Genomic DNA, 434,402 nt, shown 5'->3' on the forward strand with positions numbered 1-434,402 from the left:
CTGTCCCCTTTTCCTTCCCAGGAGCAGTTCAAGGTGGACCGGGAGGGAGGCCTGAGCTCTGTGAAGTACCGCGTGGATGCCCGCACAGCCCTGTCTGTGGGTGGGGCCCCGTGCACCGTCCTCAACATCATGCTGGACTGTGACAAGGCTGCCACCCCCTGGTGCACATTTGGCTGAGGTGGCTGGACAGTAAGAAGGCCCACGCCTGCAGGCCACACTGCTTGTCAGGCCCTGGACAAAGCCTCAGTCCCCGAGCCCATCTCTAATAGGACATGGACAGCAGGCCATGTGTCTGCAGCCACGGCAGGACGCACAGGCTGCCTGGGATGCTGCTAGCAGTAAACTGACGCCAGAGGCTGGGATGTGGCTCCCGGCTGGCACCTCGCGCCCCGCCTCTGCGGGCTGAGACCTGCGGCCTCTGGTTCCTCCCCCCGGACGACCTCACGCAGAGATGGGGTGTAGAGGCGAGGCCGCTGAGCGAGTGGCCAGGGCCACTGGGAGGGTTAAAGTGCGGACACCAGAGTGGAGGCCCCACAGAAAGGGACACTGAGCCACTCCAGCTGCTTGTCACCACGTAGGAATGTGAGCCTAATGTTGCCGGATCTTCTGATTTTTCGAAAGAAACTAGAATTCTGGATTCTTCAGTGAAAGCAGTTAATTATTAAGTGATAGCAACTAATTAAAGCTCTAAAAAAGTATGGCAGTCCAAACAAAATGTATTGTGGGCCACTAGTTTGTCACCTGTGGCGGAGGGGAAGCGAATGGGACAAAAGCTGACATCTCTTAGTTGTAAGATGGCAAGGAGCTGGGTTAGGGCTGGGAGCGCCAGGCCCGGGGAAGCTCAGGTGGCAGAGAAGTGGAAGCAGGGGGCTCCTGCTCCCTCCCTCGGCCTGGACTTTACCGCCCTCAGCCAGTCTGACCACCCGGGCTCTGACTCTGGGAGGGGCTTAGTCCCACCTCCCTGAGAGGGACAGGGACACGTGGGAGTGGAAAAGGGAATGTGAGAATAAGGATCGTGCTGGGACAAGAGTGTGACGTTGGATGGGGGGACTGGGGTGTACGTTCCCCTCGGTGATCCCTGTGAAGCACCGTGAACAGAATGGTGAGCTCTGCGGCTCTGGGGTCTTTAGAAGCGCTCGCACTCACTCACGTGCCCGTGCTGGCTTAGACCAAAGGTCCCCACAGCCTGGGAGAGGTATTAGCACAGGAAGTGTTTGTGAGCAGCAAGGGTGTCAAGACTGACATAGATTCACACGGTCATCATGTAATTCCCTTCCCAATTCTACCTCAGCGTTTTCAATTACTACAGAGAGAAACTCTCAGTTGGGTGCTAGGTCATTTTTAACCCCCTCAGACTCCTGGTATTCTTCTTTTCAAAACAAAATGGAAAGAAACCTCAGGATCAGAACCTTTGAATAAGCATTAGTATTTGGCTGGAATTTAATATGTTAATTATATTATGCTTTCCTTTACTCCTTCATAATTATGATTATTTTTGAGGTGTAGTTAGGATATAACTTTTCATTTTCAATTAATCTTTTGAAGTAAAAAGATAAGATTTAAAATATACATGATGAAAGCCATACAGATGTGGCAAAAAAAAGCAGGAAGTTGTACAAATGAGTGAAGTTTAGGAGACTAGATCAGATGATTCCCAGCCTGTTTTTTAATCTACTTGAGGGTCGACATTTTTGAAAATATTAATATAAAATTAATTTAAATTAGAGTAATTTATAAAAATAAATATGTCATGTATATGTATATTTATTTTTACAATAATTTTATCATAATAAAAAGAATAGGCATGCTTATTGTTGGAATATGACCCTGGAAAATACATAAAGGCATAAAGATACTTAAAAAGTAAAAAACGCAGAATAACACCATTCAGGGAAAAACACATATAATATGTGAGTTGTTTCCGTCTTATTGAGTACTTTTAGAAATATAATTCTGAATCTCAGATATGTTAACATATTTAATTCTGAATTTACATGAAAAATATAAGGGATATGGTTTCATTTATTAAAAATAATAGTATGACTTTAAGTATCAAACCTTCCCTTGAGTACTTAAAATTTTAATTTACTCAAAATTTATACACATGTAATATTTAGCCCCATACTTATCCAGTTATTTAAGAGACATCTTTACTAAATAAAATTTCATACAATTTCAATCAGTTATACTGTAATGAGTAAATCCCGGCTTTTCTTACTTGCCAGAGACTCCCACTTGCCAGCTCCTTGCGCACTTTCTCCTGTGGAAGAATAAAAACACGGCTGAGCTGTGTTCTAACTTTCAGTGAGAGGAAACGGCTTTGGCTCTGCTGTCCTACCGAGGGCGAGGAACTAGGATTGGAAGCTAGATATGTCTTAGGCCAGAGTCTCAGCATTTTCTCCTGCAGAGTGGAAACCGGTTTTGTGACTTTAAAAGGGCTTCACATATGAAAAAGGAAAGCTCCAGCAGAGCAGGTTCGGATTCTTTCATTTAAAACAGGTATCTTTATTTTTCCTGCGAGCTACAGTCAGCATTATCTTGTATCAGTTTCTGGTGCGTGGCGCGGTGGTCAGGCAGCCGTGCACTTCACTACGTGCTGCCCCGATGTTTGCGGTGCCGACCTGACACCATCCACAGTCAGCACAATACTATTGACGGCACTCTTTACGCTTCACTGCACCTCCCCGTGCATGTTTTGTAACTACCGATCTGTGTTCTCAGTCCCCTCACCTTTTTTACCCAGTCCCTCAACCCCCTCCCTTCTGGCAACATTTAGCCTGTTCAGTGTCTGAGTCTGTTCCAGTTTTGTTTGTTCATTTACTCTGTTCTTTAGATTCCTCACACAAGGGGAGTCCTGTTGCACTTGTCTTTCTCTGTCTGGCTTGTTTCCCTCAGCCTGACACCCTCTGGGCCCATCCATGTTGTCACAAATGGCAAGATTCCATTCTTTTTTATGGTCGAGTAGTATTTCATTGTACAAATATACCACTGCTTTTTTTATCCACTCGGCTAGTGACGGGCACTCGGGCTGCTTCCGTAGCTTGGCTATTGTTAATGATGCCGCAGTGAACAGAGGGCTGCGCACGTTCTTTCGAATTAGTGTTTTGGGTTTCTTTGGATACACACCCCGAAGTGGAATCTCTGAGTCATAAGGCAGTTCCATTTGTAACATTTTAAGGAATCTCCATGCTGCCGTCCGCAGTGGCCGCACCAATCCGCATTCCCACCAGCGCTGCACCAGGGTTCCCTTTTCTCCACACCCTCGCCGACGCGTTTGCTGAGTTATTGATGACGGCCACTCTGACAGGTGCGAGGTGACATCTCATTGTGGTTTTGATTTGCATCGTTTCTCTGATGACTAGTGGTGTTGAGCATCTTTCTGTACGTCTGTTGGCCGTGTGTGTGTCCTCTTGGGAGAAGTGCTCATTCAGGACCTCAGTTTGGGGGTTTTTTGGGTTCATATGCCATAGTTCTTAAAACACTATTTTCACATTCCTTCCATTTGCATTTTACTGAGAGCCTAGAAATATGGAAATGGCCTAGACGTCCCCAGCCCTCTGAGTGGCCCTGGATGGCAGCTCTAGTGTCAGGGAGAGGAAAGGCTCCTCAGTCAGGAGACCAGGGTGCCTTGCCAGGCCACTGCTGACTGTAGGGGTCTGTGTGTGTGGTGACAGGGCAGGCTGAGCTGTGAAGGGGTCCAGGCCCAGGCAGTGAGTCCCACGCTGGTAGGTGAGCGGCAGCGTGAGACTGAGGAGCCCCGGGAACTGGATTCCTGGGCTGCCTCCCTGCTTTTTCCTCTCTGCCGCCCCCGTGCTTTTGGTAGAGCCGCACCTGCACCCATGGACATGCGTCTCTCCCTGGGCGGAGAAGAGAAGGTCCTGCACCCTGCTTGACCCCGAGCGTGGTGAGGGGAGGCGGGACCTGAGAGTCCAGGGTGCAGAATGAGCACACAGCGCCGTTGCTCCCCATCCCTTTGCTTCTCTGCTTGGAGTAGCTGATTTGTGGCAGGAGATTCTGTGCCCTATACTCGGGCTCTGCCCTTCACCATGACCCTGAATCGGAACCTGGTGTTATTTGAACCACATCCTGACCTTGTCCCTGACCCTGAACCAGTCAGCTGAGGGTTGCTATCAGGGAAGTGTCCAGCTCCACCACATGCAGGAGGCAGAGCGCCGAGGGAAGCAGGGACGGCTGGGACAGCGCATGTCCCTGGCTGAAACCTGAATGCCCCGCCTACGTGAGGAGAAGCAGCTCCACTTTCCGTAGCTGGGCCCTCAGACCGTCCTGAGCCTCAGCCCCCTTGGGAGTGAGCAGTGTCCTCTGACCCCAACAGTCACCCAACAGCTCCAGGCCAGCCTGACCCCTGCGCTTGTCAGGACTTGGGATGTTTTTCTGCACTCCATCCGGGGACACCCGCGGATAAGTGTGTCCCAGGGAAAGACTGCGGACACGTGGGGGCAATGCTACTGCGGCCCTGGTCCTGCCAGGCTGCATCTGCGAAGGAGAGCACGGCCAGCAGAGGGCGCGCGGAGCCCACGGATGGGCGCCCTTAGGAGAAGCGGCCCCAGCCTGCTGGAAGAGCCCTGGGCCTGATCCTGGGCCCGGGCCCTCCTACAGGCCAAGGTTTAGCTGAGACTTTTGCTTGCAGTTCCTAAGCGTGAGCCACTGAGGCTGATGGGCGTGTTTACCTCGCCGCAGGGAGGTGGTGGGGAAGGCAGGGAGGATGCTGGGAGGGTCCCCGGCCCCTCACTCAGCCACGGGTGACCACGGGGCCTTGGCAGCCGGTTGTCCCGCAGCCTTGGGGGAGAACGACCAGCCACAGGCCAGAATGCTGTGGAAGAAACACAGTACAATTCATTCCACACGTCCAGCAGTGCCCGGATACCAAAACCGGACAAGAACATTACAAGTTATGGGGGAAATCTATAGACCCATACACCTCATGCACTCAGATGCAAGATTTGCAAATAAAGTTTTGCAGGTTGAATCCAACAACATAGTCAGGGATCATTCATACCTACCAGGTGTGGTTTGCCCCTGGATGGCAGGGCTGGCCTAATAACCAAATGTCAACCAGTGTAACTCACCACGTCAGCAACCTAGATGATACAACACTTTGCGTGGATTTTAAGGGCATTCTATTAAGTGAAAAAAGTCAATCCCAAAAGGCTTCAGACTTCTGGTTCCATTTTATGTAATATTCTCAGAGGGACCAAATGACAGAGATGGAGAACAGAGCAGCCAAGGCTCAGGCCGCCAGGGTGAGGAAAGGGAGGGCAAGGTGGCTACGCAGGGGCCTCCCGAGGGAGCTCGTTCACGGGGATGGCGCCACACCCACGGGCACACCGCACACGGGGGAGACGCGAGCTAGGCCTGAGGTCCAGCACCCAGCACTGCGCCGGCGCCAGGGGTCCGGTTCTCATAATGCATCCCCGTTGTTGGAGACGTCCCCAGGGGACGTGCTGGGTGAGAGGTGCTCGGGGCGCTGTGCTCCTTTGCAACTCACTGTAAGCCTACGATTATTTCCAAATAAAAATCTTTTCAAAAAGCAGCTTTCAATCTACGATTATCTCAGAATGGAGTTTAATGAAAAGAAATGATTGGGCTGGGCCACAGTTTATAATGTATGGCCACTGAAATAAGGAACCGGTAAACAGGACCGCCAAGGTCGAACTGGTGCTAGCCCGCATCAGACACTGAAACAGGAGGCTCGGACCCCGGAGCGACTGTCTTCAACTCATCCAAACGGCCGGTGCCGTCCACTGCTTTATCCAAAGTGAGTGAGGGTTACCACTGTGAACAAGAAACTGTGTGAATAGGTGAAGCAGTTCACTGGAATGGAATGTGGTGTAGCCGAATTAGGAACAGTGCACATAATGAACATCTCTCTCACCCCAGATTCCAACCACCCCACGTTCTCATGACAAAAATGACTAAAACAAACCAAAGCAGATTAAAACAAACTGCAGGCCGCCTTATCTGGCTTCCTCGAGTTTGTGGTAGGGGGTCCTTCCGCTCTATGACTTCAGCTGCAAAGCATCGAATAAGCATGTTTACTGTTGACCGTTGGTTTCACCTCCTCCTCCCAGTCTTGTGCCAGAGTTGAGAAGGTTGTGGCTTTCGGCTGGGGATTTTCTGTAGTTACTGTCTCAGTGTGAGTTGCGTGTTGACGTCACCACGGCCTGTCTATGGAGTCTGCGCTGAGCATCGGGATTAACTCGCTGAGCCCCTCTACCTCCCACCACTTCCCCACATGACTCCGTTACTACGACCCCTTTGCTGCGCGGTCACATCTGCAACTAAGAAGGTAAAAGAAAATCTTCACAAGTGAGCAGAGTCAGAGATATCACACTACTGAAGGATGTTAATAAAGTACTGGGGGATGTTTCAAGCAAACTGAACCCAAAACAGGCGAAGTGGAGGAGACACACCACACATGAAACAGCGGTGAGCAGCAACACGGCCAGAGGTAGCGACTGGCGCTGGACTGCTGTGAACGCACCCAGGATTCTTAATGTAATTTCTAGAAAATAGTTCTTCAAACAGAAGAAGAAAAAACGGGTGTAAAGCATCTGAAACAAAACTTCCAGATGATTTCAAAACCTGGGAATTTGGAGGAGGAACAGTTAAAAGGAAGAGAAGTAAAATAACGCTCAATGTTTTCTCTCATTCAGAAGTGACCAGGGTTTTCAGATATCCGGGGAAAATGTACAGGTTTATACATTTTTAAAGGTAATTACAAGTAGAAATGGGTTATACAGCTTTCAAAACACTAGGGGGCACCGAGAAAGAAAACTATACGATCCGCCTGGTCAGGAACAGATGTACAAGAAAACAAAAGCGTGGTCCACTGGAACAGAAAAGGATAAGATTTCTCAAACCAAATCAGCGGTCACAATAAATTCGACAAATTAAATTCTCCCGTGAAAAGACTGAGACTTTATCTCACAGCAGGAAGAACACCCGTATGCCTCTAGCTCACGGTCATGATGAAGGAAGCGAACAGTTACTGTGTAGCACACTGTTGCAGATGCTTCATACACAGCAACTTACTTGGAGTAATTTTTAAGTATATTTTATTGACTATGCTATTACAGTTATGCTATTTTTCTTCCCTTTCTTCCCTTCTTCCCTGCATCCTCTCTCCCTAACCAGTATTCCTGCCTCCCTTAGTTCATGTCCATGGGTTGTACATGTAAGTTCTTTGGCTTTTCTATTTCCTATACCATTCTTAACATCCCCTTGTCTATTTTGTACCTACCATTTATACTTCTTATTCTCTGTACCTTTTCCCCCCTCCTCCTTCAACCCCTCCTGCTGATAACCCTCCATGTGATCTCCATTTCTGTGATTCTGTTCCTGTTCCTGTTGTTTGCTTAGTTTGTTTTTGTTTTTGTTTTTGAGGTTTGGTTGTTGATAAGTGTGGGTTTATTGTCATTTTACTGTTCATATTTTTTATCTTCTTTTTGTTAGATAAGTCCCTTTAACATTTCATATAATAAGGGCTTGGTGATGATGAACTCCTTGAACTTGACCTTATCTGGGAAGAACTTTATCTTCCCTTCCATTCTAAATGATAGCTTTGCTGGATACAGTAATCTTGGATGTAGGTCCTTGCCTTTTATGACTTGGAATACTTTCCAGCCCCTTCTTGCCTGCAAGGTTTCTTTTGAGAAATCAGCTGACAGTCTTATGGGAACTCCTTTGTAGGTAACTGTGTCCTTTTCTCTGACTGCTTTTAAGATTCTCTCATCATCTTTAATCTTGGGTAATGTAATTATGATGTGCCTCAGTGTGTTCCTCCTCGGGTCCAACTTCTTTGGCACTCTCTGAGCTTCTTGGACTTCCTGGAAGTCTTTTCTTTTACCAGATTGGGGAAGTTCTCCTTTATTATTTTTTCAAATAAGTTTTCAATTTCTTGCTCTTCCTCTTCTGCTTCTGGCACCCCTATGATTCGGATGTTGGAACATTTAAAGTTGTCCCTAAGCCTCTCTTCTTTTTTTTTTTTTTTTTTTGAATTCTTGTCTCTTCATTCTGTTCTGATTGAATGTTTATTTCTTGCTTCCTTTGGAGCAACGATGATCCAAATTGTTGATCTGAGTCCTAGTTTCCTTCCCTTCACTTTTGGATCCCTTTACAATTTCCTTTATTTCACTTTGCATAGCCTTCACTTTTTCCTCTATTTTGTGACCATACTCAGCCATTTCTGTGAGCATCCTGATTACCAGTGTTTTGAACTCTGCATCTGATAGATTGGCTATGTCTTCATTGCTTAGCTGTATTTTTTTCTGGAGTTTTGATCTGTTCTTTCATTTGGTCCGTATTTTTTTGTCTCAGCGTGTATGTTACGTAGTAAGGGACCTAGCCTTAGGTATTTTCCAGGGCAGGGGAAGGCACGGGGCTGTGAGGTGGAGCTATATGTGGGGGACGGTCCGAGAGGGAACAATGCCGCTTGCCCTGCTCTCCACAGGCTTTCAGTCACTTTTCCAGCTACCCACAAGCAAATTGGGCCCTTCTGGTGCTGGTTTCCAGGTGGGTAGGTTTGTGTATGTTCTTGGACCCTCTTGGTCTCTCCAACAAACTCTCTTGTGAGGCTGGCAGTTTCTCCTGCTGTTGCAACCACCACAGATTTTTACAGTCAGAGGTTGTGAGGCTTTCTTTTCTTGTGCTGGAACCCTGGGTTGTGTGGTCTGTCTTGCTCCCAGTTGTTCCTCCCAGTTTGTCTGCATGCAAAGGAAGGACCACCCAGTCTGCCAGCCACCACCTCGCCGTGCGTCCTCTCCACCCCGGCTGCCCCTCTCTGCCCTTCCTACCAGTCTGGATGAATGTTTCTTCTTTAACATCTTGGTGTCGGACTTCCATACAGTTCGATTTTCTGTCAGCTCTGGTTGTTTTTTGTTTTTAAATTTGTTGTTGTCCTTGTTTTGGTTGTGTGCGGCGGTGAAATCCTTCTACCTATGTCTCCATCTTGTTAAGAGTAATTGTTTTTTAGGCTGAGAGGTAGGAGATGCCTTCAAGAGCACCTCCTCTCCAGGGCACAATAGTTTATTTAGAGCTACTGTGTACCTAAAACAGGATCACAGAGAAAGTTTGCAAACAAAGGGATGGATGACCAAACAAACAGAAAGTATTCTTCTAGATAATTAGTTCATTAAAGAAGAAAATGAAAGTAAAATTGCAGACTAAATGGAAATTAACAATAATAAATAAACTACATGTGTGATGTGGTCGAGGGAACACAGAGAGTAATGATTAGAATAATGAGATGTACTTCTTAGAAAGCAAGAGAGATGGGAAACGAATAATGTCACAGGCATATAAATACACGTCGAAACAAAGGTAACAAAACGATCCTCCCAAAAAAGTAGAAGAAAAAAATCTAAAAGATAAACAGATATCAAAGAAATAGGAAAATGGGTAGACCTGTTAATTAAAAACAATAGCTTTCTCTTTCAGAAGGTTGATCAAATAATCTCGGTTTAGCAAGACATCAAAAGAAAAAAGGAAGAAGAAGGAAAGGAGGAATTCATAAGTAACATCGGAAACACCTCATATGAAAACAGTGCTCGGAGCAGAGCAGGGCATGCAGGCCGCGGCCCTGGGGCCTAAGGGCCGGCGCCGTCCGACGCCGCACACCGGCCCCAGTCTGCTCTCGGAGCGTAAATGCACAGAGAAACATGAATGGATAACAACAGAAAATAGTACTGGAACAGTGGGAATCAGCAATTTTGCACGGGGAGCTTTGGGAGATGTTGCTTACTGCAGTCTGCCTGAAGTTGGGACAAAATTGAACAAACAAGACGAGTTTGGTGCTTTGGAAAGTGTGAAAGCTGCTAGTGAGTTCTATTCTCCTCTAACAGGAGAAGTAACTGAAATTAACACAGCTCTTGCAGAAAACCCGGGACTTGTCAACCAATCTTGTTATGAAGATGGTTGGCGGATCAAGATGACGTTGAGTAACCCTTCAGAACTAGATGCACTAATGAGTGAAGAAGCATATGAGAAATACGTAACATCTATTGAGGAGTGAAAACTGGAACTCCCCCTAAATAGAGTAGTATGAAACAACTTAAAAAAAAAAAGAAACATTGTTATGTGGCACATGACTGTATAGCTCAGACACTTCAGAAGAAGAAGCACAGCCCTGGCTGGTGTGGCTCAGTGGACTGAGTGCCAGCCTGTGAACCAAAAGGTCGCTGGTTCGATTCCCAGTCAGGGCACGTGCCTGGCTGGGGTTCGGGCCAGGTCCCCAGTAGAGGGTGCATGAGAGGCAACCACACATTGATGTTTCTCTCCCTCTCTTTCTCCCTCCCTCCCCCTCTCTAAAAGCAAATAAATAAAACCTTTAAGAAAATACTATCATGTCTTGAATGCATATTCGGAAAACTGGGGATCAAAGATTTAATTCTCTGAGATCAGAAAGTGGAAAAGTGGCAGAGTTCAAAACCAGTTCTTCCTCATTCCAAAGCGCAAAGTCTTTTCTCTGGGCCACAGTGCCACACGACTCCTGCTTTCCATCCAGGCTCAGTCCTCCCAGTGGCTGCAGCCTCACAGGCTCAGAGCCTCCGGCGTCACCTCTTACTGCGGAGCCTCATTCTCTCACTTGGAAGGGCGATGGGTCTTGCAAACAGTCTGACTTTGAATTTGAAATTAGAGACTTTGAAGAAAGACATCTGCTTCTTTCCTGGCATTCCTGCATCAAAACATAATCAGCTGATGAACATGTTACCGTTTCTCGAAATGGTCATAAGGCTATTTTCAGTAGTTTTTTAACATTTACAATCTCTAGTTTCCCCACTTTTTAAGTGTCAGGCTAAAGGTTTAGAGAGTGTGGACAGTTACTTACTCACAGGATAATCACTTTCGGCAGTAAAAAGAGGGTTAGCAATGCAGATTTGGGGCATGTTTGTGTTACCATAATACTTGGATGAAAACTGAAAGAAATTATGTTTGGTTCTGTCACTCTAAAAACATTTTGATACGTGTATGTTTTACTTTTTGCTAAAGCCTGTGAACTTCGATGAAAATTCTAAAAAGGAAAAATAGGTGCAAGGCACACTTTTTATCCAGAAAACAAATTCACGAAACAGTCAAACTGATCATTTCCAAAATCTGAACTTGAAACTTCTCTGGAATGATAAAAAGACAACGTATTTCTTCGTGTCATGTGTCAATGTTTCTTATTAAACAGAGGAAATCTAAATTGTAAGATGAACGAAAAGCCCGGATGTTGGTTGCAATGAACAATCTAGGTTATTTGATATTTTAAAGAGAAATTTCTAGAACACACTCAGACTTTCAGTATGATTAGAACAGTTCTCCATTACCTATGCTCAAGCTGTCTTTTACGACACCGTCTAATCCTGTGATGTTAGTGCATTTCTACTTCTCTCTGTTCCGTGTGCTCACTTCTCATCATGAGCCGCCCTTCAGGTGCAAGTCTGGGGCCGCACCAAGCGAGGGCTGGGTGAAAGTGGACACAGCTGTGTAAACCCACTCTGTAGCTTCGTTTTCTTCCCTGTATTTTTAGGACATTAAAAAAGGATATTAGAACACTTGAGACTGTATCCTAAGTTTTAAAGTACTAACTGAAATTTATTTTGATGTCATATAAGTTTACAATGGTTTATTTCTACATTTAGGGCCTGTTTGTTTATGTTATTTTGTTGGAGGCCTAGGTTATTTAGTGGTTTAAGATTTGCTGATTAGAACTTCATTATCATGAAAACTATATGAGGTGATTCACAGAGTCACTAAAAAATTAAGGTTTCAGTCCAAAAGCAAATTTGATTTTTTAAAGAAGCTATATTTTAAACGACACTAAATGTTTTTATAATCCTGAACTATCGATTTTGGTCATTGATGTGTCTAAAATTAAGCTGTTAGTTGTCAACCCTTTTCTTCACTTCTGTGCGTGAATAATCACGTATGATTTAGTGCTCGTAAGTATATGAGAAATGTGACCCGTGAATATGCGCTTTCCTTGAGAATTATCCTTGTTCACAGCTTTCCTAGGGAATACTCAATTTCTCCTGGAAGGGGTCTTTTGGCTTCAGAGATACTGAGAGTTTGGTATTTCAGAAAAAAGTTGCCATTCGTATTCTTTTAGGGCGTTTCAGAAAATGAAGGTAAAGCTGCTTGTCTGGTAACACGTTCGCATGGTTTGAAGTGCTTCATCCTGCAGTTAGATTCTCCTCGTTCTGTGGTCCGTGTGTTTCTGCTGATTCACAGAGAGCTGGACGTGGAAACGGATCGACAGCCCAGTGGTCTAATCGGATGGGAAGGCACGCGTTCACACTCGTACACACACACACACACACACACACACACACACTCCCATTTGTCACCAGGCTGGCTGCCGTCGAGGTGGGGAGACAGACGGGACTTCCGTGGAGCTTGTGTGAGTTAACTCCCAGGGCCCACACGGGAGGGACTCTCAGAACTACAAGCAGCACCGGCCCCACCACCTCCAGTGTCACAAGGGCTGTCATTCGGGACACGACCTCCTGGATGATGCTACTAGGAGTATTTCAGATTCATTTCATTATTAACATTATTTCTAGTGCCTGTTTCCTAAGAAATTACTAACATTATTTTTAATACTCCCAAGAACCCTGCAAATTTCGTTGTATCTTTTTAAAAGATGATTAAAACGGAATGAAACTCAGGTAAATGAATGAATTTCCAAAGGCTGTTCATCTAGAAAGTAGTCAACCTTGAATTCAAATCCTGGTCGCATGAGCTCTTTGCATTTTAGTATCTGCTTCAGGGGCTTGTGATGTCTCCAGGGCGCGAGAATGAAGGGCAACTGCGTGTTGAAGTAAATTCTCACGGCCTTGCTATCCCGACGGAGCTTCAGTTATTGGAAGGTGTCCTGAACATCACGTAATAATTCCTAAGTTTTTACAGAAACACTTCTTTTCGGATCCGCGGCAGGCGCCCCAGGTGTGCGGGGGGCGACCCTGCAGCTGGGCCAGCGAGGGGCTCGCCGCGCCCCCCACTCCCCCCCCTCCCCGCGCCCCCTCCCCGCCCGGTAGGAGCGGTGGCCGCCGCGCGTGGCGCGTCCTCCCCGCGCGGACCCGGCTCCCGAGAGCGCTCGCGGGCGGCGCGGCCCCAACGGCAACGGCAACGTCCTAACGGCCCCGGGCTGGACGACGGTGGTGGCCGAGCACCGTCCCCCGTCCCGCCGCCGCCAGGGCCGGGGTCGCTCTTCTGACCCGAGTGGCGCCGCGGCCGGCCCCGCGGGCGGGCGAGGGCAGCCCCGTGAGCGGGGGTCTCTGAAGCGGGGTGCGGGGGGACTGGCGCAGACCCGCCAGGGCAGCTCGAGGGTCCCGGGGGCCTGGGCAGCGGCTGGCCTGAGAAGGTTAAAGAGCCCCTCGAAGGCTTCATTCCCCTGGCCTGGTACCTGAGGTCCAGGTGTGTGTGTTTGTAGGACTGGGGTGGTGGGGGGAAGGGGGGTGCGGGGAACGGAACTGAAAACACAGGTTGGGGGGCGCTCCCTGAGCTGCTGAAATCTCCTGACTTTGGAGGTTGACTTCGCCCAGCCCCAAGAGAGCCCCCCGGGGCAGCCCTGATCTGGGCCATCTCTAGGGTGCGCCAGAAGATCCTCAGCTGCAGAGCTTAGGTTTGGGGGAGAGCCAGCTCTTTTGTAGAAGAGCCAGGTGTTCCAGGTGCTCCGGGTGTTTGGAGGGCGGTGGCAATGGGCCTGAAAAAGGGAGCGGGGAGGAGGGGAGTGTGGTGGGTTTGACCTCTGACATCTTTAGGGGAAGGGAAAGGCAGGGAGCTCATGGACTTGGTCCCCTGTCCCGAAGAGGAGGCTGGGTGGCAGAGCTCTGCTGCTCTGGGTGAACCTGGAGGGGAGAGAGTTATTGCGGGGCACACCTGCTGCCCGCTTCTGCCCCCAGGCTGGCTGCTGCCCCCCAGGGGTGCCCCAGAGGATGCAGGAGCAGAGGCACCTGGCACAGTCCTTCCAGCAGATGGCGCCCCTGCCCTGCTGTGGGAGCTGCTGCCAGCTCTTTCACAGGCTGCGTCCTGGTGGCTGGGGCCTGGCGCCTGTGGGGGCCTGGGAAAGAAGCTTTAGGATACCTAACATTAGGAGGGCCTGCGCTTGGGAGAGACCCGCACCCCGGAGCCTGGGTTCCTGTCCACAGGCACAGGGTCCTTGGAGGTGGGGAACGTGTGGGAGTCACCCTCTTTCCCTGGATTCCTCTCAGCTCCATTCTGGGTGTCCCCATCCCTCGCAGGGGGAGAGCCTGAGGATTCCTGGGAATCCAGATGTTGTCTTGTACTTCCTGAAGGGCGCCTCTCCAGGTCCCAGTCTATAGCCTTGGGTGGGGGCTCACCTAGCTCCCCCCTTTCTGTTCCTTTCCCCACTCCCCCTAGTGGACTGCGGGCTGCTTCTCTTGGAAGGGGCTTTCAAACACTTTCAAGACCCTCCACAGTTACTCTTCCTGCTCCCCCCACCTGCCCACGAGGCCCCTGCACTTCTCTCCCCGCCCACCCCCTCAGCCCCTTCTGTGCAGCTCTGGGGGCCCTGCACTGACTACCTTTGCCTGTGTTTGGAAAAGGTGCCCCAACTGCCCAAAGATGCCCCAAAGGAGCATCTTCCATTCACGACTTGTGTGGAGGAGAGCTCATTTTTTGTTTGTTTCTTCGACCATGACATTTTAGATAGAGTGGAGGGACAGGGCAGAGGCTGGACTCAGCTGGAGATGGAGGGCTGACCAGGGGAAGGGGTTCCAGGGCTTCTGGTCTCCGTGTTCCATAAGCTTGGCATTATTCTCATTCTCCATTTACCTTTAAATTTTTTAAGTCCGGGCTTTCCTTCACTTCTCGCCTTCCTTGAAAACAGTGGTGTTTTTTATCCTCGGATCAGTGCGTCCCCTCCCTGACTGACTATGCAGTTCCTCTGGGGTGCTGGTCGGCCACGGCACCCAGCTTCTGCCCCTGGAGACTCTGACTCCACCTTTCTGGGATGAGTGCTGGAAACCCCTATTTGAAACAAACATCCTAGGTCATTCTTAGGATGTTTAGGAAATACTGCTTAAATACTGTAAACATGTCCAACGGGTAATGAAAAGAGAAAAGCTGCTCTCTGTTCAGATGTGCTGCTTTTTGTTTCTGGAGTAATTTGAGGTGTGAAATTAATATTTTAAGCAGCATGTAGTCTTTTCAAGTGATAATTTATAACGATATCAAAACATCTAAAAATGTTTAAAAAGTCCCAAATATCTTCAATTATCAACATTTTATGTGCTTCATGAGGTCCTCTGACACTACCCAGGGATCAGACATAATATAATGCCATTAATCTCTCTGAAGAGTGAAACTCCAAGTAGAAAATCTTCTAGGTCAAGTCCAAGTGTCCTCTTCTGGGTCATTTACTTGGAATAATCACAAAGCCTCAGTGCCCTGGGACCAGGGAGTAACAGGTGGTCTCCTGTGGCACCCAGATGTTCAGTGGACAGGGGACAAAGCCCCCGCCAGTGCAGCTGCTCGTCCAGTGTGACAGCTTTCACGGAGCCAGGCCTCGCTTGAGGGTGACACGAAATGTTCCTTTTTCCGACAGATTTTGGATCGTTACCTGGGGTTGCAGCAGTCTGTCTGGGGAGAGAGAAGCTGGCATGTCGCTAGGGGAGAAAGTAGCATCTCGGAGATAATTCCAAAAGGTTTGCCTGGGCAAGAGAAGACAAGACTCCAGAGGCAACTAACCCAAAAAAGAAAAAAAGGCTAGGGTCTAAAAATGCTTACTCAACAGGCAAGTAATTTAAAGAGCCTTGACTCCCCATACTGAAGGGTTTGTGGTAAGAGAGAATCCTGTTGGGTTTACACGGCATTTGGTTTTACATTTATACCTTACCAGCAGGTTTTCCACACACTTGTGCACATTGATTTGCACTTTGGCAGGTCGGCCATCTGTTTCCAGTAAACTCCCTCTATAGAGCAGCTACCGATGTGGACTGGTGGGAAATGATGAAGTGTTAGACCCACTGGCCTCCCAAGTTCGTCCCCTCATTACTGCTCTCTCAGAGTTGGGCACGGAGAGCTGCTGCTTTGAAAGAGCCCCGGATGGGCCTTGGCAGGCCTCCAAATCACTTACAGAACAAGGTTAGAAGACAAATTTCTGGGCCTCATCCCCAGGAATTGTGACTCGGTAAGTCTGCGACAGGGCCGGTGGCTGCAGTTTTAGCGGGCACCCAGGGTCACTCTTGGTGCCGGTGGCCCCACAGAGCACACCTTGACAAATCCTGGCTGAGAGAAGATGCCCTCTGGGTTGGTGTGTCGATGAAAACTGCCTGACTTCTGGATCCAGCACCTTCCCTGGTTCTAATGCTCCCCATCAGCTCACACTTGGTGCACAGCTGCTGCTCGTGCTGCTGAGCTGGGCAGGCTGATATGTGGGGCCCAGTGTGACACCCCCCAGATTTCTCTCTATTCTGTTAGAACGATTCCAGGAGGCTGTGTGTGCAGTGCCAGGAAGTTGTGGTGGGTGTGCTGGACCTGTGCCGAGACACTGAGGGCCGCAGGCGACTTTAAATGACGTGAACTTCCAAGCCTGCTCTGACCACCACCGTCCAAGTCTGAGCCAGATCAAAGTCGCCATTAAATAGGAAGGCGTCAAGAAGGTAAGCTTCCTGCTCTCTCCTGGCCTTCTCACCTCGAGGGCTGCTGGCCAGGCTTTGTGCTCATGCCTGTTTTATGTTCCTGCTAGGGCAGGGTAGTGAGAAGCTGGGAAACCTCCTGGGCAAGTGGAAAGGGGAAACTGAGGCAAGAAAGTCAAATAGGGCCAAACACTTTGAGCAACTTACAGCCAGCAAGAGCTTATCTCCCCTCACCAAGGGCACTTGAGAGTGAATGGCTTGTACCTCCCCCCTGACCAGCGAACACTCAGCTTACATGGTCCTGGTCTGGGAAAAGAGAGAACAAAGACCCAGCAATCTCATTTGTGCCAGCTAAGCCCAAGGACAAATGAACACATTACAGAGAGTAGGATCTCGGACTCATTTAAGTGTCCTTGACCCTGTTGAATGAAAGTGATTTTGTGCTCTTCTCTATGGCAAGCCGAGTGTCGTGGTGACAGATTCATGAGTGATCTGCTGAGCCATACCACCTCCTGCACTGACTGAGCCAGCCCTCTAAACTCATTGCAGCTGCGCTGTCAGAGCAGAGGAGCAGATGACATGCTCCCTGACACCCCAGTTCCGCTGTAGAGACCACCAAACCCCGCAGAGTGAGTGGAGTAAGCAGGGGAAAGAATGTGGCTGGCTCTCGGGGTCTCATCACAATTGCAAACTCGGGACCCCAGAGTGCGAGAAATGCCTGAGCAGCCCTTCTGGCTCTTTGGGCCTGCTCCCGGTGGTTATCCTGGATTTCAACGTCAGGGCCGGTTTCCTGTGTGCAGGAGAAAGAGAATGGCGTGTTGGGTGCGGGAGGGACTTGCCATGTGCTCTCAGGGGAGGCTCACACCCCAACCCCCCTCCGCTCCTGCTTGCTGCTGTGCACAGTGCAAGTCTCTGGAGTCGGACTCCCCGGTTCCAATCCAGGCTCCTCTGCACCCTAGCTCTACACTCTGGGCAGGAGACTCTGCCTCCTTGTAAGTCAGGGGTAAGGGTTGCATTTCTCTCTAGGACTGGTTTCATTTAAATGAGATAATACATGTATCTGTTCCTGTTGGGAGTAACCCTAAGAAAGCCCAAGTCCTGCACCACTACACACTGCTCAGACTGCAGGATGCCCCGCCCCAATTCTGTGCAAAAAGAATTGAAACAGAGTGTCCAGTACATCTTTCTGGAGCAGCAAGTTTATTACAAAATTTAGCAAAACCAAGTACTTTACTAAGAACCACCACAAACATGGCAGCAAAGGAGAGCAGGGGAGGGGAGAAGGGTCCCGGGAAAAACAGTCCAGTCTCTGAGGTTTCATTAGGTGGGGGCTGCGGGCTGGACCCACAGTGAGGACGGCCTCTCTTCCTGACCCCCAGGGGACTCCAGGCCATCCTCCAAGCTCAGCAGGTGTTCTGAATAAGATGCTTCTGAAGGCCACCGAGATGCAGATACCTTCCTGATGTGAATCCCGTGCGGGAACGCTGTGGTAGTTTGCACACGTCCATCGTCCTTGGGACTGAGTCCTCCCACCTGCACACACACGGTGTGTGTGTGTGTCTGGCAGCGCTCTCACCCGCAGCTGTCTGTGTGCTGCCTCTGGCTCGGCTCCTGCACCAGTGACCGGCCTCCTTGGAGCTGATTACCTTCAGGTTCTGCATTTGAAATGCAGGGAGTGTGGCCCCGTTGATGTGGCTCAGTGGGTTGGGTGTTGTCTTGCAAGCCACAGGGTCCCTGGTTGGATTCCCAGTCAGAGCACATGTGGGCCCAGGGTCCTCGAGTTCTTGTTAAAATGTGTCTGCTGTAGACCACCCACAATTTTTACACGTTACACTGGTGTAACTCTTCTTTTTCTAGTGGACGGCCAACAGCAGACGCATTTTAAAAAGAACCTGAGGACCCTTCTAGCCACCCCCTGCCAGCCATGGCGGGGGGCAGGGGGGGGTGGCCAGAGGGAGAGGCTGGGGTCCTGCCACCGGGATCTGAAACTTGTTGGCAGGAGCTGCTGCTGCTGCTGTGGGTGGTGGGGGAGCCCCCAGGGCCAGGCTGGAGGGCTGGGCCGGGTAGGGGAGTGGCGGTCCTCACTTCCATGATGGAGTTGGAAGTGGCCGATCTGGATTCCAGGCTGGGTGGGGCAGCAGGCACACTCTCTTCCAGGATGGAGGTGGAGGCAGCGGAGCTGGTGTCTGGGCTGGCGCAGGAGTGGTTGAGGCTACTGCAGCCTCAAAAAAATGTTATAAACAAATTATAAAACAAAATAAAAAGTGCAGATCAAACAGGTAAAAATAAAGAAAACCCAAAATGGAAGAAACAAAATGAAATAACAAAAAATGAGAGAGAAAGCAAACTTGTCCAAGTCCAAACAGGTCACCACAGTCAGCTTCCTGGGCTCTCACGCGAAAGAGCTCTGCCAGCCCCAGGAAGCCTGGTTGGATTCCCGGTCAGGGGAGGTGCCAGGCCAGGCCCCGGGTTGGGCCCCAGTGTCTGACCATGGCCCTGCCTCGGCCGTCCGCAATTTTTATAAAATTACATTGGTGTCACTTTTCTTCTGTTAGTGGACGGCCTACAACAGATACATGTTAAGAAAAACCTGAGGATCCTGCTAGCCATGCCCGCCGGCTGGGGCTGGGGCCAGAGGGGCAGCCTGGGTTCCCACCATCCGGCTCTGCAGCTTGTAGGCAGGAGCTACCGCTTCTCCTGTGGGTGGGGGACGCCCAGGGCCACGCTGGAGGGCTGGGCTGGGCTGGGGGTTGCGATCCTGGACTCTGGACCCAGGTAGGGGAGGGAGGATCCTTGAATTCATGGTGGCTGGGGCAACAGTAGTCCTCTGTTTCATGATGGCGGGGGCTTGGTGGTCCTTAAATACAAGCAGGTTTGGGGACCGGCCGTCCTCTCTTGCATGCTGGGTGGTGGAACAGTCACCCTCAGTTCTGTGCTGGCTAAGGGAGTGCTCTTCCTCGCTTCCAAGATAGAAGGGGGGATCGGTGGTCTTCACATCCACCTGGGCCTGAGGAGGGGTAGTGCTGTATTGCAGGGTGGGCGGGGCCGTGGGTGAGGGAGCAGCAGGCTGAGCTGCTCTCCGATCTCCTGGCTGAACCTCTAGTTTGAGGGAGCCCCGCTGTTGGGGCACAAGAGCGATGTGAGCACCTGACCCTGGCTCTGTGGCCCTTTGCCTGGAGCTTATGAGCTTCAAGAGTTCACGTACGTTCCCATGATATTGTTGCATTCGTTGCAGTTAAGGACTCTTAGTGCTGGTTAAATCCCAGGCTTTTTGTCCTCTTCTCTGACGTCCGAAGCTTGTGGCCTGGGGAAGCCCTGCTGCTGGGGTCGGGTCAGTGGCGGGGCCTGCCCACCCCGACCGCACAGCCCTGCATCTTGCTTCTCGTGCTGTCAAATCATGTCCGGCCCGTGCCATTTTTACACTTGTTTCACTTACGGCCCTTGTATCTCGCGCTGGTTAAGTCCAAGACTCTTTTATTCTCTGCCCAGGTGGCTGACCCTCTCGGCTGGAGGGAGCCCTGCTGTTGGGCCGGGTGAGGGGCAGGGCCTGACCCTGACTGTGCGGTTTTTCCTCTCGTGTTTTGTGGCGTCTGCGGTCAGACAGGTGCCCGTAACGTTGTTTCCTTTCTTTCTTTAGGGGTCATGTCCCTCCCGATTCTTAAAGCTCTTGTCCTTTATTATTTGTGCCACCTGGGGATTCACGTCACCCCAGGGTGTCTCGTGTATGGCCTCGGCTCCTCCCCCTGGTCCACGCTGCCCCGTGGGCCTCTCATCATAGTGTCCGTGGTTGGGCTTTCGCTGCTCTCAGCTATCATTAAATTTTTAAAAAACTTTTTGACCTTGTGTTGCCACAAAGTGTGTGCCTGGAACTTCCCACTCAGTATTTTCTCCTTCAGTTTATCAACCTCGTCCCCCTCAAAGGCGGCATTTCTCGTCACCATCCTGTACAAAATGAGCCCCAGAGTCCAGACACCGACATTGGGGCTGTCATACTCTTGACGATGTAAGACTTCTGGGGCCAATACAGGGGCCGGTGGCCCAGAAGGTGGTGAGTTTGTAGTTGGTGAATTCCCTACTGAAGACACAGTCTACCAGCTTGATGCTAAGCTCACCATGTACCAGTTTGCTCTCTGGCTTCAGGTCCGGATGTATGATTCCTTTCCGGTGGCTGATGTTACGGCTGATGTTAGTTGCCGGAACATGACTCGGGCTTCCTCTTCCGTCCTGTGGCCGTACTTCTCCAGGTGTTCAAATAAGTCCCCTTTGCTTACGTGCTCCAAGATGAGAAAATATTTCTCCCAGCTGGCAATGACCTCAAGTGACGTTGCATTATTTTGGTGTACTGTAAGCCTTTAAGACATTGGACGTCTTGAAAATGTTCCGAGAAGTCCCACTGACTAATGGCGTTCACAGCCACCTGTTTCAGTCTGAATGTGCCGGGCCTGTTTGACCTTGGCCAAGGATCACTTTCAATGGTTTTCAAGAGCTTGTAATTGCCAGTATGGCGCTCCCTCTCTCACTGTTGGCATTAGACTTGCTGTCTTCCTGATACAGAGAGATCTGATCAGATCACTGTGGGGAGAAGGGAAGGACCATAGGAGGAGGTTACCCAAGGAACGGTAAACAGGCTGGCAAGGCAAGTGACAGACCTTTCTACCCTCGGGCACAGACACAGCAGGGGTGGGTGCACATCTGCCAGACTAGGACCTGATTGGCTGAGAAGGTGGACGTGTCTGGATTTCGTAGACTTATGGCCAGAAGAATGAAAGAGAAGGAGGGCAGCCTCTCTCTGCCTCTCTCTGCCTCTCTCTCTGCCTCTCTCTCTCTGCCTCTCTCTCTGCCTCACTGGCTCTTCCTGGAGGACGCCTGGCTGATTGTGCTGTAGCCACCTGTGTGTTCCCACAGGATGGCATTTTAAGTGGGAGAAGGAACTGCAGGCACATCCTAGGATCAGGAGGGCCTGGCAGAGGGTGGCAGGGTTATTCTTCTTTCGGTGTTCTAGAGGGGATGGGCTCTGAGGCGGAAGCCTGCCATTCTTCTGAAATTGTTTAACTTTTGTATCTTTCAGTTTGTAAACTCATCTTATAGAAATAAGATAATTATGAAGTAGCAGGGGGAATGATAGGGGTACTCAGGAGTTAAAGATTTTAGCCTGAGTTGATGGGTGTAAGTGACTAATGCATGTGGAAAGCTGGTATTCCAAAAATGTGTAGCATTTGAATAGAGACTCCTTTCCTTTATCACCAAAGCTCTGCCATTGGAATTTTGCCGGGAGGTCGGTGGCGGGCTGCAGGCCCCCACTGGCTGTTCAGTAACAGCAGTGCTGACTGTGGTGGGACCCCAGCCGTCTGTGGCTGGTCAACCCCAACAGTGGGACCCTGGGGTTTCCCAGTCTCCGGGAGTTATTCCGCACATCCACTCCAGGTGTCTGCTGCCTAAAAACACCTGGCAGGTGAAAGGAAACGGGTTTGGGAAGGAAGGCCATGTGGCCTAGGTTGGCTGAGGATCACCACAGGTCTGGGGGGCCATGGTTTGGGGGCCACACTTTGCAAACCATTTGGCAGAAAGTAGGACATGGAAACCTGCTTGTGAGGCAGAGTTGTGGGGCGGGTTTGCCGGTTTGCCTGAGTTCTTTTGGTCGCAGCTTGAGGCCTGTAGGTCTGGGCCAATAGGGGCTGTTCTGTGTTTGCTCCCGGAGGGAGCCCACTGCACAGAACTTTAGTGGACTGGGTTATGTACAGCCATCGGCCAATGTCTAAGGAGCAATTGGGTCTTTATTGTAATACTGTGTGGCCTAAGTATATTTTAGAGAGAGAGGAAATATGGCCCCGAAGTGGGTCCCTAAATTACTGTACCATCATGAAGTTGGAACTACTGGTAATAGTCAGAACTGGGTATATTCTGTTAAATAAAATAAAGTACATTATTAAGATTAAGTTCCCAGTTTTTTCTTTTTTATGTGGCTATTCGAAACATTTTAACTACGTATGTGATTATTATGTTTCCTTTCAATAGCAGTGACCTGTAGGACAGAGAGAGAGTTGAGGAATTAACGGGTTGAAAATTAGAAGAAAGGAAGGTAACACATGCCTTTTAACTTTTCTAGAGAAAATACTGAATTGGACCTTCCTAATGTTTTAGGAGAGTAATAAGAGGAGAAAATGAAAATAGAAAACATTGTTAGAATAAACTCAGACGGGTGACCAGGCAGTCTGTGAGTTGTGCCGCTTCCTGCCTCACCCCTCGGCTTTGACACAGCCTGAGTCCTCGTTCTGTCTGCAAGAAGTCTCCTAATCTCTTGGCTGTCTGCATCCCTCACCTGACTTAAGCCTGAAACAATGCTGGAGGTGGGTGCAGCTCTGTGCTAGAAAGGGTGGGTTCCTTGGGGTAATCAGGCCTAAGAAAAGAATGCATAAAATCCTGTGAAACCTACTTTGTTAATACCCTCAATTTAAATGATAAGGGTCCAAGCATGAAATGAGTTTGTTTCTCCAAAGGTTTATGGCCCTTTAGCTATCTGACCCTGACTCAGAATAAGCCTTCATGTTTCTTTGAATGTTGTCTATTGTTTGATCATTACTGTCTGAAAATGATTGATGAGCTTTACATATATATAAATAACCTGTGTTCCTATGCAAATTAAACCCAATAAAAGTCCACTGAGGAACAGGTTCAAGGCCCTTCTCCGCTGAGAGACTGGCCACCTTTCCTCCCCAAGCAGATCATGTCTTGGTAGACTTATTCTCATCTGCGTTGGCCAGGGAGCACTCTGCTGGACAAAGCTCCCCCACAAGAAGCTAGGAAAACTCCTGGGTGAGTGGAATAGGGAAACTGGGACATAGCTGAACACAGTGGCTGAACAATTTACAGCCAGGTGCAGACAGACACCTGGGGGGGAGGCCCCCAGTGCCTGGCAGGGGGCAAAACTGGAAAAACAATGACCCCACCCCCAGGGAAACCTCCCCTCCCCTGCCCTTTCCTCCCCTGAGAAAACATCCAGGCCTCAGCTGTGTTTCAGCTCCAGGCCCAGAAAATTAGCAACACCAGGACCAACTGCAATGACTGAAGACCCCCACCCTGCCACCAACCAATCAGAGGAGACCAGGAACCTGAAAGGGCACACCTGGAGAACTGCTGAATGGTCTACTGAAACCCTCCCCTGGGACTTCCCATAAGACTCCCACCAGCAAGAGAGGCAAAAGCCTCAAGACAAAGGACCCAGTGTGCGCTCTCCGTCTGGGGAGCAGCCCGCACCCTTCCCTTTCCCCTCTTCCTCCCCCACTTCTTTCTGCACATGCACAGTCTCCTAAATTCTAAGACATGGGCAGCTGGCAGCGCATCGCGGGCTGATCTGCTGAACCTGTCCCCAAGGTCCCCTTTTCTCTGACTTCCCAGTGAGCTAAGGCAGCCCAGCCTAGGCTGTCCTTTTGGTTCTTTTATACAAAGCCCTTTCTTGTCCCACTCTCCACAACTTTATTAATAAATGTATCCTCAGAGTCACCTGGACTTATGTTGTAAAATCTCTCCTACACAAAGTCAAGAGCCCACGCACACCGCTGGCCCTCGGCAGACCCGCTCAGGGCCAGGCCCCTGTCCAGTAACAGCTCGTGTGTGAGACCAGAAGTCCTGAGCCCCAGACTGGCGTGGGCACCCTCTCCTGGGGCTCTGTGTACAGCGTCCCTCTAAAGAGAACCTTGGGGATAGTCTGGGAGGCCACCGGAACAAGCGGGTGTCTGCTGTGGACAGCGTGCAGGCCTGGACCTGGGAATGGCCCTTGAGCCTCGAGCAGGCCCTGCTATCCCCTGAGGAAGAAGAGGCTTCAGAGGTGAAGCAGTTGAAGAAAATCCCAAAGAGACGTGAGGAACAGAGAAAGGGCGTCAGATCTGAAGGAGCCGTTCCCAGGACACGTCTGCATCCAAGGAAAGGGTCTGGGCGCTCCGACCCCTCTCTGGAAGGGCCAGGCTCAGCAAAGCAAACAAGCCTTTCCTCCTCCTGAGAACAAGTAATAAAATTCTTCACTGCCCACCTCCCTCCCAAAGTGAGAAAATTACAAGGTCAAGAGAAGCATAAAAAAACTCCATGCTGGTGGGGGCACCATCACGATTACATAATTGATGTAGCTCGTTGAAAAGATGGTTGCCGGTTTCTTTCTTCTTAAGCTTGGCTTTTGTTTTGACAACTTTACATTAAGTGTCTTATCTTTAAGTCTGTATTTACCTTGCCAAAAGGTCATCATGTTTAAGAAAATGTTCTATTTTATCGGTATTATTTCTTAATTAACTTAATACCATTTTTATAAGTGGACATAATTAACTCATAGAATGGCAGCTTTTGTTGAAATGCTCTCTCTTTTCTCCTTCCTGAGCTTGTTTAATCTTCATCTTAATGTCTGCTTAGAACTGATGAAATGACGCCATTTGGATGCCAATTGCTTAGCAACAGAGACCGTCATCCTTAGGGACTGAGTGTCACAGATTTAGGGCAAAAGTTAAGTAACTGAAGTGCTGTACAGGGAAAACCTCACAGTCAAATTCCTCTAACGACACCAATGCAAAGTTGAGACTTTAGGAGAACAATATGGAAGGGAAACAATGACTAGAATAATAACTTACACATGTGATTAAAACACTCAGTGTTCTGATGTCGGGAGCTTTCTTTGAGGATGAGTCTGAATATATCGTTCCAGAGGCTCCCCCTGCCTGCTCCCTCTGTGCTGCCGTAGAAGGCCAGACTTGGACCCAACGTGTCACCTCACCCTCTGTACCTCTGCAGAAGTCCTTTCATCCAGAGGCTTCCCAGTGTTTTCACACATGTAAATGAACCAGCCTCATCATCACTTCTCTCCCCAGAGATGGTTCCTTCCAGATGCACAGACATTTACCTACACGGCCACTCCAGGTCCCTGAGAGGTCCATGTGGAATGTGCAAACGGGTGTTCCAAGTATAAAAGTACCTTGCAGCCTCACTGCAGATCCAACTCACTTGTCTCCTTTGGCAAGTCCCTCTGGAGGGATGAATCATCTTCTTTAATCTTTGCAGCAAGGCCCCCACCACATGGCTTTCCTCAGGCTCACCAAGCGCCCACACACCTGGAAACCCAGTCTCAGCCTTGCTCCTTCCTGTCCTATCTGCCCCAGAAGCTGAGTGAGGACAGGCATGAATTCTTAAAGATAGTCTATGAGTCACTTTGATTAAGTAAAGAGTTGGCCATATTTTCTTTTGTTCCCCCAAACTCTCCTATTAATCCAGTGACCGGATATTTATTAAACATTTACTTCATTGCCACTCACTGTGCTGGACACATGGACCACTGGGGTCATGCCTCTCCCTTCACGGGAAGGGCGCACAGTGACAGGAATCAGGTGCCCTGTGGTCGGGGCTGTGAGGATGACAAACGTGATGGGCTGAGGGAGGCAGTAGGAGCCGTGGGTCAGGGAAACCCTGTCCAAGCAGGTGGGATTTGAACTGAGACCCGGAACCTGAAAATAAGCCAGATTTTTCATTTTTTTCTTTGCTTTTTTTTTTTTTTGCATCTTACAGATTGTCATTTCTAATAAAGGAAATATCAATCTTTAATATCCCACACTGTAAAAAAAAGCTCTTTGGGGACCCTTTTATTTTTTTCCAGAATAGAAAAGTCATGAGACCAAAAAGTGAGAAGACCACTGTAGTTTATCCCCAGCAGCCCTTGGTCCACTTCCTGCTCTGACCTCATAAGGCCCCCTGTGATGGGTCCCCCACCCACTGCTCCTATATAAACAAGCTCCTGGCTGGCGCAGCTCTTTGTCCGTTGGAGCCCAGGAAGCTGACTCAGGTGACCTGTTGGATGTGGATGAACTTCCTCCCTTTCTTGCTTTTTGTTTTTTTCATTTCTATTGTTTTTTTTCTCTTTTTGAGTTTTTTCTTTTTGTTTTTTTATTTTATTTTACTTTTATTTTTCTAAGTTTTTATTTTTTTCATTTTGAGTTTTTTCTCGTTTTCTTTTTTACATTTTTATTTGTATATTTTGTTTACATGTTATTTATATATTTGCTATTATATACTATTGCATATTTTTATGTTTATATTTTTGTTTAATAATTTGTTTATAAATTTTTTATTTTAAAATTTTTTATTTCTATATTTTATTTTTATTTTTATTTTTATTTTTTTTATTTTCTTTTGGTCTTTTTGTTATTTGTATTTTGTTTGTATTTTATTTTGGTTCAAATTTTTATTTATTTTATTTTATTTTATTTTATTTTATTTTATTTTATATGTTATTTGATTTTTATTTTGTCACCACATCTAAGGACTTTGCAGCCACCTTTGGCAATAAGATGTACCATATTGGTGATTATATACCCCTTAAATCAATTGGCAGGGGGTCCTTTGCCGAGGTGAAACTGGCCCAGCACTGGCTCACTGGGACCAAGGTGGCCTTCAAAACCATTAGCCGGCGGGGCTTGACTGCAGAGTTTGAGGAGATGAAATTGCTCAAGACCTTACACCACCCGAATATTATAGCATTGTTTGAAGTGATCACCACCCCAGACAAACATATTCTTTTCATGGAACACGCGGGCAGAGGCGACCTGTGCGATCACCTGCAGGAGTGTGGCCGCAAAACTGAACACCAAGCCCGACCCATGTTCAGACAAATGATCTCCACCCTCCACTATTGCCATCACAAAGGCATCGTACACCGTGACCTCAAGCCTGAGAATATCCTTCTAGATGAGCAGCTGAATATCAAGATGGCAGGACTTCAGGTTCAGCAGAGACTTTTCAAATTACAAGCTGACAACATTTTGTGGCACCCTCCCCTACATGGCCCCGGAGATTCTAGAGCGCCGAGTGTATGATGGCCCCAAGGTGGACGTCTGGAGTCTGGGGGTCATCCTCTACTGCATGGTGACGGGCGAGCGCCTGTTTGTGGGGGACACTGCTGGGGAAGTGATAAAACAAATACACAGTAAAAAGTAGCATCTACCAGATTTTACATCATTGGAAATTCAAGACCTGTTACAGAAAATGCTTACTGTTGACCCCAGCCAGAGACCCACCCTAGACGACATCCTGTACTGATCTGCACAGAGCTGGTCCTAGAGGAAGAGCTAGAAGGCCGGCAGCATGATTTTTAAAGAACCGTCTTTGTTTTTGATGTCGAACAGTAAATGCCAGTAGGGACCAAGAACACAGTGGCTACACACACTATAATGGAGGAACTTCACTTTCAATTCATCTTTACGGAGACTTGGAATTCATTCCTTGTGTTTAAAGGGAACGTTTAATTGAGAAATAAACATTTGTGTACAAAATGCTAACTTGTGTGTTTTTTGAGCGTGACTTGTAAATACAGAACTTTGATCAACTATTGCTTTGTGTAGAATGAGCGGCTTACTTTCACCTTCTGCACCTGGTTTATAGAAAGCAGAATATAAATTATATAACACGACGGCGTCTTTGTCAAAATTTCCTTGTTCTCTTGATAATGACGATGGGAAGAGTAGCTTTGGGGGAGCCCATCTCAAACTAGCACAGCCGTTCCGTCACCACAGAAAATATGTCACCTTTGCTGGACTGTCTCGAATACTATTATTCACGTTTACACAGCGCCTTCTCTCATCTCTTGATTTCTCAACATGCTTTATGAATATGCTCAAGGGAAGAGATTCAAGTCATGGCCCCCTCTTGACGAGACTGAGTTTAGGAAATGGGGAAGGTATCTTTATTTCCAAACTGGTCTCTACTATTGGGGCTGAGGCCACCTAAGTGATGCTGCTAGAATCAGACAGTCTCTGGGCTCTTTTCCATGTCATAAGCCACTACTCAACAATGTGTTCAGTAACACCCACTGAGCACCTACTGTGTACCAGCCGCTGTGCTTAGTGTAGGCCCTACACTAAGGGGTGTCAAACTCATTTTCACTGGGGGCCACATCAGCCTTGCAGTTGCCCTCAAAGGGCCGAATGTCATTTTAGGACCGTGTAAATGTAACTGGTCCTTAACTAGGGACCAGGAGCTCGGCGCTGCCACCGGGTAGAAACAAGATGCCAGGCTGGATAAAACAAGGTGGAGGGCGGATTCGGCCCACGGGCCTTGTGTTTGCCACCTGTGGTGTAGGGGGTGCAAAGGTGCCTTTGATCTGCCCCTTGCCCCTAAGAAATGCGGTACAGTGGAAAAGGGACAACATCCAGTCACACATTACCTGCGTACTGTGATACACAATTGCAGCAGCTAAAATGTTTATGGTTGCTTAACTTTGCATTTAGTGATTAGCTGAATTGATACATAGGCGTCCAGCATAAACTGAAATGCCATTGAATCCAGGGGAACCAAGCATTTAGGCAGTAATTAGTATTTTTGGCAAATATTTTAAGTATATATTTTAGCTCTTCTTAATTTTCTGGCCAAGACTTTCTTAGTTTTAGTCCTTTTACTACCCACAGCTCTATCGTCTCGTCTCCCGGTGGCAGCACTTCTGTGAACTCTCATGGGAAATGAGGCTCTGCAGCACCTTATATGCACAGGGTGACTCTGCCTCTATTATAAGTAAAGTCATTATACTGGGACTAGGAACTTTGATCCCTGAGTTGCTGACACTTTGGGGCCCCCTATTTTGAAGGCTTACATGAGAAACAGTTTGTCACTGGCTGACTCACAAGATCGAATTTGAGCATTAATTGACTCTTCAGGAAGAATTTGCAACTCTTTATTGCTCCTTGTGTAACGTGACTTTGTGACAACAGATCAGTGTGTACTACTAACACACAACTTCCGAATCGTGTTTCTTAGTTTCGTAACAGTAGCCCCCAGGCGGCCGTCCGTCTTGCTGTTCTCTGTGGTTGCTGTCGAATGGCCTTCAGTAACTGCTAATCATGAAAACTGAAGAACGCAGATTTCAAAGCAAAATTTGATTTTAATCCAGTCTTGGGAAAATTCAGCCATATTTTTCACTTCCAGGACTTGCATAACTTCAATTTGCTTGGGCCTGTGGTTTTTAGGGAAAATATCCCTGGTTTGCAGAGGCAGTGTGGGGCAAGAGACGACTTAGTCACTTTAACGGACTTTTCACTGATGCAAATGGTTTCAGACCAGCACGACGAAGCCAATATTGAAGGCTACGACCTTGATAGTTGGGACCAAATTGAGGCTCGCAGATGTTTGACTTATGTTATATGCTTATTATTTGAATAAGGAAAGCATTTTGTGATGTGAGAAAGACGCAATGTGAAGTTTTAACTATCTCTCAAAGACTTTTCTTTTGTACTTTCTTTTGCTGTTTCTTAAAACCAGACTGAAGCAGAAAGAAATTAATGTTCTTAAGAGGACAGTGGGTGGGTTTTTCTGTGGGCCCTCTAATGGAATTGATCTGTTTGGCTGTTCAATTTTTTCCACATTGTATTTTAAAAATTTGTTGTATGGTCCAGTGTGAATAAGCATCAAGTACCCCCAGATGAATAAGACTTATTAAATCTAAAAAAAAGGAAGGAAGGAAGGAAGGAAGGAAGGAGGGATGGAAGGAAGGAAGAAAGAAAGAAAGAAAGAAAGACCCTGTTAATTAGTAAGACAGATAATCTAATAGGAGAACAGGCAAGAAATTTCTTCAGGAGGATATCGAAATGGCCAACATAGTAAGTTTTTGCTAAACCTGAATAGTAACCATGGAGATGAAAATTAAGACTACATTAAGATGCCACTTCACACATGCAAAGAAGTGCAAAATGAGAAGGATTGACAGCGCCTAGCACTGGTGAGCTTGTGAAGCAATTAGAATACCCATCCGCCACTGAGAGCCGGGTGAGCCGGTGCGAACACTTAGAACACAGACGGCATTATGGGCTGAAGGTGGAGGTATGTGTGCCCTGTGGCTGAGAGCACAACGTAATGGCTGAAACGTCACGTTGGGTCAAAAAAGGCAAACCACAGAAGAACACAAAACGGGACACCTGTGTATAAAGTGCAAAAATGAGCAAAACTAAACAATATATTCTTTGAGACATACATGCACACCTCAGTGGTACACTACGAAGAAAAGGAGTGACAAATAAAAGCTCAGGGCAGGGTTGCCATGGGGTGAGGAAGGACAGGACGCATCTGGGGAGAGGCAGACAGGGGCCTTGGAGGTTTCCTTAGTGTTCTGTCTCCGAAGCTAACGGTGAGCACGTGAGGGTCCATTCTCCTAACTTTCATACCTATATACACACATTTACACATATGTGTCCTATTTATGGGACAGAAAACCTTTTAATAAAAAATAATTTAATGGGTCCTGACTGGCGTGGCTCAGTGGGTTGAGCATTCTCTCACAAAGCAAAAGGTTGCCAGTTCGATTCCCAGTCACGGCACATGCCTGGGTTGCGGGTTTGATCCCCGGTTGGGGTGTGTGAGAGGCAACCACACATTGATGTTTCTCTCCCTCTCTTTCTCCTTCCCTCCCTTCCCCTCTCTCTAAAAGTAAATAAAATCTTCAAAACCACATTTTTAATGGGAACAAAGAAAGACCACAGACACGCGTGGCAGCTGTGAGCGACGGCGGGGCTTCGTGCCCGCGCTCCGGAGAGCTGGGGCGAGCACAGGTGCAGTTTAGGGCCCCTCAGACTTCGCGTCTCCATCTGTAAAATGGAGAAACCAAGTCACAGCTGTTACCTGATGGGGTTGTTGCGAGAATTCAATGAGATTATCAAGCTCGGGATGCAAGGAATGGAAATCTGCCTTCTTTTTCAAATTATGGTAGAAGTTCCAGCACCTGGTGGGACTGTAATATTACCCTGTGTGTGTGGGGGGGTGGCCTTCCCCCTTTCTGCATCACCTAAGGCTCTCCCAGGCTTACCAAGTCCCAAGAAGTTCCCTGTAGATTAAAAGAGACCTAAAGACACACCCCCGAAATGCAATGTGTGGACCGTGGGTGATCCTGATTCACACCAACCAACCAGGAGAACAGATTCCCGAGAAGAGGAGGAGCACGTGAGTAAGGGCCGAGTCCTAGAAGGCGGCAAGGTGTGATCGCCGTATTGTATCTGGGCTTCAGAAAATTGCTCTCCTTCCCAAACAGCTCTTCCTTGATCTCAAATACAGACATGCTGCCTCTTATTTTGATACAGCCTAAACTACTTATGAATAAAATCTGTTTTTAAAATTTTATTGATTTTAGAGAGAGAGAGGACGGGAGAGAGAAACATCGATTTGCCGATCCACTCGTTTACGCATCCATCGGTTGCTTCCTGTATGTGCCCTGGAGGGGGATCATCAACCTTGGCATATAAGGAGGACTCCAACCCACTAAGTACCTGGCCAGGGCTCTGGATAAAATCTTCCAATGTCTGGGATTTGCACTAAAATAATCCAGAGGTGGGAGTGGATAGAGATTAAACACGGAGATGCCCACTGTAACTGGCTGCAAGGCGCAGGGGCTCGTCCTTCTCCCCTTTCCGTTTTTACCCACGTGTGAAATTTCCCAGGGGGTGGGCCGCAGGAAGAGCCCCTCCCTTGCGGGACGCAGCCTCCGCTCCTCGGGCTCGCGCACTGCCTGCGGGATCGCCGGGCCTCGGGGGAGCCCAGCCCGCCGAGTGCGGGGCCCGCTGGTCCTCCTCGGCCCAGGGCGAGCGGCCCGGAGCCGGCCCCGCCCTTCCCTGCCTCTCGCAGGAACGCAGCGCCGCCTTTCCCGACCCGCCCAACGTCTTCCTCCCGCACCTTCGGGCGCAGCCGGCGGCCCTGCCAGAGGAGATGGGCTCGGAGACCGACAAAACCTGCCCCCCGCCGCCGGCCTCCGGGGCTCCCGGAGGGAGGGAGAGGGATGCGCGGGGCTGGTCTTCCCTGGTGACTCCTGTCCCTTCCCGGCCCTCCCTCCCCCAACCCCAGGGAGACCCGGGCCAGAGGGAAGCGCCGGTGGGTACAGTAAGGGGCCCGCCTAGCATCCCCCGCCCCCGCCCGGCCTTGCCCGCCCTCTAGCTCGCTGGCTCTCGCAGCGCCCCCAGCAGCGCCCCCTGCAGCGCCGAGCCGGGCTTCACGCGGGCAGGAGGGGTGAACTTCCTCCAGACGAGATCTTTGCTTTTTAAAAACTACTGGATGGAAATTTTACCATGAAGAGCTGGGGAGAAGGAAAGCTTGCAAAGTGGCTGCAGGGAAAGGGATCAGGAAAAACGCCCCCGCCTCCACACGGGAGGAGGGAGCCCCGGTCCCACCAAGCACAAGGACACCTGCAGACGCCGTGCCCGTCCCCGGCAGGGCCGCGCTCGATCCAGCGCCCACGAGTCCTTCTCGGAGCCCGAGCGCCCTCGGTAACTTAGCGCCCGGAGGGAGGGAGCGAGCAGGACAGACTGGGGGACCCGCACGCACCCGAAGCAAGTCTCCTCCTAGCCCGGACCAACCACCTGACCTCGGTGCCGGGACTGCGACCTCCACGTCCCGTGGGACTCAGGGCGGGGTTTTAGACCCCACGGGGAGGACGACACAGGCAGACGATCTGGAGAAACCCGTTTGCTGCCCGCTGCTTTCTACCCTGCGTGGGCCGGTTCCCGGAACACCAACAGTAAGGCTGTCCCTCGCTGTTCCCGACGTCCTGTCCTCTCTCCCAGCTGTGGTGCAAGCGCCTGACAGTGTTTGTTGTTTTGTGAGGCCCAGGCATTCACTGCAAAGACGGCTATGTGGAAAAAACTCCTTGCCAGCCACAGGACTAGATAAAGAGCGGAGCTGCCCCCAACCCCAAAGTTCCTTTGGTTTAGAGATCTTTGGTTTGGCTTCTTGTTCTCTTCTTGCCTTTAATCATCACTCTTAATGTTTTACGTTCACTAATAGAGACTGAACCCCCCAAACCCCAGGCTGTCAACACCAACAAAAACAGAACACCAAGATCTCCCTCCGCCCACTCCGTCAGGGGGAACTGTGCACCCTCCAAAACTTGTGAGCAATGCACCTTGTTTTGCTTCCTTCCCCCGCCCCAAAGTTTCCTGATGGTTATTGCTGAAAGCATCTTGCAGGCATAGTAGGAACAACCAGGGCTGTGGTTTGCACAGGCTGGGACCAGCACCAAACAGTCCCTCGGCCCAAAGGTACCCTCTCTCGGTTCTGACAGTCACATTCAGTGCAGGGTGCCTGCCGCCTGCTGCAGTGTTCCCCACAACCCCAGGAAAGCCTGCCTCTCTGGCCAGTGCAGCCACAGCTGTCTGGGGGGCGGAGCTGGAGAGGCCGGAGCCTCAGGAGGGAGGCCAGTGCAGGGAGACACGCTTGGGCAGCTGCAGTCCCAGTGTCAGTAACTGCATGTCCCTGTGAAACTCACCCCCAAGGCCTCGCTCCTCGTCTCTGAAGGAGGGACACCAGCATGCACCCCAAGGAGTGTTGGGGTGTGATTCTCATGGAACATGGTAGAGATTTGCACATCACACTGCTGCTTAGATGTGCAAAGGAATGTGGTCAAGTGCGACTTCTTCACAAGTCACAGGGTAGGGTAGGAGTGCCAAGACTTTTAGCTCGGCGTTCCAATCTCAGTTGTCAGTCTTCTGAGTTCCGTCGATGTAAGAGACATCGAGATCTGTAGAGAATTATCAGGAGTTGATTTGAACCAAACTGACAACAATTGCCTGGAAGCGAAACCTCAACGGAATGAGAAAATGCGCTGGAAGATGGCAGTTTTGCCACTTATTTTATACATCAGAATCCAGGGGAAGGTGTAAGGGGGTTACATGAAATCCACTGGTGGTAGGTTAGGGAGGCAGGAGAAAGCAAAACGAGGAAATCTCTGGGACTGGATAGAGAGTAAAACGGATAGACTCAAACCTCTTACATTGGTGGGTAAGGGACAGTTAACATTCACAGCACACAGAGGTGGTGTGTGGGGAACGAGTTAACCACAAGGGCTCTTCAGTCCCTTGCTCTGGTGGAAGATGTGCTCTGAGGGGTCTGGAGAAAGGGTATAGAGCGGGGGTCAGAAAAAAGCCCCCCAAACCACCCAGCCGTGGCTTGGGGGATGGAGAAATGCGCATGGCACGTGATTGAGGGGTTTTGCCTCTCTACTGCAAGTTGGTTAGCTTAATGGGTATGTTCAACCACTGTGCTGCCAGGGAGATGGGCGAGGCTTTAGCGCCTGCACAGAGCTTGGAGGCAGTTCACTCTGCTTCCCAGGGAGACACCTGCCTGGCCTGGAGATGGCAGCAGAATACATGGGAACTGTACCCGAGAACTGGCAAATGTAACCCGTTGTGGGAGGAGGCAGGAATGGGGTTATGGAGGAGGCGCAGGGTGAGGATTGAAACTCAAGTGCGGCAGCCGCTGGTGCTCTTGGCCATGCAGGGAGTAGTAGTGAGGGAGGAAGCATGTTGTCTGTAGCAAGGGATTTTTGCCATGTGGTTTGAAAGACAGCAATGAGAAGGGAGAAGCAAGCAGGCAGCTGTGGAGTTTATAGCGAGGAAGGAGGCCATGCGGCCTGGACTGACAAGAAAGGAGATGCTGCCGCTGTGATCGTGCGACGGACTTTCTTGCAAGATCCTGTCCTGCTGCACCTGGGTTTTACCTGGGCTTTTAAGACCCATGCCTTTCCTCAGTTTCACCGTGATCCAGAGTAACACGGCACATGCTTTTTGGACTAGTATACAGAGGCTGATGACCACGTACCCCAGATCCTGAGGGAGAGAGCTGCTGCGTGAGGATGGCCACTTTGGTACCTTCCAGAGGGACTGGAGAACTGTTTGTGCGGCTGGCTTAAGGAAATGAAGAACTTCTACTTTTGGGGTTTCTGGCATACAGCCTTTTGGGGAGCATGGGAAGTGCTGGGTCTCGGGGGAAAGGAGGGCTCCGGGCTCCCCCAGGGTTGGAGTGTTGTAAGTAAAGGTCTGTTTCTACCAGCTTTAATTGCTGGGTCTTTCACCGAGGCACCACGTGGACGGGCCGCAGTCTGCTCTGTGCCACTCCGGCATTTCATGCTCCGCTGGCCCACTGGCCCCTTCAGCCCCTCCCTATTCTCTTCATGAAACATGTGGAAACTTCTGGATCCCTATACGTCTCGCCCAGGCCACAGGGAGCCAGGAACCCTGCTTCAGGCTCATCTCCCAGCTGTTACTGCCTCCTCCCAATTTGCATGTTGAAATCCTAACCCCCCTGGATAATAAATAGTATTAGGAGATTGCACTTGGGGGAGTCATTGGGCCCTGGCTGGTGTGGCTCAGTTGATTGAGTGCTCACCTGCAGACTGAGGAGTTGCTGGTTCGGTTCCAGTTGGGGCACATACCTGGGTCGTGGGCCGGGTCTCTGGTTGGGGGTGTGTAAGAGGCAGGTGATTCATGTTTCTCTCTCACATTGATGTTTCTCTCCCTCTCTATCTCCCTCCTTTCTCCTCTCTCTAAAAATAAAATATTTTGAAAAAGAAAAAAAAAACAAATTCCAGAAATAAACAATTCATAAGTTAAAAAAAAAGGCCAATATTAAAAATATCAGTTTGGAGTACGGGAAGGTTTATTGATCGAGAAGGCACCTAATCAAGAAGACAGGGGCTTTAGAGGTTCCTTAAATCCATCTTAAGAGAGTCCAGAATTCACACTTCTTTTATGTCAAAGTATAAGTGGCTACATAGTAATAAAAGCAGGAAGCAAAGGAAATCAGACATTATTAAGCATAATCAACTAGGGAGTATAAATCTGCTCAACCAGGAGGTTACAGCTTCACATACTCCCCAGGACACCACCAGTCCTTTCCCACAGGTCTCGGGGGACGGGCGGGGGCGGGGGGTACACAGAACAATAAAGCACGTGCGCATAGGAGCCAAAATGGCGGCCCTAGAGGCCTGTCAGTCTAGCCTGTGAAAAAGACCAGGTTGGATAAGAGACACAATCCTGAAAGACACAGGAAATAAATTGGTTCGGGGATGGATGCATCAGAAGCCCGTGAAAGCTTGCAAAGTTGATTTGTTAGTGTGAAGAGGCTCCTGGTCCTTCCCAAACCTGAGGTAATGTAACCCCAGCTAAGAAAGAACTCTCTCTCTCTCCCTGCACAGTACACGTGCTCACCCTGTGCTCCTGCACATTCGAGGCGGCCATGCAGCTCCTGCAGCCACCCAGGGCCCACAGCAGATCCTCCTGGTTCCAAAGAACTAGGCTAGAATGTGGCACAGAATCTCTGAACATTGGCCGTATTTCTGGCCCTGATGAAGACAAAATTGGACTTTCTCCATGGTGGGACAGAGATGGGACACTGGGCATCAGAAGCACCCCTTGATTTTGCACAAATAAACCTTACAGTCAATGCCACAGCCTCCCGTGTGTGTGTCTCTGGGAATCCTTTCCCCGAGACACCACGAGAACCCCACTTCCACTGACAACAAAAGGAAGGGAGAATGGGAAGGGCGAGGGGTCACTGACCACCACAGACATCTGGGCACCGGCAGGGATCCAAGGAAGGGTGTGAAATTGTTACCATGGGCAGTTAGCTAGTTATTAATCACAGAAGGAAGCAAAGGGAATCAGACATTATTAAGCACAATCAACTGGGAAACATAAGCTTGTTTTACCAGGAAGTTACACCAGCAGATTGCCGCATTATCCCTCCAAGAGGGTAACACCCCTTCCTTCCCCCATGTAGGGATCGGCCTGCCCTCCAGTGGCAGACTGTGGTACCAGATTGTGGATTGTTGGGGGAGAAGAGAGAGGTAAGCACAATCACAATAGAAGTCAAAGTGGCATAGGGGGAGGTGCTTAACCATAGAGGCCTGTCAGTCTAACCTGGGAAAGAAATCAATTGGCTAGGGGGTGGACCTATGAGAAGCCCACAAAAGCTTGGGACGTTGATTGGTTGTTTTGAAAAAGTGCCTGGTCCAACCCAAGCCCAAAATAATATAATCCAGAATATAAAAAATAATCTAGAATCTCTCCCTCTATCCTCCCTCCTCCTCTCTCCTCCCCACTCCTCCCCACCTTCTCTCTCTTTCTCTCTCTCTCCCCCCCCCTCTCTCTCTCACACACACACACACACACATTCACATTCTCTCCGTAGCGCCCATGCAGATCCAGCAGCCACACAGATTCCAAACGCAGGCTCCAGGCAGAAGCCTGGGTAGAGCAGAGCAGCTGGAAATAGCACTTTGCTGCCTCTACAGGGGCTGAGACCCCTTAGCAGCTGCCTGAGCTCCAAAAGACTAAGCTTTAACATCAGACAGAAACTCTGGACACTGGCCTTTGTATTGACCTTGATAAAGACAAAATCGGACTGTTTTCATGGCAGGGCGGGCGGAGATGGGACACAGAAAAAATCTTGCCACACAACAATCTCCTGTGCGTGGGTCCGTGAAACGCTTTTCTCCTGATCCCATGAAAGAGCCCCACCGCCACGGGCAACAAAATCTCCAAATCTCTTTGCCCCGTGTCTGTAGTCTGTTGACTGCTGCTGATGTTAAGTCCAGTCTTGGGGCTCCTGCAACTCTGATAAATAATAATTATTTTTGTACATAGTTTCCCACCTTCTCGAGAGAGGGGCACCTTCCAGCAAAGGGACTGTTCTTAAAGGTGGGGGGGGGGGACTCAAGTGAAAAAAACTCAGGGCACAAGCAGAACTCCTCTAACGATTAGCATGTGTGTGTGTGTGCAAGAACACAGCAGATCGGAGCAAGATGGGGTCAGTGAGGCCCAGTGGTTCAGTTACAATCACACCTTCAGCGCCGCCCCTCGCCCGAGGTCAGGGTGGGGCTGAACGTGGCAACCCTGTAATCAGAGGGATGGTTCTCTAGGCAACCAGGCCCCATCTTTGGGGGGCGGGGGACCTAAACCACCACATTAACATAACAAAAGACACGCTGATTGCTCTTTTCACTTAGGAAATTCCTAGGGCTTTAGGAGCTCTGGGCCAGGAACCAGAAGGAAGTTCAATGCACGTTTCTTACTACAAATCTCACACCATAGGTCATCCACCAGGCCTGTCCCTCTGGCAGAAGAGGCCACTGCCAGGCTTCTGGCCGTGCAGGCTAGACCAGAACTCCCGCCTTTCTCCCCTCCATCAAAGACCGGGAGCCTCTCCCGCCGGCCGGAGCGTGGGGCAGGGGTGCTCACCTTTCCCCGGGACTTGTACTGGACAGCAGGTTTCTAGACGTGTTCCCCTAGGTCCCCCTCACCTCACCGAGTGATGCTTTACTAAGACACAGAGGCACAGGAAGGTAAAAAGACCCAGCCTTTCTGACCCACAGCCTTGCTGTTTTCGCTGCAGCACAAAATACTGTAATAGCCTGCCCCTCCTGGTCTGTTTTCCCCCAGGTTCCTGCTTCTGGTAGCAGCAGCGTGAGCGGCCCTTCGGCTCCCAGGCCCGCAGTGCAGGGGCCGTTCGCGCTCTTCCGCCTTCTTCACCCTGGCACCCGGTCCAGGCGCAGGATCCGGCCCTGGAGGGCTGGGAGAAACGGCAAAGGGCACGCAGTGCAGCTGCCCACGTGGCGCCCGGTTTTTCTCTAAATGACTGCGGTGAAGCCATGCCCAGGCTCAGCCTCACCACAGCCCCCACATCTGCACCGTGCCAGCGGCTCGCCTCTTCCGGACGTTACCTGTTGCGTCTTGAAACAGTTAGGGTGTTCCAGGGTCGGCCTAGGTGAGCCGCGCCGGGCCTCCCTGTGGTCTCCCCATCCCCTCCCCCACCCTCACGTTTTCGCTGGTCCTAGTTTTTCTTCCTGGGGATTCACAGAACAGGCCCGCCTACGCCCCTCACCAACTTAGCCTTTAAACCCCAAGACTATAATCATGCCCCAGAAGGTAAATATCCCCCTTTGCTCCAGCTGGTCTTCACACGACATGCTGTGAAGTCACTAGTCAGTCTGGCCTCTCCTGATATGAAGTGGGGGGGACCAAAAAGCCCAGAACTGTCCTCACCAGCCCCTGGTGGGACAGGCTTCCGCAGCTAGGTGGGTGTGCCAGGAACCCATCTGGAGCAGCGCACCAGCAGGCCTTGTTGTGAGAGGCTGCATCCAGCTTCAGTGAATTTTTTTTGAAACTCCACAGGTTTGCCCATTTCATGATGGGTGATTTACGAGTGCACCCACCCACACAGCGCTGAGTGTTCAGCGGTTTTTGACCCACACTGGAGTGATCTCCATGCCCTGCCCTCCTTAGTCACCTGATCTTGCCCCGAGCAAGTTTTTCTTTCATTGTTCCCCCAGATGAAAAAAATCCTCCAAGGGAAATAGATGGGGAACTCAAGAGTTGGAAAATTTTAGTTTAGGTAATAGCCAATACCCTCCGTAATCGATGCTTGTAAAAAGCTATTGTTCCAGGAACTGAAGGTGGGACCCACCCTGACTCCAGGAGACCACAAGCAGTTCCGCTTTTGTGCCTCAGGAGGGCTGCAGGCAATCAAGATGGCATCTGAGCCATCGTGCTCCAGGGTGAGGCATCCTGCTCCTGCCCAGGATGTGAAGACCACCGCCCAGGGCACAGAGGAAGGAATGCAGCCGCTTTTATCTGATTAACTTTTCCCCTGAATTCCAAACCCCTTACCTACACTTTTCTTCTCCTTACAAAAAGGGTCAGTTTACAATGGAATTTAAGACAGTCTGCTTGAGTACAGAACCTGCCATCTTCTCAGATCTGTGGTCGTCTGAATACAGAGCCCGTAAAGATTCAGTCCCTGTCTCTGCTTACTGGCTCTGGTGGGGACAGGTGGCACAAAACCTTCTGGTTTCAAAGCGTTTTGCCAGTGTGGAAGAGGTGAAACAAAAAATGGCAGAAGCACTAAAAGGCACCAAAATTGATAAGTTGAGCCCTGACTGGTATGGCTCAGTGGATTGAGTGCTGGCCTGTGAACCAAAGGGTTGCTGGTTCGATCCCAGTCAGGGCACATGCCTGGGTTGCAGACCAGGTCCCCAGTAGGGTGCACAAAAAAGGCAACCACACGTTGATGTTTCTCTCCCTCTCTTTCTCCCTCCCTTCCCCTCTGTTGAAAATAAATAAAGTCTTAAATATATGTGTGTTTTAAAAATTGATGAGTTCAAAAACTGTCTTGAGCAGTGGAAAAAACATCTCGATAGGTGTATTGCATCATATGGTGAGTACTTTGAAAGTGATTGAAGTTTCAACATGTAAGAATAAATACACAATTTTTCCAAATACATTCCAGGTGTTTTGGGTCCCCCCTCATATGCTCTGATTTATTCAAATCAGGTGTTGCTGATGCAGTGCCTAAGGGGGCCAAGCAAATGGCATCAGTAGTGAGATGGGTGGAGCACAAGAGGGAATAGTGGGGACTCTGGCAAAGAATATGCACCCATCTATTGGAAACAGACACTTTAATTTCAGTCAGTTGTTGCCACACAGAAGTGAGGCCCCAGCATTGCCAAATCCCTCATCTTCCAGGAGAAACAGGAAATTTAAATTTGTATTTGAAATGTCCTGAATTAAAAAATTTTTTCTTATATTGATTTGAGAGAGAGAAAAAAACATTGTTCCAGTTATTTATGCATTCATTGGTTGATTCTCTTTTTTTTTAAAAAGATTTTATTTATTTACTTTTTGAGAGGGGAAGGGAGGGAGAAAGAGAGGGTGAGAAACATCAGTGTGTGGTTCCCTCTTGCATGCCCCCAACTGGGGACTCGGCCCACAACCCAGGCATGTGCCCTGACTGGGAATTGAACCGGCGACCCTTTGGTTTGCAAGCTAGCACTCAATCCACTGAACCACACCAGCCAGGGCTCTTTTTTCCCTTTTTTTTTTTTTGTTTTGATTTTTAGAGACAGAGAGGAAGGGAGAGAAACATCAATTCATTGTTCCATTTATTTATGCATTCATCAGTTGTTTCTTGTATGTGTCCTGACCAGATATTGAACCTGCAGCCTTGATATATCAGGATGATGTTCTAACCAACTGAGCTACAGGGCCAGGGCCTCAGTGATTGATTTTTATAGTGTCCTGACCAAGGGTTGAACCTGCGACCTTGGCATATCAGGACAATGCTCTAACCAACTGAGCTAACCAACCAGGGCTAAAATATCCTGTTTTCTTAAGTCAATAATTAATTAGTTTTTTAAAAAACAACACACTATAGCCCTGGCCAGGTGGCTCAGCTGGAGCATCACCCTGATACACCGATGTTGTGTATTCGATCCCCGGTCGAGGCAACAGATCGACGTTTCTCTCTCATATCAGTGTTCCTCTCTCTCTCTGTACTCTGTCTCTCTCTCCCTAAAATCAGTAAACATACCCTCAGGTGAGGATTTAAAAAAACAAAACAAAATTGTATGAGCCCACACTGTGCAGGCAAACAAAAACCTACGGGCACCAGTTTGTCACCTCTGGTCTGTAGGCATCTGCAAACGTCCCACCTAAAGCTGGGCGCACCACTCAGGGGTAGCGGCTGACCTGTCCCATCCATCCTACCTTGGGAAAACCGTTCCTTCCCTCTCGATGTCCACTACTTCAGGTCTTCACCACCTCTCACCAGGCCCACAGTGTCCTGACCAGCCAGCCATTACTCACCACCACCCAGTACGTGCCCCTCACCCAGGCCCCTGCCCTAGGACCTATTATGGAGAGATCTCCATCAGCCACATCTACCTCCTTCTGGAAACAGGCCCCTTCAGCCTCTCTCTTCTTCTTTTCTCTCTGTCTCTCTCTCTCTTCTTCTGATAGAACCAAGGCCCCTCTCTTCTACCCACTCTGTCACGCCTTTGCTCTTGCCAGGCTTTCCCCTAGGAATGCTCCCTCCTCCCCCCACATCTTACCCTGGTTCTACTTCCCTCCTCCTGGGGCCTTCCCTGACGGTGCTGGCCCATGGCGGCTTCTGCCCTGCATCTTGTGCTTTGCTAATACCACGTTTGTAATATGGGGAGAAGACAGACCGACCTCAAAGAGTGCTCGAGGAATGAGTGAGGTGACTCAGGTGAAGGGTTTGGAGCAGCAGTGAACACACCCGAAGGGCTCGGTGAACAGGAGCTCTTGCTGTGAATACCCCGATTAGCACTGCATCCAAGTGCCATCCGGGGCCCTTTCATGTTTGTTATTCAAATCTTTCCTGCTAAACGAGGACCGAAGTCCGGACGTGGAGACCAGCATACCTGGGTTGGAATTCCATCTGTCTCACATTTTACCCTGGTGAAGCCACACCCCCTCCCGTTGTCCCTGGACAGGGATGAAGCCTGGAGGACGAAGCCTCCGCCGGCCTGTGGGTGTGGGTGCTTGACTTCATACAGCGAAGACTTCAGAACAAGAGCCCAGGTGACCATGAGGGTACATTTATTAAAGCTGGGGACAGCGAGACAAAGGAAGGACTTGGGGTAAAAGAAACAACAGGAGAGAGCCCAGATGGTGCTGTTTTGGCCTCTAGAAACGTTATAGGAAAGAAGGGAGTCGCACGGGGCGGCCTGGCTCATGGAGAGGTAAAGGTCACCATGGCAGAAGTGGGCCAAGGTGGGGCTGCTGTTACCTCACCAAAAAGTCAGAGAAGAGAGGGCCCTGCAGACGGGTTCAGGGACGAGCTGCCACTGCCCACTGCTCCCCTGGTGGCCAGTCTCATGGAGACCCTTAGAGTGCAGGAGAAAAGAGCACAGGTACATGACTGAGGAAAGGGGGCATGGGCGCGCTCCAAGAAGAGCATGAACTGGGTCTTTTGTCTTGAGAGCTCTTGCATGTTTTCCAAAAGCAGAATCCTAGGGGAGGTCTCGGCGGGGGGGAGGATCTTGATAGAATATTCATCAGTTTTTCAGGTGTGTCCCTCAATATGCTGATTCATCAAAATGGACACACGGAAGGGTACCGGTTATTCTTGGGTCAGTTTCATCTTCAAAGAATGTCACCAAAGAGGGGCTGGGGCTGAGGCGGGTCCACCCCGGCTCTGGCACAGACTGGAGGGTGTAAATCACTGGCTCCTAGGTGTCCTTGGTTAGGGAAGATAAGACCTTGTAATTTATGATCTGGCTGTAGATTGCTCAACCAGTTTGTTCAGCTCTCTGCCTCAGTTTCCCCATTCTACTTGCCAAGAAATTATCCTAGCTTCTTACTATCCCGCCTCAATGAGGCTTGAGTCGCCGTCTGTAAAACAGAGCTAAGCGTTCCCACTCCTCAGGGTTATGATAACGATCCAATGAGGCAATGTCTGCAAAGAAAACTGGGAAGAAACGCTGTGAGAACATGTGTCGGGAGGGGGAAATTCCCCACTGCTAGAGTCAAGGGCGCGTGGTTCTGTCTTTTAGCAGAATTAGAATGTTCTTTTGTTAAATGTCCAACAAATAGTTCTTGAGCAGCTACTCTGGACAAGACACCCTTCAGTTACTGCAAAGATGAAGGCTGAGCCTCCAGAATAAAGGTGGTCAAGTTGCTTCTAAACCTCACGCCATGGTGCCTCTGCTCATGCTTGCCTGCTCGCCCTTGGAGCAGACCCTCACCTGAAACCTGGTAGTGCCAGCCTCCCGACTTCCTTCCCAGATTCTGCCCGTTCCAGTCAGTCTTCTCGCTGTGGCCTGGATGACCTTCCTGCAACACTTTCATTCAGTCACTCATTTCCATGTTACACAACTATTCATTCAGTAGTTACCGGGAGTTCTGAAAACAAAACAGACTGCCGTCCCCACCTCTCATGAGGGTTACATTCTAGTAACTCATCAGGTAACTTTTTTGCTTTAAAAATTCCCCTGGGGCTGGCCGGGGCAGCTCACATTGTTCTGCTACACCACGGCTGTGGGTTTGATCCCAAGGCAGAGCACATATTAATACAAGAATCAACCAACGGTCGCATAAATCAGTGGAACAACAAATCAATAATTTTTTTAAATTAAAAAACAAAAACAAAAACCAAACAAAATCTCACTAGGTTCCAGTTACTTATGCCAGGGTAAAAAGTTTTAAATTTGCAAAAAAAAAAGTCTTCAGCTTTGCCTTCACCAACAGTTGATGGGGCTCCACGCCCCTTCAGCCCCGCCCCCTTTCCCAGGAAGGAAGGCCTCTGGCTCCCGGTGGGCCACGCCCTCGGGCCAGTGCCTCCGCGGGAGTCTGGGCCGCGCCTCTTCCGAGTTGGAGGCACCCGGGCTGCACGTCTGCCCTGCAGGCAGCCTGCCCGCAGCCCCGCCCGCAACCCGGGTCAGGGGCCTCTCCTCCCTGGGAGCTCTGCCACGCTCACCCGGAGCTCCCCGAAGTCCTTGTCCTTTTCTCCCAGCAGCCACACAGCGGACGCTGGGTGTGGAGCAGTCTGCGGCGTTTAGCAGGTGCGCTGCGGACGTGCTGGTAACAGACACGCTGGTAACAGACACAACGCTGGTTCTGTGAATGGCCGAGAAGAGCAGAGAGCGCCTTCCAATGCAGAGATGGCAGACGGGGATCTCAGGGAGGGTGGCCGTGTGGCCTGGACCAGGGTGGACGCGCAGGATGTGATCACAGGAAGGAGAACCACCCGCCGGGCAGAGGGGCCCATGGGTGCAGGGACCGTGTGGCCAGAAGCCCGGGACATGCCAAGGAGCCGTCACCACCCAGAGGGGGTGAGAACAGGAACTGAGCAGAGAAGAAGGTGGGAGAGGATAGGTCTCCTGAGTAGGGAAGGCTTTGAATGTCAGGCTGAGGGGTCCGATCTCAGCAGGTCCAGGGGTCAAAAGACCAAGCAGGACAAGAGCAGCTTATGGTGTTGAACCTTACCTAGGAGGACACAGGAGAAATGGAGACTAGGTCTTTCTACGAAGGAGAGGCATTCTTAGCTCCAGGTCCCGAAGCCAAGGTGGGTAACTGGACCCAGGTTTGCCACTGCTCCACATTTTTAAAAGAGAAGCCAGAGCCCTGGCCGGTGTGGCTCAGTGGATTGAGCACAGGACTGCGAACAAAAGGTCGCTGGTTCGATTCCCTGTCGGGGCACATGCCTGGGTTGCCAGCCAGGTCCCCAGTAGGGGGCACATGAGAATCCAGTCGTTATAGTGAAATTTCCTGACTGAAACCAACCTGTTCATAGGTCTTCAGTCTGCTCAGGTGGCAAGCCCGGCTGGTTGACTGGGATGGAAGTGGCCTGGGGGGCCAAGTGGAAGCAGCCAGACCACCAGGAGGGGCTTCCGTTGTTCCTGAGGACCCGAGTCAGGGGCGGAGTGGAAAGAAGGGAAGACCTGGGAGAGGGGTAAGGTTGCCAGACAAAATACAGAAAGCCCCGGTTAAATTGGAATTTCATATCAACAGGTTTTTTTAACTAATAAAAATGGGATTAAAAATAACTCATTTATCTGAAGTTCCAATTTACCTAGGTGTACTGTATTTTTATTTCCTAAATCTGGCCGCCCTAGGAGGGGCCCTCTGGCAGTGGAACTGGGAGTACTGGACTAAGAACCCAACACTTGGGGGTGGTGTGAGCGATAGGGCTGGGGACAGGCACCAGGGCTCAGGGCCTGGCTGTGGTATCCTGTGAGGGCAGTTCGGCCCTATGAACCACGCCCTGTGCTGCCATGCGGGACAAAAGAGCCTGTTGGTTCCCAGATGCCTGCACCGCTGCCCCCCTGTCCCAGGCCATGCTCCACAGGCCGACTCTCAGGCTGGGCTCAGAAACAGTGAGGAGACCCAGGGCCCCTCTCCACAGCACAGCCAAACGCTCCCTGCTGCACGGCTCAGGGTCCTCTGGTCTTCTGCCCCGGACACTACCCCCCCACCCCCCCAACCCCTGCCCAGAGCACCTCCTGGACCACCCGCAGCATGCGGCACACACGGCGGGCACCCAGGAGGGCAGCTGGACCTCTGGGCACCCGTGCCTGCTCTCTGCTGGACTCTAAGGGCAGGAGGGGCGTGGGTGGTGGTCTGCCCCAGGTTTCCTCCTCACTCTCTGCGGTCTTGCCAGCTCTCATCCTCCCTGACCTGCCTTCACGTCTTGCTGTCCCTCCTCCAGCCTGACCTGAGCCCCATCCCGCCTCCAGAGGATGTCGTCCTCCTCCTGGGCTTCAGTGACCATCTATCGGCCGAGGACTGAGGCAGGGCATTTTTTGCTTTGCCTGTGTAAACCCCAAGGATGCTGTGACCTGCCGGACCGTGCATCCTCCCCTGCCCGCCCCTCGCTCTGTCTGCCTCCTCGCATCTTCCTTCCCTCTCTCCCCATTTCTTGGTATGTTCCTCAACCATTATTTTATTTTTCCATTTCTGTGTTATTCATCACTCAAAAATTTCTCCTAGATTCCCTAAGAAATGTAGACAAACTCTTCCACCCAACAACGCAAAACAAAACTGACAACAGCCGAACCTGCACACAGTAAAACTGACTTTCAAATGTCAGAAAAGTCAAATCTTCTTAACATAACTGAGATTTGCAAGATCTGGTCTAGGAGACTGAACTCAGTAAAAATAATAGTCGTGAAAAGGACATGTAGCTTTCGCTGTGTAGCTCAGTTTGTCGAAAGGTTTATCCCAATGCGTCAGGGTTGTGGGTTCGATCCCTGGTCTGGGCAGGTGCAAATTGACGGATGAAGAAATTGATTGTGTCTAAAGGTTAGATTGAAAGAGAGGCTACGAATTCCATTTGGAGTTACCTTTGACCTCGCTGTTTAGACGACATGAGCAAAGCTCACCCTCCTGAGTTGAAAACAAAATTATGGACAAGAAGTTATTATTGAAATTAAATGGCAGCAGGCGTGTCCAAGGAACACTGTGGGGATTTGATCCCTCTGTGACTCTTGTGACGGGTGGATGTGGGGAGGTGGCAACCGGTGGGCGGCAGAACGCGTGGGAATGCTGCTAATGAGAGGAAGTAACACCGTCGTGACCCCGCCCCACAGCACCTGTTTTGCTGCGATATAAAAATGGAGTAGCGTATGTTTTTGCATGGAACTTTTGTATGGGTCAAAAAAGTTAGATTAAATAAAATTGAACTGAAAAGCTGTGATATTCATGAAAATAATTCTGGCAAAATAAAATTTAAGTGCAAAACCCATAAGAAATGATTTGACCGCACTGAATTTATATTTTTATGAAGAAATTAATTTGCTGTAATGCAGTTGATTCCCCAAATGCTGTATTGACACAGGGGGAAAATCACCAGTGTTAGCCAAAATTCTGATTAAAATATTTCCCTCCAGGAGAAGGACAGGATCAAAACGCCCCCTACATGTCGAAGACTCGCTTTTCTGTATCTCTGCCTGAAGTCCAGATTCAAATCAACAATTGCCCCATGGAACGTACTCAGTGGGACATCCCAAAGCCTCATCAAATACATACTCCCAAAGCGAAACTGCTGCCCTCTCACCAAATTGTCCGTCCTCCAGACAATCGTCCCGGAGACTGGGACAATCACTCATTCGCTTACTCATGCTCAAACCTCTAGGCATCCTCCTCCTCACCTCTCCCATTCCCGCACATAATCTACAACCAAGCCCATCGACTCAATGTCCAGAGTATCTGGCAAATCTGTCCTCTCTCTAGCTCTTCCTCCAGTGCCCTCACCCAAGCTCTCGACATCTCCCACAAGGATTAACCTACCTGGTCTCCCGGAAACCACTCTTGCATCATCTGATTCCTCCTCCACACTGAAGTTAAGCAAACCAAGACTTCTGCTCCAGTAAGAGGTACACTGGGTACTTCGATAAAACCTCCTGTTGAAGACAGCTGAAAGAGTCGGTCAAATGTTTATAAAGTTCTCTCCCCCCCCCCCCTCTCTTGCACACACACATTCTTAAAAACATCAGAGAGTTAGAAGAACGTGAGGAATTGCTGTGCCAAAGTCCAGGAGAGAACAGGATTCCAGGGAGTGACCCTGACACTTGAGGGCACTGAGAGACCAAGCTTGCTTCCGGTGGCCGTGCACGGCTGGAGACAAAAATCAGTCAGGTGCCTGCCAAGGGTGGGGAATGATAAACCACCCCCAACACTGGGCCCAGCCCCCAAAGGAGTGGACCCCAGATGCAAAGGTGAACTGAAAGCGTATCGCCTGTCCCAGAACTGCAGTCCAGCTCTGAGTCACCCAGGTGCTCCAGAAAGCATCCTGCCCTTGGTACGCACTAACGTGATCTCAGTTTGCTAAGCCCTCCAGGCACCGGGCAAAGCAATAGAAAATTCTCTTTGGTGAATGACAAAATCACCCTATTCAAATTATCTCTGCAAACCATTTCATGCACACAATATTTACCATATAAAAATAACCAGAGAAAGATACAAAGAAAAAAATGAAAACAAAACAAAACGAAATAACCAGATACATGAGGAAGTGAGTTTCCTTGAGCTAAAACTATCAGAAATAACAGTCAACAGATATAGAGCTGGAGGAACTTCAGGCTGGAAAAAAATTATACATATTATATTCAAGAAATTAAATGTCAAAATTGGAAACCAGCAGGGAACTGGAAACTATAAAATCACAAAGCATATGCAAAAAAGAAATAAAATAAACCGAAAGCCAAAATTTAAAACTCTGGTTGATGGGCTTAACAGCAGATTTGACATGGCTGAAGAATGAATTCGAGAAAGGGAAGGCTGGTCGGAAGAAACAATCTAGCAAGAAGTATGGAGATACAAAAGGATAGTGATACAGAAGAAAAGGTTACAGGTATGGAAGTTACAATGAAAATATCTTATATATGTTTAACTGCAGTCCCAGAAGAAGAAGAGAGAGATCAAAACAGAGGCAATATTGGAAAAGATGATAGTTGAGAACTTTCCAGAATAGATGGAAGATATCAATCTATAGCCTTGAGAACTCAAGTGAATAAAAAGAAATTCACACCATGCCCGGGCCAGTGTGGCTCAGTTGTCTAGTAGACCAAAAGGTTGTGGGTTCAATTTTTGGTCAGGGCACATGCCTGGGTTGCAGGCCAGGCCCCCAGTAGGGGCATGTGAGAGGCAACCACACATTGATGTTTCTCTCCCTCCCTTCCCCTCTCTAAAAATAAATAAATAAAATGTTAAAAAAACAAACAAACCCACGAAAGGTCAGGATTCAATGTGAGTGGCAGGTCCCAGATGCTTGTTCTTACACACATTCATTCAACCACGCCCAGCTCCTCCTGGGGGTGGACAGAGCCTGGGAGGCCATGGCTGTACCACCAAACTACTTCCGTCCTTTAACCTACTCGCATCCTAAAGGTTTTATGCCTGCACCAGCTGTCAGCACCTTTTGGGTCCACCTTCGCTTTCAGGGGGCAACCCTGCTCTTCTGTGGAGGCCAGCAACTGAGCAGGGCGGTGGGATAAGGGCCTTTTCTGCCCGTTGTGGTGGGTGGGGGGTCTTCAAACAGTCAGGTCTAGAGCTCTGTGCAGAGCCATTGGGATCTGCCTCCCCTGTGGCCCCCCTGCCTGCCCCTGCTCCCTCCCTTCTCTTTCACAGATGTTCCCCAGTGAACTCTGGTGCTCCTTAGGTCTGTGCCCCTTCCCACCAGCTCCTGTGGGTGAAGTGACACTAACCCAGGGACAAGGAGTGGCCTTCGCCCCCTCTGGTGCCCGAGTTGTCCCCATCAGCCTGGTAAGGTTCCTGCAGCTGGCAGCTATATGCAGAGGAAAAGGCTGGTCTGGGGCCTGAACTCCCTGGTGCCCACACTGCATACACGGTACTCTGCCTGCCCCGCTATTGGACCGAGGCCATGACATACATGTGCTTGCAGCGCCCGGAGGACCTGTGTGGGGCGGCTCTCGGAGGAGGTGGAGCTCATGGGAGGGAGCTGCTGCCCTGGTAGGTTTGGGCCGAGGGAGGGGTGGGGGTGGGGCTGTGCCAGGTGGGGGAGGGTGTGTGCCAGCCTGTCTGGCTCCCCTGGGTGGGGCTGGATGAATGTTTGGGTGCAGGCAGTAGCAGTCACACGGCTCTGTGAATAGGACCTGCTTCGGGCTGGGGATGGAAGCCAGCCAGGCGGGCTGTGTGGGCACATCTACTCAGTGGAGGAATCAGAACAGAGCAGGGGCCAAGGGAAACCCCTGCCAGGGACAGGGGGGCCAATTTCCAGGTATCCGAGGCCTCTGGTGTTTTATGTGCCAAGGCCCAGGGGGGACTGTGCCCAGCTTGGAGGACTGGCTGAGCACAGATAGAAGGACGGAGAAGTGAGGGGCTTGCTGGGTGGACACGTAAGTGAGGGGGTGCATGGGTGGCCAGGGGGCTGAAACCACCAAGACCAGACCCTAACTGGTCAGTCCTGGGGCCCCCCTATTCCATGGGAAGCACCCCTCTTTTGGCGCTGAAGTGGGGGACTTGAGTATCTCAGCTGTCTTTCGTCACAGGCAGAAAGAAGTCCCACAGGTAACCCTGAGGACCCCTTCTCCTGGCCTATCCCTGGGGGGAAGAGAGAATAAGGAGTGAGCTGACACAGTCCCTCTCTCTCAGAGGAGGGATGTCAGTGGGCCGGTGACCTCATGCTGGTGAAGGCAAAGCAGAGACTACCTGCTCCGGCCTGCCTGAGGCCTGGCCCTGGGGCTGAACCCGTTAACCCTGTAACCCCGGTTGTGCCTGTGAAATCACAGATCGCCCACCCTCAACCCAACGCACAGTTTAAAATGTTTACTTACACTGACTATTGATGAATGAAATACCACAACACCTAGGATTTGCTTTAAAATAACCTGGGAGCAGGGGTGGGGCTAGGGGGTGTGGAGGTGGTGTTTGCAGGGAGGTGAATAAAATCGTAAAGCTGGGTGGTGAGTACACGGGAGGTTTTTTATTCTCTCTCTACCTTTGTGCATATTTGGAAATGTCCATAATTAAGCTTTTTTTTTTTTTTTTTTTTTTTTTAAAAAAAAAAAGGTCCACGACAGCACCTTTCAGTAACTCTGGAATATGAGAATCCAAGTTCACTTCAGTGTACACGTTTTTTCTTTCTTTAAAAGAAGTAATTACCGTGACTGGTGTGGCTCAATGGGTGGGGCATTGTCCTGAAAACTGGGAGTTCAAGGGTTCAATTCCCGGTCAGCGCACATGCCTGGGTTGTGGGCCAGGTCCCCGGTTGGGGGCGTGCAGGAGGCAACCGAAGTTTCTCTCCCTTTCTTTCTCTCTCCCTTCACCTCACTCCCTCTCTCCCCCTCCCTCTGAAAATAAATAAATAGAATCTTAAAAACAAAATAAATTTGAAAATGTACTTGTGGTAGAATGCACAGCACATACAATCCACGTCCTAACCGCATTGGAGGGTGCCGTTCGGCCGTGTCAGACACACTCACAGGGTTGTGCAACCGCCGTGCACAGCTCCTCTTCCCTCTGCCCATTGTCTCCCCGCCCCCACTCTGCACCCTCACTGCACCCCGGCGTCGGAGCCCAGGTCTCCCAGCGTGGCAGCTGGTCCCGGGCTTGGTTGTGGGGCGGGCCAGGTTTCTGGGGGCCAGCCAGTGGGCCAGTCCAGCTGCCTGGACTTCCGGGCAGTTGTCACACTGGAGTCTGGACTGGCTCCCGTAGGTCTGAGCTCCCTGCCCCAGGGCAGGCACCTGAGCAAGCCCTGGCAGCTCTCAGCTTCCGCCCCCACCTGAGCCCTGGGGCTGCCCTGGTCGGTCACCCAGGAAGGTGGGCAGAGGGGCCAGCAGGGGAGGAAAAAGGCTCCTCCCCAGCAGGGTGATTCAGGGAGGGCAGTCCAGATGCCAGGAGTCCACTTTCACCCTAGGGTGTGGGGCACATCTCCTTGGGTGGGTGTCAGTGCAGCAAACAGGGTCCTACTGCCTCAACCCGGACAGCCACAGCGCGCCCCGGTGACACAGCTCTTGTGTTGGGAACAATCTGGGAGCTGCGAGCAGAGGAGCCAGACTGGGCATCAGGAATCACCTGTTAGCCTGCCCTTTGCAAGGTCTGACATCCCGGATGCTGCCTTTCCTCCCTCCTCCCTTAGGCTGGGGCCTGGCTGGCTCCAGGGGGACCAGAGAGGACAAGGGAGGGCAAGTAGTGAGGGGTGGGTGGGGACACAGAGGTCAAATCCTTCCTTCCCTGGGCTTATGCCATTGTACCCTCACAGCGATTCTGCCTGTGTATAAGAACAGAGGCTCCGAGAAGTCACCAGGAAGTTACACAGCCGGGATCAGAGCCAGGGCCACCTTGCCGCCCTCACCCTCCTGGTTAGAAAGCAGCCATACAGGGTTTTTCGCAGGTGGTGGGCTGGAGCCGAGCGGGGTGAACTACTGTGTCATCACGGAGGAGGCCCTGAGGGCTCTCAACGTGGACTGGGGTCCAACCCTGTAGGTTTAGAACCCCTTGTCTCCTAGGGGTGACAGACAGGTGACCTAGAAATGCTGGGGACCTGTGACAAGTAAGTGCTGCTGAAGCCACACGGGATGCAGGCAGTAATGTGGGTTCTCCCCACAGCCAGCAAGCACAGAGGAGGGCACTGGGGCAGGCCCTGCACGCAGCGCGGCCAGGCTGGCCGGGGGGAGCCTGCAGAACCAGCCCTGACGCTGGGAAGCGTCTGTCCAGCACAGAGGAGTAGGGCAGGGTGTGTGGGCAGGAAAGCGCCCTCTGGGGCACTGTGGGCGGTGGCTGGGAGGTAGGGAGCGCAGACACACTGCTGCAATCCTGGAGGAGAAAGGTGGCGAGGCCGGAGGTGGCAGCCGGCGCGAAGGGAGCAATTGCTAGTCTCCACGTGGCTCCCGAATTGCACGGTCTCGGCCACTTGCGGGCAGAATGGTGCCCGTACCACCCAGCGCGGGAGACAGGATGCCGACGGGGAGTGTGGGCTGGGCGGGGGGCAGCACACAGCCTTCTCGGCCGCTTATAGACGGGCTCCCTAGGGAGCATTTTGTCCTTCTGACAAACCCGCCCCCTGGGGAGAGGGGAGAGAGATGAACTAACGTTTACAGACGCCGACCATTGGCCAGGCACTGCCGTCCGGTGCTTTACAGGTGTCGCTTCACTTCGCCCTCCCAGCCAAGGACAGTCTCCTTTTTGAGTGGAAGCCGAGGTGCAGAGAGAAAAATTAAATTGTCCAAGGTCAGGGGCTTCAGGAAGTGGAGGCATCCAGGGGGCTTGGTGCCCCTTCCCCTGGCCTGGTGCCCGAAGCACCTCACCCCCTGGCATCTGGGCAGTGTTGCTCCTGAGCCACCTCCATGAGAATGCCGAGTCTGGGGGCAGGGGGCCTAGGCAGGGGTGCGGAGGGGTACAGAGGCCTGGCTGCTGCTGGCCTCTGCCAGCCCACCTCTGCCCAGCCCACCTTCTTCTCTCCAAGGCCCCAGCGAGGCAGATAGGAGGCAGAGGGCCAAGGGGACAGAGGGGAGAACAAGAGGCAGCCTGAGCAGACAGGAGTGCAGGTCAACAGAGCAGCGCCGGTCTAGGTGGCAGAGCACCAGCCTCCGGCCCAGCAGCCCTGCCAGGGACGAGCTCTGAGATGTGTTTTGGGAAAACAGGTCGGGTCCCCTCTCTGGATCTCAGTTGTCTATCAGAGGAGGATGGACTGAGGCCACCCAAGGGTTCAAAGTAATGCTCCACAGTTTCTGCCCTAAGGTTCATGCTTGGGAATGGGCAGGAAGGCATGAGGGGGCAAAACTGCCTCTCCCCGGGGCAGCTGGTGCCCTCAGCTTTATACTCCTTAAGGGCAACCTCAAAGGGCTCAGAGAATCCAGGCAAGAGGGACCATCTGCCAGACCAGCTCCCCAACTTCCGGGGAGGAGTGGGGAATACATTTGGCAGCCAGGAATAAGGAGCTTGTGCAGGAGGTGGGGGACAGGTAGCCCCCACTGGGCTGGAGGGGGTTGGGAACCTGAGCCCGGTTTTTTTGAATGGCAGCTCTGCCAGAGGGATGGGGCCTGGCTGCTGTCTACCTCAGCTTGCCCTCTGCACCACCCACTTTGGGAAAGGCCCTGGTATGGGTGGGAGACAAGCCGCCTGCCTGGATGCCAGCGTTTGCCAGCCTTCCTCCTGCAGCTGCCGTGCTCTGGGATGCGGCCACTTTCCAGGTATCCCATCCAGCCAGGACCCTCCCGCCCTCCCCTCTTCTGTCTGGTATTTCCGGTTCCAGGGTGTCTTCTGATATTTTTCCCTCCTGCTGAGAAGTTCCAAGGCTCTGAACTGCCTTCCCCTCCAGCTCCCTCTGGCAGCCTGGCGCAGAGAGAGCACGCCGGCCTGGAGGTCAGGAGACCTGGGGACAGTCACAGCATTTGCAACAACAGAAAAGGAGGGAGTCGAATCTAAGATTTCATAGAATTTATCTTTGGCCCCCTCTCTGCCCTCTTCATGTAATTTGTTGCCCACACAAGTCAATTCTTCTTCCACATCATCTCACGAACAGCCCCATCTTTCCCTCTCCCCAGCGCCCCGCCCACTGCAGCGGGTTTCTGTTCCCTGAGCCGCCTCCCTGCCTGGACCACCTCGCGAGGCTGCACAGTCCCCTCTCTCAGCACCTCAGAGCCTCCCGGTGCCTATTTCGAGAGGACTTTATGGGCTTGCTCCACCATGCCGCCTGCGCCCACCTGTCCCACTGACCTGCCCACACCCAGGGCTCCCGGCTCCCTGGGAAGTCTGCCTTTGCCCAGCCGTTCGGCCTTCTCCACGCACAGGGCCTGCCCCATGACACCTGCCTCCGCGGAAGAGCTCTCTACCCTCCAAGTACTGTCTCAAAAGTTTGGAAGAAAACGGGGTTCCATAACAAATCTGAGAAGTCCAGTGACTGAAAGTAAGCCCCAGGGTGACCTGGTCATAAATTCCCAACTGGGCAGGTCGTGGTGGGCAGTTACCCCCTGGACCTATAACTTCTTCAGTCAAACTACGCTGTAGTCCAATGCCTGCTTTGCTTTGCCCCACTTCCTTCCTTCCTTCCTTCCTTTCTTTTACAGTGATTTAGAGAGAGAGAGAGAAACATCAATTTTTTGTTCCACTTATTTACGCATTCGTTGCTGATTCTTGTATGTGCCCTGACCAGGGATCGAACCCGCAACCTTGGTGGATCCAATGATGCTCTAACCAACTGAGCTACCCCGTCAGGATGCTTTCTCCTACTTTCCTGCAATCTTCCTTACCTTCCCTCCTTAATTCCAAACATAGGAAAGGAACTGCAAAGCTGTCATTCTCCGCAGCATTGGACATCTTGCTTCCCAGCATGGGATCCGTTTTGCCTCAAATAAACTCTTATAAAAATTCTCTAGAGGTTTGCCTGTTTTTACATTGACAAAAGCTCCTTCCCGAGTGAGGCCTTTCCTCAGGTCTCCCAAAAGGTCAAGTGTGTCCTTGCTCTGAACCTTCATCTGTTAAATTTTAAAAAGCACAGGCCCTGGAGGGTGTGGCTCAGTGGACTGAGCGCCAGCCTATGAACAGATGCCAGTTCGATTCCCAGTCAGGGCACGTGCCTGGGTTGTGGGCCAGGTCCCCAGCTGGGGGTGAGCAAGAGGCACACACACTGATGTTTCTCTCCCTTTCTTTCTCCCTCCCTTCCCCTCTCTCTAAACATAAATAAATCTTTTAAAAAAGAAAAAAAGCACAGGCCCCAAATGGCGTCACTCGTGTTAAAGGCCCGTGATACTGTAGACAAAAGAACATCTAGCTTAAGAACAAGTCTTTTACGAGTTTATCCGAGCCAAACTGATGACAATTGCCAGGGAGCAAAACCTCAGTGAATTGAGAAAATGCTCCTGAGTAGGGCAGTTTTACAGCTTATTTTATACACTAAAATCAAAGGAGGAGACGCGAGGGGGTTACATGAAATCCAGTGGTGGTAGATTAGGGAGGCGCGAGAAAGCAAAGAGGGGAACCTCCGGGACTGGATAAAAAGGAAAAGAAAGTGACGCGTACCTCTTTTGCCCTGCGGGGCACGGGGCAGTTAACGTTCACAGGCCATGGAGGCTCGATGGTCTTGTGCTCTGCTGGGTGTCTGTGCCCCGGGGGGGTCTGGGAAAGGGGGGTCACTCTGACACCCCAAAGGTCCGTTTTCTTAGATACATGAAAACTACAGACAGGCTCACTTAAGGTAAAGCCTGACTTTTGTCAAGGAAGCTACAGGCTTGGGACGTGACTACCTGCCGTGACTTGCTTTTAGTTAGGAAATTTTCGTTTCAGACCATCCTGTGCAGTCACTTTTTAGGTCTCAGAGTTTGTAAGGCTGCCATGCCGGCCTCCCTGGAGCTTGTCAGGTTTGGCATGTGGCCCCTGTTAGTCCCCGACAACAAGTAGATTTAATAGCTGATGTCACTGCTGTTTCAACTGTTGACTTAAGAAACGTCAAAACCCGTAGAGAATTTTTATGGGAGTTTGTTAGAGCCGAACTGACAACATATGCGGAGGAGCAAGATCCCAGACGCGCCTGGAACAGCAGTTCACAGTTTCTTCCATGCATGTGCGATTACGGAGGGAAAGTGAAGACGATGAGAATCTGGGAGGAAGCAAGGCGGGGGCCGGACTACTGGATAGTTTATAAGGCTGTGCGCTCTCTTGGGGGCACTCGTGGATTAGAAGGAGGGGTCTGAGGTGAGGCGTTTCAAAGGTGTGTTAGCCTAGACGCACAGGGCTTGCTTAAGGCAGAGATAAACCTTCTACTGTAATAGGTATAGGCCTGAGGTGTGACTGCCCTGCGTGACCTGCCCAGTTAGTTAGGAATTTTGATCAGATCACCCGTGAGGTGACTTTCCAATAGAAGCCCTTTCTCGTCCACACAACCTCTCACAGAAACAGACTCTTAATCAACCACTGTGGAATTTCCTGGTCGAAACCCAGTAAATACTCAGTCACGAGGATTCTCACCATCCCCCCACAGAAAGCAGAGGCAATCTGCATTAAAAAAAAAAACAAACAACCCACCGAAACCCAAAACAAAAAAGCTTCCCCTTCTCTTCTCCCAGAGAAACGATGTCCTGGGGTGTGTGTTTTGGGGAGGGGGGTTGTGGAGGGATCTGAGCAAAAAAGAAAAAGGACTCACGGATGTCCACGGACAACAGTGTGGTGACTGGGGGTGTGGGGGGGGGAGGAGATGGCAGAGGGTGTAGGGAGGATAAACGGTCATGGGGGAAAAATAAATAAATAAATAAAAGATCCTCCTTCGGGGGAGTCTGGCCCCCAAATACTCCTTTCTTTTCTCTCACTAATAACTCCCCCCATCCACCCTTCTGCCTATAAAAACCTTCCATTCTGTACAACCCCTCGGAGCTCCCTTCTAGTTGCTTCATGGAATGCTGCCCAACTCATGAATTGCTTAATAAAGATCTTTAAGTCGACTCAGTTGGATTTCATTTGTTGTTGTTGTTGTCGTCATCTTTTTGTTTGTTTTTTTTAAACAATTTTTAACCCTATCAGACTGGGGGCTCCTCAAGGGCTGACACCCTCAGTAGTTGCTGAACTTTCTTCACTAGACAGGTCCTCCGAAGTGGGGCGCTTGCACAGTTAGAAAAGAGGGTGTAAAAGGGCTTCCGTGGAAAGTCACCTCACAGGGTGATCTGATCATAAATTCCTAACTGCCCAGGTCCCAGAGGGCCCAGGGCCCGGAGGGGAGTTGCGCCCAGGCCTGTAACTTCTTCGGTAGAACGTTGATCTCTGCCTGGAGCAAGCCCAGTCCACTGTTTCCGTGCATCTAGAGTAACACATCCTTGAAACGTTCCCTTTCAGATCCCTCCTTCTAATACGTGCGATATGTAACCCAATCCCCCCACCTTGCTTTCCCCCACCTTCCCATAATCTTCCTTATCCCCCTCCTTACTCTCAAATGCAGAAAAGAAACTGCAAATTGTTATTCTCAGGCGCATTTGAGATCTTGCTTCTTGACATATGTCATTTCATTTGGCTCTAAACTCATAAAAATTCTCTACAGGTTTGGACGTTTCTTAGGTCACAGGAAATCGGTAAGAACAGCATAGCAGGCAAGGCATTACAAACCGGTGGGCAAGTGCACAATGTCTTTATTTCTGAATCTATGAAATTCACATAGCATAAAGTCGACCATTTCAAAGTGCACAATGCAATGACTTTAGTACATTCACAGTGCTGTGCAGCCGCCAACTCTGATTCAGACTGCTTTCCTCAACCTGACGGGAAAGCCCACACTCTCTGGACAGTCATTCCTCATTTCCCCTCCCCCAGCCTCTGGCACTGATCTGCTTTCTGTCTGTGAATGCACCTGCTTCATGTAAGTGGATCTCACACATGTGGCCTTTTGTGTCTGGTTTCTTCACGTAGCATAATTTTTTGGAGGTTCATCCGTTTGCAGCAGGTATCGGCACTTCATCCCTTTTAACAGGTGAGTAATACTCCGATGTATGGATATACCACCACGTGTTTATCCGTTCATCAAGTGATGGACAAACTGGGCCATGTCTGCTTTTTGGCTATTGTGAATAGTCCTGCTACAAACATCGACGTACAGGTAGTCGTTTGGATTCCTGTTTTCAGTTTCGGGGGTACATACCTGGAGTGTCATTGCTGGGTCAGAAGGTAATTCCATGTTTAATTTTTGAGGAAGACACCATTGTTTTAATTATTTTCAATCTGAATGCCTTTAGGTGTCCAACTTGGTCTCCAACTCTTCTATTGTCATATATCCAAGCGTTTTGACTCAATTACTTGGCCCCTGAAGGCATCTGAATTTTGCTGCCCCTAGAAAGCTTTGGAGACAAAAAAAAAATTAGCACCCAATTCAGTCGCTAAGGAGCCAGAGACCTTGGGTAAATCTCTCCACTTTCAGGAGTACCACCTTGCTCAGCTTCAAAACGGGATAATATTCCTAAGAGGACAGGAAGATCAGGGGAGGTGAGGGACGGAACGCGCCTCTTCGGAAGCTAGTGAGTTCTGGAAACGGAGATGGGCGGGCGAAGTAGGAGGAGGAGCGGGCCGGACGGGGCGTGATCTGGGGGCGTCGGCCGCGCTCCGGACTGAGCACTAGCCCGGGTGCGAACGCACGCGCCCAGAGCGGTGCGGCGCAGGGGGTCGCTGGGCCGGGGCGAGGCTCAGGTTGGCTGGCGGTGAGCGGGAGTTGCCCTCCCCCGTCCCCTCCCCCGACATCCGGAGGCCGGGGCTGCGCTCTGGGCTGGCGGCGCGCCGGTGAGTCAGGCCGGGTTTTCCCTCCGCCTCTGGGGCAGGCGAGCGAGCGAGCGCCACCGAGCGCGTCCCTACCTCGCCAATCCGGCTCCGGCGCCCGCCCGCCCGCGTTTTCCCGACGTCTGCCACCCGGCGGCTCTGGCCCGGCTCGCAGTCTCGGCTGGACCGGCGCCCTGGAAGGAGGGTCCAAATCCTCGCGAGTGAACTGCAGAGCACGAGGGGTGCGGAGTGGCGCCAGCATGGTAAGTGGGGGGCGCCAGGGGCCAGCGTGGGCTTCGGGGTGGGGCCGGCTGCGAGGGCTCTTTTTCCGCGCGACCTTGGCCAAGCCGCAGCCCCTCGCCAGCGGAGGTTTCCATCAGAGAAGTGGGTGGGGGTGCCAGGGTGCGGTGTGCGCCCAGGTGTCCCCTGCTTCGGCCACCGAGGCCCCGAGTTGCGGGACTAGGGGCCGACTCGCGCGCCCGGCTGGAGGGGCCGGCAGCAGGTTATGCCCCTCTCCGCGATCCTTGAAAACGCGCTTTCCTTGAAGCTGCGCTCGGGACCCACGCTCCGCGTCTAGGGTGGGGCAGACGCCCTAGGCGAGGGGGCCTGACCTCGACCTCTGTCCCCCCAGCCCACTTGCCCCGGGCAGGCCCCAGGGAGGCTCCAGGAAGGGATTCCCTCTCCCGTCCCCCAGGTAGTTCGAGGACCTCCCGCAGTTCTGGGGCGCCTTAGCCTCCGCCACAGCCTTCCCGGGGCAAATTCCGAGGGGATGCCTACCTCGTTTGCCCCTCCTCCTTCCCCGTGAGACCCTGTCTCCCGCCTCCTCCGGAATATCGCCTTTTGTCCTTCAGCCCCCTGCCCTGTACGGGCGGCAGCTGCCGGCTTGCCGCCTGGGCCCCCGATCTGTGGATAAGGGATGCTCCCAGGTTTTGTGTTTGTGTGTGTGTGTGTGTGTGTGTGTGCGCGCGGCCAGAGCGCCATGCCTGTCTGGCCACAACCTTTGGTAAAAGTGAGGGCTGACCTGGGGCCAGGCCGAAATCAGGGCTCAGGCTGTGCCCAGAAAGAGAACTGGGACCCATGCGTTCCCTGCAGCAACCTCTCCCCCAAGAACAGATTGGGGCTGTCCTTGTTTACACCAGGGGCTCAGTCTGGTTGTCCCTCTGCTTGGCCACCGTGTCCTCTCTCTGCCCGGCCTGGGGAGAAGGCAGAGGCAGGAGGCCGTCCTGGGCTGGGTGATCTGCCTCCTCCCAGGGCCCTCCTGGGCAGGGCTCCTGAGCTGGCTGGCAGTGTGTGGGTGTGTATGTGCCAGACTGTGAATGAATTTGGCCAGCCTGCTCCCACTACTGCCTCTAGAGCTTGCAGCTTCCAGGGCTGAGCGTCCCCACGCAGCAGCGCTGCCACTATTTCTTCCTGGCCAGGGGCAGGCAGGAGGGACCCAGGCTAAGGGAACTGGGATCCAAACCAGCGTGGTGGCACACGCCCTCAGGAGAAGTGGCTGTGGGGGCTGGGCTGTGTGTGCTGGGGAGGGCAGTGGTGAGCCCAGGCTGGGCTAGCCGGATGCAGTGCAGATGACCTTGCCCAGGGAGTTGGGATTGCTCGCCACTGTGGGTTTTGGGGCAGCTTGCCTGCTTTTTCTGGAACTCAGTTTCCCTGTCTGTAAGATGGAGTGATGCTAACTGCTGCCCTGCCTGCCCGGCGAGGCCGAGGTGGAGAGGAGATGAGGTGACGAGTGGAGGGAGAACTAGGGTGCCGTGCAACTAGGGCAAAGCGTGACGCCTGCGGGGGTTGGACACCGGGCTGTGCCTCTTCCAGTGTGGCAGTGGGTCCCGGGTAGGCCCCCTTCCTGGGCCCCTCTCATCCACCGTCCCCTCTTTTGGAACTGGGACATTCCAGTCCCATTCCTCAGGGGCAGCTGCAGACACGCCCCTCAGCAAAGCTGATCCCTTATCCTAGCAGGTGGTGGGACCCTCCCCTGGGGTCAGGGATCTGGAGGGGCTGAGGCAGAGGAGTGGGAGCTTCCTGCCCTCGTGGTCTGGGATGTCCCATCCCCGAGGAGGTACCTGGTGGTGGGGGGCGAGTGGCTTCTACACCTGGGGAGCCTGTGCACCGTCTCCTGTGCAGCTGAAGCTGCTGAACATGGCCTTTAAGCACATTGTTTCACCTCCTGGGCCTCAGTTTTCTCGTGGGAAGCGGGGGTGACACTACCCCGCTCCCGTGAGTGTGGTGAGGCTGTGGTAGGCCCAGCGTCGGGCTGACCTAACCAGGCACCCACTGATGGATGCCAGGATGCCTCCCTGACATCCTGTCTCTTTGCACCCTGGCCAGGGCAGTCCCCCAGCCCTGTCCTCCTGGCTCTGTCCAGGCCTTTCAGTCTGCTGGCTGATCCTGGGGCAGGGGGCTGGGAGCAGGAGTAAATGCCCTGTCCGGGCCAGCTGGGGCCTGTGCAGAAGGCCCAGCCCAAGCCTAGTCTGCAGGGTGCTGTGGGCTTTGCAGCTGTGGGCAGAGCCCTGGGCCCCAGAGCAAGAAAGCCCAGGCACTTCGAGGTGTCCGGCTTCATGCTCTGAACACCTCCCCCTCCCCCACCAAATCCTCTCCAGCCTGCACAGCTGTCCTGGTCAGATCAGGCCAGTCCCTGGGCTTCTAAGCAACAAGAAGGAATGTGCGCGGGGGGGGGGGGGGGGGGGGGGGGGGAGGCAGGGGAGGTGGAGGGACAGCCCCTCTAGGAAAAGGCACTGTCCCCAGACTGAGACCTGAGCGGGGTGGAGCCTCCTGAACGTCAATAACACAGCCAGAGAAGTTACCTAGGAGGGGTGGAGGGCGAGGGCCTTAAAGAAAGAAAGGGAGGGGGCTGTCTGTGCCCCTTCCTCCAGCTCCTTAGTTGTCTCTAATTGCTCAAGTCGCTGGTGGAGAAAAGCTGGTCCTGTGTGCCCCTCGCCACCTTCACGCCCGTGCGCACGCACACAGCCTCTGCATCTGCTGCTGGCGAGGACCCTGGGCCTCTCTGCTGGAGCATTCCTGCAGTACGTGTGCGTCCCAGGGGGTGCTCCGTGCGGCGCGGGTGACCTTGAGCAGGACCGCGTCTGCTGTTGGATGCGACTGTCCGCACCGTGTCCTCTAAACGGGAGCCTCTGTGCTGCTGGTGGCACTGGCCGGACTGCAGCGTACCTGTGGTGGCCTGCTGCGATGGCCGTGGCTGCCTGTGCCCTGGACCTGGGGCCCTTCGTGGGGCACCGCGGTGACAGTTATTGCTCCCTGAGACCGGACGCGGGGACCTGCCCAGGGCTAGGCGGGGCGGTGTGTGTGTTTGGGTGAAGTGGGTGTGCCTGGTAGCGCTGTCGCCCACGTCCATCCTCATCCCCCTGCCCGGCGCTGGCACCGGCTTGCACTTCACAAGACCTTATGCCTCTGTTGTCTCTGTGTCTGTCACGGCAATCCCACAAGGAAGGCAGGGCAGGCGGAGTGTTTCCCCAGTTCAGAGATGGGGAAACTGAGGCATGGAGAAGGGAGCTGCCCCACGGAGACCGGGTTTTCTGCCGTCCCACCTCGGCGGCAGGACTTCGGTGCAGTCTCCCACACAGTGGCATCCATGGCCTCGTGGGCCTGTTGTGGTTCAGGGGTGTCAGACCGGCAGACAAATGCTTCCAGCCCTGCAGCCGCGGGGGACACATCCTTGGTCATTTGGCAGCAATGGTGCTGGATCACAGGTGCCCCCACTGTGACCAGATTGCGATTCTGGGCAAACTTTCACGTTTCAGAACCCCAGTGCCCTTGCCTAAAAAACCCAGATAAGTAACTGGGTCACAGAATTCCCGGAGACCCCCAGGTAGGGCTGTGTCGCTGAAGGTGCCCAGTACCTGTGATTCCTTACCTGGGTGAGCCCCAACCCTGTGTGGCCTGTGACGCCCTCCAGCAGTATTGAGTGAGCTGGGGGCTGGGAGGGAAGGTTACTTTTGCCCAGCATGAGGTTGAGGGCCACAGGGTGAGGAGGCAGGGCCGCACCCTCCCTCCCTTTTACTCCTAAAGAGCTTTGTCTTCCACAAACACAAAACCTGGAAATGGTCGAGGAAGACAGAACGTCCTAACGACCATTGTTTGGGACAGTCCCGGAAGCGTATTTGGGAGGCTGTGGAGCAGGGGTCCCCAGCCTCAGGGCCGCTGACTGGTACTTAGGAACCAGGCTGCACAGCAAGAGGTGAGCTTGAATGTAATGCTCTTGAAACATCCCGAAACCACCCCCACCCCCAGTCCGTGGAAAAATCGTCTTCCACGAAACCGGCCCCTGTGCCAGCACGGTTGGGGACCGCTGTTGTGGAGGACTCGCCGCTGCAGTGTGCCTGCTGGGTGTCTGTTCCGGAATGGGAACGGCTGGGTGGGAGGCAGAGAAGGTGGCATCGGTTCATCTGGTACTGGGCTGAGCGCCGGGGATCCAGCTGGGCCCTAAGGACACGCCCCGCCCTCCACTGTGTGGTCCCAGCACAGGTGGGGCCTGTCACTCAGTCTCCCACCAGTAAGTGGTGTGCGGGTGCCTGCGCAGATCAACCCCGCTGTGGTCAGCCCACGCTGGGCCTGGCTGCCAACCGGGTGCATTGTCCTGTTATCTCAGCCAGTTCTCTGGGCGTCCCCTGGTGGGGTGTCATCATGGCCGCAGTCTGAGTGCGGAAGCCAGGCCCCATACATGGTCAGGGTGTGGGACCCCCACACACACCTGCTGGTGGGCTCTTGAGTGCATGGGGCTGCCCCTGCCCTCTGCCCTTCACCGTGGCCTGAGTGAACACCTGTTCCGGAAACTGAGGCCATTGTTCCCTCCATCCTTCCTCCCCTCGGGCCCTTCCTGTTTGTATCCCTGCTGCCTTGTGGTGTAACCCCACCCGCGCCAGGTGCTTCCCTAGGGGAATGAACTCTGTGTAGGAAGAGGGACGAACTGGGTTTCTCCTCCTGAGAGAAGGAGGAGGGATGCAGTGTAGGAGGCTGCTGGCCCTGCTTCCCAGTGCCCTGTGCGCACCTCCCAGATTGGGTGGGGAGCCTACCAGGGGAGCGAGCAAGGTCGGAGTCAGACAAAGCCCATGTCCTCAGCTGTCCCAGTCCCGGGAAGGGCCCTACCCTGCTGTTTTGGGGCTTCCTTGCATCCATACTGCCCCTTCCCAGTCACACACCAGCCTCTAGCTGGAGCTGGGGTACTGGGCAGGCGACTTGGGGGCCTGTACCCCTTCTTGCCAGTCTAGGAATTCTGTTCTGGACTCACTCCAGGCCCACATCTGCCACTCCTGGGCCTGGGCCAGATGGGGAGCTGACAGAGAACGAGCACCTGGTTTTAGGGCATGAGGGGCAGGTGGGCAACAAGCACCCACCTGCCCCTGATGGAGCCTCCTCATCCCCAGAAGCAGCTGCGGATACTCCGCTGACAATTCATGGCCACAGCCCCAGGCTCTGTTGGCATTGCCATGGGCAGCGTGGGCAGCCTGTTGGAACGGCAGGACTTCTCCCCTGAAGAGCTGCGGGCGGCACTTGCGGGGTCCCGGGGCCCCCGCCAGCCCGATGGGCTCCTCCGGAAGGGCTTGGGTCAACGTGAGCTCTTCAGCTACTTGCACCTCCCCAAGAAGGACAGCAAGACCACCAAGCGGGCCGCCCGGAACGAGCCTGCCGACTATGCCACCCTTTACTACCAGGAACATCCTCGGGCCGGTGACTTCAGCAAGACCTCGCTGCCCGAGCGGGGACGTTTCGACAAGGTGTGCCTTTGCCTGCACCCCTCCCTGGGGCGAGAGGGTGGGATGGGAGCTTGGGCCTCCCTGGAGACCCTGGTGCTGGGGCGGGGCTGGAACCTGCACATCCTGCCACGAACTAGCCTGAGGCTCGGTCACTGCTTCCCGTTGGGGTGTGCCCCTTGCCCGGAAGGGTCCCTGGGGACGGTGGGGGCATCGCAGTCAGCCCAGGGTCTCACCCCTGCCCTCTCTTCCTGGCAGTGCCGCATTCGCCCGTCGGTCTTCAAGCCCGTGGCGGGCACCGGGAAAGGCTTCCTGTCCATGCAGAGCCTGGCAGCCCACAAGGGCCAGAAGCTGTGGCGCAGCAACGGCAGCCTGCACACGCTGGCCTGCCACCCGCCCCTGAGCCCGGGGCCCCACGCCAGCCAGGCCCGCGCCCAGCTGCTGCACGCCCTCAGCCTAGACGAGGGCGGCCCTGAGCCCGAGCTCAGCCTGTCTGACTCCTCCAGTGGGGGCAGCTTTGGCCGCAGCCCTGGCACAGGCCCTGGCCCTGGCCCCTTCAGCTCCTCCCTAGGCCACATTAACCACCTCGGGGGCTCCCTGGACCGGGCCTCGCGGAGCCCCAAGAAGGCTGGGCCGATGGCCATGCTGAGTTGCCTGCCTGAGCCCCCACCCCCCTACGAGTTCTCCTGCTCCACTGCCGAGGAAGTGATGGCCATGCTGCCTGACACCTGTGAGGATATCAAGAGAGGTCTTGGTGATGAGGATGGTGCCAACCCCTTCACGCAGGTGAGGGCAGGCTCTGCCCCGGGGTCCTGCTCTGTCCCTTGGCACTGGAGTCCTGGACAGTGTCCCCAGCTAGCTCACCCACATGATTCTGGGCACAAGAGAGAAAAGAGATGAATCGGCTCTTCTCCCCCCATCCCCACTGGCGGGGTGTCAGATCACTGCTGGTTCTTGCTGGAGTTGTGTGAGACGGAGGCAGAAACCCCCTGGGAGGGCCGTGTGCTGGGGACACCTCACCTCTGGAGAGCATCCCAGGGTGGCGCACATGTGGCTGGGGTGCTGGGCCCTGGGTCCTGTGGCACTCAGGCACAGGCTGTCAGCTGCGGCTACCGGGCACCCCTTTTCCCTCAGCAGGTGCTGGAGGAGCGCCAGCGGCTGTGGCTGTCTGAGCTGAAGCGCCTGTACGTGGAGCGGCTGCATGAGGTGGCCCAGAAGGCTGAGCGCAGTGAGCGAAACCTCCAGCTCCAGCTGTTCGTGGCCCAGCAGGAGCAGCGTCGCCTACGCAAGGAGCTTCGGGCACAGCAGGGCCTTGCCCCTGAGCCTCGGCCCCCAGAAGCCGACCCTAACATTAGTCCAGAGGAGGAAGCGCGATGGGAGGTGAGAGACCAGGTTCTTAAGACCTCTCCTGTCCCCGTTTCTGTAGTCCCCTCTTCTGCCCATCCCTCTCAACTGACCCCCCTTACCCTGCTTTGCCTGGCCCTTGCCCATCCTGTGCTCCTTTCCAGGTGTGCCAGAAGACAGCAGAGATTAGCCTCCTGAAGCAGCAGCTACGGGAGGCCCAGGCCGAGCTGGCCCAGAAATTGGCTGAGATCTTCAGCCTGAAGACACAACTCCGGGGCAGCCGGGCACAAGCCCAGGCCCAGGATGCAGAGCTGGCCCGGCTGCGCGAGGCTGTGCGGAGCCTGCAGGAGCAGGCCCCACAGGAGGAGGCTCCGGGGGGTTGTGAGACTGATGACTGCAAGAGCAGGGGGCTGCTGGGGGAGGCAGGGGGCAGTGAGGTGGGCGAGGGCGCCGAGAAGCTGCGAGCCGAGCTGCTGCAGGAGCGGCTCCGGGGCCAAGAGCAGGCTCTACGCTTCGAGCAGGAGCGGCGGACGTGGCAGGAGGAGAAGGAGCGGGTGCTGCGCTACCAGCGGGAGATCCAGGGGGGCTACATGGACATGTACCGCCGCAACCAGGCACTGGAACAGGAGCTGCAGGCACTGCGGGAGCCCCCCGCGCCCTGGAGCCCTCGGCTCGAGTCCTCCAAGATCTGAGGCCAGCGGCGGGAGCCGACAGCAGAAGCGCTGTCAGAAGATGGCTTGGGCAAGCCGCCCTGAGACGGCCGGCTCCGTCCTAACATTGGTCTGGGGGCAGAATCCGCTGAAGCCAGCCGGCATGGGGACGCCCACTGAGAGGAGGGATCCAGAGGGGCTGTGGGCTCGGTAGGGTGCCAGCAGCAGGAGCCAGGGCCAGGCCCTCCTAGGTGAGGAATATGGCCCTGGAAAGGGAGACTGGGAGATGAGGTACCCAAGATTCAGAAGGGTAGGCCTCAGGGAGGGAGGCTGGGACAGGAACGTGGGCCTCCCTCAGAATGAAGTCAGTATTTTTTAAAAATTGATTTGAGAGAGAGAGAGGAAAAACCAATTGATTTGTTGTTCTACTTATTTATGCATTCATTGATTGCTGCTTGTATGTGCCCTGACTGGAGATCGAACCTACAACGTTGGCGTATTGGGGTGATGCTCTAACCCACTGAGCCACCTGTCCAGGGCTAAAACCCCATTTTCTATGAGGAGGCCCTGGGTGATACATTGGGCCTGTCTCCGGCCTGAGTTGAGCCGATCCAGGAGGGTCAGGGTTGGGGGTCGTGGACCTGGTAGGCGGGAAGGTGTGCCAGGTACCTGTGTGGCTAGTGGAGGAGTCCTCTGCCCTAGCACCATGTGCTTCCTTAGCTGCCATGCGGGCTGAGATTCCTTTCTTCATCACCAGTGGGGGTTTTCAGGAGGAACAATGCCAGGGAATCTAGAAAAACAAAAGGGCAAGTCACCCAAGGCATTGCTAGAACATGAAACGTTCTCTTTGTGGGAAGGCTGAACCACAGGGCACAGGCCCCTGCCTGGTGTAGAGCCAGCCTCAGACAACTTCCGAGGGAGCCCCCTAAGGCTCCTGCAGGGATCTGCCCCTCCCAGAGCCCACCTCCCATCTTCCCGTATGGCTGCGGTATGCCCTTCCCTCCATAGGGGTGGGGGCCCTGGGAAGGTGCGGGGGACTGGCAGAAAAAGCTTGTGGGTCACTAGATAAAGGGCCTTTGCCACTACAAGGAATGTGGACGTATCCCTATAGGCATGAAGGACCATGGAGATTTTAAGCAGAGGTGAGAGAAGAGCTGATTTGTATTCTGGAAAGCAGCCCCTGCCTCTCAGACATCTGGCTTCCCTTCTGGGCCTTTTCTCCCTCCTGGATAGATGGTCTGGAGCGCAGACCCAGGCAGGCGGTGCAGGTGGGTGTCTCCCCACGCCTTGTGGTGAAGCTCAGCGTCCTTAACGGGTGAATCACTGCCTCGCAGTGAGGGCTTCCCTCTGCCAGGCACTGTTGGACTACCGCGCAGGGCATGGGGGCTCAGGTTGGAATCTTTCTGCCCCAGGGGAGGCAGGAGAAAGGCAGATTTCTCTCCCCTCCCAGTGGCTGCCCTGGTGGGGCAGGTGTAACCTCAGAGGAGTTCTCTGCAGAGATCCTCAGCTTCCTCCCTGAGGCCTTGCCCCCTTCCTGGCCAAGCCTGGCAGCCCTGTGGGCCCCAGCAGGTGGGGCCTGCACAGGGGTGTGGATTGGGCTGTAGAGTGTGAGCCAGTGTGCCCCACCTTTTTAGGGTGGAGGGGGGTGTGTGAATTGATTGCCAAGAGCTTGGTGTGTCTGGCCCTGTAAGCGGTAGGTGTGTGCAGAGACGGGCTGTGGGTGGTGGGTGGTGGGTGGTGGGTGTGTCTGAGGGGGTGTGTTTGGGGCTGCTTCCTGCCGCTCCCTCTGTCCCATTACTTCCCCCCAGCTCCAGTCCCTTTAGCTGGCCAGGCTTGGGTGGAGCCTGTGGCCGGGACAGACCCTTGGGCCTAGCTGAGACCTATCTGGGCCCACCCCTCAGCCTGGGGAGGGGAAGGGAACACCTGGGTCAAGCAGTTCTGCTCTCCACAGGCCCCAGTATCCACTTCATACCCTCAAATCAAGGTTTCTGGGCCCAAAGGTCCCCCCACCCCCCCCCAGCCAAGTGCAGGCCTGAGGTCTTGGCCTGGAGCTGGTCAGGCCGGGTGCCCACATGCCCAGCGACATCAGGGTCTGCTTTTCCATGCACCACCTCTGCAGAATGGCTCCGCACCCAGCAATTAGAGAGCTGGGCCGGCCAGTACTGCCAGCAGGGAGTGGGTGGGCGGTACCAAAACTTGGCAGCTGTGCCAGAAACCAAGACCAGGCCCAGATGGGGTGGGGGGAGGGCTCAAGGGAGCCAAGCTGGGGCGTCTCAGAGGGAACCTGATCCCTATTAGCTTATCCCTGCCGGGGAAACCAGCTCCGGTCCCCAAGCCGGCTCGGTGGCTCTGGGGCCAGCTGGTTACAGGTGCCACTGCAGTGCCTGCTGCTTTCAGGCAGCTCCTCCTTCCAGCCTCTGGCAGGCCCCTGCCGCCAGCAGACTACGCCCAGGCATCCGGTTCTCCTGAGCTGTGGCGAGCCCCCACCGGGCCTCCTTGCCCCTGGTTCCCCCTGTTCTCAGCTCAGGTAGTGTCAGGCCTGCCAGCTGCTCCCTGGGCCCCTCAGTCTGTCCCTCAGGGCTTCGGACAGTCACTGATAGTGGTGCCCCTTCTGACCCCAGCAGTCCTCTTGGCCTTCCTCCTGTAGGCAGAGCCCCTCCCTGTGCTCAAAGTCTTGCCTCCTCAGGAAAGCCTTTCCTGAACTCACACAGGGCAGTCCCCCTCCCAGTGCCCACAGCCCCCGGTGCCTCTCCATCAGCTCTTTCAGTGCTGCTGGAATTGTCCCTTCACCTGTGTCTCCAATGGGCTGCAGGCCTTCACCAGGTACAGGGTGTCTTGTTTTTATCCCCAGAGCCCTCTGGCTCCAGCCCCAGAAGGCACTGGGAGGCTTTGGAGTCAAGAGGGACCAGACCCCTCCCCTAATTGGAATGGGTTTGCGCTGGTGGTAGGGTAAGGTACATGGGGAGGGTTCCTGCTCCGAGTGTCCATCCACCTGTGGGCACCTGGTGCCAACCCTATCTGTCAGGCTCCAGAGTGGGCGCCGTTTGATGCATGCTGATGTATTGCAGTCTCCCTCGGAGCCTGGCATGGTTTCCAGGCGAGGAAGCCAAAGTGGCCAGGGCCTCTGCCCTCTTCACCCTTACCCATGGGGGGCAGGGGAAGGAGAGGACACACACGTCCATGTAGTGACCAGGCCAGGCAGAAGACTGAGGACAGAAGGGCCCAGAGAGTGCATGCACGGTGGTCAAGTCAGAGAGTGAAGACTGGCCATGGAGGAAGGCTGGGGCAAGAGTCAGTTTCTCCCGGGGGTGGGGTGGAGTGGGGGGGCGTGCGACACAGGCCGGACCTTTACGTGTTAGCGATCCTTTCTCCAGGGACATGCAGGCAATTCACCTTAGTGGGTCCGGGCTTAGCTGTCTGTTATATGGGATTCAGGAAAGAAAAAGAATGTGCTGTTTCTTGCAACAAAAGTGAAATATGTCACGTGAGAAGAAGTAGAATGCTGTGGGTGTTCAGAGGGCTTACCGCTGGCTCCCATCACTCCAGCTGGTGGGGTGGGGGTGACAAAGATCGACCAAACTTTGGTTAGGCTCTTCCGAGCTCTCTTTTTGACTAGCCCTGAGCTTTGGAAGCTGTCCTGCCTTGGACAGTCCAGTTTCAGCAAGAGTTCTGCTAAGTTAGTTCAGTCGGAATTGCCCATCCTGCATATCGAATCACCCCCCACATTTAATCTGGTTCCTTGTCCTCCACCACTCCCCAGGTGATGTCCGATCACTGGCCTGCCCTCCGCAAGATTCCTGTGGTCCGTTTAGTCAGAACCCCCCCTACCCCCTGAGGTTTTCTCTTAGTAACTTTCCACCCACTAATCTCCACTCTGCTCCTTGGTTATAAATTGTAGTTTCTCTGTTGCATCTGGAATTGAGCCTGCTCTCCGTCCTATATTACAAACCCCCAGTGCGGTGGCCTTCCCTTGAATAAAATCTTCCTTGCCAGTCTTTGACAAGTATCATGAGTGATTTTTTTTCTTTAATGGGGTAAGTGCTCTGAATTGGGGTAATTTCCTCAGGAGCAGCATGGAATGAGCACATCTAGGACTCGACTTGGACACAGTGAAGTGTGGGGCAGGTCTGGGGGAGGGTCCTATCAGACTTAGGAGGACTTCACTTCCTATGACTGGGTGGGTCCTTCCGGCAGCTAGGGGAAGGGCCAGAATCAGGACTTTATGTTTATTTGTTGTTTCTGTTTGTTAAAGAGAGAAGCATCAATTTATTGTTCCACTAATTTATGCCCTCATTGGTTGATTCTTGTATGTGCCCTGCCCGGGATCAAACCTGTAACCTTGGTGTATAAGGATGATGCTCTAACCAACTGAGCTACCCAGGCAGGGACTAGCATTTAGTGTGTGAGACCTGTGTGGTCACACAGAACCCCAAGCTCAGAAGAACTGTGTACTTGGATTGCTGTTGCCATCTTGAACCTCTTAATGATGTTAATGATGTTAGAACAGTAGGCCTCTCATTTTGCTCTGGGGCCTGCAAATGATGTAGCCACTCCTGGCCAGAACCAAAGGCTCGAGGGGCAGGAGCAGGAACTGGGAGAAGAAGCAGACTTGGTGGGAGCCACCTGTGTGGAAGGAAGAGACATCTGAGCAGGCGGCTTGAGCTCCGTGGGCTGAGCCCTGCCGCTCCCGGGTTCTGCAGAGGGCAAGCAGCGGCTGCATCACCTGCCGCCGCTCCCACCCGGCGGCGCTGTGCGGAGGATTGAAGGAAGCCTGTAATTTCAGGAGAACACTCTGAACACGCCAGGGTTTGTCATCTCTCTGTCAAGAAACTTTTATTTATTTTAAAAGATTTTATTTATTTTTAGAGACGGGGAGGGAAGGAGAAAGAGAGGGAGAGAAATATCAATGTGTGATGCCTCTTGCACGCCCCCTGCAGGGGGACCTGGGCCTCAACCCAGGTGTGTGCCCTAACGGGGGAATAGAACTGATAACCCTCTGGTTTGCAGGCCGGTGCTCAATCCACTGAGACACACCAGCCACAGCAAGAACCTTTTTTTAAAAAAAGATTTATGTAGTGTGTGCTTTGTGTGCCGTTTCCCCTCCTCCCATTTTAATGTATAATTTACTTACAGGAAAATCCACCCTTTTCAGGGTTCAGTTTTAGAGCTTTGACAAATGCAGAGTTGTATAACCAACCCTACAGTCAAGACACGGAATAATTCCATCTCCCCCCAGACTCCTCTGTGCCCCCCTATAATGAGCCTTTAACCTCTACCCACAGGCAACCAGAGATCTGCTTTCTCAGTTACCTCCTCGTGAGCTTTATTTAATCCCACCACATGTTTAGAACATAATACAAAGTAGCAAGTAAAAACAAAACCACTTCATTGGAAAGAATAAAAAGCCAGAAATAGATTCCATATTGTAGAAAATTCTAATGGGATGATGAAGGGCTTCAAAAGAAGGAGGTAAGCTCTGGCTGATATGGCTTAGTGGGTTGAGCACCAGCTTGTGAACCAAAGGGCACTGGTTCAATTCCCAGTCAGGGCACGTGCCTGGGTTGCGGGCCAGGTCCCCAGTAGGGGCACATGAGGGGCAACCACACGTTGATGTTCTCCCTCTCTTTCTCCTCTCCTTCCCCTCTCTCTAAATAAATAAATAAAATCTTTAAAAAGGAAACAAAAAAATCTTTTTTAAAAAAATGAGAAGGTAAGGACGGATTATTTAATAAGAGGGGTTGTGATAAATGGACAAAAGTGTGGGGGAAAGTGTCAGACATTGTACCTCCACCTGCAAAGTAAAATGGACATGTATCAAGGAGTTAAAGTTTAAAAATCAAGTTCCAGGAAACCAGCAAAAGGTGAAACAGACTATTACTGAATTCGTGGAGAAAAGCTAAGTTTTCCTGCTTTGAAGCAGTCCCTCCTTCCCACAAAAAACAAATCAAACACACAGTCCCAACGGGACAAGATTGACAAAATCGACTAGGTAATAAAACTTGGTGCACGCTGAAAAGCGACAAAACAGCGACGCAAGGAGAACCACATACTGGGGAAAGCAATGACAAAGGTGAAAAATTCCTGAGGTGTCAGCCAGGCATTCAAAGTTCTCACAGAAGCTGGGCTTTGCTCACACCCAGCGAGGCTGTTGGGCTGGTCAGGGCTCCCGCAGAGGAAGTGGGGAAGCCTGGGGAGTCCGCAAAAGCCTGTGAGGTCCTGTTGGCTCGGAGGCGGCCTGGGCCTCAGCGGGTGGCCCCAGGCTAGGCTCACTCAACTCTCCGCCCCCGCAGCTCCGCGTGGGCCAGACCACCCAGGTTCGAAGTGCACAGACGCAACTCGCCAGGATGTTCCAACACCCGCGGGCTCCTGGCGGGGCTCTGGACCACCCCCTTCCCTGCGTGTAGAGTTAAGGTTCTGAAGCCATTGGAGCCTCAGAGTATTTTTGAGCATGTAAGATGTTCCAAGTACATGGTGTTGGCATACAGCAGTGCTGAGTACGAAGTCGTGGGCCCAATGGAGCTTTTATTCTTAAGGGGGCGTGATTTAGGAGCCGAAAGACAATAAACAAAATAATTTCAAGTCGAATGCTATTTTAAAAAAAGAACTGGGTTGTGCAAGTGCTGTACAGAAAACCAAACAAGATTGTGCAAGGGTGTTTGCGGGGTGGAGGGTGGGGAGGAGGCGTGGAGGGTTGAAGAGGAGGATGTCCTGGAAAGAGACTGGCCCGGAAAGGGAGCAGGAAGTCAGGGAAACCTAGACCCAGCCTTTTTTCCTTGGGCTGTTTTCTAGCTGAGTCTCTAAGGCCTCGGCCCCCGGAGGGGTAGGGGGCTCCTCTGCCCCGCCCCTCCGGAACAACCTCTTGCTCTGGGAGGAGCGTGAATTCAGTCCAGTCCTGGGTTTGGGGTCACCCTTACTCTTTAGTACAGTTGTTCAACCCGGTCTCCCTGTACCTGCCAAGGAGGGCGACCAATGACCAATGGAGGGCAGCAGGGCAGGGGCTGGGCCCCCGACCCCCACCTCACCCCACCAGCAGTCTATACTCCTGTTGAATTCCCAGTGCGTAGATTAGGTACAGGTTTAGCGGCAGGAAAAAGTGACTTTTCTTTTAAACATCATGTGATGTATCGAAAAGAGCACCAAGGAGCCATCGCGGGAGCCGAACCGTCCGACCCACGTCATTCCGTAGTCCTTCCTTTGAAGGAGGGCAGGGGCGGGGAGCCGAGTCGGCACAGGCTTTGGTTTGGGGCTTCCGAGTGCGGAGCCGGACGCTGAGACTGAGTTATGGGGGCGGGCGGGCCAGGCGCTTCTTCCCGGTGGGAAAGCCGGCTCGCCAGCCCCACGCACCCCCAAACTTCCCGGGCCAGCGAGCGAGGTCGGTCCGATCCCTCCCGCATCCCGCACACGTGGAGGGTCGCGATGCAGCCAGCAGCTCGGGCGCGGGCCACGACCTCGGCTTCCCGCCGCCGTCGAACTCCTGCGGGCGACTCCACTCTGGGAACGCGGGAGGGGAGGCTCGGCGCCCAGGCGGACGCGGGACGGCACCCCTCCGCGAAGCCGCAAGTGGGCGAGTCCCGACCGGCGGAGCAACCGCCGCAGCTTCCGGTTCCGTGGACAGCGGCGCCGGAAGCCGGGGCCGGGCGGTCGCGCCAGGTGCGAGCTGCGGCTTCCGGCCGGGAGGTGCGAGTGGAGGGGCGCAGTGGGCAGCCGCTCCGCCGGGCTCCTCGGCCTCCTCCGCCTAAGCACCCCTCCCCGTCCGCCCGTAGACTTGTTTGCTCCGCAGCCGTCGGCCCGGGCCGGGAGCTGGAGCCCCTCAGACTCGTAGGACACTCGTGGAAGCTCCCCTGCCGGGGGAATCGCCCCAACTCCCACATCCCGTCGTATTGTGAGCCGGCTGCGTCGGAGGTAAGCCGGGGCGGACGAGGGTCGAGCCTGCTCTTTTGAAGGATGAGGAGGAGTTTGACGGTCATTTGCGTTAATGCAGGTGAAACTCCCAGTAGGGCTGCATTCCAGGGAAAATGGTGGGCCTTTTGGTTAACAACGAAAGATTGAAACTTCAAACCGAGATTTATAAGGAAGAAAAGGAGCGTTACATCCTGGGGTCTAGGACAGCATCTCTGAAGAGATGGAGTTTGTATTGAGACCCGACTAAGGAGCCGGCCACACGAAGATCTGGGAGAAGAGTGTTCCAGGCAGAGGGAACAGCCAGTGCAAAGGCCCTCAGGCAGAAATAAAGTGAATGGGGTCAAGGAAGAGAAAGAGGCTAGTGTGATTGGAGTGTGGTACGGAAGGGGACGGAGGTGGGGGAGGTGGTGGGGAGTGGACTCACAACTATTTAGGCCATAAAATGGAGGGTGGGTTTTATCCCAAGTGCAGTAGGAGTCGGGTTCTAAGCAGAGGAGTGGCGGGGGTGTAGGTGGAGAGTGGACAGAGGTGGGGATACAAAGGTGTAAGAGTTGGGTCAGTCAGGCAAAGGGACCTTTCTGTGATTTGCACAAGCGTCCCTTCTCCCTCTTTACCCCAGAAGGGGTTCTCCTGTTTCAGGATGCTGAAGCCTGGGGACAAAACCCTCATGCATGTCTTGCAGGGATTTTATTATTTCACTCTTGTGTCCCCCTGCCCGCCCCCCGCCCAACAGATTTGAGCTCAGGCCCTCTAGCCTGGAGGGTTAGGGAGTGGATGCACCGTTTAATCAGCAAGTGCTCACTGAGCACCCACTGCGGCGGACCAGGCCATGGACTGGGCACTGAAGGGAGAGAGGGCGAGAGAGACTGGACTCCCGGCCTGAGCCTCCCACAGTTGAGGGGGGGAGACAGACGGGTGGACAGGCACTGACCACACTCCCCGTGCTGTGGACTCCTATGTGCGTGGTCCGGGCGTCCTCCACCGAGGTTTGTGAGGCAGAGGAGGAGGCAGGGAGATTCCAGCGAGGGTTCTGGGGAGCCGGTAATTACGCTGCATCTGGCGCTGCGTCTGGTGCTCTGCGAGCGGAGGAGTGCGGAGGGCACCTGGACAGAGGCTCAGCCCGTGCAGAGCGGATGTACAATGATGAAGGGCTGGTATGTCAAGCTGTGGCAGTGTTGAGGAGAGGGGGTGAGAGGATCCCACGTGTTCCTTTGGAGGGACCAGTTTGTGAAAGATGGGCACGCGCTCTACCCTCCTGCGTGGGGAAGATGACCGACCACGGCTCAGTCCACGTGGCTCGCCCTGGGCCAGCTGAACAGCCTCCTGGGCTTTTTGGATGGAACACTTGCAAGCAGTTCTATTTTCCCAGCTCATTTATTTTATTTTTAAATGTTTTAGTAAGTTTTCTTGGTTCATTGTACGTTTAATTGGCCCATGCAGGGCCTTTTCCTCCTTTGTATTTATTTATGCATTCCCTGTTACCCACCCCCAGCCCCATCCTCCCTTCTCCCCGCACCGCGGGAAACCACTCTGATGTGTTCGGTGTAAATCCCTGTATTTGCATGTGTCCTTTCTTGTATACATGTATGTATTTTTTAAAAATATTTTACTTATTTATTTTTAGCGAGAGGAAAGGAGGGGGAAAGAGAGGGAGAGAAACATGATGTGCAAGAGAAACAGCAATTGGTTGCCTCTCTCACGCCCCCAACTGGGGTCTAGGCCCGCAACCCAGGCAAGTGCCCTGACTGGGAATTGAACTGGCAACCTTTCGGACCACAGGTCAGCTCAGTCCACTGAGCCACACCAGCCAGGGCTGTACGCATGTATTTTTTAATGTACACAAGTAGTGTTCTCCCTAGAGTTCACTTCGTTTCATTTTTCCCCTCAGTGCCACATTTTGGGATCTTACTGATGCTGCCGTGGGCATCTCTGGAGTGTGGTTTCTAAATGTGGTTTCTAAATGCTCTCCACGTTTTCATAGATGCATCCCCCACATTTTGCTTCCTAGACTTACCAGCTCCCCCAGTGGTGAGGCCTCTAGACTGTCTCTGACTCCCGGCCACTCCACACAGCGCTGGGATGAAAATCCTTGTCCCCATCTCCTTTCTCAGCTCTTTGAAACAGTTTCAGGATTCTGGCCTGGGCTTCCCTTTGCTGATACAATCCTGGTATCAGTTGGTGTCAGACAGGGCCCTACTGTTTGACCTTGGTGAGGTCCTCATCATTCTTGAACTGTGTTTGCTTTTGATAAATTGTGATTCTGATTCCCACACATTCTTGGCAAACGTTCTGTTGTGCTGCCATCTTTCCTAGTCGGTGATCTCACAGGCTCTACGGTTAATTTCCCACTTCCTGTCGTCACTCACTGTTGCTGTCCACTCATTCCAACCACAAACATTCCCTCCCCTGGTGAGGTGGTGGCCTGGCAAGCTGGTCCAGAAAGCATGGTGATGCCAAGTGCTTCAGAGACGGGCTCCGGAGCCGGACCGGCAGCTTCAGTTCTCAAGTCCTCCCCTTCCTGCCACGTGACCTTGGGCAACTTACTTAATCTTTCTCTGTCTCATTTTCTTGTCTGTAAAGTAGGTCTAATGATGTACCTACCTCGTAGTGGTCTCATACGAATTAACTAGTGAATGCACGCAAAGTCATTAGAACCATGCCTGGCACGAAATATGCCCCTATGAGGTGTTAGCTGTTAACAGCAATAGTAACTATTATTTAAATACTGTTCCAGACAGGAGTCCCTGTTATATTTTGCGATAATGGCTCATATCCCGTGATGGGGTACAGGCACACTTGTTTGCTTCTACTTGACTTGATTGTACTTCCAGATGTTGCATTTTCATCAACATTGAGGCAAAACCTTCCACTAGCAAAAAGGTTGCAACTCACCGAAGGCTCAGAAATGGTTAGCTCTTTTTAGCGATAAAGTATTTTCAGTTAAGATGTGCCCTTTTTTAAAAAAGAGAGAGTGTGTTGCGCACGTGGCAGACCGGTGTGGCGTGCACAGAAGGTTTACTCGCACTGGGAAGCAAAGTCCGTGCGACTCGCTGGACTGCGGCACTGGCTTTATTGTGCTGTTGGCTTTATTGGGGTGGCTGGAGCACCCACGGCCTCTCCGAGGTACGCCTGTGTTTGCGCGGGAGGCAGGAAGAGGGTGACGTGTCTTCTAGACACCACGATTACCAACTCTTGTGTATTAGCATCGGCCATGAGGAGAGATGGCAGAAACACGTACAAAGCTCCGGGTTCCATTTGCCCGTCACATGTCCCCTGGCTGCGCTGAGAGGACGTGGCCAGGACCCACGGTGCTGGTGGGCGTGGGCAGGGAGGGATGAAGCTGGAGAGTCCTGAGGGTCACCTTGGGCACAGATTCTCCCGTGGCATTCGTTACTCTGCACTCTTCTGTGGGAGCATGGACGACCGGCTGGACTGGGACATCTGAGAGCGTGCTTTCATTTCTAGGCCCTGGATGGAAGTCTAAGAGAGAACCCTGTCACCAGCAATTTGAGGATTGTCTGTGTGTTCGGTGACAAAGGCTGCTCTCAAGTGGAGGGGAGCGGTGGCTCAGAGTAGAAGGGACTTAGGACAGGGACCTCAGTGGTAGGAGAGGTGGACAGGAAAAGGTGGCATTCTTTCAGCGGCATAGTGAGGAGGGAAGGTCGTGTTACCGAGATGTGTTAGTGCGTGGGGGCGGCGGCCCTTGGACATCATTACTGGGCGATGGGAATTGAAGTCGGAGGGTCTCCTCCAGTGAGAGCTGTGTGGCGTGTGGGTGAGGCTTTCCTGGTATGCGGTGAGTGGAAGAACATCGTGGGCCATTTCAGTCACACCAGTCTCGGGGTGGGTCCAAGGCCTTGGCACCCCAGACCTGCCTGATGACAGTGTAGTTTCACCACAGGCCGTGTGTTTGATGGGACACAGCTTCTGCTTGGGAAGATGACAGAGTTGTGGGGATGGGTGGTGGTGAGCGTTGCATGGCATTGTGAGTATATTCGGTGACACTTAAAAATGGTTAAAAGGGTAAATTTTATGTGCCGCTGAAAGAATGCCACCTTTTCCTGTCCACCTCTCCTACCACTGAGGTCCCTGTCCTAAGTCCCTTCTACTCTGAGCCACCGCTCCCCTCCACTTGAGAGCAGCCTTTGTCACAATTTAATTTTACCACAATTAAAAAATCATATGTAAGCCCTGGCTGGTGTAGCTCAGTGGATTGAGCACCAGCCTGTGAACCAAAAGGTCGCAGGTTTGATTCCCAGTCAGGGCACATGCCTGGGTTGCGGGCCATGCCCCTGGTTGGGGGTGTGCGAGTGGCAAGTAATTGATGTTTCTCTTGCATGGGTGTTTCTTGCCCTCTCTTTCTCCCTCCCTTCCCTTCTCTCTAAAAATAAATAAATAAAATCTTTTAAAAAATCATACAAAAAAAAGTACTGAAGTAGGAGGATGCCAGCTGGGAGCAAGGCAGGGACAGCTGCTAGAGGGGTCACCCCTGAGCTGCCTCAAGTGGGATGAGCCGCTTCTCAAACAGTTGGGGAGGTGACAGGAGGGCTTTCTGGGGAGCAGGAAGCTGGGGACTGAAGCTGGGGTAGAGGGCACAAGCCCGTTGGGCCAGTGCGGCCCGCAGTGGTTCCTCAGGCTGTATTTCCAAATGCCAGCCTTTAAAGGCTGTCTTCATGGCTCCTGTCACGGTGCTGCAGAGGAAACCCAGTCCACTAGCTGAAGGGAAGGTGGCCGTGACCAGTCTATGGAGACTCGTGGAGTGTGACGCTAGGCGGTGTATGCACGGATTTCTAGTTAGTGCCGCCTGCTGAGGGCTCTGCGAGACCTGCCACCTCTTCTCGTTAAAAGGAGACAAGCAGGGCCCTGGCTGGCTTGGTGGGAGTGTCATCCCGTGCACTGAAAGTTTGCGGGTTCGATCCCCAGTCAGGGCACACACCTAAGTTGCAGGTTTAATTCCTGGTCAGGGCATGTACGGGAGGCAACCAATCACTGTTTCTCACATTGATGTCTCTCTGTCTCTCCCTTCCTCTCTCTCTAAAATCAATAAACATATCCATATTTAAATAGAGAGAAATGAGCAAGAATCGTAGAGTGAAAAGAGTTGCAAACAGTTTTCTCACCATGATTCAAACTACCCCTCCTCACATCTACCGGCGCCCTCCACTGGGCACCCTGGCTAGGCGTGTTGGAGCTGTGGACAGAGACGTTAAGCTGGGCTTGTCTGAGCATGGATATACGATACAGGTGGGGTGAGGGGATCTGGGAGGCTTCCCCACTGTGTGCCGCAGGTGGGGCCTGACACCCCGGACCCTCCTCCCACCCCCAGGCAGAGGCCGCCATGGAGCAGTGTACGAGCGTGGAGAGAGAGGTGGACAAGGTCCTCCAGAAGTTCCTGACCTATGGGCAGCACTTCGAGCAGAGCCTGGAGGAGCTGCTGCACTGCGTGGGCCGGCTGCGGGCCGAGCTGGCCAGGGCAGGTGGGTGCCCCCCACGAGAGCCCCACACCACCTCCCTGTGGGCCTCGGAGACCCCGGGGCTACTTGGTGACAGTGACTTTTCCTGCTCCATTATTCCTTGTGGATTTATTACTTGGCGTTCAACTAGAAGGAAACTTTCCCTTCTCCCTTATTCACATATTTATTTATTGTCAGTTCTCACTTAGAACTTATTATTTTATTCCATGGGTTATAATCCATTACTATTGTTATATATTTTGATGCTCAAATTGTGTTAGATTTGACCAGAGGTAGCCCCTAGTTTCTATGTCCTTTTTAAAAAAAATTGAGCTATGATTCATGTTAAAATACACCCTTTTAAAATGTACAATTCAGCCCTGGCTGGTGTGGCTCAGGGGACTGAGTGCCAGCCTTCGAATCAAAGGGTTGCTGGTTCGATTCTCAGTCAGGGCACAGGCCTGGGTTTGGGGCCAGATCCCCAGTTGGGAGTGCTATAGAGGCAGCCACACATTGATGTTTCTCTCCCTCTCTTCTTCCCTCCTTTCCCCTCTCTAAAAATAAATAAATAAAATCTTTAAAAAAAATAAAATGTATAATTCAGTGGTTTTTAGTGCATTTACAGAGTTGTACAGTCGTTACCACCATGAAATTTCAGAACGTTTTTATCACCCCCGAAGGAAACAGTAACTCCTCCACTCCCCCTCCCCTGACCCCGGGCAACCAGGAATCTGCTTTCTGTAGACTTAACTATTCTGCACACTTCATGTAAACGAAATTGTACAATATGTTTAACTTTGAGGAACTGGAAAACTACATTTTTACAAATGTAGCTATAACTTTGGACATTCCTACCAGCAGTGTTTGAGGGTTCCAGTTTCTCTACACCCTCCCCCACTTATGTCTTTAATTGTAGCCATCCTAGCGTTTTTCTAATGACTAATGACAGTCCAGCGCCTTTTCCTGTGCTTGTGGGCCGTTTATATATCTTTGTTGAAGAAATGTCTGTTTAAATCTTTTGCCCATGTTTTAATTGGGTTATTTGTCTTCTAATTGTTGAGTTGTAAGAGTCCTTTATGTATTCTTGATACTGACCCTTACTGGGCATAGATGGGTTTGCTGGTCCACTCTACTATATGGGTTGTGTTTTCACCTTCTTGATAGTGTCGTCTGAAGCACGAAAGTTTTTCATATTGATGAAGTTATTTTTCCTTTGGTTGCTCATGCTGCTGTTGTCTGTCTAAGGAACTACTGCCTAACCCGCAGCCGTGAAGACGAGCGCCTCTGTTTTGTCCGAGAGCGTTGTAGTTTGGGCCCTTACACTTGCGCTTTGGTCTGTTCTGGGGCGCGTTTTTGTGCGTGGTGTAAGGTCCAGCTTCATCCTTTTGCTCGTGAATATTCAGTTGTCTCAGCGCCATTCTTTCTTCTCTTGTGTCCTTTTTGATGTGGTCGTCTTGTTTCTTTCAGCAGTCTTTCATTTTCTGGCCCAATAAGATATTCCCTGGAATCAGTAATTTTTGCAAGTAGCCATGGTTCTTTCTGTGGGAAATGGTATTTGAAACCAGTAATCTAGGTGGTTACTGGGGTGTCGTTGTTTTTAGGTTTGTTTTTTTAGCAAATGCACCTTCCTACCTTCCTGCCTCCCCCCCCCCGCCCCATGCCTATGTATCCATTTACCCAGCTGTCTTTGCATGTTGCAGACAGAGCACTTGCAGCCATGTCTCCAGTTCCAGCCCAGCCCAGTGTCGCAGGGTTCTTCCCAGACTTCCCCCACCACACCTGCATCTCTCTTCAGCAGTGAGAAGCCCGACTGCCAGTGCCTTCCTCCCCTGCCCAGTCGCTACAATACACAGACAGTGTTTCCAGAATTGCTACACCACTGAGAATAAGCAAATCTACACAGTAGCGTCTGTGTCCTTTTTATTTTTATTTCTTAAAGAATGCACGCACAAGAGAAAAGCCTTCAAGGTCAAACAGAAGGCTGGCAGTGAAAAGTGAGTCTCCCTTTCACCCTGATTCCCTGTTTCTGTGTACCTCCCCCAGAGTCACCCTGTTCTGTTTCTCAGGTGGCCCTCTAGGCAGCATCTCTGCGCTGGTGGGCAGAGATTGTGTGGGGGTGTCTGTCCCCCCTCCTTTTTTGCACACTGTCTTGGAGAGTGGTCCATATCAGCACGTAGGATTCTGCCTCATTCTCTTACCATCATGGGGTTGTGCCATGCTTGGTTTATTTTTAGAGAGAGGGGACAAGAGGGAGAAAGGGAGAGAAACATCAATGTATGGTTGCCTCTGGTGTGCCCCCCACTGGGGGCCTGGCCAGCAACCCAGGCATGTGCCCTGAGTGGGAATCGAACCTGCGACCCTTTGCTTTGCAGTCTGGCGTTCAGTCCGCTGAGCCACACCAGCCAGGGCTGTGCCATGCTTTTGATAGCATCTTTTAACTGTGTGGCGGAAGCGCTTTTCTCTCGCTGGTCTGAAACTCATGTACACTGTCCTCTTGGTTAACACGTGGCTATGGCTGCAGTGTGTTTACGGGGAGAACGTATCTTCTCGGGGATTTGTCAGGTCTGACGGCTCTCGCAGGGGTCCTTGGTGGTAGCCACTGGGGGATTGCATGTTGAAAGGCTTTAGTTTCCTAAGAGTGTGGCTTTGCCCTAAAGGGGATGTGGCTAGGGACCCTGCAGTGCGGCCCTCTGTGACCAGGGTGGGGGATAGAGTGTGAGAAAGGGGTGGCAGGCTGGGCTTCGGAGGGCAGTGCTGTTGCCAGGAGTGGAGCGTGCTTCTGCCCTGACATCCTGGGCTAGGTTTATTTTTTAGGACTCACTCACAAGCACAGAAACCCAGCTCAGGCTAGTTCAGGCTAGTGTGAACAGACACACACATACAAACAAAGGGGAGCTGGATTTGAGGGCTCAGCTAACTGAAGGGTCGGGCCCAGCTGGACCCAGGCGCCCATGTCATTCCTCAGTCCACACTGGCTCCGCTCGCAGAGCCTGCTTCCCCGAGGTGTGAGGTGCCCCCGGTGCTGGGCAGAATGCATCTCTCTTCCAGGGCCTCTGGTCTCAGAGCTGAGACTCTCCCCGGCCCTCTTGGGTCACATTCCCTTCCCTGAACCGAGGTGATCCATGTGGAGAAGTGGCATAGATGCTGGGCCGTAAGAAGGACCCATTGCCCTGTGTCCCTTCCTCTCCTCCAAGCCCCACCTGCTTTCGGTGTTTGATCTGGCTGCAGCCCAGTCACTTCGAGCTGGTGTCCTGAGCCAGAAGTCCCTGAACTTCCCTGGCAGTCCGTGGCCCACCAGGCGTCCTCAGAGTTGATAAGAGGCATGAGCGTGGAGGCAGCGTTTTGCGGTTCAAAGCCTTCTCCTACATGGCGCCTCACTCAGGATAATAAGAAGCTGTCCAGGGTGACGGCAAGGAGCACAGACTTCAGCTCTGTCACTGCTGTGTCCCCTCGCAAGTCACTGCTGCAGCCTCCTCAGTGTTAGGACGGGGCACTAACAGTTCCCACTGCACAGCATGGTTGTGAGATTTAAATGAGCCAAAACAAAGGACCTACCCACGGATGAACCAGCCAGTTCCCATCGTGCAGTGAGAAGCTGACAGGACCTGAGACGGAAGCCAGGTCTTTCACCCCGGAGTTCAGGCTGCCTCCTGGGCCCACGGGCAGCGTGTAGGATGGAGGAAGCAGGGGCAGCTTCTGCTCCTGTGTCTTGACTCACGGCCAGTGTTTCTCTGCAGCCCTCCAGGGGACCTCTCTCTCAGCCACCCTCTCCTTGGTGATGTCCCAGTGCTGCCAGAAGATCAAAGACGCCGTGCAGAAACTCGCTTCGGACCACAAGGACATTCACAGCAGTGTTTCCCGAGTGGGCAAAGCCATCGACAGGGTGAGTGTGTGCGCGCGGATGGGGGTAGGACCCTGGAGCTGGTGTGTCCGGGCTCATCAGGAAAGCAGGTGTGGGGCGTGTGAGTGCTGAGTCTCAGGGCTCTGTCTCTCTCGTCCTTGTCAGAACTTTGACTCTGAGATCTGCGGTGTGGTCTCAGACGCGGTGTGGGACTCGCAGGAGAAGCAGCAGCAGACCCTGCAGCTGGCCATCGTGGAGCACCTGTACCAACAGGGCATGCTCAGTGTGGCCGAGGAGCTGTGCCAGGTAAGGGCCCGGCAGGGAGGGTGCTGGCACCTGCCTGCTCTGCTCTCTGCTCTGTGGTTTTCTTAATGTTCCTCTCTTGTTATTCCTGAAATCAGTTTATTTTAGAAAGGAAATCAGGCCTCCAGCCATAAATAGAAGATACCTCTGAAAAAGAGAGACGGTGAAAAGGGAAGGCAGTCATTTCTAGCTGGGGTTGGGTGCCAGCCGGGGTCCTGAGCGCGGCCTGGTCCCCCTTTCTTAGAGAGGGAGGTTAGCAAGATGAGAGAGCAGCGCCGTTCGGTGTTCAAGCGCACTGGCAGCGAAGGTAAAGGGCCCTTCTCTTAAAGTGACTGAGAGGGTTGAAAAGCAATGCTTTCTCACGGTGCTGCTCCACACAGGGCCTGGGGGCTGTCTCCCTTAGCCTGGGTGAGGTGGCCATCTGCCCTGAGGGAGGCCAGAGGGTGGTACTCAGCCTCCCAGGATGAAAGTGGGAATGAGAGTGACCACGTGGCAGGCTGGTGACAGCTCCTCCTCGCGCAGACCCTGGCTGTCTCCAGCCTGCCCGTGGCAGGTGAGGTTTTCTTAGAGCAGAGCATTTTGGAAACTGTCCTCCGGTGATGGGACCACATTCTCCCACAGGAATCTACGCTGAATGTGGACTTGGATTTCAAGCAGCCTTTCCTGGAGTTGAATCGAATCCTAGAAGCCCTGCACAGACATGACCTGGGGCCAGCCTTGGAGTAAGTGGGCCCTGGGACGGACCAGTAAGGGACAGAGCTTGTCTGTGGTCGTCATCTCGCCCAGTGTACTTGACGTACCCCCAACTCTGCCTTGTGGCCTCACATAGGCTTTTGGAGACCACCTCTCTGTCCTGGCTGCCCTGGTGCTCCTCCTCTTGCCCCACCAGCCCCACACTCAACTGGCCCCCTTCTTGGCAGATGGGCCGTCTCCCACAGGCAGCCTCTGCTCGAGCTCAACAGCTCCCTGGAGTTCAAGCTGCACCGACTGCACTTTATTCACCTCCTGGCCGGGGGCCCCGACAAGCAGCTGGAGGCCCTCAACTACGCCAGGCACTTCCAGCCCTTTGCTCGGCTGCACCAGCGGGGTAAGTGCCCAGGGTGGGTGCTGCTGCCCCCAGCAGATGTCAGCGTATCACCAGGGTGCCGCTCCCCAGCCTGAGAACTCTGACCCCTCCTTCACTGTCTCCAAGGGGAGCTGCAGACTCCAGTCGTCCTCCTCTGCCTGTCACAGCCTTCTAGCTTCATCTCAGAACCACCTCCCGTCCCTGGCGCCGGCTGTGCCACCCCCACACGCAGAGCGCACGTGGCTGTGTGGGCCGCGGCACGCCTGCCCATGTGCTGGTCTGCCTTGGCGCCCCCGCAGCTCCCTTCCCACTCGGGTTCCCAAACCTCAGATGGTCGCTGTCAGTTCCTACCCTGCTCTAGGAACTTGTTTCTTTAGCTCCCTTCATATTTATGACTTTGTATTTTATTGAGAAATAAACATGAAAAGCAAGCAGTCTAATTAAACTTTAGCTAGATGCCTCCTGCGGGTTTTTAAAAAGGAATATATTAGCTAGTGTTGGCGAGCAGACATGAGTGCCGCCCCCGAGACCTGAGATTCAAGGTCTGTTCCCTGGTGCAGGCGAGGGATGAGAAGAGAGCCAGGCCCCTCCTTTCCTGTGTTCAGGGGGGTACCTGGCCTTGTCCCATGGACACAGTCCCACAGGATTTCAGGGAACACCAGTTTTGCCTGAGGGCATTTCAGTCCCTGCCCCCCTTGACCCTGCTGCTCTTGGGGCTGGGCTCCGAGCCCTGGGGAGAGGCTGCCTCCTGGGCCCTGCACGTCCTGAGCTGCACCGGTTGCCTTGTAGACATCCAGGTGATGATGGGCAGTCTGGTCTACCTGCGGCTAGGCTTGGAGAATTCGCCCTACTGCCACCTCCTGGACAACAGCCACTGGGCTGAGATCTGTGAGACCTTTACCCGCGATGCTTGTTCCCTGCTGGGGCTTTCTGTGGAGTCGCCCCTCAGTGTCAGGTACAGCAGCCCTGTGCACAGGGCAGCGTGAGTGGGAGGACTTCAAGGGAAACCGTTTGCGAGGCCTGCCATCTGCCGGGGACTGTGCTTGGTGCTTTCACAGACCTATACTGGCCCTCTGAGTCATTCTTCCAGATAGGAATCACCTGTGTTCACAGTTGGAGAAACTGAGATTAGGAAGTTATGGCCCGAGGTCACCATGAGGTTAGTGGCAAGGTCAAGGTTCCTGTTGCGTAAGGTCTCTTGAATGAGGTCCTCATCTTGCCCATACCTTGAAGCCTGATTATCACAAGACCCTCCCTACCCGGCCTTCCTGCAGCCCTCGCCTCTCAGACACCGCCACCTCTCTGGTAGACTTGAGTGGCTGAGTCCCACGTTTGCGGGGTTTGCGGGGTTTTCACTCGGAGTCTCCTGTACAGTAACGCTCTTCCCGTGATTGCACGGTGACCTGGGAGTTAGAGGTTCTACCGTCCTCACTTCACAGAAGAGAAAACAGGGGCTCAGGACGTGAATGAACTTGCCTAAGGCCTCACAGGGAGTAAAGGGCACACGGGCCTGCCCTCAGGGCCCCTCGCCACACCACACATTGTCACCACCCAGTGTCCCGGTGCATTTACTGAGACTGGTTTTGGGATCGCATGCCCGCCCCAAGTGCTAGACTCCGGTTGGAGGACGGCATTTCCCAGCAGGACCACCGCCTGCACCTCACGCAGGACAGCTGCCCTCTGCCTTGCAGTGGTCTAGCACCCAAAGCTCCAGCCAGTTGGCTCCCATCCCCACCCAAAGCATGGTGAGGTCTGAAGCTGTGCCCCGTTTCTGAGGGCCTTAGTCGATGAGCAGTTACAGACGGGCAGACTGGGGCCTTTCACACTCATCACTGTCCCTGTCACACCAAGGACCTTTCAGTGGTTTGGACGTACTGGTCCCTGCCCCCTGGGTCTTCCTTTTGTCTCTCCTGTAGGTTCTTAAGTTTTTCTTTCTTTTTTTTAAAAGATTATTTATTTATTTTTAGAGAAGGGGGAAGAGAGGGAGAGTGAGAGAAACATTGATAGATAGATCAGTTGCCTCTCACATCCCCAACAGGGGACTTGGCCCACAGCCCAGGCATGTGTCCTGACCTGGAATTGAACCAGCGACCCTTTGGTTCGCAGGCCAGCACTTGGATCCACTGAGCCACACCAGCCAGGGCAGGTTCTTAAATTTTGAGGTGCCTTGGAATGACTCGAGTTGGACCCACGTGACTACTTATGTGGCACTTTGTGAGCAACCTGACATTCTCAAGGACCGATTTGCCCATGTGCCACTTCAGAACCCTGACCCGAGTCCCGTACCGACACATGCGCTGGCCCTTTGGTTTGTCTGCTGGGGTCTTGGCCTGGCCGCTGCAGCCCCGCTCTCTGTCCTGCAGCTTTGCCTCCGGCTGCGTGGCGCTGCCCATGCTGATGAACATCAAAGCCGTGATTGAGCAGAGGCAGTGCACGGGGGTCTGGAGCCACAAGGACGAGCTGCCGGTGAGCCCTGGCGGAGGTGTGGGTAGCAGGCCCTGGGGAGGACGGCCACAGCAGGACGTGGGACTCACCCCTGGGCTGGCCCCCCCAGATTGAGATTGAACTCGGCATGAAGTGCTGGTTCCACTCGGTGTTCGCCTGCCCCATCCTACGCCAGCAGACGTCGGAGTCCAACCCCCCCATCAAGCTCATCTGTGGCCACGTCATCTCACAAGATGCACTCAACAAGCTCGTTAATGGAGGGAAGTAAGTGCCCTGTGCTCTTCATTTCTGGGGTGGCTCCCTACTGGCAGCCCCTTCAACGTTCCTGGTTCTTCTCCCTTGCAGGCTGAAGTGTCCCTACTGCCCCGTGGAGCAGAACCCAGCTGATGGGAAACGCATCATATTCTGACTCCTGCCTAGAAGGAACTTGGTTAAAACAAGGTTTTCACCCGTGAGGCGTGCTGCCTCACGGGGTGGGTGGCTTCATTTCAGAGCAGCTAGCTGGCCGAGTGCCACTGCAGCAGAGGCCCAGGAGGGAGGCGAACCAGCCTGCATCAGACAGCTGGCTGCTGGACTGTCCCAAGCGGGAAGCACTGGCCTCTAGATCCCACCATCTCCCTGTTTCTACTGCCACTGACTTGGTAGCAACTGACAGAAGGACCAGAGGACTAGGGCTGTAGCGGCAGGTCTTCCATCCCTGCCCTCTGCCAGGTCGCACTGCCGAGCCAACACCCCGCCTATGCCTCCCACTGCACAGCCTCACCACTGTGTCCGTCGCCCACTGTACATAGTCCGGGTTAGAACTGAGCACCGTTGCTTTGTAACTTTGAGCAAATATATTCGCAGGCCTTCTCCTTCCCTTAGCTTCACCAACAAATCCTACGTGTCCATTGCACACAGGTATTGGCCTGGCTGCTCGGACCATGGCAGCCAGTGCCTAGTCAGCAAGAACCCAACCTGCATCTCCGCTGGGGCGGAAAGGCTGGGAGCTGTCAGCCCCTGGGGAAGGTGCCTTGACATACCCATGCATAAAATCACACCACCTCCACGTTACACAGCAGGGCTATGGCTTGTCAGGCAGAGCTTGGGGTTTAAACCAGGATAAACCCGAGTTCTTTCCAGTTCATTCCTGGCTACCTGAAGCCTGGTTGCTCTGCGCAGAGCCCTGTGCTGGCCTTGAGAGCAGGAATGTACCTTAAGCCTAAAACTTTGGAAGGGACTGGATTACCAGGGCCATTATGCCAAGGCAGAGAGAGGGCTCGGGGTTTTGTATTTAGCTTCATATTCCTATTTAAAATACCCTGTGTGGGTGGGCAAGTTGCTTCCATAAGCTTCCAGTGGCACTCAAGGCTCATGCAGGAAGAGGACCGGGGTGTCCCCGCCATAGAGGCTGCAGGCTCCCACGCAGTGGCGTCTGGGCTCAGCTGCCTTATCCTGCAGCTCCCTGCTGCTCTGCGAGTGGGAGGTGAAGGCTCGGGGGTGGCAGCAAAGTCTGTTCTCAGTTTGAGTCTAGCACCAGCCCTGGCAGCCGGGCATCAGTGCTGAACACTCGTCAAATCCTTCAGGGCCTCTGGCGAGAAAGGCTGCTCCAGTCTTTCCTGCCCCCCAACTCCTTGGCCCCACCAGCAACTTCTGCTTTCAAAAACACCCACAGGCTCATCACATTGTATTTTAGCATTTACTTCTCTTCACCTCATTCTTGAAACTGACTGCCAGGAAACCCAACAGGAAACAGCACTGAGGGAGATGCTGTCAGAGCTGCCTGGGAAAATACGTGCCTCAGGAGACTGGGAGACACTGAATGTGCACAGCAGGAGGGCAGCCAGCTGGCCCCCTGCCAGCCCAACAGCTTCTGGAGCAGGTGCCCAGGCTGCTGCCCAAGGCCTTCAGATGGGTGGGGGCAGGGCTTGCACCTCCTCCAGGCACTCATCATAGGCCTCCTGGTACTCCCCGTGGGGCTTGACCATTATCACGCAGGTGGGGCGCTTGGAGCCTGCGGCTGCACCCAGGTCCTGCAGAAGAGAAAGAGGCTGTTGGGAAAAAGGCCACACACCTATATGCCGGGCGTCACATACCGATGACCCACCGGCCTCATCTGTCTGACAGACGTGCTGTTTGGTTAACAACATATTTAAAAACATTTTGAATTGGTAGCCATTATTTAAAGTCAGCAAAGTTACAAGTGGTCCAGCAACACCAGGCCTGCATTTCCTCATGGCAATGGTGAAAGGGCCCCAGTCAGGTGGGGGCTGTCCCCTTAGTTAGGGCCGGTGCTTTCCAGGTTCCTACCGTCACTCACTCACTCCCTGTCTCCCGGACCTAGCTCCCGCTACGTACGGAGAAGGAGCCTGGTCCCTATACAACACCCGCCCCCCCCCCCCCAGCACTGCACCCACCTAGCAGGACTAACACGGGTGCAGCGTGTTAGCTGACAAAGCACGTCCACGTAAACCTTATGTTTCATTCTCACTGCAGAGGAAGGGATTCCCATTTTACAAGAAGGAAATATTAAGTGCTGAGAGGTAATTCACCAGCAGTCTCCCACCCAGGAAGCAGCAGAGCCAAGAATCCACGCAGGCCTATACGAAGCTCACACTCTTTCCACTACGGCCTGCAGCTACAGACCCCACCCCAGACGCTCTCCTCCAGTGCTGACCAGGATGAGGGCTCAGGTGCTCCTTACCGTCTTAGAGGGGATGTAGACGTAGGGCAGATTGCGGTCCTCACACATAACGGGGAGGTGGCAGTATACCTCGATGGGCAACGTGTCTCCTGCCAGAACCATGATCCTGGAATGGCAGAGACAGTCATTGCTAGCTGCTCATTCCTCCTTTGGCCTTTGGGGTGCCGACCCAGATAAGATGGTCTCTGCCCTTGAAGAGCCCAGGTATTAATGTGGGTCGCCCAGCCTCTAAGAGTGTATGTAGCAAATTTGTTTGGTGACTGGGCTCCTCTGGGGAGGTGATTTCTGTTTCTTGGCAGCCAGTGCCACTAAGTGTGACAAGTCGTATTGCACTGGGGGAAATGAGGTACAGGAGGGGCCCCAAGGAATAAGAGCTCAATTGTCTCTGGAGAGTTAGAAGGGAACCAGGAGGCCACACCTGAAGAGACAGCTGAATAATGACTCTGTGGAAGCCCCTGGAGGGCAGGGGGAGGGGGAAGCATTTAAGGAGGAGATTCAGAATGTACCAGATAAACAGAGGCAGGCTGATGGCAGCCTGGGATGGCTTCGGAATCCAGGACAGAGACAGGGTCAGACAAGAAGACCAGAGAGACTGCCAGGGGCCACACCTAAGGGCCTTGAGTGCCAGGCTAAGAAGCGTGGGTTCAGTACCAAAAGCGACAGGGAACCAATGAAGGCTTGCCAGAGGATCCTCAGCTAAGGTTCCGTGCTGGCAAGGTGCCAGGGTGCTGGCAAGGGCCTCTGGAGCCCTGAAGACACAGAAGAAAGAGTCTGTTCTCCAGGGGTGAGATGCAAACACCTGGAGAGAGCTCTTGGTTCCAAGTCCTGGGTCCACACTCTCCTAGTTTTCCTCTTGCCTCCTGGACTTTCCTCCTCTGCAGGCTCCTCTTGTTTGAGTAGCTTTTAAATGCTGGGGCTCCTCACAGCCTGGTGCTCGGCTGCCCTCTCAGTACCTTCTTGCTGACACCGTCCATGGCCATAGCATCAAGTCCCATTTATGTGCTGACAACTCCCAGATCTATTCTCTCCAGCTTGGCCCTCTCTCTTCCAAGCTTGCAGCCCATTTGGCCATCAGTCTATTGAACAAACAGCTCTGCTAGGGAGAGGGGTCACAAGTCTAAAAGGCACCTCAAATTGTCTAAAATCAAATTCATGATCTTCCAACACAAACCCAGCCCCTCCACTGTTCACTCTCTCAGTGAGAGGACCTTCTGTCCATTCAGCTGAAGTCCACACCCCCTCACTCCATGGCCAAAAGTCCTCTCGGATACAACCACTTTAATTCTCTCCATTTCCAATCTAATCAAAATCACCCTCACCTCTTCTAGACCACAGTAGCCTATTTCAGTGTTCCTGTCTACTCCTGAGCCTCTGATTCTTTCCAAAGGTGACACTCCCTGGCTTTAATCCTCAGTGCCCTCCTAATGCTCTGAATACAAAATCCTAACTTATCCTGGCTCACAAACCCTCCTGAGAAGATAGCACTTCTGCCCACCAGCACCCTCTCCTGTGCTGGGACCTACTTTCTTCTAGCAGAGCTCCTCCCCTCCAAACCACTCCCTCCATCTTCAGATCTCAACTACCCCTCGCCCAGGTAAGATCTCCCACTGAGCATCAAATCTCCCCAGCAGTCTACCTCCTGAGAACCTACAAGGTACCAGACACTTCTGGGGATAAAGTGGGGAGAGGCTTTATCCTATTCTCAAAGAGTCGTCAGAAAAGAAAGATGTAGAGTAATGGAGTTTCTCATTGCATCCTATACTTTTTTCTTTTCCTTCATAGTTAGCTGTCACAACTTTTAATTTCGTGCGTGAAATCTCATTAAAGTAATTGTCTCCCCATGGCACAGTGCCTGAAAGAACAGACACTGAAATAGTTGAGTGAATGAAGCTGGCTCATTCGATGTGCTTCCCCTGGAATTAATTTTCCCCGTGGTGTCCTTGAGCTAGGGTAAGTGAAGTGATGTATTGGTTCGCTGCAGTGAAGGTAATTACTGACTGCCTGATTATTTTCCAGTAGCGTCAGCACACTATTACTGAGCACCTACTAAATAACAGGGGCACTGCCCTGGCTGGTGTTGGCTCAGTGGACTGAATGCCGCCCTGTGAACCAACAGGTTGCTGGTTCCTTTCCCAGTCAGGGCACATGCCTGGGTTGCAGGTCCCCCGTAGGGGGCCCTCAAGAGGCAACCACACATGGGTGTTTCTCTCCCTCTCTTTAAAAATAAATTCCTTAAATAAAATAAATAGGAGGGATACCTTCATTACCGTTTAAAACGCAAAATCCAGCGGAAGGGGGTTCTTACCCTTTCTCGCCTTTGTTGACAAACTTCTGAACCTCTTTCACCCCGCGCCAAATCTGCTTCTGCTTCACGGCTACAATGACAGAAGGGTCAGTCGAGGGGACCTCGTCCCGCCACCCACGTCCCCACGGGCCACCGCGGCGCCCGCCGGACCTTTCTTGATGCATTTGTAGAGCTTCCGAGTGAGGCGGCGAGAAGCCAGAGGCTGTGCGATGGGGTTCAGGTTCACCAGCAGCTCGTGGTAAGTGCGCTCCCCAGAGCACGCCTCCACTTGAGCCTCCTGCCTGTCGGGATCTCCCTTTATTTTGGTCATCTCAGCGGCCGCGGTACCGACTCCCAGTAGGTGATACACGAGGCCCGCGCTCCAGGAATCACTTCCGGATCATCCGCTCTAGTGAAGCGAGCCGAGCACCATAACCAATTAGGAAACGAGGTCTCGGACTCAGACCAATCGTTGACTCTCAGCTCTTTAAATAAAGAGGGGCGGAGTCTGGGCCGCAGGGGCAGGGCCAGTCCCTCCACTGAGAGGCGGGGCGGGGTTCGGGCCGCTCACAGCGCACCCTACGGGAATCCGAGACTAGGAGCGGAGCCGGAGGGAGGTGGGGCCTGCAGGAAGCGCGAAGCAGGGGAGGGACCTGGGAACCTGCTCCGCCTAGTGCGGGGACCTTTTCCGGCGAATGCCCTGGGAGCCGGAGGTGGCGGCAGTTCCAAGGAGAAGGGCTCCTAAGAGCCTTCGGTTCTGCGACTTGGGAGCAAGAATACGAAGTCGGCCCAATGCGATTCCACATCGCCTCAGAATCTACCTCCTCAGGTAGACAGTGCGCAGCCTGGGCAGGTCCCGGGTGCTGAGCTGGTCCTGGGTGGTGTGCCCCATGTGCCACGGTTCAGGTGAAGCCTGACGCTGCTAACGGTTTCCTCCGTTCTTGCACTGTTTCTGATACTCTGCGTTCTCTTTCCTAGCAAGAGATGGACGCCCCTCTCGCGCAGCGCCTCGGTCTAGACCGCCTTTCCCCAGAGAACCCGTGGATCGCTCCCTCTTCCCGCAGGGATCTGCCCACTTGTTGCCCACGGGAGAGGGCCCCCTGGTGACCACCGTATCTAAAATTACAGTACCGCCTCCCCGCGACCGCCCCCTAACCCTCATTTCTTGAACTTCCTACTGCCGCCTGGCTTCACACACGGAGGACACCCTGTGGGGTGAGGAGGAAACCTGCGTGAACACCGTGGGACCCGCCCTCCAGGGTGGCGTGGGGACAGCTCTGAGTCGGCCGGTTTGCAGTTAGTGTAGAGCCTTAGCGGACAGCGACACCTGGGAGGCAAGCAGGCCTAGACTGGGGCGGATCTTAGTATCTCCCACATAGTTCTCCCACTGTGCCTTAGAACACTGCATGGAAATTAATTAGGTAATTGCTGCAAATTGATTATGGGGTAGAAGCCCAGCCATTGTGGTGGAACAGGCCTGTATGTGGAACTTAAGAAGTCTGCAGGTGTCCGTGGGATCGCGGGTCAGTCAAGCCAACTTAAAAATTGACCTTTTAACCCTGTAACCAGTCATTAAATTAAAAAAATAGGTTTTTAAAATTTAGTATTGTAGCCCTGGTTGGTGTAGCTCAGTGGATAGAGCGCCGGCCTGTGAACCAAAGGATCGCCTGTTCACGGGCCAGGTCCCCAGGAGGGGGCGTGCGAGAGGCAACTACCCATTGATGTTTCCCTCTTTTTCTGCCTCCCTTCCCCTCTTAAAAAAATAAAATTTAGTATTTTTTAAAGATTTCTTTCTTTATTTATTTTAGAGAGAGGGAAAGGGAGAGAGAGAGAGGGAGAGAAACATCAATACGTGGTTGCCTCTTGTTCACGCTCAACTGGGGACCTGGCCTGCAACCTAGGCATGTGCCCTGACTGGGAATTGAACCGGCGACCCTGTGTTTTGCAGGCCGGCAGTCAATCCACTGAGCTACACCAGCCAGGGCAAGTTTAGTATTTTAATAAGAAAAATTAGGATACAATTCATCCTAACCTTAGATCTCAACTAATTTCACAAATAGGAAAATAGACCAATTGAACAATGAAAATATGTTATATAAGCAATACAAAATAATTTGAAAGTAAATACAGTTTGCATGCACCATGTAACCCAAAACTGACCTTTAAAAAAAAAAAATCCTCACCCCAAGGACATTTTTTCATTGCTTTTAGAGAAAGGGGAAGGGAGGGGGAGAGAGAGAGAAAGAGAGAAAGATCGATTGGTTGCCTTCTACATACCCTGGTCAGGGATGTAACCGGGAGCCCAGGCATGTGCCCTCACAGGAATCAAACCCCATGACCTTTCAGTCTACAGGACAATGATCCAACCAACCGAGCCACACCAGCCAGGGCAAAAATCGACCTTTTAAATGTTTTCACTTTAGAATTTTTTTAAAATCCTCATCCAAGGATATTTTATTATTGATTTGAGAGAGAGAGACATTTATGAGAGAAAGAAACATTGGTTGGTTGCTTCCTGTATGCACCCTGACTGGAGATGGAACCTGCAGCCTAGGTATGTGCCCTGACCAGGAATCGAACCTGCAACTTTTGGGGGTATGGAATGATGCTGCAACCATCCGAGCCACCTGGCCAGAGCCACTTTGGATTTTCTTGAGTAAAGACAGCCCTTCCTGCTGTTTAGGACCAGCTTTAGGACTGACAGTGGTTACTGTCAGTTTTGCCTGACTTCTTACCCTAAGCCCTCTTCTCCTCCTTCCTCCTCAAAGTCCTGCCGTGGCCGTTCTGGCCCTCTCTGGGAAGACAAGTACCTCTGAGCACATAGTGGGCAGGGGTCTGCTGCAGGGTGCTTTTCTGTTCCTCTTTCTGAGTGGTGTTCTTGCGAGCACTTTCAGGATTATAGAACAGATGACAATGTATCAGGGCCGCAAAGGGAAGAGGGGCTGCCAGATGTGTGGTGGAAATCTGTCCAGCAGAGAATTTCTTCCCAGGGAAATCCAAGTCAAGCAAAGGTGTGCGACTGCCCTTTCCAAGGCCTCATTTTGCAGGCCTCTCAGTTCTTATGTTGAAGGAATAATGTTTATGTGCCAAGCATGCTACATGTAACATCTCTTCCTATGCTCACAAAGAATACCTTCAGTATTTCCTGAGGCTTCTAAAGGTCCATAACTCCATCTAGTTCACACAAAGCTGGATTTGAACCCAGCCCTGCTCGTCTCCAAGCCTGTGCCCAGCCCTGTGAATTGGTGTTTGACCTTAGCTCAAAGGTTGTGAAACATGGCCGGATAGTGAAAGTGCAGAAACCTCGGCCTGGCCACGTCAAAAGTGTCAGTTTTTTGAGACAATGAAGGAGCAAGAACAAATATAGCCCCAGTAAACTACACTGTTGTGCCAGATCCAAGGTGATTTATGTGACTTTACTGATTTTGTTCAAATAGCCACTGGAGCTCACTTGTAGAGTGGGCAAGAACATAATGACAAATGGCTTTGGGCAAGTCATTTAGCCTCTCTGGGCTTCAGTGCCTCGTCTATAAAGTAAGAAAGTTAGATCTAGATGGACTAAGGTCCTATTTTTTTTAATTGAGGAGGATGATTTTTTTTAAGTTGAGATATAATTCACATACCATGTAATTTGCCCATTTAAAGTGTACAATTCAAAACAAACATAAAAAGAAAACTGAAGTGTACAATTCAGTGGTTTTAGTATATTCACTGAGTTTGCAGCCATCAGCAAGGTCAATTTTAGGCCATTTTTATCACTTCAGAAAGAACTCCTGCACCCTTTAGCTATCGCTCTCTAACCCCCTAACCTCCCATAGGCCTAAGTCACTGCCAGTCTGCTTTCCGTCTGTACGGATGTCCCTGTCCGGGACATTTTATAGAAATGGAATCATGTAGTATGTGGCCTTTCATGTCTGGCCTCTTTCACTTGGCATACTGTCTTCAAGGTCCGTGCGCGTTGTAGCCTGTGTCAGCACTCCGTTACTGCCTGACATGCTGGCGTATGGACATACCGCATTTTATCCATTCATTTGCTCATGGACACTTGGGTTGTTCCCAGCCTTTGGCTCTTGTGAATAGTGCTGCTATGAACATTCACAGTCATACAAGTTTTCATGTGGGCATACCCTCCCTCTCCGTTCTCTTGGGAGTGCACCTTGAAGCAGGATTCCTATGTCAAATGGTAATACCATGTTCACCGTTTAGGGGAGCCACCAGGCTGCTTGTCCAGAGTGGATGCGCCATTTTCTATTTCTACCAGCAGTGTGCAGGGGTCCAGTGTCCGCACATTCTCACCCGCGCTTGCCGTTATCTGACTTTTTCATTCCTGTACAGTAATCTGAGTGGATGCAGAGTCGTATTTTCATTGTGGTTTTTATTTGCATTTCCCTGATAGCTAATGATGCTGAGCAACTCTTCCCGTGTCTATTGGCTATTTGCATATCTCTGGAGAAATGTCTGTTTGGATCCTTTGCCCATGTTTTAATTGAGGATGAGCTTTTGAGTTGACTTTTATCAAGCTAGATGTTTCCTCTAGGAGCTGAAGTTCAAGTAAAAGAGAAAAATAAAATCAAATATAGGTTATGCAGCTTATTGGAAATTGGTTTAATTCCTTAAACAGATTAGTATGACACCAGTACTAGTAATACTGGCACCAGTACTAGTATGGTCAGTAGTAGTCAAGCTGATCTGCCCTACGTGCTCGCCTGGTTTCTTAGCAGCAACTGGTGTCTCCCCAGAAATGAATGTCAAGATTCAGGCAGAGTCTAGGGAGAGAGGGACCATTACGTGGCGGATGGGACCCTCCTTGGGGCCTGCTGCTTGGGACACACCTCACTGTAAAGCTGAGAGCTTGGAAAGGTCAGTGTGGCTCTTCAGGAAAATGCGCTTTTTTAGGGTCAGAGCTTTGGCTTTGGATCTTGAAATTTATTATTTTAAAGGTGATAATGTTTATGTTGAAAATTTTTTTCAGATAGTGCATAAGAATATAAAGCAAAAAGTTATATATCCTTCCTCCCCAACCTCTATTTCCCCCATTGGAGCTCACCAGAGGTGTTCCCTATTAGGTTTCCTGTGCACATGTGCATATGTGTGTGTGTGTAATATATGCATTTGTTTACATACCTTAAATATATTAAATAATATAATATACTCTTCTGGACATCTGTTTCCACTTATCAATGTATATCTTGGGAAAATTTTCTATTTCTATCATGGAGATAAATCTTTTAATCTTTGTCCTATCACATTGTACAGCTGCCCATAATTTATTTAGACAGCCCCTACTGAGGGACTTTAGTTTGTTTCTAGTGTTTTTACTACTTTAAGTAAGCTTTCAATGAATGTACAATATTGTACAATATCTTTGGTACTTTTGTGAGTCTATCCAGAGGTAAGTTCCTAACATTTATAATTTTGGCATATGCAGTATCGTCCACTTGTCCTCTACAGAGTGGTGACTGACAGCTGCTCAAGTGGTGTCTCTCCATCACTTGCGGAGCCTGCGTTTTGGCAACCTGTTACAGGGTGAGGAGGGGTGGCGACCCAGGAGGGAGAAGTGGTGTCTTGTTCTCATTTACATCTCTTTAGTTCGGAAGGAAACTGGATCTTACGTGTTTTGACAGGTCATTTGTGGGGTTTTTCCTGTCAATTCCCTGTTTCATTCTAGTCTAGTTTTTCTATAGAGTTGCCTCTTACTGCTTTAGAAAAGTTTCTGCTACTTGAAGGGAACTTTTTGAGTGCCTGTTGCTTTCATTGTTTATATGGAAGTTTTTGATCCTTCAGGTTTAATGTGACTGTAGGAGCAAGGCAGGGCCCCAGGGCTCCAAACGGTGAGCTTGACCTTCCTCCAGATGGCTAGCCACTGTCCTGCTGCCACCTACTGAAGTCTTTCTCTTTCTATCCATTCATTTAAAATGCCTCTGTTGGGGTCCTGGCCGAGTAGCTCAGTTGGGTAGAGCTTTGTCCCACTGTGCCAAGGTTGCAGGTTCAGCGCCCAGTCAGGGCACATACAAGAACCAACCAATGAATGCACGAATAAATGGAACAACAAATCGATGTCTCTCACTCTCGGCTCCCCTTCCCCCTTCCTCTCTCTAAAATAAATAAATAAAAAAAATGCCTCTGTTGGGGCATGGTCCCTGCTGGGAGCACACCCACATGATTCTTCCCTCCCAGGCCTGCATCTCCTAAACTCTAAGGGACCCCATGAGACTTGCAACCAGGGGAGCAATGGGCAGCCACAGCTTGTTTGGGGGCTTACCACCGGAACCTGTCCCCAGGGCCCTTTTTCCCTGACTTCTTAGTGAGCTGACAGCAGCCAGGCTCACTTCTTTCCTATACAACATTTCTGGAGAGCCAGGAAGCCCCGCCTAAGCTCTTTCCTGTTGCTCTTTCTATCTTAGGCCCTTCCTTGTTTCACTGCCCCCTGCTTCAGTAAACATACTCTCAAAATTAAAAAAATAAATAAATAAGAATAAAATACCTCTGTTGTATTTTAGATTCTAATTTGTGTTTGGGTCTATTTCCAGGCTGTCTCTTCTTTTTCTACTGCTAAATTGCTTTGATGGCAGTAGTGTCTGCTTTTTCACATCTGCTTTGTTTAACTGTTTTTAATGTCTAATAAGGGTTTACCGACTTACATCGAGTCTAGGGAAAAGCAGCTCATGGTGGGAAGAGGAGGGGCCTGGGGGTCAAACAGACCACGATTAAAAACATTTTTTCTCCTTACCTGAGGACATTTTTTAAAATTGGTTTTTGGAGAGAGTGGAAGGGAGAGAGAAAAAAAACACAGATGCAAGAGTGAAGCATCGATGGGATGCCTCCCGGATGTGCACAAACTGGGGGCCATATGTGCCGGGACCAGGGATCGCACGCACCTGGATGGAGTATTGAACCTGCAACCTAGGTATGTGCTGTGGGAATGGAACCCACAACCTTTCAGTTATGGCACAATGCTCCAACCAGCTGAGCCTCTCTGACCAGGGCAGACAGGCCGGGATTTGACCCCAGATATCCAGTTTTTATTAGCCTCGTAGCCCTGGACAGATTGTTCCACTTTACCACACTTAGGTTTTACTGTGTTTCGGTTTTTTCACCTTTAGACTGGGATGAGGATTGAGTGGGACGCTGCTACCAGGAAAGGCAGGCCCTGGCTGCTGATGGGCACGTGCTGGACATGGAGGCTCCTGGCCGAGCCCCGGGGCAGCAGCCTGGGCCTGAGCTTTACAGGGCCAGGATGAGGAACCTGCAAGACCAAGGGGACACGTCCCCCCACCCCTACTTTTCCAGTGCAGGAACTGAGTCCGTGACCAGAGCCTGCCCAGCCCTCACCCCCATCTTCTCTTCAGAGGTCTGAAGGGTGGCCAAGGTGGGGGTGGGTGGGAAAGGGGAGCGTGGATATTTGCCTTGGGGCACGCATACATGTGCGTGTGGGTATCCCTCACTGTACAGAACAGAGTGGGGCAGGTAGGAACTCTATCTGTGTTCCTGCCCTGAACCTCTCCAGGTGAGGGGCGGGCCTGCTTCCCTTCTTTTCTTCAGGACAACAGAGCGGTGGGGGTGGGGAGATGTGTTCATTAGTCCCAACAAGCAGATCTCTAGGGCTTCCCTCATAACGTCCCGTAAGCTGGGTGGCTTAGAACAGTACACACTGATTGTCTCACAGTCCTGGAGGCTGGAGGTCTGCAAGCCAGGTGTCAGCGGGCTGTGCTTTCTCTGCAGGCTCCAGGGGAGAATCTGTCCCTGCCTCTCCCCTCGCTTTGGGTGTGGCTGGCAATCCCTGAGGGTCCCTCTGTGCCTCGGTTGTCACGTGACTTTCTTTCTGTGGGTTTCTGTGGTCACCTGGCATTTTTTCCTCTTTGTGTAAACTCTGTGGTCGTAGCGCATTAGGGCCCACCCTTGTGACCTCAACTTGGTTCTATCCACGAGGACCCTATTTCCACAGAAGGTCACATAAAGATTGTATTTATTTATGTTTAATTTTTATTTTTTAAAAGATTTTATTTATTTATTTTTAGAGAGAGGGGAAGGGAAGGAGAAAGAGAGAAACATTAGTGTGTGGTTGCCTCTTGTGCACCCCCCACTGGGGACCTGGCCCGCAATCCAGGCATGTGCCCTAGACTGGGAATTGAACTAGGAACCTTTAGTTCGCAGGCCAGCACTCAATCCACTGAGCCACACCAGCCAGGGCAGACTAGGTGAATTTTTATGGTACATCAATGAAAAGGTGAGGAGAAAACCCCAAGAAGAAGTGTCTAAAATGTAGAAGGAAAATCTGGTGACTGGCATGAGGAAGCTGCTCCACCTTGGGTCAGACCTCAAAGTCCATTACCCCCATGCCCTGCCCAGGAGAAGGCAGTTTTTACCTATTTTTTAAAAATATCCTCACCTGCTGATATATTTTTTATTGATTTTAGAAAGAGAGAGAGGAAGGGAGAGAGAGAGGGAATGAGAGGCATTGACTTGAGAGTGAAACATTGATCCATTCCCTCTAGTAGGGGCCCCGACTCGGGTTTGAACCCAAAACGTAGGTATATGCTCTGACCTGGGATCAAACCCGCACACTTTTTGGTGTATGGGATGATGCTCCAATCAACTGAGCTACACGGCCAGGGCCAGTTTCCACCTTTTTGGCAAGGTGGAGGTACATTAACTGGGGACAAGAGTACTTGTTGGCAACGAGTTACATTCTTTTTTTTAAAAAAAGACGTTATTTATTTATTTTTAGAGACGGGGAGGGAGGGAGAAAGAGAAGGAGAGAAACATGGACGTGAGAGAGAAACATCAATCCCTTTCCTCTCTTACATGATCCAGCCAGGGACCCAACCCGAAACCAGGCATGTGCCCTTACCGGGAATCCAACCAGCAATGTTACGTTTTGCAGGACGGCGGCGCCAACTCAGGAGCCACACTGGTCTGGGCCGGAAGTTAAATTCTTGTATATTGTTCTTCATTGCTGGAAGTACTGACCTGGTAATCAGAAGAAGGTCAATTGTATTTTATTGATTATGCTATTACAGTTGTCCTGGTTCTTCCCCCGCTGCCCCCCTCCACCCCGCACCCCCAACTCCCTCAGCTCATCCCCCCACCATCATTGATGTCTATGGATTTTGTGTGTAAGTTCTTTGGTTACTACTGCATTTCCTATGCTGTACTTTACATCCCATGGCTATTCTGTAATTACCTATTTGTACTTTGTAATTCCCTCACCTATCCGTGATTCTGTCTCTGTTCCAGAAGGTCAATTTTAGAAGGAACATTTCCTCAGCAGGAAAAGATTTACTGACAGGAGGTGACCAAGGAAGACGGGTGCGCCTGGTGCTAGAGCACCCGAGGATGTCCAACCGATGCGGGATGGCTATGAATGACACCCAACACACAATCGTAAATATACTTGAAGCCTTTTTTTTTCCTCTTGCTCATCATTTAGTTTTCATTAGTGTTTGTGTATTTAACGTGTGGTCCAAGACAATTCTTCTAGTGTGGCCCAGAGAGCCAAAAGTTTGGACACCACTGGTGGTGACTGGCGCTGTTTCTGCAAAAGCACTAGGAGAGGGGGGAGGGGGTGTGCCTGGGAGGAGGCTCTGAGTCGGGGAGCAGGCAGGATTAAGGTGCGGGAGGTCGGCACCCGTAAGGTGTTTGCCTTAGGGGTCCAGAGGGAAAAAAAAGACTGGACGTGGAAACGTGGCTCACACGTCACTAGGCCCCGTCGGAAGTGTTTGTTGGGACCTCCGAGTGTCCACGGGGGCGGCCGGACCTGGCCTGGGATTGGTCCTTACCTGGAGGACGGGAGCCTCGGGCATGCGCAGATAGCCCAGCGGGCGTGCCGGAAGTGCTGCGCTCGGAGGCTCAGGTCGGTGAGTCTTAGGGCCCCGTTGGAGCGGCGGGGGTTTCATTTTGCAGGAAACAGGATTTGGGGAGGGAGGAGGTTATTCCAGGCAGATGGAGGTTTGCGCTGCCAAAGTGATCCGGAAGCCACCGTTGTGGGGCTCCGGCCATGGGAGGCGGAGATTGCCGGGGACGCTGGGAGCCGGCGACCGGTGGGCAGGCCACCGGAGGGGTACTGGGTCAGGCGGGGGGAGGGGCGAGGGGGGCGGGCTCGCTGGGCAGCTGCTGCCCCACGTGTAAAGCAAGGGACGGTAGCAATGGGTGAATGAGGGACCAACTCATGGCCTGTGCTCGGTTTTCATCGTCTTTATACCCGTTTCAGTGCTGGCCTGATTTTCAGTGAAGAAAATTGAGGCTCAAAAAGGGGATCGTGTTCTAAATCTCAGAGCTGGGACGCGGGGCAGCCGGGGCTTGAGCTGAGCCTCTTGATTCTAAAGCCAAATCTGGAGCTCCTGTATTGGAGTTTAGGCGGCAGCTGAATGGTCTAGAACAGGGCCAGGCAACTTTCCCTACACGGGATCAGATAGTATTTTCCGCTTTGTGAGCCAAGAGGCGAACCCAAGGGTATGATGTAGGTAAGTACATAATATAAGAAGAGACAAAACAAAGCGGGTGAGGGAAGGTGGAGCAGGGCACAGGGCGGTTAATGGTGGTGGAGGGAGACCTGACTTGGGGTGGTGAGCGTGCCATCCAGCGTACAGATGATGTGTCGTGGAATGGTGCCCCCGAAACCTGTATGACTGTGTTAATCATGCTGCCCCAAAAAGTTCAATAAAAAGGAAAAAGGGATAAAACATTTCTACACATTTTTATTGACAGAATTTAAAACTTTAAGGACACTAAGTTTGAATTTCATAGAACTTATGTGCCATGAAGTACCTTTTGTTTTTTAAAAACCATCTAAAAATAAAAGAAAAAAAACCGTTTTTTGTTCAAGGGTCATACAAAATCAGGCGACTGTCCAGATCTGGGCCATGTGCCATGGCTTGCCAACCCCTGGCAACTCTGCTGTCCAAGGCACTGGCCACTGGCCCATGTGGCTACTGAGCCCTTGAAAGGTATCTGGTCCAAATTGGATATGCTACAAGTATAAAGTCTACGCTAGATTTCAAAGACAGTGCAAAAAAACAAGTAAAATAATTTTCTATGTTGATTACATGTTGAAATTATAATATTTTGGATACATTGGACTAAATATTTTATTAAAATTAATTCACCTTAAAAAGGTTTTTAAAAAAGATTTGTATTTATTTTTAGAGAGGGGGGGAGGGAGGGAGAAAGGGAGAGAAATGTCAGTGTGAGAGAGAAACATCTATCAGTTGCCTCTTGTATGTGCCCCATTCGGGGATGGAACCTGTAACCCAGGATGCCCAGATGTGCCCTGACCAGGGTTGAACTGGTGACCTTTCACTTTGCGGGACAACGCCCAACAAACTGAGCCACACCAGTCAGGGCTCACCTGTTTGTTCTTACCTTTTTATTAATTGTCTAATAATTTGTTAGGAAATGTTAAATTATACACGTGTTGGCATTTGTGGCTTACATCATATTTCTGTTGTACAGCCCTGCTTGGGACTGAAGCTTGGAGGTGCAGGTATTCAGAGATGGGGTCTCTGGGAGATGATTAGGTTGTGAAGGTGGAGCCCTCATGAAAGGGGCCCCGGCGAGCTCCCTCACCTCTTCTGACACTGAAAGAAGACAGTTGTGTACGAACCAGGAGGTAGGCTCTTACCAGGAACCAAGTCTGTCAGTGCCTTGATCTTGGACTTGCCAGGCTCCAGAACTGTGAGAAGTAATGTTTGTTTATAAGCTGCCCAGTTTTTATAGTATTTTGTTACAGCAGCTTGAATGGACTAAAACACTCCCCTTCTCTGACCTTTGGTTTCCCTCTGTTAATGAGGGCTTTGAACTCGACCTTTGAAAACGATCATCTCTTGATCCTTTTCTAGCCATTAGGGACTAATGTTCTAGAAGATGTAGATGAAATAGACAATGCTGCTGGAGGTGGGTGTGACCAAGAAGTGAGGAGGTTGTCACCTGTGGTGGGATGGTCTTCTTGAGAGAGGCAGATGCTGTTTGCCTACCACTTGCCCCACTTTCCTTGCCAGGCCTGGCATTCAAGCCCCTCACCCGGTGGTTCTGGTCCAACTTTCTAGCCTCACTGCCCATCTTGCCCCGCGCATGGAGTTTGAGTCGTAGCCACACACGTACGCTGTTCTGCCCGCTCCCCCTCCTTAGTGTCTCTCTTTGACCCTCTTTTCCATCCCCACCGCTGGACTGTTGCTGCCCCAGTATTCACTGACTTCCTGTTTCCTGTGAATAAAAGGAACTCCTTGTTGTTGCCATGTAAAGCCCCTGCCCAGCAGCACAGCCTCAGCTCCTCTGTCATGTGGGGGCTACTTACAGTTCCCCAAACAGTGTATGCCTTCTCTGCCTGTACCCCTCTCACCCATCTCTGCCTGGAGACCCCCCATTCAGTCACGGAGAAGCCCAGGTGCCTGTCTGTCCTGTGGGAAGTCTTATCCTTCCCACCCACCTCTGCAGCTTGGTCCAGTGCCTCCCACAGGTCCCTGTCCTCCTGGCTTCCCTGATAGAGCATTCATCTCACCATTTGGCAAGCCGGTTCAGCTGCAGGATGGGGGTGGCCCCTGATGGTGGGGGCCAGTGGGTTACCCAGGACAGGTGCTTGGTGACGTCCCCTGAAAGGCTGGCTGACTGAAGGAAAGCTTTCCTCTCGTGTCTCCCTTCAGAGTCATTAACAGCAGTTGTTGAAAGCCTGTTGTGGTGAAGCCTTGGCATACAGTTTGTCCTGCCTTCCTCTGTAAGCAGCTAAGCCCATTTTTTTCTGTCTTTTAAAAAAATCTTTATTTTTCATTTTATTTTTTTAAGATTTTATTTATTTTTAGAGAGAGGGGAAGGGAGGGAGAAAGAGAGGGAGAGAAACATCAATGTGTGGCTGCATCCAAGGTGCCCCCCAACTGGGGACCTGGCCCTCAACCCAGGCATGTGCCCTGACTGGGTATCGAACTCGTGACCCTTTGGTTTGCAGGCTGGCACTCAATCCACTGAGCCACACCAGCCAGGGCTTGCTTTTTTCTTTTTTGAATCCTTACTCGAGGATATGTTTATTGATTTTTGAGTGAGAGAAAGAAGCATTGACCAGTTGCCTCCCACAAACAATCTCTGACCAGGGATCGAACCTGCAACCTGGGTATGTGTCCTGACTGGAGATTGAACCTGCAACCTTTTGGTGTGCGGGATGATGCTCCGATCCAGCCAGGGCTGAGCTCATTTCTTAGTGTCCCTTGTAGTAAGGCGAGGCCACATTCTAGTGGGTGGAACGTGAGTGGAAGTGGAGCGTGCCCCTCCCAGGCCTGGACCACAAAGACTCCCACACTAGTTCCTCCCCACACGTTTCCTCTGCCAGCTGTGTGCATCTGACAAGGCCAAGGGGATGGTGGAGCCACAAGGTGGGTCCTGAAATGAACACGTGGAGGAGAGCCGCCTCTCTGGCTTGAACACCCACCATGTACTGGTATCTGTAAGGAACAATCTTCTACAGTGTTTAGATCTGTTTGGTGCCACCCTGGCTGATACTCATGTCGTCCCAACCTGATGGCAGAATAATGAAGGCACAGTCTGGCCTTAGATGGCGAGTCAAATGGGGGAGGTGAGGGGGAGAGCTGACCCACCCACGTTCTGGCCGGCACAGGTGGCTAGATGGTGGAGGCATTCATTCTCTGTGGCCAAGAACCCTGGCAGAGGGTCTGGGCTCTGGGGACAAGCTGAGATTGAGGTGCCTTGGTGACAGCAATTCAGTAGTGATAGTTACGCCCGAGGGCTTAGAGCTCAGGAGACAGTCTGTCCTGGGGGGCGTGGACACTGGATGGGTGTGAATAAATTAGTGAAGCATGGGATTGTTGTGGAACCATAAACAGGCCCTAAATCAGAACCGGAAGAGCCTCCAGGGCTGATACTTGAGGCGGCACTGCTGCCTTTCAGAGGGAGCTGGGCAATTTGTTTTACAGCCTTTTCTGCCACCTGGCCTGCAGCAGTGGGTCCTAACTGTGCTCCTCCCCCAGTGCCCAGTGCCCAGAATGCTTTATAACAGTGAGAGGCCAGCCCCAGGGGCCTGGGAATGTGAAGTTTTAAGAGCTGTGCAGGGGACTGTGACATGAAGCCAGACGGCACCTGTCTGTGCTGTGTCCAGTGTCAGCAGCCTTGGGCTCCCCCCGAGACCCGGGAGCGTTAGGTCTGTGCCTGAAGCACATTCAGTTGAGGTCTGATTCCAGAAGGGTGTCCTGGGCGTCTCTGATTTGCCTCTGTTGGGCAGAGGCTGCCTCTGAGACTCAAGCTGGGCACAGGGGGCTGTTGCAAGAATGTGACCTTGGGGTGGGGACCCGCCAGCTGGAAGAGCTTCTCCAGAACTTCCGAGTCTGTTTTGAGGGTTGATTTGAGACACATAGGGGAGCTCAGCGGGGGAGGAGTCTTCCCTTGGATGCTTCTGTGGTTACTGTTGGTCGGTGTCCTAGCAGCTCTCATTTCTACCTGCGACCTGCCAGCCACTTGGCGCACTTTCTCCGATCCCTGGCGCAGGGCAGAGAGGCGGGTGTTGTCATTCGTGTTTAAGATGAAGAAGCCGAGCTTCATGGAGGCCTAGCTCAGGACTGACACCTCAGGTGCTTTCCGTCAATGAAAATGAGTTTAGGGGCCCAGGAGTAAGAAGACAGGACCTGGTGGGGGCTGGGTTGAGCCGGGTGGCATCTGCCCCACCAGCTCTTGTGGACAAGTGGGACTGTGTCATCTAACAATTTTCCAAAAGTAAGTGGAAATAGAACCTTTTTTTTCTCTCTCTCTTTTTTTTATTGTTGTTCAAGTACAGTTGTCTCCATTTTGATCCCACCTATATGAGACCATGTAGGTGAGATCCCCCCACCCTAACCATTCCCCCCCAACCATTCACACTTTTCCCCCACCCTAACCATTCCCACTCCCCCCCACCCTAACCATTCCCACCTCCCACCCTTTTGGCTTTGTCCATGGGTCCTTTATATATGTTCCTTGACGCCCCTTCCCCCTTTCCCCCTGTTGTCCTCTCCCCCTCTCCTCTGTTCACTGTCAGTTTGTTCTTTATTTCCATGTCTCTGGTTCTATTTTGCTTGCTTGTTTGTTTTGCTGATTAGGTTCCACTTATAGGTGAGATCATATGGTACTTGTCTAAGGCACCTGGCTTATTTCACTTAGCATAGTGCTCTCCAGATCCATCCATGCTGTTGTGAATGGTAGGAGCTCCTTCTTTCTTTCTGCTGCGTAGTATTCCATTGTGGGAAATAGAACATTTTTTATCATACTTCATACATGTTGGCAAATAATTTCTTAAGATGTTGAAAACATGGCAGGTCAAGCAAGCACATCTGAGTCAGGTTTGGCCCATAAGGAACCAGTTTGTAACCCTAGGTTAAGGGATCTTTTATTCATTCTGCAGGTGTTGAGATGCCTGCTGGAGGCATTGGGGTAAAGGGGACAGACGCGGTGCAGGATCTCATTGGTCAGTGTCAATATTGTGTGGTCTGCACTCGTAGAGGGACACTTCCTTGGTGCATCACAGAGAACTTTCTGGCGGAAGTGGAAATCTGATGGATGTTGTATTAGTCTGCTAGGGCTGCCAAAACAAAGTACCACTAGCTGGGCGGTGTATGACCACAGAAGTGATTGTCTCACAGTTCCGGAGGCCAGAAGTCCAATGTCAAGGTGTCAGCAGGGCCACATGCTCCCTCCGCAGGTTCTAGGGGAGAATCTGTTCCATGCCTCCTAGCTTCTGGGGTTGCTGGCAATCCTTGGTGTTTGCTGGTGCTATGAACTGAGTGTGTCCCCTTAAATTCACATGTTGAAACCCTAATCCCCCCAAGGTAATGGTATTTGGAGGTGGGGCCTTTGGGAGGCAATTAGGTTTAGATTAGGTCATGGGGGTGGGGCCTCAGGATGGGATTGGTGAGTGGATAGGAGGAGGCCAGGGAGAGCTCCCCTCTCTTCCCTGCCTGTCAAGTGAGGACGGAGTGGAAAAATGGCCATCTGCAGACTGGGAAACAGGTCCTCACCAGATACTAGGTCTGCCAGTGCCTGGAGGACTTCCCAGCCTCCAGACCTGTGAGAAGTCAATGTTTGTTGCCTACACCACCCAGTCTATGGTACTCTGTAGTAATAGGCCGAACTGACTAGGGCACTGGGCTTGCGGATGCATCACTCCAGTCTCTGTGTCCGTTGTTGCGTGGTGTTTTCCAGGTCTACACAAGGCTCTGGGTGTCTCCTCTTCTTAGAGCCCATCTAAGGGCTCTAAGGGCCCTTCTAAGGGCCCACCCTCCTCCAGATTGACCTCGTCTTCATTACATGTGCAGAGACCTTCTTGCCAAGTAAGGTCATATGCACAGGTACCAGGAGTTAGGACTTGAACATATTTTTTGGGGGGGGTACACAATTCAACTTACAACAGAAATGGAGAGTAGGCAGATGACACATGGGAAAGAGTACTCCAGGTAGAGGGAACAGCAGGTGAAAAGGCACCTCCAGAGGCAAAAGGGTACAGTTGAGTTCCAGGGAATAAAAGGAATCAGCACAGCGGGAGTGAAGAGTGGGCATAAGCTGTGGTGGGGGGTGGCTCAGGCCAGGCCTCACAAGTCGTGTGGAATGGTCAGGCTTGGCGAGGCTGCAATTGGAGACAAACCCCCAATCTTAGCAGATTCCTTTCTCATTCATGTCAAGTGTGACATGGGCTGAACAGCTCATCTTCATAATGTAGCTGTGCCATCAGAACACATGGTCTCCAGGGGAAGGGAGGTTTGGGGGAGGCCCTGGCCTCCACTGCTCAGGCCCAGAAGTGACCCTTCCACTCACAGACCACACAGCAAGGGGGTCCAGCTGAGTTGGTGGTGGATTTCTGTCACTGCCAACTGTCTCACTGGTATTCAGGGTTAGGATTTCATTCTCAGAGCAGCGGGAAGCCAGCCAGGGTTTTCACACAGAGTGTGACAGTTTTAGAAAGTTTCCTCTGGCTGGAGCCAGAGTCAGCCCTGAAGTGGGGGAGCTGGAGCTCGTGGAGCTGGGTGGGAAGTGGCCCAGGTGGGAGTCGGCCACCACTGTCACAGTATGTTTGTAGTTAACTCCTGCAACTTCCACCTTGTAGGCTCAGCCAAAAAAAAAAAAAAGTGAGAATAATTAATTCATGTAATTTAAAAAACTTTGAAAGTGCATTTTGTGCCTGTCCTCTTTATTCTAGACTGATGGTTGTATACGTTCTTACACATTTATTGCCCTACAGCCTGAATCCTTAAAACCAGGGGACTGTACTGTATATTCTCTGGGCCTCTTAAGTGACTTTCGGTGGTAATTGGGTTCCTTGCTGATTTGAGAACCTCATTGTCATGGAAGATGCCCTGTCCCCTAGGTCTATAGCTGGGACCCAATAACAAGTGTGGAGATCGTTGTGTCAAAAGGACTTTCTGCTGCTTGCAACATCTCAGGGCCCTGCCTCTGTCAGAAACGCCCCTGGATACAATATAAAAACATTCTGGGCCAAGACTTACCCCCGACTGGTCTGCAGTCCTTTGTAATTTATAAAGTGTTTACTAAGCCGTTGCTTCATTTGAGCTTCAGAATAATTAAATCTGATACAAGATCTAAGTTCTCAGGAGCTCGGAGACCCCTTGGCCTACACTAACCAGGAGCCCTGGAAACAATGTGAGTTGGAAGTGCTCGCTTTGTGGCCAGTTTTAGATGTGTGATTTCAGCATTTTCCTGTATAAATTATGGATAAGCACAAACAAATTATTTTGAAGCCCCAGTCAAGCCATGTTGGTGAAAGCATTTTGCCAACTGTGAAACATGGTCTGAATGTTGTTATCCTGGGACCTGACGTGTCATTTAAAGCGTTTCCCGAGTTGTGCTGAAGGAATCCACGTGGACAAGGACAGAGTAAGTGAATTCGTGTCCCCAGGAGTTATGTCCTATGACTGCATTTAGACTATTTAACTTTGAACTTAGGTAATCGCCTGAATTATCTTCATCGTGGGGTTTGTTCGGGATTTTACTGCAAGCCTTACTGGCAGATCAATACATGACTGAGGTTTTATGGATATATGTCAACTCCAGCTATGGAACCTAGCCCGAAGTGGTCAGGTGGGCCTTGCGGTTGAAGCGGAGGGCATTTGATCGTGTGGGGGTTGATGCCCCAGCTCTAGCTGATGATACCTTGGGGGGAGTGCAGTGCTGTGTGGCCAAATCTTCAGGTTTTCTGAAGTTGATTATTTTTTTCCAATTGTAAAACTGTCACATTTTTCATTCTGCCTGCAACTCCCTGGCTGGCTGGATAAGGGAGTACCCTTTGGCCTGAGGCTCTGGACTTCGGTGTCCTCTTTTATAAGTTGGTGATGGTACCTCTTTTCACAGGGCTGTTAGGAAACCAGATGAGAAAGTAGACCGCCTAGCCCACCACACTGGGCCTGGCTGCAGGCATCCAGCAGGGAAACTGTCAGCTACTTGTGTTCTGGTGCTGTTGGCAATCCTCGGCCTTCCGAGGATGTGATCCAGGTCCATTTGGGACCCTTCGCCCACACATGGAATCACAGGATTATGCAGGCCTTTCGAATTTGGTTGCCAAGGAGTTGATATTGAGAGGTTTTGTATATAAGAAACAGACGCCGCCCCGCCCCCCCATGATTTCCTGTTAATGGTATATGCTTCTTAAAAATTAAATTTCAGCAAAAATAAGTGAATTAAGCGAAAAAAATTTTTTTAAGCAACCAAAAGTATAAACGCGGTACTAATTGTCAAAGTGGTGTCCGGCGACCTAAGATTGGGGAACAACCATGGTTCTACCGTTTCTCCCGCCACATCCTGGTCACCACGGTTGGCACCAGATCCCCGGAGGACTCCTCCCCCAGCCCGCTTCTTGCTACTGTGGGAGGCGGCAGAAAGGGCGCGAGCGCGGGGCTCTGAGGGGACCAAGGTCAAGGGGGAGGGCGGGCTGCGTCGCAATCCCTCCGAGCGCGTCGAGTGCCCTGGGGGACCCTATGCGCCGGATCTCGGCCGCCTGGGCTCTGCCACTTCCAGCCGGGCGGCCTTGGTTTGTGAGACTTATTCGAGTCCACTTTCCTCTTCTGAGAAATGGGAGTGGCGGAGGCTGTCAATGCTGGGATTGGGGGCGCTGGAACGAGAGACTGCGACCTGACAGGGCAGAGGGCACGACTGGGGCCTCACGGCCTACGACAGTACCATTTTCCAATCCGGCAACCCGTCGCAGGGCCCAAGCTCGCGCGGGTTCTAAAATGAGGACAAAGCCCGCCCGGATCTAGCGTTCGCGCGCCGACGTGGCCAATGAGACGCCGGCGCAGTGTTGAATGACGGGAAGGCGCAGCCTATGAGCATGCGTCTTGTTGCGAAGTGGACCCCGGCTCCGGCATTATAAAGAGCGCCACGAGTCGGTATTGTCAGGCGGCGGCGCTGCGCGGGCCCGAGGGAGTCTTTTGGTCGGTGGGTTCCGTGCAGCAGCGGTCGAGAAGGAGCGCGCGAGGTCGCGGCGACTCCGTCAGCGGAGGGAGGGGAGGCCGGGCAGCGCGAGCTTGATCGCGGCCGAGCCCGCGGCACCTTCCCGGCGGGTGGGGACGAACGGGCCTCGCGGCCTCACCGGCGGCGAGGTGAGCGGGCGGGCCCGCGGGCGGCGGGCGGCAGGCGGGAGCCGCTCCGGCCTGACGTGCTGTGACCGCTCTTTGCAGGAGCCGCTGCGCCCCGGTCTAACATGTCGGAAGCGGGTGAGGAGCAGCTAATGGAGACGACGGGTGCCACCGAGAACGGGCACGAGGCCGCCCCCGAAGGCGAGTCGCCGGCCGGGCCCGGCACCGGGGCCGCAGGGGGCGCTGGAGGCGGGAGTGCGGCTCCCCCGGCCGTCAACCAGACCAGCGCCGAGGGCGACCAGATCAACGCCAGCAGGACGGAAGACGACGCAGGGTAGGTGCGGCGCGGGCCGCCGGGCCGCCGCCTTTGTTCCGGGGCCGCCTTTTGTTGGCGCCACGCGGCGGGGGGAGGGGCGGGCGGCCGGGGCCTGCTCGGGCCCGAGGACCGGTCCTCCGCACCTGTCTGCTGCGCCGCCGCTCGCGCTGGAGTTTGCAGGAGTTTGTTGGGTCGACTTTGGCGCCGCCTCGGGGCTTCTCGCGCGGGGCCAGGGACGGGCCGGCGCCCGGAAGGGGCGTGCGCTGGGACCCGCGGCCGAGCGGGTCTGGGCCGCGCGGGGCCTGCGTGGGCGGAGTTGGCGCGCGCCCGGGCCGCGTCCTCCCTCTCCTCCGCCTCCTGCCGAGGGCGGAGTTACAGTCCCGGCACCCGGAAGCCGCGAGTTCCTTGAGAGCGAGTTTTCGGAGGTGGTGAAGGCTGGCAGGGACGATAGTCTTTTGATACGTGGTGGTTACACAAATTGCTTCAGTTGTGAGCGCTCAGAGCCTGTACCCCTGGCCAGGTTGTCCTTCCTTTCCCTTGCCCGGTCTGGGGGTGCTGTCTCCTGCTCTGTTAGGGTCAAAGTTGACATTGGGAGGGCAGTGGACTTCCAATACCTTCCGAAAGTAGAACTCTTACGCCTCCAGGGGTAGATCTTTGTTCCGATGGTGGCTTTATTTGTTACAAACTCCTCATCGAAATCTTTGCCAGGGCCTGCCCTCCTGTCACAGCTTGCTTGTAAGACTTGTCGCCCTGTGTCTCACCCTGCTATTTCAGAAAAATGTTCGTTGGTGGCCTGAGCTGGGATACCAGCAAAAACGACCTGAAGGATTATTTTTCCAAATTTGGAGAGGTCGTTGACTGTACAATAAAAATGGATCCCAACACTGGCCGGTCAAGAGGGTTTGGGTTTATTCTCTTCAAAGATGCAGCCAGTGTGGAGAAGGTAAGCTGGGCACCTCGTATTAGCAGTGTATTCTAAGGACGGACACCATTCTTAGAGCGTGATTAGTTTGTGTGTTCTGCACGTGGTTGAGCGTTTTGGAAAAAGCAGAGAAAAGCAGCTTTGTGTTTCTGAAAAATTAAAAATACAGATTAAGTGGGATAGTGAGCATGTGTTGGAGTGGTCCAGGGAGAGGAGAGTGGACATTATTGCCTTTCTTGTGCCTGTTCTGGACACTGCAAAAACACTTTATTGTGAGGACTGGAGAAAAGTCCAAAGTTGCCATGAGACAGGCATTATTATATCTCCATTTCTCAGAAAACAAACTAAGGTTCAGAAGTTTAAGTGGAAGAGCTCACACAGCTAGTTAGGTGGTGGAGTGAGGATTCTAGCCCCTATGTTCTTAGTTACCTCCACTGTACTTCTGGAGCTAGGCCTTAAACTGGGCCTTCCTAGGCAGGAAGAGGGGTGTATTGCATTGGAAAAGTCTGCTGGGGCGGGGGGCGGGGGTGAGGACCGATTTACATGTTAATGTTTGCAGGTTGGGTTGGAAAGTCAGGTTGGAGGTAGAGTTTGGAGGGGATGAAGCACTTTGTGTACCTGTTTGGGGGTTTTATAGCTCCAAGAGAAGGGCCTTTAACAGGGTCGTGGTGCTGAGTTAGAAACCAATTTCCTCTTGTTGGAACCAGGTCCTAGATCAGAAGGAGCACAGGCTGGATGGTCGTGTCATTGACCCAAAAAAGGCCATGGCCATGAAGAAGGAACCTGTAAAGAAAATTTTTGTGGGGGGTCTGAATCCTGAAGCCACTGAGGAGGAAATCAGAGAGTACTTCGGAGAGTTTGGGGAGGTGAGTGTGTGTCCTGCCAGCTGCCCTGAGGCAGTGGTCTTCTGGCCCTTGGCAGCCTCGGCTGGCTGGGGCACTCCTCAGCAGGCCCGTATCTTCGTTCTCTGGCCTTTAGGGAACTTTCCCCTGTGGGCCCTGGTGTGGGGGAGACATTGGTCCTGAGCTTTGCCTGTGTTTGCAGATTGAGGCCATTGATCTTCCAATGGATCCAAAGTCACACAAAAGACGGGGCTTTGTTTTCATCACCTTTAAAGAAGAGGAGGAACCTGTGAGGAAGGCTCTAGAGAAAAAATTCCACACCATTGGTGCAAGTAAGGTAAGGTGTCCCCAGTTCTGTGTGTCTGGCCTCCTGCTGAGGGAGGGCTGGGCCTTGCAGGTTTGGCTTAGGGGTTAGGCTGCCTCCAAGAGCTCTCCAGGGTAGTGAGACCTCATTGTTTCTCTGCAGTACCTGCTGCCCTGATTGGGGGACAGATGGTCTTGTCCTTTGAGGAGCTCCTAGCCTGGCAGGACCGGCAGTAAGAACAGGATGTGAGGACGGCAGGCAAGGAAAGGTGGCTTGTCTGTGAGGGAGCAAGGGTGCTGAGTAATCTCTTTTACTCTTGATATAAAGCTAGAAATCAAGATGTTTTTGGCTCTAGAGTCTAAGGTCTGCAGTTCTCAGACGATTCTAGAACTTCTGCCATTCACTGATTTCTCTCCTCGGTGGTGAGCTCTTTCCTGCTGTAGAAGCTGCAGCAGAGCGTTTCTCCTTTCTTGTTGCTGCCACACAACCAAGTGTTTGTTTGTCTCCTTCCCCTCCCTTTGTGCACTGGTTTAGTCAGCCCGGCCCCCTAACACCCAGGGCTGGTTTTGCCTTCAAATGAGCAGAAGTGAGATGTGCAACTGTTACCCTGAACTTTGGTCCGGAGGGTGGGGTATTGCTTCAAGTATTCTCTAGGTGGCTTTTGGGAGGTAAGGGTGTGGCTCTTGGAAACCTCAATGGTCCTGGCTGGGAATCCGGAAAGATCGGAGTAGGCTGTTAGAATGAGATTGGATCATAGGGGCAGTTGGATAGAGATACTGCCCATTAGTTGTTAGCCCAGTGGGTGGTGACACAGAGCCCTTTTTCTCTGTGCCATAATGAGAAATGGGCATGAGGAGCGTGTGGGGCAGCACTAGGCAGATTGCGGGCAGTGGGTCTTAAAATAGTGTATTTAGTTGTATGTCGGTTCAGTAGGGTGGAACACATCAGGTTGCATCACTGGTGGAGGTAATTTGCCAGTTCTTTATAGGAGTATGCTTGCATGGGGATTCCTTGTGTAAAGGTTTTTATATTGGTCTTAGCTGGGGGTGGAGTATGTGTCAGGGCACTTTATTTAAAAAATACACTTCTGATTTCAGCGGGAGCACTGGAAGGTCCCTGATCCTACCTCCATCTCCAGTGGGCAGGTGTTTGAGCAAAGAAGGAATCGACTCTGGGCCCTGAAGCTTTTGGCCAATGCCAACAGCAGACCAGTGGTTGAGGGGAGGGGTGGCAGTAGCAGTGTGGCCTCAGGCAAGCCCCGCCCTGAGCCTCAGTGGCTTTCTTCTCTACGTTGGAGATCGTGGTCACCACTATACATTTGAGTGAAATGCTTCATTTTCTGTAAAAAAGTAAAATAAAATTAGAAAGCCTTCTTATCCTTTAAGGCCCCTCATCTGGGAAGCCTCTGATCCCCTTGCCTAGTAGGACCAAGGTGGCACCAGACCTGACATTTGGTGTTTTATTGCACTTTGGCCACCCCACTCCTCCCAATTGTTGGACATGGAGCTGCCCCAGGGCTGTCCCCTGCAAACCTGGGTTTGTGTCCATCGCCCCCAGTACAGTCTCTGGGGAAAGGTTTGAGTCAGAAGGCCCTAGTGTGAATCTTGATCTGTCTAGGTTTTAGTTATGGTTCTCAGAGATTCTAGCCCAAATGTGGTTTCCCACTCTAGTATGTTTTGTTATTGAGAAGATGGACCGTATCTGCCATCCGAGTGTTTGTAAATGGAGGTCTCTGTGCATAGTCCCTCTCCAGAACTTGTCCCAGGGGCCTGACTGCCTGTCCTCTTGGCTTGTAGTGTGAAATCAAGGTGGCTCTGCCCAGAAAGCTCTATCAACAGCAGCAAGGCTCCGGCCGTGGTGGAAACCGCAGCCGAGCGAGCCGAAGCAGTGGTGGCGGCGGTGGAAGTGGAGGTAAGTGGAACCTGGAGGCACATGGGTCTGGGTTCTCTGCCTGCATGGAGCTTCCGTGCCTGTCTTGGGGGCTCAGTCTGGTCTCTGGTGTGGCAGGGCGGGCAGGAACAGGAATGGCTCTCCTGGGTGTCCAGGCTGTGCTGCTGCTGGTTGGAGTAGAAGAGCCCATATTTTCCATGCGGCCTGGTGCCTCAGGGCACTGGGATCGTTTGCATCTCCTTCTCGGGGGCGAAGGACCTGATGGGCTCTGGCTGTCCCATGGGTGGGTGGGCACAAGGTAGGGCAGGGCCGTGCCAGGCGCTTCATCTCCTTTCCCACTCAGGCCCCTCTGGCTCCAAAGCCTGAACTTTTAACGCCAAGCTGCCAGGGAGGGGCAGGGGTGATCAGAAGGCGATGTGAGTGAGAGTGAGCTCCTGTCTCTCTGGCCCTGAGTGAAGTCAGTGTTCAGCTCTCTACAGCTTGGGTCTCAAGTGCAGGGCCCTGTGTACCAGGACAGCAGTCCCTTGGCTTCTACCTCCGAGCTGCCATAGAAACCCTGCTACCCACAGGGCAGGATCTCCTCCATCCTAGCTCCTGCGTGTGCTAAATGGTCCATGGGCCCCTGTGCCCTGCTCCCCCCACAGGTCAGAGTCAGAGTTGGAATCAGGGCTACGGCAACTACTGGAACCAGGGCTACGGCTACCAGCAGGGCTACGGGCCCGGCTATGGCGGCTACGACTACTCGCCCTATGGCTATTACGGCTACGGCCCCGGCTACGACTACAGTAAGTAGGAGAGAGGGAAGCCCCACCTGGGAGGCAGGACAGACAGTGCAGGGGCCAGTGGCAGCAGGGGCTTTTGGAGTCAGACGGGCTGGGCTTTGTGGCCTGCCCCAGGGGTGTTGGCCCTGGTGAGGATTTGAGCCAAGCGCCTGGCACAGGGGTGAACGTTCGATAAATCTAGCTGCTATCATTGTTATTCTTGTCCCTAGGCCAGGGTAGTACGAATTACGGGAAGAGCCAGCGACGCGGTGGCCATCAGAATAACTACAAGCCATACTGAGGCTTCGGCAGGAGTGCCCGACTGACCGCACATGCTTTGTTTGGGTATTGAGTGAACACAAACAATTATGTACCAAATTTAACTTGGCATACTTTCTATGGCTTGTTCCATGTGCATCTTATTTAAAATTTCCCCCCTGGAAATCACTTTCCTGTTGACTATTTCCAGAGCTCTAGTTGTTTTAGGCAGCGTGTGATGTCTCAGAGACCAGAGCGGCATTGTGGGCTGATTGTATGACCGGCTTACCCAGAACCAGGTGGGAGGGTCTGTTTCCTGCTGCTGCTCTGCAGCCTGGACCTGTAGACCCTGGTTGTAAAGAGGTCTATCTTAGGAAACCAGTGTCACCTTTTTTCACCTTTTAATTTTATATTATTTGTGTCATACATTTCCTGTATTGGAAGTGTTAATTTTACTGTACTTTTTGGTACCTTTTGGGAATCTAATGTATTGTAAGGTATTTTACACGTGTCCTGATTTTGCCACGACCTGGATATTGAAGCTATCCAAGCTTTTGAAATAAAAATGTAAAAACCCCCAAGCCTGGGTGAGTGTGGGATATGCGGTGAGAGAGAACAGGGCCACGTGCTCCTGGGCTTTCTGAGCTCCGTTATCTTTCTTGACCGATGGCATGCTGTCAGGTGCAGCCGCCGGCTCTCCACGTCCTCATCAGTTTCCTGTAATGCCTGGGCCTTGCGTCCGACTTGGGCCTTTTAAAGTTAGGAAATGTCTTGGAGGTTTAAGGCACCTTGTCCTGGAGGTGGGGATTGTGCAGCAGGGATGTTACTACCCCCAGGCCAGTGGTTCTGGGGCACCTGGAAGACCTATCTTAACTTAGCAGTGGAAATGGGATTCTGTCTCCAAGCAGGACAGTGAATCTATATTCAAGGGTACCCCTTCCTGGTTGGCAGACCTCAAGTCTGGTGGCAAGAGGCTGTGGGGGTTCCGGGTGGACGGAGCCCTGTAAAGGGAGTTTGGTCTCCCCTCACTCCTAGAAAGAAAGAGCTGAAGCTTGGCCTCTGAGGAGTGCGTCAGGAGCCCAGCTGTGGCCCACTCACCTAGAGAAGGACGTGGCTCTGGCTCGGCAGGACTGCCACAGGGCTGGGACCTCAGCGTCTCACAGCTTCTCACCTTTTCTTCCATGTCTGGAAAATACCCCCAAGGCACCCAAAATGGTTAACTTTTCTGCTGAAGGCCCCTGCTGCCTTCAGTGTCTAATCTTCTTGGATGGCAGTTTGGAGATTGGGCCCACCAGACAAGCCCCACATCCCCACCCTTTATTTGTGTGTGTGCCACCAGCGCCGGGGTCAGCAACGATTTCCCGGAAGGAAAACCCCAACCCTCATGTTTCCTGAGACTTCCAGACTCAACTGGAGGCTCTTTTGTATGGGACACCTAAACCAGTTCTGTGGCCCCCCTCACCCAGGTCTCGTACCACCTCCGGTTGTCTGCAGGGTAGGGGTTGGCCCTTAGCTCCTGTGCCCTGGGGACAGTGGTGAAACAGCCTAGACAGGAGAAGGGACTTTGCCTATTTTGGGCCAGGCCACAGAACGTTGCGTGCACAACACAGTCTCAGGGCACAGGCATGTAATTTGTAGAGATTTCCTTGTAAGTGGATTCAGGGGAGACTGGGCTGACCTTGATGTTCCTACGTGACTGGGAATGTGTGGAGGAGTTTCATTTTGTGTTCAACCTGTGTGCGGATTTCAGCCATGTTAGCTGTTGGGGGGGCCCTTAGCTCAAGTGAAACAGAAAGCTGCTGCCATTTCGTTTCACAGTGGCTCTCAGGGTCCTTGAAGGAGGTGTAGTTCTGATGGCGGGGCTCCTAAGCCCGAACCTTGGTTTCCTTTGTCTTGCATCGCACAGTGGAGCCTGCTTGGCCAGATGGGTGCCGGCCCAGCTCACACCTGCCCAGGACCAGGGGAGGCTGGACCAGTAGCGCTCCTCTCCACTTTAGCTCCTTGCTCCCTGCACTGTCCAGAGGACCCCCGGCCCAGCCATGGAGCCCCTCCCTCGTCATGCTGGAAGGTTCTAGTTGCTGGCTCCAGGGTGGATTTTAGGGATGTGGTCCGCTCTTCTTTAGGCTTCAGGCTCACCTGTTAGGATGGCATCCAGCTTTGCCACCACGTGTTGTACGTTGTCCAGGCTGAAGCACATCGGGGGCTTAAACTTCAGGACGTTCCTCCCGGGGCCGTCAGTGCTCAGCAGAATGTAATTCTCCTTCAGCCTGTAGGATAGGACACTGCAGGGTCCTTCATGTGGCTTCCAAGGCCTGGCTTTGGCTTCCTGGCCAATACTCCAGTGACACCGCTCTTGGAACCCTCCGCGGCCAGCTACTCCCTGGACAGGGCACTGGCTACCCCCTGCAAAACTCATGCCCATCCTTTGTGGCCTGACCTCAATGGCCTGCCTGGGGTGCCCTCCACCTGATCCCGCTGCTCCCCAGAGCAGGGGCCTTGTCACACCTATTCCTGGAGTCCGTCTAAGTTAAGGCAAGTTCCAGGGCTACAGTGTGGTTGAATTTTACTTATCTGTGGTTTAGACGCCGTGCACGGCTTGCTTTAGGTGGACGGGAATGTCCGGCATCACAGAGCAGTCTCGTGAGCCCCATGCACGCCCCCCCCTCCCCCCACCCCCGGCCTTGGCAACCTCCCTGGTCTACACACAGGCAGCCCTGCAGTCCCAGACGGCACTGTCAGTTCTAGTGTCCAGTCCTTTTTAGGGCGACTATACCCTAATGTTATTACTGGTACCCAAGAATCATTTTTCGTGTTCCACATTTAGTATTTATAAACCTAGGAAGGTACTTTGGCCACTGAGAGAAGGGGTCCGATGTGATTGTATTTACACTTGACCCCCACTGTTTCAAAAAAATTTTCTGTTATTTTGAACCATGGTGTTCCTCAGTCTGTCTTCTTGCTTTCTCCCATCCTGTTCTCCCTGGCACTACGGCTGTGCTAGGAAGAACAAGGTCGGGACTTTGACTCGAGCTCTGCCACCCACCAGCAGGGTGCGTGCAGGTGAGACACCTACGTTGGCCTGTTTCCTCACTGAACTGGGGAAACCACCACAGTGGCTGTGTGAAGTCAGGCTGGGCCTTGGATCTAACTCCCCCTTCCTACCAGCCACGCTGGATTCCTGAGTCTGGGGGTGGGGTAGCGTGAATGGGCAGATACGTCTGGCCATCAGTGAGTAGGCAGAGACTGGATGGTTGCTTAGGAGGGGTGAGTCCAGAAACTGCATAGAAGGGAAGATTTTACACAAGTTTGTACTGTTTATGTGAATACTAAACAATGACACACATTTCCCAAGGGTTTTCTGAGGTGGTGGTAGTAAGAAATGGATAAAGGAGAGTAACAAGGGGGGAAGGGTCCTGAGGCTGGGGTCCTGCTTGGGTTCAAGGGAAAGAAATGTGAACTGGGTTGAGTGGGGCAGCTTCTGAGTCTGGAGGTGCTGCTGCTCCATTCAGACACCCCAGCCAGGTGAGCAGAAGCCCTGTCCGTCCTGGCACAGCCCTGGGGAAGCTGCTTCCCTTAGGCGGCCAGGGTCTGAGCCCTGGCAGCTCTGGCATCTTGGCAGAAGTGGCGCAGGCTGGCAGTGGCCCACTCCCATCTGAGATACTTGCTGCCAGGCACAGGGCACAGAGCTGACCAGGCCGCTTTCTCTGTCTGCAGACCTCAGTGAAGGGGATGCACGGATTGGCCTCCCCTTCCCCCCTCAGAGGTCCCGAGTGCCCCGGAACACAGTGGATGGAAGGAGAGGCAAGAGGCAGGCTCCTTTGTCGGTCAGGGCCCTACACACTGCAAAGGCAACTTGTTTGAAGAAAAAGTACCTGGACACCAAGTAGTCAGCCTCTTTGGTGGCTGGTGTCCTTGTGGCCTCATCTTTGATCAAATCCACACCAATGAAGAGCCCGACGCCCCTGGAGCAGAAGGCGACATCTCAGGAGGCCAGGTCTGAGGGGACCATGGGCCTTGCCCTTGTCCTCTGTCTGGGTCTCAGCCAAGCCCCATCAGAAAGTCCGCCGGGGCTTGTACTTCTGCCTCCTGGGGAGACAGGGCTACAGGAAACGTGGTGTGTGTGTGTGACAATTCCAGGAAGTGATTGCAATGGGGAAGGGCCCCTGCTGTGGACAGAGGAAAGGCTGGGGGCCAGAGCTACTTGATCCTGGCTTTTTCCCCCTCCCAAAAGTGCCATCTTGGGCAACAGCCACTCAGTGCTTCAGTTCTTCCACTGTGGAGTGGAGAGTAAAACTCCCACCATCCCAGGTGGTCAGGAGGTAAGAGGAGGAGTGACTCCAGGCCTCTGGCAGATGCTTGGTTAGTGGGTAGTGACTGCTGCCCCGAGCCTCACCTGATGTCCCCGATGATGGGATGTTTGGCTTTCTGCTGCCTGAGAAGCTCCATCAGGAAGCTGCCCACATGGGCAGCGTGAGCCTGTAGCCGCTCCTTCTCCAAGACATCCAGGACGGCCAGCCCCACTGCACAGGACACCGGGCTGCCCCCAAACTGAGCCAGGGGCAAAGGGCATGTCAGACATCCAGCAGAGCGAGCCATGCCCAGGGAGAATGAGGGCAACGGAGCTGCCCCACATACTCCAGGGGAAGTGACAGCACAGGTTCAAACAGTAAGTGGGGTTCTTCTGGGGGCTGTCCCACCTCTCCAGGTGCTAATGTGACACCAGGGCAAGTGCTCCCAGGGTGCAGTAGGAGCCCTGAGAAGCTGCAGAGCCAGAGGAAACAAACAACAGTGTACTGTGTGTCCTCCCAGAGCTGGTTTCGGGCCAGTGGCATTAGGGGCCCATCTCATGGGCTGGGCCCAGACCCACAGCATCGGGCCAGTGTCCGTCACTTCCAAGGAGAGCTGAGAGCCCCGAGTCAGAGCCACCCCAGGCAGCCTCTGCGGTTTGAGCTCATGGGTCTGCTGGATGAACCCAGGACAGATTTTAGGGCACAGACTGCAGCTGACCACTTGTGAGCCATGGTGGCCCGAAGACCTATTGTTTCACTGTGTGTGGCATCGTTAAAAGTTTTGAACTGGGTGTGAATACTTTAAAGTAAGACAACACAAAAACAATTTCTGACTTACACCTGACCCATCTGGCTGCCCTGGTATTGGCTGTTCCCTTCAGGTACCCTGAGTACTTAGGTTCACTTCCTCCATTTGGCCCTGCAGGTGGTCTGACGGGATTGGAGAGAGCGAAACAAGTGGTTTTCCTTTCTGTTTTGTGTCAGGCCACTTTTTTCTTAAACTAGGAAGACCTTACTGAGGTATGGTTTACAGAAAGTAAACTGCAAATATTTGAAGTGCATAGTCAGCCACCACTTACGGACATGAATGCATTTGGCGGTTTTGTGATTATGTGTCAGAATGCACTCAATACAGACATACATGGTGTAGCCTGTAGCTCTGTAGGGAAGGAAAAATAATTGGTTGAAACATCCCTGTGATGAAAGACAGTAACAGGAGAACAGCCAACAGTTGAATAACATGTACACCTCCTGTGTGCATAGGAGACACCAGGGAAGACCGAGTAAGTCACCGAAATGGCCGAAGCCACCACCTTCAATACGATCTTCAGTTGAAGACAAAAAAGATGATGGGGTGGGGGTGGGGAGCCAGGTAAGGGAGGTGACCAGGAAAAGCACAGTAAAGGTGGGTAAGGCTGTCACGCAGATTTAAGTTATTTCCTTCTGCATTGATAAGAGTTTCTAGAGAGGGAAGACACCCTTACAAATGGAGATTTCCCTTATAAATGTAGCTTACAAATGGGTCACTTCTGGTTTTCAGAGCTTTTCCCCAAATCTGTTTCTTAAAATTAACCATCCTAAAATAATCCTTAAGCCAAAGAAATATATTTTGGGATAAATTCTTTTCCCCTGTAGCTCCCAGGCTACAAAGCTGGCGTTACTGTACTGACTATGGTAGGCAGTTGTAATACAGCTTTAAGAATCTGTGTGGTAGGTTTGTTATCACCGCTATGACGTCACTGGCCAGTAGGCATTTCACAGCTCCACAATCTTGTGGGACCACCATCCCATGTGCTATAGACAAAAACGGGTCCTATGGGAAAGTCACTGCACAAGGTGATCTGATCATAAATTCCTAACCGGGCAGGTCATGCCCCAGGCCTACAACTTCTTTAGTAAAAGGTTTACCTTTGCTTTAAGCCAGCCCTATCCATTGTTTCTGTGCATCTAGGTTAACTCGCTTTTGAAATAAACCACTCTCAAGAAAGCACATAACCTTGCTAATTATCCCATAATGCAGCCCCCACCTTGCTTTCTCCCGCCTTTGTGAAATCCTTAGTTCCCGCCTTAATTCCAAATGCATAAAACAAGATGCAAAATGCTATTCTTAGAACCATTTTTCTCTGTTGAGATCTTGCTTCCAGATGTATCCTATGTTTGGCTCAAATTTTTTTCCTTTAATTTTTTATTTCTCAATTACAGTCGACATTAAGTATATTAGTTTCAGGTGCACAACATAGTGGTTAGACATAATTTTGGCTCAAATAATTTTTTATAAAAATTCAAAATTATCTACAGGTTCTTACGTCAACAATGTGGTCTGTTGACCAAAATATTACATGGTACATGACTAGTTCAAAATGATTCGACAAGGGTGTAAAACTGCAGAACCTCCAGTACAACGCGGACACAGACATTCCCGTCACTCCCCAGAGTTCTTGTGCTCTCCTCCACTGCTGGCTCAGGCAGCCACTGACTTGCTTGCTGTCACTACAGTTTTGCCTTTTCCAGAATGTCCTATGAATGGAATCATAGAATATGTACTCCTCTGTGCCTCACTTCTGCTCAACGTGTGAAATTTACCCACATTGTGTATATCAGTAGTTTGCTCGTTTTATGGTTGCATAATATTCCACTGTATGGACATACCACAGTTTGTCCAGTCTCCTGTTGAACCCTTGGGGTATTTCGATTTTTGGCTATTAAGAATAAAACTAATTTATAACAAGTCTCTAAACGTACGTTCTCATTTTTCTTGGTTAAATACCTAGAAGTGAAACTGCTGGATTTTTGATACATGTATATTTAACTTTATAAAAACTGAAACTTTCCCAAAGTGGTGCCATTTCTCACCATGAGTCTTACGAAATGCCAGTAGTTCCACATCCTTAAAAAACATCTGGAATTATCAGTGTGTCTAGTTGTGGCTGTGCTAGTGGGTGTGTAGTGGTCGTGTGCAGACCACCTGGGAAACCTGTGTGCAGAGGCCTGTCATCGAGACCACAAAGGGCTGTCTAGGCGATTCTGCATGAAGCAGGTCTGTGGCACGTCCAAACAGATTGTGTGTGGAATGGACACACGGTGCATTGAGGCTGCTTACTGTGCTACCAACCATGAGCTCGTTAAAAGGTAAGAGCATCTTTGGTTTAGAATCATGACCCGGCCAAGATGCTCAACTAGCACAATAAAAAGGTCTTTCCACCACTGTCTCCTGGGGGGGCAACAGAGACAATGAATAAATGCTTTGACATAGTCCTGGAAATCTAAAAGGCTGTAGATATGTGTAGGGATTATGCTCAAAGCTAAGTTCATGTTCAGGAAAGACCTATAAAGCTCTAAACTCTCACCACTGGCTACCTTGAGGCTCTAAAGAAGGAGGAAGTGAACGCTAAGACAGTTGTAAAGTGCTTGGCTGAGCGTTGAAGCATTCCCTACCACACGCCCCCACACAGCAACTGCCCAAGGCTGAGGCCTCGTGGTCCCAGGCATTTAAGGAGATGTCTGCCCAACCGTTAGATGATCACTAAGCTAACCACGCAGAGACTCCAGTGCCTGTGTTTGACAAAGAACGCAGACTTGACAGAATTCATTCAAAAAAGGCACTATATAAAGAACAAAAAGCAACAAACCGTGAGGAGGGAAAATGATTCCCAAAATTGCCACATTATTTAAAATCTCCAGTTTGCAACAAAAACAAACGCACAAACCATGAAGAGGGAGAATGATTTTCAAAATTGCCACATTATTTAAAGTGTCCAGTTTTCAACAAAAAACTGAAACATGCAAAGTTTAACAGTGTCAACATAAGAAATGTCCAAAGTGGTAGAGAATTTTTATGAGTTTATCTGAGCCAAAACTGAGAACAGTTGACAGGAAGCAAGATCTCCAGTGCTCCAGAGAATGCGTTTTGCAGTTTCTTTTTTTCCTGGCGAGCGCAAATGCAGTCCCCCACTACACAAATGCAGAGTTCCCCACATTTGGGGAAATGGCAGGGACCAGTACATCCGGAGCCCAGCGGATGAGCCTCGCCCTGGGAAAGCTGCCTTCACAGTCATGGTATCTTCCCTGGCAATTAAGTATTGCAGTTTCTTCCATGCATTTGAAATTGAGGAAGGAACATAAGGAAGATTACATTGAAGGTGGAAGAAAGCAAGGTGGGGATTGGGTTATAGGGTAGGTTATAGGCTCTTTTGAGGGTAGTCGAGGGTATTACTTTTGGCATTTCAAAGGTGTTAACCTAGACGCACAAGAACAATGGGCAAGGCTTGCTTCAACCTTGCTAAAGAAGTTACAGGTCGCCCTGGCTGGTGTGGCTCAGTGGATTGGGCACTGGCCCGCAAAGCTAAGGTTGCCGGTTTGACTCCCATCAGGCACATGCCTGGGATGCAGGCCAGGTCCCCAGTAGGGGGCACACGAGGGGCAACCACACATTAATGTTTCCCTCTCCTAAAAATATTTTTTAAAAAGAAAACTTAAAAAAAAAAAAAGTTATAGGCCCGCCCCCCCCTGCCCCCGCCCCCGCCCCCGCCCCAAAGTTACAAGCCTGGACCATGACGACCCACTGTGAACTGCCCAGTTAGGGAGTTATGGTTTATTATAGCACCTTTTTCATCAATGAAAGAAAGAAGAAAGCCTGCCCCATATGGGTGGGAAAAGAGGGGAAGCAAGCAATAGAGACTCCTGGAGGAAGCCCAGATGCTGGCCTTACGAGACAAAGACTTTTTAAGTGAGATGTCAAATGTTGAAAGAACTAAAGGAAACCATACCCGAAGAACTAAAAAAAAACCCCATGAAAAGGACGTCTCACCAAATGCTGAATTATCAATACAGAGATGATTAAAAAAGAACCAAATAGAAATCCTGCGGTTGAAAAGCACAGCAACCGACACAGAGTCACGAGACAGGTCCAACGCAGACTTGGGCGGGCAGGTGGAAGGTCAGCGAGCTTGAGATGGGACAGTTGAAAATCAAGTCTGACAGCTAGAAAGAATGAAAAAAATGAACAGCCTCAGAGACCTGTGACACAGTTGAGCATACGTGATATGCCAATGGGAGTCTCAGAGGCGGAGGGGAGAGAGAGAGAGGAGCAGAAAGAATATTTGAAGAAATAAGGGTCAAAAACTTCCCAAATTTGATTAAGAAAACCAAAATCCAACAATAACCTACACCCCCAAGGAGCTCAGTGAACCTGAAGTAGAACAGAATGATAAATTCCGTACCTAGATACAACATAACCAAACTATCAAAAGACAAAGACGTGGGTAAATAAATGAACTCTTAATTAAAAAGTCAATAAAATAATATACACCATGGTGACTATAGTTAATAATACTATGTGGCATATTTTAAAGGTGCTAAGAGAGTGGAACTTTAAAGTTCTCATCACTAGACACAAAGTGTAACTATGTATGGTGTGGACTGTTAACGAGACTGACAATACAGCTGACCCGTGAACAACGTGGGGGTTAAGGACGCCAACCACCCACACCGTTGGAAATCCATGTGTGACTTGACTTGGCCTTTTTAATTTATTTTATTTTTAAAGGATTTTATTTACTTTGAGAGAGATGGGAAGGGAGGGAGAAAAAGAGGGAGAGAAACATCTATGTGTGAGAGATCCATCGACTGGCTGCCTGTCACACAGCCATTCAGTGTCACTCAATCCACTGAACCACACCAGCCAGGGCTTAATTTGGCCTTTCACATATGTGAATTCCCAACTATGGATCAAAAATATAGTCGATCCTTGAAACTGAATTTGAATTGTGTGGGTCCACTTATGCAATCTGTGGATGTAGAGATCAAACTTGCATTGTTCAAGCATCAGCTGTTTACAGTTACCAAATCCTTATGTTGTATATCTAAGACTAATATGACGTATATCAACTATATCTCAAAAAGAGACAATATTGAAATCAGCAAGAGAAAAGTTAACTCATCACATACAGGAGAGTCTCAACAATAGCAACCAATTCCTCATGAGAAACCATAGTCAGAAGGCCATGGGGTGACATATTTAAAGTGATGAAAGAAAAAGACTGTTGATCAAGAATTCTACATAAAGTAGCCCTGGCTGGGGTGGCTCAGTGGAGTGCTGGCCTGCGAACCAAAGGGTTGCCGGTTCGTTTCCCAGTCAGGGCACGTGCGTGGGTTGTGGGCCAGGTCCCTGATTGGGGGTGTGTGAGAGGCAGCCAGTCAAAACATCTCTCACACACTGATATTTCCCTCTCCTTCTCCGTCCCTTCCCCTCTCTCTGAAAATAAATACATAAAGTATATTTTTACAAAAAGACTTCTACATAAAGTAAAATCCTTCACAGAGAAAGAAAACAAAAAAATCCTTCAAAAATGAAGGAGAAACTAATAGTACCAGATTTTAAAAAACTCACTAGTGGATCTACTTCACAAGAAATAATGGTATTTTTTTTAGGATGAAATGAAGGCATATCAGACAGTAGCTTGAATGCACATGAAGAAATAAAGAACTGGTAATGACAGGTAGTTCGAAAGCAAAGGGGTGGAGAAGACGTGCCACACATACAGTAACCGAAAGGGCTGGCGGAACTGTACTGGTATCAGACATACAAGATCTGAAGGTTTAAATCATTACTAGCTGGAAACATCAATGGGGAAAGAGCACTTTGTAAAGTATATGATTGTCCAACCACTATGCTGTCCACCTGGAATGAACACAAAGTAATACTGAATATATATAGTATGCCTAAATAAAAAAATGTTACCAGCCTTATTATAAACACTTTACAATGATAAAGTTGATCTATCAAGAAGATATAACCATTTGCATTTAACAAACACATATTCATTTAACAGTACCCTAAAATACATAAAGCAGAAACTGATAAAATAGAAATACACAATTCAACAATAGTTCAATCTCTCATTTTTGATAATGGAACAATTAGAAGATCAACAAGGAAACAGAAGACTTGGACAACACTGCAAATGAACTAGACCTAACTGAACTCAGAACACTCCATCCACCCATCCACTCTAAGGAACCTCCGCACAACAAAACAGACCAGAATACTGTTCTCCAGTGCACAGGGAACATTCTCCAGGATAGAGTATCTATTAGGCCGTAACATTTTAAGTATCATACAAAGTATCTTTTCTCACCACAGTGGAAGGAAGCCAGAAATAACAGAACACTGGAAAACTAAAAAACACATGTAAATTACACAATGTATGCTTAACCAATGGTTCAGAGAAGTCGGAGACTAGGAAATACCTAGAGATGAATGAAAAAGAAAACAATGTATCAAAACTTAGGGATGCAGTGAAAGTAGTGCTTACTGAAAAAGTTCTGTCTGTAAACACAATGTGGAAAAAGAAAAATAGGATCTCAGCTCTGGCTGAGTGGCTCAGTTGTTTAGAGCATCATCTCATACACCCAAAGGTTGAGGGTTCGATTCCTGGTTAGGGCACATACCCACATTATTGGAGGCAACTGATCAATGTCTCTCTCTCTCTCTTTCTCCCTCCCTCTCTCTCTCTCTAAAAAAAAAGCAAACAAACCTTAAATGACTAATCTAACCTTCCACCTTAAGAAACAAAAAAGCCCTGGTTAGGTAGTTCAGTTGGTTAGAGAGTTGTCCCCATTAGGCCAAAGTTGTGGGTTCAATCCCCAGTCAAAGCACATACAAGAATCAGCCAATGAATGCATCAGTAAGTGGAACTTTATAAATCTCTTTCTCCCCCTTCCTCTCTATAAACAATCCATCAATAATAACAAAAGAAACCACAAAAAGAAGAGCAAACCAAAACAAGCAGAAGAAGAAAAATCATAATGATTGGAATGGAAATAAATAGAAACATAGAAAAAAACAATAGAAATAAATTAACAAAACCAACTGAGATCAACAAAATCGACAAGCTTCAGCTAGGCTGACCAAGATAAAAAAAAAGTTACAAAAAATCAGGAATCAAAGAGGTCACATCACTAATAATCTTAAGAAGTAAAAAGGATCATAAAAGAATAATATGGACAACTTTATGAAAAGCTGGATAACTTAGATAAAACCGACAAATCCCTAGAGAGAGAGAGAAATACTGATGTTGGAAGCATTTGAGATCTAGCGCCCTGGCATATGCTGTCACTGTTGGCTCAAACCCACGGAAAAGAAAGAAAGAAATACTGATATTGACTTGAGAAGGAATAGGAAATCTGGAGAGGCCCACACCACGTAGGAACAATGAATAGTGATACTAAATTCCTACAAAAAAAAGCCTAGAACCAGATGGCTTTACTGGTCAATTTTACCAAAATGTTTCAAGAATTACTACCAATCCTCAGAAAGCCTCCCAGAGAACAGAAGAGGTATGAACAATTCCCAGGCTCACTCTCTGAGGCCAGTATTATTCTGATTCTAAAACCTGACAAAGGTTTCATAAGAAAACTATAGAAAAGTATCTCTTAAGAATACAGATGCAAAAAACCTCCACAAAATACTAGCAAACATATAAAAAGGATTATGTGCTATGATCAAATGGGATTTATCCCAAGAATGTAAAGTTGGTTCTATATATGAAAACCAAGTAACATAAGAAACTGTATTAGTGGGATTAAGGGAAAAAAATCACAGGATCCTTTAAATTCAGAAGAAACATTTGACAAAATCCAAGCACTCAACAAATTAGGAAAAGAAAGGAACTTCAACCTAATAAGGCACCAATGAAAACCTCACAGATAATATCATACTTCAAGGTGAAAGACAGCGTTTTTCCCTAGGATTTGGAACAAGATAAGGCGTCCACTTGGGACAGTTCTATTTGACGTCGTACTGGAGGTTCCAGGGTAATTAGTCCGGGAAAAGAAAGAAAAGGCATTCAGAATGGAAACAAAAATGATAAACTCCATTCTCAGATACCATGACCCTGTACACAGAAAATTCTAAAGAATCCATAAAAAACTATTAGAATTAATAAATGCATCCAGCAAGCTTACACAATACAAGACCAATATCCCAAAATCAATTGTATTTCCCTAGCAATAAAGAATCTGAAAATTAAATTAAGAAAAACCCCATTTACAAAAGCATGAAAAAGAATAAAATAGGAATAAACTTCACAAAATTAGTTCAAGACCTACACAAGGAAAATTAGAAAACATCGTTGAAAAAAATGAAAGGCCTGCGTAAGTGGGCAGACGTCACACGCTCAGGGATTAGAAGACCTGACGTTGTTCAGGCGGCAACGCTCACCAAACTGATCTACGGTTCAGCGCAGTCCCTACCAGGACCTGGCTGCCCTTTTGGAAAAACTGACTAATTCTGAAAATTCATACTGAAATGCAGGGGACCCAGAATAGCCAAAACAATCTTCACAAAGAAGAACAAAGACTGGAGGACCATTTCCTGATTTCAGAATATACAAAGTATAATCATCTAGACCAGGGGTGTCAAACTCACTGTCACCAGGGGCCACATCAGCCTTGCGGTTGGCTTCAAGGGGCCGAATGTAATTTGAGGACTGTGTAAATGTCACTACTCCTTAACTAGGGGCAAGGAGCTCAGCGCTGCCGCCGGGTAGAAACAAGGTGCCGGGCCCCACAGAACAAGGTCCACGGGCCTTGCGTCTGCCACCTGTGCTACAGGCTGTGTGCAGACGGCCGAAGGACAGATAGATCAGCGGAACAGAACCGAAAGTCCAGAAATAAACCCATAAATGCATACCTGTATGGTCAGTGGATTCTTTTTTTAAAAAAAACATGGAACACTTCACAAATTTGCGTGCGGTCCTTGTGCAGGGGCCACGCTAATCTCTGTAAAGTTCCACTTTTAGTACCTGTGCCACTGAAGCGGGCACCCAGCTGATTCTTGACAAGGCTGCCAAGACCGTTGGATGAGATGACAGCAGTCCTTTCAGCAAAGGGTGTTGGAACAACTGGGTATTGACTTGCAAGAGTCGTTACCCCTACTTCACACCATATGCAAAAATTTGCTCAAAATGGACCAGAGACCTACGTGTCAGAGCTCAAACTACAAACTCTTCAAAGAAAATGGAGGTGTCAATCTTTATGACCTTTGATTAGGCAATGGTTTATTAGGTGTGACTTCAAAACACAAGCAGCCAAAGAGGAAACAAACGGAACTTAATCAAAGATTAAAAATTTCTGTACTTCAAAGGACACTACCAAGGAAGTGAGAAGACACCTCAGATAATGAGAGAAAATATTTACAAAGTACACGTGTGATAAGGATCTGGTGTCTAGGATAGATGAAGAACTCTTACAACTCAAGAAAACCCCAACAAGTAATCCAATTAAAAAGCGGGCAAAGGATATGTAAGTGGGCCTTTTCCAAAGAGTACATGTATAAACTGTCATCGCAACATCACAGTCCTCGGGGAGACGCGAATCACAGTGACAAACCACTTCACGCTAGAATGGCTACAATAAAAGGCAGAAAATAACAAGTGCTGGCAAGGATGTGGAGAAACGCGCACACTGCTAGTGGGCGTGTGAATTGCTACAGCCGCTTGCTTGGAAAGGGAGTGTCATTCCTCAGAAAGTTATCACTAGCCCTGGCCGGGTGGTGCAGTTGGTCGGAGCATTGTCCTATGAACTGAGGGGCCGTGGGTATGATTCCCGGCACAGGCACACGCCTGGGTTGTGGGTTCGGTCCCCGGTTGGGAGTGTACGAGGGGCAATGATCAGTGTTTCTCCCCCTCCCTCCCCTTCTCTCTAAAATCAATAAGCATGTCCTCAGGTGAGGATTTTCGAAAGTTAATCTTAGAGTTGCCATATGACCTAATGATTCCACTCACAGGTATACACTCACCAGAACTGAAAATATATGTCCACGCAAAAACACGTACAGGAACATATTCGTAATAGGCAAGAGAGGGGGAAAATCCAAATGTTCACTAACTTACAAGAATGGATCCATGAAACGGTTATTCACCTGTGAAAAGGGACGAGGTACTGATTCGCACCGTGACAAGAAAGAACTGGGAACTCGATGAAAACACGGGCCACAGAACAGGCATTGCAGAGAAGAGGGGAACGCATGGCCAGTAAACGTAAGAGATGCTTCACTTAACCTGAAATCAAGGAGTGGCAAATCGAGAACATTCCCCGATTCGAGGGGATGCACCTTCACGCCACGCCCCGCGTGATTGGCACAACCGAAGAGGACGCTGGCCTACAGAAATCTCTCACATCTGCTGGCGGGGCGTTGACTTGTGACCGACTTTGGAAACAGATGTCACTGCCTCAAAATGGAGGTGAACGATGGCTCCATTCTTGGGCTGTCCTAGGAAAACTCTTGCACACGTACAAGACTCACACGAATGGCTCACAGCAGCACTGTTCTTAACGGCAATAACCGTGGGGACAACTGCAAAGCACACCAAGAGGAGTGCACAGTGCACCGTGGCGTTTCTACAGCGGGATGTTGTTATAAAGCAGCCAAAGCGAATGCGCGTCACTGACAAGCAGCGTGACTCTCGGGAACATATTGTCAGGTAAAAAACAAGCCCACGCAGCGCGACGTGCTTCTCACAAAGTTAGAAAACAAGAGTAACTACTGGGCAGGGGGCTCTGAGTGACGGCTGCCTGGGCTGAGGGGGCAGGGATGGGGAGCGGCCACAGGGACAGACAGGTGCAGGTTCTGGTCAAGGTCCTCACTTTGGTTTGGGGTGATGGCTTGTATCGGCAATAAAGCTGATTAACTGAAGAGGGCTATGCAGGAGCAGGTGATGGGTGTATGTATGTGGGCTTCAGTGAGGCAGACAAAAACCAGGCCCCAACGGGCTCTCCCACCCAACACAACACGCAGCTGCCTCCTCCTCCTCTCACATCCATGAGCAGTGTGCCCTGCTCCTTTCCCAGGTCCCCCGCCCTGTGTCCCTGGTGCACTGTGAACACACTACTTCGAAGTGATCAGGGGCTCTGTGGGCCTGTCTCCTCCTCCCCCAAGCCCCACCCTGAGCAGTGAACTGTCCAGGGCAGAGGCTCTGTCTGCAGCTCAGCGGGGCACAGAGTGACAGCTTGTTGAAAGCACCAGCCTTCGCCACTAACGATCTCTGCCAAATCCCGGCCATCTTGCCAAACCCTGACTTGTGGCTGGCCTCAATTCAAACCCACTCTGTTTTGAGAGGTCACGGTGAGTTCCTCCCCTCAATTCACTGCCCCTCCCTATTCTCCCCTGTGGCCTGTGCCCAGATCTCCTCTCCTGCCTGGACCAGTTGCCAACCTCCCGACTTTCTAAAGCACAGGTGGCAAACACAAGGCCCGCAGCCGACTTTGTTTTACTCGGCCCGGCACCTTGTTTCTAATCCGGCCGCAGTGCCGAGCTCTCGCCTAACGGTTAAGGAGCAGTTACATTTACACAGTCCTAAAGTTACATTCGGCCCTTTGAAGGCGACCGCGAGGCCGATGTGGCCCCTGGTGAAGATGAGTTTGATGCCCCTAAAGTGTATTTCAGATCGCGTCGCTCCCCCACAAAGTGTTTCCCTGGCTCCTCAGTGTCCCGAAGATCAGTTCAGGCACCTTGGGTCTTTACTGCGAGGCCACCTGGTGGCCGCCATGCCCCCTCGCCCACCACACAACTGTGCTCTGGGCGCCCCAGCATCCACATCACTGAGGGGACACAAGGTCAGGGAGCCATGCCCTCCTCCAGCTCCGACGGCAAGGTGGACTCTGGTCCTGGGGCACCGCCACCCCGACGGACGGGCGCTCGTCATGTACCTTACTCAGCTCTTAGCACCAGGTCTTGCACACAGTAGGCAGCTTGTGCTGCAGGGAAGGGGCCTCTTGTTCTCCTATGTATTTCATAGGCATATTTTGCCACAGCTTTTAGGTTGATGCAAATTTTAAAGGGGGTTTGTGTTTTTTCCTCTGACTTGCTGTAACTGTCCCTGGGCTCCCACCTGCCCCAACAGCACCCTGGGCGTTCCTCGTGGCGGAGCAGCGCCAGGTCCCTGGCCCTTGCTCGTTAAGGACCAGTGGGTTGCCGCCCAGACCCTCAATCCTCCCTGGCCCTGGAGCCTCCACTCACCGTATTGAAGTACTCAACGCCGGTGGCTTCAAACGCCCTCGCCACGGCCTGGGTTGTGGCCACGCAGGCTACAGGGTGGCCATTGCCAATGGACTTGCCCATGGTGACAATGTCGGGGACAAAGTCTTCCCCCTGCAGCTGGAAGGCCCAGAAGTGCTTGCCCACTCGGCCAAAGCCCACTTGAATCTCGTCTGCGACAAAGACCCCTCCGGCCCTGCGGATGTGCCTGCGGTGGAGGACAGAGGGCTGACGGGGGCGGAGCTGTGGCCAGAGGGATCAGAGCAGGAGGAGGGAGGTCTTGGGACTGAATCCTGGCTCTGCCAACGGTAAGGTTGAGGCCTGAGGCAGATGGCTGGCCTTCTAGGGGCCACTGTTTTCTGAGGGGCTCTGAAAAATCTGGTGAACAGGTAAGGCTGAGGTTGGAATGTGGAACAAAGGTCGGGAAGCCCAATTATAGGTCTGGCCTCTGGGGGGCCACCCCTCCCACCTACTCACTTCGCCACCTCCGGGAAGTAGCCAGCAGGGGGAATGATCTGCCCCCCGACACTGGGCAGGGACTCAGCGAAGAAGGCAGCGATCTGTGGACGACAGGGGACGTGGGAACACCGGCGTGCAGGTGCCGAGGGGCGAGCGGAGGCAGTTGTGCTTAATGCTGGCTCAGAGCTGGCTCCAAACAGAAGGAGTTACTGTCATCGCCGTGTCCCCGGTTCGGCCTCCACATCACATCTGAGGGTCTGTGACTCAGTTTTCTTTCAGGCCTCAAACCAACCCTTACAACCCCGAAGCCTCCAGACTCCTGCACTTGGCCGGCTCCAGACAAAATGCACTAATCCCCACCCCCCACCGCAGGCCTCTTCCTCCTCAGCCTCCACCCTAGAACGGAAATGAGGCCCCCATCCCTGTCCCAGCCCTCCCTCCACCAGTCAGCAGAGCCTGCGTCCTTCTGTGCCACCTCTGCACCCACTCCCTCCCCAGACTGGGACGCCTGCCTTCCAGGGCAGGTCTGCCAGTCGCTGCCCTGGCCCCCGGCAGGGGCCTTCAGACTAGATGCCTCTTCCAGCTCTCCACTGGGAGATGCCTCAACCCCGGCACTAAGCTTGTCATGTTTAAAAGCTTCCATGACCCCTTCTGCTTCCAGCAGTGACTCCCAAACTGTGCTCTGCCTTGGAGTTGCTTCAGAGGAAACTGCGGGATGAGGGAAAAGGCTGACGCGGTGGCACACCAGTCCCCCACCGGGCTGCCACCAGAGCAGTTGCTTTCCTGGTTTTCTGTATGAGGGTGTGGAGCATCTGAAGCATGTAGGCCAGGCCCCCAGGTCTGGCTCTGCCACCCGTGCTGGCAGTGTGGCCTGCTTGCCTCTCCTCTGTGCCGGGACTCCTTCAGTGAGGCCTCCTCCCCTCCTGTCGCCGAGGCCACTGCTCTTCCAGGGTCCAGCACATCTGTCCTGTCTCGACCCTCTCCACCTCCACCACACTGGCCTGGACCGGCCCCTCATTGCTTACGCGCTCTTGGGCAGGCCCCATCCAAGTGCACTCTGGTCTTACTACCCTCCCTCTTAAAGTCCCTCAGAGGTCTGCCATGGCCTCCAGCCCCTCAGCCTGCGCCTGTGGGCATCCAGCACCAGGTGACCCGCCTCTGGCTGCTCAGGCTGGCCCCACACTCACGTGGCTCCTCACCTTGACGCAGGCTGCTTAGGGCGCCTCTCCTCTTCTGTCCTCAAGCCCACCCTGACTGGCTAACTCCTACTCACCTTCTGTCACTGAAGTCAGGCAGTGCCTCCTCCAAGGACCCCCCTGCACACCCACATGGTCCAGCCTGGGCCCCAGGGCTCCTGTAACACCCAGACACACCTCTGGATTGGAGTCTCTGAGGGTACCTGTACCTACTAGCACCAGCGGGCCACAGTGAAGTGGCTGGTGCAGGTGTGGTTACCTGCCTGCCCTGCGCCTGTGCATTGCCGACCACACGCTCCACCTCTCTGGCATAGGCCTCGGCTGGATTGGGATGGTCCTCCCGGTAGAGGCCCCGGTAGGTGTCTGGGAGAGGTGCCTGTGGGGGGGGACAGCGCTGTGTCATCCAGGCTGGGTGCGGGCACCGACCTGTCGCCCCCTTGGGCTGTGCATACCACGTGGACCCACTCCTTCTGGCCATCCAGGTCCCGGAACTTGTATGGGCTGATGTCAATCAGGGAGCTCAGGTGACCGTGGTAAGCCCTGGGGAGGAGAGGGGAGGGCGGGCTCAGGCCCAGGCGGCCTGTGTCTCTGGCCTGGCCTCGACAACTGTGTGCCCTCCCCAGGAGATGCCCCTTTCTGAGGCAGCCCTGAGTCCTCGGGCCAAGGTCAAGCACAGGCCATGGAGTCTGTAAGACCTCCTGCGAGGCCGCTTGCTTGGTGCATAAGGGGGCTCCCGGGGCTAGTCCTGGCCTTTGTAAGGTGGGGCTTCTCTTCAGGGCTGTGATAAGCTGTCCACGTGCTAAGGCTCTGACCCTGGCCTTGTGCGGCACGTGGGGGCCACTGTCGGGCCAGCTTCAATGCCTCCAATGTGGGACCAACTGCCCCCTCCCACCAGAGCTTTCGCAGCTCCCCAGAAGCTGCCCACCTACGAGAGAGATTAGGAAAAGGCCCCCCTGGTGTGTGTGTATAGGGGGGGTGAGTCTCTGTAGCCACAGCACCCCTGCTTCCTGCCCATGGCACCAGAAGCCAAAGCCTCACCGACCCCCACCAGGTGGCAGGTCCAGGCCTTGGGCGCAGGCCCAGGCTTTGGGATCGGCACTTACTGCTCTAACACCACCACGTCCCAGTGTCCCGTGTACTGGCGGGCCAGCCTCAGGGCCAGGTCGTTGGCCTCCGACCTGTGGTGGAAAAGGAGGGCACTGCGCTGCCAGCTGTCCGAGGGCTGTCCCTACTGGGGCCCTGCTTCCTCCACAGAAGCCCAGAGGGAAGGGGGAGCCCTGCCAGCAGCAAGAACTCTTGGGGTCCCGTTCATTAGTCATGCAGCAAAAACTCATCAAATGCCTGCCTTGTGCTAGGAGGGGGGCAGGGGTTTGCAAAAACAGATGTGTCCTGAAAACCAACCAACCAATCAAACAAAACCCAAACAAAGGAAGAACGATCATGTTGGTAAGTGCCTTAGGAGTGCCGAGCACCGGAGGGGGCCCTGCTTTAGATAAGGGGGCATTCCAGGCTGAAGTGTGTCCCGCAAAGTTCCTATGTTGACGTTCTAACTCCCAGCACTTCAGAATGCATCTGTATGTGCAGACAGGGCCTTAGAGAGGTGACGAAGTTAACATGGGACCGTGAGGGTGGCCCTCATCCAACCTCAGCAATGTCCCCGTAAGAAGAAGAAATGTGGACACAGAGACACCAGGGGCTGGTGTGCACAGAGGACAGACCGCGTGCAGACAGCGAGGCGGCCACCTGCAAACCACAGGGAGGCCGTGAAGGAACCACACCTGAGGACACCCTGCTCTCGGCCCCGGCCCCCAGGACTGCGGGAAGACAAATGGCCGCCATCGAAGCCTCCCTGGGGCAGGCTGAGCTGGCTACCGGGTCAGGGCAGGGCTCTGTGAGGGGCCAGTACCTGCACTGCCTCCCCAGGGAGAGGTTTCCAGCACAGCGAGTGGCATGTGCAAAGGCCTGGAGACAGAAAAGAGCTCGGTGTGCTCGGGAACCGAGAGAGGACGGGGAGGCCAGAGGTGAGCAGCAGTGGGGAGACACACGGGGCCATCTTCACAGGGCCTGGCACGGAGCCCGGATTTCCTTCTTGGGGCCATGCAAAGCTACCAGAGTTTTAGTCAGAGGAGAGACATGACCTAGCTTCCACGTGAGGAGGAAGCCTCCGGCTGTGACTAATGGCGTAGAAGGGAGTTAAAGTGGAAGTGAATCCTCTGGGCTTGTCAGCTTTAGCGTGCTGCCCCTCCTCCATCTACAGTAGTCGTAAAATAAAAAAGAACACACTGATTCAAGGAAAAAAGTGGAAGTGAGGAGACCAAGGACATGCAGCGAGAGCATGTGGTAGCTATGGAGATGGACAGAAGTGGATGGAGACATCCTGCAGACAGGTGAGACAGGCCAGATGTAGGACCGGGGTGGGGGGAAGGTTTCTGCCTTGAACAGAGATGTGGATGGTACTGCCATTGATAAGGCGAGACCACGTGTGGGGTGTTAGTGAGGGTGATGTCCTCGTGGGAAGGTCTGGGGTAGGTGCCTGGGAAAGCGAGGGAGAGCCGGGGCCATGGTCCCCCACCAGGCATCGGCAGAAGACGATCACCTCCTTCCTGTCTTTTCGATACATAGAGTTGGGGATGTTCCAGTCAAACAGGCCCTGACCAGCGTGGCTCGGTGGGGTGGGCATTGCACCGCAAACTGGAAAGTGGCCACTCCGATTCCTGGTCAGGGTGCATGCCTGCCTGGGTTGCGGGCCAGGACCCTGGTTGAGGGCGAGTAAGAGGCAGCCGATTGGTTTCTCTCCCTCTCTTTCTCTCTCCTTTTCCCTCTCTCTTAACTAAATAAATTCTTAAAAAAATAAAAAGAGGTCAAGTGGGGGGTTAGAATTGTGAGGCTAGAACACATGGGAAGCATCTGGGCTTGAGACACACACTGGGGAGTCGCCAGCACGTGGTGACTAGTAATCCCGTGGGAACAGATGAGACCACGAAGGGAAAGCGCCCAGAGTGGACCTGCCCTACAGAACAGAGGAATCGGCAAAGGAGCCGGGAGGGCTGGCCAGAAGCTAGGGGAAGCTGGGAGTGTGCAGTGCCCTGGAGGCAAGGCCGGAGCCCTTCTAGAGAGAGTGGTAACTGCCAGCGTTGCTGAGAGACAGCAAGACAAGGGCAGCAAAGGGCCCACTGGATTTGGCAACGTGGAAATCTCTGGAATCCACAGAGTACATCTGGTGGAGTAACCCAGCAAAGGTCCCTTTCTGCACCGCCAAGGAAGCTCCCACTCCTGGACCCAGCCCCCCACTCTTCCCAGAGAGGTTCCCATTCTGGCTTCCCTCCCCTGTGTGGATGGCCCTGGGCAAACTACTTCCTTTTTTTGAATGTCTGTTTCCTTATCTGTAAAATGAAGATGTAAATTCCGCTTCCTAGAAATTACCATGCGGGAGAGAATGACAAACGTACTACGCAAATGGCAACGACGATGATGACAATAGTTACTAGGACCTAAATGCCTCAACCTACGGTGTGTTGAAATGTTCTCCCCCCGGACGCTGGCCTGCTTCTGTGGACACGTCATCATCTGCCACTGTTGTCTCCACTGTCATTCCTCAGTGTGAGCTGCCATCACCTGTCACCTGGCTGCTGAAATGGCGCCCCATGGTGACCACTATCGATCTCCCCCGGACCTGATGACATCACGCATCTGATCAAAACCCTCCGGTGACTTCCAATGCTCTTATGATACAAACAGACTCTTTACTCGGTTGACGAGGCCCTGGCCCAGGGGTCCCGCATCCCTCCCGTGTCTGCTCATACCTTCCCTCCTTCACCGGCTGCCTTTCAGTGCCTCACGTGGGCTGGGCCAAGACTCTGCCTGCCGCAGGGCCCCGGCACAGGCTGCCCCGTGTGGTGGGAACCTGGACAAGCACACTCGTCTCCCGGGCAGCTCTCGGTCTGACGTCACTCTTCAGGAACGCCTTCCCCATCCCCCCAGAGCAGGCCAGGCCTGCTTCTGTGCCGCAGGAGATCCTGCACTTTTCCTCCAGGCAATGACCCCCCACCCGCATAATGTTTTATTTCTTTGAAGAATCACTTGATGTTTTGTTTCTGACTGAGTAAGCAGGGATTTGGTTGCAGCCCCAGCACTGGGCCGTGTATTTCCAAGGCAGAAATAAAGGCAGGCGTTACCAGGGTGAGCCCTGCCAACGATCCTGGAAGGGAGTCAATGGCACCTCTTACCAAGAGACCAGGCAGCTGGGTCGACAGAGTAAGCACAGGGTCTACAGCTGGGAAGCCCGGGCACCTGCCGAGCGAGGGCTGCCTCTTCTCCAGTCCACATTCGGTCGGCTCTACTATGCTTGTCTTGTTCGGGGGCTGGCCACAGGGCACTTACCCAGAGTTCAGGAAATAAAACACACAGAGCGCCTCTGGCAGGGTCTCGGACAGCCTTTGTGCGAAATCCACAATGTTGTCGTGCAGGTATCGGCTGTTGGTGTTGAGCACTTGGTTCTGTTCGTGTGCTGCTCGGACCACGAGAGGGTGGCAGTGTCCAACTGGAAGAAGGCCACCTCCATCACACAGCTGACTCTGCTCAACTGATCCTCCCAGGCCTCCCCATCCCCAATCTGAACACCCCGCTGGGGGAGACACAGTTATGGAGGGAGAGGTGGACAGGAAAGAGGGAAGTGTGAAGACAGAGGTGGGAGACAGAGGTCAGTTCTGGAAAAGGGAGACCTAGAAAGGAGTCCCTGAGGTTTGGGCAGAGGAAAAGTTCTCTGGCAGAAACGTACTTAGAGACCATATCTTTGGTAGGGGTGGGGGTGTCTGGCTGCAGGCTTGACCTCACCAGTCAGTGGGAGCTGGGGGTAATGACTGCCAAAGGCCAAAGATGATGCTAACAGCGAGCTCCCGCGGGAGCTAACCAGGAGCCAGGCACTCAAGCAAATTGCATGAGTTAACTCAATCCTCCAAAACACTATGCGGTGGGTACCCGGTATTATCATGCCTATTTTGCAGATGAGCAAACTGAGGAACAGAGAATTAAGTCATTTGCCTAAGATTACAGAGTTAATAAGTGAAGGACAGGGGTATGAACCCAGGCATGCCGGGACTAGAGCCCCTGCTTTTAGCTTCTGCTTTATTAACCTGACAGGTGCCTGCTGAGTCTCAGACTCGCTTTCCCCCATCAGCTCCCGCGGCCTGACCTGGATAACTGAATTCCTACCTCCGTTTCCTTGCCCAGGACCTGAGATGGTCGCCGGGGCAGATCCCTGCCATCACCCCCAGCACTTGGCCAGGAGAGCCCATTGCTAGTCGCGGCTGGGCTGACTGCTGCTCTCTGAGCTTGAGGTCAGTCCCAAGTGGAACTGGACTCCAGACCGGGGTCTCTGACTGCTGCCGGGTTTAGCACCGCTTCTGCACGGAAGCGCCTACAGCTACACCAGAAAGACTGGGCCTCCCTCTGCTCAGCTCTCCCCAAGTGCTCCCGCCTCTCTGCACCTCAGGATCCCCCTTGGACCGGGTTCACCGCCCCGGCCTCCTCTCCTGCCCCGCCAGCCTGCGGGATGGTACTGACCGTGAGCCACATTGTTGATGCAATCGATGTATTCCGCCCCCTGTTCATCATACATGTACTGCCCTTGGCCCCGGACAATCTTAATAGGATCCTCAGGAAAAAGGAGTCTGCAGGAAGAGCTGTGGGGACAGGCCAAAACAGTGGACAGCCACGCCTGAAGACCCAAAGGGAGAAGCCCACCCATCAGAGCGCCCCCACCCTTTCAGTTTCTGGAAAGCACAAAAGCTGGCAGGGCACCGTGCTGCTCCTGCCTCCAGTGCCCCACTCCGCAGGTGAGGCTGGAAAGGAGGAAAAGGAGGGCGTAAGCACTTGGGAGGCTACGTGGTTCCGGTACCCACATCAGTCCCTTGAATCCCCGGAAAAGGTGGCCGCCGAGACCTTCGGGGCTCCTCCCTTAGGCTGTGTTTCTTTGCAGGGGTGGGAGTGAGGGGGGCACCCCAGCAGGTGCCGGCGCGGGCCCTCAGGGGTTCTTGCCAGCCAAGTTACGCGGCTGCCCCGCGGGCTGCAACTCCCAGCTCCAGCCCGAGGCTGCCCCGCGCCCCGCCGAGGGCCCCAGGGGCAGGCCCAGGGAGGAGGCTCGCGGAGGCTGCCAGTGACACGGCGCCCCACCCCCGCCCTGCGTCTCTCCGCGTCGGCCCCAGAAGGCGTCCCTCCCGGGCCAGGCCAGGTCCTCCCAGGCGCCACGCAAGGGCCTTCTCGCGGGTGAAGGCCGCGGAGAGGGCGGTGGCTGCGGGAGGGCGGGCGGAGGGGCGGCCGCCCGGCCCCACGGCGGGGCGCCGAGCCTCCGAGACAAGGGGAGCGGGGGCGGGGCGGGGTCGCGGGGCCGCGGGCTCCGCGCAGGACGTGCGTGCGTCGTGCGTGCGCGCCGCCCGCGCCGCCGTCTCGTTACCTGAGCAGCTGCCGCCGCCGAGCCAGCGTCGCCGCCTTCCCGCGCGGAGCCGAGGCCATGACGCCGGCGGCGGGGTGCCGAGACGAAGGTCGAAGGCGCGGGGCCCCGCCCGGCCCGCCCGGCCCCGCCCCGCCCCCGCCCGCGGCCGGTGTCGTGAGTGAATTCTCTGGGCGAGCGAGCCCCGTGGGCTTCCCACGGCCAAGGCGTTCTGTGGAAAGCGCCGCGCGGGAGCGGGGTCCGTGCTGTCCCCGCGGCGTACCTCGGGGCTCGCCCTTCGGGCCCCGGCGGCTTCCCTGCCCTGCGTGGGAGGGGCCCCGGGGGTGTCCGCCGCGGCTCCCGCACCTGGGCGGGCTCTGAGCTCGGCGGGCCTCGCCCGGGACCCCGGGCGCAGTCTCTGGGTCGCCTTCCCAGTGCGTGAGTTGGGACGCGCCGTGAGCGGTCGCTGGGCCCGCAGGCGGGGTGGGCGGGCGCTGTACCGCGCTGGGGGGGGGGGGGGGTTGGTCGTGAGGTGTTCAGGCAGGAGGAGAGTTGGGGGCATCCTTGCCGCTTAAAGTAAGGACACGGCCCGGAAGCGGACAGGGCTCTGCCCTCAGACGCACAGCGAGTGGGCAGCACAGGCCGGCCTCCCAGCCCAGGGGCCGGGAGAGCAGGCAGATCCCCTCCACGGTGGAGCCCTGGCACTTTCTGCCTTGATGGACTCCAAGAACAAGGGGCCACGGTGCCCTGCTTTGCTCCCTCGTTGCTGATTTCTTCATCTCTTCCCCCCATAAGAATGTAGAATGTTTATTAAGGCATTTATTAAAGAACACTTGGAGTTTCTTTTTCCTCTTTCTTTTTAAAAAAGGTTTCATTTATTTATTTTTAGAGAGAGGAGAAAGAGAGGGAAACATTAGTATGTGGTTGCCTTTCAGGCACCCTCTACTGGGGGCCTGGCCCACAAGCCAGGCGAGTGCCGGGGCTGCGAATAGAACCAGCGACTCCTCGCTTTGCAGGGCTCAGTCCCTGAGCCCCACCCGCCGGGACCTCTTTCCGTTGTGATAACATACACATGCCGCAAAATTTGACCGTCTTCGCTGTGTTCCCTTCCTGCGACCATCACTACCACCCACTCTGGGACTTTCTCATCTGCTAAACTGGATGGCGTTTCTTACGTGTTTTTTTTTTCCCCCAGTGAGCAATAATCGTGCCTCAGATAAACCTCATTGGCTATGATACGGCCACTGTGCAAAGCTAGAAGTTTCTCACTTTTACTGTAAAATGGTATCGAACCTTATGTGTGATTCTTGAAAAAAAAAATTTCTCCCCAGTTAACCAAACGTGCTGCCCACATACAGGGCAGGGGAACTTGACCCTCAGAAAGGAAGTACAGGCAACCCTTTGGGGCCCTGCCTCGTGGCCCAGGGCAGCTGGGAGAAGTTAGGTTGGCTCAGAGTTTCCCAGTCCGAGGGCTGAGGCGGCAGCCAGTCCCAGCCCACACCTCACCCACTCGGGACGTCCAAGGCTAGGCGGAAGTACAGGTGGAGGTCAAGCCAGGCCTCCAGCTGGACGGTTTCCTGGGCCAAGAGTATGTATGTCAGGGGCAGGGCAACACCAGGAAGCCTCTCCTTCCTGCTCAGAAAGCCCACTCACCCCTGCCCCTGGCCCCAGGCTAGCGCTCCTGTATCCACTGTCTCAGCAGTCCACAGCCTTTGGGCACCAGGGACGGTGTCATAAAGACCCACAGACTGGGTCTGGGGGAGAAAGGGGTGGTTTCAGGATGATTCCAGCACGTTACAGTCAAGCTCACCGCCTGATGTGTGGCCCGGTTCCTAATAGGCCCAGACTGGTACCCTTGCCCTGAAAAGTTGAGGACCCCTGCATTATCTCATTCCCAGCCTTCTAGGGGCCAGTGGAAGCCAAGAGGGCAGGGAATGGGAGGAAGTGCCCAGTCTGAACCCAGGGCGCGGTGTTTCTCAAGGCCGGCAGCACGGGCACTCCCAGGTAGATGGCGCATCACGATGCAGGACTGCCTGTGCGTTTCAGATGCCTGATGTCCCCGGGCCTGGCCACCGAACGCAAGGAGTGTCCCCCTGTCACGGTGACAGCCAGGAGCAGCCCGTGTAGTATCCTAGGGATCAGGAGGAGGGAGACCTGGGTCAACCCCCTCCTGTGAGGGGGCAGGAATTTCTGTGATTAGTTTAGCTACAGTGGAGCCGGCAGGACTCAATAAACGCTTCCCTTTCTTCTGGAAGGGGGCCGCTTTTGACACGGAGACAGGAAACCCTTGCTCCCTGAGGCTCAGCTGGGAGGCAGGGCACTCACCCGTGTCTCAGCTGGGACCTTGAGTAAGTCATTCACTCTTCTGTAGTTTCTCACCCCCCCCCCCCTCCCCGCAAGCTCTTAGAACAATTTGTAGGCGCTAAAATGGGAAGTTTGCAGTTGAAAAGTTTGCAAACTAGGTGCAGGGTGTGAGGCTACAGGGGGGCAGCAGTGGGTGGCAAATAGCCTAGTCCTGCCCGAAGGAGCAGCTTAAAGGACCTCCTGTGATGTGTGGGGAGGGGAACATGTGGTTTCTCCCACGGAGAGAATCTGTCTGCCGATCACCCCGCATCATGGTGCTGCCCAGCCGACTGCGCCCTGACAAGCAGCTTCAGAAGACAATTCTGGTTATTTCTCCCTCGGCAGAGGACGACCCCCTCACAGCCTCCGTTTCTTCACACGTCCAACGGAGGTGGTGACGTGAACCACATATGTGCCCCCCTCCACAGGCTGGTGGGGGGACCCTGAGGGTCCTGGGTGGAGTGGGGAGCAAGTGCAAACTGTAGAGTGCAGTGGGTTTGTGAGGTTATGCTGGGACACCAGAGGGCGCTCGGACAGCCTGTGACCTCACCAGTCGGTCGTCAGAGCCCCACTGGGCCCCTTCCTCTTCAAGCCGCTGGCTTCCCTGCTGAGCCAGACTGGCCGGCTGAGCAGTGGCCTGCCCCTCATCGCCAGCAGCTTAGGGAGACAGCGGCGAGGACCTGACACATTCCTCCTCCTCAGCCAGGGTGTGGGTGGGCCTCTTCTGCTCCACCAGAGTGGGGGCTTGGGGGGCTGCCCAAACTGCGGCTCTCCTTAGGCCTCAGCCCTCGGAGGGAGAGGGCCTGAGGTGCTATCACCGCAGGCACCTTCTTGTCCACACCGCCCCGGATGTGCTTGGTTTTGTCATCTGTGTGATGGGCACATTGGCTGGGTCCCTCTCTCAGGGCTGTTCAAAGGACCAGCTGGAGCGAGTGATGTGGAAACGCTTTGCCAGACTCTGGCCCTTGCTTGGTCTTGGAGTGGGGAGGAGCGTGAGAACTCGGAATCACAGGAGCTACCAGGTGCCCGGCCTGCCCTGGGTTCTCCTGGTGCTCCATGCAGCTGGTCCCCACTAACTGCCGTCGGAGACAAGGCATCACTGACCCTTTGTACAGGTGAGGTGGCAGGCGGAGTTTTCTAAGAGGGCTGCAACCAGACCTGCATTTTCTCCTTAAATTATGATGTTGATACTTTTCCCTTGAATTGGAAGTCAGCCACTGATTGTGCCAGGAAGTGGCACCCTATGACTTCTGAGGCTCGGCCATAAAAGGTGACACAGCTTCCCCCTGGTTTGCCATGGAACGCTCACCCTTAGAGTCCAGCAGCCATGCTGTGAGGAGCCCAGACCACGGGGAGAGGCCCAGGCTGTGTGAAAGGGTCAGGCCAGTTCCCAGCCCGCCAGACGGTGCATGGCCCAGTCAGGCCAGTTTCCCACCCGCCGGACTGCCTGTGACTCAGTTATCCCGACTCATGGGGTAGCCCGCGGCTTAATCGGAACTCTCTCCCACCGTGCACAGTAGACATCGGCGCCACCACAATGGCCGGTGGTCAGACTGACCCGCCTGTACCTGGGGACAGCCCGCCCTTTACCTAACCCATTGTCCTGGCTTACGTCCTGGAGCCCTGAGGCCCCCCTAGAAGAACAAGAGACTAACCCTGCCCCATCCCCTCACAAACCCTGTGCTTTTTCTTTAAAAACCCCTTCCTACCTCCCCTCAGGGCTGCAGTCAGTCCAACTCAGGCTGTCTGTAAGCACAGCATCAGATAAAGGCACTTGGAGCAGATCATCCAGTTCCTCCTGCTCCATTCCTCCCGCATTTCCAACAGTGGGTGTTCTGGCCACCTGACCCCCCAGCTGACGGCCAGCGCCAGCCAACCGCCGGCTGCAGGGCAGCTTGAGCCACGGCCACCGGCGGAGCCCAGCGGCCCAGCAGCCCCAGAGCGCTGGAAGTGTAGAGGATTGTTGTCTTGAGGCAGCAGCACGTCTTGGGGTGGTTTTCTGTCTGGCAGTCGCTGGTCACTGGCCCACGGACGTGACTGGCCAGAGGGCTCTGCTGGCATGTGTCTTCCAGACTCCAAATTCCATCTTTGCCCTCACCCTGAACTACTTTGGTGTCTGGGGTGCTCTGACCCAGGGAGAGTGTCCCCTGGCCCTCCCTACTTGGCAATGGCCAGGGTGAAGCCCGAGCAGAGGTGCCCCGGGGGTGGTCTGCAAGGACAGGCACACCCAGACACAAGTTCATGGTTTATTACACGCAGCAGTGGCTATCTACACAGAGAGGGGAGGCAGGTAGCAGGCCAGAGCTGGTGGCCGGGGACCTTTGTCAGGTGGGGGAGTCTCTTCTAGGAGGGTGACGTGCAGGTCGCAGGCCCCTGCTGGGGCCGCTGGGAGCCCACCCTGCGGTTCTCTTCATCTGACAGTGCACCCGAAGGACCCAAGTTCTGGGAGGCAGATTGGGGCCAGTGACACCCAAACTAAGAGCTGGAGGCCCCTCTCCTCAGGCTGGCAAAGTCCCGTCACACCCCTGCTCTGGGTTGGGGCTGGGGGAGACGGACAGGAAGCAGCAGCCAGTTCAGCCTGGGTCTTTACATCCTCCACACGGAGGGGGGAGGCGCCACGGGGCTCCCTGCAGCTGGGTCCACGTGGTGGTGACCACAGTGCTTGGCCTGCCCTCCTAGCTGGAGGACACATGTTCTTGTCCAGGCTGGCTCCCTGAGGCCTACTGAACTTGGAGAGCTAGACCCCACTTGGGGCGGGAGTCTTGCCCTGCCCTGGTGAGCCCAGGCTCCAGGAGGGCCTGGGAGGGTGGGCAGCTGGCTCTGGCCGGAGAGGCCAGGAGCAGCTGCCGTGGCCGTCCATGCCCCAGGTGGTCCCCAATGCTCTGGAGCTTCAGGGGGCAGGCTCTTGTAGGGCAGCTGGGCAGCCAGAGTCTGCTAATGGGGCAGCGGGAGGCCCCACCTGGCATCCATGCAGCCTTGCCCGAGCCAGGCACCTTCACCTTTGTCTCCTTCCGAAGACCAGTAGGTGCCCCTCCGGTGCACAGTTCCCCAACTGGCCTGTCTGTGTTCCTGCCAGTGCCACGTGCTGGTCCTTCTGGGGCTGGGCCAGGCACACGCTCAAAGGTTGGAGGCCACCGGCAGTGCATCCCGTGAAAGAAGATCAATATATTACTGTTTTGTCTTTACAAAAATTAAAAATGTCCACATGGATCTGTGCAGGTCATGGGCGGGTGCTGAGGGTCACTGGAAAAGGGGGGAAAGACTAAGGGTGAGGAGGGGAGTCAGGCCCTGGGGCTCCCCTCCTGCCCATTTCCCCAGAGACAGGCAGCCCCCATCCCCTAGTCCCAGGCTCCTGGCTTCCACCTCCTCTCTGGGGGCAGTCTGGACAAAGTCCCAGGGTGCTGAGAGTGCTGCACTGGCCGGGCCAGGTGCTGAGTGGGTCTGTGCAACCAGCAGGGGGTGCTGTGCATAATCAGCCAGGACTGTGGCCTCATGGTAAAGCTAGGCTCGTGATACAGAAGCTTGGCTGTTCAGTCACTGTGTAGGGAGCTGAAGACACCACCCTCAGGGCCCTCCTGTGCCCCCACTCCTCCCAGCCTGTCCTGGAGACTTCCCCGAAAGGTACCTGATGCCAGCAGCCAGGGACAGGCAGCCCGTCGGTGCCCTGGAAAGGAGGAAGGCTTCAGTGGTGGGGCAGGGGCTGGTCAGCTCTCTGCCCTGGCACACTCCTGCCCCGGTGTGGCCTGTGCAGCCCCGGGAGCCGCTGTGTGAGGCTGCTGGCCCCCACCGAAACAGCCCGAATGCCTGTCCTGTCCACCCAGGCCACCCGGTGGCTGCGGGACAGGTCACCCCTCCTGCACTTGTCCTGCCGTGCCCCTGTGGGGCTTGTTGGGACACCTGTGCAGGGGGCGGAACCAGGAGAGAGCACCGGGCTTGTGCTGGACATCTGCTGGTTGCAGGAGGACCTGGCCTGGCTCTGCTGAGGGAGTGTGTGTCTTCCTGCCTGGTGGCCATGACAGGGGCTCCAGACCCTCACCCTGGGGGCCTGAGTGTTCTCAGGAGTTGAAGTGAATATGGACAACTCAGAGGGTCCCCCTGTGTGCACCCATCCTGGTCTCTGTGCTGCAGCCGGTCAGGCGGAGGCCAGTAGGGTGTGGCCCAGCAGGGCTTGTCTGGAGGCATCAGCCATGATGGCTCAGCAATCAGACACAAGTCAGGGTGTGGGGGGGTCCTCAGGCAGCCTGGAGGATGGGGGGCTGGAGAGGGACAAAGGCTGACCCTACAGTCCTGGGGGGCCCTGGGACACAAGCACCACTCTGTCCCAAGGGCCTCAGACGCCCAGGGGCACCGGGACACTGCCGTGCATCCATTGGGGGCACAGGCTGGGGCCGAGGGGTAGGGCAGGAGGCAGGCAGGACCAGGGAGGGTGGGCAGATGCAGGCAGCACAGCACACAGCAGGCCAGACCCCCTACCGCAGGGCAGGGCCCGCTGCCCCTTGCTGGGCCCTGTGCGCCCGGCGCCCCCAGCGCCCCGGGCTCGCCTCCGCATTCAGGGCTTTCCTGTGTCAAAGACAGAGGCTTCGTGACTTGGGGGGAGGTCCTGGCCCAGGGGCTGGATCTGCAGGGCCGCCCCGTCCCCTGCTGTCCCTGGCACTTTGTGCAGGTGCTCACGCTCAGGTTTTCGTGTGTTTTCTCATCGCCTCTTCAAAACCGGGAATTGTACGGATGAGGAGACTGAGGACCTGACGGCTAAGTGACTCGGTCAAGGGCAGAGGACTGGGCCTCCCTTTGGAAGGTGGCCCCTTTCCTCAGGGCCCTGGCTGGGGCAGCCAGGTATGAATATCTGGTCAGCTTTAGCTTGGAAACTCAGCTGTTTTGTTTTCCCTGTTTGTTCTGAGCGCCACCCCCCGCCCCACCCCCGCAAAGAGTCTGATGTGTAACCTCCTCTGCCTTCTGGGAAACGGGACCTGAATTTTGGTCATTTCAGGCACTGGGTTGGGTGGGCCATTGGGGGCTGTGGGGGCGGGGAAGGGAGAGGTCTGGGGCAGGTGGAGGAGAGGCAGGGGGACGGCACGGGGCCATCCTGAGCACAAAAAGCCCCCTTCCAGACGGGATGGACATCAGAGAGGGAAGGGCGGTCCCGCCCTCCTTTATGGGTGAGGGAGCACAGCAAAGAGGGGCTGTGAGCCCAGGGAACAGGTTCTGCCCCTAGCAGGGCTCCCCTTTCTAGAGAGGGGGCGGGTCTCCCAAGCTGCGGCCACGGCGGGATCAGGCCAGAGCAAGAGGACCCTCTGTGACAGAGTGACGGTGATGGTGGCCCTGGCAGTGTGGGCATCCCAGGCAGGGCTGGTGTGGCCTCTGGGACTTGCAGCTGAGCTCTGAGGACAGAGAAGACGCTGGCAGGAGGCGGCAAAGACCTTGGTAAGGGCCCCCCTCCTCCGACACATACCACAGGGCAGGGCTGGTCTAGGCCTGGCGGTCCCGGCTCGCCCTTCTGGCCCTTCACTCCTTTCCGGCCGGGGATGCCTCGCTCCCCCTGCACAAGAAGGGAGACGGGGGTATGGCCGCCGCTGCGGACCTCAAGACACCTCCAGCACCTCTGACAGGTGGGCCTGGGGCTGGCAGCCAGCCTGCCCTGCTATCCCCATCCCAGCCTCCCTACCCACCCTGCCTCTCTCTGCCTGCCTCTTGCCTCCCTCTTCTTTGCTGCCTCATCCTTCCTCTTCACCTGCCTCCCTCCTCTGTCCTCCTGCCGCACCCCCTCTCTAGCTGCCCCCACTTTCTCTCCGCCTGCCCCACCTTCTCTCCACGCTCGCTCCGGTCGCCTTTCTCTCCTCGGGGTCCAGGGAAACCCTGACAAAAGGATTAAAGGTTAAACCTGAAAATGAGGTTTGAGGTGTGCCCCTCTTGTCTGTCCATCTCCGCCCCCTCCCTCCTTGTTTGTGGGACTGGCTGGCCCAGCTCCAACTCCCAGGGGACGCATCAGCTGGGTGCAGCGGGTTTGGGGAGATGCGTGCCTTCAGGGCAGCAGCACCCCTTCCTCCAAAGGAGGACGCAGTCGGAGTCTATGGATGGAGCCCCAGGCAGGGCAGCTGGCACAGGGCCTTTCCTCACGTCAGTGGACGCAGCTGGCACTGGCCAGACTTGGTTGGGGACAGACTCAGGAAACCTACAGAAGTTTATGTCACCATTTGACAGACCAAAAATGGCCTGTCTTCTCTGGGCTTGGCTCAAACTCTTGTACACCCACTCATCTGTCCATCCGTTTGTCCCTCTGTCCATCCATCCAACCAACATTTCCACGCATCCCCTAGGAACTGGGCTGTGTTCTGGGTGCTGGGTACAGAGAAACAGATGTGATGTGCCCCCTCTCGTATTTGTTATGTGGTTTATTTTCTATATCTTACAACTTTTTTAAGTCCTTACCCAAGGACATGCTTATTGATTTTAGAGAGAGGGGAAGGGAAGGAGAGAGACAGGGAGAGAAACATCGATGCAAGAGAGAAATGTCGGTTGGTTGCCTCTCATACGCGCCCTGACCAGAAATCGAATCTGCCTCCCTTCGATTTGCAGGATGGTGCTCCAACCAACCCAGCCACACCAGCCAGGGCATGGTGTTTTGACGTCTTAAAAGTCTTGCTGGCTGGGGAGAGTTGACGAGACTTTCTCTAAAAGAGCAGAGTGAGGCAGACACTCTTTCTCCAGGATTTGGGCCTGCAGAGGTGCAGGTCTGGGCTCCTGGCTCATCACGTGGGAGTTGGAAGGATGCCCACCCAGAGGCATCGAATGCAGGGGAGGGAGAGAGGCTGGGTGGTGTCGGCACACCGGGCCCCAGACCCCCGTGCTGTGCCTCTGGAGTTTTCAGTGACGAGTCAGTGTAAACCAGTGTGAATTGTGCTTCCTGTCTCTTGCAGCCAGCAGACACTCCATCCATCAACATTGGGCTCCTACCGCCTCTCCTCTCCCTCTTCCAGCCGCCTTAGCGGAGGCCGCATCATCTTTCACCAGAATATCGCAGTAGGCTCCTCACTGCTCTTCCCACCTCCCCACTCCCTTGCGTCATCCGTCCATCATCTGTTCTTGCATCGTTCACCCACCCATCGCCCGTGCCTCCATGAAGCACCTCCTCTGGGCTGCGCACTGGACTTGGCACTGGGAACACGGGGGGAGCCCGGCAGTTGTAGTCCCAGCCCTGGGAAGGGGGGTTATGCCCACACCACCAGACCCGGGACCTGATCCCGGTGACGGCGAGACACTTACGTCCAGTCCTGGCTCCCCTGGCTCCCCGGGTCTGCCCTGAGGAGACACAAAGAGACGGTGTTGGGGGCTGGGAGGGGTGCTGGGAGCAGAGCTCCTGGGGCCCGCAGCCCTGTGAGTTGTTTGCATGCCCCAACTCCGGCCTGGGGACCCATGCGGTGCACAGTTGACCCTCCGACCAGTGTTCAGCCACAGTTGGAGGGGGCGTTAGAGAAAGGGGGTTACCTTCTCTCCTTTGGTTCCTGGCAGCCCTATAAGGCCCAGCGGCCCCGCTGGCCCCTGGATGGAAAGGGAATGAGTTAGGAGGCTTGGTAGTCACAGGAATTAGTGTGTCTACAGACAGACAAGCCTCGGGACACTCACAGGCAGGCCGCCGGGGCCTCTCTCCCCTTCCTCGCCCTTCTCTCCCTTCGCTCCATCCAAACCCTGGAAGTGAAGGAGGGACACCAGTCAGGGGGACGTGGTCAGACAGATGGAGGGATGGGAAATCGGGGGCCCAGGTGAGCAGGGCAGAGGGACAGACTCCAGGCTCGGACAGGCCAGGCCCTGGCTCCCTCCCTGTGCACGTACTCAGAATGAGCTGTGGGTGTGGGCACTTTCCATTTTCCCGCCCATGACCTCAGGCGCTCACAGTAGGTGGTTGTGGTCACACCCACTTCACAGATGAGGAAAAGAGAGGCACAGAGGGGCCAGGGACGGGCCCAGCCACACAGCAAGCAGGTGGCCAGCTGACTGCCAACTGAGTTTCTGAGCCCCCGCCTCGGCCTCGGGTGCTGATAGGATGGGTGCCTTGTAAACCTGATGCGGGGCAGGTGGGGCGGGGGCTTGGGACAAAGCAGAGCCAGAAGCAGCACAGCTGCTGGGCCACATGCTTGGCCCACTCAGCTCCAGGAGTCCATGACTCCGAGTCCCCAGAGTGGCCTCAGAGCTGGGGGAGCAGAGATGTGTTGTTCCCCGAGGGTGGGGTGAGCAGAGAGGCCAGCCGGCCTCCCCATCTGTGTGGCCGCTGGGGCCTGCACACGGGCAGGGCGCGCTCACGGGTTTAATATAGGAGCAGAGGACACGGCATTATGTAACGCACACCGAACCCAAAGCCCCGTGGCAGGACTGTGGGCAGTGGAGACGCAGATGCTCACGTGGGAGGCGAAGGGGAAGGGGCGGCAAAGGGGGAGGCACAGGGAAAGGGGAGGCGACATCGAGGGGGGGAAAGCAGTGGACGGGGGTCCCGACAGAAGGAGAGGGGAAAGAGCAGAGCCCCAAGGGTGGACATGAGGGGGCACCAGCTCTGGGGGACTCAGAATGTTCAGGCTGTGAGAAGACACAGGGCTGGTCTAAGGCCAGGCGTGGGGCCCTCCCTTGGCCCATTAAGCAAGGCTTTCTGGAAGCATCCAGGCTGTGAATCTGCAGCAAGTGCAGGGGTTTTCACCCGTGTCCTGGAACTTACCTTGGGACCCTGGGTTCCCTGTAGTCCCTGGAGGAGGAGGAGAAAGGTCAGGGCCAGCCCTCTTGCAGCGAAGGCTTGCGGACCACTCACTGGCCCCCACGGCCCTGACCTTGGGGCCTCCCAAGCCCAGGTCCTGGCTCTGCCCTCCTTGCCTGACATGTCCTACCCCCCAACCCCCAGGGAATTCTGTCCTCCCCTGGTTATGGCTCCTGGGCATGGGCGCACCACCCTTTCTGTACCCCAGCTGCTTCAAGCCAGACATTCTTACCATGGGGCCTGGGGGGCCAGGAGGGCCAGGGGGCCCCGGCTCCACTATGATCTGGGCCTGGGAAAGGGTCAGAGGTAGCTTAGTCACACATTGCCTGTCATCCCTCACCAGTCACGCTGGAGCCCCTGGGGCGCTGGAGGAGCGTGCCCTGGGTCCTGGGCCCTGTGCCCCTGCTTCTTGCCCCCAGGACTACAGTGCCTGGTGGGGGCCCAGCGCTGGTGTTGGGGTCTCAGGTAGGCCTTAGGTGGAGGACACAACCCGAGGTTCCTCCGCCCCCACTCCCCTGGGTTTGGTCAGGCCAGGTGGCCCTGCTGTCCCTTTGGCTTGGGGCCCCAGCTGGCCTCAGCCTCCCCCTTACCAGGCTCTCTGGCAGCTTGTCAGATGCTGGCTCTCCCTTCTGCCCTTTGGGGCCGTGGGCACCCTGTGGGACAGGATGGCCTTGAGCCCTTTCTCTCTGTCACCAGGATTGCTACCCACAGGGGTCAGCACCTCCCCTTCCTTCCAGCTATGGGGCTTCCGGGGCAGAGACGTGCGGGGTTGGCCTTTGCAGCTTAAAATAGTTCCCCTGGACCAGGGGGCATTTAGAAAGCACAGGACAGCGCGTACATGGCGGTTTTCTTGTGGGGCAGGAGGGTCTCCGGGGGCTCTGGGAGTCCCCGGCTCAACCCACACTTTCTCTCCAGCTGAGTAGCCTTATGGATGGGCAGTGAGTGTGAACTGGTGGCCCCTGGTGGTTGCTTAGCCTGTCAGCTCTCCCAGTCCATCCGCGCCAAGACCAACAGCCAAAATGCCTGTGACAGTGACAGCAGGTGTTTATGCATGTCAGTCACCATTCTCAGGCCTGTCCATGTGCTCCCTCGGGGAGCAGGAGATTACAACCCCCGTTTGAAAGGTGGGGGAACCGAGGTCCACGGGGGTTAGGCAGCTTGTGCAGGGTTCCAGTCGGTGAGAAATGGAGAAGAATGCAGACTGGGACGGCCAGAGCTGCCGCCTAACCACCAACTTAACTCCCACTGTGCAGGGCTGGGCTCCAGGGCTCCCTTCCACAGCCCCGGGCCGGACCATGGCGCAAGGCCCCAGCTGCCAGCAGGCACATCTGCTTGGGGACCCCACAGGGGATACGTAGGGGGGTTAGGCGCACCAACCACTTACCGGGAGGCCAGGCAGGCCCATCTCGCCTGCTTCCCCTTTGGGTCCGGCTGGCCCCACCTCTCCTGGGTCTCCTTTTTGTCCTTTGGGACCCTGGAAGCCACACGAACAAGGGGTCAGTGGGGCTTAGCAGGCATCTCCCTTCCCCCACTCTGGCAGGTCTCCAGAGTGTCATTCAGGCCAGGCCAGGCCCCCCACTTCCTTCTTGTGGGTCCCTGCCTCCAGCTCAGGTGGCAAATGCACTGAGGGGCCTGGACAGAGGCAGGGAGGGGGCAGCCCCCACCTGCCTCACTGTACACAGGGGTCGCCGGTGGGGTGGGGGTGGAGGCAGTGCAGCAAGTGGGACCGTGCAGCCACCAGGGGCCACAAGGGAGCACTTGTCGGGCCCAGGGTCAACTGTGCGCTCACCTCTCAGGAGCCAGTGATGAGAGTCCCCAACCTCTACAGCCAACCAGCCATCCACACAGATGCCTTCTGGCCATGGATTCTGGCTGCTGATTCCCTCCCTCAGCCAAGGCGGAACGTCCACAATGTGCCACCCACGAGGGGCTCAGCACTAAAGACATGCCCACAAATGTCAGGTGACACCCGTGGACACTGCAGTGTCTACGGAGGATCACATGTGTGCACTTATGTGCCGACAGCAGTGCGCTCGCTGCTATTCGAGGACTCGCTACGTGGCACCCGGCTCTGTGCCGAGCGCTGTCTGTACCCGGTGGTCTGACCCTCAGGGCACCTTCCCAGTGGGTGGGGAGCCCCGGCTGCCCGAGGGAGGGGGAGCAGCTTGCCCAAGGCCTACAGGCAGAACCAGAATTTGCACACGGCACACGTCTCCAAGCGTGGACACATGTACACATGTGCTCACACACACACACACACACACACACACACAGCATGATCCCTGGCACCAGCATCACCAGGGGAGTGAAAGGTGCAGAGACCTTCTCTCCATCGATTCCGGGGGCACCTGGCAATCCGAGCTCGCCCTGGAAGGGAGCAGAGAGTGAGAGGGGTCACGGTGTCCTGCAGCCCCTGAAAGGGGTCTGTGGCTGGGCAGCCCCCCCAACCAGCATCCTGTTCCTGGTCGAGTCCCTGCAGCTGGACCTCCAGCACGGTGCCCACCAGGTGCTTCGCTCCGTGCCAGGAGCGGCCACCTCCTCTCCCCCATGTCCTCCCCCGTCACGGGCGGACGGTGCCTAGGGCTGTCATCTACGGGCTGGTAGGTCACATTATGGAAGCTGAGGCTCGGAGGGTTAAGTGACTTGGTCCCAGCCACACAGCCCAGGGACACTGGTGGGACCAGACCCTGTCTGATTTCACAGCCCTGGCTTCTTTCTCCTGAGCCAGGAGGTCAGGGTGCAACGATGCGTACAGGCCATAGGAATGGCCATGTCATCTGCGGGGCTCTGTGATGTCGGTAGGGGCTGGTTTGCGGTTTCCATGCGTGAGTCAAGCTTCCCAGGGCACAGTGTTGCTGAGCTGGGAAGAAGGCGCCTGCTTGGTTAGGGTGCAGCAGGCTCCTTTCTCAGAGCTCCCAGAAGCCGGGACACAGGGAGACAAGCAGAGGCGACATGGCAGAGAGGAGAGGGGAGGTTGGCTCGGGGCAACAGGCTTGAGGGGCCACACAACCCGCACGTGCACTGACCTTGGCTCCGGGGATCCCTGGGGGCCCTGGGGGCCCAGGAGGACCCTGTGTGCGAAAGTCAAGCCAGTCAGCGTGTAGATGGGGCCTGCCCCTCACTGCCAGCCTGCCCCTTCTGCCCTGCAGGCCACGCCCCATTTAGCTGGGCTGCTGCAGGTCAGGGGCCCTTAGGCAGCCCCATTCCCACCCAGCCAGGCCAGGCCCCTGGCTTGAGGGAGTCCCCAGGGGAGGCACCAGGCATCAGGCACGTACACAGTGTCCACTACCACGGAGAGCCCAGAACCCCTCTGCCCCAGCGCCGGTTTCCCCAAATCTAGATTTCTTCACCACATGGCCCTCCCCAGGATCCTGCGGTGGCTCCCTATTGCCCCTTGAAACTGACATGCAGTGCCAGCCCCAAGCTTTGTCCCCCAACAACGGCCCAGCACTGCCTCCTGTACTTCTCTGTGACCCCTCTGACCATCAGCCCTGTGGCCTGTGGCCTCCTGGCCCTGGGGAGTTCCCGGGTTGCACAGGTAGGGGATGGCATCTTCGGGCTCTGGTCTGACCCCACTCCCAAATTGCTGTCTCCACCTAGGCTTCCAGAAGGCTGCCTGCTCACCATCGCGCATCAGCACCTCCTCCAGACTCAGGTCCCATCCCAAAGGCTGCGCTCTGTCCAGACCCTCAGCCCCAAAAGTCGTAGTTCTGGTCCCTCCACCTCCCCCCACCAACCTGCTCCCTTCCTGTTGAAAGGCCCCCATCTTACTCTGTCCCTTCACTCCCCCCACTCTCCTGTAGGCCCACTTTTGTTTGCCTTCCACACCACGCCTCCTCTGCTACAAGAACCAGCTGGGGCCGCCTGCTGCCCGCCCAATGGAGTCATCCTCCCAGCCTGGCACCCGGGATTCACTTCCTGCCTCCTGGCCTCATTGAGCTTCTCCCGGGGGATCCCAGCCCGCCTGGGGCACACTGTGCACACACACGCCCGCAGGCCACAGCGCACCACACTGCACCAGGCCTGGGTAGCTGCAGTTACCACCAGCTTGTGCTGCTCTGAGGCCTGTGGGGAATAACTGGAATTGAAGCTCAGGTGGGGCCAGGTGCCGCCGTCCAGTCTGGTCTCTGGCGGCCGTCCCTCCCTCACCCCAGCTCTCTTCCCGGGCACGCCACCTCCCCGAAACTGGTTATGGGTCCCCAGTTTGCTGGGCAGGGTGCAGAGGCCACCCATCTTCGGAGGCTCTGGCGCAGGCCTTGCTACCCTCCCGCCCCCTGCCCACCGCACCCACGCTGAGGTCATTAGAAGACCTAGCCCTGCAGACTGAGTTTCCAGGGAAGCCCCCAGGAGCCCTGCTGGGGCTGGACACCAGGAAATGCTCTGCCTCCTGCCCCTTTCGCTTTGGCCTCTGGGGAGCTCGGGCTCACCCAGCATCATGTGGGGTCTCAACACAGCACCTGGTGAGGCCGGGCCTTTGTGCTCAGCCACCTCTGGTCCCTCGTGTACAGAGTGCGGGATCAGTACACAGAGTGGGTGGCTATTCCCTCAGGAAGTGAACAGCAGGGCCCACCCAGTCCTCCAGGAGCGTTACCTTAAGGGCATCCAAGATCTTGCCATCATAGTCAATCACCACCGTGTCTCCTTGCTCGCCCTTGAAGCCCGGGGGACCCTGAGGTGGGACGAAGGGGAAGGTTTCGGGAGGAGCTGAAGTGGTAGCCATCTCCGTACCTCACCCAGAGAACCCAGTAACAGGGCCACACACGGTCCCCGGCACCGGCTTGGCTGTAACCTGGTGGGCCCAGCACGGCCGGTCCTCAGGTCTGGTCCCCTGGCGTTCACTCTGCACCGGCACCTGGGCTCAGCGACAAAACGCTGTAGGAGCCAGGCAGGGGCGCGTGGATGGAAGGGGGGCCTGGGGCCAACTGAGGAACACACCCCTCCTGAACTAGGGGTGGCAGTAATCGGCTTTCCTGAGGGAACTGAGGCCCCTGGAGGCCCTGTCCCCAAATTCTTGAGGGAAAGCGGGAAGCCTAATTTTGATGTGATGTGCTTCCCATTTTTAAATGTTGGCAAACAAACACAAAGACACCAAAACCCTCCGAGACACTGTGTAGGCCCGGGCCTTGGCTTCCAACCGCTGGCAGAGGCCTTGCGCACCATGCACACACGTGCCCGCCCACGCCCCCACACAGGTGAGCGCCCCGCTGCTGGCCCCGGCCCACCCTCTGCCCACCCCTCCCCACGTGGGCACCTCTCTGCTCTGAGAACGGCAAGGGCCAGGCGCACTTGGCTTTAGGCCTGTGGTCAGGCCAGGCCTCCCTGCCAGCTGCCTCCGTGGTCATGCCCTTCATGGAACTGCACAGCTTACACTGCATTCCCACACTTGGCGCTTCCTCTAACCCCCGGCCACCCGCAAGCCCAGGCTGCGGGCTGGGACCAGGTTTTCGGAGGAGGACACCAGCCTCCGGGAGCATGAGGGGATGTGATTGCGAGACGCCACAGCGCTGAGACCCCGATGAGGGATGTCAGCCTACAGGTGTGCTGGTGAAGGCTGGTCACAGAAGATCTGGGGCCTCGGGACCAGCTGCAGGGGCTGTGCTCCCGGTGACAGGAGCGAACCTCGACGTGGGGCCGGGAGAAAGGCCAGGCCCCCTCAGCAGGCAGAGCGCTAACACCATGTGTGACAGTCGAGGCCTCTGGCTGCATACGCCGGGGGAGAGCCTCGCGGGGCAGACACTCGCTCAGAGAGAGGGGCAAGGTGGGGGTCAGACCCCTGTTTTTACACATCCGTATTCGACCATTTTACCAAAAGCATGTATTATGAGACTAGAAGTGAAAAAAATATATATCTCTTAGGCCCTGGGCGAGTAGCTCCATTGGTGGGACCGTCGTCCTGATGCACCACGGCTGCGGTTCAGTCCCCAGGCAAGGCCCGCACAAGAAGCAACCAGTGAGTGCGTAAGTAAGTGGAACAACAAATCGACGTTCCTCTGTCTCTCCAAAATCAATCAATAAAAAAAAAAATGCAAACATCACTAATGAATTATTTTTAAAAAAGACCCCAGTTCCTGGGGCCTCACTGCCCCCTGGGGGCCTGTGTGGACAGCAGGACCTTATGAAGGTGCCGCCCTGGGTCCTGCGGGGGCGACTGGAGGGGAGGTGGCTTACCCGCAGCCCCGTGGCTCCCTCAGCTCCTCGCTGGCCTGGCTCCCCCTGTGGAGACACGTGGTTGCAGCCAGGTGTGAGCAGATGAGCCCAAGTCCCGCCGCCCCACCCCCCAAAAGGGCGCAGGGCCTCACATACGCAACTGGCACCCCAGTAATGAGGCTCCTGGAGGGAGGGTCCGAGGAGCCCTCCTCTGACCCCATGTTGAGTAGGGAGAGGCCCAGGAGCCCCAGGCTACATGGCGACTCAGTCTCATAGGTTACTTAGACCCAACGTCTCCCACGTAATGGCCAGTCCAATGAGACCAGCCCCGGGGACCCAGGCCTTCCAGGGACTCCCAGCTTCAAAAGTCAGGCTGGAGGTGAAACCACGCCGCCTCCCAGTGACAGGGAGCTGCTCAGAACGGGGCCTGCAGAAGCTGAAGCCGTGTGCTGGAAAGTCACCTTCGGCCCTGGGGCCCCATCCGCGCCGCTCTCTCCCGGTGGCCCCACGCTCCCTGGCTCGCCCTGCAGCAGAGACATTCCCCATGAGAGCAGGCAGCAGGGCGGGTCAGGGGCCACTGGGTCTGCTGGCTTCTGCAGTCAGTCTGGTGGAGCATGGCTGAGTCGCCCGCTGGGGAGGGAGCTCAGGGCGCTTACTCCCTGCCCCGGGAACTCGGGCCACGGCCACCTTCCTGCTGAGTCTTGGTGCAGAGTCGGGGCAGCTCAGGGGCTCAAGAGACATTTTGGAGGCAGGCTGGCTGGGATTTGGTGGCTGTCCCAAGGGGTTGGGGGAACCAGGATGTCATCAGTTCCTGGCCTGGGGACAGGGCATGGCGTGGGACCACCTAAGATGGGCACCAGAGGGCTTGAGAGGACAGATGGCCTGTGTGAGGTGCCAGGCCTGTTGACAAGGGGGACCCAGGGCCTTCCTGCTGCCTCTGTCTTGCCTGCCCTGGGGTGAGCCCACACCCCATACCGCCCGCCATGTGAAAGGGCCAGGAGGGGGCGCTTCCCTGGGCGGGAGGTGGGAGGCAGGAGGAGCTCAGGGGAGGCGCAGGCCCCTACCTTGGGCCCTGGAGGTCCAGGTAGCCCCGGTGGGCTTGGCGTCCCATCATCCCCCTGAGGAGAGGAGAGTGGAGGCTGCAGCTCTCAGACCTGGATGCCCTGGTGGGGCTCTCACACCACCCCCTTCTGGACTCGCTGCATAGCTGTCCACTCCTGGCACCAGCACCGGTCACACTGGGATGGGCAGCTTCTCCCTCCCCTCCTCATCCCTCTAGGGAAGGGGTGGGGTCAGATCCACTTCTGTCCGTGAGCCCACTTGCCCCAGGCCAGCCCAGAACAAGCCTCAGCAGGTGTGTGCAGAGGGAATGGAGGGGCAGGCAAAGGACAGGGAATTCGTCCTCCTGTCAACAATAATCTCGTGAGCACCTTCTGCAGGCAGGTAGGTGAGGTCCCCGCTGGATGGGCCAGAGGAGGCTGAGGGCAAAACAATATCCAGAGAAACGCATGGCACCTTGCGGGATACAGAAGTGCCAGGCAGAGAACATGCGGGGGTGGGGTGGGGGTGTGTGCTTCAGTAGTGGCCGGGGACGGTCTCCCAGAGGAGTGGAGCTGTGCCGAGGCCTGTGGCAGGAAGGCAGGCCCAGCTGTGGGAAGAGGTAGGAGGCGGCCACTCTGCGTCAGTGGTTCCCAGATGTGGGGGCGCATCAGCCTCACCCCAGCGTCTGTTTTGGTGGGACTGGGGTGGGCCCCAAACATGCTTGTCTCATAAGCCCCCACGGATGCGACACGCTGGTCTGGGGACCACACTTTAAGAGCCTCTGTCCTGGACCTCGAAGTGGGGACAAACTTGATGTGTGTGAGGAAGGGGAAGAATGAGCGAATGAGTGAATGAGATCCTGGCTTCAGAGACGTACCCACAGTGAGGACTCAGGTCTGCCAAGGAGCAGGACGCCTTCCCGGTGGGCAGCCCCCATTTCTGCCCCGTGCCCAGCCCCTGCCCTTCTCTCAGCCACTTACCCCATCCCTGCTGAGAAGCCCCTCCGCAGGCCCCCCCTCACCTTCTTTCCAGGAACACCGGGCTCGCCCTGAGGGGAGACAGTGGGAGTGCAAGAGAAAGGTCAGAGCCTCTGAGCCGCCTGCCGCCCTGGAGGAGTGGCCCCGTGACCGTGCCCCCCGCAACCCGGAGCCCCCAGCACCTCAAAGAGGACTCCACTCCCAACCTGGTCCCTTCCAAGCTGAACGACCTCAGGCAAGTCACTGCTCTTGAAAGCGGAATATGACGCCCAGCCTCAGAGGGTCCCATGGGAGACTAGAGAGGCTTCGTGAAAGCCCCTGGCTCGCGGCCCGGCTCACGGCAGGTGCTCACAAAGTGGAGCTCTCCGCCACCCTTTCCTCCTGCTCAGTCCGGGACTCCAGCTCCTTCAGGGAGGACCACAGCCTGCCTCCCCGCCCAGCAGGTGGCGCTCAAGGAGGTGAGAGAGAGCTCAGGTCTGGGGAGGGCTTTAAAAGCTAACCTGCTTGCCCTGGCCGCTGTGGCTCAGTTGGTTGGAGCGCCGATATTTCTCTCTCTCTCTTCCCCTCCCTTCCTATCCTTTATTTAAAAATCAATAAGCATGTCTTCAGGTGAGGATAAAATTAAAAAAAAAAGATCCTCACCACCTGGTGTGAAGGTTAGGCAGGAAAGGTTTATCATGCGCCCATTTAACAGGTGAGTAAGCCAAGGCCCAGGGAGATGCAGTAACTTGCCCAAGGTCACGGAACCCCGTCTCCTAACCCTGCTGCCTGGGCTTCGGGGGTGGGGTGGCAACGGGGATCGAGGAGCACTCACCTTGAGCCCCGGAGGTCCCTTTGGGCCCTGGAACAAGAGAAGGTATTAAAGGTGATACTGGAGGTTGCTCCTTACCATCCTCCTCTTGCAAAGGGCGGCACTGAGGCCAAGGGAGGAGGAGGCAGGACCGTGGCCGGAACTGGCCCGTGCCAGGCCTGCTGCCTTGGGCAGCGGCTCATCAGATCTCAAGCAGTGACAAGTGGGTTGCAGGCGCCCTCCCAGGGATGCAGGGCTGTGAGTGTCCTGCTGGGGCTGGAGCCCCGCTGGCCCCCACCCCGCACCGCTGGTGGGGGCAGGCAAGAGCTCAGGTGTGCGCGCACAAACAGCCGCACACGCAACCTGCGTGTGTGCGGAAGAGGGGCTTCCGGGCTGGAACCACGGTCCCGCCCGCTCAGGCCTCTGAAGCACTCTGGGTACTGACCAGCTCGCCGTCTCGTCCAGCCTCTCCCTTGGGACCCTAAGGACACACAGAGAGAACAATGAGGGGCCGCAGGGGCCTCACGGCTACCTGAGCCCGAAGTACCTGCCGGACCTGGGGCTGAGCCCCAAGCATGTCTGCTCCCGTCAGCCTCACCAGACCCTGTCCTCACGTCACAGGTAGGAAAGTTGGGGCTCAGGGAGTGACACACCTAATGGGACAGGGAGCAGGCGAGCCAATGAGTAGCTGCCCTGAGGGGGGACCATGGTGGCAGTTTGGTGGAGATGCCGCCCTCACCTTGGTGTGGAAGGCCAAGCTGGAGTCCCTGGGTTGGGGAAAGTATCAGTACAGGAAGTCTGGCCTTCGGGGTTTGGTGAGGGCCAGGGGAGGATGACTGGGGCCGACCAGTCAGTACTGGGGAGGACGACCAGGGCCGACCAGTTGGTACTGGGGACGGGGCAGAAAGGGAGAGAAAGGAATAGGGGTTGGTAAAGATCTGCGGAAAAAGAGCCTACACGTTTGGGTCAGGGTCAGGGTCAGGGTCAGGGTCAGGATGGGACGGAGATCGCGGCCAAGGGCAGAGTCAGGGTCTGTGGGTCTACTCGGAGTTAGAGCAGGGCGGGGGGGTAAGAGTTGGACCTGGACTCAGGGTCGAGTCTGTCAGGGGTGAGCATGAGAGTCGGACAGTAGCTGATTGCGATGTGGGTCAGGATTTGGGAATGAGTTTGGGGTCAAGGTCTTAACTGGGTCTAGGCACCCAGTTAGGTTTGGTTTAAGGGTCTGGGTTGGGGGTGCAGTTAGGGTTGGGTTTGAGTCCGAGCTGGGGATAGGGCTGGGGGTGCGCTTGACTTCGGGATCAGGGTTTGGGGTTCTGGTAGGGGCAGGACCGGGTTCTGGGTAGTCCAGCTTACCGCTGGGCCTGGCGCTCCCCTGGGGCCATCTTTCCCGGTGTCCCCGGGAGGGCCCCGGGCCCCAGGCGGTCCAGGGGGCCCTGGAGGCCCAGCAGCTCCATCTTGCCCTTGGTCTCCCTGAAAGAGATGAGGCCTGGCATGACCCTGAGGGCGAGGGGAAGGGGCTCTGGTCTCCAGAGAGGCCCCTTACCTGGGCAGTGCGATGTCTTCCCCTTTCCCAGCCCTCAGCCAGCTCAGAGGCTTTGTTACTAGGCCTCTTGCCACTTTGTGGTGGCCACATGAAGAGACAGGTTCCTATATCTCAGTGTAAGAGGCCAGCAGGACCTTTTACACTCCAAGGAATGTGCCATCTCCTCACCTGTGGGCTTAGGCGGCAGATGACGCACGTTGGGTGCGAGAGGAAGCACATGTGCCTGCCCCAGCCCCCTTCCTTCCAGAGAGGGGACTGCACACCTCTGGGTTGGCCCATTCCTGCTTCATTGGGTGGCAGAGGTGCACCCTTGGCATTTGGCCCAGAGAAATGAAAACTCATGTTCACACAAAAACCTGTACATGAATGTTCACAGCAGCCTTATTCGTTAAAGCCCCAAACTGGAAACAATGCAAATGTCCTCCAGTGGCCAGTGGTTAACCACCTGGGGCACGTGTACCGCGGAACGCTGCTCCCCTCCGCAGGAATGGAGTACAGACAGGAAGCCAATCTCAAAAGCTTAGGGGTGGCGGGGTTGCATCAATGTAACATTCTTGAAATGGCAACATTAGAGAGAGGGAGCGCAGCTTAGTGGTTGCCGGGGCTCAGGCATGGGGGCGGGGAGGGAGGGGACTGCATGAGGACCTGGGTGTGCCGGTTGCACACGTCCACGACAGTGATAAAAAGGCACAGGAGTGAGCACAGGCATGGGAGGGTGGGGGTTCTGAGTGAGGCTGCTGGATGGTGTCCGTTTCCTAGGGAGGAGATTGTACTGGGCGCCGCAAGAGTCACCGAGGGGGTGGAGCTAGAGATGAGTATCTTGTATCACAACTGCATGCAAATTTACAGTTATCTCAGCAACAACAAAGAGGTAACAGGGGCCACACAGTCTCTCTCATGCAGCCCCAAACCCCCAGTTCTCAGGCCGATGTTAGTACCGGGTCAGACCTCAGGCTGCCAGAGCCCTCACCTTGTGGGGCCCCCTGCAAGGAGGGAAGACCACAGTGCCACGGGCACTTCCTGTTGCCCCAGCGGTGCCCACCCAGTGCTGGCACCAGGCGCAGGAATGGGGCGTGCCCGCTCACAGGGCCAGCGGTGCCCAACCTTCCTGTACCCAGGCTTCGTGTGGAGTGGGCCCTGCTGTGTGCCCGGAGCTGATGGGCCAGGACGCCCTGGGGGGATCTTACCCACTCCGGTGACCCTCTGGCCAGGCCACTACTCTTGCCCATTTTACAGAGGGGGTGGCCAGCATCACAGAAGTTCGTCCTTTAACCAGGGTGACAGCTGGAAAGGCCACTGTGGTCTCTTTCAGTCACTGTGTTTATCCCGGGTCCCCGTGCTGTGAAAGAGCTCACCTCTCCAGCTGGCCGTGCCTGACACCTAGCTCACCCGCCGTCCCGATGAGGAACGGGATGGCAGCCCTCGCTGTTTACCACGCCGCCAGGCCCTGACCAAGGGGCAGACCTCCAGGCCAAGGTACAGAGCACAGTGTTTGCTTAGGTCCCCCAGCCGTAGGTGCTGGGGGCGGGGGGCCATTCCTGGTTTGTTTCACGCTGTAGTAGGGAGAATTGGGAGGCCCCTGTCCCCTGTTGCTCTTTTCACCGCTCAGGGCCCAGGTCAGGAACCACAGGCCCAGTCCTCCAGGCAGAAAATGGGCTCAGACCCCTGCGTAGGCCCAGAGAGAGCCATAGGCTCCTCCCCTGAGTTCCTCCAGCAACAAGGCGGGCTGCTGCCTCCTCCTCCTGCTGGAGCGGCTGGCTGAGGGCTGACCCTGGGAACGTGAGGAACTGAGGAGAACACGCCAGGCAAACGAGCAGGCCCAGACACGCCACTCGGCCAGTCTACCTTGAGGATGCGGCGATTGTACAAGTGATGATCTCTACCGATAAAGCCTGGAAGGAGCCTTGGGAAAACCATCTGTAGCAGACAGGTCGTGTGCTCAGGAAGGTAGGGGGGTGATGGGCAAGACCACAAGGCTACTTCTGGAGGCAAAGCCACGTACCCCGGCCCACTCAAAGGCACTTGTGACAGGGAGGGGCAGACCACATTGTCCACAGAGGCCACTGTGCTCCTCCTGCCCCCAGGGCCCTTGGCAGTGTGACCTCGTCACTCCCCATCGAGAGCTGGGGCTTCTTTCTTCCTGCCCCCCAGCCTGGGTGAGCCCTATGACAGATGTGACCCCTGCAATGCAGGGGCAGTGATGCTGTGTCCATTCTGCACACAGCTCTTAACAGGCCTGGCAGTCCCGGCTTCCTGCCTCTTGAGACGCTGCTCCTGGGAGCCAGCCCTAGCCAGCAGCCCCATTGACGCGGCATGTGAGGGCCATCACCGTGGCCTGCTGGACCTGCTGCCCCTGCCTGCAACAGGAGACCCAGCCAACCCAGCAGGCTGTGATGGAAGTGACACGTTATGTAAGTCACTTGCAGGCACGGAGGTTGTCTGTTGGGGGTTGTTTACTCAGGCAGAAGGGTGGACTGGGGGGCATTCTGGTCTGTTGGGAGCCAGCATCGCTGCTGGGAGGAGCAGCTCCTACATGCAGCAGAAAGTGAACGGCCACCAAACTCAACGCCAAGTGCACGGGTGCCCTCCCTTTGACTGCAGGGACATCTCACCAGCTGCGTGTGGCCCTGCCCTTGGCCTCCTATCAAAGGCCCAACACAGGACAGCTGGGTGTCTAGGAAACTCAGCCTGCCCAACCCTCTTCCCTGCTCTGGGCCCTGGGCTCACAGCCGGCCTCATTTCACAAACCAGCCTCAGAGTCGTGAGGTTGCAGAGCTGGGACAGGGACCCAGCCCCGCACTCCGCATGCTGCCCCTTCCCCTTGTTCCCCTCACCCTCCGCTCCAGTCCCACCTCCAGCCTTGGCACCTGGGTGTTGCAGGTGACCCACCATTGGCTACAATTTCTACCCCACAACCTTCTTAAAAACAATGGGATTTCACCACTCCCCTGCCCCCTCTGGCCCTCGCCGCTGCTCACCCAGGCTGTGGCAGAGGCGGAGAAGGCCCCTTGGGTGACCCTCTGCTGAGACCTGCTTTTGTGGGGCCCATCCTGCCAGGGGTCTCCACTCCGCTTCAGCTGTGTTGAGGAGACCCTGGGGCCCAGAGGGCATGGAGGGCCAAGGTGGCCTGGCTGGGGCTCCCACTTCCTGTTCCCCTGCGGGGTGCTGGGTGCCCACTTTTATGATTGAAATGAGTCTTCACCTCAGGGGCTTTGGACGGGGCTGTCGCCCCACTCACAACTGGAGGAACTGTGTCTCTGGGGGGAAAGTGACTCACATAGGGACATTTGGTTAATTAGCGGCAGAGCTCAGCTTGGGCTTAGGGGTGCTGATCCTAGAGTCTCCCCTCTTCCTGGGGTGCCACTGCCTCTGCTCTGGGACCAGTGCCAGGCCCACGGTCCACCCACCCACGGTGATGAGCGTGACGGGATGTCTGTGCCACAGAAGGTGGCTGGGACTCCTACCCGGGGCTGTTCCCAGGAGGCCTTGCAGCAGGACAGGCTGCGGGCGGGAGGAGGGTGCCCGCCAATGGACCGCCGACCGCCTTCTGCAAGAAGTGCAGGCTGTGCTCTTTTAGAATGGAAAACAAACCGTGTATGTGGGCAAGGGGTTGCGCTCCGTTCTTACCCGGGGGCCAAAGTCTCCTGGTGCACCCTGGGAACAAAAGCCAGGGAGATGGGTCACTGCCACGTTCTTGCATTACTTCCCGCACACCGGGCCCTGCACGGTCTGAGCCGTGCTGCCCAGAGTCACACACAGGCTCTACTTTTTCTCCATTTCCAATGAGGTAATGAAGGCACAGAGAGGCTGAGTAATCTGCCCAGGTCACACAGCAAGCACATTCCAGGCTTGGAACTAGGCGGCCCGTTATTTCCCGCTGGCCCCTCTCCAGACATAGTAGAGCAGAGACAAGCCGCTCCCACTGTGCCCCCTTGGAATCCCGACCCACAAAACCGTCAGGGATGATAATGACTTGATTGGTGGTTTTAAGTCTCTAAGTTTGATGCCAAGACACTGATTTCTCTTTGTGTCAAAGTCCCTGCCTTGATTGTTTCTATGACTTGGTGGCATCAGCCAGGACCCTCGGGAGGGCAATCAGCGCATGTGCCAACAGCACGAGGGTCTCATGTCTACAGAAACCCTCAGACCACCACCTGCAGCAGTGTTCCCACGGCTCTGAGAGGCTGGTGGACACTGACAGCTGGAGAAGCTGAGGCCCGTAGGTCTGGGCAACTTGCCAAGAGCCACCTAATTGGCAGTAGAGGTGGAATGCAAACCCGAGGCTCAGCATTGATGGTGGCCTGGAACGCTGGCCGTCTGTGCCTAAGTGACCCCCAGGGGCATTGGGTATGGGTGTGGCTCAGTCACGCCTGGCTCTCCCCTGGAAGCGCCCAGTGGGCCTTGCTACACCTAGGTTGGCCCCGCCCCCTTGTTCCCCAGATCCCATTATGGGACACCCCCCACTCTTTCCTGCTCCCTTATGAGGCACCCTTGGTCCCAGCCCCCTCGGGCTGGGCTGTGGCTCGACACTGAACACCAAGTGCCAGGAAGCCCTTCTTGTAAGAGTAAGGGGCCGTGAGGATCTGTCTGTTTTCCTGGCAGGGGTGTCCTCCCCCCACAGAATGCCACCCACAGTCCTTGTTCGACCCCACAGTCCTTGTTCGACCCCCCAGGCGGTTCTGGTGCCCCCCCCCCCACCTTCATGAGTGGGAAATTGGCCATTCAGGTCAGTTTTGCTACATGCCGGTGTCAGGAGAACTCAGATTCAGCCCTCTGGGCACTTCACGTTGTCAAGTGTGGGCCTGTTATGGGAGGTAGGCACCACGCACCCCGCTTTACAGATGGGGAAAATGAGGCTCCAGGAGGGGATGTGGTGTGCCCATGGTCACACTCTTGGACTGGGGTTTGAAGGCAGGTGTCTGGCATCCTCCCTCAGCCTCTGGTGTCACTTACCTTTTCCCCCTTGGGGCCCGGAAGTCCCTGGGGAAGGAAGGTGGAGAAAGAAGGAGCGTGAGTGAAGAGGATCAGGCTAGCCTGTTGCTAAGACTGTGTGGGAGAAGGGGCTGTGTGGCTGAGCTGAGCTGTGGGCAGCCAAGTGGGAAACAGAGGAGCCTACCCGCCCTTAAGGAGGCTGCCTGTGCCGACCCTGTTGGGCACCTGCTGTGCTGGGCGCCGGTCAGGAGGCCGCTGCCCCTGCAGTCTGGGGTGTGTGAGTGGGGGTGGCTGCCCGCACTCTCTGCCTGCAGGGAAGTGGTTTTCTTTCTGTCCTGCCAAGTCACTAGGCCTTCTGGGGAAGAAAGTCAAGCCACAAGGCCCAGTGTGGGGCTCGGCGTCCCCGGGGTGGGGCCGGCACTCACAGGCCTCCATCCCTCCCCGAACAACCCATTTCCCCTTCAGCCAGCAGTGGGTTTGCTGTTCATTCATTCGACAACTTGCCCATCTGTTTTGTCCTCTGCCCTTTACAAATGTGCCCCTCACGGGCCTCAGCCAGCTGTCAGTCCACTCATGTGCTCACTGACTGGTCTGTTCAGCCACCACGGACCGTATTTTGCCGTGTATAATGCACCCCTACGTTTTTGGCCCAAATTTTCAGGGGAAAAAACCTTTTGTTTTAATTTTTAATGCAATTACTTATTTATTTATATTTAGAAACAAAACCAATGATCGTATTCCAGGGTATTATTTTGATACGGATATCATTATTGCTTTTCAGAGTTATACTTTTAACGTGCATGAGCATAAATGAAAGGATTGAAAACATTTATATAGATCTGGAATTAGTACCACCCATGTACAATGTGCATCCTTATTTTTCCCTCAAAAATTCAGGGAAAAAATTGTGCATTACACATGGCAAAATACGGTATTTATCCACCCACTAGCTCACCTATTCTTCCATGCATCCAATTGTTTGTACAAGTATTGGTTCATTATTTCCTTCCTTCCTTCAATCCATCCACCCATCCATCCATCCAGGCAATTATTTACTTAATTACGCTATCTCCTGTGCATCTTATTAGGATGATAAGGATGCTGAGGATGCCCGTGGGCCATAGACTCCTGATCCCCGTGTTGAGAGCGCTTCAGCCCGGAGCCCACCATTACAATTTTCAGACTGTCTGAGGGATGCACTGTGCCTGGGGCCTGCTGGGAGGGCCTTGTATGTTTCGAGGGCTGACCGGGTGCCAGGGACAGTGCCGTCCCCAGCTCTCCGCAGGCCCAGCATCCTTGGGCCTCTTTGGTAGGTGAGAAGCCCCAGGCTTCAGGAGGCGCAGAGGCCTCCCCGGGTTGTGCAGTCAGCAGGTAGTGGAGCTGGATTTGAACTGAAGACTGATGCCACACGGCTTCTCTTTGAGCTGAGCCAAGTTCTCAGTGGATCTTTCTGTCGGGTGCCCCAGGGTTGCTCCCAACCCCACGGTGACAGCCCCATCCCAGGGCCATCTAGAACGGCCCTGCCATCACTTACTGGCTTTCCATCCAGACCCAGTGGCCCCTGGAAAATGAGAGAGAGAGAGAGAGCAGAGGTTACATATGGTAAAGACATTTCTGCGGCGCTATGATCTGGGGGCGCTACTGAGTGAAAAGAGACCAAAGTCTGTGCCAAGCCCGTGGCCCCGGGGACCTGTCATGTAGATTTGGGGTGGGAGCGTCTGGGTGTTGTTTGCTGCCCAGAAACCTGCTTGGACAACAGAGCCCCATTTCTCCTCCCAAACCGCCCCTGTCCCATCTCTACCCGTGGGGCTTGGGCGCGTGCCCACGTTCTCTCCACTGGGGTGACGGTTCAGGGGTGAGTGGCCTGCCTGGGACTGTGAAAGGGGGTGCTTTTGGGCTCTTTTCACCTGATGGAGCTAAGCCGGGCGCTCCGGGGGGGGGGGGGGGGGCAGCACGTGGCTGGAGAAAGAGGGAGCAGAGAGGAAAGCAGAGCGAGGCAGAGCGAGAGAGGTGGGACTGAGGGCCCGAGGCGGAAACCCAGTCGGCGGGCGGCCCAGGGGTGGCCTCAGCCCCACTGCCCGTGCGGTGCTCCTGCCCGGCAGCACAGGGTAGTGGGGTGACAGGCGGCCACCCTGGGGGCCTGCGGGAGAGACCCTCACAGGCCTTGCCTTCCTGCTGGGGTTCCCAGCCCGTCTGTCTCCCCCTCAGAGCAGGCCCTCCCAGGAAGGGCTGCCTGAACCCGCTTCCACCCTGACTCTGCAGAGAGCATGCTGGGTCAGATGGACACGCTTGCTGTGGGACCCTGGGAGAGCCAGTCGGTGGCTCCGAGCCTCGGCCTCCTCACCGCCCAGGGGCTCCCGCCAACTTTGGGGTTTGGAAAAGGCCGCCTGAGAGGTCTCACTGGTGCCCTGGTCCACATGCAGGGCTGCTGCTCATCCTCCCAGGCCCAGCTCGAAGGGCCCTTCTGTGGGGAGCACCCCAGGGAGAAGCTGCGTCTACCCCGCCTTTTTGCTGCAGAGCTGGGCCCCCGCCTTCCAGAGGAAAGCCTGTGGCTGAGCTCCCAGGGGCAGGAGGGGCGTTGGAGGAGGCGGGCCCTGGATTCAGGCAGCCTGTGACCCAGTCCTGGCTTTCTCGTGTGCCAGCTGGGCCTCCTCATCTGTGACGGGCTTCCCTGCGGGCTGACCAGCGTGTGTGGGTGCTGCTGGAAAGGGGCTTCGTGTACTGAGGGAAACAGCCTTGCTGGCCCTCCCCGCAGCTACCCTGCATGCTGCCTTTCCCAAAGTGGTGTCCCGTGCAACCTTGCTCTGCAGAGGGTTAACAGGCTGGCCTGGGGAAGGCGATTCCATGGTCAAGAAGTTAGAGAAACAGTGGGTTACAGCCTGTGAAATAGGTTTCCTGCAAGATTCATCCAAGCCGTCACCCTACTTGTGGTCTCTGGGAGGGCAGTGTTCCCAGCCTCGCTGTGCGGACCATCTGCAAGCCCGGCGTTGCCACGGGCTAGAGGGAGGCCTGAGCCTGGGTCTGGGGGCTCCGAGAGGAGGAACACCCTGGGGAAGGGCCGTGGCTGGTCACGGGCAGGCTGGCCCGAGGTGGGGCGGGTCCATACTGAGTGTCCCAGCTGGTGGCAAGCTGGTTAGGAGCAGAGCTGGGCTAGGTGAAGGAGCGTAGCCCCAGCCTGGGTGGAGGCACGCCCTTGGGGGCGGGGGTCCTATTCCATCATAGGAGCCCTCCCCTGCCCCAGACCACGGGGTGAAGGCAGGGCTTGGGCCCTGGCTGGAGTCAGACCCCTCTGAACCTCAGCTTCCATGGGGTGGGTGACCCTGAGGGTCGGACGTCACAGTGCCGTGCCTGCAGGCGCTCGGTTCCCATAGGCTCCCTCCCTGCCTGATCAAAGCCGGGGAATTAGTCACCAGAGGTTTCCAACCACCAAACCTCACAGCTGTTTACAAGCCTGGTTCTGCTTTACATCCCTCCTTCCCCACGCAGATCAGCAGAGCCCCAGGATGGTTCCGAACGTGAGAAGCAAACAAGGCCCGGGGCTGCCTGTGAGAAGCAGGCCAGATGGGTAGAACCCCCACCCCCGGCCCTGCCCCCCAGGACCAGAGCATCCTTGAGCCTCAGTTTTCTCATCTCTAGAGGGAGGCCATGCCCTCTCCTCTCTAACGACAGGTTCCATGGGTCCCAGTCAGCTTCCTCTGTCTCCGCCTCAGACCAGCCTGAGACAGGAGACCACTGGGGGGGCCCTCCCAGTGGCCAGCAGGGGGCACCAGGCTCTGCCCTTGTGGGGGCTCTCATCTCTCCACCCCCCACACTGTGGGATGTTTTCCAAGCAGCTCTCCACAGAGGTATTTTCTGAGAAAAAATAACGCAGTGGCCAAAGAGGGGTGGTTTCTTGGTGAAGCTCGGGTCGTGGGGTATGCTCTCTCCACCGCGGGAGCTTCTTAGTGTCGCTGGGGAAGTGAGGCCTGGTGGTGGGGGCGCCTGCCGCAGGGGCGCTGTGCCAGCGGGGCCCACACACTGGAGGGGCTCCAGCCGAGCGATCCATCAGCGAGAGTCAGCTGTTGAGCTGAACTCCGTCAGTGAACGCGCCGTGTTGCCGTGCAGCCGGGTGACTGCGGTGCTTTCTGGTTGTGATTAACGCTGACGGCTCCTGTCAGGGATTGGAGGCCTCCAAACGCGCCAGGACGGGCCCCTGGGTGAGGGGGCTTACCAGGATTATCAGTCCGGGCCCAGTAATTACGGCCCAGATGTTGACAATTCATCAAATTACAAGGCCATTGGGGCCTGGGGTCCCAGCTGGGGACATGCACGTTCCTTCGTGAAGACTCTGTCATTAGGGCGTCCAGTGTGTGCGGGGTGGGTGGGCAGGCCCTCGGGTAAGTGGGTTCCACGCGGGGCCGATTCCTCAGGCCAGGCTGTTTGCCCACGAGCGGCCCCACAACTGGCCCCTCGCAGCCGATTCCCAGACTTGAGCCCGGCCCTTGGGAAGGGGAAGAAAGGACCCTCTTCTCAGGTCCAGCCTGGCTGCATCCTGGTCCCCCGGACACAGTCGAGAACAGTTCCCCCGGGGAACCCCTTCCTGGGGTCTGGGAACTCTGCAGAATGGGCTGTGCAGTCAGCTGGGGCACCCCAGCTCACAGCAGGTGAGGGGTTGGCTGGGCTTTAGCTGGGTGGGTCCCAGGAGCCTTGGGAGCCAGGGACAGTGCTGCCGCCCCCTCCTGAACCCCGACTCCTCATCTGCACAGCAAAGGGCTGGGCCTGCAGCCAGATTTGATTGAGAACATGCAGTTAAAAGCAAAACAAAACAAACAACTAACTGAATTAGTTGCAACATTTAAAAATTGTGACATTTCACATAAACATCCGGAATTCAAACTTTTCTAGAAAAGTTGGAAGATCTTGCACCCCGGGACCCCCACGCCTAGCAATACCTGCTGTACCAAGTGCTCCCTCCGCTGGGCACCCCAAGGCCCCAGGCCCTGTCCCTCCCCACTGCCTCACACCTGGCCTGCTGCCCCATCGAGGAGACACCCCAGCTCTGTAGGGCATCTGGGTTTGTAACCCTTGGCCTCTTCCAGCTCTGCGATTCTGTGAGGCCGGGAAGCCAGCTGGCTTCTATTTGGGAGAGAGAGCTCGCCGCTCAGGGGGCTGGAAGCAATTACACGTTTGTCCATACGTCATGGCTAGAAGAGGTGGTGCTGTGCCTTTGAACCGATCCCCCAATACCTGCTTAAATCACACATTTGCCAGTCACACAATTACCCCATCAGGTATCAGGAAAAACTTCCCGGGGAGGGGGAGGGGCTGTCAGGGGCTCCCTCTTAGGGTGGGAGGATGGGAGACGAGCCAGTGAGTCAGGCTGTGTCTGTTTGGGCGGCCTCAGGTCCCCTGTCCCCAGCTCAGGCACAAGGGGCCTGGTCTGGTGGGAGACACTGGAAGTAGCAGGCAGGCCAGGCACCCATGTTAGTGGCAGCCTGCTGGGGCGGAGATTGAGCGGGACAGAGTAGCGGCTGCCAGAGGGGTGACACCCCAGCGTGGCTATAACCACACAATGGAGACAGTCTAAGGGAAGCGGCCTGCCCTGGATAGCACGGCTCAGAAGGTGTGACTGCAGCCTGGCCTGACCCCGACACCAGGGCACGGGGCGATGGGACAGCTGGCAGCAGACCCTGAGGCTGGGGGCACTCTGCAGGAGCCCTGGATACCCCGGCCGAGGTCTTTGAGGCCCTTGCCTGCTCGCTCCCGCCTCCCTCTCTGGTTGCTCGTCCAGCCTCTCAAAACCCTTGGTGCGGGTGGGCCTTGTCTCCATGGGACAGGCTTCCGCAGATGTCATGGTGATCGTCCACTGGTAACGATTGACTTGCATGGGCTGAAGTGCGGCTCCCCTACAGACGGGGCGTGCGGCCCCCTGTTCCGCCTGGGCCCCTCTATTTCTCATGCCCCCCTGCATCTGCCAACCTCACCTATTCCCACACCTGGCCGACCCCGTAAAGCAACAGTGAGCTTGTGAGCCTGCAGTTCTGGCTCTGAGCCACCTCTCCAAACAGTTGTGGGCCGGCCTCCACCAGCCTCCCTGCTCTGCCACCGCGGCCAGTCCCCCTGCACTTTGGAGGGGCAGGCACATCCTGAGGGCTATGTCCCCACCCTGCAGACCTCACAGGGAGCTGCACACCTTCCCCGGAGCCCGTTTCCTCCTCTGGAAAGTGGGTGGGGTGTGGGCGGAATGGCTCCCCACAGGCGACAGTACCCGGCCCAGAGTGTGGCACCCAGTGGGTTGGGGGAGTGTGACTGTACTTTGCTGGGCCAGTTCTGGGGGGAGAGTCCAGAAGAGGGGTGGAGCTAGAAGACACACCCCCTTGCCTTGTCCCCTGGATGTCACCAACCCTGAGCACAGCCCTGTCCCCATGGCACAGATGAGGGAACTGAAGCTCAGAGAGGCCGAGCATGGCCAGCAGGCCTGGGACACCACCTGAGTCTCCGGCCCGAGACCTGAGACTTCCCGCCTCACCATGCCGCTCTGCTGCACCCTCACCCACCGCCCATGGGCGGGCCTCCGGGCCCTCCTCCACCTCCCACACTCTCCATCGAGATTCCCCTGCCATCTCTGAGAAGCCTTCCTCACCCCCGTCACTGCACGGCACAGTGTCTGTTACAGACCCACGCTGACTTCCCGCCACCTCCCCTTCCACAGTGACTGTCCCTGAGGCGCCAGTGCCACCGCTTGCCTGGCTTGGAGGGGCGTCCATGAGTGTATGAAGCGCCCTTCCCAGGCTCCCCAACTGACCTTATGCTGGTCCCACTGCATGGGGGTCTGAGCAGCCCCCAAAAGGGAGGCCCCGTTGGCATTGGTGGGACGCCCCCGTCTCCATCTTGCGTGGGAGATGACACGCTGAGCCAGTCTGTCCCCGGACGCCCTTGCTGACAGGCAGGTGTGCTGCCCTGACTTGCATGCTCCACGGGCAGCCTGATGGGTTTGCATCATTTCTGTTCAAGCCTGGCCCTGCTCAGGTTGGGGGCCACTGCAAATTCCCTCCACCTTGTGGTCCCGGGGGGCAGGGCGGCCAATGGCTCAGTGAGTTGGGTTCCCAGGGCTGCAGGCCTGTGGCTCCACCCTCATGCTCTGCTCTCTCACCAGTCTGGCCTCTCCCTAGGTTCTCTGGACGTTCCCCCTGCACCTCCCCACTTGTCAGCACCCACCCAGCCTTCTGACCTTGGCTCCCACCTCCCTTCCTTCTGCTGCCTCCAGCAGGCTGGGCCCTGACCACTGAACACAGTGGGACTGCCCCTGACGTTTGATTCTCTCTCCAGCCACACCTTCATGGGGGTAGGGCCCCTGGACGTAGTTCTTGAGGTTGTATCCCAAATGCCAAAGTGCCTCATACACAGAACGCAGTAAGAATTTATCCAATGAACCCTCAAGTGGATGAATGCGGTTTCTCACGGGATGCAGTGCCGGCCTGCGAGCAGCAGAGGGCGCTGTTGACTCGCAGAGCCTGCTTTTGGCGCCGCTGACACCGGCGTTCAGGCCGAGGCTGAGGGTTGCGAGGGCAGGGGTCGGGGCACTGGGGACGCCGGCTGGGGAGGGACTCCTTCAGTCTCCAGGTCTCCCCCTGCTGGGGTCGGTGACCATCACCGTGACAGGAACTGTCACTCACTGAACCCAGCCTGTGCGCCCAGCGGTAGGGTCCCCCCAACTGCAGAAGAGGCTTAGTTAGGGACGTGCTTGAGGTCAGAGTCTGCGGATCCCCAAAGCCCAGTGTCTCTTCGCCGCACAGACAGGACAGGGGTCCAGTCCCCGATTTCAGGAGAAGCCGCGTGGACCAACTTCACGCCCAAACACCTGCTTTCTCGCCAGTCTATTTACCTGGAAGACCGGAGTTTGCTTCAGTGACCTGGTGCTGGTCTGGGAGCACCCTCCTCCACACAGTGCGGGGGAGGGGCTGGAGGGTGCTTTGCTGCCTGGGGCAGAGGGGAGAGGCCAGCCAGCCACCAGTCCGGAGGGTCCCAGTCAGCACAGATAATGTCACGGGCATACCCGGGGGCACCGGAGGGCAGGACACACCGCCTCTGCCTGCCCCTGCAGGGCCGCCCCTAAGAGCTCTCCCAGAGCTGGACCAGGGAGCAGGCACCTCGGAGGCTGGAGCCCGTGGCTGGGGTGCCCTGGCCCCTGCCTGGAAGGTGGGGAAAGCTGGAGAGAAAAAGTGAGGCATCTGGGGACCGAGGGCAGAAGCAGCAGCTGCACCAGGGACCCCGGGGAGCAAGGTGAGCATGGTGGCCCTTTCCTGAGCCCGGCTGTGAGCCCCTGGCTTCCAATCTGGGGCTTTCGATTTGGGAATCTGCCTTCCTCCTGTCCTCGCCTCGTGGAGGTCTGGGGGGGCTGCAGGGGTCAGATCAAAATGAGATGTAGGATGTCAGACTCTGACAACAGATGACGCCGTTCGGGACGTTCCAGAGAATCAGTTAGTGCATTACATTTTTACAATCAAAGCTGTGTCTGAACCACGAGGGTGCAAGGAAGCATGTGAATGCATGCTGCTCTATGGTCCTTTGTTCACTTGATTAATTCCAAACAGCCCAACTGAGTCACTCATTTCAAAATTGGTCCCAGGCTGAGGCTGTCCCGTGGCTCACGTTTCAGTCGGAGCTTCTGTCATCCCAGGGGCCTAGGCTGTCGGGGCTCCCATGCCTGCTCCAGAGACGCTGTGCAGACCCTGCCCCCCACGGCTCCTGAGTGTTTAGCCAGATGGGCCCTGTGCACCATGCCTGGGCGGCTGGTGCTGCCGGGCATGAGGAGTGCTGACTCTGGTCCCTCACCGGGATTCAGGCTTCAGCTGCAAATTATTGCAGCCCTCTCCTGCCTGGACCCTCTCCTCCGGTCTCTGTCCTGGAGCTCAGTTTCCTCCTCTGCCAAGCAGGGCTCACGCCCTAACCTCCCAGGAGGAGCACGTGTGAGTGTGCACACAGCAAGCACTCAACGGGTGCGCTTGCTTCCTGGATATGATGGAAGGGCTTTGCGGGAGGGGAGGGGAGAGTCCTCTCTTCCGGTTTCCTCTGGAGGGACATTCTCTGAGCCCTTTTGGCATGCCTCCAATTTGGGGACAAGTGGTTTCTATAACAGAACCAAGTTTTCTTGGCCTCCCACCTCTCACCTTGGCCTCCAGGATTCTCTACTCGATGGAGCCCCGAGACCTACCATCTTCCTGTCCCTCACTCGCTCCCTGCAGCCACACTGGCCTTGCGCGTGCCCCGGACACAGGGAGCTGGTTCCCAACTCATGGCCCTTGCGCTCTCCTCTGTCAGGAGCTCATTTCCCCTTGAGATAGCAGCATCTCTTACCTCATTTGAGCCTCAGCTCACACGACATCTTCCCCAAGTGCCTTCTGGTGATTCCACCCAAAGGAAGCCCGCCCATCCACCCAGCTGGGTCTCATCCCGGCTTTGCTCTCTTTCTGGTGCGTTACTGCTCGAAGCTGCCGTGTTGCCTTATTTGTTTATGTGTTTATTGCTTATCTCCTTTCCACTACAGGTAGAGGCCTTGTCGCTCTGGATCGGTGCTGGTGCAAAGACCCAGAAAAGCACCTGGTACAGAGTCACTGATGGAGGAGATGGCATGCTGGCTGAGCACCCCAGGGCTGCTGCCTAACACCCTCCTCATCTGTCCAAATGCAGAGAAGTCTTAAGCCCTGGAAGATGTTACCAAATACACATTAAAAAAATCCTCACTTGAGGATATGTTTATTGATTTTAGAGAGCAAGAGAGAAGGAAAGAGAAAGAGGGAAACATTGATCAGTTGCCTCCTGTACGCGCCCCAACTGGGGATCAAAGCCACAACCTAGGTATGTGCCCTGACTGGGAATCGAACCCATGACCTTTTGGAGGGCAGGTCGATGTTCCCACCAACTGAGCCACCTGGCCAAGGCACCAAATATACATTTTTCAGGACCTGTTTAAATTACACTCTGAAGGTGTAAAACAAACCAGAAAGTCACTATCGTTCTATGGTAGGAGCCAGGAAGGTCAAACACCTAAGAAGAGGACAAATAAAGATTTTTATGTTGGAAACAGCAGAGAATGTGATGTTCCAACGTTTTCCAGACAAAAGTCAAGGGGTGGGCGAGATTCGAGGAGTTCTGCCCGAGAGACAAGTCTTTTCATCGGAGAGAAAAAAGGGGACTCTGGTAAGAAACCTCCAGGAAAGTTACAGTGACGCCTGTTTGTTCCTACCGCTCTGTCCCGCGGCACACTGGCCGTGTGGGTCTCCCTTCCCCACCGCTCCCCAGAGACTGCGACTGGCTCTGGTCCATCCTTATGTGGCCCCAGCACTCAGCACAGGCTGTGACGTGCCCTACGGGTTTGTCGAACAGAGCCAAGCCTGCTAGTTAGGAGTTGGAAAATACAGTTTATCAACATTAAGTGTTGATTCCTACCCCAAAATGCAAGAGTGCTGTGCCCAGTGCTCCTCTGCAGGTCCCATCTTGGACTCACAGTGTTCTGAGCTCGAAATTCCCCTCTGCGGCTGATACCCTGTTATCTACTGTCCCTGGTCCAATTGAGGTGTGGAAACTCTCAAACCTGGTGATTTGCTCTTTAAATGCTATACCTGCAATTCCAAACTCTACCACAAGGTGGCAGTTAGAATTACAGAAACCTTTCAAAACTAATGTCTCAAACTCCACGTCTTAAATTAAAACAACACCCACGTATACACACCTTAATTTGAAACAAGATACATATTTACACACATCTATTTTTTAACTTATGTTGGCATCGATTTAAAGGTACGGCTTGGGGAAACATGCAGGGTTCATTTGCTGTTGGTGGGAATATAAATTAGTACCACCTGGGGGTGGGGTGGGGGGCGCAGTTTGGCAACGCACATCAAAAGCCTTGCAGATGTGCAGACCCTTTGGTCCCGCAATCCAATTTCTAGACATTTACCCTAAGGAGGTAACCATGGACTGAAAGGGTGAACAACTGTCCATATAAATACTATACCTTGGAACCTGGGTAAATAAATTATATATGATAGAATACCATGTAGCTATTCCCTCCTATAAGAATTCTTAATGATGTGGAAAAGTCTCATGATACATTAATTGAAAAAAAGGAAAGCTACCCCCCCAAAAAAAAATCACTGTAATTTCAGCCTTAGGCTAAGAAATATAAGAAGAAACTCGCGCGTAAAAAAAAAAAAATGCTGGAAGAACAAACACCAAAATATTGACAGGACTCGTCTGTGGGTCGTGGAGGGCTGCTGCTTCCTCTTCTGTGCTTTTCTCCATTTGGGGGAAGCTTGCTCATAAACACGCTTCTGTTGTCGCCGGCGGGAGCGCTCAGTGAAGCCTTGTGGCAGAAAGGATGGGCCGGCCTCTGGGCCAGAGGGCTGTGGACACGGCCCGGGGCGCCTTGTTAGGCCACTTGTGACCCCAGAGACGTGGGTGGCTCCTACGTCCTCCCCCGCTCCCACTGTCGGGCCCACAAAGGGACCTGGTTTCTGCGGGCCTTGCTCAGGAGAGGGGTTGATCTGGAAAATGCAGCCCTCACAGTCTCCCCCACGACCTTCCTGGGCACCTTTTTCTTGCTCTTACCTCCCCTTAGGAAGTGACAAGGCGTAGGCACAAACTAAAAAAAAAAAATCCTCGGAGGTTGGTTTTGAAGTTTACTAGGTGACCCCCTTTTATGTGACCAATAGTCTCCAAACGCTGCCAATGCCTGTGGGGGGGGGTGTCAGAATGATTCCCCAAGCTCCTCCTTCTTCCCTCGAGGCTTCCGTAGCGAGGAGAGAGCGCAACATCCCCGAGGGGGCTCTGGCCCTGTGGGCGTGATGTCCCCGTGCTCTGAGAGGCCGAATGGCCCGTGTGTGCTCAGCTGAGCCAAGACCCGACCTGCGTCTGAGCGACGCGAATCGGGGTGATGCTTGGTGCTGAGGTGCCTCTGGGGCGGCTCACCTGACCTCTGGGGTGACCACGTGGAGCGCAGCGGTCAGTGAACAGGGAGCCAGGCTGAGAGCCAGGCCCTCTACCGGCCAAGAGCTGGGGCTTTCAGCCCCGAATGCATGAGTCCCGCCAGCCTCCTGTCCGCCCCCTACCCGCGTGGGCCTCCTCCCGCCTGCGGGCCCCAAGGCAGGGCCAACCCTTGAGGCAGCGCACGAACAAGGGTGCTCGGAGCCTCCCAGCCCAGTGCGCAGGGTCCAGCAGCGAGGCCAGTCCGGCCAGGGACGAGGCCCAGGCTGGTGCGGAAATGGCGGTGGGCCTGCAAACCGGGCTGCGCGACCTCAGGAAAAGGGGGCTCTCAGCCCTGGGCCAATCATGAGTGAGACATCGGTTGCCCCTCCCCCACAGCCTGGGGGGGCCTGCTTCCCGCTGCTCCCCAGCGGCCAGCTGGAGGGCTTGGGGCAATGGCCAGAGCCGCCTGCGCACAGGCAGCGAGGAAGGCTTGCTGGGTCTAACCGGCTTCCTTCCCGACAGCTCGGAACTTTGCACCTGGTGGACAAGCACGACGTCCATCCCCGGCCTTGCCACCGCACATTCACAGAAACCGTCTCTGGCCCAGACGGGCGCCAAGCATCCCACAGGCTAACCCGCCCCCTCACCCCCAACCCCGGGCTAGATCCCCAGCCTGTGATGCCCCATGACCCCGCCTCTGTCTGCTGTGAAATGCAGTGTCTGGGTGCCCCGAGGATGACCTCCCTGCACCTGAACCCCAGCTCCCCTCTCCGCAGGGAAGAAGATGCAGATTTAGGGCAGCCAGGCCATCCAGGCCCTGGATGCAACCCCTGTTCCTCCCTCGGCGACCGACCGGACTCCAGCCCGTGGCCCACAGGGTGCCCCACCCCACCCACCATCAGCCACCGTCCTCTCTGATGCAGGGAGAAAGGAGCCCTGTGTCACCACAGGTTCAGAGCAGACGACAGCGGGGGACGAGGAAGATCCTGTCACCGGCCACCACCCTCGGCCCTTGGACGGGCGCACCTACAGTCAAGAGCAGCCCGGGTGTAGAGTCAGCTAGGGCGTCAGAGGGGTCTGAAGGTTTTCGGTTCTCCCGAGTGGGTGAAGCGAACGGTCCCAAGACAGGACGCGGAAACACCGCAGCGCAAACCTGTGGTTCCCCAGGACTCCGGCTGCCCCATGGGACCCCTACCCTGCCCTAGTCAGGGAAAGCTGCCGGGGAGGCCATGGCCCTGTCCCCAGGGCTCCTGCAGGAGTTGGCAGACCTGGCTGGGGCTTCACGAGGAGCAGGGCGTCTCTGGTCTGGGAGGCTGGCTGGCTGCCTGCTGCCAGGGGAGCTGTCCTGGCCGTCCCACAGAGCCCAGGCTGTGCCCCGAAGCCAGTGTGGGCTGCTTTGGGCACAAGGTAAATGCTTCCAGGGTCCCCACGGCGTCCCTGAGGGCCTGGCTCATGATGGTTCTGCGCTGCCCTCACCTCCTCATTTGATTCCAACCCTGAGGGAATCAAATGGAGGGGGGGTCTTCCTCACCTCGGTTCACATAGCAGGAACTTGAAGCTCAGAGAGGGGAGCATCTTCCCCAAGGCCACCCAGCCAGAGGCATGTGCTCTGGCCTGACCCCCACCATCCCCCAGCTCCTGGGAAGGCAGCTCTTCCAGGCCTGGGACCCTTCTTGCCTCCATCACTGGCCCATCCTGGTTCTGGACAGGTCTGGCCATTAGAGAGGCCCCTGAATCAACCCACATTTCCCTCCCTGCACCTCTCTGGCCAGAGGCCCGGAACAAATATGGCCCCCAACGTGATGGCCCTGCCACATTCTCCCCGGACCGGGCTCGCCCCGCCCAGACATGGCAGGACCTCTGCACAGGGCCTGGCAGCACCCAGCTGCCTTTCAGCTCGCTCCTTGCGTGGCCCCAACCAGCCTAGGCTGGGGGTGTTGAGTCCAAACCTAAGCTAAGTTTTAGGTGTAATTGTAGAAGGTCTGACAAGTGATGACACCGCAAAGGCCAGGCTGGAACCAGCCAGTCTGGGAACCTGCGCAGTGACACCATGGGGCGGGCGGGACAGGTAGTTTTCAGTGCACTGGGAAGAGGGCGCTCCACAGCCAAGGGCCGGAAGGCTGGGTGGGCCCTGAGCTCTGGGAGTGGGCTCAGGACACCCTGCCTTCTCAAAGCCTCCTTGCTTTGCCTGCAGGGCAGCTGGAGCTGAGACCACCCTCAGGCCAGCCCCCCATGCCTGCAGGTCCTTCCTACCCAGAGCTGATGCTAATCCCTGCAGGGAAAGACCAGAGCCTGGAGGAGCAGAGGAGGGAGGAGTGCAGACAGTTAAATAAAGGCTCAGAGGGAGGAGGCTGGCTTGAGAGAGAAGGGCAAAGAGAGCAAAAAATAAATGGCAAATTACCGGGTAGCCATCTCGTCCTGATTGCCCCTGTGGTGATCAATACGTCATTAATAATCAGACTTTCGGCAGCAAACCACATGGCAACACTTAGCACGCAGTCAGGGCCCCAGACGCCCCTCCCCCCGGGTGAGGCTGCTGGTGGGCAGCCAGTGAGTGCCTTGAGGGGGAGACTCAGGGCTCTGGTGGGTCTGGGGCTCGGAGCACCCGTTTCCTGCCTCGTTGGGCCAGGCAGATGGGGCCACCAGGACACGCACCCACGTGAGTCCTCCCCATGGCGAGGGCTGCGTGGGGACATGGGTTCCCAGGGGCAGTGTCTCAGCCACCATGGAAAAGGCTCCTATCCTGCTGAAGGGCCTAGGGAGCAGGCAGGGTGTCCTGCCTGCCGCTGCCCCAGGGTGGGCGAGCCAGGAAGCCGGGCCCGATAAGGCCGGGGAGGCATTACTGCTTCTGCCCCCGTGCTTGGGTCTCGGAAGCTGGCATCCACCTCCGCGGCAGCTTCAGGGTTTTGCATTGCTCCAGGTGCTTAATAGTTTTGCAGCCAAGTTCAAAACCCCCGCTGCACAGCCCTCTGCATGACGCACTGCTGCGAGTCCACACGGGATCGCCGGGCCTGACTCAGCAGCGGGAAGCTGCTGCGGCCCATAAATCTGCGCATTCTTGCTGGCTCTCTCTCTGGCTCAGGGAGGTGCTACATGCCTCGAGAAGCCCGGATTCCGAAGGGTGCGATCGGGAAATGAATCATGGCAAGTGGAAGTCAAAAATAAAACAGCTCATCCCAAAGGAATTCCTTTAGAAGGTGCATTTTGACTCAAGCAGATTCTCAACGTGCTTCTCGAGCGCATTTGCCAGGACTTCCCAGGCTGCTCAGGACCTTGTCACGTTTCTTGGAGAAGAACCTGATTGCCAGGTGGGCTATCCCCTGCGTTCAAGGCTGCCTGGCGACGCCAGCCCCCCGCCCCACCTTTCTCAAACCCAATGGTGACCAGCTGCCCAACCCAGGGAGCCAAACGTATTTTGGCAAAGAAGAGAGATGGGTCCTGGAATCTGGTTACTAAGCAGACTCATTCCTGGCATATCTGCCCGACTCCAGAGCCCTTTCTGCCAAAGCACGTGAGACGAAGACATGGAGGAAGACCAACTGCTGCAGCGCAGTGAGCAAACGTGGGCACGGAGCCCGCCTTCCTGTTCCAGCCGGGATGCGGGGAGGGGCAGAGGCTCTGCCAGCGCTCCCCGGGGAAATGGCCACGGATGAATTCATCTACAAATTTGAAAAGACATGCCCCTGTCTGGACTCATGGTCTTTAGGACACACCTCTCTAACTAAACCCTATTGTCATGGAAGTGCTACAGAGAGAGAACGAAATGGCTTATCTTTCAGGAGCAGAGAGCACAGTCCAGGGCACTTACTGGAGGACCTGCAAGACACAAGCGGAGAGGCCACGGTCAGAGCCGCAGGGGAGGAGCGTCGCCTCCCTGTGCCCTCCCTCCACAGCTACCAGCCTCCCCTCCACAAGCACAAGGCTTTGGTGCTGCCTGAGCCCCAAAGCGAGAGGCAGGCAGAGGGAGCCGTTGCCCTCAGCTGGCGGGCGGGGCGGGTGTGTGGGGTGATGACCGCCGGCACAGGTGGGTCAATGCATTCATTTCAGGCGGCTGCCACTGGTCCCTGTGTGGGATTGGGGAGTTGGGGTGGGGGCATTTGGGGCAGAGGGAAGAGCAAGCACAGGGCCCTGGGACGTGCATCCTGAGGAAAAGGATGTGTGGGCGGTGCCTGAGGCCCAGCCCTGGCAGTTGGGCCCAGCCAGGGGGCACAGGGTACTTGAAGGGGTCGGGGCTAGAAGCCGAGGTGCTGCTTCTGGAAAGGCTGGTGCTGCAACCGAGACTTGTCCCCGGAGATGTGGACTCAGGGAGGGCGCTTTTGACACCCACAGGTGTCCTTGTGGTGTGCAAAGCACATTGCACATCCGTGACTGCACTTGACCTTCTCAGCAGCTTGTGAGAGTGTGATGAACACACCCATTTGACAGATGACAACAGCAAGAAGTGACTTTTAGGCCACGTACTTGGGTGGGTGTGGAGCTCATCCAGGAAGGAGGCCTCTCAACTCAAACCTGCACACTTTCCATGAAGCCATGTCTGCTCCTGGCAGAGCCCGGGGGGACCTCAGTGTGGGGCGTGAGGCTGCACAGGGAGGTGAGCACTGGGGCCTCGGGGTGAGTACAAGAGGCAAGATCTCAGACACACAGAATTCTCCTTGAACGACCAGGTATTTAAGAAAACAATTGCATGGGGAAAGCACAGGACCCAGGCAGGGCTGGCCCCACGCAGCATGGGTGCTAGGCTGAGTCCAGGGGGTGAAATAACTTCTGGGAGAGAAAGCGGAAGAGAGGTGCCTGGTAGAGAGGGGAGAGCTCAGAATGTGCCCAGGCCACTGGGCTTTGGAGGGCGGCAGTCAGAGAGGCTGGGGGGAGGCAGGGCCGGCCAGGGCACGGGGCCTGTCTCCACCTCATGACCCAGAGGTGGGGGTGTGGGTGGGACCCCAAGTGATTCGAGGGGGCAGGCCTGGGCAAGGGGACACGCTGCCGCTGTTCCTGTGTCGGTGATGGCAGCGGAGATGGAGGGAAACGAGTCAGAAGATGCCTGCTGGTGAGGACAGACAAGACTTGTCTTCAATGTGACGGCGGAAGTGGGGGTGGAGGGGCACATGTGGGCGCAGAGGAAGGAGGGAGGCCACACCAAGATTTCTGGCTGGAAAACTGACATAGGAGGGCGCTGACGCCCAAGAATGGCCACGTGGGGGCCGTGCGTCCCCTAGGTCTAGACTAGGGCGGGGCAGGGCGCTCGCCGTTTGGACGTCCGTGTGGCGCACTCCTCACCGTCAGCACGGACCTTGCGCCCTGCTTTACAAAGGAAAGAAAACGACTGGACGGATGCACGGGCATCTGTCCGATGCCACACGCGCACACCTGCCTGCGCCTGCACCTGGGCCCCGCCTCCTCCCCAAGGCTGAGTCAGAGGAGCTGACTCGCCTCCAGTGCCTGGGCTGCCGCGTCCGCCCGCCCTCTCCCCTCTCTCCGCCCTTCCCGGCCGTGCGTGGCGGCTCTCAAGCATACCCTTCCCGCAGCTCTGCATGTGCTCCGAGTCCTCTGATTTTATTTTCTAATTAAAAAAACTCAATCACAGTTGACATGCAATGTTATATTAGTTTCAGGTGTACAACGGAGTGATTAGGCATTTATCTACGTAAGAAGCGATCACCCTGATAAGCCCGGCACCCACCTGGCGCGGTTCCTGGCTATTACAATACCGTCGACTGCACTCCCTGTGCTGAGCTGTGCTGCACCAGCCCGTGACTGCTCTGTGACAACCGATTCGTACTTCTTAATTCCTTCACCTTCCCCCCCCACCCCCCAGTCCCCAAACCTTCTCCCATCTGGAAACCATCAAAAAATTCTCTGTGTCTATGAAGTTTTTCTGTTTTGTTTGTTTATTTTGTCTTTTAGATTCCACTTGTATGGGAAATCAAATGATATTTGTCTTTCTTGGTCTGACTTATTTCACTGAGCATAATCCCTTTAGGTCCATCCATATTTTCACAAACGCCAAGATTGCATTCTTTCTTCTCGCGGAGTCATACTCCATGGTATAGACATTACATCTTCCTCATCCACTCATCTGTTGGTGGGCAGTTAGGTTGCTTCCTTAGCTTGGCTATTGGACACAATGCTGCAATGCACGTGGGGGTGCTTCTGTCTTTTCAAACGAGCAGTTTGGGTTTCTTCGGAGAAATACCCAGCAGTGGAATCGCTGGGACATGAGGCAGATCCACTTCTCATTTTTCGAGGACCCTGCGTCCTGTTTTCCAGAGTGGCGGCACCAACGTACAGCGCAGAGGGTCCCCTTCCTCCGCACCCTCGCCGGCACGTTTTCTCTGCGACGAGTGGATGATAGCATTCTGACACGTGCGAGGGGATGTCTGTGTTTCGGTTCACGTTTCCCTGGTGAGTAGTGATGTTAGGCGTCTAATGGTATGCCGGTCAGCCATCGCTCAGTCCTCTTCCAGTCCCTCTGAGTGAAAGACGTCCTTTGCACGCACAGCCCCCTCTATCTATCCCCCCCAGCCCCCTCTCTCGCTCACAGCCACGCTGCAGGGAAGAGGCCCCTGGGAGGTGCACGGCGTGTCTGCGATCACTTGGCTGGTGAGGGGCGTCCAGAGGGGAAGCAATCCTATGGCATCCCACACCCAGGCACCGTTCTCCATCTGCAGAGGGGGGCCAGAGTGGAATGGCGCCCCCTCTCAGACCCGGTTGCCAGGGGCCCACCACCCCGCTGGGGCAGCGCCCCCAGAGCGTCCTAACTGAACGCCTTCTTCTGGGAACCCCAAGCCCACCAGCCAGAGGCCCTTTAAAAACTGCCCACCCTCCCAGGGTTTATGCCCACGCTCCCGCTCCCCGCGTGGGCTGGTTCCTGTCAATGCCCCACCCTTGCCACCACTCTCCACCCATCTCTCTAGGTGCCCCACGCCGGTCTCAGCCTCAGGACGTCACTCGGACCGTGTGCCCGTGGCCAGCAGCCAGTGGCTCCTCGCACGACCTGAGAAAGCCTTTCGAGAGCAGGAGGACGTCTCCACCCCTTTCTCCCCGTTGGTTTCCTTCCCAGCACCAACCACCACCTTTAATTATTAAATACTGACTGTGTGCCATTTATTGACTGTCAGCCCTGTCAGCAAGGCAGCTTCCCGAGAGCCAGGGCCCCACCTGCCTGTCTTCCCTCCGTCTCCTGCCCAGCACCCCGTGGGGACCTGGCAGGCACGTGCACTGTGCCTCCACACCAGACCCAAGGTCTGCCTGGGGCTGGTGCTCTGCCTGCAGCCCTGGAGGCAGGCTCTGAGGACTGCAGCAGGAGGATCGGGCATCCAGGAGGGATGGAGGGGAGGTGGCGGCTGGTGCAGCTGTCCAGGGGCCCCACCTCCAAAAGTGAGGCTGGCGGGAGGGCCCCCAGCTGACCATGCGGTGGTTCCCCCACAGCCCAGCTCAGTGCGCATGCAGCTCTCAAACACGTGTTCCTGGCAACGGCTGGGTCTGCCGACTCTGCTGTAGGAAAGTGGGAGCGATGGAGGAAGGGCCGGGTGGACAGGCGGCCTGGGAAGTGAATGGAATGAGTCTCAGAGAGTAGAGGGCTCTGTGGCCTCTTCAGCTGGGCCGATGGGGCTGCACAGGGTTTCCCAACTGCGCCTTGAGGTTCGGAGGGCACATGAGTGGCTTGTTGACAGGTAAGCAGAGGTGTGTGCAGGTTCTGGGGCCCCACCATGCCCACCTTGAGCTCTTAGCCCCTCCTGGGATGATTGATGTCCAATGGGCAAGCAAACCGGGAAGAGTATTGTCCACAGCCTGGCAGGTGCCCAGCTGCACACCAGGGGGGAAGGGCTGGCCTCAGTGCCTGTGGCTACGGGGGTCCTCCTCCCACCCCTGGGGATCGCAGCCCACCCCTGCTCCTCTGTGTTGGACTGGGCTCCTGACTCCCACCCCACCTGCTCCCTGCTCTGCCCAGCAGGCCCTGGCTCTCACCCAGCCCTCTGCCTCCCCGCATTCAGCCACCGCAGGCTGAAGCCCTGGCTTCTGACCCTTGAAAACCCAAACAGACCTGGAGGAGGAGCTGCAACCATGCTTCTCCAGGGGTTTCCCCAGTGTAGCCGAGCGAGCCAAGGGTTTGCAGGGAGGTGAAATGAGGCTTGGAGGTTGGCACATTCGGAGCCCATAATGAGTTAGTGAGGCAGGCACTTGGCACAGGCCTCAGCCCTGGCTTTAATTAGACCAGTTCCACCAGGGAGTGTCCCGGCCTCTCTGGGCTGCCGCGAGGACTGAGCCAGACGCTGTGCACGCGTTCGGGCCCCAGGACAGTGACGCGGACGCATGCCGAGAGATGGCAGTCGCTAGGCGATTTCGTCGTTGTGCAAGCATCGAACAGTGTACTTGCATTAAATATAAAGGGATTAAACACTTCCACAAATATTGTTGTGTTACTGGACAACACAACAGTTAGGGTCGTTGGTATTAATCTCTCTTTAAAAGTTTGCTAGAATTAATCAGTAAAGCCATCTGATTCTGGGCTATTCTTTTTTCTTATGCTCACCCAAGGGCATATGAGAGAGAAGGGTGGAAGAGAAACATTGATTGACTGTCTTCCGTAGGCACCTCAACCCAGGACCGGACCTATGGCCTAGGCATGTGCCCTGACTGGGAATTGAACCCGTGACCCTTCAGTTTTTATGGGATGACGCTCCAACCAACTGAGTTATACCAGCCATGGCTGGAAAGATTTTTGATTACTGATTTTCTCTCTACTTGTTGTCAGTATATTCCTATCTTCTATTTCTTCTTGAGTCAGTTTAGGTGGTTGGGTCCTTCTGGGAATCTGTCCATTTCATGTGGGTAATATAATTTGTTGGCACGTGGCTCTTCATAGGTCGTCCTTTGTTAGTAATCCTCTTCTATTTGTAAGGTTGCTAGTGACATCCCTTCTTTTATTCCTGATTTTAGTAATTTCTGTGCACACTTTTTTCTTCTTATCAGTTCTAGGCAAACGTTTGTCAATTTTTGTCAATCGTGTCAAAGTACCACTTTTGGTCTGGTTGATTTTCTCTGCTGCTTTCTATTTTCTATTTCACCCCTTCCCTCTCTAATTTTATGATTTTCTTCCTTCTGCTTGCTTTGGTGTGAGTTTGCCCTTCTTTGGTAATATAGGTACTGGCAGCTATGCATTTCCCTCTAGACACGACTTCACCTACATTTTATACGTTTCGGTAGGTTGTGTTTTCATTTTCATTCCGATCAAAGTATTTTTGATCTCCCTGTGGTTTATTCTTTGAGTCGTTGGGTATTTAGAAGTTTAAAGTTTAATTTACCCATATTTGTGAATTATTCAAATTTCCTTGTTATTGATTTATAGTTTCTTTGTGATCAAAGGACATATTTTGTATGATTTCTATCCTTTTACATTTATTGAAGCTTACAGCTTAAGATATGGTCTATACTGAAGAATGTTCCGTATTCACTTGAAAGAATGGGTATTCTGCTGTTGTTGACTGGAATATTTTATAGATGTCTGTTTGGTCTAGTTGATTTCTACGTTGTTAATTTATTCTCTTTCTTCGGTTTTGTGTCTATTTGTTCTGTTCCTTATTGAAAGTGGGGAATGCAGGTCTGCAACCCTATTGCTAAGCTGTCTACTTCTCCCTCCAATGGTCAGTTTTGCTTCATGTGTCTTAGGGCTCTGCTGTAAGGTGCCTATAAATTTGTAATTTTTAAATATTATTTTATCATAAAATGTCTTTATTGTCTTAAAATCTATTTTGTCTGATGTCAGCATAGCCACTTTAGCTCTTCTATGGTTATTGTTTGCACGATTTATCTTTTCAGCATTTTATTTTCAACCCACTGCCTTTTAAATCTGGTTTGTCTCTTAGAGCATATTGTTGGATCATGTTTTTTTTTAAAATAACTAAAATTAAAAAAATTGTGTCAATACACACCTAACATAAAATTTATGACCTGAAATATTTTATTTATTTACTTTTAGAGAGAGGGGAAGGGAGGGAGAAAGAGGGAGAGAAACATCAATGTGTGGTTGCCTCTTGCACCCATCCTACTGGGGACCTGGCCCTCAACCCAGGCATGTGCCCTGACTGGGAATCGAACCGGTGACCCAATACCATAAATATTTTCCAATGTACAATTTAGTAGTGTTAAGCATATTTACATTATACTGTATTCAATTTCCAGAAATTTCCCATTTTGAAAAAACTGAAACTCTGTACCTATTGAACACTACCTCCCCCCCTTTCTCCCCTCAGTCCCCCGCAGCTGCCACCCTCCTTTCTGTTTGTAAGAGTGTGACTGCTCTAGCCACGCCAGTTGGTGAAGTGACACAGTATTTGTCTCTTGTGACTGGCTTGCTTCACTGAGCATAATGTCCTCACGATTCACCGGTGTTACGGTGCGGGTCAGCGTTTCCTTTTAAGAATGAATAATGTCCCATTCTACGTAAATACCACATTTTGTTTTTCCATTCTCCTAGCCGTGAACACTTGGACTGCTGCTACCTTTTGGCTATTGTGAATGATATCGGTATAAAATCTGTGTTTGACACCTTGGATTCAATTCTTTTGGATCATATGCCCTGCCGTGGTGTTGCTGGATCACGTGATAATTCCATTTTCAATTTTTAAAATGATCCTCGCCCAAGGATACGCTTATTGATGTCGGAGTGAGAGGAAGGGAGAGAGAGAAAGAGAGGGAGAAACATCGATTGGTTGCCTCGCATATGCGCCCAGACAGGGGACCGAACTCCCAAGCTGTGCGTGTGCCCTGACTGGCGGCCAAACCCGCAACCTTTGCTGGTGCACGAGACAGCGCTGCAACCAACTGAGCCACCTGGCCAGAGCCCACTTTAAATGTTGCGAGGAACCACTATCCTACTTTCCAGACTGGCTGGACCTTTTTACGTTTTCATCAATTGTTTACAAGGATTCTGTTTTCTCCACGTCCTTGCCGACACCTGTTATTTTCTGATTTTTAAAAATAGTCGCCAACCTAAAGGGTGTAAGGGAATATTTATTTCACAGTGGTTTTGGTTTGCATTTCCCTAAGGATTAATGATGTTGAGTGTTTGTTGGATCACTTTTGATTAATTGATTGATTGATTGATTGATTCTGCCAATCTTTGACTTTGATTGAATTGTTTAATCATTTTATATTTAATGTAATTGCTTGTAAGGTAGGGTTTATGTGTTCCAATTTGCTATTTAATTTCTATATGTTTTACATCTTCTTTGTTCTGCTAAATCGACATTTTCTAGTGTACCATTTTCATTCTTTTTTTTTTAAATCTTATTTTTTTGGGTTGTTTTCTTAGTGGTTGTCCTGGGATTACAATTAACATCTTAATTTAAGATAATATGGTTTTGACTTTAAAACAATTTACGTTCACCTTTGTATGGGTACTTTGCTCCAGTACAGCCCTGTTTGTCATGCTCTACTTCTTAAATCACGACTAGCACATGAACATGGTTTTAGCATTATTGCTTTATTTGATTGTCTTTTAAATCAGGATAGAGAAAAATCACAAATAAAAATACATTTCTATTCTCTTTCATGTTTACCTATGTAGTTACCTTCACTGAAGCTCCTAATTTCTGTGCGAACTGAAACTGCCGTCCTGTGCCCTTTCATTTCAGACTGAAGAAATCCATGTACTATTTCTCGCAGGTCAGGTCTGACAGTGATGGATTCTCTCTGTTTTTGTTTATTTGGGCCTGACTTAATTTCTCCTTCATTTTCAAGGGTAGTTTTGCTGGCTATAGATTTTTTTGTTGACAGTGTTTTTTTCTTTTTTCACTTTAAATATATCATCCCACTGCCTTTTGGCTTCCATGGTTTCTGATGAGAAATTAATCTATAAATCTTACTGAAGATCCCTTTTCTATAACGAGTTATTATTGTTCTTTTGTTGCTTTCAAGATTTTCTTTCACTTTTTGCTCTTGGCAATGTGACTATAAAGTGCTTACCGTGTTTTCTGTATACAATGTGCGCCCATGTGTTTGGCCCAAACTTTCAGGAAAAATGTCGTTCATTTAAATTTTTTAAATTTAATCATTTATTTATTTATATTCAGAAACAAAACTGATTATCGTATTCCAGGGCATTATTTTGCATATGGATATCTTATTGTTTTCTAAAGTTACACTTTAAAAAAAAAATTTATTTATTTATTTTTAGACACAGGGGCAGCGAGGGACAAGGAGAGGGAGAGAAATATCAATGTGTGGTTGCCTCTCATGTGCTCCCTTCTGGGGACCCGGCCCGGAGCCCAGGCCTGTGCCTTAGACTGGGAATTGAACTGGGGACCCTTTGATTTGCAGGCGGACTCTCAGCCCACTGAACCATACCAGTCAGGGCTCTAGAGTTACACTTTCAATGCATAAGCACAAATAAAAGAATTAAAAGCATTTATATAGATACAAAATTAGTACTACCCATGTATAATGTGCATCTTTATTTTTTCCTCAAAAATCTGGACAAAAAAGTGTGCATTATAGACAGCAGTATATGGTAGGTGTGGAACTCTTTGACTTTATCCTATTTGGAGTTTGTTAAGCTTCTCTTATGTGTAGATGAAATGTTTTTCTTTAAATTTGGGGATGTTTTCAGGGAAGAATGATAGGAAATGAGGGAGGGTAGCTCGGGATGGTTGGCTGGCAAAAGCCACTTGGAGGAGGTCACATTTGTGCTGATTCTTCGATGACAAAAGAGAGCTGTGAGGGTGTGCAGTAAAGGGTTAATTCAACAGGCTTGGGCTGTCCAAACCCTGCACATGCCACAGGAAGGAATGGCCCTGGCCAGTGGCAGGGAGGTAACCCTGAAGTCCTTGAAATATGCTGCATAATAGGAAAGTCTTTGAGTACCTGGGGGCCACCGACCATACCAGATAGTTTATGCCAACCATGGGCATCATCGTGGGGGTTTTGAGTCGTGTTGTATCAGTTTGAGCTTTGGAGTGGCTGGGGACTGAATACGTAAGGTCAGCCATAGGGGCACTCAATAAAAACCCAGTACAGTAAGGCTCACGTGAGCTTCCCCGGTTGGCGAAACGTCACACACACTGCCACACACCTTTGCTGGGAGAATCGAGGCTCTCTGCTCCTCTTACCTTTGCTGACTTTCATCTGTAGCTTTTTGTTGTAGTAAATCATAACCACAAGCATAACAAATAAATTTGGGAAGGTTTCGGCCATTATTCTTTTATAAATTCTTCTGCTTCTTTCTCCCTCTCCTCCCCTTCTGGGGCCCATGGTATGTGTATGTGGGCACAATTCAGAGTGTCCTGCAGGTCTCTCGGCTCTGTCTGTTTTCCTCATTGTCTCGTCTTCCTTCCTTAGACCGAGCGATCTTGATCGACCCAGCTTCAGGTTTGCTGACTCTTTCTTCTGCCAAATGTTGTTGAGCCCCTCTAGTGAATTCTTCATCCAGTTATTGTACTTCAGAGTTACTACTGGTTTCTTTTTTTACACTTTCTCTCTCTCTATTGATACTCTCCCTTTTGTAGTACATACGTCTTGGCCTTTCCTTTAATTCTTTAGACATAATTCCCTTTAGTTTTTAAAATGTTTAAAATAGCAAATATAAGATCTTTGTCTAATTTTTCCATCTGGGCTTCCTCAGAGACAGTTTCTATTGATTGCTTCCCCCTGCCCCCATTTTTATTGCCATGCCTTCTCGTATCTTTCTGTGTCTCGTATTTTTTCTTGTTAAAAACTGGGCATTTATAGCAATGTGATGTGTCTACTGTGGAAATTAGATCCTGCTCCTACTTTTCAGGAGTTTTTGTTGTTGCTGTTTGTCGGCATTGTTGCTCGTGGTAAGCGGTTTTCCTGGACTAAGCTTCTGAAGTGTGCATTCTTTGTCATGTGCAACCTCTGACTTCTCTGCTTGGTCCACTTAATGATCAGCATAGACAGTGGTTCCTTTGAATGGCTTGATCCAGTAAGTCCCCCACTCCGTGCCAAGGGGCTCTTTGTGTGTGCTGGACCACAGCTCGGTGCTCTCTTTCCAGCTCTGCTTTGCCTTCATTGCCCGCTTGAGCAGAGCCTCAAGGTTAGCCAGAGGTGAGAGACAGGCTCTCTCAGGTCTTTCCTGGACATGTACACACAGTCCTTCCCCTGCATGTGCCTTCTAGATCCCCAGGAATATACTGGAAAGGGGCTTTGCAGGGCCCCTTTAGACATCTCACCACCTAGGTATTCAAGTTTTTGTGTCAGCTTCTTGTTTGCGCCCACTGCTGGTACCACTTCAGGCAGCTGTGATTTTAAACAATTGCCGCTGAGCATTTTTGGCAAGCGCTCTGGAGACAGTGCTTTCCCAATGAGCGAGCTCTACATCGGGCCGAATAAAGACAAGTCCTGGGTGCAAGCTTTTCCATGGAGCTTACAGACAGGTCAAACAGTGACAATTCTCTGAAAACGAGTATTTGGGGAGCTTCACCCTGCTGTTTGCCTCTTCCAGTGGCTGCTGCTTTTCACAGGTACTGTAGTTGCAAGGCTGACAGCTTTTAAGGGTTCCAGAGGCCTGAGAGGATGGGCAAGGTAGAATTTTATAAACACGGATGTTCTTAGCAAGACTTACAATTTTGTCTTGAATTAAGGGGTGGTTGCAAGTTCTTCATTAATTTCCACAGTTCTGACAAGGTCCATTTTTTCCTAGTGTTCCTGCTGCTTTCCTGAGGGAGCCGATTGTCGGAGTCCTTAACCCACCATTCCAGAAGCGCTTCTCCCGCTGAAGTTTAGAAAGGGTCTCCTGGGTCAGGGCGGATAGACAAACAAGCAAAGGAACCCCAGCACTGGGACGTGGGGGCTGTGAGATCTGCTGGGTGCCTCCGTGTGTCTCTGCACATCTAGTACAGGCATCTGCTAAGCAGCCTTTGTTTGCTGCATCGTTATTTCTTCCGCATTCTTAGCCTTTATCCTTCATTTGCCCACCAGGCCTTCCTTCTCTCTCCCTCTTCTCTGCCATCCCTTCCTTCCTGTCAACAAGCATTTATCGACCATCTCTTGAGGGCCTGTGGATCCGGACCCAGCTCCTCCTGTCCAAGGGCCTGTGCTTTGGTGGGGGAGAAAGACGCATTTGCAGAGAAGACCACCACGACCTGGCATGGGAAGTGCTGGGACAGAGGGAGGCATCTGGGGTTGGGGGAGCCAAGGAGAGCCAAGGGAGAGCCATGGATGTTCTTGGGGGAAAAGGAGGGTTCTAGAAGGAGGAAGAGTCTTGCTCAAGGTCCCTAGAAAGATGACCCCGGAAGTGCAAGAGCAGGGCCAGCCTTCCCCAGCTGAGAAACTGGCCCGTGGGGAGGTGAGACATTCATTCCATTATGAATGAGGCACACGAACACTGCAGGGCCGTGGAGGCATTTTCTGGAAGAAGGCTCCCTCTGAAGTTACAGAGGAACCCCCTACCCCACCACGCCCCCCAAGCAGGCTGGCACAGGGGTGTGCAGGGCTGTGGGAATAGCAGGAAGGCATCTCCACCAGACCCTGTTCCCACAGGCAAAGAGAGCCTTTCTCCCAGGGATGCAGGAAAACACCTGGTTTCACAAGGGAAGGCGCCAAAGCCAGGGCGCGCATGTGTGCAAAACTATCTAGAAATAAACACCGGGCCCAGCCAGAGCTAATCGGAGGGGAACGTCTGCTCTGGGCTGTTCACGCCATTCTTCCCTTGGAGCCTCAGTTTCCTTACCCGCTAACGGGGATAATAACATAGGCTTATCTTGCAGGGTTCTGTGGAGTTACATAAGATGAAGAACCTGAAAGGACTCCGCACACAGGGTCAGGGGCCCAGCGAATCCTTGTCTTTCTTTGGCTTCCGCATTGCTGTAAACTGGCGTCCTAATTCTAGTAGGTTGCTGAGTAACTTAAGTAATATTATACTTTGTCCTAAAAAAGAAAATCACTGCATATTCCTCATTTCCTCCCAGAATGGAAGTCAGGAGCTTACAGTGAAAGGCAGTAAGTGTTTTACAAGGGCCTGAAACAAGAACGGGGCGATGAAGTGCGGCCTGGGCAGGCCTGGGTATGTGGTGTGTTGTGTGTGGGGGGTGGTTACACACAGAACCTGGAGCGAAGGAAGCCACGGCACTTGACACGAAACGGCCTTCAGCGTCTGGACGTCAAAGTGCACAGAGAGCCCTGTCGGCACTTCCCAGCAGGGCACTGTGGTGAGTTTCTCTGGGGGCTTCTGTAGGGGGGAGACAATGTGAGCACGCAGCCCAGCAAGAGGCAGGAAGCCCACACCTGGCACCAGGGAGGAGAGTCTGAGGCTCAGAGAGAGCCCGCTCAGCTCACCTGGCCCAGTCGGCAGGGGGGGCGGGGTCTCGGTGGGGGGCTCCTCAGGCATCGCCACCACACCTTCTTTGTGAAGCTGCTCAGGGCTGGTGGGTGTGCATTCATTCATTCATTCACTGCTGTGCACTCACTCTCCCTGGGCCTGCCCTGTGCTGGGAGCTGAAGACTTGGGACTGAGACTGGCCTGAGGGTTTGGAGAGGGCTTTTTGGAGGAGATGCTTGAGCTAGACTGGCAGGACAAAGAACACTGAACGTGCGGTACGAGTTCAGGTGGAGGAGATGACATGGTGGCAGGGGTGGACAGGACTGTGGCGCAGAGGGGAGGGCCCCAGACACCCACAGTGAGACTGAGGGAGCTGTGGAGCCGAGGACCAAGAAGGGGGCGCGGGCTCACCCTGCTGAGGAGGACACTGCCCAGGACGCACCATGGGAGGGAGGGACCCAGGGCGATGCCCGGGTGTCTGCCTAGGGGGAAGGTGGCTAGATGTCTCCTCTCTGTGATGGGGAGCTGCAGGCTGTGGGGGGTGCTGCATCAGGGGGCCATGTCCAAACTCTGGACCCAGAGGAGGGGGCATCGTTAGTGTCCTGGGGCAGCATGGCCCCCAGGGTGAGAGAGAAGAGGGCCAAGGGCAGAGTCGTTTAAGAGGCAAGTGGGGTCCTATAGGGAAGGCAAAAAAGAAGGGGGTCAGAGACATGGGAGGAAACCCAGGCCAGAATGGAGCTGGGAATACGGGGTGGGGGTGGGGTGGCCAACAGGGAGGGTCAAAGAAGATGGCGATGGCAAAGCCTATGCTGGCTGGACCGCCAGGTGGTCAGTGGTACTTTGGCCAAGATGATGTCGATGGACTGACAGTGGAAAGAGACCGCAGGGGTTGGGGGAGCGGAAGGTGAGGCGGGAGAGCCGGGGGAGGGCTGGGCGTGTGGCGGCAGCGGAGGAAGCTTTCCTGTGCATGGCAGCAGGGGTGTGTGCACCGTGTGCACTTCAGGTGAGGTGACAATGGCAGGAGGGAAGGTGGCCGAAGTAGGCCAGTCTGCAGGTTGTACGGGAGGAAGGCAGAGGAGCCTCCTCCTGGCTCCTGGAAGGAGCGGTTTGGTCTGGGGAGGGATGGAGGCGCCCAGGAGAACCAGGGACCTTGGGCAGGTGGAGTCGCCATCCGTTCCCGCAGAGAGAGCAGGAGGCTGTTTCGGAGTGAGAGGCTAGGGACTGGCATGGCTGCAGTTGGTAATGAGATTCGGTGGGTGTCAAGGACACAAAGGGAACAGTCACTGGACCTGTGATGTCAAGAAGCCGAGACAAAGTGGCACTGGGCACTGTGGCCTCTGGGACTGGGGTCCTGAGTAGTGGGGTTCAGGGGGATTGGCGCATCCCACCACGTCCCTGGTCCAGGGTGGACTTCTAGGCCTAAGTTTGCAAACCAGGAAAACCTGGGACTCACCAGGATCGCCTCTTCTTCCAGGCTTGCCACGCCGTCCAGGGGGCCCTAGACAGGGAAACAAGGATAGACTCGCTGAGAAGGGAAGCCAGTGGGCTTGGGCACGGTGCACCAGCTGCTGCCCACCCCCACCCTCCACTGCATCCTGGCGGCAGCCTGCCCACCACCCTCCGCCCGGGGGAGAGGAACGAATTATGGGGAGAAACCGTCTCCTGCTCCGGCCTTCCGGTGCTGGCTGCATTCTCCCCACTTGCTCACTCATTCAGTTATTTATTTATCCGTTTATTTATTCATTCACAGTCCCTTTGCAACAAAAAAAAATTACTATCTGGAAATTCTTGTGACAGGAGGTTTGTAGCTGAGAAACTTCTGAGTGATGAGAAATCTAAGGCCGGGGGTGGGGCCAGCTCACCGAAGCCCTGACCGATGCTCGTTAACCTCCACTACAACGAAGCGACGGGGCAGCACAGCACAGAGACACCATCATGCATCTCAAATGCTCAACCTCCATCATAACAGGCATTTCCTACTGTCCTTCCCTCGCTTGCTGGAACCTTCAGCCCCTCCCAGCCCCTCCCCCTCTGCCCCCAGTTCAGGCAGACTTGTATACATTTCCTGGGATTTATTGCAGATAACGTGTACACCATGCAGATTCTTTCCAGCATCCAGCTCGCCATCCACATGGTTTGAACCTTTCTGAATTGACGATGGGACCATCCTGCCTCTGCCTTCTCTCCCTCCGCCCACATAGGTGCTGGGAGAGGGCTCTGGGTAGGGAAACGCTGACCAGTCTGCTGCCTCTGTCGGAGGTCCAGGCCCAGCACAGCCCGTTGGCCTGGGGGTGGAGGGTCTCTCCTGGTGCTTGCTGCAAATATCCTGCAGCCCCGTGGCCTTGCGTTTTCACTTTGCCGGCCTCCGGTTTCACTCCCTCTGGGCCCTAGTCTTCCTTTCTTTTCTCAGGTGCTGGGGGAGCGAAGATGCACGGCCTAGATTGCAGCTGAGCCGGCCCTTACACCTGTCTCTCCAGCCTCCTCACCCCAGGCGCAGCGGAGGGCGGGCGGGGCGCGAATCAGAACCAGTAGACGGACGGCCTGTGGCTGTATTACAAGGCACTACCCCTCCTGTAAAGGTCACCCCCCAAATTCCCGGAACAACCACCAAGGAGAGAGGGAGAGACAGCCTCTTTGTAATCAGGATGTGTGTGTGTTTTCGGTTTCCTCCCCCCCCTACTCCCCCCGTTTTTAAGCGGTGTTCACTGCGCCCCTGGCGTAGGGATTGGGGCAGGGCAGAAAGGCAAAAGCAGCCTCCTGACCTTTGTTCAGGGCGAGGCCTGGGTGGGGAGGAGGGGGCGTCTGGGAGAAAGAGACAGAGAGCGTGGCAGGCCGGGGCGAGGAGAAAGTGCGTTTCTGGCCATTCTCGGGGGCTTGAGATCAGGATGGCTGGACAAAACTAAAACATCAACACGCTGCTACTGGCACTCCTGAGTTTGTAATTCAAAAAAATTATTCTGGTCAGGAACACATAACATAAACTTTACCGTATTTAACCATTTTTAAGGACACAGTACTTTAGTGTTAACGTATGTCCAGTGTTGAGCAAATAGTTCTCTAGAACTTTTTCATCTTTCAAAACTGGAAACAACTCCCCCACCCCCCGGCCGTCTAGAAACCACCACCCTACTTTCTGCTTCTAGGACTTTGCGGGTTTTAGACAAGTGGAGTCCCGCGGTATCTGTCCTTTTGAGACTGGCTTATTTCACTTAGTAAAACGTCCTCAAAGTTCATCCGCGTTGTTGAAGCGACAATTTCCTTGTTTTTTAAGGCTGAATGACATTCCATTGTCCACATATATCACATATTCTGCATGCGTTCCTCCCATCGGGTGATGGACACCAAGTGTCCCCCACCCCTTGGCTATTTGCTGTGACGTGGGGGTGCAGGTGTCCCTACCCACGAGTGGGACTCCTGCATCATATAGTTTTATATTTATTTTTAATTTTTTGAGGCACCTCTCTACTGTTTTCTGTAGTGGTCACCCCATTTTACATTCCCACGGTCAGTGCACGAGGGCTTCAATTTCCCCGCATCATCGCCAGCATTTGCTATTTTGGGTTTTTTTTTTTTGATAGTGGCCACCCTAATGGGTGTGAGGTGGTGTCTCACTGTGGTTTTAATTTGCATTTCCTTAATAAATAGTGATATTGACCATCTTTTCGTATACCTGACGGCCATTTGTATGTCTCCTTTGGACAAGTGTCTACTCAACTCGTTTGCCCATTTTTAACGTGGATTGTTTGTCTTTGTTGTTGATGTTGAGTTGAAGGAACTCTTTATATATTCTGGGTGTTAGCCCCTTGTCAGCTGTGTGGCTCGCACACATTTTCTCCCACGCCTGTTTTTAAGTTTGATGCAGCCCAATTTTTCCATTTTTATTTCTGTTGCCTTTTAAATGATTGAGGTAGCTTTTGTTTGTGGTGGACGGAAAGGGCCCCCTCACCCTACCATCTGTGGTCATCATTTCTCCACCCCATTTGCTGAAGGGATGACCTTCCGTGTGGCCAGCCCTGGCACCTCCGTCAAATGTGATTTGACCTTAGAAGCGGCGCAGCCCTGAGTTCTGGGAGCAGACCTTCATGCGGGGACTTAGCCTTTGGGTTTCCCTGACACCAGACCCAGGCCTCGAGCTCCAGGCAGGACCTGCCCAGGGCCACCCTGCCTCATAAGGCCAAGATTCTGGCTCCCATAACAGAGAGGAAAGCAGCTCCTCACCCTGGTCCGCTGTATCAGCCGAGGCCTGCAACACCCGAGTAGCCAGCTGTCAACCTGATGTCTCCACGCAGGCCTGCCACTAAAACTTCAGGCCCCTCAGGGCCAAAATGCAGGTCCTGCCCTCCTCCCAGCCCCTGGGTGAACCTTGTGAGGCTGGCCCTGCGTTAGGTCTTTTCTCCTCTCTGGACACACCTGTTGTCAGGGTGAGTGAGGGTGTGGGAGCAGGAAGCCCACTCGGACACGAGGCCCACACTCCTCTGCCTCTAGGAGGGAAGAGGCGTAGCCACCTGGTCCCGGTCTTCTGGGCTCTCTCTAGGCCGTGAAGCCCATGCACTGACCAGCAAGGCCACTAGCCCTGGGCTGAGGTGGGATGTGGCAGGAAGGGGCCCACGCGTGGGAGTCAGCCAGGCCCTTCCTGGATCGGAAAGCTAAAGCAGTGCCGTGGTTTCCCGATGGTCACTGCCGGGAATGAGCGCAGAATTTTCCATCTGAGTAACTCAAGCCAGATGAAGACATTTGCCCTCTCGGAGGTGGCTGAACCAATGGCCCTGTCTGGGTGGTTCTCCTGGGTGGCAGCGTTGGGCAGAGGGCCAATGAGGAGGGGAGGTAGCTGCCCAGGCAGGGGGTGCTGCCCTGCCCCCAGGGCCTTGGGGAAGCAGGCCTAGAGCAGGCAGAGGCTGGGGCATTACTGAACACCTGGGGTCTGTGGGGCTGCAGGCTGGCAGGTTGGACAGGACTCCCGCCTGGACAGCCCATGTGGGGAAACAGAGAGAGGCTACTGCTCCTGAGGCCCCAGGGCCAGTCGGAACCGGATTCTGAAGGCTTCTGTGCGACCACCTCACAAACCGACCCCTGGTCAACCCTCTGAGTGTTCAGCCACTTCCGGGACATTCCATCTGGGTGCAGTGTGTCCAAACCCAAACTCACTGGCCGGCGCCCACCTGCTCGCCTGCAGGGCTCCCAGGTCAGCTGAATGCACGCACCGCCGGTACCCATGTAGCCAAGCCAGAAACCAACGGGGCGTCCCGAGCACCCTCCCCCGACCCTCCACCAACGGGAGACCCCCTCCTCTTGCACGAGACCAACTCTCCCCCCTGCCTCCCCTCCCCTCCCCCTCCCCCATCTCCCCTTTCCACCACGCTGGCTTCTCCCCTCCTAACAGAAGGTAGCTCCCTGCGGAGTGCAGCCTGCATGTCCTGCAGCTCCGTGTCCCCAGCTGCCTGTGTGGGGCAGGACCCGAGGACGCTGGTTTAGGAAAAGGAAGGAGGGGGGGAGGGAAGGGATGGATGGGTAAGGAGAAATCGGTCCCTCCGTACCATTTCCTGGCATTCTCTTTAACTGCTGTCAAGTCGAACAAGAACCAGGGCTTAGAAGAGACACAGGACCACCTGGTTTGATGGGCACAGGCCATTGAGACAGGGACACTTTCTACCCTCCTTTGTCCCCAGTGGCAGGAAGACAGAGGTGGCAAGGCCAGCCCTGCTCAGACGAGTGAGGCCCTGGGAGTGGGCCTACGTCTCAGCAGCCCTGCAGCGTGGGTCTGGGCCCGGACGCTGCCCGAGCCCTCAGCTGTGCCCTGTGCGGACCTCGAGTCCACAGGGAGGCCAGTCAGGGGATTGCCCGCCACCCTGGTCTCGTTGGCCGGTGGGCCTGGGATCAGGACGCAGACGTGCGTGGTCTGGGGGTGCAATTTCTCAGAGAAACCCTGAGGTTTCCGGTGCAGCCGGGTTTGGCCGGGGCCCCAGCTTGTGCTAAGTGGCTCTGACGCCCGTGACAGCGATTTGCACGCTAAATCGCCCCAGGGAGGAGGATGGTTTCTTTAAGCTCTGTTGGAAGCCAGACAAAATGGAACCATTGCTAACTCATAAAAATCTCATCTTTTGCCCTGGCCGGGTGGCCCAGTGGATTGAAGCCTCGTCCTCTACACCAAGAGGTTGCGGTTTGGATCCCGGGTCAGGGCATGGGCCGGGGTTGCATGTACTGGAGTCTCTCTCGATCAGTGTCTCTCCCTCTCTCTCTCCCTCCGTTCCTCTCTCTCTAAAGTCAATAAACATTTCCTAGGGTGAGGTTTAAAAAAGCAACCTTTCCTCTGGTTGGGCTGGAAAACTCACGCCAACTGACCAGCTCCAAAGGGGGGACCCCGAACCCCGACAGGCTCCACCAGACACCTCCTCCGGCAGCTCCTGGCCATCACTGTCTGCTCATAACCCTGGGCCCACTGCACCCCAGCCTAGGCCCCTCCCACACCCTCAGCCGTCAGCCTTGCCCCCACCTGCCAGCCCCGAAAGACAGGGGCTTTTGTGCAATTTACCCAATTGAACCTGTAACACAGTGCTGGAAATGCTTTAGTCCCTGTCCACTCCCTTTTACCCTAAATGCTGGGGAGCCTGAGGCTCAAAGAAGTCAAGCAACGCTCCCAGACACAACAGCCAAAGGTGTCGGTCACTCCAGACTCCACCGGTGGGTGAATGGACGAGCGAAACACGGTCCACGCACACAATGCAACATTACTCAACTCCGGAAAGGAAGGAAGTTCTGTCACACGCTAGAGCGCGGATGAAGCGCGAGGATATTACACCAGGTGGTTCCACTGAGAGGAGGCGCCTGCGCAGTCAGACGCCTGGAGAGGACGGGACCAGGGTGGGTGCCGGGGGCTGGGGGCGGGGGGACATGCAGTCAGGGCTGACTTGGGACAGAGTTTCGGCTTTGCGAGAGAAGAGTCTGGGGGTAGGATCGTGGCGGTGGAGGTGCAGCAGCGTGAACCGAACTGGACACTTAAAAACGGCAAATACAAGTCATGTGCACTTTTCCACAATTAAAAAAAAACCTGAAATGATTCCAGGATTCTCAGCTACTGAGAGCCAGAGGGAGACTGTGGACTCGGGTCCGCCTGATGGATATTGCAGCGATGCTGCTGGCAGCCTGGCTAGCGGATGGTGGTGTCCCCAAGGCCACACAGCAAGGGGGTGGCAGCACTGGGATTGCACCCAGGTCTGTGTGACCTTAGGGCCGTTCCTCTGAGCTCCATGGCCACTGTAACCAAGGCCAAGGCTGTGTCCATGGATTCTCTTGGCCTTAAGACCTGGGCCTTCTTGGGGACACTGGAGGCCCCTTTATCTGGCTCTCTTTCCAGAACTCCGAGAAGGGAGTTGGGGTCAGATGGTTCAAATCCCCCAGACCTTCAGTCTGGAGCTCCCCCAGGTTGCCTGGGGCCTTGGGCCATTGTGGGGGTGCACTTGAGCAGAGAAGTCAGTCAGGGGAGGTCCCAGGATTTGAGCTTGCAAGGTCAGACCATGGAAACATCTCTCCCAAATGCAAATTACACCACAATGAGATATCACCTCTCAGAATGGCTACCATCACTAAATCAATATAAATCGATAAAAAAGTGTTGGAGAGGATGTGGAGAAGGGGGAGCTCTCCTGAACTGCTGGTGGGATTGTAAATTGACGCAGCCACTTCGGAAAACAGTAGGGAGGTTCCTCAAAAAGTTAAATATAGAACTACCATATGACCCAGCAAGTTTCTTGAAATTTATCTGAAGAAACCCAAAACCCTAAAAAGATACACACGTCCCTATGCTCTTGCAGCAGTATTTACAATAGCCAAGATATGGAAGCAGCCCGAGTGCCCGTCGACAGATAAATGGATAAAGAATATATCGTACGTGTATGCAATGGAGTATTACTCAGCAATAGAAAAGAAGGAAATCTTGGCATTTGTGACAACATGTCTGGACCTAGACGGTATTATACTAAGTAAAATAAGTCAGACAGGGAGAGACAAATATCATTTGATTTCACTTATATGTGGAATCCAAAAACAAAATAAACAAAACAGAAACCAACGCATAGATACAAAGAATGAAGAGACGGTTGAAGGATGGGAGGGTGTTCAGGGGTGAGAAAGGTGAAGGGATTATGAAGTGCGGATTGGCAGTTACAGAACAGTCATGGGGAAGCATTCGGAAGAGCCACGGGCTGTGGGCTTGTAGGGCACATGTTTGTTTGGAAGGGATGGTTGTCCTGGGAGGTGACAGATCCCGACCGCCCCAGGGACCAGACCTGGTGCGCCTGCTCGGACAGCGTGTCATTCAGCGGCCAAAAGAACAGGGCCCCTGGCGGGGGCGGGGTTGGAGAGGGGAGCTGCAGGGCGGCCAGCGTCACACTCACAGGGGTCTCACTCGTGGCACTGATGTTCGCCCCAGAGGGGCTGACAGCCCCTGACAGTGTTCGTAAAAAGAAGAGTTTGGTAGCTCCATTTGCGGGGTGTTTACTTTGTGCTGGGCAGTAACCTCAGTTCCATGGTATTAACTCATACCTTTCTCAGTCAAACCTACGAGGAAGGCTACTGTTATTCTCTCCACGTTGTGGATGGAGAAACAGAGATCAGCCGACCCACGACGTCAGACAGCCGCAGTGGGCAGGGCTGTGCAGGGAGGTCCCGAGCTCGGGCTTGCACGCCCCCTGCCTGCCTCCCATCCAGGAAGTGCTTGTTGACAGTGAGTGGTTACCATAGTCCATGATTTTTATAACCACTTCTTGGCATTTATTGTTATTTTTTTAAAAAAGATTTTATTTATTTATTTTTAGAGAGCGGGGAGGGAGAGAAACATCAATGTGAGAAACACCCATTGGTTGCCCCTTGTACGCACCCCAGCAGGGGACAGAACCTGCAATCTGAGCATGTGCCCTGAAGGGGAATCGAACAGGTGACCTTTTGCTTTGCAGGACAATGCCCAACCCACTGAGTCAGACCCGTCAAGGCTATTGTTGTTTTTTTTTAATATACCGGGCACCACACAAAATGGTCGGGGCCCAGAGACGGCTCTCACAGGTCTGTGAATGCACCGTGGCACCAGAGGCCCCAGTGAGTGGCACCTGCTTTTCACCTGCCCTCCTCACACCTTCCGAAACACCTGCACTCTCCAGCTGGATTCTCCCCTGAGGCGGCAGGAGCTTTGATGGACGGTTTACAGCCAGACCGAGGTGGCCAGGCCCCGTCCTCTCGTGGCTGGCACAACAGACCCAAGAACCGTCTCCCAGGGGCCCTGGGGGGAGGCTCTGGGGGGAGGGCCTGGGTGAGGCTGGGGAGGGGCCCCTGATGAGCGTGCAGCCTGTGTGGCCACGTGCTGGCTGCTCCAGCCGGGGAGGGAGAGATGTGTGGGTGTCCTGGTCCCACTTACAGGAGACACTGAGACCCAAAGGTGAGGTGACCTGTCCTGGTTGAAGAGCAAGTCAGGAGCAGCAGTGCAGCCCAGGGCTCCAGGGCTCTCGGGGGCTCCAGCACTGCCCTCCAGAGGGCGTCCTGCTCCCCATGGGCTCCAGTGTAGGCCCCCAGCCCGAAGGGTGGAGTGTCTCCCGGAGGCACCAGCAGAGGGGCAGAGCCTGGTGGCGGGGATGAGGGAGCGTGGGCCATTCAGTGTCATAGTGGAAGGGCTCACAGAAGCGCTTTCCTTGGGGGTGTGCCAGGGCTTCTAGGTCTTGGAGTGGGGACCTCACGGGACTACTTGAGGGGTCCCTCTGAGTGACTCGTGAAAGCACGTGGGTACGCCATGGTGAGGCAGCCCAGGACCATGCCATTTCTCGGGCTTGGCAGGGCCCCTCCCCAAGGCCTTTGGCCCAGGCAGTTGAAGGGAGGGCTGAGCAAATCGATGAAGAGTGAAAAGTCCCTCAGAGGGACAAGAGAGACCAATGCCCTTCCCTTCCATGGGCCTCAAGGCCGAGGGAACCCGTCTGCAGGCTGAAGAGGCCCTGACTGGCCAGCTGGCCTGGCTGGAAGCGGGGAGGAGGCAGGACCCCAGAAAAGGGAGCAGGACCTTCTTGGGCTCTCAGCGGGTGGCGGCTGAGTCAGGTTGACCCGAGTGTGGGAAGAGCTGACGCAGGCATCGCACACCGAGAACTGTGTGTCCGAAGCAGGCAGCCGGGCTGCTGGTGCCCACACGGGTGGCAGGTGCATCCGGGCACAGTATGGGCACAGGCTGCGAGGTGCTGCAGGGCAGTTGGCGGTGGGAGCTGGGGGTGACTCTTCGGGTCTCTGTCCCGCCCAGATCTGTACTGGTTGGATCAGCTTCTCCTCAGAGCCCATCAGCTCCTGGGACCCTGTTTCCTGTTGGAAAGCTGGTCCCACAAGGCCGCACCAGCACAGCACGCCCCAAGACACCAGGCCCCTCGGCTCTCCGCTGACCCCGGGGCCTTCGTCACCCACACATGGCCAGCATATCCCCCAAGCCAGACCAAGGCCAGGATTTATTGCTGTCAGAGAATGAAAGGCTTTTCATTTTTTGTTTTAGTTTTTCTAACTTAAAAGCTGTTCTTGGGAGCTTTGATTTTTACGAGAATCCCTCGTAATCTGAAAGACAAAAGCCTCTCCCAGCCCCACTGGGAAGGTCCCAGAAAGGGCAGGTGAGGCCTGGCAGCTGGAAGCCCTGGAGCTCGGCCAGCAGGGTGGAGTGTGCATTTTGGAAGGACACTCGGGGACAGCTGGCCGCTCAGCGTGCCCACCCTCCCCAATGCCTCCTGACCCTGTGCACCTGGACCATGGACTCCTGGCTCCTCAGGACGGGACAGCAGATCTCTCTCCGGAGGGACAGGCATGTAGCCCCCGTAGGGCCAAGGGTGCTTGAACTTGCGAATCCAGGAAGTATGGGGAGTGGGTGGGCATCGGGGTGACCGACCATCCCAGGGTGCTCAGGACAGTTGGTGCTGAAACTGGTACAGTCCCGGGCAAACGAAGCTTGGCCACTGCTTCCACAGCGAGCTGTCCGTGAGGAAGGACAGTGCCACCTGGCCCCAGGTCTCCCCTGCTCCCCTCCCCCACCCCCAACTCCTCCTGCTCCTCCAGCCTGCCAGGCCCTGCCTGCCCTACCTCGGGGCCTCTGCACTCACTCGCTGTCCCCGCAGCCCCGGGGCCCTCCTCGCACTGACCACCGGCTACAATGCCCAGCCCTCAGGACCTCCCAGCCACATTGTCCTGCATGAGTTTCTTCCAGCCACTTGTCTCTATCAGAATTACCTGGTTTATTTATCTTAGTTGCGTTTTAGTGTGTATGGTTTCTCTCTCCTCACCAGAATGTGGGCTCCCTGAGGAGGGGGCTCCTGCCTGCCAACACCCAGGCTGGCAATGACCAGGGGTCAGGGCAGGGCTTGAGTGAGCTTTGTGCTGGTAGGGGTGGAACCCCGAGGCGCTGGGACCCCATGGAGGCCCTGGAAGGGCACAGGGCCCTTCTGAATTGGGAGAAGGGAGAAGGAAGTGGGTGTACAGCCAGGCGGGGGCCTGTGATGCCCCCCAGGACCCTCGCAGTGGGCCTGTATGGCCGGATGCCATATTGCGCGTCGCAGAGAGGGAGGGGCAGCCCAGGGTGAGTGGCTGCACCACCTGGGCTGCCTGGCTGCCCGCTGGCAGGACTCTGAGGTCTGAGGACGCAGCCCCAGTCCGCACACCCACCCTCCGCAGAGGAGCACAGAGGCTGAGCGTGAGTGGGAAGGCCCGGGGCAGCCCCACTCCTGATATGCTCGCCTTTGAGTCCCTTCTCGGTCCCCGGCAGGACTGACTCCACTCCCAGGAGCCTCGAGGGAGTTGTTTGTTTTCTTTGACCCCCGGGCCAGCGCTGAGAGCCACTGCACCACTGGGGACCTGCAGCTGTCAAGGGCTGGGTCTGAGCTCCCGGCCCTTGTCTGCCCAGGCGGTTGCTTACAGGGCGACCTGCGTCTGCCCGCTCCCCGATCCCTGGTAGCGGGCACTCTGGTCCTGCTGTGCTGCCGTTGAGCCCTTCCAGGGCCTGGAGGTCCCCTGTGCCCTGAGCGGGGACCGCCCGCCCCTCGCACACCTGCTGGCCCCGGGGGAGCAACCCAAATGCATCCTCAGGCCTGGGGGGTCAGCCACTGCACCCACTGGGTTTGGGACAGCATTATGCTTTAAACAGTTTCACTGAGATATAATTCACAGACCATGCCACTAACCTACTGTTTTTTTTTGTATATTACATTATAGTTTTTACAAAGTCATTTTTTAAAAAGTGCGGAATTTCTAAGAGTACAGTCAGGGGCATTACCACACTCACACTGTCGCGCAGCCATCACCGCCGTCTGCCCCATAACTCCTTCTGTCCTGCAAACTGAAGCTCTGTCCCGGTTAGACATCCACTCTGCAGCCCCAGCCCTCGGCCCCGGGCAGCCACGCTCCTCCTCCCGGTCCATGTGAACCACGGAGTCTGTCTTTTGGGGTGGCACGTGGCATTGCCTGAGTGGGGAGGCACTGGTGGGCCAGGGCTTGCCATCTGGGCAGCTGCAGGGCATGGGGGGCAGGGCAAGCCAGCCATGCACAGCCGTCAGGGTCCCCGGGAGCCACCTGGCCACTAAGGCTCCTGTCTGTGGTGACAGTACGGACTGCCAGGGACCATCTCCCATCTGTTTAGATGCCACAGTCTGGCCAGAGATGCCCGGTGCCCCGGGACTCATGTGGCCCTTTCTTTCCATCCCTAGGTCCTGTGCCACCCCGGCTCGGGGTTGGGGGGGCGGGGGGGTGGACTGGCATGACTCTGGAGGGTGCTTGCTAGGCGGGGAGGCAGGAGCACTGCCGGGAAATCGGAAGCCCATGGCTGAGAGTGGCTCTCTGCTGTGGGCCCAGGGTGACGGATGGGGGGAGGCAGGGCTCTCCCAGAGCTGGACCGCTGCTGTGGGACGCAAGGACAGTGGCCCCTGTGGGCGGGCCTGCGCATGGGGCTTCACGCCGGGGCTGTTCAGCTGTCTGCCCTCTTATTCCACTCGCACCCCTGCCGGGGCGGACGAAGTGAAAGAAGCTCGGGGAGAAGGGACTTGCCCTGGCACACTGTGGTGAGCAGCAGGGCCGGGATTCAAACCCAGCTGTGTCCAATTCCCAAGCACTCGCTTTGTTTTCTTTCAAATAAACACAGTGGGGCTGCCTGGGCTTCTCCCATCTAGTCGGTCGCCATCATCTGGCCAAAGACGCCTGGGTGTCCCCGGACACAGGCAGCTGCTTTCCCACCTGGCCCAGCAGGGCCCTGTGCGGGGGAAGGCTGGGGTTAGTCCCCAAAGTGATGGGGGGTGCTCCACCCCCCTTTCAGATCCAGTGGGGCTGAGTGACCAGAGAATGTGCGTTTTTATCGAGTTCCCAGGGGACCTGCTGTTGCTGCTGGTCTGGGAAACACACTTGAAACCACTTGGTTTCCTTTCTCTCTCTTTCAATATTATTTTCTTTCTTACAAAGTGTTTCAAGCCTCAGGTCCTTTACTTGGTGCCAGTTGCCTGTGTGTTTGGGGGAGGGAGGCTGGAGCCCAGCTGCAAGTGAACAATACCAGGGACCACAGTTCCTGGCTCCCAAACCCCCAGCAGCTCTTCCTGGGCCATCGCGCCAGGACCGGGCCTCGTAGGTCCTCGTCGTTCCCACTCGACTCTCCATCTCACTCTGTCGAGGAGGGAACTGCACCCAGAGAGGGCAGGTCCCTGGCGTGAGGTCACACAGCATCAAGTAGCAAGGCCGAAACTTGGCCCACGGTGGTCTGGTTCACACTCTGGGCCACAGGCTGTTCTGACTCAGGATTGGATGAGAGGGGACAGAGATCACCGAAGTCGGTGGAAACTGTCTGAATGGCCTGAACCCAGCCCCTTATTCCCCACCCGCCCTGTTCCTGTCTGAACCCCCGTCTCTGTGAGCAGCAGCATCGCCCCCCGCCCACCAGCTCCCGGGATTGGGTGGGTCCGTCCGCCCCCACTGCCCAGCACAGGCCTGGAAATGTGAGAGGGGCCAGGCTGCTGCCCCACGTGTCTGACCACGCTCAGCCCTGCCCTGGGGTTCCACATGTGCGACTGTGACCTGCACACAAGCCCGTGCAGTGGGTGCTCTTGTCCCTGTTTCACAGACGTGGAACTGCAGCACTGAGACGTCAACCCTCCCAAGTCACAGCGTCAGGGAGAGAAAGAATGGCCCCCTCTGTCCCCACCAGGTCCAGTAACGGCATCTCTGCACGGACTGATGGGCACAGCCTCCTCCCTCCTGGGCTCCCCAACCTCCGGGCCACAGACCGGTACCAGTCCGGGCTTGTCAGGAACCAGGCCGCACAGCAGGAGGTGAACTTGACTGTAATGCACTTGAATCATCCCCAAACCATCCCCACTGACCCAAGTCCATGGAAAAATTGTCTTCTACAAGACCGGTCCCTGGTGCCAAAAAGGCTGGGGACCGCTGCTCTAAGGCCACCCACAAGCTCCTCACTGTCCATAAGACACAGTCTGAGCTCTGTGGCCAAGGCCCTTCTAGGCTGACCCAGACCTCCCTCTGTGGCCAGCTCTGCCTTCCCCTACTTGTCCTTATGCCTCACTCCTGGCCCACGTTTTGCCAGAACACCTGGCCCAGGACACACTGCAGCCCCTGAGCTATGTTGCTCACCTCACCAATGCCCTTTCTCCCATTTCTTGACAGAAAAACTCCTACTCCTCCTTCAAGACGCAGCTGAGACATGAACCCTCCTCTGGGAAGTCCTCCTGGATGCCCACTCTTGGGCCACAGATATTTGCAACAGGACTTGTGCGCTGGGGTGGAGCTGTGAGCCCCTCGGTGAGTCCCACAAGGCAGCCAGTCCCTTGGTCCTTTGACCTCTTGGCCCCTGCCAACCTAGACTGAGGGGAATGGCCACCAGTGACCATGCCAAGAGGCTCTGGGTTCTGGGCTGTCTGTCGGTGACCGTGTCTGGATCTGCTCATTGCTGGGCACTGGGAAAGGAGAGGATGGGCTCTTCTCTCCTTCATGCCTGCTCCCCTTCACCCACTGGGCCGGGAAAACGGCAGTCTATGAACCAAGGGCAGGCAGCCGCGGTCTTTCTAGCCAGGGCCGGCGGAAACCCCTGGGGGCAGACCTTGCCCGGGTGAACTGCTCTTAAGCATTCCCTGGGGAGCGCCCTGAGCCTCAGATAATTAGCTGCATGTGTGTGGGAGACAGGCCTGGTTTATTTCCCAAGGATTTATGAGAAGGGGGAGTTCCCCACCGACCTCCGTCTAGGGAAAGGCCCCCTCCTGGAACCCTCGCCCAACATCAGCAGGGAAGCACATGCTCCCACAGCGGGCCCGCCTGACAGCACCGTGCTGCTATTGTTTCTCGTCTCGCACGCATGTTAGCGCTTGCCTTGGGGACAGCGTGTGTTTCTGAAGGTCCCCAAACACAGCTCCAGCCGGAGCACTAATAATTTACCCTTCATGAAAGCCGTCGTTGCTCTTTCCAAACACAGTTGGAAGTGGGTTCAAAGTTTATTTAGAGAAAAATGTATTTTTACTAGACAGAAAGAGAGTGTGTGTGGATTCTTTCCCCCAAGCCCCCCTCTCTGGGTCCGTGGGAACGACGCCTTCAGCTCCCAGACACGGTCACCCTTACAGGGGACCGTGGACGTGTGAATGGGGTCATCTGCCCGCTCAGCCATCTCTGCGGGCTAGCCTCTGCTTGTCCGCCTGTTGGGCTGTTCCCCTCCATCGCACCTGCTCTCTCTCCTTCTCCTGCGCGCGCTCGCCTCCTCACACCCATCCGTCCATTCATCCTGCCATAGAAAAACTACTCGGCGCAGAGTTTTGGGTGCAGGAGCGACTTTCTTCACCCAGGCCCTCGATTATGTATCTGTATTTGTTCATTCATTGATTCATCTAGTAGGTTATCAATCTTTCTTCAATCATCCTTGTGATTGTCTGTCTGTCCATCTATCCATCCATCCATCCGTCTATCTGTCCAACATTGACCCACTCTGTGCCAGGCACGGGGGATACGCAAATGAGTACACCTGGCTCTTGCCCTTGAGCGGCTCACAAGGAGCTAGGAGGTGACATGCGAACAGCCAGTTATGGCGGAGCGTGGGAATTGGACTTGGGGAAGTGTCCAGGAGCTGCGGGTGCCGGGAAGAGGCGTGTGTGCTTGGGAACGGTTCCCACACAGAAGGGGAGCTGGAGCCATCTACTGATGAAAACCTGCTTGCCTTCCCTGTCTCCAGGGCGAGTGAATGCAGCAGCCTGGGGTGAGCGGCATCAGCGGCCACTCCAAGGCTGGCAATTCCACCTGTGCCTTGCAGACCTTTCTGTCAGAAACAGCCTTCTGGCCTGGGACAGCTCAGAGAGGCCACCCTCTTAGTGGCCCTTACGGCGATCCTGTGTCTCCCTTCTGCAGAGGTGGAAACGGGGGCTCCTGACGGGGAGGGGCAGTGAGGGAGCGGCAGAGCCTACATATCAGGGTTCGAGAACTGGTGATCAGTCTACGTGGCCTACTGCAGCCGTCGTCCGGTGGGGGGCCCACAGGACAGCACCAGCTGCCGGCCTATCTGCTCCCACTCCAAAGGTCTCCAGGGCCCAGTCGCTTGGGGCCAGGGTTGTCCCTGCAACCACACGTCCAAGAGCTAACTGGACACCCCGGCCAAAGAGCTGTGACCCCTTTCTGGGAAGCTGAGTGTGCAGAGGACTCTGAGAAGCCCTCCCGTTCCAGGGCCTCTCTTCTCCCGGCTCCAGGCCAAGCAGCTGAGTGCAAGGGCCTGCCTTGTTTACAGAGCCGGGGCCACGGTGCAAACTCCCAAATTCCCGGCTGTGGCCAGGCCTTGGGCTCTGGATGCTGCAGAGAGTGGCCATGCTCCACAGAGAGATCCTGTAGCCGCGGTCCTCAGCGCCACGATCCTTCCGAGAGAGTGTCCGGGGCCTTGCCTGACCGGCACTGCTGCCTGGGTGAGGAGGTCGGGCGGCCCCTTGGCAAGAGACACTTCAGAGTTGAGCCTTCTCAGAAGTCTTTCATTTTATGTGGTGCATGGTCCATTAATTTGTTAAAAAAAACCCCGACAAGAAAGTAGCATTTGGTGAAGACACACTACTTTAATCAGCCCTAACCAGTGTTAGTTCTAGATGCTTATCTCTGTAAGCCGAGGGGCCTATTAAAAGGAGCCTGGTAGTTCAGGATGGGAGAGAAAGGTACGCATTTATCTTTATGGCTCCAGAAACCTGAGCTCCAAGGGCAAAGAGGCCAGGAGGGGAGGTACCAGCAGCGGCGTTAGGGAGTTGGGAGGTAGACACATGAGGGATGACCGCTCGTGCGGCAGTGGACGGCCAAAGTTTGAGCCGGCAACGGGAAAAGCTCAGGAACAACCCACCCTGCACTGAGAGCCCCTCCCCCCCCCCCAAAGCTCAGGAAACAACAGCACCGGGTACCTGATGAGCTGGAATCTAGACCAGGGGTCTCCAATGATGGCCTGTGGGTCAAATCCGGTCCACCGTTGATTTTTGTAAGTAAAGTTTTATTAGAACATAGCCACCTCCGTTCATTTACGGATTGTCTGTGGCTGCTTTTGTGCTACAATGGCAGAAATGAGCAGTTGGGACAGAGAAGGCGCTTGTCCCCGACCCACCCTGTCTTAAGCTGGGGGTTTATTTTCTGGGAGGGGGAAGTAGAGTCTCATGCTGGCCGGGTGCCAGAGGCACAGGTGAGGGAGGACTGCCATCAAGAGAAGTTTACACACGGAATGTGGGGGTCCCCAAGAGTGCTCCTTCCTCAACGTGGCTCCTAGGCCACAGGCCACTGGAACTTTGCTTCTAGGCAGGGGACAGGAAGGCTCCTCCCAGGGACCCTGTTGAGCACAAGAGATGTGGCCCAGCCAGCCACGCCCTGTGAAGCCACAGGGACCGGTCTGCTCTGTGTCCACAGAGCTCCCGTCTGCGTGCTAGATTTCCACTCTGAAAAACGAGCCAAAGACACCAGGCCTTGGAGGGACCCTCTTACATGAGAGACAGGGCGAAACAGGCAGGGAGAGGTAAGGAGAGGACAAAGGCTTTTAGAAACAGAAAACTTAAAAAACCCCTGCAAACCCACAATTACATGTTCAGAGAGAATGGCGGACATTATATCCATGAAGCTAGGTCAAGATGCTATTTAAAAGGGAATATTCAGAGAACATTTGCACCAATTTCTTGAAAATTAAAAACACGAGAGCAAAGACGAAACTTTCATTAGAAACAGAGTTGCGAGGGAGAGGTAGGAAAGTCTCCGGGCAAGTCGGCCAGGATGGACAGACGCAGACACTGGAAAAGGAGGTCAAGTCAGTCCAGGAAGTCGGGAGCAGTCCTGGGACCGAGCCCCTGTCCCCCACCCCCGATAACGAAACCTGCAGAGAGGGCCAGAGAAACTGGGAGGGGAAATCATTCAAGAAGTAATTCAAGAAACCCGAATATCTTGAGATTTCTTTCTGAGAGTCCAGCTCGGCGAGAAAGCAGCACCTGCCGCAGGCACCTCGTGCTGAGGTCTCTGAGCACTGGGGTCAAGGAGAGGGCCCCGGAGGACCGGAGAGAGCAGAGCAGGTTTCGTGCAAAGGACTGAGAAAAAAGGAAGAACTTGTTTTTTCTAATAGAGAATGCCTGAAATGAAAAAAAAAAAAATCAAAGCTGGGAGATACTCATGTTATTTAGAGAAGGGGTGATCACCAGCGGGACCCCACTGTTGGTCAGGTGCTGTGCCAGGGACGGCGCGGGGGGCATGTGGTAGGTAGGCACAGCCCTGCACCCCGACGGACTAGAGGGCTGGCAGGCACTGGTGCTTACAAACTGGGAAGTACTGTGCAGGCGATGTGCAGGGACCTGTGACATGTGTCACAGGTGAGCTCAACCTGGTCCGCAGGGCTCAGGTGTCCCTGAGAAACGCAGGCTTGAGTGGAGGCCAGAGAGACTCCTGGAGCTGCCGGGGCAGAGAGGAGTGTGTTTCGGGCAGGAGGGACAGTGGGGGCACAAAGGCTCTCAGAGGGGTAGCTGGCCCTCAACCTTGTGTCCCCATCCGGGGCCCCTGAAGGGATCTCCCAGCAGATGGCTGGGCCTCCCCCTGGGTTTCTGATCCAGGAGGAAGGGCTTCAGAATGTGTAATTCTGCCAATTCCAGGGGACGGCGGTGCTCCTGGCCCAGAGCCGCACTTGGGGACCCACTGACACAACCGTCTGCACAGCCCGGTCCTGCGGGGTTTGTGGCTCACCGTCCGTGCCAGCGGTTCTCAGACAGGAGGCTCATCTGGGTGTCTGTGGAGGGAGCAAATTTCCCAGCCGCCCCAGAGATTCCTGTTCCTTGGGCTGGGCAGGGCCTAACAATGGGTATCGCCTTGAATGCCCATGGTCCCAGGGGCCCCTGGAGGGCTGGAAGTGGGGGACAAGCAGGCACCTCTTGCAGTAATACAGAAGCAAGAGGGTGGGCCTCACCCACCCAGGCCGGGGGCCAGAGGTGGACAGGGCAGGCTGGGTTTGTGAAGCGAACCGGGCAGGGCTGAAGGCGGCTCGAAGGCAGTGAAGACCGAGGAGGGTGTAGGAACCTGGCCAGCCAGCCCGGCAGCTCTGGCCTGGAGGGTCCGGGTAGACTCAGGTTCTCCGGCCAACTAGCACTGTCTGCTCCCGGCCTCTGAGTCCCTTTGTCAGGCAGAAGGCCCTCCTCCAGGTGGCCAATCTCAGCTTTCAAGTGGCAGCTGGATTTTCTGCACCCAGGCCCCTCAAAGTAGCCTGAAAGCTCACTGCCAAACTGAGTCCCAAGTGTGAAACCATTCCCGGGCGAAAACTGCCGTATCTGGTTTCTTCTGCAGACGACTCGGCCAGGAGGGAAATGTGCTGTGTCTGACTTTAGAATCCCCCCGAGTCAGCTTCTGTTTCTAAGACCACTGGGCGCAGCCGCAGTCCAAACTGTGTCCCACCCACCAGCCCTGGCCTTCCCAAGACCCAGGGTCCCCCTGCCAGCAAAGCGGGGGGAACCACAGACCCCCACAGAGCCCTCATGCCTCTCCGCCCCACCAGCAGAGGCTGCTGTTTTTTGGCCAGAACAAGAGCCAACAAAAGTCTAAAAAGGTCCCAGCCCCACGCGGCCCTTAGGGCCCGGGTCAGGCCTGGCCCTCCGGGCCCTTCCTCCCCCGGAAACCCCAGTGCACCCACATTTGGACTGAGGACGAAAAAGGCTCCAGCGAAAGGTGATCAACAGCTGCCCACAGCCCCTATGCCCGCGTGACAGGGAGCCCTCCGGGGCTGGCCGGTCCCAGGTGTGTTTGCCAGGGGAGAGGTAGGTCCTGCAGGCTTCTCAGGGGCCCCGCAACCTCAAACGGCTGCCCTCCCTGGGTGGGGCCTTCAGGAGCAGGGCCTGGAGACCCCTGCCTTCCTCACATTTGCCAAGGCCCCCCGTTTGTGAAGCACCGACCCCCACCCCACGTGCACGGTGCTCTCCCCAGTCCTCGGCCCTCACGGCCACGGCGGCACAGTCCAGCTTTGCCGCGTCATTTGGGCACGTCGTCCGTCCCCAGCCTCTCTCTGCACTTGCGCAAAGGTCCCCACCTCCCCGGCCGATACCGCCCTGTCCCTCTGTCCCTCCGCTACATCCGGACCTCATTGCACATCCCTTCACCCCGGGTCACCACTCAGCCCTCTTTCTGCCCCTCCCACGCCCCCCGTCCCCCACCCCACTTCAGAGGGGGCGGCTTTCTGCCCAGAAGCCTGCCACCTCCCATGGCGGCCCCTTCTCATCCTGGTCTCAGCTCCAGTGTCACCTCCGCAGAGTGGCCCTCCGCCAGCCCTGCCTGACCGACCCCGCAGAACCCGGTCACATCATGATGGTGGTACTGCCGGGCCCACGCCCTCATCCTGGTGGAACGGCAGCTCACTGACAGGACAGGCCTTGTCGCCTAGCTCCTTTCCTAGCGCTTGGCAGACAGCGGAGCTCAGCAGTGTTTGCCGAACACGTGACACGAGAGAAGGAAAACCGCAGAGCCCCACATCACAGGCTAGCAGAGGCCTTTCCGCCCGGGCGCTGGCCCGGCTGTCACGCTGCCTTCGCAGCGGCTCCCTCCCCTTGCTGGGGACTGGCTCTGTCTGTGCGGCCAGGCTCTCAGGAGCACCTCCTGCTCACAGACCTGCAACTCCTGGGGTTACCCTGCAGAGGCAGTTGTGATACGGAGGGATCTGATTGGGTCCCTGGGGAGAGGGAGGGAGGGGCCGTAGGCGGAGTTTGCCCAGGCGGAGGTAAACACTCTAGGACCGGATTGGCCGAGAAGCTGAAAGTCTCCAGAGCGCATGGAATTATGGACAAGAAGATTTGAAATAAAAGAAGGGCTCTCGGCAGGGCATGCATAGGGTTTCTCTGGCTCTTGGGCTTCCTTCCTGGGGGACGCCTGGATGATGGTGTTGCAGCCGCCTGCGTTTCCCAATAGACAGTATTTTTGATGGGAAGGAACTCCGGGCACAGCCTAGAATTGGGCGGGCCTAGTGGAGGGTGGCAGAGTTGTTCTTCTTTGGGTGTTCTGGAGGAGAGGGGCTCTGAGCCAGAAGCCTGTCATTCTTCCAAAATTGTGTAGCTTTTGTATCTCATGTTATTCTAGTTTGTGAACTAACCCTAGAGAAATAAGATACTTAAAACAGGGGGATGCTAGGAGAACTCAGGTGTTGAAGAGTTTAGCCTTAATTGACAGGCCGAAGTGACTAATGCATGTGGAAAGCTGTTATTCCAAAATTGTGTAGCTTTTGAATAAAGACTCCTTTCCTTTATCACCAAACCTGTGCCTCTGGAATTTTGCTTAGAGGGTGGTGGCAGGCAGGGGGCCCCACTTGCTGTTTGGTAACAGTTGCAGACCCTGGAAACCAGGTCTCATAGTGCAGGAGTGGCCGGCAGAGGCTTTGAAGCCAGACAGATCTGGGCTGACTCCCAGCTCTGCCGCTCCCTGGGCCAGTGGCCCCGGGCAGGACACCTCATCTCCTCGAGGTTTGGGTTCCTGGTTGGTAAGCCCGGGATCCCATGGCCCCAACTTTCTCGAGTTGCCCTGAGGATTGTATAAAACCCGCCATGTGGAGCACCGAGCACAGGCCTGCACTTGGTCACATTTGCAGCAAAAATGAAAGTGGCTGCTCTGCCTGCCAGGGGCTGAGGCTCGGAGCTCACAACACAGCTTGAAGTCCCTGTTCTAGTGGGCGCCCTGGCCACACATCCCCGAGGCTCTGTACCCACCCCGGGGATCAGCAACCCTCAGCGGGTGTGACTCTGAGGACAGAGACAGCAACGGGCAGGAGGGTGGGGCCCGTACAGATGCCACAGGGCTCAGCAGTTGGACTCCTGCACTTGGCTTCTCCACTTCGGGCAGAGCCGGGACATCTGCACTGTTTTTCATCTTTTAATCCCAGCTGTTATCAGCTGCTGGGAATTATTGGAGCCCGGTCTCCAAGCTGGCAGAGGCTTCATCTATAATAAATTCCACCAAGAGAACAAAGAGTTCCAAAAGAGTGACACAGCTGTCCAGACTGGCAGCCCAGGCGGCCAGCCAGCAGGGCCAGGCTGGGAGGGAGGCATGTGAATTGGCCAGAGGGTGGGCACTGCTTCCAGGAGGTTGACCAGTGGTGAGCCGGGGACCGCTGTGGGCTGTGCGGACTTGGGGGTTAGGGGCATCTTCTCTCCACTGCCTTTGTGTTGGGAACTTTGGAAGCCTCCTGGTGGTGTGAGGTTCCTGGTCCAAGACCACAGATGTGAGGTGGAGGGCATGGCTAGGTCTCTGCCTGGCCACCCAAGCCTGAGGGGCGCTGTGCCCTCTGTGGCTGCCCCAAATCTCTCAATCAGCCTCCTCCCGTCTGGATGCTTTCCCATAGCGTAAACCCAACCTACAACACCGATGACCAACTTTCCTGCTCTATTGGGGCTGGGCGAGTGAGATTTCCATCCCCCGCATCAGACGCATCTGCTTCAGAGCCGAGGACAGGGTTGGGCTCCTTCTGCAGGTAGAGACCTGTGATTCTGAGCCAGGAGTGCCAGGAGCTCCCCTGGTCTGGCAGGACTGCTGTCTCTGGGCGGGGTGGCTCCCTGAGCACTCCCGAAGCTCTGTTCTCCTAGGGCTTGGAGTCCCTTCAGGAACTTTTATTTTTCTTTCTTTTCCTTTCTTTTTTCTTAAACTAGCTGGACTGGATTCTGTTGTCTGCCACTATGAATACTGACAAACTCCTCCAACAACCCCTTGGCAAGTTTCCAACTCCCCCGCCTGCAGGCATAAGCAGAAAACCTGCTGAAGGAAACAGGCTCAGCCAGCAAAAATCGCAAGGCAGCCCTCTTGACCAATTTGATTTTTTTTTTAAACAGAGAGGAGATTCTAAGAAGCCTTTCTTACCTGAGACATGCTTATTGGTTTCAGAGATGGGTCGGGGAGATGTGGGGGGGAGGAACATTGCTGTGAAAGAAAAGCATCCATTGGTTGCCTCCCGAACAGGGATCCAACCTGCAACCTAGGCATGTGCCCTGATCAGGAATCGAACCCTGACCTTTCAGTTTATAAGACAACACTCCAACAAACTGAGCCACACTGGCCAGAGCTAAGAAGCCTTTCTTTACTGGGAAACAGAGAGTGCAACCCCCAGAGTGAATGGTGATTGATGCTCGGTGTTAGGCCAGAGAGGCGATAAGGACTGGCGGGGACTGTGGCACAGCAGATGGCGTACGCTCCCTAAAGAGGGCTGCGGCGGCGTGCTTACAACAGACTGCTTCCAGATCCCTCCATTTCTCGAAAGAAGCCAGAAATTAGGATTTTTATGTGAAATGTCCCACATTTTTCATGGTGAACTCAAATTTTAAGCACATGACGAAGGCCAAAACATACCTGGAGCTCGACACCTTCAGGCCTGTGTTTGCCCTGTGGGCTGCCCCCTTGTGAACACAGCCTACGGGATCAACTTCGAGTCCTTTATTGTGGCATTAAAGCCCCTTGCACAAATCCAGGCTTTTGTCCTCCTTCCCCTCCCCCACGCCGCACCCACAGACCCCCTCACCTATCCAGGCTGTTTCCCTGCCCAGCCACATCCTTTCTTATTGCCCTGCCTGGCAAAAGGCCTACACATCCTCTAAGATCACCCCGCGATCAAGCCCTTTATGAGATGCGTCCCTGTCTCCTGGACCCAAGGCATCAGCCTTGGCGTTCTCAGTGCCCTCTGTGTCCTTTCCAACTGATGCTTCTCCCCCCTGGTTTTTTTTTTTTTTTTAATCCTCACCAAGGACATATCCATAGATTCCAGAGAGAGAGGAAGGGACAGAAAGGGAAAGAGGGAGAAACATCGACTGGTTGCCTCCCAAACACGCCCTGACAGGGGACTGAACCCACAACCCAGGCATGTGCTCTGATCAAGAATCGAACCCATTACAGGAACTACTATAAAGGACACATGGACAAAACCAAGGGGGAGGGTGGAGGGGGGGAGGGAGGTGGGTTCACTGGGGGTGGGGTGGAGGGATGGGGAGAAAAGGCATACAACTGTAATTGAATAACAATAAAAAAAAAAAGAAAAGAAAAAAAAAGAAAAAAATGTATGTGAAATTATAATTGAAAACAACAATAATTTTAAATAAATTATTTAAATAAAAGAAAAAAAGAATCGAACCCATGACCCTTTGGTCTATGGGATGCTCCAGCCAACTGAGCCACCCGGCCAGGGCGCTGTCACCCTGGTTTGGAACCCTCAGGGCCTCTGTGCCCCCAGCAGGGGCGCCAGCAGGGCAATCATCTTTAGAGAAAGCCTGGGTGGTGGGCAGGCCCTTGGTGGGTGGGCTGCCCCTTGGGTCTCAGAGGGTGCCCATCCCGGTGTGATGGAGTGTGTGGGGGCCAGTTTAGGGAATCAGCGTGGAGAAGGCAGGCTTTTCCTGCTTCTTCCTGCCTCAGTCACATGGGGATTCCCAAACCTGGGTGGGGGTCCTGGGTAGCCCCAGGAAAGCTGGACTCACTGCCCCGCCAGGGTACCCCTGGCCAGCCCTCCTTCCAGAGCTTGGAAAGATCTGTGCACCTTCAGGAAGAGATTTTTCCCTCTCATCTTAAGGGGACAGCCTGTGGCCCTGTCCCTTGTCCTCCACCCCACCCCTGGGGGAGAGTTTCAGGCTCTCAGGCTGCAGGCTCAGCCAGCCCGGTCCCTCCCCTGCCTCCCTCTTTAGCTGCAAGTTCTCCTTTCATTTAAACAGGAAACTGTTTCCTAGTGGGATGTTCCCCAGTGGGATGGTGATGCCTTCGGTCCACCCCACTCTAACCAGGCTCATCTCACGTTTATTACGCTTCTACTATGTGCCTGGCAGAGTGCTGGGTGTGCCTGTCTCTCTGGGAAGACTTGCACGACTCCCATTGGTCTCTTGTCTGTTTCACAGAGAAACCAAGGCTCAGTGTGACAAAGCCACTTACCCATGGCATGTACCTGACCCCACTCCCCATGCCAGTCCTGCCTTTTCCAAAAGACACAATGACCGTGTGTGGGGCAGGATGGGGGAGCCACCAGGTGGCACTGGCCAACCTCTCCAAGCCCCTGCTGTAGAACTGAGCTGCAGCGAGCTCCTGGGAACACATCCAGGCCAGCACTTCAGAGAGAACCGCAGCCCAGTGCTCACTGCGTCCTTGTGGACAGCCCCCTGGGAGCCTCCCCTCAGCAGCTGCTGGGCGCCCTCCCTCACCCAGGGGACCTGGAGGGAGAGACACTGCCCCAGTGAAGCACTGAGGAGTCTTGTCACTTGCCTTCCATTAGCGCGCAGACACACTAAATCTAACGGATGACACGAACCGAATGCCTACTGTGGTGTGCACACTCCACATACTGTCCCCCGCTGTTCTTCCCAGTCTTAGGAGTGGGGTAGCCTTCCTCATTTTACAGACAAGGTGACGGAGCCCGAAGAGGCGATCTTGAGGCCGCACACTCAGGAAGAGATGGTGCTGAGACTCACACCCAAGGCAGCGGACGGAAAAGCCTGTGTCTCCCCCACACCCCGGTCCTGGCTCTGCCTGGGCATGCTCCCCATTTCCTGCAGGAGACGGAGAGCCCCCCCTCAGGCAGGGCCCAGGGCTGCTCAGGAATGGGGGCAGCAAGATTTGAAGGTGAGGTTTGCGCTTTCCCGAGGGCCTGCATTCACCAAGAGGGCTTTGCAGAAGCAAAACGTTCCCTGTTTAAATGAAAGGCGGGGTTTCACAGGAAGGCCACATTCGGAACCTGCTAAGACCTTTGAGTGAAAACGACCTGTTCATGACTGTTTTGGAGTAGATGACATCATTTCCAAGTGAAAACAGCGTTTTGTGACTCGAAGTGATGGAAGGACTTTCTGTTCCCTCTCGGTGACCAGGATCCTCCCAGCGTAGCATGGATTTCACCCTGGGCCCTGGGGCGGGGGGGGGGGGTGCCCCCGGGCAGGAGTAAGGAACAAGGGGGATGGAAAGAAAGATGGCGCCTGCTTCCACCACGCGTGTTCCACAAGCTGGGTGCGTAGACCTGGACACACGCTGGCTGCTGCCTCCTGGACCTGTGAGCAGGTGGGCTGGTCTCTGTCTAAGAGCCGGAGGCCCTCCTGCTGCACTTTGCCAGCCCTTCCAGCTGTAAACGAGACTGCGGTTTCAGTACCTCCCGGGAGAGGAGAGGAGAGCTCAGGACCCTCTGCCCGGCCCGTTGCCAGTATAGACTGACAAATCGAAAGGGCGAGTCTGCAAGAAGCCCAAAGGACCAGAACTACCATTTGGATGCAGTATTAATATGCAAAGTTATTGCAAAATGCTGGTTTTCTCATAATACTTGAGCGGCGATTCAGCTACCATGCCTTTGCGGAGAATTCCAAATGATCCGGGGTGTGCGGCCACTGCTCCATCACCAGCCCTCCAGGTGGCCGCCTGTGGTGTGTGGTTCTGGGCTTTGTCTTGCCCTGCACATGCTGGCAGGCCGCCAGGGGAAAGAAGCCCTCTGTCACACGAGTGGAACAGGCCGAGAGAGGCCGAGGCGGGCACTCTGGGGACGGTGAGGTGAAGCTGGGACCTGGTACGGGCTGACGTCTCAGTCTGTTCGGGCTGCTATAACAAAAATACCATACACTGGGCGGCACAGAAACAACAGACATTTATTTCTCACAGTTTTGGAGCCTGGGAAGTCCAAGACCAAGGTGGCAACAGATCAGGTGTCTGGTGAGAGCCTGCCTCCTGGTTCGTACACAGTCGTGCCCTCAGATGGAGGGACGAGGGAGCTCTGTGGGTCCCTCTCGTAAGGGCACCGACCATGTTCCTGAGGCTTCATCCTCATGGCCTAAGCCCCCCCCCCCCCCCGAGGTCCCCCTGCCAACACCATCACCTTGGGGAGTTAAGATTTCAACATATGGATTTGGGGGGACACAGACAATCAGCCTATAGCAGGGTTGGCACACATGCCAGGTGTTCCATAACCTCTAAAACAATCAGCTGTCCCCACAAAAGTGAAACATAGAGTTACCATAAAGCCCAGCAATTCCACTTCTAGGCATCTGCCCACAGTAACAGAAAGCAAGAGTTCAGACCGCGGCCTGTACACCCAGGTTCACAGCAGCCTTGTGCGCGGCAGCCAGAAAGAGGAGACACGCCGAGTGCCTGTCAGCGGATGAATGGGCAAGAGGCAGCGCGCGCATGCAGGGGACATAATGCGGTTATAAGGGAACGTTGTTCTGATAGGCGCTGTGACAGGATTCACTTTGAAAACAGGATGGAGGCAGAAGCCAGACGCGGAAGGCCGCGTACTGTGTGATTCCATCGCCGCGAAAGGCCCAGAACAGGCCAGTGCGGGGGCAGAACTAGGTTAGTGGGGCCTAGCAGTGGGGAGGAGGCGGAGTGATCGCTAATGGGGGTGGGGTTTCTTTTTGGGGTGCTGAAGCTTCTGAACTAGGCAGGGAGATGGCTGCCTAACACCGCGACCACTGTGTTTAGTAAAATTTAACTAAATACCATGGAATTGTTCACTCAAACTGGTTACTTCTGCAATAGGAGAATTTCACCTCAAAGGTTAAAGGGAGTTCCCTAGCAGTTCCGGGCCAGCACAGCCCCTCTGCCACCCTGACCTAACTGGCGCTTTGAAACATAAACACGAATTCACACAGAGGGAACCTAGTTCTGGTAAGAGGTGCAACAAAGTAGAAACAAGTACAGCTTTTGAGCAGCTGGTTTTCCAGACCTCTGACTTACCCAGGGATGGTTTTCACGTATAAAGAATAAAAACTCTTGCAAAGCCAGCGGCTGTACCCCCAAAATTTCCCACAGGAGGGAGGCCTGAGGGCTTCAGGAGGGGAGCAGCCTGAGGCGGTGGCCTGTGCAGAGGGGCTTGAGGGTGGAGACGGGGTATTTGCAGAAGGGCCCCAGGCTGCCTGTCCCCCAGGGCCCTGCGCTGCCCCCTCTCCACCGGCCCCCAGGGCGGAGCAGCTCCTCCCTCCCTCCAGAGTTTGTGCGGCTGTTTGGGAACAGGTTTCATCCACTTTTCTGAGCTGGAGGCAGGCCCTCGTGGCAAAGTCCAGATGTCACCTCTCCCCACTTTTAAAATTAGTTCCATGAAGTGGAGTGAATTCAAACACGTGAGCCCCTTCGACAAGCTGGGCTGGCTGCCAGGCTCTGCACAGCACCAGAGGGGGCGGGAGCGGGCAGTCGGGGGTGCCTCCCTCCAGATGCGAGTCCCTTTCTCACTGGGGAGGGTGTGGGCTCTGTCACCTGGGGCCCTGCGGGGCCCCTGGCACCTGAGGATGAAAGGCTCCTTCTCTGCTCAGAGCCTGGGGCAGCTCCACAGGCCCTCTGCCCCTCGGCGCCAAAGCACCAGTGTCCGCCATGGGGTTTTGGTGAAGGAAAGGGGTCCGTCGGGTCACAGAGGAGGCGAAGTGACAGTGAGGGTGCTGACGACCCCTGGCATGTGGTGAGCAGTTGGCACACGATGGGCACGGTGCTGAGTGCTTTGCCTGGGTCAGGACACCCAGGCTTTGGGACGACTCCGGGAAGCAGGGACCAGAAGCCCACGTCATCACGGAGGAAACTAGCTCGGGGAGGGTGAGTAACGTCCTGGGGGTAAGGGAGGAGGGCAGTCTCACCGCAGAGGCCAAGACTGTCTGCGTAGGTCCAGGGTCCTTGGTGTTGGGGCAGGGGCTCCGGAAGCTTTTCGCAGCCCTCCCAGGAGGCGGACCCATCTTAGAACCAGCCTGCCCACGTGGGGAAGGGAAAAGAGCGGGGAGGGCGGTGACAGGGACCCCCTGGCTGGCCACTCTGAGCTGGATCTTTCCAGAGGCGCAGGAGATAGCAGAGGCCTTCGAGCATCCAGAACACGCCGCAGGCACAGAGGAGCTATCCCATCCCCGCTTTACTCCGCAGCCTGTGTGGCTCATAACAAAGACGGCTTCCCCAAGCTGGTGCTGCAGGGACTTAGGTCCTGAAAAAGTCAGGCAAAGCCACGCAAGACCCCGAGGAAGTGTCCCACAGAAACAATACCCTGCCTCCTCCTGAGACCAGGGCCGCAGGCCGCCCCTCCCAGTTGGCTGCTCCCAGGTGGTCCAGGAACCAGGTGAAGCAGTCGCTTGTGTCTGGTGGAAGCCATGCATTTGCACCCTGGATGCTCCCTAGCGACCACACAGAACAAACCCGACCACTCCTCGAAAAGGCTCCTGAGAGATGAACAGGCAAAGCCACAACTCCAGTTCCCAGAAGCATCTCTGTGAGTATAATGGGGTGCCCCAGCCAGGGCCCCCCAAAAGAAGGATTTGAAACAGGGTCCAGAACTCAGGGAGTCCGGGAAATACATAAATATAGGATATCCTCACCCCCACAAGTCTGGACTGGGGGGTGGGACACAGGAGCAGGGCCATTGAGAGTTATTTTGCATGTCAACAGCTTCATATCTGATATGCAAAAGAGGTTATTTTACACATCTATAACTGCTGGCTAGCTTCATAGATATGTTAAATAGCTGTGGCCTTGCTCTGAGCCAGGGAGATGGGCTGACTTTAACCCATGGTGTAACTGGGAGGCAGTTCCCATTCCCCACCATTGGGCCATGCCTGCCTGGACGAACTATGGCAGCCCAGAAAGGCTGAAAATAGAGGAGGGCTGGCAGGTGTAGCCGATTGTGGGAGGAGTCGGAAATGGGTTGCTTCTAACCATGTGGTTTTGGGGCTCCTTTAACCAGGTGGTTTAGGAAGCAGGAGAGCAAGACACAGCAGACACGCAAAGCTCTCTCTTAGCGGTTTGGGAGAACACAGGAGAGACACTGCAGGAAGGAAAGGGGTGAGAGGACTCTCGCTAGTGGGTCATGAGAAGGTGCCATGTGTGTTTGGATTAAGAAATGGAGATCCCAGCAACGCAGCTGATGGGGCTGGGGACCGGGGGAGGCCCGCCAGCCGAGCACAGATCACTGAGAGGAATCGGGAGCTAGCCGAGCCAGGGACTTCTCTTTTTTTCCCCTGAGAAATGGTACTCCTGATTGGCCTGACTGGGCAAAGGAGGGAAGGAAGAACAATGTGTTTGTGGGCATTTTAAAGGACTTTGAGATTTTTAACGGCGACATTCCACCATTAAATCTGTATAACTTTTGAATGAATAGTTCTTTCCTTTTCACCAAATTCTGGCATCAAGAGCCATAATTCTTAAGGGCAGCAGGCAAGGTAAACCTAGTACAGGGGGACCCATGGAGAGGGGGTCCATTCAGTAACAGTGTCTTGTCCACCCCCACGGGTCCGTTCTGTAACAGGAACTGTGTGTCCCTCAATGTCTGCCATCCCAGAAGCCTCCCCTAGCCCTGCCCCACCCAAAAGGTTCCTTCCCCCTACACTATGGTTGCCAGAATCAAGTCCTCAGGGCAAGCCCCAGAGCAGATCAGGATAATCCCCTCCGTTGCTGAAGAGGTTATACCCCTGTTATTATGGCCTCAGATCCTGGACTGACACGTAGGCAGTAGAAGTCATGGTGATTTTCTCACCCAAGCCTTAATTCTGCACCTCCTCTGGGCCTCAGCTTGTCCATATGTGAAATGTGCACAGGCAGAGGCCTGCCCTGTTTCCGTCCAGCTGGCCTGGGGTGGTGTGAGCAGATGGTGCTGGCTGCGGAACCCAGGCTGTGCAGTGGAGATGCCTTCTCCCCGACTCACCACTACACACCTGCCTATTGGACACTGAGGGGTCTGCTCCAGACCACATCAATAAAGTGGATATCACAATAAATTGAGCCATGTGAATTTTTTGATTTCCAGTGCATATAAAAGTTATATTTACACTGTACTTACACTATTAAATGTGCAATAGCATTATGTCTAAAAACAATGTATACAGATTAATTAAAAAATAATTTATTGCTGAAAAGTGCTAACCATGAGCTGGGCCCCCAGCAAATCATAATCTTTTTGCTGGCGGAGGGTCTTGCCTCGCCGTGGATGGCTGCCGACTGGAGGCTGGGTGGCGGTGGCAAGTTCTTAAAATAAGACATCGGCGAGGCTTGCTGCGTCGATGGACCCTTCATTTTGTGGACGATTTCTCTGTAGCATGCGAAGCTGTCTGATAGCATTTTACCCACAGGAGTGCTTCTTTCTATCGAAGTCATTTCTCTCAAGCCCTGTGGTGGCTTCATCAACTTGAGTCCACGCACTGTTCTGAATCCTTTGTTGTCATTTCTGCAACCTTCGCAGCAGCTTCACCAGGAGGAGGCTCCATCTCCAGAAAGCACCTTCTCTGCTCGCCCATGAGACAGGCTCTGCACATGTGAAAGTTTCATCCTGAGGTTGCGACTATTCAGTCACAGCTTCAGGCTCCACCCCTCACTCTCGTTCTCCTGCTGTTTCCGCCACACCTGTAGTTATTTCCGGCCACTGAAGTCCGGAACCCTCAAAGTCATCCGTGAGGGGTGGCGTCAACTTCCGCCAAACTCCGGCTCATGCTGACACTTTGACCTCTTTCGTTGAGTCACAAATGTTCTTAATGGCATCTTTTTTCTTTTTAAAGTTTACTTAATGTGCTTATTTTTTCACTTTGCTCTGTGCATATTATATTGATAACAATGCTTCCAAATTTAAATATTATATATCATGATCCAGTAAACATTTTCATGGACAAGGCTTTTTTTGTTGTTAGTATTCTTTCTTTTTTACGGTTTACTTTCAATATTATTTTGTGCTGGTTTCACGTGTACAGCGTAGTGGTGAGACAATCACATGCTTTACAAAGTGGCCCCCCTGATAGTTCCAGGACCCACCTGGCACCAGACATAGTTCTTACCATATTATCGACTAGATTCCCGAGGCTGTGTTTTACATCCTGGGACTTAGTGGCATCTGGAATAGTGAACCCTTTCCAGGAGGTTTTCAATGTACTTTGCCCAGACCCGTGAGAGGAATCACTATCTATGCCAGCCTTAGCCTTATGAAACGCATTTCTTAAATAACCGAAAGTTGAAACTACTCCTTGATCCATGGTCTGAGATGGATGCCGTGCTGGCAGGCATGAAACCATCCCTCTCATCACACAGCTCTCTCAGAGCCCTTGGGTGACCAAGCACATTGCCAATGAAGAGTAATATATATATTTTTTGAAAGAAATGTTTTTTGTTTTCTGAGCAGTAGGTCTCAAGAGTGAGCTTAAACTATTCAGTAAACCATGTTGCAAACAGATGTGCTGTCACCCAGGTCTGTTGTTCCATTCATAGAGCACCTAGCATAATTTGTAAGGGGCCTCAGAGTTTTGAAATAGCAGACGAGCACTGGCCTCACCCCAAGGTCCCCAGCTGCATTATCCCCTCACAAGAGAGGCAGCCTGTCCTTTGAAGACTTAAAGCCAGACAATGACTGTTATGAAAGTCCTGTCTAGCTGGCACTTCCTCCCAGTGTGAGGCTGTTTCATCCACACTGAAACTCTGTATCTAGTGTAGCCGCCTTCACTGTCTTAGCCAGACCTTCTGGGTACCCTGCTGCAGCCTCTACATCAGCACTTGCTGCTTCAGTCTACACTTCGATGTTATGGACGTGGCTTCTTTTCCTTAAACCTCATGAACCAACCTCTGCTAGTTTCAAACTCTTCTTCTGCAGCTTCCTCCCCTCTCTCAGGCTTCAGAGAGTTGAAGAGGGTTAGGGCCTTGCTCTGGATTACACTTTGGCCCAAGGGAACATTGTGGCTGGTTTGATCTTTCACCCAGGCTGCTACAACTTTCTCCACATCAGCAATAGGCTCTTTCACTTTCTTATCATTTGTGTGTTCACTGGAGTAGCGCTTTTAACTTCCTTCAGGGACTTTCCCTTTGCATTCACGACTTGGCTAACTGGTGCAGGAGGCCTGGCTTTCAGCCTGTCTCAGCTTTCAATATGCTTTCCTCACTCAGCTTAATCGTTTCTAGCTTTTGATGTAAAATGAGAGGCGTGTGACTCTTGCTTTCACTTGAACAACATGTAGAGGCCACTGTAGGGTTATTAATCGGCCTAATTTCAGTATTGTTGTGTCTCAGGGAACAGGGAGGCCCAAGGAGAGGGGGAGAGATGGGGGAACGGCTGGTCAGTAGAGCAATGAGAACACATTTATTGATTAATCTGTCACCTTATACGGGTGAGGTTCAGCCCCTATGAAACAATTACAATAGTAACGTCAAAGATCACTGATCACCCGAACAAATATAGTGATAATGAAAAACTTTGGAATATTGTGAGAATCACCAAAATATGAGCAAACGCTGTTGGAAAAATGGCGCCAACAGACTTGACGCAGGCCACTTGCGTGGTGCAAACTTCAATGTGTAAAAAGCGTGATGACCTGTGAAGTGCAGTACGCAAAGCACCATCAAACGCGCAGGCCTGCGTACACGTTTGGGGGAAAACAAGACAAAAGATTTGAATACCAAGGATATGTCCACTTACGCGCTGGAGGGAACCTGCAATGGGCAGGGGAGCCCGAGGGCCCCTGGGGGGACCTCCGCGCCCACGGGTCCTGTGTGGGGAGAAAGCTTCCTGCTGAGCTGCTGCAGTGCGGTGGCTAAGGACTTCCTGGTGCTCTAAGGCTCCTGAACATGAGCCCGAGCTGTGGGTTTTTTCTGTTGTCGTTTTTCCCGTCCAGCACTGAGCAAACCCTGGCTCGGTGGGGTTTCAGAGAGAGCGTGTACTCCTGCACTGGCCCTCTCGGAGGGATTTTCCAGGGGCAGTCTGGACCACGCAAGGGTTTTGCCTTATGCCATCACTTTCGAATAAAAATCGCACCTAAAATGTGACTTTGCAACGACTTATTTTGTGTTTGCCCTCCTGGCTATGGAAGGCACGGTGATAGATTTTGGTTACCCATGTCTCTATGGGGCACACTCGTCACTGGGACAGTGACACAGAGAGAGATCTGATCAGATCACTGGGGAGGAGCAGGGAGGGGCATAGGCGGAGTTTGCCCAGGCCACGGTCAACCATCTAGGACGGGATTGGCTGAGAAGCTGGATGCCTCCAGCGCACATGGAATTAAAATAAAGGGAGATTTATTTTCAAATAGCAGATTTAAAATAAAAGGAGAGCAGAGACTGGCTCTCGGGCTCTCTCCCTCGGGGATGCCTGGCTAATTGTGCTGCTGCTGCCTGCATTTCCGGACGGACGGTATTTTGGGTGGGAAGAAACTCAGGGAGCAGCCTAGGATCGGGCTGGCCCGGAAGACGGTGGCAGGGTTATTCTTCTTTAGGTGTTCTAGGGGTGTGGGCTCTGAGGCAGAAGCCTGCTGTTCTTCCAAAATTGTGTAGCTTTTGTATCTTATATTGTTTTAGTTTGTAAACAAATCCTATAGAAATAAGATAATTAAAACCTCGTAGAGGGAGTGATCGGGGAACTCAGGAGTTAAAGAGTTTAGCCTTAATTGATAGGCTTAATTGACTAAAGCACGTGGAAAGTTATTCCAAAATTGTGTAGCTTTTGAATAAAGACTCCTTTCCTTTATCACCAAAGCTCTGCCTCTGGGATTTGCTGTTCGGTAACAACATCACAGGGGAAGGGCTGGATGGCTTGGTGCATGGCTGAGGGGACGAGTGGGTAGAGTGGGGCCAGATGGGCCGGGTGGCTGGGGGGTGGACAGGGAGGGGCTGTGTGCACGCACACTCGGAAAGGCCAGGGGTTGCTGGAATTCTGGTGTTGCCCGTCACTGGCTGTCTGCCCTTGGCCACACCTCCCCTTGTGAAGCGGGGATTCTACCGCCTCCTTGCAGGGCCTTGTGAGGAATGAATCTGTGAAAGTCCCACCCGTGGGGCTTGAGGCAAGTCTGGGCCCGGCCGAGAGTGAGGACCCGTCTCTGCCCAGCATCGTTAAGAAACTCGGCCACAGGAGTGGAATCAGCAGTTTTCCAAAGGGCAGGAGTCAGAACAGCTTTGCCGGTGCCCCATAGCAGGAGTTTGGCAAAGGGTGACCAACATGCATTCCTGTCTTTGCCTGGAGGCAGGGACAGCGCCCTCGATTCTGACACACCAGCCACACCCTGAGTTCAAGGTCACAAGGCCACCATCAGCACTGCCCCTCCCTGCCCTTCCTGTCCCTGTCCCCGTCCTCCAGGCCTGGGCTCCTCAATAGTGTGTGAGTCACCTGGGGGTCCTGCTAAAACACAGGGTCTGGGGCGCGGCCCCACACTCTCCAAGAGGAGCTGGCCAGGGCCCTGGGTGTGGCAGACAGGACAGTGAAAATGTGAGTGGCAGCCTCGTGGACTGAATGGGTCCGGCCGCTGGAATAAAGGTGGCAGGCTCCAGCTTTTCTTAAGTGATGCCCTGCCTTCCACCTAAAAGGTCGCACTGCCGTGGCTGTCCCTTCTATGGAAGAGGACCAGGAGACGGAGTGCCCGAGGTGGTCAGCGGAGCCAGGATGAAAGCCTGGAGCCAGAGTCAGAGCAGACCTCCCGCTGGCCAGCCCACTGCTCTAGTCTCCCATCCAGCTGCGAGGAAACAAGGAAACGGAGTTGCTGGTGCTGAGACACCTGGGCAGGTCTGCCCCAGGTCCCAAGGGTGAGCGAGCCAGCCCCTGTCCTCTCCCTGCCCCCACTGGGTCTTCACAGAGAAGGAAAACCTAGGCTGAGGGACAGAAGACAGCGCCTGCCCCCTCCCGAAAACAGTGCCCCCACAGCTGCCCTGAGCCGGAGAAGAGTGAGACCCCTGGGCGGGGCACTGACGTCTGTCCCCAGAACACCTACACGCCTCTTCCTCTGGGAGCCCAGGTGAGCAGGAGCAGCAGACATGGATGGGGAGGCAAACGTCTGTCCACTTAAGCTGGTACCTCGGGCTTCACTCCAGGCCCTGGCTGGGGCGGCCAGGGAAGGACAGGGGCACGCAGACTCGGGTCCCCGGTGTGGCCCGCCCACAGGACCTCCGGCGGGTCCCCCTCAGTCTGAGCTCCCGAGTGGTGCAGGTCTGCTATGCCCAGCCTTGTTGGCGGGCACTGCCCTTCCTCCTTCTCTCTCCACTCCCTTCACGTTAGCCTGGGCGGCGCTCCCAGACAGCAGACAGCAGCCCAGGGCCGTGCCACTGGTTGTTCTTGCTGCCTGAACACCCTCACTTCGTGATTCTTTGCTCAAACGTCACCTGCTCCTTTACACCCGTACCCTCCAGCATCCCGCCCCGGCACCTAGGTTGCTGTCACTGGCGTTATTTTTCCATGACACACTAACCTTCTAACATTAAACCCTATTTACTTCCTGTCTTCTCCAATTGAAATACAGGCTCCACGAGGACGGGGACGCTGTGTCCCCAGTGCCAGACCTGCGCCGAGCACACGGTGTTGTCAACGACACCCGCCCGTGATGCCCCCGCGGCTGCTTCTGGGAGCTGAGGTCTGGGAACCCCATTTATGGGCCAGAGCGTGTGGCGCATGTAACGTGCTGGACGCGACACCGTGGGGTTGCAAGTCCGTCCTGCAGGAGCAGCTGCCTCCGGCGCAGCAGCAGTCGGGAGGGGCGGTCGTTCTGCGTTGGGAAAGTTACACGCAGTCATTGCGCTGCGTCTGTGTCTTCACGTGCTGAAGCCTGGGTGGAGCGAAGCTGCCAGCCCCAGCAGGGGGCCTCAGAGTCTCCAGCCAGAGGCACCCAGTACCTGGGGAACCACAGATGTGGGGGTGGGGGGGCTCCACCTTCTGCTCGGCTTCCCTGGCCTGGCTGGTTGGAGCTGGACTGGCAGGGCCAGGAGCACAGGGTGACCTGCAGGGCCCTGTCAGGGCTCCTGCACGCCAGTGGGGACCGGAACAGGTGCCACAGGAAAACAGACTCAGGATAATGAACACAGGGGAGGGGGTGGGGCCCGAGGGAAAGCATGCAAGAGAAGCAGCTTGTTGCCAGAATGCCATAAGGTGAGCTGTGACCTCACGGCGGGGGGGGGCAGCCCTCACACCTGACCTGCGGGAGCACCTGGGGACAGACGCTGTTTCCAGTACGCATGTCCCTGTGTCCGGGGCGTGGGAAAAGCAGAACGGCAGCCAGCAGCCCTTAGCAGCTCAGCAGAGGGGTCAAGGAACTTCCACCGGACACTGTCCCCTGTGGGTCAGAGAGCCCTGGCATGGAGTCGGGGGTCAAGGCGCAGCCCCACCGCCGCCCACGCCCAGCTGTGTGGCCCTGGCAGGCCCTTCACCTCCCGGTGCTGCAGACTCTCATCCGGAAGGCTGGACCAGTCCAGCAGGCCTGACGGGAGCGAGGAGACCCCCACCCAGGGCCAGCACGGGGGGGGGGGGGAGAGTGGAGCATGCTCGTGGGAGCATTCATTAGTGGGAAAAGAAGATGGCTCTGACGTGCTGATGATTTTCAACACTTTCTTTCGTAAGCCCCCTTTTTCTATTAATATAAATTCTATGATGTATTTACTATATAGACTATCAATGGTGTCTGTAGGAGAAAATGATTAAGACGGAGGGGAAAATAGAGATAGATTGCCAGAATTGAAGATGAAGTTCTTGAATTGCACGGCCCATAGGACACCCAATGGAGTTAAGAAAGAAACCTTTCTCCACTCAGCACGTCCCGGTGAAATCAGGGCTGCCAGAGAGACAGAGAGGTCTGGAAGTGTCCAGAGAGAGCGGTCCCGTGACCGAGGGACCGTCTGGCTGACAGCAGCTTCGATGGCAGGACGGCAGGGAGCCCCAGTCTGGAGAGCTCACGTGGGCCCTCGAGTTTTGAGTCCTGAGCCGTGAATTCTACATGTGGACAAATGACATCCCATGTGAGGGAGGGAATGGCCCGGACAGTCACAAACGCAGAGGCCTGCGAGGCTCTGACCTCAGGAGGAGAAACAGATCAGAGATGCCCCAGGACACATGGTCAAGGGGTGGCCAACTTCCCAGGTGAAGACCGCCCCCGCCGTCACCACTAGCCAATAAGCCTGAGAGTGGACACTGAGGAAGCATGTGGTCAGTGACATGGTGGGGTGGAGGGGCCTCGTGGGCGCGGTAGAGTTCTTGTGTTGCCAGAGGGACACACAGATAACAATTTCATTTATGTAAAGGAAGGCTGAACAACAATGACAAAGAAAAAGCAAGAGACGCTGAAACCATTAACTTCTCAGGAAAAAGGCGGAAACTATTGACTGATGAACACCCAGACCCAGCCGCAGGCTTTTTACCGGACAGACGGCTGAGCCGCGCCTTGGTGGTTGGACCGGCACCCCATGCTCGCTGGAGCCCGCTGCGGCCCGGGGGCGTGCTTCCTCCCGCAAAGGCCGGGGTTTTCCCATTACAGAAGGTTTCCTAGAACAGCGTGTCATACTGAGATTTCTCTCCTTTCCAAAAGTCCAAGACAGCTGTAAATCGCTAATTTTTGGGCTGTGCCCAGTCACTTTCAGAAATGGCCACAGAGAGGTGAGCTTACAGGAACTGGCTTTGCCGGGCAGTGACAGAAGTCCGCCTGCTGCCCCTAAACTGCCCCCAATTTCTCCGTAGAAAAGATCCTTGTTGATGGTCAGGGATGGAAGGAAAATTGTGTGCTTACACCAATCTTTCAAAATTAAACACAAATATATACACACATGTACATATCGTGTGTGTGTGCGTTTCTACGTGTGTCCCTCCCACGCCCCCAAACCCTCTGTCTGGTGGTCATCAGCCAGAATGCTCACAGTGGTTGCCTCTGGATGGTGAGAACACACGTGGGTCCTTTTCGTGATTTCCCCTCCCCTTCCGAAAAGATCAGGTGTCCCAAGCGGCGTTTGTGTGGTCACAGCTGACAGTTTCTGTCAACGTCACTCAGGGCCACGCAGCGGCCAGCAGGGCCTCTGAGGGCTGTAGGCAGGCTGGGAGAACGGCTGCACAGGGCCCAGCACTGGTGGCCTGGGAGGCTGGCCCCTTGGCAAGGCATGGTTTTCACCAGTTTTTAAAACATCCAAAATCGTTGCTGGATCCCATGAGAACCTTTGGGGATGGTGAGTCAACCGCCACGTTGCGGGAGGGAGGGGGCCCAGAAGGGGGGCCCTGCTTCCACCCCCTCTTCCCCTGCCCTGTCCTCGCTGCAGGCACGGCACAAAGTTCCCCAGAGGACTTTCGGCTGTGATGGGAACGTTGGCCATGTGGTATGTCCCACATGGCAGCGAAAAGCCACACGTGGCTACGGAGCACCTCAAATGTGACCAGCGCAACTGAAGAACTGAGGGCTTCAGTTCCTCGAACTTTAATTTAAATTTAAATGCCACGGATGAACCTTGAAAACACTGTGCCAGGGAAAGAAGCCGGTGTGAGGGGCACACCATGTATGGCTCCATTTGACAGGGAACGTCCAGAACAGGCAAACCCAGAGACGGAGGGCAGCGGCGCGGCTGCCAGGGGCCGGACGAGGGGGGATTGGAAGCGACTGCCAGGCCTGTTTGCGGGGTGATGGAAATGGTCTGGAAACAGTGGAGATGGTTGCATAGCATTGTGAATACGCTAAAACCCACCGAATTGTACACTTTAAAATCGTGAATTTTATGTGATGGGAATTATACGTGCATTTCAATTAAAAATATAAAAAAATTTAAATAGTCGCATGGGCTAGGGGCTACCATGTTGGACCACACAGTTCTAGAAGCTTTCGAGGAGGGGGTTCGCGTCTCTCGGGACCCAAATCCGTGCCTCCCAGCCCCAGTGGTGCCCCAGGGGCCTTCCCTGCCCTGACCTGAACGCCTCCTGTTCCCACTCCGGCTCCAACTGCTTTGGCCCCTACCCCCATCCTGCTCCGGGCTCCTCTCCTGGGGCCCTTGGCTAGGGAAGGCTCCTCCCACCAGCTCTGCAGCAGCTTCGAGGGATGTCTCTCCCTCCCGTGGAACTTGATAAGAAGGCTCTCAGGTACTACTTACGACCTGCCACGCTCTCGTCATCTTTTTCAGAACCCCCCTGTCCCCAGTGCTGCTTTCCCTTTGGGCTTCCTGAGGACGGGAGGCTCCGCCACACCTGCCCCCTGCCCACTGCAGCCCTGGTGACACCGCACTGTGGTCAGGACCCCCACCTATCAGGAGGGCCTGCGGGGTGTGTGGCTTCAGTGTTCTGAACAGGACCGGCCCACGAGGGGAATCAGAACAGGGTTGCCGAACCGACAATGATGACATCGTCACCGCTGCTTAACGGTCCAGAAGGCACCTTCACGCCCATTCATTACATGGCTTCTGGGCTGAGCTCCACCTGGGCACAGCGCATTCTGCCTTTGGAGGGGAGGGAGGGAGGCTCCGCAGGGTCCCCTCCCAGGACCAGCCTCTTGTGGGTGTCTCAGGCTCCTGCCTTTCTGAGGCTGATTTGGGGAGGGGCTTCCTGGAGGTCCTGGGTCCTGCTCACCATTGGCTCCAAATCTAGCATTTCCCACCTGAGAACCCAGCATGCCCTGCACACAGCCCCAGGGAATCATGGGCACTGCAGACGCTTGGCAGGAGTGAGGCCCACGTCCGAGCTGCAACTCTGTCCATGGCAGAGGGTCAGCCTCCCCCATGGTCACCAGTAGGACTGGCCAGTCGAACGTCCTGCCCAAATCCACGTGGGAGCGGGGATGAGCCGGTGTGAAAAGGTGCTTCAGAAAACACACAGAAGGTGGCATTGTTCCCCCGCCTTTCCTCAGGCACAGTCTGGCCGGGACTCCTGGTGGGCTCTGATGAGGGCTTACCAAATGCTCGGCACAGCAAGGCCCCGGGTGATTGATGTTGAGAAAAACATTTTCACCAGCCCCTCATCTGGTTTGTATTAAGAGATTTCCATGCTTAGGTTTTTTTCCCAAGGTAAAATCCAACGATGAGTTGGGAACGGAGAAACAGCAGGGGAATGACAGTGGGGACAGGCAGCTGGGGGAGGGGGACCCAACTGAAAGATGTTCCGAGGTGGAGGGAGGAAGCCGGCACCGTGTGGGCTGGCTGGAGACAGGCCTGGCGATGATGGAGGCACTGCGGCCGCTTCCGTTCTCACTTTATTGCAGTCACAGTGGACTTGGCAGCAGAACAGGTGGTCCCTGGCGGCCCGGCCCCTGAGGCAGTGCCACCCAGCCCCTCACCCTGCATCTGGACTGCCCTGCCTCTCCCCGCCCTGCCTCACCTTTCTCCCAGCACTACCGGCATCTGACGGACCAGGAGGCTTCAGTTTAGTTTTGTTTTTCTCTTCTGCCCCCTGCTGTAGCCCGTGAGCCCCGGGACAATGCAGCAGGACGGCTGTTGACCTTGCGAGTGAGTGAGTGAATGACTGGGCGAGTCCTCTTCCTGCCTTCCCCAGCCCCCACGGGGCCCTGGGCTCCTCCTCACCTGGCCAGGTGTCTGTGTGGCTCTAGCCCGTGGAGGCCCTGATGGGGGTGGACAGGGTGGGTGGGGGCTGGGAAAAGCCTCCACACACCAGTGTGGCTGGTGCGTACCCACACAGGGACTGGGACCTAATGGTGTCCTCCTGTCTCTTCCACCTCCCGGGTCCTCGGGCTCTGTGACCCTCCTCTCCAGGCAGCCTTCGATCAGCTTACAAAGCACAGCTGGATGAGCCCACAGGCACTGGGCCTGGGACATGCTCTTCCCCAGCCTAGGATGACCTTGAGCAATTTCCCACTCATGCCTCAGGGCACCCACATCCCCTCCTACAGGAAGCCTTCCTGGCCCTGCCCTTCTGTCCCTCCTTGTTCTCAGCCCCACTTTGCTCTGGAGCGTGGCCTATTTCTCCATCATAAGCCCAGTCAGCAAGAGCTCCGTTGGGGTCCCAGCACTGTCTCGGTGCCTGGCACACAGCCACTGCATGCAGAGGGCTTCCTGGGTGGGTGTGTGAAGGTGAGGAGGGCTAGCACAATGGCCCAGCACCCAGCGCAGGGTCTGGGGCAGGGGGCAGAGCACACAGCTGGATGAAGGAAGGGAGGGCTGGCTGGGTGGGCTGCCCCAGCCTGGGAGGCTTGTGCGAGGCCTGCCGGATCTGCCAGCCCTTGGAGCCTCAGTAACCAGCTTCATAGGGCCTGGTAGCTCACCGAGGAACAGGGCACTGCCAGCGGCCAGCTCTGCAGGTGGGCCAAGGAGGACTCTGGCTCTCGACAAAGACACAGAGGACGGGAGAGAACGCGGAATGAGGACTGAGGGAGCACGCTGTCTGCCTTGGTGCCAGTGGTGTGCCAGCTGGCGAAGAGGAGGAGAGAAGAAGCACATTTTCTGCCTAGAAGCCACCTCTGAGTGCGCAGCAGCCTGTGTGCACAGCGTGGGTGGTCCGCTGGCAGCGTGGCCCGAGTGCCCCGTTGTGCCAGTTTGTGTGGGGTGCAGGGATGCTCCGCGGGTCTCTCCCCGGGAACTTCGAGTTCGTGGGAAGCAGGCCAAACGGGACAAGTGGGGCCCAGAAGGAAGTGCCAGGGCCACAGGGGTGGGGGAGCAGACCTGGTCTCTGCCAGGGTAGGGAGTGTCGGGCTGGGACGAGGGGAGGGTGTGCTGGCCGGGGGACATGGGTGTACCCCTGTGGCGGGCGGTGCAGCCTGAGGCGGCTCTGAGAGGAAGAGCATTTGGGGTGTGGGGGGGGCAGGAGGCTGGCAGCCCAGTCAGGGCCCTGATTTGGGGTCACGGTGGGGATTTTGGATTTTATCCTGTGGGGGGCGGCACTGAGTTCATGATGCTCAGCCTCTGGGCTGCTTTCTGAGTCCCAGGCTGTCGGGGACAGAACTGTGTCGTACCTGCGCCTGCCCCTTCCTACCTTGAAGCCCTGGCTCCCACTGGGCCTTTGGGAATGTAGCCAAGGTTAAATGAGGTCCTAAGGGTGGAGCCCTAATCTGACAGGACTGGTGTCCTTCCAAGAAGAGGAGTAGACACCAGAGGTCTCTCTCTCTCTCCACTCGAGGGGACCCGGCGAGGAGGTGGCCGTCCACAAGCCAGGAGGAGAGCTCTCTCCAGAAACCAACCCGGATGGACGGCCCCTTACTCCTGGCCTGCCAGCCTCCCAGACTGTGAGAAAGCAAGTCTTTGTTGCTAAAGCCCTTCAGCCTGTGGCAGTGTGTGATGGCAGGCCCTAATCATGTCACCCCCCTGGCTTCGCAGCCCCGCACCGTCCTCACTGTCCCCATCTGTGCAAAGAAGCACACAGCTCTCGAAGCGTTCGGTGACTCGATCAAGTTCGCAGGGCTAGCAGCACCGCTGTTAAAACGCCTTACAGCTTGGGGTCTTTCCTCTCTTAAAAGGAGAGAGAGATAAAATGGCCCCCTTTTTGATGGGCAAGATGAAAATATTATGAAACAAATTTAACAAAAAACCCCAGACACCAGCTAATGAGGTGAGAACTTCTGCTACAGAGTGAGGATGGGGGAGGGGGATGTGGGACAGAACCTCAGTGGCCTCGGGGATTTAGAATGATTACTCTTAACATGTTTATAAAGAGGCCTGGCCTGCGGCTCAGTGGGTTGGAGCGTTGTCACCTGAAGGTTGGGGGTTCCATCCCAGTCAGGGCACATGCCTGGGCTTCAGGTCCTGGGTTGGGGTGCATACGGGATGCAGCCCATCAATGTTTCTCTCTTCCTCTCCCCCCCTTTCCTCTCTCTCTCAAATCAATAAATACACATCCTCGGGTGATTAAAAAATAGTTTCTTAAAAATGTTTATAAAGAGCAATCATTCACTTAATATAAGAAGGTTTTAATCAATAGGTAAAATATGGAATGAACAGATCTTTCAAACGCTGGTCCTTCTACCACACAACGGAGACAGGTCTCTTCACCTTTTCCTGCAGAGCACGCGGACGGGGGCGCCCCCGCTCACAGAGGAGGGCCATCCACCTCCTGCGGCCTAACAGACGACCTGTGCTGAAATCTTTTAAGAAAATGGGGGGAAGGGGGGCCCATTTTCTAGGCTCTCACTGTGAGAGCCTCATCAGGCAACGGGATGAGATGAACACACTGCTCCCCTGCCTGCGGAGAGGGCGGTCTCCATCCCCAGCAGTGAGGCCTGTCTGCCAGTCCGTCCTCCCCGCGCTAAATCTTTGGAGAAGAAAATAAAGGACCACTTTTTTCATTGGAAAAAAAAAGAGCCGGTAAGGGTGAGGCAGGGCGCTTTGGTACACCCCAGAGCGGAGGGATACAGGGCCGTCTCTTTAGGAAGTGATTTAACTATATATTTCAAAATCTAAAACGCACTTACTCTTTGATCTAGTAATTCCACTTTTAGGAATTCATCCTCAGCTGTATTGCCACATGTGCACGAAAGTCCAGCGTATGTGGCGCTGCTGGCTGCAGCTTCACGTTTAATGGAAAAAGACTGGAAACAACCCAAACATCCCATAAGGGGAGAGGGCGAGGTGAATTATGACATACTCGTGCAGCGAAATTCCGTGCAGCCTTTAGAAAGAATGAAGCGGAATGAAGCCATAAAAGTACTAAAAGAAGCCATAAATTTCTTTTATAATCTCTGATTTGAGAGGCCCTTCAATATGACACAAACCTTAGAAGCCGTAAAATAGAAAGTAGATAAATGTGATTCCATTAGAAATTTTTTTTCATGACCTAAAATAAAAACTAAAGACAAACCAAAAGCAGTCAAAGGAAGGGTACCAGGCAAATCCTCTCCCCCCCCGGCCAAACAATTGGAATTATCTTCTGGAGGTCAGGCCCCTTGTAGTACAGCCTTTCACCGCCAGCTGAGTGTTCCAGGAACCTGTCTGTATCAATGTATCAGCTGGTGGTGTTGTGAGAGGCTGCGTCTGGCTTCAATGAATTTTTTTTGAAGACCGTTTCAAGCATTTGCCCATTTCATGCTGAGTAATTTATGAGCGCACCTGCCCACACCTCACTGAGTGTTCAGCAGTTTTTGACCAAAAACATCATGACCCTCATGCTCCGCCCTACTGATTCACCTGACCTCCTCCCAGGCGACTTTTCTTTGTTCCCCAGGATGAAAAAAGTCCTCATAGGGAAATGTTTTGCCGAGGTGGAAGAGGTGAAACCAAAAAATGGCAGAAACATGAAAACGCATCAAAATCGATGACTTCTAAAACTGTTTTGGGAAGTAGAAAAAATGTCTCCATAGGTGCATTGCATCAAATGGAGAGTACTTTGAAGGTGACTGGAGTTTAACCATGGAAGAATTAAATAAGCAATGTTTAATAAATAAATTCCATTTCTTCGGGTCCCCCCAGTAGCAAACTGAGAAAATATTTCCGACTCAGACGTCAGTTTCCTTAAAGCATTTCCACAAATCAATGAGAAGGAAATGAACTGCCCAACGGAAGAACAGACCAGGCATACGATCGGGCCATTCATCGGAAGGGAACTGTAAGTTTCTCTGAAACGCGATGACAATGCTCCAGCCCAGTCAAAGAGAGTCGCAGATGACACCTCCCCGGGGATCACATTTCTTGTCTCGGGGATGACGGATAATGAGACAGGGCCTTGGTGCCTGCTCAGGGCTGGGGTGAGCATGCTCTCCCCAGGCTCAGCAGAGTGGGCGTGGGAAGCCGTCAGCCCTATGGCTTCACACACACTTTTTAATACCATTGGAATCTTGAATGATAAACATCTTGCCTATTAAAATTAGCAGGCTAAAATCAAAGGAACGAGGCAGATTTACATGTTCCGATGGGGGATGATTCCAGTTTGCCTTGAAGTGGAAGAGGAGAGTTTGGAGCCCACTGCAACACGGATAAACCCTGAAGGTGGGAGAAGCAGGCAGCAAAGCCCACGAACTGTGAAGAGTCTACAGATAGCAAGTAGATCACCAGTTGCCTTGGGCTGCAGGCGACTGCTCATGGGCACAGGCTCTCTTTTGGGGGCAACGTACGTGTTCTAAAGTTGGCTGCGGTGACCGTAGCACAACTCTGTGGTTACCCTAACAACGACTGACTTGCACACCGTAAATGGATGGGTCGCACGGCATGTGAACTGCACCTGAATGACAGGGGGTTTGCTTGCTGTCCCAGGCGTGGCGAAGCGTGTTATGGACGGTGGCAGGCCTCCCCGGGGGGCCCTACAATAAGGCTGATGAGGACAGGGTGCGGACAGGGCCCTGGGAGCTTGGGGAGGTTAAACAGCATGCCCAAGTGTCACCGAGAAATCAGTGCCGACCCAGCACCCAATGCAAGACCGCAGACTCCGAGCCCACGTGCTCATCCCACGGAGGCTGCCGTCCAGAGTTCAGAAGCTAACGGAGCCACGGAGCAGTCTGGGGGTAGGCCGCGCCCTGCAGCTTCAAGGGCAAGCCCTGGCAAGGAGGGCACCTCTGCCTCCCATCAGAGCAGTGGGAGCCACGGCCACCGCCATGCTCCCCTCCCGCTCCGCCATCACCTTCGTCCCCTGTGCCCTCCACCTCCTGTAATGAGAGCAGCTGCGCCCCGCACTCTCCGGCACTCATTACACACCTGACACTTGGCCTCATTTAAGCTCCGGAAGTTCACCTGCAAGCCTTCACGACGGGCCTTGTGAACACGCACACGGGGCCCAGCGTTTCCAACCACAGTTTTACTGCGTGGGGAAGGTATCAGGAAGCAGCTGTGTGAGTCAGGACTTCTGGGAGTGTGGTCAAGAAGTCAGGGATCTCAGGCGAGGCAGGCCTTCCTGGCCAGCTAGCTCATCCTCCTGACATGTGTGGAAGTGTGTCCATCCACCCATTCATGCACCCACCCATCCACACACCCGTGCACCCATCCATCCGGCAGGCAGTGGATACTGTTCCAGGGACACAGCAGTGATTTGGACTTAGCCCCTCCCACGAGGCCAGTGTCATGGGGCCCACTGGAGCATCCTTTCTGTAGTGGCTTTCCACCCTACTTTTGCTTGCTTCTCGTGCTGGGGAAACTCACCACCTGGCAAGGATTCTCATTCTATCTCATGGAACACAAACTGTTCACTGCCTTCATGTTCTGGTTGAAGGAGCTGAGGCCCAGGGACATGAATGCCACGGCTGAGCGCACACCACACGGAAGTGGCAGGGCTGGATTCCTGACTCGGGGCTGCTTCCTCCAGCCAAGAGCGGTCTGCACTTTGGCCTGTTGCCTGCAGGTCCTACTGGAGATGCTAAAGAATTAAAAATTCCTGTGACGTTTACATCAGTGATCAAAACGTCTATTTCACCTCTCAAATGCACAGCATGCTATTGGCTAAGTCCAAAGTCACACAAAGTCAATTTCTTTTTCTGTCTTAAAAAATTAAAAATGGCGTCTTTTCCCTCCGGCAGATGAAACTGTCACAGACCACCAGCTCACCTCCTTCACTTGGTGACCCCAGCCCGCAGCCCGGGACCTGGCACACACATGGGCAGTGGGCAGGAGAAGGAGCTGGGGCTTCGAGCCTCAGTTCTGGTCCCGGCAAGGCCCCAGCGCCCGTCCATGTGGCCTTTATGGGCCTCTGTTTCCAAACCAGGATACGTGCGACCAGTTCTCCAACAGTCTGAGCTACTGTGTGTCTAACGGTTTACCACAGAGCCTGGAACACTAGTGAGCGTTCCACAAAAGTGAGGCTGGGTTTTGTAAAAAAAAAAAAAAAAATGTGGCAAAGCACCAGGCTACAGACCGAAGCCCCTGTGCGGGATGCTGACTGTTCCCCTGTGCCCCTCTGCTCCTCCCGCCCCTGCCTGCACTAAGCACATGCTCCCTCCCTGGTGACCCAGGCTGCCTGGCAGGAAGTGACCTCAGTCCCACCTTCCCAGAGATCTGCTCTCTGAAGTCCCCAGCGAGGTGACCCCTCAGATGTGACCTGCCCCCCTCGCCGGCTTCCTGGTTGGGCCCAGCCTGCGGGAGAATGGCTTTTCTGTTTGATGAAAGACCGACCCCTTCTGAGTTTGCAGCGGCAGCGGCAGCCCCGCATGCCCAGGAGCTGACCCGCGTGGCTGCAGGACCGGGTGGGGGCAGCCTGGCCTCCGGGGCCTGGGGGTCAGGCCAGGGAGAGATCGGAGGTCTTTCTGGGAACAACACGCTCTGGGGAATTGCGTGCCTTTGGGGTTCAAACTGTGCGCTTGGGAAACTCTTCAGTGAGTTCTCGAAAGGAAAAAACATTTCGGAATTTGGGCTGAATAACTCCACCGCAAGGCCAGGCAGCCTTCGGGGGCCAGCCCGGACTGCGGGCTGGAGTCACGCCCAGGCTGGATGGCCGCTGGGCTTCAGGATGCTTGCTCCAGACAGAGCGGGGTGGGTCTGTCAGCCCACGTCCTCCGTTTGAATTTGGCTACATGTCATGTCCAATTTAAAATATGTGAATGCGTGTGTATGTTTAAACATGATATGCCCGTGCCAGACTTAATATGTGTAAAGCCTGTACACATATATAATATTTACATATATGATATACTTTTAAAAGCTCTGTTTCTTCATCATAATATAGTTCGGTGACAGAAACTGAAACATGACTCTGTCGCGTTTTCACGACTATGGTTAAAATTTAGTGGCTTTTGTTCCGGGTCAGACATCACATCAGTCTGTCTAACAGAAGACTTGTAACTCGGTTGGGACGAGCGCAGGGTGACCCTCTGGGACAGGACGTTCAGGGTGCGGCCGTGTGCAGAGTGGCAAGGGCACCAGACCCAGCTCTGGCGCCAGCACCTCAGTCATTATCAGTGTGGCCGTGGACAAGCCACCTTACCTCCATAAGCCTGGGTTTCCACCAGTGCCCCAGCTGATTTCTGGGGAGCAGATGGGGTAGGGCTGGTGTAGTTCGCGGAAAACCAAGCTCCTTGCTTAGGGGCTGGAGGGAGAAGGCAGCTGGGAAGACAGATGGAGAGGGGGAGCAGTGGAGAGGGGTCTGGAGGGACGGGATGGGGGTGCCCGGGTGAGGTTATGGAAGCAGAAGCTGTTCCTGAGGCCAGGGCCTCCTGTAAGCCCTGCCCCCTGTTGCCCCCAAAGTCCCAGGGCTTCGGCGGCAGCTCTGATTGCAGTCTCTTCTGTGGTCCCCATAAACTGCCCCGTGTCCTGGCGTGCCAGCTCTCTGACATGCAAACCATGTCTCCTGGAGACAGGCCTCCTGCCCAGAAATGGCCCCAAATTCCTTGTCAGACCAAGCCTAGGGGTTCCTCGTTGGGGAAATGCAGTCACTGTGAATTTCAGGGAAGGTGGAACAAGAATAGAAACTACTAAATTATGTTCAAGGAAACATGAGTTTCTTTATCAAGATGGCAAAATCTTTCCCCAGTGGGAACAGGTCAATTGAAAGTGGCGGCAGCTATTATGGGGTGACGCACACACCCAGGTCCCCCCCGCCCGTGGAAACCACATGGTCCTGGGGGCCTGGCTGGGCCTCCTGTCGGAGGGGTGGGGCCCTGCAGCAGAGCTAATGGTCCATTGGGCAGAGGCCACACATCGTCGGGCAAAGAGCGTGGGAAGAGTGGCACGCAGGCCTGGGGTTGAGTCCCCCACGTGGAATGCTAGCTGTGGGACTCCAGGCAAACTATCACCGAGCCTCAGTTTTCCCATCTTAAATATGGGCGTACTAACTAATTCCTGCTGAGCTGGGCCACAGAGAGGGTCCGAATGACCAGCGTGTTTGGACTCACGCACAGGGTTCAGGAAGTGGTGCCCTTGTCATACTCAGAGCAGGCGTCGCCACCTGCTGCTGTGTTTCCTCACTGGGGGACCCATAACCCCTAAGAGCTATAGGTGCTCCAGGTCCCTGGGCTGGAACTGGGCCCCAGAGCAAATGCGATGAGAGAGGAGAGGCTGGGCACCCGGGGCTCACACAAGGACAAGGGCTGCAGTCTTTATCAGGCCCACACAACGGGGAACACAGATGGGAGGAGTCTGTGATACTCAGCTTCTGTCTTTGACCTGGCCTGACTGCGCCTCCCACCTCCCGAGGTCGCACTCAGGTGCCAGTATGGCCACCTCCAAGCAAAGGCCGCCCGGAGCTGCTGGGAGATCAGCATCTGGGTCTTTCATTGTACTTGCGCCACGTGCATTATTTTCAAAACTTACGTTTTTCTTTACACTGGCCTTTCTATTTATGTAGGTATGTTGGGAAATAAAACTTCTATGGCTACTGCCAAAGAAGAACCAATGACGACTGGTAAAAGCACACACAATGAGTCACACAATGCAACAGTTTCCGCCAAAACCCTAGCCTGGAAGTGCTTAGCCTAGGTCTGCTCTCTTTGCAAAAAGGGAGATTAGCAAGTGTTAAAGGGTGTTAAAGACGCACTAGGACCGAAGCGCAGGCTCTGTGCTTGGAAAGAAGGAACTCTGAAGAAGTGAAGAGTGAAAGAAATTTGAAGAACGGCTTTCATAGGTGCACTCAATGTCTTTTGATACAGAACTGATGCTCTTGCACCCTCGATCCACGGAATTGTCCCGGACAAGGGATGCAGACATGGACGTGGGCACTCTTAGATGCTCCTGGACCCTGCATCTCCTCGCCGCATTGTGGGCTCCATCTCTTTCCTCATGGCTCTTCTCTCCAGCTCTCCCCCTCCGCCTCATCCTCATCTTCCTCGTCTCGCTCACACACTGGCCTGCAGCCTCCACCAGAACTTGCACACTGAGCACTCCCAGCATCTGCAGCCCTGCCCACTGTCCACGCCACTCCTGGGCGCACCCGCTCCAGCCTGGACCCTCGTCCCCTTCGGGAACTACTGTCACCACATATACCACCTCTTTTTTTAAATTCCTCACCCGAGGGTATGTCTATTGATTTTAGAGAGAGAGGCAGGGAGAGAGAGAAACATCGATGTGAGAGAGAAATATCAACCAGTTGCCTCCTGTACGCACCTCAACTGGAGGCTGAACCCACATCCTAGGTGTATGCCCTGACTGGGACTTGAACTGGTGACCTTTTGGTGCATCAGGGGATGAAGTTCCAACTGAGCACCCAGGCCAGTACACGTGCATTAACTCTCACTGTCCCCATCTACAGATGGGAAAAGTGGGGCCCACGAGATTAGCTGCCTGGCATGGGCCCCACAGCTGGTCTGGCGCCAGGCGGGCTCTGCCGCCAACTCCTGCCTTCCCTCCAGGGATCTTCCCACCACCTCGCTCTGGAGCTCTCTCTGCAAACACCAAGCTGAAATAACATAGGGAGCCATGGGCGGGCGCTGCTTAGGAAACACTGAGTGGGAGATAAAGGGGCTTGCTGTTTACACAAAGGTTTCCCTCTCCTTCCTGTGAGGGTATGGGGCCATCACCAGCGGCAGGGAGGAGACTGCTGAGGCCCGGCTCCTTCTAGCTGACACACCACAGGTGGACGCCCCTTCCCCCACTGACAGCCAGCTGGCTCAGGACACGTCTGCAGAGCTGCTCCTCCTGCCCCTGCCTGGGGGCCATGGGCGGGGACACCTGTCATTTCTACCCAGACCCCAGGGAACAGAGGGAGCCCTAGCGTGGAATCACAGCTCAGCATTGGCCTGGGGCTGTTTCAAGGCCAAGAAGCGGGTGATAGGGTCCCAGCCTGGAGGCAACCCCAAGGGGTGGAGGGCATGTCCTGCTGATCCCCGGGCCTGCTACACCCTCTGGGACGGACACGGGACCCAGGTCAAACCACCGCTGGCCTCACGTGGGGTGTCTGGGGCCTGCTCAGCAGCTGTCCTCTCTCCCTCCGGAGTCTCAGTCCAGCGGATTTGCTGAGTCACACCCACCCTGGCTTCTGGCATGTGACCTTGGCCTGGCCCCCTCTTGTTCTTCTGGCCACAGTCATTGGCTCGGAGATGGATGTGCCACCAAGGAGACTCAGTCATGGGACCTCTGAAGTCCCATGACTCCAGTGATTAGAAAAGAGGCGTTCTTGGGTTGAGCTGCAAGAAGGCAGGGAGGCGAGCGCTTCAAAGGCGCCCCTTCCTGAAGACGAAGCCGGCGTGGAGCAAGGCAGCCCCGGGCTGGGGGAGACGGCGGCGGCCCATGCCACAGAGAGCAGCCGGCCTGTCAGCACAGCCAGATCTGTGGCCTGGTGGTGGCCACTCTGAGTTAGATTTCTTGTGACAGGAAACAAAACTGCCTTCACAGGCGTAGGTGGCATTTTTGGGACCCATGTGACATGACTGCCTCATGCTAAGCATCTGTCCACTGCCTATAGTTACAGTTTGTCAAGGTTTTATTAAATTTTAACTCTGTCACCTGCAAGCGTGATCACTGTATACACTTCCTGTGTTTAAGTTGTTAAAAACAATGAGCAGAGTAGGCCACTCCATAGAGCCTACAGTCCAAAGACAGAAAATCACCTGTCTCCTCCTGGCCCATAGCAGCCCGCCCACTGCTTCCTTCCTTCCTTCCTTCCTTCCTTCCTTCATTCCTTCCTTCCTTCCTTCCTTCCTTCCTTTCCTTCTTTCCTCTTTTCCTTCCTTCCTCCCTCCCTCCTTTCTTCCTCTCTCCCTCCTTTCCTTCCTTCCTCCCTCCGGTTCATTAACCCCACTGTGGGCCAGTCTTCTGATTAGGCTGCTGTGACTATTAACCAACAACTCTAGCCCAAACGACTCTTTCTCAGCCAAAAAACTACATTCTGTCAACGCTCTGGAGTCCAGCTGTACTGGGACTCACAGTCATGGAGGAGACGCCCTAGGTGGATGGCTCGCACCTGGTGGGCCCTGATGCGGCCAGCTGGTCACAGGGCTCGTGGACCCTTTGCTTCCTTGTCTGTCCCAGAGAGTGGCCCCAGGCCCCCGTCTGCTTCACTCACCCGGAGGCTCTAGGGTACGTGTCTCTGAAAACAGGGGCAGTTCTGGTGCGACACCGCACCCTCTTCGTCAAAGACACAGCCCTGATCGTGTGACTGCATTAGCAAGTTCTTTCCGCGGCCCGGGCACAGGTCCTCCGGGTGTGGAGATTCAAGTTCACGAGATGGGGACTCATCAAATGCCTTTTGCACCTGCTGTGTGGCAGGGACTCTCACAACCTGCCCCTCGCCCTTTGTCTCTCGTCTCTGCTTGCTGCTCTCCCTCAGACACGCTCCGCCCGAGGCATCCTGTCCTCCCTGCTGACGTAACCCTTGTGTCTCGGGCCCCTGGTCACACGTCTGGCTTGTCTTACTTCTTGTGCCAAAATGACTTTTAAAAGTCGAGTGTGCCGTCCCTGGGCATGCTGTGTTCTGAGTCACTTCCCTGGCGCTGCTCCTGTCTGTCCCATCCACTCACTCTTTCCACGTTTGAGAAGTCCGCCTGTCCCCCACCTGGAGAGGAAGCCCACCTTTTTCTTTCAAACATCCTGATATCTCCTTCCTAATTTCCAAGGCATGAATCTTTCGGTCTGTGGGATGGGGGCTTCAGCTCCCTAGGAGGTGAGCTGAGGGAGAAGGGGGCCTATAGGTCTCCCCTCTTGCCCCCCACTGTGTGGAGGGGTCATAGCCTTGCTCCTTGTTTACCTGGTAGTACCGTGGTCGTGGTTGTAGGGTTGTGGCCATTCCTCACAGGCTGTGTCTCCCTGCCCCTGGCCCTCCCGGAGCTAGCACCCAGAGACAGCGGGTGATGCTTCTAGAAGGGAAGGGGAGGCCCTTGGGAATCAGCTGGTCCAGCAGTTGTTCCTTTAATTAGCACAATCCCCTGGTGAACTTCTTCTGCCCCCACCCCTGAGATGGAGCCGTGAAGTTTGGGACGGACCTCAGGCTCCTTGGTCTCTAGAGAGTGCCCCCAGCCCTAGGACTGCAGAAGAGCCCCACTGGGAGCCCCCACATGTGGGATGGGCGGTACCTGGTGCAGGGCACCGACCACCTGGGCTCCACCTGGGCTCCACAGCAGGCTCCCAGGGCCGGCCTGACGCAAGGTGTGCCCATTCCCTGGTGCTGACCACAGGCTGGGCGGCCTGGGCTGCTTCCTCGCGTGACCCCTAGCAATGCAGCGGGCCTATTGAGCAATGGGGGCCGTCCAGGCAGGCCAGTGAACAGATGCGCAAGCAGATAAGTCAGTGAGGCGATACACCACTGGGGCCCTAACAATCTCCCTACGATTTCTCTTTGGGGGTGGGTTTTGCAACGTTGCTTTGTGGTGTGTGTATGTGTATGTGTTTAAATAAGCACAATTATTTTCTTGGGACTCCATCCAGGAACGTAAGATAAACGGCTGTGACCCAGCTGCAGCTGCTCACAGGAAACCCTGCTCCGGGGTCAGTGTGGGAGGGGCGCTGCGCTCTGACGTGCAGTGTAGGGTGCCCTGGGGGCGCAGAGGCCTCTGGGACCACACAGGCCCACCGCCTCAGGGCAGCTCCCCAGCCGGCCTCCCCACCCCCACGTGTTCACGGCTGCTGAATCTAACCAGGACCCTTCCTCTCCCTGAACCCCACTGTGCTCTCCAGACGCCTAGCCGCGGAGTACAAGCCTCTTGGCAGGTGTCGAGGCCTGGCCTGGGCCCCCCCTGTTGCCCCCGCCTCTCCCACATGGCCCAAGCTCTGCCCGCTGAGCGCTCAGTGTCGCTTTGGGCGGTGTGGTGCCCCGTCCCCCTCCCGGGCAGCTGTGTGCCCTATCGGCTCTTGTGGGCAGACTCTGGGGTTTCCTGCTCTCAGCCTGGAAGGCCATGCCCTTCATCCTCCGAGCCCAGCTCTGACGTCACCGTCCCCCAACCCAGAAGCCCCCTGATCCCGAGTGGGGACTCCCCACAGGCTAGGCTCCGCTGGGGTCCGCTCCCTCACTCTCTGTGCTTGGCACAGCCTGGGTGCGGTCTCCCCCACACCCTGGAGCTCATCGAGCACACAGACTGGGTCCTGCCGAGTGGAGTGGAGGCATGAGGCGGCAAGGGCCCTGCTAGAACCCGGCCCGGCCAGGGCATTCCTGACAGCCTTCGAGATGGCCCTCTCAGTCACCGGTGCCATCTGCTGTGCCTGTGGCCTCCCTCCTCAGAGGGGGTGTCCTGTCTATTAGAGACCCACCTCCCCCACCAGCCCTGGGGACACTCTGATGCATCTCTCCCTCTCCAGGCGGGCCCAGACGGTCACTCAGGGGCTCCGCTGGCTGGGGTGGGGGGCGCTCTCAGCCCAGCCTGGTTGTCTGGTGCGGAGGTGAGTCCACTGGCACCCTGGGTTCTCTCTGCACCCCGCGATAGGGACAGCCTCCTGCGTCTTCTGGGCTCCAGGTCACCTGTCCCTGAGGCTGTGTGCTCAGCTCCATGGAAAGAGGCTAGTGATGAGCCTCGGTTTTTGTTGCTTTTTTTAAGGTGATGATGGCGCAGCTCAAAGTCCCCCTCTCCCCTGGGCTGAGCTCAGACTCAACCCTGGACACCGGGTGGCTGGCACCTGAGCGGCCCAAGCCTCCGTCACCACCTCTCCAGCCAGCTCACCCTGGCACCAACCCTGCCCTAGCTCACTGCTCTCCTGCCCCACATGCCCCATCATGGGGAGCCCGACTCCGTGGTCCCTCCCTCGTCTCTGAACCTGCCATCCCCTGGCCCTCAGCTGAGCCCCTACTGTCCTCTCCACACAGAGCCCGCCCCAATGCCAAGCCACCTCGCCTTGCCCAGCCCTTGCGGTGGGGCTTCCATTAAGTCCAACTATGAATCTGGGGGGAAGACAGTTGTAGGCATTAATTTTATATCTGTTACCAACCAGAGTTAGACCCTTCTGATTCAGCTTGAGCTCTAGGACTACAGTCCTGAAGTTGGTTACGAAGGAGTTTAGAAAGAAACGGTCAAGGCCGACCAGCTCGATGCTAGAAAATTCGGCGCAGTTTTGAGAGTAGAGCTGCACGGTGGCAGCCGCGGGCCCCAGATGACCTGCAGACATGTCTTGTCTGGCCTGCAGAGTGCTTTCAAAACACGTGAGCTGATTGCCCAGAGGTAAAAGTCCAATTCTATGCACAGCTCTGGCTTTCTGGACCCTTTTTAAGAGATGAGGTGGTGGGGCCCATCCTCTGAAGATGGGGTGGGGGGGAGGCGGGTGCTAGGGGGTGGGTGCCTGGGGTCGTCGGATGCCCCGGTGAGAGCGCCACTTAAGGGAGAAGAGCAGCTAAACACTCCAGGCTCCGGTGCAGACCTGGCTTGGCTGCAGGCCCTGGAATAATTTACGGACTTGGCAGGAGAGCCGTTTCCTCCGCTTTTCTGCTTCTCATTAAAGCTGTTAGGCAAAGGGTTTAGTTGCTGATTCTGGTGCTGGAGTTAACCCCGGCCTTATTAAACAGGCCTATACAGCCAAGAGGAAATGAAGGAGGAAGGACAAATGATGCCAAAAGGAAAAAAAATGGGACCAAGAAACCAGAGAAGCATCTACAGGAGTAAAATATTAGGGGATGGGTGGGGGGTTGGGAGGGGGAATTACATCGGCTGCAAAGACAAGGAGTCACATGGCTTCAGGTTTCTGAGAACTGGTCGAGTGTGGTGGGAGCAAGAAATCAACCTCCTTGACAAAAAGTACAGGTTTAAAATCCCCTCAAACTTCTGGCACAGGTTCGAGTGCTGGGGCTGCCGCCCCTCACTGGCTGGCTCTGTCCCCACGGGCCCTGGTGGTGCGGACCCTCTCCTGGCCGTGGCTGCCTCAGCTCTGGAACAGCCCCGTCAGCTGTAGGGAGATAGGGCTGCTGTGGGGGTGAGAGGGAGGCTCAAGGCTGAGCCAGCGGGGGCTTCCCAGGCCACTCCTAGGGTGGGGGCCCTCGCGCTGCACCTCGGCGAGGCAGAGCTGAGTCTGCTGTTCCCACCACAGCTGCCACCAGGTGTCACAGCTTAGTCACATGAGACCAGCCTGGACACAGCCCACTCGCCGGCACCTTCCCTACAAATACCTCTCACCTTGTCCTGCTGGGGCTGCCATGAGGGGATGAACGCCAAAGTCGCCACCCAGTTCAGAGCAGGGCAGTCAGAGTTGCCTTCAACACACCTGGGCAGGGCGCTCACCTGGGGAGGTGCACTGCCGGCTCCAGGGCAACCCTTCACGGGCTCCAGGGAGGGCGGGAGGAGTGCGTGCGGGCACCTGGCGACTTGCGTCTTTGTTTTCCGCCAGTGGCGTGTGGACGAGTTTGCATAGGTTACAGGCACTTACGACTTCTCCACGTGTCAGAAGGTCTTCACATAACTTGAGCATTCATTCGTTTTCAGTCAGGTGGACCCTGGAGGGTAGCATTCTCAGCGCACACTGGCTTCTACCAGAACTGAAATACGTGTTCTAAAAACATCCTGCTGAAGCAGATGACGGAGTGGGGGGTACTTTAAGGAGACGGTGGCATGGGTATGACCATCCCCACCTCGATCCCCTGGCCAGCCTCTGCACACCCTTGTATCCACCTCCCACACCGTGAAACGCTCCCACTCATCCTTCCAGGCCCCGTTCAGCTGCCACCCCTTTGCTCCTGGACGCCTCACGGTTGCTACAGTCTTTCCTCCCCGCAGCCCTGCCGGAGTGTCTAGGAGCTCACTCTGCAGACGGCAGCTGGTGTGAGCATCTCCCACTCCTCTCTGAGGTTTCTGAGCACAGACGGCCTGAGTGTGCATCCCAGCTCTGCCACCCATGACGTCTTTGTGCCTCCGTTTCCTCAGCTGTGAGGCCAGGATGACAGTGGCACCCACCCCGCAGGGCTGCTGTGAGGACGGGTGGTGCATGCACGTGAGGGCGTGGACCAGCACCTGGGGATACGAACTCACACCCACCAGGACGATGGGAACCGGGAAGTCAGGCTTTAACGCGCACGGGCGAGACACACACACTGCCGGCAGGGATGAAAACCGGTGCCGCCGCTTCCGAACGCATCCGCTAGATCCTCGCACGAGTAAACACGAGCTGTTCTACAACCTGGAAATTCCACTCCTAGAGGAACGAGGAGTCAGATAACATAACTCAGATAACCAGTGAGCCGTGATCAGATTCCTGCCGAGAAATGAAAACACATATCCACGCAAAACCCTCGCCCAGGCACGTTAGCATGGCGGTGCTGTTCACAGTACCCGAGGGTGGCCACCACCCAGATGGGTGAATGGATAAACCGCACACGGCCCGCCCGTACCCTGGGACATCGCCGTTCAGTTGTAAAAAGGAATGAGGTTCTGACACAGGCTACAACATGACCAGCCTCGGAAACGTTATGCCAAGTGAAAGGATCCAGGCCCAGAGGGCCGCATACTGATGTGTAATGTCCACAATAGACAGATCGGTAGGAGTGGTTGCCTAGGGCTGGGCGGGGTGCTGCGGGGTGCGGTGGGGCGCGGCGGGGCGGGGCGCGGGGTGGGACTGCTGAAGGCTTTCTCCCAGAGGTGCTGAAAATGCTCTGACACTGACTGCGGTGAGGGTCACACACATCTGTAAATATATTAAAACCGATAAACTGCACACGTTAAAAGGGTGACTTACATGTCAATTACATCTCAACAAATGTATCTGGAAAAACCCCCTCAGTTGACAGGCACAGAAAAAAAGAAACGAAAACCTGTTAGCTGCTATAACCAGGATCTCTCCCGCACAGGGCTCAGTCCAGAGCAGGTCTTTGGGGAAGTTTGGGAAAAGAATGAGTCAAATCGAATGATCACAACCGACCACGTGCCCACTGGATGATGCCACATAGCTTCTCATTTAGACTCGACGAACTTGGAGTTCTCAACTCTCCCCTCTCTCGCCACCCCCAGCCACTCCGTTAGCAAATCCCGTTGGCTGTGCCTTCCACACATCCAGAGCCTGGTCCAGCCTCTCCAGCTCCATGGCTACTGCCGAGTCCAGCACCATCACCTCTCCGCGGGCTCTCCGGTCCCCATCTAACTGCCTCCAGCCTCTTCTGAGCCCCTGCCGCCTGTCTTCAGCACGGCCCCCGGGGTGATCTCGCAGAACCTACAGTGACTCCTGTCTTGCTCAGGGTGAAAGCCCAGCAGGTCCTCCTGGCCTGCCGCCGGACCTCTGACACCCCGACCCCGTTCTCCCCGGCTTCCTCCTCTCCAGCCCGGCTGCAGTTCCCCTGCCGCACCACTTAAGACACACTCCCGCCTTAAGGCTTCGCTGGGGTGGCTCCTCTGCCTGGATCCCATTTCCCCTTTTCTGCTTTAAGTCTTGGCTCAAATGTCCTCTTCCCAGTGGGGGCCCCAGGACCCCTTCCCACCTCTGTTTAATATTGCAGCCTGCATGCTCCAGATCCCCATGGCCTTCACCTCCTTTTCTCTGTCCCAGGGCGCTCGCCACCTACAATACTGTACCACTGACTTGTTCCAGTCATCAATTATGGTCGGTCTCCCTGCTAAGTGGGAGCTCCATCGCCGCGGATTTTGATTGGCTTTGGCAATTTAGGTTTCCTCTTGTTGAACTGTGTCTTCACGACGTCTCTGAGAAGTAGGCTGATTAGTCCCACCACTTCGGGGAGGAAATGAGGGCTCAGAGAGGTTGAGTAAGCGCCCAGGGTCCCACCGCAGGCAAACCAAGCTGGGCACGGAGCCCAGGACTGCCAGGTGCCAGGCACAGGTGCCACTGGTCTCCTGAAAGCGGGAGGCCAGGGGACAGCGCTGCCATTTACAAACCGTTGCGTTAGGGGCTTTAGATGCTCCCCTGTACTCCTTAAGCAATCCTGCAGTTCATCTTCTGTTTCCACTTCACAGAAGAGAAGTGGGAGCTGGGAAAGGTTAGGGGCTTGCCCAAGGCCACACAGCCAGGGGGTGGCAGAGCTGGATGTTTATTTGTATAAAAGCCAGCTCTCTAGGTGCAACTGAATTCCTCCCCGGCGCCCCAGTGGACAGTCATGTCCTGTTTACTTCCAGGAGAGAAGCCCCTTCAGATGAAAGAAGGTTCAGGTAGCTAAATGAGGAGTAAGCAGGGTGGGGAGTGGAGGGACACGTCCACAGGCTGTTCCTGAGACCTCCTCACAGCAACTGCTCCTTTCTCTTCCCGCTCTCAGGGCCCGCGCACTGCCCCAGGGCCCTCGGTCTGCCTGTGGCCAAAGCGAGGGCCCAGCAGCAGTAACTACCTCATTGTCACCGCTGGAGGACGGTGTCAAGGACAATGCTGCGGGGTCTGGCAGGAAGCTGCACAAGACCAGTGCCAAGGCGCCCGTGCCTCCACGGGAAACGTCTCAGTGGGCGCCAGCGGCGGGGGCGGGGGGGTGCGTATCAGCGGAGTGTCAGTGGAGGAGAGGAGCCACTATTAAGGTAATTTGAACAAACGGGATCCCGTAATGGGCCGATGTTTCACATCTGTCAGACTCAACACTGCCTCCTCCCACGTGGAACCACTCAAAGGGGCTGCATTCCTTCATGCCTCTGGTGAGGGAGGGGTGGGCCTCGTGGCGTTGAAGAAGCAAAATTCTAACCCTTCCCCCATCTCCAAGGGGCTTAGTTACCCCACAGCTGCCTCAAAGCAAAGGGCAGTTCGTTCTGAGTCAGCTTCAACAAACGTGAAATCTCGTTGTCTTAGCGTCTCTCCTTTCCATCCACTCCACCTAACATCCAGAGGGCGCCTTCCCCCCCACCTGTCTCCACATGGCCTCCCCTCCTCCTGGGCCGCCCCATGCCTCCTGCCTGAGGAAGTCCCCTGCACTGTTCATCTGCCACAGGCTGCAGATTCCATCCTGTGGATGGCAACAGCCTTCGGGGCAGCTACATGGGGGGTGCAGGGACGGCAGGCAGGCAGGAGGAGGGGCAGGCGGCCGAAGAAGAGGATGGTTCTAGGGGACTGGGTGTGACCCTGTGTGTGTGGCGGGAGTCTGGGGCTGTGACAAGAGGCAGGCAGGGCCAGACTGAGAAGGGCTTGCCTACCACCAGAGCCCTCGGAATGTGCACATGCACCCAAATACCCCGTCTGCTCCAATTTCGGTGGTTTCATGCACCCCTGAAGCCCACGGTTGCTTCCCTGCAGCAAGTGGGTCACATCGAGTAGAAAAATACCACCACCGGACCCGGACCTCGGAAGGGAGGTGCGGAGATGACTGTGGACAGAGGCAACGAGAAGGGAGGGCTGGGAGCCAACCTGCACTGCTGCACGGATCTCTGGGAAATTCCAGACCCGACAAGTAAAACCGGTGCCAAAGGCGGGGCTGGAGTTGGGGTCGTTGGTGCTGAGCCCAGAGGGAAAAGGCAGTGGTGGCGATGGGCACCCCTGCGAAGATGAGAATAAACGGTTCACAACTCTGACGGGGTTGGGGTAGGGCTGGGAGGGAGCTCCCCGTGGAATGTACCCTGGTTGAAGCAGCCCTGAGTGCCCAAAAGTATTTTTGGGTGCCTTTGGTTTAGTGCCTCTGGGGCAGGCTGCCCTCATCATCGGCTGCCAAAGTTGGGAAGAACAGAGACTGTGAGTGGCAGGGGGACCCGAGACACTGAAGGCGCAGGAGACACAGGCTCAACCAGACGTGCCCAGTGTTGAGAGCTAGACAATTATAAGCATTGCTAAGCAGAAAACCTCTTGAAGGTCACTAGAATGGATAAGGAAGAGAAACAAATCGTCATCTGAAATAAGCTTATCAACAGGAGACAGACAGATAGTTCCTCCTGAACCCAGAGCAAAACTCCTCCAGAGCTCAGAGCTATGCAGAGATAACAGCAACACCTGCTTTTGTAACTTGCTTGCTTGCTTCTCACTGTATAAAAGAGCTAGCCTGTGAGCGTTTGGCGCGGCTCTCATCTGCAGCTCTTCTGAGCAAGTGTCTCCGGGACACATCGAGAGTCCGCCCCTGCGCAGGTTAAAAGAGTTGGCCATTAAAGTAACATCTCTGTAAACGTCCTGAAAGTCTCCGAACATCTGTTTCTTGCGTCAGTGGGTGCAACATTTTGGAGGCCCCAGCGGGATTCTCCCTAGGTGGAGGTCTGGTTCGGAAACTGAGGGGAGGACGAGGGCTCGAGCCTGGTAAGTATCTGGGAGGATCCTCTGTCTGTCTGTGCTCCGGAGCGAAGTATTGCCTGAGGTGGTAGGCGGGACGCCGCTGTACCCCACCCAGGCCACCCCGGCCGGGACGCCGCCCGTGGGCCTGGTTTCTGTTCTGTTCAGGTTGTGACCACGCCGCGCGTGGGCCTGGTTTCTGTTCTGTTCAGGTTGTGACCGGTCACGTCAGGGCTCGCAGCGAAGCGCAGCGGTGTGTCTGAGTATGAGTGCGGCTGTTTTGTTTGAGCGTGTGAGGACAGAGTGTGTGGCTCCACGGGCAACAGCCTACGGAGCGTGCGTGGGTCCTAACCTGCGGTTCCTTAGTCTGTCATACGGCATAACGGCTGGGAGTTTAACCCGGACTCTACGCGGGCAGCCTTAGCTAAGACAGACCTAAGTCCTCGCGAGAGGAGAGGCCAGGCGGACGAAGTGAAAGTAAATTGTCATTTCTGTTTGTTTTGTTTTGTTTGTTTGTCTCAGTTATGTGAAACTAACCCTTATGAAAATGGGCCAGCGGGAGTCCACCCCAAACTCCCTGCTTGATTGCATCTTGAATAACTTTTCTGATTTCCAGCGCCGTGCACGCGGCTACGGGAGCATGCAGCTCGATCCGGAGTTCCTGCAGACTCTTTGCCAGCTAGAGTGGCCGACTTTTGGTGTCGGATGGCCTGCAGAGGGGACTTTTGACCTCCCGGTATTGTTTGCAGTTCGGGCCACAGTTTATAGAACCCCACACCCCGATCAGATAGTTTACATCGATGTGTGGGTAGACATAGCCCCAGACAAGCCAGGCTATATTCAGAAATGTCTAAGAAGGAGTGCCTCCTGCGGAAGAACGGCTCTGTTAGCAGCAGGAAGAGGAAACAAAAGAAATTCCCGGAGCCCTCCGCGCCCAGAGGGCGGAGGGTGCCTAAACTCTACCCCCCCCACTACCAGGACCTGGGGAAGACATCTTAGACCCCTTGAATGCGCTCCCTCCCTACCCTAGGAGGGAAGTGCCGCATTCTACCCAGCCGGAGGAGGGAGGGACACTCGGGAGCCTTCCTCACACCCGAGGGGGAACTAGATAAGGGGAGGAGGCTCCAGTATCCCCAGCACCTCCAGCACTTCTGCCACTCTGTGAGGCACCGCCCTGACCGGGTGCCCCTGCCGGAGCACCCCCTCGGTTGATATATCTTCCTTTCTCCACTAGTGATCTATATAATTAGAAACATCGGAACCCCCGTTTTCTGAGAAACCTCAGGGTTTAATCTCCCTCCTGGAGACCATTTTTAGAATGCACCAGCCCACTTGGGATGATTGCCAGCAGATCTTACAGACCCTCTTTACCTCAGAGGAGAGGGATAGAATACTCTCAGGGGCTGCCAAGGCAGTTATGGGGGAAGAGGGAGAGACTGCGGCGGGAAGGAGGGAGGTGGAGGATATCCTGCCCAGTCAGCCCCCTGACTGAGACCCTAACACGAGCGGGGGAAGGGACGCGCTCCTTCAGTGTCGCAGGGCTCTGTTGAGGGGATTAAAGGCAGCCGCTAGGAAGCCCACCAATTTTAGGAAGATTAGTGAAGTGATCCAGGGGAGGGAGGAATCTCCCGCTGCTTTCCTAGAAAGATTAGTAGAGGCAGGTGTGGGAGTTCTTGGGAGCAGTAGGATATTGCCACCTCTGGATTCTAGGGTTTGCAGAATTGGCTAAGCCTCTCCATGAACTTACGAGGGGAAAAGAGGGAAATATAACTTGAACTGAAAAAGAGAACCGAGCCTTTGAGGCGCTTAAGGCAGCTTTGGTATCTGCACCTGCATTGGCTTTGCCAAATTTAGGAAAGCTGTTCCAACCGTGGCAGAAAACGGAGGCATTGCAAAGGGAGTGCTGAGCCAGGCTTTAGGACCCTGGAGAAGGCCCGTGGCCTATTTGTCCAGGAGATTGGACCCAGTAGCCTCAGGGTGGCCAGCCTGCTTGCGAGCTCTAGCTGCCACAGCCATGCTAGTGAAAGAGGCCAGCAAGCTCACCCTTGGACAGAATTTGCAGATAATTGGGGAGCATCATATAGAGAGAATTCTGAAATCCTCTCCTGATCGCTGGTTGTCTAATGCACGGCTAACTCAGTACCAGGTGCAGTTGCTGAATCCCCCAGCAGTCCAGTTCCTGAAAAGCGCAGCCCTGAGTCCAGCCACCCTGCTGCCAGCCCCTGATCCAACCATCATGCATAGCTGCCATGAAATATTAGAGCGGGTCACAGGCGTGCGCCCAGACTTGCGGGATGAGGCATACGAAAAACCAGAGCTCATTCTGTTCTCGGATGGCAGTAGTTTCCTTAGGGAAGGGCAGCCCTACGCGGGGGCTGCAGTAACCACAGAAACTGAAGTCATTTGGCAGCAAGCCCTGCCAAAAGGAACTTCAGCCCAGAGGGCGGAGTTGATAGGGCGTTTGCAAGGTCTAATCTTCAGAAAGCTGCAGGATGTCCCTGCATATCTAGGGACTTTGAGTAGAAGATGCCTGTACTGGTAGGGACTTTTAGCTACCACGGATTGAGTTTAACCACTGAGTTTAAGTACAGTCCTTCCCAGGGTGGGAAAGGAGCAGGGATTAAAGGTAAACTGTAGTTAAATCTGGATGGGCAAAAATATGTAGAAAGGTTGTGAAAGTTTTAAACCTGGAGGAAAGGAAACCTCAACTACTTGTTTTCTGGTTTTATAGGAATGTAGTTTCATTTTGCTTCCGTTTCTGATCAGAAACCCCCTGTATCTGAAGACCTAGTTAGGGTCACCTGAAGACCTAGCGAAGGTCGCCTGTAACCGGTTAAAGAGAATGCCTTTGCCACTCGGGACCCAGGAAGGGTCATTTAGGCCTGATGTGTGTTTCAGCCTGAGGCAAAGGAGCATGTCTCTGCCAAGAGACCGGACCTGAATGGCATGTCTCTGCGGAGGCCCCAGTAGACGCACTGGTGCAAGAGGATGCCTCTACCTGTGTACTGTTCTTATAGAACTCTGTCTGTGTTTTAGATTTTGTTCTGTATCTTCTCTGAAAAGAAAATTAAGGATTCCAGGGATAGTAAAACTTCACACTCTGTAGGAAAGTGAACAAGGGAAAGTGCAAGATATATAAATGAAGAAGGTGTATGAAAGGATATCAGAAGGGAAAGGATTTTCCTTTGCACTTGGTATTTTTCTCCCTATCTGATCCCTCCAGAATTTGGCATTCTGAAGGAGTGAGTAATGACATAAGGTTTCTCTGCATAAATCCATTAAGACCAGTCATTAATGGTTTGTTAACCGATACTTTGACTGGAATGTCACGCCTGAAGGAGGCATGTCTGGGTTCTGGTTGTCACCAGGAAGCCCTGAGGAACTGGGATTGACTTGCGAAGCTAGCAAAAGCCCACGAGAAGAAGCCTGGTACCTTGGTTAATTGTGCGGTTCGTGGCAGTCTTTCCAGGGAAGGAACGAAGGTTGCTTTCCTGAAAGATGGCTAAAAAGGAACCTGTAGGCACAACGGAAGCCTCAAGGATTTAAGTAAAACGACTGGTACAGGCGAAGCCAGGTGGCAGATGTGTGGCTCTGCTTCTGTGCCCTGAGGGGCAGACTAAAGTCAGTCTAAAGGTTCCCTGAGTGAGTTCCAGCGGAGAGAACTTAAAGATCATAGGCAATCCAGGCTGCTCTTGGTATGTTTATGCAAACAAACAGGCAGAATTAAAAGTTAGACTCAAAGTAGTCTCTTTAATAATGATGAGGGTGATCTTAGGGAGAAAAATCATAGTCTAAGGAAAATCACAATGCTCAGTATTAGATATTAGAATCATGCAGCTACCTGTCTTAAAAGTCTGTTTTCATTTGAAAGTTAAAACTGGGTTTGTAATATCATCAAAGATGTTCAATTTATAGGCACGAAGGACCTGTCAAATTGCCATTGTTAGATGTCATTGCAGCAAGGGCCTTGCAACTGAATGTCTTCCCAAAAGACAGTCTCACCAGCACAGAGACTGGCTTAGGAGTAGTTGTGTAAATTAACCTGTGTGTTCCTCCTTCTGTTTTCATTGGGCGTAGGACTATGGCCTTATTACCTGAGCAATTGGTTGCAGTATAGGCCTCACTTAAAGAGCCCACCTTCATCATCTCCCCCTAAGACTCAACTAGTTTAGTTAAACTAGGTAGTTTAGTTAGTGAAGGGTTCGGGCGGTCTGTAGGCTTCACTTCAGAGTTTATCTTCCCTTTTCTGTCCTAATAGCCAAAACAGAAAGGGCCCAGAGATCTGAAAGGAGGGAAATCCTGATATATTCCCCTCAGCCCGAGCGAAGTGTAGTGAGCCACAGGGTTTTAGATAGGTGTAGCATGTCTCATACACCTTCCTCCAGATGAGCCATTCTTTACCTAGGTGCCTGCCTTTGTTATTCAGTAATTATGATTTAATTGTGCCTTCCAAATCTCTTGCCAAATCTGTCACCTCCAGAATATGACGAGGATGCCAACTGTCCAGTAATGCCAGCCTTTGGACACCGAGCCTGCAACTTCGCAGTGACAGCCAACTGACTTGGATTCTGTAAGGTCCTTCCCCTTACAGGAAAGGACTCCCTCCATGCTGCACCCCCTTTCAGGGCACCCCGACCCAAGGTTAGGTAGGACAACGTCCATGTCCAGCCGGAAGCAGTTACAAGAAGATGAGACCTTCGTCCATTGTCCTTTATATAATTATAAAGGGGTGATATATCTGAAAGGAAGGATTGAAGCAGGGTGCAGCCAAGAGGAGGGCCCCAAGAAGGGATTTGTAATGGGATCCAGAACTCAAGGTGTACCATTGTTTGCCACCAATTTCTTATCCAGAGTTTTGTGTAACTGGGTACATAATTCCCCAAGTGTATCTATGCAGGAAACCCAGATTTTGTTCTCCCCTCCAGGACTAGGGAGAAGAGAGTTCCCCTTATACCCATAGTAGCCACTGTGAGGATCTTAGGGTCCACCGCACTGAGTGCTGCAGCCCTCATTCAGGGAGAATTAGAGTTGAGACAGCTTTTGCAGATTTTCTCTAAGGACATATCTCTGCTGCAAGATCAAGTAGCTTATTCAGAAAGACAGGTAGATTCATTGGCAGAGGTAGCTCTCCAAAATCGGAGAGGATTAGATTTATTGTTCTTAAGGAAAGAAGAATTATGCGCAGCATTAGAAGAAACTTGTTGCTTTTATGCTAATCATTTAGGGATAATTAGAGATAGTATTAAGGTCTTAACCAAGAGACTGAAAGAACAGGAAAAGCTAGAAAAACCAACGTAGTACACAGGAATCTGTAAGATGTCCCCATAGCTGACTACCCTGATTTCCTCTATTAGTAGGCCTTTATTAATTATACTCCTGTTTAACTTGTAGCCCCATCGTCATTAGTATGATTCAAGGATTTGACTCATAAGTGCCAACAAGGAAATGGGGGAATGTTGAGAGCTAGACAATTATAAGCATTGCTAAGCAGAAAACCTCTTGAAGGTCACTAGAATGGATAAGGAAGAGAAACAAATCGTCATCTGAAATAAGCTTATCAACAGGAGACAGACAGATAGTTCCTCCTGAACCCAGAGCAAAACTCCTCCAGAGCTCAGAGCTATGCAGAGATAACAGCAACACCTGCTTTTGTAACTTGCTTGCTTGCTTCTCACTGTATAAAAGAGCTAGCCTGTGAGCGTTTGGCGCGGCTCTCATCTGCAGCTCTTCTGAGCAAGTGTCTCCGGGACACATCGAGAGTCCGCCCCTGCGCAGGTTAAAAGAGTTGGCCATTAAAGTAACATCTCTGTAAACGTCCTGAAAGTCTCCGAACATCTGTTTCTTGCGTCAGTGGGTGCAACACCCAGCAGGTCTGGATGCGTGAGGGAGCCGTGCAGATGCCACGCCCGCCTCTCATTCCGCACCCCCGGAGCCCTGAGCACACTGCATCTTCCGTCCATGGCCTGTCTGCAGGTACGCGGCCTCACGGGTGGCTGGTCGTGGACTTGACTGATCCCCGTCACGGGCCTAGTGACACATTTTGCTGCAGAAATGTCAGCGTGTCTGACTGCGAGGCTTCTAGTACACGCACGGTACTGCCTTTCAAAAACGGAACGATTTTGAATTCCGCCCCACACATCGGGCCCCGAGGGCATAACAGATTGTGAACTTGTGTGAGGGGAGGTTTGGTCAAATCCATGCAGCACCCAAACATGAAGCTCAGAAAGATCTCCAAGACATAGAGTTTAGCTCAAAAAACAAAAAATGAAAAACAAAACAACAACCCCCAAAACCCAAAAGAACACAAAAAAACTTATTAATCTAACCATGCAAAAAACAAAATTTAGCAAGTTAACTAGTAAGTTAAGGGCTACTCCAGGCACTAGTATTAGAAATGTGAAAAAAAAGTAAACACACTCAACACGCTCTCTCTGTGTGCCGTGCACACATGTGGATGTGCGTATACACGTGTAGAAAAAGGCCCAGAGGGACCCACAGGAAGCTGGTGACCATGGGGCCTCTGGGGAGAGGGAACTGCAGGGCTAAAGGTAGATGTTGATACTTTGTTCTCTGCACGTCGCTGCAGCTGTATTTGTAACTAATCAGCGCTGTAGACTGAATGTTTGTGTCCTCTCCCTCCCAGCTCCCATGTGAAAAGCTCACCCCCAACGGGAAGATCTTTGGGAGGTGATTAGGCCACGAGGGCGGAGCTTCAGCTGCCGTGTGAAGACACGGGGGAGAAGATTGCCCTAGGACAGCCGTCTGTGAACCAGGCCACACCCAGTCTGCTGGCGTCCTGACCTTGGACTTCCCAGGCTCCAGAACTGGGAGAAATAAATGTCTGCTGTTTATAAACCACCAAGTTTATGGTATTTTGTTATAGCAGCTCAAACAGACTATGACAATAAGCAAGAAGTCATATATTACTCCTGCAATTAATAGAGACAAAAAAACCTAGAACTATAAACACAAAAATTAAACAAGGACAAAGAAACCATCCAGTCCAGCTTGTTTATTTAAAGACCGGGAAGCCAAAGCTTAGGGAGGCGCCACCGCCTCCGCAGAACTGGAACCCAGCTCCGCAGACTCGGTCCAGGGCTCGCGCCTGGACCCACGCTGCCTCTCACACCCCCCCACGCAGTGCAACTGAGGCAAAGATGCTCGGAGAATGGTGGCCGACTATACGCACGTGCCACGCTTTGGCGGATAGAAAATTCTGTATTTGGCTCTTTTTCTTGCTAACGTTCTTTCTGCCGCCGAGGAGCCACTTTATTTGTTATCTGTAGTCGCCATGGAAAGGGGCCCATGAGAGCAGGGGAAGGCCCACGGGTCTCATGCCACCCAGGCTCGGAGCAGGGTGAGGACTGCAGCCGGCTGGTGGGACCGTGACCTTGGGAGGCTGGCGAGCATTGCGAGGGGAGCCCGGGGCGAGACCCGGGGCGGGGAGGTGGGGCTCTAGCGCAGCCGTGTAAAACTTCACAGCCTGGGAGTCTCCGCACACGTGACCGCTGGTGGGTTCGTTTTCTCTGTTTGCTTTTGTAGTTTTCTCCTCTTTTGTTTCTTTTCTCCTAAAGGGAAAAAGCGCTGCCACCCACAACAGCTGACCGTTAAGTTCCAAGTTTGGATTTTGCAATTGTAGTTGATTTCATTTATTATTCATTATTTTTAATGTAATGTATTAACCTTTTACATCAAAACAGTTTTCCCCCAACATTTTGAAAACCGGAAGGAGTGGATGAGAAGGGACATCTGAGCCAGGCTGGGGGAGGGGCCAGTCCTGGCCCACGGAACCAGGTCTGTGGCAAGTCCGGGGACCAGCCCCGGTGGGAGGAGGACACGCAGGGACAGGGCCTGCGGCCTGCATGTCCTGCTAAGGACATAGCCTAAATGCTTGAGACTGGGGAGAGCCTTCCAGGGCTGTGGGCGGGGGGCTGGGGCCAGGGAGAGGCAGGGCAGAGACCACACCCGGGGGCCACCAGGGCCCCCTCCAATTGTGACCATTGCTGTAAAGCAGGGCGATTCCGCAGGAAAGTCCTCACTTTTCACTTGAAAGCAGCCGAGGCCCCTTGGTCACTAATTCAAACCATCTGAGCGGTGACCCTGCCTTTGCAGGATGGCTGGGCTGTGGCTTCTCTAGGCCCCTCTCCACTGGAAGGGGCACAGCCAGGCTGCCAGCCCTCATCAGGGCCTTGGGGACTGTGGGGAGCAGGGGCCATGGGGTGGGGCTGCCAAGGGCACCCACAGGCTTCCCCTGCTGCCCCCTGGCAGGTGTGGGAAAGGTCCCTGTTGGGACATTGGCACCAAGACGGGGCACATGAAGGGTGCCTGGGTTAAAATTACCCCGGAAGTGCCTCCCGTTGCCCCGAAAGTGTGTGGCCGCGGGCATTGTTACATCTCTCCAGCTTGACCCAAATGAAGGGTGCTCTGCCCTGGAGTCCTTTGATCAGACTGGCCCTTCCCCCTCCTGTGGGGAGCAGAGGCCCCCCGGGGGAGCTGCCGGCCTGACGCTGAGTGCCCAGTGACAGCTCGGTCTGACCCTCACAGAGAAGCCTGTTTTGCCCTTCAGCCACATGGGGGTCTTCCCAGAGGAGAGCATGGTTCTCACGGTGCCTGTGGGGCTGGAGTCTCCAGGCTGAGAGTCAGAGCCCAGAGCTGTTGGCTGTCTGCCTGCAGCCACACAGCCCACAGCGGCAGGGCCAGCTCCCGACCAGAGGCGTCCACCTTGCCTGGAGGGGAGGTTGGGTTGTTGGGGGGCGGGGAGTAAAAAACTCAACAAATGGCCAGCTTTCAGGGTTTTTTTGTTTCTGAGTCAGTTCTTTTGAGAAGCCTATGCAAGCCTGGCGTTGATGCCATAACTCCAGCAGGTGAAAGCTGGGAGCCCCATCTGCTCCCTCGGGTGAGCAGGGGATGGGGGCGGACATCACCTTGAGGAGGTGGGGCCCTGAGTGGGCACGGCTCACCCACTGGTGATCAGAGTCAGAGCCAAGGTGGGGGCCCAGCCCAGCTCTCAAGGTCAGAGGGAGGGGTTGGGTCGGCTGGTGGTGCCCAGGTGTTGCTGAGCCTCCCGGGCACCGGGCACTGTATGCTGTCCCCCGCTCCCCTGCATCAGTGTGGTTGTAAGCTCCCTCCATCCCAGGAGGTAGGAAATGGGGCCTCCGCCAGCAGGAGGGCTTGGAATGGAAAAGAGAGCCCAGACCCAGGACTCAGTGGATGGAGAAGCCCAGCCGGCCTAGAGGGTTTGGGACTATCTCTACCATGACCCCCTCCTCACTCCTGCCCCCCGCCCCTGCACCCCTTAGGTAAGAGGGCCTGAGGGGGTGAGTATCAGCTGTGATTCAGGACTCCCTGGCTCCCTGGCTGGCTGGGAAGTAAAGTGATCCCAGCTGGCAAGCAGGGCCTGCAGGGGTTGGGAAGGAAGGGGGACAGGAGGAGAGGAGGCACCCACGGGTGCAGGCCCAGGGGGGACAGTCTTTGCCAGACAGCAGGCCTTGGCCCCTGGGCTGGCCTCTGAGCACGGACAGGAGCCTTCCCAGGAGGTGCTGTGGGTCTGGGGACCGGCTTTGGGAGCCGCTGCCCTAGGCCGCTCCATCCAGCGGAACCAGCTCTTCCCACAGGATGGGCCCTGCTTTGGCCCTGCCTCGGCCCTGCCTCACCCCTGCCCCACCTGATTAGATTTCTGCAAACAATGTGAGAGTTCCCAGACCCCAAGATAACCTACCATATCACATCAAATAGCACATAAAACCTAAAATAAAACTAACATACAGTAAAAGCAGGAATGCACAGAATAAACTGAGACAGCACAGAGGCTCGCAGACACGGTTCAAAGCTGGGGCCTGATGCTGCGGTGCTGATGTCGTTCCCAGGGAAGAGCTTGGGGGCGGGGCCACTCTGGCTGCAGGGGCAGCTGGTGGGGGTGGCTGGTGGTGCTGCCTGTGTAAGGAGGCTGCAGAACAGATGCTGAACTCTATTTTAAAATGTATTTATTTTAGAGAGAGGGGAAGGGAGGGAGAGAGAAACATCGATCGGTTGCCTCTCATATGCTCCCCAACTGAGTACTAAGCCCACAACCCAGGCATGTGCCCTGACCGGGAATCGAACCCACGAACTTTTGCTTTGCAGGAAGGGACGACAGTCAACCAACCGAGCCACACCGGTCAGGGCTGAACCCTATTTTCACTTTTCACCTTTTCTCAGAAGTGAAAACCCTCCTCGGATTTCGTTGGGTTGGCAAAAACAGGCGCTGATACAGCTCTTTCGTAGAAGCGAAGTGGCGGAGACCTGGGGCTCCACACAGTGGACTGTGATTTGGCCACAAAAATGAATGAGGTGGTGACACAGGCCACAGCATGGGTGAGCCTATGCAACAGGACGCCGACTGACCGGGAGAGGACAGTGCGTAAGGTCTCGTGTCACACGGATGCATTTATGTACAGCGTCCAGATTAGGGAAGCCGGTACAGACAGGCGAAGGCTGGTGGTTGCAGGGGCTGGGGGAGGGGTGGGTGGGGGGTGATGGGAAGGTGCTGGGTTTCCCTTCAGGGAAATGAACAAGTTCTGGAACTAGACAGTGGTGATGGTTTAGACCCTGCAAAGGCACTAAATGCCACTAAATGTACACCTTCAAATGTCCCCGGGCAGCTCTCACCTCTCACCTCTCTGCAGAGGCCCCACATCTGACAGGAAATGAGGTGAGAGGACCCAGAGGCAGGGTGGGGGAAGGTGTTTTTTAGAAACAAGGGTTGTTCTTAATGACGGGAGAGGTGTCAACCCAGACACATCAAATGCACAGAGCTGGTGAGGGCAGCCACACGGCCAACCAGTGGCGAGCTGGCCTCCGAGCAGCCGACGGCCCCCACCTGCCTGGCTGCTTTCTCGTAAACCCATTTTCATGAGGTGTTGGCTCCACGGTCCCGACAAGTGAGGAAGCCTCAGGAAATCCTGGAGATGTTCACCCGGGTTGTAAATGAGGCCACAGCTTTTCAGAGGCTGGCTCCTCTTCCCCGAGCTCCTGAGCCCTTGCTGGCGTTGTGGAAGCCACATGGACAGCCCTAGGGAAGTCCTTCCCAGGGCCCCAGGGACCCCAGGCCAGGGGAACAGGCCGCTCATACCGTGCAGGGCCCAGTGTCCCTGTACCTCCCTCTTCTCTCCTGGCTGAGTCTACGCCCATCTGCTGAGGCCAGCATTTGGGGATGGGGAAACCGAGGCTCAGTGGGCACGTGGAAATCACCTGGTGGCAGGCAGGGCTGGGATTCACCTTCAGGAGAATAGGCACTATCAGGGCAGGAGCTTCCCGGGGCCATGCGGTGCTCGCTAGGGGCCCATTCACTCTGTAGCCACCTGACAGCAGCCCAGCCTCACACACGGGCTGCAGCGGGAAGGTCCCAGCACTGCCGGGTGCTTGGAGCCACCCGCCTCGGACTCAGGAGAGAAGTATCTGTGCCCCTTCCCCCGGCATCTGAGAGCCCGGTAACAGAAAACCTGGTCAGGTGGGTGAGGAGGCAGAGGCTGGGTGGAGAGACTTGGGTCCCAGAGGCCAGAGCCAGGCTCACCCACATGCACCTCCCAGGGCACTGAGGAGAAGCCCGGGACCCGGGGTCCGCGTGCCCCCATCGGCCGACGTCCCGGCCAGGATGGCATGTCGTGCTGCACCGACATGCCATCCTGCGCCCTGCTTCAAACTCAGCCTGACACTTCCGGGGAGATGCAAACCCGTGCGTTCTGACCTCCTGTGTCAGGGCAGAAGAAAGCAAGGGGCGTGGAATTCTCATCTCTGCTCAGCATCTCCTGCTGTCCGTCCACTCGCTCCACATCCTAATTCCCCTCACCCTCTCTGGGATGGCCAGTCCCTCTTTCCTCTTCCCTTTCACCCACTCTAGTGCCGAGTCTGCCCAGGAAACTTTGACGGCTCCCCACAGACAGCTTCCCCGACAAGAGCCACACTCCTTAGCCTGGCCATCAAGCCGCCATTCCCTGGGTCCGACTTCCCTCCTCTCTGCTTCCTCTCTCCCCGCACGTCCTTCGAATGCCACTCCCTGCTCACACCGCACCATTCACAGCTCCTGAAGACACTGCGTTCATTCCAGCCTCCCCACGTCTGCACACGCAGGCTCCTCACCCGGAGCACCGCTGCCTGAACCTGCCCGCCGCGCACTCCGGTCCTCATACTCAGACCCGCGTGGGCTCTGCTCTGCCCCACCCACCACGTCTCTGGGCACTGTGGGCACAGCCCCATCATGCTGATTTTCCCACGGGCCAAGGACCCCTGGAGCCCCACGACTGTTCACCTTGTACCCCCAACACAAATACAAAGCTCAGGCCAAGTACCACACTCAGTGAACACACCAGGACTGAAAATGACTGAGCGGACAGCGTGGGACCACTCAGCTCCCAGCACCCCCGCTGAGTGTCCCCTTCCCTCTCTGCCTGCTTTCACACCCAGGGGAGGAAGGGGCTTGGGGTTGCCCTAGTGGCCTTCCAGAGGACAGTGAGCCTTAAGCAGCCTGCCATGGGGTCTCCCCAGATTTTACAGTGACGGCAGCATCGACAAGAATTGACCGGTTAAGAATAGAAAATGGGAAGTGGAAGCAACACAGGGGCTCCCTGTGCCCTCGCCCACCCACACCCACACCTACCCCCACACGGGCGAGCGCTCTCCCCAGCCTCCCTCTCCGCAGGGTGTGCCGAATCTGAGGCTCGCCTGCGGGAGTCTGTAAATCGCTGCCGGCCATCCAGTTCCCTGTCTAGTCTCGTGCGCTCCCTGGCCTGAAACACGCAGGACAGATAATTATTCGGAGACCCTGAAAGGGAGCCTCCTGCCCATGAGCGGGTCTGGGGAAAAGCGCAAGACGCCTTTCTTGTGCTTGTTCGAAATCCCACAGAACGCTCAGTTCTCAGCTCTGCTGAGGAATGCAGGGGCCGGGGGCATGGGGGCGGGGAGCTGCCTTTCAGCGAGCGCTTTCCTTCTCCAAAGGCGATGAGAGGCGAGCTGTGCCCTGTCGGCAGCAGGTGTCCTCTGGCGCCCAGAGGGGCTGAGCTCAGGACACATGGCCTGCCCTTGCGGAAAGTGAGCACGCTGGCAGGGGCCCAGGGGGCGGCAGCTGATGACAGCTGCTGGAGGAGGCGGCCACTGTCCCCTCGCCTGTCTCCCCATCGTCTGTGGGAGACTCCTGGGTCCTTCCAGATAGTTACCGAGAGGGACCCTCGGACTTAGCCAGCGACCCGCCAGCTGGTGGCCACCCTGCCTCCAGTGGGGACCAGCCCTCCCCGCCTCCGTCCCTGGGATCCGGCCCTGTCGCTCCCTTGCCGGCAGTGGCCCCCGTTGCTCAAGCCCTGCTTCCGGCAGAGCACAAAGGCTGCTGGATGTTCTAAGGGAAGCCCTGCATGGTCAGCGGAAAGTGCCCGTGCTGCGGGCCGGTCCGGCCTTTCTCACGCTAACATCCCTTGCGTGGCTCCAAGTGAGGGTCTGCAGGGTCAGCTGTGTGTGAGATCTCGCAACCTTGTGTGACTGTAGAGCCGTATGTCCCAGCAGCCTCTCATGCATCAGGGCTTCCAGGGACAGAGGTTTGGGAATCACAGACCAAAGGCTAAAATTCAGATCGCTCACAAGGCACTCAAGGCCATGCTAGCCGGGCCTCTCCTCATCCCTACACCCCCATTGCCTCAGCTCTCACCTTACTTTCTTTTCCTTTGTCTTTAAGTTTTATTACATTTATTGGGGTGACACTGGTTAATAAAATTACACAGGTTTCAGGGGCGCAGTTCCATGACACGTCTTCTGTACACTGTATCGTGTGTCCACCACCCCACACAGTCGGGTCACAGTGCTTGCTTCTTCTGCCTCGAAACACCTCCCCCTCTTCCTGCAACCAGCTGCTGAGTCCCACTCTCCTCCGAACAGAGCTCTAGGCCACCTCCTCCAGGAAGCCCACCCGGCTTCAGCATGGGATTTTGCTGCATTCTCCACAGTGTGGCAGCTACACAGTCAGAGCACACAGCAACGCCTGCATTTAGTCACAGTACTTCTTCAGTTTGCTTTTAAAGGGTAAGCTGTATGGAAACGTCAGCCTTCACCCAGACGGTCTGATGTGAGTGCAGGCTCTTGGGAGCTGCTGCCCATGGGGGAGGGGGTGCAGGTTCTCATCCCTCCCCGCAGAGGGCCCCTGACGACACTGCTTCAGTTACTTCTCTCTCTTTTTCCTCTGCTCCACTCAGAACCCCCGCCCCACCAGGTATAGCTGGATTTATCTCAGTCAGATGTAAAACGTGATTTCCTCGATACGGAAGTGCCCCCCTCTTGTCTGTGGGCTCCTCCAGAGATTTATCCATCATTTAGGGACAGCAGAGTCGCAAGGGCCTGCACATCACATGGCGTCTCCTGGAGGCCCTGGTGAGCCCAAGGCGGGCGTGGGCATGAAGAAACAGGCTGACTGTGTCCTTGAGTTCGGGGACGGGCACAAACAGGTGGTGTGGCCAGGGTCAAATGTGACCTGCCTGACCCTTCTGAGTGGAGGGGTGCTGCCTGGCTGGGACCCCAGTGAGCGCTCCATTGGGGCTGACCCCAAAGGTGCCCAGAGAAGGCCTCTCCACAGAGGCTGCGAGCCCTGCCCCGGCGGTGCACAAGGGCGGATTTGTGGGGTCCAGGCTGCGCTGGCCGAGGCCTTGAGCACTCTGAAGAGCAAGTGCACGGGCAGCCCTCCCTGCCAGTGGGACCGGAGGGCAGGACGGCGGGCCTCAGGCTCCGGGCACGGTTTGGGCCGCGCACACACCCCACCCTAGCCTTTACTTTGTGACCAGGGAAACTGTGTCATTTACCATCCAAACCGGGATGTCTTAAGGGAGGAAGGGGCTGATTAACAACCATGTGGGAAGACCACGCATAAATTAGGGCTGTCCCAAACTGTGAGACACGGGGCCACTTTGGCTATGACCAGCTGGAAAAAGGCAGCAAGGGGCAGGGCGGCTCGCTGCTCTGCCGCAGGTCACCTCTGTGTGTGCTCCGGGCACACTTCCTTCCCAGGCTCACAGGTGGAGCCATGTCAAGGAAGAGGTGACACCAGCCATTCTGATCAGCTGTCCTCCCCAGGGTCTTCCAGCACAGACCCCCACCCTGCCCCGCCTCGACGTGCGCAGGGTACTGTGGGGCAGGGACAGCTCAACAGGGGCCTGGCAAGGCCTCCCAATGCTGTGTGTACCCCGGGTTATCTGTGGGCTGCGTCACGGTGGCAGTGGTCTCTTATTCAGAAAGGTTCCTAAGACCTTTCTGTTCTGACAGGGTGCCAAGGCACCTGAATGGGGAAAGGACAGTCTTCTCGACCAATGAGCCTGGGACAAGTGGAGGAAGGAAGTTGGTCCCCTGCCTCATACCACGTACAAAAAATTAACTCAGAATGGATTGAAGACCGACGTAGATAGAACTATAAACATCTTAGAAGAAAACATAGCTGTAAATCTTTGGGACCTTGGATTAGGCAGTGCTTCTTAGATAGGACACCGAAAGTACAAAGAAATCAAAGAAAGAAAATGGACAAATTGGGCTTCATCAAAAGTTTAAAACAGCGTTTGTGCTTTAAAGGACACCATCATGAAATGAAACGGCAGCCACGGAATGGGAGGGAACATCTGCAAATCATGTATCCGATGCGGGCCTGGCACGCGGAGTATATGAAGACCTTAGTAACTCAACAATAAACCCCAAATAGCTCAACGAACAAACAGGCAGAGGATTTGAACAGACATGTCTTCAAAGAAGATAAACAAATGGCCAACGAGCACGAGCAAAGATGTTCAACAGCATTGGCCATCAGAGAAACGTAAATCAAAGGCCACGATGAGGGACCATGTCACACCCGCAAGGGGGGCTGGAATTAAAGAGACCGAGAACGTGCGCCGGGGAGACGGGGAGAAGCCGGCGCCCCCCCACGCGGCTGTGGAAATGCGGCGGCCTCAGAAAGCAGACCGGCAGCTCAGCTCCGTAAGGTGAGACAGAGAGCCGGGCGCAGGATGGCGCAAGGCTGGTGCTCTCCCAGGCAAGGGGCCCTCTCTGGCTGCCCTTCCTGAAACAAGTGGGGAGAAGCCAAATCACCCTGCTCAGGACCTCAGCCCCTGTCCCCAGGCATCTGATGGCATGTCGCCCTTCCCTCCCACCTGTCCCTGGAACCAGATCACTCATGCGGTGACAGGATGACTGCCAGCATATGGCCTTGGGTGGGACTCAGGCACCACTGTCCCCACTTGGAGCCAGTGGCCCATGGGATCTGCCTGTCTGCATGGGGATTGGTGATGCAGGCTGTGACCCTGGCCGTGTGGCTTCTCCTCATTCATTTCAGCAAAGCGATTCTGAACTAAATGATTTTTAGAATGTTTTGCACCACATGAGCAGGGTTTGGAAGACAGGTCGTGCCTAGAGAGCTCCGGTCTCAGAGAACTCCAGGAATTTGTCAGGCAGAGGCCCGGCGGGGCCCAGAGCAGTGTGGCTGCGGCATGTGCCATCTCCAGGCGACCAAGCTAGGCACGGAGAGGGCTCCGGACAGGGAGCGAACAAGGCTGACCACGGGCTGCACGGAGGAGCCTCCACTGAGCACGCCAGCCCAGCGTGAGCGGGCACACGTAGAGCTGCCTCGCACGGGGACCGAGCCGCAGAGCAGGACAGCAGTGTGCTGGGTCCCTCGGCCCCCACCGCCCTCTCACCTGCTGCCACCGCCAGCCTAAAAGCAGCTCCCAGGACAGGTCACAGCCACACGGTGGCTTTCTACCTCTGCACAGGTGTCACTGAGACCCCTCTGCTCCCAGCTGCACTGATGGTTCAAGAGAAGAGGCCACCTTAGAAGAGGAGGCCCCGGGAGGGCGGGACCCAGCGACGTGTCCCGTCAGGAAGGAGACAAAGGTGTGAGTTTACAGTGTGCCAGCAGCGTCCCTCGGAGCACGTCGCCCTGGCTAGGATGCTCCCCACCGCACAGAGCATTTCCAGGGCTCACTCCCCATCGTCTCGCTGGGGACAGGAGCCTGGGGACCCATGGTCCAAGCTTGGGTCTTTTAACTTCCACTGCGGATTGTCCCCTAGCTACACAAATGAGCCTCAAACATTTTGCTCAGAAGGTGCCCCAGCATCAGCCTGATGATGTGTGATGGGCACCAGCACACAAGGAGGCACCTGGGGACCGCCAGTCAGACTCACTGTCCCCTGTGCCGATGGTGGGGCGGGCCTGCCACCACCCTGCCCTCCGAGTTGGGAAGGACAGGACAGGACATAACTCCTTTGTCCCAAGGCAGCAGGTGCACAGTGTGGCCCCAGGCCATCCACACTGGTGATGAATGACCTGGGAGGACAGGAGGAAGGGGGGCTCCCAGGAAGGAAGCAGAGGGGCACCGGACCTGCCTGAGGGACAGGGCCAGGCAGCCAGGGGAGGCCCAAGGGTTTGATGCCTGCACAGTCCACAGTCAGTATCTGCTCGTGTCTGGCTGTCCCTTGAGGCTTGGAGCTCCCGGAGGGTGGGCCCTGCGCAGGGTCCCCTGAGCCTGAGGCTTATGCGGAGCTGGCACAGAATGGCGCCTGGCACATGCTGTTAATCACTGGCTCACAGAGGATCTGCTCCCTGCCATGTGCTGCCCCCCACCCCCCAGAACAGCGGGCCGGCCTCCTAGCTCACCTCCCAAACATCTCCAACCAATAAAACTGGATTCACAGGCCTGCCTACTACGCTGCTTCTAGAGAGGAATTCATTTCAAAAGCCTTGGTGTTCTGGCCTGCACATGGTGTCTGGCTGTTCCAAGGACTGTGCAGCCTGAAGATCCACATCTTTGGAGAAAAGAAAATAAGTCTGAACTAGTGTTTTTCCACTCAAAGCTCAGTTCCCCGGTTCCTGTACCCATTTTCACAAGCAGAGAGAAGGATGGCAGCCTTATCCTCTCAGGCTACAAATGGGGAAACTGAGGCCCCGAGAGACAAGTGACTCTCAAGGTTACAGACTGGACAACAGCAGGGCTGGAATCTCAGGCCCCCAGCCAAGGCCAAGGGTAGAGGGCCAGGCTGAGCTGAAGCCCTGATAAGCTGCCCTGGGCTCTCCGCTCTGCCCATCCGGCTCTGCCCCCAGGGGCTCCTGCCAGGGCTGCTTGGCCTGGACTTCAAAGGGTAGGACAGCTGAGCATCTGGGGCTTCCCTGGTGTCCACTGAGCAAATGTCAAAGCCGTGGTGTGACAGGGCCACCTGTCCTGCGGGGGGAGGTGTTCTGGGACGCAGCCTGCCCTGGAGCCGCGGGCCCACGCAGTCTCTAGGAAGGGGTGTGCCGAGCTTCTGCGGCACAGGACCAGGCTGGCAGGACCATCAGGGGCCCAGGCCTGGCATCCAGCAAGCCCAAGTTCGAGACCCGGCCTGATTGTTAAAACAACATGAACATTTCTGAACCTCAGTTTCCCCACCTGTAAAATGGGGCTGCTAACACGGACACTTCAGGGCTGTTTGTAGTGATTAAAACCGATGGCGCACGTGGCAGGGCTGGCATAGGGAGGGCTCGACGAGTGTTACCCCCCATCCTGCAGGTGTCACAGGGCAGTGGCTTTGTGCTGAGCTGGGATCAGGGAGGGAGGAGAGAGGGGAGGGAGCACTCCTCGTGTGGGGGGCCCCACAGTGAGGGGGGACTTGGAGGCTCAGTCTGGGGCTTTCTGCGAGCGCCGCGTCAGGCGTGCAGCTGTGCCGAGGTGTTGACAGCACGGGGCTTGTGTCAGAAAACCTGGCTCGAGGTCCCGGCTGTGACACTGGGTAAGCTGGTTCCCCTCTGTGCCTTGGTCTCCTTGCTCGTGGAGTGGAGGTAACTGTGCCTGCCCCACCTAACTGTGGTGAGGGTTAGTGCCCCTCCCCCAGGAGTCCACGCCCTGATCCCCTGCACATGTGCCACCTCCCATGACGGAAAAATGTGCACGTCTGGGGTCCAGTATGATGCCTACTGTTCCTCCAAAATGCACATTGGCCAGAGCCTCAGAACGAGCTTATTTGGAAACAGGGCCCTTGCAGGTGTATCAGTACAAGTGAGGTCACATAGGGTCAGGGTGGGCGCTAAATCCCGCACGACTGGTGTCCTCGTAAGGCCAGAGAGATGCACACAACTCCATGCAGAGGAAGGGCGGCCGTGTGCAGATGGAAATTGGAGCAGCGCAGCTACAAGTCGGGGGGCTGGGGCCCCCCGGAGGTGGGAAGAGTCAAGGGAGGGCCCTCCCTTAGAGCCTTTGGAGTGAGCACGGCTCTGCTGATAGCTTGATTTTGGACTTCCAGTCTGCAGAACAGAAAATAAAATTTCTGTTGTTTTAGCCACGGAGTGTGTGGCACTTTGCTGGAGTTGTCCTGGGAAACTGACACCTGCAGCCACAGGAACTGTGCGGATGTGATTAAATGAAAGGTACAAAGATGGGGACCATATGCTGAGGAGCCAAGAGGACCCGAAGTGGTCACGGGGGCCTGACAAGAGAAGCAGGGGGCCAGAGAGGGGCTGGCCACGGAATAGCAGAGCGAAGGTTCAGGTGATGCGGCCATAAGCCGAGGGATGTAGGCAGCTTCTAAAAGCAGAACGGATTCTCCTCTGGAGCCTCCAGAAGGAACCGGTTCTGCTGACACCTTGATTTTAATGCCTTAAAGCTCACTTGGACCTCTGATCTTCAGAACCGTGAGAGAATAAATTTGTGTTGTTTTAAGCCACAAATTTATGGCAATTTGTTACAGCGGCCCGGGGACCACACACAGTTAGATGACGTTGCTTGACAGCACCGGTGCCAAGTGGAAGCACCCCTCTGCACCCCATGGGACCACGCCAGGCTGGCCGCTCTGCCTCCTGGGCGGTTCGTTAGGGAATGCAGGCTCCTGAGCCTGGCTGAGGCTGGTTTCCGGGAGCAGTGTCTGGGAGCCTGTGTCTCACCAGCTGCTGGTGACTCTGACATGCCCACAGGTGTGGGCACCCCAGGCACCCCGTGGGGGCCGACGGGGGCCTAATCACCCTCGCTGCTTGGCAGTGGAGCTAGGGGGAGAGTTTTTAAGATCAAGTGCTACAGCTCTCCCTGGACCTCAAGTGTGGATTTTTCCTTCTCCCTGTCTTCATTTTAACGGAGTGAGTATTCTACGTTTGGCCTTGGAAGCACACGATGAAGGGGGCGGGCTGGCGACGGCATGGCAGTGGGTTGGTGCAAGAGCAGTGGCTGTGACCAGACCCGTGGGGCCTCGGGAGGGAGGAACCAGCCCTGACTTCACGGAGGAAGAGAACCCCGAGCGGGGCCTGGAAGGAGGAGACAACTGGCAGGAGTCAGAGGTGCATCGCAGGAGTGGGGGTGTGGGCAAAGCCACAGAGATGGGAACCCGGGTGGGGGAAGTACGAAGGCTGAAAGACAAAGGACTGGCCGGGCCAGGCTGAGCAAGGAGCTTGGGGTCCACCTGCCTCCCAAGGCCCAGCCCCTCCGTGACACACAGGTTCACTCTGAGTGAAGGCCTGAGCATCGGATCTGTCTGCTGGAAACGGCGGCAGAGGCCCTCTCGGTGGCTGAAGCCTCCCAGCCCAAGTGGTCCTTACAATGCCTGGCCCGGATGCCTCGCAAAAGTGCAGCCATTGTTGGAAGCCACCCCCTGCCCAGCAGCTTTGCCCAGCCCCTGCAGTGCTGTCTGAGAGACAACGTGGGGCCGAGGCGAAGGACAGAACAAGTGCTTCTGTGAAGAAAACCCACGGATCTAAAGGCACCTTCTGCCCTTTTGGGCAGCTCACGAAGTGACAGATGTGGGAGGCTGCCACAGGGCCCCTCCGCCCTGGCCCCCCACTGCCACTGTAGGTCTGTCAAACTTCTCACAATGGGAGGCTCAGCAGAACAAGACATTTTTCTAAAGGAGGTGCAAAGGGTCTTTTCCTGCCTTTCGTGGGATTCCTGGAAACAGAAAGGCAAAGAAGAAACTGAGGCTCAGACCATGGTGTCTCCCCGAGGTCCTCCACTCACCCTGCCTCCATTCACACGGTGAACAGTCAGAACTGGGAGACACAGTGGCCATTCACTGAGGGCCTACCGTGTGCCAGGCAGGTCGGCCTTCAGTTCTGGGGTTTTCTCTGCAGATCACCAGTGGGCACTATGCCCACCCCAAGGAGTAGCCGTGCTTCTGGGCGTTGGTGCCTGAGTAGTGCACTCAGCTGTAATAATTGCCACCGTTCATTCATTCTGTATAAAAATGAAGGACGACAGTCCAGTAGGGGACACGGATGTGCATGCAGGCATGGCGAGTGCAGGTGGGCACCAGGTGTGTGGCAGCACAGGAGCGGGAGTCAGCTCTGCTGGGCGTGGCGCACTTCTCGCAAGGAGGGCCCCCTGAGCTGCGTCTGGGAGGAGGGGAAGTTCTCCAGGAAGAAGGCATTCCGGGCAGGAAGAACAGCAGATGCAAAGGCACGGAGGAGAGGGTATGAGGTGAATGCAGGTGTGAGCACAGGTGTGGGTGAGGTGTGAAACAAGAAACTCAGGTCATTTCTTACAGTGGGAGTCTCGGGGAAGGAGGGGCAGGAGATGAGCCTGGACCAGCCCCGCTGTTGGCTCCTGGGACCCGCATCCCCGCCGCAGACAGGAGGCACTCAATAAATCTGTGCAGCAGGGGCACAGAGACCGACGCTCACTGGGCCCCTGTTCCCTCCATCCCTCGGAGACACAGACGTTCACGTGACGTCAGGATGGGGGGACCCTGGGGCTCACGCAGACCTGGGCTGCACCCCTTGGGATCCCCAGGGTGGGGGCGGCTGTAATGCTTCCTCTCCTACTCAGGAAAACACACCAGGACACCGGTGTGAGCATGAGGTCACGATGCCACTCACCTGGCCTTTGTTTTAATTTAGAAAAGAATCGAACATCATTCACGAGTTCAGTCCTTTCACTGCTACTGGTACCACAGTGCCGACGGTGCTCCCACACGAGGGTGCCATATTGCGGTGGTCCCTCCCTGAGTGCCACCTCTGTGTGTCCAATGAGGGCCTGTCTTTCCTTGCCCCACAAGCACTGGCCACAAGCGGCCCGGGGGGCAGGAGGGCTTGGGCGGCTGCAGAGAGCCTGGCTCTGTGTTTGCTCTGGGAAGCGATGCTGGGGAGACAGACCACAGCCCCGCTCGAGGCCACCTGCGCCCCGATGTCTCGGCTGTTCTGTTTTGTGAGTCAATAAACGCCCCTTTTACTTGAGCTCATTTAAGTTGTTCCACGTTCCCAAGGCTTCTGATTAATGCAGCTCTGCTCTTGTTTACATTATTCTCTAAACATACTGGGATTCAATTTTTTATTTTCTTTCTGACTCAGTGGTTGTTTGGGAGAGCGTTTAAAAATCTCCAGATGGCGAGGGTTTGTGTGTTCAGTGCCTTCGTCATTCCTGCCTGGCTCAGGGCATTGTGAAAGGGGAGGGACAGAAGCAGGTAAGTCCTCTCCCCTGCGTTATTAACCCCCCCCAAAAGCATCACAAACCTATCCAACAAGCTATCACACCTCAGGCAGAACACGGGGGCACCCCCGTCAAAGCCGGATGAGGGTGCACCACCACCACCACTGCTGGACAGTGTCCGGAAGGCCAGGAGGAAGAAGGAAGTGTTAGTGTCGGGGCGGAGTGTGACAAATGTAGTTACTTACACACGATATGCCCCGATACCTCAGACCTACAAGGACAAAATAAAAACCACTGGGAATAATGAGAGAACATATGAAAGAAATGGATAAAAATTTAATATACAAGAACGAATAGCATTCCCATACACATACACTAACCAGTTAGAAGGCATATGGAAAAGTGTTTCATTTACAATAGCTGTAAGAAAAGGATAAAAACACCGAAGAGCAAACTCAACAAGGGATCAAAGGCCCCATGAAGACAACCTGAAATCGCTGTCCCGAGGGATGTGGAGAAGGCAGACCGGGGCAGGGGCAGTTGGGGGGCCTTCGTGTTCCTGGGGAGGGAAGTGGATGCTCATTCTCCATAATCTATAAAGTTGATGAGTAAAGTAATCTTCTCTTATTTTGGAACTTAAAAATATAAAAATATAATATTGGGGTTTACCTGGAGGAAACACACTAAGCAGTTTTGGTAATTCTGAAAAAGAGCAATGAGTGAAGACTAGCTCAACTCGAAATTTAAAGCCTATCACAGCTACAAGGTGAAAAAATATACAACTTCATGTCCAATGTTCACAGAGAGGGAGACTTAATATTGCTGAGACGGCAGTTTACAGATTCAGTGCAATACCTATCAAAATCCCAGTGGCCATCCTAATAGGTACGGCTTAGTGGGCGGGGCGCTGCCCCCAAACCAAAAGGTTGACAGTTCGATTCCCAGTCAGGGCACATGCCTGGGTTGTGGGTCAGGTCCCCGGTTAGGGGCAGCAACCAATTGATGTTTCTCTTGCACGTTGATGTTTCTCTCCCTCTCTTTCTCCCACCCTTCTCCTCTTTCTACAAGTAAACAGTCTTAAGAAAAATTCCAACGACCTATCTGTTTCTTCCAGAAATGGTGAAGTCAATCCTCAGGTTCATATGGAATTGTAAGGGGTCTGAATAGCCAAAACAATATTGAAAAAGAAGACCGAAGTTGAAGAACTCACACTTCCTAATTTCAAAACTTACTAAAAGCTATACTAATCAAAATGGTGTGGTACAGGCATACAGACCAATGAAATGAATTGAGAGTCAGAAAACCCCTCTATCTATGGCTAATTAATTCTCGACAAGGTGCCAGGTAGTCTCTTCAACACACGGTGGTGGGAGAACTGGACACCCAGTTGCAAGCAATGAAGCTGGACCCCCGTCTCACACCACAGACATGGTCCATGACCGAATTCTAAAGCAAGCCCACACAAGTCTCATAAGAAACCACAGGGACAAATATTCATGACACTGGGGGTGGCAATGGATTCTTACCTATGTCACCAAACGCACAAACAACCACAATAAAAATAAATGCATTGGACTTCATTGAAATTAAAAACTTTTATGCATTGTAGGACATTATCAAGAAAGTATATCAAAAATGGGAGAAAATATTTTTAAATCATATACCTGACAAGGGTCTAGTAGCCAGAATATGTCTAAAATATATAAAAAGAACTACAATTCAATGACAAAAAGACAAACAGCTCAATTAAGAAGCTACCAAAGGACTTACACAGATGTTTCTCCAGCAAAGACACACAAATGGCCAATGAGCAGAGGGCGGGATGCTCAGCATTGTGGGTTATGCGGTAAATCAAACCAGAACCACAATGAGATACCACTTCACAACCACTAGAATAACTATATTATTAATAAATAATAATAATAAACCAAAAAGTAGCAAGTGTTGGTAAGCATGGAGACAAATCAGAGCCCTTATATATTGCTTGTGGGAATGTAAAATGGTTTAGAAACTGTGGAAAGCAGTTTGGAAGTTTCTCAAAAACTTAAAACATAGAATTGCCGCAAGACCCAGCAATTCTACTCATAGTTACGTATCCAATAGAATCGAAAGTAGGTACTCGAACTAATACATTTATATGCATCTGTATAACAGCACTGTTACCAAAACCCAAAAGATGGAGACAATCCAAATGTCCATCCATGATTGGCTGTATGAACAAATTGTGGTAATACGTACAATGGAATATTACTCAGTCATCAGAAGGAAGGAGCTACTGATACACTCTACAATGTGGATGACCTTCGAAAAGATTCTGGTAAGTGAGAGCAGCCAGACACAAAAGGTTATGTCCTGTTTGACTCTATTTAAATGACATACACAGAATAGGTACATCCACCAAGGCAGGAAGCAGATTGGGACTGATGGCTGCCAGGGGCTGGGAGGATTGGGGTGCGGGGAGTGACTGCTTACGGGGTGTGGGCTCCCCCTGGCGTGAGGGGCATGGCCTGAGACTAGATGGAGGTGGTACATTTATTACATGTCACTAACTGGTTTCTTTCAAAATAGGTAATTTTGTTATATGAAGCTCACCTCAATAATAGGAAAAACATTCAATCTCTCATATAACAAAGTCATTAAAACCTAAGGAAGACTGTTTTTGTTTATAACGTTGGTAGACAAACTTAAACTTGGTAACACTCTGTGTTTACAAAGATAGGCACAAAAAGGCACTTGTACATAATGGTGGGAGGTGAGTCGTCGTAATCATTTTAGAGCAATTCGGCAACGGCTATAAAAAATGTAAAGAGACATAGCCTTTGACGAGACAAGTTCATGGGCACAATTTTATATTTTACATATGGATAAATACATTAATAAATGTGTGCGTGACTGTAACATTACCTGTAATGTTGTTCATCGATTAAGGAATGGCTAGATAAATTGGGGTACATCCATTCAATGGAGCGCTATATGGCCATCAAAAATGAGAATGCTCTGTATTTGCCAACAGAAGCTCTAAGATGCACCATTCTGCAAAAATATCAGGTGTGAGTGGTGTGATCTCATCTGTACCAATTTGTTTAAGTGTAGGTAAACTTTTTTTTTCCTGGAGAGATATACAATACTCTGTCCAAACCGTGGTTACTTTGGACAGAAGAGTTAGAGGTAGAAGAAGGGAAAGGAAACCTGTATTTCTTTTTATGTTTTTCTGTGTGGTTTTTCTTTTTACCATTACATACAAACACATCTAAACTTCTCTAATTCTCAAAATCAAAAATAAAATGTTTTCTAATGTTCATTCCACACACCATGTTAGTCTACATACCTTTATTTTCCTCGCCCCTCACTTAATTCCTCAGTTTTATTAATTTAATCTGCATTATAGTGATCAAATTATTAAACAGTCCCTCTCCCAATCTCTCTCTCTCTCTCATCCCTTTTATTGTTTACAGCAGTTTCAGGTTCCGAGCAACTTTGAGCAGAAGGTGCGGAGATTTCCATACATCCCCTGCTCCCCTCCCTGCACAGCCCCCCCATTATGAACACCCCCCACCAGACCGGTACAGTTGTACAATGGACTGACACATTCTTGTCACCCAGAGTCCATAGTTTACCTTAGGGTTCACCCTCAGTGGTACGGGTTTGGACACGTATAATGACATATATACACCATTATAATGTCACACAGAGTAGTTCCCTGCCCTAAAACTCCTGTGATCCTCCCATCCATCCCTCCCTCCCCCCAACCTCTGGCTTTACAGTTATTTTAAAAATTTTTATTAAAGTATAATACACATGAAAGTACACATGTCACAAGTAGTATTTACAGCTTTTAACATTCTACCTTTTTTTTTGAAAAATGTTTTTGGATTTTATGTGCAACTTAGTGATTACATATTTAAATTATTTTCACTGTCTCCCATAGCTTTTCAGTGATTTGATTGATTTTGGAGCTCAAAGAGCTCTTCCTGTCTGGAAGATTTTGATTCCTTTCTCCTTTCACGGGTATAGATGCTAGAGTAGCTTTCTCAGAAATAACAGTACAGTGCCTGCGACACTGCATATCTGGAAACGTTTTTCAGTATTCACCCACAAATGACAACGTAACTGTGTATGGACTTCTTGAATATAGTCTTTTCTACCCACATTCTGTGGGAACAGTCCCACTTCCGATCCTTAGAACTGTGGTGAAGTTTGAAGTTATTCTGCTTTTTGATATTTTGCAGATACTGATCATTCGATACTCTTCATGGTAGCTCTGCCCTCCCCATGGATGTTTGTAGAATATTTTAATTTTCTTTTTTTTTGTCCTTTAAACTAAAATACTTTGCCCCAGGAAATCTAGATGAAGCTTTTCAGTTTAGCTGGAATTCAATGAGTCCTTCAATAGATAGATTCCGAACTGTCTTAAGGATAGAAAACTTTTCTAACATCATGGGTTCAGTTACTGTGGATGTTCCTGCTGTTCAGAGGTCGTTTATTCATCATCAAACAGTTGCTGAGGCCCTATGTAAGTGCCAGGCACCGAGAATGCAGAAGTAAGGACGACACGGTCCCTGACCTCACCACACTTAGTTTGGCAGGCTAGGCAGACAACTGATGAAGTAATTATAATAAAGTGTGATATCAGAACGAGAGGGAAGTGCCATGGGATGGGTCGCAGGCAAGGGGACTTTTCCCTGCCTGGGGTAACAGGGAAGGTCTCCTGAGCCTATGTGGGGGTGGGGAAGGGGAGGAGACCCCCCAGGTGCAGATGGAGACACAGCCCGAACCGGAGTCGGAATGGGGGGAGCTTAGAGGGAGTGCAGTGTTGCTGTACGAGCTCCATGTTACTGCTTTGTGGGGGCACCGGCTGTGTCCCCTTTGCTCTATCTCGTCTCTGCGGCCACCAGCAGGCAGGGTGGGCTCCTGGGAGCTGGTGAGAGCCCAGGTGTTCTGACCTCTTCTATGTCTGTCCCAAGACTGTGTTGGAGCTGGGACACCAGGACGTCGGCACACGCGGGGCCTGGGCCCTGTAGTGGGAGGACGTGGGGGTCCCAGGGGTTCTGCTGCCACACTGCTCCCTCTGTTGATTTCACATGCAGAGACTGTTACTCGGCCAGCGGTTTCTTGGTGAGAAGCCTGGAGTGTGCTAAGGCTGGTTCCCTTCCCGCAGGGAGCCTCCCAGACGGAGGAGCCGTAGTCCGGCCAGGGGTCCTGCCTGACACCTGCTGGTGTGTGGTACCTGCGGTGAGTCCGCCTCGCTGGATGGGGTCCCCGCCAGCAGTGGGAGTGCTGCACACACCGGAGCCCCCCACACCCTCGCTGACCTCGTCTCCCCAGGGTCAGCCCCACTGGACCGCCGCCTGGCTGGGGGCAGTGAGTCTGCCGGGAAGCGTGCCCAGGGGGACCTGTTGCCTGGACCACGGTAACATAGTGGGATTAGAGAGAGATGGGTTAGAGAGAGTATTTAGGAGGTAGAATTAACCATAATGCCAATTTTTAAAGCTCTCACTTAATCCTCACAGCTGGTGGAAGTATCATTCACATTTTACAGATAAGGAAACTGAGATCACAGAGATTCAATAACTTGCCCAAGGTCACACAGCTAAGCAGGTGATGGATGCAATCTGGAGTGGGAATCACTGAAGACAACCCCAGCCTGGGGGGTGGGGGGACTGGTTACCGAGATGGGCAGTGCAGGCCGGAGGGGCTGCTGGTGAGAGGAGACTGCCACGATCCAGGCCCACCACAGGCCTACGCACACTGACAACCCTCCTGTCCCCCCCACCAAGGTCTGGCCTCATCTCCTATCCCTCCTGGAGGGGAGTCTTCCCCATCAGAGCTGGATTTTCTAAAGTAAGGGACTTCACCTGCTTAAGCGCCAGCAGAGGGCCTGCCGAAAAATAGGGCTTGCTGATGAATCCCAACCCAACAAAAACATTCCAAACACGGTATCAGCAGTGTTTGGTCTTGAACTGAGGCTTGTGCCCACTAGAATTCGAGGAAAGTCAGAAAGAACTATTCCTCCCCGATGGACGGACAGGCAACATACACACAACATACACAAACACCCGTGTGCATCAACCTACACACATGCCTACACCACATAAGAATGCAAATAGAAGCATACACATACAGAAACACAGACACGCAGGCAACTCACCTTGGAGGCCTGATTCGGCCACTGTTACCTTCAGAGTAAAGTGAAAGGACTCAGTCTTCCTTGATGAGTATATACCTTCTAGTTACTGCCAATGTTTTTCCAGGTAAAGAATCTGACCTCTCTCCAGCGGCAGGAGTGTGCTCCTAATCCCTGCCCACGGCGGGAAATCGGGCCTGCGACATTCTGGATTCTTCGGCTGAGAGACAAACCACAGAGCCGCCCCCCCCCCCCCGCCCCCCCCACCCCCCCACCCCGTCTTTCCACATTCCCCCAGCGAGATTATCATTATACAGCCGAAAACCGCGGGGTCTGTACCGCAGGGAAATCCGACCCTCGAAGATGAAGGGCCGTTTGAAAGAATGCCCGGGAACACCAACATCTGATTAGATGGGTTTTGTAGGTAGTTATGCGCCTGCCCCCTCCTGCCCCCCTTCACCCAGGCCAAGGAGACGGGGTTCATTAACAGAACAGATGTGGCCTGTCTCTACCACCAGGATAAAGATCACAAAACACCCACAGAAGAGGCACATTCTGAACTGGGGCTGCAGCAATAACATCTGACTTGGGCCCAAAGAAAATTGCATTTTTTCCTTCAAGTTCAATTAACAAACATTTATTCAGGGCCTGTTATTTACTCAGCTTCATGTTTCAGTCCTGGGCTTCTCGGTCAAGGCCGTCCTCTAATCCTGGACCTGCCTTAGGCTGTCAGTGGGCCAGGCTGCAGGAAGTCAGTCCTGGGTGGAGGACCCAGCACCCCGGTTCTCAGTGGCTTAAAATCCTAGCTCTGCAACTCAGTGGCTGTGTGACCTTGGGCAAGTTACTTAACCTCTCTGTGTCCCTGGTCTCATAATCTGTGAACTGTGGGCAATGACAGTGCCTCCCTCAGGATTGCGGTGACTGAATGAGACAGTACACATGGAGTGTGAGACCTTCGTGCACTCAGTAATGGTGGCCTGTTATTCTTATCACTAACATCGCAATCGTTATTATCAGGTTGGCCCAGCCCTCTGGTCTGGGCTCCGGCTTCAGGTTTCTTGCCCTGTCATATTCACACTTAAAATTCCTCCGTGGACTGAAGCTCTTCCTTAATTTTAGCCCTCCTGGCCAGGCCCTGATTCTGGGGCCCCCATAACAGAAACTGGGACCAGTCCCTGTGTCTGTCTTAACCACATCTGGATGCCTGAGCTCAGCGTGAGTGCTGCTCGCCCCCGATGCCCTGTCTGGCCTGCTGCCCGCAGGCGGAGCCTCCTGCTGGGGCCCAGGCAGCTGGCCAGCCCCTCGGGCAGCCCCTGGCCCCATGCTGCCCCTCCTCACCTCATGCCCCACCCATGCCCTGTGGAGCGAGCGGGTCAGAGAGAGAAGATCTGAGAAGAAGCCTCAGGTACTCGTATCATACCTTGTTTTTCTGGGTGTGTGGGTGGCCTCGCCCTAGATCTGGGTCACAGAGAGTGAGCACATTGCCTCCGTTTATGGGGCTGCGGAGATCCAGGTACCGTGCAAAGGCTGGATCGTGTGATTGCATATAACGTCTACCTCCCGTCCCCCCACTGCCAGAACGTACGCCCTGAGACAGCCAGGACCCTGCCTGTCTATTCACAAGACGACGTCAGGGGCCGCAACCACATCAGTGGTCAGAGTCAGAGCTTGGAATGACGTCCGGCCTGTGGCAGGTGCTCCAGAAACACGGGATGACTGGTCACACTCCATTGCCCACACACTGCCTGCTCCCGGCCCTCCTATCCCCCACGCACGGATGGGGCTACCCCCCACCTCCTGCTGGAGGGATTCGGCCTTTTCTCCCACCCTGCTTGCATCCTCGGGGAAGGCTGAGCAAAAACCTCTGTCGTCAGCAAGGCTAAGTGTTCACCCTAGCCCACCACTTAAGCCCAGAGGGAAATCATGCCCCATTCCTCAGTTTCCTTCTCTAGGAAAAGGGCCCCAGAGGCACTTCTGCGGGGCAGCCGTGCATGTGGAATGGGCAGCATGGGGCCTCCTACGGCATCGGCCCTGCTTCCTTCCTCCCCGTTGTGAGACGTTACTTCCCTTCTGGCCCCAGCACAGGGGAATGTGGACTTTGGTTCTTGAAAGGGCCAAGAATGTCCCAAATAATGGGGCACACTGAGCTCTCAAGTCTGGCTTTGGGTGGTCGTCACACCCACCCTGGGGGGAGGGCTGACCTCTTGGGGGCCCTCTCGCTTTCATTTTATCTGCAGAACGTGAAACAGAGTCGCATTCCCAGGGAACCCCCATGGAAGCAGAAATAAAAACAGAGCGTCCCTCCCCCGAAGCGGGTCACGGAACCCCTGCCCCAGCACAGGGCAACTGGTGTTCTTTGTTTGCTGGGAAGCTTAAAACACTGCTGGCCCTCTTGTTTCCACTTTCTGTTAATAAATAGATTAGGCTGGGAAAGAAGGGTCTGGGAGTGTTAAAAATTCCCACAGTGTAACCCAAACCATTTAAGAAAAAAATTCTAATCCTCACCCAAGGATATGTTTATTGATTTTAGAGAGAGAAAGGAAGGGGGGAGAGAGAGAGAGAGAGAGAGAGAGAGAGAGAGAGAGAGAGAGAAAGAGAGAGAAAGAGAGAGAGAGACATCAATGTGCGAGGCAAACATTGATCAGCTGCCTCCCATACGTGCCTTGACCAGGGATTGAACAACCTAGGTATGTGCCCTGACTAGGAATCGAACCCACAATCTTTTGGTGGACAGGACTATGCTCCAACCAGCTGAGCCACCCAGCCAAGGCGCAAACCATTTTTGAAGTGAATTATCAGCAACAACGGTCACGATCGCACTTTTGAAGCCACTGGTTGGCCCAACAGTGTTGCCGTAACGAAACGTTCTTTTCCGCAGGCGAACAAGTATGTGAGACTCAGCCGCACTACCCCTGAATAGACGGCCGCTTCCGTTCTTACTTGCTTTGTGATCTTTTAAAAAAATTTTATTAAAAATCTTTTCAATTGCAGTTTACAGTTAATATCATTTTGTATCGGTTTCAGGTGTACGGCATAGTGGCTCAGCAATCATATGCTTTACAAAGAGTCCCCCCACCCCGATATTTCCAGCACCCATGTGGCACCATGCGTAGTTATGACGACATTATTGCCTCTGTTCCCTGTGCTGTGTATCCTCGCGGCTGTTTGGTAACTGCCAATCGGTGCTTCTCAGTCCCTTCACCTTCTTCATCCTCCCCTCCAGCCACCCGTCTCCCACCTGGCAACCATCAGTCTGTTCTCTGTATCTATGAACCTGTTTCCCTTTTGTCTGTTCGTTTACTTTGTTCTGTAGGTTCCACATATGAGTGAAATCATGTGGTATTTGTCTTTCTCTGACTAACTTATTTCTTCATTTTTTACGTATTTTTATTGATTATGCTATTATAGTTTTCTCAGTTTTTCCCCCTTTGTCCCTCTCTGCCCGGTGTCCCTCCTCCTTCTAGCAATCCCTGCCCCCTGTCCCCTTAGTTCATGTCCATGGGTCGTACATATAAGTTCTTTGGCTTCTCCATTTCCTATACTATTCTTACACTCCCCCTGTCTATTTTCTACGTACGACTGATGCTTCTTATTCTCTGTACCTTTTCCCCCTCTCTCCCCTCCCCCTCCCTCTCCCCCTCCCTGCTGATAACCGTCCATGTGATCTCCATTTCTGTGATTCTGTTCCTGTTCTAGTTGTTTGCTTAGTTTGTTTTTGTTTTTGTTTTTTTTAGATTCAGTTGTTGATGGTTGTGAGTTTATTGTCATTTAATGTTCATAATTTTGATCTTCTTTTTCCTAAATAAGTACCTTTAACATTTCATAGAATAAGGGTTTGGTGATGATGGACTCCTTTAGCTTTACCTTGTCTGGGAAGTGCTTTATCTGCCCTTCAGTTCTAAACGATCGCTTTGCTGGATAGAGTCATCTTGGATGTAGGCCCTTGCTTTGCATCACTTTGAATACTTCTTGACACTCCCTTCTAGCCGGCAAGGTCTCTTTTGAGAAATCAGTTGATAGTCTTATGGGAACTCCTCTGTAGGTAACTCTCTGCTTTTCTCTTGCTGCTTTTAAGATTCTCTCTTTATCTTTAATCTTTGGCATTTTAATTATGATGTGTCTTGGTGTGGTCCTCTTTGGATCCAACTTGTTTGAGATTCTCTGTGCTTCTTGGACTTGTATGTCTATTTCCTTCACCAAATTAAGGAAGTTTTCTTTCATTATTTTTTCAAATAAGTTTTCAATTTCTTGCTCTTCCTCTTCTCCTTCTAGCACCCCTATGATTTGGATGTTGGAATGTTTGGAGATGTCCCAGAGTCTTCTTATTCTCTCCTCGTTTTTTGAATTCTTGTTTCTTCATTCTGTTCTGGTTGCCTGTTTATTTCTTCCTTATGTTCCAAATTATTTATTTAAACTCTGACTTCCCTTCACTGTTGGTTCCCTATGCATTTTTCTTTATTTCACTTAGGGTAGCCTTCATTTCTTCCCTCATGTGTTTGCCTCATGTAATGAGCTCTCTAAGCATCCTTATCACTGGTGTTTTGAACTCTGCATCTGATTGGCCGTCTATCTCTGTTTTGCTTAGTTCTTTTTCTGGAGTTTTGATCTTTTTTTCCATTTGAGCCACATTTCTTTGTCTCCTCAATTTGGCAGCCTCCCTGTGTTGGTTTCTGTGGATTAGGTACAGCAGCTTGGACTCCGTCTCGGAGCACCTGTTACATCGTAAGGGGTGGAGCCTGAGGGATTCACGGGGGAGGGGTGGGCAACATGCTTTAATGCTTTGGGGCGCTGCATGTGGGGGAGGGGGAACAATGCCACTTGCTTGGCTCTTGCCCTGTTTCCTGACTGACTTATTTCACATAGGTTAATACCCTCTCGGTCTATCCATGCTATAGTAAATGATAAGATTTCATTCTTTTTTTATGGATGAGTAATATCTCATTGTGTAAATATACCACAGTTGTTTAAAAATCCACTCATCTATTGCTGGGTACTTGGGCTGCTTCCACATCATGGTTATTATAAATAACACGGCAATGAACATAGGGTGCATATAATGTTCCAAATTAGTGTTTTGGGATTCTTTGGATGTATTCCCAGAAGTGGATTTCTGCATCACGCATTCACCCACCCCAGTGACTTCCTCCGTGTCCGGGGCTGGGGCAGCTCTACCACCCCCTCCAGAACAGAGGCTAACATCGGCCGGCCCGCCCGTGGTCCTGGGGTGAGTGCTTGTCCACTGGATGCAGACAGAACGGCGAGGCCTCAGGGCGAACCCTCTGACCCCGGTCCCAGTGTGTGCCCCGCTGCCCTGGGAGCAGCAGTAAGACGTGCACATCCGTGGCAGGGAGAACATTAGGTGCTCTTCCCGGGGCTGAACAAAGGAGGGGCAGTGCTCGGGCCAGACAGGGCGTCCAGCACCTGGAGCTGGGTGTCTGGCCCTGCAGCCACTTGTTCTACAGGTCAGGACGAAGGGTTCTTGACTCTCCTCCTTCGTGAAACCTGCCCAGTCCCGGCCACCCTGGCGGGTTGCTCAGCCTCTGAGCTTCATACACTGCCGAGGTAATCTCTCTCACTGTCCAGGTCATCTCGGGATTCAGTGACATCTGGGCTGTGGAGAGGGCCCTCCCCTTCGTCCAGGAGACCAAGGCAGGTCGGACCCTCAGCCCCATCTCGGAGGCAGCGTCAGGGTAGAAAGGGAAAGGGCTGTGATCCAGGAGGGAGGGTTGGTTCCCGCGCCATTCACAGCTTCCTGCCTGGTCACTGATCACTGATTCTTGCTGATCAGCAGTTTCCTCCTCTGGAGAGGGCAGACGCGAGGAAGAGTGGGCAGGGCCGTCAGGAAAACCGGAAGGAAGCGGTCTGTAAAGTCTAAAGCACTCTGCAAAGGCTGCCGCTCCCCAGGCTCTTCCCTGGCCTCAGTTTCCTCCTCTGCACAGGGCTGTTTTGAGGTGGATGCAAATCAAATGAGATGACAGTTGCGGAAACAGCTAGCACGTGTCTGGCACGCAGTGGGCGCCCCATTAATGCAGAGTTGGGGTCTGCAGGTGGCCCAGGAGGGGCCGCGATGAAACGCTGAATTCAGGGGGCCATCTGCCAGTTCAAAGAACACTGGGGCGTACTGTCAGCACCTGCCTCCAATTACGGCTTCCTTTGTCAGCTGGCTCAGCTTTTATTTGGGAAGATGCTTCAATATCAGTCACTTAGGAAAGTGTACCAGGTTTGTGCCCCAAAAGCACATTGGCACAGGGGCCACAGGTGATGGGGTGGGGGCACCGAAAGCCAGTCCCCCAGGTATTTCTTGCTCCTCCATAGCCTCCCCCTCACCCCCAGGAAGGCCCCACAGCAGGGTTCAGGGTTTTGCTTGCAGGCGGGGAGCCCTTCCTCTGTTCTCTCTGCGGCGGCTGGGGGCTCTCAGTCCTGGGCCTCCCCTCCAGGCCGCTGCAGAACTCGTGGTTCAGCACGAGCAGCACCAGCAGCGGACACTTTAGGAGTCAGTTGCTTTTGAACAGTAGTTGTCTTCATAAACAAAGATCTCTAAGAACAGTATCCATCCTTTGAACAACAAAAAGGAGAAAACCCCACCCCCAAGTCCATCAACCCAGCAGAACGGGCCTGGGACCTTGCACACAGGTGCTTATCTGAGCTCTCACCTTTCCGTGTGCGTCCTGCGCTGCCCACCCCGTCACCCAGTGCCCGCGCTCCCCGCACTGACCCCTATCTCCACAAACACCATTTCCCCTGGTGCCCGCGAGGCAGGCCGGAACAGAAGGAGAGCTAAGTCCGGCCGGGGGGGGGTGCCCTGGGCCTGCTCTGGCCAGTCACTGGCACGGGCAGACAGCGGCCAGTATTGCCAGAGCTCCGTACGACCCTTTTATCCTCACAGAGGACATGCTTTTCATTGCTGGGAGAGAGAGAGAGAGGCATCAACTTGTTGCCTCTTGTATGTGCCCCAACCAGGGATCGAACCCACAACCTGGGTATGTGTGCTGACCGGGAATTGAACACGTGACCTTTCGATCTGCATGATGATGCCCAACCAACTGAGCCACACCAGCCAGGGCTAGACCTCCTAATTTTTATACAAAAGCCAGAAACTAAGATTTTGGTACAAATTTTTCCCCCTCCCCTTCCTCCCCACTCCCCTCAACCGAACGAATTATGAGCGGGCCAAAGAGTGTGTCCGTGTATCAGGCACAGGGCGAGCCAGCAGGCAGCCACGCCGCCGGTGGCTGTTCCCGAACGTCAAGCACAGCTGTCTGTCTGCAAGTAACGACGACGGACATTTTCTCCTTTTATCGTCAGAACAAGCATGCCGAGTGGGCACTGCTGTCCCCATTTTACAGACATGGAAACCAGAGAGGTTAAGTGACTGGCCTAAGGCTGCACAGACAGGGACCAGCAGAGCTGAGGTTCAAATTCATGTCGGTCAGGCAAAAGCTTCCTGCGTCTGCTGCTTCTCCTCCTCGTCAGATACGGACACGACCTAAGTGTCCTCTGGCAGAGGAGTGGATAAAGAAATTATGGTGTATCCATAGCTATTCAATGGTATTCAGCATAAAAAGCAGAAAATCCTGTGGTTTGTGACAACGTGGTTGGACCGTGAGCATGTTAAGCTAAGTGAAATAAGTCAGACAGAAAGACAAATACCGTATGATCTCACTTACATGTGGAATCTAGAAAAAAACCCAAACAAACCTCCTCTCCTGCAAACCCTCCAAACCCCAAAACCGAGCTCATAGTCACAAAAAAGAGATTGGTGGTCCAGAGGGGCTGGGGTTGGGAGAAGCGAGTAAAGGTGGTGGAAGGCAAATAGATTCTGTGGGTGGAATGTACAGTGTGGCGCAGGCGGTTAACAATACTCATTTTGTATTTTAAAGTTGCTAAGAGAATAGCTCTTGAAAGTTCTCACCCAAGGAAAAGAAACTGTGTAACTCTGTGGGGTGACAGATGTTAGCCAGCGGCGATCGTGTTGTGCCCCTGAAACTAACATAATGGCCTTTGTCGACTGTACCTGAGTTAAAACCCCCAGTATCCTGAGCTTTAACGGCGTGCCAGGCTGTGCAGGAAGACCCTCCTCTTCCCCTGTCCATTTATCTGGTTTGGCTTTGACCACAGGTTTTGGGAAAAAAGCTGTGCCTTCTCCCATGCCCTCCCTGAGCCCTCCATGGCCAGTGGTTGGGACGGGATGTGACCACCGTGGCCCATGTCTCCGCACCAGGTGGGCACAAGTGACCTCAGTCTCTCGGGCTCTTGAGGCGGCGCAGGCAGGCCAGGCCCTGCCAATGGCTGGCTGGATGGGTGTCTGCGAAGGACCCCTGGGCTTTGCCCTCCAGCCCAACTGTTCCAGAAAGGAAGCAGGCCTTGTGACCCATCACAGGCCTGTCTCAGTTGCCTCAGAGCTCAGAAAGCAGAGGGGGAAGAGGAACTGAAGTCCGGCACAGAGTGGCCTGGGGCAGCTCAGTGGCTCCCAGGGCTTTGCCTGGAGGAGGCCTCTGGCTTCCCAACGCAGCCAAGCACCCTCTGTCCCAGCCAGAAGGTGCTTGGGCAGCCCATGCCTGGTCGTCCTGCCGGACCCAAGGGGTCCCTGGGCCAGTGCTTTTGCTTTTTAAACGGAAGGGAGAAGAACGGAAGGAGAAGCCATCCTGCACTGCAAAACATTCAGAATACTTTTCTTGTTAAAAACCTCGGCCAGCTGGACACCGTGGGGCCAGGATGCGGCGAGTCCACAGCCCACTCCCTTATCATTGTTTTTCCAGAATGTAAAGCAATTAAACCTAATTATGTGGAGTTATAATGCAAAAGCTGAACAGAAATTTCAGTAGTTTCTGGATAGAAACCATGAACACCCAGTTTCTCGTGGGAAGACAAGTGGCCAAGGGTGGACACCTCGGCCCTGGGAGGCGGCTGGACTGGGACGTCCAGTGCAGTGTGGGGTCTGCCTGGCATTGATGGAAGCCTGGGCTGCCTCGGGGCCTCCGCCTCATTCCACCCCTCGGACCACGGGGTGCGAGGGCCGCATGGATGCCGTGGCCCAACTGCCCCGCCTGGCCCAGCGGGCGCTACCCGTGCCCACTATCTTTGCAGCCCAGCCCAGGACAGCGGCTGTTTCAGCTGACCGCATTATGTCAGCCCAGGCTGGGCTGGGGACAGGGTGTCTTCTGTTCCTCCAGGACACTGCCACTCTCTCGGCCTGTGGCTACTTATTTCAGAGCTCCATTTTGTTCCTGAGCCAGGCCCGGCACCCAGATTTTAACCCCTCATCTGCTGTAGGGGAGCTCGGAAGCAGGGTCTGTAAGCCCGTCAGCCCCAGGCCTCAGATGCTCCATGGGGGTGGGGGGCTGCCTTTGCATCTTCGTCACCACCCAGTCACCTCCCTTTCTATGCCGGGGTCCCCAGAGCCAGCACACAGGCAGGCGGCCCTTCGGTGAGCTCTCTGAGCCCCCGCTGCACCCACACCACACCGGCACCCAGTACCTCATCTTCTCCCTGTGTTCAACAGAGGCGCACGGCTGGCCCTATGGGTGGGAGGGGCAGGCAGACATGCAGGAATGTCAGCCTGTGCTGGGCGCCTGGCCCTTCGGTGGCTGTAACCTGCACCGCCCTGGGGGTGGGTGCCATCCCCGTTCTCCAGAAGGCAGTGTGTGAGCCCCAGCAACGATGCCCCCGGCTACAAAGGGCAGAGCTGGGGCTGACCAGGTTGGCCTGCCTCAAGCCCCGGGCTCCTGCTGACACCTCGAAAGTGCCTTTCTTCTCCTTTTCTCTGCAGAAGGTTGTCTGCTCCCTGATCATCTGAGCCTCCTGGGAACCCCGGCCCATGGGGCACCCGCGCTGGGGATGCCCCGGTTCAGTCCCAGAGCTCCTACCAGTGCGGCCCGAGTGTCTCAGCCTCCCTGACAGGCTCGTGCTGGGCAGGGTGGCTCTACTGCCTCCATCCAGCCTGTGGCCTGGCTCTAACCCCCCTCCTCTCTCCCCCTCTCGCCTCGTCCAACACAGCCGGAACTCAAGTCCAGTCCGTGTGCATGGACAACGCCACGCGCTCGTGGGGTCGCCCTTCTATGCCGCCATCCAGGCGGACTCTGCAGTCAGCTTTCACACCCTAACCCCAGCAGGTCCCATGGGTGCGGTTCAGGCAGGGAGGTCGGCCAGGTACTGCTCCCTCAGGTGCACCCAGGAAGACGTGTGAGCCATGGTTTGCCACCATGCGGAATTTTAAGAGCGTTGCATTGTTATGGGTGAAACCGTCACTTTGAGACCTCAAGCCTGCACACAGGGCAAATAATCCAGAGTGACCACGTCACACTGACTGCTCGCTCGTTTCCTGTCTCCTGAGAGCGGTGGCTCCACGTTCCTCCCCCGGGGACTGAGCAACTAGACCCCGTGAGCAGCTTCTTCTACATGGGTGATTACCTGCGACAAGCAGGTGGCTTCACCCAGACCCAAGTCCCAGGGCCTCTGCTCGCTGGAGTTCTGCCACTTGTCGGCAGAATCCCAGAAACGGGCTCTGATTCCCGCGGACGTGAAGGGCACTGGCGCGCGATTCCCTCCCTGGGGCTCGCAGGCCCCGGAAAGGACAACACGGGACCTGGGAAGGCAAGGGAAGAGCAGTTCTGTTTCTTAGCAGGTGAGCTCCACCTGTTCCTATGGGCTGTCGGCCCCTGGCGTGTGCACCTCTGTGTGCGTGCGGGTGATGAACACACACACGCGCGCGGGTGAAGGGGACTCTGGGGCCCAGTCCAGATCTCCAGGCAGGACGTGGAGAAAGGAAACCAACAGAGTGGGATGGTTCCTGTGAACGGCAGCTCAGGAGGTCGGGTATTCTGATGAAATGAGAACGAGATCACTCATTCATTCAACAAAACTCACACTGTCCGAGTGTCCGTTCTGTCCCAGGCCCTGGGGCCCAGGTCTGTGACTCTTCACTCACACACATGCACGCGTGGAGCCCTGGGGTGGCCAGGGGTGGGGGGCACAGAGGGGAGCCAGGCGGCGGCAGACCTATGTGACGACACCCGTGCACAAGCGCAGACACGGAGAAGCGGGTAGCGTGCTGTGGGGGCGTGGAGCGGAGGGATGTCGGAGGAAGTGGCAGCGGCAACAGGCCTTCTGCAGAATTTTCTGGGCAGGGCTGGGGGAGTGAACCCCAGGTAGCAGGTTTGGCGCGAACAAAGACACAGAAGGTGAGTGGTCGGTTTATGGAAAGACAAGTGGGTGGGCCCAAGGTGCTGAGTGACACTGCAGGCATCCTGAGAAAGGAGCCCACCAGGCCACTGGGTGCTGATGCAGGCAGGTGGGGGCTGGGGGGAGCTGGACTTGGGCCGGGCAGGCTCAGGAGCCACCTCGTGTTATCTGCACGGCGTGTCCTGGCCAGAGATGGTTCTGGAAAACTAGATCTGGGGACAGACATCTGCTCACACAGAGTTCTGAAATGTGGCTGTCACAGTGAAGTTCTGAAGGACATTGTGGTCAGTGTGAGTGGGTTGCCATATGGCAGAAGGGATTTGGCAGAAGTCATTAAGGATCTTGAGGTGAGGAGTTACCCTAGATTATCCGGGTGGACCCTAGATGTGAGGGGGACACGGAGGGACATGAGACAGAGAGGAAGAGGTGATGTGACCAGGGGCCAGAGAGTGGAGTGATGCAGCCACCAGAAACTGGCAGGGTAATGGACTCTCCCCGGCGCCCCAGGAAGGAGCGAGCCCTTCTGACACCCTGGTTTGAGCCCCACAAGTCTCCTGCTGGATTTCCACCCTCCGGCGCTTTAGGATGATAAGTGTGTGTTGTTTAAAGCCACCGAGTTTGTGAAAATTCATTACAGCAGCCACAGGACACTAACGCAGACACCCTCTTGAACTGCCACGCACGGGCAGCCGCAAGAGATCTCGCTGTTGGGAAGGATTATATCAAAGTTGCCGTAATTACTGTAACTAAGCAGACTAAACATGGGATGGGGAGAAAAGCCTTTTACCAAAACTTTCTGCAGGTAGAGAACAGAAATCAATCAGAAATCCGTGAGCAATGAGAAGTGATTGTAAAATTCTGGTTAGAAATATAAGACGACGTTAAAAGTCCTGCCTCAGGAGAAAGGGGCTTTTTACGACATGCTTTTAAGGCCATGGAACAAAGAGCTGGTGTTTCCTCGAGTGTTTTAAGACACTGGTTGCAATTAATCACTGTTGAGTCTTTGAAAGCACCGTCTAGAACACTTTCCTTTACTCTGAAGACTTCAGAACAAAGTCTTCCCCCTTGTTCGTGTAGACAGGGTCTCGGAAAAGAGAAACCACGACGGGCTTTTACCACAGAGGGTGTCGAATGCAGCGAGCTACTGACACAGGTGCCGGAGGCGTTGAAAAGCCAGAGGACACTGAAAATAACCCCAAGTTAGCACCAACAGGAAGCTCCTTCCACCCCTCGGCCAGGGTGACAATGGAGGGAGAGGAGGCTGTGGCGTTGGAGCCCGGGGCTGAGTCGCTGACCGTCACCAACACAAGGGGAACTGCAGCAGGCTAAGTGGCCCCTGGCGGACGGACAACAGGAGAAATGCCCTTCTTCTCTCTTCTTCCTGCCCTCGCTCTTCCCCGTGTGTTCCCGTTGGCTGAACCCAGCAGGAAGTGGGGAGACCCCGAGAGGCCTGGGGGGACACAGCCTGCAGGGCCCTGTGATCAGAGCAGCCCAGCCTGGAGACCTCACCTAGTACCTCTCGTGGACAATTTGGGGCAAGGGACTCTGGTCATTGCTAAGGAAGGGAACAATACGGCAGTTACTGTGCCCCTTGGTAGCCGGTGCCTGGCCCACATGCCCATTTCACAGCTGAGGAAACCGAGGCCTGGGGTGATGAGTGGAGAAGGGTATCATTCTCTCAGGGCCACAGAGATGGAACTTAACAGAGGTGGGATTCAGAGCTTCAGGACCCCCGGAAGGCAGTGACTTCCTTCTAGCCTGCAGCATGCCACTTGGCCAACACCGCATGGCCCTTGTCACGTCTGTTCCGGTGCCCACAGCCGGGCGGCTCAGGCAGGGCGCCCCGGCACTGACCACGGCCGCTGGCTGCTGGCGGACCCCGCGTTTCCCAGGAACCTCTGCTGTCCGGGGAGGGGGTGGGCGCCAATCCAGAGCAGCTCCCTGGACTCCGAGCAAGCACCGGATACAGGCACTGCTCACCCAGCGGGGTCAGCAATAATCTCTTCGTCTCTTCCTGGCTCCTGGAGATTTGCCTCTCTCTGGGGAAATTACTTCGGGGTCACAGTGAAATTTCTGTGACAGCTAATAAAGTAACCTTTCTGTTTCTGGAACCAGATCCTGGAGCCCGGCAGCCCTGGGGGATATGTGGGCTGCATTTTTTCTCCTCCCCTTTTTAATCACCAGATGAAGTAGGAACGGGGTGAGCCGGGGAGGGCAAGAACTCCCAGCTGAATTACCTCCTCGGCCAAAGTTCACTCTGACTGTGTCATTTGCAGATGTGGAGCCCCGGGGAAATGGGTGTCTTCACTGGGACCTGCCGCTGTATGTGGGGGGTTCAGAGTCTGAACCTCCAGCTCAGCAAGTCTGAGCTTGCCCCAGAGCCCTGAGTTGGGCACACAGAAAGGCCCCGAACTCAGGCCGCAGGCTGATGGTGGCTGACACGTGGGGTCCCAGTCCTGGCTCTGCCGGTGACCTGTGGGCAGGTAGATGAGCTCACTCACTCTCAGCTCCCTCCTCCGTAAAATTAGGTGCTAACAGGACGCACCTCCCAGGCTTCCCCCCCACAGCACCAGAATTTCTGATTAGAAAAAGCCCGGGAGAGGGAGGCGATCTGCTTTCAGGGTGGGGAGGCGGGAGCTGCAGAGCCGGCACTGTTTTCACTTAGGCTGTATGTTTGGGGGTGACCCTGGGGAAGGCCCCCAGCCCCCACGACTTCCTGGCCCTGTGAGGAGGAATGAATCAGATCGTGTCTGAGAATCGCCCAGCACGATGGTCGCCGCCAAGTTAGCCCGGAATATGCTGACTGCCGTTCTTCGGTGGTTCTTTTTGTCAATGAGCACCTGATGCTGCCCCGGAGGAGTCCGCAGGACATGGGAGGCGGCCCTGCAACCGGCCAGTGTGGACGCGCCGCCACGGGCCAGGCCTTCCAGGAGGACGCAGAGGCCTGCTCCGTTCTGCCCGGCCACCCAGGGCCACTTCACAGGGCCGGTCATATCCTGACGGAGCCTCACAGGACACACCTGGGCTGGGGCGGGGCCTTCAGGCAGAGGTCAGAGGGAGTGAAAGGGGGAGTGTGGAAGATGTGAGTCCAGACAGCGGAGGAAGCAGGGGCAAGGCAGCTAGCGCCCTCCTGGGAGGGGAGTGGTCTCAGTCCCACTCAGTGGCCTGGTGTTTGGCTGTGTTTGCAGTGTGGAGACAGGGGTGGAGGCAGGGAGGCCAGTTAGCAGGCCACTGGGGAGGCGGGGAGGCGTGGAGTCGAGGGTGCGGCAGACAGCTAGAGAGGATGGAGGGTGTGGGGAATGAGGGTGGAGGGAAGGGTCCGGGCTGAGGAAATGAGGGGGAAGACCAAGAGGAGCAGGGGTGGGGGTGGGGGTGGGGGGGATGCCGTTTCAGAGAAAAGGCACAGAATATCATCTATGGTGAAAACCACCCAGGAACACCCCATTTACTTCTCCCAAATGTAGCAGGTCAGGGACTCACCTGGAGGCCACAGAACAAAGGCACCGGAATGTTGGGGGATCCTGGCCTCTGGTGACCCACTAAGCTGTCCTCGCTGAGCGTGGACCCAAAGGTGAACCGTGCTCATTGCTCGGTCTGCCTGTCCAGGGCACAGGACTGACAGTTGGCATCCACTGGGCCCTTACCCGTGAAGGGGCTGTGCTGAGCTCCTGGCAGGCTCAGCTCACTGAATCCTTGGCAGGTGGCACCCCCATTTTGCAAAGGAAGGGACGGAGGGTCAGAGAGGTGACGCCTGTCAGTCAAAGCGGCAGAGCAGAAGGTCGGGCCACCAGCGCCAGCCTGGCCCGCCTCGTTGACAGGTGCTTTCGGAGCCTGGCCGCCGCATGACTCCTCATTTCCCAGCTGTCTCCCTTGCTGAGGTCACAGTGCTCGTAAGCGGTAGAGCGAGCACTTGCACCCGGGGTCTGTCTCCGAGTACATTGCTGTTTCTCCCCTGCCACCCGCCTCGAGCAGTATAATCTTGCTCTTTCCTCTCATTCCTGGTGGGAGGAGGGGCGGTGCCTGGTCATGGTCCCTGGCCCTTTGATGCGCCACCAGGGACTGCAGGTGAGGAACTGGGCGCAGGGCCCGGCTGTGGGCACCAGGAGCTGCCTGCTCCTATGGCATCTGGGCTCAGTATGAGCCTCCCACTTTCTTGTTCCTTGTGGGTAACAGAGGGCCGGTGTCTGGGGTTACGGGGGTGGGACTCCTGGCCCCTGCCTCCCTGCCCCTGCTGGGACTGTATCTGGGCCCCAGCTACATCACCTGCCCAGCAGGGCCTGTGACCTGTCTGCTGTCCTGCTTGGGGGTGGATTCAGCCTCTGCACCTGTGGCCCTGCAGGTGCCCACTATCCCACCTGAGCCCCTCAGCCATGGCCCTGTGCTCCCCACCTGCATCTAGCCCTCTGAAGCCAGCCCTGTGTCTCCATCAGCCCAGGACCAGCTCCCACGTCATCAGCCAAGAGGCAGAAGTTGAGACGGTGGCCCAGTGTTGGGGACACTGGGAGAATGGACCCAGGGCCCTGACCAGCACGGGGCCCCGGGGGAAGCTGGGACAAGGGGTGGGCCTTCGCTGAGTGCAACCCCAGGGGCCCTGGTCTAAGGGCTCACCATGGACTCAGAGGTCCTGGTGGCCGCAGCGAGTAAACCCAAGTCTGAAGTTCCCCCAGGGCCAGGCCTCAAAGACCTCAGGCGGCGTGTCGCAATCCCCGGCAGGAGGACCAGGGCGGGAGACAAGCAGAGGCGAGCCTCCTCCGGGGCACCTGTGTCCGCCCCAAGGCCTCTGCTCTGGGCCACACGGAAGACTTGGGCCTCACGTGTGAGGACTGCCCGTGTGCCGAGAGAAGTTGGCAGGCCGGCGCACTCGGTGGAACAGTGTGGCTTTAAGAATCAAGCCGGCTCTGGCCAACCCCTCCAGTGTCTGCCCTGAGTTGAAAGATACTCATGGGCGGGAATGTGTGAGTGCCAAACACCTGGAGGAACAAAAAGGTACAAGCCATTGTTTCATTTATTTGATTTTCCATCCGAAAATATTTGAGCAAGGAAAGGTATGCAGAAATGAGCTCCCCAGCACGGTCCGGGGCCTGTTCGCTAAACCGTGTTACCTGTACATGCTCAGTTCATCACACGTGTCTGCTCTGTGTTACCGACACGTGCTCCGTGCAGAGCCCAGAGGAGGCAGCATGCGGTTAACTGCTGGTTCCTTACCCACAAATGTCTTGAAATTCCTTCTGTGTCCATGTTGGTAAATGTCTTATGTAAAACAGATGGATTTATAGAACACGTGCAATGGAATCTGGTTTTATGTTTTTAACAACATGTGCTATAAAATGCTTTGGAAAAATGATCTGTGTAATTTTTTAAAAGATGTTATTTATTTACTTTTAGAGAGAGGAGAAGGGAGGGGGAAAGAGAGGGAGAGAAACACCGATGTGAGAGAGAAACGTCAAGCTCCCCCCTGGGGGTGGGGGGGGCTTGGTGGTACACTCGACCTGCAACCTGGGCAGGCACCCTGACCCCTGACGGGATATCAAACCTGTGACCTTTTGTTCTGCAGGACGACGCCCAACCGACTGAGTTACGCAGGTCAGGGCTGCTCTGTGCATTTGAAAGGGGCAAAAACATTTCTTGGTGTACTTAGAAACAGCAAGGGCAAGAGAGTCAAGGGCGAGCCTGGGGAAATGCTGGCACCGCCAGCATCTGCTCAGAATGGCCTCTCCAGTGCAGACACGTTGCCTGGAGCGCCGGCTCTCACCCTTTGCCTGCACGTTATGACCACCTGGGGGAATTTTAAAAGCTCTGGTGGCCAAGCCTCAACCTTTCCCAGTGATACCAGAAGCGTCGCAGCTTCTCGACTCCCCCAGGTATGGAGTGTGCACCGCAGTTTGGGAACTGGCCTTGGAGTCGCTGGTGTGCCTGCTGGAATCTCCTGGGGCTGTATGTAGTCTCTGCAGGTCCCAGACCAGCCACCGCACAGCCAGCCCGCAGCACCTCTCTGTGTTTCCCAGGGATACCCAGGGGCAGCAGGGATTTGGAAACAGGCCTCAGGGGGCCGACTGCTGAGCGAGCCCCGCATGATGGAACCTGAGCTGGGCCAGTCTAAGGCGGGCCAGGGCCTTCAGCACCGTCGTCTTCCTGCCTGCCTCTATCTTCTCCCTCTGACACTTACTAATTGTGTGACTCAAACCCAGTTCCAGAAGTGCTCCTGTCCCCTGGACTCCGGGCCTCGTCACACCCCGTCTCCTCTCCACCCCCCTGACTTCTCCCTCTGCCTCAGCCTCCCCCACCCTGCTCCTCCCCAGTTCTGCCCAGCCCGTAGCTGGAGGCATCTTACGTCTCCTCCTCATCACAGCGACCTCCAATTGCCCTGAGGATGTGGAGACCCGGCGCCCTTGCACACGGCTGGTGGGGATGTGGCACCGTGCCGCGGCTGCCCCGTGCAGAGTGACACGCACACTTCCCCCAGGACCCAGCGCCTGCACTCCGACAATCGCCCCCGGGGAGAAACACAGACACGTCCACACAGACTAGGGTGCAAGTGCCCACAGAAGCCCCGTTCACAGAGACCCCAGCTGGAAACACCCCAAATGTTCATCACCTGGCTGGCCGGATATTGGATCTACCGATAACATAATCAGCGGATAGAGCCGATGGAATACTGCTCGCCACACACAACACGACTGGACCTCGGGGACGTGGTGCCGAGGGACAGACGCACGAGGCTGTGCACTCGCCGTGTGGCTCCTTTGTCCGACGTTTCTAGGGAAGGCCAGTCTATAGTGGCTGCCTGGGGCTGGGGGTGGAAACGGGCACTGAGTGGGAACGGCACCAGGGGCCTTCCTGGCTTGCGTCAAGGCTCTCAGGGGCGTGGGGGTGCCAGGTGTACCAGCTCACTGAAAATCACAGGCCTGTACACTTCCAGGGAGTGAATTTCATGGTGTATAAATTATAATTCACATCAAACCATTGTAAAGAACTTGCGGTGGCTCACACAGGACAGTGGATGAGCTCCGTGCCTGGCGGGCATGAGGCCCTGCTCTGCCTTCCCGGACCACCTCCCCAAGTCCCCCAGCCCCAGGGGAGCCTCCCCTTCCCCCGGGTGCAGACCTGGCCCCTGCACGCACCCCCATTCTCCCTCCACTGCTGCTTCCCCGCCGGGCAAACTCCTCTTCGGCCTTCCAGACTCAGAGCACTTAACACTCCACCTGAGTGAGGGCCCACGCCGCCCACCCACTGTCTCACCTCCCAGGACTCACTGCTCACACACCTGTCTCTCCCATCAGAGCGATGCCTCTTAAACCTAGGCTGATGGGTTATGAAGTCAACTTCCTGTGCTACAACTAGCATTTTTAAAAAAATGAAAAAACGAATACAAAATAGAGTATTTCTACCTAGTAAGCGCGCTGGGCCACAAAACTGTTTCACTTTTCAATGTACGTGTGGTATTGGTGTGTGCACTGAGCTGCTTATTTCTTACTGCGGGCTGAGGTTCAAAAAGCTGAAAAGTGCTTCTGGAAATAAGGAGCTCTCTGAGGGCAGCTGCTGTGCTGTTTCTCAGTGTCCCCACGGTTAGCGTGGGGCTCCCTGCCTAGACGTCCCCCCCGCAGGGTGTCTGCCCAGTGACAGAGTGGTTCTGCCCTCCCGTGAAATCTGCCTGCAACTTGATCGTACCTCCCTCCGTGTCTCCTACAACTTCCTCTCCCCAGCGCGCACGTGGTTTGTAAAGTGCTGCGTGCTGGCTGGGAGTCAGCCTCCCCTACAGCGAGCCTGGCAGCGAGCCCCGGCAAGGCAAGGGGTCCAAAGGATCACTGTAAATGTGAGTGAGAAAGTGAAGTAGCAATGTCAAACACGTCCAAATAACGATGCAATAACCGTAAGTCAAACCTAAAACCCTGGACAGGACCACTACATGACCTGTGGGGTTCAGAGCCAAATAAAAACAAGGGCCCCCGTTAGGACTGCAGAGAGCACGCCAAGGGGGCCCCTGAGCACAGAGCTCCTTTAAGTGTGGGGCCCTCGGTGTTCGCACGCCCTGACCCCAGATCACAAGGACAGAGGCCCGTTGGGGATGGGGGCGCGTAAACGTGCTTTAACACTCTGCGCATTTGCCCCCGACCCCAGGAGCCCGCCCCAGGGTCATGCCAGTGAGGAAGGAAACGCCTCGAATGTCAGCCAGGGCCCCGAAGCACCCAGAACAGAGCAATGGGGCTTCACAAAAGAACCGCTGTGCTTCAGAGCTTGAGTGTGGCTGAGCGGAGGGCCAGTCCGTCCGCTCCTGCCTCTGTTTCTCTGGCCTGAGCTGGGCTGGCCGTCAGGGGCATCCAGCTGATGCCAAGTCCTGCAGCCTGGTCAGTCCCCCCAGCCTGGCCCTGGCTTTCCCCTCTTCTCCTTGGCCAAGAGCCCCCAAATTAGGAGAAGTGAGTCTGAGCTCTGTCTGTCCTTCGTATGCGAGCTGGCGGAGGTGGGGGTGCATGTGGTACTGGTCATTCCGTGAAGAAAATTGCCTTTGACCTCTTTGTACAAACAGGCTTGCAAATTTAGTTGGGAACATTTTTTAAAGATCGCCCTCCCCTCCACACGACTTAAATTCTGTCATTGAAATTGTGTGGAGCTTCTTTTGAGAAGCTCTCTCCCCCTAAATATGTCCAAAGCAGTTTCCCAGAGCGAAGCCTTCATGAATCCAAACCTAGAGGGCCGAGCATCTCCCTCACTGGGAGCTGGGGTCAGGGTCCCAGCTGGGGGGTCAGCAGCTTCTGGAGGATTCAGGGAAACACAGGCTGCTTAAGGGACCTAACAGATGGTCTAGTTCTGTGGCAACTGGACCTTGTTTACATGGAAGACACGCAGAGGCCCCTCTATGAAAGCATCAGAGGGGCACACGGAAGCTAGGTCTGACTCCCAGCATCCCTTTGCCAGCCCAATGCGTCCCCTCTCGCCTCTAAAACTCAGCAGAGCCCAGTTCGAGAAACCCTGGTCTATCCTTCCCCCATTTCTAATTCACAAGCAGGAGACTCCCCATCAAGGGGCCTCCCACCGTGGTCGCCGAACCTTCCCGCTCCCAAGCCAGCACGTTGCCAGCACCCCAGGCTGCCTCTCTGTTTTGTTTTAGTTGGTGGGGATTTCGGGGCCCTGAAAGATTCGAAGCAGCTTGTGCATCTGTGTGGTCCCAGTGCAGTGTTGTCTGTGGTGCTGCATTTGCTCGGGGCTGCGTGGCCTCAGTGCTCGGTTGGAGGAAACACGCATGCAGGGCGGCACCCCACCCCACCCCACCCCACCCCACCCCACCCCACCCCAGCGACAGCGATGCCTGGAAACCCATCAGAGTCACAGAAGCAGTGCCCACGTGAAATGCTCAGCATGCGCCCTTCTGGTTCGAGGCAGCAAATGAACCGCATATTTAATGGGAGCTGAAACTCGAGCGGCCGCAGCACCCTACCAAACCAGTGCCGGGCCCCCCTGTTTCAGAAGGTGATTCATCACCAGACAGGCAGGGGCCAAAGGCCTTGTGGCCGCTTGCCCTCTCTGTGGTTGGGTTCTGGCCAGAGGTTTTTAAAATTTGACCACAATAAAATTCTTCATTGGGAAGTGCACAGCCTATTAGCTGAGACATGCATCGATTCCTGTAATCGTTACCGCTCAGAGGATAAAGGGCAGTCCGACACCCCGAAAATTCCCTCAGGGTATCCCTTCACAGTCAGCCCGCCCCTTCCCCTAACTCCTGGCGACCACCGCTTTGCTCCCCATCACCCCATCCTTTTCCGGAATGTGATACACAAATGGGGTCGTGGTGCAGTGGGCTTCTGGAACTGATTTCTTTCACTTAGTGCAATACGTTTAGGGCGCCCCCGAGCTTCTTGCATGCGTGAATAGTTCGTTCCTTTTTCAGTGCTGAGTAGTGTTCCATTGTGTGGATAACCAGTTTTTTCCAGTTTTCAATAATTCTGAATAATGCTCCTATGAACACTCACATACAGGTCTTTATGTGACGGTAAGTTTTCATTTCTCCGGGATGAATGCCCGGGAGTGGGCCTGCTGGGTCATTTGCTAAGAGTGTGTTTGCCTTTCTAAGGAACTATCAGTGTGTTTCCAGGGCAGCTGGACCGCTTTGCATTCTCACCAGCATAGTTGCGCCGCATCTGCATCCACACTTGGCATTGCTGGAATTTTTTAGCCACTCTAGAAGGTATACAGTGGCATCTCATAGTGGTTTTAAGTTGCATTTTCCTAATGTGAAGCATCTTTTCAAGGCTTATTTGTCATCCGTGTATCTTCTTTGGCGAAGTAACTTTTGCCCAACTTATTGGGTTGTTTGTTTTCTTATTGTTGAATTTGAGAGTTCTATCTATATTCTCGGTACAAGTCCTTTGACGGACATGTGGTCTGTACACATTTTCTCACAGGTGTGCCTGTCTTCTCACTATATTTAGGGTGTCCTTTGAAGAACAGAAGTTTTAAATTTGGGTTTGGGTTCCACTTATGGACTTTGGAAAAGAAAACGGACGCTGCCTTTGGTCGTCATCTCGAAGAACTCTTTGCCTAACCCAAGACCATAAAGATTTTCTCCTACGGTTACTTCTAAGAGTTTTATAGTTTTGTGTTTTGCTTTTATACCTAATCTAATTTGATTTAATATTTGGCTATGGTATGAGGTTTCGGCTGAGGTTCACTTTCCTTTTTTGCTTGCGTACAGATGCCCAATTTTCCCAGCACCATTTACTGCGACTGCTGTCATTTCCTCAGTGAATGACCTTTGCCCCTTTATGACAAATCAGTTTACTCTGTTTGCATGGGCTTATTCCTGGGCTCTCTGTGCCATCCCACTGACCGACGTGACTGTCCTTTTGCAAATGTCACCATGTCTCGATTAGTGTGAGTCCTCCAACGTTGTTCTTCTTTTTCAAAACTGTTTCACTTGTCTAGTTTTTTTGCCTTTCCACATAAATTTGTGAATAAGCTTGTTCATATCTACAAAAGTCCTGCTTGGATTTTGACTGAGATTGCAGTAAATCTGTAGGTCACTTTGGGGACAGTCGACATCTTACCTGTATTGACTTTGCAATTCATGGACCAAGTATGAACCAAGCCCGCTTTTCCGCTTATTTAGTTTTCTTTGGTTTCTTTCATCAACATTTCGTAGTTTGCAGTACAGATCCTGGACACGTTTTGTTATATTTACACCTAAATATCTCATTTAGGAGGGAGGACTACTATGAATGAGGCTCCTTTTAAACTTCAACTTCCAATTGTTAGTACAGACACATGAGTTTTAAAATATTGACCTTGTTACCTGGGATACAACTCATTAGTTCCAAGAGGTTTTTTTTTTTTGAGCGTTCCTTTGGATGTTTTTATGTAGACAAGCATGTCATGTGTGAATACAGATAGTTTTCTTTCTTTCTTATTTCTGTTTTCTTGTTTTACTGCCTTGCTAGAGCTTCAGTACAATACTGGGTGGAAGTGAACAATGTCCCTGAGTACTGGGGAGAACAATCCATCTTTCACTGCCGGGTGTGACGACAACTGCATGATTTTGTGATGCTTTTGTCAGTCAGAACCCCCCTCCCCACCCCTGGGACCCTGACCCACCGCTACCGTTCTGCCTTGTCCAAAATTTCTTGTCAGTCGGATAAACCTTTTGAGATCTGCCTTTGGTTTCAGGTGACAGGCGTTCCCTTCTGCTTCTGAGAGTTCTTTTCTACCTCCCTTCTACTTCGCTAAGAGTTTTTACTTTGAATGGAAATTGAATTTTATCGAATGCTGTCTCTGCATTTACAGATGTAATCGTGTGACTTTTCCTATTTAGTTGTTAACATGGCGGATTTCATCATTGATGTCAGTATGTTGAACCAGGGATGCACGGCACTTATTACTTTCCGCCGTGTATTTCTGTATTCCAGCTGTCGGAAGGGGTTCTCTCTCCATGAAGGTACGGACCGCATTTTATTCGATTAGCTCAGATTTGTTTCACATGCTTTGAATGCCCACTAAGTGCCAGGCACTACTCAAGGTAAGTCCACATACAGCATCTTACTTAGTTTTCAGAACAGCACTAGGAGGTATATATTATAATCCCCTCATTCCTGTCAAGAAAGCTGAAGGCTGGAGGAATTAAGAGCCTTATCTCACTTCCATGTCTCTTAATTCCACGTCCGGTATTCTTCCTACTGTCACTGTAGCCTCTAATGCATCGTTTAACCCCTAACCACCCCAAGTGGCGAGGCACGCGGCAGGAGACCGATACACACTGGCTCGATCAGAGGATTGTGCCTCCTTGCACGCGCTTGGAAAAAACCCCTCTTGCTGGTTTCTAGCATAGCACGGGCTTTCTTGGATCTTATTCAGAGTTCACTACCCTCAAAAGTTCACTACTAAGACCAACTCACAGCAATGTCCTCCCAGGACAGGGACATGGAGGTAGCAAGTTCTTACCTACTGGACCTCAATGAAAAGAGCAACCTGGGTGACTGGGAAGGGGGACACAAGGCTGGAGAAGGCTAGGTGGATTGTGGAAGGAATGACCCGACAGGCACCAAACTCCTGCAGCTGGACAGTAGTGAGTCCTGGTGGCGCTGTGGGTCCTTCCGGGCCAATTGTTACAAACTAGTCATGTGTTGTTTCTCAATAGTGAGGGGAACGTCGTGGGCACCCTGTCACCAGAACGCCCCCGTCTCCCATGTCTGGACTGAGGGTTACTAAGTAGGCTGGTGAAAAGGTTGCTGTGATACCCTGCTATACCAAATCTAGAGTTGCATTCTGAAAAATTGCCTACTGTGTTCAAATGGCTGCCCGACAGCCACACCTTCTCTCACCTGCTTCCTCACCATGGAACCCAGTGTGGTCAGTGCAGCCTAGGAGATGTCTCCACTTTGCAAAAGGTAGGCCCCCAGCCCGAAGCCAGACCCAGAGTTGAATCATGGTTGGTCCATTCTCCTTGGATGGGCAGGCAAGAGGAGCTCTACTGAGAGAGAAGAGGAAGTCCACTGGGGAGGACTCCCTCCCTGAAAGAAAGGACCAAGCCCCATGGAAGAAGACCTTTGTCCCACCCTCCCTCCCCGGCACAAAGACATAACGCCCAGACATGGAGTGGTCATCTTGGAATCATGGAAAGACAAGTATGAGGTCCGGAGCCAACCCACTAAGGACAGTGGGGCAGAAAGAGCCCAGGACCCTGACGGCACAGTCAAGCAACCGAGTCAACTCCGACGACTGCCTATACCTCCAGAATTCTGGCCATTTGACAAAGGTAACTTCTACTGGTCCGAGGCATCGTAAGTCAGGTTTTCAGTGACTCATAGCCAAAGCATTCCACTTCCACTTACAGAACCTGCCTATCACACCCCCTGGTCCCTGGGACCTCAGCATCAGCCTGCACGCATGCCCTTCCCCCAGTCCTGGCTCCCAAGCCCGTGGGGCTCCTGCTCTGAGCTTGGAGGCACCAGCCAAGGGCTGTCCCTTCTCAGTGACAGAGATTGAGGAACGTTTATTGAACACATGATGTGCCAGGGGCTGTGCTAAGTGTTGTGTGTACATTATGACCTTTAACCCACACCTCAGGCAGGTCCTGTACTACCCCATTTCACAGATGCGGCAATTGGAGCAGGGAGATGTTAAATAATTTGTCTACGTCTACTCCACTAAACTGTACACGGTCTCATCATCTCATCTCATCTCATCTGCCTCTCATTTCAAAAACAAGAGACATGGAGGCAAAAATCTAATACACACACACACATGTTCCAAGTAGGAATTTCAAAGGGAGAACAGAGGAAAACTATGAAAGAAATACTCAGCAGACTTCCCCGAGTCTTAAGCTCCAAAGCTCTCACGGAGCACTGGGTGACACTAATACAAAGAGACCCACCTTGGTTATTTTGGGGAATTTATTGATATTTTCTTTTCATATTAACATATATTTTGATAGGCGGCCGTCTAGCCACTCACAATATAGCTTCAAAATTGGAAAGCATGTGGGCTGGCCATCAGGCTACACAACCAGAAGCAAGTAATGAGAGTATAAATATAAAGAAGCTTAGGAATTAAAAAAAAAAAAAAGACTCCTCTTCAAAAAAAAAAAAAAAAATCAGGTCCAAAAGAAAATAAGCTTCAAGGACAGGGAATGAAAACATATATATTTTTGGAAAGCCTAATCAAGAATAAATAGAGCAAAATCACTATACTTAGCAAAGATTAGAGGTATAGGAGACTGGAAAACATTGTAGGAAAACACAACATTCAACTTAAAATATTTTTAAGAAGAAAAGTAAGTACTACGAAAATGGACTACCCTGGGCCCAACTGGTTTTTAAAGCGTCCTGCTGGAGCCGCCGAAGGAACAGACAAGTAAATGACTTTGCCCTTCTTACGCCCTGAGACACATAGGAAGCTCCCCAGTTCCGTTTACTAAATCGCTGTCATCCTTCACGCTTGGGGTCAGTGAGTACCAAGTGTCCACTATGTTAGGGACACATGACCAGGCACTGATTGTTTAGGGGTAAACTGCAGCCAGCTGTGGCACCTGCCACCATGGCACCCAAAGTCCATGGGGAGACAAGAACAAATCGAAAATCACATCAATAATTAGTTACAGTTGCCCTGGCTGGTGTGGCTCAGTGGACTGAGCACCCGCCTGGGAACCAAAGGGTCACCGGTTGGATTCCCAGTCAGGACACATGCCTGGGTTGCGGGTCAGGTCCCCAGCGGGGAGTGCAAAAGAGGCAACCACACACTGATGTTTCTCTCATTTTCTTTCTCCTTCCCTTCTCCGCTCTCTAAAAATAATAAATATAATCTTAAAAAAATGAGTTACAGTACCCTAGCCACCCCATGAACAGAGAGCTTATGCTCCCCATCAACAGAGGTCACTGCCGTAAAGAAGTTCAAAGTACTTTGAAAGAGGATAACCGAAATGAGCCTAAATGACTACCTGTAGGCTGGTGATTTAGTCGAGGGCCCTAAGGTGAAACGGTGCAGAAGGAATCCTGGAGGGCAGAGGGCAAACGCGTGCCAAAGGGCTCGATGGGGCACAGGAGAGCTTCCCAGATGTGCAGGGAAGATTTGCCCCCAGCGGAGAACAGCTGACCTGAAAATGCTGCCGGCCAGTGTGGCTGGCGCGGAGCCGGGATCGAGGAACAAGCACATCAGGGTCCAGTGGGCAATGCTAGGACTTGGGCAAGAAGTCAGGACAGGGGTTTCAAGCTGAGAGTGCGGTGATCGCGTTGTGCTTTTAAGAGACCACCGCATAGCACCAGTCCTTCTCAAACTCTTCCGGAGTGTAGAGGAGGGGGGACCGTTTCTTCGTTCTGGGAGGCTAGCGTGACTCTGATGTCAAAGCCAGACAAACATCGCAGGGGAGAAAATGACAAGCCGGTACCTTTATGAACATGGATGTGAACTTCCGCTCCAAGACACTAGTGAACTACGCCCAGTAGCAGGTTAAAAAGATTGCACATCATGATCAACTCGATTTACACGGAGAATGGAAGGTGGTTCAAGACACGTAAATCGGTCGATGTGACAGACGCTCTGCAGCCATAGAGCAGAGGGCGAAAACCATCGATCATCTCAACTGGTGCAGAAAAAGAATTCTACAGACTCCAACGCTCTGGCCTGAGGAAAAAACACGTCGTAAACTAGGAGCAGGAGGGACATTCTTTAACAGGGCAGACGGCACCTGTGAAAAAGCCACACCTGACATCACACTCAGTGGTGAAGACAGAACGTTTTCTGTGTGAGATCGGGAACCAGCCAAGGATGCTGCTTCTGCCACGTCGAATCAACGTCGTGTGTGCAGTTTTAACCAGAGTAATTAGTCAAGAAAAAGAGACAAAAAGCATCTGAACCCGAACAGGAAGATTATTTCTATTCACAGATGACATGATCTTGTGTATAGAAATCCCGAAGAATCCACAAAAAACTTTTGGAGCTGATACGTTTAGCAAAGTTGCAGGATGCAAGATCCACGCAGAAAATCAGGTGTGTCTCTATACACTACCAAGAAAAAAGTAAGAAACTAACTCCATTTATAATAACATCAAAAAGAATAAAATATTTAGGAATAAATGTAGCCACACAAGTACGAGGCTTGTATACTGAGAACTACAAAAACATTGCTGAAAGATCTTCAGAAGACTGAAATAAATGGGAAAATTCTGTGTTCATGGGTCGGAAGACTGGATATCATTAAATAGCAACACCCCCCAAAGTGAGCTGCAGATTCCGTGCCATCTCTGTCAAAACCTCAATGGCCTCAGCTTGCAGAAATGGGAAAGGTGATCCCCAAACGGCCAAAACAATCTTGAAAAATGGAGAACTCGACCTCCCAGTTTCAAGACTGACTGCAGCGCTATAGTAATCGAGCGATGTGGACCTGGCGTGAAGACAGACGTACACATCAATGAAACGGAATGGAAGGTCCATTAAAAAACCCCGCACCTATGGCTATTTGCTTTCTAAGAAGGCTGGCAAGGCCATTCGATGCCAAGGTCATTCAACGGAGAAAGGAAAAGTCCCTTCAACACAGGATACTGGGGGAAGTTGATGGACCCGTACATCACAACACACACAAAAATTAACTCAAAATGGATTAAGGACCTAAATTTAAGAGCTAAATTTAACTATAGTTTCTTAGATGTGTTGGCAAGGATGCAGAATGAACTGGAACCCTCGTACATTGCTGGTGGGAATAGAAGACGGTTCAGCCGCTTTGGAAGACTTTGGCTGTTCCTCAGTAAGTTAAATATAGAATTACCATCTGACTCAGCAACTCCACGCCTCCATTGAAAACAGATACTCACACAAATAATTGTACACAAATGTTCATAGCAGCCCTATTCATAATAGCCAAAAAGGGGAATTGACCCAAATGTCTCCTGACGGATGAATGGATAAACAAAATGTGCTGGAGTCAAACAATGGAATGTTACTCAGCCATAAAAGGAGTGAAGTTTTGACACAGGCTACAATATGGACGAAGCTTATAAACATTATGCCAAGTGAAAGAAGCCAGACATAAAAAGGCCATATGTTGTGTGATTCCATTTATATGAAATATCCAGATTTGGCAAATTCATAGGGACAGAAAGCAGATCAGTGGTTGCCGGGGACTGAAGGTAGTGGAATGAGGAGCGATGGCTTGGTAGGTATGGGGTCTCCATTTGGAGTAATAAAAAGGTGCCGGAACTAGATTACGGTGAGACTGTACAACCCTGCAAATGTGCTTAATGCCGCTAACTTGTACACCGGTCCCACGGTAAACTTTTTATGTGCGTTTTACCTCAATAATAAAAAAACCCCAACTAATCAAGCAACTTACACTGTCTTTTACTGATTGCAAACCTTAAGAAATAGACATTTTATGTAACAAAAAATCACCGTGGCTGTTCCAAGGACAATGGGTGGAGCAGACGCCAAAGTGGGGGTGTTCAGCCCAGGGAAGCGCGGTGGAAAGGGAGAGTGGGGAAGAGATGGATCTGGGAAATGCCGGGAGATCGGAGAATGATTCTGGATTTCTGTCAAGATTGGGAGGGGGTACATTCGGGGGCATCGGGTCACAAGTTCAGTTCTGATACCCAAACTATGTGGACCAGTGTCACTTATGAATCTAGGAATCTAATGTCTTCACAAAACACTAGCAAATTCAATGTAAACATAGAATCAAAGACTATTTGATGTCCAAGTAGTATTTACTCTAGGATGGTAACAGCGTCTCAATATCACAAAATTTGTCAATATAACTCACAACATGAATAGTCAAAATCGTTCATTTAACGATCCTTCCTTCCCTCACTGACCTGAAATATTTCACTCTAACGAAATGCTGTACGAAATTATCTTCTGTCCTTGGATCTGTTTCAAAAATGTCCATTGTTTTATTGATTTGTCTGATCCGATGCTGGTAACATGTTGTTTTCATTTTAATACTATAGCGTTATAATATTTTAATATCTGATAACCCAAGTCCTTCTTTGATTTTTTTTCTTTCTAAAATTTTACTGGCTGTTCCTGTATGTTGATTTTCCTAGATGAAATTTAGAATCACTTGGCCAACTTCCCAAAATATCTTAAGATTCTGATGGAAATTGTACAAGATTTATTGCTTGACTTGAAAGGATGTCTAAAGGAGCCATACAGTCGTCTCCTTGATGTCACCATTTTGGACTAGTGTCTGTCACCGGCAGATGGTGGGAAGAGGGGCCCAGGCCGGCCTGAGTCCCTGATGGCACCAGGCCGTGTGCCTTCTGGCCATGGCTGATAGGAGCTTTCTGGCTCAGAGTTGCTACAAAGCTCAGTGAATAAAACTTTTATTTGCTTGGATGCAAAAAGCACCCCCACCCCCCTTGAAATGAAGACATTAGAAATCGTGCTCATTAAAGTCAGCTCAGACAGGATAATTAAAGGCAGCGCTGTCCCGGACTAAACACAGCTTTCTAACTCAGAAGATGCCCTTCCTCCCCCCACCCATCCCAACTTTTTACTTACTCTTTTTCCTAATTAGAGAAGTGGCCTGAGGGACAGGGAGGCTTTTGTTGTCTGGTCCTGATAAGTCACTGGGAAGATTTATACACAGAGAACTCTCTTCCACAACTCTGAGATGAAAGCGTCGGCATGCACGCAGCCAGGGCTGTGAAGACAGTGGTGTGGGCCGAGCTTCCCTGATTGTGTCCAAAGGACCCTGTCACTAGAATAGCAGACACCAACCAACACGTGAAGACATCTACTGTGGGTCTGGCCTGGCCCGGCCCGGGCACTGAGATGTTGCACACGGGATCAGGTGTGACCTCCACCGACAGTGCTGGCCACACCTCAGCACACAGCAAGGGGCCCGAGTCCAGGAGATCCTCCATCACTGGATCCCTGGCCGTGAATGGCAGCCTCTCCAAGCAAGCCCCAGAGAACGGGCAAGGCTGGTCTCACATGGTCCTTACACACCCTCATGACCTTGCAGGAAAACAAGCCATAATAACAGACCCTCGGCCCCTCTCCCTCCCTCACTCCCCTACACACCAAAGTGGGTGACAAGGAGGCCCAGGCGTGTGGCCATCTGGTGGTATGTGGGACGGATCATTTTCAGATACCAAGTATGGCTCCGACTGCTAGCTGCCCCCAGTGTTCGCTTCCCCTTCTCCTAGAGCAAGACCAGTTTAGAACAGCACAAACCCCACATTTCCCAGGTTCCTCTCGGGAAGGTGCAACCGTCCGGCTAGCTGAGGGCCAGTGGCACACGCCTGGGAGTGATGGCAGCAGCTTCCTGAACGTGACCTTGAAGAGAAAGTACTGTATCCCCTTCCCTCCCCTGTCTGGCTGCCTGCAGGCTGAGTGATGTCACCGTGGTGACAGTCGGAGTAGCCATCGGGTGTGAGGTGACACTGTTGTCAGAGCCACAGAACATGAGGGACCGGAGTCTCCAGTACCTCTGAGCCGCTATACCAGTGCCTGCACTGTTAGCGGAGAGGAAAACCCATTTCTACCCTGTTTAACTACAGTATCTGGGGGCCTGTGTTTGAGCGGCCTAGCCTGTATCTTACACACCAAGGGTGGCTTCAATTAATAGATAATAGATTAAATGAATAGATTAACAATAATAGCCACCACTTGTTGCACATAAGCCATGGGCCATGCAATGTGCTGGGTGGTCTCAGTGTACATGAGCTCATTTGACTTCTCACAACAGCCTCGTTAGGTGGTTATCATTAGTCCTATTTTATAGATGGGGAACTAAGGCCAAGGAGGTGGGCTCATTACAATGAACTGGCGACAGGGCCAGGGCTTGAACTTAAGTCTTTGACCTCTCAGTGCAGGGCTCCTCCCAGTATCCTGTGCCCGGGATCCGCTCTAACTTAGGTACTTTTTCTGTGTCCCAAACTGTTTTTGAAAACATACTATTTCCATATCAAAGCTAATTCTGAGCGCGAATAGCACAAGGAACTACAGATCTCTGTTTTACTAAAATGAAATCCCATCAGAACTACATCTCTAACTTGTATTGTACTGGCTTTGTTTTCAAAGCAAGTTTTTCTATTAAAAAGGGGAAAAAGGGGAAAACTTTAAATCTATGGAACAATTATTTACATTTTAAGAACTGGTATTTTCAATCCCCCAAAGGAGAAACATAAGATCCCTTAATTCCTAATTTTCTTATGAATCAGTAAAATTATCTGTTTTCCCTCACTACCTGAATTTTACCTCAAAACACTCTGATCCTTGATATAATTGTTTACCTAGAAATCCCAAGAGAATCAGAAACAATGAAAAAGTTCAGTAATACGGCAACGAAAAAATTTAATATAAAAATCAATGGCTTTCCTCACAAAAATAATCACATTTCCTGTCTAAAAATAATAACCAAGTTGTAAGATATAACAGAAGAAAAGATCCTAGTTCCATTCTATTTTATTTTATCCTATCCTATTCTAAAATACAAGACACCTAGAAATAAATTGAATAAGAAATTTAAATATATACATGAAGAGAAAGCCAAACTCTTCTAAGAGATGCAAAAAAAGACTCGACCCATCAGAGAGGCACAGCCTGTTCTTGGAAAGGACAACTCGGCCTCATTAAAGTTCTTCCCGTTAATCTATCGATTTAACACAGTTCCCACATGTGTGCATGCATGCCAGCCCCAAAAAGAGATGCAGGCTGTAACAAAGAATAGAAACCATTTATTTGAGCAGAGGGTTTCAATCACAGGGGCAGACATTCAGGTAGCAACCTGAACTGTGCTTCAGAGAGAACAAGGAAAAGGGCCGTTTCCAAAGGCAAAAACCCCAGGCGCAGGGTTCATTTCGGTCCTCTGTGCAAAGAAGGGGGCTGGTTGGGAAAAGGGATTGGGTTCTTTCAGGGTGAAGAACGCAGATGGTCTGGCTGCCATGTAGAGAAAGAGTTCAAGATGTGGCTACATAGTTGGCTTAAAAGTACAGAGATTGTGGGTGGGAGGAGCATGAGGCAAACTTCTTCAAGGCCTCCCAGCCCCGTTTCAGTGCTCCTGACAGAGATGGCTATCTTGGCGATCGCCATCCACACACACAAACACTAACAAGATGCTTCCCGGAGTTAGGCAAACATGTTCTCAAGTTCACATGGAAAGCTCAACACGCAAGACCAGCCAGCACACTTTTTAAAGAGAAGAGTAACAAAGCGGGATCAGCCCCATTGTGCGCGAAGACAAGCGTGGCATCGCCACATGAATATATGAAGATCAATGGAACACAGTAAACATCCAAAAAAAAAAAAAAAAGCAGACAAAGTTAGGTACCAGAATTTAATTTGCAAGAAATGTGACATCTGAAACCAAGGTGGAAAAGACGGCACGGCCAACAAACAGTCGGAACACCCGAGTGGCTGTGTGGGAAAAGGGGCCGCACGTCTCCCACCTTACAAAGGATAAATTCCAAATAGAGGAACGATTCAAAGGTAGACACGAGACCATAAAGCGGTTTAACAGAAGTCAAGGTAAATTAGTTTAGAAACTCAGCGTGGCGAGGATCTTTCTCTCCAGTCTACAGTAGCCGTAAGAGAAAAGGTTGACAGAGCGGACTCTGTAGAAAATGAGAATGTTTGCATGTCTACAAACCACCAAAGCAAACTCCAGAGCCTCACGATACCCAGGGAGGAGATACATTCGACTCGCACCCCAAAGAGCTCACTTCCCTACATACGCAGAGCCGCTGCCGGTTGTCAGGGAGAAGTCCAACCATCTAATGGAAACCAAAGCTAACGATGGAACGATGTGAAGAAAAGACGTCCGACCGCACTCGTGATAAAAGTGTGGCAAGTTAAACGGTCTCTGAGATCGCACGTTTTTCTTACGAGAATGGCCCAGACCCAACACCCGATGTCGCACTGAGGAGGGGGTACAACCAGGGGTGTAAAACGGGGCGACCTCGATAACAGGCCATTTGTCGGCGCCCATCAATGACTGCAACTCGTGTATCCTTCGACCCGTGATTTCCACTCGGAATTGAGCAGACAGATGTATCCCATGCACGGGAAACGATGGATACGTGCATTTACTCCGTGGCAAGAGAGTGGAAAGAACCTAAATGTCCCTAAGTAGGGGACTGGCTGAAGGACCCAGGGCACACCCATGCAGAGGCTACAGTACAGCGAGAGAGAAGAGTGAGGAAGCTCTTCCCTTGCTAATGAGGACGGGCCTCCCGTTGGATGAAGTGAAGGCAGCGGACACAGAGCAGGGAGAGCTGTGCGTTTGCGTGCTGTGGGAACGTGGGGAAGAGACACTCACGCATAAACGCCTGCTCCTGCAGGGACGAGCTGTTGGGGAGGGCTACTCAGGACAGCCAGCACGCTGGGCGCTGGGGGCAGAAAACCGCGCGCCTGGAAAACGGTCTACACCCCGGCACACTTCAGCCCTTTCAACCATGTGCATGGAGTCGCTACTACATGGTTTTTCGGCCATGAAAAAAAATAAGGTGGAGTACTTTTTTTCCTTTCTTTTCTCACTTTCTGGTGCTTGGGGAGACTCTCCTGTGGATTTGCAACTTTGCCCAATTCCATTAACTGCAATATTTAGCCTTACGCAACCAAGCTTCAGCTGGACAGGAAATCTGCCTCTTACTTATAGTTTCAACTTTGATAGAATCCCAGCGCACAGAGCTAGTAGGATTCTCAAAAGTGGTCCAAGGTATTCTCATGTGGGGCCAGTTCGTTTGTTGGGTCAAAGCCGTGATGAAGGCGAAGGCAAATACTGTGCGATGATGACGTGGACGGATGTTATGCCCATTTTATAGATGATGAAACTGAGCCGCGAGGCAGTGGAACAGTTTGCCCACAGCCACCCACGTTTTCTCCAGTAGACGCAGAGTAGGGATTTGACCCAGGCGGTCTGTCTCACTTCTCACCGGGATTCCAGACGGGCTCTCAAAGCCTCCTTTATGTCATGCGTGTGCGTGGACTAGAGATATTAAAACAAAAGAAAAAGTCATCCCACCCTGGTCAGGTGGCTCAGTTGGTTGGAGTGCCATCCCATTCACCAATGAGTTGTGGGTTCGGTTCCTGGTCAGGACACATGCCTGGGTTGTGGGTTTGATCGCTGGTCAAGGTGTGGATGGGAAGCAACTGATCGATGTTTCTTTCTCACACCGATGTTTCCCTTCTCTTTCCTTTCCTGTCTCTCTAAAATTGGTAAACATATCCTCAGGTGAGTATTGAAAAAATATACATATTGTCCCCAACCCACCAGGAGCTTCCGCTTCGGAGCAGGGAGGGCTACAGGCGCTGTGGCCAGGCAGTGACAGAACACGATAAAGCCACTCACGGAGTCAACCCTCGGAGTCAGACTGGGGACACCTGCCTTTGCCCTGGCAAACCCTCCGCACCCTTCACATGGCGGAGCCCGGTGATTAGTGCACACAGACACGACGTTTAGGTCGAGTAACAGCCCTGAAAGGGACCACAGATGAAGCCGAAAGGACTTTTTTTAAACGCGCAGCCCCCAGTCCCACCTCAAGTACTAGGTTAACAAATCCAGGCCACACTGGAGAGGATTGCGGACAGGAAATCAAGAAGCTTATTACAGTCCTTCATTCAAACAAGTTTCTAGATTTACAAGCCTCTAAAAGGCAGCTCAGATCAAGAAGCGAACAAACGGCCACTTTCTTTATGGTTGTCAAAGGCACTAAATGTATGGAGAAGCTCGGCCCTGTCCGATCCGTGACAGCTGGGAGGGGACTGGCCCGGCTCGGCAGGGGGGAGCCAGGGAGGAGGGCAGCCTGCAGTCTTCGGGCGAGACATTTAGTGGACCTCAGTTTCCCCGTCTGTGAAGTGGGGCTAATCATACCCTTTCTGCAGAATCGTGAAGCTCAGACGGGCAAACCTGTCAAGGACAAGGAGCCTGGTCCCAGCCGGGGCGCAGCGCCATGTACCCCCTTCCTTCCCCACAGACCCCCGGAGACGACACACTCTCACTCCTGAGAAGGAGGGAAGACCTGGGTGGGGAAAGTCACAATTTCACAAGTTTCCCTGGGTCTCAGGCCAATCCTGACTGAGCGTGCTCATGTGCTGGGGCTGATGACATAAAGCACCACAAACTGGTAGCTTCAAACAACAGAGGTTCATTCTCTCCCAGTTCTGGAGGCCAGAGGTCTGAGATCAAGGCCTCGGCAGGGCTGTGCTCCCTCTGGGACCCTGGGAAGGATCCTTCCTCGTCCCTTCCCAGCTTCTGGTTGTGGCCCGCGGTCCTTGGCTTTCCTTGGCTTGTGGCTCCATCACTCCAGCCTCTGCCTCTGTCATTCCATGGCCTTCTCTCTGTGTCTGCCCTCACAGCATCTTCTCTCTTAGAAGGACACCAGTCGTTTTGGATAAGGGTCCACCGTGCTCCGGTGTGATCTCATCTCAACAAATTACATCGGCAACAACCCTGTGTCCAAACAAGGTCACATTCTGAAGCACTGGGGGTTAGAACTTTTAGAAATAGTTTGGGGGCACACAATTCAAAAATGAGTAGTCCTTTCCTGAGCCCACACTGTAAGGGTGACAAAGGAGACCAAGGGCCCACACCAGACCTTTTCTGCTCAGAGCGTCTGGGGAAAAAAGACGCTGGCACAGTGACGGTGAGAGGGGCCAGGCCACGGGCACCGTGCGGGCCGGGGCCAGGGCTGCAGGCACGCCGCACGACCAGAACGAGTCTCTCCCCAGTGCGAGCTTTGGTTGCTGCTCCCATGTCAGGACAGCAGTGATGGCACCTTGCCACCTGGCTTAACACTCACACGTGCACAGGGCAGGGAGCGTGTTTTCCTCAAGTCACAGAAGCACGGAATCTTGGAGCCGTGAGTGAATCCTTGGTGGTGGAAGGCGCCACCATCTACCCAGCTGATCCAATGGAAGTTGAAGGGGTCATTTGTTCTAGTTCCCTCTGTTCCACTCCCTGTACCCAAGCAGGATGTCACCCCGCCTTTTCGTTGCGTTCATGCTGCCTCCCTGACACTGCAGCCCAGCTGAGACCCGGCGCTTTCTTGTGAACAGCTGGGGAAGGAACAGCCGTGGGACTTCCCACCTGGCTGCACGGGGCTGTTGGCACAGAGGGGTCGCGGGACACCCGCCCCGGCTCCGCACCCCTCCCACTAGCACCAAGTCCAAACTCCACTTACAGCCGTTCCTATCCGTACATCACTAGTTTAACCACACAAGATAATTCTCATGTGTATGTAGAAGAAGAAACAGACAGGAATAGCTGAGGCATTTTTGAAAAAGAAAAATAACAAGAAAGTGACTTGGGCTGTTAAGGAGTATTACATAACCACATGAATGAAAACAGTGAGGCCCTGGGACAGATTGGGAAAGAAGACACGCGGGACGGAACAATTCCGAGTCCGCGACCGGAGACGGGCAGGTGGTTGGGACCACGAGTCATTTGGCAGATCACTGAGTCAGATCTCCTCCTCACACCACGCACCATGATAAACCGCAAATTCAGAAAGAGTTAGGTATAAAAATAAACGGAGGCTTCTCTATGTTATCGAAGCTTTTATAAGTCTGGGGCAAGCGTGTATTCCTTTTATAGTGAGGGCATATTCAATAAAGGTGGAAAAAACTTCATATAAACCAGGAGGGAAGACAGGTAAACAGTGAGCTGGTATCCGGTGGGACTTTCTAAGCATAAAAGCAATGAGAGAAACATGAGCACGTCTGATTAGTTAAAAAATTTCAAATTACACATGTTAGAAAACCTCACAAAAATTAAAAGGCAAGTGGCAAAGTGAGGAGAACATTCCCAGTAAAGATAACAAAGGTCTGGCGTCCTTAAGATACCAAAACATCTTGCCAATCAGTAAGAAAAACACCAAACCCCATGATTCTTCATCCCAAGGACAATTCTAAATAGAACTACAACGGTCTAACAGACACATGGCAGCCGATGATAATAAAAACACACACAGAGGCAAAGCCACGAGGTGCCCATTTCGAATCAGCTTGGTAATACTGCACCAACAGTTATCATTAATGGTAAAAACAAGAGAAAGTTCTGAGATGCCCCGAATTAAATTCCAGCAGGCCAGAGAGTGAGGAGGAGATAAGAGTAACTAAGTGGTCAGTGGCCGTAGGCCGATGAGCAAAAGGCCGCTCACATTCCCGGATGTACGTGGGGGCTCTGAATCTACTGGTGCTGTGACCACACACAGCACAGGCAGCGTATGCACGCACTTCGGGACTGCTGCCTGCCACCAATTAAAAGTAGTAAATGCGCCCTGCCTGGCTGGGTGGCTCAGTTGGTTGGAGCATTGTCCTGTGCACCAAAGGGTTGTGGGTTCAGTACTCGGTCATGGCACATCCGGGAGGCTACCGATTGATGTTCCCCTCTCTCTCTTTCTCTCTCTCTTCCTCTCTCTCTAAAATCAATAAACATATCGTCGGGTGAGGATTTACCAAAAAAAGTAGTAAATGTTCATTCCTTATGACCGCCCCTATCCTAAAACTTCCCCGCTTCACCTTGTCCCGCCCCTTAACTGTGGCCAATGTGAATTCAAAACAACTTACATCTTTCTTCCCTAAAGCGACGCATCAAAGCCTCTGTGGCCTGGCCCGTCATCTCCGCCCCGCTGCCCTGCTGGGTTAGACCTCAGGCCCCAGGCCCCCGTCCTTTCCCGGCGAGCATGTGGCTCAATAAATCCTTTATTTCAAAGAAGCTTTCAGCCGTGAGAGTTTTTGTTTAGCAGTGATGAGAAGTGTGGGTCAGGGCGCACAGCTGGTTCTGAGAAGGCCCTGGGCACTGCGTGCGGGGACCGGGCACGCCCACGGCCTTTGCCTGTGTCATTTCAGTCCTAACATCCTGGCCTAAAAGAATCAATCAGAAATAAAAGACAAAGACAAGGATGTTTATCACAGCACTCTCGACAATAGCAAAAATTTGAAGGTGACCTTAATGCTTCAAACAAGAAAAAAATTTTACTTCAGATACAGACTATTGTGCCTCCATGAGAAAGAAGGTCTAACCAGGAGAATCCCCCGCCCACCCCCAGTTGGGTTTAGCAATCCTGCCGTGGAGGGCAGCCCGTGCTGTTACTCTGAGGCCGCTGCTCGTGAGTGATAGGACAGAGCAAACGAGTGCGTTCAGTGTGTGCGGGAGGAGTCGGGGTTTTCACATGAGGAAAAGGACATGTTATTAACCAAAAACCTGGTGGCCCTGAATTTAAATTGAAATTAGCAGCGTGTGTTCAGGATGTGTTTTATTTTAAAAGTAAGTATTTTGGGGGGGCTCTGTCCACTGAAAAGGCCTAAAAAAAAAAAAGACTAGCCTAGTACCCACGAGTTGCCCACAGCACAGATTATCCCCACCCGTCCCCTGTTTGAGGGAAGTCTTGTCAGAGTCGGAGCAAAGCAACTATCTGGAACTACCAAGGTCGTGTTAAAGGACTCACCACTCAACTTGAAGAGGTCCCCACTGGCCAAGTAAGGGACCCCTGAAGCCTCAATAAAAATAACTGCAATGAATCAAAATACACTAAGTATGTTTAAATGAAACATACGAAAAATAAAATGCGGCAGTCACCTTCATCAGAACAAACCCACTCTTTTGAGAATTGGTAAATAATTTGAAAAAATAATCCATGCCGCCGTTTGTGGGTGAGCTCTGCCCCAGGCCCACCACACAGTCTCTCCGCCTGGAGGTATTGCAGCCCGCGCAGGAAGGAGGAGAGCGGAGTTAGAGCGTCACCAGCCTACAGCTCCCCAGTGACCCAACGGCCCCGGGCAATGATCATCCATGGCTGTTCTCGTCCCTCCCCCCTCTGTCCTGGTCCTGCGGGGGCACACTCCACCACTCAGTAAGTATGCTTGCCCCAAACCAAACCGGAACCCCATCAAAGCCTCTCGGTCCACCCCTCAACCTGCAGGAAGCACAGGGGCCGGGGAGCCTATTAAATGACACGGCAGGAACGCAACCAGCACTACCCAGACTGGGCAACTGCAGGACAAGGACCAGCTTCTCCGGTACAGAAACTGCAAGGCAAATGAAAGAGAAGGAGGCGCATCTGCAGACTGACAGAGATGTAACAGACAATCACCCAATCACAATAGATGAACCTTATCTGGATGCCGATCCCAACTATTAATCAGTTATGAAACAATGGGAAAGCTTGAACACCCAGGGCATACTTAACTGATGATAAGTATTTGTTAACTTACGCAGTTTTTAGGTGTGATAAATGGTACTTTGGTTATAGCTTTGATTTTAAAATATATGTACTGAAATAGTTACCCCCCCCCAAATTATGATGCCTGCGATTTGCTTCTGAATAACCCAGGTGGTTAGTAGATGGGCGTTCAGATGCAACAAGATTGGTTTTGCTTGGTCTTTGGTACAGCCGGGCGATTGGTACCTGGGGTTCATGCTGTGCTCTCCACTTCTGGACAATGTTTGGAAATTTCTATGACAAAAGATTCTAAAACACATTTAAAATGAGATTTTTCTCAACGGAATGCTATGGAGAAATGCTCGAGGTGTGGCAACGATGGAAAAAGCTACACAGCTAACACAACTATTTTGCTCCAGCTGCGCACACACGAAGCTCTGCGGGGAGGAAAGAAGGAAGTCCAGCATAATGTTAGAACAACTGTTACCTCTTGATGGCGGTATACTGGGTGGTTTTTACTTCCTCCTTTACATTTTCTGTTTCTACAATTAGTAGGCCTTAGTTTATAATTACAGAAATGTATTTTAAACAGCATTTAACTTGGAATTTGTTGGAGAAAGACAGGTTGTTATGTTCATAGCGTGTTTATTTCTGCTTTGGCCTAATCGCTTCCAACTGGCCCTGGAGCCGCCGTCAACCCAGAGGCATCCACTGGGCAGAGTCTTTAGCAAGATAAACGATGAGAGCAGACCTAATACAGAAGCACCCTTCTCAGGCCAAGAAGGCTTTACAGAGCCCGCAATTCTTTACCCCAAGGGAACAATAACTAAGCATAAAAATCCTCTGCAAAGGTGAGCACAACACTGGTCGGCCCGGTGGGGGACAGCTGGCCCCAGACCAGGGCCTGCCGGCCCCCAGCCCACAGGGACAGGGCCGTGCCGGGCTGTGGGCCCAGGACCATCAGCTCTCACGGGCATGGGGTCTGAACCAATACACACACAACCCGTAAGGAAAGTTCTGTCAGGGGGAAGAAGATAATCCCAATAACCTATTAATCCCAGTTGGAACACAGAATTTGAGCTGTCAGGAGAGGCTTGGTGGGAGGGCGACAGGGAAGGATGTTCACGGGTGCCACCACTCTCCTCCCTTCAAGATTCAGCTTCAGGATTCCAACTGCTGAGCAAGCCTGGCTTCCGAAGTGCTTTGCCATTTGGTCTGATGGACGTCTGTCCCCTACCTAGCTGCCTTGCTGTTTCTGTGAGAATGGACACCTGTTTTCTTTCTTTTTCCTGCCTTATACCTGCTCCCATGGGGGAGCGGGGGTGGGGGCAGGGATAGACTATATTTTTGCCCTTCACCTCATACAAAAGGTCTTACCAACTTTACCGACCATGTGCCACTGGGACCTGTGGGGGAGAAAGGTGCGTCCTAGACCGTGCTGATGGGAGGTCATTTTCAGTCTAATGTTGGGGGACAAGACAGACACCCGAGATCTCCCCTCACCACCTGCCCCCTTTTATGCTACTCAAGTGTGGGGGCCTGTGGATAGGGCGCCTCGGTGCACAGCAGCGTTCTTTTCACTGGTGGAAGTGAAGAGGAGAAACCCCATGGGAGGGTGTGGACGGCACCCCCTGGGAGAGCATCGCTGGCTCATGGAGCCCAGCGAGCAGAAACAAGCCTCACGGGTTGGCGGCAGGACCAGGTGCCTCTGTGTGATTGTGCAGACATGGAAACTCGCCACAGCCCAGGAGCTGGATCCCTGGTGTTGCCTCGCCCCTTGAGAGCAGGTCACTTCCCCTGACCTTACAGCCACAGGGACTCTCCAGAGACTGCAGGCCAGGCTGTCCCCTGGTCACCTCTCTTGACCGGGATGGCTGTTCCCACAACCCACCACCCGGGGCAGCAGTGGCAAAGCCGGGCCAGGGCCCACAGGCTTAGAGGAGGGCTGGGGCTGGGGCAGGGGCCTGGGGACCGGCCACCCTCCGGGCCTCCTGCTTTCGCAAACTTGGGGCAGACTTGGAGGTCCCACCAGGGAGGGGCTCCTCAGTGGCAGGGGGAACTGGCACTGCTCTGGCATGGGAACTGGCACGGAGGGGACACCGTGGGTGAGTTGTTGTACTGCAAGGAGCTGCCCCACGAGTTCCCGCCCCAGCAACGGACACCACTCTGCAAATCTGGTTTTGAATCGATCCATTTGCTCAGCGCTGTATTCTTGGTGCCTGTACAGCTCCTGCACATAGTAGGAGCTTATTCGAAATGTTGGAGGGAAGAGAGGAAGGAATTATGATCAAAGCAGCTGTATCTGCCACACTGCTCTGTGCCATGCGTGGCAAACACCGCCGCATAATTTCTCTCTTATTACCACCTTTCACGGATGTACTGAGTCTCCGAGAGGTTAAGTCAGAGGGTTTTCCCTCTTTTTCTCCACCCCACCCCTGGCCCCCAGCAGTCAGGTCCAATCCCCCAAATAGCTTTTAAACAAAAGCAGCTGAGGCATTTACCCCAGTCCGTCATGAAAATTCAACATTCTTCTGTCATTGATAAAACTTATAGGGAGCTTTTCATATTGATCCCTTTTATCTTTGCTTTTGGGGCTAAGATAAACCAGTACACATTTAACTTATTTCAGTCATTTAAGGAAAGAAAGAACAAAAGTGGAGAATCTGTGTTAAATCAGGCACAATAAGGGGAAACATTTTTTTAACAAAACACAGTGTTCAGAGCCTCTGGTTACTGTGAATCACCCCCTCTGAGCTCTGAAACCCCCGAATCCCTATCGTTGCCCAGTTCCACCCTCTCCATCCGAAACGTCTGGCGGAAACACACAACCAGGCCAAAACAAAGTTGGAACATTTTTTAACTTAATTTCGACTCTGCTTTACTAAAACAACAACAGAAAAACTCAAAACCTTCCAGGATTTAACAAATTTAACTACAAATGACTAGTCAGATCTTTCCAACAATTAAACGCTGGATAAAAAGAATAGTTCCCAAATCAAATTTCCCAGGTTTTTCATGAACAAATGTCCCCGTGGATCCCTCCTCAGAACTAGAGCCAAAATGGAAACTGGTGTGAACATTAGTGAACATTTACAAAGAGCAGCCGAGGGCAGAAAAAGGAAGGAAGAAGCGGGAAGGCAGTGCTTGCTGTTTATTGGGAATAATTAGCAAAGCAGAACCAGCTGGATGCTGGCCCCACGCACCTTTGCCCAGACGCTGGGGGCGGGGGGCAGAGAGAAACGTTCAAAGGGCCTCATAAGTGGATGGTTAGGTGCCATTTCACGCCTTGCTGCACAGCTAAATAAAGGGAAATATTTTTTTAAGTGTAATTGAACTTCAGCTGGCTCGGTGGGCCGTTGTGCTCTGGGGAGCCCAGCTGTTTGAGAGCCACACTCCTTTTAGCCGCGACAAGGGTTTTTCCCATGAGTCTAGGTAACGTGTGAGTAGAAAGACAGACTTCTGCCTACTGTCACTGGAGAATAAACAAGGACTCCGAGTTTTAAGTGTTTGGGAAAACTCTGCTTTTAATTAGATGCATGGAGATAAGTTGATTTGCTCAGAAAGCCCAAGATGCGCATGGATTTGGCTTTCACAAGCCGAGGCTGTGAGGTTGAGTAAAACCGTTACCGTGTCTGGAAAAGGCCGTGGAAGCAGGAAGGGGCACAGGGATGGAAAATGGGGCCTAAGCGGGCAGCTGGTGGGCACCCGTGAGTGCTTTTTCCAAGGCTGCCCACCGGCCCAGCCCTTTCCATTGTGTCAGTGCAGGGGTCTGGATGGGAGCGGATGAGTGTTTATAAACAAGAAGAGCTCAGACATCTGGGCCTTGCTCTGAGGCCGAGGACACTGTGCAGGTACAGGCCCTTTGGCCTGCCCGGGCCCGTGATGTAAACAGCAGGGGCCGCCTTTCCTGGGGAGACCAACCTGGTTAGCAGAGATCAGGGAGAGGAGGCCTCTCGCTGCACCAGTTCCCAGCAGCCTTAGGTGGCAGCCAGGGTGCAGGCGGAGGGTCAGTGACCGGACGACCCGGTCCTTCTGTATTGTGGTAACAGACACATAACGTCACAGGAAGCATCTTTGCCCTCTGAAGCGTACAGGTCTGTGGCTCTAGATGCGTTCGCACTGGTGTGCAACCACCCGTGCCCGTGAAACAGTAACGCGCCATCCCCCCACCCCTTCCGCAGCCCCGGGGAACCTCCACTGTGCTTTCTGTCTCCGGGACTTTGGCGACCCCGGGGGCCTCATCTAAGTGGAATCGCACCCTGTCAGTCTTTCTGTGACTGGCTCATTTCACCCAGCACAGTGTCCTCGCCGTTCATCGGTATTGTAACGCATGTCGGGGTTTCCTTCGTCTTAGGGCTGAGTAATATTCCCTGGTACGTAAACACCACGATTTGTTCATCCCCTCCTCTGGGAGGGACACTGGGGTTTCCATGTGCAGTTCCACGTGGGACCCAGTCGGTCTCTCCTCCCCGGTGAAGTGCTCGCGTTCCCGGCACGCCGCTGTGTAGGGCGCACTGTCCGCCCTGGGGTGTGAGAGCAGGCGGTGGCTGTCCCTCCGCCCTGACTGTGGAAACGCAGGAGTGCTGGCCTGGGCTGCCAGAGCTTCCCACCGATGAAAGAACACGGGAAAAGGAATTTTTAAGGGACATCATCTATGTCTTAAAATTGTTTCCTCACATGCTTTAAAACACGGGGCCAGCCAAACAAAACTAGCCTGGAAGCTGAGTTTGGTCTTGGGATCACCTAGTGTGACCAAAGCTTCAAAATACCTCCATCCAGCAGGGTTTTGTAGATGAGGAAGCATAGCTCAGAGGTTAAGTGACTTTCCCAAGGTCACACAGCAGTGGGTTGTACTTGAACAGAAGTCTTCAGCTCTAAGCTCAGTCTCCTTCCAAATTGCTCACTGCTGCTCTATGTGACAATATGAGCTACGTATTCAATTCATTATTAACACTAGTGAAAAAAGAGCTTGGAGTAGAGTCCTAAAAAGTTAGACTTAAAAAGCACATCCTAAGCCCAGCCAGGTGGGAGACACAGATGAAGAGCTCCTGACCTCCCACTGGCACCCCTCCCCCCCCAGCTGTGCGCCCCCAGCACTTCCACCTTCACGACCCCACACAATGTATATACATCGATCCCACTGGGAAGCAAGGGTCGGACTTGCGGTTGTTAATCAGGACCCTGACAGGTGGCGGGCTGCTGAGGCCGTCCGAGACCCTGCTGCCAGTGCTGGGGACGCCAGGCTCCCATTAACCCCGCTGGTCCAAAGGCTGGAGATTTCTCCAGCTTGACCAACTCCCTCAAACTCCAGATGCTGGGCTCCTCCCACAGCAAAAAAGGGTTAAACGTGGCATCTGTTTTCTCTCTCGGGGAGGTCAGGAACCCAGACATGGTTTGAAAGCATTCTTCACAGCCCCAGATAACCCCCGACATTGCCCCAGGAGGACCGAGGTGCTCCCGGCCCAGCAGGGACATCCCTGACCTGGTCCGCCTGGGGGCAGGAGGCAGAGGCCTTGCCCTGCTTGGAGTGTCTTCCGGGCCCTCCAGCACAGTCTAGCATGTTCTGAGCCCTTGGTGCTGGGACACAGCAGTGCCCAGAACCCCAAAAAGCCCTGCCCCGGCTGGAGTCTACATTCTAGTGGGATGGGGGTGGGTGGGGTGCCTGGCGACGGTGCTGAACATAGGAAAGAGGTAGGGTGTCCACTGCCTTGGAAGGCGGTGAGAATTATGGGATGCCAAAAGCAGAGAGAGTTGTGATATTAAATATACTTTTAAGCTTTTCCAACCACTTTATTGAGAAATAATTGACATACAAAAAGCTGCATATTTATCATACAACTTGATTTTGGAGATGAGTGTACACATATCCCAGAAACATATCTGTCACCTCCAAAAGTGTCCTCTGGCCCTCTGTATTTATTATTATTATTATTATTGTGTGTGTGTGCGATAACAGTACTTCACATAAAATCTTAGCATTTAATGTGAAGTACTTAGCAATCAGCAGAACGTCCAGTGTGGGGTCCACTGTCGGCTGCTGGGGGTGCCGCGCTGTGCCGCGCAGTGAGCTCCAGAACACGCTCCTCCTGAGCAACCCGAACCTCGCCGTTTTGACTGTCTCTACCTCCCGGTGCCCCGCCCCCACGAGCCGCTTGTATGCGTTTGACGGTTGTAGATTCCTCGAGCAAGTGGGAGCAGGTAGATTGGACTCCTCCCTGTGTGATATTAACTATTATTAGCCAGAGACCACCATGGGGACCCTAGTGACCGCTCAGTCCGTTTCCAGCCCATCCTCCCGATTAACTCCAGACCTTCGTGCGAGTGCAGGCTTGGGAGAACAGAACACCAGAGCACCTCTGAGAAACCCTCTCGCCTGTCCCTACCGACTGCTCCCAGCCTCCCCGTCTGTTCTGGAGCCCATCCCATCCCGGTGAATGACAACACTCACCTGCCTCGCCCTTGATGAGCCTTGGAGACACCTAAACTCCACCCTCAAAGTCACCCACCACTATGGACGTCCCCAAGGGCCAGCCTTCTAAACGCCTCTCCACCCCTGCTCTGGCTGTGCCTCCGTTTCCACATCTTTAACACGGAGGCATTAACAGGGCCCCTCACAACCTCGGGTGGTTGTGAGGACCGGGTGGGCTGACATACTGAAGTGCGTCGTAGGGCAGTGCTCACCGGCCATTTGTGGAGGCAGAAGCAGTGGCTGCCACTGTCAGAGCAGCCCCGACCTGTCGCCGGGCCAGGCAGAGGACAGCCGTGTCCCAGGGTCATGACCCAACAGGACAGGCTGAGAGGGACAGCAGAACAGGTCCAGAGATCAGGAGGCGGGTGAGTCCCTATTCTAGCTGTGTGAGTGTGGTACAAGCTACAGCCTCGGTTTCCCTGGCTGTAAAAAGGGGATAACAGTCCCTTCCCTGGGGGTTTGCTTTGAAGAATAAATAATACATGTAAAAAATGATACGTAACGTACAACATGCATGTGTTATGACAAGGTTAAGTTGGAGAAGCTCATAACAAGGTGAGCTGAGACACGTGGTCTAGGTTAGCCTCACTAGGACCTGCACTGGGGCCCTGTATTTCAGCTGCAGGTCCTGGCTCCTTTCCTGAAATGACAGAGCCACACACAGGGGCTCCTGCTGCCTGCAGTAAAGGGGCCTTTGGGAGAGAGGGAGGTCTGGGAACGCCGACCTTTCCAAATGCCCCTGGAGAGGGACCCTTCCACCCCTCAGGGCCAGCAGCAACAAGTGACAAACCCTCTCACCCCTCCACACACACTGCCACTGTGGGCTGGCTTCAAGCAGGGGGCAGGGGACACAGGAGTGGCCTCCCCCTGCTCCCTGTCTCGGGAAGTGCATTCTTTAGACCTACAAAGAAGCAACTTTCACATAGCATAACACGTGCCCTGAACGGGGCTGCTGTCAGCGCTGTCTTGTTCGAGGGGCGGGACACTAGGGAAGAGTCCAGAGACGAGCTGACAGTTGAGCTGGCCTTGGTAGGATGTGCAGGAACCCTAGAGGGCCATGTCCCCGAAACCTCCGACCCCGTGGCACGCCCCCTTCAAGCTGCCTGCCAGAGTCGCATATTTCTTCTCCTATTACTGATTTAATAGTTCTCTTTACATCGAGTCACTTTTTTTTTCACTCAGTTATTTTAAAAGCAAACGTTATACACTACAGTAAATAGAAAACCAGCCCCACATGCCCCAAATAGAGAGAAACCCTAAAAATAAATCCCAGGAAAGGAAGTTATTAAATTATAAGCAGACATTGCAGCTTGCTGGAGTCTGGGAGTCTGAGGCTGCACTCTCCGCGTGCGAAAAGGGGGATCAGCGAGAGGTGGAGGGGCGATGAGCGCATGCGCACCAGGGGGCCGTGGAGACGGGTGGTGGGGGATTTGAGGGTATTTAATCCGCGTCCCCCCCCACCTCCGTGGGCGCTCCCTGCAGCCGCCTCCCTTGGGGATCAGGCTCTCACTTTGGAAGAAATTGCCATGGCTGGCAGAAGGAAGAATTTGGGCGTTTGAGTTCCGGGAGGGAAGGGACACTCTCAGGGCCAGAGGGGCAACAGGGAGGTCACAGTGAAGGCCAGTGACTCAGTTTACCGAGCACAGCCCTTCTGGGGATGCAGGCACAGCTCTCAGGCTCTATGCCTCATTTCATCTATCTTCCCCACCTCCAGGGGAGAGGGTATTAATCACTGCCTGACTGTGAGTGATTAATCATCAGAGACGGTCACTGGGTAATGGGTACGCGCCTCACTGCTCCACCCCCCACCCCAAGCCGTGCACACAGGCACGCAGGGTGAGCCGCAGTCCTGAGAGCGGAGGGCGCCTGACTTTGGGGCCAGGTGTGCAGACACCCTCCCTGGGGTCCCATGGGAGCCCCTCGAGAGGTTGTGGAGACTGGAGTTCCCCTCGACGGTGTACATCGGGACAGGACCCAACGTTTAATTTATGAGTCCCTAACTTTTAAAAATTTATTTATTTATTTCTATCCTCACCCAAGGACATTTTTTCATTGCTTTTAGAGAGAGGAAGGGAGAGAAACATCTGTTGGAGAGAGAAGCATTGATCGGTCACCTCTGTTACATACCAGGAACAGGGGGTCGGAGGGGTCTAGGCTGCAGCCCAGGTATGGGCACTGACCCGGGGTCAGACTGGCAACCCTTCCCTACAGGACACTCCAACCAGCTGAGCCACGGCAGCCAGGGCTCAGTCCCCGGCTTTTAAAAAAATGTTTAAAAAAATTATGGTAAAATATGCATAACATTTACCATTTTGACCGTGTGTGGTATGGCCCAGTGACATTGCATACCATCACCGGCACCACCGTATCCACCACCCAGACTTGTTCATCTTGCAAAACTGAGATTCTGCACCGGTAAAGCAGCATCCCCCCCCCCCCCCCCCCCCCGCAGCCCCGGCAACTTCCGTCCTCCTTTCTGTCTCTGAAGGTCACTACACTAGGCGCCTCGCATAGGTGAAATAAAACACTTGTCCTTTTGTGACTGACTTATCTCACTGAGCATGCTGTCCTCCAGGTTCATCCATGCTGCAGCAGGTGTCGGGACATCCTTCCTTTTTGAAGGTTGGATGACAGTCCACTGTGCGTAGAGACCCCCTGTCGTCTACCCACTCACCGGCCGATGGACACGGGTTGCCGGCACCCTTTGGCTATTGTGAATAGCGTGGTTATGAACTTCTGCTTTTAATTCTCTTGGAAATTTACTCAGAAGTGGAGAAATTCCCAACTTGAAACATGATCAGAACGGCCCTTGTTGCCTCTGGGACACTGCCCATTAGTGGGCTCCTTTGGGATTCGTAAGTCCATCCCTCTCGGGTCCCAGCCTGGTCCGCCAAGCAGTATTCCTGTCCTTACTCTGAGATCATGTCTTCATACGCGACACCACATCTACAAATTCTACACGCACATGTTGGAGACTAAAGCCCAAGGCCTTAAGTTCCAGGAGTAGGTCTTAGAAGGAGAGCAGGAGATGGGACAGTCTGCACCCAGGGCCCTGCGGAGGGCCCCGCCAAGAACCCTTGGGTGAGCTGAGCACAAGGCAGGCAGCCATGACAGGTGAGGTGTCTGTCCACATCTCTGACAGAGCTCAGGTGGCCTGTCACCTGTGGGCCTCTTCGCAGAGGCCCTGCCTGTTGGCAGAGCAGCCACGCTGCCCATTCCCCGGCCAAGCTGGTGGCAGCTGGCGAGAAGTAGGCTCGGTCTTGGAGGAGTCCTAGAGGACAGGCCCTTCTAGGCCCAGGAGCAGAGATGGGGCTCGTCCAGCCAGTCCTGTACAGAGGCCCCAATGCTAACATGGTTTGATTTTGTTTTCCTTGGCTGTCTCCTGTCTGGCCTTCCTTAGGGTGACTGTCACATCACGGCTCACTCGTTTAGACATGCTTCCCCCCAGTTTGTCTAACGGTGCAAGTGGTCACTCCCGGCAGCTGACTCAGCCCTTTGAAGCCTTCCCTCCACATTCCTGAGGACTTCATCCTCATACCCAGAGACGGGAAGCTCAGCGTGCGAACGTCTGCCTGACCAGAGCGGAGCAGCTGTCACGCCAAACTCATAAATTAGTGAAAAGTCCTGGCTGATCCACATCTGGCTCAGCCCCTCCTCAGGCCCCTCCTTGGGACTGCAGCTTGCTTTGAGCAACAATCCCAGCTTTGTGTCCCCCCCTCTAGGGCAGCTACTACTGAGCTCTGCACCCCCCTACCCCGCAACTTGTGTCCCTCCCTGCCCTCTGTCCTTCCTTAGCAGGAGCCAGTGTCTGTGAACCAGGCGAGAGACCCCTGAAGCCCAGCCCACCGGTTACTGTCCGATTACCATTTCCCTCACGCTGGACACGGCCGAGGGCAATCGTCCAAAACCACAGAGCTGGGCAGTGGCTCGCCAGGTCGTGAGGACCCCTGGCCCTCCACTCACACCCAGAGCTGGGCTTCAATCTGGAAGCCAGGGCAAACCCCAGAGGATGCCAGGGGGTGCACAGACCAAACAGACGTGGAGGTCTAGATCTGAGCCCCTTAGCAGGCCAGAGGGTGGAAAAGAACACCGAGATGCAAAACAGGGAGGGGGATGGCGCCACAATCCTCAGTGTGGATCCAGGACGAGGTCATGGGGGAAAGAGCGGCCCACGCAAGCATCCCACGCGGCTGGAAATGGTGCGGTGTCCCTGGGTGCCTGCGGCCTGGAACTGTCTGGACTCTCACAGAATATGGTGTCTCTCCCCTCAGGACACCATCTGGAGGGGTCAACCCCTCTCTGGGACCCCTCTCAGCAGCAGCAGCATCCCACTCCAGAGGCGTGGCTGGGCGAAGCCAGTCTGAGGGTTGCCGCAGATGCCGAGGAAGTCTCAGGAGCCCCCCCAACCCACCCACCAAAAGCCTGTGCGTTAGTCCATCCCTGGCTGTCCCCGTGGTGACCGCTCTAAAATCTTCCTTCCCTGCTGACTTATGGTGAAGACCTAACCGGACCGAGCTGGCTTTGTAAACCCATCAGTTCTGAGCACGCACAAGACGGTTCTGAAAAACCCATCGACTGCGCGGGCCGGCTGCCTCAGACTCACCTGGGGGGTGTGAAAAATCCCCCAGCTCCTCAGCAAAAGCAGAGAGCACTTTCCAGGGACTGAGTGAGGAGAGTTGAATAGAGAAATTTGCAAAGCTGGTGGCAAGGCATGGCGCCGTTCCCAGGGGCTGTAGGCACATTTGTCACCCTGTATTAATTATGGCTTTTATATTTCGTGATGCTTTGACATCTTCTGAAGCTCCGCTGGCCAGGGGGAGACTGCCCTTGTCCGGGTTAGCTGATTCCTAGAGATGAGCGAACACACCTTTCACATGCAAACCAACCGGTCCAGAGCCCATCCCCCACCCACACCTCCTCTATGTACCTCACACACCGCCAGCATTCCCCCTGCCCTAATTGCCCCAGACAGCCAGGGGCCATCCCCGTAGTCCACAGCCTGCGAAATGCGAAATTATTCCAACCATGCAATCCTAAACCTGCTCATCTTGCCCCCGCTGACTCGCCCCTTCCTTCCCACAAAAACCACAAGACAGGCTCTGGCCATGCCCCTCCCCCCACACTCCTTCTGCCTCCTGACCAACCTGGTGCGTCCCCAGTGGCCCTCCATGGTCTGGGGTGTCCCCTCCTTCTGGGAACTGCACATAATAAACTTTTCTTTCAAGTCATCTGCCTCTGGCACGTTACCCCCCTTAATGAAAATAAAAACCCCAGGTACGTTCTAAACAACCCCGAAGACTACAGGGCAGGTTGAGGGAGCAGCTGAGCCTTCAGAAGAGAAAGTCACATGGAGAAGCCGTGTGACAGGAGCGTAAGGGACATCCCCTGGCTTTAGGGGCACAGCTGGTCCACAGCGACCCTTAGGAAGGTCAATGGAGACCCCACTGGAAGCCACAGGCCACACAGGTCAGCCTGCTGGGACCCGGAGCAGGGGCACAGGTGTGGACGGGTATGGAGTAGCCAATGGCAGCTGGCCAGCATACTTGAGCTCCACTCCAAGAAGTTCAATAGTTCTTGGGTGGTGCCCAGGAATTTTTCTTAAATGCTGCCCAGATGCCTCTGACCCACAGCCAGATACGGGATATACGTTATGAAATGTAAGGTATTGTCACCTAACAGTGTTCGCACTGGCAGCGGCAGCAACAGCTGCCATTCACGGCGGCGCACGCCTGTGCTGGGTGCTGTCACACACGATTCCTGGTCTCCACAGCACCCCTGAATGCGCCGCGGTACTATTCTCACACAGGTGGGGAAACTGAGGCTGGCTAAGAACCTTGCCCAAGGTCTCTCAGCTTGTCAGTGGGAGGGTCAGTGGGATTTTGAGTCTGACCCAAAACTTCTCCTGCTCCTTCTGACATTCGCATCTGAACAGTCAAGGCCAGAGGCTGATCCCTGCACCCCCAAACCTCACTGACAGAGCCTCTCCGAACCCTCACATTTATCCAGCCTCCCTGTTGTGTTTTGTCTGTAGTTGCTTAAAAAAACAAAGTGACTTGAGAGCTTTGAAAGGAAATGCTGAGCAACCACACAAAGTTACTCATTTTGCGTAACAACACTTTCTTTTCCCTTAGTAAGATCTGACCACCTTTATTTCGTTGCAACCTAAAGAAGTGGTGCTGGGCTTCGATGCACAGGCGCCGCCCCCACCTCACCCGGCCAGGGGAAAGAGGACCTCAGCCAGAGGCCTGGGGTCAGTCCCCACCAGGAACGGGGACTTGCTTAGACAAATTCTTCAGAACAAGAGTTCTTGACCTCGGGCTTCAGCAAATCCTCAAAACTCCGTACTTACGGGTGAGAGTTTGCATGAATGGGCACTTTTGTCCGAGTCCTCAGCTTTCATCAGCTTTTCAAAGGAGCCTCTTGAAAGTCAGAGTTTTGTATCCATTTCTTTCCTAATTAACCTAAGGGTTACCCCGCCTACTTTTTTTCCCCTTGTTTTCAGTGAAACTATGACCTGTTCCAAAGCCAGGCAGTTAGTGGAATTTAGTTCACAAACATTTCACGCTAATATAGCAGTAGGCAACATAAATTTTACATAGTCCTATTCCTTTATCTTATTCACAACTGAATAATTATTTTATTAGATTTATTGAAAACATTTTTCCCTAAAAACTTGGTATCTTCTCTTCCCTGGTGAGATGTGAAAAAAAGTTCATATTGAAACAGACTGGTCGAACTTCCCACATTCTTCCTTCACCTCTCCACCTGTGGAGGAATGTGGCATACAGAGGGTTTAAATCTTTCTTTACCTGATAAATATTCATTGGTTCACTCAGCACATTTTCATTAAGTCCTACCCCACACACGGATGTAGCCATGAAGGCCTTGCCTGGGAACAAAGGAAAACAGAAAAACACACTCTCGGAGCTCGCAGGCCGCGCGGAGCACAGTCTGTGAGCCAGGGACCCGCAGGTCGGTAGGGACGGAGAGGGAGAGGGGTGGTGGGTGATACGCACTGTGTCAGTGCCCGTGGCTGCTGTGACCACACCCACGGACTCCGTGGTTCACGTAACTGAAAGTTAGTCTCCCACGGTCTAGAGGCCGGGTCTGAACCCCAGGTGTGGGCCGGGCCACAGTCTCTCCGAAGGCTCTAAGCAGGACCCTTCCTCCCTCTCCCCTGCTTCCCGTGGCTGCCAGCCTTCCTTGGCGTTCCTTGGCCTGTACATGCATCACTTCCATCTCTGCCTCCCCCATCACACAGTGGGTGCTTTCTGGGTGTGTCTACATTTGTTCGTCTCCTGTGGACACCAGTCATTAGGTCACCGCCCCCCACCACCCCCCGGCAATCCACGGTGACACCACATAATATGGCTACCTCTGCAAAGGTCTTATTTCCAAATAAGGCTACGTTCACATGGAGCAGTGGTGAGGACTTCAATGTAGCTTTTAGGGGGACACAGTTTAACCCACAATGTGTGCCAGGAAAACAGTGGAGCGGCTGCACGGGAGACAGAGAGGTGAGTGCTGGCGTGTCGAGGAAGGGCTGCTGGGGAAGGTGCCATCGGAGCAGAAACCCAAACGAAGTGAAAGAATGAGCCCGAGGACACCTGGGTGGGGGGGTCCAGGCAGGGACCCCGAGGTCGAGGCACCCTGTTGTGCTGCACCTGCATTCTCGACACTCAGAAGCTATTGGATAATAAATGTTTATTGGTTAAGCCATTAAGCGTCATGGTGATTTCCAGCAATAGATAACGAACACAGTCCCCCTGCAGTGGCCTCGCTGTCGTATCAGTTTTCTGTCGCTGCAGACAAATGTCCACACACTCGGCAGCTTGTGACTTAACTCACAGCTCCTGTGGGGCAGATGCCGGGGTCCGCTGCTCGGGGTCTCACGGGGCTGCAATCCTGGTGCTCGTGGGCAGCGTTCCTTCCTGGGGCTCAGGAACTGCTGAGCTCACACGGCTGTCGGCAGAACTCAGATTCTCGACTGTAGCACTGAGGACCCCTTTTGCTCACTTGCTGTGGGCTGGGGGCCAACCTCAGCCCCCAGAGGCCGCCCACAGTTCCCGGCCACGTGGCCCCTCCAGAGTTCCCTTGTGCTTTACATCCCTCTGACTTCCAGTCTCTGACGTCCAGACCCAGATCGAAAGCGCCCACCCAGATTTTCTCTGTTTGATGAACTCAAAGGCAACTGACTAGTAACCTCAACTTTGCCACCTAATGTGACATATTCCTGGGAGTATTGTCCCATCATCTTCACAGGTTCTGCCCACACTCCAGGGAGGGGAACACAGAGCTGCACCCCAGGGGGGAGGAGTCCTGGGGACTGAGGATTCTGTTGCCACACCCACCTCTCACTCCCCGCTGCACACCAGGGTCTGCACGGCCAGTGCCCCTGCCAGCCACATGGGCAGGCTGCCTGCCTCCTTGCTGCTGGCTCTGAAGAATAAGGGCAGAGAGCAGGGCCCATGTGCCCCTGCAGCCACCAATCCATGGCACGCGCAGCTAAGCCTCCCTTCAGTGCAGGCGTTACTAACTTCTCTGCGACGCAGAGGAGGAACCTCGGCTCGGAGGGCTTACATCACCCCTCCAGGTTCCCGAACACCAAGTGGCAGAGCCAGGCTTTGAACCCTGCGAGTAAGAAAGTCGGGATTTCAGTTCTAGCGTCCCTACTTTGTGCCTGCGTCACCCCACTCCTCCGAGCCCCGCTCGGCCCTCTGTGGAGCCGGGTTACCAGAGCAGCTGCCCTCCTCCCTGGGTTCTGGGATCTTTATTAGCAAAGGGCCATAAAAGGCCGAGAGGCCGTGGTTGTTGACTTGACTTTTAAACACTTGACTTCCATTTACTGGAAGAACTTGTATTCTAGGCAACCCAAGGATTGAGAAAACAACCAAACCATTAAGTCCTCTTTGGGAGCGCAGCAACAGTGGTGGGGCTCGGGGTGGGGGGAGTGGGCACCGCACTGGCCCACACGATGGCGGAGGGAGGGGCTGCGGCCAGGCCAGCATGGGCCGACCACAGCACGGGTCCCCACACAGGGCACTAAGTCACCATGGAACCAGCCATCCAACTTGTCCACAAACAAATGGCTTGTTTACATGGAAAGTAGACAGTGTGAGCAGAACTGGCCCCAGAGAGTGACCTTCTTGCCTCCTTCTTAGGCCCGCTGGCTCTCTTAGGCAGCCTGCCCCGAACGGAGGGGTTCATCACTGAGAGCTGCCCGACAGAAAGCAAAGATCTCGGACACAGCTGAGGCTCCTCTCGGAAGGCAAACAGCCCGAGCCCTCTTCAAGTGGAGACACAGTGTTTACAACAGTTGACCTACCCATTCCTCCTTCCTGCCCTCTTTCCCTGAGAGAACTTAAAAGAAGGTGAAGAGAAATGCTTGGAAGTGCAGTAGATGAGTCATTTGTTTCACGGGATGGGAGTGTTTGGGATGCTGATGCCAGCCCGGGACGGGGAGGGGTGCGGGGGTGGAGTGGTGAAGGGCTGGCTGGCTGCTCCGATGCTTATGGCAGTGAGTTGGGAGTGATCGTCCCCAGACGAGGGACACTTGTCCCCAAAAAGAGGACACTGAGGCCAAGCGGGAACTCAACCTGGGAAGGCGGGTGCCAGATAACCAAGGAGCAGCCACTCAGGCCCTTGTTTGGGCTGGAGGGTGTCAGGGCGTAGACACAGCTGCGTGCAGTGGGCAGAGGCAGGCGGGGGTGGGGAGGAGGCAGGGGAGCCAGGGCTGGGCCTCTGGCAGGGTTGGACCCTGTTGGCCCCACTCCACCCCACTGGCGTTAGAGATGAAAGCTGTATGCAGCCCAGCTCAGGAGGTTTATGCGAGAGATGGGGAGATGCCAGGGTTGGGCAGAAGAACCAATGGCAGGCCAAGGTGCCTGTGGGGGGCAGGATGGTCAGGAGAATTCAGTGAGGGTTTGGGACACAATGGAAACAGCAGGATTGTCCCAGCTAACTGGAGCAAGTGTGCCCCTGGGCCACGGGTGGGAGTGGTGCAGGAGGACAGGCCTCAGACTCGGGACAGCAGCACCCCTTCCTGTATAACTACACGCTGGTCACTCGTCACCAGTGATGCGTGTCTTCCTAGCTCTGGGCCCTTCCACCTGGAAGCTGCTCTTCAAGCTTCCAGCATCAAGGCTCACGGCCCGGGGACATCCGGGTGGGCTCCCCTAGGATGGGCCCCATGTAGGCACGAAATTTCCTTTGCCAGCCCCCTCCCTTCCTGTGTCCATGGAGAGAGTGTCTGGAGGAATGAAATTACTGTTTTTAATTAATATTTGGAAAAAACACCCAAAGCTAGTTGTTTTATTTTTGAAGCCAGATATACTTGGCTTTAAAGAGAATTTGCTACGAAAGAAACTGATGTGGCCGCTGAAGGTACTGGTTGTCCCCTTGATTCACAGAAGACATTGTCAAAGGCCTCCCCCAGTGCACAGGGCTCAGAGACCCCAGGTCCTGCAATGGAAGGGGACAGAGGCTGCCCGAATTTTTGGACTTGGGCACTAAGACACTGCAGCTGTTCCGAGAGGGACCACTTTCCAAAACACTGGGTTTCCCCGGAACCCTGGCTTTCTCAGGCCATGGCGGGCCCGGGGGACAGCCGAGCCCGAGCACCAGTCTCAGTGACTTGCGATCTTCCCCAGGATGACAATAATCACTCCAATAACGATTGCGGTGGCGGTGCCTTGATGACCCCAGCCAGTCTTCCCCAGACACGTACCTACGCCGGGCCCTTTGTGTGTGCCCTGTGACGCGGAGTGGCTGCTCTTACCATGCCCACTTTATGGAGCAAGAAGTGGAGGCTCCCAAAGGCAAAGCCGCCTGCCCAGGTCTCACAGATCCTGGGGGCGGAAGCCGGGACCTGAACACAGGCTACTTTCCCCCAAACCTGTGCTCCTAACCACAGAAAAGCAGAAGTGTGGTCACTGACCTCGCCTACCTCCTGGCTCCGCTACAGGCAGCCTCACTCGTCTTCCACCAAGGTGCCAGCGCACCCCAGGCCCACGGGGCGGGGACGGCCACCGGATGTCTATTACTTTTTATTACACTCCCAAGAAATTCTGGCCCCTTCGGCCTGAGGATGTGGAACCCGTTCCCAGAAGTGGTCAGAGAGTCTGGGTAACACCACGTTAAGATGATATAATTTGGGACAAGTAAAGAAATGTGAATTTTAATGGAAATTATAGGGTGTTTGAGATTTATATTAATCTCAGGTGTGATAATGGCCTTGGGTCTTAAAGAGGAAAAAAAGCCCTAAGCCTTAAAACATGCACAGTGAAATAATAGCAAGTAAAACACAAGGTGTCTAGGGCTGACTTTAAAATACCCCATAAAAAATAAGAAAGAAAAAGAAAAGGTAGAGGAGATAGATGAAACCAGATCAGCAAACGGCAGCCTTCTCGTTGTGACCTGGCGTGGCAGGAAGAGCAAGAGAGCTCTCTCAGGCCGCTTTTATCCATGGAAGCTTTGCCCTGGGACCTCGTCCCCCCTCAAAGGCCCCACCTCCTCATACCAGCACCCCTGAGGTTAGAATGTCAGCACAGGAATGGGGGGGCCACAGCCAATCTATAGCACACGGAATGGAATGGTAGTCAGCCCTTTATATAAAGGGATGAGATTTTGATACAGGGATGACCCTGAAGGTAGCTGCTAATGTGCTTATCAAATAAGCCAGACACAAAAGGACAAATACCGTGTGAGTCCACTCATGTGGAGTGCCCAGAATAGTCAATTCGCGGGCACAGAAAGCAGACGGTGGTTGCCAGGGGCTGGGGGAGGGGACGGAGGACGTTATCGTGTAGTGGGGACAGAGTTTCAGTTGGAGAAGGATGAAAACGTTCTAGACGCGGACGGTGGTGGCATGTGAACGTGCTTTACGCCACTGGACTGTGCACTTGAAAATGGTTAAAAAGGTCAATGTTATGTATATTCCACCACAAGAAAAAAATGTGAGTGGGGTCAACAAGCTAACAGGCCCCTGAGGACCACTTTGGTGCAAATGATCAGTTTTGAGCTATCCAGGCACCTAAATAGAACTAAGCATTTGCATGCAATTTCACATAATTCTCCTTCAAAATGAAGTACTGGGGGGACGATTAGTTAGGAATTTTTTAGGGAAGGCATTAGATGCCACATGAAACAGGATTTAAAAGGGGGAAAAGTCTCCAAAGGGTAGGGGCCTTGGCGCTGGACGGCAGCCCAGGGAGAGACTATTGGGACGGAGCTCCAAGGACCGAGAGAGACCTCAGGGGAACGACTTCCTCCAGATGCGGCCCTTGTGGGTTCTCTCTGCTCACACCTCCCCCTGCAGATGGGCAGTGGGAAGATGCACGTGAAAAAGTAGGTAGGAGGTCCAGTTTTCAAAGCTCATCTAACTTTCTAGATATTTAAACGTTTACATGTTTTCAAAGTCGATCTAAAAACCACAAAGCACACTCACAAAAGGTTAGCCTCTCTCCCCGTGCACACAGCTTCCTCCCCCGCTAGTGTTGCTTTCTTTTGATTTTGTTTTGGTTTCCTGTATTCTTCTGATATTAGCTTCAGTTTGTTTGTGGGTTCCAACTCCAGCCTGACCGTCTTTCCCACGCAAGGTGGCCAGGAGCGGCATGCGGCAGAGCTTGCCTCTATTCCTGCTGGGGTCAGTCCCTGTACCCAGGAGGAAGGAACGGAGACCCAGCAATGCCCACTGGCTTCCTTCTATTACAGAACACATTGAATGGGCACCAGCTCTGTGCCAGGCCCGAGATTCTCAAGACGAGTTGGTTTTCATTCTTTCTGTTTAGGAGATGATTCGAATGACAAATCTATTGAAAATAAAGCAAGGCAAAATAACCAATGAAAATGAAGAGTAGTTTTTTTAAAGAACAGGATTGGGTTCTCACTCAAGGCCGGCTCCAGGGTCCCCTCTGAGACCTTGCTGACTTACCCATGCAGAACTACTTGCCCCTCCCCCATGTACACTGTGCAGGAGACTATTAACAATAATCACGTGACATTATGACCACTTCTGTGTCCGGCTCCCCAAACTGCAGGCATGATGGGTTCAGAAACAATGGTTCATCTCTTTCTGACAGATAAGAGAACATATCTGTAGAGCCCAGCCCTGGCTGGTGTGGCTCAGTGGATTGAGTGCTGACCTGCGAACCAAAAGGTCGCTGGTTCAATTCCCACACAGGCCACATGTCTGGTTCCTAGTTGGGGGCCCAATTAACGTTTCTTTTTCCCTTCCCCTCTCTCAATAAATAAATAAAATCTTTATTTAAAAAAGGAGCCCAGCACAGAGAGAGAGGTGCCTTCAGATGTCTGTATGAATGAATGAGGAGGCTTTGCCAGGTGATGACACACCTGCAATCGGTGAGCAGGGGACCAAAGCGTCCAGCAGTCCGCCAGCCTCCCTGCTGCACTTCCTGCCAGACATCATTCTACACCAGTCCCCTCGGGAGGCAGGGCTCTCTCTCTTGGACCACAGTGAGTGAGAAGCCAGGACAAAAGGGCGGGAACTGTCAACCTCACCAGAGAGCAGACCGGGGTGTGGGGAGGAGGGTGTGGCCGACAGCAGCCCGTCTCTGACCCCGTGTTTCCCTCACCTGCACCCGTGTCTACGGTCTGGGTGGGGTCCCAAGGAGGTAGACTCCCAGGATTTTGGCCTCTTGAGCCGTCAGTCTGCTACGGGGACCACTGCCAATTGCATTTCTCACCTTCAGTGTGGGGGGCCCACCATCTGCTGCCCCATCTGCTCCCCAGCAACCTCCTTCTCACTGCCCAAGAGGGTGCGTTCGAGAAGAGCACCTGTGTACAACACGTCAGTTTTCTCCCCAAATCACATCGTTTGACTGTGGACACTTGTAGAACTCGTGGGACTAACCACAGTGAGATTCTGTGTTACACCCGTTAGGACAGCCATTACAAAGAAACTGGAAATGACAAGCGTGGGCGAGGCTGCGGAAAAGTGGGAACCCGGGTGCACCGCTGGTGGGAATGTAAAATGGTCTAGCCACTCTGGAAAACAGTGTGGGGGGTTCTCAAAAATTATACAGTCACCATCCACTCCAGCAACCGCACTCCTGGGTCAACGTCCCACAGAAGAGGAAGCAGGGGCCCAGACAGATACGTGAACACGTTTTCACGGCAGCATTATCTGTAACAGCCTACACATAATGTGATCAAACTCTTCATCAACAGACATGAAACGCGGCCCCCACCTGCGGTCCACAACCTTTTTGGCACCGGGGACCCGTTTCGTGGAAGACAACTTTTCACGGCTGGGGGTGGTGGTGGGGGGACAGGAGGCAGAGCTCAGGTGGGAATGTGAGTGAAGTTTTGCTCACTTGCCCACCGCTCGCCTCCTGCTCTGTGGCCCGGCTCCTAACAGGCCACGCTGGTACCGCTCCACGGCCCGGTGGTTGGGGACCCCTGGTCTACACACACAATGGAATAATATCCAGCTTAAAAAGAAGGAAGTCCGGACACAGGGCGCAGCGTGGATGCACCTGGAAAACATTATGCTCAGCGAAGTAGGCCAGACGAAAGGGACCAGTATGGTGCGACTCCGCTTACACGTCCTGCACGTGAGCGGCATCTCGGAGGCGAATTCAGAGGCAGAAGGTAGGAGAGAGGTTACCAGGCGCGGAAGCAGAGAACGGTGTCTGCTGAGTGCAGAGCTTCAGTCGGGGAAGGTGAAAGGGCTTGGGACACGCCGTGGTGACGGCTGCACAGCACTCGAATGTGCCTAATGCCACAGAGCTGGACCTTTAACATGGTTAGGATGGTAAGTTTTATGTTGTGTATGTTTTACCACGATGAAAGACTGTGTATCAACAGCTCATAAGACTGAACACCTAAAAGGCCGCATTTTATTGTACACCTCACGAGCTTGACTTTTTAAAAACATCACCATCTGCAATCCTTTGTGGGAAGTTGATTGTTTCTAGGAACGTGTTCTCCCCTCTCCTTCACTGTGCCCTGAGCTTGCCGGCTTCGGCAGAGTCAGGACAGCCGCGCGAGAGAGGGGACATTTCTAAAAGACGGAGCATATTTAGGCCCCGCCCCTCGCTTCGTGGTTTTCTTCTCCCCTCTTCTCGCCTCTGCCAATCCCTCAGTGCAAGCTGGTCCAGGCCCCACGAGGATGACTTGCTCCCCTGGTCTCGATTATAAAGTGCCTGAGAAGGATGGCCCATTCTGCGTGTTCTGCATGGGATGCCTCTGGGGACAATCAGCCTTGGCCCCTGGCAGGGTCACCGAGCACAGACATGGTTCCCCTCAAAAAGAGGGGGATCCATGCACTGGGCAGCTACCTGCTGCCTGCAGACAAAAGGCTAAACCCTCAGAACCACGTTCGGGGTCCACAAAGTCTGGACCGAATGCTTTTGTCTAAATTGGAGACTTCCAACCGGTGTGCTGCAAGAATTTTTAAAACATGCAGTACCTGACTATTGAGTCAAGGGCACTGACTTCTTTTCCCTCAGATTGTCAAATAAAAAAATAACAACTGGCAACGCAACAATAGCCATGTATGTGATGCCTCGTCTTGAGCCACAAATATACAGGTCACATAACAGAGTTGCATCTTATTGGTCACACGCATACTGAGGTTTATGTCTGATTGGTTAATTGTTGGTGCCAGAAATCCTTATGTACAAATATAGGCACCTGATTTTTTTTAAAAAAGTCACTTTGGAGCAAAAACGGTAAGTAATTACTATTATTATCATTTTTTTTGTAAATCAATCAAAATTATACATTTTTTGTCATACCGACAAAAAATACAATATATTTTTGCTATGCTGTGGAGTTGTAGTAATTAGTTTCTGTGTGCCACGAGATGAAACAGGTCTGAATCGCCGGTCTAAACACAGACAAAGCAGGCCATGCAAGCAAGTGACCCTCATCGGCGTGTGGCTGGGCCCAGGAGCACAAGCACGCAGGGTGGGAGTAGTGGGGTGCAGCGGGGTGTCCATGGTCCCCCGCCGAGAGGCATGCTGATGGTGTGGCCGTGGGAGGGAGAGGAGCTCCGACGCATGCCGCAATGAGCGTGAGCCTCGAAGGCGGGATGCGAGGTGAAAGGAGCCCGTCCCAGGGGCCACATATGGTCTGATCGCGTTTCCGTGGCCTTGGTGAACGTGTACCCAGAACAGACAAAGTCATGCAGACAGAAGCAGACGAGTGGCTGCATGGGCTGCGGGAGGGGACCGGGCAGCTGCTTCATGGGGACAGGGTTTCCTAGGGGGAGGCAGAAATGTTCCAGAAGGAAACAGAGGTGATGTTGGCGCGATCTTGTAAATGGACTCAATGCCACTGAATCACACACTTCAAAATGGTTCAAGTGGTAAAGTTTAAGGTATGTGTATTTTACCTCACAAATAAAAAATCATTTTGTAACACCGTACGGGCCCAGAAAGGCCACATTTCCTACCTGTTTTCCACCTCAGTCTCTACTCACTCACTGGCGGCCAGGCTGTCACCAGCGAACCTGATCCCAGCCAGGCCAGAACGGTCCCCACTCCCAACAGGCTGGTGCTTCAGCCCATCCCTGCCTCTGCACACTCATGCCCTCCACATACATCTTCCTCCCTTTCCCCCCGTGACAACTTCCTTTGCCTGTGTGGAGTGCCTGGTCCCCTCGCAGGCCCCCACCCTCTGCAGGGGCTGCTGAGCGGGGTCCAGCCTGCAGGGAAGAGCTCCTGAGAAGCTTGGCAGCGCCAACTGCGACTGGCCCATGACCGTGGCTCAGTCACGGACCTTCTCTGTACCTCAGTGTCCTCATCTGCGGAATGGTGGTAATAGTCGTGTTCACCTCACAGGTCACAGCAAGGATTCACGCCCTCATTGGCTGTGTTAAGTGTTGACCAGTAGTAGCGCCTGGCACTTAGGCAGTACCACGTGTATGCAACCCATTAGGTGAACCTTTACCTGCTGGTTCATGGGTAGGTCTCTCAGCCTTAAAGTAGAGAATGCTTGAGCGAAGGGACTCTGTCTGGTTGGGGACTCTTGTTTTCGAGCATTTCACGGGGACGGCATGAAATCAACAAGCGCTCCGATCCTCACCATGAGGGAGGAGTGCTCTCCTGGGGCCCTTCGCTCACTGTTCTGGAACCTTGGAGCCCCAGAGATCCAGAGACACCTTCCATGCCAGATGCCTGCCCTTAGCCACCTGCAGACGCAGCCCGAGCGCACCATGCTGCCGCCCTGCAGGCCCGGAGCTCTCCAGCCTCCGCTGCTCCTGGGGCAGAACACACACTTGGTGGTGGATGCAGGGCTATTTCAGTCCAGCCCTCTGAGCTCCTAGCAACGGAGCCCCGGGAAGTAGGGGTCCCCACACGGGGTGGGCCTCTGGCCACATGGTCGTCAGCCCCTCCCAGAGTTCTCTGCTCCTCCTGCCCACGACCCTCACACCCGCATGAAAGCCCCTCGGTGCGAGCAGCTCCGGGAGACCAGCTGGCAGTCCCCACATGCTGAGGGGCCCAGAGAGGGGAGTCCAGCAAAGAACTTTTTCTCCTGGCCCATCTGGGCCTGGGCGGGTCTGACCTGCGGGGCCACGGGGGCTGCAGGCCAGGGAGTGCAGGCCCCTCCCAAGCAGAACCGCCTCCTCGGGGGCAGAGCTCCTGCCCTGGGGCGAGCACACGGGGCCCTCGGCGGGGGCCTCTCCAGGGCGGGTGCTCACTCCAGACCCTAAGTCACCGCCAATCTAAAACCCGCGCCTTCCACAAACCCCAGAGCAGAATTTTATGAGGTATAAGCCGCCAGTGCGAACATACTGCCACTATTTAAAAAGTGCCATTTAAGCCCCTCTCTCCTGCGTGTGGGAACGCCAGGGTTTGTTTGGGCAATCTGGTCTGTTTCCAGTTCCACTGTTGGAGAAGCCACAGCAGGGAAGGGCAAGGAGATACGGGGAGCGATCTGGTCTGCTTTCGCAATACCCCAGGGGGGTCTCCATTACATCCGGAGCGGGTAGTAGAAACCTTATAACATTCTTCGAATAAAGTCAGCTTTTCATTTGCCTGGAAGGGCACGTTCAGTTTTGATTCTGGTGACATCAGAGAGGGTGCCAGAGCGGGACCTGGCGTAGCCCTGCGTGCAGGGGTGAGGGGTGAGAGCGCTGGCTACAGCGGCCACGTGCCGGGAAGCGGACATGGTGGCAGGGCGGTGGGTGTCATGGACTGGACGGTGGCCCCTCAGAGCTCACATGTCAAAGCCTTGATGCCCAGAGTGGCTGTCCCTGCAGACCGGGCCTCCAGGAGGTCGTTGAGGTCCCGTGAGCTCATAGGGGTACTGCCCTGGCCTGACAGCACTGGAGGCTTACCAGACGAGGGAGAGACGCGGGCCTCACATTCTCTCTCTGCCCAGCGGACAGGCTGTGCGAGGACACAGAGAGAAGGTGGCAGTCTGCACCCCACGCGGAGGGTCCTCCTCAGACACCACACTGGCTGACACCTTCCCTGGGGTTTCCTGCCTCCAGAACTATGCGAAGATAAACTTCTGTTGTGTCAGCCACCAGCCTGTGCTGTGCTGGATGGCAGCTCCCGCAGCCTGGCGCAGCAGGTCACCATGCTAGTGGGGCAGGCGGCCACTCAGAGGTGCTGGTTGAGGGTCGCAGGCATTGGACACTGTGGTGCACACCTCACTGAGGCTCCAACCAAGACAGCAGCGCCTCCCGGCAGCCCCCGTCACCTCTGTCGTCATCGTCAGGCCTGGGAGACCGCCGCCCTGTCATCAAGCTGGATCAGGAGGAAGAGAGGACATTTTTTCTGTCACCCGCACATGCCCACTTGTCTCTGGGTCCCAGGAAACCTGGAGCCACATGTGGGCAGCATCAGAGGGCAGTGGGGACACTGAGCAGACCTTTGACTCCAATAGTGGTGTGGCCACCGTCAGGGCTGGGTCCTTGAAAAACTGGGGTCACCGGAGACACAACCGGTGTCCTGGCCTGCCCTCCTCTGATCCTGCCAGCTCCGACCCGGGGTTCGCTCAGGATTCAGCACAGAGTCTCCCACGTGGGTCGTGATCAGCCACTGGCCTGTCCTCAGGCACGAACTGTGCTCCTGGGACCACAGGCTCCCAGGGCTGTGGAGCCGTCAGAGGCGCCCAGCGCATAACCCGAGATAGGCCTGGTGAGGCTGGCTGAACTGCAGTCAGAGACGCCGGTTTGGGTTTAATGGGTCAAGTACTCTGCTCGTAGGGAGAGCAGGGGCCTGCACCAGGGCTGTGAAGCACGGCCAATATAGCCCCAGAATTGGGGACCAGTCACGAACCTCAGAGGGGGCAGAAGCCTGAGGCACTACTGGGATGAATGAACACATGAGTGAATGGAAGAAGGAAGGAAAACATGTACCGTAGCGCCCGAATCCTCCAGAAGGATGCTAGAAGGCACTCTGAGATGGGGAGGAGGGGTGAAGGGCTGACAGTGAGCTGGACACAGAGCACCTCTGCCCAGAGGAAAAGCTGGTAAAGAATTGCAGGCATCAGATTATGAGGCAGCCTGGGGTCAGGAGGGTGGGTGAGGCTGTCCAGGCAGAGGAAGAAAGGAAGGGGAGGGAAGGGAAAGGGAGGGGAGGGGGAGAGGAGGGGCGATGGGAGGACACAGGGGCTCTGAGAGCAGCGAGCTGCAATGACAAAGCAGTGGGTCTGAACTAGAGATGCCCACGGGGTAAGTTCGGTATGAGTTGGGGAAATGTTCCCAGACTGTGCCAGCTGGGAAGTTCCAATGGTCCCTTCTCTGTCCAGCGTAATCTCCCTAAGATAATAGCCATGGTAACAAGAATTTAAAAATAGTAATAATAATGGTTAACGTTTATGAATACTTTCAATATGTTCTAAGCACTTTTCCCACATTTAATCATTTTTTCCACATTTAATCTTTTTGCCCTCATAATAGTAAAAGATACTGTTACTTTTCGTATTTTGCAGATGAGGAAACAGAGGTACAGGGAGGTTGAGTAGCTTTGCTGAAGGTCCTGCAATGAGTAGGTGGTGAGTGGCGGAGGGATACGAATAGCCAGGCTAGCTCCACAGCCCAGTTCTTCAGCACTTCACTTGGCTGTCAGTCTCTGTGCGTCCACGGACGAGGGAGGGCAAGAGTCAGAACTCACAGATGAGGTTGCCAAGGCTACCCTGCTCTGCCGTTTACGTTTGAGGATGAGAATACCTACCCCTTCCCACCTGCTGTGAACAGAACACATGTCAGTCCTTTCTGAACGCTCCTGGAAAGTGTCTTAATGTAGGCAAGCCCTAGTTCTCACCCTTACGCCGGGCAAAGCCCCCAAACAATTCACTCTACCCCCGGTCCACCACGAAGGCAAAGGAAGTGATTGGAGAATAGAGTCTAGAAGGGTGGGCCTGTGTCAGCTCACAGGAGAGGGAGCGGAGGGAGGGATGGAGCTTCCGAACCCGCAGCCGGAGCAGTCTGCATAAATGCTTCAGGTCACGCCTTCCCTTTTGATATCTTAAGAACACAAGGGAAGGAAATGCAAAATGTTTATAAAGTTTAACTTAGTGTACTTACAACTTGCCTCCTTCCATAAAAGAGATAAGGAGGTAAATGGGCTGTAAATCTGTTAGCATGTACACACAAACGAGAAGTTATGACTTTGAGGCAGAGAAGGAAGCCAGTCCTGAGGACTAGAAAAACTGATACGATGTGGCATCTGCGTTGCCCAATCCTTCCAGGCCGCTTGGACGAAAGGGAACAAGATGGATTGCAACACGCTTGCCAAAAGGCAGAGGAAGCCGGCCAGTCCCTCGGGGAAGACAAGGCTTTCCTGGCACTAAGTTCTGAATGAAATTTCTTGTGTCGAATCTTATCTGGAGATATGATCTCTGAAACATTGGAGCCTGAGACACATTTTTCTAAGCTCACATTTGGGTTCCTGGCTGAAGAGCTTAAAAAAATAAAAAATCTCCGAACACTGGCTGTGGCTTCGTGGCTGTCAGGGTGTCCTGGGCAGGACACATCCTGGGGCACTGCTGCTGTCAGACGAGTAAATGTCTCATCAGGGAACGCTCATCACACTAAACGCAGAATGCACGTGAGCTGCGCGCAGCCTGAGCAGGGGAGCCAGGAGGGGTCCGTTGTGCCAAGGGCAAAGAGCAAGAGAAGCACTGCTATCGATCGGGACACAGTGCCCGGGGTCAACAGCAGAGGGAAGTCTGGGCTGGAATTTCCACCTTCACCGCTGCGGTTCTGGGGCAGCGGCTCCCCACAGCATCGAGCGGATGGAGAAGCCAATGTAACCCGGAGGACCACAGGTTATGACCAAGCAATGTACTCATCATCAAAGACGGACATGTATGTTGCCATAAAAAAATAAAATTGCCACCCTGAAAAAAGATTAATGTGTGATGAGCCAAGACTCTGCGAATGAGAACCAGCAGAAACAGTGCACAACAATCTTCTCTCCCATACTGAAACTTTCAGAAACAGAGTTACGGAAATTACGTATAAAATATTTACAGAAAAAAATGATACTATCACAAAGATGAAAAACAGAAGAGACTGAATAATTAAGAAGAGGTTGAGGAGGAAAATGTAGTTTCTATATATGAAAACCATAATGGTTGGAATAAAGGACTCGATACGTATGTCAGACAGCAAATTAGATAAAGCTGAACAGAGAATTAAAGAACTGGAACACATATACAAAGATATCACCAAGAACGCGTGGAGTAAGGCAAAGCGTGAATACAAATGAGTCTACAGACCAGCAAAGACAAAGAGGAGACCTTAAAAGTGTCCCCCCAAATAAAGGCCGCTCACCTTTAGAGGAATGTCCATGAGAATGACAGCGGACTGTCCAACGCAAGCATTGGAAGCCAGCAAGTGCCAAAGTACCTCAAGAATGTTAACAACAAACAAGAAAGACAAAAACCCTGATGGCCTAAAATTGTGTGTTCACAAAGAAAATCAAGCCGTACACTGAAGGCCTGTACATCTTACTATTATTAAGTTTACTTCAATAAAAAGCAGAGAGGAAACAGATAAAAAAGAGGATATAAACAACAAAATAAGGTGATCAAACAAAAGGTAAGAACTAGAAAAGAAATGCCTAGAAAAAGTAAGATAATGAGAAATCTTTTAAAAAGACCAAAGAAACGGGCCCAACTACATCAGCAATCACTGCATGTACAGGCAGACTATGCTCGTTAGTTAAAAGAAACAGATTGACAACCGGATGAGTAAAAACTCACGCCGAAACCATAAGAACAGGGACAGGTTAAAAGCAAAAGGCTGGGAAAAGATATATACTTGACAAATATCAGCAAAACAACAACAGAACACTACAAAACATAATCTAAGAAAGATAAGAAAATATATTCACAAAACAGGGAAAAGATCTATTCTATTCTATTCTTCTATTCTATTCCACCCTACTCTACTCTATTCTATTCTATTTTTTCCCAAATATCCCGAGAAGAAAAATTGCCCCTCAGTTAAGAAACACTGACGCAAACAAATAAAAGATAGCATTTAAATTTGGAGACTAAAGAGAGCACTTGGCATGGACCGGGGAAAAGAGAGTCACTTTGCAGTGGAGACACCTAGACACACACAACCTCTACCAGGCGATCAAGGTCAACAGCGAGAAGTTGCACCCAGTGCGAGGGCCCTCGGTGTGCCGGCCCGGGAGCAGTGCTGCTCCTCCCGGAGAGCCCCACGCCCCAGCCTCGCCACGAGAAAACCATCGGATCAACCACAACTGCGCACGTTCCACCAGAACACCTGCCGAGTCCTCCTCAAGACTGTCAAGGTCACCAAAACAAGGGAGTCTGAGAAACCGTCACAGCCAAGGGGCCCTAAGGAGCCAGGACGACTGAAGGCCGTGTGGTCTCACAGCTGGGATTCGGGACCAGCACAAGGACGTTAGGTAACATCTGAGGCCATCTCAGTAAGGTGCGGCTCCTGGTGGGCATGTGGGCCACTCCACGTTTGGACTCAAAGTGCTTCCCGGAGGTTAGACGGTCCATGTGGCACCTGGCGTAGGGCTGCCTCTTCAGCAGTGACGCCAGCCTTCCCACACGCCAGATGCTCAGTACAGACCTGAGCAGAAACTCGAAAAGCCCAGAGATCCAAAGAGCCCTCTGAGAACCAGGCAAGAAGATCCATCCCAGAGTCCTGGAGAAGGATCCAGTGAGAAACCTCGGAATCCTGTTGGAGCTAAACCCACATGCGGAGACCAGGCGCGGGAACACCGTTCTTCACCAGGCCAGGAACGCAAGCTCCGGGGGGATACAGCAGCAGCTGCACTGGAAGCCAAATCAGATGAGAAGGGGGTTCCAGGCAGGAAGCCTGGGGGAGAGAAGGAAAGAAGAAGGTGTTGGCACCACAAAGAAGAAGGCTTAGTGGGAAAAAAGGGCTGCAGCTACCGAGAACCCAGCCGCTGAGAAGCCCGCGGAGAGGAAGCCCACCCCAGGAGAAGCCGTGGCCTCGACCTCCATTTGTTTATTACATAAGGATCGAATCACTGTGGACAGCTCATGGTGAGTGAAGACCTGATCAAAGGCAGTGAGAAACACGGAAAAAATTTAAAGTAACAAAAAGGGTTAGAACATAGAGTTAAGATAACATCCCAGAGCAAAAATGATTAAAAGTAGAACAGTAAAGATAAGGAAATAGAAGGCAGTCCAACATCCAAACAATAAGAGTGCCAGGAAGAAAAATCAGAGAAAAGAGAAGAGAATCCTCAAAACAAAGCAAGTTTCCTAGACCAGAAGGACATGTTTCCATCTCAAAGGATCGACTGAGCACCCAGTAGAACAGGGCCCTTCGAATACGGAGGGCGACGAAGACCACGGGAGTTGTAACCTCCCAACAACACCGAAAACAAAGACAATTTAGAGCGATTCATTCAGAACTCTGAAGGGATATTCTTCCTCATCTAGAATTCTATACCCGGCCAAATTACCAATAAAATGTTTGAAGAACATATCAATATTTTCAGACATAGGAGATGTCAAAATTTTACTTTAAAAAAAATTCACCTTAGCGCACTAGACTTCTTGGGGGGTCACTTAGTAAGTTTCCTAAGTGACCACTCTGCGGTGCACCGGAAACCCACATCACACCGAACGTTAGCTGTGGTTGAACAAGATGTTAAATGCACCTTACTGAAGGTCGTTCTCCAAATGAGAGGGCAAACTAGAAGTAGACATGAGATCCCCAAAACAGAACAGGGGAAAAGACAAGGGGCTCTCCAAATTAAAGATGCCATTATCCGGGACAAGGACAGCTAACCACACACGCAGGCAACCGTGCAGACTGGACCGTGTCCCCGAGGAGCCAGGTGTGCGAGAGGTCATCGCCACGCCCGCCGGCCCTGCAGCACCAGGGTGTGCTCCCCCAAAGCAATGAAATAAATGAGGAAAGAGAAAGGCCCGAGACCCAAACGCGTGAGACAAAAGAGAACACCGTGCGAGACAGCAGCGGGGGAAGAATTAGCAAAAGACACGCACCAGACAAATGGAGCAAATGTCGTCCCAAGCAAATGAACTTCAAGTAAAACAAGGAGAAACCAAAATACACTCTGAACCTTGAATAATACTTGCATAGGCTTCATGCTATAACACCAAATATTGATTTAGGTAAAAATACTTATAAAAGCCCATAACAGACATGCAATATCGTGGGGAAATGCAAACTGAAGTCACAGTGCCCCACACACCTGCTGGAAGGGCTGAATTAAAGAGGCCGGCATTCCAAGTGTTTGGTGAGGGCTGGAACACACGGAGCGTTCACACATTGCGTGCAGATGCGGGAAACTTCGAACAACGGTTTGGCAGTTTCTTAAGAATTAATCTTACAAGTATCATATCACCAGCTATTCTGCTCCGAGGTATTTACACCCAAGAGAAATGAAAGCGTATTCCACACAAATGTTCACGGCAGCTTTACGTGTAGCGGTTCCACATGGCAACAGCCCAAATGTCCGTCAGCAAGTGGACGGACAGACAGACTCACAGGCCCACGACAGACGGGGTGGACCGGCACTCAGCAAGAAAACGCCGCAAACAGAGCAATAACCTGTCCAGCAGGTACGATGCTTGACTGAGGAGCAGCACTCACAGCGCATGGGGATGCTCGCGGGCCAGCGCGGCCCCGCTCCACGGGAGACAGCGTGAACGTGCCCTTCTCTATTCCTCCCTCTGAGCACAAGGAAAAGTCCCGGGCGTCAGAGGTAAAACAGTTCTATATGCAACGTACCAAGACTGGTGGTGGAGAGAAGGCTGACCCATTAGGGACCGCAGGGCCTGGGGCCCAGCGGGCAGTCCCTGCGTTTTCTTTCTGTCTCACCCACCCAGACCTGGAGCCTGGAAGCGCCAAGGGGCACTGACCTGGACCACCCCAGCGAAGCCAAAGGACCGGGAAAGGGGCCTCCTGGTGTGAAAGGAAGCTCAGACAATCACCTCTCCACTGCAGCCAACCTCCACAGGGAAAATGGTGACTCCCCTCTCACCTGCCCTCCAGGGCTGAGTGGGGAGCCAGGTTCCTCCTCTGCAAGGCCATGGACAGGGAGGTGTCCCAACACCCCTTCCGGGGGGTGGGGGGCTGGCGGGGGTCAGAGCCAGGGCTCTCAGCGAGAAGGCCAGCAATGAGACGCCACCTGCTTATTGCTGGAGACCACATGGGGCATCGGGACGCCCTTCGGTGTCAACAGAGACAGAGTGGGCACCTGGACATCGGCCTCCACTGGCAGTGAGGTGGCACCCTCCCCTTGCGCCTGCTGGGGTGGCATCAGACACCCAGCTAAAACAGAAGGTGTAACAGCGTCGAGAAGAAAAAGAATCTGAAAGGACGTGGGCAAAACCCGTGAAAAGAAGATATGATGGCACCTACGTCACAGTCTGTTTTATCATTAAGTGATGTGCATGTTTAAAATAGCGCCTCACACAGCAGCCGCTGCGGACAAGAGCTGGTGTCGCCACCCTTCCTATCAGCCCCTCACAGAAAACATGGGTCAGAAAACAGGAAAGATGCTCAATGCCACCAGTGATCTGAGAAACGCTAACTACGATCATCACTAGGCACCCGGCGGCGAAAATGTAAAGTCCACGGGGACTCTCCCTGGTTGCGAGTGGCGGGGAAGGGACCACGCCCATTTTGGAAAACAATTTGGAATTATCTCGGGAAGCTGAACATTCACGCGGTGGACGAGCCAGCAGCGCCACTTCTGGGTACGCTCCAGAGGAACTCTCGCACGGGTGGCCACAGACGTGCAGAAATGCTCCCCGCAGCACTGGCCGCGGTCAGAGAAGTCTGGGAAAACCCAGCTGCCCATCAGCAGGCAAACCACAGCCGTCCCCGCACACACTGGGGCGGTGTGCAGCCCAGCGACGGGCGGACTGCAGCTGCCAGGGCGAGCCTGGGGCACAGTGTCGAGCCGGAGGACAGCGCATTCGGAAACAGGACAGTAACCACTCAGACCCAAAACACGGGCGCTCTGCTTTTTAAAGGGGGGTGGGGAGGGGAATTCATCAAATGTTAACATTAGGAAAGGGCCCCCCTGTGACACTTTGTTAGGGAGACAGAGCTGGACCTGTCACTGGAGGGAAAAAAAGGCGAGAACGGGCCTTCCCAGGTCGATTCGCTGAAGCGGAAAGCTGTAGTGTGGTCACCTAAGAGCTGTCCCTGTTGCGATGAAACGCACTCGCTCGGAAGCAGGGCGGAGTCGCAAACTGGGACGGCCTCCGCCAGCCTCAAAGACAGTGTGTGTCTGTGTGCGAGCGCGTGAGTGACTGCCTGCGTGTGCGGACGGAGGGGAAAGCGAGAGAGAGAGAGAGAGAGAGAGAGAGAGAGAGAGAGAGAGAGAGAGAGAGAGAGAGAGAGAGAGAGGGAGAGAGAGGGAGAGAGAGAGGGAGAGAGAGAGGGAGAGAGAGAGAATGCAATAGAACGGTAAGGAAAACGGGGTGAAATGTCGGCAATAGGTGAATCAGGGCAAAGGCTGTGTGGGTGTTTGTTGTACTCTTTTTGTTTTCACAGCTTTTCTGTGAATTTAGAATGATTTTCAAATGAAGAGTTCAAAGAAAGAGCGTAAAAGATGCCCTGACTGGTGTGGCTCAGATGGGCACCGTGCTTCAAAGCAAAGGGTCTCTGGTTCAATTCCCAGTCAGGGCTCGTGCCTAGGTTGAGGGCCAGGTTCCTACTTGGGGTGTGTATGGGGGGGTGGGGCCACCGATTGATGTTTCTCTCTCACATCGATGTTTCTCGTCCCCTCCTTCGCCCTCCCTTCCTCCCTCTATATATTACTTAATGGGTGGGAGGGGAGGGGGTGCTAAAGTTCAGGGCAGCATTCACCTGGGGGGCAGGGTGGGGAGACAGAACAGGTGCTGAGACAGGTGGTGCTGTTCCTCACCTGTGTTCTGCCTCTGTCATTCCGTCCTTGCGCTTCATGGCCCAGACCCTTGTTTTGTGTGTGATCGGTGTTCCATTCGACAGTAGAACCTCTCAGGAACGACATTTCAGGCTGGTGCCAAAAGAAGCTCTGAGTGGACGCTCGATTCCTACCATCTTTCCATTGGAAGGATAAAATGACCCACATTTTCCTCTCCTTTGCACCTTCTACAATTTCCTTTACTACTTCCGCCTTCCGATGTTTTGGGGCTGGGGCAAGAGACGCCAATGTGTAGGAGAAGCTGCTAAGTTGGACAGACAGGTTAATTCACTGCTCTGCAGTTTTACAACGGTAATTAAGAAAATTAATGACCTTCTTTGGGTAAGAGGCCCAACTGTTGAGTCTGGGATACATTAGGCAGTGGGATGTGCCAGGGGGGCTGGCCCAGTGCGGGGATGGGGGGGCTGCCCCGGGAGCAGGAGGAACATGGGAACTGGGGGAGAACGGGGGCGGCAGTGGGTGGGGCCAGTGGGGTCGGGGTGGTGAGAAAGGCTGCCTCCCTGTTGGTCGGAGGGTCTGGGCACAGGCGTTGTAAGGAGACAGCTGGAGGCAGCTGACGCCAGGGAGGTGGACGGGGCATGCGCCTGGGGACGGAGGAGGCCCAGCCCTGGCGGTGGAGGTACGGGAGCAAAGAGGGAGGCAAATGCGTCTGTGGGGGAAGCACCTGTCTGTATTACAGGTGCCCCATTGAGACACGTACTGCGTACGCTGAGGATCTCTGCCTGCAGAGGGGCGGCCCCAGCTCCGCTCCGCCACCTGTGGCTGAGCAGGAAGGCCCCTGCGCTGACAGACCTGATGATTTTTCAAGGAAACTGGAAATCTGAGTTTTACGCAAGGTCTATGGATTTTTCAGTGTTGGCTTAGAGCTTTCCAGAACAAAGACCAATATGTGGTGGTCAGCATTTGGTGACCTCACGAAGTGTATCAGCTTCCTGGGGCTGCTGTCACGAAGCGCCGCCCACGGGGCAGCTCACACAATGGAAACTTCTTCTGTCACAGTCTGGGCGCTGCCAGGACGGAAGCAAGGCATCAGCAGGGGCGGTGGGCTCCCAGGGCGTTGACGGCGGTCTTTGGCACTTTCTGGGGCGCAGCCCCGATCTGTGCCTTCATCTTCACCCAGCGTTTTCCTGTGTGTGTCTGTCCTGTGTCCAAAGCTTTCCCCTCTTACAAGGACGCAGTCGTATTGGCTTAGGGACCACCTCACCGTGGCCATCTGCAAAGACCCTATTTCCAAAAGAGCTTCCACCCACAGGTACTGGGGGCAGGACTGCAACACTTTCGGGGACACAATTCAGCCCATCAGAGCAGTGACTGAGGCCCAGAGGGGCACGATGGGGCCGGGGTCAAGGACAGGTGTGCGACCACTGGGCTTGGCCCGTGGAAGGACCTGCCCAGGCCGAGCCTGACCACAGGACTCGCACACCTCCTGGGGCAGCGGCCCACAGAGACAGGGCGGAGGGGCCAGGACGCCCAGCAGGGTCTGTCCCCGCGCTGAGTCCCACAGCTGCCGAGGACCCACGAGTCCCTCAAGTCCACGGACACCAGGCCTGAGACCCCGGCGGAGGCTACTGGTGGGACATGCCCACCCAGCAGTGTGCCCACCTCCTGCAAAGCACAGGTGAAGCCAGGCCAGCCGATTAGAGACATAGATAAGGAAAAACAAAAGCCGGAAAGGCCTGCTTCTCCAGCAGGACTGAGTGAGTGTGCCACTCCCCAGGGTGGAAGTCTGTCCTCGGCAGTCGGGGCTCAGCCTAGTGGGGTCCGGTCCTGGGCCGGGGGTTCCCTGCCTGCCCGGATGACTGGCAGTTCAGGGCCCAGGCTGCCTGCGTGCCCAGCCCACGGTGGCCCACACATATTGTACAAGCAACGCCAGGCCTGAACTCAGCCTTGATCAGGAAAACCAGGGGACCCCGAGCACAGCACCCAAACAGACTTGGGGGGTCGCAGGAGACATGGGAATACTGTCCCCGTCCATCCAGTGAGCCACCCTCCAGCCTGTCATAGGCAGAGACGAAGGCGTGGGCCCACGGCAGCTGAGGCTCGGTGGGTGGTGGGAGGGGGGAGGTCTGACTCCAGGCAGGAGACCTGGTGTGGGGCTGTGGCTGTTCTTAGTGACATTAATGCAATTACTTACTGGAATAAAACAAGGACTTCACCCTGCTGTTTCCAATTCTCATTAATGATGACAAGATTTTACTTTATTTCCAAGATTTTACGTTTGTAAGCCTTCCCTTACAATGCAAACCTTGGTTCTCAAGGACATTAATGTAATTACTTGTGGTGAACTGTGCACATTTGTATACATAACCGTTTCAAAACAACACCACCACTTGTGTTGCCAACCAAAAACTACCGAGGGCAGTTTCGGTTTTGTCTGTGGCTCCTTTTGTCTCTGCCCCGCTGGGATCGCACCAGGGGGATCTGAAGTCGCCAAGCGTTGCCCGAGAGGCCGTGCCGTTAATTCTGTACCCAGAGCTGTTTGTGTGCGCTTGTTTTCAGTGTCCGGGGGTGGCTTTTATTCTTTTCGGTTTAACTTTGGCTTTGAGTTCTGTAGAATGTTTACATGGCTCCAAAGCCAACTTGTGAGACGAGGTACATTGTTTGGTTTTGTAAACCTATGGTTTATCCTTCCATTGTTTCTTTTTCAAGATCCAAGCAAATGTGAATATTTACATCCGTCTTCCCCCGCCTTTTACTTATATGAAAGGCAGCACACTATACGCACCGCCGGTACCTGGCCTTTCCCAGGCAGCGATATGTCCTGACGATGACTTCACAGGGACGTGGGGACCGTCCTCACTCCCTCTTACAGCCTCGAGTCACCCACGGAGCCCACTTGCCACAGTCCTCGCCCAGCCACCTCAGGGCGGGTCCTCAGGAACGTCCCGTCTCTGGGTAGGCAAACCCTGACATAAACTAGACAGAGCCTCGCTCAGGTGTAACTTCATTCTTTCAAGGAAATTCCTCACTCTCTCACTGCAGACCCTCAAGCTGCTCATCTGTAAAATGGGGATGATGGTAATAATATCTAGCTCACAGTTCAGAAAGAATTAACATGCTTTAATAGACCCACCCCAGGGCCTGGCACATAGTAATAGTCCATAAATGTCTCCTGGGTTTTTTTTTTTTCTTTCCATTTTGCTTTATTTAGCCTAGTACTTTAACAGTTCACTATGTGCAGGGAGAGAGATGTACATATTAGTTGTGTGACAGGGGGCTGGCAGCTACCAGAGGCAGGGGAGCAAGTGCCACGGGAGCACTCAGTGGGGGCTCGCCGGCTCGGCCTGTGGGTCAGAGGGGCTGGAGGTCGCACCTACTGATTCTCCCACCCCGCTGATCCCCTCCTCGTGAAAACCACTCTCCAGTTTTCCATTCTCAAAACAGGGAGCTACACCAACATCCCAGCCACAAGGTGAGCACAGGACATAGGCTTGGCCTCCCAGGGTCTCAATGATTGGCTCAGGGATGGGCACATGACCCCCTGCAACCAATGAGAGTCTGTTCTGGAGCTCACTAGGGAACTATTTAAAGAAGAGGCCCTCTCCTTTTCCACCAGGATGCTGATCTCATTGGACGAAAGCCTGGAGCTGCCAGGGGCCAGCACATGGCCACAGGGACAGAAACAAAACCAGCGCTAAGAGATGGAGGACCAGTTCCCAACGCTGGCACTTGCACCCCGGGGATTTCTGTTGGGCGGGCTGGAAGAAATCCCTTTTCTGACTAAGCCAGTTTGAATTGGGTTCCAGGTTGCATCAGGCATGGAGAGGACAGCCAGAGGGGGCCTGAGGCCCGAGGCTTAGTGACTAGGAGAGAAAGCAAAAGAAAGACTTTCCAGCAAAAAAAAGCACATGGAGCCACCCTGGGGACATGTGGCACTCAGCGTCTGTCGTAGCTCTGACCCAAGTGCCCGAGGCAAACACCTCAACCCCTCAGACGCACTGAAGGGCGGCTGAGGTGGAAGGGGCCTCGCGGGGAATGTTAGCTGGACCTCGGTTAAGCTGCCTTGGCCATCAGAGGCTCGGCTTTCCTCAAACAGCCCCAACCTCATACCCTAATATTTCCCGAATGAACCCTGGGTTGTAACTCAGTCTGTTTATTGTCCTGCCGCAGCTGCTGCCAAGCCCCATGCCATCGGACGGGGCCCTTTTCCTCGCTGGGACTCATTTTCCCCATTTGAAGGAGAGGCTCGGTCCACCTCCTTGCTACTCAATGGGTGGTCCGAAGAAGTCCCTGAGCTGGTGAGACACGCAGAGTGCCAGGCACCACGCCCGTTCCACTGCAGTAGAGCCTGCGCCTCAACAAGACCCCCCAAATGGAGGTTTAGGAAGCTGTCCTCTGGGTGACCTCTCAGACCACCTCCAGCTCTGACCGTCCCTCTCTTGGGCTTTCGCACTTCTGTACCACGGCCAAAGTGCTGACCGCCGTTGGGGCAGAACGCAATCCCAGCCCAGCCCGGCCCAAGCACAAAGCTTTCTGTGAAGGGGTCCTCTGGTCTCCTCCAAAAACGATTCTCTGACCGTTAGTTAGATGATTGACGCTTAGTGAGAGCTTGCCTGGTTTTTTTCCAGCTACTATTTAAACCATGTATTCTTTTAAAAAAAATCTGTACTCTTTTTTTTTTTTAAATCCTCACCCAAGGACATTTTTTCATTGCTTTCAGAGAGAGAGGAAGGGGGAGAGAAAGAGAGAGAGACACATAGACAGAGAGACAGAGGCAGAAACATTGACGCGAGAGAAGCATCGATCAGTTGCCTTTTCACCCGTGCCCTGACCGGGGATCGAACCCACGACACTTCTGACACCGGCCAAGGCTGTATCTGTATTCTTATTAAACTCTCTATATCTCCTCGGAAACTGAGGATGTAGACGGCTCCTGCAAAGCTCTCGGGGGCAGAGACCATGGCTCCCGCGTGCCCTGGTGTTCACCATCCACGGCCCCCTGTGGGAGATGCTTAAACCCACAGCCATTTACGCTGAGAACGCCTTCCAAGCACAGCTCCCAAGTCCCTACAGTAGGAATGAGAAGATGCTGTCAGTGTCAATCTTTAAAATGAGCATCAGTAGCTCTATGCCTTCCGTTCCCCGAGGTATTCAGAAGGAAGTATGTTTTCTCCTTTTAATGGCGGTGCCCAGTGCTGGAGAGACCATGCTGACACGCCCTCTCAGAACCACAGGGGACCGAACGGGTGTTTCCAGAAAACCCTCTCCTGGGCTTTGTTCGTCATCTGAACTAAGCAAAAGCAAGAGTGTTTGTACGAAGAGTCACGTACAATAGAAAAACGCGGACGTGATGACCATGCCGGACGATGAACCGGGGTGCACCCACCTGAGGGGCTACTGCGGAACTGTCTGACTAATTAGGACGGTTGTGTTCAGTCAGAGAAAAACGTTTTTTCAGAGTTAGGTGAGAAAACCAGGAATACAAAATAACACAGGCTCCTGATTGTAACCAATCTATGTAAACAAGCACTACAAAGGGACAAAAGGCTAGAAGTTATATTTTAAGGGGGTGGGATTGGGTTTACTTTCATGTACTCATCCCCCCACCCCACCCAATTTTTCAGTTTGCCAGTTTTTCATTAGATTAAAGAGAACAAAAACACTTTTTATTGGGACACCAAAAGTAGGAGATTTGGAGGTCCCCCTGGGACAATTCCCCTGAGAACAGATCAAAGCCCGTTTTCTTTGTAGGTTCACCCATAACGCCATTAGGTGGGAATCCGACAGTCACGTGGCCTTTGAATTGGTGGCCTGGGCACAAGAACTCTCAGAGGCTGCAGAGCAAAGGGGTCTCACGGCTGGAAGTTGCCCCCTTGAACGAGAAGGCGTTAATTCCGTAATTCGTAACCTGGGGCTGGGAGCTGCGGTTCCTTCTTCTCTCCCCACCCTCCGCTACAGGAAGACTGTTCGCAGATTGTGAGAGGGAGGCATGTTCATGCAAAGAATGAAAAGCTTTAAAAATATGTTTAGCCCGCGTACCAACCCTTTCCTTTCCTGGCACTTCCTCCCAGGGAGCCCTCCTGTGGCCCTGGGAGCAGGAAGCTGTGGGGCCCAGGTCACCTGATGCACAGTGACCTTTGACCAGCCCCTAAGCCCCTTCTCTGAGACCCGTCCATCTATGCAATAGGGATCTCGATAGTTTCCTCAAAGGGAGAGATTAAATGTGGTGATAACTTTGGACATGGAATAACGATGCAATGCTTCGTATGTTACCATCTCAGATATCAATGATATCCTATCAATTTTAAAATTAAAAATTGGGAAATTGTGAAAAAGTGATACCACTCATGGCTAGAAGAAGGTGACCAAACATGCTTTGAGAGGCCAACTTGGAAATACTGTGTGTGACCAATGCTTTGAAACTTGCGAATCATCTGACCCAGCATTTCCCCTTCCGGGACTTCGCCAAAGGGAAGTTAGGTGGGTGAGTGGGGGGGGGGGGCTGTTTGCTGCAGTGCTATTTATACCCAGGAAACACGGGAAGCAGCCTGTGTCCAACAGGAGACAACGGTTATTAAACCTTGGCACACACTCGTGCGCTCTCAGCACTAAGGCAGGTACAGCAGTGTAGTTATTCACACGGGCATGGCCGTGGGCTACTGAGCCGTTAAAAGCAGTGATATCTACTGCCTGGTTCTGCTTTGTGAGGAAGGGATCCACCTATATGTCCAGATAGAGCTGGGCACGCATTGCGTAGGTCACATACAGGATGCCCAGTCTGAGAAGAGAATATCATTCTCAGGCTTTTCTTAACCTGCTGTGTCCTGGGTGTCCATGCCGTGGCAGGTGCGGGACGTTGAATTCACATGGCCCCAGTCCCACCCGGGGGAGAGACCTATGTCCCGGAGGTGCTGGGACTCAGGATCAACAGAAAGGCCCATGGGATGCATGGCTCTGTGGCAGGGATGTGTGCACCCCCGGCCGGGCTCTGAAACACGGCGGGGGTGGGGGTGCCTGGCTCAGAGAGGACCTCGCCACTGGAGAGGAGGTGTTCAGGGGCCCACAGACCCCTCTTCCCGCAGCCCCAGCAGAGGATGGGGCTCCCTCCCGGATGCGTGGAGACCTTCTGGTCTAACGTCAACTCTGTGCCTGCGCTGTTCTGCTCGAGCTCCCCTGCATTTCTCTGCCACCCCCCATCTTCAGGATGACGGGGGTTTCCAGGGTCATACAGCCGGTAAGAGGCAGAGCTGGGGCTCGAACCTGGAGGTGCACACCACTGAGTGTGCACACCACTGCACCACACTGACCTGTACCCCCGCCCCATGTCAGTGGGGATAGCAAGCCGAGTGTGCTGGGAGCTCCAGCGGGATGTCCACGAGGGGTGGATGGAGAGGAGGAAGACAGGATACCACTGAGTAGTAAGTCCCTCATTCCAGAGGGCGAGATGGGCTCAGGTCGCCCCCCGGAGGGCGGTGGCATGTGACACAGCCCAGGGGGAATGACGAGAACAATGGCAGTATGTGGGGGGGCGGGGCTCAAGGTGATGCCAGGCCACTCATTCAACACTGCAGCTCTGGTGGCCCCACTACACCTCACTAAACCTATGAAGTGTGTGCACTCAGATACTCTGCTTACCAGTGGGGAAACTGAGGCACAGAGCTTAAGAAACTTGCCCAAGGTCACACAGCGGAAAAGGGACGGAGCCAGGATTCCAAGCCAGGTGATCTCTCCCTGCCAGCCCTGCCCCAGGGGCTTAAGACAACACACACTAATTACCCTCAGAGTTTGGTACAAGATGCTAGTTAGCAGGCTCTGCCCCTTTCCGGAGGTCCTAGGGGAGAATCGGTTTCTGCTCACGCAGGCTGTTGGCAGAACTCAGGTCCTGCTGTGGGACTGAGACCCCCATTCTCCTGCTGGCTGTAACAGGAGGGTTGACCCCAGCTGCCAGAGGCCCCCACCCCATTGCTTGGGGCGCCTTCTTTCATCTTCAAGGTCCGTGCAGACAGATGGGAACCTTCTCAAGGCATCTCTCACTCACTGGCCTTTTTCAAGCGTCTTCCACTTTTTAAAAGAATGTATTTTTAAAAACGGTGGTAACACATGCATCGCGTGAAACTTGGCATTTCTAAGTGTACAGTCGGCGGCGCTAAGTGCAAGCACTCTGGGGGCGGGGCAGCGCATCCCTCCGCAGAGCCCTTGCCCTCGGCCCCACTGCAGCCCCGGCCCCGCCCCCCCCCACCCCCGGCCCCAGGCAATCGCCGCCCCCTTTTTGTCTCTGTGCAGGGGACTGCTGTAGGGACCTCGTATGAGTGAAATCATGCAGTTTGCCTTTTGTGACCGGCTAATTTCGCTCAGCACAATGTCCTTAAGCTTCACCCATGTTGTAGCAGGCGTCTGAATCCCCTTCCTTTTTAAGGCTGAATAATATTTCATGGTGCGCACACACCACGCTTTGTACATTCATCTGGCGATCGGATATCTGAGTTACTTCTGCCTTTTCCCCGTTGTGCTACGAGCATGGGTGGGCAACTGTTTCTCCCCTGCGCCGTTTTAAATTCTTTTGGGTATGTCCCCAGAAATGAAATTGCTGGATCATATGGCAATTCTATTTTTAATTTCTTGAGGAGCCTTCACACTGTTTTTCACGGCGCCTGGGCCATTCCCCATTCTGAACCTAGGAAGTCTTCCTCGGCAGCCCGACCCTGCATCACATGCTGTGGGAGGCTGGGGGCTCTGGGTCCAAGGACCCGGGGTACAGGAGCAGCGGCAGGGTGAGCCAGTGGGTTTGGAGGGCAGGGAGGAGGCCAGGCATGGAGGCCTGGAGCTGGGCAAGCCCGAGACATTTATACTCGATGCCAAAGGAACAGGGAGCCACTGAAGTTTCTGAGAAAAGGAGGGAGATTTGGAGACGGGCTCTCACCAGGAAGACCGTTCCGTGACAGCACATGGCTTGGACTGAGGGGGTGAGCTGGCAGGAAACAGACCCCGTAACCCACGTTCTCCGCCAGGAGCCCCGAGATTCCCTCTTTACACTTCCGTCAGTTCATCCAACGATCTGTGAAGGATGAAGGGGCCACCTGCTAAACCTGACCAGCTGGGGTTGGGGGGAGCTGGTGGTGGAGGGGAGCTCACGGCAGGCCTTACAAACGTGTGACCGGAGGGTGGTCCGAACATAAAAATCCCTAACTAAGCGGTCGTGGCGGTAGTACTGTCCCAGGTCCCGGGCTTGCAGCTTCCTCCGTAGATGTTTCTCCACTTTGCTTTCATCCAGTCCCCAAGATCGCCCTGCTTCTCTTTCCTCTGTCCCCCTTCACCTACCCCCGACGGATTTCACGTCACTGTGTAACCCTGCTCACATCTCCCTGTTTCTGGTGTATAAAGTAAGCTGAAAATGCCATTCTCCGGAGTGTTTTCTCCAGCCATTGGGATTTGGTTCTGGGCATGTCCTCAAAATTGTGGCTGAAATAACTCCTCTAAGACTTTTCTATAGGCTGGATATTCTTTTGTCGAGAAATCGATTGATTCAAAATCCATCACCACCCTCGGTCCCACATTCTGGGGCTACAGGGGTTGGGGCTGTGACGTGAATCAATCGACCTGGGACTGACAGCCAGCTGCCCCCAGCAGTGCACACAGAGGGAAGTCAGGGGTGTGGGCCAGCATGGAAAACCCCACGTTTGCAACGGACATGTGTGGGAAGAAAAAATACCAAAGTCCAGGGCTGGTCCCCTGTTCCCAGCCTCAGAACCCCAGCTCCCCATAGGGCACCGGGTACGCTCGCCCACAAATGTGTAACGCTGGCTGTCATTTCAAGTTATGACTCCACATTTTCAGAGCTTGACTTACTAATTAGGAGCAAAGCCAAGTAGACGAACCAAAGCCCGTTTGCGTTTTCTGTTGAAGTTCTAATTTTTAGATCTATTTCCTCCCAGAGTCTAAAGGAAATAAAATCCCTCTCTTTGAAGCGAAACTTCTCCATGCAAAAGAAAGTTGCTGTCTGTTCTAACGGACACCCAAGAGCTGTGGGAGGGGCCAGCTTCTTGGAGCAGCTGAGCTGCAGGTGTGGAGGAGGGCTGGCGGGCTCAGGGGCCCTCCAGAATGTCTGCTACGGGGACCTTTCTCCTGGAAGCCACATTGGCCTGGGCCTCCGCCGCTCCTCCGCCCCAGCCCCCCACCCCAGTGCCCCTGCCCAGCAGGCCTGAGTAGAAAGGGCGTAGGGAGGGAGGGCTTGCCCGGTCCATATGTCTCCCTTCAGTCCAGCCTTCGAAGCCTGGAGCCCTTCCTCCTCCGGTCCACTCAGCGCTGGTCTCTACAACCCCCTGCCGGCACTGAGTACGCCGCCCCCTCCACCGAGGAAACAAGTCGCTGGGGCGACTTTCTCAGCCTCCCACACCCACAGTCCTCCTCAGTGGGTGTGGAGCCCTCCTCCTCCTGCTTCTTCCGGACCCCTGACGGCACACCCCTGTCTCCCGCTCCCCTGGCCGGCCAGCTCCTGCCCTCTGAACACCTCCCTGCATCCATGCCTCTGCAGGTGCTGCCCACTCAGCCTCCTCTCGTCCCCTCCCCCACACCTCCCACCTTTCCTCAACCCACCTCTCCTCTAAATAACGCACCCACATTTTAGGGTGACCTCTTCACTGCCAAATCCACGGGACAAGTTTCAGTGCTTGGTGTCGCCTGACCCCGGTGACCGGTGCACTCGGGACACCCATCCCTGGCTCTCCTCTCCACCCTGCTTCTCCTCTGCGGGCCCCCTCTTCCCATTCATCTTTGTGGTTCCTCACCCTGGGTGCCAGGCCCTATCTACCCCCGCCCCCCCCACCAGAGCCCTCTTGAGAGAGTTCACCTCCTCCCGTCCCGGCTTCTGTTACAGCAGGTCCTGAGCTCTGAACCAAATACCCAGCATCCTGGGCAGCGGCATGGTGACATTCCACCTTGATGATCCTCCCTTCCGCCCAACCCATTCCTCCTTCCTGCTCCCCACGGCCACCCACACCAGCCACCGAGGCCTCCCACACCCTTTGCCTCTCTCTCTCCCATTGGGGATGAAGCCCCAGCCCCAGCAGTTCCACTCCGAAACACCTCTACAAGAATCAGCTGCCACTTCCTCTCGCCCCGGACCACTGAGCAGCCTCCTCAGTCGCCCCCAGCCCATGCCCAAGGTCTGGCCCCTCAAGTCCATCCTCCACCCAGCTAAGATGCCAAAGTGCTCCACGCATGCCCCTCCTGGAACTTCCCATGGAGCTTCCTGGCTTTCAGAAAGTCCTGACCCTTGACCGCGGTGTGCAGGACGAAAGCATCTCGGTGCTGGTGACACTTTCCCAGTCTCATTGCTCCAGCCTGCCCTCCCCTCCTCACAAGTGCAGACTCTGCTTCCTAACCACACTGGCTGCACCCTTACTGCCCTGAGCGGTCCAGGCTCCCACTCGCCGCACACGGTTATCTCTAGACTAGAGGAGTCATTTAGCAGTCCTCTCCCCAGTTCCTGCTCACTCTTCTTATTTAGCTGTCCTTCAAAGCTGTCCTGACTCCTCGGGCCTGGCTTGGCTGTCCCTCCCAGTCTCACCTAAAGCCTCCATGTGGGTGGGGACCAAGCCCACCCTGCCCACTAGGTACGCTTGCACCTCGCACCTGTCCCGATGCTAAATAGTTAGCGGCTGAGTAGAAGCACGAGGGCGCCTGATACGCTGTGTGGGCTGTAACAGGCGGTGTAGGTCTCCCTGCACACAGAGCCGAGCCATCGTGGCTATGTGCTTGCCAAGTGTCCATTACTGTGCACAGGTGGCCTCTGGGCAAGGCTGTGGGGGGCGTGCCCACCCCTTAAGGAGGCCGTGACGGCATGTGGCAGGCCTGGGGCACAGCTGGGACACACACTCCAGTTGGCAAAACCCGCAGCAACACACCCACCTTGTCTATCCACCTGGGCCCCACCCCCGCCCAGACGCGCCCAGCAAACATGGTGCAACGGGCGGTCATTTATTCCTGGGTAAAAGTAAGCTCCTTAGTAGCTGCCAGTCTTAGTCCACTATCCTATCCCCAATATCTAGAATGGTGCCTGGCACACAGGAGCTTACCAAAGATCTGTTGTATAGATGGATGAGTGGGTAGAAGTGAACCTGTGCCCCTCACTGGTGGGTGGGGGGAGTGAAAAGTGCTGCCGACATGCTAGCACAGGAGACACAACAGGAAGGGTGTGCGTGTTCCTGACACCTGCCCATGCGGGTGCTGGCCGGAGAGACAGGCCCACACGCCCGCCATAGACAGCACTAAGCAGTGTGCTGGAAGGATGCCAACAAGCGTTTCACCTCGGCTGAGAGCACAGCCTGTGGAACCCCACACCCAGCCTCTCAACAAGGCCCGTCCTCCACTTGCCTGGCGGCTCAAGCTCTCCGCAACAGCTGTCCCTTCTTTTGAACAGCACACTGCAGTCTGCAGACCTTTTTCGGCTCTTTCATCATCTTTACTTCCCCGCACCCTCAAGCCTCATTTTGCTGCAAAGGGTCCAGTCTAGCGTGGGGAGGGGAGGGGCACAGACTGAAAGGCCTCCTGGGACCAGGCAGGCAGCATGGTCCAGGTGTAAGACAGCAGGGGCTGGCAGGACCGTGGTGAGTTAGAGGTACGTGCGCTGCCCGGCGCCACACAGCCCTGGCAGGCCCCGACATGGGCAAACTGGGGTCTGTCTGCCTGCTTGCCCAGTTCTTCTAGGAATCAGGATTTCAGAATAAAGTTTTCTGACTTTTAATACATTCCACTGAGTAGATCCATTCTCTGTTGTTGAATGTTTATCTCACTGGTCACTGGTGTGGCCCATCGCTGTATCCCAGAGCCTAGCACAGTGCCTAGCATCCACCAAGCCTGGGACAAATATTGTCTAGGTGGATGGATGGATGGATGGATGGATGGATGGATGGATGGGTGGGTAGATGGATGGATGGATGGGTGGATGGATGGATGGATGAGTGGGTGAGTGGATGGATGGGTGGGTGGATGGGTGGATGGGTGGATGGATGGATGGATAGGTAGATGGATGGATGAATGGGTGGATGGGTGGGTGGATGGGTGGATGGATGGATGGGTGGGTGGATGGGTGGATGGATGGGTGGATGGGTGGATGGGTGGATGGATGGGTGGATGGATAGGTAGATGGATAGATGAGTGGGTGGATGGGTGGATGGGTGGATGGATGGATGGATAGGTAGATGGATGGATGAGTGGGTGGATGGGTGGGTGGATGGGTGGATGGGTGGATGGATGGGTGGATGGGTGGATGGGTGGATGGATGGGTGGATGGATGGGTGGATGGATGGGTGGATGGGTGGATGGGTGGATGGGTGGATGGATGGGTGGATGGATGGGTGGATGGGTGGATGGGTGGATGGATGGATGGATGAGTGGATGAATGGATGGATGAATGGATGAATGAATGTCACGTGGTCAGACGAAGGTATGGATGGTTGGATGGGTGAATGTCAGATGAATGGATGGACAGATGGTCAGAAGGTAGGGATGAAAAAGGAGGGAACGAATGTGTGACCAACGACGTTGGACAGCCCTCGACTTTGCTGCCAGAGCAGAGGGCTCAGCAGAGGTCCCTGGTCACTGGTTCCCGAGCTGCAGTGCAGACATATCTGTCAGTTACTCAAAGGCCTCTTCCAAACTCCCATAACACCTCCTAAAAGCAGGTCCTCATGTGACTCCTACAAACATTCCCACATCATCAATGAGCTGATATGGGACACACTGAAACCAAAGGGCAAAACCTGGGTCCTTTTGGACCAGGGCTCGAGGCTATGTCGATGTGCTTGGGAAGGAGGCATCAGTGTCACGGCTCGGAAAGTGACGAGGCTGCATGAACCACTTTGTCTCCAGGATTAATGAGAAAGAGAAGAAAGGATGGGAACACATAGATTTGGGAGTTATGTGGACCAGGGTTCAAAGCTAAGCTCAGCCACACAGTAGCTATGTGACCTTGACAAAGTCCCTTGTCCTCTCTGGGATTCAGAGTTTTTGTCTGCAAGGTGGAGTGATAATATCAACTTCAACTCATGTTTGTGAGGATTGAGCGAGATGCCTTAGGGTCTGGCTTACAGACGACAACCAATAAATGTTAGTTCCATTCCCTTCAATTGTCCGAGTCGTGTTATAAAAAGAAGACTTTATAGGAATAGAAATGTCAATATTAAATCCACTCCCCAAACTGTTCAAGACCAAAATGTAAGAATACACAAAACGTAGTCTATACAGCGGAGAGACTATTATTTAGTCATTAAAAGGAATGAGGCGTTAACTTATTCGCAGACATGGGTGAACCTCAGAAACCTGTGCCCAGGGAAGGGAGCCAGACACGAAGGCCACGTGTTGTACGATCGCGTTTATTCACTATCCCGACTAGGCGAATTCACCGAGACAGAAAGTAGATTGGAGGTTTCACCGGGGGCTGGGGGCTGGGCAGACAGGGAGTTACTGCCTAGGGCTACAAAGCATCTGTTTGGGGTGAGGAAAAAGTGTTGGGAATAGAGTGTGGTGATGGTTGTACAATGTTATAAATATAATCAACGCCATCAAATTGGACATTTGAAAGTGGTTCAAATGGAAAAAATATTTTATCACAATAAAATTTAAAACAGAAAAGCAGGCACTCTGAGCAAAGTAACAGTTCTAGTTGCCTGCAGAGGAGAGCGGCATGGCTTCGTGGGGCAGACACACTGAAATCACTCAGAGGGACTGGGTGGAGGTGTCTCCCCGCTGAGACCTAACCTGTGTTTTCGGTGCACGATTTGGAATTCGGAAACAGGGCCTGACGGTTTGCTCTCTGCCGCTTGGAGCCGGAGAAAGGGGAGAGAGAAAAACTCAGCGGCACGCTACCGTCTTTGGGAGCCGCCCAGCTGTGGGATACGGATTTTCCGCTCTCCAATTAAGATAGACGTATTTGGCCCGCAGGAATTCCAGCTGGAATGTATTTTTAACAGGGACAGAAGTCTGGTCCCAGTCGTCTACCCCGGGGCTGGGAAAGGCCCTGCCACCGTCGCCATACAGCCGGGAGAGCACTGGACGCTGCACACACTGACCCCTGGTTGTCCAGCAAGGACGCGTCCAGCAAGGAGGCCACTCACAGCCATCCTGGCCCCATGCGCCGTGTCCACTAGTCTTCTGAGAGAGAACGTCCCCAAGGATAGGCAACAAGCTTACATTTGAGGACAACAGGGCATCGCTGGAGGGCAGCATGGGGGCTGGAGGGCTGTCGGTGACCCTCAGGGTGACCTGGCCAACATCAGAAGTCAGAATCCAGGCAGGCGCCCAGCACCCAGATGGGGCCCGGCCCAGGCTCCCGGGTCAGCGCGCCGGCACCTCCAATTGCTTCTCCAAAGGGCAGCCCTTCTCAATCTCCAGTCTCCCCTCGTCTGAGAGTAAGAAGGTCCGTCTCGAATCCTGGGACACCAGGCAGGGCTTTCACCATACAATTCTGGCGCAGAGGGAGTCCAGTGACGGCCGTGCACCCTTTGCCCTGTATTTTATGTCCCTAACACAGCCTCCTACCTGAGCCCAGAACTGAATTTTAAAAAACTCCACAGTGTGGACAATTCCTAGCAATTCATGTGGCTTGGAGTCAAAGAGGGTTCCCTGGAACCGGCCCAGGGAAGAGCAGGACCACAGCTCTGTTCCTCTTTAACCACAGACAGAAATTTTCCTCCGCTGAGTCCCTGGAATCACTCGGGTGGGTGCTTTTAGAGTCTTTTCTTTCATTCCCTGCCACACTTTATCAGCGCCTGTAATGGTTGCCACGAGCAACCAGCAGCGCATGCGAAGTTCAAACCGGCAAACACAGAGAAACCGAAAGGAGACCTTGGACGGCGCCCAGGGAGAAGCAGACTGTGCTCGATGTGGACAACGCGCCCCAGTCACACTGCTCCGTGGAAACCTGCTACCCCGTGAAACAGCGCGTGACGCTGTCCTATCTTTACGCACCCGCAGACTGCTGTGGTCCCAAACGATGGCCTTGCTCGTGGACTCCCCGGGTTGGAGGGGGAAGACTGCCCGGCCACCAAGGACAGTCGGGGGAGGGGAGGGCGGGCCTGGGAGCCGAGCCACAGCCCAGAGGGCACCTGTGCAGGAGGTGGGTGTGACGGTCACCAGAGGGGCTGCCCCCAGGGTGGAAGCGGGGAGGGGGTTGAAGCTGAGCGTGCATGGCCGAAGACAGAGGCCAGGGGGCCCCGGCTGGCTGGTCGGGGTGGTCTTGTTGTTCACCTTCTGTGCCAGGTGGAGGAGCTGGTGGCGCGTCCTGTGGGAATGCCTGAGCCAGACGGCTCCCTGCGTGTTTCTCCCATTTCTCCCATCTCTCCCGGCCTCTGACTTCCAACGCCATGAGCCTCGGTCTTTCCCACTTTTCCATCTGTCTGTCCCAGGGTGGGTGGCCGAGCCCCTCATCTCCTGGCCCTGGGGCCTGCCTCGGCCCTCCACCAACATGGCTGTGGCTCGATTCTATTTCCAGAAGGCTCTGGCCTGGGTGGCTGGTGTGTCGCAAGCTTGTACCAGGCACACCACTGAGTACAAACCGTCCCCATGACTGGGCAGCTGACTGAGGTTGGGGGGTGGGGGCGCCTGGCCTGCCCAAAGGGCTGTGGCCCTGGTGGGCTGCACCCCCTGGAACCGCCTAGGGCAGCCTTCGGTCTCCCCGGGACTACCGCAGGCTGCCGCTCAGAGCCGCCCCCGGCCCCCGGGGCCGCAGACCTGGGATGGCTGTGGGCGGCAGGGCCCCAGCCAAACACAGCCTCTCAATCCTCCGATAAACAGTCTTGAAAGGCAAGGGCCAAAATGAAACGTTTCCAGGATTTCTTGGACATTGACTGGCTCTGCACACTCACACACACACAAACAACGATGACTTAAGTGTAAATAAATCAGGAACACCTGGACACTTTTCTTAAAATACAAGTGAATTTTAAAATCAAGAGAAAAGGCCTCAAACACTCTTGTTGTCTCGGCAAACACAACGGTCTGGGCTGCATGTGAGCATCTCGGTGGGTGCCCCCCACCCCCGTCCTGTGCCCCAGTGCGCTGCTCCCCGCCTCTGGGCCGGCTCCTCTCCACTGTCTGTCCCTCAGCTCACTTGCCTCCTAGAAACCCTTGTGCCTCACTTGTGACACTTCCTGGCTTAAATGTCAGTCCTTTCACAGGTCCTTCTTCCACGAAACCCACTCATAATCACCATTCACTCCTTCACCGATTTAATGCCTTCTGGTGGAGCTTATTGCTGATTCCGGCTATTAAGTTTTCAATGTCCTCTGTTTGGTAAAAATAGCCTCATTTTCCTCCCTTCCCTGCCTAGCCCAGGTCATGGGGCAGGTGGGGCTGACCCAGCCCTGCTGGGTCACTAGCTGTAAGGGTAGGCACCCATCTCGGACTTGGGCTTGACCCCAGGCCGTGGGGATTGGTTCTGAGATGAGCAGGTGCTTTGCATTAGTTACGAGAGTCCATCCCGTGACTGTTCCCGAGACAGAGGGACGAGAGGGGCTGGACGTCCATGTGATCTCTGAGCCATCCCACCACTGCCGAGAGGGAGTGTGCTTGTCATCTGCAGGGCCCGGGAACAGGGTGGCCCAAGGCTTAGCATCCAAAACAGGCATTTGTCACTTCTCCTGGTTCTGCAGATTAACAGGCTGAGGGGCACAGTTTTGTTCCTCATGGTGACGGCTGAGGTCTCTGGTGGCCGCAGTCAACGGGGAGCTTCCCTAGGGTGGGTGGCTGGATGGCCTCATCCTCAAGGTCTCCCTCTGTGTGGCCTCTCATCCTCAGAGGTCCAGCCCTGAGCTTCCACACAGCTGGGCAGCTGGGTTCCGTGAAGGGTGGTCCAGGAGCTTGCCCCTGGTCAAGCCCCAGTGGGCAACGGACTCGTATCACAACTGCTAACATTGAATTGGCCGAAGCAAAGGACAGAGTCAGCTCAGTCAGCGAGGGAGGGAGCCGGGCCAGCATTGAGTATGGCCAGCTTGGTCCACTGGGGGCCACCGAGGAGCAGAGGGGGCGGGTCTTCACGCCATCACTGCAGTGCTGGGACCCATGAACGGTTGTATGATGTCATTCTGATTAGGTTTCTGTCACTGGCCAACACGGAGGTCCACGAGTCTCTCTGCCAAGCCCAGGTGGATGCTGGGGTCACACAGACTGAGATCAGACACAGCTGGCTTAGCCAGGTGGGGGGCTCCCAGCGGTCTGTCTCTCCAGCGAAACTCCAGCTGCCCAGTGGATGAACCCGTTCCCAACCTCAGGCCTGATTAATAACTCATTATGCCTAACGCAGTAGTCGGCACATAAGCAATGGCCAGGAAGAGCTTGTCAATGAACTCATAAAACTGTACATTTTCAAATGCTGCTGTGCAAGTCTTCTCAAGTCTCGTGTTTTCAGGAAGCAACTCTCAAAATGAGCCAGGGGCCACTTGTTCTGAGGCTGAGGAAGGTCCCGGCCTCAGTCCCAGAGGGCTCGGGCCCGGGCCTTCCAAAGCCACCCAGGCCGGGGCGGCCTTTCCTTCAGTGTGTGGGAGAGGCAGCCACTCTCGTCTTCCTGCCGAGTGCACGCGAGGCAGCGTGAAATGGGAACAGGGACTCTGGAAACACAGGTGCGTGGTGGGATCACACGTGCCGCAAATTCTTTGACAGCCCTACAGAAGTGACTTTGCATGACCTCCAAGGCCTGGAGAAAGGCAATGCAGCTTCGCCCTGGCTCTCTCTTGGGACACTCACCCTCAGAACCCAGCGACTGTGCTGTGAGGAAGCCAAGCAGCCACCTGGAAGTGCAGGTGTGGCTCCCCGCTGCGGTCCCAGACAACAGCCAGCAGCCCCTGCCAGAAAATTTTTAAAAAAATTTTTAAAGAGAAGAGGAAGACTACAACTCCCGCTCCATCTGCCATGTGAGCACACAGAGAGGACATGGAGAGAGCAGGAGTCTAGGCTCTCCCTCTTCTTGACCATTTTGAAGTGTCCAGTTCAGTGGCATTAAGTACATTCATACCATCATGCAACCATCGCCACTGTCCATCCGCAGAACTTTTTGTCACCCAAACTGAAACTCTGTCCCCATTAAGCAACTTTCCATTCCCCACTCCCCAGCCCCTGGCGCCCGCCCTTGTGCTTCCTGTCTCCATGAAGTTGCCTAAGCTGAGTGGCTCCTGTCAGTGGAAGCATGCAGTGTCTGTCCTCTCGTGACTGCTCATTTCACCGAGTACAACGTCCTCGAGGTTCCTCCGTGTTGTCTCATGTACCAGGAGCTCCTTCCGTTTTAAGGCTGAGCAATATCCCGTCGTATGGCTATGCTGCGTGTTGTTTATCTGTTCTCCATTAGTGCCAAGGCACTGAATGTGAGAAGCTCCTCCCTTCTCACAGACTAGTCCCCAGCAGCCTGCTCACTCACCAGAGAGTGGCCTCGGCTGCCACCTCCACCTCTCAGAGTGCGCCCTGCAGAGACGCACAGGACGGCCGGTGCTTTTGTTCGTTCCAACTTCCAGTTTGTCGGGCCGATACTTTTGCGAAACCCAATAAAGTAGGAAACGAAATTTAAAGAACCAAAAACATAAAAGCACTAACCCATTTTTTAAATCGTTAGATCCAACAGACCTAAAATTACTGGTGACATTGCTATAAAAGTTTCCAAACACTCTCAATTTCTCTCCCAATCTTGTTGCAGACCCATAACAAGGGCCGGCACCCATTCAGAAACCGCATTTTGGGTAGCATGGCCCGGGGCATCGTTTAACAGCAGAAACGAAAACATTTAAATGACCATCAGGAACATATTTGTTAACTATACTTTGGTGTATCCATATTATGATTTAGCAATAAAAAATAATGAAGCAAATGAGTCAGCAATTCCACTCCTAAGTGCACGACCAAGAGAAATAAAAATATAAGTTCTCAGAAAACCTCATAAACAAATGCTCATAGGGGCTTTCTTTATAATGGACACACGGTGAAATCCCAGATGTCCATCAATGGGCAAATGGATACACAGAACATGGTATGGCCGCGCAACAGAATACTGTTCAGCTGCAAAAAAGGAGTGAAGTCCCGAGACACACCGCAACACGGATGAGCCTGGAGAACATTATACTGAGCGAAAGAAACCAGACACAAAAGGCCACGTACTCGTGATTCCATCTAAATGAAATGCCCAAAATACGCAGTTACAGAGAGACAGAAGGTAGCTTCGTGGCTGCCGGGGGCCGGGAGTCACGGGGGGATTGGAAGATGACAGCCAAGGGGTACGTGACTTCCGACTTCCGTGCGGGGTAATGGACAGGCGCCACAGGTGGTGATGGTGATGGCGGAACAGCTCTGTGCACAACTAAAACTCACTGAGCTGTGCACCTGAAGTAGGTGAATGACATGGCGTAGGAATTCTACCTTAATGAAGCTACTATAAAGATAACAAAGCAGATTTCTATAGCTATCGAAACAATTAAATCATATGTTTTAAAACCTAAAGAAAACCCCAGGTCTGTATGTTTCTCTTCCAAACATTTAAGAAAGTAGCAGCGCTACATGTGAACCTCATTCTCCCAGGGAAGGGGAACAGAAACAGGGCAAACACTTCCCAACTCGTTTTATGAGACCGGTGTAACCGTGATAACCAAAACCTGACAGCGGAAGAAAGGAAAATTACAGACCATCTTTCTGTGAAGAAAGATGCCAAATCCCCCAAGCAAAATGTTAGCAAATTGAATCCAGCAACGTATTAAAATCATATATCCCACTCAAGGGAAGTCTACCCCAGGAATGCAAGGGTAGCTAGCATTCTAAAACCGGTCAGCGTCACTCACTATTTTGACAGGGAAAAAGGGGAAAACTGCCGTGTGATCGTCTCATAAATGCAGAAACATCACTTGACAAGTTTTAATACCCAATCATAACCCTTAACAAAACCTCTGAGCAAACTAAGAAAAGAAGAAAACTTGAATCTGACTGATATCTACCAAAAACCTGAGGCAATTGTCATACTGAATGTTTCCTCTGAGTTCAGGTATAAAAACAAGGGGCTGGAACAGAAGTGGTGCTAACTCTGCTCAGCACTACCGAAGGTCTTTGCCAAAGTAACGAGTCACGAAACGAAATGAAACAAATGGGAACAGGAGACCAGTAACGCTCTGTAGGCAGTACGATACGAAATACCTAGAGAATGTAAAAGACGAGCGAGCTGTTAGAGCTAACGGGTAAGGGGGCGAGGGTGCTGGAAAGCAGGGAGACACCCAAAAACCATCAGCCAAAACAAAACTCGGATTTCTAAAATGTTGCTATTTAACACAGCATCCAAAACCAGTAAAGGCATAGGAGGAAATCTAATAAAACATTGGCAAGACCTCTACACTCAGAACTGTGAAATATTACCCAATGAAGTTAAAGAAGCCCCAAACCACCATGTTCGTGTCCTGGAAGCCCCACTATCGTGAAAATGTCATTTTTCCCCCTGACCTAAATCTATAGTCCGTGAATCTCAAAGTCTCAGCCACTTTTTATTTGAATAGAAGTTGGCAAACGGATTGTAAACCTTATACGGAAAGGCAGAGGCCCACGAATAACCACGGCAATCCTGAAGCACACAGCACTCCCTGATGTCACCACGAACGAAGCTCTGGTGGCTCAGACCGTGTGCTGCTGGCCCAGGGACAGAAGAAAGAACAATGGAACAGGGACAGGCTGGAATGAGAAGAGACAGAAAATGCCGGGTGCTGGCGAGCGCGTGGAGCTCTTGGAATTCCCGTGCGTGCCCGGGCAGCTGTCATCTGCTCTGAGAGGTGTATTTACTGAAATTTAACTCGTGCACGCCTCACGCACAGCAATTCCACCGTGCAGTGTACACACACAGAGATGCACACGCATGTTCAGGAAACGCATACGAAACGGGTCACAGCACCGCTGCTCACAGTGGCCCCAAACCCGGCACTCTCCACATGCCCAACAGCGGGGCGGCGAATAAGGAAATGAGCGATGCACGGCTGCATGCAGAAACCTGGGTACATACACCGCTCTGCTGTGGCCCGAAGGGGCTGCACCGTGAGATCTGACCACGGAGTTCAAAGCAGGTGAAGCCGGTCTGTTCTGTGCGGAATCGGATGGCAGAGGGGTGTGGCGGGGGACGTCTTTCGGGGGAGGGACGGCCATGTGCTGGCTTTTGACCTGGACACAGGTGTGCCGTGTCTGGAATGCAGCCTTCATCAGGCTGTATTGAGGAAATGGGCTCTTGCCTGTGTTAAGTTCTTTTTGACAAGCAGTGAAAGCGAATAATGAGGCAGATGTCAGAGACATGGATATGCAGGTGTCAGAATGACAAAGCTGTCTGTGGCTGTGGAGACACAGGTGTTCAGTGTGTGTGTGTCCACTGCGGAAGCGCCTGCGTTGCCCGCTTGTCAGTGTGGCTTTGGAGGCTGCTGGGGGGTGGGGTGGGGGGGAAAGGACAGAAAGGCCAGAATCAGAAGGAGGGGGACACACGGGGGCGGGGGGTGGGGGGCTTTCACATTGCAAAGAGCTAATGCGATTTGGAAAAGCGAGAATGACTGGTGTGGAGGGAAAATGGAAAAGGTCCAGGAAGGCAGAGGAGGAAGAAGGACCAGCGTCCTGCAGGGAGAGGGGGGAAGGGCAGGCCGGAGCGCTGCAGGGCCTGCCTGGCTGCCTGGAGTCCAGGTTTGGTGCCCACCTGGGCACAGCTGCAGGTGCACGGAGCCTGTTCAGGGTGGACTGACAGACAACGTGCCTTTAAAATGTGAAGACCGAAAAAAAAAAGGGAGAGAGAGTTCAGAATGCTATGCATTATTTTATTTCTGTAAGACTTGAAAAGTGGGCCTTTGTTCAGGCTCAGGAAAGGTCGGGCGGAAGGCAAACTGAAGTGGTCAAAGATTCACGTTTCGTTCACGGGATGGCAGAGGTGGGGAGGTGGAGGTCCAAGCGGACTTTCTTTTAACTTTAGAGCGATGGTTTTTTTTTGTTTGTTGTTTGTTTTTTGAGTAAGGGACCGTGGGTAAATTTTAAGCACAGTTTCCTCTTAACAATAATAACTTTGTAAAAGTAAAAGACAAAAGGGGGTCCCTGGAAGGCGTGCAAATTGACAGATGAAATATCAGTAGCCAGAAACGCAGATAACTGGCGTAGAGGGAAACCGGAGGAGGTCCAGGCAGGAAGCAGCGAGCAAGTCGATTTGAAATGACTTCTGATGAAAGTGGAGGAAGAAAGTGCCCAAAGCAGGACCATATCAGGGCATCAAAAAGACAACAATCTTGACCACAGAGGAAACACATAACTTTGGCACAGGCAGTGAAGGCGGGAAACGGTTAAAGATGTTGTGTGCCTTGGCTTTGTACTTAGTTCAGATGGAAACTACAGCCCAGACTTCAAGAGAAGGCAGAGACTAAGCCGGGCAGCGATGCGGGAATTAGGGAAGGTCACCGAAAGCCAAGATGTGTCACCAGAGGCCAAGGCTGAGATGGCCACACCCGTGTAGTCCCGATTGCTATGTGTGGATGGGAAAGCTGAACAGGAGAGGAGGCTGGTAGGACAAATAAGTGCATCCCTTTGAAATATGGGGACAAGGAGAATTCTAAGGTTACCCTGAACTTCCCAAAAGACAAACAAGTGAGTGGGTCCTCAGGGAAATGAAGCCTGAAACGTCCCTGGAAGCAAAAAGGAAGAACTGGAGCTCTCCTACTTCGGGCACAGCACACACAGATGGGGCTCTTTGGAAAAGGCAACAACGCTGGGAAAACAGAAGGCAGCAGGGAAAGAGGAAGAGCAACGAGGAGGCAGGCGGGCCCCACAAAAGAAGGCATTGGCACGATTCTCCAGGAGCCGCGCAGGGCTGCTGACGAAGGCCACTGTGGCCGCCACTCGTCTTCAGGGTCACGGGAGCATGGAATACACGCAGGCAGGAAAGGAGCAGCTCATTTCCTAAGTGACGCCCTGGAGACCAGCTGAGTTGGCCTCGGGGGGCTCTGGCCAGAGGGTTCGGAACCATCCCACAGCCAGCCTGAGCAGCTCAGAGTCCCTGCCCCCGTGGGGACAGGGCACATGCATCTGGGTTGAAGCATCACTTCTCCACCCCTCCCTCACCTCCCCCTTCTTTTACCGAAACATCCCCCCTGTGCTCCCCCAGTACCCTCTCCCTCCTGCCGGCAATCTCTCCTGCGTTTCTCACCCCCACCTGTGCACGCATCTTCCCCTCCACACGTACAACTTCCCCCTTTTCTACCTCCCTCCAGATGGTGAAGGGGCCGGTGTCCCGGAAGCAGAACACGACCCTCACAGGCCCCTCTACTCCACCCCCTGGTCGAGCTCCTGGAACCCCAGGGGGGAGGGAAAAGGGGACAGAGTGCACACTTCAGGGAGCAAACAGGCATCACGGGGCGCTGCGAGGCACCACCTTGTCCTTTCGGAACTTAAGCCCAAGTCCTGCCTTGGGGTGGCAGGGAGGACCAGGGCGGTCATTCCTGGGCAGCTGCTCCTGGCCTTCCTCAGGAGACAGCCCCTGTCCTCCCAGAGCACCCTCAGGACACACACAGAACATGTTACACCTACCCCTGCCTGCCTGCAGGTCACAGCAGGGCCCGCGGTCGCAGCTAATAGGGATGTATCCCGTGCTCTGTCAGCCAGCACCGGCGCAGACGGTCTGCCTTCATCCCCGCCGGTGTGACTGCCAGGTCCGCCAGTCACAGTGCAGTCCTGCGGTGCATTCTCTGAGCCGTGCCTCCAAGTCATCTGCTGCCCCGCCCACCCAGGGGCTCATGTGGCCCCGTCTGTACATTTTTAATGTGTTCATCCTCACTCCAGGACAGTGTTTCCATTGCTGGTAGACAGACAGGAAGGGAGAGAGAGAAGCACCGATGTGACAGAGAAGCATCCACTGATTGCCTCCCATGCGCATCTGACCGGGGATCACACACACCCAGACCAGGGATGGAACCCGCAACCTTTCATTTACAGGGCGCTGCTCCAACCAACTGAGCCATACCGGCTGGGTTATGCATTTTTTAAAAGTACATTATTCAGAAAGCACTGCAAGGGGAGGTGGGCACATGAGCTCCTAATGCGGGAGGTGGTCGGAGTGGGTGTCCTGCAGCTGCCCTCTGAGGAAGTTCCTCTCCTAGTGATCCCTCTTCCCCTGGGAGCCTCGGCCTCCAAGATTGGAACTTCTCTCCGAGGGCCATGTGAGTGGCCGCATAGGGCTACTTCTGAAGAAGCGACCAGCAGACAACAGGCCCGTCAAACCCGTGACTGCCACGGAGATCCCGACCTTGTGGGGAGGGCATTGGGTCCTGTTTCAAGGGTGGGCTAAGAAAAAAAAGACCAGTGGGGCAGGCGGGGGAGGAGCCTCGGATCCCGAGGGAAGTCCCCCCAAAAGAAAGGATTTAAAATGCTGCCTGCTGACCGTCCAGGAGGAAGCGGAGGGATCCCAAGTTCAAGGGCTGCCCAAAAAGTGCCCCTCCGTGCTGTCCTTGCTCCCCAAGTGCCCCCCCGAAAAATGATCTCTGTCCCGCTCTCTCCCCCCTCCAAGAGACCTAAGGGTAAATGCCAGATATTATTAGATGCCTACTGTATGCCCCCAAACGTTGAAAGGTACACTGGGAGCAACGTCCCAGACATTTATCTGAGTGTATTCTGAGAACAGCGCCATCAGGGGCACAATGCTCTCCCATTTTACAAACCAGGAGTCAGACACGGTGCCCGAGGTCGCTGTGATAGGCGCCACAACTGCCGTTCAGTGGCAGGCCCTCCTGCAGCCACACCCAGGCTCCCCGCCCCCATCGTGCCCCAGGATCAGCGCTGCAGACGGAAGGAAGCTCCTGGGGGAGGGATGGGCGTGAGCTCCAGGCCCACCAGTAGGGCTCTCACTCCTGGGACCCTGAGTCTCAGGCACAGAGACAGCGGAGAGGGTCAGCGCGGACACAAGGCTGAGGCCTCTGCTTCGGGGCTGCCCATCCCGCCCTGCACCCTGGACCCCAGAGCTGCCCTGTGCGTGTCCTTGGAGCCTCTTCCACAGCGGACCCTCGGCCTCTGCGAGTGCTGCGTTTCTCCCACCACTTCTCCTTCTGTCTCAATCCGCCTCACTAGTTGCTAGCGACCAAAGGACGCTCACTTGTTCGCACCCCCTCACCCCCCATCCAGGGCAGTGCAGACCCACAAGGACAGCTATCTGCCCTCAAGGCCGCCTCCCACACCGACTCCACATGGGCTCCGGTCTGGCAGGGGAGAGACTTGGGGCGAGCCAGATGAAGAGATGAAGGGAAAGAGGGGACATTTCTGTGTTTTCGGTCACAACCAATCCTCACTGTACAATGTAGCAAAGGCAGCTCTGTCTGTCTTTGCCACCAGCTTCCAGCAGCCGAGCGAGGGCGGAAGGCGGGCTCAGGCCACCCGATGCGGACGTGGGGCCCCAGGTTCATGGCAGAGGATGCCTGTGCCCCCTCTCCTGGTTGTGGATCGCCCGACTTTGGGTGGCACACGGGGCCTGTGTGAGGCCTGGGAGGAAACGCGGAGAGGCTCAGTGGACAGAGATGACCTGCAACGAGAGGAGTCCACAGGCGGGGCTCCCATCCCCGGAGCCAGGGGAGTGCCGGCATCTACGCAGCTCCCAGACCCTCCTCAGTTAGGCAACTCAGGGATTAGAACAGAATGTACAGGAAGTGTTGGCTGCAAAGGGCAAGAAGGCTTTTCGGGAAGAATATTTCCAAACCGTTTCCCCGTAGGAAAACATTTCACACAGAGTGGCACTACCCCGAGGCAAATGGGCAGGACTGGAGCAGATTCCGGGGAAGGGCCCTTGGTCAGGGCCAAACCAGATGCTAAGGACTCACAATCACTGGCCCTGGGGCCGACTCAGAACCCAGCAGAGCCCAGCCGGGCCAGAGCTGAGTCTCAGATGACCCAGGAGAAAAAGCCACATGGGGAAGACATGGGGAGAACGGAAAGGGAGTCCGGACAGAGTCTAGTAACAAGAAGGGGCTGACAGCTCACGAATAATGGGCTTCTCCCCTGAGAGGAGAAGCAGCCCCGTGCAGGCCCGCGGGCTCCTGGACCGTGTGGAATCAGGGAGGCCATGTCGCTGTGGCAGCTGTATTTGCAGACGTTACTACACCTACTCTGTAAATGTCTCCTAACAGACCTGTGTCTGTCGCTCCACCTATCACCCTGACACATTTACAGAGTGAGCCAAATTCACCGGCTCCCTCAGCGAGGGCTCAGTTAGTGCTTTCTTCCCTCACCTCCACCTGGCACTCGCTGGCCTGGCGGGGCTGGTAGGAGCTGGGCTCTTGCAGGGGGTGGGGGGGGGGTGGGGGGGCGGGACTTCAGGGTTCCCCAGGCTGGAGGAGGGGAGGAAGGGGACAGGCGAGGGAAGGGACATCACCTACAGTGTGGAATTGTTCGAGGGGTGCCCCAAGGGTGGTGGATCAGAGAGGAGGAGGCAATAAATTGTGCCCACAGAATGGGCAAGGTTCCCAGAAGAGGTGAGATTTAGGCTGGACTGTGACAAATGAATGTGGACTCTTCCAGTAAAAAGCCAGGGGAGGAGGCCTGGTTACTCTGTGTACCGGGCTCAGCACTGAGACCCGCCTGGGCCGGTGTCCCTGCTGTCAGATGCTGTGGCGAACTCGAGGCCCCAGAGAAGTGCTCCAGGGACAAGGATAATCACAGCCACACCCAGTCCTCCTGTGTCAGAGGCTGTGAGCTACCGGGGTCCCCTGCCTGCATATGTCAATCAACCCCACTTGATCCTGCTCAGAGCCACCTGTGCAGCCGTGAATGACAACCTGGGCGGCAGAACAGCAGCTGCACGACTGGGTCAGTTTTATGACAAACGGAGACTCCTCGCTGCACCTACAGCCGCAGCCCAAAACCTCCCCTGCAGGCTGTGGCTGGGATGCCAGCGCGAGCGCAGCGTGGCCTGGGTCTTGGGCACGTCACCGAAGCGGAGCTGGGAGACTGTCCGACCCTCATAGGCAGGGCAGGAGCACCGGGGATGCCTCGGGCCCTAGCTTTGCAGCTTAGGTCGTTGCTGCTGCGGTCCCTCTCCACTCCTTCAGCATGGCGCCAGCAGGTAAGCACAGCCCGGACGAGGGGCGCTGTGTCTCCCTGGCGATGGCCGTGGGCCTCTTCCACCTGACTGACACTTTCCCCTTGGGAAAAGAGGAGAGGGTCCTGCCAGCTGACACGGGCCCGACCTGTGACACCTGAGGTGACAGTTCCTCTCTCTGCAGCCCCTTCTCTTTCCACACATGGCTTTGCCCACAGAAAGGCTTTAAAAATAGCCTGGATGTACAGATTTTTATGTGTAATTTTTTAAGTATATTTTATTATGACCTTTCTTTGCACTTAAAAATTAGCACAATGCTTTCTGCACTTTGAAATCCACCCCCAAAATGATAGGATTATATTTACATGATGGCTGGTTAATTTTGTAGAGAAATTAGAAGCCAGAATCCCACACAGGCTTTCAATATGTTATTCAGTGTAACAGGTAACTTTTCTTCCCTCTCTTTTTTAATACAAAACTATTCCTAGTAAAATATTTTGGAGCAAAAAACAAAAGCCAGGAAGGGAGAGACATTTCACGCACAGGAATGACATAGGGGTTCTGAGTGGATGATTGAGAAAGTCACCCGCTAGGGGAGGCGTGTCCAACCCACAGCCCGGGGGCCGCATGCGGCCCAGGATGGCCGTGGATGCAGCCCAACACAAAATCATCAATTTACTTAAAACGCTGTGAGATGTTTTCTGATTACGTGCCGTACTATCGCGTAGAATAAACGTGGGCACGCTCTTGCTGCACCCACGCACGCACGGCTTCAGTTCCACTGCGGTGTGCGGCTTCCAGTGTTTCATCTGCCAGGCCCAGACAGCGGAATCGACAGCATCCGACGTTACCGTGCTCGTGGCGACTCAGTGCGGCCGCGATTATCAATAATGTTTCAATCTCCCACTGCAACGTTAGGCCTTTATGCTATTTACAAGTCAGGTAAGGATTCTTGTTTGATTATTACAGGTACTTCCACACCTTGGCGGCGCTTCACACGTCACCTGCCAGGCTTCACAACCGGCCCTCCGCCTCGCCCTGCGTCGGCAGCAGAGCGAGGGCTGTGGAAGGGCCCAATCCTTGCTTTCTATTTTCCTATCGATTACTTTTCATAATAAAAGTAAATGAAGTCCCTTATCTATTATTATTTTTTAAATTCCAGCATGACTCCTCCAATATCTCAAAAGGAAAATGAACCCTCAAAAAAGGAAAATTATGGATGAAGGAAGATCGTTCAATGAAAAGCAGGCAGACGACCAGTTTTTTGTTGAGGCAAAGAGCGAGGCACTCTGCTTACCTCGTAGGGAGTTTGTGCAAATTTTCAAAGACTATGATTTGAAAAGGCATTATCCGAAAACACGTTCTGCCAAATTCAGTGTCTGTGAAGGGTTGTGTCTTAAGGACGAAATAGCGGGACTGAAAAAAAGTCTGTCTTCTCCACAAAAATTTTTTCAAAAAGTTACAATTCAGGAGGATTCCACTATAAAAGCTAGTTACACAGTAGCATATTTAATAGCAAAAAAATCAAAGCCATTTACTGATGGTGAGTTTATTAAGCGATGTATAGAATGCACGGCAGATATAATTTGCCATGAAAAAAAGGGGGATATTGCTAAAATCAGTTTATCTCACCAAACTATAGCCAGGCGAATTGAAGAATCTGGAAAATCTGTCGAAAGCAGTTTGGAGAGTAAAGCTGCTAATTTTAAATTAATGCTTTGGCGATGGGTGACAGCACTGATACTGCAGATACGGCCCAACTTGCCATTTTTATTAGAGGTATTGATGACGAATATAATGTCACTGAAGAAGTGGCTTCTTTAGTGCCATTAAAAGGCACAACTAAATCAAGAGATTTATATGAAGCAGTAAAAAAAATGTTAAAGCGATTTTCTTTGTCCATTGCCAACACATCTGGCACAGCTACTGGCCATGCCCCGGCAGTGGTAGGGAAAAGAGAGGGACTTGTAGAAGTAATAGAAGACGATGCAATTGCCACCCAAAACTCACCTTTGGTGACGTATCATTGCAGGTGCATCGAGGAAATTTATGCACAAAAGCTTTAAAAATGCATAATGTCATGCAAATCACCATCACGACCGTGAATTTCATAGAAGCCAAGGGATGGAATCATCACCAATTCCAGGAATTCTTTAAAAGTATTTGATGTTGACTATGGAGAAATCATTTACTTTTTCGGAAGTGAGGTGGCTAAGTGAGGGCCAAACGTTGAAGAGATTTTATGATTTGCGACATGTTATCGAGTCATGTGTGGTGTCAAGAAACAAATTTGTGCCGGAACTTAACAGTGAAACCTGGCTTACAGATTTAGCATTTTTAGTGGATTTAACCGCTAAATGAGTTAAACATGCATCTTCAAGGTGAAAGCCAGCTTATCAATACCATGTTTCAAACCATAACAGTGTTCCAAATGAAATAGAAATTATGGCAAGCTCAACTCAAGGCAAACAATTTTATGCATTTCAACGCATTGGCTGAACACATTCCTGTGGACAGCGAAAAATATGTCGCCTCACTTTGCGATTTGATACAAGAATGTGAAAACAGATTTCAAGATTTCGGGGCAAATAATCAATATTTTGCTATGTTTGCGACTCCATTTTCAGTCGACGTAAATATGTTACCTGTCGATTTTCAAATGGAACGTATAGAGCTGCAATCTGACATTCAACTCAAAGAAAAACTTGATCGTGTCTCTTCACTGGACTTTCATAGGTCCTGTCTCCCCAGAGACAAATATCCCTGGCTTCACATCACACCTTACTCATGTCATCACTCTCTGGCAGCAACACTTTTCAAGAACCAAACACATTAAGTAAGAGTAACATTAGAACCAAACTATCTGAAGAGCACCTTGGGAACTCACGACAATTGTAACAACTTCTCTCAAACCAGATATTGATGCGCTAGTTTCTCAGATACAACGTCAAACACCCCACTCGTTTTAAGTTGCCGTCTTTTCTTTCACTTTTATAATAAAAATATTTTTAAAAATCAATGACATTTTATTACTTAGACATGTACGCTTTCTGTATCAGGGATCACAAACTTGGGACCTGCTCAATGATTTTAAAAGATTGTCAGAAGGGCCGCTGGATAATTTGGGTTATTAGGTGAGGACTGTTTTGCTTGTCTGCGGTGGCAGATATCATGAAAATTATGCCTGGGCCTTTTTTTTTGTTGTTCATCAGTTTTTATTAGTGTTTGTGTATTTAATGTGTGGCCCAAGACAACTCTTCTTTCGGTGGGGCCCAGAGACGCCGAAAGGTCGGCCACCCCTGCACTAGGACGTAGGAAGGGGATGTGGCTTGAGAAGCGACTCAACAGAAAAGCAGGAATTAATTAGCCTGAGGAATGCCGGCCCACGGAGTGTGAACTGGGTCCTGAAGGCCACGGAGAACCATGGGGGCTTCTGGTAGGAGCATCACTTTGCCCCGAGGCGTGGAAGGGATGATGAGGGTCTGAGGAAGGCAGCGGCCGTGGGATGGTGGACGGAGGGCTCAGGCAGCACAGGAAAGACAGGGTGAGAGAACTGAGGGGCTGGAGAGAGATGAGGGAGAAGGAGGAGAGACCAGCGAGAAAAGTAACAGGAAGATAAGCGTGATAACCAATTTCATTTGTCAGCTGAGCCCTGGGGCCCAGGTAAGTGGACAAACACTATTCTGGATGTTTCTGTGAGGATTTCTGGGATGAGGTTACCATTCAAATAGGTGGATTTAGAGAACAGCAGATTGACTGCCATAGTGTGGGTGGACTTTGTCTACTCAGCTGAAGTCCTGAAGAGAACAAAGAGAATTCCCAATCGAGGGAGGATTCCCTGGCAGCCCGCTTTGGACTTGATCTGCAGCATCAGCCGTCCCATGGTCCACAGCACACGCCCTACGCCCTTTGGACTCAAACTGGAAACCCACTGTCCTGGGTCTCCAGCCTGCTGACTCACCCTGAAGATTTTGGACTTGCCAGCTTCCATAGTCACGTGATCCAGCGGCTTAAAAGAAATCACTTTTTGTATACAATATCTTGATAAAGACATATAGGTATATAAAAACATGCGTATCTTTATAAAGATGATATATAATCTATATATGATACTGATTCTATTTTCCTGGAGAACCCGGACTAATTCAGTAATGAACGGAGGTCTGCCAGGTTCCAGGAGGCAAACACCACAGCCCACTGCTGTCTCCACGACCCCCTGACCTGCGTGTGTTCAGGGTCAACACACAGTCACGAGAGCCCACCCTGGGCCAGGCTCTGGGCCGCTGCCTCCACCGTTACTGTGTCATTTAATCCAGAAGCCACCTGGGTGCCTCCTCTCAGACGTCCCGGAGTCATATCGCAATGCATAGGTCTGAACAAACTCCTCACCCTCTCCCCACCCCCATTAGAGCAAACGGCACCAAAGAGTCGCCCAAATCGAAACTCTGGGTGTCGTCCAAAAGTTGGGAGTCATCTTCTCTCTCCCTCCTTCCCTCCTGCCAGTCCAGCTCCAAGTCCTGCCGATGCAACATTGAAGTATGTGTCTACTGCGCCCATGGCTTCCCACGGCCTCCGCCACCACGCCCTCAGCCAAAACGCCAGCGACTTCTGGCCTGGACAGTCGCAGGAACCTCCTCACCGACCCCCTCACTCCTTCCCCTCCGGTGCTTCTGCAGGTCCACTCTCCATACTGCATCCGCCAGAGCTTCGAAGCCGTAAATTGGACCTTGTCACTTCCTTACCTTCAACGCAGCAATGATCTCCCACTGCTTTTTGGATTAAATACACATTTTTCCATAGCCAAGAAGGCCATGACCCACCTCTGCCACACTGTCTCCTCATGTCTCCCCCGCTAGCTCCAGACACTGGAGCTCCCACCTCCCAGATGACACCCCGCCCTCCTGGCTGCCGAAGAGCCACCTGGCTGTTCTGGGGGCCCTGGAGCAGGTTCGGATGCCTGGCTTCTCATCGCACAGACCCCAGTGTCTGTGTCCTTTCCCTACAGAAGCCCCCCGACCTCCCTTCCGAAAGAAGCTCTGAACACGGGCACCCCTTTAACCCTCTCCCGGAGGACCCTGCCCGTGCCTCCTAGCTCACATCCTAGTCCACGGTTCTCACTTATTTGCCGGATCACCTGTTTTAGTTCCTGTCTCCTCTCCCCCACCCCCGACGCCTGGAATGTAGATTCCGTCAGAGCTCAGGCTTTGTTCTGTTCACCACTGTCCCCCCAAAATATAACAGTAAATATTTCTGAATGAAGAATAAAAACTATGTTTGGGATTATTGCGCCATTATTAAAGACTGGTTCACCGAAGCCCAGAGACGTTAAATAATATGGCTTAGGTCACACAGCTCTAACAGGCAGATCCAAGGTTCAAATCTGGACCTGTCTTATTCCAGAGGCCTGTTTCCTATTACTCCCACCTCTCAGCTCTGAAAGGTCCTTTAGAAACAGCGTTTACTAAATACGAACATTTTCAGAATGTCTGTGAGAGGTTTCCTGCTGAGGGGACAGTGGACGCTAAGTCGGGGGCGGGGGCTGTTCCCCGGGAAACCAGCACAGTGCAGGAGGTGGGCAGTGTCGGGGTGTGACCCAGGAAGACACCACGCGGGGCCAGAAACGGAAACCATCTGTTTTTCAGGTGAGTATCTTTTAGGGGTCTTACTTGTTGCTCTGGACTGTGCTGGTAATGCATGCTCACTGAAAGCAAATTCAGAAAGTGCAAAAAAGAAAGTGGGAGCTTATAAGGCAGTCACGCGCCGTTCACACGGTGATGTTATTTTGCTTTAAGATCAGTTTTCTCCCCACTATTGAAAGGCTGTGGCCATCCTTCCCCTATACAGTTCTCTGTGTGTTCTTTCCCAAGTTTTTGCTACCACAAATGATGCTCTGATAAACATCGACGTGCAAGCACCTTGCACAATTGCCAGGTGATTTAAGGAAACTAGGAGCGGATCCCTGGCCGGGTAGCTCAGTCGGTTGGAGCACTGTTCCCAACGCCAAGGCTGCAGGTTCAATCCCGTCAGGGCACAGACACAAATCAACCAGTGAGTGTATAAAATAGCACATCCATGTTTCTCTCCCCCCACCCCGCCGCTGCCGCGTCATCTCTCGGAAACAACCGAACAAACAAACCTAGGAGTGGAAATGCTGGAAGTCTGTGCTTTTCAAATTTCTGTTTGGATGCCAAACTTCGCTCCAGAAAGACTGCAATAATTCAAACGTTATCAATCTGATTGCTGAAAACGGACATCTCATTTTGCTAGGCGTTGCTGCAATTACTGGTGACGTGGACCATCCTTTAAAGTGGCCAGGGCGGCGCCTGGCGCAAAAGGGGGTGCTCTGTAAGTGTTTGCTGAAGGAAAACGTCACCACTTCTATTTTTCTGTCGGGGATCCCCTGTGTCCACACCCTGTGCCCATTCTTCCACGAAAATATTGGGCCTTTCTATCTTCTATTGCAAGAACACTTTTTATCTCATGAATATTAACTGTGTCTTTGTTATTTACATTGCCCTTGATTTGAACTTCTGTGGGCTTTCTAGTAAATTTTAAAAACATTAATTATCCTCTTCAATTCCTGCTAGAATTCCATAGGATGCAATGAATAGAGTGGGCTCCCTCTGGTGGTCACAAGAAAATCCCCAAATCCCAGTGGTCAGTACATAGTTAAACCTTGAGACTCTTAATTCCAGGACATGGTACATTTTATAATTAATAGATTCCAAATGGCCAGACGATGGCTTAAGAGAAGACTTCTAATTATTTTCTTCCATTCATCAGTGGGTTTACGAAGTAGTTCCAAAGGCCACTGTCCAAAACCACGCTGACCGGCTTGCCTGCCAAGTCCCTCTTTGGGGATTTCCTGTGTCTGCTCAGGGGCACCGCCCGCCGCCCCTCCCCCGTCCTCCCTGGCTTGCAGCTCCGCGCACTCTGTCCTCTCCCGTGCCCATCCACCCTGTTTGTGACTTCTGTCCGTCATACAGTCCAGGGCCCATTGCAGCTGCTCCCTGCCGTCAATGCTCACGGCCCTCATTCAAGCTCTCATGCATGACCTCTCCTCCGGTGAAGTCCTTCAGCAGACAGTCGTCATCCGTCCTTCACGCGCCCAGCACTGTCCTTGGTCCGGGGACGTGGCAGGGGACACGACAAGACCGTCCCCACCCCGAGCACCCTCTCAGCACGCTGCTCTCCTGGACCAAACCAGCAGTCCAGGCAGCTCTCCAAGCTGTTTCTGGAGTCCTCCTCTGAAAGCGGACCCCACACTCCTTCAGCCAGGCCCCCCGGAAAAAACCCATCCCTTCGTAACTGAACCCCACACTCACTTCCCCACACTCACTGCCACCTTCCAACCAAACAGAGCTGCTGGCCGCTCCCAGGGCTCCCCTCTGCCTCTGCTTGGGAGGCGGGCCTTGTGGGGTGAGTCCCCCATTCCCGCTAGCGAAGGGGTCAGCCAGTCTTCAAAACCCTGCCCAGCTGTCATCTCCGCCCTGCCTAGGACCCCTGTCTGAGGTGGTCTTGCCCTCCCGTTAGTCTCTGCGGGACTTTTTCTTCCACTCTTCCCATTCTCAGCGTATTATAGTTCTTCTGTCTGTGTTGCTCTCCTCCAAAGCGGGACCCGCAGTCCCTCACACAGGCTCCCTCTAACCACCCGAGTCAGCACTGCGCCCTGCACAGCACAGAGCAGGGCGGGAAGCGATGGCTGAGTGAACGACTGGGTGAATGAATGAACAAGAATGCGTGGTAGAGGGGAACTGAGGCCATTCTCCGAGAACTCTAGCCTCCCCCAAAAATCAGACACACCAACCATGTCTTCGACTTTGCACGGCCTTATGTGTACAGCCTAACTGCCATTAAGCTACTCACATTTACCGTGAACTTAAGTCAACTAGGATTTAACACATAAAAATGCATCACTTAACAAAATTCTACGTCTAAGAAATAACTGAAAGGGGATACCAATTTCCTTCTTCAAAGTACTGGAAACACACTCCCTTCACTAAGCTCTTTCCAAAGCCAACAGCTAGAACAAACAGGCTGAAGGCAAGTAGCTTCTACCACATCTGTTCCGTTGTCTCCCACAAGCTGTCGATGGGTGACAGGGTCTGGGTTGCTTCCACGTGCGCTCCGTGTTCTCCTAGGTAGCCTGTCACTCCTCGGCTCGGGCTTCCAAACACTTTCCAGAGTAGCAAGACTTCAACTCTGACCTCTCCCTGCATTAATTTCTGGCGGCTCACCCTGCCCTGTGGGCACAGTGCTCGTCATTTGGAAACCATACCCACTGTCTCTGGCCTGCCACACAAGGACACCAGCAGCAAGGCACAATGGGGAAACGAAGAGAATCCCCACTGTGACAGAAGTCACGAGTACTGCTGGGCGGTCGAGCCCGGAGAGACACCAGCGTGCGCTGTGTGAAGGGCGGCAGCCCTGGGCTGTGCACGTGGCCTCGGGGGCCAACAGGAGTTCCCAGCTGCACAGTCCCTTTTCCTTTCTGGTTCTCTCCCTCCTGGGCTCTGCCACCAGCCTTTCCCACCCACGTCCCACAAGGTCATGCCAATAAGCCTGCCTAGCCTGCGTTCCTTCCCTCCATTCGTCCCAGCCAACCGCCAGCTGCGAGCCTCCTCTCCCGACCGCTGGCAGCCCTGACCCACGTCAGCGACTTGGAGAAGGTAGCAGGCTGCGTGTGGTGGGTGTGCACCGGCCTGGGGGCAACGGCGGCGACTTGAGAGCGACCACAGGTGACTCTCAGGAAGCAGTGCCAGGCCCTGTTCTGAATGCTCTCTGTGCAGGTGACTCACGCAGTCCTTGCAACAGTCCCCTCAGGTAGGTGCTGCACCCACTCAGCGCAGCTTCCTGTGTGTGTGCTTGGCTGCCACAACTGAGCACCGCACAGTCTCGGGCTTGGACCACAGGCGTTTGTTTTCTCACGGTTCTGGAGGCTGGAAGTCCAAAGTCAAGGTGTCAGCAGGTGGGTGCCTTCTGAGGCCTCCCTCCTTGGCTTGTCTTCACGTGGTCTTCCCGCTGTGTACATCCGTGCCCTGACCTTCTCTTCTTATAAGGACACCAGCCGTCCTGGATCAGGGCCCACTTTTACAACCTCATTCTAACTCGATTACCTCTTCAAAGACTATATTGCCAAGTACAGCCACATTCTCAGGTGCTGGGGGTTAGGACGTCAACGCAGGAATTTTGGGGAGGACACAGTTCTTCAGCCCGGAAGACGACTCCATTCCCCAATGCTGGGACTTTTGAGAGGGAGAGCGCTTGGTCTGCCGGGTTTGCCGAGAAGGTATGATCTCCCTGTGCAGCTGCTGAGGGCCACCTTCCGGCCCTCAGGCGATGCTATCTGAGAATGATGCAGAGAAGAGCCGAGAGACGGAGAGAGAGCCCCTGAGCCTGGCACACCTGAATCCGGCTCTGCCTGTGACCTTTTCATTTCCAGTTCCATGAGCTAATAATTCCCCTTCTCTGCTTTACTGCTGTACAGTAGCATGGCGGGAACATCAGTGCGTGTGCTGAGGCTTCTGACGGAGAGAGTTAGCTAAGGCCAGGACCTTCACACCAGGGTGGCCCATGTCTCTGCACGTGCAGGATGGGCCCACACGGCAGCCTCCATGCCGCCAGCTCCTGCCAGGGAGGGGGACATGGGTGGGGGGTGGGGTGGGAGCGGCTGAGGCCGGTCCTCGGAGGTCCTGGGCGAGTCGGATGGTTCGAGGCCTCTCCCACCATGGGGGTCTCCTCTGTGTCTCTGTGTCTGTGACAAATCTCTCCCTTCCGTATCATGTAAGAACACTCATCACTGAATTTAGGGCCCAGCTTAAATGCTGGATGATCTTATCTCAAGATCCTTAACTTAGTTATATCTGCAAAGACCCTAATGGCAAATAAGGCCACATTTATGAGTATGGAGATGTTGGGACTGGGACATACATTTAGGGAGACACCATTCAACCCACTACACCATTTTATAGACGAGGGGTGCAAGGCTCAAGGGCCCCTCCTTTGTCCAAGGTCTCAGGACTACGTCAGGGCCCAGCCCTGCCAGCACCCCCTCCCGCCACTGACTGGGGCACCGCTTCACAATGGGCAGCACACAAGAAGAGCCCCCGCCCCTTCCCTGGCCCCGATATCTGTCTGCTGCATCCTAGGATCTGACAAAAGATTACAGTGTCCCCCGGGCGTGGGAAGGAGCCAGGCAGGGGGATCTGCGGGTATCTCAAATCAGACGGGGACCCACGCCTCGGAGGGTGGTCTGTGTGTCTGGACTCCCAGAGCCGGCGGGCAGATCAGAGCTGGGGAGAAAGGGACTGAGTCACGGCTTCTGGTGCTGGAGAAAAGGCCTCTGTTGGAGAACGTGCCAGCCTCCGGGCTTTTGCATCAATTAGGGCTCTGGTCCAAAGGGCTCCAGTGAGTCCTCCAGCTCCAAGCGGCAGGAGAGAAAGTGCAGCCGGCTGGGCACAAGTGTGCATCGGGGCCTGGGCACACTGCCCACAGCTGCCGGGGTGGCTCAATGGTAGCACAAGCCCCTCGACGACAGCAACCCGGTGCTGACCGCCCGCAGGGTCCCTCTCGGAGACGTCCCTGTCCCCTTGTCAGTGGGGTTGCAGGTCCTGGCCAGCCTTTCAGCCTCCGTGGTCTTCCCTGAGACCCTCTTGGAGCTTCTCTTTGTGGTTGGGGATCTCCTAAGGGAAGATGGGCTTTGACCCGTACTTCCTCTATGACTTCAAAACGAGCCCCCACAGCCCACTCCTATAACACCGTCATTGTGTTTTGGAAGAGACTTGCAGTCACTAAGTGGTAGACCGAGGTCTGGGCCTGGCTTGGATTTATTCAGGACTCCACGACCCCTCCCTGCCTCCTCGTCTCTGTCCATCCGTCACCTATATTTGGGACTTTCAAACTTCCAACCAGCAACCCATGGCAGAAAACCCAGCTCACACCGCCACCCAGGTGATGCCTGTAAGGAGATACAGCTGAAACAAAACTTCCCTCCCAGAGTTTGGGTTCAAGTCTGCGGTCGTTCAACATTTCACAGTTCTGCTGTAACCCACAGAACTGCTTTCACATCTCATGAATGCACCGTGCCTCCCAGTTTAAAAAACATTTCTCCACATGGCTCATGTGAATTTATGTCCATACAATATGCAGAAAGAAGGAGGGGGAAAGAAAGAGGAATCACACACATTTTATACGTTTCGCGGATCATCCCCAAATTCGTTTTTTGGGTCTGGATTTTCTCCCCATTGAATTCACCTTTGGACTTACTGAACAAGTACCAGTGCCTTTGCTTGCTGTGCCCTTTTCCCTCCTGTCAACACCTTGGAGGTGCTGCTATTAAAACTTAGCTCAAGCTGGACCGTCAGACCCTCTCCTGCTGACTCACACCAGGAGGTCCACCTGTGCAGCCTTCTGGGCAGCTCCCAACCTGGAGATGTTGCTTATCAGTGAGCTTGGTTTCTGGACCCAAGAAGGAGACTGGAAATGCCAGGAGTGACAGTGAGGACAAGGGCCAATGGATTCAGCTGCTGTGACCCGTGTTCTGTCACCTTGTCCAACACGGAGAGAAGCGTGGTAAGTGTTACGACCTTCCACGTGTTCACTGGTGTACGCGCCATCCTATGAAGGGCTCATGCGAACCCTAAAACCACACACCTCAGTTCTCAGTTGCCCGTGCAGAGCACCCATGAGGACCACGGGAAGACCTGATGTGAATCGGGAGTCCAGCCGCATGGGTTAGGAATCAGCACCTCCTGGCTCTATTCACAGCCACACCAGTCTACATCACCAAACCCCCAGAGAGACACGACTATTTGAATAATTCAGACCATGGTTCCTGCTCCCTTCTTCTACCTAGACTGAAAGGAATGAAAACAAAAAAGACGATTTGGACACATTGTCCCCCACTCCCCAAAGTCTGAAATAGAGCTGATGTCAAAATGCTATGCGTCCCATGGCTGCTTCGTGCCTGCTTCTCCATCTTCACAATGGGGTGACGGCTCCTTCCCAGCATCTAAGCCTTTATTACAAGCCATCTCTAGTTGTTCTCAGCTCCCCCCACCAGCACCACCATCCCCGTCAACCCGAGGTCATTAATCATGCTCGATCTTTGACTAGTGACATGCCTGCCAGGGAAGATGTGGGAAGAAAGGCCCCAGGATGGGCCGCCAGGTAAAACAGACAGCCTGAGGCCAAGGTGACAACCTTGACCATGTCCTCGGCCATTTCGAGCAGACGGGAGGAAAGACAGGCGCACAGCAGTCAGGGGCCGGCGAGGATCAAACGAACACTTACCCTGGGAACAGATGCATTCGGCCGGCGCCTCCCGAACGGTCCGCAGCTTGACTAGTCCCTCCAACTTCTGGACCAGGAAGAAAAGAGGGGAGAAAAGGAGGATGAGTTTGAGAGCACAGAGAGATAAACGTGGAAAACTCAGCAAAAATCAATGGATCGCAAAGGTAAGTCGACAGTGGTGGGGATGTTTTGGATATCATTTTTTAAAGGGTCATTCCATTCCACACAGCTGTGGAATGAGAGGAGGGAGAAAAGTAAACACTGAGCAATTACTTGGGAATCCCTGAAAAGAAGGCGGCAGGTTTCTGCTTTGTTTCGACATCTTCAAACACAAGTCAAGGAAAGCCACAATGAGGGTGCAGTGGGTGTGAACGCCGGGAAGGCAGGGGCCCGAGGGGGGCGGTGCGGTGCACCAAGCTCAGACCCATTGTCCTAGCCCAACCCTCCCAGACGACATCTTCCTTTCCTCTTTCCTGTGGGGAGGCTTGGCCTAGACCAGGGGCATCCAACTCATCTTCACCGGGGGCCACATCAGCCTCACAGTTGCCTTCAAAGGGCCGAATGTAATTTTCGGACTGTATCAATGTAACTACTCCTTAACTAGGGGCAAGGAGCTCGGCACTGCCGCCAGATAAAACAAGCTGGAGGGCCGGATTTGGCCCGTGGGACTTGTGTCTGCCACCTGTGGCCTAGACAATTTTGTTCCGTACAGTTCAACAAGCACCCCTGCACGTCCACAGCCCTGTGCTTGCTGTGGGTGAAGGGAAAAGAATTACTACAGAAATCACGTCAGAAGTGACAGCTCCACCGTTATAACTCACAGTGTAGGTCCGGCCCCATTCCTGCCTGATCTGAACCTTGGAGGGACCCCTGAGGCCCAAATGATTGTCCCTTCCTCTGAGGGGACACAGGAGCAAAGAGAAGAAGGAGGAGGAGGCGAAGAGGAGGAAGAAGAGAGTAGTCCTAATCCCCAGTCTAGGTTTAGGGAGTGATGTGACTGGCCCATACCCTGAACTAGCCCAGGCTTGAGTCCTGCCTGACAAGAGTGTGCAGCGTACAGGGTCCAGCAGAAGTAGCACCTGCTTGAGGTAATAATACGGGTGTAATGATTCATAGTTTTCATTTGAACATTTCACCTAAAATGTCCTATGGTGTGCCTGAGTGTGATATTATTATGCCATATAATTCATTACATGCTTATGATTTTGTAATAACAAGGGGCGTTATTTGTGCCAGATCCTATATTAACCTTTCTCTAGAAAAGACAAACAAAAAACCCAAAAACCTCACTAACAGCAAAACAAAGCAAATCCCAAGGGTGTTAGTTAACCTTAGTGCAAAATGCACTGTGACACGCGGAACAGGTTCAAACATACACACGTGGCAACCTTTACAGCTGCTCCCGAAGGCCGCGCCTCCAGCCAAGCGCTGTGCTGTCCCAGGCTGGGACGGCCCAGGTCCAGGAGGCTGAGACAAAACCCCGCCAGGTTAGCTCCAGCCGCCGGCGCCGCCGCCCCCCTGTCGGCCAGTCACCTTCGTTTTCCAGATGGGCAACAGGGAACCTACGGCTGCGTGGTCACGACACAGAGCGGTGTGGAGACGGCCGGAGGGTGGAGGGGCCACCTGTAGACGCGCCCAGCCCGTCTGCCCTCGCGCACAGCCTGGGGCCGCCAGTGGGCTCTAGGCTCTCAGCCTCATTCACACCCCACCTGCCCCTCATCCCTGCTCTGCACTGGAGACCCCCACACGGCCCAGAACTAGGCTGCCAGCCGCCTAGGCTGATCCCCTAGCCCCCAGAAGCTCCCCTGACCCCGCAAAGCTTCCCCAGGGCTCCCATCAGGTTGCAGGGGGTAAGGGGGGCCCCAGCCGGCCGGAGCACGTAGGCAGCCTCGCGGGTGAACCCCCTCCCTGAGCCCCTCGCAGCAGCAGCGCTGCCCGTGCCTGCAAACAAGCGCGCGACCTCCAAACTCAGTTCCCCCCATGGCAGCTGCAAAATTTACCTGGCAAAGGAATCCAGCCTTCTAGTCTAAGCCAATTTGTTGGTGGAGTTCTCATCTGTCTTTATCACTGCTAGGCTGATGAGAAGTGACACTACCCCTCCCCCCCAGCCCTTTTAAACAAAATAATTTAATGCTAAAAAAAAAAAGGCATTAATTCACTTTTCATCCCCACTGACTTTTCCAGGGACTTTCAGAGAGAGGGAACATCGATGGGAGAGAGAACTGTGGATCAGCTGCCTCCCACACGGGCCCCAAGCCAGGAAGAACCTGTAACCTAGGCATGTGCCCTGCCGGAATCGAACTGGCGGCCTTTCGGTTACTACCTTTCGGTTGAGCCGGGATGCTTCAACCCCGCCACCCGGCCAGGGCCACGCTCGGCCTGTAACGACTGCTATCCCACCTGGGCCGTCCTCCTAAGGCGGGCAGGGGCTCTATCGTCTACTGATAGGAAACACAACCACTTTCACGCTATGCTTATTTAAAAATAAAAAGCTAAACAGGAAACTATTGATGAGAGGCCAAAACAAAGCCGTGGATGCCAGCAGAGGGATCCTAAGTTTCTGGAATCGAGTTTTGTTCTGTCGTTTACTCTGACCTTTGTACACGTTTGTCTTTCCCGACTCCAGCGTGACTGTGAGGTTTCATCCCCTGGCCCTCTACCGCACAGAGGGGGTGTGTGACTCAGAGGCCCAATCCCACATTCTTTATCTCCCTGTTCTTTTGTAGTCTGTGAAAATATTCTTTTGTGTTCAGCTTTGTAAGAAATGACTTAAAAGCCTCAACTTTAAAACAAAATCCTCACCCGAGGACACTCTTTCATTGCTTTTAGAGGGAGAAGGGGCAGAGAGAGAAACAGCAGTGCAATAGAGAAGCAGGGACGGGCTGCCTCCCGTCGGCCCTGGGCCTGGGATGCAACCCACCACCCAGGTATGTGCCCCGACCGGGAATCGAACCGTCCCAACCAACTGATCCACACGGGCCCGGGCAAAGCCTCCACTATTTATTTATTCATCCTCACCTGAGAGTTTGTTTATTGATTTTAGACAGATGGGGAGTGGGGGCATGGGGGCTGGGGAGAGAGAGAGGGTTAGTTGCCTCCCAGGGATTGAACCCACAACTGAGGTATTCGCCCTGACTGCAATCAAACCCGAAACCTTTCGGGGTACTGGGCAACACTCCCACTAACCGGGCCACCGGGCCAGGGCAAAGAAGCCTCTCAACGTTTTACATTCCATTATCTGGCAGGACCCCTGGCATCTGCAAACCACGTGGTCCTGGCTTCACATATGCAGACAAGTCCCGGCTCCGAAAGGAAACAAAAGATGAGCTTCTGAGAAAACTCGGGGAGCATTCCCTCCAGAAGTGCGGAGGAGGAGGAGGAGGAGGACGCGAAGCTTTGGGGGAGGGGTGGCAAAAGCAGAGAGAAAATTAGCCAGGGCGGATCCTGGCTCTCAAAGCAGCACCCCGTCGGTGCCGAATGCGCCAGCGGCAGTCTGGAGTGCGTCAGCGGGCGTTCAGTCCCACCCGCACGGTCACATATTGATGAAGTGCGAACGAACATACAAAAAGCGGTGCAATGATTTATTTCTGTAAAATGCTCCCAATGAAGCCACAAAGACATTCCTATCCCTTGACAGAAAATTCCTACCTTAGGGAAGAGACCCCCAAGGAAAACAGCAGCAGAAGCAACATAAAATGAGACTCAAGAGGAAGTCGTGCCTGAACACCGCGGGAAGGACGGCACGTCCCCGTGGCCAGGCTGTCCCATCTGTGTGACACGGCGCTGTGAAGACCGCGCAGCGAAGACCGTGCAGTGACAGGGAAGAGCGTCGCGGATACGGTAAATAAATGGCCCACAGCTGTGTAAAAGTCAGGCCCCGAGGGGCAGCAACTGGAGAACATCCGCTCACTCGGGTGTTGGAATTATGATGCTTTACTTCTTTAAAGGTTCTTTCTGCGTGGTAATAACATCTTCTCAGGAAAAAAAAACCCAAAACATTAAAAAATCCCAGAAGCAGAAGAGCCAAAATGAAGCCTGCAATCTTGCTGCTGAGGACAGTTTTTGAAAGCTGGACAGGTAATTCTGTCTCCCCAGACCCCACTCCGGGCTCACCCCTCCGCTGATACGCAGCGGGGGCGCCGGAGGAGGGGCTGGGGGAGAAGGAAGCCCTCTCTGCACAGCCGCGTGCTCCATCTGCTCCCTCCGGACAGCCGTGCGTGTCCCCTGGCCGCCAGCCGCCAAACAGGGCGGCACTTCTTGAGCATTCTTGTTTCTTCTGCCACACCACGGTGACGGCGATCGTGGTGGTGAAGAGGACAGCAGATATAAAGCATTATTATCAAGGTCACTGACTACTGAGGATGTGCCAGGTGCTCTGCCAGCAGCTGCCATCTCATTTAGTCCTCCCGGTAACTCCCATGGTGCTGGGACTGCCATTATACCCATTTACGGACGAGAAAACTGAGACTTAGAGAAGCAACCTGTGTCAGGGCTGCCCTTGAATGCTGGTATCAACCAACTCAATCACAAAGCAAGACAACCTTCGCTTATGAACAATTTTCATGTCTAAAAAAACGGGCATTAACAAAAGCCAGGCCATACACTGGAAGACGACTTGACTTTGCCGGGTGGGAACACAATGAAGTACACAGTTCACAAAGAACTTGGACCCAAGGAAGCACACACCAAGGCACATCATAGTTACATTAGCCAAGATTAAAGATAAGGAGAGAATCCCAAAAGCAGCAAGAGAAAAGGAGACAGTTACCTACAAAGGACTTCCCATAAGACTGTCAGCTGATTTCTCAAAAGAAACCTTACAGGCAAGAAAGGGCTGGAAAGAAGTATTCAAAGTCATGAAAGGCAAGGACCTACATCCAAGATTACTGTATCCAGCAAAGCTATCATTTAGAATGGAAGGGCAGATACAGTGCTTCTCAGATAAGGTCAAGTTAAAGGAGTTCATCATCACCAAGCCCTTATTATATGAAATGTTAAAGGGACTTCTCTAAGGAAAAGATCAAAACTGTGAACAGTAAAATTACAACAAACTCACAACTATTAACAACTGAGCCTTAAAAAAAAAAGCAGTGATAAAAATGAACTAAGCAAACAACTAGAACAGGAACAGAACCACAGAAATGGAGATCACATGGAGGGTTATCAGTGGGGGAGTGGGTGGGGAGAGAGGGGAAAAGGTACAGGGAATAAGTAGCATAAATGGTAGGTAGAAAATAGACAGGGGGAGGTTAAGAACAGTACAGAAAATATAGAAAACAAGGAACTTATAGGTATGACCCATGGACATGAACTAAAGGGGGGAATGTGGGCGAGAGGGGGTGTGCAGGGTGGAGGGGAATAAGGGGGGGGAAATGGGACAACTGTATTAGCATAATCAATAAAATATACTTAAAAAAAGAAATACAGTTCATGTGTTCTAGAAATGTACACTTGAAACCTTTATCTTATTAACCAATGTCGCCCCAATAAATTTGATTCTATAAAGGCTAGGCCATACAAAACCATAAGGGCAGAAATCAGATCAGCGGTCGTGAAAGGCTGGGGGCGTGTGAGGAAGTGCGAGACACGTGGAGGGGCTGTGACAATTATGAAACTGTCTGTGTGGGAAGGTACAGATAGGACACTAGGCACTTGTCACAAGCTACAGGACTGCACATCACCAAGAAAGAACTTCAATGGATACAAATTTTTAAAAAAATCAACCAGGATGTTGGAGAATCCCAGGCAGAATGCAGGCTGAGCCAAATGAAGCTAACTATAAAAAGATTATATGCTGTAACCTCACCGATGGTGGTCGGGCCAAGCATGTAGCCAACCCAAGTAAGTTTGCATGGTGGTGTGCCGATTGACAACTGTCAGGCTGAAGACCAGAGAAACTGTATATAAATGCTGCATTCTAGTGAGTAAGTTTGTTTCTCCTTGGGTACAAGGTAGCAATTTGGAAACTGCTTTACATATATATTGGGGTTGAACAAATGAGTGAATAAACTCTGAGTAAGGAGACCCAGGCTCAGTGTCCAGGAGAGAAGTTATAAATCAGTAAAGGGGGAGAGCTCGAAAGAACCCGGTGGTGTGGAGTTAGTCAGAGGCATCACTGCGAGGTGACGTTTACGTGCACACGCAGGTGCATTCAGAAGTAATTCCAGGTGTGTGGACACAGAGGGGTGAATGCACACACATACCCTGCTGTCTGCAGAGAAGGCCTGTAACCAGTGACCCTGCCCCCCCGTAGCAACAAGCACCCCCAGCACCTAGATCTTGGTTTCTAAATACCATTCTCCAATAAAAGGAATCAGGACTCCTTGGAAAGTTGGCTGATTCTGGGGCCAGGGCAGGAAAAATTCAAGAGGAGCCTGGAGTGTCTTGTGCCAGAAAGTAAGGAAGTGCTTAAAAAAAAAAAAAGGACGGGAGTGCCTCAAAGAAACATAAAACTGACTGGAAAGAGCTCAGAATGGCCAAGACTGGAATAATTTAAGCAACAAAATAAATTATGTAGTATTGGATTATAAAGAAGCAATTAAATATCCGTGAGTCCATAATGACATAAATGACTGAATAACTAAGTAAATAAATAAATAAACAAGAAGAGACAACTCTTCCTTACAGAATAACAAATAATATATATTGATACTTCCCTCTCCAAGAGATGGAGAAAATCTTCCACTCCTCCATTGGAGGCTGAACTTACTCATTTGCAAAGAGCAGGGCTGGGAAAGGAAAAGAGTAACTTCTTCACAGAGAACTCTGGCAGATGCCACTTTACCCCAGTGATCAAGGTTAATGTCACCAGTGATAGGTCATGTTGACATCAAGGACCCCTGACGGGAGGCATGACAATGGCGAGCCACTTTGGTGGTGTTCATTCCAAACACTTACGGCCCAGTCGAATTGTGAGAAATATCAGACGAGCCCCAAAGGACGGACTTTCTACAAAATACCTGACAATGCCTTGAAATTCGCAAGAACACACAACACAAGGAAAGACTCAGAAAGTGTCATAGATTAAAGGGGACATGGCAACTGAATGCAATATGGTGCCCCGGATGCGACCCTGGAAGTGGAAAAGGACATTGGAACATAACCTGGTAAGATCTGAATAAAGTCCATAGTTCACGTAAAAGAATGGGTAGCAGAATCCCAAAGTCCCTCACACTGATTACGATATAACTTTGTTATTTTCTACAACAGATATGTTCTTGTTAAAAATTGAGGTGACATTCGCATTGCATAAAAATTAGCCATTTTCAAGTGAAGACCTCAGTGGCATTTGGGGGAGTCACACACCACGTAACCACCCCTTTCTCTAGCTCCCCGTCTCGCTCCAGAACAGCGCCATTGCCCCAAAAAGAAAGCCTGTGCCCGTCTGCAGCGTTTCCTCACCGCCCCCTCCTCCTGGCCACCGGGCTGCTCTCTGTCTCTGGGGACTGACCTCTTCTGGATATTTCATAGGAACAGGACCACACAATATGTGACCGGTTTCTGTCACTTGGCGTGTTTCTGAGATTCATCCACTTTACACATTCCTTTCTGTGGCTGAAAAACAGCGCACTGTATGTCTCAAGCACAGTTTGCTTATCCATGTATTTACTGATGAGCATTTGGGCTGTTTCTACCTTCTGGCTGTTGCGAATGGTGGCGTTATGAATGTGAGCGGATGTGTATACATGTCTGAGTATCTGTTTTCAATTCTTTGGGGTATATACCCTGGAGTGGGATTGCTGGGCCATACAGTAATTCCATACTTAATGTTTTGAGGACCCACCAAACTTGCCCATGGTGGCCGAACCATTTTACATTTCCATCAGTGAAGTAGGAAGGTTCCAGCTTTTTCCTATCTTCCCCAACAAATCTTAGTGGATGTGAAGTAGTGGTTCACTGTGGTTTTGATTTGCATTTCCCTCATGACTAATCATTTTGAACCTTTTTTCATATACTTGGTGACCATTTGTATATCTTTTAAAAGTATATTTTTGACTATGCTATTACAGTCATCCTAATTTTCCCCCCTTTGCCCCCCTCTAACTGGTTCCCCCCTTCCCTCCAGTGATCCACACCCACCCCCTTAGTTCACGTCCATGGGGTGTGCATGTAAGTTCTTCGGCTTCTCCGTTTCCCATACTGTTCTTCACATCTGTCTGTCTTTTCGGTGCCTACCAATTATGCTTCTTAATCCCTGCACCTTTTCACCCATTCTCCCCCGCCCCCTCCCAACTGATTACCCTCCAAATGATCTCCATATCTATGATTCTATTCTTATTCCAGTGGTTTGCTTAGTTTGTTTTTTAGATTCAGTTGTTGATAACTGTGAGTTTATTGTCATTTTAATGTTCATAATTTTGATCTTCTTTTTCCTAAATAAGTACCTTTAACATTTCATAGAATAAGGGCTTGGTGATGATGAACTCCTTTAGCTTTACCTTTCTGGGAAGTGCTTTATCTGCCCTTCAGTTCTAAATGATCGCTTTGCTGGATCGAGTAATCTTGGATGTAGGCCCTTGCTTTGCATCACTTTGAATATGTCTTGCCTCTCCCTTCCAGCCGGCAAGGTTTCTTTTGAGAAATCAGCTGATAGTCTTATGGGAACTCCTTTGTAGGGAACTCTCTGTCTTTCTGTTGCCACTTTTAAGATCTTCTCTTTATCTTTAATCTTTGGCATTTTAAGTATGATGTGTCTTGGTGTGGCCCTCTTTGGGTCCAGCTTCTTCGGAACTCTCTGTACTTCCTGGACTTGTATGTCTATTTCCTTTGCCAAATTAGGGAAGTTTTCTTTCATTGTTTTTTCAAACACGTTTTCAATTGCTTGCTCTTCCTCTTCTCCTTCTGGCACCCCTATGATTCAGATGTTGGAACGTTTGGAGATGTCCCAGAGTCTTCTTAAACTCATTTTTTGAATTCTTTTCTTCATTTTGTTTTGGTTGAATATTGATTTTATTCTTATGTTCCAAATCATTGATTTGAATCCCAGCTCCCTTCCCTTCCCTGTTGGTTTCCTGTGGATTTTTCTTTGTTTCCCTTAGTGTAGCCTTCATTTCCTCCCTTATGCATTTGCCATATTCAATGAGTTCTTTGAGCAATCTGGCCACCAGTGTTTTGAATTCTGCACCTGACAGGTTGTGACAAGTTTCCAGGCTGCAGCGCAGGGCGGGGAAATACCCAGCAGCCTTCTGGACTTGAGGGATGGGAGAGGTGTCCAGGGATCACAGGCAGTTTGAGTGTGCAAAGCAGCAGACCTGACAGGTGAGAGCTGTGTGCAGAGAGCTGCGGAGCTCTGCGAAGGCCCTCCGGGTGTTCCGCGGAGCACGGACAGCATATGCAGGAGAGGAAATGGCCTAGATGAGAACCACGCAGCAAGGATCAGAGGGAACTGTGCCCAACCTCGCATCGGCCTGGGACGTGGGGCTCTTCCTGTTCCAACACCGAGTGGATTTAGACGCCAGGAAGGGTCACGCCTCAGTGTCAGACAACCAACCCTAGGTTAAACACGTCTCTGGTCCCGCCTAATGGATCTTAAAAACAGGACCCAAAGGGCTCAAACTATTTCCCAGAAACTTAACTGTAACACAACAAAGCTCATGAATGTTAATAGAACACAAAAATATCTAGCACCCAATGAGGTAAAACTCACAATGTCTGGCATACAATAACAAGTTACCAGTAGGAAAAAAGGCTTCACAATGAGCAGAATAATCAGTTAATTGAAATGGACCCACGGCTGCCACAAATGTTAAAATTAGCACACAAAACCTTAAAACTATGGTTGTGACTGTGCTGCGTATGTTCAGAAAGTTAAGTAGAAACATCAAAAATATTAAATGATCTGAACTGAAATTCTAGAGATGAAAACTTTTATGTCTGAGATTTAAAAATGGGGTAGAAGGAATTAACGGCAGATTAGACACTGCCAGAGACAAGATTAGTGAACTGGAAGTCCGCTATAGAAATTATCCAAAATGAACACACAGGGAAAGAATTTTTTTTTCTAAAAAAGAAAGAATAACATTAGTAAACTTGGGATTTCAAGTGTCCCAATGTACGTGTGATTATAGTTCCCAAGGGAGAACAGAAAAAAATATTCAAAGAAGTAATGACTAAAGAATGTTTCAAAGCTTGGTGAAAACTCTAAACCCACAGATCCAAGAATCTCAACGCAGCTCAAGCACAATAAACACGAAGAAAACCACGCCAAGGCCTATCATGAATTAAATTGCCTGAAACCAGTGATAAAGGGAACATCCTAAAAGCAGACAGAAAAAAGGCGTGTGGACAAATGAACTCTCACATGTACTGGTGGGAATGTAAAAGGATGCAATGGCTTTGAACAACACTTTGGCAGTTTCTTAAAAAGTTAGTCGTACACCTGTCAGGTGGCCGGCCATTCTACTGCAAGAGAAATGAAAGCATTTTCCATATACGGACCTGCACATGAATGTTCACAGCAGCTTCATTTGTAACAGCCAAAACCCGAAAACAACCCAAATATCCATTAACAGGTATAGACGAGTAAACAAATTGTGGGATATCCTTATAATAATACTTGGTAATTAAAAAGAATGTTCTAATTACACTGTCAATAACCATACTGAGTGAAGGAAACCAGGCCCCTCCCCCCACAAAAAAGAACGCATGGTTCCGTTCATGTAAAAACTCTGAGAACGAGAACCAATCCGTCGTGGCAGAAATCAGTAACACCTGGTGGCAGGTGGGGAGGGATGGAGGAGAGAATTCGAGGAGGCAGGAGGAAACTTTTAAGGGGGATGAACGTGCTCACTGTCTCGATTGTGGAGGTGGTCTCTCAGGTGTACACCCGTCAGAACACAGCCAATTGTACGTGTTAAATATGTGGGGTTAATTGTAAGCCAAGTATTGTAAGACCTAGAGAAGCCAAACACAGAAACTCCCAGGCCATGCGTGTCCGGGGCTCAGAAGGCATCAGCTCTCCACGCTAAACTTGGCTCCACCCGAGGGCCAGGCACACCTCCGGCAGCCAGGTACCCGCTGCAGGCAGGTGGGGGAGAACACCTAGTCCCGCCCAAGCACTTGGCAGGAGCTTGGAAACTTCTCTCTAAAGAATGTGGGTTTAATCACGGACGCCCTTTGGCACACAGAGTCACTCTCTCCTAAACCACATTGGCAAACATTTCCTTAATGTTCCCTGCTCGGTCCCAAAAGACATTAGTGTGTTTTGAAAGGGTTGGTCTGCAAACACAAAGCAATTCTTCAGTAATCCTCAGTGTGTGTTCCCATTCATTATTTTTCAAACACACTTACTGCCCATCGAACCTGCCCTGTAGGGGAATGGATGGTTCCCAGGATGGCTCCTGACCTGTTGAGGAGAGGCCTGAGGCTGCCCCAGCGCACGGCCTCCAAGCCTCCTCCACACCACGGCCCGTCTTCTCCAGGGCCCAGCCCCCACGTCGGCCCTGCTCAAAGCCCCACACCGAGTTCCCCCTGCTGTCCACTCCATCCGGTCCACAGAGTCTGGAGTTCCCCTCCTGTGCCACATCTGATTAGACGGTGTTGTAGCTGAACTGTGTCCCCCTAAATTCATGCATTAGAGTCCTAGCCCTCAGTCCTAAAGAACGTGACTATATTTGAAGATAGGGTCTTGGAAGTGGCAATTAAGTAAAATGAGGACATTATCGAGGTCCATTGTGAATGGCAGCCTTGTAAGAGGGATTGGGAGACTCACACGCAGAGAAAAGGCTGCGTGGAGACACAGGGCAAAGACGGCTGGCTGTAGGCCAAGGAGAGGGGCCTCAGGAGACGCGTACTCTGCCTACACCTCGGTCGTGGACTTCCAGCCTCCAGCACCGTGAGGAAAGAAATTTGTGTTGTTTAAGCCACTCAGACTGTGGTACTTTGTTACGGCAGCCTGAGCAGACACCCTACCCCACCCTCACTTACCTCCTTCAGAGTCCCCATGGGCCCCGCGGGGAATAAAGTGAGAGCAGGTGGAAAGGACCTGGAGGATTGGGATGCTGGGCTGAGAGGGGAGTTTCCCCTCATCAGCCGGGGAGGCTCCACAGACAGTGTGGCCGGCTGGGGCTTGGGGTGGCTGGACTCAGTTGAAGAAGTAACTATTTCATAAGGGCCCCCTGGACCTGACCAGCGGGCTCAGTTGGTTGGAACGTTGTCACATACACCGAAAGTCACAGGTTCGAATCCTGGTCAGGGCACACACCTAGATTGCGGGTTTGATCTCCAACTGGGGCGTGTATAGGAGGCAAGAGATCGATGTTTCTCTCTCACATTGATGTTTCTCTCTCTTTTTCTCTTTCCCTTCCTCTCTCTCTCAAGTCAATAAACATATCCTCAGGTGAGGACTAGAAGAATTTGTTTAATTAAAAAAAAAGGGGCCCCACGAATAGGACTGAAATAAAGGGGCCAGAAGAAAGCCCACCAGCAGGGCCTGCAGGCTGAGTGATGAGGCATCTTTTCCCAGCTCAGCGCATTCAAAGCCAAGCTCGGGTGAAAGCAGAAGGAGGAGGTGGAGCTGCGCCCGGGGAAGACCCCTGGCGCTGGGTGCCGACAATCCTGGAAGCCATCATGTAAGAAAGAGACTGACAATCCCTTGTTGCCATGGACGGGGCAGTCCCGGGAAGGGTGCTTTGCTTCCTTCTCAAGAAATGAAGCGGAGCAGCACCCTTTTTCCAGAGGAGGAAGTTGAGGCTTGGAAAAGCCAACTAATTAGACCAAGCCAACTAATAAGAGGCAGCTCCAGACTCAACCCAGGGTTGCCTAACTCTACAGCCCATGGCACGAGCTGGGCCCTGAAGGAGAGACTTCTTGAAGGACTTGGGGGTGACAACTTGTGTGGGAAGGCCATGAGGTCAGGTCTCACCCTTCCAGCTCCCTTCAGTGGTTCCTGTGTGTGCGCACGCACACACGTACACACCCACGCACACACTCGTAGACCCACACACGTGCGCGCTCACACGCATGCACCCACGTGTCAACACACACACACACACACCCATGTGCGTACACATGCACACCGACAGGTACACACACCAATCTCACACACATACACTCAAACACACACACTGAGTCCCACCACTACGTGACTGTCCCCCATCTGCACCACCACCTGGGTCTGGGAGCAAGACGCTGCGGATGATAACAGCCCACACGTCGTCACACGGCGAGATGTGGCGAAATAAATGGACAGGCCGCTTTCTGTGTGTGACGAGCCTCCTCAGAGGCCCAGAGTTGAGTGTATTTTGTTGCGACCGTCTCCCAAAGCACCAGAATTCATTCTAATTGCTTTATGATCTGTTTCACAACTCAAAGTTGGAAGCAAACTCAGTTTTAGAAGTTGACATTACCCATTTGACAGCGCTTTACCCCCTACAGATTTTGTGGTTACATCAGAAAATGAAAATTTTCTCATTTCCAGTGTGAACTGAAGCAGATGTGTGTGCGGCCTCTAGCTCACCAGGCTACTCGTGAGCACTTGGGGAAGTCTGTGCCACACTGAAACATCACAAAAATGGACACACCTACCAATCAAAGCAAATTTACTACGTATTCGATGTTCTTTCTCAAGGAAAAAGCCATATACTTTTCATGAATAATAAGATTTTTATGTTGGTTGCAAATGTGAAATTTTTTTATTCAAAGGGCAAAGTTCCATCTGCTCAAAGGAGAGACTGAAAAAATGGGGCCATGAAGCTGACTCGGTCTTTGCTTTTCCTCAACTACCGAGTCCCATTTCTCTGTCGCCGACTCAGAGGCAGACACGTGTTCACACCTTTTTACTTGCGCACGGCCTTAGAAGGCAGGCAGAATCCGGGGTCCAGGGGATCTTACGGCCAGTCACATACCCACGGGGCTTCCTCTCCAATTGGCCAACGCAGACATTCCCCTGGATCCAGACGCAGAAGCATCCTCAGAAGGTCAGCCGTAGTCAGGACGCGTACGAGGTGCTGAAGCACTTCGGACATAACGTGTTTCATCCCCACAGAAACCTAACAGCCAGGGTGCCGGTGCCGGTGGAACAGACGCGCCAACTGAAGTTTGGAAAACTTTTCCCAAAGCCACACAGCTGGGAAATGGTAGAGCTGGGAGGTGAACCCAGGTCTGGTTAGAGCTATAGTGTCGCCACCCAGCCTAGGGGCCTGCCACCTACTGAGGATGTCACACTGGCAGGAAAAGCTGCTGCTCCTGCTAAATGATTGCTTCCTCGGGGCCAGGGGAGGGGGCAGGCCGCAGGAGGCTGTGGAAAGGGCTGGGGGTGAGGACTCAGGTTACCCAGGTTCAGGCTTCCGCTGCCACCTGGGGCAAGTCGCTGTCCTGCTCTGGGAGGGGAAGCCACCTCACAGGGGGTGGGCGGCTGAGCTGGGGGCTGTGGAGAAACAGGAGGAAACGTAAGTGAACCCTTTTGCCCAGGGCGGGAGCAAGGGAGGGTCCCCCTAATCCTCTAGGAGTGCACTGACGTGCCTTTCTTTCAAATGGCAGCTGAAAACTTATTTTTTCTCCCAGTGGTTCGTGCTTAGCCCTAAAATATGCTTCCAGATGTGATGCAGGGATGTCTTGAGTGCCTGTGTCAACAATTAAAGACTAATCCCAGTCCTACACATGGAGAAAATCGAACGGAGAGGGAGCCGCAGTTGTGTGTGGCCTCTGGAGAACGTCCCCAGTTACATTTGTTCAGAGAAGTGGAAGCCCCAGTGGGGCCGAGAGAGTGCAGGGCGAGGCACTGCCCGGTGCTGCCTAAGAGAGGCTTCCGCGGCAAAACCAGCGCAGGAGCCCAACTCCCAGATGACATCTGCAGAGGTTCTCCAAGTCTTGTTTTTAGGCTTTCCAGATTATCAGTTGCTTTCTGCTCGAACAACCACAAATCCAACCGAAATGAAATGTCAGCCACAGGGTGGCCTGGATCCACTTTGCTCCCGTGCAGCTTGCCCACGGCTTCACCACGGTGCGGCCGTTTCGGGATCCGACAGGAGGACACAAGGGTGCCTCACGGACAAAAGTGGATGCTCCAGAATCAAAACAGAAAACAAAGCCCCGAAGACGTTCCTCCGCAGGCGGTCACTCTGCGTCCTGGAGAACGACAGAAGAGACCTTGCCCACAAGCAAAACAGCCGGCTGCGCCGTTACCGGTGCCGGCGTTGGTGGAGGAGGCAGAGCCTGCCGGCGGGATGCTCTGCGGCCGTGAGCGTGACCACAGAGACCGTGCAGCACTGCAGGCGCGTCCCTGACGGCAGGTTGAAATACACACGAGCAGGGGTAAGAGGTGCTCACGCGCGGGACGACTGGGGGAGCGTAAACCTGCCTGTGGATACGGTGCTCAGGGTTAAGGCGTCCTGGCTTTCGGATGATCAATAACCTAGTCGCGTTAAATCAACCAAGTACACCTTGGTTGTTTTTTGTTTGTTTGTTTTTTTAAAGGGGGATGGGGAAGGGCTGCCGAGTTGGCGCGCTACCTCCCAACATTTGGTAAAGGCGGTGGTCCCAGCTCCACAGCGGCAGCGGCTGAGAGCTGATGAGCGAGTCGCCGGGCAAGGAGGAAAGGGTCTACACCTGCCCTTTGAAGAGCAGGCCTGAAAACTCTCTCTCGCCAACATCTAGCAAGGCCTCCTGGTGGGGCTCAGAGTAGAGAAAGGACAGAAACCTGCAGAAATCTGGGGTGAAGGAGAAGGCTTCTCTGAAAGTGGAGGATGATACCAAGCAGACCTGGAAGGAAAGGACAGCGGGTCCCAGTGCTCAGAGCTCACTCTTTGCTGCCCAAGTGAGTCCATCTGCTTTCTTTTTAAAGATTTTATTTATTTATTTTTAGAGAGACGGGAAGGGAGGGAGAGAGAGAGAGGGAGAGAAACATCAATGTGTGGCTGCCTCTCACATGACCCCTACTGGGGACCTGGCCCACAACCCAGGCACGTGCCCTGACCGGGCGACCCTGTGGTTCGCAGGCCGGCACTCAATCCACTGAGCCACACCAGCCAGGGCAAATGTTTGCTTTCTAACAAACAACTGTGAGAAATAAATCTTTTGTTGCTTTCTTCCATCCAGGTATAGCGAGTGGCCCGAATGGACTGAGACAGTGGCTTTCTGGATCCTTGTCCAAAGTGTTTCCTGCTCCAACTCGGGGCCCCCAAAGCCACCGTGACACACAGCCCCCGGCAAGGCTGTGGCACCCCCCACGCACACGTACCTCCCTGATCCACGTCACTGGAACTCAGGGTGCCCTCAAACACTCCTCCACAGGGCCAGAGGAGCAGGGCTCCCTCCTCCTAAGAATACCCTCTGGGAAGCCGATGAAAGCAGGCAGGGGAAGGCGGGCCGGAGAGCAGGTGGCCCTGACTTGGGGCACGTCCACGCTGTGGTAGGCCAGACACTGTGCCTCTGCAGAGGGTGCAACTGTCCTCCTCACTCCGCCCTCCCAAGGCTGCCTGCAAACCCGGGGGCCTGGGCCTGGCCCTGGGATCCCCGCGCAGGCCCCCGCCTCCACCTCAGACACGTCCCCCTCTCTCAAGCAAGGACGACAATCGCTGTCTTTGGCATCTCACAAGGCAGTTGTGGGAAAGTTTGAAGATTTTAAGTTACCTTGTAGTTCACATTTTGTAAATTCACATTCTGTATCGAAATACAGATTTCGATCCTGTCACAGATAAACCCAGATTTGTCATACAGGGCCAGGCACAAAGAAAGCCCCCTTTTTATTACAAAATCATAAGCCTGTAATTCTGTAACCTAACACTATCACACTCAAGCACACCATAGGACATTGTAGGTGAAATGTTCAAATTAAAACTTTACATTATTACACCCATGGTATTACCCCACCAACCACACTCAAGCAGGTGTTAGTTACGTCGGCCGGGACCCTGTATCTAAATGCGTAGAGAATAGAAACCTACGACCTACTGCCTGTCCCATTAGATCAAAAATTCTTTCCCTGGATTTCAAGCCACTGAGCGGTAACTTCTCCAGAACGTGGCTCCAGCTCGTTGCAGGAGCCTCTCATTAGCCTTGGACGGACGGGCATCTGCTTGGTTTCACCCACCGCGTGGCCTCTCCTCCTCCTAAATACGGAACTCCAAACTGTCCTTTGGGGCCATCCTCCACTCCGGTCCTTTTGGCTCCAGCGAGGGTCACATGTGGGACCCAGGAACCCTGCCCCGAGCCTGGCAGATCAGAGGCTGCCCCGCTGTTCTGGGCTGAGCACAGGTCTTCCGTATTGACCATCAGGGCCAATCAGGGCTTCTGCCAGGGCTGCTGGGCAAGAGAAACTCTAATGCTGAGGACACTATGGACGTGAAACCCCCTCTGCTGGCAGCTGCCCTGCCCTCCTCCTGCCCCCCACCACTGGTTGGGGAGTGAGGGCATCTTGAGAACTATGGAGCCAGTGCAAACAAACACAGAGTTGGGAAACCTCCAGCTTCGCCCAGCCGGGCAGGGCCCTGGACTTCCCCTTTTAATCCAGTCAATTCCCTTTCTAAAGTAGGCCAGTCTGTGTTGGGGTCCTGTCAGGCTGCTGTTTGAAGGTACAAGGGTCCAAAGGCATCTGGAAAGGCTGACCCCGATGAGATGCTGTCAGGGGGGTAAAGGGACACCCTACTCTGGGGACCATGACCTGACTGTACCTGCCCCAGAAGGGGCCCTGGAGGCCATGGTGAGATATGGCTGCTGAGAAAGCCAAGGAGGCCCATGGCCGAGGGGCGAGAGCAGGGGCAGAGCTGCCTGGGCACACACAGCTCATGGGTACAGGGCCCCATCCATGGTTTTGGGGACACTGGTCTCCTTGGCCCTCGGAGCCCCTGAGCCAGTGGCCTCCAGCCCGAGAAGCCTCCTCCCCTTACTGCAGTGTGGTGAGTGAGCACCACCACCCCCTGCATGTGCTGTGATGTGGCAAAGTTGGAGAGCTGGGCCCTAGAGTGCCATCCCGAGCGTGTGGGGCAGGCCACTCCAGCCAGTTGCTGCAGGATCAGAACGGCGTCTGCTTAAGGGTTAAGGACCATAAAAGGCAGCGCTAAGCATGGGATGGTTCCGGAGAGAATCCCAAGCACAGCAACCAAGCCTTTGACTATGGCCGAAGGCAGAGCTGGAGAGCAGGGCCCTGAGAGAAGCAGACACGGTGTGGCTGAGAAGTGTTCCCAATGCACGGAATGTAGGGCCCACTGCCACGGAAGGGATTTGGTTATGAAAATGGCGGCAGGTCAGTGGGTGGCTGCCCCATCCTCCTCTGGGGTAACAACACCCCAGGGCATCCACCTGACACCCTCGGTTGCTCCCGGGTAGCCATGCCCAGCCGTCCTCACAAAGCCACAGCTCTCTTCCAGTGGTAATGTTCCCAGCCTTAGGGGACGAATGCAGACCGGCCAACCCCACTGCCTTGCCAGGGACAGGATGACGGTGATTGGGGGCCTGGCTCTGGCTGTGAGGGAGGTCTGCCAAGTGGGGCTGGGAACCTCCCCCTGACTCAAGTAAAGAGAAAGCCTCTCAAGAAGCTGACTCCTTTTCCTGCCTCCTCCCTTCTGCTCTTATGTGAACTCTCCTGCTTGGAGCTGCAGCAGCCACCTTGCGACCATGAGGAAAGGCCAAGGGAAGGACAGATGGCCCAGGCACCCGTCGAGGTCAAGTCACTGAACTAACTCCAGATCTCCTCAATGACTTGCAGGCTTCTGTGGTTATGAAGACAGTTCAGTGACAGTTCAGAGGCGACCACACTCAGGGAGTCTGCTCCTCACCATCCAAAGCACACTGGCTGACCAGCCCATTCTCCCATGTCGTCGTCTTACAAGGCAGTAGTGGCCATCATAGGAGGGAAGAGAAGGCTGAGGCTGAGGAAGCTGAAGAGGCTGGCTGACAGAGCTGGTGAACGGCGGGACTGAAAGCCCTCTCTGCCCGCTGGTCCATGTTCTCTTGGTTCTGACTCCCCGGCTTCGGAAGGATGAAGCACATCTTCAGAGCCAATAGGTGAAAGTCCAGTGTGACGATTAAAAACCACATTTGTAGAAGGAATGCCTTGACAGTTGGCTCGTTCTAATCATACTGTTATTGCAAAGCTCTCCCAAGCTGTCGTGCAAAGGAAAAAAAAAAAAAAAACCCCAAGAGAAAGGAAAGGGCTGAGAGAGAATGGGAGCATGCTAGAAGTGTGGGATAGAAACTTTTCTGGTTTGGGAGCCAGGAAATGTCAAGGGAACAAATGTAGCGATATGTCTCCAGGACACCACAGAGCAGCCCTGACAAGTGACAGACTGCCGCAGAGGCTGAAAAAGCTACAGCTGGCTCTGGGTTTCACGGCAACGACCACGTACTGGTATATAACTGATGGTACGGAAGGAAAGTACTTGAATTTTACCCTTGGTCTCTCGGTTTTTCTTGTTTTCAAACTGACTGGTCTGGACAATGGAAGACCAACAGCCAACAATAAATCCATTATAAGCTAGAAACGGCCTCTTCTGAATATAATTGTTTCTTTCATCCTTGAAGGAATCTTTACTGCAGTAGAATTCAGGTTTTTGTAATACTGCAACCGTAGGTACAACTCCTGGGGGCCGGTCGGTTCCTTAGGGAGCACCTGAAACGCGTGCTCCCGGACGCTTGTGGTGCGTCTGTATTTTCGGATCATGTTGAAGATACTATTGTTAATTACTTTGGCCCAGGAATCTGGAATCAGGAATGGTTTATGTTCTGAAAACCATTTCTCTTACTTTGTGCCGTGGAAGGCTCTTGAATAATCACAAGTTAACCTGAACATTCCTTTATCGGAGCTTCTGGATCTGTTCCCAAGGGAACAAAGACCGTGGGTCCCATGTTAACAGTGGCATTTGTTGGCTTATTTAAAAAAAATTTTTTTTTCTGACAGTAAAGTGGCATGTGTTTGGCAAGGACTTCTCTTCTTTAATTTGGATGTGGTTTTTGTCTCCAAAACTCTGAAAACAAGCTTGTCGGTAAAAGGACGACCTGCAGGCGGGCCTCACGTTCCCAGCGACTTCAGCTCGGGCTCCGGAGAGGCATCATGAAAACAAACCGGGACCGAAAAACACGCTCAAGGGCAAGTGTTCTTTCCTTAAGCTGTTTTCAGTTCAATAGTCACTTGTCTTTCCTATCTAATAGTTCAAAACACTATCTTCACATCTCTTTGAAGCCAATTACCCGCTCACCATGACGTGCCTCCCCACACCCCTTCCTCTGCTGGGGACGCTCTGGGTCCCCGGCCAGGTTGTGTGGTTCGCCATCCAGTGACCATTGACCAGAAGCAGGAAAAGCCTGGCCCTGGGAGACAGCCAGCTTTTCCCAGGAGGCACCAAAAGAGCCAGAAGCTCAACCCCCAAGTGCACCCTCACGGAGGTCTCTCTGACGCTCCACCGGGAGGGAAGCACCAGCCAGCTGGCACTCGGAGCATGCGGTCCTTAGACACCGAGTTTGGTTGGTTAATAGTCGGGTGTGCGGAGATGTGTCCTGTGTGAATGCCAGAATGCTGAACGGCAATGTGAAGGGGAAATGCCAGGATTCAAACATTCCCTTTGCCTTTCTGAGAGGGAGCGAGAGCCCGGGCGCTCATGAGCAAGCGAGCACAGGCGAGCGAGCACTTTGGTTTGCCCGGGCCCCCGGTGGAGGCCACTGCTCCCTCCCTGTTGGCCCCCCACAGTGCAGTGCGGGGCTTGAGGACCCACCCGCCTCAGAAGGGGCTGCTTTCCCAGGACCCCCGACCCCCACTAGAATTATACAGTCTGCAAGTTCCTTGCATGAGGTCCTTCTAGGATTTCTGATTTACTCGGTCCGGGCTTGTGGTTTATTTTCACCCAGAGGGGCCTCCTGTTGGAGAGGGCAGCCAGTTCTAGCACTGACAGGTAGACATTTTACTGGCCCTCCATAAATCAGTTCAACACCCTGGTCTCTAGGGATTTGCCAACAGATAACATGCCACAGTTATGAACCCATCACCGGCAGTTTCTGCAGGACCCCGGAGAGATTTCTGAGGTCCTCAGGCACTCACCAGGAGAAAAGAGGAAATCCTTTCATGAAGTAGCAGTGTGGCCCACAGGCAAGCAGGGAGAGATGTAGTGCTGGCTGGAAGCGTTAAGAAACAGGCACGGTGAGCTAGGTGTGGTGTAGTCTTCTCCCACTGCCCAAGACTCCAAATTAACTCAGCGATGGGTAGGCCGCTGAATACCTCACTGAAGACCACAGCTCTGCACAGTTCAAGGGGCTGGCAGTAAGGGGCCTGACCTCCCTTCTCCTCCCTCCTGAAACATGTACTTTTCCTACAAAGGAAGATGCTCCTTTAGGCAGGGCACGTGGGAGGCGCCCTTCTGGGGAGGAAGAAGGTGGTTCAGCAAGGGAGGCAAGTTGAGCATGGCCAGGGCAGCTCTGACCAGTCCAGCCTCTCTAGTTCTATGGAGGAGAGGGGGGTACTGCTGCATAAACCGTGGGGGCTCTGATGAACACGATGGGGGAGGGCTTCGAGGCCTCCCAATTGGCTCCTGCTTCGACTGTAATAGAAGTGTCAGAGTCCCATCTGCTTTCAACAAACTCAAGAAAACTCAGAAGTATCTGCCCAGTTGGCATCGCACAGGGGACCCCGTCTGAAATTGGAACGCAGGTTTTCTGGCCCCGACTGTCTCTCTTCCCCTCACCCTACCGGTCTGATGTGGGCGTCGCTTCAGGCTGCGCTCAGTGCAGCATCTCTAAGCCCGAGCTTTCCTGCGGGCGCAGGGCGGGCAGGCTGGGTCGACCAGACCCCTTCCAGGTCTCAGCCCCTCGGTCTGCCCGAGGCATTCGTCCGCGGTGGCTGCCTGCCTGCTGGGGGTCCCACACCTCCCCAAGTACAGCAGCGCTGGGATGAGCAGCTGCTATCGGTGACGAGAGTCACCCACCAGGCACTTCGCGCAAGAGCCTCTTCACGATGCCGGCACAGAGGAGGAGCCCGGCGCCCACTGCAGGTGGGAAGCGACCGGTGGGAGCACACACACTCGTGGATCCTTTCCTCCCTCTGCCTGTCCCCGGAGCGGCCCTTCTAGCTCACTTTTCCCATGGCCGCTTGCCCTGGAACGCGACCTTGAGGCTGGAGCGGGGACAGCAGGACCCCCACGGGGCCGGCACCCCCATCAGCCTCCACCCCCCACGCAGGCCACGGGGATGGACTCGCGCGCAGGGCCGGCGAGCGAACGGTCCTCGGGGAGCCTACCCGGGGCACCCAGCACGCAGACACTGCCCCAGCCCCACGCGCACCCTTCCCGCGGGACTGCCCCCGACCCTGCGCCTCACCTCGTGCAGCAGGCGCTCCAGGTGCGGCTCGGCCCAGGCGGCCAGGGCGGCCGGGGACCCCGTTCGTCTCAGCAGCTCCCGCTCCTCCTCGAGCGCCGCCACCCGGCCCTGCAGCGTGGTCGCCTGGGCGCCCAGGAGGAGACAGGCGGCCGCTGAGCCCACGGAGAGCAGCAGGCACAGCGCGCTCACAGCCCAGGCCCACGCTGCCGTCGCTGGGCTACCCCCGTCGCCACCATCCGCCGGGGCGCCCTTCCTCGCGTCGCCGCCACCGCCGCCACGCTCGCCCGGGCTCATGGCGCGATCTTGGGGTGTGCGGTCCGAGGGGGCGGTGCAGAGCTGCGGGTGCGGACTGAGCGCGGGAAGCAGGCAGAAAGTCCCAGGCACGAGGTCCGCCCAGCGCAGGGCTTGGCCTCCAGGCAGCAGCGTATCGCGGCGCACGCCTCTTTCCCCGCCGCTGGCTCTCCACAACGGCCACTTTGGGCAGTTTCCTCTATGCAGACAGACTCTGCCAGAAAAGGAGCCGGGACACACCCAGGGGAGGAGCGGCCCGGCCGGCCCCACTAGGCGAGGGGGAGGGGGAGGGAAGGGAGCTGGCTCCACGGAGCAACGGCCCCCCCACAACCCCCGCGCGCTCGCTTAGCGGACCCCTGGAGCAGCGCGCACCTCCGCCCTCAGCTGCCTCGGGCGCCCGGGTGCACCCACTCCCGCGCGTGCACATCTGCGACTCCCCAGCACGTGTCCCCACTGCGATCCCAAGAAATCTGAGACCCAGAGTGCCTTCTGCAGCCCACCCCTGGCTGGAGCACCCATCATGCCTGGCGAAAATTGCCCTAAACTTGCGAATTAATCTTTCTGACAATTTTTTAAAAGGTCAAAACTTCAAACCCAGTGACAAACTTAGTGAATCTGTCCTTGGTGGAGCCTTAGCGCCGCCTGGTGGCCGAAAGAGACCTCTGCGCGCTCACCTTAGAGATTTCCAGGGTCGAGATTGGCGGGACAGAAAGATGCCTCGTAGACTATTAATTTCTCTCCATTTATTATGTGCCAGACATGTGGTGCTGGAAAGAGACATTGTAAGGACATTGTAAGACCTTGTCCGTGACCTAGAGAGGGCTTTCACTTGAGAAAATTGAGACTAAAACATGGAAAAGGAGAAAAAGACCTCCACCTTTTGCAGAGCTGATGGCTTAATTCTGTAGTCGGAACACAGCTTGGCCAAAACCAACGATGAGTATGAACATTTAGCCTATAATATGATTTTGCCACAAGTTGACATCACAGGGTTAAGGTAGGAAAGCCGGAGTGATCAGGAAGTGGCCCTAACAGTGTTTTTCAAGGGAGACAGGCTGGCGGTCAGGTGGGGTTCTCTGCCCCCTTAGATTCCTCCCCGGCCTATTTACATCCTAAAAGGGTCCCAAGTGACCCCTCCACTACTCAAATAACAACAATAAGCGGCTGGCTTAGGTCTTTGTAATTTGGGCAGCGCCTCAACTGTTTTTGAGAAAAAGGTCTGTTACATCTATTTTCCCTCTCACTCTCTGGGTATTTTTAGATTAATTCCTGTGGATAGATTACTTATCTTTTTAAACGGTTAGGTTGATTGAGGTTACGTTTAGGTGGCTATGTATAGTTTGGGCACTGTGCTCTCATCTGTGGTATACCCAATAAATAGTCTGAAAAGTCTGGCTAAGCAAACTGGACTGTGTCCTCTGAAGAGGCTGACACCACGTTACAATGATAATCAAAGTTATCATAGTATTTGCACTACACACACAGAGGTGAATTCCCATCTACATTAACGTTACTGTGCCATGTTCACGATGTTCCAGAAGCTTCTGGATATTGAATAAGCAAGCTCCTTGGCCTTTGAGCTTGCCTACTACATTCTCTGGAATACCCTGGTTTCCGATCTTCGAACAAGCTCCTCCTTGTTCTTAGATAAAAGTCCCAGGTCCTCGAGTCTCACTGCCTCTGAAAGGCGGTCCTAGACGGCCCAACACAGTGTGGCTACACCTGCGTCCCCTTCAGCATCACTCAGGGGATCAGGGCCATCATCACTATTTGAAGTTACCTTTGTGTCAACTGTATCCTCTTGGTCTTGGTCACCGCCGTTTTCTCAAGAACAAAATAGGAGCTGGCGCATACTGTCGGTGCTCACTCAGTATTTGTTGAGTGAACTAGGAAAGGTGAAAACATGTTTACTATCTACCACTCATTTTAAAAGGCTCGGAAGAAAATCTGTCTTGTGGCAGCTAGGGTCCCGGAAGGAACAGGGGGCATCCTCAGACCGAAGACAGTTTGAACACAGTCCTACAAAGTGAGGCAGACCAAGGGAGGCGACAGGGGACGCTGGCAAAGCACCCTGAGGTGGCAGCAGCAGGAGGCCATTACCACGCCTGGCCGAAGGGGTGAGGGGAGTGATGTGTTGCAGGAACCCTTTGAACGCCTGGAGCTATAAAAGGATTGGCTAGACGGGAGCTGTGGCCTTTGGCCATGGGATACCACCTATTCAAAACCACGGTTTGGAAAGCTGGGAGCTGGGGTGTGGATAATCGCTCTTCTGCCTTCTAATCTCCTGCGGGCGCCTCGCACTGACCAAACCCACAGGGCAAGAACGCCCAGATGATGCAGTGCAGAGGTCAGCCTCCCAGTGGCCGAGAGGGGAGCCAGGGAGATGAAGAACAGACCTGGAGAGGGGAAAAAGAAACCCCCCACACCACGTGACGTGTGTGTAGCACTTACCAAGGTCAATCTAGCTGCCGCTGCTGTGACCACAAAATAGAGCGCGGGAGGCTCCACCCATTGCCCAAGATGGCAGCAGGGAGTTGCTTACACCAAGCATGTTAAAAGCTAGAAACATGAATGAAGTGCGCCTCCTGTCAGCCCCCAGAGGGCCTAAAGCTAGAATGATAATTGGATTAGGAAAAAAGCCCTCCCCTCCCTATCCCTGTAAGAACTATAGGCTTGAGCAGGAGAGTGGACATGGTCTTTGAGACCGGAGTCCACCATTCTCCCAGACTGTGCGGCACCTGAATAAACTTCTCTCCTTTTGCACCAGCACCTGCCTCATGAGTCTGGCTTTTGTGGCGGCAGGCAGCTGAACGCGTTTTTTTGTTCAGTAACACTGCCTCTGAATGGCTAACCCGTAGCAATAGGCACTCAGTAATCTTCAGGGTGACCAACGAGCCACTGGGGGGCGAATCAATTACTCCGGACTCTCCCCCATGGCGGAGGGAAGGGCCAGCAGTTTATCCGTCACGGGGATGGGCTGCTATTCCAGGTGAGGGACTGTCCTCCTGTCTGCAGAGTGTCAGTCAGCACCACCATCCTCCTTGGCCGGTCGCACAGGTGTGGAATCCCAAACCACGGCGTTTGCCCAGGGGACCCACTTTACAGCGGAGTGCCGTGGAGGCGAGCCCCTGACGTGCGCTCCCTGCTTGTGGTGCACCCCGCAGCAGCGAGAAGCACAGCTCAGAGAATACTGGAACTGCCTTTTGAAGGCACAGGTGAAGTGCCACCTTGGAGTGTTCAGAGGCCAGACTCTAAAGATGCCGTCTTTCAGGATGCGGTGCACGCGTTAAATCACGGAGCCCCGAATGATGCTCTGTTCCCGACAGTACAAGGGCTCAGGAACCAAGTGGTACAAGAGTGGCCCGACTCACCATCAGTCCCCATGACCCACTGAGGGGCCTGGTGGTTACTGTCCCAAACGTGGGCTCTGCAAGGTTGGAGGTCCAAGTTCGCAAAAGGTTACACTCTTGCCAGGACACACGGCAAGGGCCATCAAACTCTGCCCAGGGCCCTGGGTTCAAGCTTCCACCCAGGGCCCTTTGAGCTCTGTCCAGGGGCCTGAAGTCAAGGAGTCACCATTTGGCAGGGGTAATTGACCCTGATCAGCAAGAAGAGGCGGGGCTGTGTTTTTATAGCTGCGGGGTGGCGAGGGCTATGCAAGGAACCCTTCGACCCCGCTTTGCTCCACTGTCGCCGTGAACGGCGGCATGCGTCCACCCACCCGATGACTAACGAAGGTTCGAGCTCTGGGCAAGCACTGTAAAATATTTTAGGTAGAAAAGGGATTATTTGGGTCACATAGAACAGAAAACAAGATAGCTAATGTAGATAATGAAAAGGTTCAAATATGTTTAAGATACTCTATTTAAGAAGGCAGGAACACTTAACCATTTTTTAAAAATTTTTCCAAAACATTTTTTTTTTCAGTAAAAGTGATTTAAATTAAGTTATAAAGCTAAAAGGCACGAGCTTCGGTTACCTGAGAAACTTGTTGCAGAGAAAAGGCATCATGATGCGGTGGGCGAGGCACCAGGGCTGGACAGTGCAGCGTCTGGGTTCCAGGCGGGTCTGCAGGGAACGCTCACAGCCACTCTTCCCGAGCCCCAGTTTTCTAGTTTGCAAAATGGAGACGCTGACAGAGACTAGGGTAACTCTATGGGACAAGAGAAAACTGCACAGGCTGTATGAAATGGCAGTTTCCAAGACACTGGACACCAGGCAATGGGAAGCGGAGCTCCGTGGGAGACAGGAAACAGACGGAGCGAGCCCGAGGGTTGCTCCTGCCCGCGCTCTGGAGCGGTTTCTCCGGGCCACAGTGTGGAGCCGGGCCCGGGCAGAGCCACCCTGCGGTGAGGCGAGGGAACTGCAAGTCCGAGGGAGCCGGGGCAGGTAGAATTGGCAGGGTAGAGGAAATGTTGCCGCTTGAGGTCATCAGGTCTGTGACCAAACTACCTGAGGCCAGGAAAGAACCCCCCAAAACTGCATTAGACCCTCACCATTAGAGGCAGCAATCCTCCAGCTCACCAAAGCCAGCCCCACACTAAACACGGTCCTGGTCCTGCCTAACAAAGCTTGAGACCAGCACCTGAGAAGGTTGGACTTAATCATGTGCCAAAGTGGACAGGAATATAAAAATATCCAGTATCCCAACAAGGTAAAACACAAAAGTAAAATTACCAGGCATGCAAAAGTAGCAGGAAAATATGACCCATAATACAAGGAAACGCAATCAAGCCCAGAAATGAAAGGGAAATAGAATTAGCAGACAAGGATATCAAAAGTTATAACATCCATTATGTTCAAGGAACTAAGAGGAAAGGTCGAACATTTAAGTAGAGTCATGGAAAACACTTTAAAGACCTAAAACAAAATTCAAGAGATTAAAAAATGACAATGTTTGAGGTAAAAAATACACGGGATGGGATTAAAGGCAGATTAGACAATGCAGAGGATTAATACATTTAAAAATAGAGCAACGGAAATTATCCAAAAATAAAGAGGGAAAACACTTGAGACATGAAGTTGGCATCAGGAAGCAGCGGGATAATGTCATGTGAGAACCGGAGTTCCTTGGGGAGAGGGCAGAAAAATATTTGAATAATGGCTGAACAACGTATCTAAGTATGATAGAAACTCACAGATCTAAGAATTTTAAGGAGCCCAAGCACATGAAGAAACATGAAGGCAGCCATGCAAAAAACATCATAATCAAATTGCCCAAAAAGGGTGGTAAAGAAAAACTTAAAAGCACCCACAGAAAAAGACAGGCAGAGAACGGCAGACTTTTCGATGGAAAAGGCCACCCAGAAGATAGGAAAGTGACATCTTCTTTCAACCTAGAGGTCTATGACAAACGGAAGTATCTTTCAGAAACCAAAGGCTAAATAAATACTCTCGAACATACAGAAGCTGAGAGAATGGGCCACCAGCAGACCCAGATAAAAAGGAGTGTTAATAGGAGTAGCTGACGCTTGAACAGCGTGGGTGAGAACTGCTGGGGGCCTTACTTGCCTCTTTCTCAAGTGCACTGCCCAGTCCCAAGCCCTGTTGTTCAAGGCCCAGCACTGGCCGAGGAGCTGTGGAGGTGGAGGGCCGACTTCAGTCATGTGCTGGATTTGACTGCATGGGTAGCGGTGGCCTTAACCCCCACCGTATGCAAGGGTCAGTTCAGGCAGAAAAAAACAGATTTACATGAAGTATTGAAGAGTACTGGAAATGGTAATTCTGTGGGGAAATATAAGAATTCTTATTATTTAAATCTTTCAAAACGATAACTGATGGTTTAAAGTAAAAAATAACAGTGTATTGTGGGGGTTTCAACATCTGGCTAAGTAAAAATGAATGACACTGTATAAATAAAGCCCAGGAGGGGCGAAATGGTAGTTCACTGTTTTAACATTCTTGTACTGTATGTGAAGCGGTATAATATCCCCTAAAGGCACACTGTGATAAAAATGTACGCACAAACTCTAATGCAACTGCCAAAGACACACACACACACACTAGTTATAGCTAATAAACCACTATGATTTAAAGTGGAAGCATGAAAAAAGTATCCAACCCAAAATAAGCAGAAAAAGGAAAAAATGGGAACAAAGAACAAACGGAACAAACAGAAAAGAGAAAGATGGTAGATCTTAACCCAACCACATCAATGATCCCATTAAATATAAATGGTATAAACACACAAGCAAAAGGCAGATTTTCAAATTCGATTAAAAAAGCAAGCCCTGGCTGGTGTAGCTCAGTGGATTGAGTGCCAGCCTGCAAACCAAGGAGGTGCTGGTTCAATTCCCAGTCAGGGCACATGCCTCGGTTGCGGGCCAGGTCCCCAGTGTGTGTGGGGGGGGGGGGGGGGCGTGCAGAGGCAACCACACGCTGATGTTTCTGTCCCTCTCTTTCTCCTCCCCTTTCCCTCTCTCTAAAAATAAATAAATAAAATCTTTAAAAGAAGCACAACCCAGCTATATTTACTTCCTACATAAAACATTTTAAATATAAACACACAAAAATATTTGAAAGGATGGGAAAATATGTATGGTGTTAACATTGCAATAAGACAGTATCTATTTATGCTCATTTCACATGGTTCCAATGAGTAAAACCAAAAATACAGAAATATAATTTGCAGACGGTAGAATATTGTATATGTCACTATAGGGAATAAATCAAGAAACTGTGAAAACCATTAACAGCTACTATCTACCAGCACTTTACGTAAATTACTTCGTTTACGCCTCACCACCACCCTCGGCAAGTTCCGAGTTGGTGTTCCAGCTCCCAGAGGAGACTACAGAGAACATGCCTTGGCCACCTGTACAGGCCGCCCCGGGGTCCGAATGCAGCCAAGCTCCTTCGCACCAGCCACGCTATTCTCATGGGTGCGACCGCTGTGAGCACACACACAATAATGCAAACGCCCCTAAAGTAATTTGAAAATATGAAATAAAAAGAAATATTAATAGGGTTAAACTCCTCTATCAACGAATGACACTTTTCTTTCAGGCCTGTTCTCATCACTCATTCCCCAAACTGTAACCTGTCTACGTCGCCTTCAGCCAAGAGCAAATCCAGCACCTCTAGAAATTCAAACTGAACCGGCATTTTTACTTATAACGGAACGCATTTTAGGGCGCCGGGAGCCTCCGCCTACCTACAGTTCAGCTGCGGCTCACTCCACCACGTGGAGCTGCAGTAGCTGAAGAACGAGGCCTGGGAGCCGCCTTCCTCGAAGGAGACTTAGGGTGATTTCAAGTCTTCATGATTAACTCTACGTCTCTGTCTTTCAATGATGTAGATTTTGCCCCAGGATTTCAACATTTAAAACTAAAACCAGAAAAGGAGTGACTATAAGAAAGTGCATCTAAATAGTAGACAGTCTTGGTTGGTTAAAAAAAGAAAAATTTCTTTAAAAATTCTACTTCCCCCTTTCAGTTTCAATAAAATGTCACAGTAAAAACTAAAAAATGTTAGGGGTCGAAAATATAATTACTGATCGTTTAGTAACTCCTTGTGCCATAAAGAACAATTAACATCTGGATTAGAGCATTTACATAAAACAAAGTACCTGTTATTTATCAGTGGGACTACTACACACCAGGTAATCGGCTAGATGTTTTTAATCAGCCTATAACACAGATATTACTTCTAAGTAATTCCGAGTAAGGAAGTGAAGTTAAAGTAACACGCTCCCCTGGCCCCCAACACAGAGGCCTGTGGGGTAAAGTGGGAATGAATCATGCCAGTAAGCCTGAGCACGAAATTCACTGAACTGATACACGGAGGCATTAGCTGGCAGCAAGAGACAAAGGACAAAAAAACGGAAGGGCTGGATGCTCCTGTATGATTTCGGAGTAGAGGCTTGACAAATCCAGGTTCCATTTCTCCTAAGCCAGTGATGGCTCACGGGTGCCGTGCGATTCCCACCGCACGGGTTCCCACTGAGCTCTGCGGTCAGACATCCTCAGCATGTTCCGACCTAAATTTTCACCCAAGGGCTCTCCCGCTCACTGATGACTGGTGTCGGAATCCATTACTGAGTTGCGACATAGTGTATACCTAATTCTAACATCCCTTTTTTATTTACCAGAAGGAATTCTATAATAAACTTCCTCTTCTTTTCTATCATTTTACAGAGTAAAGGGGGAAAGAGGAATAGATACAACTCTGATGAAATACTGAGTATGAGAAATCCTCCAAAGATAAATCACCCAGTTTCATTAGCAAACGAACAGAATGGTGGAGGGGGCGGGAGAAGGTGCGCTAAGTGATTGAGACATGAGATCAGCAAAGTGTGAACCTGACTGGGCCCTGATTCAAACAAACCAATTTAAAATGACACTTTTTTAAACAATCATGAAACTTTAAATATACCAAATCAGCTCAGAAAATTATTTTGTAAGGTATAATAATGATCTTTTAATAAAAGATACACAGAAGTATCTTGAGTGAAATGATATGGTTCCCAGCATTTGTATTTACATACAATAGAAAAATTGGGGAGCAGAGAAACAAAATTTGGAAAACGTTTTTAACTTTTGAAGCTAGGGTGTATACATTTGGAGGTTCATTATTCTACTTCTATCCTACTTTTGCACTGTATTTTTAAAAATCTAAAATTAATGTATTTACTGTAGCCAATTTCACCAAGTCTAATTGTGTTCACATTACGATGACCTCTTTTAACTACATTCCCAAAAGGCTGGCTCACTTAGCTAACCTGACTTTTGGACTTAACATTCCCTCTATCTAAAAAAATAACCAAACAAAATAAAACCCAGTAAACCAACCAAACAAAACTTTAGCTTAAGGATTGAACTAGAGGTAGCAAGCTCTTAAAAAGTGACCAAACTCTTTTGTTAATCAAAATTGTTGTTTCTAGTATGTATTTGCCGACATGCAGTCTACTCAGCCAGTAATTATTGGTATTATTATTGAGACTATTATTGATTCATAACAAATTCTTCTGAGCATACTAGCTTGTTAAGTATTGGTGTTTAAAATTTTTTTCTTGCACCAAATTTTGAGAATCAGAAATTTCGAACTGGAAAGATGTTAAAAACCCAGCCCACTTAATTGACAGGGTTTCTTCATTCCAAGATGTCAAGGTAAGCTTTAAATGTTGGCACCTGCCTACCTACTGAGAATGTTTCCAAATGATCACACCATTTGGAGGCTTGCAGCCGCGTCCAAATACTGCGCTAAGGAAAAATGTGAGTAAATGGAATCCAAGCAATGTAACTTTCTATTAACTATTACTTTCCATTTTATCCCATTTCACAGTAGAGCTGTGAAAAAGAATCAACTAATAAAAGTTTTTGACTCAATGAAGTATATAGTATCAGGAGAGCACAATGCTAGAATCTAGGAAACCTGAATTTAAATCACAGTTCAGCCACATTGGGAGACCTGGCGAAATCATCCTCAATTTCTCGGCATTTTATCCTTCAAGGTTACTCAAGGAATGGTTTCCAATTTTATTAACTAGAAAACTTCAAAGGGTTGTTTGCTACTGTCAACTAATAGCAGGAGTCAATTTTATTCGTCTACTCTGAAAAATTTGATAAATAGTACACTTTTTAAAAATGCCTCACAAAACCCAAGCTTTTCGAAATGAATGAAAGACTTGAATGTAATACCTGAAACCATAAAACTCCCAGGAGTAAATACTGGCAGTAAGCTCCTTGACATCGGTCTTGGCAATGACTTTTTGGACATCAGAATCAAAAGGAACAAGAGCAAAACCAAACAGATGGGACTATATTAAAGTAAAACGCTTCTGCACAGCAGAAGAAACCATCGACAAAATGAGAAGGCAGTCAATTAGATGGGAGGAAAAATTGGCAAGTCATATCTGATAAGGGGCTCACATCCAAAATGTATAAAGAACTCCTAACATCTTAATAGAAAAAGAAATCTGATCAAAACATGGGAAGGTCTGAATGGATGTTTTTCCAGAGATGCAGAGAGGGCCCACAGGCACATCACTCCGCACCACTGGTCAGCAAGGTGGACATCAAAAGCACAATGGGA

General features: G+C 53.5%; 7 protein-coding genes, 1 long non-coding RNA gene and 1 other non-coding gene across 24 annotated transcripts in view; 5 read left to right on the forward strand and 4 right to left on the reverse strand.

Annotated features, from left to right (window-relative positions):
* B4GALT7 (beta-1,4-galactosyltransferase 7) overlaps window positions 1-1,366 on the forward strand; it is a 10,131-nt gene extending 8,765 nt beyond the window's left edge. For all 4 annotated transcript variants that reach the window (XM_053913080.2, XM_053913081.2, XM_053913083.2 and 1 more), the window contains one exon: window positions 22-1,366. In XM_053913080.2, coding sequence (XP_053769055.1) covers window positions 22-177 — 156 coding nt within the window. In that variant the 3' untranslated portion in view covers window positions 178-1,366. The remainder of the gene's footprint in view (window positions 1-21) is intronic.
* Window positions 1,367-59,356: 57,990 nt separating this feature from the next.
* On the forward strand, window positions 59,357-71,058 carry N4BP3 (NEDD4 binding protein 3). Of its 2 annotated transcripts, none has more exons than XM_024577830.4 (5): window positions 59,357-59,619; window positions 64,735-65,085; window positions 65,320-65,847; window positions 66,196-66,441; window positions 66,570-71,058. In XM_024577830.4, the coding sequence occupies exons 2-5, from the start codon at window positions 64,765-64,767 to the stop codon at window positions 67,095-67,097; spliced, it is 1,623 nt and encodes a 540-aa protein (XP_024433598.2). In that variant the 5' UTR covers window positions 59,357-59,619; window positions 64,735-64,764; the 3' UTR covers window positions 67,098-71,058. The 2 variants fall into 2 exon arrangements, with proteins under 2 accessions (XP_024433598.2, XP_045041673.2); XM_045185738.3 differs by having other exon boundaries at window positions 66,199-66,441.
* A 3,248-nt stretch (window positions 71,059-74,306) lies between these two features.
* RMND5B (required for meiotic nuclear division 5 homolog B) lies at window positions 74,307-88,924 on the forward strand. 2 transcript variants are annotated; one of them, XM_024577841.3, is made up of 10 exons: window positions 74,307-74,957; window positions 80,284-80,434; window positions 84,148-84,293; window positions 84,417-84,557; window positions 85,176-85,276; window positions 85,475-85,641; window positions 86,410-86,575; window positions 87,885-88,086; window positions 88,175-88,329; window positions 88,411-88,924. In XM_024577841.3, exons 1-10 carry the CDS (start codon window positions 74,337-74,339, stop codon window positions 88,472-88,474), a joined length of 1,914 nt encoding a protein of 637 aa, XP_024433609.2. In that variant the 5' UTR covers window positions 74,307-74,336; the 3' UTR covers window positions 88,475-88,924. The 2 variants fall into 2 exon arrangements, with proteins under 2 accessions (XP_024433609.2, XP_024433611.2); XM_024577843.3 differs by having other exon boundaries at window positions 74,309-74,957; window positions 87,984-88,086.
* Window positions 88,925-89,729: 805 nt separating this feature from the next.
* On the reverse strand, window positions 89,730-93,441 carry NHP2 (NHP2 ribonucleoprotein). Its single transcript, XM_024577844.4, has 4 exons — window positions 93,204-93,441; window positions 93,054-93,123; window positions 90,749-90,854; window positions 89,730-90,077 (listed from the first exon to the last, which is right to left on the reverse strand). The coding sequence occupies exons 1-4, from the start codon at window positions 93,361-93,363 to the stop codon at window positions 89,952-89,954; spliced, it is 462 nt and encodes a 153-aa protein (XP_024433612.1). The 5' UTR covers window positions 93,364-93,441; the 3' UTR covers window positions 89,730-89,951.
* A 9,396-nt stretch (window positions 93,442-102,837) lies between these two features.
* Window positions 102,838-118,459, forward strand: HNRNPAB (heterogeneous nuclear ribonucleoprotein A/B). 4 transcript variants are annotated; one of them, XM_053913086.1, is made up of 8 exons: window positions 102,838-102,885; window positions 112,688-112,919; window positions 113,676-113,844; window positions 114,531-114,689; window positions 114,868-115,002; window positions 116,766-116,880; window positions 117,504-117,644; window positions 117,851-118,459. In XM_053913086.1, exons 2-8 carry the CDS (start codon window positions 112,711-112,713, stop codon window positions 117,919-117,921), a joined length of 999 nt encoding a protein of 332 aa, XP_053769061.1. In that variant the 5' UTR covers window positions 102,838-102,885; window positions 112,688-112,710; the 3' UTR covers window positions 117,922-118,459. The 4 variants fall into 4 exon arrangements, with proteins under 4 accessions (XP_053769061.1, XP_053769060.1, XP_053769059.1 ...); XM_053913085.1 differs by lacking the exon at window positions 102,838-102,885 and adding an exon at window positions 112,357-112,445; XM_053913084.1 differs by lacking the exon at window positions 102,838-102,885 and adding an exon at window positions 112,378-112,609.
* PHYKPL (5-phosphohydroxy-L-lysine phospho-lyase) lies at window positions 115,671-143,729 on the reverse strand. 8 transcript variants are annotated; one of them, XM_053913072.1, is made up of 13 exons: window positions 143,310-143,729; window positions 142,421-142,539; window positions 141,239-141,398; window positions 137,962-138,036; window positions 137,311-137,398; window positions 137,118-137,234; window positions 135,681-135,763; window positions 135,186-135,411; window positions 122,272-122,426; window positions 121,751-121,840; window positions 120,015-120,145; window positions 118,977-119,063; window positions 116,897-117,026 (listed from the first exon to the last, which is right to left on the reverse strand). In XM_053913072.1, the coding sequence occupies exons 1-13, from the start codon at window positions 143,366-143,368 to the stop codon at window positions 116,953-116,955; spliced, it is 1,464 nt and encodes a 487-aa protein (XP_053769047.1). In that variant the 5' UTR covers window positions 143,369-143,729; the 3' UTR covers window positions 116,897-116,952. The 8 variants fall into 8 exon arrangements, with proteins under 8 accessions (XP_053769049.1, XP_053769050.1, XP_053769047.1 ...); XM_024577800.4 differs by lacking the exon at window positions 143,310-143,729 and adding an exon at window positions 142,759-143,231 and having other exon boundaries at window positions 116,898-117,026; XM_053913074.2 differs by lacking the exons at window positions 116,897-117,026; window positions 143,310-143,729 and adding an exon at window positions 115,671-116,308 and having other exon boundaries at window positions 142,421-142,732.
* On the reverse strand, window positions 131,888-131,991 carry LOC112320389 (U6 spliceosomal RNA). The gene has a single exon (XR_002976419.1). It is a non-coding gene; the product is annotated as a U6 spliceosomal RNA (small nuclear RNA).
* Window positions 143,730-147,861: 4,132 nt separating the features above from the next.
* COL23A1 (collagen type XXIII alpha 1 chain) lies at window positions 147,862-424,697 on the reverse strand. The gene is made up of 29 exons (XM_045185726.3): window positions 424,080-424,697; window positions 401,841-401,907; window positions 199,468-199,512; window positions 185,550-185,557; window positions 184,143-184,169; window positions 171,330-171,356; window positions 169,817-169,843; window positions 168,491-168,517; window positions 164,674-164,790; window positions 163,766-163,801; window positions 163,345-163,371; window positions 162,575-162,601; window positions 161,577-161,630; window positions 160,974-161,036; window positions 160,534-160,578; window positions 158,957-159,034; window positions 157,392-157,436; window positions 156,688-156,732; window positions 155,750-155,839; window positions 154,956-155,018; window positions 154,598-154,654; window positions 154,330-154,356; window positions 153,249-153,311; window positions 153,111-153,164; window positions 152,889-152,924; window positions 151,428-151,481; window positions 151,078-151,164; window positions 149,254-149,292; window positions 147,862-148,871 (listed from the first exon to the last, which is right to left on the reverse strand). The coding sequence occupies exons 1-29, from the start codon at window positions 424,371-424,373 to the stop codon at window positions 148,869-148,871; spliced, it is 1,632 nt and encodes a 543-aa protein (XP_045041661.1). The 5' UTR covers window positions 424,374-424,697; the 3' UTR covers window positions 147,862-148,868.
* Window positions 259,512-265,772, forward strand: LOC139440313 (uncharacterized). The gene is made up of 2 exons (XR_011650453.1): window positions 259,512-259,982; window positions 264,436-265,772. It is a non-coding gene; the product is annotated as an uncharacterized lncRNA (long non-coding RNA).
* Window positions 424,698-434,402: the final 9,705 nt, after the last annotated feature.

This window comes from Desmodus rotundus, chromosome 10 (genome assembly GCF_022682495.2).
Source record: "Desmodus rotundus isolate HL8 chromosome 10, HLdesRot8A.1, whole genome shotgun sequence".
NCBI classification, from domain to species: Eukaryota; Metazoa; Chordata; class Mammalia; order Chiroptera; family Phyllostomidae; genus Desmodus; species Desmodus rotundus.

Excerpts from the sequence above, each read along its gene's own strand:
- N4BP3 (XM_024577830.4), top strand. The coding sequence starts at position 64,765 with ATGGCCACAGCCCCAGGCTCTGTTGGCATTGCCATGGGCAGCGTGGGC. Across the intron at positions 65,848-66,195 it reads GTGCCAACCCCTTCACGCAG|CAGGTGCTGGAGGAGCGCCA; the intron begins GTGAGGGCAGGC and ends CTTTTCCCTCAG. Across the intron at positions 66,442-66,569 it reads AGGAGGAAGCGCGATGGGAG|GTGTGCCAGAAGACAGCAGA; the intron begins GTGAGAGACCAG and ends GCTCCTTTCCAG.
- RMND5B (XM_024577841.3), top strand. The coding sequence starts at position 74,337 with ATGGGGGCGGGCGGGCCAGGCGCTTCTTCCCGGTGGGAAAGCCGGCTC. Across the intron at positions 80,435-84,147 it reads GGCCGAGCTGGCCAGGGCAG|CCCTCCAGGGGACCTCTCTC; the intron begins GTGGGTGCCCCC and ends GTTTCTCTGCAG. Across the intron at positions 88,087-88,174 it reads GCCACAAGGACGAGCTGCCG|ATTGAGATTGAACTCGGCAT; the intron begins GTGAGCCCTGGC and ends TGGCCCCCCCAG.
- NHP2 (XM_024577844.4), bottom strand. The coding sequence starts at position 93,363 with ATGACCAAAATAAAGGGAGATCCCGACAGGCAGGAGGCTCAAGTGGAG. Across the intron at positions 90,855-93,053 it reads GTCAACAAAGGCGAGAAAGG|GATCATGGTTCTGGCAGGAG; the intron begins GTAAGAACCCCC and ends CTGCCATTCCAG. Across the intron at positions 90,078-90,748 it reads TCTACATCCCCTCTAAGACG|GACCTGGGTGCAGCCGCAGG; the intron begins GTAAGGAGCACC and ends TCTCTTCTGCAG.
- HNRNPAB (XM_053913086.1), top strand. The coding sequence starts at position 112,711 with ATGTCGGAAGCGGGTGAGGAGCAGCTAATGGAGACGACGGGTGCCACC. Across the intron at positions 112,920-113,675 it reads AGGACGGAAGACGACGCAGG|AAAAATGTTCGTTGGTGGCC; the intron begins GTAGGTGCGGCG and ends CTGCTATTTCAG. Across the intron at positions 116,881-117,503 it reads TGGCGGCGGTGGAAGTGGAG|GTCAGAGTCAGAGTTGGAAT; the intron begins GTAAGTGGAACC and ends CTCCCCCCACAG.
- PHYKPL (XM_053913071.2), bottom strand. The coding sequence starts at position 142,604 with ATGGGTGGGCTTCTCCCTTTGGGTCTTCAGGCGTGGCTGTCCACTGTT. Across the intron at positions 138,037-141,238 it reads TTTTATTTCCTGAACTCTGG|GTCGGAGGCCAACGACCTGG; the intron begins GTAAGTGCCCTG and ends TTTCCACCACAG. Across the intron at positions 121,841-122,271 it reads CCCATCATCGGGGACATCAG|GGGCGTCGGGCTCTTCATTG; the intron begins GTGAGGCTCGGG and ends CTTCTGCTCCAG.
- COL23A1 (XM_045185726.3), bottom strand. The coding sequence starts at position 424,373 with ATGAGCCCGGGCGAGCGTGGCGGCGGTGGCGGCGACGCGAGGAAGGGC. Across the intron at positions 199,513-401,840 it reads CGAATGCATCTGTTCCCAGG|GGCCCCCTGGACGGCGTGGC; the intron begins GTAAGTGTTCGT and ends TTCCCTGTCTAG. Across the intron at positions 171,357-184,142 it reads CAGGACGAGATGGCTACCCG|GGGCCACTGGGTCTGGATGG; the intron begins GTAATTTGCCAT and ends CTCATTTTCCAG.